Raw genomic sequence first — 576,716 nt, forward strand, 5'->3', positions numbered from 1 at the left:
ATAGTGGATTATAATACTACTAAATTAACTGGGCCAAAGGAGCAAGCCCACAACAGAGGAGATGGTTTCTTTTTATAAACAATTATCCTAATGCTCATTACATGCAGAAGGGCCATGACAACTCTGAGGTTTTTACTATTAAAAAGGAAAGTTTACAGGAGTGTAGCAGTGGTTCTTTAAAGCAGTGCTAAAGTCAGAACAAGTGCCTGTTGCTACAGAAAGAATCTGTTCATCCAGAAAAAAGAAATAACATCCATTAGTAGTTTTTAATCATGGTCACCTTGGGGATTTGAAGTTACTGTGCATTTAATTATTCTGCTTCTCAAACTGATACGACCTTCAACTGTTTAACATCCATTTCCAGTCAACCATATCTTAATACAGAAAATAGCTGGAGTTCCTGCACAGCTAACAAGTTGTACTTCAGGAAATTATATTGGTGATTCTGTAGGTGGCACTTTTCCCTCTGGGCTAGCAAAGAACATATTGTACTGTTAGATCTGCTTGTCTTTCTGGTGAGTTGTAAAACCAAATTCCTGACCTGAGAAACTTGCTGGAGAAGCTGTATAGTTAACATCGGCATACTGGGTGAATTTTGTTTGGGAAATTATATTCTGTCTATATGGCATCTTCCTGCAGTGTCAATTGGATATAGTTGTCTTCATTTCCTGTTCTAAATAGTTGGGTGTAGTGTTTTATGCTATTGCTAAAAGAGTTGCTGCAATTAAGAGGTGAATTCTTGAATATAAATTGAAATCTGATGGGATATTTCAGGATGGAACAGACTATATCAGCAATAGACTAAATGATGAGTACTGATAAATCCCATTATGTGCTATAGAATAATGGGGGTGGGAGACAAGTAACAAGCTAAATTAGAATATGACTGGGCATTGGTGCGTACCCAAGAACATTGAGAGAGAAAAATAAAGCTGACTCAGAAGTGTTTCTACTTTTATAAAGGTAGCTCTGTATCTTAAGGACATCTTAAGTATTCTAATACAATGATACAACATACTGTTTATGGATGTGTTCGGCTTGTGATGCCTCCGTTACCTATAATACTGCCATATAACTTATAACTGCACCCAATATATCCTTATTAAATGTCTCCAGTAGTTTGCTTTGAGATTAGAAATAGTTTTCTTATATTCCTCTAGCAGTCAAATTGTATTTCACAGTACTGCATACCATGTGGTTTGATAAATGGTCTCCTAAACCCCCCTTTTAACTTCAAAATAACCTTTTTAGATAAACAGGAGAGATTTAAAGTAAACAGTGCATTTCATTCAGTAACTCAGTTGAGAACTGGAGGTACATCTATTTTAATAAAGGATTCTGCTCTATTACCATAAAACTTTAAATGTAAACATTTCTTTTCAGCAAATTTCCATTTGGTTAAATCTTACTGTATACAACAACAAGAAAAACAGTCTAGCAAAAAAAGTTTTGGTATAATTGTCTCAAATTACTCAATCTTGTTAGTACTATCCAGTCACCTCTCTCCTTTTCAACACAGGCTACTCACTCTTAGGCCCAAAGAGATGCATATGCAAAGTGAGAAAACTGTATGGAACTTTCAAAAGCTGATTGGAGGGCAGGGAAAGAAGACCCTCATTACTTTGACTTGTGTTGTGGGTTGACACTCCTCCCCCTATCATTTAGAAATAATATTCTTGGCATTGGAAGACACACACAGTAAATGGGCTTTTGGGGAAATCCAATGTTTCAGCTTATTTATTCAGTTTATTATGGTTTTGTGTACTTTCACCATGAGCATAGTACTTTTTTTATTGGTTTTTAGTGGTCTCATCTGCATTATGTCATATAGGATACCCTTTTGGAATAAATTAGCCTAAACATTGATTCTACAATGCAGCATGCATATGCATTTCCAAAATCCTTTAATCATTCTGAATGGCTTTTTGCTGAACCCTCTCCATTTTTCCAGTAGTGGTTTCATCAATGCCATATGCACAGGTAATTAACTTTCCTATTGCTACTTGCTATTCCCATTTATACATCCAAGGATTATATTAGACCTTTTGGCTATAGCATCACATTACAAATAATAAAGCCTGGTCTATAAAAATATATATTTCTATAGGATGATGAGCCAAAGCACTAATCACCAACTTGCAGCTCTCATTAATGTTTGAATAGTTTAAATATTTTAAGTGGTTCTGCTATGTGCAGTAGCATTCTTTATATGATTTATGCAAATAATAATGAGACAGTCCTCAAACAAAACTATGTTAGAAACCCTGAATATTTTATTCCAATTATGGAAGGGATGTTATGGTAATAGAGAGGTATTACAGATACCTTTTTAAAAAATGTCCATTTTCTTCTGGTCAGATAATTCTACCGTCAATGCTCTTCTATCAAAATTCACCATCTAGAATTAAATACTCTTCTGTGTTTCATAGATTCATAGTGAGTTGTTTATCTAAATATAAGTCATGCCCTCTCAGATACATTTTTCAATTCACCATTCTCTTGTCACATAAAGCTCTGAAAAGTGATCACTCAGGCTTTTAAAATACATGTCACAAAAGTGCTTCAGTATTTTACAGAGCTACAGGTTACATACAACCTTAACTTGCATCAAATCTTCATGGCATTTTATATAAACAGGACACACTATTGTATTGTATCTTTAAAGGAAACACCTCTGTCACTTGCATACTACTTGTAAAAGACTACGATATTTATGTCTCTGGTAGTGCATCCTTAATTACGAGGACTTTTGATATAATTGGAGTTTGAAAATAAGGTATAAATAACATATTAGTACAAATGCAAGGCACATTAATTTTAATTGATTTATAATCTTTCTCCCACTATGTACATATTCTTCCACCTTGCTATGTGTGCGCATCTCTCGCTTCTGCCTCTTCTATGTATCACCTTGCTTCTGGGCTTGTCTACACTTGAAAGTCAATTAAGATTAAGGTACAGTGTGAATTTAAAGTACAGTAGCTATTCCAAAATAATTCCATGGGTAGACAAGGCCTCATCCAGCAGTAAGCATCAGGCAGGAAAACAGTTGTGAACTTCAATCAAATAAAATAGGGCATCCCCTTTTAAATTAAGGGGTGATGCTGAGTGTCTATAAAAAAGTGGTAGATTAGGTATAATTTGTTGGCAGTATGTTCTAAAGGACTCATATGAATATTGGAGCATTCTATACAGGACCTTTGTTTGAGAAAATGTATATATCTGAAATCTAAAGCATTGGAAACAGTAAAGGGGAGCACAGAAGTACCTGACCTCCCTGATAGATGTTAGCTGAAAACAACCCTATGATTTGTATCAAATGCAAGAATAGATCAAATACTAAAAAACAAAAACCACCCCATGCTTTGTTTCTGAAATAAGATAAGAGAGGTATCCAACACAAAATGGGATCATGGGAAGAACAGAACTAAATGTCAAGGAATGGATTGTCCTCTAAATCTCTTCTCTAACCCACATCTTCAGCTAATATTCCATAGCTAATACTTAGCTATGCTTGTATGCTCCCTCTGCTATTCTCATGATTACAACTGAAGAAAAAAGAAAATCCAAGACATTAACGTGACAGCAGAAATGGTTATATGCGTAAATATGTAAAAATAAAAAAGAACCTCTCCCAGGAGCTTTTAACTTCTTTCTTATTTTTGGCTGCTCCAGCCTTTTGATGTGTGTATATGTTGCATCATTGTAGATTACAGTGGAACAGAACTGGATTTTTTATGTATGTAAAAAGCCCGTACACCTGTATGATGGTATTTAATCTTTAGTACAAGGTGTCACTTCCATACCAAGCAGCTACTACATAAAAGAGCAATGTGACCATCAATCTAAGGATACTAGAGGACTGCATATGAGCAGATCCGGACTCAACCCAGCAGATTCTCTAATGCTTAAGTGCACAGTTGCAGCATCATGTGCATAGGATTAACCATACAACTGATGTTATTGTTAATAGAAATTGCATCTCTAATCCACTATACATTGAGCTGAAAATGTGACATGTCAGGCATTCAAAACTCTAGTAATTATGCAGTCATATTGTATACAAATCAGATGACTTCATTCCTGCTCTGTAACACTTCTTTTCAAAATTTAACATTAACGTTATACTGTGTACATTTTAGAATATCAGCCATTTGTTCCAGTAATATAAAGTAATGCACTAGTGCAGTACAGTGGTGAAGAAAGACTTTTCTCCTGTTCATGCATTGTAGATTGCATGCAGAATGAACAATTGAGTGTTCCCATTTTAGCATAATTTATGCTTTATCTCCATTTGAGATACTTTGCTGGTGATCCAAATACAAACTGTTTATGAATTTGAGCAGTTCAGCACACGACAATTGACCGATACATATTCAATTGACCAATACATATTCCATGTCATTTTTGCAGTCTCTGAAATTCATCTTGATTCTGTGTGAGATTGCAGGGATTATAAATACCCAAATTAAAACAAACCCTTTATTCTAAACATATACACTCGTGTGTGAAGTATTGTCTAAAATTATTTCAAAATTGTTGCTGTGCAACTTTCCTTGAGATTCATAGTCTTTTGTTGACATCATCTGTTACAGCACACTGTACTTACAACAGACTGCTTAACAAGGTTATTAGTACTTACATGTCTCTGTTTTAATTGCTTACCTACTCATGGCCAATTTTCACAGCATTACAATAAGTGAAAGAAATGTGATATTTTGAGAGGGGAGTTTTTCACATTAAGCCAGACATACACATGGTTCTTCAGAAGGGATTCACAAAAAACCTTTACACAATATAAAGGCTTACTTCAAATACATTTCAGACCCTCTTTTTGGGGAGTGTGGTCTGTTAATGTCTGAACTCTGAGAATGTTCCTCTCCTTGTGAGCAATCGCTGTTTAAAGGAATAGCAAGTAAGCAGAGATAAAATGGTAAATTACCAGGAAAAATAAACTCTCCATTTTCCTATGATATTTTCAAAACCAGCAGCCACATTTTAGGTCCCTTTTCATGCCAAATGAATTTTATAAACAGCTTGTTAATGACTGTGCCTGGTATAGTATATGGCATAATCTGGAAAAAAGTGTCCCCTTAAATTAATCTTTTAAAGCCATTTTACTCAATAATAAAGGGAAGAAATAGTAATGTCTATGCTAACAATACTAGCCAGCATCAGGCAGACAACTTTGAAACACTGATTCCCAGTTCTTTCATATCTAGTGAAAGTCTGTTATAATTTCAGATGTAAGAAAACCCTGCCTGCACCCCTATAAATAAATTGCAACTTATCAAAACAGCACTATACATACCACAAAAAATACCATTTGTGTAAGTATTGATTTTGTCTCGCTGAAGTTATAAATGTGTTCCTGCCAGCATCCAAAAGCCAGGCTTCCTTTAGTCACAGATCCGAGAAGCAAAAGAAAGGTGGTTTAGTCAGCAGAAGAAAACAAAAATCAGGCTTCTTGCAACTTAGTTGAAAGAGTCACCACTTCCAGTAGCTAACTTGGGCAAAATAGCAGGGTGGATAAAATTTATTTTTCCAAACAAATAAAATTAAAAGGTATTTTTAAATTAAATACATTTTTCTTTTAAAAAAGAAACCTGTTAAAATTAACTTTGAAATTATGATAACCTTATATTAAGGCCTAAATTTACTGTAATTCAAATAAAGAAAAATATAATATGCATCACTAATGAGCCCCCCTTAAAGTTTAATAAGTTAAAGGGTGTTGCTTTTTCATTATATAAATTCAAATCCCTGATCCAATGACTATTCAAGTATTTATAAACAGTGAAACAGCTTTAACAGAGGAGACTGAGGAAGTCCTGCATCAGAGTATCCTTTAACCCAGTGGGTAGGTCACTCTCTTGTAATATGGAAAAGCCATATTCAAATCCCTTCTCCACATCAGGTAGAAGGGGGAATTGAACCGTTCTTTCAGTTTAGCTAGCAGTGGCAGAAAATATTTTGTTCATTTGAACTAGTTGATTAAAAGTTGAGAAATCAATTGATTGGGAGTTGAAAAAGCAGGAAAGCTTGTTTTCCTCTTCCAATCTATGAATAAAAACCAGGTAGGAAAGGATATCTACTAATTCTAAAAACTTGAAGGAGATGGGGCCAGATTTTCTAAGATATTTGAAATCTATGGGAGTTAGATGCCAAGCCTGCTTAGGCGCTTTTGAAAATCTCACAAGGCTCCTAAGGACATCTTTAGGTGCCTAAATACCTTTGAAAATCTGGTCCATGGTGATCAGATACAACCCATTAATTCACTAACTACAGTCAATGTGTCCTTAGTTTTAAATGCAAAACATATTTTGATAAACTTACTTTTTCTCCTTCTATATCTGCACATTTAAGGTTATTTTATTTAACTAATAAAAATAAAATTTAAAATGCTGGTTTTTATGCATTTTTAATTTAATTCCAATTTCCATTCAAATGCAGTTTGACAAAAATTATGAGTGAATCATGTAGTAAATAAAAATATATATAATTCATCACTTTCTAACATAAACATGGAAAAATTAATAATCTGAAATATTGATACATAATTGCTTAAATAAGTGTGTGTGTGTGTGTGTGAAAAAAAAAAAAATTCTGATTAGCAAAAAAATACCAAATTGAGTTTTAAAGGCTATATTTAAAACATTTATTTGCAACTACTGGTTATACCAACTAATAAGAGCAAGCCTTTCTTTAGCAAAATAACTGAAAAGTATAATTACAAAACAAGACTAAAATTAATTATTTAAATCAATCAACACGGCAAATGTCTCAAACAAAAAGGTGTTGCCCAAGTTCCTTCTTTTCCTTTGGTTTATATCCTCCATCCACTGGAAAATAGAAGTTGTAGCCCCTGTATCAAGGAACTAAATTTTTATAATAAACAATATTATGCAGATATATAATTGGGTTTCTTAGAAAGTAATGGGAAAACAATGACCAAAAAACCCCAAACTCAACACCTACTTTTGTTAATGAGACAAAGTGGGCGAGGAAATATCTTTTACTGGACCAACTTCTGTTCATGAGAGAGACAAACTTTCAAACTTATGCAGAGCTCTTCTTCGGGTTGTTGAAATGGCTAAATGGCAGACTATTTTAGCGTTCTACTAAAATTAAATGGATTCTCAAAACTAACTGGAAAATGTCACAAGAAACAATGCAATCCAAATCACAGCAAACTTTAAACAGGAAAATGATAGCCACAGTACAAATCCTATTTAGAAGAGACATAAATTAAACCTGAAAAAGGTGTGATTTAGATTTCAGTGCATTTCTGTAGCTAGCAATAATTGTCTTTTCCAGCTATCAATTTAGTGTAAGTGTATCCGTCTGCTGAAATCTCATTTCAGCAGTTCTTCTAGGAAGTATACAATTTTTTTGCACTAAGAAAGAAAGAGGAACAGAACTTCTTTTAGCTGTGTAGCTAGATGTGAAAACAGAAGCCACAATCATACAAAATTAGACCACTTTTTAACATAACTACAGACCCGTCTAGCAATGCACCTGGAAACAAAGAGACTAGGATTCTGTATCTCTGCCCTCATTACCTCCTATGTCCCCTCCCATGCCCTACTCTCTACCCTAACTTTTCTCAAGACTCACTTTACTCACTCATGACTTTGTGACTTATTTTATACAATCCCACATACCCTAGGCAACCACACACAGAATGCAGTCAACCTATATATGTAAGCTCTAATTCACAAAGGAATTTAGGCATTGCAGTGCCTAACTTTTAGGCATTTAGAATAGGATCACACTGCTGAAAATCACAGCACCTAACTTTTAGGAGCTTAGAAACTCACAGGAACCACACTGTGACCAACAAAGCAGAGTAAGGCACCTAGGCTCCCTATACAATGAACGGGGAAAGAGAAGAGCCTAAGAATGTAATTCAGGAAAGCCAGTATGCTAGGCAGGGAGCTGCCTAAACTAGCCAATGGGAAATGCCAAGGACAGGGCTGTGTGCTAAGACGCAGAGTCCCTCTCTCAGAGACAGGCACCTATCTTTGTTAGTGATCCATGCACAGGAACCAGCCGCCTGGAGCCAGGGGGCTTAAATGCCTATGCCACTTGTGAAAATGAGTTTGGCACCTGTTTTGCTGCACCTAAAACAGCTGGAGGCGGTGGTGCCAATGCCCACCTTATAACTTTTAGCATAGTAGTTAGAGAACTCATGTGGAAACACCAGTTCAATTCCCCCTGTCAGAGGAAGAAAGAATTTGATACTTCTGCTGGAATTCTGCACCACTGCACAATGCAGAATTTGTGCAAAATTAATGTTCCCTGCAGAATTTTATTTTTCCCCCCCTAGAATTTGGGATTTCCCCACCAGCACTCCTGCCAGCACCTGCTTGGGTGGCTGGGGCTCCCACTGACAGCTGTCAGCAGGAGCCTTAGCCGTGCGGGATTGATGAGAACCCCAGCTGCTAGGGGTGACACTGAAAGCCTGATTATATTGTGTTATTTTGACAAAATATGCAGAATTTTGCAGAACTTTAAAATATTGTATGCAGAATTTTTAATTTTTTGACACAGAATTCCCCCAGGAGTAATTTGAACATGGTCTCCTCCCTCTCAGGAAAGTTCTCTAATCACTAAACTCTGGTATATTCTGATGTGGGGCTCACTCAATCTCTCCTGCTGAAGCTGTTCCACTGTGGCTAAATAATGAAAGAACGATTGGAGTACGGGGACTGGCTGCAGGATCTCTCAAGTTCCATGTAGAAGCCCCAACCACTGGACTTCAGAGTAATTCTTGCACTTGCTCTCTCTCTGGCCTGATGACTATATAAGTATTTATCCACAGTGAAATAGCTTTAACAGGAGAGAATGAGAGAGTCCTCTAACTGTCCATAGCTCAGTGATAAGAGCACTCTTTTGATAGGTGTGGGAGACTCCTATTCAAACCCTTCTTCCTCCTTTAACAGCCATTGGCTATTATCTTTGAAAGCTCGTGGCAATTGGGGGAGGTCCCTGATGACTGGAAAAAAGCAAATCTAGTGCCCATCTTCAAGAAAGGAAGGAAAGAGGATTCAGGGAACTACAGACAGGTCAGCCTCACCTCAATCCCTGGAAAAATCATGGAGCACGTCCTCAAGGAATCCATTTTAAGGCACTTGGAAGAGAGGAAGGTGATCAGGAACAGTCAACATGGATTCACCAAGGGAAAGTCATGCCTGACCAACCTGATTGCTTTCTATGAAGAGGTGACTGGCTCTGTGGATGTGGGGAAAGTGGTGGACATGATATACCTTGACTTTAGCAAAGCTTTTGATACAGTCTCTCACAGTATTTTTATCAGCAAGTTAAAGAAGTATGGGCTGGATGAATGGACTATAAAATGGATAGAGAATTGGCTAGAGCATAGGGCTCAACGAGTAGTGATCAATGGCTTCATGTCTAGCTGGTCACAAGCGGAGTGCCCCAGGGGTCGGTCCTGGGGCCGGTTTTGTTCAACATCTTCATTAATGATCTGGAGGATGGGGTAGATTGCACCCTCAGCAAGTTTGCAGATGACACTAAACAATGGGGAGTGGTAGATACCCTGGAAGGTAGGGATAGGATACAGAAGGACCTAAACAAACTGGAGAATTAGGCCAAAAGAAATCTGATGAGGTTCAACAAGGACAAAGTGCAGAGTCCTGCACTTAGGACGGAAGAATCCCATGCACAGTTACAGACTGGGGACCGGACGAGCTAGGCAGCAGTTCTGCAGAAAAGGACCAGGGGGGTACAGTGGATAAGAAGCTGGATATGAGTCAGCAGTGTGCCCTGGTTGCCAAGAAGGCTAACAACATATTGGGCTGCATAAATAGGAGCATTGCCAGCAGATCGTGGGAAGTGATTATTCCCCTCTATTCAACATTAGTGAGGCCGCATTTGGAGTATTGTGTCCAGTTTTGGGCCCCCCCACTACAAAAAGAATGTAGACAAGTTGGAGAGAGTCCAGCGGAGGGCAACAAAAATGATGAGGGGGCTGGAGCACAGGACGTATGAGGAGAGGCTAAGGAAACTGGGCTTGTTTAGTCTGCAAAAGAGAAGAATGAGGGGGGATTTGATAGCAGCCTTTAACTACCTGAAAGGGGGTTCCAGGGAGGATGGAGCTAGACTGTTCTCAATGGTGGCAGATGACAGAACAAGGAGCAATGGTCTCAAGTTGCAGTGAGGGAGGTCTAGGTTGGACATTAGGAAAAAGCTTTTCACTGGGAGGGTGGTGAAGCACTGGAATGGGTTACCTAGGGAGGTGGTGGAATCTCCATCTTTAGAGGTTTTTTGTTGCGGCTTGACAAAACCCTCCCTGGGACTATTTAGCTGAGGTTAGTCCTGCTTTGAGAAGGGGGTTGGACTAGATGACCTCCTGAGGTCCCTTCCAACTCTTTGATTCTTTAATAGAGAGTTGGGAATTGAACCCACATCCCCGGTAAGTGCTCTAACCTGTGGGACAGAAGTTATAAGACCACCACCTCCTCCAGACAGCTTTTGAATGAGACCTGACCCGATAGGTACGCTCCGAGGCCACCTACTAGACTGGGCCCCACATGTGACTTAGGGGGACAAATGCCTACCTTCCCCTGTTTTGTGACTAGTTCTGGGGTTTAGGCAGCGGATAGGCACCCAGGTGCCTAGAGAGAGACAGCAGTCTGAAATGCCCCAGGGTGTAAAACTTAAGCACCTCAGGAACTGTTCCTGAGGAAAGTTAGGCTACAAGTGAGTTTAAGCACGTTGAAGGGTAAACAGCAGCCAGGTGGGAGTTTTGTGGATGACCGTGGTGCTGCATACAGGGTGTTAAACACCTAACTCTGAAGTTAAGTCATCTAAGTTGCTCCATGGATCACACCCAGAGGAATTCACAAAACCTAGGGTAGGTGCCTAGGCTCTACATACAATACATGGGGAGATGCAAGTGCTTGAAAATGGGATCCACAAAAGCCTAAGCTGACTAAGTTAGCTAACTGCAGATGTGATGGAGAGGGGTGTGTCCTAAATCCTATCCCTCTGGGAGGTTAAGACACCTAAGGACATGTCTACACTACAATCTTAAATTGACCTAGGTTAGATCGACTTACAGCTACCATAGTAATTACTTTAATTTGTAATTACTGCGGTGGCTGAGGTCCACACTATCCTCCTTCTATTGGTGATGCATGGGGAGCGAGGGGGAGGGCAGCCGCCCGGGATTTCTCTTCCTCCCGCTCCCAGATGGGAGCCAAGGGAAGTCGTTTGGGGCTTCTCGCCTCCAACAGGGAGATTTGTACCCAGAGTCTGGCCGGCTGCCATGCTACCAGTGGGGAGCCAAGAGCCGAGGGGCACAGCCACGAGTGGGGACCCCAAAGGGCATAAGGCCCCCAGTGGGAGCAGGAAGCCCAAGTGGCAGCCCAAGCCAGGAGCCTGGGTGGCAACCCGACTTGGAGCTGAGACAGGAGCCGGGCTTTCTTGCCAATTTCATGGTTCCAGGGGAGCTGTGGAGTTATTATGTCAATGTAGTAGGGCACTTACATCGACTGGAGCATAAGTTGCCTTATGTTGACCTAACTGTATAGTGCAGACCAGGCCTTAGTCTGAGCTGGAGGGAGGCATCTATCTCTGGTTGGGAGTCACAGCTGGGAACCTCTCCCGAGTCAAGCACCTAATTCTTTTCTTGAAAGAAGAGCAGCAGTGCATGCCTAACTCCACACAAAAGGGCCCCAGTGGAAGGAGGGAGGGGAAAGAAGACAATGGCAGCAGAAGCCTATTTATAATTTTTAGCCCTGTGGTTAGGTCACTCATAAGGGGCATGGGAGACCCCAGTTCAATTCCCCCTCTGTCTGATAGGAAAACAGACATGAACATGGATTTCCTACTTGAGAGGAGTATCCTAACCACTGAACCATCTCCTCTCTTATTACCACTCATGTAGCATTTCTGCAGCAGCACATACAGCAATTGTTTACATGGAAAAGTAATATTTTTAAAATATACATTGTATTTTTAACTTATTTTAATTTTATTATTGAAAACAAGGAGGAGGAATCACCACCGGTCAGCTATCTGCAGACCATAGTTTGAGAAGCACTGATCAAACTGCACCCTGAATAATGAGGCATATATTTGGAAAAACAAAGATGGGCAAAGAGTTTCAATAATGGTCCTTTTGCCACAATTAGACTAAGGATTTTGCAATATAAACACTGGGAGAGGTAGGGGAACTCTCTTTGCTGCTATTGTTCATGTTTTTTACCTCTTTGTTAAAAAGATTTAGAATATATTTGAGGAAGAATCTAGTTAAATCACTGTTTATTGCTTTAAGATATATCAATAATTATGGTAATTTATAGACTATTTTATTCCAGTTCTGCTTACCTGCAGGTTAATAAAGCAATTCTTAGTGAATATGAACTTGTCTCTTTGTTATGTCCCAGTCTTTCCTATTCCTAAACCTGTGTGGGTGGTGAAATTAGTTTACAAGAATGCCATTATCCCACATCTTACCACCTGCTAGTAGCACTTGGCATAGTACTTGCAAAATAATTTAGGTTGATAAAACATTGTGTTATGATGCTAACAGGGTTTGTTCTGCAGGACAATTTTATTCAAAAGATGGCAACTCTGTTTACAACACTCAAAACAGAGCAGAGAACAGGTGCACTGAGACACATGGATACACAATGCAATTTTTCATATTTATGAACTGACTTTTTAAGGCTATGCGCACTGCTAAAAGGGCAAAGTAATTTACAAATTATTAAATAAGCAGCTGAAGTTACCACATGACCATCAGTCTAGGATTTGCAGCCCATTCTCTTCTACCTGCAGAAACAAAACAAAATATTATAGGGTTGGACTGTGGGCTATAAGAGTTCATAAGAGTCATCAAATCTCCAGCTGGCTCTCAGCTAAAAATCTTTAACTTACTTTTTAACAGCCTACTCTTTTTGATGATAAAAATTACCTTCCATTATATTTAACTATAACGTAAAAGAGGATATTTTATCCATACAGTAGATACAACAGTATGACTAATTAATCTTTTTCTAGACTAAGAGAAATATTGATAAGACTTGCGTAACAACATTTATATATATATTTTATGAAATAGACTTATTTTACTGCTCTGATTCATAATAGATGTCTTCCAAACTGTGTTATATTAACCTCATTTGTATAATTCTGCAAAACAAAATTTTAAAAAGCGACATGAAGTCAAGTCAGTTAAAAAGAAGCTTTAAAAATTAAGGTGTTTGTGAACAGTAAGCACCATAGAATCATTACACCGGTGTCCTTGGCCAAATTTCTCTTCGCTTATTGTTATGCAGCGTTGCATGGCAGAAAGCAGCTAGCTATGGTTCAATGGCAGTATAGTTTGTAGGATCCTTTTGGGATCCCAAGGTGCTAGAAATGATGCTATATTATTCTATTTCTTTATCTGGTCTTTTTCCTGTAGCAATTAAACATCCTCTATGTTATTATATACTTCAGAGGCATTGTTTTAGGTTGCTTTTGTCCTTCAGGTTTCACGCTGCATGCCGCATTCCTCCACCTCCGGAGAGCGCCGAGCGGAAGGGTGGCACTAGAGCGGCTCCTTCCTGCGGATGTCGCTGCAGCCTGTGCTTAGAGCCGGGCAAGGCAGGGCAAAAGGAAGAAGGGAGGGGGACGCCGCTGAGGATTTACCTCTTGCAAATCGGCATTCCCCACATTCCAGCGGCGGGTGACGTCTGCGGGAAGGCTGTCAGCTCTGCTGCGGCAAATGGCCCTTTCTGTCCTACAGCCCTCCTGGGGCAAGAGCCTGGTCCCCAGAGCGCCTGTTAGCGCGCCAGTTCAGTGACGGGCGGCAGCAGTAACACAGACAGAGCGTGGCTAGCAGCGGGGGCAGACTACGTTTGCCCGGGAGATGGAAGTGGCAGGCCAGGCCACGCGCGCTGCTGTGGGAGCGGAGCAGAGCGGCCCCAGTTCGCCTCTGCAGGCGATGAGCCGCAGGCGGGGGGGGGGCGCGACACCAGCAGCTGATGAGGGGGAGGGTGATAGGGCAGAGCAGGCGGCGCTGCACGGAAGCGTGAGGAAAGGTGGTGGCGGCGGGCCTGGCCCTGGCCCTGGCCCTGGTTCTCTCGGGCTGGGGATGAGAAATCAGGACAGGTCCGGGGCGGGGCGGACCTAAGCCGGCAGCGGCAGAGGGGTTGGGACTCGTCTCTGGCAGCACCAGGCGGACGGGAGAGGTGCACAGAGGCAGGGCCCTGCTGAGGGGAGGATAACACCGCTGGCAGAGCCGCGCGCGCGCGCTGCGGGTGTCACGTGGGGTAACCGAGCCCACCAACGCGCGCGCGCCCGCCCCCCCCCTCGGGCTCAGTCGTCCCGTCCTGCTCCCGCCCCCGTCTCTCGGCCAATGGGGAGGCGCTATCGTTAACCCCTGGCCGGGCGGAGCGGAGGGCGAGCGGAGCAGGAAGCGCTGAGCTGAGGGGCCGGGAAGCCCGGCCACCGTCGTCTTCGTGGGCAGCAGCCACCGGGAGCGAGGGCAGCGGGGCAAGCGAGAGGCGTGTGTCGTCGCTGCCGCTAGGCTGTCTGCTTTCTCCGGCCGGTGGGGACAACGGCCCGCGCAGCAGCTGAGGAGGCCGGGAGCGGCGGCGGCGGCGGCTTAGGAACCGCTCCGGAGATGATGCCGGTAAGTGCGAGACCCGCGTCGTCGGGGGCGCCCGGATCCTCGCTGAGGGTGGCGGAGGGGCTGCGCTCCCACCGTGTAGGCGGGTCCGTGCTGCTTCCCCGGCCAGGCATGGCCAGCGAGGTGGTGGTGGTGGTGGTGGGGCGGGTCAGGGGCTGGGAAGAGCGCTCGGCCCCACAGCCCGCCCTCCCCAGTGGTCTCTATTGTAAGCCACTTCGCGGTGGGGGAGGGAGACCCGGGGCTGAAATGTCCCGTGCCCCAGGCGGGCCTGGCGCCGCAGGTCACCCCCGATCGCTGCTTGGCTGGGGAGATTTCTCTCGGAGAGAGGCGGCAGCACCGGTTACCTCCATCCGTTCGACCCCGCGCACAAGGGGGGCCGCCCAGCCCCTTCGAGGTCGTGCGTCTGACAGCCAGGCACGGGAGAGAGGAGCTGAGGAGCCTGTGGGCTGCGCGCTCCGCACTGCCGCTGATCCACTGGGAGCAGGTTCAAGCCCTGTGGCTCCTCAGCGGTTACAGCGTGGGCTGGGTTTTTCTTCGTGAAGCCTTGTTTTTGTTTTGTTTTTCCTTTTAAACACATTTTCAGCAGCCATGTGTGAAGAAAGGTTAATAAGAGACCTCTCGGGTAGGATGTACAGCTCTGGTCCTTTCTCAAGCGTCTTAATGCGCCTTTCTGGTAGAAAGAATGCGTGGAGCAGCGATATCTCCAGCTATATTTCCATTTCAGGACGGCAGGGTATCTCTCCTGGGCCCCTTTTCTCCGCTTATTGCGGCTTTAGTGTGGAGATGTATTGTTTTATTTTTTAAAAATAAATAAACAAAAACTAATTTGCTTCTCTGACAACATAATCTCCATTCTCTTGCATGTGGGTTTGATGCAGTGGCCAAGAGAGAGTTGTGCATGATGCTAGCTTTAAATATTACAGTTGCTTGTGGTTATCTGAAACCGCTGTTAAAGCATTGGATTCAAATGCTTTATTAAGTTTCCAAAACTTACTTCAAAATCTGTTTTAATACAACAAATTACCTTGCAATAGCTATATCCGTTTTGAAAACTAGAACTTGCTAAATCCAAATTCTGAAGTATTAGATTTGTTTTCTTTTTTGAAGAAGTGAGTGAATCTTGTGGTAACTAAATGAATAAATTCATAACACTGACTTGAATATGTCAAATGTAGGCATGGATGTATGTGTACTTGGATACTTTTGACAGTGCACCTCAATCCTGATCTATCTTGTCCTGGATATTCTACTTCTGGGTATCTTGAAAAATGTCACAAATACCAAATTCTGTCTGTGTAGTGATCTAGTTGTGTGAGCAGATGATTATGGGGGACTGAAATTGGACCAAACTTACTTTTATTTGTGACCCAAAATAAGTTTTGATCCCAGATTTCCAGGAGTGAAAGGTTGGTGCCCTAATTTATTGTATTAGGTAGCTATTAGACATCAAATTAATGGCAGCTTTCTCCTTCATGAAATAGCTTTTGATAATTAGCTACCTAAAACATGTTTGCAGGAAGTGACATTTTACATATTACCAGAACTACATTGTGTGGTTAGCAGCTGTTTATCCTGAATTTGTTTTAACAAGCTATATTGAGAAATTTAGAAAGAAACAATTTAAATTAGACTGTTCTATTTAAATTCACAATGATCAAAGGAATCAATGACTTGAATGGCAGACTTGACAGCTAATGGGCTGAAACTGAATTTCATCCTTAATTCCTGAATGTCATGACTTGACTATAGAAAGGAATCACGCTCTTCCCCCCCTCCCCGCGCTTCCTTTTTTCCCCACAAAGAAAAGAGAAAGATGATATAGCTCTAAAGAGAGGCTTTACCAAAGGATCTTGCCATTTGCACAGCTTTCTCTCCCCTCCTTCTAAACTCTTCTTCCTTACTCTGCCACATCTTTGTGGAATAAAGAATAACTATTCAGTTGGTCCTGCAATGGTTGAATTTCCCTGTGATAATGGTGCAGGGTGGATTGATTTAAATCACCAACTGGAAAGTTTTCATTTTAAATCTATTTTAATCAACTTTTCCATGTATACTTCAGTTATTTTCTAAAGAAAGGTGCATTCTCATTGTATGATGTAACCATTACAACAGATTGATTTACAACTAAATAGAGCCTTTACACTAGATGTGATACATCTTTTTGCGGCCTAGGAGGGTATGCTATAACTGTATACATTTACTTAAGCAATTATATAGCTTAATATTTTCAGATTCTTATTAATTAATTGTACATTTTTAGTATGTTAGAAAATGGTGAATGATATATTGCTTATTTACTAGATAATATTTTTGCTCATGATTTGTGTCAAGCTGCATTATGATCGTAACTGGAATTTCAGCACAAAACAGCATATAAAATTTTATTAAACAAAACAAGCCCTTAATACAGTACATGGCCTATTGCGCCATATTTATAAAGCTTGACTGCACATAAGATATTTTCCCCCTGGTTGTTTGTTTATATAGGAAAGCAGCCTTTAACTCAAAGTTTTTTAAAAGCTTGTTGATTCAACATATTTATTTTTCATTTGAATGTTTTTAGAAATTATAATAAGGTTAGGCCTTGAAATAATTTGTATTAAATTCAGATTTAATTTTAAATAGTTTTTCTTTTTAAAAGTAAACCTTACTACAATTCAAATAAAATAAAAAGGATTTTTTTTTTCAATAAAGTCTCCCATATTAATCCACCCTGGTAATGGGAAATTGTCAGAGCACCATGCAATTTGTCAGTTTTGCTTTGCTGGGAAATATTGTGCAAGGGCACAAATGGTAAACTTTTGTATCTCCGACTAGAATGGGTGATAAATATAAAAATTTGGCGAGTCTGCACTGATTGTAGTCCCAAAGTACTTTGTAAAAAAAAGGCATCTATATGTCTTAATTAAACACTTGCTGTCACTGACCTCTTTTCACCAAAAAAGCAAAAACATCTTTGATTATTTGTCTCATTTGATAGTTCCTACAGGTAAGGCAAAATGTACAAAACCAGTAACTGTCTGATACCTTTTCATCATCTAAGTTCATGTGGCTCTTTACAGGTTAAAGCAGTCACCATGATTGCTGGCTTCCAGAAGTGCTATGGGTACTCTTGTCTATACAACTGCATAGACAATAACTGGTTTTGAGGTGTCTATCTTTCTTTTCCATCACCCCTTCTGCTCCAACAGCAACTGTATAATTCTTAGTCTAGCATTATTACACAGTAACTCAAGTTGTCCACTTTTTGGGGTGTTTTATGAGCTATTGGAGTCATAGAACTGAAAGTTTGTGGAGTTGTGCGAGGCTGTTGTTCTCCGGCTAGCATATAGTTAACTGGGGAAGACATCTTAAAGGGGATATGCAATTAAAGTACTACTTCTTGGATAGTAGCTCCAAAATGGCATGACCCAGCAGATTACTACCAGCCCTTCACCTTGTAGTAGACACTTGTGAGTGAAGAAGGAGGAAGAGCACTTTCTTTGCTACACAAGAGCAGATGCAGTTGGGGAGAGGAGCTGCTACAGTAGAGCTCTGGTACGGACATAAAATATTCCTTAAATTTCCCATTTGATTTCTAGGTAGTTGGTCAGTTCTCCCCTCCACAGCCTATGCAGGGATGTTATTTCAATCCCAGGGTTTGGGAATTTTTGTGCGCTGCACACATTCAATAGAGTGATGGAGAAGAAAGAGATATTGAATAAAAAGTTGCGATGAATGGGGTTCATTGAGATGAATATTTTCCCTCATCTTCTCCATGCAACTCTGACTTCGTACTGTGGAACTTTTCTTTTTGGCCTAGGTGTTGACTTTTATCTTGGATAGGTTGGCCTGCTGACAGCCAGTATCTGTATTTTTGTGGGGCATGTGGTTTGGAAGGCTTCAGATACCTTCATCTGGATAGAATCCTATGGTGTTTAGGATGAAACTTTAACTTTGGGTCTAAAGTTAAGGTGCCTTTTTAATTGTTTTTAATTTATTTTTTTTGTTTGTGAGCGGGCTTATCAGCTATTTAGTGTTTGGGTGTTATTTTGTTCCCTTGTGTTTTGCTAACTTTGTATGGTAGTCTTTAAATTATATCGCTTTTGAAAAATGCATGATAGCTAAATATATATAATCTGTTAATAATATGGAGTTTGAATCAATCGCAATCTGGAGCTCTAATTTTAAAATAAATAAAAATCGTAACTACTGCATATGCAACTGAACTATTTAAACAGTATTTCCAAAAAGAGCTTCCTTTTGTATAACTAACTACAAGTTTATATATTGTTTAAATTAAGCTGGTTTTCAGATGAATGCTGAGCCTTTACAGTACAGTCTATACATTTATAACATAAATTTTAAAAAAAAGTATATTTCCCAAGAAGTCTGTTGTGGGCATGGCTTTACCCTAATTTAAATCAGAATAAGTATATACTTATATGATTTTCTTTTACTCAGAAAGGTCAACTCTACTGTATTCTAATAAGTCTAGAGGTAAGCATGTCAACTTGACGTTCTTAAATCCAGTTTCAGTTTGAATGCTTGGGGTTGGCAGTACTGCATTCATCCTGACGTCTGCCTACTATGTTGCTGTTCCCCATCCCCTGGGTTCCATTATGGGTATGTCTACGCTGCACAAAAAGACCTGCAGTCTAAGGACCTGGGTTAGCTGACTCAGGCTTTCAGCTATGGGGCTAAAAATAGCAGTGTGGATGTTAAGGTACAGGCTGGAGCATAGGATTTGAAAGCCAGCAATGAAGGTACGTTTCAGAGCCAATGCTCCAGCCTGAGCCCCTACATCATTTTAAGCTCTATTTTTAACATCGTGACCCCAGGCCAGTTGACCCCGACTGTGAGACTTGCTGCTGCAGGTCTCTCTCTTTTTTTTTGGCGGTGTAGACATACTTTCATTTCTGCATTTTAAGAACTAGTCTAATCTAAACAACACAGTAAGAGCTTACTACTTTCACTTTGTTGTGCCATTCTGTTGGGCTACAGACTGATGTATGTATGAGGGGGCGTGGTAACTTTGAACTAGGAGAGATGTGTGTGTATATACGTCAGATTGGCCTACTCTGATTCCTGTCCCTAGTGCTGTCTACCTTAAAACAACATAATTTGCATTTTTAAGATTATATTTACAAACAAAATCTTAATTTTTTAATGCAATCATTTTGTAGAAAACTGTATGTAAAATATGTATGTGGAGACCTTTTAATTCTTTAAACATCACATTTACCGTATCTCTTTACTCTCCCATAAACAGACCTCAGTATAATCCTGTCCAGCCAAACCTGGGGTTCTGAAATGATTTACTTCAGGATCATTATGTTAGGAAACACGTTATAGAAAATATTAAAATTAATTTATTATTAATGGCTCAATAACTTTCTTTTTGAGTTGGGTAAAGAAAGCGATGGTGTTAATACATAAAGACTAGTTTTGCAGATTTCAGTCACATCCTGGGATGTTGCCAGAATTTTTTAGGGGTAGAGTGAGCATACATGTGAATTTTAATTTGTGTTTTAATGAAAATTAAATAAGGAAGAGAAGTGTTTTTTTTGTTTCTTATTGAATACAATATTTTGATAAATTTCTTTTATAACACATGAAGCACCTTGTTTAGTTATTACTAAGTTATTACTGTTTTATTTGAGAAGTTGAAGACAGGTATATAAAGGCTCATCCTTGTATCTTTGAACACATGACTATTTCAGTTGCCAGCAGCTAAATTTTCATTGTTCAAAAATAAGGAGACGTAACCAAAATCTTTAAGGTGTTGACTGGAAAAAAACACTGTTTTGATAGCCTGGGACTGTGCTTGGAAGTCTTTGGAAGAAAGACAGTGATGATGGGTTGACTCAGGATCTGGCAAAGAAGTGCAGTGTGGTTGGTAGCATGGAAAATTGGTATATCTGTTTAAAAAAAAATTTATAATAATACGAATTTAACCAGTAATGCTGTGCTTCAATATGTGTATTGACCACTTGCATCTTAGGTGGTTCGTGATCTGTTTATAAAATAGAACAACACTAGGATCCACTTGTTGGCAACGATCATTCACATAACCAAGAGAATAACTGTTGGTGTTTCAAATCTTTAGTTTTACTGAAAGTAGTAAAACATAAAAGCATAATGTTTCTAAATCCTTCAGGTATCGATTAATATTCAGATAGGTAGATGAACTTTTTCAGTCAGCTAGGATGAACACTGAGAGAAGTAATTAATTTTTATATTTTGTATTTAAAAATGACAAGCCACTGGAACTAACAACAGGCAAATAAGTGAAGCTTGATCTTTATTTTGCCTTATGAAGGCATTTAAAACCTCCTTCTCTGTGGTTACCAGTGCTTGCTTTTTTTATTTCACAGGCTGTTTTGTATGTTATTTTACAGACTAACTAGTGTGTTAGCTAGTATGGGGGCTCAAAACCAACTGGTTTGTTTATTTTTGAACATTAGATAAGATACAGTGAACTGTAATAAAAATGTATTGTAATATTGTCTAAAGAAAGCATCTCTGCATGCAGCTCTGAATATTTCAGCATGTCTACAACTTTACTGCTTCTTTCACGTTACTTTTTTACCCTCAATTATTTAAGTTTTGGAGGAGATGTTGGTTGTATGTTTGAATCATGTATTGCTTGGAGTGTGAAAGATCTGTAGTGGGTGACCTATTCAATGCTTTTCAATTATGTCAGAAACAATTTAATTATTTTAAAGCCACACCCATAGATTGGTGTCTCTTTTAAACACTATCTCACTTGACATGACAGAATGTTCTATTGTTTGTGTTAGTTGTCATCTAACTTTTTTCTTTATGCTGCAACTTATCTTACCTTACAACCTTTATTCTGTAATTAAACACCTTTCTTTTTCCTGTCTTGAAAGAAGGGAAAATTTTGGGGCCAGACCCATGGCCCCTCCTTGGACAAAAAGGGACTAAAAAGCCTCCCTATGAGGACAGGTACAGATTCCAGCTGCACTGGGGAATTCCTGATTGGCATAGAGCCAGCCAAACTAGCTGTATGTCAGCCTTTTATAGCATAGGCCAAAGGATACTTATGGTTTGATGTTTCCCAGCCAATGATACAACTTTTACACTGTCTACAGCAGCACTTTAAGCTATAGCAGCCCTAAAACGATCTAATCTATCAAACTGGCCACTAGTTGTCGTGATGTTCTTAAATAAATAAAATAAAATAAATGGATATATAAACCCTTTTTAAAATTCCTTCTGTCTATGAAAAAGGCCTAAAAGCAGAGCTTGACAAATTTGCTTTGTATCTAGGAGCCAGCCCAAAAATTAAGGAGCCAGATGAATTTTTCAGCTTTCAGGGTTTTATGTTTTAATGACTACCAAAAAAAGTCACATTCTACCAATGAATGGTAAACAAGTTATGGGCGAGACACATGTGTATACACCTGTACACACCACGAGACTACAAAGCGTCATTCGTCTTGCGTCTATTATATGTTTAACGCGGATGAGCACACAAGCTGATCACTCTGCTCCTTGCGTTGCGCCATGTGCCAACAAAATGTCCACTAGCCATACACTGCGATACACATGATCTCAAATGATCGCTAAACAAAGAATTTGGCACTCGGATGCGCTGCCTGAGATGAGCAGTAATTGGAATGCATTATTGCTAACTTATTGCTTGATAACTTCTACCTGAAACTCTCAATTCATATTCGTATTGCTTTGTGTCAGGGAGGAGAAAGCGTGGGTGAACTTGGCCTTCAGGCAGTTTATTATCCTATCTCTAATTTCATCTTCCATTTCCCCATTTTCCTGGATTCTGAAACTCAGATACTTGAAACTTTGCATTTTCATAATCGTCTGCCCATCTAGATTCAAGGATAATTCTCCAGTGTTCATTCAAGGGCTGGTGGGTTGCTGTGGCAGCCCCTTCCCTTCCCTCCCCCCCCACCCTCTCCCACCATGTGGGCCCAGTGGGGTGCCCTGGCCAGAGCACAACAGCTGATCTCTCCCGTCCCAACCCCACCCCTTCCCCCTGCTCCTCTCCCACAATGTGGGCCCAGCGGCGGGGCACTCTGGCTGGAGCGCGGTAGCCACAGTGCTCCCCTCTCCCGGTCCCACCACATAGATGCAGTGGTGCCCTGGCTGGAACGGGGTGGCGGCTCCCCCTCCGCCCCCTCCCAGGACCTAGTCCTTCACTGTGAGAAATACTAGGCGCCAGAATTAAATTCCTAGGTGCCATGGTGTCCTGTTGCCCGGGGTTTGTCGAGCCCTGCCTAAAAGGCAGTTGTTTCTTAATTTTCTTTTTCACTCTTTTTTTCCCTTAAAAATACTAAGAATGTAAAATCTGGTCCTCTGTGGTTTGTTGGAGAACCATTGAAATGTAAGGGAGCTTATTCTGAACATTTAATGCCTTAGGACTTGTCTACACTTAACATTTAGGTTGAAATAGCTATGATGCTCAGGGGTGTGAAAAATCCACACCCCCTCAGCACTGTAGTTATACCAACCTTACCCCTGATGTAGATGCAGCTAGATCGATGGATGAATGTTACAGATCATGCAGGAAGATAGTGTTCTGACAGTGACAGGAAAAACACCTTCCATTACTGTAGGCTGCATCTACAATTCAGGATTATTCTGGCATTACTACAGAGCTGTAGCTATCCTGCTATAGTCCCCATAGTGAAGATGTGGCCTTAAATGAATGAGCAATGGTGTTGAATCTTTAGCAACTGCATCCTCTTTTCAAAATGGTAATTAGTTATTAAAGTTAAAGAGGTCCTACCAAAAAACAAAATTAATTTTAAATTGTTTGATAATTTCTTTCCCTCTCATCAACTAAATTTTCATTTATGTAGATCTTGTGATGTGACCGTTTCACTAATTCTCCGATCATCATGGGTCATATTTACACTGGAAAAAAAGCATATTATTATAAAGCTTTCTAATAGCCTGTTGGCTAATCATGACGTAGTATCTAATATAGACAGAGACAAGTTTTTAAACATAACTACACTTTTAGATATTATTTGTCACTATATATATATTAGGTGTTAAATAAATTGTGTCTAACAGGTGCAGACAAGGCTTTTAAGACTTCTAGCCTAAATAGGACATGAATCTCTAATGTAAAAATAACTCCAAATAGAATAAAATTCAGGTCCGAATACAACAACTGTCAAGTCTTTTAATGCATCATAAAGAAGCATTTAAAAGACATAAATCCAATTTCTCTCTTTCTTTGGAAGTTACCTTTAAGTACAAGCATGATGAGTGACTGCTTAGAGACCTTGTGAAAGCTTCTGCCACTTACCTATTTTTATTTTGTAGCCGAACTTCTTTCTTTTCTAACCCCGAAATCTAGTGTATGCTGCAGTTCATCAGTAGCATAATTTGCTTCAGAAGTGTGCTCAAGAATCCATGCTTTCATTTTAAAACAAGCAAGTTTCTAGCCCATTTCCAAACAATTTATATCTTGTTGTTTTATATTGTTGATCAGTAGAACCTGAGTGCTTTGTATGTAAATATGATAATACTAATGTCACGTGAATTAAATTTAAGCCAGTGCAGACCCTGAAGTGTTAACTGCCCTATTCATCCCAGTGTGGAGGGGGTTCTAACTTTGAAATATAGTGATTCCAGTTTTGGTGTCAACACCAACTAAACTTAGCTAACGAGTCAATACTAAAACTACCTTCCCAGGTGCCTGCCAGAAGCCTCAACTGTCTCCTTTCCAACTGCCAAAACTTCCAGCTTCCCCTGACATCTTACACAAAACTGACTATAGTATTACAATATAAATTTCTGTAGCATGTCAAAAATGAATGCAATGGGGCAATGTAAGTTAAATTCAAATTAAATAAGGGGGCAGTGTGGTGATTGTATTATTCAGTTTTTCTGTGTTTGCGGTTGTGGACATGATTGGGGCTCCTTTCTAGGCATTACCAAAATTTTAAATAATAATTAAATCCTAATTAATTCAGTAAAAACTTCTTACCTGAAGCTACCAAAGAAGCTTCTGGAGTGCTGAAGGATGTAGGGCATCTTGCCACAAAATCTAGATGAAGTTTGCTATGGGGTGTGCAAGTATTTACCTTTGCTTTTTCAGAAGTAAGAATGGGGGGGAGGGCTTTTTGAAAGCTTTTTCTTAGTGCCTCAAAAAGATAGGCATCTCTTCATGTGGCAGGGCTTCAGAAGCCCCCTCTTGTCTTTGCCCAAGTTCAGGGTTGTAGGTAGAGTATGGCTGAACTGTTGCAGTGGGCTGGCTGGACTTTGGGGTGAGAGGAGGGTGTGGATGACAAACAGCATCTTCTCTTATTCTCTCTGCTGCACTTGGAAAGGTCTTTAGTACATTCATACCAAGTCACTATGTCCTTTCATGTATTTGTAGGTGTATGTGGGTACTAGTATTACAACATTGCCCTTGAATTGTTTTAGACCCTAGCAACTCAAACAGTCTTTGTCTTTCTATAATCATTGGAGGGATTTTAATACAAAAAACAACATAAACAAACAAACCCACCTTAAAGTGTGCGGGGTAGAATTTCTCTACCTTTAAAAAGTAAACTTTTTTTTGTCTGAATGTAATTAACAGACTCTTAAGGTCATTCAAATTATTTTTTCCCATTAAGTTCATTAACATTTTGTTTTTGCACTCAGAGTAATCAGCAGAGACCATATCCTATTTGGAATATTGGGTTTGCAACTGTTATAGCATAATAGGACATGACATTTTTCATCACAGCAGAATATATTTTAAAAAATGTGTTAAATGGACTTGTCAGTTTACCCAAGTGAAGGTGATATTTGAATCTTACTTGTCACTTTAAATGTTATACCTGTACAATAAACTAAATGAGGATAGGTAGCAACTCTACTTCACTTATTTATTTTGTTTTTAGGAATGAACTTTTTTATTCACAGTTCTTGATTAACTCTTCAGGGGGAACAGTGAGTCAAAAAGTCCATCCCTTTTTAAAAAAACAAGTGAACTACAGTTGCCACCCATCCTCACTTAGTTTATTACAGTAGTTCTCAAACTTCATTGCACTGTGACCCTCTTGTGACAATAAAAATTACTACATAACCCCAGTGCCCTGTCATGGCTGGCGTTAGGGGATGTCAAGCAGAGCAATTTTCAGCACAGGGAGTCACGCGAAGCTAAGTTGCTCAGGATTTGGCCCTGGGCGGCAGGGCTCAGGCTTCAGCTTTCGGCTGCAGGCCCCAGCATGTCTAACGCTGCCCCTGGTGACCCCATTAAAACCCAAAGTGGGTCACGACCCACAATTTTAGGGTCTGTGATAGAGACTGCTCCTGGGGCCCCAGGGCGATTTGAACTGGCAACCCCTGGCTTGCTAAAGGAGTAGCATTTAAAGTGCCAGGTAACTTATTTAAATTTCATTTTTATTTCTCTCTGTTATTTTCCTTCAGTTGTAGTAATCTTAGATGTTACTTGTAATAATGGCTGGTAACAATTTTTGAGCTGGAAGTGGCTTTAATGGCATCCCTTTATAGTGAAATTCTTGCAATTGTGAAAGATTTAACTCAGTTTTGTATAGCTGTCTGAGTGTGGCAACAGTGAGAGTGGTGAGAGTCAATGCCCATGTCGCCCAGTGGCGAGAGTCAACAGCTGGGGGGTAGGGAAATCTGGGCCCTCCCTGTCTATTGGGTCCTGACCCCGAGCCTTGTGACTGATAGTTCAGCGGTGTGCTCAGGGAGTGGACACTACTGTGCCTGCTTCCTGGGCCACTTCCTACTCCTGCTTCAGTTCCTCCATTGGCACCACTGATCTATGTCTGGATTCCCCTGGAGTCCTCTCTGATCACGCTCTGAAGGATTTTCCTCTCAGTCATGGTCTGTCATTCCCAGACAGCACTGGTGAAGGGCCTGCAGTGGCTTGGTGGTTGGGCCTTATCCTGGCTGTGTAGAGCGCCAGAGGCTTCTCTGCAGGAGGTTGCAGCACACAACTGCTTCCCTCCTCTGTCCACCTAGACTGAACTGAGCTGCTCCCTTTTGAGTTCAGCCTTCACTGTGAGCATACCCCTCAGGTGCGGGTGGGTGGGGCCTTCTGGGCCTTACTTCACCAGTGTGGGGCTCGTGCAAGCCATTGCGATAACTTTATGTATATATTTTTTCATTTTTGCCCATTTGTCTTGCATCTTTTATGAAGTTAGGTATAATAGCTGGGGTATTGTCAATGGTGTTCAGTTCTGAAATATTCCTTGTCTTGAAGTACTAGTTGTTTTCTCATGTCTTTGGCATATTGGAAATCCCTGAATTGTTTCCTGTGAATCTCTTCTGGTTTGGATGACCAATGAATGATAATTCCTCTACACTCTGATCCTGAAGTTGGATCTTTAAGTCAAAGTTATGGAAACTGTCTGAAGCCTGCATCCCCAGCAAGGTGGTAACACTTGTAGGGAAGGGTTGTAGACCAAAGTGGATGAACATGCATTTCAAACGTGTCATTAACAGAAAGCAGAAAGCCTAGAAGGGATGGATCGGAAAGGAAAGTTACCTCTTGGAAGTCAGAAAGTGTAGGAATAAAGTGAGAATTGCCAAAAGCCAAATACAGCTGGACCTTGCAATGGAAATTTAAAATCAATAGTAAAAAAGAAATTAAGGAAAGAAGTGGAACTGCTAAGCACTGAAAATGGGGTGGAGATTAGGTGTTGGGCCATACCTAGATTATCAAACAAATACATTACCCTTATTAACAACTGAGGCAAGGAGGAGCTTCGGGGAAGTGGCAACATGGGTTATGAGACAAGGATATGGAATTAGAAAAGACCATATCTGAGGTGGAAGCCAAACTCAAACAGCTTAATAGGACCAAATTTGGGGGGGTGGGGAAGGGGCTGGATGTAGCCATCCAAGAATATTAATGGAACTTGTACATGAAATTGTAAGCCCAGTAGCAAGGCTTTTTAGTGAGTCCATAAACTTGGGGGTCATACCCTATGACTGGAGAATTGCAAATATAGTACCTATTTTAAGTATGGGCGGGGGAATGATCTGGGAAACTGCAGGCCTGTTAATTTGACCCCAATTGTATGCAAGGTCATAGAATAAATTTTGAAACAGAGCAATTAAAGATATTAGAGATAAACAGTAATTGGGATAAAATATAACATCGTTTCACAGATTGAGTTACAATACACCCTCACTGTAACACCCTTCATAATAACAAATCTTTGGCTATAAAGAACCCATTCCTTGGATTCCAACTACAGTACTGTATGGGAGGGAGGAAGCATATTGCATATGCATGAACACTTTTTATCCAGAATCATACAATACATTGAGCATGACACAAGTTGCATTGTGCCTTCTAAACAAAAGTGTCACAAAAGTACCTGTATGAGCTATGCCTCTGAAGCGAAAATCAATTTCTGTTGTAACAAAGCTAGAAATTGATTGTTTTTGGGGGGGAGGAGCAACGCAGCCAGATCTGTCGAGAACATGGGCTGTGAAAAAGCATGATTGGAACATTAAAAAAAAAAAAAAGAAAAATCTCCGAACATTTGTCCATAAAGTTGACAATGATGAAGGACAGTCACTAAAGAAATCAAGAAAATCTTATGACGATGTACTAGATAAAGAAATCTTCTTGTGGTTCCAGCCGTGCAGAAGCAATTGTAGTCCTGTACCTGGACCAATCATTTGCAGAAAAGCAAACATCCTGGATGAAAGCAAGTTAATCCTGAAACAATACTCAAAGCATTTGATGGATGGCTGTGGCGATTTCAAAAAAGGTGCGGCATTCAGGAATTGAAAATTGTTGGAGAATCCCACTCATGCGTTGACAAGGCTGTAGAAAGCTTTCTCCTAAAGCTAAAGCAACTTTTGGCAGAAGGATGTTCTACATTGGAGCAAGTATACAATGCTGATGAAACAGGTTTGTTTTGGAAATGTGTGCCTGACAGGACGTTGTCCCAGGGGGCACATACAGTGAAGATATAAAGTGCCAAAGGAAAGGGTGGTGTTTCTGTTCTGTAGAAATGCAAGTGGAAGTCACAAAATTACTCTGCTTTGCTTTGGAAAGATGCTTTTATCACATTAATGGGAAGTCACAGAACTCCAGAAAAGCCAGGTGATGGGGGAAATTTTTAAACAATGTCCCTAGTATTAAGAGACATCATCGAGCCCATCAAGAGGGAAAAGCCTTATTGCTCCCAGACAACTCCCCGTTGGACCCCCCTGCAGACCAGTCAGTGACATCTGACAGAAAAATTAAAAATACAATGTGAAAAATCAAGCCAATAGATGGTGGGATAATTGCAGCATTCAAGAAGCAGTACAGAAAAAGACTACTGAGGGAAATCCTAGTCACAGGGAATACAGGCTATGTGTTTTTTAACATCCTTCACCCTAAAAGATGTGATATCTTGCAGCTGATGCATGGTCTGGTATTCATTCAGGAAATGTCAGAAAGATTTGGAACAAGACGTTAGGACCCTCCCTGCCAACTGTCAATCAAGACACAGAAGTGCTCCAACTGGAAAATGACAAAAATGAGCAAACTTCTGCTGAATGTCTGAATGATTCATTTGCTGCATGGCATAGAGGATCCTGAAGCTGTAGTGAATCACTGGCTTCACGTGGATGATGGCTGTGCACTGACCACCATGCTGACAGATGAAGACATCATTGATAAAAGTGTTTAGGAGGTCAGATGCTCAGGACAATGAAATTGATGAGGCAGACAAATTACTGTCTCCTGCCCCACTTGCATCTGAGAAAGTAAAGGGGTTAGAGACTAGTATTGCATGTATGGAAACACAGGGTGTTGACACAATAAAAATCCTGCAACTCCCTCAAATCTGTTGTTGGCTTGTACAGCTGTCATGCAGCTGGCATATCAAAGCAAAATTGATGATTTTTTTTACAACTGAGACCTAAATCAACGTTTGGAATATTAACTGAAACAGCTGAAAATTTGCGCTTTTAATTTTTCATGTTCAACTGGTTTTGAATGTTCCATTTCAATGTGGGATTTTTTTTTTGATACTGTACTGTGGTCTTCAATAAGTTCATGCAGAATACAGGATGCATTTTGCAAATTGTTGTTGTTTGTTATAGCAAGGGTGTATTGTGTTTCTTGAAATGAGATAAAGATTTCTAACCATCCAAGAACTAAAGTTCTGGAACAGCCCTCCGCATAGTAGTAGGGGGTCAAAAAACCTAACTTGGTTCAAGACTGAGCTTGATAAGTTATGGAGGGGATGATGTTGCCTTCAAGGGTATATGGCCCATCTGTGATAGCTATTAGTAAATATTTCCAATGGCCAAAGATGGGACACTAGATGGGGAGGGCTCTAATTTACTATAGAGAATTCTTTTCCAGGTGTCTGGCTGGTGCATCTCGCTCACATGCTTATGGTCTAACTGATCACCGTATTTGGGGTTGGGAAGCAATTTTCCCCCAGGTTAGATTGACAGAGACCCTGTTTTATTTTGTTTTTCACCTTCCTCTGTAATGTGGGGCACGGAGCATTTGCTGGTTTGATCTAGAGTAAGTGGTGAATTCTCTGTAACTTGAAGTGTTTAAACCAAGATTTGAAGACTTCAGTAACACAGCCAGAGGTAATGGGCCTATTGCAAGAGTGGGTAGGTGATGTGCAGGACATTAGACTAGATTATTATTATGAAGGCTTCTGGCCTTAAATCTGAATTGATCTTTACATCTAGACCCTTGGTCTCATGTGGAGCCCCATTCACCTCAGAGGGACTCTACATAGGCATAAGGGCCTAACTTCATGGATCTGATTACAGGAGCAGGAGCCTTTAAGTGACAATTCTGTAGGGGGCTCAGGGGACTTACCCCCAGGGTTCTCAGTTATATTAATTGTGTGTCATCTTTTTACATAGTTAAACATTTTTATTTCATAGATTGAGATCTAGGTTTTATTCCCAGCTCTGCCATTTGCCTGCTGTGTGACCCAAGGTAAAACTGAGGTACAGAGAGATGAAGTGACTTGCCTATCTGTAGAATGGGGGTAACCATAGCCCTTGCAGTAAAGCACTTTGAGATCTTTTGATGAAAAGCACTATATAGCTGCGAATTTAATCAAAGATGCATTGTAATTATGTTGCAGAATAGTATAGCCATAAATTTAGTAAGATTAGTTCTCCCATTTTAAATCGAGCTGTAATTTGTTTGATGCTTGATTTACTCCTGTTATATATGAATTTTGAGAAGTGTCTCAATTCTCTCCATTTATTGCTGGTTGGTTTGTTGCAGTTTGGTACTGGTACAAAAATAGTTTTCTTAGAAAAACATTTATTTTTAATTACTTCTATTTTTTGTTTTTTTTGTTTTCTGTAGGACAGTAATGATTGTGGGGAGCTAGATTGGGAAGAAGAAATGAATCAGCAAATCTCTCCAGAAGTTGGGAAGGATATTGTAGCCAGTCTGAGCAGTCCATTTTCCCTAATGTAGAGAATACCAGAAGAGAGTTATAAGTAGATATTTTTACAAACTAGTCTTGCAAAACAAAATAGACACACAATGTTGGACTAATGCCTGTCAGGAATGATCTAGGTATGCATGGTCCTGCTTCAGCAGGCTTAGATGACCTCTTGAGGTCCCTTCCAATCCAACATATTTATGATTCTATAGTCATAGAGTTTAAGGCCTGAAAGGACCGCTACATCTAGTCTGACCTGTATGTCACCAGTCACCACCACCACCACCACCAGGCACTCTCACTAAACCCAACAATGGAAAAGAGACCAAAGTAAATGATACCCATAGGAGACTAGACTACTATGTGCCATAGGCAGAAAATAGGAGGGAGCAAGATGCGCCGGTGCTTGACATCCCTGCAGGGTCAGGGAAATGATTAAATTAGATATCCAGATAATCCTGGCAAGTGACCTGAACCCACATGCTGCAAAGGAAGATGGAAAAATCCCCAAGTCCCTGCCAATCTGATCTGAGGGGAGATTTTTTCTTGATGCCACATGTGGTGATCAGTTTTACCCTGAGCATGTGAGCAAGAGAGACAGAATGTTTAGTGCTACCTCAGAGCTCTGGTCCACCCTGCTCAGTGTCCCATCTCCATTTGTGACCATCCCTGATGCTTCAGAGGAAAGTGATGAAAAACCTACTTGAATAGATTGGGGATGAGAGGGTGGGCAGACAATACTTTTCTGACTCTGACAGTGGCCAGCTGAAGAAACATGGCCTTTAGGAACCTAAAATGTAAACTGGAAGTGACCCCCAGGGCTATTGAGCCCTGCTGCTCACCATCACAAGCAACCCTGTCATACAATTGAACGCATACATTTGTCTAGCACACTTTCAAAACTAAGTTGTTTGCCCCCACAACTCCTAATGGGAGGCTGTTCCAGATCCTCACCCTTCCCATAGTTAGAAACCTCCTTCTAATGTCCAGCCTGAATGTATTCTTGTCCAGTTTCTATCCCTTTGTTCTTGTGCAGAGATTGTACTTTAGCTTAAATAGCTCTTTATTCACCCTGGTATTTACCCCCCTAATGTATTTATAGAGCGCAATCATATCCCTTCTTAGCTTTCTTTAGCCCGTCGTTAGCCAAGCTCTTCCAGTTTCCTCTCATAGGATACGCTTGCCATTCCCTGATCATCCTAGTAGCTCATCTCTGCACCTGTTCCAGTTTAAATGAATCTTTCTTGAACATGAGTGACCAGAATTATGCACAGTATTCCAAATGAGGGTCTTACACATTGCCTTGTACGGTGGCATTAATACTTCTCTCTCCTGGAAATGCCTCACTTTATACACGATTGCATTTGCCTTCACAGCTGCCTCACATTGGTGGCTTGTAGTCATCCTGTGATTGACCCACACACATACCCAGGTCTCTCTCCTCCTTTGTCGCTTACAAACTGGGGGGCTCATCAGTTGGAACAGAAAATCTTATTAGACATTAAGTGCATGACCTTGCACTTTGTAGTATTGAATTTCATCTCATTTCTGTCATTCCGCTATTCAAGGTTCTCCAGGTCATCTTCTTTAATATTCTGATCCTCCTCTGTACTGACGATGCCTCCCAACTTTGTATTGTCATCAAATGCTCCTACTTTTTGTGCCAAGGTCAATAACAAAAATTGAATAATGTTGGCTCCAAGACTGATCCTTGTAACCTCTCTCCAGTCAGATAATTCACCTTGCAGTACAACCTCTTGCCTTCTTCCCTTACTATGCTTGTACTGAACCTTATCTTCCCTAATTTAGCTAATAATTTCCCATGTGGTACTGTGTCAAATGCTTTACTGAAGTCCAAATAGATTAGAGCTACTGTATTTCCCTTACCTAAAACTCTATTGTTTTCTCAAAGAAGGAAATCAGGTTAGTCTGGCATGATCTACCTTTGGTGAACTCATGTTGCATTTACATCCCTTTTACCATTTACATCTATGAATTTAATTGTTCTTTCCTTCACAATTTGTTCTAAAACTTTGCATACTATTGAGATCAGATTAACAGGTCTATAATTGTCCAGATCCCTTTTTTTTGTCTGTCTTAAATATGAGTACTACGTTAGCTATTCTCCAGTCATGTGCTACTACCCCTGAATCGACAGACTTATTAAAAACCCTAGCTACTGGACTAGCAGTCTCATGTGCCAGTTCTTTCAGCATTCTGGGGTGGAAATTATCTGGTCCCCCTGATTTGAGTGCCGTAATCTCTTCAAGCTTTTCTTCCCCCTCAGATGTGGTAATTTCCATTTCTAGCTGTACTGCCTTCAGGGACAAGTTCCATATTATCATTGAATACTTTGCCTCATTTAGTTTTTGGGCCATACTTAGGTTATCTTTAGTATCCTTCCCACCTACACTGCATAGCAGCATAACTTTATCCTTCCTTATTCTCTTTTTATTTATAGATTTAAGAAACATCTTTTTATTTTAATTTCCTTGGTAAGAGCTAATTTGGCTTGACTTTTAGATTTCTCATTTTATTCCTACATTTTGTAACCTCCACAATGTAGCTTTCTTTGCTGATCAATCACTTTTTCCATTCCCTATAGGTTCTCTTACTCCTATTAGTCTTTTGAAGGTGATGATTCATTCAGCTGGGTCTGGAGCCTTTCTCTGCAAGTCCCTCTCCCCTGTTTCCTTGGGATGGAAATCTCAGATAGCTTTTTATATAGTTGATTTGAAGAAATTCCTAGCCTCCTCCTCATTTACGTCTTTTGAGCTCTTCAGATGACTTCTTTAACTAATTCCCTTAGCTTCCCAACATCTGCCCATTGGAAATAAAAAACAAACAAACAAACCATAGTTGATAACCTAGTTTTGATTAGCCCTTCCATTTAATTTAAACTGAATTAACTTGTGATCACTCAATCCAAGTTATTTCTTGACTAGCTCTTCTATGGTGACCTCACTACTTAGTTTTATTAAGTCTAAAATTGCATCATCTCTTGTTGGTCCAGTGACGATTTGATGAAGAAAACTGTAATTTAGTACATCGAAGAATAACTGGGCCCTACCAGTATTAGTAGAATTTATTCATCCTGATTCCTGCCTCCTGGTACTGCTTCAAATCTCTGGTGTCCAACTTCAGCCTGACTTTTGCATACAGGACCGGGCTCTTGCAATTCTGGCAATTACTGTCCCTAATAGGTAGACCTCAGCCCAACTGTGACTGCTAGGTCAGACTGCCTAGGGCTCTGATCCCTTACAGAGCTCTGTTCTTAACAGTTGAGCTTGACCTGACGGTTAGATATCCACAAAGAGATGGCAGAGATACAGGCTGAGTTTGGAAAAAATGACACTGATCTAGAATAGAGAGAGATGATAGTTGAATTTATGGATGAGATTAGGTGTAGAGGGAGAAGAGAGTAGGTCTTAGAATAAAGGCTTGTGGAAAACTCACAAAAAGCTGAAGAGAGGATGGGAAGGATTCTCTGAAGAACAAGCTGAAGGAGTAATTAGAAGAGTGGGAGGAGAAGCAGGAGAAGACAGAGTTGTGGAAGCCAAAGGAGGATGTGATTTCAAGAAGAGAAGCATGGTCAACTATGTGAAAGGTGGCTAACAGGTCAAGGAGGATGAGGATGGAGTACTGATTCTGAAATTTGGCTAAGAACTGGTAATTAGAGATGTGGCAAGAGCAGTTTCAGTTGAGTGCAGTGAGTGTAAGCCAGATTCAATAGGATCTAGGATGGAGTTGTAGGAGAGAAAGTCTAGACAGTAATTGTAATTAGCATATTCAATTAATTTAGAGGTGAAAGGAAGATGAGGTGCTAGTTGGTTAAGATGGGAGTTTAAGATGGGAGAGCTAAAATAGTTTAAGATGGGAGAGCTAAAGTATGTTTGTAAGATGATGTGAAAGAGCTGGGGGGCGGGAAGAGAAAGATTAAGGAGAACAATAAGGGTGCAGATGAGAGTGGGCATGAGGCAGATTAGGATATGATATGGAGTTACTGGGCAAGTGGAGGGGTTAGTGAAAGAGACCAGATGAGAAATTTTTGCATCTGTGACCAGGGTGAAAAAGGAGAGAATTTTAGGGGGGAGAAGGAAAGACAAGCTGAGTGGAGGAGGAGGGTCACTTATTTGTCAATTTTCTCTTAAAGTAAATCATCATGAGTCTATTCAGAGAGAGAAGTAGAGGCAGGAGGAAAGGAGGGTTTAAGGAGTGAGTCAAAGGTGGCTGAGATTGTGGGGCATGAGATTCAGTAACGTTGGAGAAGTAGACTTGTTTAGCTAGGAAAATGGCAGAACTAAAAGAGAAAAGTATTAATTTGTAAGGGAGAAACTTGGCCTGGTCACTGGATTTTCTATTAGATGTCCCACAGCAGGAGCAGAAGAAATGGATGTTGGCATGAGCCCGGGGGTGGGCAAGCCAGAGCTGAGGTTTGCAAAGCAGACCTCATGATGGGGGAGAGGGGCATAGGAGAATGAGGAATGGAGAGACTCAATAATCATCTTGGTGGAAGCAAGTTATTACAAAGCGCCCCCAACATATTCCAAGAGTGATGCAGGTAAATCAGACACAGTCTGCCATACAAAGAGCTGACAATCTGAAACCCTAATCCTGCAGATGCTTAAGTAAAGTTATGCATGTGCTCACGTGAGTAAATCTGCACAACATGCTTAAGAGTTCGCAGGATGAGATACAACAAGATGAGATGAAGGAAATGAAAACAGTAGGAGGAGTCAGGATGATGGGGGGGTGGGACAAAAGTTATAAAAACAAAAAGCATGAGTTAGCTTGGTGGTACTACACAGGTCTTATTGTTCTTTATCTTTTTTAATTACCACTGTTTTAGAAGATAATTTTTAATCCTTGCCTATTGTGTGTGTGTGTGTGTGTGTGTGTGTGTGTGTGTGTGTGTGTGTTAATAATTGCATACTTTAATTATTTTTAGCCCATGCCTATTTATAGCATTGCCTGTTGGTATTCATTTATCTTGATAATGCTTGACTCATTTTAACTAACGATTATTTAAAAATGTACTTTAATATTTTTACTTTTTCCTCTTTTCTCACCCATTCCTCTTGGTTTCATTGGAACTCTGAGGCAGTGGTTCTGAACCAGGGGTTCAGAGGTCTTTTGGGGATACATCAATTCATCTAGATATTTGTGTAATTTTACAACAGGTAACATAAAAAGCGCTAGTGAAGTCAGTACAAACTAAAATTTCATACAGACAGTGACTTGTTTACACTACTCTATATACTATTTGATTTATTTTATAATTATATGGTAAAATGAGAAAGTAAGCAATTTTTCAGTAATACTGTGCTGTGACTGTATTTTTATGTCTGATTTCATAAGCAAGTAGTTTTTAAATGAGGTGAAACTTGGGGTACACAAGACAGATCACACTCCTGAGAGGGGTACAGTAGTCATGAAATTTTGAGAACCACTGCTCTGAGGGGGTTGTAAGGTTCTGCCTGTTAAAATGCCTTTCCAGGATTAGGGCCCACATTTGTATTTCTCACCAATTGATTTACATAATTTGGATTATGGAACATGCAGAGAACATCCTGTCCTTGCAGATATCCATCCCACTAGTTTTGCTCAGTAAAGACATTATTTCACAAGACAGCTATCATAGAGACTCTCTTGTGAGCCTCTTGGACCTTACAGCTATATGGCTTGTATCTAATTTAGAGTTGAAATCCCAAAACCTATTGTTGTAAATTGCACATACCCCTTCCTCCTCCTTCAAACAAATTAAGAATCTGACCCGGGGGGGGGGAAGAACATTTGTGCAAAGGAATTTCTTGACCCACCCTGATACCTCTCTAAAATAGGATCTTATTGATGACTCTAGCATATTAGTCAGGGAGCTCTTTAACTATTCTCTTCATCTGCTGGCCAGTGTCTAATATTGTCCCAAGGTAGATATCAATCATTGATACTTTTAGACATTCCAGGCAAATGACTGGGCCAAGTACTCTGATTCAGAAGCCATGGAACTATGGGTCAGGGTTTGGGAAGGAAGAGAAATGACTACCCTCTGTGTGTATTGCTCTTGATTATTGATGTTGTTTAACCCAATAGATACAGGTGCTATTCATCCTCCTGATTGTTTTTAATGCAGCATAGGTTTATTTTAGCTCATGGCCTTGTTTAAAAGAACACTGAAGGGTGGCTGACAGATCTAGAATTAGACCTACCAGTATAGTTTTGGTCTGGATGTGTGTAGGTCTCCAGCCAGGTCTACATAACAAATTTTTATGAGCATAACTATGTTGGTCAGGGGTGTGAAAAAGCCAAATGCTGCCTAGCCAACATAATTATACCGGCAAAACTCCCAGTGTAGATGCAGCTGTGCAAACAAAGTACCTCTCTTGTTATAACTAATGTAATTCAGGGATATGGTGTTACTTGTGCTGTCAGAAAAAACCCTTCTGTAGGGATATGCTGCATCTATGCAAGTGGACTCTGCTGGTATAGCTGTATCGGCAAAGCATTTGTAATGTAGACAAGGCCTCCATCTGCAATGCCTTTAGAGAAGGTTTCTTAATTTCAGTATGCTTCCTGTTTCCAGGAATGGAGCAAATAGGGCTAGCACAGTGTGTCACCTGTTTAACATAATCTCAGTTTCTCCTCTTCAACTTTATTTTGAGTTTTTCAAATAATTCAATTTTCTTTACTGGCAACTAAATTTGCTATCTCTGACAGTCCTGGGTTTTGAGAATGATTAGATTTCCAACTCCTTCAAATAAATAAAATCAAAAGATAACTTTTTAGTTCTATAAAATGTTCCCATTTTCTAACAAGTTAGATTGTTCTGTTGTCTCTCAAAGGAGGTCTGTGGTGATCCTACCAATTTCCTTTTTGATAGACCTGTCTCATCCATGAAAGCCTTCTGAGGAGGGAGGGAGATTGTTGAGATAGCTAACCCTAACCCTATCCTTAGCCCCCACAAAAACACTTCAGAAGCTACTGGTGATATGTAGCTCAGTCTGTCAGAGGTCTGTGATATGTAAGATCCACTGGTGGCTTCTGTCTTTGCTTGTGGGGATAGCTTTTTCTCTTCCACCTTTAATAGGGTTCTCTGAGTGTGGGAACAAAGGGAATGGAGGAGTTGGAAAATGTGCGGTAGCTCTCTTGATGCCCTTAGGGAGCCAGAGCTAGGTTCACAGGGGGAGTCTGCTGCAGCTGTGGATCCTGTGTGTGATGGAGTAGAAGGTTATTGAGGAGCGGGATGGTGGTGATCACGCTCTGGCCTCTGAGGTGCAGAAGCAGCAATAAACACAGCTTACCAGTCATTGTGCTGTTTGTCCACATCCAACAAGAGGCAGATTTCTGCCAAGAAATGGGTAGAGCTTGTGTGACATTCCCTTATGCAGTCTAGACTGGTATATCACTGTGACCCCAACCCCTCCACTCCTGGGGCCCCTCTTGCACTTGCCATGCTGTGTGAACCCCCACACTCCTGGGGCAGCCCACGCACAGCCACCTGCAAGTAAGCAGTCCCTGACTTAGTGATTGAGTGCTTCTAGCCAGCCACTCATGGGATTTATGCAATGGTGTGACCCTCCCAGCTATATCCTCAGTCCCAGATGCAACCGTAGGAACTGCCTTCTTAGAGTTCAGTGCTGCCCACTGGACTCTGCAAGCTCATTGGTTAGTCAATTTATCAAAGAAATTGACATATATTAGCTCTGTCACTCTAAATGAAGTCTCTACACAAACCCAAACCACATGCACTGCTTTAGATAAAACAAACAAATGAGTTTATTAAGTACAGAAAGATTTTAAGTGATTATAAGCCAGAGGAATATAAATCAGATTTGATTAAAAGTAAATAAAAGCATATCACATCCTAAACTAAACTTAACACTTCAGTAGCCTTACAGTCTTTAGATGGTTCTCACCACAGGCTGGTTGGACAGCCTCCATCCAGGCTCCCCTACTGTGGACAATCTGTCTTGATGTTGTCTTGTAGATGGTTTGCAAGAGAGAGCTCAAGAGACCAAAATGTCTCCCCTTTTAACATGTTCCTGTGCCCATCTCTAGAGCCTCACCTCCCCCCTTCAGAGTCCGATAACAAAAGTATCCCTGCATGGGATTGTTCCTGTATGCCTGCCTCAGTGAGGTGTGAACTCTCACTTTGCTTTGTGTTTGCCTGGGATCTATTCAAGCCATGTGAGAGACACATTTGGGAATTTACATAGCAGAGCTTCATAACCATGCATGTGACATTGCAAGAAGCATACTACCATAACAATAATGTTCAACGTGTCATGAGCATTCCAAAAACACCTTCCATGACATACTTTGCATTAAACAATACACAGTTGCACTCTAAGGGTGAACATAAATGATACATAATCACACCATCAGGGTGTACATGGGGTACAGTGTGTCACAGCTTGAAATAATATTTTTTTTTAGAGGTGAGTATATGTGGGTTTTTGTTTTAAGCAAACACACCGGTGTTTCATTCTGAACTGCTTTGTTAGTATATTTAAAGATTTACATTAGAGTCATCTTTAACGTTACTTAAGATAACTAAGCCACCTTTTAACAAAAAACATTAGTGTTTCTAATAAGACTGGAAGGAGCCTTGTGTGTAAATGACTTAATGTAAATATTCTTTTGCTATCATTTGTTATAATCTCAAGAAAAGAGGAGTATTGCACAATAGTAAGACAGTAGAATGCTTCTAGTACAAGTTTGCCTAATTAGGTGAAACTTGATCCTCCATATCTTGTTCCTGTCACAGCCCTGGCCTGTCTTGTTTCATTAGAACATCTTATCACTGCTCATCATTACTAATTGTATTCATGTGCCAGTAGACGAAAGGGACATCCATGTAAGTAGATTCTCAGCGTAGCTGCTGTTGCATAGACACTCTTTTAGACTTTAGCTATATTCCACCTATTGCATATTTTTTTTATTTTATGTTTACTATTGTTTACTGCTCTCTACATGAAGAATATTTTAAGAATGGTTCTTCAAAGTATTATAAACAAGTCAAAAGAAAAATCTTGGCTACCAGAAAAGATTGGACTGAAGCCTAAAAGTAAGAAAATGGACAAAGTAATTCAAAAAAAGGTGGGATTGTATTGTTATAGTATTATTTGTTTTAAAATTAAACTTTAATTTGTAACCACATTTAAGAAAGACTAACAATGACATTTTATGATAGTTTGAAGCTTATAAGTGTTTGGGATTTTTCCCTTGATGTTTAGGAGCTTAAGTTTAGTGCCTGATTGCACCTCTCTCATATGTGAATTGTCTAAAAATAGCAGTTCTACCAATTTACTTTGAATTAAAAAAATACAGAAAGTCAGTTAAATTGAAGTGCTTAGAACAAAACAGAATGTTTTATTTTTATTCTGCTTTCAATTAGAAGTTAGCTATAGAGTTGTTTTTGTAATGCTGTAGCAGAGTTATTATCCAGTGGTTTGCAACTCTTACCCCAGGAGCATGAGAATTAGGGGTCTCTCCTCAGACAGTTTCTTGACACCTAAGGGATCTTTTTGTTTTCACTTTTTAAGTACTTCTCAAGTACTTAAACAAGACATCCAAACAAGTAAACAAGACATCCAAAATCAAGGTAATCTCAAGGGCTTGCTTCAGCCTGAAAACAGCCCACCAAACAAACCGCTTATTAATTAAGAAAAAAGTTACTAAGCTGTCTGCTGTCTTTCATAAAGAAAGTGGTCAGTTACTCCTTATGTCAGTGTTTGAAAATAAAGGAAAAGGATCTAGAATGCCTACATGCAGCAGGGTCTGTGGTTATACATTGTATAGAAGTTGCTCCTTGCTTGGAGCATGGAATAATAAGTAAGTGTTCAAATACCTTCAGGACTTCCTTGTTGTATGGTGCCTTTAATAAAAATAAATATTTTGTATTTAACAACTTTCTGTGGGTCTCATATTACCTTATAAATAAGGAGAGAGACATGAAACGCATGTAGTAGTCTTGTTCCAGAGGGGTAGCCATGTTAATCTGTATACAGCGGGGTAGCCGTGTTAGTTACCTATTTTCTGTATTACTGCATCTGAAGAAGAGAGCTGAAGTCTCTCGAAAGCTTATGCCTGCAAATATTAAATTTGTTAGTCTTTAAAGTGCCACAGAACTCTTGTTGTTTTTGATGTAGTAGTCTTGCATATCTTGTCAGACAGCTATAGATCACAAAGTCTATACAATTTAATTTCCTGAGTCATAGTACATGGTCAATCATTTCTGGAAATTAGTGAGTATTGTGTGAACTTGCAGTGATCATTCACAAGATCAGACACAGGATTCTAGCAAACAGCACTTCCTTCACTCTCCCAAACCTTGGCTAAAATACCTCAAATTACAGAGGAAGGGTAAGAAGTCTGTTAAATGATGCTATTCATGCAAACTTTTGAAGGCTGAGCCTCTTTTCAGAAAAACGAAACCAGTCGCCTCTTTTCTTCCTCTAAGCCCTGCCATGTGTTGTTCAAATCCTACCCAAAATGAGTGATCATTCAAAGTTGACTGCAGTACTGAAGATTCCAAACATTCAAACATCATGAGTTAGACCTTAAAAAAACATAAGATTAGCTTAAAATAATGAGACTTTAAAAATAATACATTTTGGGTTTCTTATGTGTCGTCTGGGTTCTTGAATCTTTAGTGTTCATGTTTCCCAGCTCTTTGTAAGCATGATAACTAGAAACTTGCTTTAGCTAAAATGAAAGCTGAGATTCTCATGCAGTTAAGTTATTCTTGAAGTTGGGGCATTAAATAAATTAACAAATACTGTGTAACTCATGAACCAGTTATCTATCCTTATCGTACTTGACCTGTCTGCTGCCTTCAACAGTGTCAACCATGCCCTTCTTGAAATCTTGTTCTCCACTGCCTTTTGTGACTCTGTCCTATCCTGGTTCTCCTCCTGCCTCTCTAAACACTTCTTAACCATGTCTCTCATCCTCCCCTACCCCTCCCAGCCACCTGTGGACATTTCACAAAGCTCTATCTTTGGTCCCCTTTTCCCTCTAAACCATATCTTTGGGTAATCTCATCCATAAGCACAAATTCAACTACCACCTCTATGTGGATGACACACTGATTTATCACCCTGCTCAAGACTAGTCTCCTTCTGTCCAAATTAAAACCTTAGCCTGTCTCTCTGACACATCCTTGTGGATGGCTAGCTATTAGCTCAAACTCAATATGGTTAAAAAAGAGCTCCTAATTTTCCCTTTTCCACTCCTCCTTTCTCAATCACTGGCCTGTTCTGCACTATAAAGTTAGGTCAACATAAGCTGCCTTGCATTGACTTGGTTGTGCCTGTTTCTACACTTAAATCTGTCTTCCACCAGTTGTCCCTCAATTCCTGAAACTGACTGCTCTGGTCACAGTTGTGAACTCCACTGCAAGGGGTCATGCAAATCATAAGGAGCCGCCCCCCACATCTTCTTCAAACCCCTGTGAATTTTTTAAGTGCCTTATTCTGATTGTCCAGATTGACAAGCGCATCTAGCAGCTCTCCATTGTTGTGCATAACTGCCCCACTGACCATTCTGACTACGTGCTTCAGACATGCTCTGGCTTGGAGTAGATGAGATATTAGATCTTCTGGGCCTGTGGGGAGAAAAGACTGTGCAAGGACCGCTGTGGACCTGCTGTAGAAATGTGGTCATCTGTGAGCAGATTCCATGAAGGATTTGGGAGAAGGGCTATGAGAGGGACACAGTACTGTGTGAAAGTGAAGGAACTGCATTATGCATATCAGACTAGGGAGGGCAACAATTCATCCGGTGCTGAGCCACAGATGTGCTACTTTTACAAATAACTGCATGCCATACTTGGTAGAGCGCTCACTACCACCCCACAGTCCACCATGGATACCTCCAAGGAGCTGGAGTCACAGGCCCATGGCATGAACGGTGAGGAGGAGGATGGGAGACATGAGCGAGTATGCTGTGAGCACACTGTGAGCCAGATAACACTCAGTCCAGTCAGCCCTGGCAGTCAAGCCTGAGTGAGTCCAATGCAGGGTAAGTGTATAATTTTATTTCTCATTACAGTAATGGCACCCCTAATTTAACAGGACACAGTTATTGACTTTTCATTAATTTGCTTTTACTAGAAGAGGTAGGTTGTTGTCTGCTTTTCATTCCTCTGTAGAGATAATGAAGGGGAGGGGGGGCCTCACGAAGCAGTTTATGTGCACAGTGTGACGGGCTACTGGAGGGTAGTAGAAGGATGCTACCTTAGCCCAAGAATGACCAAAGCCCTGTTCCCCTAGCAGCTGCCCAAGGTTTCCTTCAGGCTGATTAGGGCCAGCTGAGGCCAAGATCAGCTGAAACCAATTAGGGTCTGCAGAGGTCAGGATCAGCTGAGACCAATTAAGGGCTGCCTGGGAGCAGATAAAATCTCCCTGCCAGCCAGGCAGGGGTCTGTTGGAGCTTTGGGAGAGTTTGGAGGTTTGGAGTTTTGGGAGAGTTTGGAGAGTGTGGAGAACGGGGGAAGGAGAACTGCGAGCAGCAGGAGCCAGAGAAACGCAGGGGGTTTGGCCGTTGGAGTGGCCACTTAGCCCCGACGGAAACCAGGGTAGGGAAGCAGCCCAGAGGAAAGATTTACACAGTGCCTTATAGCAGCAGCAGCGAGCCACTGCTGTCAGCCAGGGTCTCTGGGCTGGTGTCCGAAGAAGAGGGCAGGCTCGGACACCGCCTACCCCACTGTAGGATCTAAGGTCCTGAGGGCACTGCTCGGCCGGCAAAGGCCCAGAGGGAGACGGGGCAGAAGCGAGGCAGCCGCCATCTTAAAACTGGTAGGAGCCCTGGGTGGCCATTTTGTGCCCCACTGCACCAAAAGAAGCGCTCGGCCCACGGGAGCACAAAGGCCACCCTACCACAACAGGAATGTCCCTTCAGTCCTGCTGAGAGGTCTTATTGAAAATTTTATGGAGGTACTCTGCAATCCTCTCCTGAAAGTTTCTAGGAATGGCAACCTTATTTCTTCCTCCATCATAGGACACTTACCCATGTCAGCCAACGATAACTTCAGCAGGCACTTTTGCAGTACACAAGTTAATAGCATTCAGGCCTGGGTGGCTTTGGGATGCCCGCAGCAACTGCGCTTTCTCTACCTTTGTTACCCTCAGGAGTGAGATACCAACTAAAATCACTGCCACCTGTGAAAAATGGTGCCAGTATTCAGTGCCATTGCCCTATTCCTAATTTCATGCAATTGAGAAATTCCCTCCTCATTTCCCTCACCCGTGGCAGGCAATACTCACCAGGGCAGGTGTTGTGAACAGTGCCATGCGTAAGCATTCTGAAGCAGAAATGTTGATAAGCATATCTTGTTTAAAACTTGGGGGATCAAAGGAAGGGAGTTCTGAATCTTAACTTTTACTTTCCATTGTGACTATACTGACACAGGTACTTCTGTGTTTCATGTGCGATTGTTGTGGCCTCGAGGGGTTCTCCCTCCACGGCCATGGAATGACTGAGCCAGATGAGAAGAAAGAAGAGGACTTGGAATGACATGTTCAATGAGATCCTGCAAGCCAGTGCTGCATCAGACGGTGAGCAAGGGGCCTGGAGGTGAACATTGCAGACTGCCTGGAGAAGGAAAGAGTGGATAGGAGAAAGTCCCAGCAGGAAAAGGAAGGGGAGATGCACCAGGACGTAATAGGGCTTCTCTAGTAGCAAAAATAGATGCTGAAGATTCCTGTGGACTTACAGCTTTAGCAATCGCCTCCCATTGCACTCCATGGAGAACTCCATTACAGCACCTCCATAAACTGCCTTTCAACAGTCCATGTGGCATATGGGGGCCTCATCCCTACTACTACCACTCCACCCTGGGGGACATTAAGGACAACCGTAGGTTCACGTACACTGACTTGTGAAAGCCACAGTTGCTATATGTGTAGGTAAAATGGACATGAATGTTTTTTCCCCTTGTTAACATATGAATGGAACAGAACTTAAGTTATTAATGTATTTGCTTTTAAATTGCACTGATTTTTTTAACTGGTTTTATTATTGAATAAAATTCTGTTATTTGGAAAATAACCTTTATTAGTTCACAACATATGCTTCAGAGTGCCAACCTGTTCAGAAAGCATCCACTTGTTACTGTACAGTGACCCAGTTTAATAATCACGACTGTACAGTAAACACCCCAAAATGAATAGGTGCATTGAAAGTTTTATATTCATAGATGTACACCAAGCACGACACAATTCCTGACAGGCCCCAAAAGAGCAGGGTGGGTAGAGCACAATACACGATGTGATTCACTGTTAGAGTGATTTTTCAAAGCCTCCTGAGCTGTATAGCTCCACATTGAGCTCTTCTAAATAACCCTCATGTCTGGCTGTTCAAACTCAGCAGACACCACTCCACCTCTGCCTTGCACCCCAGAAGCAGCTTTCTCCCTTTGCTTCACAGATACTACACAGGACACAGCATACAGCTATAACCATTGTGATTTTTTTCCCCCATTGATATCCAATCTTGTAAGTAAGCAACATCAGCATCCCTTCAGACGACCAGAAGTGCATTCAATTGCCATTCTGCACTTTCTGAGCCAATAGTTAAACCTTTCCTTGGTTCTGTTGAGGAGGCTGCTGTATGGCTCTCACTATGTCTCACAGCAGTGTGTTTTCCAAGAAATTGTCATGTTCCACTTTGATTCAGTTCTTCTTATGGCTCTGCAAATACCAGAGGATCATGCATCCTGTGCTTGCAACGCTTTTGATAATAGGGCAGAGCTGTGCAGGGTTCGTGCTTCTGTTAGAGATGGCAGACAGTGAGGAGGATTGCAGATTTGTGGGATTTTTAAAAAATGCACAAAAATTATGGAATGTAGATGACATTATGGGATGGAGACAGTTCCATGCTGGGAATTTGACCTCTTGCTCCCAGTAATCCCTGCAAGACTTGTTTCTGTCTCGAGATGCTTTGCCAAAAATTCCCAAAAGACAGTGTGGTGGACAGTGGTGGTTGGCACAGTGGTCTACCTATCCATGGTGCACTACACTGAGCATCAACACATTCACTTCTGGTGAATTTACGCAGTGCTGATTCAAGGAGCCAACGTAACTTGTGTTGACCAAAGTTTGTAGTGTAGACTACTGTGAACAACATCGCATCCTGCCTGCCACTTATGCCCATAACCTTGGTGTCATCTTTGACTCATACCCTGGATGTGGGAGACCAAGAGAGAGGTCTGTTTTAATCTTGCCAATACTTTCTGCATAACATCTCTAAGATGTGGCCACTCTCATCTGTCAATATGGCTAAAATTCTTCTCTTCTCCAGGCTCTCATCTCATGTCTCAAACACTGCAGCATTCTTTTCTCCAGCCTTGACAAATCCAGACTTACCTTTGTTATATCCATTCAGAATGCTGCTGCAAAGATCATTTTCTTAGCCTGTTGCTCTGTCCATGTCACTACTCTCTTTGCATCTCTTCATTAGCCCCTTTCTCTTTTTTCTTGCATCAAACATAAACTACTTGTCTTCACTTTCCATGTCCTTTACGGTGTATCTCCATCTTAGCTATCCTTTGTCATTCACTGTAGAAATGTCAACTCCCTCCACTAATTGGCCAATGATGCCAGCCTCTATTGCCCACTAATTAAATTTTCACACAAACATATTCATGCTTTCTCCCATGCTGTCCCTCAGACTTGAGAGAAGCTTCCCATAAACATCTGTATAGCTACCTCATTATCGTCCTTGAAATCCTTCCTTAAAAATTATTTGCTGTGATGCCCCTAAAAAGCTCAACAATGGCTGCAGGTGTACTGAGACCATTGACTATTGTGTTGACCCATTATTGTCTCATTTGTTTTCTTGATTTCCTCTTAAGTCTGTCTGTCTATCCATTGGGGTGTCTCATTTTATACTTAGATTGTATGCACTTTGTGGCAAGTAACATCTTTTTGTTTTATGCTAGTGTATTCCTGTAATGCCTAGCGCAATGGGATCCTGGTACATGACTAGGGCTTCTAGGAACCGGAGTAATACAATTAATAGAATCCAGAGAGTTGATAACACTGAGATTTCATGAGTAGTAAAATACCCAACATTGACATTTTGAAGTGTTGTCATTGGTTCCTGAGTTAGCATCCAGTGAAATAAATTGGTCAGTTACACTATAGAACAAGAGTTTTTGGATTTTCTGCTCAATCAGTCACCCCCTGCACCCGATTCAAATTGCATCCGCATAAACCTGCCACATTTAGTGTGCCACTTGTGCACATGCATACTTGGCTCCTTGCGGCAGTACTGTGTGTACTCAAATAAGTTTGAGTGGCTAATATACCTTGACTTTAGCAAAGCTTTTGATACAGTCTCCCACAGTATTCTTATCAGCAAGTTAAAGAAGTATAGGTTGGAAGAATGGACTATAAAATGGATAGAGAGCTGGCTAGATCATTGGGTTCGAGGGGTAGCGATAAATGGCTCGATGTCTAGCAGGCAGCCGGTAACAAGTGGAGTGCACCAAGGGTCGGTCCTGGGGCCGGTTTTGTTTAACATCTTCATTAATGATATGGAGGATGGAGTAGATTGCACGCTCAGCAAGTTTGCAGATGACACTAAGCTAGAGGGAGTGGTAGATACGCTGGATAGGGCTAGGATACAGAGTGACCTAGACAAATTGGAGGATTGGGTCAAAAGAAATCTGATGAGGTTCAACAAGGACAAGTGCATAGTCCTGCACTTACAATGGAAGAATCCCATGCACAGCTACAGACTGGGGACTGATGGACTAGGCAGCAGTTCTTCAGAAAAGGACCAGGGGGTTACAGTGGATAAGAAGCTGGATATGAGTCAGCAGTGTGCCCTGGTTGCCAAGAAGGCTAATAGCATATTGGGCTGCATTAGTAGGAACATTGCCAGCAGATTGAGGGAAGTGATTATTCCCCTCTATTCGGCATTGGTGAGGCCACATTTGGAGTATTGTGTCCAGTTTTGGGCCCCTCCACTACAAAAAGGATGTGGACAAGTTGGAGAGAGTCCAGTGGAGGGCAACAAAAATGATTAGGGGGCTGGAGCACAAGACTTATGAAGAGAAGCTGAGGGAACTAGGCTTGTTTAGTCTGCAAAAGAGAAGAATGAGGGGGATTTGATAGCAGCCTTTAACTACCTGAAAGGGGGTTCCAGGGATGATGGAGCTAGGCTGTTCTCAATGGTAGTAGATGACAGAACAAGGAGTGACGGTCTCAAGTTGCAGTGGTGGAGGTCTAGGTTGGATATTAAGAAAATGTTTTTCAATAGGAGGGTGGTGAAGCACTGGAATGGGTTAGCTAGAGAGGTGGTGGAATCTCCATCTTTAGAGGTTTTTAAGCTCTGGCTTGACAAAGTTCCGGCTGGGATGATTTAGCTGAGGTTAATCCTGGTTTGAGCAGGGTGTTGGACTAGATGACCTCCTGAGATCCCTTCCAACTCTAATATTTTATGATTCTATGATAACAATGTAGTTTGTAGTGGTATTGTAGTCATTGTTCTATTGTTACACAGAAGTTGGTTTAATAAAAGATATTAGCTCACCCATCTTGTCTGTCTAATAACAATGTAATTTAATTCAGTGTTAGTGACTTTTAAACTGATACCACAGTGTACTCATACAGGAGTTGAACTGAATCAATTTAGAATTTGCTGAAGAATTCACTCATATATCACAGAATTGTGAGACATAATCTGACCTTTCATTCACAAAATAATTCCTACCCCTTATGGTTTTGAAGATAACTTAAAAATGTGAAACACTGCACTGGTTTACAGTTATCTGCTACCCTTTACAACCAGCCTGAAATAACTGGCCCTGAGAGGTATGAGCTGCCCCATTTGTGTCAGTCAGGGCCCCATGGATTTCAGTATTTCACAACTGTGATTTGGCATTTTCCCAAGATGCCGTGGAATTCAGCATTTCTGTCACTGAATGCACTGTTTTGCTGCAGCTAAGCACCTGATACTTTGTTTTTCTATCTTACTTCCCTCCTGGAACCTGCCCAAAGTTGTCTTGTACTCTGCAGCTTTTCCAAAGTGGGGCATTACTTGTATTATAGTGCATACTTCATGTAATGTGGAAGTGCAGTTTGTAGCCAGGAAGCAGAGGGGATAAACTACACAGTCTGGAGAACAGACAGCATCTGCGGCCTGGGTAGCAAGATAAGCTGTTGAAGCCAGCAATAAGCCAATCCCTTCCCTCATACATATGGGGTGGGGGAAAAGAGGTGTTCTGAGCTCGGTTATCTTAGCAGATTCAGGGGACTATTGGTTGTAGCCAACTGCCACCCAGTACCAAACCTCCTGTTTCTGAGCAAGCTCATAGAGAAGCTAGTCAAAGGCTGTCTACAATCTCATCTAACTGAATCTAATATTCTAGATGTAGCAGTGTCTGGATTTAGGACATGGAACTGAATCTGTTTTGGTGGCACTCATGCATGATCTTCTCCTGCCAATGAATAGAGGACAGACATTCATTCTCATCCTCCTGAACCTCCCTGCGGCGTTCAGCGCTGTCTATTATGAGATACTGCTGTCTCACCTGAGAGAGGTGGCAAGAGTCCAGGATAATGCACTGAAATGGTTTGAGCCCTTCCTGAAGGGATGCACACAACAAGCAGTAATGGAGAAAACTGTGCCTCCCCTTACTTCTGGAGGCACATAAGGATCAGTTCTCTCTGGTCATTTTCAGCATGTCCATGCAGGCACTAGGAGAACTTGTCAGACACCCTGGATTCAAATGCCCTCAATATGCAAATGACACACAGTTCTACCTCCTTCACCACATATGACCACACCACAACCACCATCAAGGTGGACCAGTGTTTTAATTAGATCAGCACAAGGCTGAAGAACAGTTGGATGAAGCTAAGTAAGATGGAGATGATGGTGGTGGGCAGAAGAGAGCACTTTGAAGAGTTCTCTGCCACAGCCTTTGGTTCAAGATACACACCCACAATTGGTCAATTCAGTGTGTAATTTAGGAGTACTCTTGAATTCCTCGCTGATGCTACGCTCTCATAGAAATGCTGTTGTCATATCTGGTTGGTTAGGAACTCTGTCCTCTCCTGGTGGATGATGATCTAGCCTTGATTATTCGCACCTTTGTCACCTCTTGGTGGGACTACAGCAATGAGATATATCTGGGTTTGAAGCCTTCAGTACTTAGGAAACTCTAACTAGCACAGAACTCTGCTGCGTGTCTCTTCAGTAGAATAAGCTACCATGAACACATCAAATTCTGCTCTGACTTTTTAGACTTTCAGATCAAGTTCAAGGTCTCAGTTCTTATTTTCAAGATGCTTAATTGCTTGGGTTCTGTATATCTAAAGGATCATCTAAAGCTGTAGGGTGAAGACCATGCTCAACAACTCCTTTTTTGGTACAATGGAACTTTCTATAATAAGGTTGAAGCTGTCTGTACAGGAGACAAAACTTGCTTGGAGGCTACTCCAGGACTGTGGAATGAACTCCCCCCAAGAATTGGTGTCCCTTTTCCCAGCTCAGCAAACTTTCATCTTCAAAAAATACAACTGTAGCCCACAGGAATGTTTGTGTATGTTTGTTTCTCTCTCTTTCTCCCAGAACTAAATGTGTTTATGCAGAGATAGATTTGTCATCAAATTTAAAATTTTGTGGAGTTGTTTTGGGACACAATTTTTCCATTATGACTAAGGAACTATAAAATGCATGGGAGTTGCACACTAGTAATGTATAACTGATATTCTAGGAATCAGCATGAGGAGCAACAGTGTGGCTAAAGGATGCATCCCAGAGCGTTAGTTTTCTTGCAAGAGGGTAAGAAAAAAAGTCAGACAGTGGGGGAAAAAATTACCAAAGGGATGACTTTTGAATTCTTGCTATTCTTCCTGTATTGTACACCTACATCTAATTTATTTTTCATCAGATGACAATAAAAATTAATAGAAGTGTAGGGCTGGAAGGGACTATGAGGGGTCACCTCATCCAGCCTCAGTTTTTGTCTGGCCTTTTCTTAAAAGACTTCCAATGATTGGGATTCTACAGCCTCCCTTAGAAACCTATACCAGCGCTAACTACTCTTATAGTTAGAAAGCTTTTCTTAATATCTAATCTAAATCTTGCTGCAGGTTAAGTCAATTGCTTCTTGTTCTACTTCAGTGGGCATGGAAAACAATTAATCCCTATCCTCTTTATAACAGCCCTTAACATAAGTGAAGACTGTTATCTGATATGCCTTGAGTAGTCTTTTCTCAAGACTAAACATGCCAGATTTTTTAACCTTTCTTCATAGGTTAGGTTTTTCTAAACCTTTTATCACATTTGTTGTTGTCCTCTGGACCTCTTCAATTTGTCCACATTTTTCTTAAAGGGTAACGCTCAAAATTGGACACAGTATGCCAGCTAAGGCTACACAAGTGTTGAGTAGAGTGGTGCAGTTATCTCCTGTGTCTTACTTACAACACTCCTGTTAATGCACCCCAGAATATTAGCCATTTTCTCAACTGCATCACATTGTTGACTCGTATTTAATTTGTGATCCTCTGTAACTTCAAGAACTTTATCAACGGAATCTGGCCAATTATTTCCCATTTTGTAGTTGTGCACTAGATTTTTCTTTCCTAAATAAATAGTAAATAGAATGCAGTGTTTATATTCTGTGTTTTGGTTTATGCCCCGTCACTTTGTTTTTTACAAAATAAATGTTTAAAGCTCTTGGTAAAACCAAACTGGGTAATGCAACCTCAAGCAGCAGTGTTGTAATTATCAAAGGCAAGGTTGAAGAGTGCCTTGCACATGAAATGGAATGTGGTGAGGTTTTTATGATGATTCTGGGAGTGCATGGAAATTTGTTTTACAGTATTGGACTGAGTCTCAAGAAAGCTCTATCTCATGCTCAAATTATCCTTACTTTGTAAAGGACAACTCAGTTTTGTCACAGATAGATGTTGATAAAAGTCCTCATCCTGAAGCTTTAGGTAGTATTTTAAATACCTTGAAGATGAGGACCACGATTTTGAATGGGGTTGTGATCTGTGTAGGGCCAGCGCCCAGATAAGAAGACAATTTCCATTTTTCCCCCAGTGGCACATACAAGAGGAAAGTGGGATTGCTATCTGGGAGATATCCTTGAATTCTGCTTAGATATTGTCTCTATCAGCCTCTGGCTAACATGCCTGATTAATTTGAAAACAAATTAACCTCACCCTCAGTCTCTTCTAACTTCTGGAAAAGGAGGAGCATTATCTCTGTTTGCCCTTTCCACATGAGATCCTCCAGGCTGCAGTGACACAGTGTGGAAGCAATTTGATAACCGTTGTAATGCGTATGTGCAAGAGTTTAGCCACATATACAGAATACTTGGGATCATGCTTCCTAAATTAATGACTTCTACCAAATTATCGGTACAACTTAGACATCATTTTGAGTATCCTTGTATCTAAAAATGGGAAAGACAAATGGGACAGCATAATATGGGAAAAATAATCTTGTTACTGTTCAATGTTTTGAATATGTTTTGTTTTTTTTAAATTTATTCTACCCACTGTTTCAATAGTTTGGGGTTTTTTTTTGTAATCCTTAACAGAGCTGACCATTCCAAATTAGACAAATATATTGTGGACATAGAATAGATTATTATATGCAGAAAATTTAATGATTATATAGTTCAGTTTGTCAGGCACTTCAGATTTGAATTAAATGAAGTTTTAGGTGAAAGGCCAGTTACTTGTAAGACAATAAAGCCGTGTAGTAGGTTTAATTTTTTAAAAAGATTGAGTCATTTCCCCTTCATCCCCATGCCCTCACCAACTTTTTCCAGTTCTAGGTTAAAAGTAGCAACCCTGTTAAAAAAAAAATCATATGTGATTTATTTAAAAATCATAGCATTAAAACATATCCTAAAATTGCCTAGCACTGTTTTGCATTCTGACATCTTGTTCATAATGTATTCCAGTTTCAGAAAGTAGGACATCAGAAAGCATGTGTTTGTGTTGAAATGCACTGAAGCCTGAAAACCTTACTTGTTAATTGATTAAATTGGTAAAAATCACTGAAGAGTAAGGCAACAAAAGGATTTTATGTAGTGTTTTTAAACTTGCAGTTAAAGATATTAGTTGGCAAATCTAATGCTTCAGATCTTGAAGAAATACAACACATAGTATTTGTAATATAAAATATTTAGTTCAAATATTTTTCAACTCAATGAGAAGTGCTGTATAAAGGAGAAGAGGTATTTATCTCTATCTGCTGTGTTTTTTAAATACTGAGTGCATGATCCAGTGAGAAGTTCAAACAATACTATATGTTCGTTCTTTTCTCTCCTCCTCATTAATAATAAATATTAATTATTATCATATTATTGTGGGAAAAGATGGTGCAGAGGCATTTCCTTTGGTGCAGAGGTTTTCTGAAGTTAAAGGTTGTGGTTTTTCTTATCTCTCCTAGAAAGGTTTTTCCCAGTCATAGGCCAGGTTCCACATGACTGTGTTTCCTGCTGTCAGTTTTCCTCTTTTCTTTTCTTGATCATTGGTTCCCAATATTTTTGGCTTGAGGGTCACAGGTACCATTTTTACAACCCTGAAGGGCCACCAGTCTCTGCCAGCAGCCCCTCCCCCCACAGCCAGACGGAAGGAGTTCAGCGAGGAGGCTGCCTTCTCGCTGATCTCCCGTATCCCTGGCTGCAGCAGGGAATCCGCACGTATCCTGTAGCCCTGTGCGCACCACCTGGATCCCTAGGCAGTGGCTCCCTTTGGCAGCCAGGGTGATGGAGGATCAGTGCTCCCCTCCCTCTGGCTCCAGCAGGGATCCCAGTACCTATGGACCTAGGTGGAGCACTTTGCCATGCTCCCTGCTACAGACGGGGAGGCAAGTGCTGATCTCCCATCTCCTTGGCTGCAGCAAGGAGCCTGCACCGGTCTTTTAGCCCTGCGGAAACACACTCCACCTAGGTCCTTAGGCAGGGGCTCCCTTTTGCAGCCAGCAGAGTCTAGCCCCCATCACTGTAGTATCTGAGCTAATGTTAACACCCCTGTGAGGTAGGGAAGTACAGTTATCCCCATTTTACACATGGTAAACTGAAGTATAGTGACTGAGGCTAGATTCACAAAAGGAATTGGATGCCTAACTGCTAGTTTATGTGCCTAAATCCCAGAATCATGCCCTACTGGGATTCACAAAACCCATGCTCAGCTGCTGCCAAACCCGGAAGACACTTAAAGTCGGTGCCTAAATTTTTGTAGTAAAATTCTGTAGGTGCCTAAGTTTCTGCTTCTGGGCATGTACGCGACAGTCTCACTCTAGGCATCTGGAGGTCTAAGCCCCAGAGTGATGCACGAACAAGGGGAAGATAGGTGTTCCTTTGTCAGACTCTCCTATGGGGACTGATTGGGTAGGTATATTCAGAACTGAGCATGCATTCTCTGTGTCTCTGGCCTAATGATTCTTTCATTATTTGTCTACAGTGGAACAGCTTCAACAAGAGAGATGAAGTGAGCCCCACATCAGAATATCCTATAGCCCAGTGGGTAGCACATTCACCTGAGAGATGGTAGACCCTTATTCCCCTTCATGGGAACTAGGGTTCTGCCATTTCCCAGGTGAGTACCTAATCACTGGGCTAAAAGTTATGAGGGAGCTTCTTCTCCCTCTTCCTGACTTCTTGCAAAAGTAATAGGTGCCTAATGCCAAGAGAGAGTTTGTAGCTTAGAATTTCAAGCAGAGGGAAGCGCTTACCTTTAGCCTGGCCTTAGGTGTCAAACTCCCTGAGAGGGGTGGGACTTAGGATACACCCTTCGCTTCGTCATCTTCTTGTTTAGCTTAAATGGGGAGCCGCCTAGTGTGCTCATATTTGTAAATACCATTCTGAGGTTCCTATACATCCATTCATTGTGTAGGAGGCCTGTGCACCGAACTCAGACTTTGTGAATCCTAGTGATTTTCTAGGTACTTAAAAAGATATGGTAACACTCAGCGTCACCATCCCTAATTACTTGTGTGAATCTAGCCCTGAGTCACTTGCCCAAGATCACACAGGAAGTCTTTGGTGGAACAGGAGGTTGAACCTAGATCTCCCAAGTTCTAGGCTAGCACTGGCTCATTCTTCTAACCCTAACCCTTTTTGTCTCCTGCTCCCAATCTCCTTGCCTGGCCAGTTCCAGATGTCCCTGTGTATCCCAGCTCCTTTTCCAATCTCAGTGTCCTCCTCCTTTCCGTCCTCTCCCCACAAAACCAAGTCTTCTAGTTACAATCTCAGCTTCCCCTACCTCTTTCATCTTACAGCTCTGTCTCTTGCACAGACAGTCCGTTTCCCCCCTCCAAACTCCTAGTTAGTTTCTCTGTCTGTGTCAGCAGAGTGGGTCGTAGGTGGTCGGGCCTAGTGGTGGCAGCCAAGGGTCGGGACTGAAGTCGGAGGCTGAATGCAAGAGCCAAGGGTTGAGGCAGAGGTGGAGTCCGGAGTCAGAGCTGAGGGTCGGAACCGGTTGACGGGAGTCAGGGTAGGCAGGAGCAGCGAGCAGGGCTGGCTCTGAGGGAGCAGCGAAGCTGTAACAGGATGGGAACAAGGCCGGGTGAAGGACAGGACCTGGGCTGGACTGGTGGAGGAGCAAAGCAGGAGCAAGACTTAGAGAGATGAACATATGGAGGCAGAGAGTCTGTGGGGTGTGTGTTTTGAGCAGCCAGTGAGCTACTCTTGCTGCTAGATTTAAGAACTGGCTTGCTGGTTTCCCGCAGCCAGTCAGGCAGAGCAGTCCATCAGGGAGCCTAGCTGGCTCGTTAGGACATAAGAAATACTGAGCAGGTGCACCTGAATGCTTTGCTCCTGACAGTATTTTTCCCCACCCCTAACTTCTTGTTTCACTTTTTCTTCTATTCCTTTCTCTTCCCCCTGGTATAGCTATTGTCCCCTCTGCCTTTGAATCAGATAGCCGCCTCCTCCATCCTGGCACCTGCGGAAGGGGGGAGTGGCAGTGTGTCACTGCAAGCAAGAGACAGGCTGTCAGGTCTGGGGTCTGGAGGCAGCAGCCATTGCAAGGAAAGAAGTCCAGTATTTTCTGGTTGGTGGGAGCATGCTCTATGGGGATGGCTCACATGTAGGATCTGCGAGGGGATGGATGGAACATTTTCAGTCTCTGTGGGAATGGCATGTGCACAGTCTGGTTAGCTTTAGGAGCTGTGAGAGGCTTGAGTAGCTTGTAAGGTGGGAATCTTAGGAGAGGCTAGTTTTTAGATGCTAAGTAGTCTGCTGAACATGTGAAAACTCGGTATTATTTTTCCCGTTTTATGGGGTGGCCAAATTTGTGTGGATTTCCACAGGGATAGCAAAAGCAAATACCTGACACAAAGGCACCCTCTGTCAAATTTCAAGTTCTTGCTCCAAAATTGGGGGTGCTAGAATATTTCAAAGGAAAGGTCTTAAGAATTTTTTAACATGGGGAAAAAATGTTGTTTTGCCTAGCTTCATTTTCAGAAACAGCTGAACCATTTTGGCTGAAACTTCAACTTGAGACAGACAACCAGCATAGAGAATTTCAGCCCAGTTAAAGCAACTGAAAATGGGGTCTTAAAATAGGACATGTCAGGCAGCCTTGATAACAGAAAGCAATTCAAAGGAAGACTGTATAAAACTGAGCTCTATTCCTGTTTGGAATTGTTTTTAATTACTGTATTGTTCTTCTCTTACAGATGATATTAACTGTGTTTTTGAGCAACAATGAACAGATTTTGACAGAAGTTCCAATTACACCAGAAACAACCTGTCGAGATGTTGTAGAGTTCTGCAAAGAACCCGGTGAAGGAAATTGCCATCTTGCTGAAGTGTGGCGTGGAAATGGTAAGCAAAGTGTTCCTTGGTAGATGAGGTATAAATTTCATCATATTTATTAAGATACCTATATTTGTATGTTACTGATTTTTTTTAGTTATACTTTGCTTTTGCTAGAGAATTTGTGCAGAATATTAAGATTTCAAATTGTTACAGCTGTAAAGATAAATACAACCCTTGCTGATTTTTCCCTTGTCCCTTTCCAGCTTAAATGTCTCTATCGTTATGTGAGTTTTAATTTTAAATAAACTAGTAAAATAAAATGTTTAGTATAACTATCTTAAGCAGAAATTTGGTTTTGTAAGTCATGCATTTTGTGCTCAGTTTACAAGCTAGAAGGTTCCCCCTCTCCTTGCCCTGCCCGGGCCCCTCCCCTCCCCCCAATTATCAGACCTGCAAACCCAACTTGGAATCTCAGACTACAGCTGCACTATGAGCTACTCTGCTTATGTACACATACTCATGCTAGCTCTCATTGAGCTAGCCCATCTATAAATACGCAGTGTAGCCACGGTAGCATGGGTGGAGACATGGCTGAGACCTGCAAAGTACAAATTAGTCTGAGACCAGTGGATATATATTTGGCATGGCTCAGCTGTGCCTCTCCTGCTGCTACCCCTGCATTCTATCTTCCTCTTTTCATGGAAGCTTCATTTCTGGTGATAGCCATTGCTTCTGGCTCTGGGTTGTGATATCTTGTATCTAATCTTTCATAAAGAAGTGGCTTTCCATGTGTGTCCCGGTTTCCTTGTTTGACCTGAACCATGAAATTTCACTTCCTAACTTTTCTAGCCTTGCTTTAGGATTGGGGAAGATTAGGTGACATTCTTCAGACATCTGTAGAGCCTTTCAGTATTAGATGAACAGCTTACTTCTGGAAGACTTGTTCTCTTTTCATTAATTTCAAGATCCTATAAAGATGAGAGGTATCTCAATGTGTCCTCTCCTTCTAGATCAGAACTTACATCTAACATTTTTATCTTAGTGGGGCATTTATGTGTGCCCCTTACTTTCACATACACAGCTCCTGTGTTGAGTTAAATTCACAGGTTGGGTGTGCACAATACTGTGTTTTAGAAATCTAGTTCCAAGTTTAAGTATAAATGTACATGTGATGGATCCCCCCGGAGTACAATTTGGGACTGGGGTACCGTTGTGCCCCCTTAACTTTGCAGCCTGGGCTTTCTCTGACAATGCTTTGCAAGTGACAAGCAACAAACAACCTCCAAGCATTGGTACCACTCAGCAGGACAGCAGGTGGAGCAGGCCTACACCCAGCTAGATTGCCACTTACGAATTTTACAGAGAAGGGCATCAGCCAGTCCACGCAAGTTCCCTGCCTTACACCCTGAAGTTGCCCTGTCCTGGTCAGAAGTCTGACCAGTAAGTTATCATCCAGTTCTCCCCTCCCTCAGCATGGAGAAGACATACACCAACTTTTGTTAATTGAGCTGGGATTTTTCCAAACACTTCATTGAAACACATTGTTTTAGTTGAAAATATAGAACAGGAGCCACAGGGTTGCTCAATCCCCTTCTGTGCGAGTGAGTCATGGAGTTGAGCAATCTCTATTGTATAGTCTTGTGCAACTGTCATTGTATTGTAAATCCTTTGTTGTTTACAACTCCTTTGCTAATTGATGTCTGCTGAGCCCCTCCTGGGTGTGGATGCCTCTTCTGCTCTTACTAGCAAGTCTATAACATTTTCCAATAACAACAAAATCTCATAACTTGTTATATACTAGCGATATATGTTTCGAGAGAACAATGGGATTTAGTAGTTTGTGACCTGTCATTAGGTATCTTATTATCTTAGGCATGCTTATTATGAACTATTACAACCATACAGAAATGATGAATATGGGGTTTACAGTGTGCTGCTTTGGGGTACAGTATGTCACAGTGCAGTATTTCTGCTGTGAGGGGAACAAAAATGCAAAACTAAAGTATCTGTATAGTTATATAGAAACTCCTGTGAATGGCACTGTGGGATCTAATATGTCCCTCCCCACACTTCCGTCCAATCTCACAACACTGTATCGTATGATTGTCTTAATTACCTCACAATTCTGTGGAGAGGTTGCATTCCATTCTGAATTGTGTCCAAGGGCTGCAGTGTAAATTAGTTCTTTGAGTGCTTGCTCGTATCAATTCTAAGTAGGTGTGTGCACACTGTATGCACAGTCGCTGTCAGATTTTTTTCCCTAGTGGTATCTTTAGGGATGGCTCTGGTGCTCCCCTGGAGTTGCACCCTCGTGCCATATATAGGGCTCTGCTGATCCTCTACCTCTTCAGTTCCTTCTTACCACCCGTGATGGTTGCTGGAACATCGCTCTTCTCTTGCTCAGCAAGCTCTTCCCTAGTGGACTTTTCAGACGTTGCCTATAAATAGTTAAGATTTTAGTGTTAGTGGTGATAGTTCATAGATTAGTATTGTGAGAGTAATTGAGATCCCGCCTATCGGGGTCTTCTCTCCTCTTCTACCTGGTCCCCGAGGTCCGGTCATGCCTTGATCCCCTGGGTATAAGCCATGTGGTGCCTGCAAGAAACTTTATGTACAGAAGCGATCTGCATGCAGCCTGTCTGAAGTGTCTGGGAGAGACCAATCAGGGGGTCACAGCAAGATCTGCAGGGGATTCCACCCCAGAATTGAAAAGGACAGAAGCCAGAGGCTAAATTTCATCCTAATGGAGGCAGCTCTCCACCCCGTGGAGCAAAGCCCAGCTGAACCAAGACGAAGCATTTCGGCTTTGGTGTGGAGTCCACTGGCGTCAGTAACGGGCACAGTGCTGAGGAAGGACTTTATGCCTAGAGATGCTAAGCACCAACATAGAATCATACACTATTAGGTTTGGAAGGGACCTCAGGAGATCTAGCCCAACCCCCTGCTCAAAGTAGGACCACCCCAACTAAATCATCCCATCCAGGGCTTTGTCAAGCCGGGCCTTAAAAACCTCTAAGGATGGAGATTCCACCACCTCCCTAGGTAACCCATTCCAGTGCTTCACCACCCTCCTAGTGAAAAACTTTTTCCTAATATCCAACCTAGATCTCCCCCACTGCAACTTGAGACCATTGCTCCTTGTTCTGTCATCTGCCACCACTGAGAACTGCCTAGCTCCGTCATCCTTGGAACCCCCTTCAGGTAGTTGAAGGCTGCTATGAAATCCCTCCTTACTCCTCTCTTTTGCTGACTACACAAGCCTAGTTCCATCAGCCTCTCCTCATAAGTCATGTGCCCCAGCCCCCTTATCATTTTTGTTACCCTCCGCTGGATTCTCTCCAGTTTGTCCACATCCTTCCTGTAGTGGGGGGCCCCAAAACTGGACACAATACTCCAAATGCAGCTCACCAATGCCAAATAGAGGGGAATAATCACTTCCCTCAATCTGCTGGTAATACTTCTACTAATATAGCCCAATATGCTGCTAGCCTTCTTGGCAATAAGGGCACACTGTTGACTCATATCCAGCTTCTTGTCCGCTATAACCCCCTGGTCCTTTTCTGCAAAACTGCTGCCTAGCCAGTCAGTCCCCAGTCTGTAGTGCATGGGATTCTTCCATCCTAAGTGTGGGACTATACAATTGTCCTTGTTCAACCTCATCAGATTTCTTTTAACCCAATCCTCCAATATGTCCAGGTCACTCTGTATTCTAGCCCTATCCTCCAACGTATCTACTACTCCCCCCAGCTTTCATCTGCAAACTTGCTGAGTGTACAATCCACCCCATCCTCCAGATCATTAATGAAGATGTTGAACAAAATGGGCCCCAGGACTGACCCCTGGGGCACTCCGCTTGTTACTGGCTGCCAACTAGACATCAAGCTGTTGATCACTACTTGTTGAGCCCGATGATCTAGCCACTTTTCTATCCTCCTTATAGTCCATTCATCCAATCTGTACTACTTTAACTTGCTGGCAAGAATGCTGTGGGAGACCATATCAAAAGCTTTGCTAAAGTCACGATATATCACAACCACCGCTTTCCTCACATCCACAGAGCCAGTCATCTCAGCATAGAAGGCAATCAGGTTGGTGAGGCATGACTTACCCTTGGTGAATCCATGCTGACTGTTCCTGATCAGCTTCCTCTCTTCCAGATGCCTCAAAATGGATTCCTTGAGGACCTGGTTATTGATTTTTCCAGGGATTGAGGTGAGGCTGACCTGTCTGTAGTTCCCTGGATCCTCCTCCTTCCTTTTTTGAAGGTGGACACTATATTTTCCTTTTTCCAATCGGCACCTCCGCCAATTGTCACGAGTTTTCAAAGATAATGGCCAATGGCTCTGCAATCACATCAGCCAAATCCCCTCAGCTCCTTCCTCGGATGCATTGCATCCAGCCCCATGAACTTCTGCATGTCCAGTCTTTCTAAATAGTCCTGAACCTGTACTTTCAACACTGAGGGCTGCTTACTGCCTCCCCATTCTGTGCTGCCCAGTGCAGTAATATGGGAGCTGACCTTGTCTGTGAAGATAGAGGCAAAAAAAGCATGGAGTATTTCAGCTTTTTCTACATCATCTGTCACTAGGTTGCCTCCCCCATTCATTAAGGGGCCCATACTTTCCTTGACCACCACCTTGTTGCTAACATACCTGTAGAAACCCTTCTTGTTACCGTTCATGTCATTTGCTAGCTGCAACTCCAGTTGTGCTCTGGCCTTCCTGATTTCACTCCTGCATGCTCGACCAGTATCTTTATACTCTTCCCTAGTCATCTGACCAAGTTTCCACTTCTTGTAAGCTTCCTTTTTGTTTAAGCTCACCAAAGGTTTCTTTAAGCCAAGCTGGTCGCCTGCCATATTTACTATTCTTTCTGCACATCAGGATGGTTTTTGTTCCTGCGCCCTCAATAAGGTATCTTTAAAATACAGCCAGCTCTCTTGGACTCATTTCCCCCTCATTTCCATGCCTTGGCTTCCCCAATGGCAAATGCTGGCTCAGTGGCCATTCTGGACCCTTCGGGCATTCCACTGGACGCAGGATCATACTCCAGATGGTTGCTCTCACTCATTTCCAAGAGTAGAACTTATCCCACTTATGCAGTCAGGGAAATACTACGTGGCACCGGAGTTGGCACCGAACCCAGCACCAAGCAGGGCTTCGATCCCAGCACTGAATGTGAAGAATCAGTACTGTGGGATGCCTTGGGTGTCCTAGGGCAGGAACAGGACATGGTGCCAACCAAAGCCTCTTTGTTGTTGCCGGATGAAGCAGTGGCAGGTGCAATGGCTGTGCCTACTGTGAACAACAGCAGGGCTCACAGAAGCTGTTGCAATGGGTGGCACAAAATATGGGGCTCCAAATAGAGGAGATTTCTGAGTGCAGTCCCAATGCAGACATCTTAGCCCTGGCGGCTCCTTCCAGAGTTACTTTGCCATTAATAAAGACCATCTATGATACTTCGAGGTCACTATGGCAAATTCCAGCCTCCCACGGCAAAGAGGGTGGAGAGAAAGTACTTCATGCTCTCCAAGGACTATGAGTACCTTTACACTCATCCTCCACCGGGATCGCTTGTGGTGGTGGCGGCTAATAAGTGTGAGAGGCAGGGGGTCAGCAGGGCCCTGTGCCAAAGCCCAAAGAGGCAAAGAAATTGGACCTTTTTGGTAGAAAGGTGTGCTCTACTGGGAGGCTCCACATCGCGATCCAGCAAACGATCTTAAGTAGATATGCTTTCAACTCTTTGGGGTCCATGTCCAAGTTTGCGGAGTCAATACCACCGGACTCCAAGCTGGAATTCACAGCCCTAATAGACGAGGGTAAGGCTGTGGCAAAGGCTTCACTCCAGGCAGCACTCGACGTGGCAGATACAGCAGCCCATAACATGTCATTTGACATAGCCATGTGAAGGAGTTCCTGGCTACATGCCTCAGGCCTCCCTTATCACGTTCAGCAAACTATTCAGGACCTCCCTTTTGAGGGACCAGCGCTTTTCTCTGAACAGACCGATTCTAAACTTCACAGCCTCAAGGACTCTCGGGCTACCTTGAAGACCCTGGGCCTTCACACTCTGACTCCACAAAGGAGGCACTTCAAACTTCACCCTCTGTCTCGGTTTTACCATTCCCATCTGAGGCAGGACTATAACTGGAAGAATGTCAGGAATTTTAGAGAAGGTCTTCTCAGCCTTCCTCCAGCCAGCAGCCCAGATCTGTGAGACAATCCTCCGGCCCCCAGCAAAACTTTTGAGGGTGCACCAATTCGAGACTCGGATCCACCACCCCTTTTATTTTCGGACTGCCTATCTCATTTCTACCATGTGTGGACCCAGATCATGTCAGACCACTGGGTACCTCACACAGTGGAACTGGGATACTTGCTCCAATTTTCTTCCCTCCCTCCTACCCAATTCCCTCTCTCTTCAGGGACCCCTCTCATGAGCAATTTCTACTACAACAGGTGCAAGCTCTCATAAGAATAGGAGTGGTGGAGGAAGTTCCTCTGGAGCTAAGAGCAAGAGGTTGTATTCCTGATATTTCCTAATCCTGAAAGTTTAAGGCGGGCTCAGGCCCATCCTCGACCTGCGAAACCTCAACAAATTCATGAAGAAGCTGAGATTCCACATGGTTTCTTTGGCCTCCATTTTTCCCTCTCTGGATAAGGAGGATTGGTATGCTGCCCTTGACTTGAAGGACATGTGCTTTCACATAGCCATCTTCTCAGGTCACAGGAGGTTCCTCTACTTCATAGTTAATCGGACCCCTTGCGTATTCACCAAGTGTATGACAGTAGTCACTGTGTTCCTAAGGAAGTGGAAGGTACAAATCTATCCTTCCCTCAATGACTAGCTAGTCAAGGGACGCATCAGGGCACAGGTGGAGGCAAATGTAAACATGATAAGGTCAACCTTCAACAAATTGGGGCTGTTGGTTAACGAACAGAAGTGACTCTGACGCCTACTCAGAGGATAGAATTAATTGGGGCAGTGCTAGACTTGAGTCAGGCCAGGGCATTACTCCCGGAATCTTGTTTCCTGTCCCTATGCGGCATCATAGAGGGCTTAAAAGGTTTCCCCGCCACCATGGCTCGAAATTGCCTGAAGCTGTTGGGGCACATGGCAGCATGCACATACATAGTTCAACGTGTGAGATTATGCCCCAGGTGACTTCAGGCATGGCTAGCCTTGATGTTCCCTCTGGCTTGGGACCACGTAGACAGGTTAATCTCACTTCCCCCCTCAGTGATTGAAACCCTAGATTGATGTCTTACCCCACTCACGGTCTGCACAGGAATGCCATTCTCCGCACCTCACCCCTCACTGTGCCTAGTTACGGACACCTTGGTGATAGGCTAGGAAACTCATCTAGGGTAACTGAGGACCTAAGGTCTTTGGTCTTACTCAGAACTTTTACTCCATATCAAATAAGAGAACTGAGAGCAGTACACCTGGCCTGTCAGGACTTCCAAGCCCATCTGGAAGGCAAGTATGTATTGATCATGAGAGACAACACAACAGTGATATTTTATATAAACAGATGGGGGTGGAACACGCTCCTCTCCCCCTGTGCCAGGAAGCCCTCAGACTATGGGACTTTTGCAATGCTTGATTGATACACCTGGAGGCAACCTACCTTCCTGGAGCTCAGAATGTATTGGAGGACACCTCAGGAGACCCTTTTTCAGCCATGAGTAATCTTTTCGTCTGGATTTGGTGAGCAGCATCATCCAGGGGTGTGGAGTTCCCCACATAGACTTGTGACAAGGCTCAACAGGAAGTGCATGCAGTTCTGCTCCTTCCAGAATCACAGTCTGGGTTCAGTTGTGGATACGTTTCTCATCCATGGGCATGTCCTCTGTTCTACACATTTCCACCTACCCTGCTCGTTCACAAGGTTCTGCTGAAGATCAGGAAGGAAGGATCCTCCGTGATTCTAATAGCTCCGGCTTGGCCGTGTTGACGCTGGTGCACCACGCTCCTCAACCTTTCAGTGGAAGCCCTAGTTATTCTGCTTCTAGTTACAGACCCAATCACCCAGGACCATGGCAGCCTTCAGCACCCCAACCTTGAGTCTCCTCACCTCATGACGTGGAAGCTCCATGGCTGAACCCTCTGGAACTAGCATGCTCGGAACCAATTGAGAGGTCATCCTTGGTAGCAGGAAACTTTCAACGAGGGCCACTTGCCTACCTAAGTGGAAGAGATTTTTGATTTGGCAGCTCAGAAGGGCATCCCACCTATGTTGTCATCAATTCCCGCTATCTTGGACTATTTGTTATATCTAAAGCAACAGGGTCTGTCAGTGTCATCAATTAAAGTCTACCTGACTGCCATCTCAGCATTTCATTCAGGGGTTGCAGGCCTTTCGATCTTTGCTAACCCCATAGTCAGGCGTTTCCTTAAGTGCGTAGACAGGCTATACCCTCAAACACGTCAGCCAGTTCCCCAATGGGACCTTAACCTTGTGCTGTCAAGACTGATAGTACCACCATTTGAGCCACTAGTAACATGCTCGCTCCTCTATCTTGAAAGGTAGTTTTTCTGATGTCCATAACTTCGGCCAGGAGAGTGTCTGAGCTCAGAGCTCTCACGTTGGAACCTCCTTACACAATTCTTTTCAAGGAAAAGTTTCAACTTCCCATCCAGCCATCCTTCCAAAGGTGGCTTCCCAATTTCACACAAACCAGGACATATTCCTTCTGGTCTTCTACCCAAAACCACATGCCAGCAATTGGGAGCGCAAGCTACATTCTCTGGATGTCAGGCGAGCCTCGGCACTAAACCATTCAGAAAGACGACAGTTTGTAGTAGTAGTAGTATGTAGAATGAAAGGCTTCCTTGTTCTTCTCAAAGGATTTCTTCATAGATCACATCTTATATCTGGACTTATTACGACTTGGCGAGGGTGCCTGCCCCAATATTGATGGCTTATTCCACAAGGGCCCAGGTGTCTTTGGCAGCATTCCTGGCCCAAATCCCAATTCAGGACATTTATAGAACAGCAATGTGGTCAGCTGTTCACACCTTCACTGCACATCATGCTATTACATCATGCCAGAGATGATGCTTCTTTTGGCAGAGCAGTGCTACAATCTATGGGACTTTGAACTCCAACCCCTCCTCCTATGGTTCAGCTTGGGAATCACCTACTTGCAAGCAACATGAGAAAGCACTTGAAGAAAAAAGGTTACTAACCTTCTGTAACTATTCTTTGAGATGTGTTGCTCGTGTCTATTCTACAACCCACCCATGTAACCCTGTGTTGGAGTCAGTTGGCAGGAAGGAACTGAAGAGATGGGAGGTTGGCAGGGCCCTATATGCCGCACTATGAAGCAAGAGCTATGCTATGAGGGCGCGGCTTCAAGGGGTACCAGAGCTGACCCTACAGATACCAGTAGGGGAAAAAATACTTCTGGCGACTGTGCATGCAGTGTGTACAAACCTACTTGGAACGGATATGAGCTACACATGTCGAAGAACAACAGTGACAGAAGGTTATTAATCATTTTTACAACTAGTTTCAATCATACTAATCTCAAACCTCAGCAGGACTCCTAAGGATGTCAGTGGAAGCTTTGCAAAGGACTGGGGCTAGAATGTGGCCTTTATGTAGTAACTTTACTTACTATTTGCTAAGTGCATTGTTGTCAAATTATTCAACACTCAGTGGGTAAGAGGTGCATCCCTCCTTTTGTTTTCTTTCTTTGTGTGTCTTAAATAACTATTTTATTAGTTTTATTTATTTAACATTGACATTTTAAGTGTCATTTAACCTTTCAATGAGATTAATGAAAGATGGGGGAGTTTACACCCGAGTCATTGTTTCAGGCTGTCTGCAGCTTTAAGAATGTACACTTTCATTGTTAAGAAGTAAACTTCTAGCCCTCATGGATGCACAGAAAACTTTCTAAATGTGAACCGAGCGTAATTGACGATATTGTCTTTCTAAGAATCTGAATGGCATGTAAAGTGGGCCTGCAAGTAAGGAGTTTGATACCATTGGAGGAGGCCTAATATCTTGAACAGTTTCCAGCTAAAGTAGAATATAGAATGTTCTTTGCACTCAACTCTGTTTTCATCTATAAGTATTTCCAAAGTATCGGTCTTGAGGATGAATTTCCTGGAGAGTTCAGAGAATGTAGTATCAGCTAGCTACAAAAGATTGTCAGGCAATTGCTTTATTCGGACACCCACTGGATCTTTAGTTTCTGATGTTTTGGTGAGAATGGCAGGTTGCAGCCTGTGTGACAGATATAGGCACAAACTTTCTGTAATAACTAACCAGATCTAGAAAAGATTATAGCTTCATGGTTGTAATTAATGACTTTTACAATATGCTGGACACTTGAGGCAAGAATCTGAAGCTGAGAGCTTATCGACAATCTGATGATCCTACAAAGCAGGATGAATAAAAATCAATGATTTTTTTTTTTTTAAATAAAAAAAAATCGGATTTTTTTATTTAAATTGAATTTTTTTATTTTTAAAAAAAATCATCAATAAAATACTAAATTTCTCTTTTGTTTAAAAAATAAGTTACAATTAAATCTCATCACAAACATATTAAACCTACACTTAGTCTCATAAAAATGAATTAATGGCTCTAGTCTGTCCAGCCTAACTACCAGCTCTTGCTTCTTGAAAGTTCTGGGCTTTCAGTTTCTGTTTCTCAGCAGATTAAAGTCACATGTGCAAAGAAAGACATAGGCTGGATAGGATTGTTGTTATTCTGTGCTTATGTGGTGATGGAGCTGGGCCAAGCAAGGCAGAGGAGCTAGTTAAGGTACTGTCCTAAAGACAGAGAGACAAAGGACGGAGGCAGAGTAGAATGGAACAGTGGAGTGTACTGGAAAGAAAAAGGGAAGACATTATTCAGTACACACACAGCTTCCTACATTCCCCTACACTTTTGTCACAGAAAAATTGTCATAGCTTCCAGGCATAAGAGAGACCGTATCTGGGAATATTTTGAAGAAATTCCTTCCCTGGGTAAAAAAGGAAAACGTGTCAAGTGTAAGCAGTGCAAGAAGGAGAAGCAGGGCCTAGTTGCAAGAATGAAACTGCTTATTGGGAGAAAATGATGTGGATGAAGATGTGGATATGTCTGAAGAACAGTGTGGATCAACTGGTTAGTAACTTAAATAATTCACTTTTCAATGCATCATTCTTCAAGACCCTCTCTATGCCTTTTAGTATAAGTGTGATTTAACAAGTAAATTCCCAAGCTGTTTGTATGTTGGATGTTGCTAGAAAAAGAAGTTTAGCTTAGCTAATCCTTATGGCTTGTTTAATTAGTTAACTAGGTTTAGAATCTATCACGCAAGTATATGGTACAGAAAACTGCAGTAAGAGAAATTTAGAGCTGCTAGTTGCCACTGGGTGTCATTTTCTTATTTTATATTACATAATACATGTCCCTTGTTTTGGAACATCATGGCCACAGACCATAATGGTGATGCCATATTCCCTATTTTAGTTCAGCATAACTCTGTTTTCCCTAGGGAACCCCATCCTGTATTTGTTTTCTCAAAAAAACAGAAGTGACAGTGAGTTCTATGGGGCTTACTCCAAAATTAAGTGCACTCTAAGTGCAGTCAGTCTTAGCTTTTTTGGTAATTCGGAATCGGATCTGCATCCTTGCTGAAAAAAATGTAAATGATTAACTGAATAATAGAGTGAAAAGAATTGAGAAGAACGACTATTCAAAATCGTTCTGGAATTTTGTTTCAGGATTCCATTTAAGCATAAGAGACTGACTGTGACTGTTTATCTGCAACAACTTCAGAGTTATCCGTTGGTACTTTTAGCAACAGTGCTGCAACTAAACATATTTCAGACAAAAAAGTATCAGTAGCAAGGAAAAGATTTCAATCATCCAGTAAAACCACAACCATGGATGGGTTTGTAGTAAGGACCAGCAAAAACCAACAAGACACCATAGATGAAAAGATTGCTCAGCTCATTTATACCACAAATTCTTCTTTTTACATGGTTAACAATAAACACTTCATTGACATGGTTGAGTCCTTATGACCAGGCTACACTCCACCTGTTAGAACAGACATTGATGGAAGGTTGCTAGATACAGTGTCTGAGAAGGAACTTGAACAGTTTGCAAGAAATACCAAGGAGAATTTTGCCAGTTTAAACCTTGATGGGTGGAGCAATGTACACAATGATCCAGTAATATGTTCCTGTGTGACAGTGGAAGATGGGGTTGCATATCTTTCAGAAACAATAGATACATCAGGAAATGCCCACACAACAGAATATTTAAAAGAAGTGACATTGAAAGCTGTAATAAACTGTGAACAAAAATTCAACTGTCACATGCGCAGTTTTGTCACAGACAATGCTGCAAACATTGCATAGATGAGAAGATACTTAGAAGAAGAAACGGAAGGATGCTCCTTAATAACATGACTGAAATGCCCATTTAATACATCTTTTAGCCAAAGACTTAAGTGCGTCTTTTCCAGGAATAGAAGAAAATGTTGTTGAAGTCGCAAAATACTTCCGTAACAACCATTTTGCTTCAGCTTCACTGAAGAGAGCAGGAGGATCCAAACTAATTCTCTGTCAAGCTGTTTGATGGAATTCTGTGGTTGATGGTTTTGAATAATGTATTAAGAACTGGCCTATTCTCATAAAACTTTGAAGAAAACCGTGATGAAATAGTTGGAAGTATCTCATCCAAAGTATCTAACACTGGATTAAGGAGGAATGTTGAGGATATGCTCAGTATACTGAAGCCTATATCCATAGTCTTAAACAAACTTTAGAGAAATTGTTGCTGCATTGCTGATGCTGTCGAAATTTGGAAGGCACTTCAAGAGACATTGAAGAAAGAAATACCTCACCAGAAAGTTAAACTGAAGGCAATAAAGAAGCGAATGGATCAAGCACTAATTCCAGCACATTTTCTTGCGAACGTTCTCGACCCCAGATGTAAAGGTAGATGCCTAACTTCTGAAGATGTTGATGCTGCCATGGCATGGGCATCTCAAAATTACTCTTCAGTTATGCCAGCCATAATAAATTTCAGGGCTGGAGCGGAACCATTTAAAGAGTTCATGTTTACTGATGATGTTTTGAACAAAGTCACTCCCCTGAATTGGTGGAAATCATTAGCCAGGCACCTTGAAACAGAGTTCCTTCAGTTGCTAAGCTTTTCACAGCAATAGCTTCCTCTGCAGGCAGAGAGAGAATATTTTCATCATTTGGTATTATTCACTCAAAGCTAAGAAATTGACTGGGAGTTGAAAAAGCAGGAAAACTCGTATTTCTGTTTCAGCCTATGAATAAAAATGACAGTGGGAGTGGGGAAGATGAGAGCTAGTTGTAGAAGTTTTAAGGACAGCGTATGTTTAGTGTTGTGATGACTTGTTTGTTAGAGTTAACAAAATTTGACATCTCCCTCCCCCCCCCCCAAAAAAAAAAAAAAAAAAAAAAAGTTTAAGGACAGCCATCAGGCAGCAACTCAGGAGACTGCTGCAATTGCAAATGTGAAACATTTATGTAACATTTAAGATTTAGTTCAATAAAATATAAGTGCCATTGTGTTTGTATGTGTGATTTAGTTCTTACCATTCCTAATGTACTGCTGCTGCATCTGCATCTTGACATAGGTAATGTGTATTATGTACTATTTCCTAAATGAATAAAAATCAGATTATCTAAAGAATTACACAAAATATACCCTCCTAGACGTTGTAAAATGCTGTATTGAATTGTAAATTAACATATTTTAATTATCAGATTTGCACCATTGTTTAAGAAATATATGAAGTATCATGAGTGAGAAACTTGATTTAAATCAATGATTTTCTCTTGGTGATTTAAATCAATCATTTAAATCCCCTTGATTTAAATCAATCCACCCTGCTACAAAGACATTAGTAAAAACTTGACTGATCTCTCAAAGCAGGCACGTAGCTTCTGCTGTATGGGCTGTCAAAGTGTTTGATGTGCTCGTTGTGATGCTGGCAGACCAGGCACCAGCTCATTTCAAGGTCTCCATGTCTCAACTTGATCCTAACAGATACATAGCTGGAATCTGATTCACTTGTGGATTAATATTTATAAAAAAGATATTAGAATTAAAAGAAAGTGTTCATGGTTTGGATTCTGTTGAATGCTTGTGAGTTGCTGCATGTGTTAATCTTATAAGTAAAATATGTGTTCTATATTGTAATGTACTATTTGTGAGGTGATACTGTGTGCATCTGTGATTGTGATTGTATGAATCGCCTTATGGGAGAGGGACTTCAATTAGCATGAAGAGCTGCTCTTTTACAGAAATTGTTATGCTGTTCTCGAAAGAGGAGACAGATAGATTGATTGATTCCAGAGGGCTATGGTTGGCTCTTATAACTGAGAGCTCCCTACAACTGGACTGAGAAACCATGAACAACAGGACTAAGGGCTCATGTTGTTGTTCTGCTCTCCTTCCTCTGAAGATTAGTCATGCAAGTAGACCCCTCCCATCAGCTGAGTTTGCAGTACTCAGGAGGGGGATAAAAACCTCAAACCAAAGGAACCAAGGATCTCTTGTTACTTGGACTTGGTGGGGGTGGGAGGAGGGAGAGGTGGTTCTAGGCATAAGGAAGAGCTCATCAGCTGCTGAGCCTGGGTTATCCCTAAAGGACAAATTAGAGCTTGTTGATTATAGAAGCCTATATTACTTAATGAAATCTAAGATTGTAACTCATTTGTGTGTCTATTTGTTTGCTCTAAACTTGTAAATATTTCTTTAACTATCTTTTCCTGTTTAATAAATCTTCATATAGTTTACTATAGATTGGCTACAAGAATTGCCAAGTGCATTTGATCTGGAGTAAGTGATTGGTCCTTTGGGATCAGAAGTAACCTGAATGTTGCTGTGATTCTTAGTGTAAGGGGCCATCTGTCACAGAAAGACACTCACCTGGGGGGCAAGACAGACCAAAGTACTCAAGGGGACTGTCTGACTCTTTGTTAAAACTGTTAAAGTGTCTGAGGAGTTTGTACTTGATGTGGTTGTTTGGTAAAATCTAAGTTTAGAACTCAGAACCAATTCAGGATTTGTGCCTTGAGGTTAGTACGTACACTCTTGCTTCACTATTGTGAGGATCATGGGTGTGATGCTCACAGCTTAGCTATTGCTTGTATTAAATCACCTGGAATGAAAGCACTTTCATAAGCAGTACTTTACTTATTAGAGATCCTAGATTACAACTCTGTGTATTTTTCTCCATCATTCTGTTTTTCAATAAAATGGAACATAAGAATAAGAGATGTTGATGTGACACTCGGCATCCCCATGTTCACCCTTATAGCATAATTATATATTATCTAATGCAAAGTATGTCTTTGAGGGATTCTTTGAGAATTCTTTGGTGGGGCTCAACAAATATGTGAACAAGGGTGATCCAGTGGACAGTATTTGGACTTTCAGAAAGCCTTTGACACGGTCCCTCACCAAACCCTCTTAAGCAAAGTGGTCATGAGATAAGAGGGGAAGTCCCCCCCATGGATAAGTAACTGGCTAAAAGACAGTAAACGAAGGGTAGCAATAAATAAATGTCAGTTTTCAGAATGGAGAGAGGTAAATAGTGGTGTCCTCCCTATAGAGGTCTGTACCGGCACAAGTGCCGATCAACATATTCATAAATATCTGGAAAAAGGGGTAAACAGTGAGGTGTCAAAATTTGTAGATGATACAAAATTCTTCTTTGAGTGATATCCCTGTGCTCTACTTTAGGTGTCATCACGTCCTCTGTCCTTGATCAAAGATCTTTACAGCAGCACTTGTCTGGCCTGCACGTGCTCAGCTCCCGTCTCAGGGCACTATTGGCATCTTTTGTAGCGACCCCCTCAGTTCCTTCTCAACCATCCACAGTCCGAGACAGAGCCCTCAGCAGCTACAGATTTAACTCGTGCTACTATGAATGTTAGAAATAGTTTAGTTTAGTTAATAATTACCTTAGTTTAGTCAGTAGTTTACCTTATGTATCTTCCTATTAAAAAATCCCAAAAATCCCCCCAAACCACATTTGGTTTTCATCCGTTCTCTGTCCCTCTTCCTGATGACCCCACATAGATAGAGTAGAATAATTCCAAAACATAGGAGATTACACCTTGCCTAGTTCACCAAGATTTAAAAGGTGTACCTCATGTACATCCCAGTGTCTGATGGCCATCCCAGCATCTGATGGCCATTCTCAATGTGTCCGCTGTCTGGAGGAAACACGTGCCACAAAAGTGTATGCACTGTAAATCTTAAGGCCAGAGCCAGGAGGGATGGGGATCTGATGTTGAACCTTATCTTGATGGAGAAGTTTCTCAGACCCTCCTCTGACCTGGGACCAGAGAACATCTCTTCAGAGAAAACTGAAAGAACTCCCAGGAAAAGAGCCTCAACGTCTCCAAGCAGGAGCACATCAAAGAAAAGGAATTTGCCCAAATGGCTAATAGCCCCAATACCTACTACTAATGGGGTGACAGGTTCCTCGGGTCTGACTTGGGTCGTGGCACCCAAAGATTCTAAAGGTCCTGGTGTAGAGTTGAGAGACAAAGACAAACCATCCTCCTCCTGCACAACACCGATGAAAGGGACGGAGCAGAGACCGATGGCCCAACGGTCAATCGTCCTGGCCATGGTACCATCAGATGCCTTGACACCAGTTACAATCCAATCACTCAGTATGGTACCAAGAATGATCACGGCGCCGACAAATGTACCGGCACCGACTTCGACACTGGAAATAACACTGGCACCAAAAACGAGCAAGGTGCTGATGACGGAACCTAGCACGACCATGGCACCAACATGAGACGCAGAACTGTCTCGAAAGAAAAAGTACAAACAACACCACCGGCAGCAAATGGAGACTGTAGTAACATCGTCTCCACGGTCACCAGCGTCAGGGACGATCAATTCCCCTTTGCATTTTGCATGTGACTAAGTCTTCTTCCCAGTACCCTTTTCAAGTGAAGAGGACAATGAGGCAGAGGAGGTGGAATTTTCATCAGAGCATTCCTCTCCTACCAAACTGCTTTCAGAGGCACTCAGGTATACATCCTGCAAGGGGCCAGTGCATATCCCTGGCGTGGGCCACTGTGGTTTGGACCACCCATGCCATATCCCATTCAATTGCAGAACTGGGATGCATGGTCGAACTATTCCAGACCTTATAGCAGATCACCCAGCTCACATAAAAGCAGAACGAGATTTTCTACATGCTCAGCTCCATCTGCATCTGAACCCGCTTCAGAAAACACACAGGTGATGGAGGCAAGCGTTGTTCAAGAAACGTCTTCCCCTAGGCATGACTCTTCATCCTCGCCATATGAAGTGGTGATGTGTGTCCTTATGGTGTTCCACTACCCACTCTCCTCGCCTCTATTTTAGAGTTCAGGCATGGGACTCTACAGTAGAGAAGGAACAGAGGGGATTGGGTCATGCTGTGCAGTGCATGCAGTACAAAAGGCGTCAATGGCATTGTGAGACAGCAGCAGCGCATACATGGCCTGGACAAGTACTGCTGTAAAAATCTCCAAACAAGGACGCAGAATGTGACGACACCGGAAGTGGAGCACCCCCAGGGACACACATCTTGATGAACCTCAGTTACTGCACAAGGGTGAGTAACCCTTACTCAAGATAGTTACAGTCCAAAGCAGACTGTGAAGAGTTACAAAGAGATCTCACAAAACTGGGTGACTGGGCAATAAAATGTCAGATGAAATTCAGTGTTGATAAATGCAAATTAATACTGATTGGAAAACATCATCCCAACTATGTATACAAAATGATGGGGTCTAAATTAGCTGTTACCTCTCAAGAAAGAGATCTTGGAGTGATTGTAGATAGTTGTCTAAAAACATCTGCTCAATATGAGCAGCAATCAAAAAAGCTAACATGATGTTAGGAACCATTAGGAAAGGGATAGGTAATAAGACAAAAAATATTATAATGCCTCTTTATAGATCCATGGTATGTTCACATCATGAATACTGTGTGTAATTCTGGTCGCCTCATCACGAAAAAGATATATTGGAATTGGAAAAGTACAGAAGAAGAGCAACAAAAATAATTAGATGTATGGAACAGCTTCCATTTGTGGAGAGATTTTTAAAAAAATTTGGACTTTTCAGCTTGGAAAAGAGATGAGTAAGGGGAGACAGTCTATTGGAGGTCGCCCATGAAATTAATAGGCAGCAGGTTTAAAACAAACAAAAGGAAGTACTTCTTCATGCAATGCACAATCAACTTGTGGAACTCTTTGGTAGGGCATGTTGTGAAGGCCAGAACTATAACAGGGTTCAAAAAAGAACTAGATAAGTTCATGAAGGATAGGTCCATCAATGGCTATTAGCCAGGATAGGCAGATATGCTGCAGAATGCTCTGAGTGTCCCCAGCCTCTGTTTGCCAGAAGTTTGGAGTGGATGATGGGGGATGGATCACTCGATGATTGCCTGTTCCGTTGGTTCCCTCAGAAGCACCTGACATTGGCCACTGTCAATACAGGGTCCTGGGTTAGATGGACCATTGATGTAATGCAATATGGTTGTTCTCATGACTTAATTATTGATACTAGCTGTTTATGACACTGTCTCAGGGGATATGACTCCTACCATTTGAGTCACAGGGGTTCTTTTCCATACCTTAAGGGCCACTATGATTTAAAAACATGCAAAATAATCACTATTATTTACCATGGCTCTTTTAGTATTAAAGCGGAGAAAACATTAAACAAAACACAAATGATAGGACACAACTGATAAACTGGTTACTTCCATTACAGTCTCTTCTGTCTACCTCTATGTTGACAGCCTTTAGCAAAGATTACACCTTTGAGAGCGGACTACATGTGAGTATGGTCTTGGTTTGGTAAATTAAGTCCAAAATACATTGTTTCCCAAAATATTCTAAATTCAGTCTTTGTATCTTATTAGACACTTAAAACCTTTATGTATGGGCAGAATAATTTGCTTAAAGGCAGGTGAAACCTGTCTAACTATTAATAATCAGCCAGTTTGCAATTAGGCAAAATAGGTAATTGTAATTAAATCCTATGAAATCGAAGAAAGTATTTAAATCTGTTACTTAGGGTATGTCTACACTGACGCTGCTGTCAGTAAAATACAAGTTAAAAAAACCAAAAATTAACTAAAAAATATTACGGCCTGTCTACACAGGAAAGTTTATCAGCTTAAATTTATACCATTATTCTGGTATAAGTTCATACCAGTAAGCTTCCCACTGTTAGACACACCTTATTTTGATTTACCTATTTTTTTTATTTGTTTTATCTTAAAATTGGGTTTTAAAATCCAGTGCCTTTTCTGATGAATGGAGTATGAGATACTTATTTCCTAATTTATCTTACATTCCTGTCTATTAGTAGGAAAGGGGCACCCTTCGCAGGTTTTCTAACTTGTGCAGCACTATTTAAACACTGATATAAGTATAATTTTGAAAAATCTAGATAAAAAAAAAAATAGATTCTTGGAGATTTGGAAATTAGAATTAAATATTTTGCAAGATTAATCATATGTTGCTTAGTCTTCTGCTAGCTAGTTTGATATTTCTGAAATAAAAACCTTGCTCAAAATTTTGAGGGGTGTGTGTGTGTGTGTGTGTGTGTGTCTGTGTGTGTCTGTGAGAGAGAGAGAGAGAGAGAAATTGTAGTACTGCAGAAAATGTCATCTTGATTTTACTCTTGCATATGCTGATTACTGCAATCCTGTATCAGTTTCTACTGTTTTAGTGGCTATTGTATAATCTACTCTAAAAGAGTGGTAGCACATAACTGAATTCTTAGGCATGAATTATCATTATACATCTGTATTATACATGACTTTAGTCTAGTGGCTTCATTGGCGGTATCATGGTTCAGACTGAGTGTGATGCTTTCATGACAGGACCAGAAAATCCAATTGGTAAAGGAAGCAGAGTTTAAAGGTTTAACTATCTGAAAGGGTGTAGGTGATGGAAAATTCCTGGCAAGATTTAAATGAATGTATAGTAGGATTATAAACTTTGAAATTATGTAGGTAGTTGTACTATCTAAAGTTACATCACTATTATTACGTACTTAACTATGTTCTATTAATAGTGTATTAATATACTGTTGAAGTTATTTTCTTCCTATTTCTGCTTTTATTTTGAATTAGTTTTCTAGATGTTAAGTCATCATATGGCTGCTTGAAATACCAAAAATACACCCACTTGTTTAAGCAATTTTTTAAATGTTACTTTGTAAGAAGTTACTGGACTCAGAAATACTTTATTTTATACTTTTCAGAACGCCCTATACCCTTTGATCACATGATGTATGACCATTTGCAGAAGTGGGGATCTCGCAGGGAAGAGGTGAAGTTTTTTCTTCGACATGAGGAATCTCCAGCTGAAAGCAATGAACAGAGTAAGTACCCTTACCTTACACTACTTGCTGCAGATAACTAAATCTAACTAATCAAATTGCTTCACAGAATTATTTATAGGAAAGGATTAAAATTGTTGGCACTCGTCACAGTTCAAGGCAACTGTACCTCTGTTCCCCCTTATTGTCCAGCAGGAGCACTCACTCTTAGCCTTCCAGCTCCCCAGTTGTCTCTTCTCTTGGACAGACACACATCTCTGTTCCTCCTAACCAGTGTATCTTCAGGCTGCACAGTTCCATGCCTACACTGTGAATTCCTCAGCAAACCAAACTGCCTCTGCATGCCTGGTTTGCCTTCTCCTTAGAGACTATAAACAGTGTAATTGCCCACAGTTAAGTTACAACACAGCTCTTTCTAAGCAAGCACATTTATTCTTAAGGTAAAAGCATTACAGAGAAAACATTAAAAACAATAAAAGAATCCACATGCATGCTGATAAGGATACCAGAGATCACCCCAAGTCCAACAAGGGCACTGGCAGGTGAACAATCCTTCAGACCTCACCAAGGAGGTTTTCTGTGGTCACAAGTTCATTACAGCTCTTAGCTCACAACAAGTATACTCCTGAAAAAGTTAGTCCCTTCTTTATACAGCCTGAGTCTTTGATCTGGGAATAGGTAATTCATAAACAATGAGTTTCTCCTCAGGGTGCAGCTTCAAAAGGCAGTTTGGGGGGGGGGTTGTGCATAACTTGAGGTGTTACATGTGCATACCTCTTCCCTTAGTGATTTCTTGGGAAATCCACTTAATTTTAAAAGTTCACATTATTTCAAATAGTCCTTTTGAAGTTCATAACACTTACTAGGGTTTACATTTGTCAGGTCTCCTCCTGAGAGACGTTACGTACAATCCCATAATAATATATAAACATTTACATTTTTAATACAATGAACTCCTAAAATACTTAATTCAGTAAGGTTTAACTTAATGTAGTAAGGTGTGTTCAGGATATTGCAGGTAATTGCCATATCTGCCTCAATGCTGCATTAGCCTAATATAATACATAATTACTTTAATATTGTTCACTCATACAGTTTATTGATGTACATTGTATAATTTTATAAAATGTGTTACCAAAAGGCATATTTTGTCATGGCTTTGAAAGTGTTCACAAGGAAATATTAACTTCCCCTCTCTTATGTGCTGTTTGAATATAGGGTAGTATATGTGTGTATGGAATGACTTTTTACATGCCTCTAATGGTAAATGTAAGAAATCCAAAAAAAAATATATGTCTTCTTTTATCCTTAGGATAAAATGGTTGTTACATTACAGACTTCCTCTCCCGCAGTATATAAGAATAGCTTTAGTATAGGAATTATTGCATGTCCATTTATTTGTTTTTCTTCTGTGATATATTTATTCTGTTAATGTGTTAAGTGTTATATTTGGCACTCCTGACTAATTTTTAAAAAAAACAAAAAACTCATGGTCTCAGGACTTTGAACCCTTCCATCTAGTGTAGGACTTTTAGTCACAGATTAGAATTTGTTTACTTTTTTAAATCTCTTCTTCTTAAATTTTTAGTGACTGTGTGATAACTTTTTACAACACTTTTCATTACATTGGAAATGTCTTGTAAAATTAATTTTCATTTCCTAAATGTATTATTTCAGTTTGTCACAAATTCAGAAATTGTTCATTTTATTCACAAATATTTCCTGGGAATTCTTTTTTGTATTATGCCATCTATTAACAGTGGTAATTTAAAGCTCAAGAGAGAAATCATTTGGAGATGGGGGCAGTAAAGAGGAGAACTAGAAAAACAAAAATCAGAATTTCACTGGGAAGTGACATTATTTTATTAAAATTCTCAAAAACAATGAAGCCAGAAAACTGCCTACATTCAGTTATTCAAGCATGCATTAAACATGGCTTTAAAAACAATATTATTAAAAGCATCAATGTGCTTAAAATAGACTCTGTATATAAATTCAGCATCCTTTTGCTGCTAAATCACATTAAAAGACTCCTAAAAATACATTGTTTACATGGAGAAATATTAGGAAAGTAATTATTCTAGTTCCCGTAAGGATATTATGCAATTCTGGTGGGAGGTGAGGTGTGTCCCCAAGACACTCTGTAAGAAGTGATTCACATGATCAAAAAGTTTGAGAATCCCTGCCTTAAATATCTATCCGCAGTCATGAATGTCCCTCTCTGAACAATTCCCTCAGGTGTTTCCTGGTAAGACCCAGACACCCCATAGCTACTGAAGCTTCTAAGACTGGACCAGGAGTCTCTTAGTGGCAACAGGCAGCACTGCAACTTGCAGTATCAGCTACACACTATAGTACTTAGTGTGGCTGATAGCTGTAAAATTATTGATCAGGCTCAGGTGCACCAGTTCCTAGTAACCAGCTGCCTCTGCTTAGAACTCTTTGCTTTGCTTCACTTCTCTATTCACACTTCTACAGTAGCAGCCTAACTGGAGAAGTACATGTCTTTCAATAACCCTTGAGACAATTAACTCCTGTTTTCCTGCCTTTTCTACATAGCTGTATGTTGCACAAATTTACCACTTTCTTGTTCTCTTTTTTACTATTCAGTGACAGGTTAGCTGCTGAGATTGCATTGGTCTCCATTAAAACTGATAAAGAGGATTCCTAGGCATTTCACTTTTGGTTGTTACTTCTAGCTTGTTTTGCTAATACAAATTGCTTGTTACTTTTAGCTTGTTTTCCTAATACAAAATACAATCATTGTTATTATTATAAATATATTTACCTTAATTTTTTTTACTCTTTTGGCAGAAAATCTGATCAGAATAGTTATGGACACTTAATTTACCTCCCTGTTACTTGTATGCTTTGGTGCCAGGGATGACATAAACAAGTTTCAAATGTTTCACTCCAGAACTAGTTAGAATGCTGAATGCTTTTTCTGTCATTGCAACAGAGCACAAGTGCCACATACCAAAAGACAGGAGAAGTGGGAAACAACTAGACTTGTCTCTTACAAGGACAGCTTAATAGAAAAATATATTTTGCTTTATTTCATAAAACAGTTTTCTGTTCCTTTTGATACTGATCCAGAAATGCTGATAGGGATGCAAGGCTTAAAGCAGCTTTTATATTAAAGGCAAGATCCCTTGTTTTATTTTCCTGAAAAGAGCATTACGCATCTCCAAGCAAACAATTTTGATCCGAGAAAGAGATATTAAAATTTATTTTGCAAAACATCCCTGATAGACTCCTCTGCTATTTCATATACCAATATTTTAAAACAAAAATGGAGTAGCAATTTCAATCATGAAAACCCTATAGTCTACTTGACTTTTAGAAAGAAGCTTTCTATCAAGAAGCGTAATATTAAATCAGAACATCCTTAAGGGTCTGGTGTTTGGTAATTGAATCTATTTTCTCTGATCAAACAGGGATAGATCATAATTAATTTACAAGAAAACTTTGAGATTGTAATTTGTATATGTACCCACTTTGTCATGGTCAACTAAACAGTGAAGGGATATGAAGGAGTCACCAACTGAGATGCCTACTGGTATGCTCAGGCAGTTTTGACTCAATTAAATTAATTTGACCCTCTCTGACAAGTATTTTTTTCTTAAATCTCAGTTTACTCTTGATTGCTCAATCCTCACTTTGAGCCTTTTTTGGTTGTTCCATATGTAAACTTTTCTAAAACTAGTATTTTTTTTGCTTATCAGTTTTACAACAGTGAGGAGGGACCTGAAGCCTTAGATGATGGTTTAGATTACTAAAAGTGGCCCAGTTTTAGGTCCTACATTAACTTTTATCTTATGTTTTAAGGGATTATTGCTCTACATATATTTGAGGCATGATCACACTTAAAATTGAGGTCCTGATTATTTGTGGTCAGAGAAATTCCTTGTTTCTATTCACAAGAGAAAGATGTTGGCTTTGATGCTGTAGCCAAGTTCCAACAGACATAGTTACCTTGTCCACCAAAATTATTTCAGTATTTCAGTGGAATAAGGGAATCCCCACTACCTCTCTTGAAAGTAGACTATCATAGTACAGAATGGCTACTTGTTTTTAACAGTAGGTGAAATCCAGTAATACATGAAGGGATGACTGTACATACTGATTTCTATACACTGTAAAGTACTTAACTATCCTCTGTGATTTGCAGTGCAATATAAATGTATATGTATTAAATATGTTTTAAACGTAGTATAGAGTTTCACGTACATGAAAAACATGCTTGCCCTTTCAAAATCAGACATACAAGGCGTTTAAATTAACCACTGTAACATGAATCAAGTTTATAAGGAAGTTTACAAGGCATATGGGAAATGGCTTCTAATTGTGACAGGGTCAGGCCAGAGGACTACAGAAGAGTGGTCCTATTTGGGTTCTGAGACATGGCCTGAAGGAAAGGGCCCTGCCAGAGGGGCTACGAGAGACTGAGAGACTACCCAGGCACGGAGGCCAGGAGAGGCCTGGCTTGAACAGGGTGTGGAAAATTGAGTCAAGAGGCCGTGGGGAAGGAACCCTGGGGAACTAGCAGCATTCTGGAAACCAGCAGCACGAGGCTGCTACTTCTAAGGCCCCTGGGTTGGGGTCCAGAGTAGAGGGAGGGACCGCCCTCTCCCCCAGATATTTGGCCATAGCCCCAATGAGAAGGTGAGGGCCTACCAGGCCCAGAGACTGTACTAGAAACCGGAAGGGAGCAGCCATTTTGAAAAAGTGTTACCCTCATCCAACTCTAGAAGGGGAAAACGCTGAGGGACAAAGTTATACCCCATCCTGCCATGAGAGAAAAGCACTAGACCCACTAAAGGGAAAAGGTGCCATGCCACATAATATATACATTTGCAATATACTCAGCCAGAGCTATTGCTTATGTGGACACAGAAATATGAGGCTATATCAACGAAATTGTGGCAACATGATGCTCAATTCATTGGTTTAAATGACACTATTTCCTGGATGTTTGTGACAACAAAAGTTGTTTGAGGCAGAAAATTACAGAGGCACATGTTACAGATCTTAATAGAGGAGGGCCGTAAAGTCAACATTCTCTACTTTTGCTGACTTTGCCACCTAGAAAGAGTAACCTAATACCAAAGGTTTGGATTGATATAGTAGAAATTGGCAGAAATGACATTACATGTAAAAGGAAACTTTGTGCCCACAGCCAAGAGGAATAGTTCAGTGTTAAAATGAATATTGGCAACAACTAAAGCAACCAGTCTATCTATTCTTTTGACAAATATGTCTTGTCAAATACTTCCTAAACTGCTAAACTTCTGTTAAGAAATTTGTAGCCTCTTTTTTAAGGCATTGGACCCTTACTGCAAAAAAAAAAAAAAAAAAAAATCTTGATACTGTAATAAATATTGATACATATGGGATGGTTTCTAGAGGATTAGAAAGAATATTTTAAGTAACTCTTAATATTTACAAATCACTTCAGTATCAGTGTGAAAAAAACTCAGTGCTGTTTGGCTGAGCTTCAAATAAACTTGATTAGCTACCCATTGCATTAAAAACAAAAACACCTGCTACCTCTCCTTTTCTCCCAAAAGAAGAAAAACCCTCAGAGTCTATCAAATTTTTAATTGCTTTTGAACTTTTTTTTACCAAATGACAAATATAATGTAGTAGTGTAATTGGTAAGGATGGAAATTAAACTGACAAAAAATCTGATTTGTTAAAGACTGATTGTAATTTTTAGACACGGTTGTAGTTTTACAGGGAAAACCACCTGAATTCAAACATACAAACAAAACCCCCTTGCTAATAAGATTGATACTTTATTTCTAGGTGGACGTCAGACCCAAAATCAAAGAAATGGAATAAATATACCTGTGGAGAAACGTACAGATAATGGGGTATGTAACAAATAATAAATACAGTGTGTTTATACGCAGATAACATTTAAAATAGTGGCTAACACCATCTGTTAAATGTATCTGTTATAGCTGGGAACTGAAAGAAAGATATTAAAGCTTAAGATTCAGTGGTGTATTTTTGAAAGAGAATGCAAGAGTACAGTTTAACTCTTAGAACATAGATAATAGCTTGTCCTCCAGAAAATTTAATCTTCTCCCCAACCCCACAAAAGCAGCCTAATGTCCTGCCAACTGCTGATTGTGTCCTTTTACTTTCCTGCCTCCCCCAACCTGTTTGAGGAAGGAACATTCAGATTACTCTGAGACAGTAGTGTCCCTCAGCACTACCTATCCAAACATCTGTTCTTACATGAGCTGCTGCTCTGCAGCTGCTTCCTGATTTAGCAGTCATGTATAGGCCTATCAAAATTGAAGCACATATCTATGGATTAGGAGGCTTTTTAGACAGTGGTGAAGTAGGTTGAGTTTCTCTCCCAGCTGAGAGTCTTGAATGCCATATTTCACAGCCACTTCTATTTATAGTTTATGCCTTGTTGTAACAGCTGATTGTTTTTTTGTTTTGTTTTATGTCTGTCTTTAACTCTGTAAAACTTCAAAGTGTGTTTCTAATTTGAAAGATCTCACACACATAAATAGCATTGTGGAGATTCCCTGTTTGTTGTGATTCAATTATTTCCAGACTTAAACTTCCTCTTTACAAGTAAAAATAAGGCTTTCCTAACTGCCAGACCTAAAAAACTCAAACCTGGGACCTGAAAATCACTGGGACATAGGACTACCTTCTGGATCATCAAGTCCAGTCCTATATTGTCACAGGCAACCCATGTCACATAATCCCATTAATAAATTTATCAAGCACCATCAAAATTAATTGTTTGCTTTACTGCAATAGGAAGGTTGGTCCAGAATCTCGCTCCTCTGATGTTTAGAAACATTCTTCTAATTTCCAGCCTAAATTTATTCATAGCTAGTTTATACCCATATGTTTTTGTGCCAGCATTGTCCTTAAGCTTAAATGGCTCTTTTCTCTCCCTGATGTTTACCTCCTGATGTATTTATATAGAGCAATCAGGTACCCTCTTAGCCTTTGTTTTGCTAGACTAAACAAGCCAAGCTCTTTTAGTCTCTTCTCATAAGACAGGTACTCTATTCCCCTGATCCTTCTTCTAGCCCACCTCTGACATATTCCAGTTTAAATTAATCTTTCTTGAACATGAGTGACCATAATTATACACAGTATAACAAATCTTAACAATGCCTTGTATGATGGCATTAATACTTCCATATCTTTACTGGAAATACCTCACCTGATATGTCCTAGGATTATATTTGCATTTTTTACAGCCTCATTACATTGATTCCTCACTGTCATACTGGAATTGACTAATAGACTTGAGATCTTTCTCTTCTGATCAGCCCCCATTTTATAGTAGAAATTCTTACTATTAGTCCTATGAGGGTGTGGCCTTGCTAGCTTCTTGCCTTCTAATGCATCTTCTATAACAATGAAGAATCTGCAGGGCATGTTCTGCATTCATATACACCTATGTCATCCCATTGCCTTCAATGGGATACTATAGTTATAACTGTTCCTGCAATTGTATCTTCAACATTGTACTGAAGACACAAAAATGTATGGAATCCAGTTATAGGCACCTAAGATGCATGTGCACTTTTAAATAGATGGTCACAAAGCCTCCATTTTTTTTTTGTTATTATTCAGGCACACAGTAGGTCTTACAGTCTTAGCAGCTGTTTTGAGCATTGATGTTCTCCACAGGAACAAGGTGGAAGGAAATTTTCCTCCAGCCACCAAACAGCTATTGATCAAATGCTACAAGTTTTTATTTCCTGTGCCCTTTGGGGGGCACTGGCTGATAGATACTCTACTGTGCCACTCTATTTGCCTTGCTTCATCCTCGTTGGTGACAGTGTACAGATGATACAGTGCCGTGGTGTACAAGAGGCGCATAACTGCTATATAGTTCCCCAAATCCTACCCTTCGTATGCAGGAGCACTTCATTAGTTTCACTTCATCTGGGACCTCCTATGAAATCTGGAAGCAGAGAGTTGCAAATGTAATTTTCCCTTTAATCACCATCTGTTGACAGTGCCAAAGTTGATGAAAGTATGGCTTTCTGTCCAGTTTACCATGCAGTTGTTAATTTTACATTTATGTCTCAGATTTGTAACATCATGAATGCCATTCTCAGCTTGACACTCAGCATCTATTATCATGGTTGATTTAATTTTTTTTAAAAAGATTTTCAGGTCACCCTTTAAATAATAATAATTAATAATCAAACTCCTGCTTTTAACAACAAGGGGAGATTTTATAATGAGCTATTATAAATGCATCTGAAACGTGTCAATTTGTGTTTGAATTCAAGATTTCACATCCATAAGCACTAAACCTATTGACATTAAGGGATTAAATTGATTTAAGTTATTGTGGTATATATAAAAATACATATGTTAATTATATGAATAATGCAGGTTCTGAGAAGCATAGAAAACTAAGATTCTGTTTGTGACAAATTTCAAAGTAGAGAGGGAGGAAGGAAAGACATGGTTTCAGGCTCAAGGATTTAATCGGCTTACTCTTATGTAATGCATTAGGTTTATTCATTGTTATTAGAATGCTGAATATTGTACTGCTCTAGAATAAATGCAATACAATGGAACACTGAAGAAGCTTACAAAACGTAGTTAGCAAATATTCTATAATCAGGTACATTTTTACTGTATTCTTATTGTGTTAATTGTATTTGGCAAAATCAATATTTCAATAACATTAACTGGATAAAGCTGAAAGTATGACTGATGCATAGAAAGTTGTGTAGTAGTATAAAAATGTTTGTCTTGGTGTTTAAATCAATACCGTTGGATGAAATGACAATAAATCTGTTTTATTAGAACTCGGCTTGAATAATTTTATGGTATTAATCATGTGTGCAATTGATTTTCTGTTCTTTGAAGCTCTCTCTGTTTGCATGATCACCACTTTTGATCAGTAGTGGTGATTTTAAAGTCAGAAGGAAAAATACTGTTTGATTTTATAAGATTATTTTCAAAAGAGAGACTTTAATATTAATAATTGAGCAAGGCTCCTCAAAAGGTCAAACACATATTGCAATAAAAGCAATATTTATCATCCATAAGAATGAAACAAGGTCTATGTGAGGTAGCATTTGTTGCCAGGTTCTTCTTAGGCACCAGAGAGTGAGTGCAGTTTATCATGGCCTGACTTTTATTTCCAACCTTACCAACTTTTCCACCTGGGAGGAAATTGCACTGTGCTCATACCCTGACTTCTCGTCACCCCTATGGAGAAGAGATTGATACAATTAGATTTTTTCCCCTTGACTGGAACCACAATGAAGAGGGTAGCTTCTCAAGATCAATTCTTCTTTTCTCTGTAAAATACAAAGTTTCCAATTTCTTCAGTGGAAAATTGTATTCCCGAATTGAACTGAAGATTCCTATTTTTGAAATTATATAATGAGTCTTTTTGCTTTATTGCCAACATTATGAATAACATTGGAAAATACTGCTGTTTCTGTTATCTTAGTTTATTGATGTGGCCTTTGTAATGAAAAGATGGAACAAATCAAGATTGTCCTTCAAAAGGCTAAATGGTACAAAACAGCTGTTTTGACAAAAGCAAAGCAGAGCCAAGAAGTCCTAATTAGTGTAATGATGAGTTTATTTTAAAATTTGCAGTTTGAGAAGCTGTATGGCTGTCATAGGACTTAAATCATGTTATAAATGGAATGTTACTTTATAGCTGGCTTGGCTGATAGATAATTTTGCCTTTCAAAATCTCACTTTCTAAATTTTTGAGAGGGGCCACTCTCATGACGGATCCAGCTTCTGGAACAGGGATGACTGTTGGATGTGGTATCAGGACAGGCTTGATCTTATGATGAGGCTTGAGATTTTTCTTGACTCAAGTAGCAAAGTTGAAAACTTATGTTTTAGAGCAGAGGAGAGTAATCCTGCTGCTGCTGAATAATAGTCACATTAATGTGTAGTTGCTTCTCTTTTCCTCTTACTCATATACCTGAGCCAGTTTTATCAAGATTTTGATATCCCAGCAGTCCACTTGCCGCAAGAACCACTGTTGATTTATATTAGTGGTTTCAAAACTATGGTCTGTGGAGAGCTGATTGGTCATATGTTGCCAGCTGCTTCTACAGGTATCTAAGCTCTTCATTGCAAATTGTATGGAAACAGGGAGGAAGAGCAATCATAGCTGATTCCACAAGGGGCCACTGGTACACAGGAAAGGAAATGAGCCATCAGTGGGACTGGAGTTGCTGTCTGCAGGAGGAAAGGTGGCTGGGGGTTATTTGAGGGAAACAGAAAGAAGAGGTGGGCCAGGTATGTCAAAGTGAGAAGAGAGCCAAATGCATGTTGGAGGTATAGGGTGAGAGAAGAAAGGGGTCAAGCACAGAAGAGCATGATGGAGGGAAGCAAGGGAGAAAAGAGTAGATCAAATGAAGAATAAAAATAGATTAGTGTGATTAATGTTATCAGCATTTTGTCCTTTTTTATATGTTAAATACAGATTAAAATACTTTTTTCATGTAGGCAATTACTGCAGTTGCACAGGGAAGCTGTGAGAACACAAGTGAGACTGGAGGTGGAACCTGAGATGGTCTTTTTGTTAAGTAGTGGCACCAACTCCAAAAAAAAAAAAAATCAGTTTGAGATGGGAATCATCACTCTACATCCTAACTCAGGATTTTTTGACATGGCAGCTTTCTTTAAGAAGAGGAAAGGAAGGTAGTGTATAGGCAGGAAGGTAGTGCAGGTCTCTCCGCAGTTTATTTTGCTTTTCATAATGCCAGAACTCTACCCTCATTCCTCAGTTCTCGCGGTTTAGGTTATGGGCAGCTTGTCATAAGCCTATGTCCATTAGTGACCCCCATTCTTCCTGCCTTAAGTGCTTGGGGGAGCTCCACCTGTGGGAGCACTGCTGGATTTATAACGGTACCAAAAAGGACCAGAGACTCAAATTCCTCCTTATGGAGGCAGCTCTCCATCCCCCCTCGGAGCCAACTCATTCTGACTTGGCACTGAGTACCTCTACCTTGGTGAGAAACGCACCGACATCTCTGAGAGACAGACAGTGCAGCTCAGCCTCTTCAGCACCGAGGAAGGATTCCTCGTCTGCGTCCTAGGACTCTCGGCACTGTCAGGGCTTTCTGGTGCAGAGGAGGTCTGTGCCTCAATGAGACACTCGGCATTGCTCCCAGTCACCAGTGGCAAGCAAGAAACAAAAAATAATGGACACATGGCGCTCCCCAACTCCAAGGCCTGCTGGTCACAGGAAAACAACAGAGTAAGACCCGTGCCATGCCACTCGGATTCCACGGCTGCCAACTTAGTACTGTTAACTCCGGTTCAGAGAAGGGGCCTGTTGAGTCTGGTACCATTTGTCTTTCAACCGAGGGAGAGCCCTGGCATTCCCATCCACACCAGAGTCGTTTGAGGCAGCCCCGGAGCTACTATCTCTCGTGGTACTGCCATCCCCACCAGGTGTGAATGGGCACCAGAGGCAAGAGCTGCCATGGCATTGAGGCCCCAGGTTCTGTCAAAGGGAAAACCGGTGATGATTACAAAGTACCGGTCGCCTCCCTCCCAGCACCGCTCTCTGGCACCAACTGGTACTGCTCCATTGTGGTCGCCGAGAAGCTACTGCTCTGAGGCAGAAACTTATATCTTCTGCAGGAGCTGACACAGGTCTGACTGACATTACCTGATGGCTGACATGAGCCAAGGATTCCTCCCAATGGCCTGACCAGCACTGTGGCAGATGCCTGTGCAATGGCCTTTCTGGAATCCTTTGGTGTTCCAACTGGTCCAGGGGTTACAGCTGAGGAGATCTTACTCCATTGTGTCCAAGTGTAGAGTTCCCCCATCACCTCCCTCTGTACAGGAACCGCAATCTGGTACTGATCCCGGCACTGAACTTCAGGACCTGGTATTGCAGGATCCTTCAGGTGCTGAAGGACAGGAACAGGGAGGGACCTGTACCTGTCCAAACATCTTTCTCTTCCCCTGATGAAGCGGTCGTGGGTACACTGATTGTGCCCTCTCAGGGTGACTACAGGGCACACCAGGAGCTCCTCAGCAGAATAGCCCAAAACCTGGGGATCCAGGTGGAGGAAATTTTGGAATCCTCCCAGACCTCGGGGGACATCTTGGCCTCTTTGGGGCCATTGAGAGTGATTTTGTCCCTGAACTGTGCCATTCTGGAACCCATTAAGGCAGTGTGGCAGACTCCAGCCTCCTTGCAACCCACTGCAAAAAGGATGGAGAAAAATATTTTGTCTCTCCAAAAGGGCTTGAATACTTACACACCCATCCTTCTCTAGGGTCATTAGTGGTGGCAGCGATCAACAAATGGCAGAGACAGGGACAGTAAGAAGTTACCCCCAAGAACAAGGATGCCAAAAAGCTAGATCTCTTTGGCAGAAAGATCTACTCCATAGGGGGACTCCAACTTCGGCTCTCCAATCAGTAGGTGCTCCTGAGCCGCTGTGACTTTAATTCCTGGGACTCAATGTCCAAGTTCAAGGAAGGCTGCTACCGGAGTCTAGGGCCGAGTTCTCGGCTATAGACGAGGAAGGCAGAGTGATGGCGAAAGTGTCCCTGAAAGCTTCTTGGACATGGCAGATTCTGTGGCATGAACCATGGCTTTGGCTGTGGTCATGAGGAGAAGGTCATGGCTGCAGGCCTTGGGCCTCCCTTAGTAAGAGCAGCAGACTGTCCAGGACCTTCCTTTCGAGGGCATGTCTCTCTTCTTGGAACAGACTAACTCTAAGCTCCACAACTTAAAGGATTTGAAAGTCCCTAGGGTTAAACATCCCCACTCTGTCAAGGAAGCACTTTAAGCCCTATCCATGGCCCCATTTCTACCAGCCTCAGTCGAGGCAGAATTATAATAGGAGGCAGGGTCGATGCTGTAAGAGGACTCCTCCCCAGACCTCATCGACCCATGAGCCTGCCAGGCAATTGTCGGGGTCAAAACAAATCTTTTGAGGGTACGCCTGAGGACAGCATACAAGAACAGTGTCTGGATCCACTATCGCCGATTTTTGTGGACCAATTATCCCACTTCTGTTGGGCATGGGACCATGTCACCTCAGACCAGGTACTACGCACAAATAGGACTGGGATACACTCTGCAATTCAATTCTTCTCCTCCTTCCCACCCTCCCTTCCTGTCCCTCTTCAGGACCACAAGCAACTTCTAATCCAGGAGGTGCGAACTCTCCTGCATGGGGGAGCAGTAGAGGAGGTTCCTCTGGAGTTAAGGGACAGGGGGCTTTACTCCAGTTATTTCCTAATCCTGAAGGCCAACAGTGGTCTCAAACGCATCCTGGACCTGCAAAACCTGAATAGATTCATGAAGATGCTGAAGTTCCACATGGTCTTTTGGCTTGCATTATCCCTTCTCTGGATCCAGGGGACTACTATGCTGTCCTCAACTTGAAGGATGCTTACTTTCATATTTCAATCTTCCAAGGCCACAGAAGATTTCTCTGATTTATTGTGAACCAGGTAGTTTTCCATAGTCCTTTTTGGTCTGTCAGCAGCTCCTCAGGTTTTTACAAAGTGCATGGCAGCTGTCACAGCTTTCCTAAGGAAACAGGGGGTTCAGGGTATATCCTTAGCTCAATGACTAGCTGATTAGAGACCGGACCAGGGCTCAGGTGGCGGCAGATGTACGGCTGATACTGGCAACCTTCCTGGAGTTAGGCCTGTTGATAAACATAAAAAATCAATGTTCTCCCCTGTCCAAAGGATAGAATTCATAGGGGCGGTCCTCGACTCAGCCCAGGCAAGAGCCTTCTTTCTGAAAGCCTGGTTCTGGGCACTGAGCTCGATCATAAAAAGCCTCATAAGCCAACCCCTCACCACAGCAAGAAACTGCCTGAAACTTTTCGGGCATATGGCATCTTGCACTTATGTGGTGAAATAGGCAAGGTTGTAACTCAGACCTCGTCAAGCCTAGCTAGAGTCAGTATTCTGACTAGACTGGGATCGCTTGGACATGGTAGTTATGCTTCACCCTTCGGTGATCACTACCCTCCTTTGTCAGTTGGATCCAGAGACAGTATGTGCTGGTGTCCCATTCTCAAAACCTCAGCCGTCAATGTCTCTAGTCACCGACACATCCGCGGTGGTTTGGGGGGTGCTCATCTGCACATCCTCAGAACCCAGGGCCTCTGGTCCCAGTCCGAACTCTAGCTGCCCATGAACATGAGGGAACTTAGAGCAGTGTGCCTTGCCTGCCAAATGTTCCAATCTCACATGGAAGACAGATGCGTATCAGAGCTTGCAGACAACACGGCAGCGATGTTATCTATAAACAGACAGGATGGAGTGTGTTTCTGTCCAGGAAGCTCTCTGCCTGTGGGAATTCTGCATATCCCACTCAATCCACTTTGAAGCCTCCTGTCTCCTGGGGGCACAGAACAAGCTAACAGATCGCCTCAGCAGATCCTTCTCCAATCACGAGTGGTCCATCTACCCAGACAGCGTGAAGAACATTTTCCAGAGATGGGGAACTCCCTGGATAGACCTTTTCGCAGCCAGACACAACAGATAGTGTCTATAGTTCTGTTTCTGAATCACAGCCTGGGCTCACTCATGGATGAATTTCTCCTCTTTTTGAGAGACTATGTCTACTATGCATGCCCCCCCATCCCTCTCATACACAAGTGTCCTGCTGAAGGTTAGAGGAAGGAACTAACCTGACTCTGATAGCCCTGGCCTGGCTCCACCAGCACTGGATCTTTTGGTGGAAACACCAATCAGCCTACCTCTGTTTCAGATCTCATCTCCCAGGATCATGGATGCTTACATCACCTGAACCTTGAGTCCCTTCATCCCACGGCTTGGAAGCTCCATAGCTGAACCTCTTGTAGCTAGCATGCTCCGGTCCGGTTCAAGAAGTTCTTCTAGGGAGCAGAAAACTGTCCACTAGGCATCTGGCAAAGTGGAAACAGTTCTTGATCTGCTCAGCACAGAAAGTGGTCTTGCCCATGTGATCATCATTCTGTACTATTTGCTGCACTGGAAGCAGCCAGGGCTATTGGTGTCTTTGATTAGAGTCCACCTAGTGGCAGTTTCAGCTTTTCGCCCGTGGATGAACAGCAAGTCCATCTTTGCAAACTCGATCTGTTACCCACACACATTAGAGCACCCACCTTTAGCCAGTCCATAGGGCTCAAGGTGTAACCTGGTTAATTTAGGCACCCCACCCTTTCCCAATCCATAGGGTTTTGGGGAAACCCCACCTTTACCTAATCCATAGGGCTCACGGCATAACTGGTTAATTTAGGCACTCCCACCCTTTGCCAATTCGTAGGGCTCTGGCTGTATGCCTCTGTGGGCTGCAGGGTCTTTTATCAGTGAAAGAGCCTTACATAGTAACATCCTGATCTCTATTTATTAACAATTACCAAGCAAAATACACAAGCTGAGCATACATTGCTATGTTCACCAATCCTAATCATGTAGGCGGACTTTCTCTGTTGGCCAGGCAACGTCGGTCTCTTCTGGGTTCAGGTTGCTGCACGTCAGTCATGCAGAGGATTCTAGCAGCTCTGAACTTTGACTGTGTCTTGGAGATGTATTCTTCTTTCAGGTCTTTCCTTCTTCTTCTTTTCCCCTTTTTTCCAGCTGGTCTTTCTCTTAGACCGTAGCCTATATAAAGAAATTTGAGTCCTGTTTAGGTGTACCTTAACCAGTCATTATGCTAAAATATTAAAAATAATTCTTTGACCAGTCCTGACATTGCAAAATAATTCTCTAACCAATCACACTCAATCACGTTAGTTGATTTAAATATTGCACAATTTGTTATGCAACAGACAGAAACAATCAAAAAACCAGACAGAAATCATTCATTTAAATAATAGAGAAGTGGATACTATAAAAACCAAACAATAAAGAAGTGTAGATTTTACAACCACAACTGTTAAGTGATTCCTTGCCAGACAGAATGCTATCAAACAAAGTTTTCTTTAAACATCTTAAGATCTGTTTTTTTATCTAGTGGTGGTAGGTACTATTCAGGACAGGAATGCCTTCTTAACAGCCTGATATTACATTGTTTGATGTAATTTATTTAGAATGTGAGGCTGTGACCACATGCTTCTTAGCTTATGGCTGCTGCTGTAATATGGCTGCTGCTACTTAGCCAAAGAAACAAGGCCTCAGACTGTACAGATCTGTAGTTGCTTTCTCAAGGGGCTGGACAGACTGAACCCACAGGCGAGACAGCCTGTCTCACCCTAGGATATCAAACTGGTTTTGTGAAGGCTCACAGGTCCCCCATTTGAGCCCTTGTCAACGTGTTCTCTACTCTACTTGTCCTGGAAGGTGGCCTTCCTGTTGGCTATCACCTTGGCCAGAAAGATCTTACCTCAGAACCTCCATACATGATCTTCTTCAAGGACAAGGTCCAACTGCGCCCTCACCCAGCTTTCCTCCCAAAGGTAGTATCACAATTCCACGATAACCAGGACATATTTCTCCTGGTCTTATACCCGAAGCTGCACGTCACCAGGCAGGAACAGAGGTTTCATTCATTAGATGTAAGGCAAACGCTTGCCTTCTACATAGAAAGGATGACACCAAGCTGGAGGGAGGGATAGATACACTGGAGGGCAGGGTTAGGATAAAGAATCTTAGACAAATTAGAGGATTGGGCAAAAAGAAATCTGATGAGGTTCAACAAGGACAAGTGCAAAGTCCTGCACTTAGGATGAAAGAATTCCATGCACTGCTACAGACTGTGGACCAACTGGCTAGGCAGCAGTTTGGCAGAAAAGGACCTGAGGGTTACAGTGGACAAGAAGCTGGATATGAGTCAACAGTGTGCCCTTATTGCCAAGAAGGCTAGCAACATATTGGGCTGCATTAGTAGGAGCATTGCCAGCAGATTGAGGGAAGTGATTATTCTCCTCCATTCGTCACTGATGAAGCCGCATTTGGAATACTGTGTCCAGTTTTGGGCCCCCCACTACAGAAAGGATGTAGACAAATTGGAAAGAGGTCAGTGGAGGGCAACAAAAATGATAAGGGGGCTGGAGCACAGGACTTATGAGGAAAGGCTTAGGGAACTAGGCTTGTTTATTCTGCAGAAGAGAAGAATGAAAGGGGGATGTGATAGCAGCCTTCAACTACCTGAAAGAGGGCTCCAGGGAGAATGGAACTATGCTGTTCTCAGTGGTAACAGATGACAGAACTAAGAGCAATGGTCTCAAGTTGCAGTGGTGGAGGTCTAGGTTGGATATTAGAAAAAATCTTTTTCACTAGGAGGGTGGTGAAGCCCTGGAAAGCGTTACTTAGGGAGGTGGTAGAATCTCCATCCTTAGAGGTTTTTAAGGTGTGGCTTGACAAAGCTCTGGCTGGGATAGTTTAGTTGGGATTGGTCCTACTTTGAGCAGGGGGTTGGACTAGATGACCTCCTGAGGTGCCTTCCAACCCTAATCTTCTGTGATTCTAAATCGCTTTGGAAAACTACTCAGCTTTTCCTGGCAGTGGCAGACAGGATGAAAGATCTCCCAGTTTCAGCCCAGAACATTTCTTCATGGATCACTTCTTGTGCTACGACCTGGCGAGAGTCCCTGCTCTAGCCCTGACGGGACATTCCACAAGCATCTTCAACTGCATTCGTATCACAGGTTCCCATCCAAGACATCTATAGAGTGGTAACGTGGTCCTCAGTCTGCACTTTTGCAGCTCACTATGCCATCACTCAGCAGGCCAGAGACAATGCTGGACTCGGCAGAGTGGTGCTACAGTCTGCTTGTCAGTGAACTCCGAACCTCCCCTTACATCTGCTTGGGAGTATGGGAATGAACACGAGCAAGCACCTGAAGAAGAAAAAACATTTACTAACCTTCCATAACTATTATTCTTTGCTCACGTCTATTCCAAACCGTGCCCCACGCTTCTGCCTACTTTTCTCTCAGAGTTAATTTGTAAGAACAGAGATTCTCAAACTGAGGGTCGGGACCTCTCAAGGGATTGCAAGGTGGGAGGTCGCTAGCTGTCAGCCCCTGCACATGCCGTGGCCCTTCAGAGATGGGTGGCCAGAGAGCAACGGCTGCTGGACAGGTGCTTTGAAGGCAGTGCCACCCCCAGCAGCAGTGCAGAAGCAAGGGTGGCATAGCATGGGGGGCATCACTTTATTTGTGGGGGGTTGTCACAGCCTGAAATATTTTCAAAGGGGGTCCCAGCAAAAAAGTTTGAGAATCCATGAGCAATAAAGAATTGAGGGGCAGTGGGTTGGCATGGCCCTATATACCAGCACTATGAGGGCGTGATTCCAGGAGGCACCAGAGCTGACCTGATGGATACCACTGAGGGGAAAACTTTATGGTGGTGGTGCTCTGGGTGAGCACACCCCTACATTGGAATGGACATGTGCAACACAACCTGAAAAACAACAGTTACGGAAGGTTAGTAACTGCTTTTTCCTTCTAGGTTTATGTAGGCACAGAAGCACTAATCCTAGTATTTGATTTGACAGAAGGGAACATTAGTACTAAATCTAGATCTTCTAGATCATCTCTCCTTCTGGAATTTCCAACTCATCCTTCTGTTGCTAGTGGGGGGAGGGAAAGGGTCGCCTTTCTGGAGAAGCAGCATCAGTAAGATTAGTCCTCAAATCTGTAGGTCCTCTAATACACCAGAGACCAGGGCCTTATGTGAATGCTGAAACTGCAAACTGAGAGAACTTACGGACAGAAAGTGAGGCAATGATTTAGAATTCTAGTCATTTTGCTTTATCAGGGTGCTTTTTTGCTGCTGTAATGGCCAATATTTTATCTTTTTAAAAAAAAAAAAAAAGTGGTTTGCCAAGTTACTTTAACTTATTGTAAGAGAGATGCTCTCTTGTGGTTTCTTAAATGACAATGCGATTCAGGTTGATTTAACATAATAGTATATAAATCTTAAATATATATAAAGTTATATAGCTTTATATTAATGCATGTAAATATGTTAAGTGATTAAACTTAAGGATAGGACTTCATATGCACTAGGATTTTAAAAAAATGCTAGAAGAATTATGGTAACATAATCCTGAAAACAATCTATTTGTAACCTATAATTTTGTAGAAATGTTGTTGTTTAAAATGATAGCATAAACAAGTGAAATTACAGTCTGAAAAAATATGTAGTCTTTCCAGACTGATTCTAAAAACAGTGTAGGTGTGGGAAGAGGGGAAATAGATACATTCGTTATTTCTTTACACTAGAAATAGTATTTCCTTTAGCTACAGCTTTCCAGAATATAGCTTAGATTTTAAATAGGAATTAAGTCTAAATACAGATCGTAGTAATCCAAATAATAGTTCACTATATGTGCTACTTCCCATCCCGACCTCACCCACACATACTTTTTTCTCCTTATTTATAAGGATTTTTTGTAAATCTAATTTGGGAAATTTAAAAATGTGTGTAATATGTGTTTATTGAGCATAGGTTAGAGGTAATCTATCTGGATGATTGTCTATATATAAATATTCCATTCCAAATGTAGTAGAAATGAGCTGCTGTAAGTGCCCATTATGAGACTTGTGAAATTTTAGATCTTCAAGTATATGTCCTTATGGGTGCTCCTTGTTTGATATGCCTGCATCCATGTGCCTTTGATTAGAGATTTTTGCCAGCAGTGTCCAGGGGTCCCTGCTTGCTTCTTACACATCCTATAGTGTGTATGTAGGGAAGGGCATACCCACTGCAGCTCCAGTTCCTTTTCAGTCTCCTGCAGCTACTATGCACTGAGCACAGTGATGTCCACTAGCTTAACTTTGCTTTGTGCATTTATTTTGCCTTTTACTTATTTATTTTATTTCCTTTTTTATTTCTTCCTTTTGGCACAAGTTTTGTGCCCTTTATGCTCCTCTCTCCTCCTCACCCACCTTTACTGGCCACAAGTAGGGCTGCTGCTCTCAGCCTTCCCTCACTTGTGTCTTTTCTTCCTGTGTGTGATGCCCAAAACTGCACGTTTTGCCTGAAACCCCAGTCTTCAAACCCCGCCAGACCTGCCACAGGTCTTTCCTCCTGCCAGTCTCGCTGGGCAGGAGCAGATGCAGGGCCTGACTAGCATGGAAACAGGCACGGGGTAGAGCTGGAATCAGGAACAAGCTAGAGCAGGAGGACAGGCAGTGTATTAGAACTATTAGGCAATGGGAATCTTCCTGGCCAGGTACCGACATTGAGCAAACTAGAGAGACTGATGCTTTTAGGAGCCTATATATCTGCCTTGAAATCATCTTGCTGGGTCCTTGCCTGTGAATTGACTGAATCCTTGTAGAATGGCCAGGGGCCTTTCACAAGACTTTCAGGTAATTCCTTTTGATGACTCATCTCACACTTTGGCTCAGGGATGACGCATCAGGCTTTGGCAGGCTCAGGTTCAGAAGTACCTCAGGGATGAATCATTATACCTCCTTAATGACAGCATTCCAGCTGCCTTGGAGAGTTCGAAGTCCTGTCAAACTGCAAGTTGTGCATAGGCTTCAAAAGCAGATTGAGGAAGCTGAGGGAGGACAGACTCCAGCTATTCGTAATGGAATGCTCATTGAGATCTGTGGGATCTGACCCCTTCTCCTCTGTCATTCCCTTCCCCCTCACCCCTGGTACATTGGCCTTAGCCTCTCACAGTACTCTGGCTGCCTTCTCATCCTCGTCTCCAGCTCTGGGGAGCAAAGACCAAGATACATCTTCTGAGGCTCCCAAACTCTCCAATAAGAAGAGACCACTGTCTACTGATAGGGACTTGAAGTGCCAGGAGAAATCCCCACCCCCAGTGATCTGTGTCTGAAGAGATCTTGTGTCCTGCTCCATACATCACAGAAGTTCCTGCTTCTTCTGGCAACAAGAGTCCAGTACAGCTGAAAAGATTGTCTAGTGTAAAGTCCCTCAGCAAACAACTATACTCAACACCATCCTTGGTACTATCGGAGCCCTGTGGATGCAGGGACTCCTCAAAGAAAACACAGACACTCGCTTTGGCATCCTTGGAGGGCCGTGGGCATAAGGAGCATGTGGACAGTCTTCTGTACCATCCCTGGTACAACTAGGCTCACATCAGATTGAAGAATACTGCCTGGATTCCTTGGTACTGACATCATTCCTCTCCCTCAAGTATCTCTGCGTAACAGAGGAACCCTATTACTCTCTCCTGAGAGTTACAGAAAGGATGTCCTTCCTGGTACAACATATCTACCAACCTTGATATACCGGTTGGTACTGCTGAACTCCCTCATGAAAACTTGGCCGCCAGTACCTACCTGACCACCAGTACCAACTTGGCCACCAGTACTGACAACCTCTAGATTCTTCATTGGACACGGGATAACATGTCTTCTGAATTGGACATCGTCATCCAGAATTCAACTACATTTCCCTTCCTCTGTCCCTACAACATACCCTGAAGAGAAGACTCCAGAAGCCAGTCATCACCTTGGCAGGAGCACTCCTGGAGTCGTGCTCCTTTTCCTTATTCCCCACCACACTGGGCATTTTAGAACCTGTTTCACCTACCTCGGGGTGAGCTGGATCACTTGGTAAACTGGGTGCAAGTAAACAATATGCATTTTGATACAGCTAAATGTAGCTACATACATCTAGGAAGAAAGAATGTAGGCCATACTTCCAGGATGGGGCATTCTATCCTGGGAAGCAGTGACAGGAAATGATTTTGGGATGGGGGTGGGTAATCAGTTTGAAAATCAGATTAATCAGCTCCCAGTGCAACACTGTGGCAAAAAGGGCGAATGAAATCCTTGGATACAAAGAGAGAAGAATCTCAAATGGTAGTAGAGAGATTCTTCTTTGAGTGCTTGCACATGTCCATTCCAAAATAGGTGTATGCATGCCTCAAGCACAGTTGCCTAAATTTTTTCCCTCAGTGGTATCCATTGGGTTGGGTCAAATGCCCTCTGGGGGTGTGCATTCATAGCAGCGGCATAAGGGATCCCACCAACCTTTGTCCTTTCAGTTCCTTCTTACTACCCGGAATGGTTGCTCAGGAAATTCTCCCAGCAGTTTTCTTTTCCTTTCTTATGTATATAGTTATTGTAGTTTGCTCAGTTTGTTATTTAGTAGTTAGTAGTTAGTGAATTTTTGGATGCCTCCATACTTAGTTGGAGAGGCTAGTCCACTTCCCGGTGCTGGGATATGCGTTGGACACTGGGATATAAGCCCTGCACTTCCTGCAGCAAGACAGTGCCCTTGAGTGACCTGCACTCGAGTTGTCTCACATGCTCAGGGGAATCTCATAGGAAGGACTATTGCCAAATCTTCAGGGACTTTAAACTCCGCACCAAAAAAGATCAAGCAGTGAGATTGAAGATCTTCCTCACGAAGGCAGCCCTAACACCAGCGTTGGAACCATGCTTGGACCTGGGCCCCAAATACCTTAGCTTTGGTACAGAACACTCCTCCAGCCAGTTGAGACTCCAGCACTGATTCTCCTCCCCAGTGCCTAAGAAGAAGCACCATAAGTGCAAGAGAAGAGTTGTTTTCCCGGTGCCAGAAGGAAATAGGCAAGGGGATCAGGATAGAACGAGACTTGCATTGAGCCGCTTTCCCTCCCCATCACTGCAGCAGCAACCTCCATCAGCCTTAGTACCCCTGCAAGCTCCACTAATGCCAGCATAGAATGTACCATCCTCCAGCAGACAAAGTACCAGTCAGTTCATGGTGCTGTCAACCCAGATGCATTTGCAGCTGCTAGAGACCTCCTCACCATGTCACTCCTAGGTCCTCGGAGATTCAGGACTCTGCACCATCGATACCGATGAGCAGCAGAGCCACACCCCAGCTTTCGTGCAACACTGAGACCTCCCTCTAGGGGAAAACCTCCTATGACACCCCTGGAATTCTCCCCGACGCTGTTCACTGCACCCAGAGGGTCAGCACTGCCATGGTCTCCCCACTGTAGCTCATTTTCCTCAGCAGAGTCCAAAGTGGGGTCCTATTCTTCCCACCATCTGGACCGCCTGTACTAGTCCCCATGCCATTCCTACCCTGTAGTGGCCTTAGGCACTATGGTGTCCCTGAATGCTTCGCCTACAAGTTCATGGGGATCAGCACTCATGCAATGGACCTTTTGAAACCTGTGGGGGGTTTCCCCCAGGCCAGGGCACCATTTAAAGCCATTCATGTACTGTGGCTTCAGAAAGTAGGGTACTTCTGGCACCACACCGTGAGATTCCCAACCCGGACTCCGGTGCCAAGCCTGGTACTAGACCTCAAGAGGTGGTCACCAAAGGTCTCAGTTGAGACAGAGGAAGGGCGAAGGCCCCTCAACCAGCCTTAGCCTCCTCCTCTTCCCCAGATGAGGCAGTGGTGGCTACTGGTGTGTCCCCATCTCAAGATGACCATAAGGCTGAGCGGGACTTATTAAAGCGAGTGGCCTCAAACTTGGGTATCAAAGCCAAAGTTGTTAGAGAGATGATACACAGTTTGCTGAAAATTTTGTCAGCAGTGGGTCCTTCAAGAGTAGCTCTATCCTTTAACAAAGCAATTGCAGATCCGGTTAGGTTGCTCTGGAACCCCTCTCCCCTCCCCCACTCCTACAGCCAAACAAATGTAACGCAAATACTATGTATCAGCCAAGGGGTACAAATTTCTGTTTTGTAACCCTTCCTCAGGGTTCCTAGTGGTGGTGGCTGCCAATGAGAAGGACCGTCAAGAACATGCAGGCCCCATGCCCAAGGCAATGGACCCAAAAAGCTGGACTTTTCTGGCCAAAAAGCCTAGTCAACAGGCAGGTTACAGCTCCAAATAGCAAACCAACAAGCTTTGCTAGGTTGCCATGATTTTAATATGTGGGAGGCAATGCAAAAATTTAAGGACATGCTCTCCCAGAGGGCCAGGCAGGAGTTCTCTTCACTAGTTGAAGAAGGGATAACAGTAGCCTGAGCCTCCCTGCAGGCAGCCTTAGATGCAGCCAATTCTGCGGTCAGATCAATGGCCCACATCTGTTACGATGCGCAGGAGTTCATGGTTACAGTCCTCAGGATTTCCTCAGGAGGTGCAACAAACCCTTCAGGATCTCCCATTTGAAGGGTCCTCACTCTTTTCAGAGCAAACAGATGCGAAACTCAATGGGCTCCAAGGCAACCCTAAAATCTCTGGGCCTGTACACACCAGCAGAGTGGATGATATCTCAGTCCCCTCAATTCTGGATCCAGTTATCTTCTTGTTTACCAACAAACTTTCCCCCTTCCTCAATGCCTGGACCCATGTTACCTTGGACTGCTCGGTTTTAAGCACAATAGAATTCGGTTATACCCTCCAGTTTTTATCCACCCCGCCTCCCCATTCCTCTTCAGGGATCCTTCTCACAAACAACTACTGGAACAAGAAGTCCAACCCCTTTTTTGGGTAGGAGCTGTGGAAGACAATTCCACACCATGAAAGAGGAAAGGGGTTTTATTCCCATTACTTCCTAATTCTGAAAGCCAAGGGGGGTCTCAGACTGATCCTAGACCTGCGTCATCTCAACCGCTATCTCAACAGCTTGAAATTCTGCATGGTCTCCTTGGCTTTCATCATTCCTTCACTGGATCCAGGGGATTGGTATGCTGCCTTCAATCTAAAGAACACATACTTCCACATATCGATTTTTTTTTTAAGGCCACAGAAGGTTCCTAGGATTTGTCATGAACCACACTCATCAGTTCGTGGTTCTCCTATTTGGGCTGTTGGACACCCCATGGATCTTCACCAAATATATGGCAGTAGTAGCAGCTTTCCTCACTATCCTGACTGCTCACTCCACAAGGTTCCAGTCCTCTTCAGCCGCTTTCCTAGTGCAAGTTCCTATTCAAGATAGTTGCAGGTAGCAATCTAATCCTCGGTATACACATTCTCCGCACACTATGCCATTAGCCAACAAGCCAGAGATAATGCCAACTTTGGCCTCACAGTCTTGCAGACAGCTTGTCCTTGACATTCCAAGTTCACCATCTGTGCAACTGCTTGTGAGTCACCTACATGTGAATGGACATGTGCATGCACTCAAAGAAGAAAAACGGTTACTAACCTTTCAGTAACTTGTTCTTTGAGATGTGAAGAACCGCCCTCTGTCCCCTCTTTTCAGTCAGTTGGTAAGAAGAAACTGAAGAGGTGCAGGTCAGCGGGGCTCCATATACGAGTGCTGTGAGGATGCGGAACCAAAGAGTGCTGGAGCCAACCCGACGGATACCACTAAGGGAAAAAATTCTGGCAACTCTGCTCAGGACATGCACATATCTACATTGGAATGGACATGTGCAACCTCTCTCAAAGAACAACATTTACAGAAAGGTTAGTAATCGTTTTTTATTTTACTTCTGTATTTAGCACTGATGTGATCACTGCTGGAATATTGTGTCCAGTTCTGGTGTCCACAGTTCAAGAAAGATATTGATAAATTGGAGAGGGTTCAGAAAAGAGCCACAAGAATGATTAAAGAATTAGAGCACATGCCTCATAGTGATAAACTCCAGGAGCTCAATCTATTTAGTTTAACAAAGAGAAGGTTAAGGAGAACTTGATTACAATCTATAAGTATCTGCATGGGGAGCAAATATTTAATAATGGGCTCTTCAGTCTAGAAAGGTATAACACAATCCAATGGCTGGAAGTTGAAACTAGACAGATTCAGACTGGAAATAAGGCATACTGTTTTAACGGTGACAGTAATTAATCATTTCAACAGCTTACCAAGGGTCCTGGTGAATTCTCTATCACTGACCATTTTAAAATCAAGATTGGCTGTCTTTTTTCTAAAAGATAAGCTCTAGGAATTATTTTGGGATAATATATTTTGGGAATTATTTTGGCTTATTATTCAGGAAGTCAGACTAGATGATCATATTGGTCCCATCTGGCCTTAGAAGCTACCACTGCAAGATTTTTTTAAATGTTTGACCAGTCCTTTTCCCCATGTGTGGCAACCCATTCCACCTTGGAATCCTAATTTAGTTTTCAGTACTTTGAGGAACTCCCCTTTTGAGCATTTGGGAAGCTGCTCTCTTCTGCACTTATCCCTTAAAATAGCATTCCTGGTAGCTATTACGTCAGCCAAATGGATAAGCAAACTGAGAGATCTTATGGATCACCCACCTTATACAGTGTTCTGTTGAGACTAGGTTGCTCTCCATCCTCATCCTCATTTCTTACTTGAAGTATCTTCAGACTTCCACATCAAACAGGACCTCCAACTATCAATCTTCTATCCCAAACCTAACTTTTCAAGGAAAGAGAGGCCAATTTGCATACTCTAGATGTGAGAAGACCCCTCACTTTTGTATTTTGACAGGACTAAATCTTTCAGAGCCTCACCTAGACTTTGTCTCCATTGCATAGAGTATGAAAGGAACCCCTCTGTCCTGACAAAGACTATCTAAGTGGGTCTCTGGTTGTATGCTAGCATGCTATGAAGTCTCTGGAGTGCACTTTCCGCTTAGGGTGATGGCCCATTCCATTAGAGCTCAGTTCACCTCAGTAGCTTTGCTCAAGAACATACTCATTGCCGATATTTGCAAAGCTACCACCTGGTTGTCAGTTTACACGTTCTCTCAGCACTGTGCTATTGTTCATGCATCTAGATCTGATGCAGCTTTTGGTGAGGCTGTTCTCCAAACTGTTATGGACTCATCTCCTCAGTACCTTCTTCTGTATTGAGGTACCACTTGGGAGTCACCGAATGTGGAGCACACCTAGGGATGCATGCTTGAAGGAGAGAGTACTTACCGTACAGTAACTAGAGTTCTTTGAGACTTTGTTTCCCTCTCGGTGCTATATTACCTGTACTTTTTTTCCCACTGCTTCGGAGTTCTTGCCTTTGGACTTTCCAATTGAGAAGGAACTGGACCAGTGCAGGGGGGAGTCCACTTCTCCCTACATACCTTTTGGTCTGAAGCACAAGGATGTGTAGGGTGAAGGCACGGACCTGAGGGCACTGCTGAAGAAAATCTCCGATTGAAGGTGCACAGGTGCATTCACAAATAATGTGGAGTACCCATAGGGACAAATCTCGAAGAACTCCAGTTACTATACAAGTAAGTAAGCTCTCCTTTTAGCTTGTGCAACAGAACAGTCACTTGGTTAGTTCTATGGTATATGCAAATTTATGAGAATTTGAGTTTTGTCCTACTGCAGCTGTCATGTGGTTAAAGGTTTACAGTGTAAAGATGGCTTTCCTTTTGTGACTTGTCACCAGAACCTTTCTGTAGAATTACAGTTTATTAATTCATTTACAGGTTTATGCCATATAAATATAAACATGGAAGAAAAGGTAATTTTAAAAAGGGTTAAACATATTTGAACATTGCTGTATACAATATCATACTTAAGCAATTCTCCATAACCTAATTTTTGTCTGAATATATTGGACATACACAATTTGGCATAGAATAAAACTTACAATTTTAAAAGAGTCTGATACAAACAAGCTTCTAAAAAACAGGCTTAAGTGGTCATTTGATCACAGTCTGGAAGTAGTTTTTTTCCTACCAGGAAAAAGATATGTGGTACTACAGAGCTCTTTAATCTAGCAGAGAATGACATACCACGATCCAATGGCTAAAAGCTAAAGCTAGAAAAACTCAAACGGGAAATAAGATACATTTTTAAGAGTAACTAACCATTGGAACAGCTTACCAAGGGATGTAGTGGCTTCTGTATCCCTTGAAGTCTTTAAATTAAGAATGGATGTCTTTCTAAAAATATGCAGTTATGTTATGTTGCTGGACTCAGTACAGGAATTAAGGGGTGAAGTTCTATGGCCTGTGTTACGCAGGAGGTCAGAGTAGATCATCTGTGGTCCCTCTTGGCCGTAAAACCTAAGTAAGTGAATTCACAATAGTCTGACAGTGACATTACATGTAATAATCATGTACATAACATGTACAACCATTACATGTAACAAAGGGTTGTGTCTCAGTGTTTTAGACTATTTAGATATTTTTATTGTCCATCCCCCTTTTCCCATCATGTGGAAGATTCCAAATAAACTGCAAAATGGTACTAGCTACTAAGACTGGTGGAAAAGAATAGTGAGAAGTAAAGGATATATAAGGGGAGACTTCATCCCTCATCCCTTTGATATTCTTTGTTTTCCAGCTGGAAATATTGGGGCCTAGCTCTCATATCTTTGAATCCAGTTCTTTCTTTCCATCTCGAATCTCCCTGACAGCTTTCTATCTGGGTACTTATACTGGTGTCCATCATCATAGAGTCAGAATACCAAGAGTGAATATGACAACAATATTCTCCTAGCTCTTTGCTTACAAAAGGCTTACTTATTTGTTTTTTGTTTTGTTCTTTAATTTTTTATGGAATATATGAGAGTAGAAATGTTGGTGTGAATAAGAGTACTATTGTGGAGAAGAGGTGGGATTTGAAGAAAGAAAGAAGGATGACCTTGAGAGAGAGTCACAGAGAAAGACAAGAACAAGAAGGCTTCAGCTAAGAAAAATCCAAGACTGTGTGCCAGTGTGATTAATCATAACTAAGGATACAATTTGGTCAAGGATTCTGTGACTTCAACAGACCTCTGTGACTTCTTCGGCTTCAGTTGTCAGCCTCAGGCCCAGGGTGAACTCCACCGCCCTGTCAGCTGCAGCCTCCCACCATATACCGATTTTTATACATTTTTACCAGGACCATTTGTCCCATGAATTTTGCTTAATTTTACTGTGACAAAATCTTACCATAATCATAATGCCAACTGTGAAGACTTCTCTTTCAAAAGAAGATGCTGTCCAAGACTTTGCAGGAAAATCTAACACTATTGTTCAGGTTTCCACTCTCCAGAGAGATAATGGCTCTGCCTCTTTTAAGGAACTGTCCACTTTAGGGATAGTGAAACATTGCTTTATTGCAATGGGAATGTCTAGTGTGACTTTGCCTCCACAAGGAGTAGGATCACTGCCTTCCAGATCTATTTGGCGAAAAGCCTTTTTATTTTGCCTGTACCACAGAGCTGCTTGAAAAGAGTACAGAAAGGATGGGCAGATGTTTTAGTACAGCTAAAATTAAATCATCGTACTTCCATTTAAAAAAAAAAAAAGCCTCTTGTGCTGAAACATGTATAGAAGTCAATGCAAAGTATTTGTCAGTAACTATTAATAACTTGTGGCACTATCTTCTGCTGTCTGTTTGTAGAACTGTTGTAAAAAGCATTCTGTCTTTCCCATAAAGTATCCAGTTTTTGGGTTCTTCTATCTGATTAATAAACTGACTGGGGTTAGTAATGTATTAGAACTGGTAAGATATGACATCATGTTTTGGTTTTTATAAGGCTAGGAGTTCAAAGCTTAAGCAGTCTATATTTCAGAAACTATTACAACAGTCCTTTTCTCTCTAAAAAGCCTGGGCCTTTGTGGCTGTGGTAACTGGTATGGACAATATGTAAAGTACTTTCTGTATGCAGGAAAACAATTTAGGAGAGAGGGGAAAAAGTAGAAGGGCAAAGAGCTTGGTGTAGAAAGAGACCCTGTTCTTCAAGTCTGAACTATGTTAAACATGAATTAATGTAAACATGCAACATTAAATATTTCTAATGTTAACTCTTATTCCCACATGCAGTGTTGAAGGTGGTACCTGTTATAACAGGCTTGTCTTCTAAGGAGGTCACACTTGTGGAGTTCTTTTTAAAAACAAACAATAGCTGTCCTTGGGTTTCTTATTCTGCCACTAGACTTATAGGGAGAGTCTAGAATATCCAAAATCCAAACAGACAAGCACATATACAAATTTCATATAAGGAAATTAAAACTTTTAAAATACTGTGGGATTTCCAGACTCTCTGCACAAATCTGGCAGTCAAGTCAAAATGGAGTTCTTCCTCTTTTCTGGTGGAGACTGACAGCACTTCATTTTAGTGTCTCTTTTCTAAGGTAAAGAGGTTGTTTTTTTTATCCTGCCTCCTTTCCCAGAATGCCTCCTGTATGGCCCACAGAGCTGAGCAGCTAAGACAACTTCCCAGGATTCCTTTCTACTGGCTAAGAGATCAAGGAGCCTTGTCTCTCCTATACTTCAAGGCTCTCATTCTGGGCTCTGGACCGAGTTAGCAGCCTGAGTTCCCCTCAGATCACAAACTGCCACCTCAGGACCACTTCCTCTCTCTTAGTGGCTGCTTCCTATGTTTCCTAGGTTTGAATATAGAAAACTGCCTGAAATGCAGTAGCATAGCTCAAGGCTTTCATTCTTAGTCTTAAAGAGCCAGTATACCCTGTTATACATGGATAAGCATTTCCCAGAGAGTCTGCAACGTCCTATATGTCACAAAACATAAAAACTAATCAAACTATTAGAACTTGAGCCAAAAAAAAAAAAAAGAATTAGGAGGCTACAAGCTTACAATGTGAAAAATAACTCTAGAGCATGCCTAGAAACAAATCTAGTGCATCCAAAATGGTTTTTGAATTCTTGCTTGACTAGAACTCCCAGAGCTCTTCAAGATTTTCATGAAGGATAATTTCTTTATTCAGGGTAACAAACCTGGAAGACTTTTCTTGCTATGTGATGTTTCACTGAATATAATATTGACTGCTTGAAATGATTCAAGAAGCCTGTTAGGCTCAGGCCTTGGAGAAGAAAGAAATTGGTCATGGTTCTTTACAAGTCCACAAGAGGTTCTCTTCAGCTACAAAACCCTCATGTCTGAGAAAGGGAAATCTGCTAGCGCTTTTTGTGGTACAGGTCACGGCACTAACGCTTGGAACTACTTTGATTTCCAGCTCTTCAAAGCAGCATGAGTCAATTGCTCATGGTACAGTGCAGTTAGCAGTCCTCTCCAAAGTGCCGAGGAAATCATAGTACCAGTTAGGTCTTTAAATGTGGAGACCATAGTAAAGTTAACTGTCTTGATGCCGGACTCCAAGAGCTCAATTGTAATTGGGATCCTGAAGTGGTTCCTTCTTTCAGTCACAGCTGAAAAACTTCTCCATGCCATTTCCAAAATTCCAGCCTTTCTTCTGATAAGGTTAATGGTGAGTGCTGATGACCAGCTGACATCTAGTTCTAGGGTCCTATTTGTAACTGCTCCATTGATGTCCAGTCTGGGTAATATGTTGAGGCTCCAGATTGACTCTGTGCCCTGAAACAGAAAGGGGAAATAAAAGCATTCATATCAGCAGGACCATTCCTCAGGTCTAGACCCCAAGAAGAGGAAGATAAAGAACATCATTGCCACCAGAGTAGGAATCTGGTCAGAACCAAGAATATCCGCTTTTACAGCCCTTTCATCTTTCTCTTGGCCTACAACTTATATACAGTGGCCTCATCAGCTCCTTTTGCTGACATGCCCATTACACACTCACTATCTCATATTAATTTTATTTCCCTGTCTTCCCCCCACCAAAGCTCTAAGAGATACCTTATCCCAACCTACAGAACCTCCCTGCCTTCATTTTGCTGTCTCTATAGCCTCCTTCTGCTCCAACTGTTGCCATCTCTATTCCATCAGTCATCTTAATATCAAGTAGCAGAAAGATGGATCCTATTTTGGCTAATTTAGATGTTTGGGAGTTAAGCCAATTTTTTTTATCCATCTTCACATGGTATTTCTGGTGATCTTGCTGTAGCTCCCAGTTGGTCTCTCTTGCCTAAAAATAGGTCTGTCTCTCTATGCAGCCAGAAAATATATTTTATTGTGCTTGCATACATGATATTTCTATGCCCTTATGGAGATCCATTTTGTTGGACCTCTTGTGTAAACCTGAATAAGTTCATGCTTGAATTCGCTTCCTGAAAGAATGAAAGGTGGGGGAAGTGTGTGCGTGTGTGTGTTATAAAACATTATGTTCTTCTTTGAGTGATTGCTCATGTCCGCCTGAAAGCCCAGCTCACGGAGTCCTGAGCTGGCTCCGAGCCAACCGCTTCGCTGCGGTATCCAGCATGCCACTGGTGCAGAGCACCATCGGCACCAACCCGACCTGGCACTGCGGAGATGGAAGCACTCAGACTCTCCCACACCATCGGAGCAGGCGGGGTGGAGCACCGATCCGCACCAAGGTCAGATCATGGAGACCCGCTGCCAGAGCCAGCGTCTCCAGCCAGGGAGCCTCCCCTGACTCGAGAAGTGGGAAGCCCCTCGGCACCTACTGGCACCGTCAATTTTGGTGGCCAAAGGGCGGCAAGAGCCTTGTTGGCCTTGTATACGCCGTCGCCGCCCATACCTCTATGAGAGAGAAGGGGCTGGCATTAAGGGGAAGCCTGCGTTGGGACCCCCTGAATGACTCAGGAGATCCCCGGTACGGGGAGGAAGATCTCCTGCAGACCGGTTTCCTAGGGCAGAGCAGGAATGCTCCCCTAGAAGTCATCCCAGGTTGCGGTCACTGGACTGACCTGCATCGAGGCAGAGAGCGAAGTCGCCCGCCCGACACCGGTCTCGACCCCCGGCACCAGGTGAGGTCCATCCCACCACTCTGGCACTGAAGAGTTTGCCAGCAAGTACGCGGCGCTGATCCCAGTCACTGGAGACAGTCTCGGTACTGAGGAGCCGGGTGGTGCAGAACCCGGATGCCGGAGACGGACTCGGCACCGAAGAGTTCGCCCCCTGCCTAAGGCAATGATGAACCCCAGATACCGGAGACGGACTCGGCACCGAGGAGTTCGTCCTGCACCAAGGCAAGCCTGGATGCCAGAGACAGCCTTGGCACCGAGGTTTAGTCCCGTACCAAGGCTGCGCCAAACTCGGTGGCTGGAGACAGACTCAGCACCGAGGAGTTCGCCCTGCACCGAGGCCAGGCAGAGCTGGTCGCTGGAGCTTGACTCAGTGCCGAGACGCATGCAGAGTGCAAAAAGTCCTCAGTGCAGGGATGATGCTCGGGTCACCCCGGCTCACCGGAGCATTGTCCGTATGCCTGCTCCAGCCGTGGCACCCATGACGAACCTCGTAGTCGGCATGGTAGTCGCCAAGGGGTCATTCTCTGGAGCGACGGTACTGCACAGTAGAGGCTTTGGGCAGCCCCAGCAGTGGTCTGTCAATGGTGCTTCAGTGTCCCTTTGGGGATGCAGTACCTGGGGGAGCAACCATCAACGAAGGTGCCAGAACCCCAGACAGATGTCCTCAAAGGCAGTGGTCACCCCAATGGTTGTATGGGGGCCTAAGGGGTTTCCCGAGGAGGGATGGGACCACGGTCTGTCAACCCTCCAGGGATGCAGTCAATGCCTCAAGTCAAGGAAAAGGCTACCATGCGCCCTCAAACGACAACTCGTTCCCATGAGCAGTGACTTCTGTGGGGACCACCTGTCGGCAGGAAGAGGGGCTGCGGCCTGCAGGCCCCCTTCTACCTCTCCCCGCAAGATGAAGCATGCTCCCGAGCCTTGGTTGTTTCTAAGGCACACTGGGAACTGCTCAGGAGGCGAAGGAGCAAAAGGGGCATCAGGCAACCTTTAATATACTACCAAAGGGCTCCACAGAGTGGTAGCCACCCTGGCCTACAGAAGGGCACCCAACATAGTGAGGGTCTTGTGGCAAAACCCCCTCCTCCGTATCCCTATGCCTAAATGAGCCAAGAAAAGAATTACACCCAGCCAAGGGGTTTGAATACTGTTCATCACCCTGCCCCGGTCCCTGGTGGTGGTTGCCAAAAAAAAAAAAAAAAGGCCAGACACAGGGATTGGCTCTACTCCAGACAACAAGGGCGACTGCAAGCCAGACTTGTTTGGGAAAATTTTATTCAATAGCACTACCAGCAAGTGGAAGGTGAGCCCCTCGGAGGACTCAGTGAGCAGCTTTGCTGAGGCTCTGCCTGGCAGCAGACGCTGAGCCTGTAGGCCATTGCAGAGCAGGGTACCACGGGAGCTAGAGCAGCGCTCTATTTGGTAGGCAGAGCCATTCCCTCTGCCATCGGCATGCCCGGAGGTTAGTGGCTGTAATTCCAGGCTATCCCAAAAAGGTCTAGGAGCCCATCAGGGGCTCTTCTGTGGATGGGTCAGCCTTCTCTTTGTTTGCATAGAGGCAGAGCTGCATGGTCTCAGGGACTCCTAGACCATGCTCCGTTCCCTGGGCTGCTATGCGCCACAGACCTTCAGGTGTTGGGCAGGTCCCCAGGGACAGCAGCAGCGGAGGGCCAGCCATGGCTGTCTCATGACCTACAGGCAAGGGGACAGAGTCAAGAGGTCTACGAGGCACCATTGACCTTGACTGGCTCCTTAGGCCCTCAGTAAAGGTCCTCTCGGCTATGGGGCAATCGGAAAGGCCCTTCTGCTGGTGCGTAAGGGCAGTGCCATAGCCTATACTCTCCTTTAGGCTTGGGTGAGCCAGAAGGCCTTTGGCCCACTGGGCCCCTGAGATAGCTCAGCGAGCTTGGGCCTCCGGTCGTCTCTCGACGCATCCCCCTTCCTCCCTCTCAGTGGCAATTCCACATCCAAGAGGTCGAGGCTGTCTCAGCCAGGAGCAGTGGGAGAGGTCCCGCAGGTGATGGCGGAAGAGCTCCTACTCGAGGTACTTCCTCGTTACCTCCCTCCCTCCCCCCCCAAAAAAGGGAGGGATTTGAGGATGGTGACAGACCTATGTCATTGCGGAAGTACCAAACAATGTGCTCGAGTCTCGCATGGTCCCCCCAGCTCCAGTAGTGGGAACAGGAGCCCCGTATGCCGTCCTGGATGTAAGGGGCACACATCTTCAAGGTTCCTCCACTTCATAAGGGTGACCCCCTCTAACGTTTTACGGCATACCCTGTGGTCTGTTACTTGGCTGACAGTGTTTACTGAAGGCCTGGCAGGGGTAGCTGCACGCTTGACGGTGCTTGGTCTGCCCAGACAGGCCCAGGTCCCAAGCCCAGAGTAGGGTGCGCCAGTCAAGCATCTCTCGCGACAGGCAGAGTCCTGCTGGTAAACGCACAAAGCTCACATTAACTCAGGTGCAGACTACGGAATGCATCGGCGTGACCGGTTGCTTCCCGGACCAGACCTTCTTCCCCAGCCCTGCTGTGGGACAGACTTCCTCAGGATGGGCCACATGCACAAACGCCCTATCACAACAGCCAAAAGTTGTGGATAGGGCACAGGTTGGCCTACACCTATGAGGTGAGGAGAGCTAGTCCAACACTTAGGCCGCTTCAGTCATGGCCCCGGGATACAGTCTGAGCAGACAGCTCATACACCGAGGGGCTACGATCCTCTCTCCTCCCTCCCCTGCAATAAATAAATAAATAACCTGACAGCAGCAAGCCCTGGTCTCCCGAGTCTGGTGAACGACTCCTCGGGATGTGTGAAGGGGCGTTCCGTTCAAGGAACAGGATCCTTCAGTTACCCTGATAGCGGCCACCTCAAGCAAAGGGTACAGTGCCGTATCCGCATTCACCTCGGTGTACAAGGCGCCTGGCCACGGAAGGACAAGCGTCGGCACACTGATGAGAAGACCCGCGAAATGCTCGCAGAGCTTGCGGAAAGTCCCTCCGCTTTATCGAAAGCAGGGAGGTACAGGTGTTGTCAGTCAGTGTAGCAACCAGGTACTACACCGACAGGCGGTGGAAGCCCATTCATCAGCCTTATGAAGGGAACCTATCGGTCCTTGGGACCTGGTGGTGATCACTTCCCAGGAGTGAGGAACAGCGAAGCGGGCTGCGTCAAGGGGTCACTTTTCCTCTCCACAAGGGGTCGCTGCACCTATTAAGGGCATCTACGACCGTCTGGAGGGGGGTTCCCCAAAGGGAATCAGTCTGTATCGGTCTGCAGCACAAGGTGTCTGCAGTGCTGCTCCTTCCATGGTCAAGGGGCAGGGGCGTTCGCCAACACCATTCGTCCGTAGCGATCAGAGACCTTTATATTCGCTCTCCCCTCCTGCATACAGTCCTGCTCAACTAGAAGGGGCTAATCAGATGCTATCCCGATTGTTCCGGCTGGCCATGCCAGCATGGGTTCAGCATGCTGCTGGATTTCTTGATCACCCGCCTTGGGAGCCTCCAAGCCAGTGCAACTCCAGCTCCCAGGATCATGGTCATCTGTGGTGCGTAGACCTGGATCCCCGAACCTCGGAGGGTGATAGATCGGTGGCCGAGAGGCGAAGAGCGAGCTGCTCAGAACAAGCCCAGGGCATACCGATAGGTAGCAGGAAACCCTCCACGCAGGCCATGTACCGGGTTAAGTGGAAGTGGCTGTTGCCTGCTGGGAGCAGTTCCAAGATATTTTGCCCGGCCTCTCACCAGTAGAGACGATCCAGGAAGTACTTGTTGCAGCTAAAGCTCCAGGAACCGACTGTGGCCTCCCTGAAAGGCCTTTTTGGGGGTATTTAGCTCGGCAAGGAAGGTCTCCAGGATCAAAGCTCTGACCCCAGAGCTCCTCCCTCATACTGTAGTCAATAAGATAAGGTTTAGTTGAGACTGCATCAGGCCTTCCAGCCCAAGGTGGTTGCCCAGTCTCATTGGACCAATCATATATTCTCCCCAGGTTTCCCCGAACCACACGGTTTGGAGGAGAGGAGAAGGCAGCACTCACTAAAATGCGAGTGGGGCCCTGGCTTCTACATTAGATGTACGAGGCCATTCCGGAGAGCAACACAGCTCTTCCTCTCAGCTTCCGACCAGATGAAAGCTTCACCGGTCTCCAGCCGCTGCAAATTCCTTGTGAATAATTCGGCCACGAGCAGGTGAAGGTGCCGCTTCCGGATGCCACAGCTCACCCAACAGAGCTCAAGCTCCATCCACAGCCTTCTTAGCGAAAATGCTAGGGTGGGGCATCTGCAAAACAGCAGCCAGGTTGGCGGTACATACCTTCATGTCCCACCACGCCTCTGTCCAAGGCGCGGGAAGTAATGGGCTTCAGCAGAGCTGGGCTGCAGGCAGCTCACCGCTAACTCCGGCCCACCTCCAAAATACTGCTTGTTAGTCACCTATAGTGGAATAGACATGAGCAATCCAGTCATAGAAGAAAAAAACAAGGTTACTTACCAGTAACTAGTGTTCTTCGAGATGTGTTGCTCACGTTCATTCCACAACCCACCCCCCGTCCCCGCCGCCGGAGTTGGCGGAAAGAAGGGACTGTGAGGGGGTGTAGGGCCAGCAGTGCCTCCCATACCGCAGCATGTGCACAGAACTCCAGGGGGCACCAGAGCCAGCCCTACGGGATCTGCTGAGGGGAAAAAAGTTCCAGTAGCCATGCACGGAGGCGTGCACACATCTGTGGTGGAATGGAAATGAGCAATACATCTCGAAGAACACCAGTTACTGGTAAGAAAAGACTGTAACAAGGTTAATGTTTTCATCTTCTCTATTGTTAGAAGTGTGCTATGCTAGAGGACATAACTGCAGAATGAGCAATGAGTAAATGAGATTCGGTATTTTGTTTGAGGTTTAAGTAGGGATTGGAAGTAATTGAGTTGATTTAAACTGAAATAATTTGGGTCTAGGTTTGGCTTGATACAGTCTTCTTTATGATTCAACTTCTTGGCTTGTATTATTGCCTGAATGCTGTGTTGCTGGCTGTTTCATTCATTTATCTTGTGCATGTTTTTAAAACAAACAAAAGTTTGGAGGAGAAAATCCCTAAATGTAGAATTTACAACTTCAACAAAATTGTACCATGTTCATTTTGCATGTGATGTTTACTTTGTGCCTTGTACAGTAAGCTTCTCTCAATAAAGTACAGATTTCAGTACTCCTCAGTCAGGATGATCCTTTGTTACTCTAAACAGTAAATACTGCAGAGGTGCAGAAGTGGCAGAGAATAATGATCTTAAACATCCTGTGATACCTAGACTTTTGCATTGATTTGTAAATATTACAAAACTAAAAAAGAAATAAACCTTTCATTGTCTCTTAAAATTGAAATTGTCTGCATTTCAGTTTTTGCAGTTTAACCCTGTAGCTGTGAAAGAAAAGGTTGCTCAACACTTTCCATTGGATATGAAGAGTGCAATACATCAAGCTGATTACAGTTGACAGCTGGCTTGATCTTGCCATGATTAGGTCTTTCACTGCTGGCAAAATCCACTAGCCTTTTCCGTTCACTGATTGCTGATGAATGCAGAGAGACAGCTTTCCATATTGATAAAGGATTGGGGGGAAAAATCCCTGTATTTAGTGTAGAAAACGATACAAAACCTTACTTGTCATTGATTATACCTAGCCACAAAGGCATGAGACAGAGCTCATCTTTTAGGATTTCTGTGGTCATTTGCTAATTTGGTTTAGCAACAATAAACAATTAACATGGTTGCTGTAGTTAAAGAATAACAGAAAAATGGAGTTGAAGCATGTTGAAGGAATGGAAGAGTTTACAGCTGATGGGCAGTGCAGCAAAATAAAGATATGCTCTTTTACAATTACATGGGAAAGTGTCCAGCAGGTAATTACTTTACAAAAGTTGTTAGTTTTACACGTAAATAATATTTTGTTTTGCAGGCAGTTCATTAAAGTACTATATTATTTTTTAACTTGAATTCAAGTTATTGTGGTTTTGGTTTCACATGACCAGAATGCAAACTAATTTGTTTTAATAACTATATTTTTAGCACTGAAAATGCAATTTTGAAAAACAGGTTATTGTTTGGCATACAGATCACACAAGCTGCTAATTGTAAGTTATAAAACTGTAGTCATTTAAAAATCTGACAAGTAAATTATTTAAAAGGAAACATTAGGAGCTATCTGAGAAGTACAAGTCATACACTAAGTCATAAAATTGCTTTCAAACACAGGCTACTTATTTTTCAGTGCATTTGTATTTGGTTTGGAAATGTTTTGTTGTATCATTATCATGTAAACTGTATGACATCACCACTGTAAAACATATCATTGAAACAATTACATAAGGAAAAAATAATCACATTTGATACTAACTATATTAAGAGACCTGTAATGAAATGCTTTTTAAACCATAATGGACTGGCATATCAAAATAAGATGTTTTCTTCTTTAATACCCAGAAAATATAGTTCCAAAAGCTTACTTTTAAAGAAACTTAGGATGTTTGTTTCGAAAGCTTAATGAGACATGGCTATTTCTCATAATTACTCTGAGTAAAAGATTGGTACCATAAACAAGTTTAAAGTTTTATACATAACTGATCTTCTGCAAGATATTTCTACACTTATGCACGAAAAGCTTTTTTAAAGAATAAATGGATAATTGGTTCTAGTCAGGCAGATGAGAAGAGTGTGTGTGTGTGTATGCATGTGTGTGTGTGTATATATATATATGCACTATTGCAAGTAAAAGCAGTAGTATCTTCAACTTACATTGTACTTGAATAAAAAAAGTTTGTTTTTTGTGAAAAGTTCCACCTGCAGAAATTTGTTAGTCTTTAAAGTGCTACAGGACTCTCGTTTTGTTTTTTGTGTTTTTTGTATAAGTTTCTTTGGAGCTCTTTTACTTTTTTCCTAATACTGTAGAAACTCTTTACATGCAGTCCTGTTTTATCCAATACTTATTAATATGTGTTCACTATATACTTGTAAAACAGGTAAATACATCCATTTGCAGCTTTTGAAATTGTTAAAGAATCATAGAAATGTAGGGCAGGTAGGGTCCTCAATAAGTCAAGCTGAAGCAGGACCAAGTTGTGGAGTCGGTTTCCTGTTTTTGTTTTTGTTTAATTAGTTTGTTTTCTGAAACTAATAACAGGATAGCTCTTGGTTTGCCTTGCCAGAGAAAAATAAGGGGTTGTTATACTTGAAAGTTCTAGGAGAACATTGGAGAAAACAGTAATAAATTATAGGGCTCTGGAGTCGGGAACTTAAAATAGCGAAAAGCCTTTATTACGTAGACTGATCCAATTGTTTCAGCATGAGGTAGGGAATGCTAACAAAATACTCCTTTTTAGGGAGAGCTATTGACAAATGTAGGGAAATGTGTCTGCAAATTCTGATGTAGTACAGCTGGTATAATATTTTTCTTTTCAAAATGGTTGTGTATTAATGCACAAAAATAAAATAACTGAATGCTCTTCCATTGTAAGTGTCAAAATGACCAGATTAAATCTAAGTGTTAGTTTGAAGGATGCACTTACACAATCGTATTTAACGATTGTCTGCAGATAGCTTATGTTAATTGTGTTATTCTTTATTTTTTAATTTTTGAAATTGTGTTTGCTTTATCCGTGTTTGATTAGCTTGTTCATATCCATGAGCCTAAAAAAGGCACATGGTATTATCATTGGATTTTTAAATGGATTTTTGCTGCTGGCATTTTCTGACCTAATTAAAAAAAAACACAAGGCAGAATTGTGGATAAAATCATTAAACTGGAAATAATGTCATCTGTACAGAGATCAGCAAACATTCTATTTTAATTAGAATAGAACCAGATACTTGTTTTGTAATGTTAAATATGGGTCTACTCACAACACTTTCAAAATGTACCATGCGATAGCAAGGTTAACTTCCTATATGAAATACAGGCAAGGGAAATCACAAAAGGTTAAACTGTCTAAATTAGAATTTGGGTGTGGGGATTATCAAGTCTTTCACACAGTGGTGTCCAGGCTTTTCAGGCAGAGGGCCGAATGTTATCTCAAAAGGCAACTGGCTCTCGTCCGTACTTTGGAGCAGATTCTCTGGCCTGTGGTGATCCCTTTGTGCTATTCAGCTGGTAAAAAGACAGTAGAAGCCACTTGGAAGTTCTAGTGGATCTAATAGCCAGTATAATCAACTCTTATGTCACCCTGACTGCTGCTGCTGGCATTAAGGAAGGGGTGTATTGAGGATGGAGAGGAAGGATGGCTGGAGTTTGCTCACTCTGGCTATTCCCAACTGTGCTGTGGTCTCTTGGGCACCAAAGCCTGCTAAGTTAAGTTCATAGCAGCCTCCAGGTTACCTTAGCTTGCAGTAAGTTGAAGGCTTAGAATTGGGAAGCTATATTTGGTTGGTGGGTCTCAGTTTCTTCTTTTCCCTATCCTTGGCTGTCCTGGGTGTCTGTTTGGGGGAATATAGCCATCCTTTGTGAGATGCAGCAGACAGACGCTCAAGCGCCTGTACTGTTCTCTGTGGGTTTCTGCAGTCTGGCAAGGAAACAGGCAGTGGTGCAGACAGAACTGCTCTCTCTTCCCTCCCCTGCAAATGCAGCACAAGGGGGAAGAGGCACATGAGTTATGGGGAGAGGGGGCTGGACAGCAGCCACCTATTTGGGGGTGGTGTTTGAGGATTTGGGGAGCCTCACCTCCAACCTGAAGTCATGCATTCTGCACGCCCATTTCCACACTCCAAATCTGCCAATTCCATAAGCACCTTCACTCACTCTGCCAACTCTGTGAAGTCTCCCTGTAGATTATGGGTTTTCAGACCCTTCTACAGGCCTCTGAGGGAAAACTAGCTTAGAGAAACTTTCACCTGATTGGCTGCTTTTCACCACTGCCCCACTTGTTAGAAAAGTGCAGCCAGTCATATAACTGCTACAGGTACTGATGGAAAACTTCCACTTTTCAGCTGTGAGCAGCTGTTCCAAACCTAAGAAACAACTTGCTGCCACCTTCTAGCTCTTTGTATTCCCTCCTTGTATGCTGATTAGATGGTGGTGTTGCTTCTTTTCTCACTGGAGAGTTGTGTGCCTGGCCAGTGAGGCCCAGGATAGGGATGTGGTTCCTGGAATCCCAAACTCCTTTATGGTAGGTGGCTGCTGCTGCATTCCCCATTTTGTGCTGCTGCTTCTGCATGTTTCCCTGCTGCCAGTACTACTCCCACCCCCTTATACAGCTGTGACCCCAGCCTATGCTACTTCCAAACCTTGATGTGCTGCTGCCCCTTGCCTTACCTCAAAATAAGCAACTCTTTCCTCTCCCACTTCATCACACATCCGGCCTTATCACTAATTACAGTTTTTTCTGGGGAGCATTGATGCCTCTACCTCACCCCTTGATCTGTCTTCAATTGTGGCCAGATATCCCCTCACGTCTTTGGAGGAGGATGACAAGGAAGAGGTTGCTGTGTTACCTTAATCAAACTAAGCAAGGAATTTGGTGAGCAGGGAGAAGAAAGAGGGCCATATTACCATGTGACATGGCCCAGCTCAGCCCTGTAGCCAGACTGAACTTTGCTGGCCATGGGGAAGTGCTACCTCTTTGGGAGGGGTTTTCCTATGCATGTGATTAAATTGTATAGCAGTTTTTGGGATTGTTTCGTAATAAAATAGTCCAGAAACTGGTTTATCATCTGACATTCAGTTCTCATTGCCAGTGCCACAAATATTAATTACTGGTCAGCAAAATGGTAGCTACCCACAGGAGAGTCATGCATCAGAAACTAAAACTTCAAGCCCCATTGTCTGTGTATGTCCCATGACCAGCTCATAGGGGTGTCACTGTTGCATGATATTTCAACGGGCAGTTTTTATCCCAGTGATGCCTATCTCCTCTTTAGGACCCCCATTTTACAGATGCGCAAGTGAGGTATAGAAAGGCTAAGTGATTTGCCCAAGGTCACAGAGGAAGTCCCTGGCAAAACAGGAAATTGGACCTGGGTCTTCCATATTCCAAGCCAGTGCCCCAACCACGGGGCTATCATTCCTCCCCTCAAACCTTGTTGTATGTTGCAAATTGTCTCTTGCTATATGAGCTTCCAGGATTATATGATGAGCAAAATGGGTGCAACATGTTTTGAAAATGTTTACTACCTGTAAGCAATTAATGAGCATAGACGTGAAGTACTTTGTGAATGCTTTTGTTTATGGGAGGTAATTTTTCCATATCTGTAATGTTTGATAACTGAACCAACAACATTTATTTAGGAGTTCAGTTTAGGGTGTAAAACTCCAAGTGACGAACGTAAAGAAAGTTACAATTCAGCAGATCTGTCTTCTGGAATTTATCACTATATAGCAAGTTAATTTGTGGAATCTGGAGGAGTAAATATTTGCAGTGCTCTTTTTTGTTGTTGTAAAAAGTGCAGTCCCAGGGGAGGTAGGTTTCTCTTGCTGCAGAAACAGGGAGGATATTTTATGGCTAAATATGATAGGTTCAGGTTTGTTGTGAAAGGTGAGTGACATCATGTATGGAACTGTTAATAGCTAGTATGAATAGAAGAAATTTAGTTAGAAGGATTCTGAGAAACTGATGATCTCATTAAAGGAGACATACTGAGTTCTTTTGCATTATACTATAACACAGTAGTACTTCTGAACAAGGACTTGGACTGACTAAAAACTGTTCCAAAATTTCCCTTGTTTTCTCAGTAGTTTTTCTTGAATGGATACAAATTATTATAAATTACATCCGTGAAGACTAAATGGTTTAAACTGATTTATTCAAAGATGTATACAAAAGAAAATATGTTGGAATTTTTGCCTGTTTGCTAAATTTCCTGATGTTTCAAAGACAATGCTACTGTACTTGGGACATCTAACTTATATTGGTTGTTATGATCTTTCTGAAAATAATTGACTTGAAGCTGAAGAGGAATCCTGCTTGGTTTCTGTAGTTCATTTGCCATGTGGATGAAAAGGAAGCAGCAGCAGCGAGTGAAGTTGCAGGTTTAAATTTTTTTTTCCCCTTTCTCTTTCCCCCCTCAACGCTGTGTAGTTATTTTAATAGTGAAAGACACTTAGCCATAATGGTTTTCAGTAAAATAAATATTTAAAAGTTTTAGAGAAGGTTTGTATCTACATGGCAAGCTGTCAGTGTTTTCTTTGGGATCTTTTGCAGATTATATGAATAGGGTGTTTTTTTTTTTTTAACCTTTATGTATGTCAATTAAATATTTTTTGCACTGTAAAATTAGTTTATATACAAATATTCTCAAGTTTCTAGAGAGAGAGGCTAATGTAAGAATTTATCATGCTCTCTTGCAAAATGTACTATGGCATCTGTTAAGCATAGTAACAGGTTTTATAAGCTATGCCTCAAACATGCTGATCTGGAGCAATGTTGACTTCTTAGTTATCAGGGGTCAAATTGGGATGGCTTGTGGTGTATCTGAAAATCAATTATTTTCTTAAAGATTGTCATTTTGTACTCCAAGATCTGAACTTTCATTTTTTTAAAAAAAGTGTTTAGCCTTCTGGTTGGGAAGATGAACTTGAAAACATGAACAGAGCATAACCTGACGCAGTGGTGATTTCCTGAGTCTGCAGACATTCTGAAACAATAGCTCTGAGAGCTCCCATCTTGAGTGGGAAGAGGGGGCAGTCTGAAGCTTAAGGATGATAATTTTAAATGTCAACATTGCCAACTTTCATGGCTGATCAAAGCATATGAGAAGGAAGGGCTTTGAAAATCTGCACTATTTAGTGCAACTGGTATCTCATTTTGGTATGAAGTTTGTGGTACATGGGAGAATACCACCTATTTTTCCCATTTTGACTCTTGGAGCCATTGAGCAGGGAGAACCCAGGAGGCATCTGTGGCCTACCAGACAGGAGCCAAGCCTGAAATCCACCAAACACAATAAAGCTCTGGGATATCCCAAGCCCAGCTGAGGGATCCAAGCCTAAGAAAATCAGCTGAGCCCAGGGGTGATATGAACCCTATTGATAGGGAGTCATGTCCAACGAATGTAACATTGCGTGTGCGATCATATTTTCAACATGTGCACAATGTACTAGGAGCAGCATTTCATTTTGGTATGTTATCTTCATGTCTTTAGTGAACATATGTTGATTTGTGGATGGCTCTGCTTTAATATATAGCTCATTGTAAAATGTCTTTGCCATTTAATGGTAATAGTTAGCAGCAAGCTTAGAGAAGGTATGAGACCTATAAAGGAGAATACTATGGAAAAGGTGTCTATGTTACAGTCATGCTACTTAAAAAATTAGTACTAGTAATATCTGAAATTTTTCCTCTTGGTAAATCAAATTAATAACAAAATATTTTATATCTGGTCTAGACAGTATGTCAGTGTTTTTATACCTTTGGTTTTAGGGCCTCTATTCCATACCCTACCTGTTTCATTACCTATTCATATGTTATAAACAGCTTCCATTGATGCTGTCCATTTACTAGGAGTAGGGTTACTTGGGTTACTATTTCCAGTATGGACTCTAATTCTGCTCCATAATACAACCAGCAGGAGGTGTTCACAGAGTGGATGGGGAGTTTCTTCTCTGGAATTTAAGTGAGTCATGCCTGTATCATACTGATGCTTCAGCAGCTTGAAAAGGGAGTGTTCCAAATTTGGATCTCCCTAGTGACTGAACTGCTGTCATGCATCTGAGCTGATTTTTTGTGTGCATATAATAATAGAAGAAGTAGTAGTAGTAGTAGGGGAGAGATAGAGAGAGAGTGTGTGTGAATGTATATATTCAGTCTGTAGTTAAACTCAAACTTGCACATTTGTTGCTTTATTGTAGAGTAAGTGATGACAAACAAACAACTTGTATTCTAAATTAAAACATGTCTATAAAAATTATTTCCAATCTGAATTTCAGGATGGATATAAAATAAAAACCTGAATGGAAATAATTTGGTTTTCCTTTATATAAAAATAAAATGTAATTCAGTCAGAAACCAAAGTTTGAAATTATTAGCAGACATTGAGGCAGAATAGTCTACCAGAATGAGTTTGGTTATGAGAATCTAAAACCTCCTGAGTTCTTAATAGTTGCTTTGCTATTGATGTAGCATTGGGCAAGTAACTTAACTTCTGTGTTTGTTCCTCATGTGTCAGATGGAAAGGATACTTAACTCACAGGAACGTTTTGAAGGATTAGCTAAGTGTTTGTGCAGTGCTTTGACAATAGGAAATGACTATATGCATATTGCTTTTTATTATGCTATTACGGGGTGCTATTGGATGAAAAGGACATTCACCTGAGGTTTAAATATTCTGTGTTGTAAAGTATAGCATCTCAGGAGACTGTGAAGTTAAAGGGATATTGTTAAGATATATATAATAAAATATAAAAATTTAAAGGGCATTATTTGCCATTTCTCCCTCCACCTCCCATGTAGCAATCACTGTTGTAATATGAATATACAATAGTTTTATATGAGTCTGTTCTTGTGACTATGGAACCTTTGCTTGTTTTCATTCTGTACTGTTACGGGCAACAAAGAAGCAGAGAGCGCACCTTAGTGGGAGTTAGAGCTTGTCAGAATCGTTGCTTTCCATTCCCCACTACATGAACATCAAAGAAGCCACTCTTCAGGGACACAAAGACAGGAGATCTGTAGCTTTCAGAGCAGTGTGTAGCAGAGCTGGAGGTCAGTTATTCTAAGTCTCCTGTTTCTCTGTTACGGCAGATTTCAGAGCAGGAGTTTTCCCCTGTTGGGATTGGGGATAAGACACTGGTATGGCAAAGACCATTGGCAGCGCAGATCATTACAGAACTATATTGAAAGACAACTTGGGAGGCCAAGGAGCTGAGATGCTGAACGAGATCTCCTCTCACATGCTAGGATCTGTGGGGTTTGGCTTCAAATTCCCTGTGATTATTCCTTTGCCCTATCCACGAATCTTAAAATCCATCTTCCCTCATGTAATCACTGTTTTGAAACAATACTTCCATAGCACTTTTTAACTTCCTTTGATTTTTCTGTAGGAATGATTGTAATGGGGATAAGAAATGGTGTACATTTAACTTTGTTGTTAATAATGTAACCTTGTATGCTGGCTCAAAGGCTGCACTGAATGTAGAATGATTACAGTGCCAGCACAATAGCCTGCCTGTTTAATGACTAAACTTTGCTGATTGCATTACATTTCAAAGCAGTTGTAATAGAAGTTGCACTATTTTCACCTACCAACTCCTCTTACTATTCAGGTGTTGGTATACTGCGTTCTGTTTGACAAGAATGTAGTGCAGTTATGGTATTGCAACATTCATTATTGAGTGTAGCAGAGCAGATGTTTGGCGAGAGAGATGTAAAGCAGTGTTAACTTTTGGAATTTACTTTCGCTTTGTTTTCTTAGTCCCACTTTTTAAACAAATTATTTTTATGAACATTTTTCACAAAGTAGAAGACGTGTGTAAGTACAAATGAATTTTTTTTTATAAATGGCTATGGGTTTTTTTTTAAATAATTTGACTAGTGTATTGGATTTGTGTTAAAACCATATAATACTTAGTATTTCATATCTTCAAAGTGCCTTTCTAATTGTACTAATATTCAGCAATTGCTCCTCTTTAAGAAAGTGATAAAATTGTCCAAATATTAGATGATTTGACTTCAGTTTTGTGAAGATTTTTTGTTACCTTTCACATGGAAAATTTGTTGCAACACTGTGCACAGTAATTTGTTGGTCTCAATTTAATTTCTATGAAATGTGCCAAAAATGGATCTCATTAAAAAAAGGTAGCCTTTGTATATTTTGTTTGGGTTTTTTTTTGTTTCTATTAATATTTATTGTCACTACAGAAAAACTGCTTTCATGTACTGTAGTAGGGTGAAAAAAAAGATTTTTAAATCTATAAAGATTGTGACGGCCATCTTGTTTGTAATCCTTATAAGGAATTTTCATGACTGAAGCTTGAAAATCTTTACTTTCACTGGGATGTTAAAACCAAAAATTCCCCTGTGTGCATTCTTTCTTATATGTATTGGCAAAAGTCAGAACTGTCTTTAGGTTTTCTTTGAGAGGACAACTGAGGTGATATATGAGAGCTCCACATGTAATTAGCTCAGTTTAAATAAGGGTGGAGAGACATCCTTTAGGCCTGAAACTGGATATCCACCATAAAAGTTCAATGAAAATAAAGGAATTTAAAATAAATAAATAAATATCAAACCTAAAAAATGTATCTATTCCAGCTTTTCCTTTCCTCTGCATCTTTTTTCCCTCTTTTGTTTCTTTCTATCTTACTCATTCTTTATCATTGTACCATTTTCATTTTTGTTTACTGTTTTCCTTTGTTCTCTTTTCTCTCATCTTTTGGTCTGCTTCTCTCTTTTTGAGTAGCAGCATTTGTTTTCTCCTCATTCTTTATTTTCCTTATTTGCTTCTCTTCTTCATCCTCTTCCTTGCTTTTTCATATTAACTTTCTCTTCCACCTTGTATTCTGTCATCTCTCCATGGTGCAGGCATTATCTTCTGCCTACCACTGAGGTTCCTTCCTCCTTATAGGGGTTCATCCTTCCTCTTCTCTTATGGGAGCTGTTATTATGGATGGGATGCTTCTCTTGCTGCCCCTATATGGGCATGTCTGCACTGTATCTGGGAGCGAGCCTCCCAGCCTGGGTCTGCAGATTTAATACTCTAAAAATAGCTGCATAGGACTGTGCTTTCATGTTGTGGGCTTGGGCTGGAGTTTGGGCTCTCAAGCCCATCCCCTCCACCGGGCTAAAATGCCTGAAAGACTCCTAGATTTTTAGAGAGACTACACTTTGAATAATAATTGTTAGAAACTAGTTTCTGAATGTGCCTTTGCTCACGAAATACATAGTTCACCATAATTAAGGAACAGGTCTCATATTAAAACCAGGAACATCAAATATTTGTTAAATTTTGTACATTTCAAAGAGATTAAAAATAGAACAATACCCTCTGCGGCTCCTCCAATCCCCCACCTCCATAGAACCCAGGTGTTTAGAAAGCTAGAAACAGAAAACAAACAAGTAAATTACATATTATAAAATTCTAATCTTGTGTTTCTGGAAAATCTGATTTGTGGCATTGGTAATCCCTTTGCTGGTTGCTTTTTAACTGCAGACAAAATGCATAAAACTCTGGCAAAGCTCAGAGGAAGAAAAGAAAACTTTATTCTAGATTCTAATTGGTACTTAGAAACATTCTTAGACTACTGATGTCTGGTTTCTAATGTTACAAAATTCAATGTGTGTAAACAAATCTTTTTAATGTAGTGCTTTGTGCTTTCTGCAGGTTGGGAATCCACGTGTTGAACTCACACTTTCAGAACTTCAAGATATGGCTGCCAGACAACAGCAGCAGATTGAAAACCAACAGCAAATGTTGGTTGCTAAGGTAAAAATACAAAGGAGTGGAAAAGAGACAACTGCAACAATTTAAAGGCTTAGATAAGCTATTAAAATAAAATAATATATAGATTTCCTTCAACATATGCATATATAACTTTCATGAACTTAGAAAAATACATTACAATTCTCTGAATAGAAGAGAGCCTGAGAAATCTGCTGCATTAACAAATACATCTAAATTCAGGCTATATAGAATGCTTCAGTTTAATAAACAGTAGACATGGAATATTAGTATGACTCTCTAGTTATATGCATCTTAAAAAAGATTGATATGTTATCTCTGTGCTAGAGATAATATATGAACATGAAAGTATGTTCAAAGTTTTATATTTCTGTGAAGCATTTTGTGATGCTATTACAGATGATATATGATATATATATAGTATGTATTGCATGCCTGGACTACAGGACTGAAATGCATTTAAAAGGATTCAAGCTAAAATGTTTGCTATATTTGCACTTCTCTGAAGGAAATTGAATTGGAATAAAAGAAACATTTCCCTTACTTGCTCAGTGCAAGGGTTGTCATTTAGAGAACTGGAACTTTATCTTACAACAGATCTCCTTATCTTTGCCTGTCTAAAATCCTCTACGGACCATTGTTTGCTTCCTTTGGGAAATTAAGTAATGGAGGGTTGGAAGACATTTTGCAACAGCAGGAAGCATGTTGCTAGCAGCAGGAAACAAATGCTTGAGGAAGTTTCACAGATGTGTTGGACTGAATGTTTAGCATGAAATTATTTAGTGTACGTTTGAGGTTTGATCTAGTAGCTTCAAAAGCAGCGTGCTCGCTTTCTATTTTTTTAAGACAAATTTATGTACGAACAAATCATAAGAGGTTTTTCTTAGGCGTATTAGTATATATTTTAATTACATTCTAAAAAATTCATATCTGATAGCAAAAAGATGTCTAGGCAAGAAAACCAACCAAAGTTGATAGTGAAGTTTCAGTTTCTTTAAAGTCAAGTTTTGTTTTTGTTTTAATGTTATCCACCTATTAAAAAATTCCTCTAAAATTAGACTACATGTTCTCCTGGTTTTGACAGGAACAACGTTTACGTTATCTGAAGCAGCAAGAACGCCGTCAGCAGCAGTCTATTTCTGAGAGTGAAAAGCTTCAAAAACTTAAAGAACGGGTGGAGACCCAGGAGTCAAAGCTGAAAAAAATCCGTGCCATGAGAGGACAAGTGGACTACAGCAAGATCATGAATGGCAATCTGTGTATGTGGATTTTTCAAATCTATTTCCATAATTAATTTCACTGATGATATTTTGTACTGTAACTTGCAAATACTAGTATAGAAGCAGTATATTAAATTGAATATTAGTTCTGTTTCTAGAACTGGTCTTTTTACAAGTGAATTAAATAAAGAAATGAAATAGTAGATTTTAGTAAATATGTTCATCTTTTTACAGATTATGTTAGCATGTTATAAGCATAAATTTGTATGCTATGTTGTAGAGTTAAATTGATGGAGAAGTTTCTGAATGTAGGACTCATTTACTACAGTTTCCACTAGCTGTATATTTAGAACCATGAAAATACACAAGACAGTTGTACTGGTATTTCATTTGGTTATTGTGGTGTGTGTTTTTTGTTAATTATAGCTACTGAAATTGAGCATATCAGTGCCATGTTCCAGGAAAAGCAGCAGGAGTTACAAGCTGCAGTGTTGAAAGTGGATCAGCTAACTCAGCAATTGGAGGACTTAAGGAAAGGGAAATTGAATGGATTCCAATCTTATAATGGACAGATGACAGGACCTGCAGCTGTAGAATTAAAAAAGTTGTACCAAGAACTACAGGTAAACCATTAACTGAGTCATTTTACATAATGTCAATAGATTAACAAAAGTAATACTTACCTCCCTCCATCTAGTGCAAATGTACTTGGTTTTGGGAAACCCCATTAACCAGTATGATGGAATGTGTGTGAATTTGTAAGAGTGTATTAAGTGTATTAATTTCAGGTAAATGCAACTTCATTAGTTTTCAAAACCACTTTGTAATCACATGTAAATAATATAATAATCTGTATAAATGTTTTGAAAAGGATTACTCATCAGTGAAGAGAATGTGTATGTAAAAATTGAACTCTGCATGTAAACTAGTGCTTTTTTCTATTTTCCTTTTTTCTAAAATTTATCATCTCAGACTAATTTTTCAGATCTTAATCTTTTCTCTTTTGTGACATAGTAGTCAGAGCAAACGTGTAAGCTGCTTTTGTAGATAGAAAGTATGATCAAGCATTGAAAATATCAGTTGTAAAATGTAGTATGTGCAACATCGTAGTGAATATATGGTATAATTAAATTGTGTAAGGGTTAAATAACAAGCCTGTCCTGATTATACTTTAACGGAATCACCAGAAGTAAAATATAAACTGCAAATACAAGAACAATTTGCAGTTACCCTATACCTTATTTCTCTAAGTAGACCTTTATATGTATAGTGTAGATCTTATTAATTCAGAAGGTAAAGTATTTTGTTTACATTGATATGGTTTCTGGTTTATATGTATGACATTACAAATATTTAACTACATGCCATTTTTGCCAGGATTTCATGGGTTTTATAATTTGCTAGTGTTCTGTGGTTGAAGTGAGAACTCTAACAGGTATTAGTTTAAAAATGTGAAATACAAGTAATGCTTTTTGATAATTCTTACTGTCTTGTAATTTCTTCTATCCTTAGCTTCTGAACCTTGAACATACATTGATGTAATTTTTTTTAAATGGGGACACTATTGTATGATGATCTCCTGTAATTGGGATGTGCTCATTAAAAATCACTAAAATGCAATACAAAATTTTTTTCTGAAGTGGAGGGAAACCTAATTTAAAGTGTTATATCAGGTTGCAAAATATGAAACTTAATCTAATCTTACATACATTTTTATTTAATTGATAAATATTGGCCTTTTTTTCTTGTTACTTACACTAGGTACACCTCCATTTATGGAGCTATTCTAAGTGCAAAGGTGCTTAACAGATTGCTGAGATGTCTCTATTGTTGCTTGTTGTCACATTGACCTCCTACATATTTATCAAGATTTAAATTTGCCTCAGTTTTTTTGCATGTAATATCAACAAAGGAAGTGGAGAACTGGGACAAACTATCATAATTATTGAAGGCACCAAAGAGAGCCAATGGGGAGACAAGAAAAATAATTATGAAGGATGCCATGATTGGTTTTAAACTGTAGAGGTAACCCACCCCCTTAACCATTAGAAGCCTTCAAATGAAGGTTTCAACTTAATTCCCATGTAGAAAGGAAAACCAGTGTCTAGCTTATGTATCAGCAGTTCAGTTAACATCCCATTCATGCATCAAGAGGTTTCATTTGGAACTGGAAGCAGAATCAATAGCATAACTTCTGTGGTTGAAACTGACATATACTTTTAATATTTTTTACTATCCATGTTGTAAAAATTGACTTAAAAAAGGTTTAAAAACATGAACTTACTATCAAATTTTTTATGCTTAGATGCTTGGAATGGCCATAAATAGGATGTATTCAACATATATTCAAGAGTGTACAATTGCTGTCTAGGATATATTTTTCGGTTGCTTCTTTTTCTAAAGAATTGTATTTCACTGCAAATGTTTACTTAATAGGCTATGTAGAAGTGTGGACTTAGAACCAAGAACTTAGTTGATCTACATTACTTCATATATTTGGATCTCTTATAAAAAATTGACAGCAGGTGAAATAAAGTATCTACTGTAATTATAACAACTTCATTTTTAAAGATTCGTAACAGGCTTAACCAGGAGCAGAACTCCAAGCTTCAGCAGCAGAAAGATCTTTTAAACAAACGTAACATGGAAGTGGCTATGATGGACAAGCGAATCAATGAGCTGCGTGAACGACTATATAAGAAAAAAGTTGAGGCACGTCAAAAAGAAAACATTCCTGTAAGATAAACTATTAAAAGGGCCACATTTTAGTGGTTTCAACAAACTAAAAAAGTCATAAAATGTAACTTTTTTTCTCCACCTGAAAAAACACAATTACAAAAACACTTCTTTTGAAAATAGTAACCTTTAGAAATCCGGAATTTTATCAGTCTTTCCATTAACAATGACAGTGTGTTTCATTTTATTTTTATGTTAGGAACTAGAATATTGTTTAAAATTTGCAACAGTTACAATGTTTCAGAAATGAGGGTTTAATTTAGGGCTTTCCACCAGGGCATTTGTTAGGTTTGGATAATTAGTAAAATATTAATTCCCAAACATGAAAATTACCACTTCCAAAGCCTAGGCCAGAAAGGTGACTTTTATTTAAGTGGTTTGATAATCTTGCCATAGTTGAATATCCTGGTCAGTGGGTGCTTAATTTGTGCCAGAGCTTGCCAAGGCTGAGCCCCAGTACCTGTAGGTTTGGCAATTCATAGCCCCGGCACTTCTGGGCTTGCTGTATCGGTTATGAATGTAAATAAATTACTTGAGCCCCAGCACCTAATTGCTGGAGTCCTGGCACCTCTTTCATTTTAAATTAAGCACTGTGGTCAACTGCATGCTGGATATTGTATGTAGGGTGACCAGATGTCCCAATACTAGGGGCTTTGTCTTATACAGGCAACTATTACAAACCGCCCTCCCTCCCTTCCCCCCCGAGCATCCCAATTTTTCACACTTGCTATCTGGTCACCCTAACTTACATGTGTCTTCTGATGGTAGGTATGCACCTCTGGATGACCAGGTAAAGGCCCAGATGGAGGGGCCACTCACCGTTAGTTTCACTTTTATATTTCAATGTCCCATTAGAGTCCCAGCCTACAATGTCTGGAGGGTAAGAGAGCCCTTGAACAGAAGTAAAATGTTTTCCTTGTGAAAATATAGCCATGGTTGAAAACTGTGTAGTTTCAGGTGAGCCAAGTCTGTTTTGTAGAGTAGAAATGTGCTTTTCTGGTTCAAACACAAAGTGCTCTGGTTTTTAGGAAAAGGTCAGTTAACAAATTTGAGGTGACTTGACTACAATACATAACTCTAAATTATTCAATCATACTTTTTCTAACATGCTAGAAATGCCTAGATAAATAGACATTCACATAATTTTTTTATTTGTCTATATTTAGTTAAATCGTATTAATGGAACATCATCGCCCCAATCATCTTTAAGTTCTTCAGGAAGAGTAGCAGCAGTGGGGCCTTACATCCAAGTTCCTAGTGCTGGCGGTTATGCTGTACCAGTAGACCCAGTGAAACCACAGTCTCTCACCATTGGTTCCACTGCGACTCATGGGAGATCAAAATCTGGTAAATACTTAAGTGTAGCCATTATTAAAATATTTGGGGTAGGAGGAGGTAAAGGAATGGTCTTGGGAAATCCCATGTCTTGACGATCTTCTCTGGTCAAAGTGAGTTAGGTTTCTCAGTGCTATTCTGTGAATTGGGCATATTAGTCATTCAAGATAGATACAGGTGTTTTTGTCTCCTTTCACTCATTCTTCCCAGGAGGCTGAGCATATGCTGTCTCCATAGCTTTGCCAGATGTGGCTAATAAACTGAATATGGCACCTACAAAAGAACATGTGCGATTGTCAGAAATGAACAATTCTGCTCTTGAAATTTTTGCTTATTTAAATCAGTTTGTATTTTAAAATCCAGTATTCCATCTGTAAACATAATATAACCGATTTTTGCAGCATTTTGTTTTCATATGTTTAAAGTATTCTGCTTTGTCCTTATTTTTTGGTATTTAAGTAGTAATGAACTATGCAAAATACATTGCTTCGCAAAAAATGAAGTGTATAGGTTTCCATTCTCAAGTCAGTTTCCCCAGCAAGAGGACACTTGCCAAAATAAGTTTGAAAATGGTTGGTTCTGGAACATGGGGTTCTTCTGCAGTGGAATGTCCTTTAGTGTTCCAACTGCCAGCTCCTTTCTGACTGTGCTTAATGAAGGAGCTTCTTTGTAGTCATATCCATAACATGTTCTTCAACACTATGGCCTCTATGTCTCCCATAATTAACAATTCTGTCTATTGTAATACTCCTTCTAATATGGGGTCTGGTATAGGACACCACCTATATCATGTGTGTCTTGGGTGCTTGAATGTGTTGGCTCACATTCTCCCAGAGCTCTCTGCACTGGGCAATTTGTCTGTAAATGTCTTAGTAAAGTCAAAACTCTGAAGAAAGGGTTGGTAACAAAGAATCTCCTTAAGACTGAGAAATGCACAGTCCTAAGCCTCTGACCACAGGATATGGATTTGGGTTATCTTTTAAGTGAGATCCAAAAGTGGGAGGGAGGAGCCACCAGAGCCAATCATCTGTAATATCTAGGCAATACCATACTTGTATTCTGGTGGTTGGAATTGAACACCTTAAGGCTTGTATCTTGCTCCCTGGATGGGGAGCAGAACCATTCCATAGGGCATACCCTAAGTACTTAGTTTGCATTCATCCAAGGGCATGTTTAAATGGATTGGCCGTAACCTTGTTCTCCACGAAGTAGGGTCTGTTGCTAAGACGGAAGTGCTTAATTCCCAGTCAGAACTAAAGACCACTTCCTTATACCGCTGTATATTTTGTGTGCAGCTGTAGGACATGGTCTGCGAATCTCTGGAACATAAGAGGGCAACAGGGAGGCCAAAAGATAGAGCCAGGAGGTGAAATGACCCAATGGGAGTTAAAAAGGCAGTTTTATCTCAACTGTAGTATGAGTGATCTGTCAATATCCTTTTGTCAAAACAAGGGAGTTAAGATATTTTGCTTTTCCTACCATACCTAGTTGCTTATTCCAACCTAGGAATAGGATGGACATCAAATATGGACACCTTGTTCACTTTGTGGAATGTGGTACAAAATCTTCTAGCTTCTTCCTCATTTATTCAATGATAGGATTGTGCATACCCTGTCACAATACTTCTTGAGGAAAATCAAATCGGAACTGTATGGTGACTTAAATGTGGGATGAAGTGAAAGATTAGCAACTCCATTTTTTGGTTATGTTTTGTTGCATTTCAATCTCTTGTCACATGGAAAGGGACAGTTCATAAATTGCAATTTATATGCAAACAACATTTTGCTATTTGTAAATATTAATATTTTTTGGGATAATTGCATATGCACTTCTAGAACTTCACAAAGGGTTACTCTACTTTAGACCTTCTGGAAAAGAAAGATTGTTCTCTCTCTAAGGTTTTGTAATGTAGACTAGTCCTTACTTTACATGCATATAACATTGTCTTTAAAGCAGATTTTTCAAAAGAGCTATATGTGAAAATATTGTCTACCCACTGCTAGAAAAACATCAAATTTGAGATTTTTTTATTTTGTGTCATGTTTTTATTTCTGCATTTGAGTTTTCCTGTTCTAACTTCTTCATTGTCATTATGTTGTAATTTTTCCACCACTTTTTTTTTTCCTTCTTTCTTTTTCTGTGTGACTGAATCTGCCTGTGTCCTGTAGAGACAGACTTTGGGTGTGTGAAAAAATCTCCAGGAACCTGGAAGATTTCTGATTTAGACATAATAGTGGATCCTATTCTGTCACCTCCCACTTCCTCTCTTCAGTCTGCTGTTCAAAGTGTCATCTGCCTGGCACCTACTCTCTCTGACACCTTGCACTGAGAGTCTATAGATGATTGCTGGCTAGCTAAGAATGCCAGTTTTTAATATGGTCATCTGAGCTCTTGCATACAGATGCATATTAAACAGCAGTTTTGGAAATTGTGCTGTGTCCTGGTATGCAGTAGATACACTGTCACAACGTAAACTTGCTAGGAGGCTAATTTGGGGATTAAAAGGAAGTAAATGGATTTGGGGCAAATTCATCCCTTTAGTATTGCCAGTTGAGTTACACCAGGGATGAGTTTGCCTCATTGAGTATTTAGGTCTAAAAAGATGCTGAAAGAATAGTTACAAAAACTTACTAACAACTTTTGTATTGGTCATTCAACCTATAAATTAGAGTAAATTCACAATGTTGGAGAGACATGTCGTGTAGATTTTCTTTGGAGATACTATTCTGTTTCAGGTGATGAGGGTTTACATGGTCTGCTGGCCTGGGTATTGGGATATCTGATAATCCTGGGGTAAAATCTCAGCCCAATTATAGTCAATGCCAAAACTCCTATTGACATCAGTAGGACCAGGATTTCACCCTTGGTTTTGCAGTTCAATTGCTACATGGCTGAGGGTAAGTAAAATGGGATAAGCATTAACTCTTGTTTATCAAGTGCTCTGAAGTCTATGAATACAAAGTGCTATAAGAGGCCTAAACATCATCATCATCATCAATAATAATAATAGTGAAACAAATTATCTTCAGATTATTGGTTTATAGCAAATGGTTCCTATTAGAATATACTAGTAAAATGACCAAATAATTAGATGAATATGTGGGAGTGCTGGAGGAGGGACTAACTAATGGAAGCTGGGTGGTGGGAGTGGCTGGGGTACAGAAAGATGGGGGGAAGCTCAGTAGCTGAAGGAAGATGATGGTCTCGGTGGAGGGGAAGGATTTGAATATGGCTGGGGTTTGTAAAGGATATGGGGGGCAGCTGGTGATAATTAGGCTTTTGGGAGTATCCAAGGGAATAACTTGATTGTTTGGGAGTGAAGCAGGGGACAGCTAGGTTGGTGGAGGTGTCTTGGGGGAAGATGGAGTTATCTGGAAGTTGCTTTGTGATACTGAGGGAGTTATGGGCAACTGCATGGGGTGTCTGAGGACTGGGTAGAAGCAGGGGGCAGCTGGGACCTGTCTGGGGAGAAGGTCAGCTTGGTGAACCGGACTGTCTTGAGTTAGGGGACTGGCTGGGTAGAGGAGCCTAGAATAAGTACTGCATCTCTCTCACCTTCTGTCCTTGCCTTTGCCTCCTCTTGCTGCTGCTGCCGCCACAGTCAGGGCTTGCTTGTTTCTAACAGCAGTTTCCTCTCTGTTCTGATCCAGGAGGGGGACCAGCAGACAGCAGCTGCTTGGCTACTTGCTCAGCATCTCTCCCTTGCAGCTTCTAGCCGCCAGAGCTGTAATTAATTGCAGGCTGTTACTGCAGTTTAGCTGAATGTTTGACATTCAGTTTAGGCAATGGTAATGTGAGAGGCAGTCTGCAATGCATGTATGCCATGCAAGGTGCATGACACTTGGCAGGTGTGTTTGACTGAGATTTGGGGGGCAGAAAGATGAGATCAGGTGTATTCTGAAGCTGAAGGAAACCAAGAGCTTGTCTACACAGTGCAGGCCACAATAGAGGGGTGTAAATTTTAATCCTCAGTAGTATGTCTTGTACTAACTGGCCCACGTGGACTCTAACAGTCTCACTAAAAGTTCCCTAATGCATGTTAACATAGTGCTGTGGGACTACATAGTGCTGTGGGACTACATTAGTGTGGACTAGGGAACTTTTAGTGCACACCAGCAGCATCCACATGGGCCAGTTAGTGTGTGACACACTAATGCAGACTAAAACGTACACCGTTCTGGTGCGAATTAAAGAACCCTATAGATCAGTGCTAAAAGAGACACCAGAGAGATTAGAGGGCAAGAAGGAGGGACATAGGTTGAATGTATTTGGTTCCCATTCCTCACCTTAGAATTCTAAGGATAAATGCATTTGTCCTTAGAGTTCTAAAGATTTAAATTTTATACTCAGTGCATGTTTTTGTGCAACTGTCTAGCTCCTTGAGCATTCTTTTTAAACCAGTATTTATATGAGTGAAATATATTTAGGATATCTTGCTGTTTCTTACCTCTTAAATAAATTTAGTGCTTCCCTCTTTTCATTCCTAACCACTAAATGTATGACTCAATCTTCATTCTTTTGTTTAGTATAGATAGGATATAGGAACTGCTGGAATTCATCTATGACCTGGAACCATAACAAACATACTAGAATTAAAGAACATCTTGGGTATATCATGTAGTAAATATTAATCCAATGCATTGTTCACGTTTAGAAAATTTGCCCTTATTTAGAGGGGTGTATTTTTGACTTTTGTCTCTTTTGGTCTTATTCTTGTTAACTAGATGATGGTAATAAAAACAAGGTGCACAGTACATGGACAGTGTCAGATCTTGATGTCGGTCCTGACTACAGCACTTCCTGGCATTCTGCAAACTATGAAAAGCAGTTTCTGGACTGTATGTTATACAAAGTGCTTTGGGCAAAAAATCCAGATTATTTTAACTGTATTAAATTAACAATCAGAAAAACATTCTTATCCCAGAGTAATTATATCAAGAATTCAACCTAGATTGACTTGAAATTAAAAGATGATTGTAACTTTTTTGTGTGGAACATTTAGGAAAGGTAATTTAAAAGATAATTCAAAGATAATTATTAGGCCAGTTCATGTGCCGGGGGTGTAACTTTCAAATGAGGAAAGGATAGAAAATAGATCACATAATCATATGGGCTAGGGTTAAGACAGATTCCTGAACTAATAGACTCTGAATGTGGGTGGACTGGCATGGTGGAAATGTATGTGGCTGAACAGTCTTCAGATTCTTAACTTCTTTAGAAATTGCATGTTAAATAAAAGCGGCTCAGGTTCAGAGGCCCTAAGATGAATGACGTTAACTGCACTGCATTTAACACACCGTTCGTTATGTGGCTTATTTGCGGGGTAGCAGTCAAATTGTCTTTGAAAAAAACTGTACTAGATAGAGTATGGTGACAAATCTGAAAATGGGAAAAAGGACCAGTGAGAAGCCAAGTTAGATAGAATTTTTCTGTGAAGTTGAAATGAAGTGGAAGGCTTTATCAGTTAGTATCGCTGACCTTCATTTGGTCTCCTCACAGTGGGGTTCCAGGAATCTCAATAAATCCTGCTTTCTCCACGTAAGACTTGGCATTTCAGTAACCATCCTCTGGTAAAGTAAGGCTTTATTTGCCTCTTTCATGGGCCATCAGTACTACTATTCAATTGTTTTGCTGTGGTCACTACAGAGCAGTGGGGGAACGGAAACAACCACATCCACCTCGTAGAACAAAAGTGAGTCTAGGAATGGAAATAATGGGAGAACAAAGCACTAATTAAAAATTGTCTTATAGTATAGATCCTAGTTGGGAATATAAAAAGTGAAAATTGTCTCCTCCATTTACTAAAATTCTACACTAAAGCGTTAAGGACTCAGTCAAGCGTTGGCTGCTTCAATTTACATGCAATTGTGCATAATATTTTTGCATACAATGAATAAATATGCTTGTGACTTGAAATTTTCGACTGATTTAAAACTAATTTCTGAAAAATTAAATCTTTAATGGAGAAACACTATTATAATCACTGAGGGTCGTGGAAAGAAAAGAAAGGCATTAATGTCTACTTCGGAAGGTTTTTGTTTACTGGAATTAATGCGTTGTACCACATAGCTACAACAGGTGTTTACTTATAACTTACTACATATCAATGACTCGGGGCCAAATTCTGTTCAGTTATACAGGTGCAAATTTGGAAAAACTTCACTGAAGTTAATGCAGTTATAAATGATATACATTGGTATAATCGATACATTGCAGAATTTAGCTTTGTATCTTGGTAGTTCATCAAAATGTATCAAATATTGAATGTAGTGGCATATTTCTACGTATAGATGAACTTTTTTAAAAAAAAGTTTAATTTTGGAATCTGATAGCAGAAATTGCAGTTAGTTCCAAAATGTTCACCATCTGTATCATTAGAGCTGATTTTAATATAATTAATTTAAATGTCAAAGGGTAATGAATAGCCTGTTGTTCCTGATGGTTGAGCTTTTATTCTGTTCTTCTGAATCAGACATTGACATTAATGAGAGTTTATCTGATTTTTGGTATCTCATTTAATCCCATTGTAATTAAACTAATCTGAATAATTGATTCCACTTCAAATGCTTTGCTTGTTTACAGTGATGGGCATGGGTAATCTTAAATATCACATTTTTCTCTGTTTCAAGCTAATGATGGAAACTGGCCAACACTTAAACAGAGTTCAACCCCTGTGGTAAAACCCCCTCTAATCTCCAATGCAGACTGGAAGGAATCAAGCATGGATACTGCTTTAAAACAAGGAACTATATCCAGTCAGCCGTTGCCATCTTCGGGATTAGGAAGTACTGATAAACTGGTGGGTTTTGTATGTGGTGCTCTTTTGTTTTGCTGCATTAAAAACCAGGAACCTCCTAATGTCTATCAAATTTGTGTAGTGTTTTTATAAAACTTGTTTGCTAAAACTTTTTACTCTATCTTTGGTCTCGCTGGCAGGGTTCACCTCAGGTCTCTGCTCATCTCACTTCTTCCCTTCTATTTATCAAAAATGTCACTAATAAAATCTTCTTCATCTCCTTTCTTCAAATTCCTTCACTGTCTTCATGTATCTTATCACATCAAATTTCAACTCCTCTCCCTCACGTTTGGGGTCCTGTGTATTGCCACTCATGTACATCTCTGCTCTAACTTTCTCCTACTCACCTCCTAAATTTCTTTGCTGCTCCTAATCCTCTCCCTTTAAACGTTTTGTCTCCTCCTCCCTTCTCAGTTTCACTCCTTTCGTGTTGCCACTTGCTGCTACTTAACATAGCTTCCCAGTTTTCCACCAATCACCACCCCTCGTCTTGTCCTTCAAAATCCTTTTTGAAAAACACTTGAAAATCCATCCCACAGTGAGCTTGACAGTGTTGTCTTTTTGCATCCTCCTGTGTTTGCACCATTGTCCAGTGGTTTGTATTTGTCTTAGACTGTAAACTCCAAGGAATGCAAAACTTTGTCTTAATTTATTTTGTTCAAGTGGAATGTAGTTCTACTGTACTATATTACCAAATGGATTTTGGGGTCAAAGTTGCAAAATTGGGTGCCTAAAGCAAGGCACATAAGTTTGAAAATTGGACCCTTGATGACACAAATACTGTTTTGATTCATATTGACATATTACAATTGGAGACATCTTACACACTGGGTTTATAAGGCGTGTTCATGCTCCTTCTCTCTCTGATATATGGTCATTCTCTTGAACTTTGAGTCTTCTGTGGAAAATTCTCCTAGAAGCATAATGTCTAAATTTAAAAGTAAATTTAAAAACATACTTCATAATTGTGTGTGTATGTAAATATACATAATTTATTCTTTGTTCTTCAAGGAATATGAATCTAACTAGTTAGGTTGTGGATGTTTTTGCTCATGATTATTTTATTTGTGAGATGGTGCAGTCTGCCCAGTTTTTCATACACTGCTTTTATTGTTTTTATTTAGAGCCTTGATATGGGGAAAGTGCCACCGACCATCCCTGGTGTAAGTAAGCAGCTGCCTCAAAACTATGGAACCTATCCAAGCCCTGTTCCTTTAGGAACAGGTTCTACAAATTCACTGGAAAGGCGGAAGGATGGCAGCCTACCAAGACCTGGTTCCAGTATAACAAATCGGCAAAGACCTGTTCCATTACCACCATCGAGCAATATACATCAGCCTAGTTCCTCACAACAGATACAACAGAGAATTTCTGTACCTCCTAGCCCTACGTATCAACCTTCCGGTCCCTCCCTATTTCCTGGCGGAGATGGGAGGCCTGAGCTCCCTTTAACCGTGGCTATCAGGCCTTTTCTAGCTGACAAAGGATCAAGGCCTCAGTCCCCCAGAAAAGGACCGCAAACAGTGAACTCCAGTTCCATCTACTCAATGTATCTTCAGCAAGCAACACCACCAAAGAACTATCAACAGGCTGTATACAGTACCCTAAATAAATCAGTAAAAGCAGGTAGAATATATATTTATTGCCTTTCCCTTTGAAATAGGCTGTTAAGAAACTACTCAGTGGACTTTCTTTTTCATCTGTCTGTACAGAATAAATAATAATTTAATTGAGATTAATGTAAATACAGTTACCCTAAAAGCATTGTTTTTGTTGCTTGAATAACTTGTCTACATTTTGGGGAAAGGAGGAGATTTTTGCTTTTTCTTATTCAAACAGTATGGCATCACAAAATTAATTTAACCTCACTTGTAGTTTTTAAGTTGGCAAAAAGGCATGTGCTGAGTGATGTCTTTATTTTAAAAAATACAAACTATTGGAACAATATGGATATTAGATGTAATGTATTCCACATTTTTTTAAAGAGATTGATTAAAGTAATATAGTGTCTGATGGACTTTTTTCGTAAACAACCCTCCTATTACCATTTGTCCATGAGTAGTTTATACCTCTATCAGAAGTATCTCCATCACTAGCAGATGAGTATTGGTTTCCTAGTTTGATCAGCCAACTGGGTGATAAGTTATGACATAAGCTAGCTATTGACTTCTTTTTCTTCTGTATTGATTTATGAACAAACAGCAGCACTGGCATCCCGTATCTTATTGCATAACCTTTTTGATATAATTTCAGAACAATCCTTCACTGTTTTATTTTCTTCTCTTCAGTTTATGGAAAACCTGTTCTACAGTCTGGTTCAACCTCTCCATCACCTTTACCATTCCTTCATGGATCTTTGCCCACTCACACATCACAGCCCCAGTCTCAGCTTCAGACTGAGTTCACTGAAAAAGATCAAGAGCTGGAAAACATTCCACCATCTGGTGAAAATAGCAATGTGGAAAACATTCCTCGCCCTCTCAGTCCTACTAAGCTTACACCTATTGTGCATTCACCCCTACGATATCAAAGTGATGCTGACCTTGAAGCTCTTAGAAGAAAATTGGCCAATGCTCCTAGGCCATTAAAGAAGCGTAGTTCTATCACTGAACCTGAAGGTCCCAGTGGACCAAATATACAGAAGTTATTGTATCAGCGCTTTAATACACTTGCTGGAGGAATAGAAAGTGCTCCTTTTTATCAACCAAGCAACCCACCGGACTTTATAGGCACCTTAGCAGATGTTGATAATGGAAACACTAGCACCAATGGCAATATTGAAGAACCTGTTTCTGTGCAACCCACGGATGTTCTTCCTGATGATCCTCCTTCATCAGATGCCAATGATAATGAATTACCTTCCCCTGCCACTGAGGAACTGATTAGCACTGAAACCACTAACCAAACATCTGAGACAACTGAAGACAATAATAATAATCCAGCTATAGTCCCTTCCACTGAGCAGTCACCCAGTCCCATACCTGAGGTCACATCTCCAGTAGAAGATGATGTTCCTGTGCCAATAGCTATTCCTCCTCCACTTCCTCCAGTAAGTAATGACAGAAATACATTTTCATTACATCAATACAGAAATTATATTATTTATTACTCTGGGCCTTTAGAAGTAGCTATACAGTAAATTACCCCTACAGTGACTGGAAGACAATGGGATTATGCTAAATGATATACAATAGTGTAAGGTTTATGGTATCAAAGGAATAAAGGGAAAATGAGTACAGCACCATGGAAGATTCCTATGGATAAGTTGACAGAAATGCTGTTTCTGTACTAATTTTGGTTGATATGTAATTCTGGCTAGATTGTTAAGAAATAATGCACGTATTTTGTAAATGATCTTGCATGTTCAGGGCTGTGTGTATCATCTAGCTGCAGAACTTTGTGTGAAATTGCTCCTTGCCAAGAATTGAATGCCAGAGTCAGACTTCACTTTAAAAATTGTTTTCAGACTTCAGGGTTGCAAACATAAACTGAGTGGAAGCTGCTAGAGTGATGCTTTCCTAATTCTGCAGACAATCTGAAAAAACAGCTCTGAGAGGTGTGAATTACCCATATTCCCCTCAATGGGGAATTAACAGTATACCCTAAAAATGACAACATAAATGTCAACATTTCTAATTTATTTTAGCAGAAATATCCATCTAATGTGCTTATCCCACAATCCAAATTACCCTCTGTGCTTCATCGGGTGCCAAAACCCCCAACTACCTCCTTCCAGCTGCCAAAACCTCCAGCTTCAACCTGATACTATCTACAACACTATTTGGCTTTGTCATTACCAAAATCTGCACAATGTTGAGAATTGAAAATGTGGGGACAGCATTAGACTACGTTGAATTTAGTATAAAACAATTATTCGCTAGCTGCTATGATTGTATTATTCACTTTCACATTAAATACTGTGGGCACATCTACTTTTTCATTTATCTAAAGCTGTCACAGAATCCAAGGACCTTGCTGAAGAATTTAGATCCAGCTTGGCTACAGAGTACACCAGGCCTTACATGTATTCCCTATGGGAACAGATGCAGGGTATTTTGGGGAGAAGGAGCGATAATTCTGAATAGTATCTACTGCCAGTAGGCTTTTTATTTTCCAAACTTAAATATAACAGTAATTTAAAACACACATTTCAAAACCTTACAGCCTGTAGTCCACATAAAGCACAAATTGCTAAAACATTTTGCTGGAGCCTGGGAAAAATGCAGCTGAGTGATGTAAAATATTGTCTAACAAAACAAATTTTAAAATGGTTCAGATCTTGTGACCATGTTTCTCCTGAAACCGTTAGCTAGAACAACACATATAATAGTCTAGTGCTGTGCAAGCTTTCCTTCCCCACTACAAACAGCTTAGCAAATTAATGTACCTCAGTCCTAACCTGTAATGAACACTACTCCTGATAGTTCAAACATGAGATTCTCCTGAACAGAGACTGCCAATCATGCTGAATTGTTTAATTTGCAATGAGAGCAAAGTCTTGCTAGAGACTTGGATGAGCCCACCAGATTCACTTTCACTTGTAATGTCAGATGAGATTTAAAACTATGATATTTGGAGATGAGGGATGAGCTAAATATTAACCTATTGTACCTTCTAACCATTTTCTTTTAAACAGTAATCTCTTGGTTGTGTTGGAATTACTTTCATATTTCCACTGAATAAAATTAATATTTTCAGGGCTTGATATCTGCCACTGTGGTTTTATAATGGAAATGGTGATAGAGCTTAATCAGCACTTTGGGAGCACAGTAATGCTTGTTTGGTTAAAATGAAATTGAATGTTTTTTATATTTATGCAACTTGGAATGACATCTGCTTTTTCCTCTACCCAGACCAAACGTACCAACCTAAAGAAACCTAACTCTGAACGAACTGGTCATGGTTTGAGGGTAAAGTTCAACCCTTTAGCCCTCCTGCTTGATGCTTCTTTGGAGGGAGAATTTGATCTGGTACAAAGGATCATTTATGAGGTAACTTTTCTAAATGCAGTCAGTCTCTTCCACTTTTTTTCAGTGAAGGAAATGGTTTTGGCTTAAGCATTGTAATTTTTTCCCATAGGTTGATGATCCCAGCAAACCCAATGATGAAGGAATTACCCCTTTGCATAATGCAGTGTGTGCTGGCCATCACCACATTGTAAAGTTTCTGCTTGATTTTGGTGTAAATGTGAATGCAGCAGACAGTGATGGATGGTAAGAGTGCTGGTACTTTTAACTTCAGATTCCCAATTCACTCAGTTTTGATGTGTTTTGAAAATGAAATTTAGTGGAGAGCTGTCTAAGGATCAGATCTTTATACATTTACCAAATTACCTTTTTGTAAACTCTTAATGATTGAGGCATTGAAATGCATGACTTTACTAAACGTTCACCTAAATGTAATGTACAAACTTTGTTAAATAATAAGTAAATGCTACTGTATTTTGTTTATATTTAACTGTATAGTTCTAATTTGTCTCCCATATATTTAATAATTTTGGCTTGAAATATATAGCCTTCCCCGTTTTTATCCAAAAAAGTGGTTTTACCTTTCTGGATCCTTTTGTCCATGGATTGTTACAATTTTGCAGTATTAGTAATGAATTACTTTATTAAAAATACTTCAATATATATTCTTTTTTATAATGTCCTTTTTGTGTCATCAATTTTTTAAAACTTTCCACTGATTTTAAAAAGGGAAATTTTTAAAAAATTTGATCCTAATATGTAGTTAGAGTGCTTGTCCTTATGTGTAATGCATTTCAAGTTTGTCCATGTGCCCAGGACTGGAGTTATTTTTCCCAGTATCTGTTTGATTCTCACATGTGCCCCCATTCTTGTCATGCTCCACACTGGGGGTTGCCAGACCACCACATTAATGTGTTCCTTCTTACTGCTCGTTGTTTGGGATGAAGTTTCAGTGTTCGTGCTGACTACTTCAGCTTTTCCTGTAGATAGTTTTTTAAAAGTTAGTCTTAGTTGTTGTTTTAGTCTTGTTAGGATAGATTTTTGGAGTTTGATTTATTAAACTTTGGGATTCCCACTTCTGGGGTGTGGAGCAATGTGATTTCTCTTTTAACCCTCCCACATCCCACTCCCACCCTCCAGTTCTTCCAACAGCAGCGTGGAGAAGTATGCCAAGGATCCCCGGCTTCAAAAACTATGTACACTGCCAAAAGCCATAATCTGGTTACAGATTATCACAACACTTGCTTGGACTGCTTGGAGGAAACTCTTGTTCCTTCCAGGTGTAGTATCTGCAGATTGTTCCTAAGGAGGACAAAGCAGTCAAGGGAGTTCTAACCTAGAAGATTCCTCATGGAGAGATCCACGAGAATGGTGACAGGCACTGACTGGGGAGACCTCCCCTCCTCCCAAATGTCTGAAGAAGGTAGGAACATTCCTTCCAGCAGCTCTGGCTGCTTCCAAGTTGCCCCCCACCAGCTCCAAAAGACTTGAGTGAGGAGAGCCAAGGCAAACAGGGAAGAGAGACAAAAGGGCTCCCATAACCTTCCCTCTTGTCCTTCCTCTCCAAGTCCTCTAAGAGGAGGCAAAAGTCCCCATCTTGTACTAAGTCAGGAAGACTCATGCTCCAGTACGGGAACGACCAATCTCGGACTTCATCAGAAGGTAAGGCCACATCACATTCCAGTACCAAGAGTGGTATTTCGGCATCATCAAGAGCTGCTGCGTTGGCATTGCCAGATCTGGCTCTCTCTGCACCAACAGCCTGAGTTACAGAAACTACTCCATCCTCTCCGGCTCGTTTCTCACCACTGGGTGACTTAATTATATTTCTGGAATCAGAGTCACTGTGATACTATCTGGAATCCCATGTCCAGTACCAGGACATCAGTCAGTATAGCTATCTCTGCAATACCCCTCACTGTCCATATCTTTGAGATGGGGTTAAACTAGACTGTTGCCAGTACCGTCAGTAAATAGAAGCAGGTCATCACTGCCTCCTCCTGGACTAAGTTCTCCTGTTGAATTTGGGATTGGCATCAGAAGAAGAACATGGGAGACACCCATCCCGGACTATTCCCCAGAGAGTGCCTCACAGCGGTTGAGCTGAGACAGGGTATCAGGATTGTCCAGCATGTCTCAGGATTGTCCAACATGTCTCAGTACTCCTGTGCCATGAAGAACTCTCCATGTACATATTGGTATCCATCATCCTGGGGCCTTGCACCATGGGGGTATGAGGTCCCACAATAGCAGTACTGGGGCCTGGAAGACCCAAGACACTATCATCTGATGTACCCATGTTATGGAACAGAGGATCCTTGGTGGTGTAAGGCAGAGTAGAGGAAGAGCACCCTCAGCCTCAGGAGTCACAACAACAATTTGGAGGAGAGGACCAACAGGAACCAAGATTCCTGTTTCACTGCCATACCCTGCTGATTCCAAGGCCTTCCAGGACCTTGCAAGGTAATACATATTTTCCTGGAAGAAGTCTGGGAAGCCCTATATGCACTGCAAGACATTCTGCACAGCTCAGGACCAAATGGAATGGCACGCAACAAAGCCATCATAAAACCTATGAAGACACTTTTTGGCAAACACCTGCCACAGTTCCACCTCCCCACATGTGGGAGGGTTAGCCAAGCAGGCTGAAAAGAGGTATTTTGTACCTGTAAAAGGATTGGAATACCTATTCTCTCATCAGCCTCCCAACTCTTTGGTAGTGTCAGGAGCCACCAGATGTAGTAGGCAGAGACAGGCAAGGTCTATGCCTCATGAAAAGGAAGCAAAGAGGTTGGACTTCTTTCCTATTTGCGAACTAGGAACTGCTCAAGGCCCCTCCCCCAGCCTAAGGGGAGGAGCCACTAGACCTAGAAAGCAACTGATTCCGTGGGACAACAAATGTAAAAACAGGAAGGGGCTTGAGGGTCAGAGGTATAAACGAAGGGAACTGGAAGGGGACACCGAGCAGAGAGCCTCGGACAGCGCCCACCGCTCCCAGAAGGTGTTGACGGAGCAGGTGGACGCCGCCCAGAAGAACTCTGCCCGGAGATGTGAACGGAGAAGGGAACGGAAATAGGCCCCACAGTCTCAGGGCGCCTCCCCAGCCAACCTCCCCTCCCTGGTATTGTAGATGGTGACTTTGGCCAGGGCCAAGAGGAGGTTGACGAGGAGGTCCCGTGACTTCGTGGGGCCACGGACGGGGTTTGCATAAATAAACAAGTGCGGGGAAAAGTGCAGCCAGAACCTCAGCAGGAGGTTCTGGAGGAGCCGGAAGAGGGGCTGCAGCCTGGCGCACTCCAGATATGTGTGCGCCAGGGTCTCCCTCGTGCCGCAGAAGGGGCAGGTGTCGGGGCGGGGAGTGAACCGCGCCAAGTACATGCCCGTGCTCACGGCTCCATGAAGGAGCCACCAACTGATGTCCCCGGCGGGCCGTGGGGTCAAGGTGGCATACAGGCTGGCCCACCGGGGGTCCCCGCCCTCCAGAGGTGGCAACAGGTCCCGCCATTTGGTGTCGGGGTGGGACGCGAGGGCAGGGAAGTGAAGGGTATGGAGCACGAGCGTGTAAAGGTGGTCTCTCGGCGCGGTTCGGAAAAGGACCGGCTGCATATCATGCAGCCGGCTCGGGGCATAGGGAGGGGGGGCCGAGCGGGCTCGCGGGGCCAGGGCCCTATGGAGAGTGCCGGAGGGCCGGGGCTGAGGGGCGGGCAGGGAGCACCCTCTCCCAGGACCCGCTCGAGGTAGGCGTGAGCAGCGGGGGGCAAGGCTGCCCTCACCTCCTGGAGTACGCGCCGGGGGGTCTGAAGGGTGGAGAGCCCCATGCGCTGATCCAGCGCATGGGGGTCCACCCAGTCCCCCTGGTCGTAGTCCAGGAGGTCTCCGATCTTGGTGACTCCCGCCAGGACCAGCGTCCGTCGCACCGAGGGGGTCTCCGCCACCTGCATACCGAGTTGTGGGTTGTGTAGCAGGGGCTCCGCAAGGAGATCCTCCCCCTCGGGGACCAAAGGGGGCCTGGAGGCAGAGACCATCCTCCAGGTCCGGAGGAGGTCCTGGTAGAAGACCGGCAGCTCGGAGAGGTCTCGCGGAAGACCCCTCGGGTGGAGAAAAAAAAAAAAAGGTTGGACTTCTTTGGGAGGAAGGCATATTGATCGGCCTCCCTCCAGTTTTGGGTTTCAAACGGCCAAACATTTATGGCTAAATATGGCTTTACCATCTATAACAAGCTGACAGACTTCATCAAGAAGGTGCCTCAGGATACTAGGGAGAAGATTCAGGCCCTGATTGACAAGGGAAACCTGGTGGCTAGCTCTGATTCCAGACAGTCTTAGATGCAGTGGACAAGATGACTAAGTCCATGGCGACGGCAGCGAAAATGAGGTGCTTGTTGTGGCTCTTCTTCAGGGATCCCAAAGGAGGTGCAAACAATGGTGGAGGAGGACCTTCTGTTCAAGTAGGACACACTGGTTTAACTCAGAGATGGATGAGTCCCTCTACTTGTAGAAAGACTGTCAAGCTATGCTCCACTTGCTCAGTGTTTAGACGGCTGCGATGAAGCAAAAGTCAAGCAAGCCGCAGATCAGATAAAGACCAACCCCACTGGTGTTTTGCCATCAGTAGCAGTATGAGCTGTCCCGCAAGCTTCAGAGGATGCATAGGAAGGGTGCTTGGGGTAATTGTCCTTTGCCTCACAACCAATGCAGCTCTGAAATCAGTGTTTTGATGGGACTTTTGAGAACCTTGCTCTAACAACTGCCTTAGTTCTCTCCCTCACTGCCCCCCACAGAAATCTTTTGGAGGGCCACTGTCTTGATACCTCTCAGCCTGGATAGAGATCATGATGGACAGATGAGTACTAGAGGTTGTCTCTTTGGGATATGCCATATAATTTTCTTCCCTCATTCATGGACCTCTCTCACAAGAGAGTTCTTCTACAGGAGGTAGAGTCACTCTGTCAATTAGGGGCGATAGAATTAGTGCCTCCAGCAGCAAGGGGGAAGGAATTCTACTTGAAGTTCTTCCTCACTTCCAAGAAGATGGGGGCAATGAAGTCTCATCTTGGACTCAGAACTGAAAAAGTTTGTCTCTTGCCTGAAGTTCAGAATGGTGACACTGTCTTCAATTATCCTTTCACTATATCCAAGAAATTGGTTCATGGCCTCCAATCCCAGACACCTGTTTTCTCCTGGACATCTACCCCGTTCACAGATTCCTGAGGTTTGTGGTCAAAATTACCATTACTGGGTCTTCCCCTTCAGACTTTCAATAGCACTGAGAGTTTGCACCATGATACTATCAGTGGTGATGTTCCGGGAGGATTTTAGAGTATGGAGTTACCCTACTACTGCCAGTCAGGTGTGGTGGAATTTCCAGGAAGACAACCTGCCTTCCCTTGAAAGGACACATATACAGCCCTCTGATCAAGGTAGAATACACAAGCTGTGATACTTCAAAAACAGATATAATGTTTATTTAGAAGTGAATGGTTACATTAAAAGAGAAATAGAGATAGAAGTAAATACTATAACAATAATACATCTATATTCTTAACACTATATAACATAACACTATAATATTTGACACTATTAATCTAAAAATAATATACTTAACACTCTATATAAACCATAAACATCTATACTTAAACATATATCATCCAGCAAGCATGGATCAGGTGCTTGCTGGATGGGTAGAGAGGGAGAATCTCACTCAGACCACAGGCATCCAACTTTATTGACATGCAGACTCAGGTGACCTTTACTTACACAACCTTTAAAACATCCCTCTATTCATCTGGAAAGGTCCTTCTGCTCTGTCCAGAAACTGACACAAGGATTACCTTAGGCTCAGACACAAAGGGGGGACTCAGTTAGCCCATTTGCCTGTAGTCCAGAGGCACCTGTACAGCTCTTCGATACAAGGATTACCTTAGGCTCAGACACAGAGCGGGGACTCAGTTAGCCCGTTTGTCTGTAACCCAGAGGCATCTGTGCGGCTCTTCCAACACAAGGATCACCTTAGGCTCAGACACAAAGCAGGGATTCAGTTAGCCTGTTTGTCTGTAACCCAAGAGGTGCCTGTGCAGCTTCCTGATGCAAGGATTACCTTGGCTTAGACACAGAGTGGGGACTCAGTTAGCCTGTTTGTCTAAAGCCTCAGGCGCACCTTTTCTTCAGTGATGCTTACCGCTGCTGAGATGTTCTCCTGCAAGCTGCCACAGAGATGTTACTTCTTGTTTGTGGTCTGCCACAGAGCCTCTTCTTTGCCACAAGTTATCTCTGGTCCTGCCAGTTCAGCTCTCAGCCTGAGAGGTCAGCTCTTTACAAAGCTTTACTCTGCTAGCTGTGGGCTTTATATACAGTTTGGTCACCCAAACTCAGCCAATCAGTTTATAGGTCACCCAGAAGGGAGGGGTTACATATGGAGAAAAAGGGAGGGGTTACATATGGAGAAAAAGGGAGGGGGGCAGGGGCTTATGTAAAGTGCCCCTCCCAATATGCTAATTAAGCTGCACCTGCTATGTTAATTAGATTCTGATGTAAGAACACTGTAAACCAATCCATTACTTAGCCTCGCCTTCTATGTTAATAAGAAGTGGGGGGGAGGGAGTTTTGCTTCAAGGAAGGGAGGGGTCACATAAAGAGGAGGGAATCCCCCTTCCAACTGTCATTCTCAACTGTCACTTGCTGGATCCTATCATTACTAATCCCTACATAAATAAAACCTTTATTCAAAAACTTATCACTATTTTAAATATTACAAAATGTTTTGATACTGACACCACTCTTCAATTACCCAAACAACCAAACCATTGAATTTCAGAATTTTAAACCCCTTCTGAGGCTTTTCTGCAAGCCTGTACCGCAACATTCTTTTTGGTAGTTTAGACAATTGAGACAAAATCTTTGGCTAAGGTGGCAGCTCACTTTCGTCATCAGGGTGTGGTTGTTTATCTCTTCCTGGATGATTGGCTCTTAAAGGGACATTTTTATCAAGAAATGTAGGACGCAACCAGCACGCTTCTAGATCTGTTCAAAAGACTGGGTCTCAGAATGAAATTGGAGAAGTCCATCCTGGAATCAACACAAATAATTGAATTAATTGGAGCAAGGCTGGACACAGTGTTGGCCAGGGCATACTTACGAGAAAACGTCTTCCTTACCATTGGTGGACTCGTACAGCAAATCTGGATGAGTCCCAGAATATCCAGGTCCTGCCTGGCCCTGATGAGTTACATGGTCACAAGCTTCTATGTGATCCCATTTTGGAAGCTTCACCTCAGATACATCCAAACATGGCTATGGACTGTATATAGCTACGCAGATGGTTTTGACTTGCTATTCATGGTTCCCCAAAGACTCTTAGCCTACATTGCCTGGTGGGAAGACAGACTGGAAAGATATGTTTAGGGGTCCTGTTCAATTGTTTTTCTAGTGACAGTCCCTATTGTATTCCACTAAGGGTTATGTGCATGTGCCAGGAGCTGAAGCTTTTCAAAGTAGTAGTGTCCGTTGGTCCACGCATGCACCCTTGCATTGCCTCGCCTCGCCTCATGGTTTTACCCAAGGTGATAAATGGCAGGATAGATTGACCTCATCTTCAGTTCCTTTTCACCACTGCATGGTCTGAGTCAGAGCTTCTGCTTGTTCTCTTGTCCTTAATGACTCTTCCAAACTTACCAGAAAAAGTTTTTATTTTTGTATATAGTTCAGATTTTACAGATTTTTTTAGTAGTTTTAGTGTTTGTAATAATTTTTGCATGATTAAGGACTTTAATTAAGATGCCGCTTCGACGGTTTCCTGCCAGATTTCTTCCCCTTCTCCCCCACGTCTGGGTACTGGATTATGCCAAAGACACTGGGATTCAAGGTCTACATTTCATGCCCTAGCTCGTTCTTGCTCAGCAACAAGCACCAACGCTGACTGTACTCCTTGGGGGAAGTCCATATCACGTCCAGGTGCAATATTTGGCTCTCCTTCCCTGTCAGTATCTATGAAGACCAGGCCCTATGTCTTAAGAAGCACCTCATGGAGGTCGCAATGGAGCTGCAGTTAGATCCTGGCCAGGGAACCCCCCTATACATCAGCCTGAGCAATCCAGGAAAGCACCTCCTACCATGGAGTCCCATGCCTATAAGAGCGAGAAGAAGTCACCATTCACCAGATCCACTCGTCCCGGTTCCCAAACCACACACCCCTCCTGTATCGGCTCCACCAGCAGTGTGTGATGTGCTCCTGGACCTCATGAACTGTTTTGCCCAGGATCGGATGAGGTCTCCACATATTCTGGTCCATTTGCCCCCCTCCCTTCTGTTGGATCTGTCACCCTCTGGTCGTGTTCCTACAACACACTTCGTTCGGTCGGTCCCATTTGCATCCCTGTTTGTACAAGACTACGGTTCCTCTGAGTCTGAGGATTGGACGCTACACATAGTCCGCCGCTTCCGTTCTTAATACCTGGCTCCCTGGGTACTGTGACAGCAACAGCAGGATCGACCAGGTTGGCCATATTGGAGCTTGTGGCCCCAATATTTGCCTTAAGAACTATCTCAATCAACCCAGAGGAATTCCCTGTCTCACCATCCCGTCCTTTGTTGAGTAGATGTTTTGAATCTGGGGCTGGACAATACACAAGTCAGCACGGCTCTGATGGTACTGATGGATCCAGAGAGGTTTCCCTCGTCATCCTCGGACACGACTGTGTTGTTGATGCCCTCCTCTCTCCCGGATGACTACCATCAATTTCAGGAGCTGCTCAGGAGAATAGCTAATGCCCTTCAGATCCTGCTGGAGGAGGTGCAGGACAGGCAGCACCAACTACTAGACATCTTGCATGCATTGGTACTAGCCAGAGTAGCCCTACTTATCAACGATGCCATTCTCTAACTGGCACACTCTGTGTGGCATACCCTGGCCACGTGCACTTCCCGAAGGGGGAAGAAAAGAGGTAGTGTTCCCCCCTCAAGCGGTCTGAGTTTCTGTTCTCCCATCCTCCTCCTAATTTCCTGGTGATCCAGGCTGCTATGGTCAACGGGAACTCAGATAAGGGGCCTCTTTGCATCTCAGGCCAACACCAAGTGTGTTCAGTACTTCTCAAGGGGAGTGCTGCCCATTCACAGGGCAACGCCCTGGTCGTCAACTGGTGAGACCAGCTCAACTATGTTTTCCCTCCCCTAAAATTCTTGCCATGTGTCCTTCACAATTTTGACGGGAGTGGGTGATGGTCATCTTGATTGCTTCATTCTGGCCTCACCACTTCTGGTTTCCTTTGCTTCTCCATATGTTGAAATATCCTCCACTCCCCCTCCTGACATTCCCGGAACTGCTCACACAACACAATGGCAGAGTTGTGCACCCCGATCCACAGATGCTTCATGTGACAGCCTGACTTTTGGATGGATTCCTGTACTGCTGATGAACATTCTCATGCTAGCACGAGATGTCCTCTTCGATAGCAGGAAGGACTCCGCGAGATGATCCTACCGACCTAATTCAGTCCAGGTGCTATTGGACAATATGACATTGGTCTGCTATGTCAGCAAGAAGGGAGGAGTGGACTCCATAGCTGTGTGTGGAGGCCATCACCCTCTGGAACTGTTGCATAACTCTGCAGATTATCCTTGCTATGGTCCATTTGCCAGGAGTCCAAAACACCTTGGTGGACTCCCTGAGCAGATATTTTCTCTGAAGAGCATGAGTGGAAGCTGCACAACCCAGCTCTGTGGGAGGTGATTTGGATGTGGGCTTTACAAAACTATTTGTGTCAAGTATGAACAAAAGGTACAAAGTTCTGCTCCAGAGGGAGTTGAAACCTAAGTTCTCTGAGCAATGCTTTCCTCATATGATGGGTGTGGACCCTGAGGTACACATTTCCCCAATTCCCGTTATTGAAGGTATTAAGAACAATCAGACAAGACAAGGCTTATGTCATTCTCATAGTGCCGGGTTGGACCCATAAGTTTAGGTACCCTCTGTTATTGCAGTTATCTGCTCAGTCTTTTATCTACTCCCCCCATGACACTGCTTGTCTCAGGATGAGGGGAGGATTTCCCACCCCAACTAAACCATACTACCTGGGGGCATGGCATCTGAATTGACATCAGAACTAGAAAGGGCCTGCTTGGCAGATCCCAGGCCCTACTCAGCAGCTGTGGAAAGGATTCTACCAGGAAATGCCTCTTGGTGAACTGGAAATGGTTTAGGAATTTCCCCTTTACGATCAAGTTTTTGGTGCATGCTAGACTACCTATTATCTTTAAAATCCACAGGACACAGTCTCACTTCCCTCAGGATATACCTGCCAGTGGATACTTTGTCACATCTAGATTCCTGAAAGATTTGGTTATAATTTTCCCTCCCGTGGCAAAACCCATAGCAGCCTTGGACCTGAACCTGATTTTATCTACTCTGACAAAAGCGCTGTTTGAGCTGCTGGCATCCTGCTCGCTACTGCATTTATAAATTAAAGGTAGCATTTTTAGGCACAATCACATTGGCCAAAAGAGTAGGGAAGTTAGGAGTGCTTATTGCAGACCTCCTCTGCCTTCCCAATACAGTTTTCCACAAGAATAAGGTATTCACGAGACTGCATCTGAAGTGTCAGAGTCAAAGCATCCACTTCCTGTGTTCTATTCTAAACTACACACCAGTAGGGAAAAGGTGATGTTGCACTTCTTGGATGTGTGTAGGGTCTTGCCTTTTTTACCTACAGAAGATGAAGTCATTTAGGAAATCTCCTAGACTCTTTGTATTATATGTGAAAAGGATGAAAGAAGAGGCCATTTCCACTCAGAGGCTGTCAAAATGGATCTCAGGATGCGTCATTCTTTGCTATGAGCTGAATAATATCCCTCTTGAGAGCAGTGTGAGAGCACATTTGACAAGAGTCCAGTCAACCTTGGTATTCTCCCTCAAGGATGTATCTATTATTGATACCTGCAGAGCAGCAACATGGGTCTCTCTGCATACCTTCGCAAGACATTATGCACTGGTGCAAACAGCTGTCTCACATGCCTTCCTGGGTAGAACAGTTCTGTATTCTATTGTGACATAGAACTCTGTGTACCCCCCTTCTAGAGATAGACACTGCTTGTGAATCACCTGAAGTGCATGATACATAGGGATAGGCACTCAAAGGATGGGTTACTCACTTTTGTAGTCACTGGAGTTCTTCAAGATGTGTTATCCCTATATCCACTACTCACCTCCTTCGCTACTGCCTCAGTTCCCCTAACGGAGGCCTAGTGGTGGTGAAGGAACTAAAATGGTAGCAACCTGGCAGCCCCTTTTATAGCTTCAGAGCAGAGCATGGGCACATGCATGGGGCAAATGGACAGTGAGGGAAAAATCTTTGGTCCTGGGCCCATGGCGTGCATGTGCAAACCTGAAGTGCATGATACATTGGGAGAACCCACCTCAGAGAACTCCAGTTACAAGATGAGTAACGTTTCCTTGTCCTGCAGCACTTCTGTAGTGTATGTGAGTACTTTGAGAGTTTGCCTTGCTCTCTACTCTCTCATCAGCACAAGCCTCTCTGCCCTTTAAAGCTAACAAAGAGCTTATCATTCTCACTAAAATTGGTTTGCCCCATTTCGTTTTAATGGGATCAGAATTTCACCCTAAGTTATTTATTTAATTGTTATGTGTAGAATGTATGTAGCATAAGTAAAAACATAATTTTGTTTCAAAATTAACTTCTAAAGGATGTCTGAACCCTATGTTGCAGTTGGATTTGTAGGGTTCCTGGCCCATTTTGATGTCTAAATATTGGCTTTATTTCAGGACGCCTTTGCATTGTGCAGCTTCTTGCAATAGTGTTCATCTTTGTAAACTACTTGTAGAATCTGGGGCAGCAATTTTTGCTTCAACTATTAGTGATATAGAAACTGCTGCGGACAAGTGTGAGGAGATGGAGGAGGGTTATATTCAGTGTTCCCAGTTCTTGTATGGTAAGTTGCCAAATGTGTATGCTTAATAATTCCCCTTACAAACCTTTATAACTTCTCTGAAATTCAGTCTTTCCTCTCTATCTCAACTACCAAGTTGTTAGTCTAAGTTCTAGTCCTATCCCCACACTGACTACTACAATATCCTCCTGTTTATGCCTTTGACATTATCATTGCCCTTCTCCCCTGACCCCCTCCCCCCCCAAGTCCATTGAAAAAATGCTGGTGCCAAAATATTTTCTTGGCTGTTTCTTTGGCTGTGACACCTCCCACTGCAAGTCAGCTCACTGGCTTCCTGTGGCATTGTGCATGATTTTTAAACTTCTCTTCATTTCTAAGGAAAGTTCTAATGATTACAGGCTTTGGGAGTTAGAGGGGTGTTGTCATGTAAATTTGACATGGAATTTTGTCAGGGTCTCTCAAACTTATAGCAGACCACACCAGGAGGCTGAAGATCTAAACTTATTTGAGTTCCTTATTATCATCATAAGGAACTCAAATAAGTTTTTAGGGTTTTAACACACCCTTTTCAGCAGATTTGCAAAGTGTGATAGATGCACCAAAACAGTGTGATGATGTATGCAAAAGCTTGCAATAACTAGGTTGAGAAGGAAAACAAAAGAACTCTAAACCTGCTGTGCTAGAGAATGTGTATGAGACTAGTATGAATGATTTTCACCCTTATTTCAACTAGAATAAGGCCAATTAATTTTTACACACGTGCAATTAAAAGAAAAACCATGTTCCCAACCTTCTGTGCAAAGTTCCATGCCATATCAGGTTTTATGCCCAAGTTAAATTCCTGGAAAAAAAATTAATTTTATAATGGAAACAATGACAAGCTTAAATTGCAGCAGGACTATTCAGTTAACTGTTCGAGAGATTTTCATTCTGGTCACGTGTCCCATTGGAAAGGAGGACCCAAAATCCCAAATGAATAAAGTCAAGGTACTTTACCATCTGTAATGTTCTTGTTTACCGTTTATTTCTTGGTAACAGGAGTACAGGAGAAGTTGGGAGTTATGAACAAAGGAGTAGTGTATGGTCTGTGGGATTATGAAGCCCAGAATAATGATGAGTTGTCATTCCATGAAGGAGATGCCATTACTATCCTGAGACGCAAGGATGATAATGAGACAGAATGGTGGTGGGCTCGCCTCAATGATAAAGAAGGCTATGTGCCTAAAAATCTTTTGGGGGTAAGTTACTTTAACCTTCTTCTTTCCTTCTCCCTTGAATTGAACCTACTGATACACTTTTCCTTACGTTAATCATTGCAGCAGAGTGACACAAAGAAGGCAATCCCTCTTTCCCAGGGCTTGAGTGCACCTTCTCTAAGCATTAATGCTGTAGAAAAAGACAGACTGTAGTTAGGAATCTAACCCAGTACAGTAAACAGAACAGTAATCATTAAGCTGCCTGAAAATTTTTAGGTTATAACTTTAATTGATTTGTAACATAATACTAAAAAGTGAGATTTTTCTCTCTCAGAGGAAAAACTGGCTCCTGAAATACAGTGTGGTGGCTGTTGTGAGCAACCTTGATATTTGGCACATGAAGACATTTAAATACTTGGGGTGTATCAAGTTTGTGGCAGGGATCAGTCCTTATGGGAGTTTCAAAATGTGTTGCATTCACCTGCCCAGAAGCTAGATATGGCCAAAACGCAGGTCAGAATTGTGCAACAGGTAGACTTCCACTTTCTGACCGCATAAAATGATGGGAAGTTACTTATATCCATTTACTGCCACTTGCTGAAGAATGGAACTAAAAATAGTTAATAGAGTTAGTTATTTAGGTAAGGAACCTGATTCAAAACAACAAATGACCGAGGATGATAACAGTGTGCTTATCATACATATCACATACTATTTTACCCTCCCATCCCTTTGTTTACTTACAGTGCTTGAATTGTGCTCTCGGGAGGATACATTGTTCCCCTTCTCAATGTTTGGAAAGCATTTAGCACATCATGGGTTATACCATACAAGTAATAAAAATACTTCTGTAATGGACAGGGGACTGACTGTGTGTATGCAGTGGTGGTGTAGCTGTGTAGGTCCCAGGCTATAGGAGAGTTGAGGTAGGTGTGGTAATATCTTTTATTGGTCCAACTCCTGTTGGTGAGAGAGTCAAGCTTACACAGAACTTTTCTTCAAATCTGGCAAACATACTCAGTGTCAGAGCTAAATAGGAGATGGAACACATTGTTTAGCATAAGTAGCTAACCCATATTTCAAGGGACCATTCAAGGTAAAATGGCCTGTTAACCTTCTCCAGTCATAAGGGAGAAAGGAGGGGAAAAAATAAAAGCTGAGGTGTGGGTTTTAGTGGGGTGTAGATTGTTGTAATAAGCCAGTGCAATAAATCCAGTGTCTCCATTCACTCCATGATTTTTAGTGTCTAACAAAAGTTTTGACAGTCTCTCAGGCTCATTGTTTGAAGGTGTTGTGCAGGTTTCCATTGAGGATGAGGACTGGGAGGTCAGACACAGAGAGTGATCACTTCGTGAAAAGTGTTAGGTGATATGGTGGTTTTTGTCTGATCATTTTTCTGTGCAAGTTTAAGAGCACAGTGTGTGTCTCATTTCACCCAAATAGTTGCCATTGGGGCATTTTGTGCACTGGATGAGGTACAGCAGATATTGTGATAGGCATATGTAGGACCCATGGATCTTGAAAGCTGTGTTGTGCGGTGTGTTGATCATCACAGTAGTGGAGATATGTCTTCAGGTTTTGCATCTGTTCTAGCAGGGTCTGGTGCCACTTTGAGTTGGTGTCCTGTGAGTCTCACGGTTGGAGACAGGATTCTGAGCTAGATCGAACACTAGTCTGATTTAGAATGGCAATTCCTCTGTTGTCAGAAGGGTGGTAAATATAACAGCAGTTAGCAATTTGAGTTTACCATTGCTAAGTCTCCTCTTGAATCGTTCACACTGCTTAGTTTTGCCTGTCACTTTGTAATCCAGAGAAATGTATTAAAAATACTTCCAGTGGACAATGTCACTGAAACATCTTACCCTTTGCTGTAATCCATTCATGTAATCAAAAGTAGCCTTTGGCTGTAATTGGGTTATATGTTAATTATAGTTTTAATTTTCTAGTGATTGTATCTAAAGCTTGGGTATTTAGTCTTACTTTTGATTTTGTTTTGCAGCTATATCCAAGAATAAAGCCTAGGCAGCGAACCCTTGCTTGAATTCAGTTGTTTGGCAGTGCTGGTAACTGGAAGCTTAAACTCACACTGGAGTCATCCTTTTCAATCACACTTCAACTGGAGAAATAAAATTATAATCTTTGTTTTTAATGGTGCTTTCTCTTGTTAATTGACACTACTCAAGGCTTTAAAAATCTGTAGTTTGTAAATGAAGACTATTCCATATAACCCATCACTGACTGGGAGAGGTACTTAGTCTCTATAGTATTTTGTCAACTCTATTCTCAATACCAAAAAATACAGATCTCCTAGAGAAGAGTCCAAGGCTGGACGCTTCTTGTATTAAATGTTCACAAATGTCATTTGCAAATTGCAGATGTGCTGTCCAGTCTGTTCTAGTCTCACAATAACTGTCCATTGTGTCAAGATTTTGGATATTGTTTTGGCACCATTGAATGTTGAGTTTACTCATTACTGACTTAACATGTGAAAGTCTTCTCTAGTACACATGGAGTTAAGTGCTTAAGCAGAGAACCAGGGCTTTATGTACACATGATTTAGAAGTATTAGCTAATGATCTAATATATTTAAGTCCTTGTCGAGGGCCTAGTCTACACATATGACTTAAGTCAGCCTAGCTACATTGCTCAGGTTATGAACAATTTTGCATCCTCTGACAGGTCAACCTAACCCCTACTGTATATGTAATTACTGCCTCAAAGGTAGTTTACCTACAGCAATGGAAAAACCCCCTTCCCTTGCTGTAGGAAGCATCATGTTACAGCTGTATAGCTCAGCTGTGCCACTGTTGTGTAAAGATATCCTTTACAAAGCCCAAATAGAAGCTTCAGATATCCTAGGATCTAGATTTTGTTTGCATTTAATGGTAAGCTAAAGAATCAAAGCAACAGTATTTGCACACTTCTGGAAGCCCTTACATCAATTAACTTGTTCATTTTCTTGGTATTCATCTTATTACATGAGTTTTACCTCTACTAATTTGTTACAGGTCCCCCTCCTACTAATCTCTGAACTTGTCTTTTTAGGACAAGAGAACATTTAACAGTGGAGTTACAGTCAGACTAAAGGATTTGTATGTCTGCATGGATGAAAGTGCAATAGTTGAGAATGGTCAGAGTCTGATAAGTTAAGAGGTACATTTTAAGTAACTTGAAGTCTACCTGAGTAATTGAAGTTGAAGGACTAAAAAATGGAGAGCTAGTTGTGCTTAATATAGATAGAGAAGGAGAGGAAGAGAAACAAACAGTCTTGAGAAGGATTGGAGAATGGCAATAGTTTACTATTTTGGTGAGGACGGTTTCTGTGGTTCTTGGCAGCCCTACACGTGGTTGCTAAGGTGAGTTATGCAATAACCTATTCCACTACATTGTAGTTTCAAGCAAAAAAAGTATTTCACTGGAGTTAATTGTACATGATTTTATATACTAGAAATATATTTTCACTTTCTCATAAATTGTAACCGTGTTTTACATTTTTGTTCATTAAAGTGTAGGCCAGTTGGCTTTAATTCTTCATGTACAAGTCTTGTGTATAATTTATATATCCATTTATGCAGTGCTGTAACTTGCTTTTACCACCATTTAACATTAATTGTACATATTGTGGTGATAAGTGAAAGGGTATTGTTAAAGAACATTTGCTACATGAATGTGACAATTTTAAGAGCCTATGATACACTAATCCAGAGAACATGTAAATGTGCAAAATAAAATACTGCTAAGGCATGGCTGCATTTTGAAGTGTTTATTTTAAAGTGTTAGGCAATGGGAACATACTATAGGCTTTGTCCAACTAACCTGCAAAACTAATCCATTCTGATTAGGCCTTGTCTACACTAGAAAGCTTACAGCTGGCCTGCTGTAAAATCTGGAATGTAGCTGCCAACAGGAGAGAGCTCTCCCATCAACATAATTAATCCACCTCCACTGAGCAGCAGTACCTATGTCAACAAGAGAAGCTCTCCTGCTGACACAGCACTGTCCACACCAGCACTTACATCAGTATAACTTAGGTTAATCAGGGGTGTGAACATTCCACCTCTGATTAACCTAAGTTTCACTGACAAGTGGTAGTGTAGGCATAGTCTTAGCAGTCACAACTGGGTGTGCTATACCAACAGAAAAGACAAGGTGCTGCTCTGTGACTAGGCAGACCATGTCACTTTAAAAAAAAAAAAATCACCTTAAACTACTGGCCTCTGTTCCTCAAGGCCAGTCTGAGGTGATAAACTTGTGGCAATGTGAATATTTGAACCTCATTCACTACCACATGCATCCAGCAAACTCCTAGCTGTTTTCTTAGAACATGAGATTTTCTACTTCATTCTATGGTGCAGGCAGGGGTGGCCAAACTTACTGACCCCGAGACCTCCATAGCTCCAGGGCAAAATCCTCTAGCCCCACCACCCTGCTATAGGGCAGAAACTCCAAGCTTTCCACCCCAGTCTGGTGGGCAGAGAATAGGGGGTTCTGCGAGCTGCACTTTAAACTGTGAAAAAGCCACATGCTGCTCACAAGCCACAGTTTGGCCACCCCTGGCTATAGTGCTTCAGTAAAGTGTACAATTTAGACACGAGGCACAGCACACTTCTGGGCATTGTAAATAACCTTATTCTCTCCTATTCAAACCCACTAATATTGAAGTATTTATGGTTGAAAGTTGGCTTAAATTGTTTAGTAAATTAAAGTGAATGCTATCAAGTGTTTTGCTTATTTTGAATAAGTAGGAATTCAGTTGCTCAATAAGATTTATATATTTAAAATACTGTATACAATATGTCCAAACATTAGTTACAATAATCAATTAGCAAAAGGTCATTACCACAAGTAAAATGAATATAAAACTTCAAAATAATTTGCTGGAAGCTTATTTTTCTACATAAGGGTGGTTCCGAGAAGTTCAAACTACTCGGTATTTGGTGAAACTTACCTTTAAGTGTTTGATAACATGTTGAGAACCCAAAAAAGATTACTTCTATAAAAGGGTATCTAAGGCAGATTTCATTGTACATTGATCTTCAACATTTGGATAAGGAAAAAAACCTGAGATCTATACCAAAAAGCTATTCTCTGTAGAAGAGACTTACAAATACATTTGTTTGCTGTTTGTAGCAAACTAAATACATACAGTATACATAATTGGTACTACAAAAATTGTGCTATACATTTTAGCTGTAGTGCAGATCATACTTTCATTTTCCATATTAAGTGCCAATAAGAAGACTTAACAAAATAATATACAAAGTCAAATGTGAGGCTATGTTTAAAGCATTAATTGTATACATATTGCACACTAGATAAGTGAATACTCATGGTTCAAAAATACTCACATTGCATTTGCCAGTGCTTACATAATGAACCACATTTGGGGTAGAGAGGAGTTCATGATACTGATTACCATGGGTCAAAGTAACTAGCAAAAAGTGAGAAGCAGGTTTTTCTTAGAGCTGGTCTCTTCCCTCAAATCAGACAACTTGCTGCTGTTATTGGTCCCGGGATTCATAAAGGAGTTTTGCTGCCTACGATTACAAAAGCAAGATACATCATTGCAACGTGCTATATAGGCACCTCAGTGGTAAATAACTGAAGCTTAACGTTTCTAAATCTTCCCCAAGAAGCTACTGAAAAACCGAAAGCTGTAACTTGTTTTCAAATCTTGGCCCTCCTATTTATGTATAGTTTTCCTAAATGGGAGACACACTAAATCATATTCTGGCTTACTGTCTTGGCACAACATCGATCAGAATTTTAATCTCAGATTCTCAAAGAGTAAAACTTCAGAATTTCATAGCGATATCTTGCAATCTTTAGAACAGTTTGCCATGACAGAACTGCCACATGACTGATATAGTTTCCATTTGAGAAGTAATGTTGGCTAGGTAACAGCTTTCTAACCCAAGTTGCTTATCTTCTCTGGACGTGCACCTAGTCACTTGTATTGCTAGAATTATTGAGGAATAATACATCAACATTGACACTGAAAAATGTGTTTTCTGTTGGAGTGGGAGGGGGTGTTCTGTTAAACAATGAGTACAGCATTTTAAATGGTCTTTCTACAACATGAGTGATCTGTCTGGCCTGTTTCCATATGAAATAATGTATTCTCATTTTAAACACAAGTCATCTTCCAGAAGGCTGGTGTTCACTGCCATCAGAAATATTTATTTAAGTGATTACATAAAGCTTCTTACATATTAAATTAATGCTACATGATTTCAAGGTTTTATTTACGAAGTCTGGGAGAATTGTGAGATTCTCACCTCACTGATTTCTTGATCAAGTTTGAGGTACTATACACCCTCTCTTTCTTGTACCCCTACCTAAACCAGGATTAATAAAGGCCTAGCCCAGAGAGACTGCGTGAGGTCAGGCCTGGAAAAAGTTGCTCACAGCCTTGCTCTTTCAGGGTAGTAGAAAGTGGAGTAAACAGCACCACCTTGCAGAAGTCAGTACAACGTGGGCCTTCTGGGAGAGATGTTAAAGGAAGAAAAACTCTCCTCCTTTTTTAGCAGAGGACAAGATTAGAAATTTCATGGAATAAAACCACCTCTCAGGACACATGAAGCAACATGGACATTAATTGCACAGTAAAAAGTACCGGTAGCTAGAGGCTTTTTGTGAAACAGGCAGAAGACGTTAATATTTTTCAATTGTATAAAATTCAAGTATTTAAAGACTAAGGCCAGAACAGACTATTCTGATATGTCTAATCTGCATAATCTAGGTCAGGTTCCAGCAACAAATCCATAATTTCTATTTGACCAAGAAAATCTCTTTAAAAAAAGCCATCCGATCTTGTTTAAGTGATGGACAATCCACCACATTCTTAGGTCTTGTACACACTACCACTTCTGTGAATAAGCCACTCCCCTGAGCGACATAAATTATAACAAATTAACTGCCAGTGTGGACAGTGCTATGTGGGCAGGAGAAGCCCTCATGGAGGTGGTTTTATTATGCTGACAGGAGAACTTTTCCCTGTCAGCATACAGTGTCTTCACTAAATGTGCTACAGTGGTGCAGCTAGTGTAGACTAGTCATTAGATAAATTATTTTCATGAGGGTAAACTGGAAAATGTGCACTTTTTTTACTGTAATCTAGCTTCAATTTCCAGCTATTACATCCTGGTATGCCTTTCTGTACTAAACTAAAGAGTCCTCACATCAAATCTTCAGCTCATGTTAATATTCTGATCAAGTCACCTTTGAAAATGGAAGGTTAAGCTAAACAGATTGAGTTTCTTTAGTTTCAATGTATGTGAAGTAGATTAGGTTTTCCATACCTTAAATCATTCTTCTAAACTCTTTCTTAAATCCTTTTCAAAGTTGGGATACTAACTGAACATTGTTCCATTAATGGTCTCACTAATGCCATAGAGGGCTAATCCCACCTCCTTAGTTCTACTAGAATATCCTGAGAAAGGGGGTCAATTTATGAATGTGCCAGGGGACTAGTTAAATTTTAAAACTGAAATCTAAATCTAGGTTGCCAATATATAAACAGAACGTCATAGGATAACCTCTGAGTACAGGGAGTGTTAGCTTACTAGTTTAACACTGGGTTCTTTTTCAGGTCAACTTTTAACTTGAACGGTATCTCTCACATCAGGACACTTGCTTATTCTTAACCAACAAACAATTTATTAATTCATCCAGAACCACATTAGTATACAATCAACAGTTCACTACTCAAATGTGGACACAACCAATTGTATATATCTCAGTTTTATACACCCTAGTTTCAGAGCTCAGTGGAGGGGGCCACCCTCTGATTCCTATAGGACACATGCCATGTAGGTGCTCAAATTTGAGTTCTCAGTTTCACTGCTGCACCCATTGGTATCTGGCATTAGTGGAACACATTTCCTTAAAGCCTCTGCTAAAAAAAAGGATTACATTTGATTGATCTCAAAGATTGTATTTCATTATTTGCCTCACTTTGCAAAGGAAAGCAGGGTATGACTCTTGTTTGGTAACTCAGAGTTCTAGGTGATTAACAATACCCAGCTATTTTAGTTTCTGTAGTTGAGGAGGGGAACACCCAACCTTGGCTGACCTATGGGTCCTTATTGTCACATGATGTGATCTATTTTCTTATTAGGTGGATCCTCTTTCGGGATAAACAGAGATAGCTTTTCCCAGAAGGAACCATGAGTTATTAATCATTCAAGGCATATCTGTTCCATATCTCCCACCACCTATTCATCAAATGATTGCATTTGCTCCTACCCCCACATCATACTGTGAACTAGTGTTCAGTTGGTTACCTCCCCTGACCCCCAAGTCCTTTTCCAAGTCACTGCTTTCTAAAATACTATTTCCCCCATCCTACATTCTTGGTTCCGAGATGTACAACTTTGTCTTTAGCAGTATTAAAACACATTAGTCAAGTGAGCCCAGCTTAGTACAGTTCAGCTCACTCTGTAGAACTGACTAGTTATTTACCATTCCAATTTTTCATCATCTGCAAGCTTTGCCAAGAATGACTGTTCACTTCCAGATCACTGATAAGATATTGAATAGCAGTAAGAACAGATTGCACTGGAAACCCTACCAATGGACTGATTCCCCACTTCCTTACTGAGCTAGCCAGTTTGTAAACTATTTTATGTGCTGCAAATTCTGTATAGTACTAAAGTATTAAATCAAATGCCTTACTGAAGTACGCCAGTTACCTTTGACAACCAAACCTATAATCTCAAAAAAAGTGTTTGACAAGACCTATTCCATAAAACCATGGGGATCAGTATTATGCTACTGTGCTTTAATTTTTTACTGATTGCATCCCACATCAGCTGCCAGCTGTGGGAACTATGCACATCTATATCAAATAGAGCAACAGATGAAGATTAGATTGATGTCTGCTGCCTTGTAAATAGATGATAAGCGCTGAGCTGAACATTCACTACCAGTATCCCAGCATGCAGACTCATCGGGCTGACTTTGGATATGGCAATTTTGACACTCTAAGCAATGATACTCAGACCTCAGTGGTTCAGTAGCCAAATCAGCGATCAACATTACCCAAAAGAGCTCCAGTAGTGTGAATCATTCTTTAATTTACTATTTTATTTACTCACACACACACTGAAATAAAATAACAGCAAAATGTCTGACTAAGTATTTTATCAACTACAATTGGTTAGCAGTAAAAGCATCCTGATAAATTTAATTATTAACCAAAGTTAACTACAAAGCATTTTAATATGTGCTGCAAAGAGCTGCACGAGACACATTAAAGAGCCACTTAGACTGAGGCTTGTGAGCCATGAGTATCACTGCTCCAGCCCCTCATTCTGTTAAGATTTAAGATGAGGCTCCCTACAGGGATTTTGTTACTGTTCTGTTTAGGAACACTCTCAAGCTGATCTTTAAAACATTTTACAGATCAGTGAGGTCTTATATTTTTTACCAACTGTTTTAGAGTTCCGGAAAAGGGAAGCAGAGGATGAACAGTGCCTCCTCAACGCCCCCTACCCCCACCCCCACCCCACACACAGCTTTAATAATGGCACAGAAGTGTAAGTTTTCATAGTAGCAGCTGACTGACTTTGTAGAAGAGAATTTCTTAGAAGAAAATGTGGAAGTTTTCAATATGATTCAGGTTCACTGAGGCAGTCATGCAAGGTTTAAACTGAAAGTGTGAATTGAAATCTGAGATGGGAATTTGCATTCTGATTTTCTTGAAATACTCTTCAGGAAGGTGGTTTGGGAATATTAAAGTTGAATATTTCAGACTGTGCAGCTTAAAATAAATTTAATACACCCACCTAATCATTTAGATAATGCCAACTCTCTATGTTGCTTTCTTCTTTCTTTTGGAGGAACCACACTGCCACTTGACAGAAACTTCATTTATTACAACAGTATGCTTTTGCGATTGGCATATTAAACAGACACAATTAAAGCATCTAAGAACCTGTCTTATCTATATCAGATGCAGAGGCAGTCTCAAGCTCATCTTATACCTAGGATACAGACAGTTACATGGCTAAACAGGACAGATGTGGAAAAGTTGCTCTGACCCTTTACTGGAGTGTGGATGAGATTAAATACACATGGGTGGCGTTCACTGACCCATACTTAGAAAACAGGAAGATCTAATATTTAATTAGTAGAGCAGATTGTTGTTTAAAAACAAAAAACATGCCAGTATATTCTTCTCTGTGATAGAGTACATCTTTGCTGCCAAAGTATAAAGGAGAGGGGGGTGAGGTGGGGAGGGGAAGCTACTGAATTGGTTGGTGAAGTCACTGGCTAAGCACTTGGAACTGGGTTGATGAAGTGCTAAATAGCTTTTGACAGCAGTAGCCTCTTCTACAACTGCAAAGGGAATATTTTCTTCTTTTCAGTCTATTCTAGTATTTCAGTTCAATAACGAATTCAAAATTAAGAAACTGACCAGGATTTCAAAGCTGGAAAGCTTGTTTTCCCTCTTACAATCCATGAATAAAAGTGAAGTGTGAGACGATTTGGTCTACTAGTTCTAAGATCTTGAAGGACATGGTGACCAGAAACAGTCAGTTCAATTCACTGACTATCGATAATACTTGTGCTAAAATAAGTCTCTTAGTTTTGTATATCAACACCATATTGAAAATCCTTTTTCTTATGTATCCATTTAAGGTAGTTTTATTTAATGTAAAAGTTAAAGTGCTGTTTGTGCATTTTTAATTTAATTCCAATTTCCATTCAAATGGCACTTTACACAAAAGTCTAGTAAATGTATCACTCACCATTTTAACAAATGTAAAAATTAATCTGAATAATTGCAATTATGCATCTTAATGTGTACAAATAATGTGTCCTCAGCAAAAAGTAGTACCATATTTAGTGTAAAGGCTGAAGTTACTTGCAAATCAACATTTTAATGGTTATCAACCAATAAAAATCAAACTGTTTATTAGGAAAACAACTACAAATGCAAAATAAGATTAAAATATAGATTTAAATCCATCCATTTTGCTTTCCAACATTAATCTAACCTTTAATTCAAAATCCTTTCAGAATGTGTTATGGCTGTTTTAAATATCTATATGCAAAATTAAACATTTGGGATCAACCTTAACTCTAAGGTAGATCTGTGAAATGAGTTTAACAATTTGGAGCAGCACATATATCATGGTAGCATCCAGCAGCCCTAATCAGGATTAGGGTCCCATTGTGAAAGATGCTATACAAACACAAAAGTAGTCTTAGCTGGTAATCAAAGAAGTTCTAAAAGCCCAGGAATCAGGATACAGATTTTGTAGAAGATGCAGTGTTTCAGAGAGATTATAAACTATACGGATTTTTGCAAGTCAGGGCAGAAATTTATTCTCCTTAGTTAACAACGTATCAAATCACCCTGTATAGTTCATTGTATCCCAGTACTAACTGTACCCAACTACTAACAATCTAGTTAATGCAAGAGTCAAAGCCATTCAGGAAGTGAAAAAAATATTAGTAATTTTCTGATCTAATTTATCTTAAACTTTGCAAAACTCTCTGGCAGGGCCCTATAAATATATAAAATGTCAAGAGGTAAAAAGACTTAGTTGGGGGTAAAAAAAAAGTCACCAACTATGAAGTTGCTGTCGCAGCTCCATAATACTTCAGTGTAGAGAGCTTTAAAAGATCAATTATTCAGTTTACTATATTTATAGTAAAGCTACAAGCTACAGAAGAGGGCCCCTCTCATCATGTGCATCAGAAATAGGGTACAGCACAAAAGCTAGAAAAAAAAAGATTTCTTTCCCTAGGTGGTCTTAGACCTTGTCTACACTACAAAGATAAGTCGACTTATGTTAGGTCGACTTACAGCCACCGCATTAATTACTACGGTGGCCGATGTCCACACTATCGTCCTTGGGTCGGTTGTGCGCATCCTCACCAGCAGCACTTCCACCGACCTAAGAGGGGCAGTGTGGGGAGCCCAGAGCCCTGCTGGGAGACTGGCTTCCTCACAGGCTTCTGGTGGGCTTCTCCCTGGCCCATCCAGTGCCTGGGGGAAGCCGCCCGGGACTTCTCCCCGCCCTGCCCCCCGCCAGGAGCCGGGGGAAGCCACTCAGCTACCCAGGGGAGCAGGAGAGCAGCTGGGTTCTAGCTGCCCAGCTATTTTGTCAATTGACAAGAATGACAGCCAACAGCCCGCAGTGTCTACACTGACACGCATTGTCCTAACTACATCAACATAATAAGACCACTTCAATGAGAGGTGTAGGGTTTATGTCAGCATAGCAGAGGAGTTACATTGGTGGGAGGAGCATTTCAGTGTATTTTTTTGACAAAAGCTGACTTTTGTTGACAAATCTGTGTAGTATAGACCAGCCCATAGATGTGCTGGGGGGAGATGGATTATTCTAATCTATTTTAGGAGCGCGTGCACACCAAGCCCTCAGTCATGCCTTATTTGTAAGCTGACTTCACTTGCATCCACAGAGCTATTGACCAGGCACCATCCAGGAGCACAACTGTTTCTCTAACAGGAGCTTTAGCCTAGCTAAATCACATGCAGTGGGTAAATTTCACAAGTTGACAAAATGAAGTGGAGGAGGTCCAGTGCAGAGGTTACGTTTTAATAGGGAAGAAGCTAGTTCTAGATCTCTTAATGGCTCTTTGCTTATGGTATCCATTACTCAGTTTTAAACTGCTTCTACATTATTTAAGACAAACACTATAATTCAGGCTGATATGGGACTCAGTTAATAAAGAATTAAAAGAAGGTTATATAATTAAATGCCAATCAACATGGTTTATGGGAAACAGATCCTCAAACTAATAATGATTTTTTTTAAATGAGATTACAAGTTTGGTTGATTAAGTATATTGCATCAACACTATTACCACAGACTTCTGTAAGTCATTTAACTTGGTACCTCATAACATTTTTCAATCAAAATTAGAATGATATAAAATTAACAGCCAGCTTTTAATCCATTTAATGTTTGCCAACTAATAGGTTTCAAAATGTAACTGTAAGTGGAGAATTATCATCAAGTGGATGTGTTTCTAATGAGGTCCCACAGTTCTTGGCCATATGCTATTTAACATTTTTATTGGTGATCTGGAAGAAAACAAAATTACTGATAAAGTTTGCAAGTGACACAAAAATTGGGGGAGTGGTAAATAATGAAGAGGACAGGTCACTGATACAGACCAATCTGGATCACTTGCTAATACAACTGTAAATGTAGATATCTAAGAACAAAGAATGTAGGCCATGCTTACATATATGAAGCAGTGACTCTGAACGATTTAGGCGTCATGGTGGAGAATCAGCTGAACATGAGCTCCCAGTGCAATGCTGTGGCCAAAAGGGATACTGAGATCCTCAGATGCATAAACAGAGAAATCTCAACTAGAAGTAATAGGTTATTTGACCTCTGTATTTGGCACTGGTGCAACTGCTGCTGGATGACTGTGTCCAGTTCTAGTGCCCACAATTTAAGTAGTATGTTGATAAATTAGAGAGGGTTGAGAAAAGAGCCAAAAGAATGATCAAAGGATTAGAAAATGTGCCTTTTAGCAATAGATCACAGAGCTCAATTTTTTAGTTTAACAAAAAGGTTAAGGGGTGACTTGATTACAGTCTATAGATACCTATGTGGGGAACAAATAGTTGATAATGGGCTCTTCAATCTAGCAGAGAAAGGAATACTATGACCGAAGTTAAAGCTAGACAAATTCAGACTGGAAATAAAGTGTACATTTTTAACAGTGGATCAATTTACCCAGGGTCATGATGGATTTTCCATCACTAGCAATTTTTAAATCAAGATTGGATGTTTTTCTAAAAGGATCTGCTCTAGCAATTATTTTGGGACAGTTTATTAACCTGTATTATGCAGGAGGTCAGACGAGATGATCACAATGGTCCCTTCTGTCCTTAGAATCTATGAATCTCTCTTTATCAATTTAGCATTAAGCATAAAGATAACTTCGGAACTTAGAGCAACTGAATTCTTAATTTATAAGAAAATGGTACAGTATGAAAGATATGGCCATTTGGGCTAGTTTCACTGATTTATAACTATTTCATAATGCACAAGTTAAGGTTTAGCAAGATTATGTCCTTCCCCTGCATCTGGTGTTTTGTTGCTGTAGTAACAACATGCCATGTCTGCTGCTATTTGATATATTTTTTGTATTATCTCTCTCCCTCCAGTGTACTGTTCTTACCCATAAATATTACAGCTTTTCTTGTTATGAAAGGGAACTACAGTGGACTCCAGGATTATTACATAAGCACTAAGGGAAACCTAATTCTGGTTTTGGTATTTTTTCTAAAGCAACAATATGAAACCCTTGGAAGTGAAGGCTCTAGTTTGCAATTGTGCAAATACTGAGCATCCATGACATCTGGAAATCCATCTACCAACAAATATTCAAGACCCAGAATAAAAATAGTTTCCCTTGCTTACTGTAATTACCCAGTTTCCTCCATCCACCCCACCAAACGAGCACGCTTTCTAGACTACAACAAAAGCCAGTGCTGCGGGCTTACATGGAAGGCAGGTATTGGCCAGAGAATGGCCTATCTAGTATAGTTCGTTATGATCCTATTATATTTATAGTACAGAACAACTAGTTGTACTAGGTTATCTGATCTGTTTTGCATACAAATGGTGACCAAACTTAAGGTGATCAATTTTAAACATTAAATGTTATTTACACATTACCTTATGCATAGCTGCTAGCCAGGCTGCTGACAGTTTCTTGTTAGAACTGAAATCTTCACTGGCAGTAAATTTCATCTGCATGAGCTCCTCTGACCCTGGTACCTTATACTGCAGGAGCATACCTGTGGCACGAGTATTGCCTCCTGGAAAAGAAAAATTAAAGTAGAGTCCTGAACAAGCAGCAGGAGAATCAGGTAGTTAATAACTAAGTAAAAGAGGAGGCTTCTCTGTCCATAATAACTAACATAACTCATTCTCAACACCACTTTGGCTATGGCTACCTGATGGCGGCAAAGTCGCCGCTGTCAGATCTATTTCTCTGGATCGACTGAGCGGTCAGTGAAGACCCGCTCAGTCGATCCAGAAATCAATGTACTAAGACCACCTTCACAAGTGGCATAGTGCTGCGTTGACGGGAACATGGTTCCCGTCAGCGCAGTGCAGTGAAAACGGTGCGCAGAAGAGAATCAGTGACGTCAGAGGGAGTTACGCAAGTTTTTTTGAGTAGCTTGCGTAACTCCCGTTGACTGCCACCGAATCTCAGAGGTAAGTGTAGACAGGGTCTTTAATACTTTAAATGTCTTGAATTAACAGCTGCTGCCATTGTATGCTACTGTGTGAGCATGAACTGCAGTGTGTTACTATAACCCAAAACCAACAATGCACTATCAGAATATCATTCAGGGAAGCTAGCAGCAAAGGGATTTATTGTTGAACACAAAGAGATTTATACACTGACACTGCAAGAACACCTTTCAAGTTTGATATTTGTCTAAGCATTTAAAAATCTTAAAAAGTAAATTCATGGTAATTCACCACACAAGTATCTTTTAGTGTGCAAACAATGGAAGTTGTTATTCTTGTCAGATTTAACCATTTTTATTTTATTTTTTTTAATTAAAATATAAACAAAGAGGGGTCCTTGTTTGATAGGAAGTCAAACTCTCAGCCATGAAAGCTTTCTGATCTCTATCAGATATGTGTGAGGGCAGGTGCCTCATGATGCAAGCCTACTATGAGACCAAGTAACTCCTGAAAGCATCAGCATATGGGGTGGGTCTGCCACAGAGGATGGCTTCATTCCAGGAACTGCGTGAGAGAGCACACCAAGCTATAGAATATATTCTGGATGTTATTTCAAGATGTATTATTATTAATAGGCCATCCAGTGAAGACCAGAAGGGAAGTGAGGAGTGAGCACAGAAATTAGGGTTAGCTTAGAAGTCAAGACAGACTAGTATGTAATAACATGTACTGAAGCCCTTTTGCACCTTACTGTTCAGGGCATTTAACACACTATTATAGGGTTAACTCAGGCCTGGTCTACACTGCCAGCGTTACACAAGCTATGTACTGAAACTTGCATATCTCCTGTCAACTTACTAACTTTCACTTACCATGGTGTCTTCACTGCGCTGCGTTGACAGAAGACACCCTCCAGTTGATGCAGTGTTTTTGGGGGGTGGGGGGTGTGTTGTGTTAATTTACTGCATTGGCCGGAAAGCACTTCCAGGATTGATTGTGCGGATCTCCATTGCCCACTCAATCAATCCTGCTGCATTGATTTGTGGAGCCTGATGCAGCAGAATCAGTGCAGGCACATCCTAGGTCACCAGAACCTTCAGAACCACCAGAATCCTCTTGCAAGTCACCTCACTTGCCTGATCCAATGCTCCTTATGCATATAAAGACCTCATTTATTTCAATGAAAAGATTGTCTGCATATGGGATAGGGCCCTAAGTTGTCAGTGTCCTTATGGCACTATCCAAAAGAAATCCAAGCACAAAGAATCTTGCACTAAGTTTTGATCACAAGCCCCACATTTACATTCATGAATTAATATTTTTAAATATCTTTGCAAAAGGAGCAATTAGATTCCTCTGCTCTCCCCAGTTCACTGAGTTGGATTATAAAATTGCGGGCCTAATTTTCACTGTCCTGGGACCTTGACCAATTTCAGATTCTTGCAAATGTGATCCTGTGACATTGATTTGACCTACCAGTAAGCAGAAGTCAGTAGTGGGTTATGTAAGCAATACAGCACACAGCAGGTCAGGAGAAAAACAAATATAGTGACTAGTATTTTCTCTTCATGATTTGCTTAGGTCACAAACCCTTCCTCCCATTCCAAAACAAAGCAAAAAAAAAGAACCCCTACACACCTCTCAGGCATAAAATATATAGCTTCTTCCCTTCTTCACAAGGGCAGACAATCCTTAATTCAAGAATCAGACGGCAGGCCTAATTAATTGACTGTCCAAAGTTAATGTGTTTACCAATATCCACTTTATAATCTCATGACATGCCAATGTACATATGCAATATATTTCATGTACATACATTCTACATACCCAGCTACACAAGACAATTAAGATCATATATTGATGTAGGATAGCAAGATAACTCAAACCATTTTGAATATGCAAACTTGCACCTGTATGTGTTAACCACGGCAAAGAAAAATCAATTCATTTACAGTATTTCATTATGAGGACTAGACTAAAACTTCCAACTGCACTCATCAATAATTTTTACCATGATTTCACTACTAGTTTGATCTAGAAATGGGCCCAATAGTACACTGTTTGAAGCACCCGTATTTTCTCTTCATGAGACATGAGCGGAAGAAATAAAAACTGTATTAATGATTGAACTCCAACTCCAAATTTTTGCATGAAATGTAAATTCCCATTTCACTGATTCACCATGTTAATTATGGGTAGATTTTGCTGAAATTGTAATGATTAGTGCCGAAGATATTCTAAAATAGTTTCCAATGTCAATGCTAGTGATCCCTATAATTGCCTTTCCATGAGGAATGAGTGACTGCTAGATATCAAGTTTAAGACTTATGAGGATTGTCTCCTGCTTCCATTTCCACCGCTTCTTATTCTATTCCTTCCATCTACCCTTTCATTGACTCCCTCTGCTTCCTCATTTATTCCATAACCAACATTCATCACATCCATGCCTTTCCTCCTCTACCAATCCTCCCATCTTGAGCAGCAGCACCTGAAGTGACCAAAGGAGTGGACACTCTAGTGCCAACCCATATGTATAGCAAGAACTGAGCTATGCATGGTGCCTGTCAGCAAAGGGACTAGCTACACATATATAGTTTATGGGGCCCTTGATCAAAGCAGAAGTATTTTAAGTGTTCCTCCAATAGTCAAATTTCTGGGTGTTTCTCTCCTTTCCAAGGACATCACACAAAATACATGTTTAAATCTAAAATGTTTTAACATAGGTTGCCCAAAATTAATTTTAGTAAGATCTATGGACAGCAAGGAGGAGAGGAAGAAAGCAGCAACTGAAAAGGGCAACATAACAGCATGCTCTGGTGAATCAAGTTCACAACAACATTGCTGACCTTCAGTAATGTGTTGGCTCTCCAGAAGGCTGGTATAAGTGTGAATATCTTTTTCTACATCCAGAAGGCAGACAAGCGTGAGAAGAAAAATTAGTCAGAAGAGCAATGAATAAAGAAATTAAAGGAGCATTAAATTACACTCAAATAGCCACCCATTTGGTTGATTTGAATATAGGAGGTAGTTCATTAGACAGAAGTTACACAGTGATCACACTGTCCCACATTCCACAGATGTGAGATTTACAATGAAAGTCCAGTGGTACTTGAAACAATTATTGATGGTAGAGAATCACTTCCGAAATTCTTATTCCCATTTTTCATTTAGCATATTCTAATCCCGGGCCTGCTCCTAATGAGGGCATTTTGTAGGACTTGGGTAAAAGTCAGTTACCCTCACTCAGATATCAGTTGGCCACAAACAGTGTTCAGCTGAAAAGTAAAACTCTGAATGAGTGTCTAGTTAAGCACATACCAATTAGATGTAGTTAAAAGTTTGTTAATTTGGTAATATTAGTTGGTTCCAATCTGTGGTTAGATTCTCACTTATTAACATTATAAATAACATCCTCTCTGACTTTGCACTCCCATCAACTCCAAAGAGTCTGTGCCTCGCACCGTTGGCTCCAAGCAAATGCAGGTCACAGCTGGGTCTTGATACTCTCTATTCTGACGACCATCAAAGTTCTTTCCCACCACTACACCCACTCAGTCAAGAATACATTTCTGTTATTCAGGCAGGGGGAAGAAGCAGCAGGGCATATGCCCACAGTGACTTGATTCAAGATACAAAGTTCCACTGGGATGAGGATCAGAAGGTCAGAAACCACTTCTAAATTCTTGGGTTTTCTGTAAAATGCTAGTGCCAGTAGCCACAAGAATAGGCTTCCAAATGCTGCTGCTGTACTCAGGATAAAACAAAACACCATATTTGAGTTGTCAGTACAAAAGAAGCTGTATTGTTTTATTAGGTTAAGGAAAAGCGTTGCAAATTCTTAATTTATGACAATTAGTTTAGATTCATTGCAAGATTTACCTCCAGGAGTAAATCCCTCTGTAAGTATTTGGACAGTCGAAATCTGTGCAATTTCAATTTCATAATGGCTGTCTCCATCCAGAAACAGATACCTACACAACAGAAGAAATCATTGCTTCTTTCAAGCCTGTCAATTTTCAACTTTACAAAACAGATCTGATTCAAGAGAAACCAGTTTTACCAACAGTATCCTGACAGTTTATGTACTTTAACACACACCTCGCAGGAATTAATTACTACACAGTCTTAATCATAAACAGGAAAGATAGGAAGAAAACAAGGTTACTTACCAGTAACTGATGTTCTTCAAGATGTGTTGCTCATGTCCATTCCACTATGTGTGTATGCACGCCCCCGTGCACAGCTACCAGAACTTTTTCTCCCTTAGCAGATCCCATAGGGCCAGCTGTGGCGCCCCCTGGAGTCCCGCGCACATGCTGCGGTATATGAGGCGCTGTCGGCCCTACACCCCCTCAGTCCCTTCTTTCCGCCAACTCTGGTGGCGGGGACGGGGGGTGGATTGTGGAATGGACATGAGCAACACATCTCGAAGAACAGCAGTTACTGGTAAGTAACCTTGTTTTCTTCTTCGACTGATTGCTCATGTCCATTCCACTACATGTGACTAACAAGCAGTACCTTGGAGGTGGGCTGAAGTTAGCGGTGAGCTGCCTGCAGTCCAGCCCTGCTGAAGCCCACTCCTTCCCGCGCCTTAGACAGGGCTGTGGTGGGACGTGAAGGTATGCCCTGCCCTAGCACTTCTTCTAGGGAGGCTGTAGATGGAGCTTGAGCTCTGTTGGGTGAGCTGTGGCATCTGGAAGCGGCACCTTCACTTGCTCGTAGCCAAATGCGATGCAGGAAATTATTCCCAAGGAAACTGCACAGGGCGGAGACCAGTGAACCTTTCATCCGGCCAGATGCTGTGAGGAAAAGCTGTGTCGCTCTCTGGAACGGCCTCATACATCTGATGTAGAAGCCAGGGCCCCATTCGCGTTTTAGCAAATGCTGCCTTCTCCTCCCCTACGATCCCTGTGGTTCGTGGAAACCTGGGGAGAATATATGATTGGTCCAATGAGACTGGGCAACCACCTTGGGCTGGAAGGCCCGGTGCAGTCTCAACTGAACCTTATCTTATCAACTACAGTATGGGGAAGGAGCTCTGAGGTCAGAGCTCTGATCCTGGAGACCTTCCCTGCCGAGGTAAATATGCCCAGGAAGGCCGCCTTCCCGGAAGGCCAGAGTAGAGGGCATGATGCTGTGGGTTCTGGGGGGCGTGGACCAGGAAGGACCAGGTCGAGATCCCAGGGAGGCACTGGGTTGCAGGCCTATGGATAGAGCCTCCCACCCCCTTCCGGGACCGAACCGCCACCTGATGGGAGGACTGCAATCCCCCTTCAGCGGCTGATGGAAGGCTGATATGGCTGCTAGGTGGGCCTTGAGGGAGGCCACAGTCAGTCGCTGGAGCTTTAGCTGCAATAAGTATTTCCTGGATCGCTTATACTGGCAAGAGGCCGGGCACAGTATCTCGGGATTGCTCCCGGCAGGCAACAGCCACTTCCACTTAACCTGGTACACGACCTGCGTGGAGGGCTTCCTGCTACCCATTGGTACTCACTGGGCTTGTTCTGAGCGGCTCGCTCATCGCCTCTCGACCACCAACCTATCACTCCCTGAGTTGTCGAGGGTCCAGGTCTGGGCACCGCAGGTGACCGTGATCCTTGGAGCTGGGATCACGCTGGCTCAGAGGCTCCTGAGGCGGGCGATCGAGAAATTCAGCAGAATGCTGAACCTGTGCTGGCATGGGCAAGCTGGAATAATCAAGATGGCATCTGTTTAGCCCCTCCTTGTTTTGAGCAGGACAGTATGCAGGAGGGGAAGGGCGGGAAAGTGAATATGAGGGTCTCTGATCGCAACAGATGGATGGTGTTGGCGAGCATCCCCGCCCCTTGACCATGTAGAGAGCAGCACTGCGGACACCTTGTGCTGCAGTCCAATACAGACGGATTTCCTTTGGGGAAAATCCCCCTCCAGAGAGTCGTAGATGCCCTTAGTGGGTGCAGCGACCCCTCGTGGTGAGGAAGAGCGACCCTTTGACGCGGTCCACCTCACCATTTCTCACCCCTGGGAGGTGATCACTGCCAGGTCCCAAGGACCGATAGGTTCCCTTCATAAGGCTGACGAATGGGCCCCCACTGCCTGTTGATGTAGTACATGGACGCTATACTGTCTGTAAGCACCTGTACCCTTGATAAAGCAGAGGGACCTTCCGCAAGCCCCGTGAGCGTTTCACAGGTCTTCACATCGGTGTGCCGACGCTTGTCCTTCCTTGGCCAGATGCCTTGTAAGCTGAGGTGAGCGTTGATACAGCACTTTACCCTCTGCTCGAGGCGGCCACTTTAAGGATAACTGAAACAGGCTGTTCCATGAACAGAACACCCCGTCACATGTCCCGAGGAGTCGTTCACTCATCTTGGGAGGCTAGGGCTTGCTGCTGTTGGGTGGTTTTTTTTTTTTTTTTGTTGTTTTTTTTTTTTTTTTGGGGGGGGGGGGGGGGTGTGTGTGTGGATCGTAGCCTCCCGGTGCAGGAGCTGCCTGCTTGAACTGTATCCCAGGGCTATGACTGAAGCGGCCTAAGCATCAGGCTAGCTATCTTCACCACACAGGTCACAGGGTAGCCTGCACCTATCACTGTTGGCAACATTTGGCTGTTGTGGTAGGGCATTTGTGCATGTGGCCCATCCTGAGGCACTCTGTCCCACAGCACAGCTGTTTACAGTTTAAAACATGGGGAATTAAACGCTTGCAATGCAAGCGCAGGCAGTTCCAGTAACCGTCACGGGTGGAAAGAAGGAACTGAGGGGGCGTAGCGCCGGCAGCGCCTCATATACCACAGCATGTGCGCAGGACTCCAGGGGGCACCGGAGCAGGCCCTACGGGATCTGCTAAGGGGAAAAAAGTTCCGGTAGCTGTGCACAGAGGTGCGCACACACCTATAGTGGAATGGACATGAGCAAGCCTTGAAAAAGAAAAGCTGCTTTAAAAAAAACCCCACCAAAAACTTCTGATCATCAGTTAAAGCCAAATGAAAGCTATGGGCCAGACTGCCAGGTGCCTCTTGCAAAACTTCTCACAGAACATCCTCAAGAGGGAAAGTGACTGGGTAAAGAGACTGTTTAACCATCTTGAGCCTCGGGATCACACTCAGCTCTGTGGAGGCTGGAACCTTATTCATGAATTCAGTTTTTAAAACAAAAACATTTGAAACATTTTTTTCAATGGTTAAATTTTTTCTCTCAGGCCCTCTCAGCCAATACCCTCCCTTCCCATTACTGTTGGCAACACATTAATTATATCGCAATAGCCCCTACAGGCCAACTAGAGTTGAGATCCCACCATGCTAAACACTATATAAACATACAACAGAAGACAGTACCTATCCCAAAGTGCTTATAATATAAAAAAAGATGGACAGACAGTTTGTTTCAAGTTACAGTATAATTTCTTTCCACTTTTATTAACATAACCAACTCCACTCTGTCTTGCTGCCAATCAACCCTCTATCCTACCCACCTCCAACAGGAGAATACTCTGCCTAACTCTGGTAGTAGGACTGTAAATTAAGAAAGTATCTGATGGTATGCTCCTGACTGCTTCATTTCCCACAAAGGATCTTCCTTTTTCTCCCAGAGAAAGGGACAGAACACTCTCCTAGTCTTTTGCATGCCACATGTCCACCAGCAACCAATCACTTCCATCACCCACAGAGGGAAGGGGCCCAACACACTGCACCTACATTCTTCCTGCCATCTAACCAACCCCACAATTTTGGAATAAGCAGATTAGCCTGGTTCTGGAGGGGGAGAGGATTTCTTCTTTCACAACATCTCTAAAATTCACCCTAACTCCTAGAACATATGCTGGTCCTCTCCCACCTTAACTCTGCAAGACACATGCCTGTTGTCACCCTGAGGAGTCTCCTTGTATGTTGTACTTCTTTATTCCCCGCATTCATCTGATGCAAGTCTTTGCAGATTAAAAAGCTTTAAGGAGGTCAAGGACAATCTTCCTTTGTGTTTACCTCATCTAATAGGCTTTGGAAATTACCAATATACAACTAAAAGTGAGACTAGTCATGTTGACTATACAGTAGGCACTATATATAGAACACCTTATTTCTTATAGACAACCAGTTGGCAGACAGCAACAATCCGTCACTACCTGCCTAGCCAGATTCAAACTAACAGCTTACATGCAAAGTGCTTCATAATATTCCATCACCAATGTTTGAATCCATCCAAACTTCTAAGGGTATGTCTACACAGCAAAAAAAAAAAAAAAAAAAAAAAAAAAAAAAAAAAAAAAAAACCACACCCCATCCCACCCCTACAACTGCAGCACCGAGTCTCAGTGCCTAGGTCAATGGAGTCAGGCTTGCGCTACTAGCTGAAACATGGCAAGGGTGGTTCATCTCAGAATCCAGGCTCCAACTCAAGCATGAATATCTACACTGCTTTTTTTAGCCCTGTAGGTGAGCCCAAGTTAGCTGACTCAAGCTCAGACTCGCTGCAGTGGGTCTTGTTTTGCAATGTAGACATACTTTTTTGCTGTGATCAGCAGTGCTCCATTAGCAAAAAAACCACTAAATCTGATGATATATAACGATAAGCCCAAAAGGCTTACCCTTTGCTCATACCACTTGCTGATTCTGGAAACATTTTAGAGCACATAAACCAGAGGAAGTGAAACCCCTCATGAAGGAATGAGTGGTAGGAGGCTTAAATAAAACATTAAGTACTAGTCAGTTTTAACAACTGTAGTTTCCATCCACATTTCTCACCTCTGGTTGTTGGAAAGTCGACAAACCATCATCTCAGATTTTTCTGATGTTCCCAGAGCAACAGAGAATGTAGCACCTTAGTACAAAAAAAAAAAAAATCCCTAAGTATTTATTCAGTTATTCCAATGCTAAATTTATAAATTTAAGAAAGAAACAGAGATAGTGTACCAAAAAACTTTTTATAAAACTTCTGCACTTAATGCACCTATCCTAATGGCTTGAACACTAAGCTATGTCATGTTCTCCATATTACCCTATCAATTTTAAAAATATGATCCTGAAAGGCACAACATAAGAGTCCACTTTCACCATCAGTAGCAAAATGGTGCAGTTGTAAATAAACACCCTGTGATCAGTTAATATTTCTTCTCCAATATGTGCAGACTGGTGTGTTTACCTGACTTAAGGCACACCCTCAACCTCAAAGCAAGAGGCAAAGAACAGTATCAAATGATTGTGGGACAGTTTTGGTTGAGTCTTTCACAAACCAGAGACCTAGCTAAGTGCTAAAATTCACATGTAAGTGTTCTAGAGAAATTGTTACGCTCCTTCTTATGCTTATGGAACCTTAGGACATATCATCAGGAATGTGCATTCTAATTAGAGGTGTGCTCTTGCTTATCTACTGAAAATATCGAGTAAAGTCAAATTCAGCATCCCTTGAGAGACACGTTCCCAATTATAAATAGTCACAGGGTATTTTAAAAAATTAACAAAGATATCAGATTCTTCACTTTTAAAAACAGTGCCATCAGAGCTTCAGTTATATTTCATACAGCTCATTAAGTCTATTCACAATTGACAATTCAGTGACAACCACAGCCACCTACACAGCCTAGGGCAGAGGAAGAGATCAGAGGCTCAAATGAAACTTGAAGCATGTACTCTATTATAAGACTTCAAAATTGTTCTCTTTACAGCTAAGAGTCTATTTGATCCATATTTTGTATACAGGAATGTAATTTTTAAAAGTGCAATATTACAAGAGAGCTATTACCATGCCCTCAAACATTCATCAGCTAGTAGAGGCATTACAGTTCTTTTTACTGTATAAGCAAACCTTTTTAAATATATAAAAATAAAAATCTCATCTCTGAAGAAGAGATTTGGCTGGAGAACAAAATAAATGGGCAAACAAAAATGACAATGGAAAAATACTTCAAAGAGATTTCTAGAGACTGAAACATAGCACCTTATTTGACAACACAAGGGAATTAGTTCTGCTGTTTACATTCATTATTTGTTTGACACTTGAATAACCATGTACAAGATCAAAACAACAGTTGTGCATATAGTACTTACCATTCATAAGCACTTTAAGCTGCTTGTCATAAAACTCTGTTTCTTTCTGAGATATGAGAGCACATTCTGCACACTGGCGCACAGGATCTACAAAGTACATACGAGGCAGAGGCACTTTTTTACTGCAGCATTTGTCACAAAAGCACTTCCCACATCTCCGGCAGTGGTGCTAAGCAAAAAAAATACCATTATTACAAAAGATGCAATTTATAAGAGAGCTGATAAAATTACCATATCAAGAACACTACTAGTCCTGAAGCACTGGAATGCACAAGAAAAAGTAGGTGAGCAAAAATACCAAGATACAGAGGAAAAAAAAATACTAGATATGGCTAATTAAGTGTCATATGGTTTTTGAAATGGTGAGAAGTGCTAAAATGATATCTCTGGAGACTGGAACCTTAATGATGGTTTAGCATGAGCAACAACAGTACAAGCTTCTCCAGGTATCCCAGCATTGTTCTTCAGGTCTGATCAGAGTAAACACCAAGGGTGAAAAGGAGCCTCCATGGCCCATTAAATCCTTGGCCTCGCTGTCAAGACTGCAACATACAGTGGTGGTTAGCATAGCCTCTTCACTTTCCACTGAGATTCCACTGGACTCTATTCTCCAAATATTTTATTCCATGTCTAACAGTGATAGAAGCAATTGCAAATTTTATAGATAGGGTCAAAAAATGATTCAATCAGAAATATCAGCTAACAGAACAAGAAAAATTCTATAGCAAGTGTCTAGTGAAGTTGGGATAATGGTAAATCATTTGCCAGTATGACATGGTCTATTTCACAGCTATTATAAGTTCTCAGCAAGTAATGGACCCCAAATCATTATTTCTACCGTAAGCCTATTGAGATCACAGAGGAAAATAAAGTAATTCATTCTACATAGTAAAACTCTACATGGGAGATGGAATATGTCAGGTAACCAACTTATGGATCAAAGTAAGTTTCAATCACTGATGTGAACAAATGTGAGTTTCTGAATTTTTATTTTATTTTATTTTTTTAATTAGGGCACAACCTATTCCCAATCGCCATCTCCAACATGTCTATTCTCCTCATTGACCAGCCACATTTACTTACCATAGGTACAGCCTAATACTTTTAGGACTTCTGAAAATTCCCAGCACCTCATATTTAATAAGATTTATTTTCCACTACATTACACCATATCTGCTGGATTTTACATTCCAAATAATGAATTGCAAACAACTGTTTCAACTCATGATGGGTCTTACGCTGATGGAAAGGAGGAAAGATGGATGTATGCTAGCAAAATATCTGTATAATTATGTAGTTATGCAAGGAATGTTATTCAGAGCTCGAATGATTACTAGTTTGTGAAAAAAATCACAAAGACACTCTAAAATGCTTCAGCTTCACCTCCTTAAAGGAAAAAAAATCCAGATTCTCAGCAATATGCTATGTCTCCTCTGACAGTAGTTCCCAGTAAGACAGTGCCTTGTCTAGGCTGCTTGCTAGTAAAAGTTCATGCAATGGAAGACAACATAAAAGTTAATTAAAATTCTTCTGTATGGAGGAACTGAATTACATGCCAAGTGCAGCCCACCTCATCTATTCCAATGAATTACTGTTCATAATTCAACAATAAGATACTATTATCAATCCTAGGAAAGAACTAATTCCTTATAGGAAATTAGTTCTTTCCTAGGACTGGTAATAGTATTTTGTAGAAAATGCATTTTTTGCCAACATCTTCACCCATTGTTTCTTTGCACATTTTATGCAAGTACTTTATGATTTTCAGGCTCTCCGTAGAAAATTAGCCTTGAAAATAAGTTTTCCTAATACTAGACTCTTTCACTCATGTAACCAATTTTTAATCAGTTTTGAGTGTACTGAAATGAATGTAATTTTTATTTACTTGCCAGCATCACTGATAACAGCATATTTTGGGAAGTGTTATTTACATGTTGCCTCAAAAACAGCAAAAAATAATACAAAGTATCTTAGTCCTAAAAGATAATAATTTATTTTAAATTTCACAAAAGAGTAATGGATTAAAAAGGATGAAGACCTATTCCAGGGGCAGGTGGAAGGGGAAGCCACCTTTTAAGGCATGTCAAATTTTGGGGATAAAGTACTTGACAGTATCCTTTTCAAAGAGAGGCGTCAACAAATTTCAAAACAAGAGCTTACAAAAAAAAGTTCCACAATGTAATGTATTTAGGCTTTTATGTTTTATTGCTCTTTCTTACCTTTCTGGTTATGAAATCAAATTTTGTTTCACACTGCATACATCTTGGACACTAGAAGACAGTAAATAGTATGAGATTTGTGTACATCTTTATCCAGATATAATGCACAAGATAAATAGCTCTAATGAATTCCCATGCAGTGTCTAAGTAATGCTTGTTTCTTGCTTATCTTAATCTTCTGAACATTTGTGTGGTATGCAAGTACTAGCCATATCTTATAGAGAAGGAAGGGCAAAAAAAAAAAAATGTATTTTCTCCAGACACACAGTAAATCAGTGACAATCAGGATTACAATGTAGGAGTTCCAATCTCATGCTTAACCCATTAGGCTATGTGGCCACTCCTGTGTTATCTTCTATGTATACTATACGAGTTAACTATCCATTTTATTATACTTTGTTATACATTAACAACTCACTAAATGTGGTTAATTTATGTACTTTAACATTATCACTGTTGATATTCCTCAAAATAACATATTTATCTTGGAAGTTCTGTTCCCCCCCCACCCAAACCATGAAAGCAAAATCTATATCTACAAAATTTCACTTGCTAGATTAGAGCATTTTCCTAGAAAGAGCTTGGTGAAAGAAAAAAAAAATTGAAGTCACTTTAAATTTCTCTTTCCATCTCATTAAACATTTGATAAGAGCCATCTGTTCTGGGTTTTGTCATCTGATGCGAGTGCTTGAGAGACTACCTAACTTATTCAATAAGTGTTAGTTGTGGTGATTATCATGGCATTTTTTTTTTTTTTTTTTTAAACAGATTGTAGACCATGAAATTTCAGCTAAGATGGACCTACTTATAAAATTAAACTACCAAATGAATAAGTGCACATTGCAGAATATGTGAAATGGTGGCTGGAGTCCCTTTTGAAAAGAGGTGGTTGTTTCTCATTTCAACACACCCATGCTGTCTTTCTATTCTAAAAGTATGTCTGTTATTTCATTAAGGTAACTGTTTATTAATTGCCTCTCTGTCTGGACCATTTTCCCTAATGAACTTATCCTCTGGGAGTAACTCATCTATGCAGTAAACAGAAATGTGTTAAATGCAGGGCGTGCTAGACCTCCATGGCTCCAGACCTCTCAAAATACCTTGTGATCAAAGCTAATGGCGGATACCATCCCAGGTGTTGCTCAATTTAATCACAACCCCAATACCCCTTTGTTTGAAGGGTGGAACACTGAAGCTAAAGAACAAATCTAGGTGGCTAGCACCTTTTCACTAATTAAAGCACATGGGTCTCTCCCTCTTGTATTGTTTTCTGGAATTCCTGTGTTTACTCATGTAAATTAGCAAAATGCTTTGAAAAACATTGGATTGAAGAATATAAAAGAGAAGCAATGGAAATAAGCAAGCAGGCAAGCTTCAAGAGAAGAAGAATCACTCTTGACAAGAAACTGAGAAGAACTACCATCTTGCCCAGCTGCCTTCTGAGACCACGGATCCAAGCTCTCGGGGGAAGCTGCTAAGAAACCATCACCGCCTTTTGCCTGCATTGGTGAGGATAATTGCTTTTGCAGCTAAAATATACTGGACTTTTGGTTTGGGGGCTCATTTTATATGTTTATAAGTATAGTAATTAAAGCCTTTCTGTCATTATCGAACGAGAGTCGTGTCAATTCCTGAGCACACTAATAGCAGATCCCAGTCTGTGAGGTAACAAGATACTAACAAAAGCCACCCACTGATGTGCTGAACTAGAGCATTGTTTTACATCACTGGCATCTTTTGCCGAGACCCTCATATTTCTACATTCAGTTTCAACTCAACACCAGATACTATCCAAGGCTTTGTACTTGAAATATTACTAGGTTCATTTGCTAAGTGAGTGGCTCTTAACCTTTTCATACTACTGTTCTCCTTCCAGCAGTCTGATTTGTCTCATGTACCCCAAGTTTCACCTCATTTAAAAACGACTTGCTTGCAAAAGCCAGCAAAAAATACAACAGTCTCAACACACGCTTACTGAAAAATTACTTACTTTCTCATTTTTACTATACAATTATAAAATAAATTGACTGTAATATAAATATTGTACTTACATTTCAGTGTATAGTATATAAAGCAGTATAAACAAGTCATTGTCTGTATAATATTTTAGTTTGTACTGATTTCGCTAGTGCTTTTTCCACAGCCCGCTGTAAAATTAGGCAAATATTCAGATGAGTTGATATACTCCCTGGAAGACCTCTATGTATCCCTGGTTGAGAACCACTGTGCTAGGCTATTAATGCAATGTTGTGTTTGACATCTGGGACAGATGGTAATATGTTCAGATTCTGCAACAGGTTTTGGAATTTTAAGCACGTTAGGCCAAACTACATTCTTATGTTTGTACCACGCCTAGCACAACGGGGCCTTAATCCCTGACTGAGGCCCCTAGATGCCAGCGAAATACAAATACATCTATCTAAAACAGAGCAGAATGCAATGGGTTGGGAGGTGAAGGGGCAAATAGGGGAGAGTGGCAACACAATACTTCATAGTTAGGTGTGCTGTCCTTCTGATGATATGTAAGTGGAGGCCTTTCATGCCTTCAGTGACCATTCAGGTGAACGAGCTCATGGTACATTTTGAAAATTGTGGAATGTACACTGTGCCTTGGTTAATATCTCCTCGCAACAGACTACAAAACAGAATGTCATGTCTTAAAATAAAGTAGGTTGTAATGTTCAAGGCTGAGTGTGAGCTAACTGCTGAGCATACAGAAGTCCATGTTTGCCTATTGTTACCATGCTCCCAGAATTTATTTCCTTACTATGTAAAGTTCTTTAACATAAGTTGAATTTTCATGGTCTATTTCAGAAAGTTCTAATTATTTCAGCAGGTTCCAGATCACTATCAAACTTCAATAGCAAACACTACCCAAGAAATTCCACATCAGCTAAATTAAAAACTTCAAATTCCTAAGCCACTTATTTTTTAACTACAGCTTGATGCATTAAGTCACTTCATATGAAAATTTACCAAATTCAAGTAACTGCACTCAATCTGCAACTAGTCCATTCCAATTAAAGAGGTTGCTCAACTGTTCAAATTAAAAAATTAATATAAGAACCAATAAGTTTCTAAAAGCATCCTTAAAATCAGAATGATCAGAGCTGTTCCCTGATGGCTTTCAAAAGATGTACTAAACAACAATCCCCTGTCATAATGGCTATAGAAATGCACATTTACTTTCACTGAATTATTAGTTCAATGCACTAAGCCCTTAGTACAAACTGATCACACACTTTAATTAGCAATTTCAGGTACAAATTATAGCTACTTCCCTGTTATTTTCCCTCAGTACAAACCTTTTAAAAGCAGAAAGTGGAAACAATGGAGTATAAAGCAATGGAAAATGCCACAAAAGAGGGAGTTTATTTCAGAAATCACTTTTAGCAAGGATGGCAGTATGGCTTAGTGAATAGGGTAACGGAGTGGGACTCAGGAGACCTGGCTTCAATTCTCAGCTCTTAAACTGGCTTGCTGGGTGAAAATGGGCAAGTCACTTCTCTTCCCCCATGCCTCAGTTTCCTTATCTGTAAAATGGGGATAATGATACTGACCTTCTTTAAACCACTTTGAGGTCTATGGATGAAAAATGTTATGCGAGGTATAATTATATTATGCTAAATATACATCTTGGATGAAAACTGCACCTTATTCTCCAATAAGGCATAATTGCATTACAGTCATGACCTTTTTTTTTTTTTTTTTTTTTTTAAAAAACCCTTTGCCATCATAATACCACCTGATATTAGAGAACAGCCCTTGATGGTAACCATCACAGAATGATGTTTCCCTAACTGAATATTTCACTTTCACATTAAGTATCACAGACATGTATCAACATACAGTTCTTCTGAGACTTCTTTTGACTAGAAGTGACCAAAGCCAGGATGACCCATTTACATGTCAGGTAACTAAAAACAGGAATTTCTGTTTCAGTTCAAACCAATATATACTTATTAAAAAGCAGTCTGAATGCTGTTCATACAATTGATAGCCATCTCTGTTATCCTCAGATGTCCCTGCATATGGAAATACATTAAAAATTCACCTAAATGAACCCTATTGCTTCCATCTCTATATTCTGCTGACAGAGGGGAAAGAATGAGGCTTGAGCTAGTTTTGGAGAAAATCTTATAGGAAAACAGATTTTTTTTTAAATTGTATGTCTGAAACTGTCCTTGAATAGCTGAAAAAAGAGCAAATATACCATCACAAATAAGACAAAGGAGGTTTCTAATTAACAAAACCTATTTTCTTGTGTTAACAGTTGCATCATTCACAAACATACATATGCAGCAACTGTCTAAATGTTGTGCATGAAGCATAGTTATCTCTGCACAAAAGGAAAAAGAGGAATGATCTACTATTTACTTAAGAGTATAGTGAGAAACCTTATTTCCATGAAATGGCAATGTTATGTCCAATATTAATAGAATGAAACTGCTTTCATTAACTTGGTTGAATGTTGCAACGTTATAAACAAATTCAACATTTTCATCTTCACAATAGTAACACCCACAGTATATTAATACAGAAGAATTATGTTCAACTAATGCTTTGGTCATGGCTCAAACAAAATTCAGGACAGTCAATTTACAGATAGAATGTGTCATGCCATGTCTACACTAGCAACACTGTACTGATGTAGGTATGCAATACCTGCTCTTTTACTGGTATAGTTTGTATCAGTTCCTCATACAAAGCAAGATATTCCAGCAAAATTACTTGTTTGCTGGTATAATGGCATCCACGTTGCTTTTGCTGGCACAACTATGTAGGTTAAGGGGTCCGATTTTTTCAGACTCCTAATCGACATCACTATGTAAGCAAAACTTAAGCATAGATGCTGCATTCAAGAACAAGAATTTTCATACAAAATATACCAGCCACATCAACATCTGGTGTTGGAAGTGAAACTATTAGTTTAGTAGGCATATCTAAAGGAGTCATTCTTTTAACGCTGATATTAGCATGCATGCAAACCATAGAACAATGATAACAAAGGCCACTATACAATACTGATTACACTTATCTATTGTTACAGGCTACTATTATATGTTATCTTTGCCAACATCTACATGCAAGATGTGTCAAGCTACTAAGTAACATTTATCACCATGAAAAGAAAAAGAAGTGGATGCATTTTTCTGGCAGTATCTGACCCCATCTTGACATCCTATCATGATTGGGTATTTTACTAAACCAGAGAGTTGCACACTGACTACTTATTCTAGAAAGATATTTGTATCATCTGTGTTAAAGAACTACATCCATATCATTTTCTTTTTCAATCTTAGTGAGCAACAGCTTATTTCAAGCACAAGAGGCCACTAGAAATTAGTTTTTAAGAACGTAAGCATTTAAGAATAAAACGTATTTCCATTAAGATTTTAGGGCTGCTTAGTTCACAGCATTTTAATCTCATCAGGAATCTCCAGTTACTTTTGTGGTGGATTCTCTAGAATAAAATGACCCTGGAAAATAACTCCCTCTATCCTTTTTATAGTCAGTGTTTAAAGCAAGAAGGGACCTCCACCAAATCATTTGGTCTGATCTCCTGCATATCACAGGCCACCAACTCCACCCACACACTAAATTCAACAATCAAAATGAGATCTAAGTACAACAGCTCACAGGAGACTGAACTATTATGTGCTTCTGGAAGAAAATAGGAGGGTCTGAGGTACACTAATGCTTGAGGCCTCAGCAATAGCAGGGAACTAATTAAGTGAGATACAGTCAGATAATCCTGACAAGTGACCCACAACCCATGCTATGGCAGAACACAAAAAAACCCCAAGGTCACTGCCAATCCATGATCCTAAGTGAAATATAGTGCATTATTTATAACAGAAAGAAAATACACATTACGTACAACCAGACAAATGAAATACAACTGCTGGCTTGTCAGTTTTTAAAAATGGGCTAAGCCAAGTTTCCAGCACATTACTCTGGAGATAAACACACCAGAAAGTGCAGTGAACTGTACAAAAATCAAACAGCAGCAAAAAGTGACTTCCCCTAACTTCCCTTCCCCCATTCTGCAACTGTTTAGGAAGCAGATGTGCTCACATTTTTTAAGGCTATGTTTACACTACAGTTTATATAGGCATAATTTAAGTTGCTCAGGGGTGTGAATAAACCATCCTTGAGCGACACAAGTTACACAGACATAAGCATTCAAGTGCACAGCGCTATGCTAGCAGAACTTCTCCTGCTGACATAAAATCATCTCTGCGAATGGCAGATGCTATTAGGCTGATGGGAGAACTCTCTTCTGTCGGCATAGAGCGGCTTGTCTTCACCAGACACACTATATGTGTACACACATGCCCTAAGTCAGTGGTTCCCAATCTGTGGCTCACAGGCCAAAAGTGGCCCACGGGGTCTTTCAAAGTGGCCCGCCCGCTTCCCTCTCATTGGCTGCAGAAGGGCACCGCTGCCTAAGGACCCAGGCCGAGTGCGTTGCTGTGGCTGCAGGGCCATCCCTAAGGGGGATGCGTGGCCCAGGGCAAAGCAGACTGCGTGGGCCCCCCGCCCGCCTCCCGGTAGGAAGCCAGGACCCTGGTGGCAGCCGCCCACCTCCCACCCGTCCCGGCAGAAAACCGGAAACCTGGTGGCAGCCACCTGCCTCCCGCCTGGTCCAGCATGGACCCACCCAAAACAAAGAGCCCAGGGGGGTCACCCCGATTCACCCTATCCTAGGGACAGCTCTGGCTGCAGGCTACAAGACCGGTGCAGGCTTCTTGCTGCAGTCAAGGGGATGGGAGATCAGCACTTCCCTCCCCCTGGCTGCAGAAGGGAGCCACTACCTAGGGACCCAAACGAAGCCCATGAGGCTACAAGATGCCTGCAGTTTCCCTGCTGCAGCCAGGGGACAGGAGATCAGCAAGGAGAAGAACTCCTTCCCTCTGGCTGCAATGGTGGGTGGGCTGCTAGCAGAGACTGGTGGCCCTTCAGGGTTATAAAAATGGTATCTGTGGCCCTCAAGCCAAAAAGATTGGGAACCACTGCTTTAAGTGAACCCAACAGAACCCTTTCCTTAGCCACACTCCAGCAAGATAGCTGGAGTGAACTGAAGGGGTGAGAGGGCTTTCTGCACTTACATGAGGTTTTGCCTATAAATTACTTTGCCTCTGCTGCAGAAAGGGCATTTACTGCAGTGAAATATGGGCACTGTGTATTGACTGGGGGGGACGACAAGAGACAGAGACATCCTCAAGAGAGGAAAAGTGATAAGATAAGATAAGATAAAATAAAGAGGGGAGAAAAAGCACCTAATACCCAAGTATCCTTCTATCCCAGATACTGAACCTGGTTTGCTGAGCCCTATGTAACAGGGAGGCAGAAGCCAGGGTGCAGGCACATAACTGAAGTGGGTTTTGTAGGGGCGGGCTCCTTTGCACAGGGGACCGTAAGCACTTCAGGGAAACTTCAGGGCACTACAGAGCCAAGCACGAGGGGAAACACTGAGCCACTGTAATGAGTGGAGTGGCCCAAACGCCCCAGGGGTGAGTCAGGGCCTTGAGAACCCGACAGGTACCTTAGGGAGCATCTCCCCCAAGTGCACCTGGATAACAGAAGCCAGTGTCGAGGCAGCTCAGTGCAAGGGGGGAGGGAGGTCGTGGCTCACCCAGGCGGGTCGGGGCTGTTGGAGCCGGGAGTGAAAGGGAAGCGAGTCCAAGGGGCGTCGAGCGGGGGGGAAATGGGTCAGGACCGTGAGGATTTCTCAAGCGGGGCCGTAGGGACTCGAGAGAAGGCTCAAGGCGGGGGGGGGGGGTTCCCACAGGCCGAGGAGGAGCCTCCCTCCCACAGTTACCTCTTTATCAGGCACCCAGGGCGGTTCGTCCAGCCCGAAAGGGCTGCGGGCGGCGCGGTGCTCGGGCACCATACGGAGCCCGCTAGGCGAGCGAACCAGCTTCTTGCCATCGCGGGCCTCCCCGCCCGACATCTTCCCCCACAGCGCCGCCGCTACTAGCCCGAGAGCGATAAACAGCGCCGCGCTGCCCAATCTCCCGTTACTTTCCCTACGACTGACACCTCTCTCCTCCAATGAACCCCTCCGAGCAGCGACCCGCCGCCTACTACGTACACCCAATGGGGTGTGGCCTCCGCTTTCTCTCTACTAACCCCCATCGCACTGCCGTGTCGCACAGATGAGGCGCATGCGCAGCTCGAAAAATCAGACAGCGAGCCGGAAGGAGGAGAGCCCGCCTCGCTCGCGCTCACGTAAATCGTGTAACCAATGAGCGAATCCGAATATGCGGAGGGCGGAACCTTAGGAAGGTCCCGACTCCGATCACTCCTGTGATTGGCTTGACCCCAACCCCATCTGATTGGATGATGCCCATAAGGGCTTTTCTGAGTGCTTCTCAGATTGGTTTGCGCCTTGCGCGGGCTCCGACGAACCGTCCTCGGGTTAGCGGACGTCTAGAACTGCGATAGGGCTAATACCTTTTACCGTCTTGGGCATGGTGTCCTCTGATTGGTTGCCAAGCTGCGAGGGATCAGGTGAGGCACTCTAGTTGGCCGTGCGGAGACTCAGCAAGTCACGCTCCGGGATTGGCTAGCGCCCTTGTTGGCGATTGGGCTTTAGTTTGTAGTAATGTATGGGCGCGCGCCGCTCAAGCTTTCCCTGGGAGAGAGAGAGACGGCGAGGTCTGCCCGCGCCACCAGGCTCGCTGACGTTTCTGGAAAATAGTGGGTGGAGCTTAACTTTGGGGTCGCGGGTCGCCCCCTGGGAGGGGGGGAAATGGCCGTTACCTGTCCTACCTACGCTTCGGCTTTGCCGTTATTTATCTCCGCTCCACGCTCCCACCACGGGCTTTGCCCAGCCTGTCCCCTCAGCTCGGCGGGGCTCCGGGACGGCAGTTGGAAGTGGCGGGCCTTGGCAGCCGTCTACCAGGCGCCGCCGGCCGTGCCGCAACGAGGGTTAAGAGATGAGTCTCGAGGACGTTGGCGGAGCAGGTAGTGCCGCTCTCCTGCCTGCGCGGTGGGGCGAGCCGGACCGTTCTCAGGGCGGCGGGCCTGGGCCTTCGCCCAGGGCTTTAGTTTGTACTTCCCCGGCAACGCGTGTGAGCCCTGCTGGGAGGCAACTCTCCCACCACCCCTCCCCAGCTGAGGTGTCAGTGCGTGGCCCAGGCTGCTCTGGTCTGCGGTGCAGCGCCATGGTGGCTGAACGGGGGCTAAGCCCATGTGTAGACCACGCTCAACAGTGTCATCAGGACTGCCCCAGAGATGACAGCTGCATTGCTGTGTCCTGTGCGGCACTGTCACCCATAAAGTGGGCGTTCCTCAGAGGAGTGTAATTGGTGGAGACCGCCCCGCCCCACCCCGGAGTGCCAGGGAAAGGTGTGGGTCTGTTTGGTGTAGGACAGGGTTTCTTAATCTTTTCCAGCTTGGCGACCCCTCATTTGAAATCTAAGATGTTTGCACACCCCTCGCTTACCACAAGACAGTAGTGCCGCCAACAGTTACTCAGTCTGTGCCAGTTACAGTAGAACCTTAGAGCTGCAAACTCCTTGGGCGCGGAGGTTGTTCGTAACTCTGAAATGTTCCTAACTGAACAAAACATTATGGTTGTTCTTTCAAAAGTTCCCAAGTCAATATTGACTTACTATAGCTTTGAAACTTTGCTAAGAAATGTTGCTTTCCCTTTATTTTTAGTAGTTTACATTTAACACAATACTGTACTGTACTTGCTGGGGGGTTTTTTTGTTTTTGTTTTGTTTTTGTCTCTGCTGCTGCCTGATTGCATGTTTCTGGCTCAAAATGAGGTGTGTGGTTGACCAGTCAGTTCCTAACTCTGGTGTTGTAACTCTGAGATTCTACTATATTTGTGTGGATGTTTTGAGGTTGACCGAGGATACTTGACCTTGAAGGGTAAGGATGGGCACCGAATGGGGAGAGAGGTGGTGTGTTTTCTTTTTTTTTTTTTGCTTTGTATTGCTATAATATTTTCAATACCTTACACTTCCCCCTCCTCCCAATTGTCTTTTGTGACAGCCTCTCCAAGCAGGATCATGACTAAGGATAAGATTTTGTCCCGGAAGTCACAGATTCTGTGATTTTTCAGAGATCTCCATGACCTTTTCCCTTCAGCTTCAGCCTCGCGCCTGGGGTGGCGGGACTGGAGTTGTCAGCTATTGGGGGCACCAGAGTGCCGAATTGCCAGTGCTGTCAGCTGCCATCTTGGCAGTTGCTGGATCCCCCCTTCTCCCACAGTGGGGCTTGGGGTCTCATTCCCTTCTGTCCCCGAGGGTCTCAGGCTTCAATTGTCCCCCTATCAAGCACCCTCCACCCCCCATTATTTTTAGTAAATATCACAGACAGGTTGTGGGCTTCTGTGAAATTTTGGTTTTTTTGTCTGACTTTTACTAAAAATAATCGTGACAAAATCTTAACCTTCGTTATGACCCCACCAATTGTGAAACACTGGTTTAGAAGATTAGTCAAAGTTCCAAGGGAGGAGAAGAAAGAATGTCCACCCATTTATTTCTTTTACTTCCACCCACAGTTCTCTGATGCTGACCAAAACCACCACCTGTGTGCCCACATCTTTCCTTGGCAAGAATTCAGGTTTTTCATTTTGAAGACCTGGTCACTTTTGTTTAGGGGTTTGTTTCTAGTTTAATATCTGAACTCCTCAGGACCATAAATTCAAATACTTTGAGCTGGTTTTCCTCTTCATCCTTCCCTAATTGATGCACTGCAAACTGTGTAGTTTAGTGCATGTGAATTAGATCTTAAAAGCCAAGGTCGTTTCTACTCCATGTGAATATTAAAGATCCTAAAGCACTTTTTATAAGTAGAGGTGTTTTGTCCTCATGCCTTGCTCAAAATTTCCCTTCCCTTCACAATGTTACATGATGCAGTGGCTGCATTTCAATGGTGCTGTATGGATAAGGTTTGTAAAGTGCTTTGGGATCTTTTTGGTCAAAGGGCACTGTGCCCATCCTTAATTATATTAATCTTAGCCCTTGAGACAGATATTTGTCATAGTTTGTTTTAAATAGATCTTAATCTGTAATGAAGTTGTTTAAATCATTGAATTTTTAATATATTAATCCTGCTCTTAGGACCCATTCCCCTATATTACGTATATGTACCCAAATAATTGGGCCCCTAATTTTAAAAAGCAGATTGGGGAACTAAGTCTTGTAAATATGTTTTTATACATGTCTATCATTACACTGAATATGGATAATCTACGTAAATAGTAACAAGCCTTAGAACACTATTTTGTTATATAGGTATAGCACATGACTTGGGTTTTTTAAATGAAAGTTTCAAAAACAGTAGGATTGCATTATGCTATAGGTTATTAGTCACCACATGTTTTAGTAAAACAAGCAGTTCTGAGTGACAGAAATAGTAATAGTCATAGATTATTTTATATTACATTTGTCTTCCCCCCCCACCCCCTTTGCAAATGTAAAGCCAGGGAGGTGAGTGGCAGGGTGCAAGTGATCTCATTCCAGATACACAATTCTGTGTGCCAAGTCTCAGTCCAGAGCAAATGTTCTGTAGTTTAGCTACAGGCAATTGAAAATTGAAATAATTACCAACCCTTCTCTTCATCAGTGTTACTGTAATCCATCTCCAGTAGGTGCAGCCAGAGAGCCATCTGAGGAGAATTACCATCATGTGTATGGCTAATTATATTCTGAACTGTTGTTACTTTTCTAAAATTATAGACAAATACATTGTTAGGGATTAATAATGGTATTTGAATGTCCATTTTTCCACAAAGTTGGTCAAATGAAATAAATTATACTTACGTTTTGTATTTCGTGTCTGTTTGATAAGACTTCAGCTGACAGGAAATCACATGGTTCTGTACTCACTACAGTACTGTATCAAGAAATGGATTGGGACCAGTTTGACATGAACCCCAAAGTGATAGCTGCTGTTAAGAAAGGTAATTTAATCCACTTGTATATACATTCCTGATGTGCTGTTTATAGCATCTATCTGTACATAATCTTACCCATACTGGAAATGTAATTTAAATACCTAGTTAATTGGTGGGGTAGTGTGTATTTGCAAGTGAAACCCTCGTCTCACAATGATTAAATGGTGATCTTTCCAAACAGTTCTATAATCTGCTTTTGATAACCCCCCAAATGCATGCTGCCTACCATGTCAAAAGCTTGTCAAAAGTAGTGTCCTGGCTTCCAAACAGTCAAGAAAAGGTTGGAATACTGGAGTTTGTTCTATTACGAAAAAAATGAATTGACATACTCAGGATATTCTTTTCTAGTCTAGTCAATTTTATTTGCAATATGCATGTAGTTCCTGTTCTTGCCTTGATCAAGAAGAAGTTAAAAATCAAAAGCAGCCACAGAGTTTACATGCAAGTAATTTCACTTCAGTGCACCAGAAGAACATTATAGTGAAATTGCTTCTCTGTCAGGGTCTTCTCTCAGGCACCACTTCCATGTGATGTTAAAGATATGTTTTAAAGCCTTCTCAGAAACATTAAAATCTCTTTCCACTCAAAATCACTGATAGTAAAATAAAAGTTATAATTTTGTTTATATAATCATGACTAATACTCTTAAATTAACAATGTAAGTAGAAGTCCTTCTCTTTTATGTAAGGTTATATTCAATTCAAAAGCATTGATGACAGTTCCTCTAATTTCAGCTAATATAAAATCAATAAGAGAGATTTTGAATCTTTCTGGAGCAGACTTGCAAAGACTGACAAAACTATCCAGTACGGATGTACAGTGCTTACTGAAAACAGTTTCTGGTTCACTGAGGAAAAGCTGTGTGCTTACAGGTAATACTATCAATAGAAATAAAGTGTTCTTTTAAAATAATTATAGCTCAAAATTCTAGCATTACTTTTAATGAAAGATTTAAATTGCTCAAAGATCTGTTGTTAAAGTAAAGCATAAACCATTTTTTATATAGCAGGTAGTAGTATATTGGTAAATTATTTCTCAAAGTCAAGTCAATTTTTCAGAAAATAAAAAACTGTAAGTTCCTGTTACTCTTTACTAGGTGCTTTTGTGTTCCTAAAGGGCCTGATCCTGTGAAGTGCTAGATGTGAATGGTACTGAGTCTCATAGGGTCAAATAATTGCCCTACATTGAAAATCTTGTCTGGGGGACAGGACACTGCAAGATTCCCCTCTTAACATTTTCCACCAGAATATTTCATAGGGTAGGGATTTCCCCCCTCTAACGGAATGGGCTAGGTGTTGAGTAATCTGTGTGGCTTTTTAAGGCTCAGCCAGAAGCACAGACCCTTCTATGTTTTCCTACTGTTCCTGACCCTTAGCAGCTCTCCTCCACTTCCTGGTCATATCTACTCCACTGAAGTCATGCAGACAAGATTTACCTTGCTGCAGCTGGCTGCCAAAAATCTCCTTAAAGGAGAGGAAGAGGGGACAGTTCTAGAGCATGGAGGGGTTCAGCATAAATGCAAGCTGTATCAATTTACAAGCAGATTCCTCAGTGCATAGATTGTTTGTTGGGGGAAAAACAGGCTGAATCATACTTACATCCTGAAAAAAAGTCAATCAGAATGCTACCTAGAATATGGCAGCCCTTATTAAAAAAATGCTAAATGGAATGCCTTTCTTTTTAAAAATATCCTTCAGCACTTCAGCTATACCAAGACAAAGATCACTGCACATCCCAACACCAGAAACTAAGCCTGGGTTGCTCAGTACTGGATAGCTTGTTAAGAGGTGGCATTCCTGTGGTGGGGATTACAGAACTTGCTGGTGAGAGCTCTGCTGGAAAGACCCAGATTGGTTTACAGCTGTGCCTTTCTGTGCAGTATCCTTATGAATATGGAGGATTAGAATCTGGTAAGTACAATACACTTACTTTTTTTTTTAAGGGAGTATGCTAGATTTAAGATGTGTAATTTTGTGTATCAGTGAATTTCTGATCACTTGCAGCATTATTAGCAGTAAGATGAGAAATTGGGCATCTGGAAAAGAAAAGCATTCTGTGTACAACTGCTACATCCCAACATAATACTTTCCAAGCTTACTATTGGCTGCTGACAGCACACAAATTGGGGCACCTGTGTGGATAGAATCAGATGCAACTTTCCACTGAGTTATGATTGACTTTTTTTCTCAACAATCAAGAATAGTGGGAAGTTTGTTAATCAAAAGATATAAGGCATAGAAAGATGCAGTGTGCTAGGCTTCAGCATCATGACCACCCCTTGAGTCTTTATGAAAACTGACATGACAAAACAGTCCACATGACAGATATTGTTACAGTAATCTCTTAGGCATGTATTAACTATCCTTTATGTAAAATAGGGGTTACAGGATCTAGTCATGATGTACAGGGCAAAACTGATGAAAATATAGTAAAAAAAGTCATGGATATTGTGTTGTACTCTAAATTTTCCCACTTCTGTGCAAGTAAGTAGATTAGAAGGCAAATTTGAACATAACCATTATTATTGCAGAGCCAAAGATCTTTGTAACCTCACCCTAACTTTTTTGTTTGTGTTTTTGTACTTTGTTGGGGGATGAAGAAACCTATGTCAATTCTGAGAGCTCAAAATTTTGAGAGATTTGGTCCTCTATGACTGACTAATGTTTTGGCTAAACTCTTATTCTGCCTCCCATGCAGCACGGGGTTTAACTTTGAAGCTCTCAGTGTTTTCATTGCAAACTTACTCAACTGTTTCTTACTATGTCCAACCACATGGAAAAGTCTTAAATGTCAAAAGGCAGGGATGGCTTTTATGGCAGAAATTAGTCTTTGGCTTACCTTTCTTTGCTCTAGGTTATATCATTAATCAGAGCAGAAGTAGATATGTTGTTAGCATTCCTTCCCTTCAGTTCCTTCCTTTGTTGCTGCTAAATGCTACGTCACAAGTTCGGATGTATACTACTTACGAGATCAGATGTATCCTTATTCATGCCCTAGTGCTCTCCTCCATTTATGCTGGGAGAAATGAACTAAACGGGACCAGATATTGGTGTTGGGGGCAGAAGGGAAGTCACCTCATCCAAGTAGCATTTTTGCCAGTAGAATCCTCCATGCACAGACACTGTTGTGTGAGAGGGTAATGGCAGTAACCCCCACCTCCCTATTAGTGCTTGGAGCTGTTACATTGTTTCATTCTGGGCATACTGATTTCCTCCCCTCTCCCTTGCCAAGTGGGGTTTGTGACACATTAGAGGGCAGGGAGCCCATGGTAATAAATATAGCTTCTACAGGAGGGAAAGAAAAACAATGTCTGAGTGGTGGGGGAGGAGAAAATGCTTCTGAGGCCCCTAGTTAGATCTGAGTGCATGTAAATGACTAAAGCTTTGCTTTTGAACCTGAGCAACAGAATCCAACTTTCCTGACATGACAGTTGATGGGCACTGCAGTCTGGCAGAGAGGTGACTGGCAGTTGTTTGGAACTCAGTCAGTAGGAGTAGCACATTGCAAGTGTTGCCCCTTTTTGACCTAAGTAGCTAGTAAGTTTGTTGCCCTGGACATATTCCAGTTGGGAGTAAAAACTGATGATGGAGATTGTACATTTCTTATAAACAAACAAGACTGCATCAAAGAAAATATCAAAGTCCTGCTTCTTCGAAGATAGGTGGAACCAAAAACCAGGAAGAGCTTCTTTGCTTACAGTCCCAAGCTTCTTTAGCCAGCTCAGACTCAAAAAGCTCTCTCTAGTTTCTTCCAGCGTTATATAGTACTTACAGGCTTCTGTTTAGATGTCTTTTCACGCTCTCTCTCTCTCTAACACTCTCCCTCACCCACTCACTTACTTTCTGGTTCTGTGTTCTCCACACAATCCTCCCTACAAAAAACTCAACAAAATCCCTTCTGCCCACACAGTCCAAAACTACTGGACTGTTTCACCCAACCCTTTTATCTTAGGTGGGGGTTTGTGAAGGGTGCTTTCAGTCTCATCAATCTTAATGAGGTTTTAATTTAACTGATAACAGGGTTTCACCCAGTTAGTAACACAAGGTTCTGTTTAAAATTCTCGACCCAAACAAAAATGTAGTTGAAATGTTGGGTCTGTTGAACTAATTCATGCAATTAGAAGATTCTGTTGAAAAATAAACAAGACACGAAGTTGGAGGACATTGTGCTGCACAAAATGTTATTGCTATGTTCAAACTTCTGCTGACTCAAAGAGAATAGCTCTGAAATATTGGTTCTTCGGAATAAAGTTTCATTCCTTTTTGCTTGTCTTTTTAGACCCAGAGCTACAAAGGTACTTAAGTGCTTAAACTCCAGATTTAGGAGTCTAAATGCCAGCTTTAGGCACCTCTGTAATCCAGGAAACCCCCTCTTGTCTGCCACCTAACCCTGTAAGCACCTAAACTTACTAAGCACCTAAGTTTTCAGGGTAAAATTTCCCTAGGAGCCTACGTTTCTGTCTGTGGTCATGCACGCTGCTGCCTCATTCTAGGCCAGGCATGGCCGAACTGCTGGTCTTTTACAGTTATAGTGCAGCTTGTGGAGTCCTGCATATCCCCTCCCTCCCCCCCCCCCCATTTTCTACCTGCCAGACTGGGGGTGGAGGGGAAGCTTGGGGCTTCTGCCCTGTGGTGGGGGGATGGGGCTAAAGGCTTCTGCCCTGTGGGGGAAGAGGGGGTCTCAGGACTTTAGCCTTGTGGAGTGGGGGTTGCTGGGGAAGAACCCCATGTGCTCCACCAGGGTAGAAGCCCCACGCCCCGGCCAGCATGCTCCACTGGGGCAGGTTGTGATTGTCTTGCAGCTCTCGAAGATTCTGAAGATTATTGTATGTGGCTCAGAGGGTCAATATGTTTGGCCACCCCTGCTCTAGGCATTTGGACACCTATCTCCTGCCTAAGCCCCAGTGCAATTCATGAACTGAGGGAAGATAGGCCTTCCTCTGCCTATCTCATCTGTGGGGCCCAATCCCTTGCTGGGAGGAAGGGGAAACGGAGGTGGTGGTACTGCTGCTACCACCCACCTTATAACTTTTAGCCTAGTGGGTAAAGCACTTACTGAGGATGTGGGAAACCCATTTTCAGTTCCCTTCTCTGCTTAACTGGGAGAAAGGATTTGAATAGGTGTCTCCCACACTTCTTAGGAGAGTGCTCTAACCATGGAGCTATGAGATATTTTGAGTGGGCCTCCCTCAATCTCTTTTGTTGAAGCTATTTCACTTTGTATTTATAAAGGGTCATTGAAGCAGGGGCCCTGGCACTGGGTCTCCCAATTGCATGCCTCAACCAGAGTTGTTCTCACTGCCTGCTTCACTGATTCAATGACTATTTAAGTATTTATCCAAAGTAGAACACCTTCAACACAAGAGACCGAGTAGGTGTCACATCAGAATATCCCATAACTCAGCCCAGACTTAAGTGCCTATTTCTGTGAGAGGACAGGGCTTAGGACACACCTCTTTCATAGGCTTCTTCCATTGGCTGGTTTAGGCCAGTGGCTCTCAACCTTTCCAGGCTACTGTACCCCTTTCAGGAAGTCTGACTTGTCTTGCAGATCCCCAAGTTTCACCTCACTTACTTGCTTACAAAATCAGACCTAAAAATACGGTATCACATCACATTATTACTGAAAAATTGCTTAGTTTCTCATTTTTACCAAATAATTATTAAAATTAATTGGAATATAAATACTGTACTTTGATTTCAGTGTATAGTATATAGAACAGTATAAACCAGTCTTTTTCTGTATGGAATTTTAGTTTGTACTGACTTTACTAACACTTTTTATGTAGTCAGTTGTAAAACTAAACAAATATTTAGATGAGTTGATATACCCCCTGCAAGACCTCTGCTTGCTCCTTGGTATATGTGTGTACCCATGGTTGAGAACCACTGGTTTAGGCCATTTGCTGCCTAGTGAGCGATCTTTTGTGGCTCCCATTCTTAGGTGCCTATCTCTCTCTATTCATTCTATAAGGAGTCTAGCCCCTATTGTTGTTTCTGTGACTTTTTAGGTGACTAAGTCCCTTGGTGGATCTGGACCTTAATTACTTATTTCAGTGCTCTGATTACAGGGCTCGAAAAATCCTCCTATCTGTGGCATGTAGGCATCTTTCTCAGATAAGGACCATTAACTTACCATGAATCCAAGCTTTCATTAAAATAATTGTTTATTCCCTTAAGGTTGTGAAGAAAACTTTACAAATGTGAATGAAATATAACCAGTGCAGTGTTGTCTTCCTGAGTTTGCAGACAGACTGTTCTAATGCTGCTCGTAGTTCCTCCAAGTTGCAATATAGTGAAAACTAACTAGTCCTGTCAGTCATTTTTGCTGTAAGTTAGTACCCTATGGGCACAAGTGAAAGCATCACGTCAGGTAAATTTCACTTGGATGCTTGGGAAAGCTATGAGCAGCCTCAAAGGAGACCTGGTTGGAGCTATTCATCCATCAGGAGGACACACTAATAATATGGATGCTGAAAAAGTATATGATAGCAGAGATCTCTTACCCCCTGTCCTCTAGCAGCCAGAAAGCTGGAAACCATCTCCCTCGCAGCAACCAGTGTTCCTGGCATTTACTGTTGTGTGTTGTCTGACATTTCTTCCTGTGTATTTCTACAGCATCCGGAAAAATGCGACCATGATCCTGATTGAGTCCTATGGGCACTATCACAATATTAATAATAAATGCAGTAAGCTTTGTTTTAAAAGAAATACATGAAATTCAAAGTTGACAATATTACAATCACAGCATGAACTGTTTTTTATTTCTTTCAATTGCCAGGGATGTGGACTTGGGAGAAGTAATGGTGGTGCAGGCTCATGTTTGCCCTAGTCAGTAGACCTGTAAGTCAAACTGTGCTAATGGAATAAGGGGATGCACATTAATAGAAGTCTGGTGAGCACTCAGATTGTGTTGCCATGCTAAGAATTCCGGTGCCCTTTTGTTTTGGATTTTTTTGGTTGGGGATACTGGAATGCAGACTATTATTATTTGTAATATCATTGCACCTAGGAGTCCTGGCAATGAACTAGTACCCCATTGTTCTAGGCATTGTACAAACAGAAGAAAAAGACAGCCCTTGTCCTCAAGCTTACAGTCTGACAAGAGACAACAGATGGATACAGGCAGACAGGGGAGTACAAGGAAACAGAGGCAATATGATAGACCGTGGTCTCAGCACACCAGCAATGTAACTGTTGGCAAGTTTTTTGCACGCCTTGCTGCAAAGGAAGTATTGAAAGAGGATAATAAGTTAGTTTTTCAGGTATTTATGGGGAGCTTCTCCCAAGCAAGGGGGGGCAGCATGAGAGACAGCGTGAAGATGCATGTTTGCAAATTTAATAAGTAGACAGTGAAGACTGACATCACAGATTAATTTTTAAGGTGAAAGTTGACTTTTCAATAATGAATGAGAGATGATAGATAGTGTGGGGATAGGTCAAGAAGGACCTGAAAAGTGAAGACAAGTAGCTTATATTTATTACAATAGAAAAGACAGAGCCAGTGGAGGGATACAAAGATAGAGATGACATGGTCAAAGTGACAGACTAGGAAAATGATCTTCACAGCAGCATTCTGAATGGATATCAGTGGGGCAAAATTGCATATGTCAAAGCTAGAGAAAAGGATAGTGCAGTAATAGAGATGCAAGATGACGAAGGCCTGAAAAAGAGCGGTAGATGGATAGGAAAGGCCCCATTTTAGAGATGTTATGCAGAAATAATCTGTTATATCTTAAGGAACATATCTATTTAATTTCATTTATTGCTAATCTTGTTTGCTGTTCTTTTCAGTGCTTGCAAATTGGCAGCACATCTGGGAATTAGGACACCCTTTGCCTGAAGGTTAACTCTGTGCCAATCTAAGAATAGCTGTGCTTTGTTGCTTATTTGGCTGAATTTGCTTTATATGCACATATTTATAGAACAACTATTAGAACATAATTTGGCAAATATATAAGAATTCTGAGTTAAGGATCTGCAACAAATCTTGTTTTCCATGTGTTTTGTAAGTTTATTTTAAACAAAATAGGTATGGTACATGGCAGATTCTACTATAATATGGAAAAGCCGTGCATGCCAGTAACTATATAAATACTATTTAAGTTTTTGATATAGCCTTTAGAATTTTGTGAACACTGGAGCAACAAAGATAGCACTTTCATCCACCTAAATCAAGACAAACCATTGGGGTTTGATGAAACATTTTGCTTCTACATGCTCATATTGTTGTGGAATTATGAGGTCACTCAGGTGATCAGTGAAAAATGTGTTCATACAATCAATTGCATGTTTTAAAATGCTTCTATCTGAACCAAGTTTATTCAGGGCCACAGAGTGGAACAAAATGCTGGTGGTGTGCCCCACAGCTTATCTCACAAAGGCTATGAATATGTTGGCTCTCAGGACTCTGTCAGTGGGGGTTTGGTGCTTTTTAATACATTGTAATCAATGTCGTGGAGCAGGGTTTTTTTGCGCAGTAATTAAATCGCTTTTGCATGTCCACACTATTTCGCTTGTGTCAGCGGTGCATGTCCTCACTACCAACGCTTGCATTGACGCAGAGAGCAGTGCACTGTAGGTAGCTATCACAACTCACCACAATCCAGAGTGGATTGATTTAAATCAAGATCCTTGTTCTATCATCTACTGCCATTGAGAACAGTCTAGCTCCATCCTCCCTGGAACCCCCTTTCAGGTAGTTAAAGGCTGCTATCAAATCCCCCCTCATTCTTCTCTTTTGCAGACTCCTGTATGCGTCCAGCTGCAGACTATGCTGCTAGCTTGTGTGCTGCAATGGTTACTCCTGGGGAATTCTGTGCCAAAAAATTAGAAATTCTACGCACACTATTTTTAAATTCTGCATATTTTAGTTGTCAAAATAACACAATATAATCACACCAGTTTCAATTATTTCAGTAATCTATTTCAAAATACCTGTCGGTAAGTATGTCAACAATAGACAACAAAAATGATTTCGCCCAGGAGGAAAGAGTTGTTGAAACCCCTGCGACAACCCAGTTACAGTTAGGGAGTTCTGGAGAGGGATGTATGGCCCCCCCTCCCAGAGCCCAGCCGCATGCCCCCCTCCCAGAGCCCAGCTGCAGGCTCTGCTCAGCTTTGTCCCACTGAGGGACACAGTGCAGCCCTTCCCTTCCTCACCCTTTGCTAGAGATGGGTCTCCAGGGCCCACGCCCGTCCCCATGCGAATAAGGATCAAGTCCTGCAGCCAAAGCATGCAGAGCCTCTACTCCAGCTAGGCTGGGTGCTCGGGGAGCTGGAGACCCAATCTCTGCAGAGTACAGTGGCCCCTAGTGGCACCCAGTAGCTCTGCAGCCTCAATTCTGCTGGGAAAGCATGAAATTCTATGCAGAACATTAATTCAGTGCAAATTCTGCATTGCGCAGTGGCACAGAATTCCCCCAGGAGTAAAGGGTGCCTGCTGAAATAATTGCTGAGTGGCATAGGATAGTGTCCTACCACAGCAAAAGAAGTAAGACAGCCCTCCCTAGAAACAGTCTGCAATCTGCTGCTGAAGATCTTCCTCAAGGTATCTATAGAAACTTTTCTCAAGATATCTAAGAAGGATTCAAAAGATATCATGGTTTTTATAAACAAAATGTTCTGCAGGGCCCCCTCTGCCTAACAGTACAGAGGAATGAGAATCCGATAGAGACTCTACCTGTCTTGGCTATTTCACTACCTCTTCCTTATTAAAAAGATTAAATAGTTAAAAAAGAGTAAATGAGTAGATGTGTCCCTGCAATATCAAAGCCAACTGAATACTTATCAGAGGTTCCTTCCTCTGCTTCAGGCTTGCCTGTGCTGGACTGCAGGGACTGACTTGACTGCTTTTGAATCCAGAACAGGTCCTGGCTCGCTGTGCCCCTGGATTCCCTGGTCGCCTTTTCCCCCATACTGCTCCTCCTCTTCTTTGTCCAACACTTTCTCCTCGCTGTTCACTTCAGGAGGCCTGTGACTGCAGCTCCCCAAAGTATCCACAGGATTCTTAGTGGTGATGGTGGTGGGAGGGGATTGGGGGTCTCTACCAAGGATAGCATGCAGCTCTTTATAAAAGCAGCAAATCTATGGATCCATTCCAGAGTGACTGTTAGCCTCCCTTGCCTTGTGGTGCACCTGCTGCAGCTCCTTGACTGTCACACAGGACTGCTGCATGTCCCTCTTGTAGCCCTTCTCCCCCATGCCACAAGTGATCTGCTCGTAGATAGCTATGTTTTTATCAGATTGGAGCTGTTCCTGCACAGCCTCTTCTCCCCACAGACCCAGGAGATCCACCACCTCCTGTGTATTCCAGACAGCAGCATGTCTGCAATGTGGAAGTCAGCATGGTCAGCTGGACTGTTTGGCGAGCTCTACACTGAGCAAACAAGAAATGGAATTTTAAAAATTCACAGGGCTTTAAAAGGAGAGGAGTGTGTATCTGGCCACCAGGTAGCAGAGGTCAAAACAGTGACCAGAGTGGTCATGGTGGGGCATTGTGGGACACCTCCTGGAGGTCGCTAAAGTCGACATAAGTAACGTCGTGTCTACACTGACACTGTCACCCTAACCACATCAAGCTAAGCACTATGCTTCTTACAAAATTGGAGTTAAGTCGACGTAGTGGGCTAGTTACATCGGTGGGAGCAACATTTTGGTGTAGACACTTATGGAGTTAGGTTGATATAAGCTGCGTTGCATCAACCTAACTCTAGTGTAGACTAGGCTTCTCTCTCACCAACAGGATTTGGTGCAATAAAAGCTACTACCTCCTCAACCTTGGCTCTCTAATATATAGAGGCTACCACAACAACAACATTGCATATCAATACAGTTATCAACTGTAATCTATTGGTACTAAATCTTAACAGGAGAGTTCTGGTTTTACAAAAGGGGTGGAGTATATAGAATCACATAGAAGTTGGCAGTAAGTTGTTGCATTTCACTTATTGGAACCAATTTTTTGGTTGCTGCAGGCTGCTGGACAATAAGACTTTTTCCTAACTTGCCTATATGTTTCCTCACTTAAAAGTACAATAAACCTCAGACAAATTAAATAGAAGCTTGTACTATGCTCGGATTATTGGTTTGTGGTGTTCACCAGCAGTGCTATTTGGTTTCAGAACTCTGGTTGCATATGTCCATGCTCGTACATCTTCTGAGTGTTTTATTACTGTTGAGTAACTTCCATGAGGAGCAATGTGAGGAAGGTTTTTCATTAACCTAGCAAAGGTGTTCTTAGATACTCCTCCCTGCAGAGTAACATTTCTTATTTCATTTTTCCAGAGCAAATTAATCCACCATGATGAATTGATGATATAGTCCACCGCTACTTAAATTAATGGGAGTTTTGTTGCTTTCAGTGAGAATCCTATCCCCTTTCCTTTGGCACATTGCTGAAAAGTGTACTAGCTCTGGATTGATATAAAGATGGTTTATTAAGGTGGTATGATGTGAAATTAGAAATTTGAGTCTTTTATTTTTGAGACAATAATTATTTGTATCCTCAAATGCAAATACCTCACTCTTTGTGAGCAAACTAGAGAGCACAAAGGACATGCTGTTTAAAATAGGTCTAACTTAAAAAGCAGATGTTCTCTATGTATGTTACACTTATTAAATAAACAGCAGGATCTTATTCAGGGGACAAGGCATTATGCCGTGTTTAATATGAATACAGAAAATATTTGAAAAAGCAGTTGCCTAAAACACACTTCCACACACACACATGCACACAGTTCTGCAGGAGGAATATAATTACTAGCCTCTGTTGCTCAAGCTGAATCACTGGCCAGGTGACTCAAACATGAGGATGAAGCCAGGCTCTGTCGGTCACGACACTGGGCTCGTTCTGCAAATCCCAAGGAGCATGAAGTCCAAGTTTCTTCACTCCATTTTTATACTTATCCATCCCCATTCGGGTCTATGGATTTTTGTCATGTCAGATAGTCTCTTTTTTTGATATAATTGTCAATTACATTTGATACTGCAAGTGTGACAGCTTTCCATTCTTCTTTCATTCCTGTCTCACACTTTGTCTTGTTCCTGTCCTTGGGTGTTAACTCCCCTGTTTCCCAGGGTTATCTTGATCTTTGTCCATGTGGGCTGTAAAAGTTCTTTAAACAAAAGTATCTTCTCTCCCTCCTGCCCTTGAATGCTGAGAACCATTACCTCAGCAATTGCTTCCTCGCTGTCTTAGCTTTTAACACACAGACTGCATTCACTCCTCATTCATACTCACTAAAAATCATTACATTCTTATCCCATTACGTTAGTACATTATCTTATACTCACTCACATAATAAAATCCTTATACCTACACCAATTCTATTAATACCAATTTTAACTTTACTAAAAGGAAATAAAAGAAATCTTATTTTCCCTCTCACTGCCCTGTTATTTACACATCAACCACATTCCTGATACGCACTGGGCACTTCACTTCACATGTAAATTATCACAATCAGGTTTCAGGATGTTCCCAAACATTTATACATAGATCTTAGCAAACAGGGCCCCAATGTGTCATAAATGTTAAATCACAAAATGTTTAGGCAGGATGTTCCCACTCATATGCTTAAGCAGTCAATTATCATAGTGGAGCCTGGGGTGGCAGGAACAAAAAAATCAATGTGTCCAGAACACCCTTATCTATAATGTCTACTTTTCTTCTTTCTCAGTGTGAGGATTAACCCTTGAGTTTCAAATACATGTACATGGTCCAGGCCTGCTCTGATTTAGGCCTATACCACAGTGCTGGGGCCTACATGTAAGCCAGTATTTATAGTGAAGCAAATCTTAGTCTCATAGGATTAGGCAATACTGTGCTAAAGCCAAATAAGAATGGTAGCCAAAGCCTCCAGAATGCTGCACTTCTTGAACCGTTCTAGCCCTAAGACACTTCAGTGCAAGTTAACATAGCTTTCATCAGTGTGAGATACAGTAACTACATTGGCCTAAGGAGGCTGCATTTCAGAATGGTTTAAAAACAAGATTATACAGTACCAAACAGATTCAAAGCTATGGGTTTGCGCCATAATTATTTAGGTTTTCTGCACGGACTCCTGTCCCTGAGCTTGTCTCTAAAGCCACTATCTTATCCTATGTCATATCCATCATCAAAACCCGTTTTGACCATGCTGACTATAAGAAATTAGCCAACTAGCAAAGAGAGGCAGTCAGGAAATTTGATATTCATTTAAAAATAGGTTTTAATTATTGAATATTTTACTCCATGCCTACCCTTGCGTGTTTTCTTAGAATGTAATTTCTTTAGGGTGTAAACTTCCTACATGTTTGGACAGTGCCTTGTATGTTGTAGGTATCAGCATAAAAGATGAAGAAAAGTTGTTCTCTCTTGCTACAGAGGTCAGGACAAGAGGCAAAGGGTTCAGACTATAGCATAGCAGATTTAGATTACATTTCAGGAAAAACTTCCTAACTGTAAGAACAGACTGCCTACGGAGGTTGTGGGAGCTCCTTCACTGGAGGTTTTCAAAAAGACGATGGTTAGGCATTAGTCTTGGATGGTTTAGATATAACAAATACTGCATCTTGACAACGAGTTAGACTTGATGACCCTCACGGTCCCTTCTAACCCTATGATTCTATGATTTATTAATGAATTAATTACTTTCAATGGGGGTCAAGCATGTAGTCTGTTTATTTACTTTTGTAAATTCCATAAGGTGCCTAGCTGCATCTTTAGGTGCCTAAATACATTTGAAAATCAGGTCCTACATTTATATCTGAATCCTCTGCTATAAAATAGAGCACCCCCTCTAGACAATGATTAAATTACTGGCTTGGAATTTAATGCCAGATTGTGACAGTTGGTGAGCACCCTTTGCTCGTATTGATGTCACAATGAGACCTTGCAAAGTGTAGAAAATTGAAAAGGGAAGCTAAAGAATCAGGGAAACTCCATGGCTGGCAGGACTAAGACAATAAGAAGGAGTTTAAGTATATTGGGTAGGAACAAAAGAAATCCTTGTAATAGTATAGGATGGATTAGTGAATGGAGATGGTAAAGTTGTTGATGAGGCAGAAGAGGCAGAAGTGTTCAATAATATTTCTGTTTTCTTTTTGGAAAGAAGCAGGATGATCTACTTGTATCACAGGAGCATGAAGAAGTACTTTCCAGTTCTTTAGTAACAAAGGAAGACACTAAGAAACACCTATAAAGGATAAACATTTTTCAATCAGCAGACTCGGTTAACTTGAACCCAAAAGTCTTAAAGGAGCTGGTTGAGGAGATCTGTGTCCCACCAATGTTCATTTTTATTAAATCTTGAAATACTGGGGAAATTCCAGAAGACTGGTGATATTGTGCTAATATTCTAAAATAGTAAATGGAATGACTAGAGTTGTTATAGGCTGGCTAGCCTGGCAACAATCCCAGGCAAACAATAGAAAAGTTAATATGGAATTCTGTTAATGAAGGATTGAAATATACTTAATACCAGTCAATAGGGCTTTATGGAAAAGTAGGTCTTGTCAAACCAAGCTGATTTCATTTTTAGAGATTACAGATTTGGTTGATAAAAGTAACTGTGTAGATGTAATATATATATTTAGGCTTGGTCTACACTTACCTTGGCGATTCGGCAGCAGTTGACGGGAGTTACACAAAGTACACAAAGAACTTGCGTAACTCCTGTCGACTTCTGTGCTTCTCTTCTGCGTGCTATCTTCACTGCACTGGGCCGACGGGAACCACATTCCCATTGATGCAGCGCTATGCCACTTGCGGGGGTGGTTTAACAACATCTGCTTCCTGATCAACTGAGCAGGACTTCACTGACTGCTCAGTCAATCCAGAAAAGTCGATCTGACGGCAGTGACTTTGCTGCCGTCAGTGTAGACATAGCCTTAGACTTTTGTAAGCCACTTGATTTAATGCTGTGTGATATTATGGTAAGAAAATTACACTATGCAATATTAATAAAGTACATGGTTAAATGGGTTCAGAACTAGTTCACTGACAGATCTCAAAGTAGTTACCAGTTGGGGAATCATCATCAAATGGGAGTGTTTCTGGTGACTTCCACAGGGATAGGTATTAGGTCTGATGCTAATCAATATTTTCATCAATGATCTGGAAGAAAATATAAAATCATTCCTGATAAAAATTTGTGGATGATGAAAATTGGCAGAGTGGTAAATAATAAAGACTGGGCAGTCATACAGAGCTATCTGGATTGATGGGTAGCTTGGGCCCACTCAAAAATGTATTTTAATACAGCCACATGCAAAGTTATATATCTAGGAAGAAGAAATGCAAGCCATATCTACATAATATTTCCTGGAAAGCTGTGACTCTGAAAAGGACTTGGGGTCACAGTGGACAAGCAACTGAACATGATCTCCCAGTGCAGTGCTGTGGCAAAAAGGGCTAATGAGATCCTTGCATGTATAAACAAGGGTGTAGTGAGGTGATTTTACCTGTGTACAGAGCATAATGAGACTGATACTGGAATATGGCACACTCTCTCTCCTGCTGAAGTTGTTCTGCTTTTCATGAAATACTTATAGTCAGTGGAGGAGGGACTGGAACCTGGGTTTCCCAGGAGAGTGCCTGAACAACTTGGCTCATTGGATCATTCTGTCTCTGAGTCAATGAATATTTAAGTAATTCATATAAAGTGGAACAACTCCAACAGGAGAAACTGAGAGAGACCCACCCCAGAATACCCCATAGCCCACTGACAGAACAACAGCTCTCAAACTTCCCAGACTACTCTACCCCTTTTAGGAGTCTGATTTGTCTTGCATAGCCCATGTTTCACCTCACTTAATTACTACTTGCTTACAAAATCTGACATAAAAATACAAAAGTGTCACAGCACACTATTACTGAAAAATTGCTTATTCTAATTTTTACCATATAATTATAAAAAATAAATCAATTGGAATAGAAATATTATATTTACATTTCAGTATGTAGTGTATATACAGCACTGTAAACAAATCTTTATATAAAATTTTAGTTTGTACTGATCGTGCTAGTGCTTTTTATGTAGCCTGTTGTAACAGTAGGCAAATACCTAGCTGTACCCCCTAGAAGACCTCTGCATACCGCTAGGGGTACAGGGATCCCTGGGTTAGAGCATTCACCTAGGAGAGAGGATTCCTGGGGTCAGGTTGCTGCTTCACATCAGGCAGAGTAGAGATTTGAAACCTGGTCACCTATATCATGGGTGAGTGCGCACACCATTGCATTATTGAGTGTCCCTTTTAAGTTTTGTGCGAAAGGACTAGCCTGGGTTTAGATGCCTGACTCCAGGAAAGGGTTCATGGCTGTGAATTCCAAGGGGAAGGAAGTGTCTGCCACTGGGCATCTAACTCCCTTTGAACAGTAGGGCTCAGACTCCACTCCCTCTCATCAGGATTTCCTATTGGCTAGCTTAGACAGCTCCCCACTTAAATTGCTGGCTTTTGTGAATCCCAGTCTAAGTGCCTAATTCTTCCCGTGCCTTGCAGATAGAGTCTGGGCACCTTATTTAGGGCTGTGGATTCCATTAGCTGGCAGGACAGCTAATAGTTAGGTATTGAAACACTAAGATCCCCATTGTGGATTGAGCCCAGGGACTTTTAATGTCTTCCAAACCAGTTCCAGTCCTGGCAAGAGATGGAGACTGCATTAGTATGTGTGATGGATTCATACCAGTGAGACTTTTATTAGGTGCCTCCTGCCAAAATGCTAAGAGTGCCATATGGCAATTTACAACACATAGAGTAAAATTAAACACCCACAAATATTAAATAAATTTAAAATAAGTAATAAACATTAAATCCAGCTGCAGATAACTATAACTTAAACAATTCTGGTCATTAAAGAGAAATAGAGACAGACGGAGGACCTTGTCTCACTAGAGAGTGTTGTCGACGCAAGTTGCAATGATGATCAAAAAGTGCTATAATTACGACGTTTGTGCTTGTTCTTGTTCACACAGCACTCGTGTCACTGAAACACATCCACAGTTGGAGCTGTAACACAGACTGTGAGAGCAGTACACTATGGGCAGCTATTCCAATGTGCAACTTGCCACTTTGTGCAACTAGGAGTTGTGGGAAGATGGAGAGGGTGTGGGCTCAATGTCCTAGGATGCAGTTGTGACCCGTCTGTGCCTAGGGTAGCCACCTGAAAATGCCAAGGTCAGGGCAGGCTGTGAAAGGAGAGGAGATTCTCCCAGCACTGGTCGGTGACACTGAAGTCAGGCTTCCCAACCAGCCACAAACAGTGCTTCTGATTCCCCACATGGGTTATCAAGAAGCCAAAATAAAAATATACACAGCCCCCTTTACTGCATTTCAGTCTCTGGCTCCCAATCGGCCACTAGGTCCAGTAAAGAGATCAGTTATTTAAAACTCTTATGCTCTTTACCAAAAAGATTTCTCCTGACCCCAAAGGGTCAGCCACAGTACCAGATCAATATAAGTTTGGATCTTATCCAAAATAGCACGCTGCCAGCCAATCCTTTAGTAATTAAAACTAAAATTATTATAAAAAGAAAGAAACAAACTATAAGAGAAATGTTAAAGAATTAAATCAATCAGATACATACAAATGATTTGAAAGTCCCTATATATCAGGTTTCTAGAAGAGTTGTGGAGTTTGCAGGCTTGTATAGTCCCTCTGGTGTACATCCAGTACCTGGATGGGTCTCAGTCCTTTGTTTCACAGCTTCAGTTCAGTTCAGTTGTAGATGAGTTGATCCAGAGGTAGCCAGTAGACTAAAGACAGAGACTGAAAGACAAAATGGATGTTGTGCAGCTGCCTTTTATGTCCTTTGGTCTTTGCCATGCTGCTTGTGGAATTTTACAGGAACAAGATGGAATCCAGAGTCACATGAGCAAGTCCTGGTGACTCATCAGGTATATCCCTGGCTTCTCCCACTGGGTCCCCTGTACCTGTGAATTTCTTAATGGGCCATTAAGCAGGCTAGTGCTGCAGCCATCCTGTCTGGGGTGTGGCTCAGACACAGCGCAATTCAAAATACAGACATATCAACCATATCCATAACTTCCATTACACATATAACACATGAATGTAAACATTATCATCTTACTTGGCACAATATAGCCTTTCTAACAGTACCTGACATGGCATATCTCTTATGAATTATTATGATTTTGACACACTGATGTTAAATAATATAATAAATGCCTCTCCCCCACCTCCCACCCCCATCCGGCCAGTGTGACAGCAGTGATTTCTGTCCTGTCATTCCATGGGTTTCCAACTGCATTTAACAGCATTTTTCAACGGCCCCAGTTTCCTGTGCGCCCGCCATCTCTATCTGAAAGGATAGATCCTGCACTGCTCTCCACTGTTGTCAATGTTCTGAACACATTATGGCTGTTCATGCATTATATCGAACTCCCAATACGAACAGAAATCCGAGGCATCTGATCTGCTGCGTGCCATGCAAACAAACAACACTGGATTACTGTTTGCATTCACAAAGCCTCTGCACATGGTGCATAGCTGCTTTTGGGTGTGTGAAACAAACACCAAGTGGTGGGATCACATCATTACAAAGGTCTGGGATGATGAGTAGTACCTGCAGAACTTTCCAATGTGCAAAGCCACCTTCATGCCCTTTCAGGGAGAAGTGTGTGGCGATTGCTGTCTGGGAGCTGGCAACTCCAGACTGCTACCGGTCAGTTGCTAATCAGTTTGGAGTCAGGAAGTCCACCATTAGCGCTGTGTCATTGTAAATGTGCAGGGCCATTAATTGCATTCTTCAATGAATGACTGAGAGTCTTGGAAATGTGCATGAAATAATGGATGGTTTCACAGCAATGGAATTCTGTAACTGGCGGGGCGATAGATTGCACGCATACCCTAATTTTGGCCCCAGACTATCTTGCGAAGGACTACATCAGTAGAAAAGAGTACTTCTCTGTGGTACTGGAGGTGCTTGTGGATCACCGTGGCTGTTTCGCTGACATCAACACAGGTTGGTCAGGGAAGGTGCATGACACATACCTCTTCAGGAACACCAGCCTTTACAGAAAGCTGTAATCATGGACTTTCTATCCAGACCAAAAGATTCCAATGGGGGATGTTGAAATGCCCATAGTGATCCTGAGAGACCCAGCCTACCCCTTACAGCCATGGCACATGCAGCCTTATACGGGCAACCTGGACAGCAGCAAAGAGTACTTCAATAACAGGTTGTGCAGGTGCCGAATGACCATTGAATATGCATTTGGCAGATTAAAAGCTCACTGACAATACATTCATGGTAGGTTAGATATAAATGAGGAAAATATTCCTATGGTTATAGTGGCTTACTGTATGCTCCATAATATTTTTGAAGCTAAGGGTGAAAAGTTTCCCCAGGGTGGACTGCAAAGGTGGATCACCTTGTGGCTGACTATGAACAACCAGATGTCGGAGCTATTAGAATCAGGGAGGCCTTGAGGAACCATTTTGGCAATGTGCACCAAAAAGGTGTCTTTGTAACAGCACTGTGCCAATGCTCTGACTGCTAGCCAGTTTGCACTGTGTATCAGTGTAAGTTGCAGTCACGGTGTGCAAGAAACAAATAAAGACTGCTTATCGCTCACAGAGTTTATCTTTATTTAATAACCATTATTCACCACACACACCAAAAGCTGGGTGGGAGGGGAGAAAACATTGAGGGGCAGTGTGGGCTATGGCAGCTGGGTGTAAGTCCAGCTATCATTCTGGAAGCTGTTTGAAGCGGTGGAGTGAATGGGATATTGAGACTGACCAGGAATGTGTGAATAGGTTTTGGGGAGGGCATGGAAAGCAATTCTGTATTGGCTGCAAGGGAGAGTTGAGCATGCATGAATTCAGTCTGCAGAATTATGAGTGACTTTAGCAGCTCCATTTGCTCTTCCATAGCTTTTATCATGCATTCGTGACCTGCTATCACTCGTTCCTGGTTTTTCCTCCTCTCCTGCCTATCAATTTTTTTATTTTTGGTCACAGTGTATCTCCATGCCCTTTTTTCTTTTATTTTTTTCCCGCCTCAGAGGACTGGAAGAATTCTTGGAACATCTCCTCTTTGCTTCTCCAAGGTTGTTTTCTTACCAGGCGCCGGGCAGGTGTGTAGGGGTTTTTCCTCAAGGGCACATCTGTAGAAGTACAATAAACCGTGAACAGAAGCATGATTGTCAGTGCACTAACAGCATTGATTCATTACTGTGAAATACACCTCTTTCTCACTGGCCCCTGGCAAGCAGACAGCTCTGCAGTCGCCCAGAGCATGGTGAATTGTGCCCAGGCAAAGGGTCACTCAAGCTGGGGAAAAGGTTCTCGGTGGCTGTTTGGGATACTGATGCAGGTAGATAGGGACAAAATTTCAAATTGTGCCACAATTTTCCACAGGCAGGGGCCATAGAAGCTGATATTTCACTCCTGAGAGTAAGCAGGGATGCTTGGGTGCATCTCCTCCATGAGAGCAGCTTCAAAGCAGGTCCCTATGTGTCGCTTCCCTTCTTGTACAAGTGATTGCCAGTTGGTGCAAAAAAGTTTCCTACAATGGGGGGAAGAAACGAAGCACCTCTGCTGAGGAATCTCTAGCAGAGGATTGGCGAGTGTCCCCAGGAAAGTTTTCTAGAGATTTCTGTGGAGGATTCCAGCGAAATCTCGGTGTGTATTTACACACTTTTCTGCCATGCTGCCTAGCTGCACAGGGGAATGGGAAGCATACGCAAACACAGCTACTCTTGTGCATTTCTATCCCTTCAATCAGCTGTATAATGCAACAAGCAAAAGACAGCTGTACCTCATGTAACCGAGCAGGATCAGCTCAAAAAAATCACTTACCAGAGCTCCCCTCTCTTGCATCCTGCATGTCAGAACTGGAGGGCTAGCACTGGCTCGAACCCTCCAGAGTCAAGAAGAGGTCCTGGCTACCAACATCACCAAACAACCCGGTCCCCTGCTTTGCATTGTCCTCCAACTCAACCTTCTCATCCATGACTTCTTCATTGGGGTTGAGTCCGGTGTTCACTGTCTCTGGGCCCACGGAGGTATTCATGGGTCTCTTGGCGATGGAGGTGGGGATGCCACCGAGGATGGCTTCCAGCTCCTTATAGAAGTGGCAGGTCTTTGACTCTGCACTAGAGTGACAGTTTAACTCCCTAGCCTTTTGGTACTCCTGCTGTAGCTTCTTGATCTTCGCATGGCACTGCAGCGTGTCCCATTCGTAGCCTTTCTCCGCTGTGCCATGAGAAATCTAAGTAGGTATCAAAGTTCATTTGGCTGGGTGGAACAGGGACTGCACAGCTTCCTCTCCCCAAATGCTGATCAGATCCAGAAGCTCCAGTGTGCTCCAAGTAGGAGAGCATTTCGTGCATGGAGCCACCATGGTCAGATTGGAAGATGTGATGTGAGCTTGCCATGCCAACCAAACAGGAAGTGGAATTTCAAAAATTCCCAGGACTTTAAAGGGGGAAAGGTGGGTGGCTGCAAGGCAGTGGAGTTCAAACTGAGGGCCAGAGCAGTCTGGATGGGCATTGTGTGACATTTCCTGGGGGCCATTTACCATGACATAACCAAGTGCAATGTCTACACTGACACTTTGTCACTAAAAGTTTGGTGGAAAAAGCTCAATGCTCTTGTCGAGGTGGTTTTTTGTTGCACAATTAGGTTGGCCCGGGGGGAGGGAAGGGGGGTCGGAAGGAAGGGTTGTAGTGTGTACACCACCACTATTTTGGCTCAAAAAGTTGACTTTGGTTGACAAAAGTATGTAGTGTAGACCAGCCCTTAGAGTGGTACATAGACAAAACCATGGTGAAGGCATTATTCTGTAATTACCTTATTTGGAAATCATGTCTGCTGTTATTTAAGTGATTGTGAATCTTTATTTGCAGTATAATATAGACTAACTTTGTAATAGGGAGAAGGGGAGTTGTTTGCTGCTAAATAAAATGATTTTAAAATCTTACTTAGTAGACTACCAGAAAAAAATAGTACTGTTTGTGGCAAATGATGACTTGAAATTCTGCCATATGGAGAACTAAAACCACCTGTTATCCAACAGTAAAATAATCTCTTCATAAGTCTCTAACTGTGAACTTTTAGAACATGCAGTACAAATATTACAGCAATTGTGTCATATCAGTACAGTGCAATGAAATTTCTCTTGTTGGGAAACTTTATATAGTCTTATCACCGTTGTATCTGATTGTCTCTTGAATATTTAAAAATAATGATAATCTTCTTCCTTTCCATCCTGTAGGAGAAATAACTGGATTTGTCTTAGTTGTTTTATGTGAAGGAGTGGGTGTGGTGTGTAGCTATGCATGAGAACTTATTGAGGGAAAGCTAAGTTGAAGAAGTAATTCTAGTTCTGAAAGGGATGAGGTTTTTGGCCATTCTTATCTATTATGGAAAAAAGTTCCTGAAATTCTGCACCCTGTGTTATGCAGAAGGACATGATCATATCTGTTTCATCTGGTCTTAAAATCTATGAATCCATCACACTTGAGAGCCTTCTGTTATTGGGTGATTGTCTCATTGATCTTGCGGAACATAGTTGTTGTGGGAAGTCATGGTTGCAGAGGGACATCTGGACTATATATTCACTGAGGAGCCAGTGTCGAGAGTGGAACAGTGGGGTGAAATGTTTAGAGTGGCCTTTGTTGCTGAGCACACACAGTAGTGTGCTTTGTATCAGATGAAGCTGTTTCAGTGAATATGGCTTAATTCTTAGATGTAATGAATTGCAGTAATCAAGTCTTTATTAGTATTGCCAGGCAAGTGATCAGCCATCGGAATGATACTCTCCTTGATGCAGCACTGCCACAACCTGATTGCCTCTTGGCAGAGCGCACTGGAGTGTGCTCCCCCTTGCCTGTTCATGTAATACATTGCAGTGGTATGGTTGGTAAATATGTGAACCACTAAGCCCCTGCTTTGGTCTAGAAAATGTGACTAGCACTGTACGTGGTCCAAAGCTCCAGCACATTGATATGCAGTGAAGCTTCCTGCTCCGACCATAGATCCTGAACTTCAGTGAGCCCAGATGTGCTCCCCAACCTATCAGGGAGATGTCAGTGACAACAGTTTTGGTTGGTATGGGCCAGACGAAGGGAAAGCCCTGACATACATTCTCCTGAATCATCCACAATCCTGCAAGGAGTCCAGGATCAGCGGAGGGAGGCAGACCAACATGTCCAACAATGAATGGTTGGACGGTAAACTGCCTGGAGCCACATTTGAAGAGGGTGGAGACGCAACCTGGCAAATTGAACCACCTGCATCCTTGAGGACATGTGGCCCAAAAGCCTCAGGCGTATCTGAACTGTTGTGGAAGGTTGACACTGCTGACTAAGACAAAGGTGATAAATCATCTGCAAATGGTCAGTTGGCAAAAACATACTCAAACTCGTAGAGTCTAGTATGGCTCCAATGAACTCAATTTTCAGAGTAGGAACCACCATTGACTTCCTGGTGTTTAGAATGAGATCCAGATGATTGAGTGCTGTGTAATGTGTACGTGGGAAAGAACTTCCCCTCTGGACCTGTCTCTTAGAAACCAGCCATCCAGGTACGGGAAGACATGGATTCCCTTCTACCTCAGGTATGCCATCACCACGACCATACATTTGGTAAAAACCCAGGGGTCCGAGGACAGACCAAAAGGAAGGGCAGTGTACTGAAAATAGGGTTCACCACAGTGAACAGAGAAATCTGTGATTCAGGAGAATCGCCACATGAAAATAAGCATCCTGAAGATCCAAAACGGTAAACCATTAGTTCTGAGTCAACATGGGGAGGATAGTTGATAGAGTGACCAGGCAGAAACTCTTGTATCTGATATATTTGTTGAGGCCGCATAGGTTGAGAATAGGTTTCATCCCTCCTTTGGATTTGGGAACCAGAAAATACCGGCAATAAAAGCCTTGACCCTGGTGCTCAGACTTCCTCCCACCACTCCCAGAACCAGTAGAGATTGGACCTGCTCAAAGAGCAGTATCTCATGAGAGGAGTCCCTGAAGAGGAATGGGGAGGGAAGGTGAGTATGAGGAATGTGAAGAAACTGGATAGCATAGTCTGATCTGATAGTTCTTAGGACCCAGCTGTCAGTTGTCAGCCTCTGGGACCTATGCCCCTTTCTGATGTAGTGCTGCTGTCTCGGGAAGGAAAGGGGGCATTCCAGGCAGTACTGTTGCCATTGCTGACCACCACAACAGCGTCTTTGCATTGCCAGTATATACACACCCAAGGGATGTGGTGTATCCCTAGAATCCTTGAAGGAGTACAAAGTTTTGTCCATTTTGTTGGAAAAGAGCACCCAACCATCGAAAGGCAAGTTCTTTATAGCCTGCTGCACATCAGGAGCTAGGATGCCTTTTTCATGGTCACTGCTGAGATCATCACTCTCGCAGAAGTGTCTGTAATGTTTATTGCAGACTGCAGTGACATCTTGGCCACCAAGCAGCCTTCAGTGATGAATGCCAGAAATTCCTCCCTGGAGGTTTCAGGCAGTTGGTTTGTAAATTTAGGCATAGATATCCAATTCTCAAAGTCATAATTGGACAACAATGCCTGCTGGTTCACAATCCACATTTGCAGGGACAAGGCGCTATAGATTTTTCTATCCATTAAGTCCATCTTAGATTCCTTGTCCCTAGGAGTGGACTTGTATCTGCCCTGCTGAGCCCTGTTGTTCACTGCAGTTACAACCAGGGAATTAAGGGCCTGGTGGGAGTAAAAGCCCTCAGATCCCTGCAGCGATACAAAGTAGTGTTTCTCTAAACACTTTGCAATAGATGACGCTGAAGCCGGTGTGCTCCAAAGAACATTTGCAGGCTGCAAGAGCACATTGTTAATAGGGAGACCCATTCTTCATGGGGCAAACAGGTGCAGGATGTCCAACAATTTATGGGTATTCTCCTGCAGGAACTCTGCCTGCATGCCCAGCGAAGCAATCATGTGCTGTAAAAGGACTTGGTTGGCCTGGAAATCCTCAGGCACTGAAAGAGAGGAAGAGCTGGGTACCGCTGTATTGTCTGGGGACAATGAAGAGGCAGTTAACTATGCCAGTGACTGGTCCTGCTCCTGAACTGGTGGGACCTGGATGGGACAATTCCAGAGGCCCCACAAAGGGGAGGACTACTGGTGCCTGAACTTGTGATGGGTTGACAGCCCCAGCCACTGACATGCCCAGTGATCTTGCCTTGGGGCAAGATGAACCGTGTGACCTCCACGACCGAGGAGTGACCCACAGATTCCATGAAAGCCACTGGGCATAAGGGTAGGGCATTGGTAGCCAGTAGGTGCCAGGCCAAGGGCCCCTTCCCAACTGCAACACACATGCTAATTTTGATACCCAGGTGCTTCATGAACAGCCTCCAGTGTGGGCCAGGTAATGGAGAGCGGGAGGAGGATACCAATCTGGATGCGAAGAGTTTTGGGTTTCCGAGGATAAGGGTGGAGCCAGCACTGAGGGTGTAAACAAGCAATCCAACTCATCTGTCATCCAAAACGAAGGAGAGATTGGTGCCAATGGTGGAAACGATACCATTGGTACTGAGTCCGCCTCTGTTGTCCTTGGTGCTGGGATTGGTGTCAATACCAAAGTCAGTGGTGGTGCTGACACAGCTGACAGTGCCAAGGTAGATGGCGAGGAGAGTTGCCACAGTTACACCAGTTGCACAAAGTGCAGTGGTGCCGAGGAGGTCCCTTTTGCTGAGCCCGGCAGTAGCCTGACTTTTACAGCCTACTGTAAAATCTGTACATGGTGCTGATGGACACAAAGATTCAGCAGCCTGTCCTATAAATGTCTTAGCCCTGGCGAAGTCCTGGACTAAGACAGTGGAGGTCTGCTACCTCCTGATACACTGCCTGTGTGGAAACAGCCAGTGGTGACATCATTCTCTTCGGTACCAGGCTCAATGGACACCCCGGGGTCGTAACTGGAATCAACGGTATGGGATCTCTCACCTCCCTATGCAGCACTGGGGAGCAGTTGGAAGACCTGTTCCATCCCACGTGCTGGTAATGATGCTGTGCTGCTATATATTCTTCCTGGAGGAGGAAAAAGAGTTTCTACAAGACCTGGAGTGGTCTCGATTGGTCTTATGAGATCTTTTCCACTCAATGGAGAGTGGCTTCTCCACCTCTTTGGAGAGATGCTAGCTCCAGAGAATGAAACGGTAGTACATACTGAACCCAAGTGCAGCCTCCAGTCCAGTGCAGGCCTCAGTGCTGAAGGAGGCCTATTCGAGAAGGTGCTATTGTAGGCAAAGGTTACCTAGCCCCCTCAGTCTGTTTTGTGAATGATTTACAAATTGAACACTGCTCTTTGACATGGGCTTCGCCCAAGCAAAGCAGGCACCTCATGTGGGGATCATTGGTGGGGATTGCTCTCCCACATGACAGACAATATTTGAACCCTGGTGAAGGCATCACCAGGGAAAACTTAACTAAATCTAATTAACACTAATACTAAAGGTACCAACTAACTATATTCTGTTAGAGCAAGTCCCTAAAAGCATAGAGGAATTGTGAGGTTAAAAAACACACAGAGCTCTGACTCCAGCCACTGGAGGTAAGAAGGAACTGAGCAGGGATCATCAGGGCAGCACCGCTTCATATAGCCAGGGGAGGGGCTATAGCCATAAGGCGCAAGCGCTGTCCCTATGGGTATTGCTAGGCAATATTCTTTGGCTCCGGTGCACTGGGCAGGCACACACCTAAGTGGAATACATGGCTGCTGTGATTCTGTCTAGATTAGAGGGACCATTTATGATATTATTAATATTATGATATTATAACATCAATATGTCAAAATTACAATAATTCATACGAGATATGCCATGTCAGCTACCGTTAAAAAGGTTATAATTTGCTAAGTATGATTATATTGTTTATGTGTATGTGTCATATTTGTAATGTAGGTTATAAATATGTAAGGCATATCTGTGTATCAATTTCTGCTGTGTTTCTCGGTGACATCCCAGACAGGATGGCTGCAGCACTAGCCTGCTTAATTATCCATTAGGGAAACTCCCAGGTACAGTGGGCCCAGGCAGAGAAGCCAGGGCTACACCTGATGAGTCACCAGGGCATGTAAGAACATGCCCTATGGGTAGGGGACTTTCTCTGAACCTGATGCTTTCCCACGCCATGTGCTGAGGGGCGGTCTTGTGTTTGAAACAAGCCACCTGGTAATCCACTACAAAAGGTAGCTGTACCACATCCATATTGTCTTCAGTCCTCATTCCTTCTTCCATCTGTATCTGAAGCTGTGAAACAAAGGACTGAGACCCATGCAGATGCTGGATGTACACCAGAGGGACTACACAAGCCTGCAGATTCCACGATTTTACTGAAAACCTTATATACATGGACTTTCAAATAATTTGTATGTAACTTATTGCTTTAAGCATATAACAGCTCTCATCTTGTTTGTTTCTTTCCTTTTATAATAAACCTTCAGTTTTAGTTACTAAAGGATTGCCTGGCAGCGTGGTAATTTTGGGTAAGATCCAAACTCATATTGGTTTGGTAATGTGGCTGACCCTTTGGAGTCAGGAGAACTTTTTGGTAAAGGGAATAGAGTTTTAAATAACTTATCTCTTTATTGGACCTAGTGGCTAATTGGGAGCCAGAGACTGAAAGGCTGATTACTGGGGTGTAAAGTATGGTAAAAGTGAAACTCCATGTGTAAATTTGAAACCCACAGAGGTGCAAAGGGTGAGTTATATTCATCCGTGTTGCTGGTATATAAAGTAAACTAGATGCAGTATTGGTGTGTTTGTCATTGAGACATGATCTTCATAATGTGTCCACACAACAAAGGCATAAACCAGGAACCATTCCTCAGTGTGTGGCAATCATCATGCAGCTATGCAATAAAAGTGTCATCTGATGCAGTGTTTCTCAACCTTTTAAGTAGCAAGTACCCCCTAACTTCTGAAAATTTTAATAAGTACCCCAACACTCAATTTTCCACTGGATTTTACATTTACAGACTAATGGGAGCCATATGTTGGAAGAAGGGCTGAGTATATACGGCCATGATATGACAGATGTCAGATCTAGTGTGGGTAGGAGTACCAGGGGTGCACAACTCAAGTATGTATCTGGGCTAGAAGTGATGTTGGCCAAAAGTAGAAGGCTTTGAGTGGCATGCCAGTGCTGCAGGATATAAAGCGCTGCGCATAACTTTTTGCCTCCTCCAGAAGCTGGGGGCTGCCACCCACCTCCCACCTGGGAGCTGTGACCTGGCCCGGGCAGGAAGTGGGGGGCTGCTGCCCACCTCCCCCAGAAGCTGGGAGCTGTGACAGGGCGGGAAGCGCCCGCCTTTCCCAGAAGCTGGGGGCTGCCACATGCCTCCCAGCTAGGACTGGGTGGGAAGTGGGCTGCTGCTGCCAGGCTTCCCCAGAAGTCGGCAGCTGCTGCCCACGTCCCCTTCACTCTGTTTTTCCTGGGTACCGCCTACCTGTGTCTCACGTACGCCCTGAGGTACATGTACTACAGGTTGAGAAACTATGATCTGATGGGTCAATGAAGAGTGCAAAGAGGAGTCTGTGAAACCGAAGGATGTGATCATGTCACTGGGCACCAAAAAACCAGCTGGTAGGCCCACTCTGATCATAGCTGTATCTTTTGTTGGGTCATCAAGTTTGGGCTAAAAAACATAAAAATCATCCTTTTAACACTGCCAGGATTTTGAGATTAATTCTAAGAGAAAATACTCCCTAATTTTTGTGTTTGTTGCTAAGCAGAAAAAGGAATGAATTTTTAAAATATATTTGTATGTGAGCCATTGTGTAAATTGGAGGTTGTTTTCTTGATTGCAGGAGCTGTCTACATTTGTACAGAAGATGTTTTCCCAAATAAACGCTTGCAGCAACTGATTGATCAACAACATAAATTTAGGGCAGATGTTCCACTTGATGTCCTACAGAAAATAACATTTGGAAACAATATTTTCATTGAGCATGCAGCGGACCTAGTAAGTAGCAGTGCAATTTACAAATAAATTACTTGTGCAGATGCAAACAAATAATATAGGGGCTTAACTGAGGCAGGAGAGCTCACAAAGACAACACATAAATTAAGGTGATTTTACTATGTGTATCAGCTTCCTAATCTCTTCAAATTGTGTTTAGGTGACTGATCCAAATTTTCAGAGATTTATTGTCTCATACAAAGTTTCATTTTGAAAAGGACAAGAGATCTTTACAGACTAACATTCAACTTCTTCCAAAATCCATTATGCTTGTTCTAGTATAGAAGAGCCATTACTATTATTTATTTGTATTGCAGTAGTGTCTGGAAATCCCCCACTCATTATACTAAGCACTGTACTAACACACATAATAAAAAGATGGTCCCTGCCCCCAAAAGATTTACAATGCAAGTTTAAGACAGGAAATAACAGGTTAATAAAACAAAGAGGGTGTGGGCAGGACAGGACAAAAGGTAACAAGGATATGGCCATGATAAGCAGTTGCCATGGTATATCAGCTGTCTAGTCATTGCCAATGTTTTTGTAGGTGTTACAGTAGAGATTAGTTTTAAGGAGGGATTTGGAGTGAACCCTGCATAATTTAGAACTGAACTATCAATTTAGTTTAATAGTTGATGGCCTGATGGATTTAAAGTTGGGATAGTAAAACTATTTTTGTTAATGCTTTTTGTTTTTCAAGTTGGTCTTGACAAACACAAAAAGAATTACTGTGCAGGCTGTGTTTGTTTTTCCATTATGTGTTTAGGAACTGTTCAATAATAATCAAAATTAGCTTCACGACAGTCTTGGTAGCTTATGCCCCATATGTTTCCTTTTTTATTCTTTTAAAAAAGCACAGTTGTAAAATGAGAGATTAAAACCATCAGAGGTGAGAAAAGGCTTTAGACAGTAACCCTGCAAACAGCAGCTAGTGCCTGCAGAAAAAATGTAAAACAACAAATTACAGTGGTTGTACATATATTTGAGATTTGACAAATTTAATGAGATTTTTACTCCCTTCTTTCTTCTGCAACACTACAGAATTTATTTAAAAAAAAAAACAAAAAAAACTCCTTGAAGTGTGATGGTAGCTCAAGTGGCTTTTAAACCTCAGGTTAACTGGAAATAGTTCTCCAGGATCTAATTCTGTATTGGGATATGCTAGCATATATCCCTGTGGCCAGGGGGAGTCTGATTGACCTCACTGGAGGTCTGCACTTGCTGATTCTAATGAAGGATTGAGTCATTCGTGTTTAGAGAACTTGTTGGTGCTTACTGAGCTACAGCCGGGGCCAGCTCTAGGTGTTTTGTTGCCCAGAGTGGAAAATGTTTTCAGCGCTCCACCCTCCTCGAAGGCACAAGCGAAAACAAAAAATACCCCTAGTATTTGGGGCATTCCTGAATGGGATGATTTCGCTCCCTGAATGTTGGCACTCATCGCCCTGATCATCCCCTCTCCCCTACAGTCAGCCCTGACTACAAGTAACATACTTTTTTTAATTAATCTCGTTCAATCAATGGTATTTCAAAAGCTCTCAGTTACCGTTTGTCACATCATCAGTCTTTTATATAAGCGTGGATGAGTGATCAGTCTAATTTTCTTCATGCACTGTAGCCTCCCTCGTGTATGAATTTTAGTTAGGCTTTTGTAATTATATTTAATGCTATGTAGGATTTAAAGTTTTAAAAATAACAAATAATTCCCTTAAAAATTTAAGATAGTTTTTCCATATTCAAAATGTCTGAGAAGCATTCCGGTCCATCAATATTTTAGTGAACTGCTTATAAATATTATGCTTCAGATTATAAATAAAATATCCATCTAAGATGCTAAGTAGACCCTTAGGTTCTCTATGCTTGCCCAGCTGAAGCCACTTTCAAGTCCCTCCCATTTTCATGAGTAGCAAATGAGGCCATAAAGAATATATGTTTTCAAGACTATGAGTGGCCCTTTATTTGATGTAAATTGTACTTCTTCAAGTGGCCTGTATTCACACTTGTGGGATCAAGGCGCCTGTGCTGCAAGCATCTGGAACTTTCTGGAGCAGTGTCCTTTGGAGCCACCCACCCCTCCTTCTCTCTCCCATCCTGGAGGGCTCTGAGGGTATAAAAGGGGGAGTGGCCCCAGCTACCTCTCAGTTCCTTTCTAATTGTGTAAGATGCAGCAAGCTCAGATCACACAGTGTCCTCTATACTTTCTCTCATTTTTTATTTTTTCTCTTTGCCCTTTTTTGGAAAACTTTATTTTATAGTTAGATTGTCTGAGTCAGATTTTTCTTTTAAAAGACATGAGGAGATGTCTGTTTAGCATGGGCTTTGTGTAGATCTACAGGAGCATAAGAGCTGTCTCACACAACCCCTGCTCACATATGAAGCTCATCTGGCCCAGTCAGATAGCTGGTACTGAATAAGATCAGCGTTGACTTTGAGGAGTGCCCCATAGGAGTGTCTTTGGCTGCATCTCACACCTCTGCACTCGGCAGGCTTCTCAGGCTGGTTCCTGGGTCTGTCCAGGTTGTCATAGGAGATGTAGCTGTGTGCCTACAGTGGCTCTCTAGTTGTTGGATCCAATTTCCAAAGGATCTGTATTCACAGAGCTTGGATCCAGCAGCCTACTGTGGATCTGGAGCTGCAAAACCCAGATCACAGCTACTAAAAACAGAAATACTGAGTATAGATGACTGATAAGTGTGGCTTTGGATACAAATGGATCTAGGGTCAGAGCCTGAATCCAGATTCAATAGTCAAACATGAAGGACTGCCAAGCACAATTGCCAAGACATGATCTGGTTACCTGGGATTCAGCCAGCATGAGGATCTGATATCTTTGACTATTGAGTCACTTGTTTAGTGCAGGGGTTTTCAACCTTTTTTAGAAACTGTATCCCTTCAGTCTCAAGGTTTCACCTGAAGTACCCCTTCATGGTTTTCATTCTACCTGATGTTACCACAGTTGCAATAAAAGGCATAATGGCCTAAAAATAACACATTTTCTTCGTGTATGTAAAATACATACTTTACATCACAAAAGAACTGACACTATTACATTAGGACAGAATTCCAAACAGTAGTTCTTAAAGCTCTTAATTACAACTTTGGATGCACATATATTCTGCACTGTATTGGCTGGTTTCTCAGTCCCTGATTATTACTAATCTTGGACTACTCAATCTTACTTTAGGTAAGGAAGTCCAAGAGTAGAGCTAATCAGAGTCTGTGAAACCAGCTGTAAATGTTTATGACGTTACATGCCCATCTAAATTAGGAGTGCTCTTTAACAACATCAAAAATATTAACCATAAAATAATCACAGAATGCTTACATCTGGAATAATTTTGATATATTTAGTTAAAACTTGCCATTTCAATGGGACACCTGAGCCAGGTGGATCTTGCATAACTCATCAATCCTTGGTACGATGTCAGAAAGACAAACTCTCATCTCATTGTTTACGTCCAGTTTTGCTTTATGCTTTGTTTTAATTGCAGCCAAGGCAAAAAATCCAGACTCGCATAGATATGTGGTTGCAAACAGTAGCAGAACTTTCATTGCTTTCCAAGTAAGCTCTGAGTATTCAGTTGAAATATCCAACAAAAACTTTGAAATGTTTCATCCACAACTCTGATGCTTCTGATGCAAAAAATGGTCATTGCTAAGTTCAGTCAGTTTGTCCTGTTCCTTAACATTTAGACTGTGCAACATTTACTTCTTGGCAGCATTTGAAAATGGATCTCTGATCCAATCCCTGTCGGTTTTTAGAGTCTTCCATTTCACTGAAGTACAAATTGAACCAAGCAACAAGCCCTGTTAGATGGCTGCAGATTCTCAGAAATATTCACTGCTTCAGATTCTCCATCATTGAAGTCAGTTAGGCAGGTGAACATCTTTGCTATTACCATTCTCACTCGTTCATTCCAGCGTTCTGCTTTTGCTGTAAATCCTTTTGATTTTATCACAGAGATCTAGTATGTTTGTCTCAGGTCCCTGCATACTTGTGTTAAGCCTGGTCAGTTCATCAAATACATCCGCCAGGAACGCAAGTTTTACATTCCATTTGGGATCCTTGAAATAATCAACCAAATAAGAATTCTGGTCCAACAAAAACTGTTATCTCAGCGCATAAGTCAAACACTCTTCACAACACAGATCCACAGAAAAGCCAGTGAACTTCAGAATGAAGAAGCAGCCCTCAATAGTCTGCACCCATTTCATCGCACAGAGCAGTAAAAATGCGTGAGTTCAGAGGTCTGGCCTTGATGAAATTCACAATTTTTACAACAGAAAGTAAAATGTCATTTCAAGTCTGGGCTCAATTCTTTCAATGCCAATGCTTTTCTGTGTAAAATATAATGAGTTGAAACAACGTTCGGTGCTACCTGCTTTATTCTCGCTATCAAACCACTCTTATTGCCAGTCATAGTCCTTGCCCCATCTGTGCAAATACCGCTACAGCTGTCCCACGAAAGGTTTTTCGTGGTTATATATTTCAAAAATATCTGCTCCTGTTATTCGTTTTGGCAGTGTAAGACCACAACAAAAATCTTCAACTAACTTCTTTTCCCAAACATAGCGAATAAATACTAACAACTGAGCTTGATTTCCCACATCTGTGGATTCATCAACTTGGAGTGCATATGCAGAAACTGTTTTCAATCTTTCTATTACCTGTGTCTCTATGTGAAGTGCCATTTCAGAAATTCATCTACAAACAGTGTTATCCGAAAGCGGTATCTTTTGGATTTGACTTACTTGCTCGCTGCCAAATATTACTTTACAGATGTCCACTGCAGTAGTGATAATCAAAGATTCACCAGTCATATGGGCTTTCTTGCATTTGGCAATCCAGTGCGATATCAGATATGAGGCCTTCAGAGCACTCTCACTAACTGTTAAGGTACAAGTGAATACTTCCTTTTGTCGTGTGAAATTTGCAAGCCTTTTTTCGAAGTATTCAGTCGGTTTTCCAACTAAGCTGGAATGTTTTGTTTCCAAGTGCCTTTTTAATAAAGACAGTTTAATACAGTCATTGGAGAGCTCCACACTCACCCACTGCCGCCCCTCCCCCTGCACTTACCCGCCGCGAGGCACCTGACTTTTACCAGGTTTCGTTGCTCCTGCCCCCGTACTTACCTGTCAACCCCCTTGAACTTACCCACCCACCCCCTCGCATTTACCTGCCACGCAGCGCCCAGCTCTCCTGCTCCAGCCTCACAGCCCAGCGCTGGCTCAGACAGGACGGCCTCACCCCCTGGCCTGGAAGGGGGCATCCAGTTGGGAACCTCCTGCGCCTCCCGCTGCGTGTTGTGACCCGATGCCATCCCACAGGCCGGTGCCTGGAGGCCCCCTGAGTAGGCGACTGCCTGACTCCTGGCCAGTCCGGTGCGCAGCTGGGAGGCAGGCTGCAGCTCCTCCCACCTAGTCCCTGCTTCCAGCTGGGAGACAGGCTGCAGTTGCCCAAGTACCCCCAGGAGTACGCGTACCTCCGATTGAAAACCTCTGGTCGAGTGTACTCTGTACTACTGAGGCCCCAGATCTGCACAGGTCAGTGGAGTCCAGTACTATATTTCCAACATCAGGATCTTTGCAAAATTGTTTGCCTTACTAATTCTGTGTCCAACATAGTGGTGTAAGCAAACAGATCAGTGAAGAGATCCTTGCAACACTGGAAAGGGGAAATGCATTACAAGTTTCTGAAAAGATCAGAAATAGTGGATCTCTCAGTTACGGAATATTGTGCTTCCTGTTTGGCCTTTTTCTTCTTCTGGGACTGAAACAATGCATGGCCAAGGTTCTCCAGAGAAGATACAGAGTAATGTTGGTCCTATTTTAGATGTAGAGCTTTATATAAGGGGCTGTGACAACCTGTCTGATATTCCTTTAATCTAACATTGTAAATATGCTGATAGATCTGAGTGTCTGATCTCTCATAGGAGGAAACTTTATTAGGGCATTATTGAGCTCCCAGCTACCTACCTTCAGTTATAACTAGTTCCTGATTCTAAGCCAGAAAAGAGACCCTTTAGGCCAGTGTTTCTCAACCTGGGGGTTGTGACAGTTTTAGAGGGGTCGCAAGTGCAGAACTGGTATTGGGGGTGGCAAGAAAGGCAATTGCCTGGTGCCACAGGGGCGCCATGAAACTAAGTTACATGCCTCAGCCCCATGGGGGTGGGACTCAGGCTTCAGGGGTACAGTAGTTTGGAAAGGTTAAGAACCACTGCTTTAGGCCTACTTCTGGTTTCAGCATGAAGTACACAAGTGTCTCTGGGTTGGGGAGTGTCTTTGGTAGGCCCCTGTATGCATGCATGCATAGTAGAAACACATAGAGGCACCGATCCTTAGCTTTACCAAGCCTTCCTTGGGACCAAAAGAGCACTTGGATCCAATGGAGCAATAGGCACAGCATTTCAGAAGGTCTCAGTAAACATAGCTTTGAGTCTTCCCATCTTGGAATGAACAGTTGTACTTAAAGGTTGAGACATTCATCACTTGCATGTCGTTTGTTTCCTGGCCATAATGTGAATCGCAGCCTTCTATCATATAATATGGACAATAGGATTAGGTCAGAATGCTGTCTGGCTGTACTAACACCCTACAGTTCATCATATTCTTCTCTGGGTTCCTGTGAAGGGGAACACTCACCAGCAGTGCTGCCTAGTGGGCAGGCTGGGGTATGGCAGGTTGTCTTCCTTCTGGGTGTTCCCCTTTCTCTCTGCTGTGTGATGGTCTGTCCTTTTAGCAACCCATCCCTCCAGTCAGGTCACACATTCAAGTCCACCCCTTTTGAGGTACACAAAGAGTCCAATAATGTGGAAGTCTTCAGAGGTCAGCAAGAGCTTCATGGCTTCATCCTTGAGTCAGGGTCCTGAGGTCTGGACCCTCACACCTTCAGGATCTTCCCCCAACTTGGCTTCCTGCTGAGAGATAGTCTTCTTTCGTTGTCCCCTCTTTAGAGGTTGGTAGTGGAGCCCAGGCCCACCCGCTCCACCACGTTCCAATCCAGGGCCCAGGGGTGGGCTGCTAAGACTTGCACCTTGGAGTGCTGTGCAGCTGCCTCACTGGATCACTCGCTACCAGTTCTTCCTCTTCCCAAGGGTAAAGTAAAGAACTGAACACAAAATTAAAGTTTCTGACCTTCAAAAGTCAAGGTTTGCAGGCTTGGTCAAGTCTCAGGCAGCAAGAACTCCTGTGTTGCTCCTTCCGCGGAGTTGCGCACACAGTTCACCTTCCCCATCTGCCTTCCACTGAGCTACTCTGCTTCCCTTTTTAAACTCTTCTTCCACCATGTGCAGGTTTTACATGTGTAGGAGGGTGGGGCTGCCTGGGCCAAGAGGATCTCCATAGCCCCTTCTCCAGTGTTGTGTTTCTACATCCCATCACAATTCCAGAGACAGAACTCTGTTTTCTGGATGTATTTCAGGGATACTCCCCATTCTTTGCCATGATAACATATGTCTCTTTACACATACCTCTGACTGGAGTCAAAGACAACTTTATCAATACTCCTGGGCCTCTCTGTGGCAGCAAGTGTTTCATTAAATGCCTGGATATCATGACTATTCTCACTGAATGGTTGGGTATCTGTTTGGGAATAGACTTTACCCTCAGGAGGAGGTCCGAGTGCTTCTTTTCTAGTAGTTTGCACAAAAAAGGGTACTTTCATACCCATTTAGAAGATGTATGTTCAGTGAAGCCTTGATATATTTCGGACCTACAAACTTTCCTGCAATGGACAGATTCTTTACTAGCACAGTTAAGTGATACCTTTTTAATACCAGGCTATATCTGAGGCCTCAGCAGGGCACTTCATGACTCTGCCATCTTTTCTTGACATTGAGGCTCAGTTGTTCTTAATGGCTCAGTACTTTCTAGATGCCTTATTTCATAAGACAGAGTAATAACATGTTCTCCAGGGAGGTTTTTTATCGTCTTTCTGCCATCTGCAATAGTAGTCCTAGAGGGTGTAATAGATTCTTCATCTTGATTTCCATCCACTTCAAGGTTTGTGATTTCAGTGAAAAATGAGTTTCCATAGAAAGATACGGGATCTGAGAGCTATTTCTCTGACTTGCAAAGCTTTTCTTCCCTTCATAAAATCCAAAACTGTCTAAATTTCTGATGGGGACAGCATTATGTGAGTGTTATACAGACCACTAAAGAGGGGTTTGCTCAAGCCAGTTGTCAGGGAAATTTCCTCTTAAAAAATTCACTGTCCTCATTGGATGGGTCCAATATCTCATGAACCAGTGAAAGATGATGTACTGATTGATTTTTTGAGAAGAATTTTTCATTCAGCAGTATGAGTGCATTAGCCAGGGCTCCATTTTATATTCTTTTGTTCTACAGATGGGGTAAATACCAGTTAATTCCCAACAGGGATACCATGCTTGTATATAGCTGTGATCCAAAGACAAACACATCGTAACATCAATAATGTACTCTTTTCCTGCATTAAGAGCAGGAACTTAACTATATGTTGGCCCTGATTCTGTTAAATTAAGAGTTGTTTGTTTTTTTAAAAATCTTGCTCCCGTTGGTACCAAATTGCTGTCATTAGCCATGGCTAAAGATTGGCAACTATAGAAGTCATCAATATCATGAAGATGTGTCATAGGGGTGGCCTATAGGAGCCTGCCTCCCAAGCTCCTGCTCATGACCACAGTGCCTTGCCACTGTTTTCCCTTCTTCAGGCCCCTTTAAGAACTCACCCAGTTTAAGAAGAAATTTAAAATAATTCCCACAGGGTATTCTGTTTGTTTAGTCTTCTGGGCATACTCATCCCTCAGCTTCTGTTCAATCTCTCACCTAGTAGTCCAAAATAACAAAGTCTTTGAAGAACAGAATATAAACTGATGAGATCTTTGTCCCAGTTTCAGCTTAACACAGCCCACTCATCCTTGAAGGGTCTGTCTCTCGGTCTCTGCCCTGATTCTCGAGCAGGGTGTCACCCAGGCCTCCCTGCTTGGAAACCTTTCTCATGCTTAGTAGCCAGGTTTCCTGCCTCTGGCAGTCTCAGTTGCTCTCTCAACTTGCCCCACACCTGCAGCTTCCTGCCACCTTTTATATTAGACTAGCTGATTCAACCCAGGTGTGGCTTGTCCTGTAATCAGGGCTGGTTTAGCCCCAGGCTCTCCAGACCCTGGAGCATGTCACCCTGTTATGCTATGATATTAATGTCTATAAAGTCCTGCTTTCCAAATTAATGGGTTTCCTACCTGTGAGATGAGGTGGAGTCTCCACCCAGGTTGGAAGTTTCTCTGGTTGACATCTTGACTCCGGATTACTTGGTCTCTTGATCCATGAGTGTTATGCAGTGGTTTAAAAGACTGTAGTGAAAAACATGAGTTTTTGATCAGTCAAATCTTCTATATGGCTTGAAAGAGATCTCGCATCAGGGCAGTTTCTAAGTGGGTGGATCTGATAGGTCCTTCTCAACCGTTATTTTACATTGTTTATGTGAAGATGCCATTCTTGATACTCAGTCATTAGGCTTGTATTTCAGTAACTATCTCCTTTAAATTGCATTCTGACAGAACAAATGGCCTTGTCCACATCTCCATCTCAACAGTCTAAGATATCTGTGATTTCCATCTCTTGCAGACCACTAGACTGTCTCTGTGCCTGATCCTCTCTTATATTCAGGGAAGCCGGTATCATATTGCATATTCACAGAACAACATTATTTATATCAGGTCAAAGCTTATCTACAAGTTCTTCTTTGAGTGCTTGTTCATGTCAGTTTCGTTTCAGGGGTGTGCACGCCTCCATGCACGGTTATCGGAACTTTTTTTCCTTCAGCAGTACCCAAAGGGCTAGCTTCAGCACTCCCTGGAGCCCCACACACATGCCACGTTATATGAGGCGCTGCCAGCCCTATGCCCCCTCAGTTCCTTCTTTCCGCCTTTGATGGTTGCTGGAACTGCTCTGCTTGCATCGCAAGTGCTTTACAAACCCTTCAGTAATCTTTTAATGTTCATTGTTTTGATTCTTAGTATAGTAGTTAGTAGGAAGTAGTTGTTAATTGTTGTAGTTAGTGTAGGGATAATCCCGGCTGGGGCTTTTGCCCAGGAGCGGGGCATGCCTCAGTCGCCGGGCTTCAAGCCCTATGTCTCCTGTGGGAAACCATTCCCTCTTAGCAACCTCCACAACAGTTGTCTAAAGTGCACAAGGACAAGTGTAAGATATGTAAGGATTTCAAGCCGTGGCCTAAGATGGAGAGGGAAATCCTCCTGAAGGCCTTACTGATGGGGGCAGCATTCAGACCAGCCGCTGAACCGGCATGTTCCACCTCGGTGCCAAGTATGGCATCGGTGCAAAGCGCCCAGTCAGCACCGGCTCCGCTGCAGCACTGGGCTTCTTCCTTACCCTCGAGGAGTGCCAAAGAGTGTGATCCTGTGAAGAGAGCCATCCCCAAATCCAGGGAGAGGGAGGCGACCTCTCCAGCTACCAGCACTGGCTCCATCGAAAGAGAGGATGCTGGTCTCCAGGGGGAAGCCCGCGATAGGGCCCCCACAGAGGCTTTGATGATCCCCTGAGCAGAGACGGTTGTCTCCGAGAGCTTGGTCGCTGCGTGTGGAGGCATCGTCGTGGCGCTGGTCTCCAAGGGATGCTCCCAGTCTCAGTCACCAGAGTACTCCTCAGTGGTAGAACGCCTTCACTATAGACGTCGCAGCACCGTTCCCAATTCCTGGCACCGAGACGTGTGCTCAGGAAGGCGGTGCCGATCCAGGTCGTCCTCATGTGGGCCCTCCCAGGGAAAGGAGCCAGCACCGATCTCACTCCCTGGCACCAAGGAATTCGCCTGCACTAACGTGGGACAGAACCCAGTCACCGAAAAAGGAGCTGTCACCGCAGGGGAAGTGGCACCACTGTTATATTAATAAATGAAATAAACAGCAGGCTCTTATTCAGGGGGACAAGGCAATATGCTGCGTTTATTGTGAATACAGAGATTTCAAAAAGCAATTGCCTACACACACACACACACCAGTTCTGCAGGCGGAATATATTTACAAGCCTCTGAGTTACTCTAGCCAATCCACTGGCCAGATGGACTGAACATGAGAATGGAGCTTGGCTCTGTTGGTCGAAAATCCGATGCTCCTGAATGTTTGCAGAACAAACCCACATTTTCCATTTTTTTGTTTCATTTTTTATAGGAGCCAGTCCTCATGTAAGTCTATGGATTTTGCCATGTCATGCTGCCTCTGTGTTTGATGTGATTATTAATAACTTTTGATGTTGCAGACACGACAGCTTTTTGTTAACTTTTCATTCCTGTTTTACACTTTGTCTTGTTCCTGTCCTTGTGTGTTAACTTCTCTGTGTTCTAGGGTTATCTTGGTCCGAGTTCTTCGGCCATCTGGGTTGTAAAAAGTACTTAAACAAAGCATCTTCCCTCCCTCCTGCCCCCGTGGAGATTTAGGGCTGCTGCCTCTTCATCTCCTTATCTTTTACAAACTCAAACTGCATTCACTCCTCAATTACACAAACTAACTTTTTATTTTTAACAAACATTTTTAAATTCACTAATTGGGATTACATACTTACTAAATACTACATTCTAGTAATCAAAAGAACCTGCAGTCTTAGAAAGAAAACAGATGCCAGGGTAGAATTAATCATCATTATGGATTCCACTAACATTCATTAACAGAGGTTTATTTACAACGGATGTTCCTTGATTTACACAACAAATGCATTCTTGATAGGCATCAGACACTTACATGTTATAGCAAAAGGGTCTCAGGATGTTCCCAAACATACATACATAAGTTCCAAAGAACAACACTCCAAGGTGTTACAGAATGTTAAAGCAGGATGTTTCCATGCATTTATAAACACAGTTACAGCCCTAGAATCCCAGGACATTTAAGATGTTTAGGTGACAGTAATAGAGTCCCAGGATGTTACACTATCACTGTTTCTCTCATTTGTTATATCTCAGTGTCTTAGGCCTCCAATAACTGTTGCTCTCAGACATCAAACTACTGCTTTCGGCCTACACCACAAGTCATTTGTCTGTAGACGCCGCTCTCATCGATCCCGCTCTTCAACAGAGCACGATTCACCAGCTCCCCGGCATCAGTCACAGGAACAGCACCGTCATCCATCATCCTTGTGTTTGGCGACGCAGAGAGAGCAATCTTTGGAGCACCGGAGTACCTGGTTATTGGGTCATCACTCCCCCACCCCACGGCACCGCACTACGGGAGACTCGATAGCTGCCCCACCATGGTTGTCTGGCAGCGAGTCTGCTTCCTCACCGTTCGGGGCATTGCCGCCTGGCAAGGGTACACAAGCAACTCCCTTGTCCGACATCTCCTGGTTGGCCCCAAGGACAGTAGCCAGTGCTGTGGCCATATTGGACCTGTTTGGGAGAAAAATGTATTCAACGGCAAGCTTGCAATTTCGCATTGCCAATCAGGAGGCTCTCCTAGGTAGGTACAGTTTCAACCTCTGGGACTCCCTCAAGCGCTTTGGAGAGGGCTTGCCCCAGGAGCAGGCATTGGACTTTAGCACCATCTTGGAGGAGGTCAGCATGGTGGCTAGAGCAGCGCTGCAGGCAGCCTTGGATGCAGCAGATTCAGTGGGGAGAGCCATGGCCTCAGCGATCTGCATGCGTCGATGCTTGTGGCTGCAGTCCTCTGGGCTGTCGCAGGAGGTCCAACAGTTTATTTAGGACTTCCCCTTCAACAGGTCGGCCTTCTTTTCAGACCAGACTGATGTCAAGTTGCATGGTCTGAAAAATTCGAGGGCCACGCTCCGCTCTTTGGGCCTTTATACACCCCAGGCCTCGAGGCACCAGTTCCACCTGCAGCACCAGCAGCAATGGGGGCCATTGAGGAAGTTCCACCAGACATGAGGGGTAAAGGGTTTTACTCACGGTACTTCCTTATCCCCAACGCGAAAGGGGTCCTCAGACCCATACTAGACCTGTGTTGTCTCAACAAATATCTCAAGAGACTGATTTCGCATGGTCTCCCTAGCCTCCATCATTCCCTTCCTGGATCCAGGAGACTGGTGTGCCACCCTCGACCTAAAGGACGCATACTTCCATATTTCAATTTTCCCCACCCACAGGCATTTCCTCTGCTTCGTGGTGGCCTACTCCCACTACCAGTTTGCGGTGTTGTCCTTTGGCTTTTCCTTGGCCGCAAGGGTGTTTATGAAATGTATGGCGGTGGTGGCTGCGTACCTAAGACGCTGGGTGGTCCAGATTTACCCATATCTGGACGACTGGTTGCTCAAAGGCAGGTCTCTGAGCAGGTCCAGAGCAGTCTAGATCTCGTATGTGCCACCTGCCGCTGCCTGGGCCTGTTAATAAGTGAGCAGAAATCCACATTAACGCCGGTACAGCAGATAGAGTTCATCGGAGTGGTCCTGGACTCTACACAGGCCAAAGTTTTTCTTCCCCAGCCATTCTTCGAGGTCAAGTCAAGCATGATTGCTCGCCTGCACCTCTGCCCGACCACAACAGCCAGGTACTGTCTGCAGCTTCTAGGCCACATGGCAGCATGCACATATGTTGTTAGGCTTGCATGCCTAGGACACAGACCATTTCAGTTGTGGCTGGTCTCTGTCTGTGCTTCGAGCAGGCAGTCCCTGGACCAAGTAGTCACAATCTCCCCCTCCCCCCAACATGTTCTGTCTGCACTGGACTGGTGGTGGAACCCTTGGTCGGTGTTACGGGGGGGTGCCGTTCACAGAACTAGTCCCCTCGGTCACTTTGGTATCGGATGCCTTGGACTTGGGATGGGGGCCCATATCAGCACAGACCTCAGCACACAAGGGGTTTGGTCGCGAGAGGAGAGGGGCATGCACATCAATGGGAGGGAGTTATGGGAGATATGCCTAGCTTGTAGGGTGTTCCTTCACTTCATTGCAGGCAAGAAAATGCCATGGCCATGTGTTACATCAACAGGCAAGGGGGAGCCCACTCCTCGGCTCTCTGCAAGAAAGCGGTTTGCCTATGGGACATGGTGGTGAGCCACGATTTTCACCTAATAGCCTCTCACTTGCAGCAGTGGACTGCTTCAGCAGGTCATTTTTACCCCGCCACAACTGGTCGCTCCACCTGAAGGTGGCTGCTATGATCTTCCAGAGGTGGGGCTCTCCCCAGGTGGACTTGTTTGCATCCGGATGGAACAAGAAGTGCCCGCAGTTCTGCTCCTTCGTGGTCTCGAGGTTGGGTTGATATCCAATGCTTTTCTCCTGCAATGGAAAGGGGGGGCCTGATGTACATGTTTCTGCCCATCCTGCTACTTCACAGGGTCCTGCTGAAAATCAAGAGGGACAGGGCCGACGTTTTCTTCTACAATCTCCACTCTTCCTTCTCAAAACCTTTGACAGCTTGCAGTCTGAAAAATCCAATTGTTCATATGTCCTAGACGAGAGTAAGTTTTGGATATTAACAAAAATACTAAAATACATTATGACTACCAGAAATAGTTAGAACCTGATAGATGTTCCACTAAAAGTGTGTCTACATTGCAATCAGAGCTGTGATTGCAGCTCAGGTAGGCATACCCATGTTAGTTTAAATCTAGATAATGCAGCTAAAAATAGCAGTGGAGGTATGGAGACATAGGCTACAGCACAGGTTACACAAGCCAGCGTGGAACTCTGGATACATACTCACGTTGCTAGCCTGTGCTGGGGTCTGTGTCGCTAAATCTTCACTGCTATTGTTAGCTACACTGGCTAAATTAAAACTCATGTGGGTATGCCTTCCTAAACTGCGGTCACCCCTCCAACTGCAGTGTAGACCACTCTTAGTGTACAGTGAACACAGTAAGAAATTTGTTCCAGAATCTCAAAAGGTCATCTATTCTTCTGAATGCATCTTTTTCAACAGTTAGAAACACATATTTATGATAATGTTTCTTTGTGTGAAGAGCAAATCAGTTTAGTAAAGTGAATCCTATTATAGTCCAGATCCAAGAATTCATTCTAGTTTTGACAGATGTGGAATGTAGAAAGACGTCATTATATCAGATATCTAATCCTGGCAGAATGTTTATAAACCTTTTAACTATGTATTCGTATTTCTGTGGAGAATGGTGTCTTCCACAAGAACAGTGCAAGTGTATCACAAGATTTCCCTCTTTGCTAAGATGTACAACTGTTACATATGGTAGAAGAAAATTACACTCCACTGGATGCTTAGTAGTTTAACTTCTATCTAAAATATTTTGGGAACTTCAGAAACATTCAGATGATGGAATTTTGCACAACTGGGGAGGAAATAGGAGTCTCAGGTGTTACTAATTTTTACCAGGAGTTTTGGTTAATAGAGGATCTGATATATTAGCTGTGTATAGTACTGTCTCAATTCCTTTGATGAAGGAACACAGTCTTTTCATTTATCAATACCCTGAGGACTTATGCTAGCCTTGACTTAACTCCTAACATTCAAGTGAGAACTTGAATGCAGAATAGCTGTGAAATAGGACTGTACTATCATGTTGCTAGGTAACACTGGAATTTTGTTCATGACTCAAAAATCTAAGACAAACTTTTCCTAGACTTATTACGTACGCCTTGTGCATCCCCATTGACTTGACTTTGCTAGGCTGCACATGACGTTACCTAGGGAGGTGGTGGAATCTCTATCCTTAGAGGTTTTTAAAGTACAGCTTGACAAAGCTCTGGCTGGGATGGTTTAGTTGGGCTTGGTTCTGCTTGAGCAGGGGATTGGACTAGATGACCTTTTGAGGTCCCTTCTAACTCTATGATTCTATGAGTCTATGATTCTATGATGTAAACTAGAGCTGCACTTGATCTTCTTTTTTAAATTGGAGGGTAGGTTGTTTGTTAAAAGTGGTCACAAGCAAGACAGCTAGACATACACAGAAGAATAAAATTGTGTCGTAAAGATCAACAATCTTGGCTTATGAATATAACCTCCCATAAATAACCACAAAGCCAAGCAGTGAAATGATAGGTATCTGTCTTGGAATTTAATAGGTAACTTGTTCTAATGTTGAATGTTTTTATTTTGTGGTAGGACACCTTCTACAACTGCATTGCTAAAAGGATTACCTTATTGCTCTCAAGAGGCATGGTGCGTTTGGTGGTCATTGATTCTATGGCTGCTTTGTTTCGATGTGAATTTGGAGCAAAAGATTCTGTTATGAAAGCCAGATATCTGCAGACATTTGGAGCAAAACTTCACAGTTTAAGCAGTAGTTTCAGAACTCCAGTACTGTGCATTAATCAGGTATGAAACCAGAAATTATTTCCTACTCTACAGAACCATTGAATATACAGAATAAGAGCCTTCTTGAAAAGAACCACAAACAGAAATGAAGCTGACAGTATTCTTTTTGAATTTATTTATTCTATGATCATTAAAGGATTAATGGAGAAGTCTTACCATAAAGAAAAGAATTCACTAGGATTGAGACATTTGTTGGCCTGAAAATATTTGTAGGAACGTTGTATAACAAGCTAGTTGATACATTTTGAAAGTGAAAAGATGTTTGTATTGCTACAGAAATTGCTTTCTCCCATGAAACAGCAAAACCTAAATAAGAACTAGGAAAGTCAATATGTCCCCATATTTCTCTCTCCAATATTTTAGGGTTTTTTTTAACATCTAGTCAATTTATGACAGGTTTGGAGGCCTCTATCAATTTAACATGTACAGCCCAGGCAATACTGGTGCCCATTGTGGTGATTTTGTGATGCGGAACTTAGTCCACTGAAAGCTGGCCCAAGAAAATCCTAGGCTTAATTTTTTGAGTAATGTTTGTGGGGAAATAATCTTACATTTTAAAAATAATATTTGAGGTACTAAAAGAAACTAGAATGAGCCAAAAGGGAACAGTCAGTACAGAGAACTAATGGAAATCTTTTCTTTAAAATTGGGACGAAGCATCAGATCTTAGACTTGCTTATGCAGCTTTATCTGTTTTTAGTTTTGTTTTTTCCTACTGATGTATTTAGAACACTTTTTTGGAGACAATTTTTTTTGAGTTATTTGTATTGTGGTAGTGCCTAAAGGGCCCAGTGGATACTGTAAATCTGCTGATTTTGCAAACTCACTACATTTAAAAAAAAAAAAGGATTGCTTGAGTGAGAAAATTGTCTTGTTTTAAAGGGCTACTATTAATTTAATTGTAATGACTAACTGAAATTTTCCAGTTGCTAAAGGCAGGCTTTAAATAATATGTCCTTACATTTTAAAAAAAATTCTTTCTGTAGATGGTTTTTCTCCTCTCCATTTATGTTTTCAAGGGTCTCTTTTTTGCTAAGGTAGAAACTCTATATAGAGGAGAAACTGAAAATGACCATATGTGAAGCATTATCAACTACACAAAGTAATCAGACCAAAAAAAAGAGAATTTCTCTCACTCACTCACATGCACATTAACTTTGAAGGGGTCCCACAGAGATCTGTATTATCCAATCTTCTCTTTAATATCTAATGAAATAAGAGATGTTATCAGCCCAGCTGCAACAGTATGCTAATAACACTCAACTATATATCTCATTCTCAATTTATGTAACTACTCCCACTACTAAAATATCAGAATTCCTACAAGACATCAGTTCTTGGATAAAGGTCAGCTGTCTCAAGCTGAATCCAGCAAGACCAAAGTGATGCTGGTCAGAGAGGGGAAATGTTTTGAAGAATTAGAAGAGACATTATTTCTACTTTCCATGGAAGACCTACAGCCTCCATCATCAAACGGTGTAAAGTCTTGGGGTCTAGTTTGACTCATTAAACTTGGATGACCAGGTAGAATCAATATCTAAAAACCATTAGTTTCATCTCCAATTCGTAAGGTAATTTTGTCCTTTCCTTCTGGACAAGGATTTAGACAGTGGCTGCATTTGTCACCTCTAGGCTGGATTACTGTAATTCACAGTATTTGCAGCTGAGTATGAAGACAGTGCATCAGCTCTAGTTGTTACAAAATGTGACTGTCTGCCTTGTCTATGGTTAAGGCTGCCATGAGCACAAGAGGCTTGTGCTGAAGTCCCTCTATAGGCTTCCAGTCAGTTTATTATGCCAGTTTAAAGCTTTGACTTTGAACTCAATCAACAAAGTAAATAGTGGATTAAACCCCAACTCCATTAAAGACAAAAATTCTATCTGTGTACCATTGTGACAGCTGCACTCCTCTGGGACAAAGCAGAAAATGAGGCCCAGGATGATATTTGTGAGAACTTGGGATAAAACATTCTCAGTCAATGGGACCTGCTATGAAACAAACTTCCAGAGGAGATTTGGCAAATCCAGAGCCGGACCACCTTTAGGAAACACTGCAAAACCTTCCTCTTCAAAAATTATTTCCTCCATAATAATGAGACAATGGTGACACCCTCTTATGCCCCCAAACTCCTGCCAACTAAAAATAAAATCTATGTAGCCCATAGAACTAGCCTGCTTGCTTGCATTACATAGATATGTATCTTTTCTTATAGATTTAAGTATGATTGTGTGATTATAATAGAATTATAAATTTATATGTATTTTGCTGTAATGCAAGATAACTTACAGGACATCCTGGATGACAGCTACGTTATTATTATTATACACATATTCGGGAACTAGTGTTCAAAGTGTTGATGGTATAACAAAAACAAGACATATATGGTCATGTTTGTCCTAAATGAGTTAGCAGACATACTCGGGACCTTTGGCCTAGATAAGTGTTGAAAGTAATGATGTCAGGCATAAAAGGTGAGGTAATGGAATCTTTGAAATGGGAAGTAAAATGTCATGGATATCCTTAATATTCATGAACCTACCAGGCTATAGAGTATGCATACCCCAATAATTTGGGGGTGGACAATCCAAATATGGACTTAGAAGGAGGACCCATATTCTTGGGGTATAAGAAGGGGAAGATCGTGCTATTTGGTGCGATCGTCATCTACTCTTGCTTGAAGCTTCTTTTACTTAGTGTTAAGATTTCTTCTTTATTCTATACTTAGTCTTATTTGTAGTCTTAATTTATAGCTCTTAGCTCTCTAGCAGTGCTTATTCCACCCCTGTACTCAAGAGTTGAGGAATCAAACATCTCTCTCAACCAGGGAAGGGCGTGAGTATATTAATTCAAAGCATATCATAGAACTATATATATCATATGAGTCTCTAAATTTAAGATTGTATTATCCATTATCCATTTGATTGTTTATTTCCTATATCAGTTATTTGTCTATCATTTTATGTTATCTTAATAAAACTTATAAAATTATACAAATTTGGTTATCACTAAGAAACTTCCTGTTGTACACCCGGGGGTCCTTATAAAATTCTTCTGGAGCCTGATTTAGGACAAGAACCTTCTAATCCAAGCAACTGACAAATGTATAACCCTATGAAATAACTAATACACTTAAAATCAGGCTACATCTAAAAGATCATAAAACTAAAAAAGCATATTTTTACCCTGAAAAAAGAGAAGTGCTAGACTCCATGAAGTCAAGTAGTGGCTTTGCTATTGCCATTGATTTTACATGAAAGGCACTTGAAATAATACAGTGATGGGCAACAGGAAAAAAACCTTAAATAGGCAATGTCTTTCAGTTATAATAATTTTAGGAATCACTTGTAACAATACTACAAGCACCGTTTTCAGACAGAAATAATTCAGCAAATCAATGGTGGCATCCCTTTAACTTTAGTCCAAGATAAGGTTGATAAACCTAAACCTAGAGAGCTCTGCTTTACTATTTCTAATTTTAAATAGCTAGTTGTTTTCTAATACAACCATTTCTATAAGATGAGATCTTCCTCCCACTAGAAGAACCTATGGAGAGGAGGGTTTCCTTTGAATTCTTTTATTGGGACATAAAATCTGTACTCAGAAGCATGATTCAGGCCCTAAACATAGTAGATTTCTGGGGATGTGAAGCCCTCTCAAGCTTCAGCCCTTACTTTAGTACCCTCTGCCCCTGTCTCCTCAACAGCACAGTTCCTGCAGAGCCTTTTTTGTCATGGATTCTGCCACCGATCCCTTAGATATCCTTTAGAGTGGAACTCTGAATTGTGGAGTGGACTCTTTCTGGATATTTTCCCAGGGTTTTCTGGTACAGCTATGCTGCAAATAAGGTGTCTGACAAGGATGCAAGGGCAGGGCAAGTATGTATCTTTTCAAAACTCAGTTGAGAAGATTCTCTGCTCTGCATGGGAGGTGGCAGAGGTCAAGAATTGGACCCCTGAGCATTACAAAGAACTCTATTCAAAGGATGCCATTATCTGTGATACTGCCTTAGCTGCCATTCCCCAGCTTCCAGTGATGCAGGAGCTGGACCAAACATCAACTCTTGAAGCCGTAGAGAAAGCTATCAAAGAGATTGTGCCTGGGAAAGCAGCAAGCAACTTTCAGATACCTCCAGAGCTCCTAAAGGCAGTGGGGAGGAGGCTTGCAAGGGACACCTATGTACTTCTCTGCACCAATTGGGAAGAAAGCCACATACCCCAGGATCTGAAAGATGCAAAGATAATTACTCTATATAAAAATAAAGGGGACAGAGCAAACTGCAACTATCGAGGGATATCTTTGCTCAGTGTGGTCAGCAAGGTGCTTGCAAGGATCCTGCTGAAAAGATTTAAGTTCTTGCTGAGAGAGTCTACTCTGAGAACCAGTGTGGGTTCAGAGTTGGATGCTCAATGGCTGATAGGTCCTTCACATTGCACTTGTTGCAAGAAAAAAGCTTTGAACAATAGGCACCTCTCCATGTAGCATTCACTGACCTACAAAAGGCCTTTGACACGGTTAGCAGGAATGGCATCTATAAAATTGTGTTGAAAATTGGCTCTCCACAAAAGATGCTCTCCCTATTCAAGGAGTTCTGAGGGAATGAAGGCAACCGTCCAGTATGAAAATGAAACAACATCCGAGTTTAGTATTGATACTGGTATGAAGAAAGGCTGCATTTTAATGCCCATCTGTTTTGTCATCTTCTCTGTTAAGTACACCTTTGGAAATGATCAATCTGGTGTACTAATTGAATCAAGGATGGACAGCAGCTTGTTTAACATCAGACAATTCCAGAGCAGAAGGCATGTCACCCAGCTTACTGTTTGGGATCTGCTTTTTGCAGATGACATTGCATTCGTCTCTAATTAATTCACCTAATGAATTGCAGGTCGTGATGAACAAGTTCTCTGATACATGCACTAAGTTTGGCTTGGTAATCAGTCTCAAGAAAACTATTGTCATGTCACAAGGTACCAACATTCCACCTAAAATCTATGTCAGTAATGAATCTCTGAATAATGTGGATCACTTTTGCTATCTTGGCTCAATTCTTATCAGCTCACTTAACCTTGACAGGGAACTCGATGCTAGAATCAGCAAAGCTTCTGTCACTTTTGGCAAACTTATCTCATGTGTTTGGAACAACAATTTGCTAACTTTGAACTCAAAGGCGTCTATCTATCAGGCTTCTGTCCTTAGTACCCTCCTTTACGGTTGTGAAAGCTGGATTATGTACTCCAAGCAGCGGCGGAGATTGAATAGTTTCCACCTCTGCTGTTTTAGAAAAATCCTTGGAGTTACATGGGACCAATACATCACCTGGAGAGAACTGGCCTATAATTTATACAGGCTATGCTAGACATTCACAGGCTTCGCTGGTTGGAACACATGGAGTGCGTGCCTCAAAACTGTCTGCCAAAGGCCGACTTGAGAACTGCCTGCAACGCAGAGGAAGGCCAAAGCTCCAATACAATGACAAGGGCAAGCAAGATCTCAGGAAATTCAGAATTCCCACTGACAACTGGGAAAATCCTGTCCACAATTGCTCAGTTTAGAAAAGCTGGATTAAGGCTGGTGCAATCACTGCAGAGAGCCCAGGCTGAGGCGCGCAGGTGAGCCAGGATGCAAAGTATGCTTCAACCTCCATCTGGCAAGCGGACCCATAACCAGTCAGGGAAGGTTTGCCGTTCGTGCATTAGGCTCTTTTCCCATACCATTGCTGATTGTCTGACTTTGTCATGCCTCCTTTCATCTGTCAAGATATTGGATGGCCAGTGTCTGAGTTGAGAAGATTCTTTGCTCTCCATGAGAGGTAGCGAAGGTAGTTTGAGAGTGTTGATTAGTTCTGTCTTGAGAATCAGAGAGCAGTACAGCATTGGTTAGAGCACCCTCAGCGTTGCACTGACATATCCCAAATGGACTGATTCCCATATGGCTATATGCTACCTCAAGTGGGACATCCTTCGGGTGAATGAGTAGTCTAAATATGAATATAGAGTAGTCTGTAGGCTCCTTGGCCAGGTGCTTATCACTGAACTTCCTGGAAGGAGAGGACAGACTGAATGGGCAATATTTTCTACTGATTTTGGCAATTCTTCTTTGAGTGCTTGCTCATGTCCATACCTGTGTAGGTGTACGCGCATCATGTGCACTGTCACTGGAAGCTTTTTCCTAGTGGTACATGCCGGGTCGGCTCTGGTGCCCCCTGGAGTGGTGCCCTCATGGCACAGTATATAGGCAGCTGCCACCCCCTCAGTTCCTTTCTATAGGTGATGGTCACTGGAACGCTGTTCTCCTCTTGCTCTACAAGTATTATTCTCAGTGGTTGTGTCTATAATTAAGTGTAAATAGTTAGCATTCAAGTGTGATTAGTTAGGTACTTTGGTGCTTGAGTTCCCCACCCTGCCTGGGGCATCAGGGTATGCCGTGTTCCCAGGGCTTCAAACATTGTGTGATCTACCCAAGGAAAATATCAGTGAACAACCCCATGATAGCTATCTGACCTGCCTGGGAGAGGGGCACATGCCAGAAAAGTGCTGTATCTGCAAAAACTTCAGGCCTAGGACTAAAAAAGATAGGGACAGCAGGCTGAAGTTCCTTTTGATGGAGGCCACACTCTGCCAAGCATTGGAGTGCAAACTGGACCAGGTGTTGAGCTCCTCCTCAGTCAGGAGTGCACCAGTCTCGATGAGGGAACCACAGAGAGACAGAGTGTCCCTGGCATCGAGACCCCCTTGACACTGTGATTCTTCCCCGATGCCCAGATCATCAGCACTGTCGAGCGGCACCATTCTTCATCTCCAGTGTCAAGGAAGAGATAAAAAAAGTCGGACTGGGGAAGATCTCCAACTAAGAAGTGCATGGAGAAGGCGAGGCTGTTAACAGCCCCCTCTCAGACAGTAAGTGGCCAGCTGGTGCCGTTGACTCCAGCCTGGCAAGGGGTCCTGTTGAGTCTGGCACACATGGACTCCCATTCAAGGGTGAGTCAGGAAGACGATATGACTCTGGCAGAGCCATCCACTCCAAAGGCATTTGAGGCAGCAAGGAGTCTCTTGATCCTCCTGACACCTCTGCCTTTTCCAGCTTGGGGCCTGCTAGGTGCAGTCCAACCTGAGGTCGCCAGGCGGAGAATGACTCCCGCCCCAGGCAAGCCAACAATGATGGCTAGGGACCTAGCCTTATCCCGACTGGGCTTGTGAGCCTTGACACCTCGGCAGTCTCCGGAATGGCATGGGTCATGGTCCCGCCACCGACCTGAACCACGGCACCGTTTGCGATCACCATGATGCGAGTCTCAGTGCCGCTCGAGATCTTGACGCCTTTTGGGGTCAAGACACCACTCATCATCTTGGCATTGCTCTCCACGCAGGCACTACTCACCACCACGGCACCACTCATCACCAAGGCACTGCACACCATCGCAGCACCGATCCCCATCACAGCACTGCTCGTCCCCTCGGCACCATTAGACCACTTGACACCAGCATACAGCACCAAGGGGCAAGTCTCAGGGATAGGTATGGAGCAAATACTGCTTGGACCAGAGGCACGAGGCAATGACCCAGGGATCATCTATCCCAGCATGGACCCCGGAACAGTGGCCAATATGGACACCATGGATGTCCCAGGCCTTCCAGAGCTCCCATGTGCCTCAGTCACATTTGGCTCCCTCGTTGACAATAATGCACCCTCGGGTCCCCACTTGCATCTGAGAGGGGTTCGATGCTGGGAGTGGAAGCAACTGGGGTCCAGGGCATCCTGTATTGATCCTACGAGCACCAGAGGAGCCACAGGGCCTTGACACAATCTTGACCACCTCATCTTCCTCCCTAGATGAGGCTAGGGCAGGGACAGTCTTAGCCACCACACAGGATGATTTCAAGGCTCAGCAGGAGCTCTTGAAGAGGATGGCTCAGAACCTCAGCCTCAAGGTGGAGGAGATCAAGGACTCTGCCCCGGCATTGGTGGACATTTTATCAGCTCCAGGCTCATCCAGGCTGGCATTATTCTTAAATGAGGCCATCTCAAAACCTATAAAAACATTATGGCAGACTCCAGCATCTCTCCAACCAACAGCAAAGCAAGCGGAGAGAAAGTATTTCGTGCTGCCTAAACGGTATGAGTATCTGTACACTCACCCACCCCCAGGCTCATTGGTGGTAGCCGCAGCTAATGAGCGAGAGAGAGAGGGACAATAAGTGCCCTCCCCCAAGGTTAGAGAGGCCAAGAAATTGGACCAGTTGGGGAGAAAGGTCTGTTCCACGGTGGGCCTACTGTTGAGAGTGGCCAATCACCAGGCTTTGCTCAGCCGCTACGATTTCAACTCTTAGACAGCTCTGTCTAAGTTCATGGGCTCCTCCCGGTAGAGTCTAGGGTGGAGTTTGTGGCCTTGGTAGAGGAAGGGGTGAGCTATAACCAAATCATCCCTCCAGGCCTTCTTAGACGCAGCGAATGCGGCAGTATGCACTATTGCTACAGCAATGCTTATGCAACGCAGCTCCTGGCTTCAGTCATCTGGCTTGCCTTACGAGGTGCAGATGACAATACAGGACCTGCCATTTGAGGGAACTTCTTTATTCTCTGAACAAACGGATGCACAGCTGCACAGCCTAAAAGGCTTTCAGGCTACCTTAAAGTCTCTGGGCCTACACACACTGGCCCAAGCCCAAAAGCACTTTAAACCCCAGCCTCATGGCAGCTCGTGAACCGCCTGTTCAGGGAGGCTAGCCCCCGTCCCTTCTGCCAGAAACCCCGCCCCTTCCACCCCCTCTCCCGTCATAGCTCTGCCCTGGGCCAGGCAGCCAGACTAGCCAGGTGGCTGTCCCAGCACCAGAGGTGGGTGGCCTGAGTGCCCCTGGAGCCCAGGCCCCAGCGCTGCCCCACCCCAGCCACAGACTGGCTGGTCCACCCCAGCACTCAGAACGCTGCCAGCCTGCCCCCGAAGCGCTGCCAGCCTGTCCCCGAAGCGCTGCCAGCCAGGCCCGTGCTGTGTTGGCCTGCTCGAGCACCACTCCCAGGCTGGCTTGTGGCCAGCTAGCCTGCCAACCCACCCCGGGCTGGCCAGTCTGCCCCCGGAGTGCCGCCCCAAGCGCCTCCAGCTCCCAGAGTGCCGCCGGCCGTGCCACACCACACCACGGGGCTGGCCCTGGCCGGTCCGCCCCCGCTGCCGGAGTGCCACTGGCTCCCCCACCCTCAGGCTGGCCTGTGGCCAGCTGGCCCACTGACCCATCCCGATCCCAGGCTGGCCAGTCTGCCCCTAGCCCCCAGAGCGCCGCAGGCCCACACTGCGCCACAGTGCTGGCCCACCCCAAAGCCAGCCCAAGCGCCTCTAGCCCCCAGAGCGCCACAGGCCCATGCCGCGCCACATCGGCCCAACCCACCCCGAGGCTGGCCAGTGGGTGACCCAGCCCCACTGCTGGAGTGGCTTCTGGCCTGAGCTGCTTCAGCGGAGAGGCCAGGGCCAGGCCAGCTAAGACTGCCTGCCGCCACCGCCACCAAGCCCATGCGACACGGCAGGAGGGAGTGGAGTGGGGGGTGGGGCCAGCTTGGCAGTCAGGGAAGGCTTAGCATTACGTATCAGGCGCCCATGCCCCAACCCCTGGGCCGTTTCTACCATTCTCAGCAGAGGCATGACCTGGGAGACAGGGTAATAAGGGCTTCAGGAGAAGGCAGCCACACAACTCTTCATTGGGCCCCGTGTCTACATCCTCTAGACAGATGTCAGGACCTAGACAGAACTTTTGAAGGTGCAGTCGGGGACGACGCACCAGCCCGGACCTCGGATCTTTCCCGATGCTTTGGGGATCATTTATCCCATTTTTACTGTGCAGGGGCCAACATCACATCAGACTGTTGGGTACTCCACACAGTTAAAGTGGGATATACCCTCCAATTTACCTCTCTCCCTCCTTCCTGCCCTCCCTCCCTCCCTCTTCAGGAGCCCTTCTCATGAGAGACTTCTACTCAGGAGTTAGAGTCCCTTTTACAAGTAGGAGCAGTGGAGGCTATTGCAGTAGAGCAAAGAAGCATGAAGTTTTATTCCCATTGCTTTCTGATCCCGAAATTCAACAGGGATCTCAGACCCATATTGGACCTGCGAAACCTCAGTAAGTTCATGAAAAAGCTGAAGTTTCGCATGATCTCCCTATCCTCTATCATCCTTTCTCTGGATCCAGGGGACTGGTACATCACTCTTGATTTAAATGATGCGTACTTCCACATAGTGGTTCTCCAGAGCCACAGGAAGTACCTCCGATTCACAGTAAGTCACGGACACTATCAATTCACGGTGCTACTCTTCGGCCTTTCGGCAGCACCAAAGGTATTTAAAAATTGCATGACAGTGGTGATGGCTTTCCTAAGGAAGGGAGGAATCCAAGTCTACCCAGACCTGGACGATTGGCTAATCAAGGGCCATTCCAGAGAAATGGTGGAATGGCATCTAAGGCTGACTTAGTCCACTTTCTCAAGCCTGCAGCTTCTCATAAATCATCGGACGGCAACTCTCTTGCCAGTGCAGAAAACACGGTTTACAGAGGCTGTCCTTGACTCAACCTGCGCAAGGGCCTGTCTTCCGGAGAGTTGTTTCAGAGCCATTGAAGCCCTTATAAACAGGTCTAAGAGCCTTTCCGGTCACCACAGCACGGAATTGCTTAAAGTTGTTGGGTCACATGCCATCCTGTACATATGTGGTGCAGCATGCCTGTCTCAAACTCAGATCCCTTCAGACTTGGCTGGCATCAATATATATTCTAAGTTACCATCCCTTGGACAAGGTGATCACAGTCCCACCAGCAGTGACCCACGCCCTATAGTGGTGGCTTGACCAAGACACAGTGCACGAGGGTGTCCTGTTCTCGAAGCCTGTCCCATTGATGTCGCTAGTCACCGATGCCTCAGATATGGGGTGGGGAGCACATCTGGGTACTATCAATACCCAAGGGCTGTGGGCGCCAGACAAGTTGAATCTCCATATCAATGTCAGAGAACTAAGAGCAGTCCATATAGCGTACCAGGCCTTTCAACCCCACTTACGGGGCAAATGCATATCGGTACTCAGAGATGACATTACGGCTATGTTTTACATAAACAGGCAAGGGGGAGTTTGTGCCTCCTCCCTCTGTCAGCAGGCAGTGCACCTGTGGGACTACTGTGTAGCCCAGTCCATTAACCTGGAAGTCTTTTACCTACTGGGTTCTCAGAACAAGCTGGCGGACCACTTGAGCAGATCATTCATCAACTATTATGAATGGTTCATCCACCTGGACATTCTGAGTACTATTTTCCAGAAGTGGGGGTTTCCCCAAGTAGATTTATTTGCCACCAGGTACAACAGGAAGTGCACAGCCCGGGATCCTTCACAGACACTTTTCTCCTCCTGTGGGGAAGACTGGTGTATGCTTTTCCTCCCATGTCTCTAATCCACAGGGTGCTACTCAAAATCAGAAGGGATAAAGCAAGGATGATCCTTATAGCCCCAGTGTAGCCATGGCAGCATTGGTTCTCGATCCTGCTGCATCTGTCAGAAGACACGCCCATCAGCCTACCGTCACTCCCAAACATAATTTCCTAGGAACATGGCCACCTCCTTTACCTGCATCTCAGGTCCCTCCACGTGATGGCTTGGAAACTCCATAGCTGAGCGATATGGAACAGTGCCGCTCAGCCCTGGTTCACAAGGTTCTCATGAATAGCAGAAAACCATCAACCAGATCAGCTACCTGGCTAAGTGGAAACGATTTTCACTGTGGGCATCACAGAAAGGGGCATGACCAAATGAGGCACCACTTCCTCTTTTTCTGGACTATCTGCTCTCTCTAAAGGATGAAGGTCTGGTGGTGGTGTCCATCTGAATTCACCTAGCAGCAATTTTTGGCTTTCCATCCACCATTCTCTGGCCGCTGAGTCTTTGCAAATCCAGTTTGTTCTCAGTTTTTTGAAAGGTCTGGAGCAATTGTACCCCCAGGTGCTCTAGCCTCTGCCACTTAGGACCTCAACCTGGTCCTGTCAAGACTTATGGGTCTATGGAAACATGCTCCCTGCTTCACCTTTCGTGGAATGTGGTCTTCTTGGTCACCATCACCTCAGCAAGAAGAGTCTCTTCCTGCCAAAGGTGGTTACGCATTTTCACAGCAACCAGGATATCTTTCTCCCAGTCTTCTATCCCAAGCTGCGTGCTAACAGGGAGGAACAGAGGCTTCATTCTTTGGATGTTAGATGGGCCTTAGCATTCTATTTAGAGGACCAGATCGTTTTGTAAGACCACCCAACTCTTCATGGCATTTACAGAAAGGATGAAGGGGAGTCCAGTCTCAACCCAGAGGATCTCCATTTGGATCACATCATGCATCCGCATGTGCTACGGCATAGCAAAAGGCCCACCTCCTCGCCTGACAGCATACTCCAGAAGGGCTCAGGCCTCATCATCAGCATTTGTGGCACAGGTTCCAATCTTAGACATTTGCAAGGTGGCAATGTGGTCATCTATACATACATTTACTACTCACTATGCCATCACCCAACTGTTGAGAGGTGACACTGCCCTAGGTCAAGCAGTCCATACCAGCACAGAGCTCAGACCCCACCACCTAGATTCCCTGGAATACGGCTTAATAATCACCTACATAGGAATGGACACGAGCAAGCACTCAAAGAAGAAAAAAATGGTTACTAACCTTTCTGTAACTGTTGTTCTTCAAGATACGTTGCTTATGTCCATTGCAAACTCACCCACCTACCCCTCTGTCAGAGTAGCTGGCAAGAAGAAACTGAGGGGGCGGTGGGGCGGCAGCTGCCTATATACTGCGCCATGAGGGTGCCACTCCAGAGGGCACCAGAGCCGACCCAGCATGTACCACTAGGAAAAAGCTTCCAGCAACAGTGCATGCAATGCATGTACACCTACTTAGGAATGGACATGAGCAACACATCTTGAAGAACAACTGTTACAGAAAGGTTAGTAACCATTTTTTTCTGTAGGTGAGCTGAAGAAAGGAGATTTTCTAGAAGAATCTAGATATTGCAGCAATAGTCTGGGAGAGGAATTTCTCTTGTGTTTCAGTTATTTAGGTTCAAAGTCACCCATCTTTGGGGAGCAGCTTTGGATCTGGAATGCTTATTAGGTTATTTTCCTAAGCTTCTGGCTGTTTAGAAATCTTTTACCTTTTCAGGAAAGGATAGCGATCCTTATTTGAGGAGCATTTTTTCTTCTAGTGAAGGGTTCTGGTTTGAGCCTTAGCCTAGACCTTCCTTTTGCAAAGGAATCAGATAGTACGCCAGATTTCTTCCCAAGTGACTCAATCACTTAAGAACTTGAGATTGAACTCTAGTTCTTTATCTGTTTAGAGGTGGATTTGACCTGTCTGGTCCAAGTAGTGTTTTGACTGAAGAAATTGGTGAGGAAGTTCTGGATTGACTCCCAAAAGCTGAAAAGCACTGATATGACCTTGAGAAAGTGTCTTTAGAGGAGTCTTTGCTGATGTGGGGGGGGGGATGCACAAGTCCCAGAGCTATATTGACCAAGTCCCGTTCCCTGACAAAGCAAGGTTCTGCAGATAGGGAACAGCTGTGGAAGAACTATCCTCATGAGTGTCCAGAAATGGTCTTCTAGCAGCTGGAACATCTCTTAGCCTTTGACTTACTCCATTTGGACTGCTTTGCTGTAATGAGGAGCAAGTGAAGGGAAGAAGTCCAGTGGATGGTCTCATTTGGAGAATAAAGCTCCTGAAATTTCAGACTCCAAAGACAGAGAAGAATTGGAAGATTGGTACTGTTTTGCTTGCTTCAGTCTTAAATTCAGCTTTAAAAGCTGGGAATCCTGGATTGCTGTTCTGCATAAAAAACTGGAGATAGACTCTGACACAAGGGTAGAAGGGCAGTGATCAAGCCTCATGGATAGTCTGAACTGTCTCTGGTATTTGTTGAAAGAGAAATGTAGTCCAATCTTCTGACTGCGGAGAAGATTAGGATCCAGAAAACAAATGCATTTTTAATTTTAAATTTTAAAAATAACTAACTGCACTCCTTTTTAAATAAGGCATACAGCATATCCAGTAGGCTACAAAGATTGTAGTTACAGGAGGGAGACATGAATATAATTCTATATTTCTCATTTGTATCTTCAAGCTGTGCCTCTAAGAAAAAAAAATCATAGTGTACACTAAGAGCTACATTCAAACACAGCTACTCTTATCCTCTAACTTACTGTGCTTTAGTCATCAGAATGGTATTAAAAACAAAGATTTTCTATGTTTCACCTTGGAAGATAATCCATGTGGTTGAGACACATCCCTGGGAGGCAGGACACTTGAGTTCTATTCCAGGCTGTACCAACAACCTTAATTTGTGATCTTAGCAAGTCACTTAATCACTCAGTGTCTCCACTAACACACATGTAAAATTATTCTTTTATAGTTCTTCAGATGATGGTACCATCTGAGTGAAACTGTTCTAGGGCCCTTTTTAATTGATAGTTACAACTTGTACCAAAGTGAATAGTTACAGTGTTTAGGACTAAGTTTATACCTCTCAATACCTCCTCAATTTGAGCCTGGATAAATAAGGGTTTTTTTAAAATCAGTTTAAGTAATTTGTGATTCAGTATAAGGTCTTTTTTTGTGTGTCACCCCTCTCCCCACCTTCCCTTGGGTAAATACAGATATGTATTTTCAGAGCAACTTCATTCAAACTCTGTTTTTTTATGATTTAGGTAACTGATGCCATGGATGAGAGAGATGTTGCTCAGAGCAATTTTGGGTAAGTGGTTCTCCACAAACTGAAATGTAATAATAGTACACACACACACAAGGAAGATGATTTAGCCCTACACTCTTTTTCTTTCATGAGTTTATCCTCAGTATAATATATAGAAACATAGGAATTGCCTTGCCACATCAGACCAATGGTCCATCTTGTCTAGCATTCTGTTTCTGATAGTGACCAGCTGTGGTGGAAAATGGAAGAAATCTTCTGGGGTACAATTATGGAATAACCTGCTCATAGGGAATGTTATTTTTTTTATTAATCCCCAGTCATTCATGATTGGTTTACACGCTAGTACATATGGGATTATATCTTTTCCTGTCTGTCTAATGTAACTGTGGATGTTGTCATTTCCCATATAAATTTAAATCTTTATTCAAATCCTGTTTTTTAAAAAAACTGTAAAGACATAATTAACCAGCAGAACTTAATTACCACAAGATATCTTTGAGGCCAAAAGATTAGTAGGGTTTAAATAAAGCCTTAATATTTATATGAATGAGAATGTTCCCAATGATATAAGGAAATTATATTTTTAGATGAGGAGATATAAATTTTCATATTTCAGGGCATGAGATAGTTGACAGAAGTTAGGGAGAAATTTCTCCTTTGGGCAAGTTATTCCCTGTCTACTGGAAGGCTATTTCCACTTTCCTTTAAAATGAATTTTATAAATGACAAATAAAAGAAAATAAAATTGATGATGTTAAATCTACTCCACCATCTTTAATGTTGTCTCTGAGGGAGCCCAGGATGGATGGCCCTGCAATTTATATTTTAATTGGTTGATAATTCTTTGAAGTTGACTTATTGTATTTTTTCTGGCAAAAGAGAGGATTTGTCAAGACAAAAGCTGTATCTATGGAGCATTCCAACATTAATGTAGCAAAATACTGAAAGTCTACTTATAGCTGAAGTGTAATTTCTAATGTAAGTCTACTTAGAATGAATTAACAATTTAGTGTGAAACATCTTATATTTCATGCATGCAAAAACTTACAAAGCACTGTTTTTTTCCAGCTTATTGGATAAGAACGTTTTTCCAGCACTTGGGCTAACCTGGTCCAATCAACTTTTGATGAGATTGATGGCCAGTCGAATAACACAATCAGAACAGTCATCTGAAGGTGTGTTACAGCATATGGGAAGTGTTTTGAGGACTTTAAGAGTAGTTTTTGCTCCTCATCTCCCTCAGTCCTTTTGCTGCTATATTATAAATTTGGAAGGTGTGAAAGGAGTAAAAGTGAAAACCCCACTGTGAAAATGTTACATATTTATCTATTCCAAAGATAGATATAAATGATTGTGAATCAAGAAGCCATTTGCCTAATATTTTTTTTTCATCTGTAGAAAAAAGATGCCTAACCTGTATATGAAAAATGTTGCTTGGACAATACATTTTTATAACCATATTCTGAGAAAATACAGAAGCAGTGATAGAGAATAGAGAATAGATTTATGTTCAGTTGGGTTTGCACTTTGACACATCTATCTTGGAAAAGAAGGGTTCTTAATAAAATATTGCTTGCATCTTTGGGATGCAGACTATATTAGATACTGGCCTGCTTTAAACACTTACTGAAGTGAGTCAGCCAAATGCCAACTCTAGCGGGCAAATAGCATGTTTATAAAACTGATTTAAGTAGCTGAAATTGTGTTGCACTGAGGAAGGGACAATTCATGAATATAGTACCAAAGCAGTAGTTAGTTGTTACCTGCACTAACCCCTCCCCCCCAGCCTCCCTTTACCACAACCAACAAAAACCCCTTGTGCTGTTATTTCTAGCTAAACCACAACTGACTTCACTATTTGTAGCAGTGGGAATATTTGCAGAAAAGAGGACACAGCTACTCTCCTAGCTCCTATATCATGGCTATCAATTCTATGTAGGTCTTTATACTGCCCTTAATTACCATAATATCTCAGCAACTTCAAGTAATTCATGAAGCAAACATTAATATCTGTTATATGTGATTCATTCCCATCCTCTTTGCAGGGGGAAATTTGTGTATGGAGTGTAGCATTTGGTAACATTTTAGATATACATACTGCTATGTATTTATATTAGATATTTTCATTACAGGCAGCATTAGTAGGGACAGCATTTCACTTCTTATTTATGTTCCATACCTCCCTATTGTAAATGGGATTAAATCTGAGGTTTATGTTTACACAGTTATTGGCTGCAGATGGGAACATAAATATAAATTTATGCATTTTTACTGTAACATAAATTGGCTGCAAAGTGTATAGGCCGATGCTAGCTAAGATTTTTAAAAGCTCATTTATCATCAAACAATGCCAAATGTAAATTGAACTGCATGGGATAAATTAGTTTGCCTAAGGCAAAGGCAAACTGGAAATAATTCATTGTAGGGTCTACTCCTGCCTTGTTCCTTTCAGCAAATCTGGCCTGCAGTACTAGCATCATTTTTAACCAAGAAGTATTTTACAGTATCTAAAGCTGCCATAGCTGGCACACAATAACATCCACTGTAACTGCCTTTGAGGTGGTGTACAGGAATGTTTGATTTAACCATTTACTGAACATCACATGCGTGAAGTTGAAGCTGGAAAATGCAGACAAAATATAGGTGTTGCATGCTACTGTTTGCTAGAAGAGTGGTAGGTATTGCATAGAGAATAAGGATACATTTGTTATTTACATTTCCACAAAAAGAAAGGTTATATTTAGTTAGCAAGTAAGACGGCTCTTCTGGTTCTCATTACAATACTTCTACCTCCCTGACTAGTGAGTCCAAAGGGAGCTGCTGCTATGCAGAGCTTAATAGCAACACTGTCAATTTGATCATCTTTTAAATCAAATCCTCTGTTAGAACACTCTAAATGGCATGTCCTGATGCTTCTAATTCAATTTTTTTTAAAAAAAGGTTTTCCCATTCCTGTTGAGGTTTAGTAGGGTCTTCTGGACAGCTGCTGAAAGCAGTGCCAAAACACACTTAGGCTTCCTATTCTGTGCAGACCCCTCCCTTTTTCACTTTCAGCTCTTCTTGTAAAACACATGCAACATTAATAAAACAGTGAAATGACAATAGCAATGTTGCCTAATTTTTAGGCATAATACAGCCCCTTCATGCTGCTCCACTGGCTCAAAGGGACCATAAAATCATCAGTACTGGTCACCTGGGAATTCCCCCATTATTCCAGATTCATAGATTCCAAAGCCAGAAGAGGCCATTGTCATCACCTAGTCTGACCTCCTATATAACATAGGCCAGAGAACTTCCCCAAAATAATTCCTAGAGCATATCTTTTAGAAAAACATCCAATCTTGATTTAAAAATTGGCAATGATGGAGAATCTACCATTACCCTTGGTAAATTGTTCCAATGATTAATTACTCTCATCACTAAAAATTTACAACTTCTTTCCAGTCTGAATTTCTCTAGCTTCAACAACCAGCCATTAGAGCATGTTATAACTTTCTCTGCTACACTGAGCAGTCCATTCTTCGAGTGCTTGCTCTTGTCCATTCCGCTATAGGTGTGCGCACGCCTCTGTGCATGGTTACCCGGACCTTTTTTCCCCTTAGCAGATCCCATAGGGCTGGCTCCGGTGCCCCCTGGAGCCACACGCACATGCCAAGGTATGTGAGGTGCTATTGGCCCTACGCCCCATTAGTTCCTTCTTTCCACCTGTGACGGTTGCTGGAACTAGCCTTGCTCTCTCAGCAAGTACTATTCCTCTTGTTTGGACTTATTTTATATTCTAAGTTAGTTTTAGTTAGTTAAATAGTTGTTAAGTGTTGTTAAGAGTAGTTAGAAATAAGGTAAGTCCCTGCGGGGACTTCGAGTGGCCGGGCTGTGCCCCAGTCGCCAGGATTCAAGCCATGTGCTTCCTGCGGGAAGGTCTTCCTGCTCAGCAACCCCCACGACCGCTGCCTTAAGTGCTTGGGGGAAGCCCACAGAAAAGAGAAGTGTAAGATCTGCAGGGCTTTTAAACTGAGGACTCAAAAGGACCGAGAGATCCAGTTGAAAGCCCTGTTGATGGAGGCAGCGCTCCGCCTGGCATCCAAGCTGGCCCGCTCCACCGAGCGTGACCTCGGTACAGAGCGCACTGCTGGCACCGCCCTCAACTCGGCACCGGCAAACATCTTCGGCACCAAAGAGGAAGAAGCAGCATGTGGAGCGTGGACACTCCCCTACGCTGTTGGTATGGGCAGGGTCAAGTACGGAGATGCACCAGACCCGGCCCGTCGAGTCTTCTCTGGTGCCTGCATCTCTGGCCAGGGAGCCTCCCCCGACTCCTGGGAGTGGGAGAGTGCCCCTGCCAACGCCATCGACACCAGAGGCTTTTCAGGCGGCAGAAGCCTTCTTGGCCTTGCCTACGCCACCTCCGCCGAGGGAGAAGGGGCCAGTGTCACGGGAGAAACCCGCGGTGGAGATCCCTGGTATTGGGAAGAAGATCTCCTGCCGGACGGTCTCTGAGGGTAGAGCAGAGCCGCTCCCCCAGTAGTCACTCCAGGTCACCGTCATCGAGCTGACCTGCTCTGACACAGGACGTGGAGTCCCCCTCTCGGCGCCGACGTCGATCCCCAGTACCGGAGGCAGCACATGCCAAGAGGCGGCACCGGTCAAGGTTTGCCAGGCGGTGCTCCGACAGCTCCTGTTCCAGACCCCTGGCACCGAGGAGTTCGCCCGCACTGAGATGGCGCAGAACCCGGTCGCTGTCGAAGGACCCGGCACTGCACAGTCCACAACGCGGAACCAGGTCACCAGAGTCTGGCTCGGCACCGAGGAGTTCGGATCTGGCCTCCTTACACCTGATGGCGTGGATGCTCCATGGTTGAGTCAGGAGGAGCAAGCCTGCACTTCCCAAAGTTCAACGCATGCTCTTGGAAAGCAGGAAGCCGTCTACCAGATCAGCCTGTAGAGCTAAGTGGAAGCGCTTCACCTGCTGGGCGACTGCACATGGCGTTTCCCTGATGGAAGTATGATTCCAATAATTTTGGAGTATCTGCTCCATTTGAAACATGGGGGGTTGGCCTTCTCATCCATCAAGCTCCATGTGACAGCCATATCTGCTTTTCACCCCTTGGTGGAAGGTAGAACAGTTTTTTTGCACAAAATGACAGCCAGGTTCCTTAAGGGATTAGAAAGGCTCTTCCTGCCAATAAGGGAGCCTTCTCCTCAGTGGGATTTGAACTTGATCCTCTCCAGACACGCTGGGTCCCCCTTTGAGCCCATGGCTTTATGCTCCCTTACATACCTGTCCTGGAAGTTTGCCTTCTTGGTGGCTATTACATCTGCCATCGGAGATGAGGGCGTTAACATCAGAATCACCCTACATGGTGTTTTATAAAGTGAATGAGGGAGGCAACCTAGTGACAGAGGATGTGGAGAAAGCTGAGGTACTCAATGCCTTTTTTGCCTCTGTCTTCACAGACAAGATCAGCTCCCAGACTGCTTCACTGGGTGGCACAGAATGGGAAGGAGGCGAACATCTCGCAGTGCTGAAGGAACAGGTCCAAGATTATTTAGAAGGATTGGACATACACAAGTCCATGGGGCCGGATGCAATGCACCCGAGGGTGCTGAGGGAGTTGGCTGAGGTGATTTCAGAGCCATTGGCTGTTATCTTTGAAAGCTCGTGGCAACAGGGGGAGTCCCTGAGGACTAGAAAAAAGCAAATATAGTGCCCATCTTCAAAAAAGGGAGGAAAGAGGATCCAGGGAACTACAGACCGGTCAGCCTTACCTCAATCCCTGGAAAAATCATGGAGTAGGTCCTTAAGGAATCCATTTTAAGGCACTTGGAAGACAGGAAGGTGATCAGGAACAGTCAACACGGATTCACCAAGGGAAAGTCATGCCTGACCAACCTGATTGCTTTCTGTGATGAGGTGACTGGCTCTGTGGATGTAGGGAAGGCGGTAGATGTGATATACCTTGACTTTAGCAAAGCTTTTGATACTGTCTCTCACAGTATTCTTATCAGCAAGTTAAAGAAGTATGGGTTGGATGAATGGACTATAAAATGGATAGAGAACTGGCTAGAGCATAGGGCTCAATGAGTAGTGATCAATGGCTCCATGTCTAGCTGGCAACCGGTCACAAGCGGAGTGCCCCAGGGGTCGGTCCTGGGGCCGGTTTTGTTCAACATCTTCATTAATGATCTGGAGGATGGGGTAGATTGCACCCTCAGCAAGTTTGCGGATGACACTAAGCTGGGTGGAGTGGTAGATACCTTGGAAGGTAGGGATAGGCTACAGAAGGACCTAAACAAACTGGAGGATTGGGCCAAAAGAAATCTAATGAGGTTCAACAAAGAAAAGTGCAGAGTCCTCCACTTAGGAAGGAAGAATCCCATGCACAGCTATAGACTGGGGACTGACGATCTAGGTAGCAGTTCTGCAGAAAAGGACCTGGGGGTAACAGTGGATAAAAAGCTGGATATGAGTCAGCAGTGTGCCCTGGTTGTCAAGAAGGCTAATGGCATATTGGGCTGCATTAGGAGGGGCATTGCCAGCAGGTCACGGGAAGTGATTATTCCCCTCTATTCGGCATTGGTAAGGCCACATTTAGAGTATTGTGTCCAGTTTTGGGCCCTCCACTACAAAAAGGATGTAGACAAGTTGGAGAGAGTCCAGCGGAGGGCAACAAAAATGATGAGGGGGCTGGAGCACAGGACTTATGAGGAGAGGCTAAGGAAACTGGGCTTGTTTAGTCTGCAAAAGAGAAGAATGAGGGGGGATTTGATAGCAGCCTTAACTACCTGAAAGGGGGTTCCAGGGAGGATGGGGCTAGGCTGTTCTCGGTGGTGGCAGATGACAGAACAAGGAGCAATGGTCTCAAGTTGCAGTTGGGGAGGTCTAGGTTGGACATTAGGAAAAAGTTTTTCACTAGGAGGGTGGTGAAGCACTGGAATGGGTTACCTAGGGAGGTGGTGGAATCTCCATCTTTAGAGGTTTTTAAGCTGAGGCTTGACAAAGCCCTGACTGGGATGATATAGCTGAGGTTAGTCCTGCTATGAGCAGGGGGTTGGACTAGATGACCTCCTGAGGTCCCTTCCAACTCTAATATTCTAAGACAAAGTCCAACTACGCCTGCACCGGGCCTTTTTGCCTACGGGAGTCTCTCATTTTCACCTTAACCAGGATATTTTCTTACCTGTCTTTTGACCCAAACCTCATAGCTCCAGTGAAGAGTCATCTACACTCTCTCGATGTGAGACAGGCCCTGGCATTTTACATCAACAGAACTAAATCTTTTCGCCGCTTAACGCAACTCTTTATGGCGGTTGCAGACCGGATGAGAGGGCTGCTGGTTTCTTCACAGCAGATCTCAATCTCTGTGATCAGGCTGGAATTGCATCTCCAGTGTCCTTGACAGCCCACTCAACAAGAGCGCAGGCATCATCTGCGGCCTTCCAAGCACGTCCCCATACTGGACATCTGCAGGGCAGCTACCTGGTCATTGGTACATACCTTTGCATCCCACTATGCCTTGATGCAACAAGCCTGGGACAGTGCTTGCTTCGGTAGAGTAGTGCTTCAAGGGTCACGTCCATGCACTCCTGCCCACTTCCAGAGACACTGCTGGTGAGTCACCTAAATTGGTAATGGTCATGAGCAAGCATTCGAAGAAAGAACGGTTACTTGCCTTGTAAGTGTTGTTCTTTGAGATGTGTTGCTCATGTCCATTCCACACCCTCCCTCCTTCCCCTCAGTCAGAGTTCCAGCTAGAAGGAACTGAGAGAGGGGGAGAGCTGGTAGCGCCTATGTGTGGGCGCATATGCATGCTGCTGGAGGGGGTGCTAGAGCTGACTTGTATGGGTACCATTAGGGGAAAAAAGTTTTACCGATGCATGTGGCGTGCGCACACACCTAAATTGGGAATGGACATGAGTAACACATCTTGAAGAACAAGTTACAAGGTAAGCAACTGTTCTTTCTATACCCCTTATTTTTGTTGCCCTTTTCTGTATTTTTTCCAATTCTGATAGCTCTCTTTTGAGATGGAGTGACCAGAACTGCATGCAGAATACAAGGTGTGAATGTACCATGTATAAGGATGTGATTCTGTAAAGGGTGACATGGATTCTGTGACCTCCATGACTTCTTTGGGGGCAGGGCTGAAGCAGCTGTTAGCCCAGGGACTGCCAGAGCAGCGGTCCCAGGGCTGAAGCAGTGGCTGGGGTTGAGTCAGCCCCCCTGGGGCTGAAGTAGTGGTGGGGCAACAAAAAAAAATTAATGGAAACCCAAGACCTGTCCTTGACTTTTACTGAAAGTAGCCTGAGGTGGAAGGGGGGGACTATTTTTAGTAAGTCAGGGACAGGTCACGGGCTTCGTGAATTTTTGTTTATTGCCCACGACCTATCCCTGACTTTTACTAAAAATACCTGTGACAGGATCTTAACCGTAACCATATATTTATATAGTGGCATTAGGATATTTTCTGTCTTAATATCTATCCCTTCCCTAATGGTTCCTAACATTCTGTTAGCTCTTTTGAGAGCTGCTGCATGATGAGCAAATGTTTTCAAAGAACTATCCACAAAGAGTCTAAGATCTCTTTCTTGAGGGGTAACAGCCGATTTAGAGCCCATCATTTTGTATGTATAGTTGGGATGTTTTCCAGTTTGTATTACTTTGCATTTATCAACGTTGTATTTCATCTAGCTTTTTCTTAATTGTTTTGTGAGATCCCTTTGTAACTCTTCGCAGTCTGCTTTGGACTTAACTATTTAGAGTAATTTTGTAGCATCTGTAAACTCTGCCACCTCATTATTTACCCCTTTTTCCGTATCATTTATGAATATGTTGAACAGCACTGACGTCATTATCAATCCTTGGGACACCCCACTATTTACATCGCTCCACTGTGAAAACTGACCATTTATTCCTACCCTTTGTTTCCTGTCTTTTAACTTTTTAACCAGATCCACAAGAGGACCTTCCCTTTTATCCCAAGACTAACTACTTTGCTTCAGAGCCTTTGGTGAGGTACCTTGTTAAAGGCTTTCTGAAAGTATATGATATCCAGTGGATCTCCTTTTGCCCCCCTCAAATAATTCTTATAGATTGGTGAGGCATGCTTTCCCTTTACAAAAGCCAGGTTGACTCTTCCCCAACCTATCTTGTTCATCTCTGTGTTTGGTAGTTCTGTTCTTTATTATAGTTTCAGCCAATTTTCTTGGTACTGAAGTTACAATTACTGGCCTGTAATTGCCAGGATCGCTTCTGGAGCCATTTTTTAAAAATTGGCATCACATTAGCTGTCCTACAGTCATCTGGTACAGAGGCTGATTTAAGTGATAGGTTGCATACCATAGTTAATAGTTCTGCAATTTCATATTTGAGTTTTTTCAGAACTCTTGGATGCATACTGTCTGGTCCTGGTGACTTATTACTGTGTAATTTATCAATTTGTTCTAAAACCACCTCTATTGACACCTCAATCTGAGAGAGTTCCTCAGATTTGTCACCTAAAAAGAATAGCTCAGGTGTGAATCTCCCTCCCATCCTCTACAGTGAAGACTGATGCAAATAATTCATTTTGCTTCTCCACTACACCCTTGTCTTCCTCGAGTGCTCCTTTATCACCTCAATTGTTCAGTGGCCCCACTGATTGGCAGGATTCCTGCTTTACTTTAAAAAAAATTGCTTTCGTGTCTTTTGCTTACTGATCTTCATTTGGACTGTCTAATTATGCTTTTATACTTGACTTGCAAGAGTACATGTTCCTGTTTTCCTCAGTAGGATTTGACATTCAATTTTTAAAAGATAGCTTCTTGTGTGTAGCCACCTCTTAACTCTGTTGTTTAGCCATGATGGCACTTTTTAGTCCTCTTATTGGTCTGTGTGGGTTTTTTTATTTTGGGTATGCATTGAGTTTGAGCTTCTGTTTTGGTGTTTTGAAAAGTTTCCGTGCAGCTGCAGGCATTTCACTTTTGTTGTCTGTTCCTCACAATTTCTATTTAACAAGCCTCCCCGTTTTGTGTAGTTTCTCTTTTTGACAGTTAAATGCTTCTCTGGTGGATTTCCTTGGTACTTCCCCCTACAACAATGTTAGATTTAATTACAATATGATTGCTATTGCTGAGTGGTTCAGGTATTGTCACCTCTTGTACCAAATCCTGTCTGCCACTTAGAACTAAATCAAGAATTTCCTCTCCCCCTGTGGGTTCCAGGACTAGCTGCTCCAAAAGCAGTCATTAATGGTATCTAGAAATGTTGTGTCTGCTTCCTGTCCTGAGGTGACATGTTCCCAATCAGTATAGGGATGGTTGAAATCCCCTAATACTACTGGGTTCTACTTCGAGTGATTGCTCATATCCATTCCAATATAGGTGAGAGCGCGCCCCCTGCACTGGTTCCTGGAACTTTTTTCGCCTTGGCAAGCCCTGTAGGGCCGGCTCAGGCGCCCCCTGGAGCGCCACGCTCATGCCGCAGTATATGAGGCGCTGCGGGCCCTCATTTCCTTCTTTCTGCCTGTGACGGTTGCTGGAACGTCTGCCTCTTGCTTTAGCAAGTAGCTTTCCCTGTTGTTATAACCATCGTTTGTTGGACTTAACTACTATATTTAACAGATACTTAAGTTTGCATAGTTGTAGTGTTAGTGTTAGTTAGATTAGATAAACAGCCCTCAGGGGCTTAAGGTTGGGCCATACCTAGCTCAACTGGCTTCAAATCCTGCGCTGCTTGCGGCAAAGCATTCCCCGTGAGTGACCCTCACGACCACTGCCTCAGAGAGCAGCAGAGAAAGGACAGATGTAAAATCTGCAAGGCCTTCAAGCCGCGTACGCAGAAGAAGAGAGACGCGCACTTGAAGGCCATCCTGATGGAGTCCGCCTGGACTCTGAACCTGCGCGTTCCTCAGCGGCACCGAGCGTCTCCTCGGTGCGGAGTGCTCCACCAGCACCGGAGTCAACCCATCACCAGGCTCCAGTGCTGAAAAGGAAGAAGCGTCAGGACACCGCGCACCAGCAGCTCGGGATCCCGTGCCCATCGCCAAGAGGCATCACAGTCGGCATCACTGCCGGCATTGGCGTGGCCGTACTGGAGGCCATGGGGGGCACAAATGGGACAGGGAACAGTCTCGGTGCACTCTTCAGTGGCCCAACCAGCACCCCCTCCCCCCCCGAGCCAGCCAGACAAAGGCCATTCCTCGGAGGAGGAATCGAATCTACGGGGCCTCTCCCGCAATCCTCCTCCTCTTCCCCTGACGATGCGGCCACCAGGGACCGTAGGGCACCCCTACCAGACTTTAAGGCCCACCAGGAGCTCCTCAAGAGGGTGGCCAGTAATCTTAATTTAGAGTTTAAAGAACTCTGAGGAGGAGGACCCCCTTTTTGGGGTGGCTGGGTAAGCAGGGCCATCCAGGGTCGCCCTGCCAGTCCATGAGAGAGTCTTGAAGCTGGCCAAGGCTATGTGGCAAACCCCTTTCTCGGTTGCCCCAACATCTAAGGGTGCTGAGAGAAAATACTATGTGCCCTTGGAGGGGTTTGATTTTCTTTCTTTCACCCTGCTCCTGGGACCCTAGTGATTGATGCAGCCAACCAGCGGGACAGGCAGGGCGCACAGGGCAATACCTCCAAAAATAAAGACAATAAAAAGCTGGACCTCTTCGGAGGAAAAGTCTATTCCACTGGGGCTCTTCAGCTGAGTGTCGCCAACCACCAGGTGCTCCTCGGCTGGTGCAATTTAAACCTCTGGACCTCCAGGCGGAGGCTCGCAGAAAGGCTGCCGCAGGACAAAGCGGTGGACTTCGCGACGGTCCTAAATGAAGGCGCAGCTGTTGGCAGATTGTAGGGCAGCTCCTGCAGTGACGCAACGGACACCGCTAGCAGACCCATGGCTTCAGCTATTGCTATGGGGCTGTGTTCATGGCTGCAGTCCTCAGGGTTGACACAAGAAATCCAGCAGTCGATCCAAGACCTGCCCTTTCATGGGACAGGTTTATTTTCGGACAAGACCGATGAAAAATTGCACGCCCTGAAGGACTCGAGGGCCACCCTCAAATCCCTGAGGCTATACACCCCACAGGCCTTGAGACGGCAATCTCGGCTGCAAGCCCAACGCCAGCCTCAGCCAGCCCCTAGACCACCACCCAGGCCTGCTCAACCCAGGAGGGGCCGGGATAGGTATAGGGGACTTAACCAACGTGACCAATCGGGGTCATTGGCGGGCCCCCAACAAGGCCCAGCCAAAGGGCAGAACAATAAAAGACAGTTTTGATGGTGCACCTGAGGGTGGTACCTTTACCGGTCCCCTGGATCTGGCCCTACCATTTTTCCACAGACTCAGGCCTTACTACACCGAGTGGCGAAAGATCACTTTCAGACCGTTGGGTCCTCGCTGTAGTCCTCAAGGGCTATGCCCATCAGCTCAAGGCCTTCCCCCCCGGACTGTCCCCTTACCTCATCCCTCTTCAGGGACCCTTTTCACGAGCAACTCCTGCTGCAGGAGGTGAACTCTCCTCCTCCTCCTCGGGGCTGTGGAAGCGGTTCCTCCATGAGAAAGGGGGAAGGGTTTCTACTCAAGGTATTTCCTTATTCCCAAGGCAAAGGGAGGCCCGAGGCCCATATTAGACCTCCGCCATCTGAACAAATTCATCAGACGCCTCAGGTTCCGTATGGTTTCTCTAGCCTCCATCATTCCCGCTCTGGATCCAGGGGACTGGTACGCTGCCCTCGACCTAAAGGATGCATATTTCCACAATTCCATCCTTCCCGGCCACAGATGTTTCCTCTGGTTCGTGGTAGCTGGCTGCCACTAGCAGTTCTCAGCCCTACCCTTTGGCCTTTAATATGCCCCCAGGATTTTCATGAAGTGTATGGCAGTGGTGGCGGCCCACCTGCGCTGCAGAGGGGTTCAGATCTTTCCTTACCTGGATGACTGGCGGATCCGGGGCAGGTCCAGGGCCCATGTGAGGAACAGCCTGGAACTCACCTGCACGACATGCACCAGACTGGGGCTGCTCATCAACGAGCAGAAGTCCACGCTCACCCCAGTGCAGCGCATAGATTTTATCGGGGCCACCCTGGATGCCACTCAGGCCAGAGCCTTCCTCCCACAACCTTGCTTCGAGGCAATGGCCGCCATAATCGACAATCTCCAGAGGTCCTCCACGACGACAGCTAGGCACGTCCTGCAGCTGTTGGGACACATGGCGGCCTGTACTTATGTGGTAAGGCTGGCTTGCCTCAAGCTCAGGCCTCTCCATGCGTGGTTAGCCTCGGTGTACGCACCGGCCAGACACACCTTGAACAGGGTGGTCACGATTCCCACACAGGCCCTGACCTCCCTGAACTGGTGGAGGACTCCCGGGGAAGTATTGAGGGGAGTCCCTTTCCGAGACTTGGCCCCATCGGTCACCCTTATCACAGACGCCTCGGATGTGGGATGGGGGGCCCACATCAGCAGCGACCGGAGCACCCAGGGGCTCTGGTCAGCAGACAAGTGGGGTCTTCACATCAACGTCCGGGAGCTCAAGGCAGTCCGCCTGGTCTGCAAGGTGTTCCTCAGATTTCTGAGGGGCAGGATGGTGCAGATCCTCATGGACAACACGGCGGCCATGTTTTATATGAACAGACGGGGAGCACACTCCTCGGCCCTTTGCCAGGAGGCCATTTGACTTTGGGACTTTGCGGTGAGGCACGGCTTCCACATATCTGCCTCTCACCTCCCGGGGGTCAGGAATGACGAGGCGGACCACCTCAGCAGGTTGTTTCTACCCCGACACGACTGGTCACTGCACCCGGAGGTTGTGACTTTTATTTTCCACAAGTGGGGTGTTCCCCAACTGGACCTGTTCGCGTCATCCTGGAACAAGAAGTGCCCGAGGTTCAGGACTCCCTCCACCTGACAGCATGGAAACTCTGTGGCTGACGGAGTGAGAGAGAGACTGCTTGGCACCGGTCCAACAGATTCTGCTAGGCAGCAGAAAACCTTCCACTGAGGTTGTGTACCAGGCAAAGTGGAAGCAGGTTACCTATTGGGCAGAGTTCCAGGGTATCCCACCGAGCTGCTCGCCCATACAGGCGATTTTGGAGTACCTGCTCCATCTGAAGCTCTGGGGTCTAGCACTGGCCTCCCTGAAGGTGCACCTGGCAGCCATCTCGGTCTTCCACCAGCCAATGGAAAGGAGGTCATTATTCTCACACCCCATGTCAGTCAGGTTCCTTAAACAGGGGGAGAGGCTATACCCGCAGGTCCGTGACCTGGTGCCTCCCTGGGACTTGAACCTGGTCCTCGCCACTCTGATGGGATCTCCCTGTGAGCCCATGGCTACATGCCCGCTGCTCGTCCTATCGTGGAAGGTAGCCTTCCTGGTGGCTATTACATCGACTAGGAGGGTCTCCGAGAGAAGAGCTTTAACCTTGGAGCCCCTCTACCCCATCTTTTATAAGGACAGGGTGCGGCTGAGACCCCACCCGGCCTTCCTGCCTAAGGTGGTGTCCCAGTTTCATTATAACCAGGATATCTTCCTCCCCGTGTTCTTTCCTAAACCGCACGGTTTGGAGGAGGAGCAGAGATGGCACTCGCTGGACGTGAGACTAGCCCTGGCCTACTACATCGAGCAGACACGGCTGTTCCAGAGGTCGATGCCGCTGTTCGTGGCCGTGGCAGACTGGATGAAGGGCTCACCTGTCTCCACCCAACGCATCTCCGCCTGGATTACTGCCTGCATCAGGACCTGCTACGAGCAGGTGAAGGTGCCGCTTCCAGGAGCTTTCAGCGCACTCAACCGGAGCCCAGGCCTCGTCGGCGGCCTTCCTGGAAAGGGTGCCCCTGCAGGACATCTGCAGGGCAGCAACCTGGTCGTCGGTCCACACCTTCACATCCCACTACGCTATCATGCAGCAGGCGAAAAGATGCGGGCTTCGGCAGGGCCCTACTGATGAGAGCAGCTCGACACTGACTCCTATCCACCTCCAAGGTATGGCTGTTTAATCACCTATATTGGAATGGATATGAGCAATCACTCGAAGTAGAAAACAGGATTACTTACCAGTAACTTGTTCTTCGAGATGTTGCTCATATCTATTCCACACCCACCCTCTGTCCCCACTGTCGGAGTCAGCAGAAAGAAGGGACTGAGGGCTCGCAGGGCTGGCGGCGCATCATATACCTCAGCATGAGCGCAGCACTCCAGGGGGCACCTGAGCTGGCCCTACGGGACTTGCTAAGGGGAAAAAAGTTCCGGGAACCAGTGCACGGGGCACGCATTCACCTATATTGGACTGGATATGAGCAACACATCTCGAAGAACAAGAGTTACTGGTAAGTAACCGTTTTTTCTGTTTTGTGGCCTTTAATCTCCCTGAGCATTTCACTATCACTATCTCCATCTTGGACAGTATTACTATAGTCTTATTATTCAAGCATGGAATTTCTCTCGATAGAGATTCTAGGGTACTCATTGATTCATATAAAATTTTTAATATACTTGACTTCATGTGAGAGAAAATATATAGTGCCATTCCTCCATCAGCACAATCTATTTTGTCATTCCTGTGTACTTTGTACCCTGGTATTATGTCCCCTGGATTATCATTCTACCAAGTTTCTGTGATGCCTATTATATCAATATCCTCATGTTATACCAAGCACTCATGTTCACCCATCTTAGTATTTAGACTTCTAGCATTTGTATACAAGCATTTATAAAATGTATCAATATTTAGTTGTCTGTTTTCATGTGAATTGAATGGGGCTCTTATTTGACTGTTTTTCTTCAGTTCTTCCCTGTATTTTGTTAACTTCTATCCTCTCCTCTCCACTAGGCTAGTCAGTATCCCCTTTAATAAATTCCCCCCTCCTCCAATAGATCTGTCTGAACTGTGATTGTTTTGGTTCAGGTGGAATCTGTTGTTCCTGTATAGACTCCTTTCCCAGTTCCTAATAAACCTAAATCCCTCCTCCGAACACTATTGTCTTATCCATGCAGTGACACCCTGCACATTTGCCTATCTAACTGGCCCTGGCTGTGGAAGTGGAAGCATTTCAGAGAATGTGAACATGAAAATCCAGGTCTTTAATCCCTTATGTAGCAGCCTAATTTTGACATCCAGAACCTCTTTGCTACCTTTTCCTATGTCATCGGTTACTACATATACCATGACCACTGGCTTCTCTCCAGCACTACATGCAGCAAGTAATTCACCATGCTGTTCTCCTGACCATCAGTGGTTCCTTTAAAACTAAAGGAAGGAAGTGATTTATTGTCACTAAGAAACTACCCCACACCACAGTCAATTAGCAGTCTGAATCTGAACATCCAGATGTAGTTCTGAGTCTTGCAGGTTACAACAGTTTATAAGTTTCTAGTGCTTTCTGCACACATGCAAAGAAAAACTGGCTCTAGAGAGTTTTAAAAAATCCCTTCAATGTTCACAGTAAAGGACTCATCATGCAGTCAAGTGAAATTGAACCTCTACATTTACAGAAAGTGGTGTTAGAAAATTTCATATTATTTCATCAGTTATAGCTGTACATAGGGTTCATGTAATTTAAACTGCATTTATATCATGTAATGAAATACACTTTAATTCAGTGGTGGGCAATAATTTTTGCAGAGGGGCTATTCCACGTATTTTGGTAAGTCGCCACAGGCTGAACTTCCTGCTTCTGGTCACGTAACTTGGCTCCAGTTGCCAAGGGCAATTTAGCGACTCTCAGCCGGTTGCTTCCTGAACTTCCTGCTTCGAAATTCGGAAAGTCACCCGCCAAGAGCAGAGCTTTGGGGGGCCAGCATGGAGGGAGATTAGTTTCCACAATTGCCAGGAGTCATTGCAAGCTGGACAGAAATGTTATATGGAGCGGATCTGGCCTGCAGGCTGTGTTTTGCCCACCCCTGCTCTTAATTCAATACAACTTAGGTTGTAAAAAAAAGCATGAAAAGATCTGTGTACAGCACTAAGTTATTTCATGCGGGTTCCTTGCTTTTCAGCAGAATCTCATATCAGCAATACAGGAAAAGACTGTAACTCCCCATTGTAAATCATGGCTTTTGCAGTAGTGTTTTCTTTTACATAATACATGAACTTTATTTAGGAACTGTCCCTTCATATACCTTTATTAATCTTTGGGCTTCATAACTGAGGTTTGCTTCTGTACAGGAAAAAAAGACAGTGCTTTTTACATGAAAAGTTTACATTCTAAAATGCTTAAATACACCCAACTTTATTTAACATAAAACTATTGTAAGACTACATTTAAATATTTTATTTTTGCACTTTGAAAATAAATGCCAAAAGACTTTCAACATGTTTTGTTAACAGCTTCAAATCAAACCACAGCTCTGTAACAGATATCAAGTAAAGAGGCATTTCAGTGGTAACATGATATGCACTTCTGGAAGCAGACTATTGTTGAAAAGTAGAATGGTAACCGTTATTCTGTGCACTGTAAAGTCACTGGTGTATATAAGGAAAAGTGCATTTACAGAACTAAAGTGTTAAGCCAACACAATAGATCTAATTAAAAAGCTTTAACTTCATGACAAGTTCTGCATTTAAATCAGAGTGAATTAGTGCTATATTTGTTACAATTAAAGTTTTGTTTTATTCTGAAACTTTTCAGTTCTTGTTCTTCAAGAAAGGAATTTAGGGTTCTGTTTCACCTTCAACAGTTGGAAAGATAATGTACAGTATTTAAGGGCTAAGATCAACACACAGAGTCCTAAAAATCAGTCTTTGAAGGTTTTAAAGTTAACTTTCATAATCTAAATCCACAGATTTTGTTTTCAGTTAGATTTAAAGGAAAGGTGACATGATTATCCTTAAAGATGCTACTGACCTCCATGTTCCTCCCCATCCCAATAAACGGTAATACCTTTAGTGATTTCATGGAACCTGAGCTGTGCATTCTTTTTGTTTTTAAATTTTGTTACACCAGCCTCCAAGTTACATAGGAATATACGTTTCATAATTTCAAATTATAAAAAACTTTGAGCTTTGAGATTTAGTATCTGTTGAATACACAGGGCTGCTGAAGATTCCTCATTATTTTACTGATTTTTACTATACTGGTTACATCAAACTGTATGTAATCCTTAGTCTACTTAAATTGTCAATGTATAACTAGTCTGCCCTACTTTTACAATCCTAGGTATCTTCAGTGCTTTAAAATGCAGGTGGAGTGTTAACCACTTAATTTTAGCTATAATTGTTTAAATGACTCATTTCAAAGCAGCCTAACAATTGAATTACAGGGATATAAACAATTTTGCCGCTTCCATATCAACATAACCCTTCACTTTCTCACCAAGAATGTGGATTTTAGGGCTATTGAACTCAGTGTGATGAACATGTGGCTAACTTTTCATTTAGCCCTACAGGTTTTTGGTTTGTTTTTTTTTAAAACACCACTGACCTCTTCCGCTCAAAATACTGAGACTACAAATCATTTGAAATAAGTGTAAACTTTCACAACTTCCTCTTGCAAATTAACCATTTACATTTTAAAAAGGGAGTATTTATACCAATGCATTTACAAAATACGTTTTTATGATAATGCAAAGTTTGTATTAAACTTTACATCATCATGCTTTCCTTGCAATATTTTTTAATATAGGCAAACATTTTGATTACTAAAATGAAACACAAACACACTTAGCAGCTTTCAGACAAAATAAGTGACCTAGCTGACAAAAGCTAAATTGTACACTTGAACCTATCAAATAATGTAAACATACTTTAGATGGAGCACTGCACACCCCATTTTAACAGTACATATACAACACAACCATACTTGGTTTTCTGTTTTGTTTGCTAAGTCACTGGAATCCTTTCACTGTACAGTTTAATCATGGATACCATAATATTTAATTAGATCTTCAATCAAGAACAAATAGTGACAGTACTGTCAGCAACTGGTGCACAACATGTCAGAGTCTAACAAAAAATTAAAATGAAAGTGTCAATTATTAATTAAAAGGAAACTCAGAAGTCCACTTAAAAACAAATTATGCATACAGTGGCAAAGGAATTTTTGGATCATTTAAACCAAAGGAAAAATATTAAAAATCCACACACACAAATTATACAGATTTTACAACTAAATAAAGGAGTGGTTTTGTTTGGGGAGGTGGTGTGGGAAAGAACGTCAACATTTTAAGTTTATCATCCTTTGACAGAATTCCTTTAAATACTATATAAAGCACTTGTCACATATGTAAGCAGAGTACTAATAGTAGAGTACCTACAATATTTCATTAAGCTAGTTAAAAGCCTAAAATAATGAGATTCCACCACTACCGGAGTCTGACATACTCTAGTCTTGAATTTTAAAGACCAATTAATAAAATTTATAGTTAAACTGCCCTGGATTATGCTTAAATATTTAAACAGATTTCTATTTACACATTAAGTTCCAGTTCTTTGAGAGGCTGCAAATATTGAAAGATAAAGGCTTGGAAACAAATTCTTAGATTGCACTGAATATCTAATCTCAAAGTCAACTTTGGGTCAGAATAGCTACCTTTCTAAAAAGTCAGACTTTTCTAGATGGTTCTTCACATGGGTGGAAGTCAGCTTGGATGTAAAGGATTTGTACAAAGCCCTTTGGGGGCCACTATTACTCTGATAGCTCCTCCAAAACTGGCAAAGGTTGACTTGCTGCACCAGAAATCCATCATAGTTATTGCAAAAAGGACAGCTGGCAAACAGCAGCTGTTGTACCTCTGTGGCATGCCCATCTGGTAGTGATGAATACCATCTTCTCACCCACCCAGAAACTGCTGCTTAGTTCAATGCACAAAGCTAGTTTGATTCAAGCTTTGTGCAGAGAACTGAATTCATCAACAAATTATATATAATATAAAAGCTCTCAAAAAATTAAAACTCTAGTCCACATTATGAGTATATCTATAAAATAGCAACAATTTGTTCCTCTCTCAAATTCATTAATTAATTGCACTAGTCTGCACTAAAACCACTACACATTAGCAACATCGTGTCTCAATTTCTGTTTTTATAGCAAGTATACAATATCTACAACTATTTCTTCTTTATAGAGATGCTAATGAAGTACATCATAGTAAACACATGTGTATTACACTTTAACTTGTCGCATCAGTCATTATGATAAGCTTTAAAACCAGATGCAAGTTGGTCAAGCAGTTTTAAAATAAGAAAGTATCGAGTCTAGTGAGTTCTCTTCACAGCATGATCAAATACCAAATATTATTGTTTACCTTCCTCTATCCTACCTCAATTTGTGCTAGTCTAATGTTGGATTAGTATTCCATCTTGTCCCAAAGTTATTTTTGTTCTATATTTTTCAATTAATTAACTATATTCACAAACATGCACATTTTTACTTTCTCCTTCAACTTGCATGTAAATAACAGAATTTTTCAGACAGGTGAAAACTAAGGCCTGGTCTATACTTACCTTAAAATTCAGCAGCAGTCGACGGGAGTTACGCAGAGTAGCTTGAGTAACTCCCATCAACTTCTTAACTTCCATTGTGCGCAGCGTCTTCACTGCGCTGCGCCACTTGACGGGGTGGTTTTAACAAGTCGACTTTCGGATCAATTGAGCAGGTCCTTCACTGACCGCTCAATCAATCCAGATAGTGTACGTCTTCACTATGTTAGATCAATCTAAGTGTGGTGTTTTAAAAATCACATATTTTACAGAAAAAACAAACTGAAAGAACTGGTGTTCATAAGATAATTAAACATCATGTACTTAGTCCATGCAGCAGGCCTGAATATATTATATCTATTAATTATAGATGGATGGCTGATTAAAAATGTGACCTGTCTGCCAAATAAGGGCATCTAGTGATTCTAATGGGGCCCTAAACATATTTAACTTCAGCATAGAGTTTCACAAGTGGTCCTCTGCACAGCAGCTATTCCCCAGTATAACACCCTACTATGCTTCATTTGCTCCACTTACCATCAACTAATATGGAGAGAGGCAAGAGTTAGAACACGCACAAAGAAACAACATCATTTTTAGCCTAAAGAGAACTAAAGGATAAGAACTCCAGTGGACAGGCAGGAAAAGTGTCAACAACTTGAGGCACGATGTATTGCACTAAAGCAACAGCTGCTGCTCTGGGACAGTTGCACCCCAAAGCTTCAATATGCATCTATTGTACAAAAAACAGGCCAAAATGTTTGCCATTTTCCCTGATCAAAATGAACTGTATATCACCAATGTTTACTGGGCCTTATGATCTGGGCCTTAAGATCTACATCAATAAATAAGACACAAAATTTCATATTTTAGGTATTGCTATGCATGCCACCTATATAGATAGTTAAGATAGTCTAAGTGTTTCCATTAAAAAATTTAATATCTAGTTCTACTGGTTAAGGAATCCAATTTTTAATCTCTACTTTTCAGGCAAGATATCTGAAGTTGTGACACTCAGTGATGCAAGGTAAAGTCACACTAGTACAGTATACCCTCTGAATTTATACAGTAATGCACATAACTGATCCTTGTCTTATTCCAACACTGCATATATTTTCTGCTACACATTTCATGCAACCTGTTTTCAAATATCAATATAGAGAACCTTTTATAGCCCTTTGCATTTTGGTATGTTTTATATGCATTTCTATTTTTTCTGTTTTCAGCTGCTCTGATATTCAGATCTGTTAACAGAAATCAATTTAAGTAGCATAAATGACAGCAGTGCCATGAGCAATATATATCTATACATTTTCTCTTCAGAAGAAAATATCCACTATGTTTTAAAATGTCATTACTATTTTAGAAAAGTAAAAACAGCAGTCCATTGCAAAAGGAAGTCTACACATTTGATGTTCCTATAGAGAGTGATAAGGAACCAAAGCTTTGAGATTCTCAGTGCTTCTTTATTCACAAAGGAATTTTAACTAGCTTCTGTCCAAGAACTTCAATGTGCCAAATCAGTGTGACTGGCACTCAGAGCTCTTGAGTCTGTCAGATAATTATTTCGTTCCTGTATGAAAAAATGAAAAAAAATTATTAAAATGCTTGAGCTACCTGGATGTCTGCATAAAAAGAATAACTTTAAAAAAATAAAAACTAATGCAAATAACTTAAATAATTAGTGTACTTTAGGAAACTAGTATTGCTTACCTACTTTAGTTTGAGAGATGTAAGATTTCTTTTCACATCCTGATAACTATCTTTGCTCTATTTCAATTAGCTATGCTGAACAGATGTAGTAATATCTCAACACTCCCCTTGCATTCCTAACACAGAGATAATTATTACAGAATGGACTGACTGCCTAGGGATATTGGCAAGTCTCTCTCTACTTGGCAAACCCAGGGAAAATATTTGTAAAATTTGTAAACTATACACATTTCACATGTGGTTAAGTACAGCTCATTGAGAAAGCACTGATTATAGAATGTACAGAAAACCAGTTATAAAGTTCAATGCTCCTAGGCCAAGACAATCAGATTTTGGAAGCCCTGGGCATTTTTTGTATTACTGTTGCAAAATGTTATGGTTTACCTTGGTGGATTTTTTTGGCCAAAGTTCACATAAATTAATGAGGAAGGAACGTCTCTGTATAAATTTCAGAAAACTAAAAATCTGCAGTAAACTCTTTAGGGATAATACTGAGGAAATATACACTTATGCCACTCAACAGTGAAACAGATCCATGCAGCATGAGCTTTGTTATAAACCTTAGGGCAAATAAAGATGAAGATTCTACACAGTACAATATGCTGGCATTGACGCAATTAATATTCCCACAAAGGTTAGTCACAGCTACTGTTAGTAAAATGTAATATGTTGTTTAGAACACAGAACATTACTAGCTTTCCTTGACAATATAGCAAGGGTGACTTATTAGGTACAAACAGTTATGCATAGCAGTGATCAGGCACACTGAATATAGTAAGGCAAAATATTTATGGTTTAGATTTTGGTAGACGCAATACTTGACAACAAATCAAATAAATTTAGGGCCTGCTCCTGTGCACCCTCAGCTCCCACTGAAGTCATTGGGATTTGAAAGTGCACAATACTTAGTATGATTGGACTTTTTGAGAGAGGCTTCTTTCATCAAAAATACAGAATATCTGAGCTTTACAAGAATTCCTTTCTAAATTATATTACAAGAATGAGACTCCAAAAAACTTACTAGCCATTCCAATATTCTAATTCAGGCCCCAGTTCAGCATAACAATTAAGCACCTGCTTAAATAACTGATATCAGTGGGACCCGAGCAGGTGCTTAAAGTTAAGTATCTGTTTAAGTGCTTTACTGAATGACAATGAACTTAAGCACACATTTAAAGCACTTTGCTATACTGAGGGTCTTACTGAGTACCAAAAGGTTTATCATTTTACTGTTTCTCAAGCCCTTCAGCCCAAACCCTGCTAGTAGTATCTACTTGTGTAAGAATATTATATGGCTTCTTACTTGAAAGTGATCTTCAGTAGCCTTGCCACCCATGTTAAGAACATTCAGAGAACTGGCACGCTTCATGCTGCAACCAGGACAGTGAACATGCAAGGATAAACCAATCAGAATAATTGAAAACTAAGCTCTAAACACACAAGTATAATACTGATGCAAACTTAAGGGAGCTTTTGCACATTTTCCTTCTCTCTTCTAATTCTAAGGTATGTATCAAAATAATTGCCAGCCCCATACTGCTTAAGCACATTATGTGTTTAACGTTGGTTTGAACCATTAAAGGTATCATTTCAGTTTCCAAAACGTTTCATCTTTCTGAATCAATGTGTTGATTTAACATATGTTCCAATTTAATGCTCATTTTAAAGTTATTTAGTGGATTTAAAAAACAAACTATTCAGATGTAGTTGTTTAGGATATGTTTGTGAAAAACATTAATACATATCAATAAATTTATCAAGTAAGTAGCCCTTAGCTAGTAATAACTGTCGAAAGACTTCTGTTTACTTGTTTACATAAATAAAGCAAAAAATTAACAGGTTACCACAGACAATGCTTTTATAGTGGATTTAAAAGCTTACTATGTCTATGATTTCAATAATTTTGAAGTGAAGGACAATATCAGATTGTTGCTACTATTAACTTTTGTTATCCTTATGGCCATAATGTGCTTCAGGCAATGGTAGTCCTAAAATGGTCTTCTGAAAGAAATAGACCACACAGATAATGCAATCAATTTAAGCCCTTGTTATTTTAGAAGGGTTATTGATAATCAAGATAATACTCTATTAACCATTTTATATTATAATCAACTTCCATATTCTTGAGGATAAGGATTAATAATTGCTTTCAGATTGATCTTTATGAAAGATTATTCAAACATCTACAACATTTAAGACTAAAATATTTAAATGTGAGGCTATATAAATTTTAAGTTACTTTTAAATAGTCATGAATGTCAGAAGATTTTTGCTGAAAAGGTACGATATGGATGTTTGCTATTTCCCACCCCAAATACCTGAATATTACCTAGAACATAGTACTCTGTTGGTAGGGGATCACTGGATCTTTAATGGTTTTTCTGCTTCTAACGGAGCACTTTAAATAAAATTATTTTATTTGTCACACTAACACCAAAGTTAGACCCCAATCCTGCGATGTGATCTGCACAGGTGGCTCCCTGCACCCATGTATAAGGCCTTCCTGCACAGCTCACATTGAACATCAGCAGGTCATTAGTCCTATTGACATCAAGAGGACTACTTACACACAAAGGTAAGCATGTGCTTAAGTGCTCTGATGGATCTGAGCCCAAGTAATATGTATGACTGGAACACAAACTAAACTACAAAGAACCTATACAAATGAATGCAGGCAGCAGCTACACGATGTAAGTACACCACATTTTTAAAGCAATTAATTTTGAATGTTTCAGAGACCAGAATGCACATAATTTAAAATATGACAAGTGTTAACAACAAAAAAGAAGCAATGAATCATGCGTGGTTTACACGTCTGTTATTTATTTACATAAAATATACACCTAAGGTTACACACGAAAGTCAAAGTATGTTAATCTGTAAAAACACAAACACACACATATAAAACATCCCAAATGAAAATCTCTTTTCAAAAAGTAAGAGTATAAAGGTTTATTAAAAACAAAATTCAAACTTCAGGAAAACAAAAAATCCAGATAGAGATCTACATAAATGCCTAGTATACTTTTGCTCAAGTGCTAATAATGAATCTAAACAAACAAATATCATAACTAAGTCTCAACTTTTTAGCAGCCAGTTTACTTTAGAAGTAAAATTAGTTTTTCATCTACAAACGTACAAAAATTAGTTTGGCAAATGCACCTGTTACTTTAAGTCAGAAACAGGATTGTAAAAATACTGAGAATACATGCCTCATTTTTTCTGTGTGTTATAACAAACAGCTATTTAAAAAAGCTTTGCTTTTATTTTTGCTGTCGCAACTTAATTATCTCTTTTTTATGGTCAAATTTTAAGCACTGACCATCAAAATCAGCAACCTATTAGCAAAGCAAAATAAATGTAAAATTAAAAATCTGAAATCAAATAAAAAAAAGGAAATGTCCATGGAAAGTAGTTCACAGCAAGTTTCAAGTACTGTATGTTTATAACACCCAACTCATACACACCTCTTACCAACTTGGGGAAAACTTTTTATAAAGAAACAATTTGCTGACAAGTGTTTTTTCCCTCCCTCAATTTTCTGTGAATAGATGGCTTGAAGGCTGAGTTTTTGGTGCTTTGGAGTTCATTTACTCCTGTTGCTTATTCCTCACTTGAAATCATAATCCTCTTTTGACAACATGATCAATGGCTATGACTATACGTGAGGACAAAGTAGCAGGAACAAGTGAACAGCAAAGCAAAAACATACGCCTTCACAGAAAATAGAGATGAAGCAATGAAGGGAAGAGGTAGAGGTCATGGTAAGAAGAAAAACATATGGTTTCTCATGGAAAATCTTGAAAAAATATTCATTTTAGAAACAATTTTCCTGTTAAGTCAGTAGTTCTTTATATACACTCGCAATTCTGTATTCAGGTATTTGTAACATCTTAAACACAAATGTGTGTTTATATAAAAATATATAAATCCAACTGTCACTTTTTAAAATCAAATGGTAGTAAAAGAAAACAGAGCAGTTTTAACTAAATGTAGCAAATGATTATGGAAAGCAATGTTACTACCGGAAACAAAGTTGAAATAACCTATTAATAATAAAGAAGTTATTGGAAAGTATTCTTGTGTACAATATGTAACATTTTACTAAATCCTATCCTCTAAATTGTGCTTTCATGATCTAGAAAGCCATGAAAAGGTTAAAGATTTTAATTTTACAAGTCAGATGTTCAACTTCTTTCTAAAACAGCTAAGGAAACGAAAATTAAGATTTTTTAAAAGCTGTTATAATATACAAAAACAAAAGTTGTGTATGTATTCTCAACAAGTTCCACATACAATTTGCACGTTTACTAGTCAAAAAATTAATTAAAAAACAAAACTTGCCCATACTGCAAACTCATTTTAGGGCCTGAAAATGTAACTTTTTTTCTGGCACTACATCATCACCAGCAATGAAAGATTTTGAAATCAGAAATACTTGTGGAAGACGTGTATAAAAGATAAGCTAATGAAGAATTTTACCTTCAATTATCAGACAGTCCTTCAAAGAACACAGGACACTTTATGAACACTGGAAACCAAGAATGATGCATCTGTTTCTACACTAACTTGATCATTAGTATGAATACCACACACATATTTAGGTGGTATAGGGTCAAAAAATAGGGGGTTCATATTGATGTGGGTAGATTACTTTTACTTATATACAGCAAACATTCAGAGGATTATTACAGCAGATTGTAATGCCAAACACATTAAACTTAAATATTCAAAACATTGTAGAAACACCCTTTAGCTGTTATTTACAGTGAAGAAAACAAGTTGGCCATATATTTCACTATTATTAACTGCAGCAGACCAGGCGTAGAGCACCCTGGTCCCATAGCATTTTGAAAAACATTTTAAACCTCAAAAAAATTGGGGGGGTGATGAAATAGTTATTAGGTATAAATTATAGTGTATAAAAACCAATGGTAAACCTGAGCAATATAGGGAGTTTATAAAGAGTTGTAAATATAAATGATAGAAATATTTATAAATTTGCTAACTATGGATGTTGGAAGAATGAGACTCATTTCACTCCTGGACTTGTATTTGCACTATTTTGCTAAACTGTCTTGCAGTTTTGTATTTCTTACACTATAGTGCTGTGTGTGGGTCTGGTTTTTTTTTTTTCACTCTCCCACTCTACCTTCACTGAAAAAAAACAGCCTTTCATTTACATCTTGCTTGGGCACCTATGAATTCAGTGGGAGTTTTTCCACTGACTTCACTTCACTGGGCACAGAATCACATCTTTACCAGCTCAGAAATGAATTTTTACTAACATTTGGTACAATCTGGTCAGATGTAAGGTTGAAAACACTTCAAAGCAAATATCAGTAAGGTAAGTAATAAAAAAAAGGCTGACAATTAAATAGCAACAGAAATTATATAGTATCATGGGTGTGCATGATGCTTTACAAGCAAATAAAAAGAGTGAGGCAGATTCTCAATGGAGCTACGACAATTTACAATTGATGAGCTGTCCTACCCCAGACATCACACAGAAATTTTAATTACTACATAAATATTTCTAAATGTATTAATCTAAATGAGTGAGTTCATATGATAGTTATCCCAATGGATGAAGACAACCGAAGTTCTCCTATTTAGGATTCTTAAACAGAAGCTCAATAAAGCAATGCTGTTCAAACAGTTGTAGCTGGTAACCAAGTTAGTTTCAGTTTTCCAAAGTGAAAAAAGTAATCATGGCTAAACCTGATAGCAACTATACTGCTAAAACTTGAGTGCTATTATGGAAAAAGGTAATGCTCATGCTCAATTCTGCAATTAATATTTCAGTGTACATAGAGCAACAGGTAAACGGATTAACATATCTTTTTGTGCATCAGCAGGAATTATAAATATATTTAAAGCCATGAAAACACAGAATGCCCTCATTAAATTCAATGGAAGTTTTACCACTGACTTCACTTGTGTGAAAATTTCACCCATAACATGTAGCTAATAGCATGTGGTAAAATTCTTGATTCACTGAATGTAACATACATATAAATGTAACAGTTGAGTTTTTTCGACAACATTTTCTTCCCTTTGAAATTTGGATGTTTCAGTAGTTAACCCTTCTTAGGGCTTGTCTACACTTGAAATTCTGCAGCTGCACCACTGTAGCACTTCAGTGTAGACACTGCCTAAGCTGATAGGAGAGGTTCTCCCACAGCATAGCATTCTTCCATCGACCTAGTGCTGTTTACACTGGGATTTAGGTCAACAAAACTATGTTGTTCAAAGGTGTGGATTTTTCACATCCCTGAGCAATGTAGCTGGGTCGACCTAACTTTTTAGCGTACACAAGGCCTTAGTTTCTAAGTGAAGCATGACTAAAAATTACTGTTTATGCCCTGACTTCCAGCAAACCTTTTCCCTCAACACTAAGGACTGAGAGGTAATATTTTGCTCCCTTTCCTTGACAGTAGCTTTCCATTTCTATATTCTTGATAAAGAGGAAGTTTAAATGTTAATAGAAAGGCAATATGTACAATATATGAAACACATTCTGTTTATATAGAACCAGATTTTTAGATCTAAAACATTTGATGCCATACTGTGTTAACACTGATGTTTATTTTTAATACATTAAATATTCACAGTCGAGAGTTCTACTGAAACAAAAAACAATCCCCACCCCACATACACACACCACTTCCAAATACTTAAGGATAAAGTACAGGCAACTTAATTTATTCTCTGGGAAAAGAGAAATTTGGCAATTTAATAAAGTGCACCAGTAATACTCAAACTATATAATCATGTTTTAAATAAATCTTTTTCTTAGTGCTGCCATCATGCTAAGCCATCTCCCTTTCAGAAGATGCAAATTATGTTACAAAAACCCTGAGCAATAAAATACTAAAAACAAATTATATTTCTCCCACTGTTAACGTTAAGGAATGGTGAGCATAGATTTAAATTATTCCCTATATCACTTTTCAGTAAGGAATGCAATAAGTTAAAGGTATGTACTATAATTCTACATGCAGTAAGGGTAGATAATAGCCACAAGAGAAAAGGCTACCTTGGTCACAGTGCTAGACTATAAAATAGGCACAAAACTGGGAGCACACCAGCACATCTAACAGCAGATAATTACCCAGGATTCTTTGGATCACTGTCTCGTGAACTTCCTCCCTTCAGCTTTCTAACCAGCTTCTCACTGCTGCGTCTAATCGAAGCTCGGAGCTTGCTAAAGGAACCACTGCGTTTTAAAGATCCAGTGCCATCCTGAAAAAAATTTTAACAACTGTGAAACTGCAACAGTTTTTGCCCCTCCCCCACAGCTGAATGAACAACATGTATAGTCAAAATACTTGTGTTCTGCTATCATTAGGTAATCCTGCCAAATTATATAAATATTTTAAAATGCCATATAAATATAAATTGTACTTTACCAAGATTACTGTCAGCATTCAGACTTAACAGTGCCCAATTATCACAAGGATTTCAGAAATATGAAAAATCTGTTAATTTATGGTTAACTATGATTCATAACAGTTAAAAAAATCTTAGTGTATACACAATTCACAAATGCATACCAACATTTTAACCAGTACCATAAAATTCCATGTTTACTATGATGCAGTACCAAGCAAAAGCATTCTATCAAGATCTGAATGAACAAACTATTTTATTATTTTTGTTCAAATATCTAGGCCATACACACTAAACATATTTAGTGAATTCTGTAGGTTAAGTTTATTAAAAACATAGGAACCATTTATGATCAGAAAATTATATACATTTCAATTGTATTTCAGTTTAACTTTCACCATGTTTCAGAAAAATATAAAACAAGATGAAATGACAGCTTTCTGCACATTTTTTGCCACAGAAGTTTCTAACTCTTAAGTCAGATATCAAATCTGTATGTCAAAGAATTATTGTTTACTCTTAAAAATCAACCGTTTAGTAAGATACAAAGTAACCACTTGCTACTTCTAGAAATCCTACATGGCTACCGTTCGAAAGGAAGGACTGTAAAAGGAGAAAATACTACTAAGCAGACAGAGACAGACATCAGTTGGAGTGAGTTTATTAGAAGTTAGAAAGACAAATACACAAATCACTGAACACCAAGATTAGTAGAGAAAAGCATAATTGCCAAAATTGCACACAAAGACTAAACAGCAATGCTACTTAGAATAATCATAAGTGAAGACATCCAGAGTTCCATATTGATGTTACCACATTATAGGTCTCTAAATACATTTTAAAGCACTTGGAGTACATGCCTTACTTTTACGTTTTATTCTGTAAAGGTCACCATCATGCTTTTTTAATAATACCTTGTGTGATACTTTTAACTACCTTTTTTCATAGTGAACAGCTACTTATAAAGTTCATTCTTACTTTTTACTCAAGTATTACACAGCAAATGGTTGTAATAACACATTTTGTATTACTAGATAAATATCTGGCAAAGCTACACATGTACAGAATAGGAAACCGAAAAAAAGACACCAGCACTGAAGGAATGGCCTGTTTACAAGGAAGTGTAGCTCTGACAAAAATCGTTAGATATTTGCTAAAATACAGCAGTCAATACTGAAGAAAGAAGTTAAAGCTTGAAGATGGTGCACGCCCGTCATGCAGGAGACAGTATAAGAATCACAAAAGGCATCTAGGCCTGTCAGACAGAAATGGAGAGAGAAAAACTGAATGAAACTGTTGGGGAAAGTTCAACAGTTTTCAATTTTGAACAGTTAGGTTTACAGTATTTCTAGGTCATATGTGAGAGCTTTTTTTAAATGAAAGATTTGGGATTGCACATGTAATGCTGCCATTCACAGATCCTTGGAATTACCAAAAAGATAGTTGTTTATATATTTTAATCTATTTCACTAACATGTACTATACAAAAATTACTAAAAGAAATATTTATTAATATCTGTAAGTAATAAAGAAAAGCAGATTTTTTAACAACCAGAATTTGCTTTTATATTATAAACATGTCACATGTGCAGTATATGCAGAGAAAAGAGTGACTTTTTCCAATTGAAAATAATACAAAAGCCAAAAAAAAGAGGAAAAAAATTAATAAAAGATTTAAAAGAAATGAACAGAACAAGGTGCATTCATTTAAGCTTTAACTTCTGTCACGATTTTTCCCCCCCACAACGCTAAAAAGAAAAAGGATTTCCCTTTCCCCTCCAAACAAAATTCTGTCTACTGCTTTGAAGTAATAAGAATCCATCAAACTTGTTTAATTCTCATGTATGTATTTTTTAAAATTAAAATTTATAAGGAAAATATTATACTGCAAGTTTCCACACACTGCCCCGCCCAACACTCAAAACTGAACTGAAAGGACAACCTATAAAAGTGAATGGGTAGTTGAATTCTTAGGCTTTCCATTCTCAACTCTGGATAAGGATATCAATTAAGATTTTTGTTTAGTGATAATGGCACCTGTCTCTAGGAAATGGAGTGAATGCCGATAGAAGATACTTTACAACAAGATGCCCTGCTATCAGTGATGAAAACTAATTGGGCGTTGCAATCAAATTTTCACCTGATGACAGAGGTCTGTTATCAAATTAGGTTTATATTTTGTTTAGAATTACATAAAGACATTTCAAATAGGACAGTTCAAGAAGCGTTTGTGGAAATACAGCAGCTTTGACTCTGAAAGTCTATATATTAGACTGTCTACACTTGCCGCCAAATTCGGCGACAGTCGACAGGAGATACACAAGCTACACAGAGTAGCTTATGTATCTCCTGTCGACTTCCTAACTCCTTACCACGGTGTCTTCAATTTGCTATGCCAACGGGAAATGCACTCCCGTTGACACAGCATTACTCCACCTGGCGGAGGTGGATTAATAGCGTCGATTTCCGGGTCGACTGAGCAGGTCTCCAATTCCAGTCAATCGATCCAGATAAATCGATCTGACGGCAGCAAATTTGCCACCGTCAGTCTAGACATAGCCTCAGTTACATGTATTCCATGAATAAAAAGGCAAATTATTCTTTGTTTTTTAAAATAGGAAAGTTCACATCAACAGTTCTCAAGGTAGCTTTATAGCCATTGTGTAAACAGTCTCCTTCAGTTTTTGAGACAGACATGAACTGGGGCAAGAGCTTAGGCTTGTCTGGAAAAGTTAGTATAAGAAAACAGTTTTTTTAAATGTTTATGAAAGCAATTCTCTACACTTCCAAATTGTTAATTTTTTAAACTGATAAATATTTGCAATATGCTGTTCTAATAACTTTACAGAACAAGCTTTTAAAATTACAATATACATAACTTATCAATTTTACTAACCAAAGTCTGTCTTAGTATTTAGCTATAGATTTTTATGTTAAAAACAGACTTTAATTCCTCTAGGTAGGACACTAAACCTAAGCATAAAGTTTTTGTCTAAGCTATACTACATGTGAAAAGTTACTTTAATTAATCTTTTATTGTGTATACGCTCACAAAATTACTACTCCTGTGCATTACTGGTCAAAAACTGCCAAAAATTTCCCATTGAAACTTGAAATTAAAAAAAAAAAAAAAATTCAACTATTCTCTAAATTGCGCTATCCCTAAGCTATTTTATCTGACAACCAAGTTCTTGAGCCAACTCAAGAATACAGAAGCACATCAGAAGATAGTAGACAAAGTAAATTGCCTACTGACAGAAATTCATCAGTACTTCCTGTATGAGAAGCAGAATATCTGTGGAGAGAAGAGATGAGGGAAAGGTACCACCTCACCCTCCAGCTACAAGAAAAAACAGCATTAAAGTAAGGTAGAAAACGATGGGGGGAAGTTTACTGGTTCATTTGTGTATGAACAAACTCTCTCAAATGAGGGTGGAAAATGTGGACTGTGAATAGTCCCATGTATATCAGAAAAAGTGATGCTACATTTTAAATGAATGTTGATGTTGCAATTCCCTGACTTCATAAAAATCAAGGCTTCCTTAATTCTGGTCCCTACAGGCAAAATTAACCTTTTAGGTCAACAGATTTTTATCAGTTTAGGTTTTGTTCAAATATTGACCTAGAAATACCATCTTATTTTTTTTTACAGAAGGTTCTTTATCATTCCAAAACATGCATGCTTGTTTTAATTAAAAGCAAACAGCAGAAAAAAGTTTAATTCACTTAGAACATACAAAGGCATGCAAAGTACGGCAGAAATTAAGGGAGGAGTACAGTACACAGTTCTAATGCTGAGTGGGCAAAACTAAGATAAAAGAAGCTACCAAACTTATTTTGAGGACACCAGTGATGCAACATTAATTATTCACAACAAATGCTGATTGACTGTCTTGGCATGGAGAATACCAATACCAAGGAAATGTCATTTGATAAATGACAAAAGCAACCAACAATGGAGAGAACATTCTCCGTGAAAATTCATTAAGTGTAAGTTTTTATGAAGGTGGCTTTAGAATTCTAAAACTTCTCACAAGTGACTGGAAAGCTGTTGTAACAGAAATGAACTTTAGAAGCATTCTAGTTTGCAAAGTAGGATAAACAATCTAAAGCAAAAGTAGTCAGACAAAGCTATCACTAGAGCAATTTGGCAAAATGTATGAGTGCTTTTAGCAGAACTATAGCTTATAGTGAATTAATAGTTTGACTGCCTGCACTAAGTACATCCCCTAGGCAGCAACAGGATACACAATGGGAAAGCCAGTGATCGAAGCAAACAAAATTAAGTAAACTTGCTCAGTATACCTAAAAGCGTGAAAGACATAATAAAGGGTAGAAAATGCATAGATAATCACACGTTACAAACATATCTATTTTAAAAAGGTTCTGTTTTACCTTGTGATAAGTATTATGTTAGGTAGTGGAATAAGATATCACAAGATAGAATAAGGCGTCACTTTAAACATAAATTCTAACAGAGTGCGTAGGAAGTGAAGATACACATTTCATTTTAAAAATGTATCTTTGCTGTCAAATTACCATGAATCAGCAATGACAACACATACAAAAGCAGATTATGGATCACCCTTCCTCCATGACTGGAAACAAAATTACAGATAGTTTCCTCTGACAATGTTGGGAGAGGGGTGACTGGAGCTGCTTTTAAATCTTAAACTGATCATTTTTATTTACTTTAAAAACAATTGGTGTTTTAATATTCTTAATTCCATAGTGGCACCTGCTGGACACATTTAAACTAGAGGCAAGGATGACATAAATAGGGTAAATAAGCAGAAGTAAATTAATTGCCAATCTATTGTGGAAACCACAGACTAGGGATTATGTACCCAATAAAAACCAGGACACTCAATCAGCATTCAAATGCTCACAATTACCCAGACTGCTTGAAATTCCTGAAGAAATTTTACTTTTCAGGACAAAAAAACCTTATGGACAATTTAAAAGGGTAACAAAATATAAAGAATTTACGAAATGCAGGATCTTATTCTTTAATTCTGCAGAATTACAAAGTGTAAACTATGAAAACTATTGAAAACACAATGGAATGACGACTGGACAAAGAAGTTTCTGTTATGGTGGTAAATTTTCTAAGCTATTTTCTTCAACTGTGTACTGTACTTACCCCATTCCATTCTACGCTCATACTCACTTCCTCGCCTCCATCAGGACCACTTTCGTACTTTACCACATCGACATTGAGGCTTTCTCGGCTTTGCCTTTTTTCTATGCTCTCGGGGTCATTTAGCACTTCAGCAACTCTCTGTTTGTGAACATTGTCAAGACCCTGTGAGGCAGGCAAAAGGGAAAAAGTGTTTTACTTACTTAAGATGGGTTTTATTAACGTACAGTATCATGAATATGTATGGTAACAAGATTAATGAAAAAAATCAAACATTTAATTCACTCTGAACCTAATACAATTTTCAATATTTCATGACTGATCTATTGCAAATATCAATGCAACATAAAGCAGAGCAACTGGACTAAACACAGGCCTGGGAGTTAGCAGACTTGGGGTTCTTCTGCAGACTGTCAGTGATGCAGTGACAAGTCACTTACTTCAAGCATTTCACATATCTGCTTGATATTAAGCAACACATGATCTCTGTGGCTCTGTTTTCCCATATGTTAAATGGGGTTAGTAATGTTTATCTATGTTTTTAAAGAACATTGAGTTCATGTTTAAAAAGCATTACACAAAGTATTGTTTTAAAAAAACCAACCAGCTATGGTAAAAAGTGTTCTCGTGCCCACATTTTAACTGTAATGAATTTTATTATGAAAATTAAATTATAGCCATAAGATAGGATCAAAGCAGATATGGAAGAGAGAGACTTTATTGATTCCACTTTTCAGCCAGTGCAAAGAATGGTTACTTACCTCGTAACTGTTGTTCTTCAAGATGTGTTGCTCATGTCCATTCTGATTTAGGTATGTGTGTGTGCGCACCACATGCACAGTGCCCAAAGTTTTTCCCCTAGTGGTACCCATAGGGACAGCTCTAGCGCCATCTGCAGCGGCACACGTATGTGCTCACATATAAGGCGCTGCCAGTCCCCCTTCCTTCCGGTTCCTTCTTGCTGGAACTCCGACAAAGGGAATGGAGGGTGGGTTGTGGAATGGACATGAGCAACACATCTTGAAGAAAAACAGTTACGAGGTAAGTAACCATTCTTTCTTCAAGTGCCTGCTCATGTCCATTCTGATTTAGGTGACTCACCAGCTGTCTCTCTGGAGGTGGGCAGGAGTCCATGGCCATGAAGATTGCAGTACCACTCTGCCAAATCCTGCATCATCCCAAGCTTGCTGCGTGATGGCATAGTGGGATGTGAAGGTATGTATGGATGACCACATAGCGGCCCAACAAATATTCTGAATAGGCAAATGCACCAGGAAAGCCACTGAAGATGCCTGGGAAGTGGTGTCCGGAGCCAGAGCGTTGGCCACATCTCGAATACAATTTGTCCTTCGGCTTCCTGTAAGGACTTGAGCAATGCCAGGTTTCTGTTGACTTGCTGCTTGCTGGCAATTTGCAACACCGCAGGCTCAGCGAACTTCGGGGCTCCAAAGATTGATGCTGATGCTCGGCGGATCGGTGCTGATGCTCCAGGGATTGGTGCCTAGCACCTGGTGACCATCGGCCCGAACCCAATCTGTCCCGGTGCGGGTCTGGCGACTGGTGCTGAGAACCCAAAGAGCACCTCAAGGTCAGTGAACGGTGACCAGTTGATATGGGACGAGGCTGTTGCGCCAACTTTGGCATCCCTTTCAGTGAACCCCCAGCTAGGGCGTCTACTCCTCGGTGCATAGGCCTACCCTCTCAAGGTGTAGGTGGCACTGGCATGGCCAACAGGTCCTTCATCACCTGGAACACCTTAGACGTGGAAGGGACCAATAGGTGGCGCAGACCTCTGCCGCTCCCTGGAGTCAGCATCGGCACAGTTTCCGGGCTCGATCCCTTTGGAGCCAGCGAGCGCTCCCTCTCTGGGTGTGCCTTCTTTTGGCGCTTTGGCACCAGCGATGTTGAGCGGTGCCAGGCCGACTCCGATGCCGGAAGAGCGCTTTTTAACAATGCTGCAGTACTCGGTCCCAAGTCTGATCTCAGCTCCGACACCAGTCTGAGCACCGCCTCCATCAGAATGGCCTTAAGTCTTAGGTCCTTGTCCTTCTTGGGCAAAATCTCCTGCATATCTTATACTTCACGGAGAGGTGCACTTCTCCCAAGCACCTTAAACAGCTCTGATACAGGTCGCTCAGTGGCATAGGCTTATTGTAAGAAGCGCACGGCTTAACCCCAGGGAATGGGGAACGCCCTGACCCTAGGAATTTACTAACTAACGGAGTAACTGCTAAACAACCAACTTACAACTACATACACTAGGAAAGCTAGAAACCACTAGGAAAACGGAGACTTGCGAGAGCAAGAAAGTTCTTCCAGCACCATCGCGGGTGGTAAGAAGGAACTGGAAGGGAAGGGAGCCAACAGCACCCTATATACAAGTGCATATGTGTGCCACTGCAGAGGGCGCTAGAGCTTTCCCTACAGGTACCACTAGGGGAAAAACATCCGGCACCTGTGCATGTGGAGCGCACACACACACCTAAATCATAATGGACATGAGCAAGCACTCAAAGAAGAATACATAGTTTACTGATAAAGGATGCATCAGGTACACTTTCTGAATTTCTAAAAGGATTATTCAAAGAAATATAAAGAAAGAAATATATACAAAAAACTACACTAAAATATTGAAGTTGCTAAGACAAAAAATCATGTCAGGAAATGCCAAAATTAAGTCTGCAAGTTTAATTCGGGCTATTGTACATATGCATTACGATAATCTTTCCCAGCATCAAAGTGATGTCTGTTGCTCAGCCAGGAACCAAACCCAGCTCAGTACCGTTGTCACAAGAGAACATCCTTTCTCTCCTTGCAGCTTTCTGCCTCATTCACTGTCCACTTTGTGCAGTGAATGAAGCAGGGGTCCAATAGTATATGATCATGTAAAGACTATCATAATATATAGACACAAGGAGGCTAAGTCACATAGAAAACATTAAATTGGACCTTTCTTAATTCTGAATACTTCAACTTTGTAACTAACATTTTAAAAGTAGCTTTTTGTTTGCAAATACCTAGGTTTTTAGAAAAGTAAACAGAGAAACAGAAATTCCATCAAGTGGAACCATAATGATGCCCTGTACGGGTCTTTAATGGGAATGAAACCCAAGACCTTTGAATCAGGTACACAGATCTCTAGTGCTTGTGCTAAAGGTGTAAATAACTGATTGCATTAGCAGGCTCTAATCCTCTATATCCATCAGTCATTAGAGGGGAACATGACACTTTGCCAGTGGCTTACCCAACTCTTTCAGATAGCCCAGAGATGTCTGGAATCAAAAGCCTGGGTACTATTGCTGGCTCTGGAGGGGAGGGGGATTCTAGTGGTTACAAAGAGCACAGAAAAACGTATATATTTGGCACATCCATTCTAAAAAAGCAGTCTGAATTCCCCCAGCACAGGCGAAGCACAAGACCATGAAATATGGTCATATGCTGCCACACCTTGCAGACCCCTGTGTAGGAGTGTGCTGGGACAGGAAGTGAAATGTTAGGGGAAGCAGGAGAAAGTGGTTGCAGCAATCTCAGCTCTATTAATTCTGGACTATGAGCCTATAAATTAGAGCTGTAAATTAGAGCAGCCCACAAAGCTGCTTCAACTTATTCCAGGGGCTGCACCAGCCGCCAGTGCAGCCCACAACTCAGAAGGCATAAATGTGGCTTAAAGAGCCACATGATTGATGCAATACCAGGTTCTATTCAAAGTTCTTCCAGAATGGACCATGTGCAACCTCGTATATCCTCATATATCAAACATGGAGAATTATACTTTACTGCTTGACTTGCTCAATAAGAGACTAAAATTGCACAAGACTTCATTAGTCCATGAAATCTCATCCTGGAGTCCAGTACATCTTCTCAGTAGTGAAAGGAGACTGAAACAGGAAGGGGCACCCTCAGCACACCAGCCAAGGAGAAGTGGTGAACTCTCTCTACTTTTAGCATAAGAGGATGGTTGCACCAAACCTGTTTTCCCTTTACTTTAACACCTGCCTTCATCTAGACCAACAAGGCAGTGGCAGCTGCTGTTACTTAATGCAGCATTATCTCCCCCCCCCCCCCATCTGAAACTAGCTTTGTGAATGCAGTTGACATGTTCAGTAGCTCTGTGGGGCTAAAGCATGCTCCATACAAATGGAATACTTAGGGATTCTAGCAGCAAACCTTTAATAAGTTCTATTGAGCATGTGCAAAGAGTGATTTTCAGAGGCTTATTACTACACCAAATCTGGGTTGGTATTTCTGGGACATCGCATTTCTTTGATCTCAGAAGCAGCTCCCTACCAAATTTCAAGTTATGGTCTGAAATCTGAAGGGCACTAGAGCTCTTCAAATAAATGGTTGGAAATTTGTTTTGTCAATATTTAACAATATATATATTTTTTCCCTAACTCCATTCTCAGAAACAGCTGAACCCTTTGTGCTGAAACATTTTTTAAAAATCCAGTCTGATGCAGGGAGAAAGCATAGAAAAAATTCAGCCTGAATGGTTAAAGTCTGGCAAAGTTATAAGCCACTGAAAACGGTAGCTTATAATGCAAAGTCTTAGGCAAACAATTATAGATCTACCTATCAACTATGCCTATAATTCTTTACACTCACTGCCATTTATCCTGCCTATCCTTTTTAATATGCATGTAATAGGCATGTAATCACATGAAGTGATATTAACCAAATCAGAACTCAGCACCAAGTGAAAGTTTTGTTGCTCAAAAGATAATTATGCATATGTCGAGGTTATTCACCTTGTGCAGTAAATGGATTTCTTCAAGATGAGTGTCCCTGTGGGTGCTCCACTTCAGGTTTACTTGTGCCCTGCACCTGTGATCACAGATTTTTGGTAGCCATGCCCATTCGGCCCATCCATATGCCCCACAGAGCCTTATGCCCTGCGAAAAGGCTATATGGGGCTGAGCGGACAAACCTGCCCTCAACTCCTTCTCCACTACAAAGTCCCATAATGGCAACTCTGAAGCAGAGGGGAAGAAGGCAGGTAATGGAGCACCCACCAGAGGACGCACCTCGAAGAACTCCAATTACTGAACAAGGTGAATAACCTCTCCTTCTCTGAGTAATGTCCCCCTGGGTGCTCCACTTCTTTAGGGGATACTGAGTTGGGAATTATCTGGAGGCAGGAGGTTCAGAGCAGAGTCCAATACAGAAGAGAGAACTAACTTGCACACCTGATCTCGCCACAGGCACCAGGACATAATTAGAAAAGGGTATGAAACAGAGGACCAAGTTGCCAGTCCACATATGTCTACAATTGGTACATCCTTAAGTAAGGCGATCAATGTAAACAGTGCTCTTATAGAATGTGCTTAAACTCTCAAAAGGGGTTGGACATGAGTTCTGTCATACCAAGTCTTAATAGAACCAGATATCCACTTTGATAACCTCTGTTTTGAAATTACCAAGCCCTTGTTTCTGTCTGCAAAGGATACAAATAGGAGATTTTCTAAATGTCCTGTCTTGGCAGAAGGTTAATATTCTCCTTACATACAGAGTATGGAATATGGTTTCTTTACTAGTCTGGTGATGTTTTGGGAAGAAAACCGGGAGACAACTGGTTTGATTAATGTGGAATTCTAAGGACACCTTAAGGAGGAAGAGTGACACTTCTCTTTGGAGAACACTGTAAATGGGGGGCTCACCATTAAAGCCCCTAATTCCTCTACTCTTTGGGCAGAAGACATTACTACCAGACAGTCTGTCTTCAGAGATAAATCCAATAACAAACATGTAATTCAAATGTATACTTCATAAGGTCATTAAGGACTAAGTTCAGGTCTCAACTAGGAGCAAGGGTTCTGATTTGTGAGGAGATATTTGACAGACCTTACAGGAATCTTGCTATAGTTGGATGAGTAAAGAGAGGAAAAACCACTATGGGTGTGAAAGACTGTTACTGGTTTTAAGTGAACCCTAACACAATTCACAAAAATGTCTTTAATTCCAACATGTAATCCAGTACCCTAGGAAGAGGAGAGTTAATTGATGAAATCTGATGACTGTTACACCAAAGATAGTATTGTTTCCAAGGTACTCCTTGTAGATGGTTTTCTATTATTTAATAACATTTGTGCATTTGAGGAACAAGATCCCTCTATCCCCAAGAGTCATCAAATCGTAGAAGTGTAGGACTGGATGGGACCTCAATAGTTCATCTACTCCCGTCCCCTGCACTCAAGGCAAGACTACATAATAACTAGACCATGGGTTCTCAAACTGAGCAGTCGCAACGTAGTTCTGTGGGTGTTGTGAGCTGTGAACCCCGACCCCGGCCAGGCGCGGGGCTGTGAGCCTCCCTGCGTCCTTCTGGCAGAGGAACATAGGGGGAGGAAGCAAGCAGTGATACTGCTCACCCTCCATTATGTTCCTCCAAACTACCCCTAGTGGGCTGTGAGAGGGGAGCGAAGAGTAACACCAGGGCTCCCTGCATCCAGGTCACTTTCCTAACCGGGGCAATGCTTTGAGGCAAGCATTAGCAGCTGCTGCTCTCTGTTTACGCAGCCCAAGTGGGGAAAGTGACCTGGATGCAGGGAGCCCTGACGGGGATCCTCACTCCTCACCTCAAACCCTGTAGGGGGTGTGAAGGAGCAGCTTTCCAGGTGGGAGCAAGGAGCAATATCAGCCGCTCGGTGCATGCAGGTCTGTTTCCCCTGGGTGCAGGAGCGGGTTGCATGGGTTAGGGGCAAAGTGGGAGTGGGGAGCCTGCAGGGATTAGAGGGGATTGGGGAGCACAAAGAGGCTGGGACAGGCGCCCCCGGGAGTGAGGGTTCACACTCAGAGGCTTGCTGTATGAAAGGGGTCACCAGTACAAAAAGTTGAGACTCACTGAACTAGACCATTCCTGACAGGTGTTTGTCTAACCTGTTATTAACAACCTTCAATGATGGGAGGTTCCACAACCTCCCCAGGTAACTTGTGCCAGTACTTAACCATCCTGATAGTTAGGAAGCTTTTCCTAATGTCCAACCTAAACCTCCCTTGCTGCAATTTAAGCTCACTGTTTCTTGTCCTATCCTCAGAGGTCTACAAGACCAATTTTTCACCCTTCTACTCATAATAACCTTGTATATACTTGAAAACCGTTATGTCCCCCCATCACCTTCTCTTCTCCAGACTAAACAAGCCCAATTTTTTCAATCTTTCCTCATAGGTCATGTTTTCTACACCTTTTATCATTTTTGTTGTTCTCCTCTGTACTGTCTCCAATTTGTCCACATCTTTCCTGAAATGTGATGCCCAGAACTGGACACAATACTCCAGCTGAGGCCTTATCAGCATGGAGTGGAGTAGAAGAATTACTCCACGTGTCTTGCTTACAACACTCCTGCTAGTGCATCCCAGAATGACATTACTTTTTTTTGCAAGTGCTATTCTGTTAACTCATATTTAGTTTGTGATCCATTATAACCCCCATCCTAAGCAGAGTACTTTGCATTAGTCCTCATTGAATTTCATCCTATTTACTTCAGACTATTTCTCCAGTTTGTCCACATCATTTTGAATTTTAATCCTATCCTCCAAAACACTTGCAATCCCACCCAGCTTGGTATCGTCTGCAAACTTTGTAAGTGTACTTACTCTCTATGTCATTATCTAAATGACTGATGAAGATATTGAACAGAACCAGACCCATCCCTGTGGGATCCCAGCATGCCCTTCCAGCATGACGGTGAATCACGGATGATTACTCTCTGGGAATAGTTTTCCAGCCAGGTACGCACCCACCTTTCAATAGCTCCATCTAGGTGTATTTCCCTAGTTTGTTTACGAGAAAGTAATACGAGACAGTATCAAAAGGCTTACTAAAGTCAAGATATATCACATCTACTCCTCCCCCCCAGCCATAAGGCTGGTTAGCTTTCTTTGACAGGGTATCAGGTTGGTTTGACATGATTTGTTCTTGATGCTTAATGCTGACTTATTTATCACCTTCTTTATTATCTGCTAGGTATTTGCAAATTGATTGTTTGATTATTTGCTCCATTATCTTTCTGGGTACTGAAGTTAAGATGACTGGTCCATAATTCCCCTGGTTGTCCTTATTTCCCATTTTTATAAATTGGCACTGTATTTACCCTCTCTCAGTCCTCTGGAATCTCTCCCGTCTTCCATGAGTTTTCAAAGATATCTCATCTGTCAACTCCTTGAATATTCTAGGTTGTCTTTCATCAGGCCTTGCCGAGTTGAAGACATCTAACAGTTGTCTAAGTAATTTTTAACCTGTTCTTTCCCTATTTTACCTCAGATCCTACCTCATTTTCACTGGCATTCACTATTTTAGACATCCAATCCCTACTAACCTCTTTGCTGAAAACTGAAACAAAAAAGTCATTTAGCACTTTTGACATTTCCACATTTTCTGTTATTGTCTTTCCCTCATTGAGTAACGGGTCTACTCTGTCTTTAGTCTTCCTCTCATTTCTAATATATTTGTAGAATGTTTTCTTATTAATCTTTATGTCTCTGGCTACTTTAATCTCGTTTTGTGCCTGGGCCTTTCTAATTTTGTCCCTACATGTTGTGTTGTTTGTTTATATTCATCCTTCATAATCTGACCTAGTTTCCACTTTTTGTAGAACTCTTAAGTTTCAGATAATTGATGATCCGCTGGTTAAGCCAGGATGGTATCTTGCCCATCTTTCCTAGTGGGATAGTTTGCTCTTGTGCCCTTAATATTATCTCTGAAAAACTACCAACTCTCATGAATTGTTTTTCCCCTGAGACTTACTTTCCATGGGATCTTACCTACCAATTCCCTCTCTGTTGGAGCCTCAGAATCCGTAAATTGGGGTGAAGTGTTTGACCTGCATCTTGAGTCAGTAGGTAAGGACTGATTGGAAGCTTCCAAGAAGGACAAGAGGCAAGTCTGTTGAGATAGGAATACCAGACTTGTCTTGCCCACGTTGATGCAATCACTATAACCCTGACCTAATCTTCTTTGATCTTGTTAAGAACCTTCAAAAGTAACAGCATTGGTGGAGATGCACAGAAAAGTCCTTTCATCTACAAGATGAAAAATGCATCTCCTCACAATACAAAATCAAGACCCCCTCCTGGACCATACATGATGCATTTTGAGTTGGCTGCTGTGACAAACAAGTTGACTTCTGGAAATCCCTAACTGAGAATATCATATGGAGGGACTCTGGAGTTTAGTTCCCATTTGTAATTAAGAAACAGACATCTGCTGAGATCATCTGCCATGGTTTTTTGAACACCTGGGAAGTAAGAAGCCGAGATGACTACGTGATTTGTTATGCAACAATTCCAGAGTTTTATTGCTTCGGCACAAAGAGATGGGGAATGGTGCTCCTCCCTTACAGTTGATATAATACACACATGCCATGTTGTCTGTCATTATCGTCACTGATTTCAGTCTGATTCGAGTGGAAAGTCTATACAAGCATTCCAAAAGGTTTATGTAGCGAAGCAGCTGTTGTGGTAACCATTTGTCCCAGATGTGGCCCTAATCCAAAAGGGAAACGTCTGATGTTATCGCCACAGTAGGGGGAATCTGTATGAATGGAACACCTGTGCAATGTTGGTTAGGTCCTTCCAACAACTGAGTGAGTGTGGAATCCATCAGGGAACAGACAGTAACCTATCTATATTGTGTTTGCTAGGTTTGTAAACTGTTTGACGCCATCCCTGTAGACGTCGGAGATGTAACTTGGCATGTTGCACTACAAAGACACTTGTGGGCATGTGTCCCAGCAGTTGAAGGCAGTCACTTACTGCAACTTGAGGACTACCCTGAATCCCTGAGATGAGGTTTGTTAGTGTGAGAAATCTGCTGGAGGATAGGTATGCTCTGTCTGTCAATACATCCAGAGATGCCCCTATGAAATCTACACATTATAGTGGAGTCAAAATGGACTTTCAAGATTGATTTGAAGGCCCATACTGAAATAGAGAACATGTGATCTTTACTGACTCCAACAGCTCTCCTAGGATCTGCCCTTTAATCAGCTAGTCATCTAGGTACAGGAAAACAATTATACTCGAACGACATAGGAGGGTGGCAACTATCACCAGAATCTTTAAGAACACCATTGGTTCCAAAGATAGTCCAAAAGGAAGCACCCTGTATTGGTAGGATGTTGCAGCTATATAGTCCCATCAACTGGATAAGTGAGACTCTCTATCAAGCCATCAAAACTGTCACTTGGAGGACACAGATGGCTGGGAGAACATTGCTGATATGGATTTCTTTTTTGAGCACCTAGGTCTCTTGACCGGGTGTTCAGAAGTTCTACGGTAGATTACAGGGCTGGGTGTGCCCTTTGTGCCATCTGAGATCTACTATATCTCCTCTTATTTAGATGAGATTCCAAGGTAACTCGCGCGTGGCTCTTGAGTAAAAAGGTGTGTAAGGACACATCCATTGAGCCTGCAAAGGACCTGAGATCTCCATAGCCCTCTTATGTGTCAGTGACAGAGACCCTCTTGCAGATTTACTCACTACCTCCTTCTGTTTAGGGGAAGATACAGATGAGGACTTCAGTACCATAGAAGGACTCAGTGCCATGATATTGCTTACCTTTCTCACGGTTTCCAGTGACCGAGATCTTGACGTCGACAGAGCATTAGTGATACTGGGAGGTCTATGTACAGAGGGATCCTCTGCCCCTGGATCTGAAGCTGGATGTAAGCCTTGCTCCATCATTAGACGTTTAAACTTGATCTCCCTATTTTTTCCAGGATTTACCCTTCAAGGATATGCAGATTTTGCACTTATTAGGAATATAGGTATCACCCAAACAGTGGAGGCATTGGGAAAACCTATCACTGATTGGAATAGCCTAGCAGCAGAAGAGAGATCTTTTGAATCCTAAAGAACCCACCATTCCCAAGAAAAAATAACAAGACAACCCGAAGAAGGGGAAATACTAAAACTACTATCTAACTATATCTAAGAATAAAAGGATTTTTTTAAATTAATTTTAATTTTTTTAACGGCAAAAGGGAAAGAAAAGACAAAGGAAACACTAAAATGTAAGCAACTATAAAACTACCTATATAAAATGCTAAACAGAGAACAGGAACTCATTGCAGACTCTGTCTCAGGCCAAAGGTAGTTGAGAAGACAGCACCATATAATCTCAGTGTGGGGCATGAGGATGAGTGGGTTGCACATGAGAGTTGAACGGGCATTGCTACCAAAATTCTCCAAATCAAAGCAGCAAGGCACAAGTGCACCTTAAGTGGAGCACCGACAGGGACGCTACTTGAAGAACTGCTATTTTACTTTAAAATTTCATTTAAATTCAAGGTATATCAAAAACCTTACACAGGAGCATTTTCACACATTTATATTAAAAGAGGATGTATCAAGATTTTTTTCCTCAATATCTTCCTTCAAGCTTACTGGTTTTGTCCTTTTCTACTTGGCAAACATTCAGTTTTCTTTCTGTTTCTCATGGAGGAATGGATTGGATAATTCCTTGCGTGTCAAATCCATCATTGTTGATGTCATCAGCACATTTTGGGGTATAAAGTTCATCAGTAACTCCTTTGCCTCTCCTTTTCCTGGCAGTCTGCTTCTACAGCAGCAAAAAATATTTATTCCTGGGGAAATTCTGTGTCACTGCACAATGCAGAATTTACACAGGATTAATATTCTCTGGTAATATTGATGATACTGATGGTATCTCTATTTTTTAATTTTCAAAGCAACAGAGCCCAGCTCCACAGCTAGCAAACAGAAGACAATGCCAGGGGAGGGGGATGGAGCTGGAGAGTTCCTGGCAGCTACAGTTCCCGACATGCCCTGAAGGAAGGAGGAGGCATGCAGGAAACTGCATACAAGCCCGAGACCCAGCATCAGGCTGTTTCTGCCTTTGGATCCCTGAGCTCTGGGAGGGGAGGGGTGCGAGTGTCTGGGCTGGGGAGGCACACCACGACTGGGCTCTGGGGAGAAGGGAGTGTGGGTGTCTGGACTCAGCTGGGCTCAGGGGGGAAGGGGAGGCATTGGTGAGGCCGCATTTAGAATATTGTGTCCAGTTTTGGGCCCCCCCACTACAAAAAGGATGTGGACAAGTTGGAGAGAGTCCAGCGGAGGGCAACAAAAATGATTAGGGGGCTGGAGCACAGGACTTATAAGGAGAGGCTGAGGGAACTGGGCTTGTTTAGTCTGCAAAAGAGAAGAATGAGGGGGGATTTGATAGCAGCCTTTAACTACCTGAAAGGGGGTTCCAGGGAGGATGGGGCTAGGCTGTTCTCGGTGGTGGCAGATGACAGAACAAGGTGCAACGGTCTCAAGTTGCAGGTGGGGAGGTCTAGGTTGGACATTAGGGAAAAGTTTTTCACTAGGAGGGTGGTGAAGCACTGGAATGGGTTACCTAGGGAGGTGGTGGAATCTCCATCCTTGGAGGTTTTTAAGCTGAGGCTTGACAAAGCCCTGACTGGGATGATATAGCTGAGGTTAACCTGCTTTGAGCAGGGGGTTGGACTAGATGACTTCCTGAGGTCCCTTCCAACTCTAATATTCTATGATTCTATGAGAGGTCAGAGAAAAAGGAACTGGGTTGTCATAGAGGTTTCTTTAACACTCTATTCCTGCGGGAAAATTGTGTGTGTCTGTATTGCTACAGACACAAATTTATTTCAAAGTACTGGTCAGAAACTACTGAAATAATTGAAACTGGCATGATTATATAGTATTATTTTGATAAATAAAATATGAAGAATTTTGCAGAATTTTAAAATATTGTGAGCATAATTTTTAAATTTTTGGTGCAGAATTCCCTCAGGAGTAAATATTGCATGATCATGCACTAATAGGTTTTAAAACATCTGAGCTACAAATTGGTGGATTTAAAACAGAAAGAGGTACTTTATCTGTAAGATATGGCCTGCCATATTTTGACTAACAGTTTTGTTCTGAACTAGCTTACTTGTAGTTTGAATTGCAAAGTGTCCACACAAAAACATTTTACAAGAAGAAAATTCCTTAGTTTTCTATTGCCACCAAAATTACTAAATTATTAAAAAGTTAATTTTAAGAGCTCATGTTTAGCTGATTATCCACTACGAACCACAAATCTTTTGCAGAATCCCCTGTCCTGTAAGTATGGCCTACTTTCTTTGTTCATAGATGTATACATTTACATTTAGCTATATTAAAACACAAACACACAGTTTTCCTTCTATCTCAAGAAAAAAAATTCTTTCCTTTTCCCATGTGAAAAGGTGAGGAAGTCAAATCCTAAAACCTGTCAAATGAGAATTTCTGAAAATATTCAGTGTAAACACTGACCCTGGGCCTTGTCTACATTAGCAGAGTTACAACAGTTCCTCATCAGATTGAAAAGTACCTCATATCAACACACAAAAGAGTTGGAGAGGTAGTTCATGAACCAAGGTTCCTCTCTTGGCCCCCTCCCTAACCGTCTCCCTCCCCAGAAATGCTTCCCTAGCCATGGTCCCCCATGGTCCAGGACTTCCAATGTTACCTCCTAAGATTCAACTCCCCAGCTCCTATTGTGCAACTCCATACACTGGTTTTAGAGCACGGTTTTGCATCCTTGCCCATCCTGGCTAATAGCCATTGATGGACCTAGCTTCCATGAATGTATCTAGTTTTTTTTTTTTTAAACACTGTTCCTGCTGAGAACTGCTGGCTAAACCTGCTGCATCTGTCCTCCATCATGCCCCCCACAGGATTCACCTTCAATTATGCCTTTCACATTCCTGCTGCCATCCCAGGCCAGGAAGTGCCCCCACTCTGCTGTGCCATTCCTGAAGTGCACACTTACCAGCTGCCATTCTCCTGCACCCACAGTGGCACCTCAGAACCCTTAGTAATCAGCCAGCTCCTAGTATCAACCATCTAACAATTAGCCAGTTTACTAAGGATTTAATATGACACCAATATATTTTTAGTTCAAACTAAAATTTAAGGTTGTTTTTTGTTTACGTAATAAACAGTAAATTGGCAAATATATACAGCAATACATCTCTAAAAAACCGTCAGCTACCAAACAGCTAAAACATCATACGTGCACAATATACATCGAGTGGAAGTCAAAATTTTGATGAGCACAAACTACAAATAAGATTACCAAGAACAAAGGGGAATTTTCATACTTGCCTGCTTACGAGACCTCATTGCTGCCTCTTCTAATGTTTCAGCAGCTTCAAACTTGCCTTGACGTTTGTAAAGTGCTCCAAGGTTCTTTAAGGTAGTTGTTACTGTTGGACTATTAAAAAAAATAAACATTGTAAATTAAGAATAATTTCAAACACATGAAAATTCAAAATTCAAAATAGCATTAGTATCATCAATATCATAAAATCATCTTTTAAAGTATGCTATACTACCATTACATATATGAAAGCCCCATTAAAAGTATCTTTCAAATACTCAAAAAGTGATTGCTTAAAAGCCCTGAAAATTAATACACCAACTATCCTGTGGAGCCATGCAACATGAACAGCAGCAGTGTTAGCTTCCTGGGTGCCTCAGACCAGACCGCTAGGAGTGAGAGGATAGTTCAGTCTCCAAATACAGTCAAACTTTGGCCACCAATGAAATTGCCAGAAAACATGTCAATGGTGGGTGTTGTAATGTGGATTAGGCACTTGACTGAGATAAAAAAAAAATCCTCTCTCAGCCTCTAACTGGAAGCTACTTTCAATTGGTACATACCTGGTCCAGATTTGAACCAATGATGTTGAGGGGCAAGATTTCAAATTCCATTATGAATTTCTTTGAGAATTGTGTCTCCCATCCCAACGAGGAAAAAACAATAAAACTGATGCAACAATATATCACACTTGTTAATTATAAGTCTTAAACCAGTCAAAATCCTTGCTGAGGGTTTGTTCCAGCAGCATTCAAGTAATGATTCTGAAGCAATAAGATAGCCTGCTATTTAAATAGCAGGCTAAGACTAATTCTGTGGCACACAAAGTTTAGAACAAAAGACAGAGGTAGGAGCAAGGAAACATTTATGTCGACACTACAAAATTCCTGATGCATGTTACCCAATAATTCGGTTACCCATTCTCCTCCATATTTATAGAATATTTGACCAAATAGAGAAGTCTACTAAATACAGCAATAGTTTTACTAAGTTGTAAAAGTCTCATTTGTATTACTGCATCTCCCCAACTAAATGCTAAGATAAACAGAGAAATAATCCTCACTATTAACACAGTGTCAACTATTTTGTGCAGAAGATTTTGATATTAAATAATACACACAGAAGAACAGTTTAGGCTCGAAATTTAAGTTTGATAAAGAAAAAGTTTTACAAAACATAATACAAAGAGAAAAGTGTATTTGTTTTTTTTAAATGTCAATGAAAATGTTTAAATTCAAACAAAGCCATTTCTCACAAGATTTTGCAATTCAAACATTGCAGTATTATGCTAAAGCATGAGTCAAAAAGTAAAACTAACTAGAAACGGAACTAAGTCTACTTGAACAGTCCACAATAATGAAATGCAAAACACAGAACAGAATAAGGAATTAAAGAAAGTAGGAGGCCAGATTATGTGGCCTGCTCTATTCCCCTTTGTGCCACTCCATATCAATAGCACAGACAGAGCAGAGACTAATCATATGCACATAGTTCCCCCAGCATGTGAGAGTTCCCAGCAGGCATACAGCTGGTATAGTAAGCACCTATATCACCACTTCTCTGTAGCTCCTGGAATAAGGGGTATGTTGAAACTGGGGAAAAAAGGCATGTCCAGAATTTACTGCATTCTACTTATCTCCAACAGCTAAATGATCTTTTTGGTGCTATTACTAGCCATTGGAATTTAGTGGTTTGCCTCAGTTGGGATAAAACAGGCCTCAGAACCAAGTCACAATCAGATCCCTGAAGCCACCTTCTCTGCTGTGGCCAGCAAACATGGCCCTGGATTTCATAAGTATCAGTTTTAATATTAGTAACAGATAACGATTTTATTTTTAAATGAGATTTTCAACTTGACATTTCTGGATATTATGTTCTGTAGTTAAAATAGTTAAATAATATACCTACCTATCAACTTTGCAAGCTTTGTACCAACCACCATACTCTCCAAAAGATGAGCCATCTTTTTGCTTTCCCTAAATTGAAAACAGCATGTTAAAAATATATCTGTAACTAACAAAAGTTCTGAAAACAATTATTCAAATATGTCCTTACTTTGCATTCTTCTCTCTCCTCAGCATGCATCCAGATGGGTTTATTTTCATCTGGTGACAATATAAAATAAATATTTTATAATAGCAGTGAAAGAAGTAGATATTAATATTCAGGTTGATTTTCACCTTTCTGAAGAAAGCTGAAAAGACCAACAAATGATTGGTTCTGGCAGCACAATTAGCATTCTTGACACACAACAGAAAGACTAAAGAGATTAACAAAACACGCTTGTCTGTTTTTAACTGGCTTCAGAAGAGAAAAGGTATCTAGAAGTTAGTATTACAAAATTGCTGACAAGAGTGCTACTCCCAAGACACTTTGATGCAGCCAAGTTGATGGCATTACATACTTACAAGAGCTTAATCATTTGCTAGAATTCACACATTTATTTCTTTGATCATGATTGTTTTGACAGCTACTGAATGCTGCATAGTTAACCATCTTAACGAAATGAAAATACTACATTACAATTAGTAGTTTATGAAATGTGTTCTACTGGAACAACGTACAAATAAACTGCTGACTTCTCGCTGTTAAATTTACAGTCTGCCCAATTTAGGAAGAGGACAAGTTTTTCTGCATTCTTTAACTGATCTGATAGATGAGCTCAAACATTTGACCATTATTTTTCCCAAGACATCTAAAATACTATACTGAACTATTAGAGTCACTAGAACAAAAAAACAAACATACTCCTCTGTGTATACTAACCCTTAGACACTAGAGTTTGGGGTGCTACAAAACATCCTAAAACAGGTAAGATAGAAAAGTATTGTTACATAGACTTGCTAAGTCTCACTCACTTGGAAAAATTCCTTGTTTTAGATTAATTTTAATGCAGTAATTAAAGTCTTTCCTCCTTATGATGGATTTTGCTGTATGTTTCAATGAAGTCTAAAATTTCACTCCTTTTAATCCCCCTCAATACTCACAACTTTAAGTATAATATCAATTAGTCTTAAACAGATGTATTTTATTTGAGAAGTATAAAAGAGAGAAATCCTACTTTTCAGTTGTATGCCAAGTTTCTTACCATCTACAGAGCCAAATTCCCTTTCATGCGCACGAGTAAGAATCTCTTTGTATAAAGTTTCTGCTTGCTTAAATTTTCCCTGTTTCAAATAGCAGGATGCCTAAAAAATAATATAAAGCTATCAGCATAGGAAAAATTTTGATTACAGAACATATCTGTAATTATATGCTTGTTGAACAAAGCAGCATTATTTTAGCACATCAGAAAAAATGAATCTTATGTTTTCCTATGTTTATTTCATTTTACAAACTTACCAGATTATTCTTTGTTTTTGCTACATTTGGGTCATCTGGTCCTAGTTTAGTTTGATAGATCTCAAGTGCCCTTTGATAGTAGTACTCCACCTCTTCATATTTACCCTGGTTCTGACACAGTAAGGCCAAGTTATTCAACTGTTTGGCAACATCGGGATGATCCTTCCCCAGGACCTGGAAATAAAGGTACCATACATTATAAAACATACCCCATTTATTGTATTAGGTTTTAAAGAAGAACAATCTTAAAATGATCTTTCACAACTATTTTCTTTTTATTATTTCAATATCAGTCTGGCCAAATTCAGACCACACTCTTTTTACTTTAGCAGTCTACACTGCTCATGCTTTTCTATAATTAAGATTCAGTTGCTATTTCCATTATAAATCCCATATTTTTGGTTGAGAGTGGAGAGGGACCCCTTTTATGTTAGGTAAGCATTAGGTCTGTTCTTGGTTGACATGGCAAGTAAGTTCTCAATTGGGTGTCTTATTTTCAACCATTTTCACAAAAATCAAGTAGTTTATAATGCATTAGGGAGACTGATATTTGTTAAGTACACTTTTCAGTACTGCTTCCAAAAAGTCCTTTGCATGAATATATTCCAGTAAATTTTGAAATATCTTTCAGTCTCTAAAAGATTTTTCTAGTTTGCATTGTGTTATGCACAATCATTGGGTCAGTAATTATGTTGTTTTGCTGATGATCATTCAACTTGGAAGTGAGGGAGGCACAATAGATTTTTTCTCTAACTATGTTCAATTCTTATACTACTGCATATAACCAGGGCCTTGTATTTTCTGTAATTCCATGGCTGTGGAATTTGCTCTAGAATCCAAATTTCTGTTTGAAAGCAACGTTTCTAGCCTTTATGGTTATGAAGAAACACTCAGTTCAAGTCTGTAAGTTTAAGTGCAATGATGTCTTGCTGATGTTCTCTACGCTGCATTTTTTCTGAAGTAAGATCCACCCACAACTTCTCTACCTTCAGCGAAGTGCCATCAATGTCACCAATAGCTGGAGTGCTAGTGAACAGAATTAAAAAACCTGGTTGTAAGAACTCCAGCAGGCAGTTTACAATTGCATTCCCACCATTGCTATCATCACTTGGAAACTAACACAAGAACTTCAGCATAGAAACCTGCATGAAGCCTGGAACAATGGCCCTCACAAATGAGAACTATGCCATTCATTTTAAGAGTATGAACATTGACATCCTGATATGACAATTTAAATCTTAACTTTGTAACTATATCACTGTTGATCATTTTAATATCAAACTGACATGCTTACTTGACAAATGAAAATTGCCTCTCAACTTTTGCAGGTGACCAAAGCCCAAGTTGTTTCTTGCCCAAATAATAACCCTTTATCTCCCTTGACAACTTTTATAATAGTTATGTATTTGCAATACAATATCTCGCACCACATTAATATTTACAGGCAGCATGAAACAAATTGATTTTCATAGCAGATTAAAATACATGATTACTTTAGCAATTGTATTATTCATTTTCATATTTAATTCAGTAAAAAAACAAAACAAAAAAAACCAGTTACTTATATCGTAACTGTTGTTCTCTGAGATGTGTTGCTCATGTCCATTCTGATTTAAGTGTGTGTGCGCGCCACATGCACCAGTGCCGGAAATATTTCCCCTAGTAGTACCATAGGGCTAGCTCTAGCGTCCTCGGCAGTGGCGCGCATATGTGCTCACATATATGGTGCTGCCGGCGCCCTCCCTCTCAGTTCCTTCTTGCTGGACCTCCGACAGAGGGGACGGAAGGTGGCTGTGGAAGGGACATAAGCAACACATCTTGAACAACAGTTACGAGGTAAGTAACCTTTCTTCTTCGAGTGCTTGCTCATGTTCATTCTAATTTAGGTGAAGATTGTAAGACCGCTCTGCCGAATCCTGCATCATCCCTAGCTTGCTGCGTGATGGCATAGAGGGATGTGAAGGTATATGTGGACAACCAAGTGGCGGCCTGGAAAATATCCTGAATGGATACATGCGCCAGGAAAGCTGCTGAAGATGCCTGAGCCCTCGTGGAATGAGTCGACAAGGATGCTGGAGGCACGACTCCTGCTTGTTCATAATAGGCATGGATGCAGGCTGTAATTCAGGGTGAAATACGCTGCAAGGAGACCAGTTTGCCCTTCATCCTGTCCACAATCGCCATGAAGAGTTGCGTGAAGCAGCGGAATGGTCTGGTCCTATCGATGTAGAAGGCTAGGGCCCTCCTTAATCGAGTGAATGTAGGTGCCTCTCCTTGTTAGAGCTGTGAGGTTTAGGACAGAATACCGGCAGGAAAATGTCCTGATTAACGTGAAAGTGGAAAACGACCTTTGGGAGGAATGCAGGATGAGGGCGGAGCTGGACCTTGTCTGAAAAGAACACCGTATAAGGTGGCTCCAAGGTCAGGGCCTTAATCTCCAACACCCTGCATGCAGAAGTGATTGCTACTAGGAAAACCATCTTCCAGGACAAGTGTGTGAGCGAGCAGGAGGCCAAAGGTTCAAACGGTGGAGCAGTGAGCCATGATAGAACAAGGTTCGGGTCCCACTGAGGAACCGGCTCTCTAATTTGAGGGAAGAGCCTTTCAAGCCCTTTAAGGAATCTAGTTGTCATGTCGTGGGAGAAAACTGACCTGCCCTGTATTAGTGGGTGGAATGCAGATATTGCTGCCAAGTGAACTTTCATCAACGAATGGGCTAGGCCTTCCTGTTTCAAATGAAGCAAGTAGTTTAACATCACTTGTACAGGAGACTTTGACGGCGATACAGTCTGCCTGGCCACCCAGCAGATGAAGCGCTTCCACTTCGCTAGGTACGACGCTTTGGTGGAAGGCTTCCTACCGTCTAACAGCACTCTCTGGACCTGGGATGAACAGTGGCACTCCTTCCTGTTCAACCATGCAGCAGCCAGGCCATCAGATGCAGGGAAGCGAGGTCCGGGTGAAGCAACCAGCCCTGTCTTGGGAGATGAGGTCTGGGCGCAGTGGCAGAGACCAAGGACGAGCCACCAAGAGATCCAGAAGCATCCCAAGCCAGTGCTGGTGAGGCCACTCTGGGGTTATTAGAATGACTTGCGCTTTGTCTCTCTTGATTTTTACCAGGACTCTGTGCATAAGAGGTATTTGGTGGGGGGATGGAGGGCAATGCATACAGGAGACCCCTCGATCACAAGAGGAGGAACGTATCAATCAGGGAGCCGTCTTCCGACCCCGGAGAGAACAGAAGTGGATGCATTTCCTGTTTTCCCTTGTGGCAAACAGATCCACTCGGGGAGCTCCCCAGCTTTGGAGGATGCGGTTGGCCACCTCCTGGTGGAGCGACTACTCATGGTGAGATCAAAAGGACCTGCTCAAACGATCTGCTACGGTGTTTTTCAGCCCCGGCAGATGGATCACTTCGAGGAGGATGCTGTGCTCCACACAGAAGGCCCAGAGACGAACGGCCTCTTGACACAGGGCTGGAGACCCGGCTCCCCCTTGCTTGTTGATATAGTACATTGCTGCTGTGTTGTCCATGAGGACCCTCACCACCTTGTTGGACAGATGCGGCAGTAACACCTCGCAGGCTAATCGGATGACTCTGAGCTCTTTGACATTTACGTGAGCATTTAACTCCTCCCCAGCCCAGCGACCTTGAGTCCTAAGGGCACCTCGGTGGTCTCCCTATCCCACAACTGAGGTGTCCGAAACCAGAGACAGCATCGGTCTCGGTGCCACAAAAGGAATTCCTGCTAGCACCTGACGGGGGCTCGTCCACCATGACGGAGGCATGTATGTGGGAGGGAATTGTGAGAACCCTCTCCAGGGAGTGTGTCGATGGGGAATATGCCATGGCCAACCACATTTGGAGCGGTCGTAGATGCAGCCTTGCATGATGGACCACGTACATACACGCTGCTATATGCCCCAGGAGCTGAGGCATACCTTTGCCATGGTAATCGGGTAGCCCCATAAACTGGCTATAAGCTCCGTCATGCCCCAGAATCTGGTATCGGGCAGCAGTGCTTTGGCCTGTATAGAGGCCAGGACTGCCCCCACAAACTCTATCTGAACAGGCGTGACTAATGACTTCTGCTCGTTTATTAACAGGCCTAGCGACTGACACGTCTCTCTCACTATTTGCATGTCACGACGGACCTGTTCCCTTGAGCGGTCCAAGGTAAGGAAACACCTGAATCCCCCCTGTGCCTGAGATGGGCCGCTACTACCACCATACACTTGGTAAAAGTGCGGGGGACCGTAGAAAGGCCAAATGGCAGGACCGCAAAATGGTAATGCCGCATGCCCACAGCAAACAGCAGAAATCTCCCGTGGCCCAGGAAGACAGCGATGTGAAAATAAGTGTCCTGTAAATCAAGGGCGGCGAACCAGTCACCAGGATCCAGAGAAGGAATGATGGCCACTAGGGAGACCATGCAAAACTTAAGCTTTTTGAGGAACCTGTTTAGTGCTCTCAAGTCTAATATGGGTCTCAGGCCTGCCTTCGCCTTTGGGATCAGGAAATACCTTGAGTAGAAAACTTTTCCCCTCATATTGTCAGGAACCTCCTCTGCCGCTCCCAACTGTACAAGAATTTGCACCTCCTGAACGAGGAGTTGCTCATGAGAGGGGTCCCTGAAGAGGGACGGGGAAGGAGGGTGGGATGCAGGGATCAAGGAGAACTGGAGAGTGTATCCAGTAGCCACCACATTCAACACCCAATGGTCCGATGTAATGTCCCTCCAGACAGGGAGAAAAGGGGTAAGGCAGGAGGCAAACGGACGGGAGGTTGAATCTCAGGCACGAACTGGCTGGTCATCCTTAAGTGCACCTTCAAAACCTTTCTTCCTGCCCAAGTAATGACGGCTTGGGCCTTTCAAGCAGATGCCGATGAATTGCCACGGCAGCGTTTATATCCTCTGTTTCTCCTTCTGTAGGGCTCTCCTCTGTACTGGCCCCCGAAACGCTGCTGATGCGATGGTCTGAAGTGCCTCCTTGATAATGACAGGGTGTGAAGGCTCAACGAGCGCAGCATGGCCCTGGAGTCTGTCTGTACTGCGAACAGAGCAGTGCCATCGAATGGAAAGTCCTGGTTGGACTGCTAGACTTCCATCGAGAGGCCAGAAGACTGGAGCCACGAGGCCCTTCTCATCGACACTGCCGAAGCCATCGCCCGCGCTGCCAAGTCCACTGCATCAGAGGCCGCCTGCAGGGAGGCTCTGGCCAGAGTTTTACCCTCCTCCAGGCTGGCCTCAAACTCTTGCTTGGAGGACTGGGGGAGGGAGTCAGTAAACTTTTCAAGCAATTGCCATATGTTAAAATGGTACCACCCTAGCAACGCCTGCTGTTGAATACATTTTGGCCGAATGAGTCCATTTTCTTTGCCTCCTTATTCTTTGGCATCGAGCCCATTTGACCCTGCCTGTCGCACTCACTCGCCACCACTACCACTAGTGAGTCCAGAGCCAGAGTGTATAGAGATATTTCAACCCTTTAGAGGGCATACAGTACTTTTTCTCTGCCCAGTTGGATGTGGGGGGGCAGAGATACCAGGGTTTGCCACAAGGCCCTAGCCAATTTTACTTCCCACTCGTGCACCGGAAGGGCCACCCTGGATGGGGCTGTGGACACCAAGACGCCGAAGAGCTCATCCACAGGTTCCTTAAGCTCCTCTATCATGAGGCCCAGGTTGGCTGCTACCTTTTTCAGTAAGTCTTGATGGGACCTATAATCGTCCAGAGGGACAGCGTGCAAGGGGCCTGGTAGGACGAGGAGGAGGCTGGCAGCAGAGGGGCTGTGGGCGCCTCTTCCCAAGTCGGGGTGGTCACCAACAGACTACCTGACAGCGATTCCTCACGCTCCAAGTCAACATCCAAGGCCGGTGCTGTAGGGTGGTCTTTCAAAGACTGTGGCACCAATGCTCCCGCAGAGGACAGTGGGTAAGGCACCATGGAATGGGGGATCCCCCAAGGGTTCCAATGCTGCCATGGTCTGGCCCAATGTCCTTGCAGCCATCCTCCCATCTGAGGCGGCATAGGGAAACCAGCAGTCGGCTTCATAGCCTGCACCTTAGAGGGGGCTATAACCTCCTCCCCCGAGTCCGAGGAAGAGTACCCCGGTGACCATGGGGGTGCCAGCCTCACCTCTGTGTCCCTGCTTCGGAGGTCTAGCGCTGGGGAGCAGTGTGCGGAGCCGAAGCATTGGTCATGTCTTGACCGCATCTTGTCCTTTGGTTTCCTATATGGACTTTTGTGGTGCCGGGGCTCCAGTGCCCTGCTGTGCGGTGGTGAATCGCGATGCCGCGGGCTCAGTGAACTTTGGGACTCCGAAGAACAACGTCCACGCTCTGCAGATTGGTGCCGACGCCCTGGGGACCGGTGCCTCGCACTCAACGACTGTCAGTCTGAATCAGTTCTGTCTGGATATGGTTCCAGTGACCAGTACCAAGAACCTGAACAGCGCCTTGAGACTGGCGTGAGGACGAGGCTGTTGCGCCGGTGTCGGCATCCCCTTCAATGAACCCCCAGCCAGGGCATCCACTCCTCGGTGCGCAGGCCTATCCTCCCAAGGCGTAGGCAGCACCAGCATGGTCAACAGGTCCTTTACTGCCTGGAAGGCTTCAGGCATGAACAGGACCAATAGGTGGCGTGGGCCCCTGCCACTTCCTGGAGCTGGCGGTGGTGCTGGTACCAGACTTGACACCCGTGCAGGCAGAGACCCCTTCCGAGTTGACTCTGGCTTCCCTGGAGTTTTCTTGGCCAGCTTCAGTGCCAGTGAGCACTCCCTCTCTAAGTGTGCCTTCTGGGTGCTTCCTCAGAACTGGGGATGTGGAACAGTGCCAGGTCGACTCCGACACCAGAGGGGTGCTTTTTAACGAAGCCGCAGTACTCAGTCCCAAGTCCTACCTTAGCTCCGATGCCAGTCTAAGCACCACCTCCATCAGAAAGGCCTTAAATCTTATGTCCCGATCCTTCTTAGTTCTCGGGCTAAAACTCTTGCAGATCTTACACTTTGCAGAGAGGTGTGCTTCCCCTAAGCACTTCAAACAGCTCTGATTTGGGTTGCTCAGTGGCAAGGGCTTCTTGCAAGAAGCGCAGGGCTTAAACTCCGCGGACCAGGGCATGCCCCAACCCTGGGAACTTACTAACTACGAACTTAGGTAACTACTAACTAACTAACTTTTTAAAACTATATACACTAGCAAGAGCTAGAAAAACAGTGAAAGAACCACTAGGAACACAAAGGCTCGCAAGAGCGTTGTACCAGAACCATCACAGGCGGTAAGAAGGAACTGAGAGGGAGGGGGCTGGCAGCACCATATATGTGAGTGCATATGTGCGCCGCTGCAGAGGGCACTAGAACTGGCTCTATGGGTACAGCTAGGGGGAAAATTTCCAGCACCGCTGCATATGGCGCACACACACACCTAAATCAGAATGGACATGAGCAAGCACTCAAAGAACCACCTGATTTCCAATGTATTTGAAGCTAATGAAGACTTCTCTATACTTTCTTAATAATCAATTTGAAATAGAGTAACTGGAAAAAAAAGAGTCCTATCAGATAGAAATTTGTACTTGTTTTAGAATCCATGAAACTGTAAGAATTAGACAATTGTTTGAGTTACTCCATTTATATTAATCCCAGGTCAACAATTATCTTTATCGAAATTAAAAAATTTTAAACAGAATTCAAGTAAACTAATGAGCACATCCATGGCTTTGCACTTAGCAGAGTTTAAGGAGTTCCCTATAACAACTATGAAAAGTCTAAAAATTATATATATATTTATATATTATATATAATGGATTATTCAATTAGATCCTAATTGAAGGAGCAACAAAATAATTCATAACAGGAGGTAATAGAATAACTTAAACATACAGCATACTAAAGCATTTTTAATATACTGCAGTGCAAATAGTCAGACAAATGCACTGGAATAAGCATTTTAACTCTCTGCTGCGGCACAAAACAACTAATTTGAGATATTTAAATGGTATACGTTTTTTTTTTGTAGTCAAATACTATAGTCAACCCAATAGGAATATATCTAAATGTCCTTTTCCTGCAGCGTTCCTCTTACTTTACAGTTATTGCACAACTTTAGAATACACCCAAAGCCTCTTTTTAGATTTTGAAGTTAATTTTCTTAAAATAATTTTGTATTTTCATTTAATAAGTTTTATAACTCTTCCCAAGGTATTTAATATTGATTGGTAGGTCTAACCAACCAAAACACGAGACACTGAGTTTGTCTAAAAAGCAGAGTTGAAGTTCACACAAAATAAAAATGCATTCTAAGGCATCTAATTTTTTACTCTGTACCTTTTCTCTGATCTCCAAAGCTCTCTTACACAAAGGTTCTGCCTCCTTGTACTTTCCTCGTTTACCATAAAGCACTGCAAGATTATTTAGAGTAGCTGCCACCTGTCATCAACAGCAGAGAAACATTAAATATATTGGAACCTGCTAAAGTGAATACCTGGTGAAAAAATGAACTAGTTCAAATGTATTTACAGTGTACTGATGTATTCATATCCTCTATGTACAGTGAAGACCTCTTGCAAAATTACTGAATGAATAAAAACTCTTAAATGAGAACACATAGCAAACTGTGAAATGTATTTAGTTAGCTTGCATAAATTTGCTCTAGCTATGACAACCCAGAATAATGCTATTTTACATAAATCCAGATTCACAGAGTTGCCCACTGTTACATAGGCTATATGAAGCAATACATCACCAAATTGAATTTTAAAAGGACTTGAGCATGAACAGCTTGATTGGAATTATCTGTTTTATTTTAAACAGAGGCAGTAAAACAAATCAGAAGTACAATTTCTCTATGAATTCAGCAACTTAATTGTTTAAAATAAGCAAATTAAAATATTCTTACAGAAGATAATTTTTTCCACATACAGACCATGCAATTCGATTCATAATCAAATAAATGTGACAGCAGAGTAATTTTTGGGTGAAATAGTTTTAAATGGGTAAAATGCTCAAAGACATACATTAAATATTAAAAGAACGCAGAATATTATATTGTGGCCTCCTACCTGTCTTGTTTAGTGACAAGCCAGATCTTAAACGTTCCTGTTGAGTTTAATATTAGAATAAGTTGGGCAGGGGAAGAAAAAAGGTGGCAGTGAAAAACACAACTAAATATATGACTGCCAGATATACAAACCGCTGGATGATCTTTGCCCAAAGTCTTTTCACGAATAGCCAAGGCATCATTCAGGAGGTTTGCTGCATCTTTATATTTGTTCTGGTCCCTAAATTTTAGAAAACCATAATTAACAGTTTACCTTGTTTCACAAAAAAAGGATGTAGCATTCCAATAAATCTTGTAAGTTAATGAACTGCAAAAGGAAGAGCTGGCTTCACTGTCATGGCAGGAATGCTACAGCACAGAAAAGAAGTGTTCAAATTAGAACTATCAAACAATTCAAAAAATTAATCGCAATTAATCACAGGTTTAATCACTCTGTTAAACAATAACAGAATACCATTTATTTAAATATTTTTGGTGTTGGTAGGGAGAGACAGTATGTGTGTGTTGGGGGAAAATGGAGAAGGGGAACACTATCTCTTTAAGCAGAGCACTCAGGAGCCTGAACACTTTTTCAGCCAGTAGCAGCTACTATGGGCAGCATTCACTCCTGAGTCGGCAGCAGCAGCAGACAGGCTTCCCCTGTTCCCCAACCCCAGCTCAGTGGCAACCAGGAATTGGGAGGCGGGGACGACGGACCAGACACCCTGACATCAGACCCACCATCTCCTCCTCCTGCCCCCACAACAGACAGGAGACAGACTCCAATCTGGTGCAGCTTGGCCAGGGGTGGCTAAATGGGAGGGGGGGAGATGAGGAGGGAGAGGCAGCAGGGTGACAGGAGGAGGGGCATCCCAGCCATGGAGGCACACAGTAGCGCCCCCTTTAATACTCATTTAAAAAAATGTGTTAATTTGATCTGAGTTAATCACATGCATTAACTGCAATTGACAGCCCTAATTATTTTTTTTATTACAAATGTTTGCACCATAAAAAGATCATACTTTGCCTTATAGATTGCACTAAGGGGCATATAAATGTTTAGTATATCTGGCAGGTAAATACCTTGCAACACCAACTACAACAGTGCCAGGCAAACACCTGTTTTCATTCAGGTGATATTGTAAATGTGGGCAGCATTATCTCCTGTAAATGAACATGTTGGCTGAGAAAGAAGTAGGACTGAGTGGACTTGTAGGCTCTAAAGTTTTATATTGTTTTGTTTTCGAGTGCAGTTATGTGTGTAAAAAAAAAAATCTACATTTGTAAGTAGCACTTTCACAATAAAGGGGTTGCAGCACTACAGTACTTGTATGAGGTAAACTGAAAAATACTATTTCTTTTATCTTTTTACAGTGCAAATATTTGTAATAAAATAATATAAAGTGAGCACTGTACACTTTATATTCTGCGTTGTAATTGAAATAAATATATTTGAAAATGTAGAAAAACATCCAAAAATGTGTACAATATATTTAAATTGGTATTGTTATTGTTTAATGGTGAGATTAAAACTGCGATTAATCGCGACTAATTTTTTTTAATCTAGTAAATTTGTTTTGCATTAATCACTTGAGTTAACTGCGATTAATTGACAGCCCTATGTATGTCAAACGTGGACTCAGTCTTTCCATAAACTGCAACTAATTAAAGTAGTTTCTTGGGGGACTGGAAATGAACTATCTGCACAAATACATCTTGCCACCCAGTTTACAACAGCTCTAGCATTATCCAAGATATGGTTGTCTGGCTGTCTTCTCATTGCATTAGGATGGAGGGATAGTTAAGTTTCAAAATGAATAATAGAATTCCAAAAACTGAGGTATGGAAGGATATTCACGAACCCATCTAGACCCTGGTATACCCTGGCATGACAGAGCACCCAAAGTCAAGTCCCCATGTGATATCACCACAAATACAAAATTTAAAACCTATACAATTGTCAAAAACAGTTTTTATGGCAGTCCCAGCATTAAGACCTTTAGCCAACTTTATAGAAACATAAAAGTGTACTTAATGGGGAATTTAAACGTATATCAGAATACCAACCTGTACACCAAAGCAAGTATGTTCAGCATAGTGGCAACATCAGGATGATCATGACCTGAAGTCTTCTCCAGATCTTCAAGTGCTTGTTTACAGAGGGGCACAGCAACCTCATATCTACCTTGGGAAGCATACTGGATAACCAGATTATGAAGGGTTCTTAATCTTGCTGGAATTTCATAGCCACCTTGTTGAGCAGCCGCTGCTGCACTGCTATGCTGCTGCTGGACTGCAAAAAGGAGGCAACCTATTTGAAACCATTTTGAAAGAAAAATCCTTGCTCCCAAAGTACAATACATGAAAATTAATCTAACTGCTTTAAAGTGTGGCTCTATTCTGAAAAATGATGGTAAAAAATGGCACTGCTGTACTAAACAGATTCTCTCTCTCTCAGTATTCAGACTGACATACAGTTCATTCCCATTTATCCAAATGGCCTGAGGGAAAGTTTCTAATAACTGGGCGTTCGGGTGAACAGAAGTGCTATTTTGAGATCTTCTTTCAGTGATCTAGAAACACGGGAAACGAAGGGAGTAATGCTGATGTTTGCTTAATACTTTGTATTTTAATAAAGAGTAAAAAACCATGTTAACGTGACTGAGTTAATTAAAGACACCAAAATTGTATTAAAACCACTATGGACGTAATTTAATTCTGATTTTAAACAGTTTAATTTGCCCTGCCACGGTGTTGCTGATGAAATGGGATTAGGTCTCAGTAACCATAGGTAACCACTCAAAACCACTACGCAAATACAAAACCGTTGGATTAGCACTAACAGGCGCTGTGGATTAGGATAATTGGATTTTTAAATAAAGAGAATTCAGATAAAGTAATACAAGTAATACAAATTATTAACAAGTATATATTTTTACTACTTTTTACTCCTATTAACCCTGTGAGCCAATAAAGCTACAGGGAGAGAGAGGTAGGATTCTGATTCACACAGCAACTGAATTATTAACAAAGCTCCAATTTCAAGACCATATTCTGCCCTCTGTTACACCTACAAAAGGTCCAAGTTCTCTTGCTGGGAGGGGAGGGGAAGACAAGTAACATCAGCCAGTCACAGGAAGGTGACTACACTACAGTTAGGTCTAAGGCAGCTTACATTGACCTAATTATGTCAGTTTCTACACCACAGCCTTGCTCCCACAGATGTAAGTGCCCTACTACACCATCAAAATTCCACGTTCACAAGAAGCACAGGGTTTATGTTGGTGTAGTTAGGGCAATGCAGTGTCCTCGTAGCCACTACAGGTTATGTACATGGGCTGTTGGCTGTCATTCTTGTCAATTTCATGGCTCCACAGCTGAGAGGCCAGAGGGTGGGGGGGATGGGACCATGCACCCAGGGTCGCGGGGGGTAGGGGGTGCATCCATGCACCAAGAGCCAGAGGATGGGTCCAGCCACGCCCCGTGACAGGGAGACAAGAGCCCACTGGGAGGGGGATGCAGCTGCAATCCTGGCAGGGAGCCAAGAACCCTGGGGGGAGGGAGAGAGGAGAGGGCAGCTGTACTACCAGCTGCCTCTTCATTTTGTTTGCTACCCTTCTGAAATCTGCTCACCTGGTTCCCTGTCCCCCACTCAGGACAGCTGACTCTCCATACCAGAACCAGGAGGAAATAGCCTGTGCCTCCTCCTCTCTACACAAATTTCTGTGAGGGCTATGTAGGGCTCCAGTGCAGAACCACACTGATTCCAGAAACTGAATGCAAAGGACCCATAGCTCCAGCAGTAACAGCCTGGCTTTCTGCACTCCTCTTAAACCAGGGACACTTTCATAGCCCTGAGTAACTCTGTCACTGGAATCATTCAATTCAAAAACTGCAGCTGTTACATTTACAAATTGCTGCCCAACTCCTCCCTCCATGCCCATTATACTTCACACTCTGATCCCCTTCCGCTTTCTGCCCACTGCCTTCCCTTCCACCCTTTAGCTACTAGTATTTTCCCTTCTCCATTTCTAAGATAATCCAAACAAGCAAGAAATGTTTAATTATGATGTTTTTATCTTTCAAAGAAGTGATAAACAAGATGCATACTATAAACCTGCTATATGTTCTTGTAATTATAACCTTTGTCTTCTAGCTCCACTCCAACCATCCCCTTTGGTTTTATATTCATCAAATTACGTCTTGATAACCAAGAGGACTATGGGCTTATCTTCAGGTTCAGTGCTACAGCTGCACTGCTGTAGTGCTTTAAAGAAGATGCTCCTACACCAACAGGAGAGCTTTTCCCATCAGCATAGTTAACTCACCTCTCCAAGAGGCAGTAGCTATGTCAATGGGAGAGGCTCTCCCATTGACATACTGCTGTTTACATGGGGCATTAGGTCAGTATAACTATGTCGCTCAACGGTGTGGATTTTTCACACCCCTGAGCGACACAGTTATACCGATATAGGTCTGTAAGGTAAACCTGGCCTCTCTCTTTGCCAAGTTCAACACCCTGCCTAACATAAAAAGAAAATATAGGCTTAGTTGATGAAATCAGGCATCTACCACCAGAGACAGAAGAGAACAAGCACCTTTTGACAGGTGGTCATAAGAGCCACCTAGAGACTACCCTGCTTTCTAGCTGACCAAATAAATGGTGGATGGACTGGACAGCTGTAGGTATGGCTCTGCAATTCAGCGTTCATGTTACCAGTATGTTGACTTCAAAGAAGCCTGGAGGGTAATCCTCAGCCAAACATAGAATCTTGATGAGTTTCTCTACTATTCCTTCCAAGTCCCCGACAATACACATATCGTAATGGCTGGATCTGAAGAGAAACTTGATTTGGATGACTCACCAAGGGGTCTCCATAGAAATTCTATTTTAGATTTTATAGAATCAATTTCACACTGTTAGGATTTGTTTACTGAAATACTGAAGCTTTACAAAATGTAAACTAACCATCAACAATTTAACTGAACTACCATATTAGAACTACAAGCACAAAGGAAATGCCCTGATCATCCCAGCACTGGACCCTGAACAGCTACTCCCCCCTCGTTCGCAAGGTGGGAGGGAGAGAGCACTGCAGCCACTTAACAGGGACATGCCAGTGTACCTTCAAAATATTTTTTTGAACTCAGTTGGGGCTTGGGTTTTTTTGTGGTTGTAACCTTGTCCCCCTGTCATTCTTCTATGGTTCTCAACACATCCCTCTTCTCTTTTGCATCTCTTCCTTCCTCCTCCACTCCTCACACTAGCTCCATTTACCCTCCCTTACTACCCTGTACAATTCCCACTAACTCCTCTTCCTATTCCAATCTCCACACTTCTCCCATCATCACAAATCCAAATCACACATCCACACCTCCTCTGCCTCCTCCTTTGTTCCAACCACAGCCTTCCCTCCCTCACCAATCTCTTCACCTACCACACCTGTTCTTTCTACTCTTCATCAGGGCCACCACATGGGGGGGAAAAGAGTACACTTTACCGGGGCCCTGAGGTCCGGCCCAGGCTGCAACCCCCATGGGTATGTGTATGGGAGGAGGCCCGTGTTACAGGTTTGTACTGGGCCCGAAAAAATGATGCTTGGGCCCTGCCCCTCATATCACCATTCCTAACCTCACATCTCTTCTGCTCCATTCCCCCCACCTCCTCTTCTCTTGATATTTCTGGAACATCTATTCCATCTCTAAAAAGATCTAAGTCATCCACAACCTCTTCATATCTTGCTCCCTCTAGCTCCTGGTTCTCACAGAGACCTGGATCCCTTTGTCCGATACTGCCTCTGCAGCTGCCCTCAGAGGCTTCTCCTTCTCCCACACTCCCTGCCTTGGATCCAATCCTGGTGTGGGTGTTGGACTTCTGGTTCTGCCACTTCCAATACTTCCCCTTCCTCTGGCCCCTTCTACTCTGTTGAACACCACAGCATCCTAATCTTTTCTCCTCTCATCCACCTAACTCCTACACATCGGACTTCCTCTCCAATTTCGAGTACTGGCTCTTTCCTTACAATCTCACTCATCCAAGGTGACTTCATCTTCCATGTTAATGACTCATCTGACCCTTTTAACTACGGATTTCCTCACTCTCACCTCTTCATGTGACCTGCAGCCCTGGTTCAACTTTCCCACTCACCAAAAGGGCCATTCACTTGACTTGGTCTTCACCAAGCACTCTGCTCTCTCTGATTCTATGTTGCTGACTTCTCTCCTGCAACCATCACCTCGTCTTTTTATGCATCACCCATCAGCCCCTTCCTCATATTCTGTCACTTGACTTTTTTGTGCCTTCCAGTCCATAAGCACTGATGAACTGTCATCTACGCTCAGCCTCTTCTTCCCTGCCTCATGTCCCCTTTCTTCCATTTATATGGTTGTTGATTATCTTCACGCTTCACTCTCCTCCACCCTTGCTTCTTTTGCCCCTCTCTTCCATCACAAGGTTCCCCCTCGCTAATCCCTATCCCTGACTCACTCCCAACACCCACTTCCTCTGCTCCTGCTCTCACACTGCAGAGCTTCTCTGGCAGAAACTCCATGACCAGGCTGACTTCCTCCACTACAAATTTGTTCTCTCCTCCTTCAGTTCTGACATCATCCTAATTAAACAACTACTTCTACAACTTAATTGAATGCCCACAATTCTAGCCAACATTTTGCCTTCTTTGACTCACTCAACTCCTCCTACCTACACTTCTCTCTGAGCACAGACCTTGCCAATTTCTTCCACAGGAAGAATAACCTACAACTCTTACCTTCTTCTCCCCTGTCACAAATGCAGAAGTTTCTCATCTGCTGTCCCCCAAACTCCTCCGCTTGCTTCAGCATCCCATCTCCTGATTTCCTTTGCATCCACTCATGCCTTCCCTTACTCTTTATTTAACCTCTTGATCTTTCCCCGCACAACGCAAACATATGTTAGTCTCTCCCATCTTTAAAAAACCCAACCTTCACCAAAACTTGCCTCTCCAACTACCACCCCCATCTCCCTTTCCTCTCTAATCTCATTGAACTTGCTGTTTACATTTGCTGCCTGGAGTTCCACTCCTTCAATTCCATACTGGAGCTCTCCAATTAAGCTTCCACTGCTTACACTCCACTGAAACTGCTCTTGCCAAAGTCTCTTATGACTTCTTCCTAGCCAAAACTCTGAACCAGTATACCATCCTCATACTCCTTGATGTGTCAGTTGCCTTTTACACTGTTGACCGTGCTTCTCCTCTGCTTCTGTAACTCTAGCCTCTCCTGGTTCTTTTCCTACCTCTTACTACTCCTTCAGAGGATCCTCCACTTCCCCAGCCTCCAACTTTCTGTGGGGATTCTACATTGTTTTGTCCTGGTCCCTCTTTTCTTCTTCCTTTCACTTTATATCTCAGCAATGTCATCTACAAATAAATTCAACTACATCTCTATGCTTACGACTCAAAGAGCTACTTCTCTACTACAGACCTGCTTTTTTTTGTCCAAACTCAAATCTCAGCCTCTCCCTCTAATATCACCTCATGGACATCTACCCATCATCTCAAACTAGCTATGGCTAAAAGAGAGCTCAAATCTTCCCCACACTGTATACACCATCAACATCCTGCCTGTCACTCAAGCCTGTAACACAAACATTATCTTTAACTCAGATCTTTCTAGGTCCTCAAATCCAGGTTATGTCTAAGACCTGGTCAACACTAGAGAGATCTGTTGACAGAAATCAGCTTCTGTGGACAGAACAGTGCTGGTGTACACAGACATGCCGCCCCTTGCCGACAAAACTGCCACTTTTTTGGCAAAATAAAACCATCTCAATGAGGCTTCTGTTGGCTTAGTTAGGGCGACACAGTGTCAATGTAGACACTGTGTCCCCTTACATTGGTGGTGGGGCTGTCATTCTTGTAAATTTCATCCCTCCCCTGTAGCGGTGAAATTGACAAGAAAGCCCAAGCCCCAGACCTGAGACCGCTGGACCCTAGCTCCAGGCTGTGAGCAGGGACCAGAGAAGCCACAGGCAGCTGGATCCGGCTCTTGGCTCCCAGCTGCGAGGGGAGAAGCTCTGGGCAGCTCCCCACTGGGAGCCGGCAGCTTTTGTCAATTTGACAGATCAGCCGTGAAATTGACATGGCTATTGGCTCTAGTGGGGAGCAGGCAGCTGGACCCCAGCTCCCAGCCAGGAGGAGAGAAGCTCTGGGCAGCTTCTCAGCCTGCTCCCACTGGGAGCCAGGCAGCCATGTCAATTTCATAACTGAACCATGAAATTGACAAGGCTGCTGGACTCTGAGCATGTGGGGGTGGAGGGTGAGAAGCTGGGGCAACAGGACACCACTCCCCAGTAGCAAGAAGCCCCTGGAGGCTTCCCCCAGCTCCTGGTGGGAACTGGGGATGGAAGAAGTCCAGGCCTGACTCCTGGCAGGGAATGGAGGGGTGGCAGGGGAAGCCTGCCGGGAGCCAGCCCATGGGTGTCCCAGCAGCGAGCTGAGAGACCAGGTTCTCAGATCCCCACACTGCCTCAATTAGATCAGTGGAAGTGCTCCTGGTGATGACACACTCCACTGACCCAAGGAGGGTAGTGTCGACATCAGCCACTGCAGAAGTTATGTTACGTCGACTTATTTTTTTTAGTCAAGACAAAGCTTAAATCTCACTTTCTTTCTGCATAAGATCTCAGCCTTTCTGTGCATCCAAACAGCTAAAACCCTTGTCCTGGCTCTCATCATCTCACACCTCTTACCACCACACATCCTTTTCTTTGGCTTTGACAAATGCAATCTTGCCCTATTCATATCCACTCAGAATGCTGCTGCAAAGACAGAACAGTACATCAGAGAAATATTTTTATCTTCATTAGATCATAATTTATTACATATGATAAATCCTAAAAGCTGTAATTGCCTTTTTGTTGTCTATGTTTTCCTAAACTCTCGCTTTAACTATGTTACCCCTTTCTTTGCATCTCTCCACTGGCTTCCCCTTCTCTTTTGCATCAAACTACTTGTATTCACTTTCAGGGCCCTTTATGACCCACCATTTCTCATTCACTATCTAGAGGTCAACCCCATACGCCTATCAGCATTATGACGACAGCTTCCGTTGCCCACTTCTGAATTTTCCAGCAAGCACCATCATGCTTTCTCTTATGCTGCCTTGCACATTTAGGAGGAGCACCTTGTAAGTATCTGCAAAGCTACCTCATTAACCTCCTTAAAACTCTCCTTTCCGGTGATGCCTACAAAAAAATTGTCAATGGTTAGGCCACTGCTTTGCTGACACCACAGGTTGTCCAAAATTGTCATTTCCTTATCCTACCCAAATGGTCTGTCTGTATTCACCTGTTGGTTCCTGTCTTATACTTAAGATTTAAATCTGTTTGTGGCAGGGACCATTTTTTTGTTTTGTGTTTGTACAGCACATAGCAAAATGGAGTCCCGGTCCATGACTGGGGCTCCTAGGTGTTAGGGTAATAGAAGTAATAATAAAGGCCCCAACTCAAGCCTATCTCATCCAACTCATCAACCCATCAGGTTTGAGATAACACCACCTCTGGAGGGAGTATTAACTGCAAAAAAAATCTTGTTCCTTGTGAGTGACAAAAAAATAGTTTCTGAAATGACCTCATATGGAAAAAGCGTGCCCAGGGAAGTTAACCAGACAGGTCACCAATAGAACCCACTACCTGGGCAGGCTACCAAGAAGTCTCAAGGTTGACTGAAACAGGTCCTGACACACAGGTCCAAAGCTTCTCTGCTCGGAGGTCTAAAAGAAAGACTGCCCAATTTTGTATTGAAATGAGCTCCTACTGAGGTCTGGAGTAGTTAGCAAGCTTTTAAAAAAAAAAAAAAAAAAAAAAACAGCTTAGCCTAGCCTAACTTAGCCGTTTTATGTAGTGGGAATAACATCCTCATAAATCAGTTTCCCTTTTTCCCCCCCTTTTGGAAGGGATGAACATACCCAGTCTGTACTGGCATAAGAAATTACAAAAAGTGCATCAGGGAAACATTTTTATCTTCATGAGATCATAATTTACTGCATACGATAAATCCTAAAAGCTGCCATTGCCCTTTTGTTGTCTATGTTGCACAGTGTCTGGCCCAGAGCACTCTAGGAATTAATGATTGGTTATTTCCATGAAGATAAAACCAAACTTCTGTTCTGCAGAAACATATTGTAATTATATAATTTGAAGTTCGCTTACTTCCTTGCCCTTGGTCATCTTCATCGTTGGGGAAAAGGTCATCCAGAGGTTCTTTGGTAGAATCTGTGTCTTTGTCTTCCTATGCAAACCCCAGCCCCAAACAAAATGTTACATTATTAAATCGAAGACACTGAAGACATTTATTACATATTATTATATATAAAAATCTATTTTTAAAGAACGTTACAGGTATGCATAGAGGATGTGCTCTGTGATGCTGGCAAGACTATCTCAATGCATATGCACAAGACAGCTGAATTAAACTTGCACAGGCAACATTACTTGTGGCATTTCCTAACTTCTGAGTACTTGACTTTGCAATCTTAACATTCTTTTAATATTTTTAAATATGATTTCTAAGATTATTTATAAAGAAAAGTGAATACACAAATTCCATCCCTGGGAATCATATTGATTTCTGCAAGATTTATCAGCAGAGTTTGAACACAGGATTTTTAAAATTCACAGCATATACACTTACCACATGAGCTAAAAGAGTAACTGATTTCTCAGCTACATGACCTATAAAATGGGGGGTAAGGAATATAGATATTTGGCTGCATCCTAAGTTAGGAGTATGAGGCCTTGCTCAATAATAACTGTAAAATGCACAGAATTAATACTAGTAATGAAGAAGACCTGAGACTAGAACTTAGTGTCTTCTCCTTGCTCCCAGCCCAGCATAGGCCCAAGGGGTGATGGCTGCTGCTGAGGTATCCCATCTGGAGCTCAAGCTCTGTAGTGCCAGCGAGCAGACTTTGTGCAGATGGCAGTTCAGTGGAGGTGGAGCACACTAAGCTCAGATGGATGGTCCACAGATTTTAGCAACAAGACACTTACAAGATCTACAATTTTCAGAGGCTTATAAATCAGCCTGATCTATGTGGATTTTTATGACAGCAAGAAAAGGAGCACTTCTGGCCTCACGTTATGTGCCTGCCAAACTCCAAGGGTTTTTTTTGTTTTGTTTTTTTCACTCCAAAACATGGAAGTAGTAGGGTATTTTATCCTGTCTAACAGATAAAATATCCTAAAGTTCCTTGTTTAGCATGTTAAATTATTTAGGTTTTATCCCATATTCTTAAGAAAAGAATTCTGTATCAAGACCCAAAAAAACTAGCCTCCACTGGCTATTTTTAAAAGTTTTAACTTTTTAAATTTCCCTGAATTGCATGCAGCTGATTACCTGACTAAAACAATTCACTGTATTCACATTGTGCTAGAAAGCAGTTGGTTAGCATATCTAAAGGCATGCATTTTCAAACACCTACATTGCTGCAATAATAAGTTGGGAGAAAATAAAACAATTAATTGAAATAGACAAGAAACCATCTAAAATGTAACAACTTACAAGATGAGATCTATTTCTGTGATAATGCCTGTAAATCAACGCATGATGGCTAGAGGGGTAGACAGGTTACCAAGCACTTACTTTATTTAAAATGACAAAAAAACACCATTCCAAGGGTATACATATGTATATTAAAACTGTACATATTTACTTGCACTCCTATCTTCCCCACCCTTCATATGTCACTTGCCTTCTTAAACTGTAAAAAACAGGGATCGTGTCTGTGTTTTCACAATGTCTTACACAATGGGGTCCCTTTCCCGACTATAGCCTCTGGTCCTAATATAAATATCAAACAACAAAAAATAGCGATACTACTGTCTAAGTCAAAATTATCTTCTAGACTGCTCCAAATAATGTAGTCTCCTTTTATACCAACAACAATTTACACAGCTTATCCTCAATTTTCCTTTTATTATGCAGTTTAAACAGACATTTTATGGCTTTCTGAAGATAATTTCACAAAGCAGATTTTTAATCTAGTGTGTTGCTAGGTATAAGTCTTCTACTATACACTGGACATTTCCCACCTCAAGTCTACAGTGTAGTTACTCTACCACCTGTAAAATGTATGTCTTTCTGAAATAAAGAAGATTCTGGAAAGCAGTTCTCTACTGTGTGAATGTATAAACTATGTAAGATTAGGACAATATATGAAGAAACCAATCTATAAACAAATTAAAGCCTATACATAAAATGCCTGTTTCAACGGCTATAAATTCATATCCGGGATAAAAAGCTCCTTGGCAGCTTAGAAGAAACTAACAAGAGGAAACATGCAGAGTAATGTACAATGCTTTTTAATGTACATCTACTTACTGAGGGAGAAATATCATCATCATATTTTTTTAACTGATTCATGAATTCCAGGTGTTTTTTTTCTTCCTCCAGCTGAGCCACAGACTGCTCACTCTTCTGTAATTTTTGTTGGGTACTGGCTAGTTCATCTCGCAGCCACTGATTTTCCTGACATAGCCGGCGAACCTGAGCACGCAATTTCTGCTTCTCTGACTCCACTGCATTTAAGTGATTTGACAAGGCCATCATTACCTAAAAAGCACAAGAAATTACAAGACATTCTTCCTGTACAGTGCATTCTGTTAGTGTTAACATATAAGGCTTTTCATGCCTAGCACCCACTGTAGTTGTGAAATCTGTTAATGTCTATATCTGGCAGGGTGGCTAAAAATCAGATTTTCTTTTTTTTTTTTTTTTTAATTTTAGAAATCGGATTTTTTAATTTTTTTTTAAAATCATCAATAAATTACTAAATTTCTCTCTCGTTTAAAAAATAAGTTACAATTAAATCTCAATACAAACATGCTAAACCTACACTTACAGTCTCATAAAAATAAATTAATGGTTCTAGTCTGTCCTGCCTAACTACCAGCTCTCGTTTCTTGAAAGTTCTGGGCTTTCAGTTTCTGTTTCAGTTTCTGTTTCTCAGCAGACTAAAGTCATATGTGCAAAGAAAGACATAGGCTGAACAGGATTGTTGTTGTTCTGTGTTTATGTGGTGGTGGAGCTGGGCCAAGCAAGGCAGAGGAGTTAGTTAAGACGCTGTCTTAAAGGCACAGAGAATATTTTCATCCTTTGGTATTATTCACTTTGCTGCATGGCAAAGATGAGAAGATACTTAGAAGAAGAAATGAAAGGATGCTCCTTAATAACATATGGCTGCAGTGCCCATTTAATGCCTCTTTTAGCGAAAGACTTAAGTATGTCTGCTCCAGGAATAAAAGAAAACGTTGCTGAAGCTGCAAAATACTTCTGTAACAACCATTTTGCTTCAGCTTCGCTGAAGAGAGCAGGATGATCCAAACTAATTCTCCCTCAAGATGTTCGATGGAATTCTGTGGTTGATTGTTCAAAACAATTTATTAACAACTGGCCTATTCGCATAAAACTTTGTGAAGAAAACTGTGATCAAATAGATGGAAGTATCTCATCCAAAGTATCTTAATATTGGATTAAAGAGGAATGTAGAGGATATGCTCAGTATACTGAAGCCTATATCCATAGCCTTAAACAAACTTCAGAGAAATTGTTGCTGCATTGCTGATGCTGTCAAAATTTGGAAGACACTTTGAGACATTGAAGAAAGAAATACCTCACCAGAAAGTTAAACAGCAGGCAATAAAGAAGCGAATGGATCAAGCATAAACTCCACCTCATTTTCTTGCGAACATTCTCGACCCCAGATATAAAGATAGACACCTAACTTCTGAAGAAGATGCTGCTGCCATGGTATGGGCATCTCAAAATCACTCCTCAATTATGCCAGTCATAATAAATTTGAGGGCTGGAGCGGAACCATTTAAACAGTACATGTTTATTGATGATGTTTTGAACAAAGTCACTCCCCTGAATTGGTGGAAATCATCAGTCAGGCACCTTGAAACAGAGTTCCTTCAATTGCTAAGCCAACTTTTTACAGCAGTAGCTTCCTCTGCAGGCACAGAGAGAATATTTTCATCGTTTGGTATTATTCACTCAAAGCTAAGAAATCAACTGGGAGCTGAAAAAGCAGGAAAACTCGTATTTCTGTTTCAGTCTATGAATAAAAATGACAGTTGGAGTGGGGAAGATGAGAGCTAGTTGTAGAAGTTTTAAGGACATCATGCGTTTAGTGTTGTGATGACTTGGTCTGTTGGAGTTAATAAAATTTTAAAAATTAAAAAAATAAAGAGTCTAAGGACAGCCATCAGCCAGCAACTCAGAAGACTGCTGCAACTCAAATGTGAAACATTTATGTAACATTTAAGATTTAGTTTAATAAAATATAAGTGCTATTGTGTTTGTGTGTGTGATTTAGTTCTTACCATTCCTAATATACTGCTGCTGCAACTGCAGCTTGACACAGAATGAGTATTATGTACTATTTCCTAAATTAATAAAAATTAAATTATCTAAAAAATTACACGAAGTATACCCTCCTAGATGTTGTAAAATGCTGTACTGAGTTGTAAATTAACATGTTCTAGTGATCAGATTCGCACCATTGTTTAAGAAATATGTGAAGTATCACTGGGAAACTTGATTTAAATCAATGATTTTCTTGGTGATTTAAATTGCCTTGATTTAAATCAATCCACCCTGATATCTGGCCACTTTCATAACTTCAATTTGGTACTTGATTTTTCTCTACTTCTGCCATCTTTGCTATCTGCTCACCTAGACTAATCTGAAGAAATTCTTACCCCTATTCTGTGACTGCTTTTATTGATGTAACATACAATATCTTATAGAGGTTCGCAACCTTGACTGCTGTTTACAGTAATGTACTTTGATAACTCACCGCACTTTAAGTGGTGTAGGCTGTTTTCTGTCTTGTCAGAAAAGGTGTGTGGCCCCTTTAAGGGCTACACAGCCACAGAATTACTTGTTATGGCAGCTTCATACCAGGTCAGCATGGGAACGCTGAATCATCCCCACCAGCTGACCAGAAAAGAAAGGGGACAATTTATGTCCACGCGATGCAAAACCCTCTTTTACCTGAACTAGGTGGAGCAGCACCCACCCTGCCACCCTTGGAAGTAGTTAAAATACCATGTTTCGTCATGATCCACTGTGGGCATTATGCTAGTCGCTCCTTTCTTGGGAGGCTGGGAAGGAATTTTTCCCTCTCACTGCCAGATTGGCCAACGTGAGGTGGGTTTCTTTTAAGTCTTCCCCACAGTGAATCTGGGGCTTAGTTGGAACAAAAAAAGTGAAACTCAGATTGGGCTATGATGTCGCAACTCATTATAAGTAAGCTTGGGGTGGATGTCCAGTGCAGGTACTCCATAAGGCGGGGATAAGGTGATCAGATAAAATGGATTGATTAAGGATTTAAAAGAGGTATTATTTAAAGAAGCAGAAATGGGAGAATGGGGGATAGAGGTTTCATAACTCCCATGACAGGAATGGCAGGGAATCAATCCCTCCCCTCCTTTATAGCCCCCTTAACTCTCATTCAAAGTGGGTGATGGTGAGGTCCCAGGAGTAGGTTCACTGGGAACCAGGATGTGTGAAGAGGGAATGCTGACAGCAGCCCCCACATATATGTAAATGATTAGGGAATTCTGCAATGCAGTTTTTTCAGCCAGATATTCCCAGACATTTAGGAATAAAGTTGCAGCCTAATTAAATCACATCCAGTATCCTGTTTCGTGTGACTTTTGTCCAGCTATATCGGAAGAACTTAACACACATGCAAAAACCTATGTAAATGCAACAGTAAGATTGCAAACCAGAATGTGAAATGCAAATGTTAAATCCTAATTGATGATGTTATCCAGCCTCCATGAAAAATTCATTCTGCAAAATGCAAGCTTCCATTTTAATATACATGTTAAGTTTCTAGCCCTTATGGATCCAAAAATATCTTCCAAATGGGACCCTAAACAGAGCTGTAGTTGAGTAACTATTTCAAACTGTCAGAGGGTAGATTTATGAACTGCCCCATTCATCTCAATAAGGTATTAATTCTCCCAGCCTAATAATGCTTCAAGGGGAAATAATTATAGTACTCGAATAATCTAGGTGTGCAATTGCACATCTAATTTGCACATTCAATTATGTACAACTGTTCACACAAAACAAGTCAATGAGCATACACACACCCAACACAAAGGAAAAAGAGCAGTAACTCTAGAAGCCTCCTGCACTGGTTTTTCATCATTAATGCCGCTAAATGCAAAAGTAACTTTACTAACTACTATGTATGGACCATATTTCACCCTCATTGTTTGTGCAAATATCCCACTGATAGCAGTGTGAAACCTGCTATGGGTCAAGGGCAGTTTATGGCATTCAATTTGTAAACCTGGCTCACATATAATTAAAGATGTCAACTGGCTATACACAGAAAAGGAGTTTGCCACCCTGATTTATGTTCTCACTTTCCTTGATTTCATAAAAGGTTTCTCTTAAAGTTCTCTCGAAGTTAGCTTTCAGCATCTCAGAACCTGAATAGATTCATGTTAACTAAAATTTCAGTTTTTCCAGAAGATAGTATCGTTCTTTAAAGAGTATCTTTAGGGTAAAGGTATTCATATATTGAATGCATTTTCAGAAAAAAAAACTATCAATTTTAGGCTCATATTTAGTATTTACACATACCAGTCCATCTACATACAAGATCAAATTTTTAGCAGGCCTTTCCGAACTTATTTGTATTTTACGTGTGCAAAAATTGCTAAGTAATTAGCTCATCTGCACATGCAAAATTCCAATTATAGTTGAGAAAGGTAGGCAGAAATGTTGCCCAGTGCATTTCACAATGCCTATAGGTATCAGTTTTATAACATACTACAATGAATTGAGAAAGTTTACAAAAGACATCAATTCATTGTAGCATGTTATAACTCTCTAGAGAAAGTTTGGTGGAGGTGGAACAGTGAAAGAAGAATTAGATTACTTCTTTAGCAAAATGAGTATTATCTTCAGAGAAAAAATGTCTATGTCACATAAATATAAATGAATTTACTTATACACATACAAACACAAAACACTTCCCTATCTCACAGGGGTGTACTGTTATCCTCATTTTACATATTGCGAATTGAAGCAGAGGGGCATTTTGAAAAGAAACATTTTGAAAAGAGTTTGAAGCCACACACACACAAATCAGTTTTATAGCTTCAGCCTACCTTCACCAAAATAACATTTTCTGCAACCAAGCCACTTCGCAGGAGTCAGTAGAGGAATTCTCTCTTTTAAACAAGGAATATTCTTCGAATTCAGTACTCAATTCTTAGCCATCCCTCAAAACTATATTTTTAAATTTTACTAAAACATTGGGTGAACATTAGAGACCCTTATGCCCTAGTACCAAGTACAGAAAAAGATAATCCTAGGTTCAAGGGACAGAAAGGATGGTTTTACAATTGCAGCCCTGGATTGGGACTAAGAAATTCTATTCCCAGTTCTGTATGACTTTAGGCAAGTTTGTTAATTTCTCTGTGCCTCTGTTTCCCATATGTAAAGTGAGGATAACATTTTCCTAACTCTCCAGAGCTGTTATGAGGATCATTAACATCTGTGGGGTGCTCAGATGCTACATGAAAAGTGCCGCAAAAGCCCATATATATACAAAATAAAAATTCTTGTTTCACTGAGGTCAATCAAAGAACAACATCTTTGTGTTTACTTCAATGGGATCAGGATTTAAGGCTCAATGCATAATTAGCTGCATAATGCACTAAAACCACCACTGTCAGTCACTCTATAAAATTATATAAACCTCTTTCCCTATAAGATATAATCAGGTTTAAAAACAACTTATGAACACAAACTGACACTGCTAATTTTTAGTAAGTTCTGCGTAAGTCAAAGAATTGATCTCCAAGTGTTCAGTTCTACACCTCTAACTAAAAGCACAGTCCCAAAAGATACATTTGCTTTTATATCCTAACTGCAGTCACAGCTTGAAATCGTTTTTCCCGCTCCAATTTTACCTGTGCTTCACTAAGTCCAAGTTCCAACATTTCCAGTGACTTTCGAATCATGTTTGATTTTTCTTCCACCAGATTAGTTTCATCATCTTTCTTCAAACATTTCAGTGTCTCAAGTAAGCTCTGTAAAATGGAATTGTGTTCATTCTTCAGTGCCTCTAGTCCCTGAATCACTTGCTTAGTCTTAGAAATTATTTCATCTTGGGTAAGCTTCTCCAACCTCTCTTCCTTTAGATATACCATTGTGGACATGTTGTCATACATTCTGTAATGAAAAAGTACAACAGTGAACACAAAAATAAAATAATCAACAAAGTCAATCAACTGAATATTAATGTTTTAATTTTAATAATGCCCACATACATGTGCATTTTTAAATTTAAGTGAGGCATGAATTGATGTTTATTCAGAATACATCTGTGTGTCTGTGTACTGTATATAGCACACTGCACACACTATTTCTAAATGTTGTCACTGAATATCAAAAGTTCAACGTTTTATCTCTGTGCCAAGTTTACATTAAGATACTTTTGTAAGCAAAAGAACAGAAAATCAAAATTATATCAAAACACGGTAGAAGATTTCCAGCTAGTGCCCAACAACAGGGCAGATTCTGTGCTCACTCTTTTAAATCACCTTTGTCTCTCATATGGGTTCTGGGTTGCTGCAGAGACCAGAAGTGGTCCCTGGCATCAGTTAGAGCAGCTACAGGGGCTGCTCTATTTTACAACCACCTCTTCATTCACAGTTGTCCATGTACTGGAGTCCATAATCCCTGTGGTGTTAAACACAACTCCTCCCACCCCCACTGTTTCCTCTATGCTGGGGCTAATAAAGAGAGGCAGTATGGGGCCACATCTGTCAGCTCTACGTTGGAAGATTCTCCCTGGCCCACTGTGGCTCCTTTTCAATGGCATATAGAAGCTGGGATGGGGGGGCCAGAAACAGCCACAACATATTTCCACATACATACAATCATTGAAACACAGGAAATTGCATTTGTCCATGGAGGTGACTGACCGACCACTAGAATTTTTTCTTGTTACTAAGAGAGGAGAGGAAAGGAGGAAGAACACCTTGCCTCCCAGCAGCCAGAACAGTACACTGCCTTTACATCATAAAACAAAAGCAGGACTCTAAGATTAGCCTAATTTTATTATTCTAGTTTTAGTCAAAGCAATATTAATTTCAAGCTACATATGGATTTGAAACTGTTGGCACATCTAATTGTTAAATGTAATTGTTTTTAAATGTCCTATTTAAAAAAGACCTAACAGTTTCTGTACTATGTAAGAAAGGGCTTAAATATTACAATGCTTGAAGATGACTATAATCACCTCTTCATTTTGTTATGTTACTGGCTCATGAAACACAATTATTTGAGGGAATTCAGGAGTTCACTGTTTAAAGGAATTAAGAGGAACAATTACAAGCAATATTTTACACTACATGAGGATAAGAAAGATGAAAATTAAAAAGCAAAAGGGATTCATATGTCAAATCTTCAGTTAATAAAATGAGAAGCAAAAGCATGATGTGGAATTAGAAACAGAAGACATAGAATATCCTTTCACTTTTAAGGGTCAGATCCTCAGCAAAATGTCCCGTATATCAATTCACTCTAAATTAATGTAACTGTAGAACAGACAAATTGTTCCTCTGCAGCTAGCAAGGTGACATTTGTATGTTTAGTACACCCTGCTACACTGACATAGTAGAAGCTAGGAGGGGAAGAATACCAAGCAATATCATCATTCCACTTCAGCAAACCCCCACTAATAGTTAAGAAATCCTCAAGATGACAGCTTAAATCAAACAACCATACTCCACTACAGCAAAGGATTTTACACAAGTTACACATACTGCTCAAAACTAAAATTCTCAAAATATACTGAACAAGACTTTCAAAACTGAATGACTTTGGATACCTAACTTGAGGTATTTTAAGAGGGGCCTATAATTCCAGAATGCTGAGCACATGCCTTCTGAACATTAGGCAAGTTTAAGATGTCTCAAGTTGAGCACTCAAAGCCATCAGTCACTTTTGAAAATCTTGACCATTATGTTTCAATAACTGTATTTTATACTAAAATTCATATATTTGGCAGTGTAGCAAATAAGCTTATCAATCACTGATTAACCAAATATTGTAATAAGATGTGTTATTTTGTGAAACAAGTGAACTTTCTTTTGTTGTCTGAGAAACCTTAGCTAACAGCCTCATAATATCATGTTTTTTAAAACCCAACACATTCAGATATTTCATATACATGTCAAAATTATGTTAAACTCTTAAATCTTGTTTGGCTTTTTAAAAATAAAGTGAATACTAATTTAACATAAGCAAGACTTGTAAAGAGATGCATCAGAAAGAAAAGACAGGAAAAAGTATATGGGATGTTTCGATTTAGCTAAATTTTCAAACAATGAAAGCCCCTCAAAGCTGCAAGGAGCAAATACTGTACTGTAACCTCATATGAGTTGTGTTTTTAGCATCAACGGTTACAATAAAACGAGTACCTGATTTTTCTTTTTGCCCACTCCCATAGTTTGACATGCTCCCTTTCTCCCTAAAATTATTTCCCTACTGAATGCAAAAACCTTTAACCCTTCTTGCAATAAGGAAATGAAGGTAAGTAGCAGAAGATATCTGGCCATTATAGATTTTCATTTCACATTAGAGAAGCCTTGAAATGCCTGATTTTAAAGATTGTGTTTTTCAGATATTTGGGATATTGCTGAAATTTTCAAAAGCAAACTGCATGCAAAAGTGTCCCCATATTCTGCAGAAAAAGGGTGGCAAGTCTGGTGTGCCATAACAGAAACAGACAGTGACAGGCAACTGACAGAATAGAATGTTTTTGCTGATCTGTACATTTTAACCACTGAAGCAAAAGTTAATTGGATTCCAGATAATAAAGAGAGACAGCTGAACAGTCATTTGTTGGTACAAAATGGTACCACATAATATGAAAATATAACAAATTTGTTATAAAGTGAGTGACACTGCAAATGGTCCATCTCCTGGAGTGGAAAAAATAAATGAACTATTTTGTATAGAGTATGTCATTTAACTGGGGTTTCTCCTATGGGGGACAATTTGTATGCTCAATTAAATAGCAAAATGCAAAATGGATGTTATGACTTGTTACTATGGGGAACAGGGTTGTCAGAGAATGAAGAAACTGGCACACATTTCTGAGAGAATACATTAAAGTTGTAATTAGGAGAGGTGAATCCAGCAGCAGCTGCATCTGGTCCAACAGAGCAGCTTGTAAGTTGACCTACACAAAACAGGAATCCTCAAGAGACCAGGAATGGATGTTTAGAATTAAGTTTTAAATTCAGTGCAGACAGAAACATATTTAAAGCAGCAGTCACGACTTACAGACCAGACTCTGATTATCCTAAAAACATATTCTTAACTATGTATTTACTTCAATCCTGGGTGTTTAAAAGGGAGGCAATCAGATTTTAAAACCGAACACTAACAGATGTAATCCAGATTCTTAGATCAATGGTCTGTGTGAATTACCAACCCAAGGAGCTGAAATGAGGAATTTTTGAAGGCAACACGACAAATCCACAATCTGGAGACACAAAGCAGCAGGGTGGAGGCATTCAGAATCTCCTAAATTGGGAATGCAAACATTCAGAATTCTAATGTCTCTCTATCACCTGAAAAAGAACAGAACCAGTCTTTATGGATCTGTATAAGAGAATGGCTGCTTAAATAATATTTGAGTAAAATATTTGGGTGTATAATAACCTTGAAACTACAGTGAAGACAGACAAGTCCTGTCAAAATTAGCCAAGACAATTCAACTTGAAAAACAAGTGCTTGAGAAAATGATTTAGAAAACAAAGGACAAGGGAGATATATTTGATAACATATGGAATTATGGATTATACCGATGAGACCCAGAATTAATTAATATTACTATATTTTCTGGAAGGTTCTGCTATAAAATTAAGGTTTCATCTTTAAATATGCATATTATCTGTCTCTCTGTGTGCGAGACAGAGAGAAAGAGAGAGAGAGTGTTATGGTCGTTCTGTTCTTTGGGTGTGTTTGAGGTTTAGTTGGTAAATGGGCTGTGACGATTGTGTAGGAAAGGCAAGTATTATATGCAATGCTATTCCCCCCAGAAAAGAAGTGCCATTTTCATGGAGCAATATGGCAAATTTCACTGGGTAATATTATATCTGAAGCACATTTTAGTCACCAGTTTCAATGCTTTATAAATAGGTGCTAGAAAAGTCAAACTGCTGTTTTTCCAGTGTGAAGTTTTCTTACACAGAGAAGAGAAAACAACATTTGAAGGCAACCTGCTTCTACAATCTTATGTGGTCATTTTTTTGTGCATGAAGAGGTAAATAAACTGGGAAGTTATTGTACATACAATCTGCATTGTTTGAGCTATCAAATAATTACTGTATTAGACTCTGGATAATTATAACACTTTAATTTTGAACAGCTAAGCTTGACAATATATTTATGCAGATTTGGGGCTATCCTAATTCACCATTGAGGAGGTAGCAAGTTAATTTTGGTCTGAATATTTTCTCTCTCACTAGTTAAAAAGATTATGTTTAAAAGTTAATAAGGGGGAGGGGGAAACACAACTATGAAGTTAAATATGAAATTTCCCTACATCATAGACAAACATACTGACAATAAATAATGTGTCCATATCACAAAACAGGTAAAAGAAATGAGATTGTGAAGTTTCTACTGATAATTCTATGTCTATAATACAATCATCCAAAAATATACTAATTAAATATTTGCTTGACCTTCAGATTAACTGAATTAGTCTGCTACTGCTATGGTAGCCCTGGTTTGTTGTATTTTTGTTCTCAGAAGCGCAGTAGCTGGATCTAATGAAACAGCTGCCTAACACTGCAGTTTGGGAAGGCTTCAACCCTACAATGGTGAAAAAGAATGATTCCCCCCCACCCTCCCAATCAGCAAGTGAAACTGCTACTCACAAGTGCAATTAAGAGATTTAGGAATTGAGGTGGGGTAGTCTACTGTACTTGTAGAAGTGTGCCGATATTTGAAATACAGTCTAGTGAACAAAACTAAGTCCAGTCTACGTTGTGCTAGAAGACTGCAAAAACTATTGATTATTCATAATGCAAAACTTCTGAATGCCATTCTACAGTAATTGTATAGCCCCACATCAGACCCTTACAGAAAGTGCCAAATGACCTTGATACATTGGCTATAAATAAATTAGAGTAATAGGCAGTGATTTGAACAAGGGTAGTGCAATGTCTGCACAAGACATAAAAGATACTGAATCTTTTATGAGGTACATAAATATTTACTAACATTCTAAACAGCTGTCTCGAAGAATAACTCCTCTGGATGCTGAGACAAGAAGTATTATCATCTATTAGCTCAAACACTAGGTTTCAGAGATATTACAGTGCACAATTAATCACATCACAATGTAATTTTGATTGCCTGCATTTAAGGGGGAAAAACATGCATTCTGAACTGCATTAATCTTTGTCCAAGATTCCAATTTGTGCTTTAAATCTGAAACGTACATATATTAAACAGACTGAAATAACAAATGTTAGTTTAGCCCCTAAACATGAAAACTACTATTTTAAGGTGACTTGCAAAGCGCACACACAAAAAATGTTTTTATCCTGTTTTTTTAAAAACTACATAAAAAGTTACCCTCATTAGACCATCTTTAAGAAAAAGACAGTTCATGTATAATTTCACACACTACCCCCCACAAATTGTAATATACTTCACAGATTCTCAGTAAAAGAACTTTTTCCTTAAGACTGAAATGCAGCTATCAAAATGAATCTTTGCCTTGTACAGCAACTACCATTCATTAAGCAACAAATTCTGTTTTGTTCACTAAGAAAACTTCCATGGCAGTTTTGTAGGATTTGGTACATGGGCCCTACTTGCAGAAGAGACAAACCATTTTAAAAAGTTCTAGATTTTGAAAGTCAAAACGTTGGGCACCTCACCTCCACTTTAGGCATTTAACAAAACCCCATGCTTTATGTTTATAACTCTGAAAAGACTTTGTAAAATTAGAGATTTAAATTAATTTAAACTGGATAATTTTTCATATATTTAATGCTTTGGAATTTCTCACATTCTAGTATATTCTGAAAAAATATCCCAAGTGTTTTGTCAAGTCAGATCATCAGTGAACCTTTTTCTGAATAGTTTATCTACTGCATGTATATTTGATCATTAGAAAATAAGGCCTGACAGAATTAACACTGAAATCATGATGGTTGTAAGGTTTAGTCAAGTTGTATGTTTTGAGGTAACCACCTACAAGCACTGTGGGCAATATACTTTAACTAACTAACACACACACACACACACACACACACACAGATTTTTGCATGTTCAAGAATCTAAAACTTATCAGTGCATAAGTTCAAATTTTGTAAAAATGATTTGTCAAACAACAGCAGTTACATACAAGCTGGTTTCTTTCAATTTTTCCTTAGTTTGTTACAAATAAATAGTGTCCTAGATCTCACCTGCACTTGTTTTATTTTGTATCCACTATGACAGTAATTACAGTGTCACTAATTCTCACCAGTGGAAGTACTTAGTCTCATACTTAAGTTCAAAAACACTGTTCATTAAGTTGTGGAATTTTCTTCTATACAGGTTTTAATACTGTGCTCATGACCATGGTATCCAAGTGCTTAATCAATATCACATTCCAATAAACCTTCAAATGTTTAAGTGCATTGACTGGTATGCTTTAAAACATATCTAGTATAAAGCAGTTTTACCAGGATAGCTTTGTAGAGATCATGGGCTTCCTAAGACTTGAAACACAAAAACACTATCAAAAGAGACAAGAGGTAAGGTAATTAAAGGTAAGTTTTCTTAGGAAACTAATAGACAAAGCACCACTTTAATGAATTGCTCTGCAAATACACAAGCTTACAGTGAAGGTGTTAAGTCAGAAATGGCTAGATTTCCTAAAACTAATTGAAAAGGTATGATGAAAATTTTCTATGCAAGGATCAGCAATTTAAAAAAAAGTTTTGAGGTCTCAAATACAAGACAGATATTCTGGTTTGGATACCGTGTCATATCGGTTAGTCAGAAGCGACTCTCGCTCTTATAGGATAATGTCTAATTAGGAATTTTTGTCTAGCATCTTAATTAATACTTCTCTTTTCTCTAACAGGCAATTTCTAGTAGCATACATACTGTTTTTATACATTGCATCATGTGGGTGTCATTTTAAAATCTTATCTCTTCGTCTCTAATGTAACCTTCCTTTAAAATTAAAATGTAATTTCATATCATGATGATTTTTGTATGCAGGCTTATACTCCATATGCCCTTCCATTTTAGAGGAAAGTCTTCAGCAGCCATTCGTGACCACACCTATTACACACATATTCAACTACCCATTTTCTAGCCTCCCTTCATATATTAATATCCCTTCAAAAGCATTTTAGCTGAACTGTTATTTTAGAGGTCCCAATTTATACAAGATAAAGGGTCCATGTCCATATAAAGCTAACCACATACATGTCAGAACATCCTGAATTGCACTAGAAACAGATGGAAAGCCAGTGTAATTAATGGAGGAGAGGTGTAAGATGCTCTCAATGACCCACTCCTGTAAATGGATGAGTTACTGCATTCTGCACTACCTGAGGTTTCCAAGTAGGATCAATCATTTGATCTCCTTCTGAGTTAACATGTGAAGCGTGCTTTGGTGCAGTACTGGTAATATCAAACTAGATCTTGCAGCACATTCATAAACTGTGATGAGCTGGCTAATGAAAGGATTGAAACATTTACCAGACACCTACTCACCTGAGGACTTAAACTACTAGCCAGACGCTGATACAAAAGATGAGGGTGTACCAAGTGGATTGCCAGCAAAGTTTAAGGCAAGAGGTGAAAAGCCCATTTACCTCTCCCTAAAACACAACCAGCTGCTTGAAAAGGAGAGGGTATTTCCCCATCCCCCAGCTTTGGACTCATCTCTTTTTTATCAGCCTCTTGATTGTAAGTGTCTGAATTAGAAACCCTAACTGTCCCCCTGTGGCTTCTGGAATGGATCTCATCCTTTAAGTTCTGCCTCTTTATACTATCAGAAATACAGAACGACAAGGAAGGAAAAGAACAGTTCCTAACCCTACATAACTGTGGTTCTTCAAGATGTTGAGACACATGTAGATAGTAGAATTCATGTTTACATGTATGCAAAATTGGAGTTTTGTGTCTAGCAGTCTCCATCGGGCTGCACATGCGCTCTGTGCCTCCTCATGATCCTGTGTGAGGTCCTAAAGCATGGAGCAGCTGCAACCCTCCATCAATTCAAAGCCTGTGTTAGCTGAGGACTCCAAAAGCAGGGATGGAGAGTGGGTTGTGTGATTCAAGCTGACAACATCTTGAAGAAACAGAGTTACTACAGAGTAAATACTCTGCAAGTACGCATCAGTAATGATAGCACTCTAAGTGACTAGCAAGTAATATCTCCTCAGGATGACGGGAATGAGGAGTCTCAGCTGCATTAAGTCAAATGATGACTGAAGAACTGCTCTTGCAAACTTGTTATTGGACCTTGTAGCTTTCTAAAGCATAATGCTTGACAGAGATCAAGTGGGTTACTTCAGGTCACTGATTTGCAGTTTACTGATATTGGCACACTCCTGAAGCTGGTGGAAGATGTCACTTGAGCTCTGGTGGAGAGAGCCTTAAAGTTTGGTGGGAGGGTTACACAAGCTAACTGGGAACAGTGAGATACACTGCATCATCCATTTGGATATTCTCTGCGAGGAAATGGCCTGATTTTCAGAATACCCAGCTATAGCCACAAAAATAAATGGGGAGACAGTCTGAACGGTTTGTAAGGTAATACAGTAAAGTCCTGGACATATCTCATGTGTGCAACTTTTTTCCTCCCCCAGTGCAGAGTGTGGTTTCAGAAAGATAGGTAGATCAAATTATGAGACCACACTGGGGATGAATTTTGGGTGAGGTATGATCACCAACTTATCCCTATAAAATGCTGTATAGGGAGGTTCAGTCATAACCATCTGAAGTCCACTCACTCTTCTGGCTGAAGTGACAGCCACTAGGAATATCATTTTCAGAATGAGTAGTGTAAGGCACATTCCAAAGAGGTTCAAAAGGAAGGCTCTAGGAGCCTTAGGGAGGGCTATATTGAGGTCCTGTACAAAAGCAGGTTCTCTGACTGTTGGGTAAGTATGTCAGAATTCTTTGAGGAACTTCAATAATATTGAGCAAGAAAAGGAAGAGCATGATTGTTCAGGTGGCTGACAAACTGAAATTGCTGAGAGGTAGACCTTAACAGAACTGAATGAAAGGCCAGATAGTTTGAAGTGCAACAAATAACTGAGGATCTTCGGTGTTGAAGCCTGAATCAGGTCCAGACCATGTTGGGCTACCCATATAAAAAACCATTTCCATTTAGATGAAAAAGTCAATGTTTTCCTGTGCTGTATCAGGATTTTCTTGACCTGTATGGAGCAGTCTCTCTCTGTGATATGCAATCAGTCAACAGACACGCAGCACAGTGACTTGAGTTCTGGATGGGGTTTCTGGCAATGGTGTATTCAAAGCATGTTGAGCAATCCAAGAGCCAGATCAGCAGCTGATTGGTCAATTGTGGCAGGCCTATTAGCAAAAACTGCCTCGGCTAGCACAGAGCTATGAGAATGGTTGTGGCTTTGTTTCTTCTGAGTTTGGAAATCAGCCTGGAGACCAGGGTGAAAAGGTATACAGAAGGCTTCAGAACCACTTCAGAAAGAAGGCATCCAGTAATGACTCTGGGTTTATATGCCCTCTGGAACAAGAGTTCTGGTACTTAGTGTTGATGGTGGTGAACAAGTCTATAACAGGGGTTCCTCAACAGTGGTTTATGAGCTCTATAATGGACCTCCGCAGTGCCTACTCAGTAACAGACTGTCTGCTCAGGAAGTCCACTAGGTTGCAGCTGACTCCCAGGAGGGAAGAGTCACTGGGGGAATCCCATGCTATGATAGTTCTTAGGGTGCCCAGGACTGAAAGTCATCTTATTACCTCCTGCCTCCAGTGAGAGGTAGACTTGCTTGTGCTTAACTGGGTGTTAGGTCCCTGACACATCCAGTTGATTAGCCACCCTAACAATCTCCTCTAGACTATGCCAGCCCATATTTTGTCTTGTAGGTTAACAATAGGTGCACCCCAGTGCCAGGGCCCCTTTGAAGCATTCCACTGAAGTGTTCAGCCCTTTATCTGAACACTCACAGGTATGCTGTCCCCAAGAAAATAGCATATACAGCAGTTTGAATGATTAAACTCAGGATCAGCCCTCATTATGTAATACCACAGCACTGAGATATATTTACAATCATTAGTTTATCATTAAAGATCAAGATTTAAGAGACAGTAAGGATAACAGAGAGGGTTACACACAAAACAAAATCAATACACACTTTCTAGAGACTACACTTAAAATTTCTGTCCAGAGCAGTCTTCTCTCATCCAAAAGCCTTTTTAAAGTGTTTCTAACTAAGGCTGGTTGTGAACCACTTTTCATTAATGTAAACATGCTGTCCATTTACTCCCTAGGTACAGGATAACAAAGTGCTTTCCCTGTCCCCCAATTATAGTCCATTAAATCTTTGAAATGTATCTCCTGGATAAGGCTGTTCTTCTCTTCCTGTTAAATCTCACAATCCTTCATCTGCATTTAGCTCAGACTGGTGATTGTGATTGGGACCATATTCAATTTACATTTCAACAGATAGATGGATAAACATCTCTGGTCTGACAAGAAACCAGTTTTTCACCTCTGCTGGGAATCAACACCTTGATACAAAACTATAAGAACATATTTCAGTATATACACACACAAAACTCCTTACATAGTAGCAGTACATACATTAGACAATGATATTAATGACCAGCATGACCCTGACTTTCATTTAAGATCTCACATGATATTCTTTGGTGAACCAAAATGTACACACCAGGATAAAGATATTCTTTTAACACCCCTGCCAGTTGGCATTGAAGGATTTATGGGTCACAGTAGCATCATGTACAGAACTTGAGAGCTTCCAGATAGAGGGGAGATGAGCATGCTCCTCCTTGTCTGTCTATACAGTGAATCACAGACATGTTGTCTTTCAGGAGCTACACTGTGGAGTTTTGAAGACTAGATAGAAAGGCCTTACAGGCTGGCCTAATGACTTTGAGCTCTGGGAGACTGATGGGGTCACACCATGTCTTCTAAGGAAGAGGTCTCTTGCATTTGTAAATGGACCAGGAATAATCTCCAAACTGTCCTTAATGCATCTGTGATTAAAGTCCTGGTCAGGGAGGAAGCAGACTACAGTACTCCACTGCACACATTTGTGGATTCCTTTCACCATCTCAGTTTTGCAAGGACATGGGGTAGAACCATAACCTTGTTTGGTTGGTTTTCACTGGGGAAATAGACCAAGCTGAGACAGAGTTGGAGCAGTTGTAGTTCAAGTCTGGCAAGCGACATCACACCGGGGCACACTAACATGGCCTACTAAATAAACTCAGACATACTGTACTGTCTTAGCTGGGTTTGATAATATCCTGAAAAACAGCAATTGCATTGGTAGGAACCTGTCTTCAGGAAGGTACATTCTTGCCAACCTGGTGTCAAACCAGGCTCCTATGAACTTATTTGTCTGTCATGGGATAAAAGAGGCAAGTGTTACCAACCTGCATGTGAAGCAGTGTATCTATTGTTCAGTCTCCTCAGTTCTAGCATACAACAAAGACCCCTTTCTTCTTTCGGATAAGGAAATATTAGAAGTAGAAGCCTCCTCCCCTATATTCCTGTGGTACCTCTTCTATGGCTCCTAGACAAAGCAGTGAGGCCACTTCCATTTCTCTCATGAGAAGGGTCCCTTGAAGAGGGACAGAGATGAGGGGTGAGTAGGAACAGGGTATGGAGTGGAAATGTGTAAGATAGTCTTGGACAATGATGTTTAATGCCCATTTGTCAGCTGTGATGGCTGCCCAGTCCCAGTAAAATGTGGAAAGGCAGTTTCTGAAGGTGGGGGCAGGCTCCGGATTGGCTGCAGCGTAACTCTTGATACTCCTGTCAAATCTGATGCCGAGTTGACCAAGGAGACAGAAGACAGGCATCACCGGGAATATCTAAGCCTCTCTGTTGGTACTCTGGCTGTTGAACCCGGGAGTAGGATGGGGTCCTCTTCTAGGGCTGGTACTTGTAAGGTTTCCTATAAGGAGATGATGTGTAGATTCCCACAGACTACAGTATGGTCTTTGAGTCCTGGAGGGAATGAAGCACTTCATGTGTTTTCTAGCTGAACAGCTCCATTCCTTCAAAGTGCAGGTCCTCTATAGAGGCCTGTACCTCCTGCAGTGTGCTCAATGCCTGGAGCCATCAGGACCACCTCATTGTGATGGCCACAGCCACTGACTTTGAATCTGCATCAGATGCATCCATGGACATCTGTACTGATGCTGTGACAACAATCTGGTCCTCCATAATGATTTCCTTCAATTCACCCTCCCTCCCCCTTCTCCTGCAGATTCTAGATACGGAAGAGTCACGCCCCTCCTAAGTGAGGAAATTGTATTTTGTAAACAGGACCTGGCAGTTTGCCAGAGTTGCACTGTGTCTGATGAATATGCCTTGCATCCAAAAAAATTCAAGTTTCTTTGGATATTTGTTCTTAGAAGTGCCTTTAGTGGACTTAAATTTTTCTTGCACTGCTGAAACAATCAGGGGTCCCTGGATATGGATGGGCACTTATCTCTCTTCTCTACTCCTTTAGAAATTGCACTGGTGGGAACCTGTCTTCAGGAAGGTACACACTTGCTAACCTGGAGTCAATCCAGTCTCCTATGAATTCTATCATTTGTGATAGGATAAAAGAGGTAAGTGTTACCATCCTAAAACGTGAGGTGGTATATGTATTGTCCAGTCTCTTCAATTCTACCATAAGACAAGACCCCTTTTTTCTTTGAGATAAGGAAATACTGGGAGTAGAAGTGTCTGAGATTTGTCGCAGTCCTTTGGCTCATTCTAGGATCCCCTTGTTATCAAGGAGGGCAACTCTGGCAAGCACACTAATGCTCAGAATATTAAAAAATTGATATTTTTCTTGTAGAAATAAAATCTCAACATCCAAGGTCTCCACAATATGGGACAGGAGGTCCTACAAAACTTTCAAGTCATCAATCACCAATGTGGGGGCTGGTATCACTGCCTCATCTGGCAATAAGGACAACTCCTTTGGTGGAGGTAGAGGTTAATGTAATCCCTCTATTTTCCCTGCTCGTGGGAACCCATGTCTGCTTCTGGTGAGGGCTGCCTGGCTAGCAATGCTACTGGAGAATAGGATCTCCTCCTCTTTCTTGAAGCACAGGAGGGTGATTCGCTCTTGGACACATGGGATGTCAGTTCCCAATAGGGCCATTATGGCCAAGGTTGCATGCCACATTGGTATTGGCTTGGTTGGGACTGGCCAGCCCAGTGCCAAACTCTAAATGACAGCTTTCTGGTACTCTCCTTATGGTCACTCTCTAAAGGCAGAAGAGGGATCCTTGCTTGACACCCGTAAGGAGCCATTTCAATGATGGTAAGGACTATAACTCCATGGGTACTGGTTACCTCTTTGGCACGATGAATGCTTCAAAAGGTGATATAGATTCCTCCTTGTATCTTGGACTCTTGCTGGGTTCCTTTATAAACATGGGGGTTGGCACCTGGTCCCCCATTACCTGTGCCGCTCCAGTTCTGACTGAGGACTTACAGACTCTGTCCTGGAGAAATGATGTTTCACATCCTCCTTTTGGAACTTTCTTTCAAGTTCCATGATTTAATGTCGCCTTTCTGTGGGTACAGATACTCTTTTACTCATTGGAGAGCCAGCACTGAGGTGGCCGGTGTAGCCTTTGGGGCCACTGATGCCAAAGTTTCAGTGCATAAGTTTCTGGTGCTGAGGATTTCACCAACATTGAGGTGATCAACATCAGTCGCTGGTGCCAGCTCTGCCTTTTTTCCACTACTCAAACCCAGGGTGTGATGTGTGCTCAACAGAGTGCTTGCCTGGTTTTCCAGACTTGCTCTGGAAATTACCATATTTGGGTTCAAAGAGACCCACACAGACTGCTCTAACAGATGCAGTTTGAGCTTTGATTTTGCAGGTCCGGGAGGAAGAGGACCTATCTGGGATGTAGCTCTTCCCTAGGCAGAAGAGGCATTGGCTATATTCATCCTTGACAGGAATCAGACAGTCACAGTAGGGGCAGAGTTTAATCGCTGCAGATTTGGAGTCTGCCTTGAGAGGTGGTTGCTGGAATGAATTTCCTCACCCTGCTGTACAGGGAAGTGTATGGGAGGAGGGGGTCACAAATCTTTTTTTTTCTTATTTTTGTTTTTTTGTTTAAACATTCAATAAAAGTGTGAAGATTTGTTCCACAAAGTTGAAAAATACAGTTTTACTCTAAAGAGAATAGTGGCTTGGACATTCACTGAGTTCTATCTCACTGTCACAAAGAGTCAGAGAAAACTGTGGGAGGGTCATTGCCCCTCAGACCTTTATGCCCTCACACAGAAACATATGGAGGCACAGGGCACATGCACAGCCCTGATGGGCACTACCATTCAAAAGACTCTGATCTCGCATGCATGCAACTCTACAGTGGAATCCACACATGCATACTTGGGGAAAAAAGCATGGCTGTCCTTCAATTGTTTAACAGAGAATAAAATTAATTTAAAAAAATATGACCACTGTATTGGACAGCTTAATGCTTCATACAGTGTGTGTATTAATGAACCAATGATGACAGTTTTAAAAGTCCTAAAAACAGTTCTAAGCAGAATAAGTTAAATGTTCTCATATATGTAGGAAACCAACAATTAAGTGATTTCATAGCAGTAAGCTGTATTTACATTTGCTCTGTTGTATTACACTATTTAAATAAAACAGCTTGTCACAAGAATTAATAAAGACAAGTTGGGATATTTTATTGCACTCCATCTTATATCTTGGTCTCAGCTTAACATTTTATAACCATAGAGCTACACACCTCATACGTAATATAGAACTATTAGTTATAAACTAGGTTAGAAGGAAAGTTCTTTTGATCAAAAGTTTTAAGACAATCACAGCTGTTCTGCTCACAACTGATCTTCAGTGGCAGATCTAATAGAATCTTTAAGATTAAAAACTACAAGCATCTTGCACTTCTTGCCAATATTGAAATGTCACCTGATATCTTGAGTCTCACAGTAAACTGGTACATTCATGTTCTCTGTGTGGTGGACAGTAAACTGAGTGAGTATATCATAAGATGTAATTACAGTTGATAAGAACAACAAAACCCACCAACCAGAATCAATTTACAACAGAGGTCCTTTTTTAAACAGATTTTTTTAATCTTGTGAGTTTCATAACCTTATGTTTTGAGGTATGGATAGGGTTTTGGTAGAAATACATTTGGCAGAGAATAGTGCAGGCAATCTTTATATAATTTTGTAATATATCCATGTGTTTTTTCAGCTTTATTTCCTCTTTTTCATGAATGTGTACTGGTATCCTGAGGTCTGATTAACTGACATTCAAATTAAACATCCTTTCTTGTCATGTTTGAGGGTTGCAATGCTAACCTTTTCAAGCAGTTTTGTGGGATGCATGTTATAAGGTTGTATGTACGCTTAGATATGATCTGGCTCACTGCTAGCATATAATCCCTCCATTTGTGTAGCATGGCAGTTATAACCAACCTGCCCAGTTAAATTCTTTGCTACTGGTACTTAGAAATGAGGTATTATCTTTTATGGACTAACTTCTGTTAGTGAGAGAGACAAGCTTTTGAGTTTACACAGAGCTATTTAGTTTAATCTAATGTGAATGCACCCAGACCTGAAAAAGAGCTGTTTAAGCTCAAAAGCTTGTCTGTCTCGTCAACAGAAGCTGGTCCAATAAAAGAGTATTGGAGTTGCATCTTTTCTGTAGAGGTTTGCCTGTCCTCAGAACTGCACATCTAAGGAATGTCAACAGAGGCACGTCAGCTGATTTAAGCCAACACAGAAATACAAAAGTTCATCCACATCTTTCTAGTCAATCACATACTATTTGTGGACCACTGTTGAGTTACTTATTATGAATGGAGAAGTAGTCAACTGTACAACCCTAACAACTGCTTAAGAAAGATTAATATGTCACCAATATACTTTTACTTGAAAAGTCTGGTAGTACCTTAAATAAATCACCTGAATTTGAGTTTGACTTTGAGGAATTGATTTATATCTTGTGGGAGGCTTTACGCTGCAAGAGGAAGACTGTTGTAAAGGTGAAGAATCTGTGTTTGTGTGTGGTTTGTGTAATAAGGCTTGTGATGAGAGATTGGTGTGCATATTAATTATCTCTTAAGTCTTGGTTTTACTAAAAAAAATTTAATTTATGTTGAAAGGAAATACTTGTGTGACCTTTACTTTTTTGTGAGAATTTCCCAAAATGCAGGAAATAATAATGTTATTTATCTTGACCAATAAAAGAAAAGGGGCTCTCTAAGTGCAAGAGTATCACTTTAGCTTGGATCAAGAGTCTAGCGTACAACTAGGTACTGTCACTACAATAAAAAAGGAGGCTCTTATTTCCACTTGATCTACAAAAGATGTCATACCCAAGATTACCTTGACAGAGAGAGAGATTACGAAGGTAAAACTGTTTAAATAGCTTTGACTTATTTTTTCCCCTGTCATCTGCTACCATATTCAGTTTAACATAAAAGCTAGAAATAGACTATGCCTAGTTATGCATTTGCATGACATTGTTTCCATTTTTCTCTTTTAACGTTGTTCTTGTAGATACCTGTAAACCAAATGCAATTTTTAGAGAGATACGGGAGCTATGTACTCTGAAGATTGGGTTTATCTGTAAACTTAAACAGCAAAAACATTTTCTAATCTGAACTGTATTTTTCTGCCTTGGAAGCTGAGCAGAGAGACAAAGATGAAAGAGTAGCTGCACAAATCCATATGTCTCAAGGGAACCACAGCCTGCAAAGAAAAAAGCTCGAGACTAAATTTGAAGATACAATGAAATCTTCCAGAGGCACCCAGGCAAACAAGAGACCCCAAAACACATGGAAACATAGAAGGGATATACATGCAGATTTTGTGACAGCCTCACGGAAAACTCCTCATGAGCACAGCACATATCAATTGCTCCTGTATTTTAAAAGTGCCTGTATAGTGTTATTAAAGAAGTTTATCAGATCCTGTCCTGGGTTCTTCCTCTTAAATATTCAGATGCTTCATTTGAAGTTGCAAACAATTATTCTTATGCCAATAACCTAGATTTATTTTTCTTCATTTGTCTATACTACCAAGCCATTTAACCTCTCATTGTGCCTTGATAAATGGCAAATGTGGATATTTAAGCATTATAGTGCTAACAAGACAATTTTAAATATACAATTAACATTCTTTTTTTTCTTGATTTTAAATGTTCCTTTTATTAAAAGGAACAGGAGATAATTAACAAAACAGTGTTGTTAGAGTTCCATATTAATGGGATTGTCCATTCCCATTATCATCTTCTCAGAAATAGAAAGGGTGCCAAACTTTTTAACTGCAACGTGATGCAGAAATGATACTGCATTCTTGTGTGACTTTGAGGAATTGACTATTGTAATTCTCTGCTCCTCCCCATATAGGTCTGCAGTATCTGCAGAATTCTGACTATTATGGTCAGAGTACTTAGTCTAATACTTCTCCAAATTTGCAATCGTTTTACAGCAATTTCCTGTTAAGCAATGCGTTGACTATAAAATTGTTCTGATGACTAAAAAAACATTAAGGCCTTGTGCTCAGTTTCAACTAATGGATCTGCTTGCTCTCTATTGTCTTTGAATGCTGAACTTGTTACTCAATGCTATCATTAGTCCTATGGCTATGTTATCTTCAGTCACGTTGTATACAGCTATGGAATTCATAATCAATTAAAATTATTTGCCAAATAAGATTTTCAAACCAAAGCTAAACTCAAAATTTTAGCCAACTTTTTAAAATCGTTTGTATCTTGAAAGATTTTTAAAACATGCCCTTTTGTGCTAATTTGGATGCATGTTTCCTATGCAAGCTGTGTCCACGAACAAAAATAAATGAGACATTCTCCAAACTAAATGCCATCCCATGCCTGGTCCTACTGTCATTGCAAGTACAGGTTAAAATAATATTTTAAGTATCTTTGCTTTCTAGTAATATCTTCCATATTTAAAAATGAAAGTGTAAATTATACTATCTAGGACGTTTACTTACTTTTTTATTTCTCCCTTTCGATAATAAAAAAACAAATTTCACATTTGTTTCTAGTCAGTTTTGCTTTCTAGTTCTCCTATACTAGCACATTGCTGTTATGTTCAGTTTTCAAACATTTACAGGGAAAAGTTTAAAATCAAAAGAAAAAACTGAAATAGAAATATCTTATGTGCTTTTATAATATTTTTTTAAAATTCACTGTGGACTTTATCTATATGGCACAATCCTTTAAATCATCAAGAGATAATCCAAGATACCTAGAACAAAGGATACTACAGAAATGCAAGGCACTTTTACATTTATGTTTTGAGAATTTATTAAATTGAATATGCAGATTCACATATTAGACACCTAATATGTTATCTGGGGGGAAAAAGTCACAAATCCATAAATAGACAATTACTTTTGGGGGAGAAGTTTTGAACCAGAAAAATAACTTGAGTTATGAAACTACAAAACCTGGTATGTGTTATTGTTATTTTGCTCATATTGAGTATAGTTTATTGAATAGTTGTTTTATGGGTTTGTTTTTAAATCTGGTAACTATGCTTAGCTGCTGGGGCCAAGACCTCATACACAGAGTTCTTTCTAAAGCTTGAAAATACATATGTTTATAATGGTGACACAACCTATACCATGGCTGGTAGCCCTGTAATTTATAAAGCCAGCCACCATACACGAAAACGACATGAGGGCTGTCTCAGCTCTTCTTTCACTATTTCAGAACTAGCAACCAACCAACGATCTATCCACCCTGCAAATAAAGACATTACAAGAAAGAGGTGGGGAAGGGAATAGCTCCTCTTTGTCCCACAACTCTGTCCAGGGTTTCCTCCATGGGCATAGTCAGGCCCAAACTGCAGCACTAGGGGAAGACAGGAAAGAGCAAGAAATGAAGAGGAACAAAGCAAAGCTGATCGCAATCCTAGCAAACAGTATCCTTCCCTCTCAGCATCTCCTCAGCAGAGTCACCAGTACAGTCACTGCCAGAGCATGTTACGATTAACTGGGAATTGGATTGACAGACACACACTGAAGAGGCTAGCGGTCATCATGAGCTGCAAAGGGACCAGAAGGCCAACAGGACCTGCCCAGCCTTTTGTTCCGTTTGTGTCATTGGGAGAAGTGAAGGGAGGTGAGATTAAATGCTCATAGAAAATAGCAAAACACAAGCTAACCCCGCCTCCTGTCAACCGCCTCTTGCTCCCTCCCTGCGCACCCCACCCACTCCAGCCGCTACCCCACCCAATACCCCACAGCCCTCCCATACCCCAGCCTATACTCTATCACCCTCCCGAGCCGCCCGAGCCCCACAGCCTCAGGGCTCAGCCCCAGACGCCCATAGGGCTCAGCCGCAGACGCCCATAGGGCTCAGCCGCAGACGCCTCCCCTACCCCTCTCCAACAACCCCCGCCCCCATTCTATACACCATCCCTGCCCCATCATTCTCCCGAGCCACCCCAGCCCGACAGGCACAGGGCTCGGTCCCCGACAGGCACAGGGCTCGGCCCTCCCACATACACGACCCGCGCTCCATACCCCTTCCCCATACACCACCCCGTACCCCATCACCCTCCCGAGCCTCCCCAGCCCCCGACAGGCTCAGGACTCGGTCACAGCCGGCCTCCCCTCCTCGTTCACTCACCGCTCGGGTGCTGCAGGCGGGGGCGATGTGCGCAGGGCTTGGCGAGGCGGCCGAGGCCGCTCACCCCAGGGAAGGGACCGGAGGGGATGTCAGAAGGGGGCGGGCCGGTACCACCAACCCCTGCGGCCTCCCCGTCCGCCGGCCCGGCCGGCTGCCCTGGGCGCTGCTGTAACTGCCGGCACAGAGCCGCCGCCCCCCCCTTCTCCCGGGAGCGGCACTGACAGTTGCCGGTGATAAGAACCGCCACCGCCTCGCGCCCCCTTCCCGGCTCGCACAGGGCAGGGCAGGGCAGCCCAGCCAGACAGCCTGTGCGGCTCGCTCCGCCCCCAACGAAAATGGCGGCCCCTCACATCCCACAATGCTTCGCGACCAAACCCCTTACGTCACCCCTGTGGTGGCCGGGGGCGGGGGGAAGAACAGGACTAGGGCCTGCGCGGGGCGCGTGGGTACCGCCCGACACGGCCGAGCGCGAGCCCCGAGGGGGGTAGGCAATCGGCTCCGCCCACGGCCGCAGGGCCCTTCATCCCTCCCATTGCAGTGTGGGGTAGCAACAGGACGGGCAGTCGCTGCAGGGCGCCCGCCCGACTAGTAGCGCTGTCCAGGACCTAGCACGGACCCCTCTGCTGGGCATACGGGGGAAAGATTCCCCCAAGGGCAGAACCCCTAGTCCCCCAGTTTGCAGGGGAAAACCTCTCCGGGAGGGGCAGCATCAGGCAGACCCAGACCCATGCTGGGGTGGAAGGGGAGATAACTACATATATGCTTTACTTGCTACATTTCTCTAAGTGTAGACAATGAAAAAAAATCAGTTCTACTACTTTTAATTCATTTCACTTTCACTGTCCTAGTAAGTGCTCCAGTGTTGGAGGATTGGGCCAAAAATATGATGAGGTTCAACAAGGGTAAGTGCAGAGTCCTGCACTTAAGACAGAAGAGTCCCATGCACTGCTACAGGTTGGGGACTCTGCAGAAAAGTGGATAAGAAGCTGGATATGAGTCAACAGTGTGCCCTTATTACCAAGAAAGCTAATGGCATATTGGGCTGCATTAGGAGCATTGCCAGCAGATCGAGGAAAGTGATTATCCCCTCTATTTGGCACTGTTGAGTCCACAATTGGAGTATTGTGTCCAGTTTGGGGGCCCCCCCACACACACACTACAGAAAGGATGTAGACAAATTGGAGAGAGTCCAGAGGAGGGCAATAAAATAATTAGGGGATTGGAGGACATGAATTATGAAGAGAGGCTGAAGGAACTAGGCTTGTTTAGTCTGCAGAAGAGAAGAATGAGGGGGTTCCAGGGTGAATGGAACAAGGCTGTTCTCAGTGGTGGTAGATGACAGAACTAGGAGCAATGGTCTCAAATTGCAGTAGGGGAAGTCTAGGTTGGTTATTAGAAAAATGTTTTTCACTAGGAAGATGGTGAAGCACTGGAATGGGTTAACCAGGGAGGTGGTGGAATCTCCATCCTTAAAGGTTTTGAAGGTGCAGCTTGATGAAGCCCTGGCTGGGATGATTTAGTTGGGGTTGGTCCTACTTTGAGCAGGGAGTTGGATTAAATGACCTCCTGAGGTCCCTTCCAACCCTAATCTTTTATGATTCTATGATTGGATTTCAAACACTGCACAGGAATCTTGGTCTAAGAACTATTTTCAATCAGATACATAATCTTTTAAAAAGAGTTTTGGAATCTTTTTTCTGTTCTATGGTTTTATAACTTGTTTTTAAAAAAAAAGTCATAGATGCTGAAACTAAGGGTGCTGGGGATGTAGCCCCCATTCCCCCCCCGGCTTGAAGTGGTTTCCATTATATACAGGGCCATCATAGTGGCTGCATGATCTCTAGATTATTCTTGAGCATGGTATTTTTGGAGATTTTTCTAATCCATCATGAAAGAAATGTTCATATTATGTGTTGTAACTTGATCTTTCACCACTAACACAAATGAGCTGATGCTAAACTACAGGGGTTAAGATGAATATTTAAAATTTTATCAAGGGGGAAAGTAGTATTTGAGAGAAAGTATGTGCATTAATTAACAAATGAAGGAGGGGATGAAATAAATGATGGCTCAAAAGTAGTCAAGATACCAAACTTTTAAAAGAAGTACTTTTAAAAAAAATCACTATCTAAAGTGTAATTAAATGATGGATGTTAGCAGATGGATCTCTAATGAATAAATTTTGGCAGCCAAATCTTACAGATTGTTCAGATTGGCTTGGGTTTATGTGTACTGAAGGTTTTATACAAATAGTTATGATAAATACAAAGAATTAAATTGTAAGGAGATTTCAAGTGTGTTGCTGTAAGGATTTGAGGGAGTAAACTTCAATGAAATTCACTCAGAAACTAAAGTTTGTGAGACTCGCCCCCCCCCCTCAGAAAATATTAAAGATTAAGTACAAGAGGAGCTAAGATTATTTACTAGTTGGAAGAAAAGGACATACAGCACAACAGCCGCATAGCTACAAAATGGCTGCTAGAGGGAAACAGTTGCTAGTATCTACACATATAAAGGACCAGCAGCTCCTCAAAAGGTCTTCTGGGAAAAAGGTCCTAGAAAAGTGCAACCTTAGGGAGATTTGGTAAGATCAAGGCATTCACAGCACTTGTGTGTAACAGCCTATATAAACCTACCTGGTCACCTCAACCAAAGCCCATTGTAGGCAAAGGAAAGATTCTCACAGACAAGTGGGATTAAATGGCAGAATAAATGGCCACACTGGGGTATATACATATGTACACACTGGGTATATACATATGATGATCCTATGATTCTCATTTCTACCTCTGCATCTGACAAAGTGAGCTGAGCCTCACGAAAGCTTATGCCTGCTAAAATTAAATTTGTTAGTCTGTAAAGTGCCACAGAACGCTTGTTGTTTTTATGGGGTACTACCATTCACTAAAAATGCGAGTTGGAAAAAATGGGAACATTTTAAGTGTAATTTAAACCATATTTGTGGTGTGACAGCACATGCTTATTTCGTCACAGCAGGGAAAGATTGTAGAGGTGGTCATTCTTCAGTGTTGTTCTTGTAGCATGAAACTTCCAAAGCTAGGCTGTCTGTGAGGATAATTATCCCCTAAATGTCCCTGGGGCAGCAGCCTCCTCCCCTACCTGAGCAGCCCTGTGTCTACTGGTGACACAAGGAGATTGCTCTTGTATTTTTAACATGTTGACATGTGAAGGTGAGAGGCAAATCATGATGAAATCTGCAGCAAGCATATTCAGACCTAAGCAGGGAGTTTGAGAGCTTCCTTCCTCCCATCAGCTGACTGAGTGTGTTTGTTTCAGGAATGAAAAAGTGCTGCAGAGGCTCCCAGCCCTGCTATTGGCTCTGCCAGCTACGCCTCTGCATTCTTATTTGCTGAATAAAGAATAGGCCAATGAGGAGGAGGAGGGGGGCAGAGGAGCAAACAGTGTGGCTCCCAGCTATTGTTATGAAAATTGGTGGGGGAGGGGCTGGTGTCTCCCTGCCCTACCGAAATGGCACCCCTGGTTCTTCATCCCATCCTTCCAGGCTGGGGGAGGACTGCAGCAGGGTCCCCTCTCCCCCTTCCAGGGTAGGGTATGCTGCTCAAGGGGTTCTTTACTCCTCTCTGCACCTTCCAAGACCAAGTGTTTCAGGGAGAAAGATAGGTGGAGTGGATGAGCCATCCCTATTTCTCATAATATGGAAGTAGCAAAAAGAGCCAGTGGCCTCTATTCCCCCATTCCCTCCTGTAAGAAATAGCTTCAGACTGTTTCAAGGAGAGGGAGAGAGTGCTCTTCCTGTAGCAGCTGTGATTGGTTGTTTTGCTCCAGGAGGCAGAGAAGTGAGGAAAGCTGCTAATCAGAGGGGGTTTTCATGCAGGCAGGGCTCAAAGTTGCTAGAGGGGAGGAGCGTCTTGCCTCATTGGGGTACTCGCTCCAGCTATCACTGCTTCATTCATGGGAAAATGGCAATAGTTGACTTGGCAATACCACATAAAGTAAAAAATGACTCATGGGCACATGCTATCATCCCTGCTCCCCTGCCCTCCAGAAGTGCAAGGTTCATCTATTCCAGTCAAGGCATGCAAAAGAGAGAGTATTGGCGTGTATGTCTGAGAAGTGTAGTGTAGACACGGCATGTTGCTTTTGGCATGTGCTAAATTAGTTGAGTTAAAGTTTTAAACCTAGTCTAGGCAAGGCCATAATTCATGTGCAATGAAGGGCACTGTTCAATTAGCATTTCCTGAACGCCTATCCATGCAATCTTCAAGTTCTCTTATCTGTTTTTTGTATGAAAGTTGCTAGATTATTAATTTGTTTTAAAAAGAACAATCTGGAAAAGGAGATGTTTCCAAGCTCCGCTACCTTGCAAAAAAGACTGACAGTAGCACATGTAAATCCCATAATCATACTGTTTGGCTAAGGGCAGGACTGGAATATGTACACCTAGAAAGTCTGAAGAACAGAGCCTGTCTCCTGTTAACCATGCACCCTACAAGATGCACAGGTGACAAGCAAAGCTTCCTGTGCAGGTTCTGCTTTAGGCCATATATATCATTGATATTCTTTTGCTATGTAGCTAAATTATCTACACACAATGGAACCTGGCACACTTTGAGCTTAATGAAAGACCCTATGTAAAATGTTCTGTATATATACAGTTTTAGATGGCCATAAGTCAGACCAAAAACAAATTTCACCAGAACACTTTATGACACTTATCAATGAGAACTACTTTCTGTTCCATCTTTCAACTTTTCACTCCACCTGTTTTGGCTCTTGAAAGAAAGGAGTCTCATTCTATTTACCCAACTCTTCTACTTAAAACTGTCTGAACCATTTTAGCTCAAAATTAAAAATAATTACCTTTGGACACAGACCAATCTTCATGATGAAGAAAGATGGCAGGAGAGGTGATTTAAGAGGAAGATGAGAAGTTTATTTTTGACGTGTTTAATATGAGGAAGCAGTAAGACTTCCATAACGAGGTATCAGAGGGACATGAACAATCTGTATGTAAGCCTGGGCAGGCACTCAGATGCTATGATGCATTACTATATAAGTACCTAACTAGATATGAATCATCAGTATAAAGGTGATAAGACCACAGGAATGGATGAGATCAGTCAGGTGGCAAGTGTAAAAGGGAGGCACCAAGGACAGAATCAGTAACATCAACAGAGGGGGGGAGAAAGAGGATCCAAAGGCAATACTATAATGATCAGACAGGTAGGAGAACCAGGCAAGGGGAGAGTCACAGAAGCCCAAGAAAAAAAAACTTTGGGAAAAGTGGATGGTTGGTGCTGCCAATGGCAATTGTGAGAGATTATGGAAAAGTCCTAAGACTTCAAAAGGATGGTGGCATTAAATATATCCTAGAGGTGCTTCAGATTTTCATGTTGTGGAGGGCATGATTGCTTTTTGATGGGAAGTTAGATATCAGTTCTGTAGAGCAGCAATTTTTGTGCTCTTTGTCTCAATTAAACACACACAGACACACATTTGGCAATTTCACATTGAAATTTGTAGCTAGGAAGTACCGAGCAGGACTCTAGCATTAGTAAGGCAATATATAGGAAGCTATCAAAGGTTGAAACACTTCACATTATGGGAGCTAGCTGTCTGGTTCTACAGAAATTTGAAAGTAAAAGAAGGGAGTAGAGGATAACCCTGTATCCAAGCTAAACTTTAAAAGAGGTTGGGGGATTAGATCTACTGGATCTAGAAGTTCAATGAGTTTTCATGAATATGCATGAGATTTAATTAAAATTGGAACGCATCCTCATTATGCAAGAGAGCTGATTCAAAGAAGCTGCTTCTGTCTTTTGGCTAAACAATATTCACTGTCTCCTCCCCATCACCCATTTATTTTTAAAAAAAATTCTGCAGTTACTAATTTACTCCAGAGATTTGAATGGCTCTCAGGAAAGCAACTACTCTTGCATGCCCAGATACATAATGCACTTTGTCTAATGAAGCATATATATATGGTCTCTTGCTAAGTAGTACATATTTCATAAGCTTCCAGACAGAGAGGTTTCTAGTTTGCTAGAACTAAGAGACCACACACATTTCCCCCTCTGCTTATCACGTGTATCAGAAAAAGACACTGTGTGCCTCTGCAGCAAGCTTCCACCTGATCTCACACCCAATAGAAGACCCTCTCATGCAAGTCTGCTGCTTAACCCTCCAAGAGTATGTCTGCACTGCAATAAAACACCTGCGACTGGCCCGTATCAGCTGGCTCTGGCCTGCTGGGCTCAGGCTGCGGGGCTATAAAATTGCAGTGTAGATATTCAGGCTTGGTCTGGAGCCTGGGCTCCTTCCCCCTTGCAGGGTATCAGAGCCCAGGCTCCAGCCCAAGCCCAAACATCTAAGCCAATTTAATAGTTCTGCAGCCTATGCCCAAGTCAGCTGACGTAGGTGTTTTACTGCAGTGTAGACATATCCCAAGAGCCTAGTGGGGATTGGAAGTGGAATGGCCATCTACATAGGAATTAATCCTGGTTTCACCAGCAGTAAACCCTTTCCTTGCCTGCTCTCCCAAGCCCTCTTAAAGAGCAACATGAAGCACAGAACAGTGCTTTTAGGATGAAGTAGCCTAGAGACCCTTATGGAGGTGATGGCCATTACAGTGATAGGCCAGGTCCTTATGGTTCTGTGCAGACTTCCCAGTGGATGTGGTAGTATGATGTATGGAAGAGGGGTTGTGGTGTGTAAAACTCCCTCCCTTCCCAGAAAGAAAACTGTGCCTTTAACTCACAATCTGAGGTGCATGTTTTACACGAGTTATTTGTTGAAAGCAATGCAATATAAAAATGTGTTTAAATGTGACAAAACCAACTAATCTAAGAAATTCAGAGTTCAGCCTGACTGACACTCTGGGATATATAATCTTTGATCCATAGAGAAATTCATATTCATGTCAATGGGAATCACATACAGAGGGAAATATAGCCCATTCTGTTAAAAATTTACACCATTTTGACTTTCAGAAATAATCTTCCATTTTGTATATCATCTTTTCTCACAAAGGTGACAACATGTTTTACAAACATAGCCTGATCCTGCAGTCTGTGCTCAGAAAAGATTCCAACTGACTTCAATATATTAATATGGGTTACAATATGGAGCTATATTCAAATAACTTCACCCATCACTGAAATGCAGCAGCTATTTAAAAGTGTCCCGGCAAAACTTGTTCTTTAAAAGCCAGATTCAGCAGCTTGTCTGATATTTTTTGCTTTATCAAGCACTAAGTTGGCATTGTTTAATGCTGCTGTCAACCTTATTGATCACAATTTCTTGCCAATTTCACAGAGCTTTAATAAATATTCCATATAACAAGGTCTCTGCTAGGAGAACAGTAAACATGCACAGATAAGCACTCAAGAATCTGAAAATGCAAAGTTCACAGTTCCATGTAAACAATCTTAACTCTATCCCTTTGCATATATTACAATATAGTCTTCTATAACTACACTGGTGTCACTGGGGGCTCTGGAGTAAAAAAAACTATTTAGACTAGCAGGAAACTCCTCTCTGATTCATTGCAATAACATGTAAACATATCATAGGAAACCCATTAATGGAGGTTTCATTAAAGATAAAAACATAGGGCCTGATGCTGCTCCACTTAAAGTTAATATAGCTATCTTCTATGTAAGTTAATTCTCCCCCACCCTTTTTTCTTTTTTTCAGTATTACAAGTAGCAGTAAAAAGCCTTTGCTAATAAAAGCTAATGTGTTTTTTCCCTAATCTTTACTATGCATATGGTAATTGACAAGAACAAAAATCATGCAGTGTGTTAGAATATATGCAGAGTGTTTCAGTAGTTTGTTACTTTCTTAAGCAGAGCAGGATGCTTGATGTGGATATTTGCATTTCATTACCCAGAATTCTCTTCCAGCTCACAGCTATCACATACATAACATTGCTATTGTGTGAGCAGAGGGAACACATTGAAAAGTTTAAGAAGGCTATTGAATGGAATGAGCTCTTTTAAAGATGCTCTGCTTTCTTTAAAACCATCAGTTTCTATACTTTGATAATGGAAATATTTTAAAGCTATTTAAGAAGTTAAAATGATTGTTTCCAGCATTCATGCAATTAAGACAAATTGCATCTACCTATTAATATGTGAACATAAGGGAAATATTGAGTCATTTCAGCAACATTGCCACCCCTCTATACATCCCTGCTTCCATCATCATCTTTAAAGGGATACATGAGTAAGGATCTAGAGAATGAGACCCCTATTCCCTACTATGGATAGAGTGTGATAGCACATGTTATTTGAATTACGCCCATTGTCAGTATTTCCTTTCTAACTTTCCACTTTTAACTTTCTCACCCATCAGGATTTTGCAAGTTTCTTTGGAAGCAAAATTGACAGCATCATCAGAAGCTCTGCATCCCTGTCCCCAAACTAAAGTCCTTCCTCCTCTGTGTCCATTGCCAATGTTTCCCACCTATTTGCCAAACCACTAAAGCCCATTCCCTGGTCTGCTCACCTCACTAGCACCTTTTCCCCTGGTCTCATTTCATCAGCAGCCACTCTCTCTTCTCTGGCTCCTTTGCTTCTACCAGTCTTGTTTTCCTTGTCCTTAAGGAACTTTCTATGCATACCACCTGTCTCACTATTTATTGCTCCTTTTGCGTATTGTCTGTTTCCAGGCTTCTTTTCTTCCATCTCCTTCCTTGCCACTTCCCATCTGCTCCAAAACTCATCTAAAACTGCTCTTACCAGAGCAATTACTAGAACCTTCCTGGCCACATTTAAGGGTCTCTTCTTCATAATAATTTTCCTTGATTTTTGTAGACTGACAAGCTAAGGACCATACCATTCTGATCAATCCTCTCTCCTTTTCTCCCACTACATCCACCCTCCTTTATTCACTTACAGTTGCTACCTTTCTCCTGACTCAGATCTACATCTAGGATCACTTCCTAACCAATGTATATGAACTGCAAGAAATTATATTTCTCTGTTCACCTACCTTAGTCACACAGAGCTATTACTGAAGTCATGTAACCATCAGAACTTTAAAAAGAATAAGAAAGCAAAGTTTGTTAGTGGAATATCCTATTAATCTTGGCCAGTGCTGGATTAAAATTATCCAGTGCATAGGCACACCATGACAAGGGAGGCCCCCATGTCTTCAACCCTATGCCATGGCCATGCTACCACTTGAAGTGCCAGAGGACCCTCTCTCCTTCCTGAGGGGCTTGGAATCAGCAGGGGTGGCAATAGGAGCTTTTCCCACCACTTACCCCACCCCACACCCAAGAAACAGGGATAGCAGCAGAGGGACCCTCAGTACTTGCTTCAACAGCAGAGGTGTATCCGTTTGGGTGGATGATGCAAAGTTGTCTGCTGAGGTGATCAGAGGCCTTAAGAGTAGTGAGTCTAGGAGTTAATACCTCAATGAGATAATAGAGCAGCTCACACCTCTATGAGCTTTTGTTTCAGGATATTTGCAAACTCTGGTAGATATTTTTGCAGTAGTTAAGCTTGGGACATATTTTCAAGTTTTTTTCTGCCTAACCACGGGGGCTAGACATTTACGTTTTAAAAAAAATTAGAATCGGTTATAGTTACTATGATTTCAGGAGCCAGGGCCCTAGCAGGCCATTGGCTTATAGTGCTTATACCATGATCTTGACAAAAAGCACTTGGAATCTCTCAGGGAAATCTTGTTTGTCTAGACCCATGAGGTACAGATTTCCTACAGAACCTACATTTTCTGTGACAGAGAAAACAGATTTTTTTTTCTCATCTTTTTTATTGTCTGGGGTCTTTTAGTCACACATCCACCTTCCCAGCATAACATTACACTGTGCCCCTTCACTCCAACACCGAAGACTCAAATAGGTTCAAATCCTGTAAACTGATCTGTATGGATGGATGGACCTTTGTGTCCACCCAGAACCCCAATGACTTCCATGAAGGTCTGCCTGAATAGATCAACTTGCAGAACAGGGGCCTTAGGTGCCATTAAGTATCTTTCCTTCAGCCTGACCTTGGATCCTGGCTAGTGTCAGCCTTGGTTACTAGTGTGATACTGGCAGGCCAGGTACCAGCTCATGCCAAGATCCCCATACCTCATCAACTGGACAGTGACAGATACACAGCTAGAATCTGTCTGGCTTACTTGAGGGTTAGTATTGATAAAATAGGTTTTAGAATTATAAGAAAATGTTTAGTATTTAGACTCTGTTGAATGCTTTTGAGTTGCTGCATGCATTAATTGTACTGGTACTATGTGTTCCATATTGTAATATAATATTTGAGTGGTTATATCGTGAGCCTCTAAGACTGCATGTATTGTCATACAGTAGAAAGACGTTAATTAGTGCAAAGAGCTGCTCTTCTACAAAAATTGTTATGCCTTCCCGAAAAAGGAAACCCCACAATACCAGATGGTGTAGGGTTGGATCTTGCAATGGGAACTATTTACATCTGGATTGAGAAACCATCAGTAAAAGGACTAAAGACTCTTAATGTTGTTCTGCTCTCCTCCCTGTAAAGATGAGTCATGCAAGTAGACTCCTCTCGTCAGCTGAGTTCACAGTTCAGAGCACATGGCAGGAGGGAGATAAAAACATCAAATCAAAGGAACCAAGGATCTCTCTGCTGCTTGGACTTGGGGGAAAGGGGCAAGGTGTTTCTAGGTATAAGCAAGAGATTCCCAGCTGCTGAGCCTGGGCTTGCCCTAAAGGACAAATAGAACTTGCTGATTATAGAAACCTATATTACCTTTTGAAATCTAAGACCTGTAATTCATTCATGTGTCTATGGCCTTTTCTATACTACAGAGTTTTGTCAACACAAGTTATGCCAGCATACAGCCACTGCTGTTCCATGTCTTCACTGTGCTCCTTGTGTCAGTGGAGTGCTTTCACACTACCAGCTCTTGCATCGACACAAGGAGTAGTGCACTGTGGGTAGCCATCCCACTGTGCAGTGCAGCTGCACACAGGGTGCTTTGGGAAGGGTTTGCAGTGCCTCATGGGGCAGACACAGCATCATATGATGGTTTCTGAATCCCATTGTTCCATGGGCATCCTGCTAGATTGACAGCCGCTTTTCAACTGCTCTACCAGCAAAACTGACATTGTTGAACACAAACACAAGAAGCCCAAAGAAGTGTGTGTGAGTGAGGCAAGGGGAGAGTGTGTGTTGTCGGACAGTGTGCCCGCATGCTGTTTGTTTAAGTTCAGACAACAGCCCGAAGCAACAAATCCCAAGTCAGAAGCTGGTGCACAGGCAGCTGGTGTTCCTCTGTCTCCTCTACCCCAGCTCAGTGGAGACCTACCTGTACATTGGCAGTGGGAGGGGGACGCCCAAGATCCATCCCCGCCTCCCTCCCTGGCTCTGCACAGCACATCAGGAGTCTCTCCCCCAGCAGCAGCCCGCGCTGCCTGTATTAAGAGAGCAGGACTGATTCCCTCGCAGTTCTCCCATAGCCTCATCTCCCCACAGACCCAGGAGAATGAACTAACCCCTCCCCTGTAGTCCAGGCAGTGCTGCCGGCAACCAGCATGCTTAGCTGGCAGTAGCTGTGTGAGCTCTCCACTCCGAGCAATTTTAAAACTTTCTGGGACTTTGAAAGGGGAGGGGCACATGCCTGTGTAGCTGGAATAGAGGGTAGTGCAGCAGAGTTCAAAACAGTGAGCAGAGCGCTCAGGGTGGGCATTGAGGAATAGCTCCTGGAGCCAGTTACAGCACACAGTGTCTACACTGATGCTTTGTCACTGTAACTTTGCTGCAAAAGCTCTACGCCTCTTGTCAAGGTAATTTTATTTTGTCGCCAGAGCAGGGGAGCTTTGTCGATGGGATGAATGTGGGAGCATTGTGTGTACACCACCATTATTTAGTCAACAAAAGCTGACTTTTGTCAACAAAACTCTAGTGTAGACCAGCCCTGAGTTTGCTTCCTTTAATCTTTTAAATAACTTTCTAATTTCCTTTTCCTAGTTAATAAATCTTCATATAGTTTACTATAGGATGGGCTACAAGCGTTGTCTTTGGTGGTGTAAGACGTAAAGTGCAATTGACATGGAGTGACTAGTCCTTTGGGATCAGGAATAACCTGAATATTGCTGTGATTCTTGGTATAAGGGGCCATCTGTCACAGAGATATGCTCACCTGGGTGACAAGACAGACCGGAGTACCTAAGGGGACTGACTGTGAGTCCATGTTAAGGCTGTGAAAGTGTCTGAAGACAAGAGTTTGCAGTTGGTGAAATCTAAGTTTAGAACTCACAACCAATTAGGGGTTCATGCCATGGTTTTTATCAATCTGCCCTGAGGTTGGTACTCATGGCTCTTGCATAGGCACTGGGAGTATTACACTGGGTCCTGTAATTCTCAGAGCCTTATGCTGGGGTCATGTCCATCCATTCTTGAACCAAGAGCCTAGAATACTGCTAATACTCTCAGCTCAAAACTCATTAGCCACCATCCCCCGCCCTGAAAAAATCACAGAATTGGCCAAAAAAATAAGGTTTAAAAATAATAAATGGCTTTTTAAAAACAACCACATTTGTAAAGGAAGCCAACCCCACATGGAGTGGGACTCCACTCCTTAGCACTGGGAGACAGGGTCATTCTTTCCTTCTCCATTCCCCTTGATTTTCACTTTCCTGTGTCTCTCCCCATTCATCCCAAGGGTACAGAATGTGGCACCTATCATCCCCCATCCATGCCAAAAAAAGGGATATCTTTTGATTTAAAAAAAACCTAGTCCCCATCCTACTCCTATAAGTCACCTCTTCCCTGCACCTTGATAGATTTCTAACTCAGAGCACAGAAGGATGCCATCTTCAGTGATGACAGACTTACTTCCATTCCACTGAGAACAATGGCATACGGTAGCCTTTTTAATAAGAGCAAACAAACAAAACCTACAAGTTAAGCATAGCTGCTCATGAAACCACGAACAGCTTTAGGAAAAAGAAAAAGACACGCACCCCGCACGTACCCAAACACAGAATAAATAATACTAGCTCTTATAAACTCATGAGAATTGCAGGTTTTCCTTGTGAACTTCTTTCTTACAACACCATCCTTTTTGTTCTTGGCAAGTATCCAGATTCTTCACGTCTGTTCTCCCTTTCTCAAATCTACTTGTGCAGCATAACTTTCTGCCTTCTGGAAATCAATGGTATAAACCACCTGAGAGCCCCAGGGGAGCTATTTACCAATGCCTTGGTGAGGGAAAGGAGCTCTGTGGGATATTACACAGTGGGAGGGGATAGAAAAGGAGATCAGAGAAACAACCGTTTCTCTCTGTCACAGAAAGTGGTAGCCTCCAAAAGAAAATATGGCTTACATATTGATGTAAAAACGTAAATTTTATTGTTTCTAAAGTAAAAGCTAAGCAAAATCTGATTTATTTTTTTTTTAAAAAGAAAAGAGTTTTCCTTTAAAAGAATGAGAGCAATAACAGCTAGAAGACAAGAAGTATGTGCAAATGGATTCCATTTCATTCTAGTACTGGTAAGGCATAGTTTAAATTATCACCAAAGGGAAATATCCCTGAAGCCAAAGTTTCTAGCAAAAAGGGAAAAAGCTGACAGGCTATTTTCAAATATAAAGAGACACACTTCCTCCATTGAAAGATGGGAACAAGTTAGAGAACGTTCACATCTATTCACCTTCACACTCTCTGAAGTGCCTTCCTTGCTACAATATATGTTATTTGCCCCTTACAGAACAGGTGCTTGTTACTTCTAAGCTCATCAGCATTCCTCCATGGAAGTCTAAGTCTTGCTGACTCATTAGACCTAGCTGTAGGTGACTTGCAATCAGCTCAGGTGAAACTGCTTACCTCTGTAATACTGGTAGAAATTGCAGGCATGTAGGAGGACTGAGATCTTACTTTAACCCAGCTCCCTTTTCTGGGGTATTTCCCCAGAGTTGGATCTACTATGGTATGTAAATGTGAGTCTTATTTTTAGGTGCTAATGTGATCCCCAAAATTTCCACTTCATGTAAGTATCTATATGTGCTTGATGCCTAAGTTTTTGCAGTAAAACTCCCCATGATGCCTAACTTCCTGCCTCCTTCTAGGCACCCAGACATCTATTTCCCACCTAAGCTGAGAGCAACTCATGAGCCAAGGGAAGATAGGTGCTCCTCCACCTAACTTGTGTGTGAGGCCTGATTTGGTCAGTGTGCTCAGAGGCTGTCTAGATCTACTCATAATAGCTAGGGGGAGAGGAGGAGGACCTCCCCCATTACCTTTAGCCCAGTGGTTAGAGCATTCACCCAGTGCCACTACTTCAGGTCCCCCTCTGCCTGAGGAGACACAGCAATCTGCCATCTCCCAGGTGAGTGTCCTAGCCATTGGACTACAGAATCATTTTTGGGTCCAATTAATATTTAATTATTCAGTTAAAGTGGAACAACTTCCATAGGAGAGATTGAGGGAGACCCATACCAGAATAGCCCAGTGGTTAAAGCATTCTAGGAAGGGAGCTACCTAAAATAGCCAATGGGAGACACTGACCACAGGGGCGTGTGTACTAAGCCCCACTCTTCTCTCAGGGACAGACACCTAAATTCAGAGCTGGATGTAGGGGTAGGTGACTCAGACAACAGCGTGGGGTGCTTCTGGGTGTTTCTGTTGTTAGCAACAAAAGAGAAAATAGAATGTTTGAATTAAATGTTTTACAGCTCCCAGTGTGCAAATGTATTTGTCTTATATGACCGGGATAAATCAGGCATGCAAATCGTGCATCAAAGTTGTGAAATGGGCTACAAATGCAACAAAAAATAAGATTTAAAAAGTTTAACAAATGGAGGGGGGAGGCGTTGAAGGTGCTCCCTGCCTGGGGTACCATTGGGTCTAGAGCCACCCCTGCCTAAGTTTGGGCTGGAGGGAGGTGCCTAGCCCTGCTTAGCCATTCATAAGGGGGCAACTTCCAACTAGAGTCAGGCAGTTTAGGAGCCTAAGATATTTCTTGCAGGAATGAGTTAGGCACCTGCCCTGCTCCACATAACACAGCTGGAGGAGGTGGTGCCCACTTTATAACTGTTAGCCCAATGGTTACAGCATTGAGTTGGGATGTAGGATACCCAGGAGCAATTCTGCCCTCTTTGCTAGAGGAGAAAGGATTTGAAGCTGGATATCCCACCTTTCAGGAGAGCTCTCTAATCACTGAGCTATGGAATGTTTTCATGTGAGGCTTCACTCTCTCCTGTTAAAGCTATTCTGCTGTGCTTAAATAATGAGTGCCCAGAATCACTGCAGTGCTACCCCCACTCTTTGTATGCCTCCTATGGCAGGGCTTGTGAGATTGTTTTCAGAGGACAGCCTGTCCACCTCAATTTCTGCACCAGGGGAATCCTCTCCCACCCAGATATGGGGCTTTAGGGGTCACTTTATGGTACTCCTGCCCCATTACCCAACATAAAAGGGCTGGAGCTGGGGGAAGGATCTCACCCTTAATTTGTTTGCAGACTCAGGCATGCAGGATTGTGTCAGGTCACATTCTGAAAGTTTTCCTCATACCATAAAGGCTAGACTTAATTAACATAATAAAGGTTTAAATGATGCAGAAACTGACTAGGGAGGAGGCGGTTACATCACCAACATGTGGGTCACTGCATCATGATGCAACATCACTGACATTCTGAGGCTAAGATTTTGTTCCATAGGACAAATAATTAAAGGTAGCAACCTTAGCTTGGTTTTGTTAAATTATCTTCTAAAGCATCTAGATAGTCATCAGTATTGAAATAATATTGTAACTACAAACTACATTTTAGAAAACCAAAACATATATCAGTGTGCTCTAGGTGGATACTGGGAACAAAAGCAAGAAATACATATTAGTAATGAAAGTGAAATGTGCTGCATACATCATGTGACAGCTATTAATACATGCTGCAGGGCCACAAAAAGTACACCAGGACCATATGTTTGAAAATCCTCATGATTCAAAAACCAGGCTGAAGAATAATGGTTTCTCACCATCATCGACCATAAATTTACCCAACAAAGGACCCCTTTGCAGCAATTTAACATTTCCCTCCAATCATATTTTACCATGTAGTTGTGACTGCAAGGTTTGTAATTCATCACTGATGGAGGAACATATGCATTTATATCTATAAAAGAAGGACCACACATTTCTCTCTCTCTCTTTTCTTCTCTAAATTGGGACTATGAGTTAATCCGGTATCAGAATTCAGAGTTCTGGCGCTACTATTTAATTTGATTTATCTTTTTGTGTTTTTGGTTGTGAAATGTAATATGTGGGGCTTTATGAATAAGTTCATGCTGTAAATAAGTGCAATTGCTGTTCTAATTTCCATAGAAGTGTATAATGGAACTAAAGGTTGCAATGTAATTGTTATTTATGTTAAATGAAGTGCAGGATGCTGACTAGTTGTTGGGTAATGACTGTGATCATTATGGGCTCAAGCGGGCAAACGACATTTCTCTGTGACGTCTATTTAACAAAAACAATGAAAACCCCCTGGGCTTCAAGAGAAAACTTCCTGTGCTAAGAAGGCTAATATCCTTTTTCTGGTGCCTATTCTATAGCCACCCTCTCCTGGGGCAGAGTCTTTGATTCCTCTCTGCTCAATTGCCATATAATACATCAACCAAATTTATAGCAATAATCTTTGGGTAATTACTGAGCATGTTCAGTGAGTCTCTTGAGATCTGATTGATGCTCCCCACCCTTCCCGTAGCAGAAAAATCATTGGGGAAAGAGAAAAGCTCTCTCACTTTCTGGAAAGATAATTAAAACATACAAACAACTCAGCTGGCTAGTGTAGTGCATGTTCTCCACCCCTAGAAGAGTTACTCCATGTTGGGGTAATCCACACAAGCTACAAAACCCTAAAATGAGGGAAATAGATGAACTAAGTATAGGGGAGTATTGGAGCATGGCAGGTGAAGAATTAATTTGTAAGAGCTTTCCTCAATTTAGGCTGCTCTCATCCAACTTCCAGCTCTGTCATGGGATGTTTTAGGTGTTTTCTTTTGAAGTAGATTGACTTCTCCCCTGGCATGGAACCCACGCTTGTGCCTACCTACAGCTAGGTCATCCAAGCCCCTCATAGTCAATTTGGCATTTTGTTCTGCTTTCCTTCTGTTAAACTTTTATGTCTTAGGACATTGGAAGCTTTCCAAGGGCTGGTGTTGAGAGTGGAGATGATTTTGCTTAATATGGGGAGAGATGCATGCCTCGTTCCTTAAATATCCTAGATAGCTTTGTTCCCCTTTCATCCTTTCTTCACTCCCACAGGTTTGGACATGTTTCTTACATAAATTTTTGGACAAGTTTCTTACATAAATATAAGTAGCATCAAAAGTTAATGGGATGGACGATAGACAGGATGGTTTTTCCTTTACATCTCCAGAAGAAATTTTACTCTGTATCATGCCATCCATCTTGTATATAGTGCTCCTAAACTTGTGATCCTTAATTGTATTAAAATTAATCTATTTTGAAGTTTAGAATACATTTCATGGACTTTGCCTTCTAAGATGGTGTTAGCCCGAGCTTGTGCTTTTTTTATGTATATGCACACACACACACAAATCAGACAATTATTCAAATCATTCTAGAACTGTAACTAAGAATCTTTTAAAAATGTTCTAAAATGGACAGTGTGCATTACACAATGATCTTCATGTGAAATTTTTCAGGGAGACCTGAAATTTCTTCCCTGAATTTTTCAGGGAGACCTTTTTCAACAGCCAACCTCACTTTTCAACCAAATGCTTTAACAATGAGATGCAATTAATAATCCTAACTTCTTAGACAGTATACTTCTGAGACTTGTATCTTTCTTGTTAAAGTCTCTGGGGAAATCCTCAGATGGTGTAAATCCTCATTGTTCCACAATGGAGGATTTGCCCCTCAATCTGGAAGACAGTTTAAATAAATGGCATTTTTGTTATTGCTTAGTCAATAAACATCTTTTCTTATGACATAAGATGTATGATCCATTTATTGGGTTTGAAATTAATTGTTCTTTAATCCTTTCATAAATATTAGACTATTATATGTTATAGGGAGACTTTTTTGTGTTAAATACCTTTGTGCTGTGGTGTGTGGGATAGCCGAGACTCTTTTCCCACTCAGTTCCCCAAAACTTTTTAATTCCGGAATTCATCACTCAGGTACCTTTATTGGGCATACAGCACCACTATGCGCAGGCAGGCCAGGCTCAAATGCAGAGGATGGATGCAGAGTACATTGCAAATCCAAAGTTACGCAGCAGAATTTTTCCTTATATACATCTTTAATAACATCTGCATTCCTGGCTATACAGTGCATCATGTGATTCATGATTCTAATCAGGCCTGCTGGTGCACAGAAAATATAAAATCGCTAATAATCAGATTTAGAGATTATACTTTGCATATTTATCTTCACTATTTCTAGCTAGTAGTACTGTTTACACTTGTACAGCATCTCCCCTTTGAGAATGTCCATCAGTTAAGCCACACAACACCTGTGAAATATTATAACCCTTTTAAAATATGTAAAACTGAAGCACAAAGAGGTAATTAAACTTGCATACATAACGAATTCCAACTGTTATGAGTTGCTGTGTTAACATTGCATTTTAAATTGACCGTATAAGAAAATAATTTTAAAACAATTATGTAAAACTACGATGTATTTGTTCTGAAAACTCAATGGGTGATTTTGGATTCCAAGGGCTCAGGGCAGAACAGAACTATCTGACTACAGCAGCCCACAGGTATTGGTACAGCTACTGCTTCCAGTATATAATAGTCCATCTTGCAGTTAAGTTTGAGTACCTGGTTTTATGCAAAAATGTGGCTCCTGCCAAATTGCAAATGAAATCCTCATTTAGGCCAAGTCTGGTTCTCCTAGCGGACCCTCTTCGTTGTATAGCAGTGGACCTGTGAAACTGAAAACTGGCTGAACTACAGTCCCTCCTAAAATGATGAGTTTATGAAACGTATGAGCTAAAAGTGCTAGTTTACCGATGACAACTCTGACTTTTGAACTAGGGATTTTTTTGGTAGGGCACTTAAAGTTTTCAGTGAAACATGGAAAATATCATAATAGGAACTCACATTACTCTGCCTAGATTTCTGGAGAGTTTTATTTCATGCTTTCCTTGGATAAAATTATTTTGAGATTTATTAATCTTCTCTATTAGTCACAAGGGAGTTGCAATCATAGCAAGCCATTCAAAGGAGCCTTTAATCTCCTCTTCTATTCTACTGAAATATATGCCTCACTAGAAAGGTTTAGCAAATAGCAGGAAATACAAAGATTGTTGGAACATAATAGTTTTCAAATACAGTATAAATCACCTAAATTATTAACCATTTGAATATTACCAAAATAAATGTTTTTGTATTAGATCCTCACAGAGGAGACATGTATTACATCAGCATGCACTGTTTATGTGAAATATGAAAACTATATTCTTTTTGATAGAATTAGTTTAATACTTAGCTAGTAAAATAGCTCCTGCATTTCCCCCTGTATATTGAGAGCTGATTCACAGAGAAATTATTCTTTGCTCTCTTTCACCAGCTTCTGTTGCTATAATCATCCTTTATAGACAAGAATTGGATTTCACAATGGAAGCTCCATATTCTTTTTGATTTGATGCACAGATGTATCAGTAATATATGAACACAGTAGGCAACATAACTGTTCCTTACCTGTACAAAAAAATCAAAATGAATGTAATGCTGGCAAAGTGAGATGGCCTCTGGCTGCTCACAAAACGTTACCTCTGTAAATTAATGTGGTTTTGGTAATAAAGTTTACAAGGATTATTTTTAACATCTTTTCATGGTAGCTTTTTTGGATGTTCTGAATTAATATCTTGCATTTAGCAAACAAACTAAGGCCTCAATCCTGCAATGAGTTCTGTACAAACAGGTCCCTCCACCCAGACAGAACCTTACTGAAAAAGTGAAGCTACATGCTTGTGTAGGCATCTGCCTGTGTGGAGCCCATTGCAGGAATGGGGCTTTTGCATCCCATCACCTACTTCCTAATTGTCAATCATCCAAAGAAAAAAGTGCTTAGCTCTAATGAGCAAGAGAGGGAGTTCTAAAAATGACTTAGTCACTGAATGTGTGACTGGAAGCATTTTCAAAGTGGGCACTGATTTTAGGTGCCTCATTTGAGACAGGTGTGGCCTAATTTTCAGAAGTGCTGCACAGCTGGCAGCTCCACTTCAGTCACAGAGAGCTGCAGATACTCTCTACCTTTGAAAAACAGAACCAAGGTGTTTCAGGTTGAGAGCCCAAAAAACTGAGGCACTCAATCAGCAGCCACTTTTGCATATACTGAGCTTTGTTTTCCATCCAGACTATAAGCAAAAACATCTCAGTTGATCAAACCTATGACAGTGGTGAATAGAGAGAGGTGAAATGTCTAAAGCACCACTCTTGCAACCACTTGCACTCTTAAGCATGTGTATAAAAATAGTCCTGCTGAAGTCACCATGAAATCCCACAAGTGGTATCTCTCTCCCCCCATACATCTAACATACCAACTATTGCTGTGGGAGATCTATGGAAAAGCTGAAGTACAGCTAGATAACTTTGCCTTGTAAGCATCTTGGACTCAATCCTAATCCCTCTATATGGATGCATTAGGGACCAATGCAGTAGCAGTGCTGGACACCAAAACTATAGATATCCCATATAGTCGCTTATGCAGTTGCCAGATGAGACTTTGACATTTCTCCATAAAGCAAGACAGAGAGAGATGGATAGATCAGCTAAGAGGCCAACAGATTCACGCACAGTCCAAATCTGTCCCGATATAGGAGAAGGGATGGGCTGTGTTGTCTACTTTAAAATACTCTTCTATTAGCAGTGGCCAGGCATTGCCTGGCTATCCAGGCTTGTACTTTGATGTTGATTCCCCAGCACTGCTAAATATGAACAAACTCCTTTTATTGGGGATGTGCTTGTTTTTTCAGGACTGGGTTCTTTGAAATTCCACAAAACATAAAGGCCACCCAAACTTGGATTGTAGTAAAATATACTGCAACTATGTGTTCATGAAAAGACTGAGTAATACACATACCATATCTAATGCTTTATTTCAAGATAAAAAAATATTCTGAAACGGATAAAATATTTCAAACAAAATATTTTAATAAATATACAGCAGTGCCAGTTCTAACCTTAAACTACAATGTAACAGGTAACTTTCATACATAATATGTCCAAGGAAAGATAAGAACAGTATTACACTGGCAAGTAGGGTAACAAATAAAAACACATGGTAATTTTAAGCCCATTAGTGTCAAATCATCATTTTATGAGATGGTATGATCTATTATTGATTACATTTTATCTCACTTTGCAACATAGTCAGGAAAATTGACTCACCCAGGCATAAAATCTGCTTGCCTCACCTCAACAGGTCTGTAAACCTGATTTTACAATTACATTTGCCCATGCACATCTTATTCAGCAGATTCCCCTTAACAGGCACCAAAGCAAATGACATCTGTTCAACTTCATTAGTGAGCAGGGAACACTTTCAGTGCAAGGTCATTTCTTTTAAACAACAGATAAATGGTACAATTCAATTATAAGAATTAGTTTAAATAGCACCTGACCAATGAGGGTGTATTCCTTGAGCACCCAATTACCTCTGAAACTAGCAGGACTTTTGGGTACTCAAGGAACCTGGTGAGAGCAGCAAGTGTTTTTCAGGTTAATTAACAGATAGGAATTGGAGTTTACTAGCACTTTTCACCCCCGTATGCATCTCCCTTTTTATCATACCTGCTAAATGACTCACAATGTTTCCATTTTATTTGCTTTAAAACTAAAATATCTTTAGCAGCACAATTTATCAATCTGAGCTCTGACAACTGGAACAAATCACTTAGTTGACATGTTTCTGTTTTCACTAGAATAGATGAATTAAGATGATTCAGTTGTTTTGGTCATTTATAAGGGCATTAAACCTATATCATATTTTAAATGTTACTTTATAAAAGGGATTCCAATCACTCTAAATAAGAATGTGTTTAAAAATCGGAGTTAAACTTAATATATAATCACAAACTGCACTTACCTCTTTTTATCAATAACATACCTCTAGGGTTGTTACACCAGAGTGGAAAAATTGTAGCCCATGCAGCCAAAGCAGACCATGGCCACTTTCATCTTTCATACACTGATATGGCCCATGGAGACTACAGGATGTGGAACTAGACGAAGCATGGCACGTTGGATCATGTAGTCTCTAGGGGCTACATTTCCACATTAAAGATGAGTGTGGCTCCAATTTTATATAAATTATATGCAGGCCTTAGGCTGTTGGTAAATTGCCAATACAGCTTTTGGCTGGGCAGACTTTTGTATGTTCTGGTGTTACTCTAATGCAATGTCAAGATCAGCAGCTACTTTCATTCATGTGGCCCAATATACAAAGTAAACAGAGATCAAAGTAGTTGCTGCAGCAGTAATTCAGAGTCTAAATATGACCACAGACAGTGTGTCAGTCCAACAGGCTTTACGGTGCTGCTGTATTCTATACGATGTGGCGAACGTTAATTTTCAACTTTCGTCTTTTTCCAGCCAAGCTTCCTCCAAGCCCTCTCAAAGGCCACTTGTCCCATGAGGAACGTGATAGTAAAATTACGTTTATACCACTCTCTAGATTCCAGCACCAGAAAAACAACAGCACAAAAAGAAAACAGAAGGGGGAGAGAGAGGTAAATAATTATATTAAATATCCGACCTAGAGGCATTGATACCTGACAATTCAATTATGAATTACCTTTTCTTTCCTGGCAGCATTGCTTTCCCTGCCTAATTAGAGCTAATTTGCTTATGAAAATTTGTAACTACCACTACTAAGTACATGGCCAGAAAGAAGATGCACATTGTGTAATCAGTCTGTGGAATGCATGGCTGCAGGCACTCAATTTACTACTCTATCAGAGTTAAAGTGAGGTTGAATAGTTTTATGGCCAATAATACCAATTATATCTGAAGTTATGCAAGCTAAGATAAAGGTAATCAAGTCTCATGTTTCAAAAGGAAAGCTGATCATCAAGCAGTCAGGGAGAAATTTTCCTCTTGTACTGCACTGTACTATTGGTCAGGTGTCTGTGTATATGCATGCATTGGGATGGGATGGGTTGACCACTGTCAAAGGCAGAAAAAAATCAACCTTGAAAGATCAAATTATCTGATCCATTATGGTAAATACTAGGTTCATAAGTCTGTCTGTCTATCTATCTATATTCAGTCAGTATTATGCCTTGCAAAGTTAATGTTTTTTAAAATAATATATAATTCCTTTAACTTTTTTGAAGCATGGCTTTAAGAAGTAATTCAGGGTATAGGTAAAACAGTCTTCACTAGTCTTTCACCTCCTGATAGCTGATTTTAAATCCTTACCCTTCTGACAAATGAAAGTATGTTTTGTTGTCTCTTTCTAATTTCCAGTGGACATCTGTCCATTTCACAAAACACTGCACAATTAGCAGGAGCTGGTCAAAATAGGCTTAACTCTGGAATAACTTTATTAGTCATGGGCAACTGGCAGAGCTCTATGGGAAAGCTTTTATGTACATGCCTGGCACAAGCTACTGCTATTACCCCCTCAATAAGGGCCTGATCCAGGATCAGACCCTTAATTAGTAGTAAATTACACACAAAAATGTAACAAAGAAAATCCAACGTTTCTTAAAATGCAGGTTAATCAACAGGTCAAACTAATATTGTAATTGTGTCTCTCTTTTACTTCCACAATGAGAATTATGTATATATGCTTCAATCTCATTTCCTGTTTATTTCCTTTCCTTACACTTTTATTCCAGTTTTCAAAACTAGATAGCATTTTCAGTGCAAATATTACTAAATCCATATTCATGGAACAAATGTAATCACAGTATCAGTTAATTTTTAAATGACACTAACAAGCATGATCAATTTCCAAATCTCAACACTACTGCAGCCACAACTCGAGTCCAATTGGCAATGCTCAGAGAGTGTACAGTTGAATGCATGAGCAACAGACTCGGCAAGCTAGGCCCTCAGAAATCAGACTGCCTATATGCACTGCTATTTTCAGGGCTTTACAATTGCATTTTGTAATTAAAATGATGTAATTATACCCAGCTGAGCTGACCGCAGCATAGCAACAAGCAGGACTGTATTTGGAAACAGACTCTGCACTCTCTAACCTGATGGATGGAATATTAGCCAGTTTACTACAGTGAGCCTTCTGATGGCCAATTCAGGTAGTAGCACTGTCTGCTTTCCCAAGCAACATGTTTGCTACATCTGCTGCAATCTTATTTTAAATAAATAACCACAGCATTTTTGAATGTCTCTGTTTTAATACCATTGCATTGTTTTGTGTTTTTCTGGGGTTAATAAACATTGAGTTTTATAAAAATGTGGTAAGGTAAAAGTACAAAGTTATTGTGCTTAACTCCAAACCACAATTCACAGTAAATATGTAATATTAAAGATTAGAATGTTGTAGCAATAAAGCACTAGTTCTAATAGCATCTTAACACTTTTGAGCCCAATACCATTCAACACAACAGAGGAGAAAGAGACTCTACAGCATGCTGAAGTAAAAATGCTAAGGCTCTCTCTCAGGAATAATCTTGGATTGAGTTCACATATAGGAAAGGAAAACCCATACGACTTCAAGTACCTCCCACTACAAAACAAAGCTAATCAATTTCACTTTAGTAAGCTTATAAGTAAAAGTGGGCAAAAATAAAAAAGAAAAGAAAGTGCAAATGTTAAATACTATTTAGTTTACATGACAAAGTTTTCTATTGAGAGCAAAAACATTCACACATTGTCACTGCCTAATTCAATGTTTAAAAGGGACACAGTCAATTAGAAGTCTACCTAAATTTTCAAAAGTTAAGTGGTTTTACAATCACATTTCCCTATTGTAATTTTTTTCTCCCATTGCTGTGTGAAAGACCCCGCACAATAAATGGGGACACTGACAGACTGAGGGCTGATACAGCTCCCATGTAAATCCATGGAGAGAGACTGATTAATTTCCATGGGAGCTGGATCTAACCATAAATAGTAGAAAATACTCAAAGTGACTATACATAAAGTGCTGTGTCATGCAAAGTAAACAAATTGAAGGGAAAAAATGTATTTTTTCTGATCTTTCAGCAATAATCACCTTAGGTGCTACTTGTAACACCAATAGGCAAAAATGTTTCAGACAGAAGCCATCTAAGTTGATAGTGTCCCTTTAACTTATATGAATTACATGTATTACTCAACATGAAGAGCACACACCTACCTGTTATAACACATGTGCTTTTTAAAATTTTTACTTAAAAAGTCCTTGTAAAAATCTGCCATTTCTTCTGCATTCAATGTTGCTTTCTGACCTGAAAATAAATTTAAACATAAATACATCAAGGTTGTTCTTGTGATTAATACACTGGACTGGGGACTCAGGAAATCTGGGTTCAACTTCTTGCTCTGCTACAGAATTCCTGTTACATTGGGCAACTCACTTAGTTTTGCTGTGTCTCAATTTCATATAATACTCCCTTTCTCCTACCCTTTGTTTTGCCTATTTAGATTATAAACTCTTTGGGGGAGGGACTGTCTGTCACTGTGTCTGTATAGCACGGTGGGGCTCCGATTTCATTTGTGGCCTCTAGGCATTACTGTAATAAGTTAGAAACATAAGGCTGCTATTACTAGACTGTATTTCACTTTCTATTCAAGGTTTTGTTTTTAAGTTCCAATAAAACTTTGATTTACTTGTTTTTACTCCTTTTCCATTTAGTCATTATGATGTGATACATCCTGTACCAAGTGTAGTTACATAAACGGAAAGCAAAGAATAATATATAGGCCTCAAAAGGCATATTGAACATGTCCATACCAGACCGTAATTATAATAGTAAGGTAAACGTAATATATCAATAACATACAGTACTGTATTTATATCTCATTTTTAAAAGTTGAAAATGAGTAGTTCAAACCATTTTTTATTATTGACAAGAAATTCATCAGTATGAAGGCACATTTGTCTTTTAAAATCTTAAGCATTTAGATTTTTGGAGGTAGGCAAGTGAATTATGCAGTACCTATACAACTTTTTATGGGCATAATTTTTTTTATATTTTAAGTCACCCATGACTCTGCAGCCTCTAAGTCTGAAACAGCTTTTTTTTTTTTTTTTTTTTTTTTTTTTAAAAGCAGGAATGTTAGAGTACAGGGGAAAAGGGAGGGGGGAGCTGTTTCAGAGGATACAAACATGGCTGATCTTGAAATTTCTAAGAATCTATTGAACCCCTTTGCACTTTCTGGTTCTAAACTTGATAAAAAATAAATAAATATAAGGATCTAATGGATCCCCATTAAAAGAAAGAGAAATGGTAAAGTAGTAATTAAATTCTTAGGATTTTAAAGGCTAACCAGAACAAAGAAACCATCTAAAGCAATTCAAAAATCCTCTTCTTCCTAGTCTGAAGCCCTGCCAATACAAAGAAAAACTTGGCAATAGCTAAGTAGGCATTTCAAGTGCTGAGACTTAATACTGCAATTCTGTTTCCTCTAAGTAACCTACACCAATATTTACATGTTGTGAGATGCCAAATTTACTAACGATCTAGTAGATAAACTGGGTGCAGAAGACAACTGGTGGAAGCAACAAAAGCAAAGAAACATTACTCTGAGCAAGCCTGGTCGGGTCACAAGTAGCAGAACATGTAAGGAAAAGGATTCTTTTTACAGACGAGTGGAGAAAAAAAATGGTCCTGTGGCTACAGCACAGGATTGTGAGTTCAGAGATTTGGATGCTATTCATAGCTGTGCCACAGACTTCCTATGTGACGATGGTTAGTCACAACCTCTTTGCACCTTAGTTTCACTGTCTATAAAAAGACTGTACTTATCTCCCTGGCACAGGTGTTAGATTAAATTTGTTAATGTCTATAAACTATTTTAAGTTCTCCACACAAGCTACACTATAGAAATGCAAAGTATTATTCACCATTATTACTGTAGTATTCACAGTAGTGACAAGAGATGAATACAATGTAAGACAATGTAAAGATTGCCCACTTAACTGCAATAGTTTGTGGGGGGGTTTAATTCATGTTGTAGCCCTCACAAATATGTGATTTGCCATTCTTATAATGTTTATTATTGATAATTAATCTAAGGTTCTTTCCCATGGCAGACAACACACAAGATTCCCTCAGAAACTCTTCTTCTCCTTTCTGGGATCGAAGTAATGAGTGAAAGAATAGTACAAACTCAGTTATAACCTTAAAAAGAAATCAAATAACTGTATTGCATATAATTATTAAACAGCATAAACCTATCCAAATAAGCAATCTATACTCCCAAGATGGCCTGGTTAATAAATGCATTTCATACTTACAGTCTCAAAGACAAGAAGAAGAATACAGGGATGAAGAATCAGTGAGTGGAGCACCTCAGAAGGCCACAGATCCAGTTAATACTAGTCCAGAGACCAAGATAACTCAGGAAAAGCAAACTAGATGTACTGTCTTATACCCCACATTATGTAAATGTCACAGATTAACATCCATATTTGTTCTGGTACCCCAGTTGTTATAAGGTAATTTCCTGCCCCCATTCTATCTGTGACTTTCTAGGTGTCCATAATTAACCTTAATCATTAATATTAACAATTTGCATAAATCCTTTCTCAATTATTTCTAAATAATTCCTATGAATCAGTACTGTCTACTTACCTATCTATTGCCTAGCAACCTAACTGCAACACGCTCCCCACCCACCCCGCCAAACTCACTTCTTACAGAATCTTGCTGTGTTCTGCCACCTTTGTGGTCACTCACTTACTCTCTCCAAATGAGGATGCAAAATTATGACCTATGGTTATTGTTATCCTTTTGGGAGTGCATTACTTTAACGAAGACCCCACCTTTCATGTAACTAATTTCAAGAGGCCTCATATTAATGTTCATGCATCCAACGAAGTGGGTTTCTGCCCACAAAAGCTTATGCCCAAATAAATGTGTTAGTCTTTAAGGCATCACTGAACTCTCACTGTCATATTAATACAACAAATCTTTAATATTGCAAGCACAATAACACAATTACTTTAGTTCACCTACTTGCCCCCCATGCATGTTTCAGTCTAATAAGAAAAACAATGTCACATGCTCCTTGTAGTGTTATTGCACTTATAGCAAACAGCAACTGCAGGGGAAGTAGGGGAAAGGTAATGATATCAGAACAAGAAAGTTGTTGACTGAATAGGGCAGACTCTCTCTTTACTTTGATAAAATGAACTACTAAAACAAAACGTACAAATTCTACTGCCCTCAGCAGCCTAAGACTTTAACAGCAACTGCCGAACAAACTGTGGACAGACTTAAATCTTATTTTTCATCTGCAGTATCCTTCACTGTGACTGAATTATGGTGTAGGGAAATGTTTGCTCCAACACTTGTACCCAAGTGGAGGAATTCCAAGGAATGCACAAATTTAGTATTTTCCCTGTTATTTCTATATTCTGAATAAACCAATAAAAACAAAGTGAAAAATAATATGGCAATACAAGATTACCCTCGTTTATTGTAACAACAGAATTTAATTAGATGATGTATTAAACACAAGTTATTGGGCTCAATACGGGGTAACTGGTTGAAATAGGTGGTATATAGGAGGTCATTCTAATGGTCCTTTCTGTCCTTAAACTATGAATTTATCCTTTTCAGACATGAACAACATACTTAGTGTCATACTGTAAAGATCCACTGCATTATCAATGTCTTATTTTTAGTTACAACATACAAGTTCGAGAGTCAGTCTCTCTGTGACAACTGTATTCAGGCCAGGAAGCTTGGTAAGCAGTTGCTCTTTCCTCAGAAGTTGGCTTCTGCTTCTTCTTCTTCTTCTTTAAGGAAATACACTATATGAACTGTATAAGCCTTGGGGTTTAAAGCCAGAGCTTGAGAAGCTGTTGCCATGCTAACAGAGAGACATCAACCCAAGCATAACATGCACTTAGGGACAAACTCGACAACACTCAGCTCAATTAGCTCTCTGGTTGATGATGTGTGAGAGGGAAGAAATTTTCCCCATAGGCACAGAATAGTTATGGAGTCACTGCACTGGAGCTAATGCAGCCCCTCTAGCCTCACAGCATACCCTTTCCCCTGGGAGTGGAGGACAACAATGCACGGAGCTATGCAACAGCAGATCCTCTGACCCCACACTACTCACTATGCAAAGAGCTACCGTAGAGATGAACCATCTACCATACCCCTGCACAGCTTTTCAAACCCTGACCAACCCTGCCTCGTGCCACATAACTGCACTACCATTACTGCCAAGTGATCCTTTGCAGTCATGGAGGCAGTGGCAGGATTTGCTCTTAAATTTTTTGAAGAGAGTTTAAACTATCTGGCGAAAACTTAGTTAACGAGAACCCTCCCTTTCAAAAAGCATTTTGAATTGTATAAACAATGATTTCACTAACCTGTTTCATCTTTCATTTCCAGACCTTTAGTTTTCAGTCTTGAGTGAATGAATTCTTCTTTTCCCTAAAACACACGTTTTTCACATTATAATTTAATGTATTTCATTCTTGAAGTCAGCCATCTTTTTACCAACTACTAGCTTATTGATCAAGTTTCAAGAACCTGAGCAATATTTATAAACCAGGCACTGACAACAGCGTTTTCTGCTTAAACCAATAACAAGTTAACTGGATCCTCTTAGGAAACAATGATTTAGACTCGATCCTGCAAACCTTTAAGCATATGCATGACTTTATTCATGCAAACAGTCCCACTGAAGTAAATGGTATTAGTTATGTGAGTAAAGGTATGCAGAAGCTTAAGTGTTTGGAGAATCAGGACCTTACATTATAAGTTATAAATAAGGCAACTTATCAACTTTTGAGGTCGTGCTGCCTTTTGCACATTATGTCTGAGTTCACAGAAAGATCTTAAGCCTTTTCAAATAAATTCATAGTTATTTAACAATACAATGTTTTTTAAAAATTGTTTGCTACTTCAATTTCTTTTAAAATAAAAAAGTATTTTCTTCTACCTTTTAAAAAACAGAAATAATTTTCATCACAACTGGAGGTAGATAGCTGAACTGGTCCTCTCCCAACCTAGAATTCAACATCTTCTACCCAGTGGTGCAACCACATAAAAAAAAATTGAGAAGTACCAGGAGTGAAATGCACTGCTTGCAGAAATCATTAGACACACATTAACAGGACAGTAAAGTTGGGGAGGGAAGATATGTCCCTCCTTTTCCCTCAGTGATTGCATCTATGCCTCTCCCACTCATCCTGGAGTTAGGAGAGCAGTAGCTCAGTTTTCAGCAACCAGTTCTAATCTCACATTTCACATCCTCCAGAAAAGAGAACAGTCACAACCATGCATTTCTAATGTAAAAAACAAGCAGAAAAAAGTTTGGAGAATCCTCAAACAACAGTAAGTATACACACTTTTTAGGTTTGCAGCTCATCTTTAAATACATTCCTCAATATTTATAAGCCAATTCAATGGCAAAAAGGAAACTCCATTATTATATTGTTCATATTAAAGTCAACAATAAAATCAGTTTAAAGCAAAACCACACAATGTAATACTATTTTATAAAAGTAAAATAATTAGTTGTCGTGATCTCAACTATTCCGAACAGTTATATAATACAAAATGATCACAGTTCAAGGTCACTTATACAATACAATTGTGAAAAATCTTTCATGTAGTCATCATGTTTTCTATCAGGTACTAACACTGCAAATTCTTAGATTCTGTAGATACTGAAGGAAGATTGGTGGAGCCCTCCACCAAGTGGCTTAGTACCTCATCTACATGCTCACCTTTCTGAATGACACATTCTGGCTTGCCCAGAATTGTTGGTTCCAAACTTGAGTTTCCTGTCTAAATTCCCTAAGTCTTCGTTCCAGTGGCGATTCATTTTTAGGAATATGAAATACTATTGGTCGGAGGTTTGAGTATCTGTCAGGAGGACCAATCCAATCATTGCAAGAATGTGCTGGAGGGCAGAAACTTGAAACCTTAAATAAATACATTTAATTTTTTTTTAAAGTTTTGCATAGTCTTTCATAGAAAAGTACAATAAAATGTTTCACTCAGCTGAATCTAACCTTAAAACACAATCATGAAAACTTAAAAGTTGTGAGAGTTCAGTTTAGCTTGGTTTAAGTTTACATCAGTAAATTCACTTTTACTATATGTTTAGCAATCAGTCAGAGAGGTAAAAGTGACCTCTGGGACACAGTCATGGACGCAGAACAAAAACACCCTTATATCATACTTTCACTTGTGTCATGGACATTCTGGTTTGTTAATGTGTTTGATGGTAACATAGGAGACTACTGGGTACAGGATGAGCCTCGTATATATATCTTCATTTGCAGTTTTACTTGCAGTTTATTCTTTGCTTGTGTATGCTTGTAAGAGTGCACAAAGGAGGTACTAATCAGTGGTTTATTGAAGGTTGATCAGGTAGAACTCCTGGCTGCTAACATATTCTGTTGATGACTCACTTCTTGATTTTGGACAAGTAACCTACCTTCTCTGTACCTGTTTCCCAATCTACAAATAGGGATATTTATTTATGTCAGAGAAACATTCTGACATATATAAAGCAAGCTCAGATGGAAGACAATACAGAAATATAAATTATTATTGTATACTACCAGTAAAGTTATTTGTCCCTTTTAAAGCTTGTTAAACAATAATTTATATTCTTATTTCTGCATTTATAATTAATCTTGGTTGTATCTCGTAGGCAGGTAAACTAGTGCCCATATGTGGTTCACACTGCATGAGTAGTCTCATTGATTGCAATGGGACTACAAATAGAGCATAAAGGTAAGCATATATATACAAATATTTACAAGACTGGGGACCTAAGATGGTGTTCTTTATTTAGAGATCTGAATGAACAGGTAATCCCTGTATTGTGCTTAGAAAAAAAATGCTAAACTCAGGATCCTATGGAATCAACATTTAGCACTTTGTTTCTCTAATTTTGCTATATTGAGGAAATTCAGATTGTTTAAAGATTCTCAAACTCTTGCCTCTACTCATGTGACAATGCAGTAATTAATAATCTAGAGTTGGATTCCAATATAAATAGACTTGAAAGGATTATATTTTTAGTGGTAAATGTCAGTAAGCATCACTTTCACCATACACACACAAACTGACAAAAAATATTTCCACAATAGCCCAAGAGGCAGGTAGATACTCTCTGTGGAGAAAACAAAGCACAGAAGAGCAACATGATTTGCCAAAGCCACACAGGAAGTCAAATCAGTAGCAGAATCAAAACTCAGAAGGGTCTGATTCCAAATCACTTGCTGGTTCCTCCAGACTTTACTGTTTCCCAAGCAACACATTCATTTGTTTACTTATCAAGAAACACATACAATTAAAAAGTGGCAAATGGGATTTTATGAGACTTGCTGAGACCTTAGGATAATGTTTCATTTCTTGAAAAGTGCTGTCCAACTATAACCCACTGTTTTATTCACATTTTCGACAAACTCTCTGGAAACAATTGAACAGGAAATACAAGTAAAATCCTGTCACGAAGCAACTAGATGCTGACAGAGAGAACCCCTGGGAATACTGGGAGGCATGATAACTCAGGGAAAATAGAACCCAGGCTTCTCCCCGCACCCCACCGTCTTCTCCTCCTCAGAAGCCAGAAGAGGAGAGGATCCAAAGTCTTCCTGGCTCCCAGCCTCTAGCAGCTTCCCTAATCCCTGCCCCACAACCAGAACTGGGAATAAAGCACACCAGTCCGGACAGCCAGTCAGACCCCAGCTGCCCCCAGAAGGGCCCCAAACCCGTGACGAATACCATGGGGCAATGGGACTCCATGCGAAGATCCACCTGCGTGAAACCAGGGGCGGGGGTGGAGTCCACCCTCCGGAAGAGAATTCGAGAATAATTTCTGGCCTCCCGTCCCACTCTGCCCACTAGACCCCCAAGCCCTATTCAGCAACAGAATCCGGCCCGGCCCCGCCCCATCCCCAAACCCTGGAGCTGTGACCCAGCAAAGACCCTCCCCGTCACCCTCTCTGCCTGTGTACCCGGGTCTCCTCAGCGCCCGGCAGCACCGCGCCGCCGCCGGCTCGGGAGAAATGACGGCACGGGCTGGTGCCCAGCCGGCGCCCCGCGCGCAAGGCGGTTCTGAATCCGGGCGCCGCCGCCATCCGGGCCTGGCTCGCGCTCGCTCACGTGCCGCCCTAGCCCCAGGCCGGCGGCCGTGACTTTACGGCCACGTCGCAAGGCGAGGGCCGCCCAGCACTTCTCCCTGCGGTGCGGCAGGCGGCGCAGCTGCGGGATCTAGGCCCAGCAGCCGGCAATTGGGGGGGGCCGCGTCTCTCAGCTCAGGCCACCCTACGCTGTGGCCCCCGCCGGGTGAGGGCGGGGGTCCTCGGGTTGGCCGCTGTTTGGCCCGCGACCCGGGGGCGGCCCACAGGTGAGAGGCCCGCCGTGGGGGGCTCGGGAGAGGGACAGAGGGGCCTGCCCGGGGGACTCTGCAGCCGGCTCAGGTCCTTTGTGAGTCTGCTGAGCCCGGTGAGGGGGCGGACGCGGCGGGTAAGAGCGGGACTGCCTGGGGGTGAGAGGGGGCGGATGGAGAGCGAGGGGGGCCGGGCTGGCGGGGGTCAGGCCGCGGTGGGAGTTGAGAAGAGGAGGGCGGGGGGGTTGGGGGCGAGCCGAGGGGAAGCGGTTCCGGGCTGCTGGAGGTCGGGGACAGTGGAGGAGGGGGTGGGAGGAGCGGGAGGTGGGGTCTCCATGGAGGGGGGTCTCTCTGGGGGGGGCTGGGGGAGGGACTCTTCTCAGCCTCCTGTGATCTCGGGGCCTCGCTCGCACTCCCCCGCTAAGGGGAAGCCGGCTCTGGGCCCCGGCACTCGCTCTCTGTTCCCCCGGGGGCCCCCCATTGTGAAGTCATCTCCTGCCGGCGGCGAGGTGGCGCGGCCTGGAGGATCCCGGCTCCCCTTGCAGGGATGTAGCGACTCCGGGCTCCGGGGGGATCGGGGCCTGTCTTCCCCCAAGGCCTGGCTGGGGTAGGCGCCGTGCGGTCATCCCTATCTGTGCGGCTCCGGTGGGGCTACGTCCCGTGGCCTAGGGGCTATCTCAGCACCCCCACCTTATGCAGGGGCTGCCGTGCTGGGAGTACCATGGGGGAATGTTGTGGGTGCTGCTTGAGAACAGGTGGTGCTTGTGGGAAAGGGAAGGAGAAGATTAAGTGAACTGGAAATAGCCAGGAAAGGTGCCTCCTTGGAGGCAGGGGAGGAGAATAAAAAGTGACTAGTGAATGGCTGCCAGAAGTGGATGGTTGGGAGGGGTGTGTGGTTTAGAAGGGTACTGGGTGGGGAAGGGGTCCCTGGGAAGATGGGTGTGGATGAATGGTAATTGGATGAGGTGGAGGTGGGGAAGAAATGCCGGAGGCAGGTGGATGAAGGGTGCTGGATGTGGCAGAAGCAGGTGAGGGTTGTCAGGGGTAGATGGGTGCAAGTTAAGGGCACCGGAGGGGAAAGAGGCCAGTGACCAGTTGCTGGAGTTAGTTGCTGTTCACCTGCACCCAAAGGGGGGAAGGAGGCGAAGGGTTACTGGAAGTAGATAAATGTGGGTAAAAGATTGACAGTCTTGGTTGTCTCAGCAGTTTATTATCTCTATTCTGAATAAGGCAAGAGAATGGGAAGGAAGGGTGTGTTTACCATGTAGGGATGTGTGCATGTATGTGTGTTTCACTAAAAGATTCAGGATTGAAAATTGTCTCTTTAATTTTCTTCATCACTGAAGTAAGCAATTTGTTCTCCATTGCTTGTAATTGTTACAACTGACAGAGTGAACAAAGACTTCTAGCTGTGTAAATTAATAAGTGCATATCATTTAGTAGGAAGGAGCTTGCAGATAGCATTAGAAATATATGCACAAAATAATAGGGAAATACTATATGTTTTGAAATTAAGCGGTTCACTCTTTCTTTTTTTTTTAATTTACACCAGTAAATAAAGTCTCTTTAGCTTTTTTAGTTCAAATTAGTTTGTTAAATATTTTAAAGTGTCTTGAAGCTTTATAAAAGTTGTTAAAGGTAGCATTATGAAATATTTGTTCAAAATTTTGTCAGTCATAGTTCTTATTCTTGCCTTACTTGTAGCTCAGTTGGAACTGGAGGAAATAAGATAATGGATATGGGTAACCAACACCCTTCCATCAAAAGGCTGCAAGAAATACAGAAAGAAGTCAAAGATATTGAACAGCAGGTGGTGATCTTCAGTGGTCTATCTACTGACCGGGATTACAAGAAACTGGAGAGGACTCTGACTAAACAGCTATTTGAAATAGATTCTGTAGATACTGAAGGAAAAGGGGACATTCAGCAAGCCAGGAAACGAGCAGCCCAGGAAACAGAGAGATTACTCAAGGAGTTGGAGCAGAATGCAAACCATCCACACAGACTGGAAATAGAGGCCATATATAAGGAAGCTCAGTCATTGGTGGAACGTGAGATCACACCTTTTTATAAAGGTGGCAATTGTATAACTGATGAATTTGAAGAGGGTATTCAGGACATTGTATTGAGACTCACTCAAGTGAAAACTGGTGGAAAAATCTCATTACGGAAAGCAAGATATCGCACTTTGACCAAAGTATGTGCAGTTCAAGAGATTATAGAAAGCTGTATAAAGCAGCAACCTTCTCTGCCACTTTCCAGTGATGCACATCCTTCGGTATCAAAAATTAACTCTGTTCTGTGTGATGTGAACAAGGCTAGAGGGACTCTTATTGCAGTCTTAATGGGAGTAAATAATAATGAGACATGCAGGCATTTATCCTGTGTGCTTACAGGTCTGATTGCTGATTTGGATGCTTTGGATGTTTGTGGTCATACAGAAATAAGAAATTACAGAAAGGAAGTGGTGGAAGAGATCAATAAATTACAGAAGTATCTGGATTTGGAAGAAGAAGCAGACTCTGCTCATGCTTATGACTTGGCACAAAATCAATCCATTCTAAAAATAGAAGAGATCCGCAAAAAAAAGAACGAAGTTCATTCTTTACTTTTCAGAGCAGAAAATGCTTCTGATTTGTACTTGGGATCCAAGGCAGAACTGCAAGGTTTAATTGCCCTCTTGGATGAAGTGAGTCCAGGAAAGAACCCATGTATCAGAGAAGCCAGGAGAAGAGCAGTGATAGAAGTGCAAACTCTTATAACATATGTTGATTTAAAGGAAGCACTTGAAAAAAGGCAAATGTGTGGTGAACAAACTGTTTTGGAACACCAATCCCATAAGGCAGTCTGGAATGTTCTTGGAAACTTGTGTCAGATTCAGGGGGAAGTACTCTCATTTGATGGAAACAGAAGTGATAAGAATTACATGAGACTGGAAGAGCTCCTCACTAAGCAACTTCTGGCACTTGATGCTGTTGATCCACAAGGAGATGAGCGGTCTAAAGCTGCCAGAAAGCAGGCAGTAAAGCTTGCACAGAATATTCTTTACTATCTAGACATGAAAACAGATGAGTGGGAGTACTAGAACAGCAGTTGTATCATGTTAGATATTGCTTTCCTTTTTTTGCACTTTATGTAGACTGATAGCTCACATGAGCAGCACATGATTATAAGTTGTGTTTTTATATTTGCTCGAGTTGTGGAGATTGTGTAAATAGTTGGCTTAACTATATGGCAGCTATCCCACACTTTCACCCACTTTCCATGGCAATTGTCAGTACACAATTTTTTCAGTTTAGGGCACCATGATATGTGGGAGATATGGCTCTCTTATGGAATTCCGGAAGTATCAGAGTTTCTAATATTTGGTCAAACTGTTTTTTAAAGAACCTAATGCAAAAGTCAGAGAATGCAGATTTCTCAAAGGTGCAGGAATTTCCTTAAGATACAGTACTTGAAAAACTATGAAAAGAAGACTGGGAATTTAAGATTACTGGCCAAATGCAAGGTTAAATCCATCAACTACAGCAGCATGGACATACTTCTAATGCGCTATTCTAATCAAAAGGATTAAATACAAAAAACTGTTGGCTTTTTATTTGTGTATTTGATTTGGTTCCATCCATTTCACCTTACTGTGTTTTTGGTTTTACTATGTAGCAATATTATAATACATGTTGGAAATTAACATTTATGTACATAATGATTGGTTGTGTCCATTTTCTTGTGGTACTGGACATCTAGGAAAGAGTCCTTCAAATTCTGGCTGTGTCATCTTAGAAGGTAGCTATGAGACTTAAAAGGCAGGAAAACTATAGCATACATTGATTAGATAAATGAGAGATTTTGAGCATCTTTATACGGCCATCCATAAATCCCCGAAAAATGCACTGGATTCTCATTATTTGCCATTTAGATGTATTTTAACCCAGGCTCTGTACACACTGACGGCGGCAAATTCACTGCCGTCAGATCGATTTTTCCGGATTGATTGGGTGGCAGTGAAGACACACTCAATTGATCTGGAAATCGATCTACTAAAACCATCTCCAAAAAAAGCGTAGTGCTGCGTTGACAGGAACACATTTCCCATCGGTGCAGGGCAGAGGAGACAGCGCGCTAAAGGAAAATAACAAAATTGACGGGAGTTACGCAACTCCTATTGACTGCTGCTGAATTTTGCCAGTAGTGTAGACTTGCCCCAATCATTGCATCTGGATTTCATGAATCTTCTCCGCAACCTGTGAAAATTGAAATCACTTTAAAATGACTTGTCAGTGGGTACTTTTGATTTAACTTTGTAAATATAGGTAGTCACAAAATTATCCATAATTTGTCACGTTTCATACTGGTCATGTGATATAGACATAAGACTCAAAAAAGGCTTGATTATGGTGTGAGGTCTTTTTCTTCAGCTCAGCAGCATGAGGTTAGTCCTGCAGCTTGTTAAATAAACCTGATCATATTTCTGCAGGCACTTCCCTCTTCACTTGAGGATATAGGAATTTAGTAGCCAATACAAATCATACTTGTATAGTAGCACATTTTTGATATCCTACAGAATGCTGCACTAAATGGAAATAATGGGTCAAAATGTGTTTAAATATAGCTGTTTCCCACCTACCTCCTTTCATGTTGGATTTATAAATTACTACTTTCTAGAGGATTATTTATGTGCAACATTTTAAAAAGTATAAACCATTTCAGATACTACACTGACTAAAGTAAATATTTTAGATACATGTTTTAAATACACATTAGGGAAAACAAGATATTTTTTGAGACACAAGTGCCTTTTAATGACACCTTAAAGTTATACTATCTTAGATACAGGAACTGTTTGTCTAATGGTGGCATGATGCATTTGTAGTCATCTCTACCAACTGGATTTTTCTATTTACAATTCAGCTGTAGCTGTGACTAGAAGTTTGAGGGTGGGACTTGGGCTTAGGAAATTTGGATTCTTTTCCCAACTGCCCCCACAATGACTTGCTTAGTGACTTTGGGCAAAACTTCCAGTGCCTCAGATTGTAAGAAGGGGATAATAATGTTTATTCACCTTTTATAAAGTGCTTTGAAATCTCTGGATGAAAAGAATTGTGTAACTTCAAAGTATGATTATTTTGATTAACTGAATTTTTGTTGTTCTACTTGTGACTTCTTCACAACTCATTTGTCAAAGAAATTTAAAAAAAAATAACTATAGTAGATAAGGCATGGCTCAACACTGAGGATGCATTCTTCAGATGTTTCTCCCTATTTTTTTCAATTTATAAAGGGCCTTACCTGTACCCATCCCTTCCCTTATTTTTAAAAAAAATCACATGTGCTAGGTTAAATTGTAATTCCAATCCACTTTTGCATATTCTATTGGCTAAAACAAATTAATGGTGTTACACATCTAAATTATTTTGCTCATTTTTATAAAGGTAATTTCAAACTTTGCTAAGTACTTAAGTTGTAGCCATAACTTTTAATATACGTTTGCAACTTTCATGACAAACAGTTGGATAGTGCTTATTATATTTGTTTCTTTAATATGATATTGTTACTGTCTGGTCTCTTCAATGGTTAGATGTACAGCCATTGTTTAAAAAAATCAAAGCGTTCATATTCCTCTATAGGTCATGTGAAGCTTTCAGCATTTGATTTTTTTCCTGTAAAGGTGAATAAGAAAGTTTATATTTGTTTTTCTATTTAAGATTTGCTTATCTCAGGTTTTGTGAAAGGTTGAATCTTTAAAAAGGCGAAAGCATCAGATGGATTGAATAATGATTAACTGAGTAGATTCCAGTACCAACATATTGTGTGAACTAAGTTTATTTGCATTTTTCAACAGTATTCTACTCATGAGTTAAATGTGCAGCCTTTAAGATTTGTGGAGATCCTTATCTGGTGCAGTATTTGTAAGCAGTTTCTGCATGAATAGTAAACTAAATAAGCTAAACCAAAAAAGTATGGTGCATGGATTTTACAGAATCCTGTTTCTGTGCTGAAGAATGTAATTTGTTTGTTTTTGTATACAGGATGTCTGGGGAACACACTTGCTTTCTGATAATTAATTATCCGGCAAGTTGTAAAAGGACCAACTCACAAAAAGCCTACATTTTAGTAGTAAGTGGAATGTAAAGGCTTGTGTGTGTGCTGTACTGTTGCATCTTAGCAAAATAAATAAATGTATTTTTGGTTGTTTTGAGAAAGTTGTAAATCATGATATTTTTTCCTGATTATATTGATTTATGAGCAAGTTTGATTTGAAGTATCCCAGTCTTGATTTTATGATAACCACAACCATTTTCCCCCTCCTTCTTTCCAATTTAGTGGAGTTAACGTTTAAAAAAAAAAAAAAAGTATGCTTCATGCAAAAGTTTGTAACTAATGATTGTACGTGAATCTTCTTTAAAATGTGGATATCCAAATTTATATGTATTATACTGCGTTCGTATGTACAAATTCAAGGTTAAATATTGTTTTATTATCCTTTATTATTAATAAAATATTTTGCTGCCTTATACTCACTGTTGACTTTAATGTTGTAGCCCATGGCCTTTCCTTAAATTTTTGAATGTTAATTATCAGAGTGTAACTGATTTCCCTGACAGGAAACTCAGTTTTTATTAAAGATGTACAGGCAAATTTGTGTTTTCTCATCTTTATTTTCCTGAAAAACAGCAGTAAAGAAACTAAATTTTAAAGTTCAAGTTGTGGGAATCATTCATCACCCTGTTAAATCATGCTTCTTCAGTTTGCTGTATACCCAAACTTTGCACCAAAATAATTAAATCAATTTTAATTTGTGCTTTTTCAATGCAGACCTGTCCATCGATTCTCTTCTTTTTGGTTCTGTTTTGATTGTATAGTCTGTTACTGCCTTGTAAAAGACTGTAGCTCCGTCGGTGTAGGTATCACTGTGAACAACTCAATAAAAACCACAGTTAAGCATAAAATGGTGGTTTTACAAATAGTATGATGTATTTAAATAAATTATACTGACTCATTGTATAACTTAATGGTATACTTCCACCCACAATACTATGTTCAATTTTAATTGTCCTCAAAAAACAAAACCAAAAACAAAACCCACCAATAGAAATAAGGAGGCCCACAGATGGATGGTGAAAATTTCTTACAGCATAGAAAGACCTCTATAGGAAGAGAAACTGGGTAGATACGAATGATAGTTTAGTGAATGGGATATAGAGGAATACAAATTGCATAGTATAAGAAAGGAAAATCTACCACTACTTACCTTTTTTTAAGTAATACAAAGGCAATGGATCGTCCAATGAAGTTGAAAGGCAACAAAAATTGTGTGAAACTCAGTGCTATAAGCCATCATAACTAACAGTTTAGCAGAATTTTAAGATGGTATATTAATTAATTCACTAACCACTAACTGATGGTTAGAAAGAAATATTCCCTGTGAGAAGGTTATTTCACAATATCCATTATCTAGTGCTGAAGCATCTGGTAATAGACACAGGATAATGGTCTAGATGGACCACTGGCTAGACTCAATAATTCCTATCTCCCCATCTTTGTCTATAAGGTCTTCCTATAGGAAACAGGTTTTAGGAATATCCATCTCACTAATGGAAATGTATGGTGCCCTTCTTAACTGGGCTGTTTCTCCTCATGCAGTCTTGACAGGCAAACTTCTGTCTTAGAGAAGCTCCTTGTGAATGAAACCTGTATTTCCAGATGCTAATTGGAAAACATCTCTTGGGGGGGGGGAGAGAATAACTCCGCACTATGCCCTTAATGAAGTTCTGTCTACTAAAAATGTCCTATTTAGCTCTCAAACTTTGTCAGGTACACTTTGAATGCATGGTCTCTGAACAGCTTACAAGCCAAATAGAGAGAGAGGACAGGGACAGTGAAGCAACATTTAAGCAAAGTGACCAGGCTGCTGTTTGCCAAACATCTTGCTAGTTCCTTGATTTAAAAAAAACACAAACAGAACTCCATCTTATTCCCCTTGCCTTGCCAGTTGTTCCTAAGCTACCTAGTCCCAATGTGTGTGTTAACAGTTCTCTTCTCCACTTCCCTTTCCACACTACTTTCAGGGCACAAAGCAACTTCTAACTAATGGGCATTAGGACTAAATTTTCCCATGGGGGCAGATTATTCCATAACTTCCTATGGCATAGATACTGCACCTATTCCTGATGCATCTTGTAATGGTGGTTCGAGATAAGATTGTGAACTGGATGAGCCACTAGTCTGATCCAGGATGGCCGTTCCTAAGTTCCTACCATTACCAATGTGGTTGACGTACAATACACAAAAATGCAGTCCCTGCCTTAAACTTAAAATCTAAAGGGATAGAGTACAGTAACTGATAGCAGGTAAGAGTACAATATTACAAGTATAGCCACTTTCTTAGACTTTTTAGGAAATGAAATTCATAAAATTAATTTCCTTCTTCCCTTATTGACTTTCTGGCTATAGCCTATTACTAGGCAAACACATACTTATGTTTACCTGAAGGGTTCTGTGATGTTTTTTGGGGCACCTAGAGTCCAGGGGTACTCGGCACTGAGAGTCACGGTGTTAACTACTGCCTTTTAACGCAAGGGAGACTCTGGTAGCTGGGTATCTGTTCACTGACAGCACCAGCTTTTCTGGCACTCACGCACTCTCTTCTGGGCTATGCCAACTCTAGCTTCACCTTGCAGGTTAACAACAGGTGTACCCTAAATCCCTTTGAATCATTCCTCTTTGATACCCAGCCCCTGGCATTCATTACTCACAGAAATACCAAAATGATCTATGCCCAAAGGTGCAGTGTACCCCAGTTTTAGCGTGAATAAGAGCGCACTTTTGAGTACTTATAATAAAACAAAAATTTTAAGAAAGAATAAAGATTTAACTAGAAGTGAGAGAAAATGAAGGAAACAACTGGTTACAACACAGAAGAAAATAATAAAACACAAACCTGGGTCTGTGCTTATCAATAGTTTCCTTTCCGATATAATAAACTAGTTTGTCCCCCTAAAGTTCAAACTGCTGCAGAGCTGGCTGGTTAAATGAGAATCAGGAGCCAAATATTTGGATACAGAATGCTTTTCCCTATACTTTGTTACACCGAAAACAGGTTTTTTTAAATTTTCCTATTCAGACAGGGTGAACCCTCGTCTTGTAAAGTTTCCTGCGAGCGTCTTCACCAGAAGCTCTACAGCAGTGCAGCTGCATCAGTGCAGCTGCGCCACTGTAAATTACGTAGTGTAGACACAGCCTTAGTGTTTTGCAAGGCTGAACAATTGAGCCTTGCACTGCATCACCGGCCAAACAGGGTGAGGTGACAAGTCCCCCTTGCCTAAATGAGCCATCACTGAGACATTATCTCCTGGTGACTAATTTCAATTCCAATGCCATAAAGCATACTTTCAATATAAAAACATTATTCCTTAAATATTGTCCATACATACACCTCACAATGATTATTAATCTTGACAAGTTATGAGCTTTCTGTAGACACCTTACATGTTGCTCTTTATGGATAAATATTCTGTAAGACATGTTTGGTGTAGTAAGTTTATCAGGCCTGAGGTGAGAATTGTTTGCAAAGAACAGGGACCCTTTGCCAACGGGCCTCTGTGTCATGGGTTTCTTCAAGTAACACCAATAAGGGGCCAGATTTTAAAGTTCTCTGCATCCACAATTGACAGCAGATTTTTGAAAGAGCTCAGCTCCCACTTAGGCATCTAATAAGAGCCAGATTTTCAGAACTGCTCAGCACCCAGCATCTCCCAGGACCCACCATGCATCCAGCACACTAAGTTCTTTTGAAAACCTGGCTCATAGTTTGATGGCTAAATGGAGTGCTGAGCATTTTTGAAAATCTGGCCTGTGAAATAGGTGAACTCTTTTCTGCTACTTCTGATTTTCAAGACCTTTAAAGGTTCGAAAAGTGTTTTGTTCAATGCATACATGCAGAGAAATTAGATAAAAATATAAAATATTCTTGCTGGAAGGTTGCAACATAACACCACCTTATTTGTTGGAATTCAGAACAATAACACACAAGAACCCCAAAAAGATGCTCTCTAAGACACAAAGGCCTACCTCAGCATACCTTACTCTAGGATGGCTCTTTGCAGACTGATTCTGATTGCACGCTTCCCTACACAGCACTCTAGCCTGCAAGCAGGATTAGGAAACCTTTACATTACAGTGATATCTTGTAATTTTAACACAGTTTCCAAAACACTACAAAAAGGTGTCTAAGAATAATGCTTTTAAGAATGTGAGCTCTTAATATCTTTCTGCAAGTGATTGTTTAAGGCCTTATTTCAAAGAAAATAAAATGCATTTCACATTTGTGACTGTGTTGTTAATATCTGGACTGGATTGTTTTCATGTTGTGTTTAGCTTTACAATGAAAAATCTAGCCTGCAGAGCGTTTTGTCTTAAGAAACGTATTTTTGGTAAGAAAAATTACATGACTGGGTTTATATGAAAAGTAGCACACAGTGTGCCAAAGATATACAATGAAGCATCTCTTATGCATCCACAGACGGGACCCCCAAAAAATAGTTGCCTCATTGGTATTTAACAGTCCAGGCCTGTGAAGCACTGTGTCCCCTCAACTCCAATAGGAATCGAGAGCATTCAGCACTTTGCAAAAGATCTCAGTACCTTGAAGGTTTGGCCCTTAACTGAGTGCCTGATCCGAGCCACATGGAAGTCAATTGAAGAGCTCCCATTGACTTCAATGGGTTTTAGATCAGGCCCTGACTGTCAAACAACATTGTACTGGAAAACACATGGAACCACTGGAAACATGCTCCATCTGGAACAAGGAGCAGCTTAGAACAGCGGGTTGATCATTGGAGGTGATCCTTAGTGTAGGTTTTACTGTATTGCAGAAGGTTGTTTATACTGAGGCGATGATTCCCAACCAAGCTATACACTAATTCTTTAAAATTCTATGTATTGAGTCACTGATTCTTAATAAAAACAAAACAAATATCTGATATTAAATCTTTTAAAATATAACTCATTAACGTATATATACACATTGTACAGACTCATCTGTATGAACTAAAAACTCTAGAAGCTGTGAATAAAAAGTCAGCAATGTGGATAAACTATTTTTTAAAAAATTACATAAAAACGCTGTCAGATATGCTGGTTGTTTTGGCATGACACATTCTCTGAAATCTCCCAACCTCCCTGCTCAAACTCAGCACTTTGGAACGCTCCAAGTATGCTTGTTGTCAAAGTGGGGGACAGTTTATTGCCTCGTATTGGCTACTGAATCTATTAAGTTCCTGACATATTTTGTCTAATTATCTCTGTTTTGATACATCCTGTTTATTACGTTCTGTTGCAAGCCACCTAATTTTGTCTTCTGGTTCATCTTGTTCTTCTGAAGCATGAACTCTGGTCATCTCTGTTGTAGATACTCTTTTCCTTGCCTCCCAAGTGTCTCAGCTCTGTCTTTGGAATAGTGGGTATATAGGTGAGGGTTGCATGTCACATTTTTCTATGTGTTTTGGTTTCACTTTAGAAATCAACCACCATCTGTGTTGTAGTATAGGCATAAGTATTACAGCCAAAAAACTATGTAAAAAAATGTTAAAGGTGCAAAGTCAAGCATTCAGAAGTTAAGAAATGCCAGAATTAAGGTTGCCTGTGCAATTTTGTTTCAGCCCTGTTTTGCGTATGCATTATGATACGATTTTTAATTACATGATCACATGCTATTTTTACAGAGAGAATGAACAGTTATTCAATATTACTTTTTCCTCTTTCTCATTTGCTGTGTGCCCTGAAGGCTTATTTAATGCACAGCATCAAAACCATGCACTGAATATAAAATTTCAGTGATAGATACTCACCCCAGATACTTCACCTATATTAATGATTTTATCTTTATAGCACCTTTTGAGTTTTGATGATATTATTATCCCTATTTTACAGCTGGGTAACTATGAGGAGTTGAAGTATGCAGACAGAACATTCAGAGGATTTAGCTGCCAAACTATCAAGTCTCTCTAATAAGCATGTGTGAACTGAGACATTTTAGAGGCTTATAACTTGGCCAAATTTGGGTGTTTTTTTGATGGGAACAGCAAAAGGCACATCACCCGTGTGATGGCAACCTCTTTGCCAAGTTTCTGTTTCAAAGCATGTATGTGCTAGAGCGTCTCACTCAAAGAATACAAGATTTTTGATAGTTTTCCTTAACTTTGTTCCAAGAAATGGCTGAATTGTTTTACCTGAATCTTCCCCAAAATATTCATTTTGAGACAGACATCCAGAATGGAAAGTTTCAGCTCAAATGGTTAAAGGAGTCTTACAAGAGAAAGTGTCAGGCAGCCTTACCTGTAGGCAATGCTACCAGCTCTGCCTCTCAGTGATATTAGAGACTTTGATATTATAAGTGTTCTTGATATATGCCTTCCTTTTCAAACTGGATTTAACTATTGATGTCTTTAATGTGCACTTACACGTATTTGCCCTTACTATGTTTCCCTGACAAATGGCTGGTAAACTGATCTATTAAATAATAATATGCATGCAATCTGTTGCCTTTATGCTTGCTATGGCAATCTTTTTAGACTATCCATAACCCATGGCCTCTGTCACAATTGGTCCCCTTCATCTACTTTTTTCCTGCCCTATTGTATCTGTGCTAATGCTATCCCATTATATATTTATATGATTATACGCACTCATCTTCCAGGGGATTGGCTCGTACTTTGTTATTTGTTGTAAAAAGGAATGGAATAACGCATGGAATAAGTGTCTAAATAGATAAAATAATAGAAGTAAAACAATATATTCATTCTGGCCAAGATTTTCTAAAGTGACTAGTGAGAGAGAGAGAGAGAGAGAAAGACAGTATAAGGAAACACACACACAGATACAGATAAACCCAAGAAGCAGAAAATGAGACAGCCTGGACAAGCAGCTAGTAGTACAACCCTGAGAAAAGCCTAGAAAAAGCTTTTGGGAGGTGTTGGCTGAAACATGTTTGATCCAGAGAGTCAGGAAGCTGCCTCCTGTTGCTCCTGTTTGGTTCCTCCTGTGTTCTGAGAATCAGGAATTTGTCCATTCATTGTAAACACACACAACTGGATCAAAGGTATCCGACTCAGTAATCAATTTATTTTCCCACCTGGAACAGCCTACAAGACCTGGAATTTTTGGCTATTGGCTTAGGTCAAAATGGGCAACATATATAAATATAGACCATCCTCACACCTACTCCCCTATGTTAACTAACCACGGCCTAACCTCAGTCGTTTTTCCTAATCTAGATCAACTCGAAGAGGATAAATCCCTTCCTCCATGGGTGCCTTCCCTGCTGGGGATGTGAGGCCACAGGACCCTCGAGGGAACCAGTGTGACTCACTCTGCACTCAAGTACTTTCTTTGCAACCTATACAGAAGAAAGTGATCTCTTTTTCTCAATACAAAGGGAGAATGACTCAGCTTCTTTTCACAGAGGATACAATAATACTCAGGCACTTCTAGTACAGTGTGATTCATCATTTTGTCTGCTGCAGGCAGTCTTTTGTTTCCCTTAGGAATTGTCCTCTTTTTGGGCAAGGACAGTTCACTTTCTGCTGCAGGCTCTCTCTCCTCTTTTGTGTTTGGCACAGGTGGGCAGCCCTTTTTTGGCAAGAGTGCCCCATGTAGCTAACAGATTCTGTTTCCAGATTGGTATCTGTTGTGTCTTTTTTCATATCAGAAGGACATTTCTGCTTTGAAGTAATAATCCATGTGCTATGTCTGCTGTGTTTTCCAGTTTGATGGAATTGGGTTTCATGGTGGGTGGGAAACTGTAAGGGGAGGGGAATGATTCTGTTTTAGTTTTGCCATCCCTCAGTACGACAGATCTTAAATAATTTAATTCATCATGTATAGGCCAGTGGCACGGTCCAGTCAGGGCGTCACAACCCTTCCTCGGGCCCAGGCTCCGAGGAAGGCCACAGCACCTTCGTTTAGGGGAATAAACAGTGCCCGTTTACAGGTCTTTAGCCCTGGCCCCCACCAGGGCAGGCTAGCAAACAGTCCGGTGCCCCCGGCCCTCAGGCAGGGCAAGGCAGGGACACAGTCTATAGCCCCCAGCCTTCCCACAGGTGGGGCTAGTAAAATAGTCTGGGGCACCCTGCCTTGCAGGCAGGCGGGGCCAGTAGAGTTCAGGATCCTCTTGTGACCTGTCTGTGCCCAGGGTAGCCACCTGAGAATGCCAAGATCAGGGCAGGCTGCAGAAGGAGAGCACATTCTCCCAGCGCTGGTGGGTGACACTGAAGCCCGGCTTCCCAACGAGCCACAAACTGCTTCTGATTTCCCCACACTGGTTATCAAGAAGCCAGTCCACAAAAGCCCACAGCCCCCTTTACTGCATTCCAGTTCCTGGCTCCCAAATCAGCACTAGGTCCAGTAAAGAGGCCAGTTACTTAAACTCTATACTCTTTACTAAAAAGGTTCCTTTTGACCCCAAGGGGTCAGCCACAGTACCAGTTCAATATAAGTTTGGATCTTACCTAAAATACCACGCTGCCAGCCAATCCTTTAGTAACTAAAACTAAAGGTTTACTGTAAAAAGAAAGAAATAAACCATAAGAGAAATGTTAAAGGGTCAAAGGAAATCAGATACATACAAATGATTGAAAGTCCAAATACATCAGGTTTCTGGAAGAAATGTGGAGTTGCAAGCTTGTATAGTTCCCTCTGGTACACATCCAGTGCCTGGATGGGTCTAAGTCCTTTGGTTCAGTTGCAAAATGAATTGATCCAGAGGTAGGTGTGTGTCTGCAGCTGGACAGGAACATAGACACAATGGATTCTGTGGTTTGATCTTATATACCCTCTGTCCCTGGCCATGTGGCCTGTGGAAAGTCACAAGAACTAAAATGGAGTCCAGAGTCACATGGACCAATCCTGGTGACTATTCGGGTTTGCCTTTAGTTTCTTCCTGGACCCCTTGCCTCTGTGAGTGTCTTAGTGGACCATTAAGCTGGCTATTGTCCTGCCGCCTCTCTGTCTGGGGTGTCCCCCAGCCAGCCCAAATTGACATACAGAAATATCAAATACATCCATAACTTTCATTTCACATATAATACATGAACATAAGTATTCTTACTCAGCACAATACATCCTTTATAACAGTACCTGACATATCACACAAATTATCATGATTCTGACATACTGATATCACACAATATACTAAATGCCCCCCCATCAAGCCAGCCCACGTGACACCTCTGTCTCTCAACACAGAGAGTAGCACTCCCTCCCCAGGGTGGGTAGGGCAGGGGGACACAGGCCCACCTGACTCCACTGCATCCCAGCCCAAGGCCCTATCAGTGGCAAAGCCATTTGCCACTGAGTCAGCGGGGCTCCAGCCACAACATGTTTTAGCCCGACTCAGCCACTTTCTAATTGGCTGTGCCTGGGCCACTTCCTCCCACCCTGTCCCTGCAGGAAGCAGTATCCTTCTGGGTCACAAGGCAAGCGGCAGCCCCACAAGTCACTCCCCATCAACAGGTCCAGGAACTCCCTGCGTCTTCAGTGGAGGGCAGCTCCTCCGGATCACAGGGGTTCCTCCAGTCCAGAGGGTTCCATCAGCTCGCGGGGGTTCCCAGCATCAGGCAGCTCCTCCAGGTCAGGGCTGGCCTCAGGGGGTATTTCCCACCCAGGAGTCTCGGGTGGGCTCGTTCCAGCTACTAGGGCCTGGTGGCCCCATCGAATCACTAGGGCCCAGCAATCCAGGCAGGTTTTGGATGCTCGGTGGGGTGATTGCTCCCAACAACCACTGGGACAGGGTGCAACCTCCTGAAAGCCATGTCTGCCTCCAGTAGCAGCTTCCTTCCCACTGAGCTGCTAGACCAGCCTTTTATAGTTCCCCTTCCTGCCTTGGCTCCTCCCCTCTGTTGCCGGGCAGTTTGGCCGTAAGGTTTTGGTCTGCCCAGCAGGGATGTTGTGACCCTTCCTCGGGCCCAGACTGTGAGGATAGACCCAGCACCTTGCTACAGGGAACTGCAGAGCTCCACTCTCCCGCAGGGCCCAAACCCCCCTGCACACACCCCCAACAACCCTTGCTGCTGCTACTGCTACTGCTGTGTGGGAGCCCCACTGGCCTGGGGCCCCTCCCCCCCCCAGTTGAACCGGGAGGCAGGGGATGAGTGGCCCCCCCACCACCTCAGCTGCAACCACCACCACCTGTGGCGGGGCCTTTCTGGCTTGCTCCTTGACCCCACTGCTGCGACTGCTGTGAGTGCTCATCTCTGCTGCTGCTGCCTCTCCCCTTCACCCTAACTGCCTGCGGGCACCCCTGACCTTCCCCTTCTCTGTCTCCCCTTCCCTTTGCTACCCCCTCCCGGGGTTTGTTTGTTGGTAGGTTTTTTTGTTGGTGTGTTGGTTTGTTTGCCCTGCCCTCCTTGATTTGGCTTTCAGGTCAGTTTGTTTGCCCCACTCCAGCTCCTGTGTTAGTTTGTTCCTTGCCCCACCCGGCCCTGGAAGCTTGCCGCTTCCCTGCTGCCCTGCCTTCCCCCCCCGGACCCTGTGCTACTGCCCCCCCCGGCACTCATGGCCCCCTTTTAGGTGTCCCCCTTCTTTTAGTTGGCCCCCCACACACCACACCCCCCTACATTGGTTTAGCCCCTGCTCCCACCCCTGTGTAGCCAGAGGAGCCAGTGTCCCATCTAGGGCCGGTGAATGCATCACCTCTGTCTCCCTGCCTGGTTTGGCCTCCCCGTATTCCCTTGTGTTGGTGCCCTCCTCCCCTGTTTTCAGCCTAGCAGGGAGGAGCGGGTTGCCCCCTCCAGCCCTTCCCCCCTTCCCTCTTCTCTCCCCCCCCCTTTGTCCTCCATCCCCTACCTCCCACCACCAAACCTGTTCCTACCCGCTCCCAGGATGGTGGGTGTGCCTGGGGCTGGGATTCCCTCCCTGGATGCTCCCGCCACTCCCTCTTGCCTGGACAATCCACCCCCGCCCGTGGTGCCTGACCTTGCTGCCGCTGCTGGGTCACTGGGCGCTGGTCCCGGGGCACCGGCGGAGACTAACTCAAGTAGGGACTCCGGGGACTCTGCTGCTGCTACCACGGCTTCCACCTCATCCTGCCCCGCTTCGGGGGGTGCGCCCTTGGCCGACAAGAAGGGCCGGGGGGGAAGAAGAAGAGCAAGAGCTCCGTCCAGAAGGTGACACCTCCCCTTCCTCCTCTCCCCTCCCCCACTGTCTCCTCCACCAGCCCTGGGGGCGGCGCCGCTCCCAGGGCGTATGCCCAGGTGGCTGCAGGGCCCCCACTCACTGCCTCATCAGCAGCCCCGACCGCCACCTTCGGTACCATCCCTGGGGGCAGGAGCCCTTTTCCCACCCTCACTGGGAAGCACGGGGTCCGTCGCCTCCTGGTGCCTGTCTCGCCCCATGTGGAAACCTATATGCGGGCGATGGCATGGGTGATGGGGCCCACGGCTGTGGTGGCAGCCTCGAAGATGTGCGGGAAGGTGGTCTTCTTCCTGGCGTCTGAGGCCACCGCCCAGGAGACGGTGGAGAAGGGCCTGGCGGTGGGGGCGTCCATGTCCTTGTGGAGCCTTTGGAGGACCTGGGCGTACAGGTGGTCCTCACCTCTGTCCCACCCTTCCTCCCCAATGCCTCCCTTCTGCCTCTTCTCTCCATCCTGGGGAAGCCCTTCTCCACCATCAGCCCACTTCCCCTCAGCTGCAAGGATCGCGCCCTCCGCCACGTCCTCTCGTTCCGCTTTCAGGTGCAGCTTCAGCTGCCGCCGGTGGCGTGTGGTGGGGAGGCGCTCGAGGGGTCATTCCTGGTGCCCCATCAAGGGGCCTGGTACTGGGTCCATTACTACGTGGGGGAGGCCCGGTGCTACCTCTGCCGGGCGATGGGGCACGTCCAGAGGGACTGCTCCCTGGCCCAGTGAGGAGGGAGGCCCAGGACCCCTGAGACCCAGGAGGGCGCTAGCCAGGCCAGTGGCAGCGACCTGAGCTGTCCGGTCCCTGTGACCACCCCTCCTCCTCTGTCGTGGGACATCATCTCCACTCGGACCCTAGGGGTGACCCCCTCAGGATGCCTGGGCGAGTGAGCAGGCCCTGGTGACGCCCGGCGCAGTCTGGTGAGGCCTGCAGAGGAGAGGGAGCCAGGGCCGCCACTGTCAGGCACCGGAGGGGCTTGCCCCGGGAGGAGGCCTCCCCCCGCTGCCCTGCCTCCACTTTCCCCAGCCCCCATCTCTGTGCTCTTTTCCCCCGGCCCTGCCCCCGCTGACTGGCCCTCCACCTTGGAGGGCTGGGTGCTCATGCAGGGCAAGCGCGGCAAGCGCAAGGCCGAAGACCAGCATTCCCTCCTCCTCATTCCCTAGGCAGGAGAGAGCCCCTGCAAGACCACGAAGGGGGCTGCTGGATCTGGCTTCTGCCGCACCCCCTGCTAGAGCCCAGTGGGTGGCACTGGCCGAGGAAGCCGTGGTGGCAGATGTGGGCCGCACCATCTCCCTCCTGGAGTCCCTTCTTGAGGGAGCCCCAGTGGGAAGCCCTCCAGCCCCCTTGTCCTCTGAGCCCCCTGCTGGTGCCGAAGCGACCACTGCCTCAGCCGCCACTGCAGAGGATCTCATGTTGGTGGTGGGGGACCTCTCGTCCATTTTTTATGAGCTTGATGCCCTGGGTCTGACCCCGGCTTGCCAGGGGGAAGACGACCATCCCCATGGAAGGCCTTAAGCGGAGCAGCGCCCAGCCGCCCCTTTCTCTCCTCTCCTGCCCTTCTCAGGCTTTTGCCCCGCCTCCCATCTCCAGGGTACCCCTAGACCCCGCCGCCTGCCTGGCCAGCAGCGTTGAGGCCGCCACGAACAAATCCCCGGGCATGGACGGGTTGACCGTGGCGTTCTACTGAGCATTCTGGAACGTCCTCGGCCTGGACCTTGCCATCATCTGTGCTGAGTCTGAGGCCAGCAGAGAGCTCCCCCTCTCGTGCAGGCGGACCATGCTCACCCTGCTGCCCAAGAAGGGGGACCTCCACGACCTTCGGAACTGGCGTCCCGTCTCGCTCCTCGGCACAGACTATAAAATTGTGGCCAAGGCCATCTTGCTGCGGCTGGGGTCCATGCTGCAGGACATGATCCATCCCGACCAGACCTACGCTGTCCCGGACCGTACCATCTTCGATAATCTCTACCTGTCCCGGGACCTCTTGGAGCTTGGGTGTAGGGGTGGTCTGTCGTTCGCCCTCCTGTCCCTGGACCAGGAGAAGACGTTCGACAGGATGGACTACGGGTATCTCCTAGGCACCCCGCGGGCGTTCAGCTTTGGGCCCCGTTTCGTGGGTTTTCTCCGGATGCTGTATGCCTCCGCAGAGTGCCTGGTCAAGCTCAACTGGACCCTGACTGCACCGGTCAACTTTGGGCAAGGAGTGAGTCAAGGCTGTCCGCTGTCGGGCCAGCTGTACATTCTGGCCATCGAGCCCTTCCTCTGTCTCCTCCTCCGGAGGCTGATAGGGTTGGTGCTCCATGAGCCAGAGCTGAGGCTGGTCCTGTCAGCGTACGCCGATGACGTACTCATGGTCCAGGACCCGGACGACCTGGTGCAGTTGGAAGTCTGCCTGGCCATCTACTCAGCAGCCTCCTCCGCCTGGGTCAACTGGGTCAAGAGCTCTGGCCTGATGGTAGGGGCCGCATGGTGGGTGAGCTCCCTCCCACCAGCGCTTCAAGCCATCCGGTGGAGCACGAGTCTGCTGCTCTATCTCGGCGTTTACCTCTCCGCCACCCATCCCTCTCCACCAGAGAACTGGCAAGATTTGGTGGGCAGGGTGTCTGAGCGGCTGCAGAGATGGACGGGACTGCTCTGGTGCCTCTCCATTCTGGGGAGGGCACTGGTGCTCAACCAGCTATTCCTGTCCATGCTCTGGCACCGACTCAACACCCTGGTCCCACCCCTGAGAATCCTGGCCCACCTCCAGTGGTCAATACTGGAGTTCTTTTGGCCGGGACTGCTCTGGGTCTCTGCAGGGATCCTGAGTCTCCCCCTGGAGGAAGGAGGGCAGGGCCTGTGCTGCCTCTGCAGCCAGGTCCACACCTTCCACCTCCAGGCCCTGCAGAGACTCCTTTATGGTGCAGGTAGTCCGGCGTGGAGCCACTTGGCGCACACCTTCCTCCGCGGCCTCTAAGGGCTCCGATATGACCAGCAGCTCCTTTATCTCCATCCGAGAGGTCTTCCACGAGACCTCTCCGAGCTGCCAGTCTTCTACCAGGTCCTCCTCTGGGCCTGGAGGCTGATCTGTACACACTTGTGCTCCACACCCTCCATTTCCTCACCCTTGTGTCCCACCCTGACACCAAATGGCAGGACCTCCTACCACCTGTGGAGGACGAGGAACCCTGGTGGGCCAGTCTCTACTCTACCTTGACCCCATGGCCCACCAGGGACATCACTTGGCGGCTTCTTCACCGAGTCATGAGCACAGACTTGTACTTGGCACGGTTCACCCCTCTCCCCAACACCTGCCCCTTCTGTGGTGTGAGGGAGACGCTGGCGCACGTGTACCTGGAGTGCGCCAGGATGCAGCCCCTGTTCCGGCTCCTCCAGAACCTCCTGCTGAGGTTCTGGCTGCACTTCTCCCTGCACCTGTTCATCTACGCACACCCTATCCGTGGGCCCACAAAGTCGCGGGACCTCCTCGTCAACCTCCTCCTAGCTCTGGCCAAAGTGGCCATCTACAAGACCAGGTAGAGGAGGTTGGCTGGGGGGGATGCTCTGCGACTGTGGGGCCTGCTTCCGTTCCTCTGTCCATTCACGCGTCCGGGCAGAATTCTTCTGGATAGTGTCTGCTGGCTCTCTTGACGCCTTCCGAAAGCAGTGGGCACTGTCCGAGGTTCTCTGCTCGGTGCCTGCTTCTGGTTCCCTTCGTTTAAACCTGTGACCCCACGCCCGCTCCTTTTTTCTTTAGTTGTCCCACGCACCTAGTTGTGTCCTGAGTCCAGTGACTCCTCCCCTTCAGGGGGAGGGGCCTTTAGCACTTCCCGGGTTACAAATAGTACAACATGCAATTACAACCTCACTACTGTGGGAACTTCCATTTCAGCTGTTTCCTTTTGTATTTTCCAATTCTGCCTGACATTCTCCTTCTCCTTAAGCTTCTCCTTAAGCTGCAGACACATCTCATCCCCTAAATCCAAAAAGCATCATGAAGAAAACTGGGAACCGCCTAATATGACGTTTTCTATACACAAATGGAATGCATGACACACTTCCCAAAATAAACTGTAGTACCTAGCAATTGCTGCATAGGCTTGGATAAAGAGACCAGACTCCTAGTGTTTCAGCTTCCATGAATGCTTTGCCAGCTAATCAGACTTGCAAGTCTGCTTACTGAAAGCAGCAAGGATTCTATTCCTTTAATTCCCTCACCCCCTCACAAAACAAAAATAGTAAATCTAATAAAACAGATGGAGCTTAATGGCATGTTGGCAACTGCTGCTCTTAGACAGTGGGTCTAGTTCTGCTCTCATCAAAGTCAAGGGAAATTCTGTCACTGACTTTGTTGGAAGCAGGATTGGAACCAACAATTTATTTAGATGGTGAATTCAGCTCTAAGTTTCCTTTCTTCTCACTTCACTTCTGTTAAATCTGCATACCTACCAGGGGCTCAGTACTGTAAAACTTTCAGCTCCAACTGATTCATGTCGGAATGCCATGCATGGGAGGAGAGCTTGCTGATCAGACCACAAAGGAACAACTGACGCTTACTAGGATGACGAATGTGTCCTTGCCCTGGGTGTTGGCCTATAATTGTTAAATTCTTGTGCCTATGAGGTATCTGATAAAGAGTTAGGGCTTGTCTACACTTAAACTGCTGCAGCGGTGCCACTGTAGCACTTCAGTGAAGATGCTACCTATGGCAATGGAAGGGATGGCTTCTCATTGGCCTAGGTAATCCACCTCCCTGGGTATGTCTACACTGCAGAGTGAAGTCAATTTACTTTAAATTGACTTTCACCCACCAAATTGTAGAAGTCACAGGAGCGTGATCACACCACACTCCTTGCATTGGGCTCTTGTGTCCTCACTTGCCACGCTTGGGTCGATGTTCAAAGCAGTGCACCATGGGTAGCTAGTGCAACTAGCTGCCAAGGCTTTTTTGCTCTGCACTATCGGTGTGAGCATCACAAATACCTCATGGCTTATCCTGCAGTATTTTCAAAGACAAGACAGGAGCCAAAGCACAGAAAATAGCAATGTTATGGAGGCCGCCCTGCTACAAGCCATAGAGCTAAACAATTCCTGCTTGCTGCAGGCTGTCATGCATCATCTTCAGTCAGTGGAGCACCGGTTCTGGTCCCAGGAAACAAGCACAGACTGGTGGGATCGCATCGTTATGAAGGTGTGGAATGATGAGCAGTGGCTGCAGAACTTTTGTATGCGAAAGGCCACTTTCTTTGAACTTTGTGCGGAGCTGTCCCCAGCCCTGAAGCATGTGAATACTTGATTGAGACCAGCTCTGACAGTGGAGAAGTGAGTGGCCATTGCTCTGTGGAAGCTGGCAACCCCAGACTGCTACCGGTTAGGTGGGAATCAATTCGGAGTCGGTAAATCCATTGTTGGAGCTGCTGTGATGCAAGTGTGCAGGGCCATTAATACCCTTCTGCTATGAAGGGTAGTGACTTTGGGAAACATGCAGGACATAGTGGATGGGTTTGCCTCAATGGGGTTCCCAAACTGTGGGGGGATTATAGATGGCACGCATATCCCTATCATAGCACCTGACCACCTTGCCACAGAGTACATAAACCAGAAGGGATACTTCTCAATGATATTGCAGGCCCTCATGGATCACAAGAGAATTTCACCGACATCAAAGTGGGGTAGTCAGGAAAGGTGCATGACGCACACATCTTTAGGAACTCTGGTCTATTCAATAAGACGCAGACAGGCACTTTCTTCCCTGACCAAAAAATAAATATTGGGGATGTTGAAATGCCAATAGTGATCCTGGGGGATCCTGCCTAGCCCTTGCTCCCTTGGCTAATGAAGCCCTACACTGGGCACCTGGACAGCGAGAAGGAGCATTTCAATAACAGGCTCAGCAAGTGCAGAATGGTGGTGGAATGTGCATTTGGGAGTTTAAAGGCCAGATGGAGATGTCTACTCACTAGGCTTGACATCAGTGAAAAGAACATCCCATCAGTTATATCTGCATGCTGTGTGCTCCATAATTTTTGTGAAACAAAGGGTGAAAAATTCCTCCACGGTTAGGGTGTGGAGGCTGATAGGCTGGCCGCAAATTTTGAGCAGCCAGATTCCAGCACTACACTCAGAGCCAACCGTGGAGCGCTTCACCTACTGGAAGCATTGAAAAACTGGTTCTTCTTTGAGTGCTTGCTCATGTCCATTCCACTATAGGTGTGTGCATGCCTCTGTGTACGGTTACCCGAAACTTTTTTCCCCTTAGCAGATCTCGTAGGGTCAGCTCTGGTGCCCCCTGGAACCCAGTGAACATGCCGCAGTACATGAGGCGCTGCTGGCCCTACGCCCCCTCAGTCCCTTCTTTCCGCCTGTGACAGTTGCTCGAACTAGCCTTGTTCTCAGCAAGTACCTTCCCCTTGTTTGGACTTGTTTTGTACTCTGTGTTTAGTTTTAATTAGTTAAGTAGTCGTTAAGTGTTGTTAAGCGTAGTCAGAGATAAGGCAGTCCTTGCTGGGACTTTGCATGGCCAGGCCATGGCCCAGTTGCCGGGCTTCAAACCGTGTGCCTTCTGCAGGAAGGCCTTCCCGCTCAATGACCCCCCACGACTGCTGCCTTAAGTGCCTGGGGAAAGCCCACAGAAAGGACAAGTGCAAAATCTGAAGGGCTTTCAAACTGAGGACTCAAAAGGACCAAGAAATCCAGTTGAAAGCCTTGTTGATGGAGGCAGCACTCCACCCAGCGTCCGAGCTGGTCCGCTCCGCCTCAGTACCAAGTGTGGTTTTGGTATAGAGTGCACCGTCGGCACCGCCCTCGACTTGGCACCATGCCACATCACCGGTACCGAAGAAGAAGAAGCAGCGCGTGGAGTGCAGACACTCCCTTGCACCGTCGGTACGTGCAGGGTTGAGTACAGAGATGCACCGAACTCGGCCCGTCAAGACTTTTTCTCCAGTGCCTGCATCTCTGGTCAGGGGCTTCCCCCGACTCCTGGGAGTGGGAGAGTGCCACCGTTGATGCCAGAGACTTTTCAGGCAGCAAGAGCCTTGCTGGCCTTGCCTACGCCACCTCCATCTGCCCCCCTCCCACCCGGCCATGGGAGAAGGGGCCAGTGTCACGGGGGAAACCTGCGTTGGGTCCCCCTGAACGACGGAGGAGATCCCCGGTACGGGGAGGAAGATCTCCCGCTGGATGGTCTCCTAGAGTAGACCAGAGTCGCTCCCCTAGTAGTTGCTCCAGGTCGGTGTCCTCAAGATGACCTGCACTGACACGGGATGTAGAGTCTCCCTCTCGGCGCCAACGTCGATCCCTGGCACCGGAGGCAGTGCAAGTCAGGAGGCAGCACTGGTCGAGGTCTTCCAGGCAGCGCTTGGACAGCTCCCATTTCCACTCCCCAGCACTGAGGAGTTCGCCCGCATCCAGGTGGCACGGAACCCGGTCATCGGAGGAAGACCCGGCACTGCAGAGTTTGCGGCGCAGAGCCTGGTCACCAGACTCTGGTTCGGTACCGAGGAGTTCGGCATGGCACCGACCTCGGTCACCGAAGGCTTACGCAGAACCGCAAGGCAAGCGTCATCGGAAATCATTGGTACCGAGATGATGCTCCGGTACCTCTAGCTCTTTGGAGCGCGACCCTGCTCGTCGGCACTTGGTATGTGTTCCGAGCAGACACCCACAGGACCGGGTGGTCACAGTTCCCCCACTTGTCCTAGTCTCCCTAGACCAGTGGTGGACTCCCTAGGCAGTGTTGAAGGGTGTTCCATTCGAGGAACTGGTCCCGTCGGTCACCCTAATTTCAGACACTTTGGATGTAGGTTGGAGAGCCCACATTTGTGCCAACCTAGGCATTCAGGTGCTCTGGTCGAGGAAGGAGAGGCGCCTGCACATCAATGTGTAGGAGCTGAGGGCCATTCGCCTAGCGTGCAGAGTGTTCCTCTGATTCCTGACAGGCAGAGTGGTGCAGGTGCTAACAAACAACACCGCAGCCATGTTTTACATAAACAGGCAGGGAGGAGCATGCTCCTCAGCCCTCTGCGAGGAAGCTAGCCGTCTTTGGGATCCTGCTGTGAGGCACAATTTCCACCTAACAGCCTCTCACCTTCCGGGAGTGAGGAACGACGAGTCGGATCGCCTCAGCAGGTTGTTTCTACCCTGCCACAACTGGTTGCTACACCGAGAGGGGGCAGCTATGATCGTCTGGAAGTGGGGCGTTCCTCAAGTGGACCTATTCGCATTGGCCTGGAACATGAAGTGTCCGAGGTTCTGCTCACTCCAGGATCACAAGACCGGGTCAATTTCCAACGCGTTCCTCATGGACTGGATGGGGCACCTCATGTACGCGTTTCCGCCCATTCTGCTACTGCTCAAGGTCCTGCTGAAAATAAAGAGGGACAGAGCAGATGTTATACTCATTGCTCCAGCCTGACTAAGGCAGCACTGGTTCAGCATGCTGCTGGACCTTTCGATCGCCCCACCCCTGGATCTTCCAAGGCAGCACTACCTTCTATCCCAGGACCATTGTCGCCTGTTGCACCCAGACCTGGACTCCCTGCACCTCATGGCCTGGAGGCTCTGTGGCTGATGGAAGGAGAAAAAGCCTGCTTGGTGCAGGTCCAGCAAATCCTGGTTGGCAGCAGGAAGCCTTCTACACAGGTCGTGTATTGGGCTAAGTGGAGGCGGATTACCTGTTGGGCAGAGTCCCGAGGTATCCCGCCCAGCCTCTCACCTATGCAGGATGTACTTGCGTACTTGCTTCAGCTAAAGCTCCAGGGTCTGGCGCTGGCCTCATTGAAGGTTCATCTGGCGGCCATTTCGGCCTTCCATCAGCTGCTGGAGGGGAGATTGCTGTTCTCCCATCCCATATCGATCAGGTTCCTCAAGGGGGTGGAGAGGCTTTATCTGCAGGTCGTGACCCGGTGCCTCCCTGGGATCTCAACCTGGTCCTCTTGAGACTTATGGGGCCCCCCTTTGAACCCATGGCTTCATGCTCTCTGCTCCTGCTTTCATGGAAGGTAGCCTTCCTGGTGGCCATTACCTCAGCTAGGAGGGTCTCTGAGATTAGGGCTTAACCTCGGAGCCCCCTTATACAGTATTCTATAAGTACAAGGTTCAGTTGAGGCCGCATCCAGTCTTCCTGCCTAAGGTGGTTGCCCAATTTCATTGTATTCAGGATATTTTTCTCCCTGTGTTTTTTCCCAAACTGCACGGTTCAGAGGAGGAGAGGAGATGGCATTCGCTGGACGTAAGACGAGTCCTGGCCGTCTACATCGAGTGTATAAAGCTGTTCCAGAAATCGACGCAGCTCTTCGTCGCAGTGGCTGACCGGATGAAAACCTCACCTGTCTCCACCCAGCGCATCTCCTCGTGGATTACATCATGCATCAAGTTCTGCTACGAGCAGGCGAGGGTGACGCTTCTGGGAAACATCACAGCGCACTCAACCAGAGCTCAAGCCTCGTCTACACCCTTCCTGAAGAGAGTTCCCCTGCAGGACATCTGCAAAGCTGCCATCTGGTCGCCGGTGCATACCTTCACATCCCACTACGCCATCATCCAGCAGGCGAGAGAGGATGCGGGATTTGGCAGAGCAGTACTGAGGGCAGGTCACTGGTAACTCTGACCCACTTCCAAAGATATTGCTTGTTAGTCACCTATAGTGGAATGGACATGAACAAGCACTCCAAAGAAGAAAACAAGGTTACTTACCAGTAACTGGTGTTCTTTGAGATGTGTTGCTCATGTCCATTCCACCACCCACCCCCTGTCCCTGCTGCCGGAGTTGGCAGAAAGATGGGACTGACGGGGCGTAGGACCGGCAGTGCCTCATATACCGCAGCATGTGCGTGAGGCTCCAGGGGGTGCCAGAGCTGGCCCTATGGGTTCTGCTGAGGGGAAAAAAATTCCGGGAACTGTGCACGGAGGCGTGCATACACCTATAGTGGAATGGACATGAGCAACACATCTCGAAGAACATCAGTTACTGGTAAGTAACCTTGTTCTTTGCAATGAACTGCAGTAATGTATGTATGTATGCATATGCAAAACGGGGCATACAGACTGGGAAGCTTAGGCTGAAAATTTGGTCTGAACTATCTGCATAATCTGCACTGGCAAAGCCAAGCACAGAAATGGAGATTTCATTCTGCTGTGGCAGCTGAAACTGTTTTAGCCTATGGGGAAGTGATGCAAATTCCAGGACACTTTCTTATATATTGTTTTTATAGTAGTTCAAATATATCAAGATAATCTTTCATCTTGTATTGAGTATAACATGCCATAGGCCATACCCACTGCCCTACTCCAGCTGCTTAGTGGAGCTCTCATCACGCAAAACAGCCTAAAGCTGGCAAATCTGGCTCCTTGGGGATTCCCCTTTGTAGTAGCTCCTGTGTCAGCCCCTCCTGGCCCCAGCACAGGGACATTTCCAGGGGAAAGTGGGTGTATCCTGGTATCTCTACATGATCACAGCAATAACAGCCTCTGCTGGCATGCCTCTCTAGGAAGCTGTGAGGGGTAGCACTGGCTGTGTACCCTGTGCTGTGTTGCCTGATTTTAGGAGAGAAACATTATTGTTTATATAATAAGGGAGGGGCTTGTCAACTGACCTGATCATAAGATAATATGGTTCTTGCTACACAGAGTTTTGCAAGGACCCTCAGGATGTATGGCAAGGACATACACACACTGAGGACAAAATATAGCCTTAAAGACTTTTATTGAGATAAAATGGAATCATAATAATTAAGTGGGTAAAAATCAATCAAAATTACAAAGGCAATAATATTGTTCTAGAGATACATGTAGTATTGTGTACTATAAAGCTTTTAGATTAATATACTCACGAGTCACACCCTTCCTTGATAACCTGGTGGTAAGAGACAAAGGACCAACCTTGTCCCTGGCAGGCCAGAAGAATCAGATGATTCAGGTTCAATTCTCAAGTGGGAGGTGCAGAGCTTAGGAAATGCTAGAGAGCTAAGAGCTATAGAAAGACTATAAAATCTAACTTAAAGTTTGATTTAACTAACCAATTTAAGAACGAAGAACTATAAGACTAAGACTGAGACTAAGACTATAAAAGACTATAGAGAGAACTGTAGCTAGAACTATCGAGAGCTGTAGAGAACTCTAAAACTAAGAATTAAGAACTATAGTTAGATCTAAGAAGAACTAACTTAACATGGTGGTTTGCCTCTCTTGTAGCGTGAGCACTATGTGCCCTCCTTCCATTTCCAAACTTTAACATCTTCACCCACAAACTATCAGGGCACGCTTACTCTATAAGCTGGCATGTTCGTGCATATTAATGACATAGCCATACCTTTTACAGACAGTTAGCTCATTCTCACCTCTGTTATTTCTGGCCTAACCAGTTAGTTCCATGTTCTTTGTGGTGCATCTGTTAGGTTCATGCATTCTATAAACCTAAGTAGTCCCCTACCTTACTGGATCTTCGCTTATCTAGGATAAAGGTCACAAGCAGATATATACTTCATGCTTTAGCTCATCATCATTTATCTAGGTTAAAAGTCCTGAATATATGGCGAAGATGACATTCTGCAACGTTGCTGTAAACCTGTGACCAGAAAGAGGCAGCTAAAAAGCAATGCCCTGAACAGCCCGATGCTCGTATGAGTTTGCCAGATCTTGGAGTAGCTGATCAGATGGGGAGCCATGCCTGAGTTTCTCCAGCAGCGAGGTTGCTAGTAAATGTCAACACCAGAGACAGAAGCTGCGTATTCTGCCTTCGCTGTTCTTTTCTCTGCCCTTTTGTGTGTGTCAGTGGCATACTGAAGGAGGGGAGGGCCCAGGGCCCCGGGCACCAGCCTGCAGGAGGGCACTGCAGTGTTGTCAACCTTGCATTTCAGTTTTTACTGACATGAAGATCTGAAGTTGATTTTTTTTACTGACACAGTAAACTTTGTACTGATATCACTAAAAATACCACAAACAATACAATAATGTCACAAAAGTATGTATTCGTTCACTATATTCTATACACAGGAATTTGGAATTACGCAATTGTTTTAGCTGCAGTTAATTGATCAATCGAGTTCTTTGGGCGTGTGCAATAATAGAAAAGAGGAAATTGATAAAGTCATGGTCAGTGTAGTTTTATGATACAAGAAGTGATTCTGAACAACAATCAATGTCAAAGTACAATATGTTTTATTTCTACCCAATTTTACGGACATTTTCATTTATTTACGGATTTACTGACAGTGTTAAAATTGTACATTTTTTTTTACTGACTGTACTCCAGCACCCCCCGCCCTCTGCCCATCATGAAGGGCTTGCCTGGAGCGCACTTATCCACTGCTCCAGCCCCACAGCCTGGCGCTGGCTCAGATTGGGAGGCCTCACCCCCTAGCCTGAGGTGGGGGAGGGGTGGTGCAAGGATCCCTCCTGCCCTGCGCAGAGGGGGTATGAGACCTGGTGGGGAGCGCAAGTGTAGGCTTGACCCCCAGGCATCAGGGACCCTCTGTACACCACTGGTGTGTGCTTGTCTTGGTTGGTCTTCTAGGAATTAAATCAAACTTTAACAACAACAGGAATGACAGCTCCAGTCCATCTGTACTCACTGCTTCTCTTTTCCCCAAGAGGACAGTTATTACCTTCTTTAATATTATCTAAAAGACCGTCAGACAAAGGCTTTTTCCTGCTAAAAACGCTCTCCAGCTCTGGGGAAAGGGAACAAAGAATATGGTTAAAATAAAAGCCTGACTTAATATTTTACATTTCAAATGTTTTAACTATTTTCCCTCTTTTCTGTATCTTTAGAAAAGGTTAAAAATGTAATAGTGCATTTGCCATGGTTCTAAGCAGGCTAAAGTCTCCGAATACCAACCCCCAAACCGTGTTTAAAACTGTTTAATGCTGGACAGTAGCTAAGGGTACGTCTATGTTTCAATGAAAGACCCTCGGCATGGCCACAGTTGGCCTGGGTCAGTTGACTCAGGTTCTTGGGACTTGAACTGTGGGGCTAAAATTGCCATGTAGATGTTTGGACTCAGGCTGGAACCCAGGCTCTGAGACCCTCCTCACTCACAGGGTTTCAGAGTTCAGGCTCCAGTCCAAGCCCAAACATCTACACTGAAGTTTTTTAGCCCCACAAGCCTGAATCAATTGTCTTGTGCTCTGAGACTCAGTGCCTTGGGCTTTTTATTGCAGTATAGCCGTAACCAGAGTTATATTAACGCCGGTAGCTCATATAGGTCCATCTAGCTTAATACAACAACTCTTGCCAGTGATTGAAGCTCATATGTGGTTTTGTTCCTGTACCTGGTTTGGTGCATTGTCTTTGTTTGTTTGTTGTTTGCAGTGTTGACAGAATCCCTTAACTGTGCCTGTGAAACCAGTTTGGTTGGCCCTTCCTCCTCACAACCATCTGTGCGGTAGGAGAGGCCAAGGAGCACTGTCTCATGCACTGCTGTTGCCATTGTCTATGCCTGTCCCCTAGGCACTCTAGGCTTGATTCTCCATTGCCTTGCACTTTGTGTAGTCATCTACATCTGTGCAAAGTTGATGTAATAGGCTATTATTCTGAACTGGTAGCCTTTGACTTACTTTGCACAGATGTAAATGATTACACAAGGTGCAGGGGGCTGGAGAATCAGGCCTTCCCTCTCATGCTGAGGCAGAGTGGGACAGCTGCCCCCATCTTCCGGGAAAAGCTGATACAAACACAATTAGGCAAATGTGATAGGTGCGGACAGGGCTATGTTGTGGAAAAAAGCTGCCATGTGGATGCAGCTCCAGGGTGTTTGTTGCAAATAGGTCAGACGAGAGTGTCATAAAAATAGGATTGTACTTGTAGCAGAGAATGATCCTAGACATGCCATGTTCAAACACACTCAAGCACAAAGAGTTGTGAAAAAAGCATTCTCATCCTGCCTATTTAGAATTGCATTAATTCTCATGTTTAACCTCACTTCATCTTTGTGACACTATTTTAGAGCTACACATAAGGAACCAAGATTGGAGTTTTCTTATGATGACAGCTAGCTGGAAATTTCCCAACTGAATAGTTTTCTGTTGGAAAATGCTGAATAGCTGCAACTTAAATGTTTTGTGGAAGCATGTCAATTTTGATGAGATTTCATTTAGAAAGAAAAATTGAAAAAAAAAGCATTTCAGTAAGGTTAAAATTGAACTTGTTGACCTTTTGGAACAGAACATTTTGATTTTCTATTTAGAAATGACTTCATTTCAATTTTTAAATATAAAATAATATAAGTCAAAATCAGAATGAAATGTTTTGCTTCAATTTTATTGAAACAAAACATTTTGATTGATCCAAAATAATTGGCTTTTCTTTTGGAATTTGGTTTCACATGAAATTTTTTTTTCTTTTCATTCCATTTTGCAATTGTAAAAATTTCAAAATCTCAAATTTCCCCATTAAACTAAAAAAATCCACTTCCCATTGCACTCCAGTTAGATCCTTATTCTCAGCACCTGGTGTCTCTGGATGAAGTGAGTCCAAATCCAAGTTGATCCTCCTTGAACAGCAAGTTCCTTTTCATGTGAGGAGAAAGAATTTGTTTGACCAATATTACCACTGGTATTTCCTCCTGATCATAAATATGGAGCACAGAACAGATGTTATAATTGTGCTGACTTGGCTCAGATAAAATCAAACTGCTAGCGGCTATTGATCTCCTGAACTCTCTGCCCAGATTTTACCACTCTTAGATTTTCTTCTTGACTTCTAAAAAATAAAAATACTATGTTACATAATTGTGGTACAAATGATTTACAAGCTTTGCAAAAGTAGATCTGCCTTTAGGCTGCTCACCCAGTTCTAGGAGGAATGAATGTCAAGTATATCTGACAGACCTGTAACTGCTGATTCTGTGTGTAAACAACCTTTGACAAGAATTGGTCATTCAGCAATCTGTGGGACTGTTGGCTCTGCTCTAATGGGAAATGAGAGACAGAAGAATCGGTGTTAGTGGTTTGAGGTCACAAAGTGTGGTGTATGGCAACTGTGTTGGAATTGCACAATGTGATGGGGTGTGTACCCCACACAGGTCCTGAAGGGGCTAACAAGGGCCTAAGAGGCTAATTATATTACTTGTCGGCATCTGGCAGGGGCAGAAAGATAGGGACCCAGGCTTAGAGATGAAACCTAGCTGGGGAAGTAATTATAAAGGAGCAGAAAAGGGGGGTGCAGGGAGAGTAAGGAGAATGGATGGAGAGACCGAGATAAGACCTGGGATCCTCATCTCATCTGAGTAGAGGAGACTGACAAGTGTCCAGCAGTGGCTCAGAACAGCCAGTGGAGTGGAGCAGGCTCTGGTGGGAAGCCCTGGCAAAAGTTCAGGAGCTGGAGTTCCAGGAAGAGAGTCCTGAGACATTCCAGGGAGAGAGTCCTGGCATTTAATTGAGAGAGATATACAGTCACGTCCAAGGAGGATGCAAGTAGGTTTTTGTGTATACTTTATGGCTTGATACTTTGTTGGGGAATTGCAGGGGAGGGTCATAGAATCATAGAATATTAGAGTTGGAAGGGCCCTCAGGAGGTCATCTAGTCCAACCCCCTGCTCAAAGCAGGACTAACTTCAGCTATATCATCCCAGCCAGTGCTTTGTCAAGCCTCAGCTTAAAAACCTCTAAAGATGGAGATTCCACCACCTCCCTAGGTAACCCATTCCAGTGCTTCACCACCCTCCTAGTGAAAAACTTTTTCCTAATATCCAACCCAGACCTCCCCAACTGCAACTTGAGACCATTGCTCCTTGTTCTGTCATCTACTACCACCACCGAGAACAGCCTAGCCCCATCCTCCCTGGAACCCCCTTTCAGGTAGTTAAAGGCTGCTATCAAATCCCCCCTCCTGAGAGTCTTGGCCCTGAAACGAAGGTGAACCTAAAGAGGTTGTAGGGGAGAAGGCCTGAGAGAGGCTGGGTGCAAAAAAGCCCAGGGAAGCAGCAGCAAAGAGTTGTGTGGAGCAAACCTTGGCTGCTGGTTATAGGGTCCCTGTGTTGGAATCTGGTGTGATGATAGATCCCCTACCAGTGAGTGGAGAAGCCCACCCAAATGTAAGGAGATAAGGACATTAGAAAACCCTCAGAGAAGCATGTGGGGTGGTGCAGAAGACCTTGTGTGAGGACGTTTGGACTGTCTTTGGCTGGACTTCCTGTTACTTCAAAAGGGGTGGTCTAAACTGTGACTTGGCTGGAAGGCTGAGTCACTGAAGAGGTGGCCCACTGGAGGACCAGAATGGCTATCAACGGGGGGCACCATCTGGGGAGAGACCTGCGTTTTAAGAGTGTGTGGTTTCCTTGTCCTGTTTACAGGGTAGGGGGCTCTGTAGGAAGCCTGTGACCTATAAGCAGCAGTCTGTTGCAGCTAGCCAGCCTGCAGTAAGGCTGGAGTGAGTTGTGCCATGCTGCCCTTAAGAAGCAGCTGGCTTTCTCTCTCTCTCTCTCTCTCTCTTTTTTTGGGTTCTGACTCTGAATTTAAAAAAATAAAGTGGTGGTGTGTTGCAGCCTTCTAGCAAGAGTATTATGTTTTTATCTAGCCTCTCCGTGTGCGTGCCATGAACAAAACACTAGGCACACCTGAGCTGTAGTTCCATCTCTAGTGATGGCTTCATCTGTGGCCTTGGGCAAGTCATAGTCTCTCTGCTGTGGTTTTCCCAGCTGTGAAATGGGACTAATAAAGTTGGAAGCATAAGGAAGGTGTCTAAGGGGTCCTGCTGTAAACTAGCCATGTAAAAAAAATCTTGTACTCCTGCGTCCCCACACAGGGGAAGAGACAGGCTGGATTGATGGAGCACTGTCCGTAAGGAGCAGACAGCAGAGCATCACTTATTTGGTGGAGGACAGAGCAAGGTAGACAAAGGGGATATGGAGAACAGCAGGGAAGAAGACAGAGAGAAGAAGGTCTCACTTTGCCTTCGCTCTTTCACATTCTCTTGTTACTCGTTGTGAAGACCCTGTCCTGCATTTCAGACACCTCAGTTGTGATGAGCGTGGAAGGGAGAGATGAATCCTTCCTGGATTATTATTTTTTAATTGCTAAAATCTGGCAGTATTTTAATGTTGTTAAATTATTTATTTTGCTGAACAAGAAAATATTTTTAAAAGTTCCTGACTCCTGCTTTGCACAAATTTGATGCTTTTTTAGAAACACATAATACAATAAAACAAACCCAGCAGCTATTATTCTCCCTCATAATTATATCTAGCTCTTTGCATCAGTAAAAATCAAAACGCTTTACAAAGGAGGCTAGTATCATGATCCCCATTTTACAGAGGGGGAAACCCGACCGCACCACAGGGAGAGGAACTGACTTGCTCAATGTCACGCTGTAGGCCAGTCGCAAACCTATGAATAGAATCCAGATCTCCTGGGGCCTGGTTCAGTGCACTATCCACTAGGCCACATGCCTCCCATAATCAGCCCCTCCCACCCCCCAAACAAAGAAAATTCCCTTCCCTTCTCCTAATATCAGCCCTCAAGAGAACCCCTGGGAAGAGATGAGCTCAGCAACATGCCCCAAAAGTCAAGTTTGGGCAGTTTCAGATCAAGGGATGTGGGAGGATGAGAGTTTCTGAACAAAGAGAACCTCTGCTGATCTCGTTTGCAGCAGTATCATGTGGGGAGAGGCCAACCCTCAAGTCTCATGTCATTTAGGGCTTTCTAGGTCAAACCCAAATACAGCTGGAAACCAACAGACAGACAATGCAAATCCTTGAGTATCAGCATAATGTGTATACAGTGAGATGCACCAATTAGCAAGCAGCTTCAGTTTCTAGGGAGAATTGAAGTGCATACCAAATAGGGTACAATGCAGTAGTCTAATAATAAGGCAACAGAGGCATGGAACAAGGTTGTGATATGCACAGGCAAAAGAAATGGTTCATATAACCTCTTGTCCAGATGTTGATAAACAAGACCACCCTAGCCACTGTAGTACATGACCACGAAACAGCAACTGGGAATTTAACCAGATTGTGAACTTCAATATAACAAATGACATATGGACACTCTTAGGAATAATCTTTCCCAGTTCATCCATTTATTCTTTCCAAGCAATCACCACCACCTCTGTTTTATTTAGGCTGAACACAGCATAGAGTCATTGCAGCTGGAGGGGTTGGCTCAGTGATCTAAGCATTGCTTTCAAACACCCAGACTGGCTGGCACCACACCTTCAAATTCAGACAAGTTGAACTCAGCTCTTCATCCTTCTGATGCAGATAAACTGAGCTGTAGTAATTTGAACATGTCTGGGGCTTTGAGGTGAGATCTTATGTACTGTTGCCCCTTTGTCACAAGAAGCAACTGTCCTTGGGCCTCTTTCTCTCTCTCAGAAAGATCCACCTGCTTAAACACACTCAGTGCCTGTTTTCCTCCCTCAGCTGTGGTACGTTACACCTGGGAAACCACTAATGCAAGGCTCTCATTGGGCTACATCATTTGGAAAGGTGGCCTGGTATCCCTTTTTTTGTGCAACACACAGGAAACTCAGAAAAGTGTAAGAGGAAGAAAGGTTAACCCATGCAATACCTTTCATGACTTTCTGAAGACAGTTACTGCATAGCATCTTCAACTCTTTCTATTGAGAATTTAATCATGGATGCTTATACATCAAAGACCCCTAGCATCAAACCTTTTTGCTGTGCAATATTGAGGTACTGCGCTGTGTGGAAATTAAAATCCAGTCATTCCCCTGTGACATGTACAGATATGTTGGTGTTACCCAGAATACAGCATCTTCAAAACCAGTCACTATGAAAAGCCATCAGGCATTTTCTTCACTGTGTTCCACAGGAGGGGATCCAGCTCCTACTCTAGGAGGCCTGCTCCTCTTTTCATCTGATACTTTGTTTACCCAAATGTTTTGGATATCCCTTGAGACCTTTGGATAACTGAGGTTGTACTGCAGCACTATAGCAATTATTTGGTATTGTTACTCTATAAGATAGCTCTTTCTTCAGTCGCATGCACTTACAAATGACCACGAGAAATGTTCTGGTTTTGAGAAGGTGTGCTTCAAAGATCAGAAAATGCACAGGACTCACCGACCAGACACAAAAGCTCTATAGAAGTTGTGACGTCAGTCAGTATCTAATCAAACTATTCAGTCCTACCAGTTTTGATGAAAATCCAGCAACCATAGGTTCCTATTCATAAGTCTAGATATAAGCACAGCAAGTAAACCTTGTATTACGGTAGCACGCAAAGACCCCAGTTAGGAATAGGGCTGTTCTAGTTGCTGTACAAACACACTTAAAAGCACAAGGTGAAATCCAGACCCTAGTGAAGTCAATGGCAAAACTCCCATTGACTTCTATAGGGCCAGGATTCCCTCCACAGTCGGTACACTAGAGAGTTTACAATCCAGGAAATAAGGAAACTCACATCATACATCATTGCAATGAACTAACTTTATAGCATGTTGAACATCTGCAAAATAAAACTACTCTGATTCTTAAGAATAATCTAAACTGCTATTCACTTTATCTCCCATAGAAGGAAGAAGGGCTGAGTTTACCTCACCAAGATGTAAATCTGTGGATCCAGGGAATGCAGTTATGCCATACCTGATGCTTAGACTTCTGAGCCATCCCTTCCATTTTATAGAAGCCATTAGACTATTAATATATGCTCTTCAGAATTTAAGACTAATTGAATGCCAAAAAACTCCGATGTAGATATAGACTCTATATACTAGCTACTTAAGAGCTATTCATTGTCACCATAAATAATTCCAGAGCAGATCAGTTTCTATTTCAATTCTGCTGAAGTGACTGTTGTGATTGCCAAGGATGACTTACAGCCATTTGCCTGTGCTAATGGAAAGAAGAGATTTCAGCTATAAATTCAGTCCTTACATCACTGTTACTTGCGCTGGCTTGCATAACTGCTATCTGTCTCAGCTGGAATTGTTGGTCCAAAGCTGACTTGAAAAGCAAGGATAACAGGAAATAGAAAGCCTCAGTCAATCTGCATCAAAATAAATGCTGCCTCCAGCATTGCTATGGAAATTTGTGCTGTGCGACCTCCTCTTTCCCTCAGCATATGGCTACATGTCTCCTGTTAAGCCACAGGCATTTTTGCTGAAGAACAAGGTATCAATGCAAAAAGTATAACTGGTTACAGTGCTCCCAGAGTATGTATGCGCCTACGTGTGTAATTAGGTATTTCTGAGGTTTGTGCTGAGATAGGATAATGATCAATCATAATCTACATGTATGTAGTACTGTTCTTTCCCGTGTATTCTAAAGCTCTTTGTAAACTAAAAAAGCTGAGACTATACAGGGGTCACTTAATTCACCACTGAATTGCAGCCACTTGTAGTGTGAAATGCAGTATATTTTTAACAGTGCCCCGTACTCTACACAAAGCAGGAGGTCTTGAGTTTGAATCACAGCACACATACCTTTATGTAGCAGGGGGAAATAATTCCCTTCACAGAGTGGCCCCGTCTGTTTAAATCTCTGTGAATAATGTATACAATTGAAAATGCAAAGGGAATTCCCAGTGTCAGGCTGGTTCTATTCTCAGGGGCTGTGAGGTGGAATGGAGCTCTACCAGTTCAGTACTACTTCAGAAGGTGAAGTAGTATTAGAGTGCCAATCTAGCCTACTTTGTCCTCTCTGCTCCTCTGCCTATGTGTTCACATATGCTACATTTTGTGCTACATAGTTTTTGCTTTTGTCCCCTCCCCCCCCGACCATCATGTTGCATCCTATATTCTCAACCAGCTGAGCAACATTTTAAATAAAGGGAATGCTTATGTCTTATTAGACATTAATGAATACTTACCACTTACAGCACAATGCTGTTGCAGATCCTTTTAATTATGGATAAAGACCATAAAAGACTCTACAATTTGTGTCAATTTATTATGACTAACTATAATGGTAGGCAAGTTGAAAGCTAAAATCAAGCAGGAAAGGGATCTCGGTCACGAATTCTCTGATAAACAATGGATTAAAATATGTAACAAAACAGATAACATCCTTCATTAAAGGAAGACACCCAGTGCACGTATGTAATTGTAGTCAAAGAACTCATGTCTCCAAAATCTATATACAAAATTATAGTAATTATGATGATAAATATAATATTGAACCAGGGAATCTCAGGGTCTATCTCAATTCTAGGACAAAGTTTCTCAAAGTTTTATTGGGAACTCATCATTTATGCCAACCTCATATTTGCTTTCTGACCCAACACACCATTCAGGCAGAGAAGGCCTTAATACAGACCCAACAAGAGGCAAGGTTAGGACTCATCTGCAGCTTCTGTTATAAAAAGGCTTTGTGGTCAGGGAATGAAAAGAGGTGCAGGTCTAAGGGGCAGGTAGTGAGGAGAAGGACTTAGATTTTAGTGAGCTGAAGGTACCTGAGAAGAACGGTAATATGTTCAGCGAGCAAAAGTCACCACCAGTCAGTGGGGATTTTCAGTGGGATTGACTGAACATACTATCCCCTAAACTTTGTTTTGGGCAGAGCTGCATTAAGAGGCAAATTATATCTGTATTTGGGGGCTTTTGAGGACAGAGGGAAATGGTCTCTGGGTGAAGTTTACAGGGGATAAATAATCTAGGATGATCTACTGTTATACACCTCTCCCCCTTTAACCTCAGCCAAAGCATCCTGTGTCATGACTGCTGGTGAAACATCCACACACTTGCTTCATTATCTGTCTGACCTTTCTGTAGAGAGATGCAAAATTAAATTCACTGTCTGCTGTTATGAGTTGAAACGTTGGTGGAAAGGCACTGTCCCACCTGTGAAAGGATAGATGAAGTTCTGTAGATACTTGTTTTCCTCTGAGGAAAGTTACCTGTGTAACCCTTATGCCAGGTGTTGCTGGAAGCAACAAGGATTGGGTTTGGTATCTTGGGGGGCCTCTTAAAATTACAAAATAAAACCAGTTTGAACCCCCATTAAATACTGAAAAGTAAATACTTCCCTTGGGCACCCTTAATAGGTAATACATATATACTGGTAAGCACAGAGTCTATGTATAATACACACAAAAAAACCCTTTTATTAATGGGAGAGGGATCTCAGCATTAATTTGGGAAAACAAAGTAACAGTGAATCAACAATATAGAAATAATAAGTAAAACACCCACCCTGCAGAGTATTTTTGGCAGCAGTCCTTCACCTGTTTCCCCACCTGCTGGTGTGAATGTCCAATGAACAAATGTCCCTTTAACACACCCTTTCCCCCTTCCTTCTTCTACATCCCACTCTCCATTTGTTGTCAGAGGTTAGCGGAGTCCAAGAGTACATGATGGTGGGCTCACCTGCAGCCTCTGGTGGAGAGATGACTGCTGCCTGAATTCCATGAAGAAATGCCTTGCTGCTCATCTTTCTGCTTTGCTGCCTCTTGCTGAGGCTGTGCTGCTTTATCTGACCAGTCATTTAGTATCACCACCGCTTAGCCCAGCTATTAGTAACTAAAGCGCTAGGGTTGGTGGATGGGGGCACGCTGCTGCTGTGTCATCTCTCAGCACTATGCTGTCTGCAGCTACCATACCAAGTCCGGGTTCTGAAGCTCCCCTGCCTAGCTTGACTACTACTGATTTCAGCTATCACTGACTTAATGGGGTGGGGAGAACCTCACTGCTGCATCTCTCACTGCAATGCCATTTCCACAGCTCTACTACCTACCTCCAGCCAAAAGCTACATAGAGAAGAGTTTACATAGCACATTAGATGAATAAGCAGCAGCTATACACCAGGAAAAAACATCTGTCTCCTCTCTCAGTTGAGTTTCAGCTCACTACTCAGCCCGTGTCCTGCTAAGCTAGTGGTTAGGCTGCTTGCTAGGATACAGGAGACCCTGGTTTGAACCCCCACTCTTGAGCAAGCAGTTGAACTCAGCTCTACTACTTCTATGGTGGGCAGCATAATCACTACATTATTCTGGGATGGGATGCTCTCAGACTCTCCTGTTGAAGCTGTCCCACTTTGCATAGCTACTTATTAGAGCATCAACTTGAACGTGATTCTCCCTCTGCCAGGTGAGTGCCGTTACCACCATGCTCTAAGCTATGCTGCTCTCAGTCTCTCCTGTTCATGTTGTTGTACTTTATACAAGTACATAATTATTCACTGGGCCAATGAGAGAGAGAGAACAACTCTATAGCCTGGTGATTAAGGTATTGGGGAAGGAGAACTAATAATGATTGACTTCAGGAAGGGTGAGCTGTTTGATGCCCATTTTGCTTCAGTCTTCACTAAAAGGTTAATGGTGACCAGATACTGAATAGTAGTAGGCATCCTTCGGTCTCAAGAGACCATGGGTAAGTGCCCTGGAGAAATGTGCTCAGTTGGTTTTATGGCAGCAGCGACTGTGGCTGAAGAGACCCATCCAAGAGAGACAATTTCTGCTGTATTTGTCACATTTAAAGGTGCTGTTTTGATCCTTTGAGGTCTGCCTTCTCCAAGCTCTTTTCTCCTCTTCTAAGCTAGACTGCTTCCTCTCATAGCTTTGGAGGCCTTTATTGAGCTCTTGTTTCCAAGGCTGCGGCCTTGAGTGTGATCTTCTCAGTTATCCGTATCCAGGTCCATTTCTTTGAGGTCTTGCTTGCACACATTCTTTGTGTTATATCAGCCAACCAACAGCTGTGGTTATCAATTGGAGGTGACCAAGCCACTCATGCAGGAAGGCAGGAGCAGAGCAACATTGTTCCTATCTTTAAAAAGGAGAACAAAGAGGACCAGGGAACTATAAACTAGTCAGCCTAACTTCAATAACTGGAAAGATACTGGGACAAATTATTAAACAATCAATTTATAAATGCCTAAAGAATAATAGGGTTATAAGTCAAAACCAACACGGAGTTGTCAACAATAACTTATGCCAGACCAATCTAATTTCCTTCTTTGGCAGGGTTACTAGTCTAGTAGATGGGGGAAATTGTAAACATCATATATCTTGATTTTAGTAATGCTTTTGATACAGTCCCACATTTTCTCATAAGCAAGCTATGGAAATGTGGTCTAGATGAAGTTACTATAAAGTGGATGCAGAACTCATTGAAAGACTGGACTCAAAGAATAGTTATGAATGGTTTGCTGTCAAACCAGTGGGACGTATCTAGTGGGATCGCTCAGGGAACTGCTCTGGGTCCAGTGCTATTCTATATTTTCATTAATGACTTGGATTATGGAATGGAGAGTATGCTTATAAAACTGTGGATGACACAAAATTGGGAGGGATTGCTAGCGCTTTGGAGGACGGGACTAGAATTCAAAATGACCTTGACAAATTGAATAATTTGTCTGAAATCAATAAGAAGAAATTCAATAAAGACAAATACAAAGTACTATGCTTAGTAAAGAAAAATCAAATGCACAATAACAAAATGGGGAATAATTGCCTAGTAGTGCTGCAGAAGAGGACCTGGGACAGTGTTTAGTTTGAAAAAGGTGCCGGAGCTCAAGCAATATTTTTACATTTATAATTGATGCAGCAATCTCAGAGGTGCCAGTGCTATGAACTGCCAAGTCCAGAGGTGCTGGGGATTAGCCCTGGCAAGCCCTGTCACAAATTAATCACTGATCTGGAATTTATAATGGATCATAAATTGAATATGAGCCCACAATGTGATGCTGTTGCAACAACAACAACAATAACAACAAAACCCCACAAAAAACAAAACAAAACAAAAAAAACCCCACACCAGAATGTTAGCTTTAACAAGAACTTTGTATGTAAAACACTGGAGGTAACTGTCCTGCTCTACTCAGCACTTGTGAAGCCTCAGCAGAATTACTATGTCTAGTTCTGTGTGCCACACTTTAAGAAAGATGTAGACAAATTGAGAAAGTCCAGCGGAGTGCAACAAAAATGATAGAAAGTTCGGAAAAACTGACCTATGAAGAAAAGTAAAAAAATCTGGGCATGTTTAGTCTTGAGAAAAGAAGACTGAGGGAGGATTGATGATAGTCTTCAAATATGTTAAGGGCTGTTACAAAGAGGATAGTAATCAATGGTTCTTCATGTCCACTGAAGGTAGAACAAGAAGTAATCGGTTGAATTTGCAGCAAGGCAGATTTAAGTTTGATATTAGGAAAAATTTTCTAACTATAAGGATAGTTAAGCTCTGGAAAGGGCTTCCAAGGGAGGTTGTGGAATTCCCAACTTTGGAGATTTTTAAGACCAGGTTGGACAAACACCTATCAGAGATGGTCTAGGTTCACTTGGTCCTGCCTCAGCGCAGGGGGGTGGAATTGATGAACTCTCAAGGTACCTTCCAGCTCTACTTTTCTATGATTCTATCTAGTCACTTTGGAGGTAGGAGATGTGGATTAAAATCTCCATTCTGTTTGATTTAGAGGAGGGATTTGAATCCACATATTCTAGCTCCCAGGTGTTTGCCTTAGGCCTGATCTACACTACAGAGAATTAGGTTGATGCAAAGCAGCTTACGTCGACCTAACTATGTAAGTGTGTACACTAAAATTTCGCTCCTGCTAACATAATTCGCCTGCTACACTGACTTAATAACTCCACCTCCACAAGAGTCAATGTATGCCCCACTCTGACAGTACTATCTGTGCAAGTGCTCCTGGTGAGGACGTGCACTGCTGCCACAAGGAGCAAAGTGATGCACAAACAATGTAATTACTGCAGCAAGTATATGCTGACATAAATTAGGTCAACTTATTTTGGAGTAGAGGCATAGTCTTAGCCACCACACTAAAGAGTCATTCTCTTTCTTTGGTCCAATGAATATTTACATAGTTCTACAAAGGGGAACAGTGTCAACAGGAGAAAATGAGAGCCCCTCCACCCCAGAATAGCCTGTAGGTAGGATACCCAGCTTATAAGGTGGACATCTTAGTTCAAGCCCCTGTTTTGGAGTGGATATTCAAACCTGGGTCTTCCACATTCCAGATAAGTGTCCTAACCCCTGTGATGAACATACTGACCAGGTCTCCTGGTATATCAGGGAGACTCCTTTTTACAACAAAAAAACACCTGATTTTATAGTGTTATCTCCCACACAGAATAACAAAAGGCAGCAATTTATGCCAAATTCAAAAATTTAACATTACCCAGAATCATATGTATCAGCCATGCTGCACATCAGCATAGGCTGTGAAGTAGGGAGTAGGGGGGACCGGGGCCCATGATATGGTTGCTTTTTGGCTGGGCCAAACCTGTATGACAGGGCACGGTGCTACTCACTCAGGTTTGGTTCAACCACCACCACAAATCTCCCTAAAATTAATTTGAAAATGATGGTCCGTAATGTGCTAAATGTTATAAGGAACAGAGTCCCCCCCACTTTGCTGACCTGGAAAACATTTTCCCAGTTGAAACTAATCAGATTAAATTCACAATTAGTTTCAGTTGACCAAAGCTGCATTTTCTGGCATATAAACTATTTGGCAGGAAAATTTTGCCCAGTGCTACACTTGAGAGCCCTAGCCACTTGATTACATCTGAAAGAAAATTGGCTGTCCTAATTCTTTTTATAGATATGGAACTCTGAAATGAGAGCTCTGTAATGATGATCTGCATAATGAGATCCTAGAGAGAGGCACATTTTGCCAGTAAAAATCCTTACGTAAGTGGTCTGTTTCCATTTACTGTATTTGACTTTGGTTCCCTACTTAATGAATGTTTACTCCAGTCTTCTACTTCCTTTCAGCTTCCTCTTTGAAAGTGAAAGAGGTAAGGAAGAGGGGTTCACTTTTGCTCACCTGCTTTCCTGTTACTGTATGTTCTAAAAACTAACTAAATAAAATGGTTCAACTTTTAAGATCAGCAAATCAGCCAGGTTCATCCCCATTCCCTTTGGGAAGGATAAAATGATAACTTTCTGTGCTTCACCATTGCCTTTGCCCTTACAACTATCAACTTACAACTTAAATCATCAAAGGAATATTCCACAACTACCTTCACTGAATACACTAGCTGGTTCAACAGTCTGTCTGGAACAAACAATGACTGACATTGCTATTGCTTCTTTCATCTAAAGAACCAAACCATAGGCTAAACTGTGTTAATTAGGCACTGGCCCATGAGCGGGGTGAAGTAGAGCCATGATCTTGAGGAGACCTGGGAGGTAAATAGGGTAAAGTCCTGTCCCCATTAAACTTAGTAGGAATGTTGCCATTGACTACAAGGGGGCCAGGATCTTGCCCTCTGCATTTTGCCTCCCAGAGCTCCCATAGGAGTGTACATTCTCCTTTGTGGCCAGCAAGCTCTGCTGATTGGTGCAGAGGAAGATGGGCCCATGGGCCCATAACTGCTCCTTTATGCTGGGTAGAGCATGCAATGATGTTGAGGGGGAGTGACCTGCTCTCAGGACTACCATCATGCCTGATTCCTACATGGGGGAAGTAAGGGGCTCCGTATGCCCTCTCTGCAGAAGCCAAACACAGTCTCATGTATTCTATATAATGTCAACAAAATGCCAGATCTGGGGAGTAGCATGGTGGATTTTAAATAGCTCAGACAGCAACACTGCGCCAAGAACAAGTCCTTCTCCATTTGAAACTCTAGGGAAATATTAGGTAGACTGGAACATTATCCGAATTGTAAGGTATTCGAGGCACCAGGATTACCTCTTACTCTTGTGAAAATGATGTGGGATTCTGAATGACCACACGGCGTCAGGGCCTCACTTTTCCATTTCATCCAATCAGCAATAAGCATTTCAAAGCTTCTGCCACCTGACTGACTACTGAATCACTACTGAAGCATATTTGACCCTGGAAGTTTCCCATTAAAGTACTGACCCAGACCAATCCGCTTAATTTATTAAGTCCGACAATATCACAGCTCCTGGTAGTAGGACAGCAGAGATATTCCTGTCTAGGCAGATACATTTTCATTATTGAAATAATTTTTTTCTTAGTTCAAAGAAAACAGTGAACATGTGAGGATGGAGGATCATGGACATTTTTAAGAAAGGAAGAAAAAAGTCAGAATTATGCCACAAGGTGGCAGTCTGAGCATATAGTTCAGCTGAGGTTTTAACCAAAATGTTCTAGGTGCTTGAGCAAACTCCTTCCATCCAATAAAGCAACATAAACCAGATGAGTAATTTAATGTTAACACTCCTTCATCTACATTTCCATGACACTATAATTACTAAGACAGTTTTTACATTTATTTCAGTGTTTCAAAACACTAGAGTCCTAGGGAGAAAAGAAGGAGATAAATTAACTCACTGATTTCTTGATGTGCCCTTGCCTAATTGTTTAGTATGTAGTCTTATAGTTTTGCCTTAGCAGCCTCATTCTACTCTGCATTCTCTGTAGTTAAACTAGCATTTTTTGGCATCTTTTCTGAATTTATTTCTCTTTTTTTAATGTAATATTCTTCAGTCAACTAATTGATCTCAAAATAGCAACTTTAATTCATAATTTTCAGGTTTTTCACACAAATCCCTTCTTAACCGTCTTGGCTGTCTAACTTATTTTTTGCAGCCTTCTTCCTCTCTTGTATGAGCTTTCGCCTTTGGAAAAATTTCATTCTCTTGCTTTATTTTGTTTTTTGTTGACATAACATCACAATGTGCTCCAGCACTTTTCTAGGATGAAATATATAGACCCAAACACAGTATTTGAAGTGCCTTTCCACTGAATTCCTTTGATTTAGCAGTGGAGATTCTACTACTTGTATATAAAAGTATTTGTTAGTTACTATCCTACATGACAGTTATTGCAACCAAGGGCAAAGTTGAAGGGATGGTAGTGGATAAGTGGAATGACACATTAAAGAACTGTTAATCAGCACCACAGAATAGTACTGTAAAATAGCAAGAAATCCCAGAACTTGATGTATGGTAGTAAAACAAAGGCCATTTAGTCCTCCTTGAGGACAACACAAGATAATGATTACAAACTAACACTATGACAAGGTACCATTTACACAGCAATGTACAAATTCTAATGCAGCCATTATGATTGTTCTTCCTGATAATCTTTATGTAATCATCACTTTCAATAAAGGCCATCTAACAAATATGCCAGTCCTGCTCCTATTGAATGACTTAATGGGAGCAAGATCAGGCCCAAAGGATGTGTATTTAGTATATGTAGTATTTTGTATATATGCAAATATAACTCATTGCACGAAGAAAAAGGGGCTGCAACAAAATGTAATACAGGAGGCTTCAGTCATTTTCCCCCCTGTGTTTGTAAAAACCTACTTGTTAACTTCCCCTTCTGATCATTGAAAAGGATTTAAACATTCTAAATCTCAATTCTTACTCCTACATCGTCTGACCCCCAAAACCTCAATATATTCCCAGCCATTCACAAGACTCCCATCTCCAAAGGATTAACAATGCAGTGCTTGTTACAAGCAAGGCATGAGCTCATCCATTGTAATCGTTCTACTGCTTTGGCTGCTCTTCCAAAGTGAAGTTTTGTGGCAATTTATGAATGTGTACAGGGGAACTAGTGCTACACAAACTTGGGTTTAATCTTCAGAGGGTAAAACTGAGTGGATTACAGCCTTATAGCTGATGTAAGAATAGGATTTCTGAATGCAGAAAAACACTGGCTGTTAATGTAAAACAGTCAAGTTTCAATTCAAAATGCAAAGTTTCTCAAAGGATTAGAGAAGCAGTATCTGAGTATAGTTTGCGAGCATCTATACAATCTGATATTCAAGTAATCCTTTCATCATTTGACATTCAGAACCGAAGTGAAACAAAGAAGAAATGCAAATTAGCAAGTTTTGAATTTTATGTATTTATTGATTTTTAAATTTATTGTTGTTTAAACTCTCAGGGAATTTCTGTAATAGCTGCATTTCATGCAGATGAGTTATAATTGTATGGGAATGGCACATTTTAATTGGATTAGCTGCTGCTTTCAGAGCAGACAGCATCTCAGCAAGGCAAGTTGCTAGTCCAGTTGCTCAAGCTGTGAAGTAGAAAACTTGGATAAAATGGTGCCTTGCTTCGTGCCTCCCTGCAATCCAGAGCTCGGTGATTGCTATGCACTGATCAGCTGGGAGACCCTGAAAAGACAAGAAGAGCAGCATGAATTGTCCCATAGACACAACTGGATATTCTTTGCCAAATGGGGCTCTAACTCCACCATATATTTTCATGTGTGTGAAAGCACAAAATAATGTGAAATTGTTTTTATCCTTATATCATCTAGATAAGAAATTAGTGTAGTGGATGCTAGGGAGAGAGTGAGAAGATCTCTGTTCTGTTCTGAGATCTGCTCCCTACTTGCTGTGTGACCTTAGGGAAGTCACTTCACTTCTCTGTATCTCCAATTTCCCAATCTGTAAAATCAGGATATTGATACTTTCTTTTCTAACAGCTTGATCCAAAGTCTTCTGAAGTCAGTCGAAAGACTTCCATAGACTTCAGAGGGCTTAGGACCAACCCTTCATTATACATTGTAAATAAGTTTGGAAGGATTAGATTTTTATTGGTAAATGTCAGTAAACATCAATTTCACCACACACAGATGAAAAGACAAAATAAATTTCCATCAATAATAATAAAAATATACAGAAAGGCAAAGTAAGAAAAATTCTGCTTGAGAACTACTTATTTGTTTGATTTAAGGATATTTATTTTGACATGTGATGTTGACAATTGGTGTTTTAAACGTTATAAAGCTTTAAACATTATAAAGTTTTAACTTTTTGAATCTTAACTTTTACTGTCATTAAATAATTGTCTGACCTTCCCCCAAGACTTTTTTTAAAAAAAATTGAATTCTGCCAAACCTAATTGTAGAAAAACAAAAGGGCCCAAACCATTTTTTCCTTTTGTATTTCCCCTTTAAAACTCCACCATAATTGAGATGAGCCTACAAACAAAGTCCCAGATGCAAATGCATTTACACTTTGCTGGATGAGGTTTTGGAATCTGAACCTGGATCCCAATCCAAATTTTTTTACCTCAGGTCTTTTGGGGGTAAAAGTTGGGGTAAAAGTCGGAAAAGTTGGGGAGGGGAGGGTGGAGAGCATGCTATGATTCTTTACTGTCAACATTTCTTATCTTCTTTAAACATGGGTTTTTCATTCAAAGTCCAGTTTTGTTTGTGCGTCATTATAAAGGAACTTCATTAGAAGTTCTCCTGTGAACACATTTTGAAGAGTGTCTCAGTTTTAGGACCTTGATATTTAATTGCTTTTAATGGTTCCTCACAGAACAATCATCAAAATATTCTATTAATAAAGACAATAATTTGTTTACGTAACACACTAAAATGGTATAACTCTTACAGGTGGCAGTGAACTGAACAGGGAATGGAGAGTGCTCACATTTTTATTTATTATTTGTCTACTGAGATGAGCCCCTTTGAGGCCATTTTCTTATGGTTTCACATTGAAAAAATAAACATCTCATATTTCTCCCATCCACAAAATAGCTACCCTCTCTAATAATTCTCAGTGTTATTGGGACATTTTAAAAGCTAAGCCCTCTGTCTATTCAATTAATGAACTAATTAATCTAGAATTGGTGTAAATTCAGCAAATAATAGAGCTATTGCAGTATTTATAATTACTGTTGCCAATCTGTGACTATCTAAGACTTCAAGGTTGCGCTATATTGCAGATGATGATTGTTTGGAAATTCCTGGCTTATGCAGTGTTGCAACTCAGACCATCCAAAAGCAAAGGGCACCTACCACTTTAGATAAAGGAGAATCTCTTTTGGCATTACAGGGCCTATGAAATACAACTGAGCAGTTCTTGTTCTAAGCAGTAGGATGCAGTGATGCACATGCACTAACCAGTTCATTCTAGTAAGTTGCATTTTTAATACAACTTTTTTATTCAAGGAACTCAAACTACTTTTGATAATTAAGCATTGGAACACCCAAGTGAGGCAGGTAAATACTGTCATATCAGCAATTTACACATGGGTGAGGGTAGGAAATTGAACAACAGAGGGACTAAGAGACTTGCCAAACATTACAAAGTGAGGCTCTCTCACAGCAAAGAATAAGAACTTAGAACTCCTATCCTTGTGTTCTAACCATTAGCCCTGCTGTCTCCCGCTATGAAGATAAAATGTTTCCATATTTAAGCTGCTTTGCAGATAAGCTCTGAGCTGGAGATACTCAAATGCATCATAATTTACTTTAAAAGTAAGCATGATCAGCCAAGATTTGAGAATATTTTAGTTATTGTCTTGCTTGTGAGTGGGAAATATATGAAAAAGCCAGCAAAGTGGATTTAATGTTTTGTTACTTTCAGGAATAAGGCTATGGAAAGTCATGGAATTCAGGAAACGCTGCTGGTATATATTGTCTGTTTAATAACACATTTATCAGCACATAAAGACAGAGTGTCACGAGTAAATGTCCTTAAGTACATTACAATGCCAGTCTTGTGCAGAGAAATTTAGCATTCCGCTTGCATTGCTGCATCTGAATGTGGCGTGTTATGCAAAGGTTGCCTATATTTTGTTTATATCATTAATAACCACTAGATGATTCTTCAAACACCTTATTTGCTGCTCCTTTTTGAAAGAAAGATGTAAACAGCCAGCAAAATTTTCCACAGAGATGCTATTCATGAAAATAGTTTGCGATGCTTTGCAGCGTGCTAGCTGCAGTTTTTAGTTTCCTGGGAATAAAGCCTATTAAGCAACCCTTCTGTTGGAATTGCCATAGCAACCCTCACACAATGCCAATGTCCTAGATTTTCCCCAGCCTCTTGTTTCTGAACTGACAACAGTGATTTTAATGCTCCTTGAACCAAATGTTTGCATGTGGAGACTGCTTTAGAAAAATGCTTTTAATCAGGGCGGGTTGTTCTCTTTTCTTTACGCTTGAGAAGAGAGTAGGGAAAACTTTTAGCACAGCATCCCTTTCTGCCTCCTGTAAGGCAAAGTTGCATAATGACCTTACAAACAATGCCAGGTTCTCCAATTTCAAAATCATTCAATGTTATGAGACACTGTGCAAATGATCTTTTATGTCTGCATGTGGATGAATTTTCATAGCTATTTTACATCTCTGGGTTGGGAGTTTTGGAAGGGATGGCACAAAAATAGAAAACAAAGCTACAGACTAATTGCTGTTGCAGAGTCAGAGCATCTCTCAGATCTGACTGTAGAATAGTACAAATTAGGGACCCAATGTAAATCAATGGGAGTGTTTCCATTGATTTAATGGCAGGTTGATGTGGACCCAGTCTGGTGATGATACTCCATAAAAAAGGGTGGGTTTCTCTGTTGATTTTAAGCATTTGCTGGGCCCCAAATCTGAATGTTATCATGTAGGTTCTGTAGCTGTAGACTGTGGTGGGAAAGCCTCCATAGACATTCATGGGCACAATTCAATGGCCAGTAGTCTAACACATGGTTAAAGCTGGTGACATGTGAGAGTGGGTAAGCAGAAAGAACACCTAAGGATGCTATTAAGAGCCTATTCCCAGCAGCAGTTAGAGATCACGCTGTATCTGACTCAAAACAAGCAAGGAACAGCTTCTTCTGCACCCTTAGAAATCACCCCAATTGACAGTTAATAAACATATGGATAGATATTTACATTATAAATACATTCCCTTGTTTAAAAGAAAAATCAATGGTACCTTATAAAAATGGTCAAACTCGTATGGTGAAAATGGTAAATAATGGATGTATAGAGTACTGTAGGGGCTCCAGCTATGTGATATATAGTGATATATATAGTCTATATACATAGACACCATAGACTCCATCCCCAAATAAAATATCCCTTGGGGCAGATTGTTAACCTCTTAATCACAGTGCTAGGAGTCAATAAGATTACTCAAGTGAGTAACTGCTCATTATAAAAAGGGGTTCACCATCTGATAGTAGATTAATAACCATGACCGTTTAATAACAATGCTTAGCACTTCCATATTCAAAGTGCTATACAAACATAATTAATTCTCACAATACACCCCTGAGGTTGGGACATGTTATTCTAATACAACCCAGGCAGTTGTGGCACAGAGAGGTAACTGACTTGCCCAAACCAGACCAGTAGAAGGAAATTAGCATTAGAGCTGGGATTATTAGCCCGCACAGCTCCTAGCTCCCACTCCTATGCTGAACCCATGTTGTTTAGTCTGTCTGTTTTACAGGAAGTTACACTAGAGTCTTAGGTGAGACCCATCTTCCAAAATGGAGGGTGACCTTTGGTCCCTGCTGCCACATTAATGACAGCTGTTCTACACTGGAGATAGGGGAAAAATGCTTTCCCCAGTACAGTGACACACAATGAGGCTTTTAAAAGAGGGGATGGTGCATCCGATTCCCCTGATCTATAAATATATAACACAAAGAATCTAAAATCGGTGGAAAACATTTAATAACAAACAAATCTGAAGATCAGAAATTTTATACCTGGCTGAACTTTATTTAACTAGAGGTGTAATGGTTTGTGCGACTCATTTTCTCTCACATTCCTGTAGAAGGTTGGGAAATCAAATTCAATGATCTTTTGTTTGACTGAGGTTATTGTCCGAGACACTGGAAAGCCCAGGGCATTGATTTCATTTCCACGGTGGCTGCAGAAACTCTTTCTGATCATCTCTTTCAACCACACAAGGCAGTCTCACGTTCTTAAACCAAACACTGTTAAGATGTTCCATAGATATCCCACCCCTACAAAATATTTGCTGCCAGTTATTAAAATCAAGTTAAGGGGTTGATCTATCAGTTCTATTTTAACTTCCCAGCATCATTTTTCTGTATTGTTGCTAAAATGATCCAAATTCTGGTGCAACTTCACTGCTGAGTTTGACCTAGTGTATAATATAGCATCTCTCTTCCAGTCAGGAATATAATGGAGTCTTCTATAAGGTAAACTTGAATATAATACATTTTTTTCCTCTCTGAGTATGTCTCATTTCTAACTTGAGTGCTCGTACTACTGCTGTCCTAGCTGAGGTGATGTAATTCTATGTACTTCCCATGGTTAAAAGCCTAAGAAATAAGCCACAAGGGATGAAGGAACAGCTAGTTAGAGGGGGGGTTACAGCTTTAAGCCAGCAATATCCAAAGACAAGAGGTTTGTGGTTTTTTAAAAAGAAAATCATGCATTATGCCCCAATATTGACATATTTGCTCCCTGTTTTGTCAAGCGGTGCCTTAGGATGTTTGTAAAGCACTGTGTGAACTTACCGTGCTACATCAGTGATGTATATGTGTGTGTGTATATATTTTTCTGGTGCACATGTTTGGGAAATTTTCCCCTCTAAAAGGGTTTAATGTCCTTTAAAGGACAAGGTTTCTTTTTCCCCCTAGATCTCTATGGAGGCTGTAACTGCAGGTTCCTCTCCCATCCCCAACCTGGTCAGTCCCCTCAGTGGAACTTATAACTATAGAGCTTTCCTCCCCCCGGCATCATTCCCCACAGTGGAAGCAAAGATGATGCGTCAGGCTTGCAATCTTGTACAAGGTTGAATAAAAGCTGTAGTAAGACTTGTTGGGAGCCCCTCTGCAATCTTGAACCAGCCCTGGCTTTTGTAGAGCTGATACCTCTCACCCTTAGGAGAGTCCTGCCAGATATACTCCCCCAAAAGGAACCCTAAATATGAATCTGTTCCTATCCTCCAGACTAGACATGTCGCTGTGGTGGCCAATGCAAAGAGCAGAGAGGTTCTGGGAGATATTCTTTCCAGACAGTGATATGCAAAGACCTGCTCATTAGAAAGTGTGAGCTGCTACTATAATTATGCACCTAATACGTACAGCAAACTAAACTGAGTTCATAGCTCAAAACAAGGCTTTTAAGTAAGAAGCAGGATTATTTAAAAAGACTAAAATATCTGAAGAGGCTTCACACTAACCCAGCAGAAGGTAGGCAAAAGGCAGGGGGGGTTCCTGCTGTGACAATGGCATAGCTGGATGAAGCACTGAAATCTATGCTCCAGAGGATGCATATTAAGTCCTGCGCTATAATGGCACACATTTTGCTAATGCTGCTATAGTTCAAGGTCTCAGGATTCTTCAAAACCCTCTCAGAGCCCATTATGGATCTCCTCCGTCTCCAGCAGATGGGCCACATCACAATGCCTTCTCCTTTGGTGGAGGGAGGGTGGAACTTAGCTCATCAGTGCCACCAGAGAGTGTTGGTGAAGATAGCCACACGACCACAGGGGCAGCTCCACAAACACTGGCATGCAGCACTTTCTATCTCTGAAAAACCCCTGAGGTCAGAGTGACTGGAGAAAGAAAGCGGAGGGCCCTATACATTATTACACATTTTAAAATGCTGTCAGTTGTTTTGACAAACGTTAGGGGAGAGAAGTGTGAAGCAGAATAGTAATGGACCAGATTCGGATTCTTAGGATGCTTCTGTAACTTACCATGTTTCCTTTCCTAAAGGGAATGAATGAAGTTGGATGATGATGAGTTTACAGCCTGGCCTAAACATAAGAATGACCATACTGAGTCCATCTAGCCTAATATTATGTCTTCTGACAGTGGCCAATGCCATGTGCTTCACAGTGAATGAACAGGCAATAATCGAGTGATCCATCCCCTGTCATCCACTCCCAGTTTCTGTCAATCAGAGGCTAGGGACACCCAGAGCATGGGGTTGCATCCCTGACCATCATGGCTAATAAACATTGATGGATCTATTCTCCATGAATTTAGGTAGTTCTTTTCTGAACCCCATTATAATTTTGGACTTCACAACATCCCCTGGCAGCCTGTTCCACAGCTTGACTGTGTATTGTATAAAGAAATACTTCCTTTTATTTGTTTAAAACCTGCTGCCTATTAATTTCATTGGGCGACCCCTTGTTCTTGTGTTATGTGAAGAAGTAAGTAACACTTCGTTAGTCACTTTCTCCACACCAGTCACAATTTTGTAATCTCTATTATATCCCCTCTTAGTTGTCTCTTTTCCAAGCTGAAAAGTCTCAGTCTTTTTAATCTCTCCTCATGTAGAAACTTTTCCATATCCTTAATAATTTTTGTTGCCCTTCTCTGTACCTTTTCCAATTCTAATATATCTTTTCTAAAATGGAGTGACTAGAACTGCATGCAGTATTCAAGGTGTGGGTGTATCATGGATTTATATAGTGGCATAATCATATTTTCTGTCTTATTATCTATTCCTTTCCTAGTAGTTCCTAGCATTCTGTTAGCTTTTTTGATTGCCGCTGCACATTGAGCAGATGTTTTCAGAGATTTATCCACATGACTCCAAAATCTGTTTCTTGAGCAGTAACAGCTAATTTAGATCCCCATCATTTTGTATGTATAGTTGGGATTCTGTTTTCCAATGTGCATTACTTTACTTTATCAACATAATAATGTAGCCTTTGCTATATTTCTATGGTATCAACTAGAGTCAGGGGAGAAAGGGACCAGGAGTTCTTCTAAATCCTTGAGGAAATCTTGAGCACCATACCCACTCCCCCAGTTAAGAGTCCACAGGCAAAGTGCAAAGACAACACATGGTTTTATTAAGGCAGATTAATTCAGCTATCTGTTCAAGATGGTGAAGGAACATTCTGTCTTATTTCAAAACTCCACCCTCCCACCCTAGAGCCACTCAGCCAGTGAAATACAATAGAAGGAGCATTACATCTTCAGCATAAACTCTCATTGGCTGATCATATGCTGAGGGCAAGAGACGGTACCTAACAGCTTTTGGAAGATGTTGGCTGTAAAAACTAATCCATCCCTGGATGTCACACTCCACCACCCATTTTTTAATTTTTTTTGGGGGTGGTGGTAAACACAGCTGGTCCAACTTTGGAATCTATCTTACCCAGCCATTGGCAACCTTTCCTGTGGATACGCCCTTCCACAACTAGGAGAGGATATAAATCTTGTCATTGGAGCAGAGGGGGAAATTAGATTTCCCAAGCCTTTCCCCTCTAAATACATCTTCCTTCCATCCTAGTAAAAAGCCCATCTACCTAACAAGGCACTGACACTGTCCTCCATCAGGAGTGTTCCTGGACACCTTGAAAGCACTTGCTGCATCTCATGCCCTGTTGCTTCATATGCTCTGAAGTTAGAAGCAGAGCTCAGTGAAGAAATGTGATATGTTCCACAGCCTCTGGAACTCTGATCCTCCATACAATCTTCCAAATTCATATCATCTATATAAGGTACTTGTATCTAACTATCTCCAGTATTTATAAGATTCCTTTCACCTTGATATCTAAGGGTTTGATGGGCACTTACATTACTTACAGGGCTATATTCTCACCGCTTGGGCTCACCTGGTGACCTTCTCCTTTTTGCTTCTTAAGGCACAGTCTTTCACCACCTATTTTGCCTTCCTCTCTCTTTTTCTCATCAAGCTGGCAACATCTCTGCATTTTCTTTTCTGTTTAATGTTAATATTGGAGGATGGATACAATGGTTCCTAAAGCACAGAAGATCTGGATTCTCTCTCTGACTTCCTGTGTGGCCTTGGATAAGTCATTTAAACTCCATTGCTCAGTCTCCTCTTCACTGAAACAGGGATAGCAATGCTACCTACCTCCCTCCTTCCAGACTTGTGTGTGTGAAGTCATTAAAATGTGTAAAGAGGCAGCTGGACTGTACCAGATAAAGAAGCTCTACAGTAAAATAGCGAGGCAGATTAGCCATAAGGATAATAATGGTTCCTTTATACAAATAAAGTTCCCTGTCCTGTGTAAGAAAAGAGCAAATTTCTGAGATTCTTTCTCATTGTCATTGCTATACTGCTCAGGAGCCCCCAGGTTCAGTTTTGCCTCTTCTCCTTCTAAGCACTCTAGTTTTTGTATTTTTTTAAATACACAACCACAATCACAGATTTGCATTAAGGTTCAGCCCTTTTAAAACTTTAGGAACATCTTTATTGATTTGTCATGATTCAACAGGACTGTTAATTGGTCAAAGCTGATTTCCCATTTGCTGGCACAGTACACGCAGTTCCCCTATCACATACAGCTGTTGTAAATACAGCTATAGGCTTAGTAAACAAATCAATGGACACAGTGGGTTTTATAGTTTTTACATGACAAGAAATATACAGAACAAACCTGGTAAGCAAGTGTGGGGGAGCAACCAAACGATTATATTTCATGGGAGATATTTTTAAATGGCCTATTGGCTGTCAATCTAAGTCCACAGGGTAACTTTACAAAAGAAAATGTCTTAGTTCAAACAATATATCCCAGAATTTAAAATGACAGCCATTGTCAGAGTTCTTAAGTCAAATATGTTATGTCCTTGTGTGATGTTCCCCCTCCCCTGCAATCTGGACTGGTGTATAGCTATGTCACCCTAATTCCTCACTCCTGGTCCCTGACTTACTCTGCTTTGCTGTGTGATCCACCTACTCCTGGGCCAGCCGATGCCCAGCCTCCTGAGAGTAGTCAGTCCCTGAACTAGTGAAGGAGCGCTTCTGGTCAGCCACTCATGGGATAGACCCCTAGCAAACACCCCCATTCTCAGATGCAACTCCAGGAACTGCTGTCTTGCAGGGTTCAGTGCATTACACTGCACCCTGTAAGCTCATTTAAATTTGCCCATCAATTTATCAAAGAAATTGATATGCACCAACTCTGTCACTCCAAGTGAATCTCTGCACACACTCAATCTGCATGCACTGTTTTAGATAAAACAAACACATAAATTTATTGACTGCAGCAAGATTTTACGTGATTCTAAATCAGATTAATATAAATCAAGAGATTAATAATAAGTCAAGGAGTTGGTCACAATTAACTGAAAGATAACTCGCATCCTAAACTAAAATTAATATTTCAGTAGCTTCTGTGATGTCAGTTTACCCACAGCTGGCTGCGATGCATCTTGCAGCCAGCCCCCCCTCTCACCCCGCTACTGAGGTAGATTCTCAGTCCTTGGTGTTGCTTAGAAGATGGATTTCAAAGAAGAGCCAAGAGACAAAGATGCCTCTTTCTTTTAACAAGTGTCCTTGACCCTCCCTGGGGTCAGGTGATCATCCATGTCTGGCAATGGACATGATTTTTCCCTCTATAGCCAAAGTGCTCAAAGGCGCTTAGGCCAGTCCATTGTTCTTGTATGCAGGCCTCTGCTGGGTGTGGAACCACAGCTTTGTGTTTGTCTGCATCTAGTCAAGCCATGTGAAACACACGTATGGGGATATGACATAGGAGAGTTTCATATCTGCACATATATATGACCTTGCAGGAAACATGCTACCATAACAATAATGTTCAGTATGTCATGAGCATTCCAAAAACACCTTACATGACATACTTTGCATTAGACAATACACAGTTACATTATAAGGGTGAACACGAATGACACATGAATCACACTATAAAGGTGTACATGGGCTACAGCATGTCACACCTTGTCATAAGTATTTTTTATGAATAAAAGGAAAAAAAGGCAAATATTTGTTCTATGGAGGCCTACCCTACCACAAGGTCCTGTTGGTTTATTGGTTTACAGCTATCTATTGGTTGTCCTGTTGACTCATAACAAGGTTAATTTTTCAATAACCAGAATGAGCCAGAGTCTTGTGACTTGGCAGGAAATATGTTGGTTGTGCTGGTTTGTCTTTTGTATTTGTACCTATTTTGCTGTTACTGAGAAATCAGCCAGCATAGAGAGCTTGCTCGTCAAGAACCATTGGTGTGGGAGTTCTGGAGCAGGGGCATTCCACAGATGGGGCCAAAGTGGTCCTGTGCTCCAACTAGCCTGCAACTGGGAGCAAATTAATGCAGTCCTCAGGCATAGCCTAACCAGTGCCAAAAGCTGAACTGGTCCCTAACTGCCTCAGGATCAGGAAGGCACAAATCTCTTTCCACCAACCCCTCAATTCATGTGATGGGCTCTGCACTAGTGCAGAAATGTATTTAACCCTCCATTGGTCTAGAAGAAGAGGAATTACCAAAAGGGCACTGCTAAGTGTTGGAAAATTCTTTTCTTTCCCCCTTCTTGGGCCCTGTGCTCTGTTCCCATCAGTCACTACGAACCTAGGGAGTTAGAGAACAGGACAGAATTTGAGCTCAGCTTTCCCATATGGCAGAGATAAGCGTGAACAAAAACCCTAGATCAGAACATCCCTCAGTTGGGAGTAATTTTAATCTTAGATCCAGATATACAGATGTTGGTGTTGGGTCTTATGGACCAGTGGAGGGGGCATTGGACTGGGAGTCCCAGCTCTTTCACCGACTAGGTGCATAGCCATGTGCCTGTCACTTAATCTCTGTTTATGTGTGTGTAAGAATGGGAGAAATGATAATCACCTTGGTAAATTGCTTTGAAACATATGGTTAAAAATTGCTAGTGTTATAATCTCTGCCACAAAGTACTACATAGCATTGGAATAACAGTTCAGCAAATAGCCTTGTTTAGTGTTTTTTAAATAAATATTTCTCTGCAGCAGTTTCCTTTGGGTTTCATGAAACTTTTAAAGGAAAAAAGAAAACTAAGGTTACATGTAAAGATTTATTTAAGAGTTTTTCCACCTGCAAAGGTTTAAAAATCATGAGCTTATTTTAAAATAATCAGATCTATAAAATTGTATATAAATGTTTGGTTATTTTTATTTGCCTTCTGAGTTTGAAGGCTTTATATTATACTGGGTCACATATATATTCAGGCTTCTGCAACCATGAAGGGTAGAAAAAATATTATTTTTTATACAAATACTGAGAGTCTCACAAATCACTTGACTCCAGGAGCTGAAGATTAACAAAAACACCAAATACTGTAATAGTCACAAGAAGTGGTGATTTCAGTAGTGGTTACAATCAGAGAAACCTGCATAATGTCACGTCTGCTGTTGTCTATGGCTAATTCCAAGATGCTTGACTGTTGCTAAGGCCTGGTCTACACTGCTGGCAAAATTCGGCAGCAGTCGACAGGAGTTTGTGTAACTCCCGTCGACTTCGTAACTTCTGTTTAGTGAGCCCTCTTGACTGTGCTGTGCCAACGGGAAATGCGAACCCATCGACACAGTGCTACACTTTTTGGGGAGGTGGTTTTATTAGATCGACTTTCAGATCGATCGAGTGTGTCTTCACTGCCGCTCAAATTGAACTGGAAAAATCGATCTGCAAATTCACTGCCATCAATGTAGACATAGCCTAAGTCTGCTAGGACAGACACACAAGTTGACAAGGACTATTGCTGCAGACACAGTCGATCGTCAGATGAAAAATAAATCTGATGTGACTTTTGGGGCGGACGGATACTCTGCTTTATACAGTCCATGTCACTGGCTGCTGGGCCAGACTGCCATCCATGCAGTTCAACACCAAGGCTATGCCTAGCCTGATGGCGGCAAATAGCTTAACTACCTTGGAAATCGATGCTATTAATCCACGTCTGCCAGGCGCAGTAATGCTGCATCAACAGGAGGGCATTTCCCATCAGTGCAGCGAACTGAAGACACTGCGGTAAGCAGAACTTAAGAAGTCCACATAGCTTGCGTATTGCCTGTCAACTGGCGCCAAATTTGGCGGCCAGTGTAGACATAGTCTCAGAGTAAGGCTTTTGATTGTGTTAGGTTGAGGGCTCCAAGGGGAGAGATTCTTTTTCTGTGAGGAGAGAAGGGACGGGAGATAAACAGCAGGAGAATTGGATTTGCGGCAGCCCTCCTGGCAGTTAATTGCAGAAGATAATGCAAAGAACTACACTGGATCAGCAAGGAAACAATGTGAAAAAATTGTCTGTAGCGGCCTGTTTGCATGTAGACATAGATGCCCAACTTGATTGAACCAAGAATGTATACATGGCTAATTTAACAAGACAAAATACAGACAAATTAAAAGCACATTATATAATTCTAATCTAAAATCCAAGAAGCCACTACGTGATGCCTCTGGGGAACTAAAATGCTTCAGTGCTGCCTGGACTGACACTAGGGTGGTCTCTAGATCAGGTGGTGGGACTTAGTTCGCTTTCAAAAGAAAGAATTCTTCAGTTCTGCTTCCTTCTGTGCCATAACTTCCTATGACAAGGCAGTCTTCTAGCAATATGCATAAAGCCTGGCAAACAGGAGCTCAGTGTGAGTAAGTGAGGTACTGCGCATGCTTGAGTGTGTGTGTGTGTGTGTGTGTGTGTATAACTTGTTAGCTTTCCTGCTAAACTGTGTGGGCTTTTTAGAGTTTCCAGTTTCCAGATCTTGAAGGCTGTTTATTTGTAGAAAACCTGTAGTTTGTTTGTTTGTTTCTACAGTACTATCTCTGACTTCTATGAAATGGTTTCATTGTCAGTGTGCTAATTCACGTCACACTGAATAAAGAGACTTCCCCCCCCTTTTGCCCTGTGAGAGGTCGTCTTTATTCAAGGGCTATGAATGATGTGAGCTGGGTACTAAGAGCCTCACACAAAGAGCCGCATCCTGAGCCAGCCAAGCGTATAGCTGTCTTTTTGTTTGCAAAGATGGAGATGGAACCTAAAAAGTGTTCCTGACTGCATAACAAAGGGAGAGGCTTGCAAGAGGCCTGTGACTTGGCAGGGCCCCACTTTCCTGGAGCTGAAGAGCCTTTATTAAACATAAATCATGTCAGCTCTGACCAAGAGCCTGTCTAAGCTTATAAAAGATTCCCCTTTGCTTCTCAAGTGACATAATGTAAGGGAATCAGTCTTAAGTATCCAAAAGACTGGAGCCCAGGGCCAGTCTGGGGACAAATGACACTTCTGGCTATTTAAATACAAACATTATTTTTTGTTATGAAGGTGTTTGCAGCTTGGTTCATATTTATTTAAGCAGGAAGGTTGTTCAGTATGCTTTATTGATTCCATGTTGGCTTGGAAAGTCAGGAGGTAATGAGTGATACTGTGCCAGTGGGCTGTGAAGAGCAATATAGAATCCTCTTAGCCTCCAGGAAAAGTACCACGCTAGTGTTGATACTGTCAAGAAACAGTAATATTGCCTTGGGAATTGAGAAAGGAAAAGACTGCAGATTTCAGCTCCACAAAGTGCAGAGTGCTTCCAGTAGGGAAATAATTACTAGAATGTATTGGTCAGTGACTCAGGGCATGCCTGCAATATTTTCTTGTGCTGGGCAATTGACACTCATTCTTTTGGTGACAGAAAGGGCACTTAAGGTATAAAGAGTGAAATTAACCAGAGGAAATATTTCCCTATGACTGTTGTTATTTGCAAATACTGTAGGTAGCTATTCAGCTGACATTTCTGTGCAGGGATAACGACTTTGCTGTGTGACAGAGCGGGAGGTTATAGTGTCCACATGCCTCTGTTAAAATGTATTGCATGCTGTGAAAAACTTGAAACCCAGTCTCATAATCCAACACTCCATTCAGGAAGTGTCACCATAACTGCAGTACGGCTATTCTCAGGTCTCCTATAACTCAATATCTAGCTGCAAACAGCTGTTTGGGAAAGACTGAAATTCCCTGGCATGTTCTTCATTTTGCCATGCAAACACCCAGATAAACAGGTCCAGAGAACAGTATTTCCATCAAAATAAACTCCTCTTCAATAAATGGCATTGCTCTCAATCCTTTGGTTGGACTTGGGAGAGAGGCATCTGCTCCTTTGGGCTACTAAAGATTACCCTCTAGTCAGGAAATGTTCAACCTTCCATTTGGGTCTCCCCTCAGGTGATAATTACATGGTATTCATTCTTTGCTACTTGTATGGAAAGGTGCTAGTTCAAACCTGGCAGAGATCAACTATTCACTGTACTTATTAGCACTTGTGCACACTTGATCACTAACATTCCACAGCAATAGTAATGAACTTGATTTCCAACATGCCCTGTTCCCTCTTCCCTCCCACGTTTGTGTTAAATTCAGATCCATTTTTCCTGATGGGGATCTGATTTTTCTGCTCTTCCTTTGGTTGCTAGAAGACATAGCTGACAGTCATACAAACAGAGCATGGGTCTCGCTCTTAAAATCTTCTCTTCCGTCTTCAAATTTAGTAGTCTGAACAATCCTGAAGAAACCCACCCTAAATGCATTAATTCTAGTCATTTACCACCCAATGTCAACTCTTCCTCTCCTGAGCAAGCTCAGACAGAAGCTAGCCAAAGATCAACTACAAACTCATCTAAGAGAAACTAATCTCCTAGAACTGGCACACTCTGGATTCAGGTCAGTAGATGGAATTGAAACTGCTTTAATGGCACTGATGGATGATCTCCTTCTGTCAAAGAATGGAAGACAGACATCCATTCTCAGCCTCCTGGACCTCTTAACAGCATTCAACACTGTCCACCATAAGATGCTTGCTTGCATGAGTCAGCTCTTGAGCTAAGAGCAGCTGATTAATGTGGAACCGGATTAAGACTGAGGTGATGCTGGTGGGCAGAGGAAAGCATTTGGAAGAGTTCACAGATGCGATGCTGTCTCCTTTGATTGAAGGTACAACCCCACTACTGGTCCATTTGGTCTGTAGTTTAGGAGTACTCTTTGATCCTTGCTGAGTTCTCACTTAGCAGTATCCATGATTAACACTTTATACCATCTCCCCTTGGCTAGGAGATGCTGTTCCATCTTGGTGGAGCATGAGCAGACCTCAGTTATATATGCCTTTGTCACGATTTGCTTGGATTACAGCTGTGCAATATATCTGGTTATGAAACCTTCAGCCCTTAGGAAACTCCAACTAGTACAGAATGCTGCAGCATGTTTCTTCAGCAGCATAGGCTACCATGAACACATCAGACCTGTACTCTGTTCCCTACATTGGCTTCCCATAGAATATCAAATCAATTTCAAGGTCTCAGTCCTTATCTTCAAGGCACTCCATAGCCTGGGCCCAGAGTATCTAAAAGACTGCTGTGACCCAGCCATGCCGAGGGTGGCCCACATGAAAATGCCACGGTCAGGGCAGGGTGCAAAAGGAAAGCAGATTCCCCCAGAACTGGTGGATAACACTAAAGTTAGATTCCCCAACCAGAGACAAACAGTGCTCCTGATTTCCCACACTGGTTATCAAGATGCTACAACAAGAAATACACAGCCCTCTTTATTGCATTTCAGTCTCTGCCTACCAATCAGCAACTAGGTCTAGTAAAGAGATATGTTATATAAAACTCTCTTCCCTTTACCAAAATGTTCTCCTGATCCCCGAAGGGTCAGCCACGTTACTAGATCAATATAGGTTTGGTTCTTACCCCAAATACCACACTGCCAGCCAATCTTTTAGTAACTAAAACTAAAGGTTTATTATAAAAGGAAACAAACAAACAAGAATAGAGATGTTAAATGGTCAAAGCAATCAGATACATACAAATGATTTCAGAGTCCATATATATCAGATTCTCAGCTGAATTGTGGAGTTTGCAGGCTTGTACAATTCCTCTAGTGTACATCCAGTCTCGGTCCTTTGTTTCACAGACTCAGTTGTAGATGAGTTGATCCAGAGGTAGGAAGCAGGAATGAAGACAAGATGGAGATAGTACAGCTGCATTTTATAGTTTCTGCCACGAGACTTGTACTTCCTTTGTCCCAAAAACAGCCATACAGCACATGGCATGGAAAAGCCTCAGAGTCCCCCGTCCATAGGCATATTTTTACATGTCCTGGTGACTTATAAGGTTTAGCCCCTGGATTCTTTCACTGGATCCATTGTACATTTGAGTTCCCTTGATGGGTCATTAAGCGGGCTTAATGCTGTTGCCATTCTATCTGGGGGTGTCATCCAGAAACACAGCACAAGTTTGAAATACAAATACACCATACATATTTAGAACTCATATACAAAACTGACACATACATATAAATGTGCTTATCAATCTTAGCAAATTATAACCTTGCCAATGGTACCTGACATAGCATATCTTGTAAGATTCATTGTAATTTTGCTATATTGATATCAATAATATTATAAATGATCACTTTATATTCCAGACAGTGTCACAACTGCCTACAGCTCTAGGATGAGGATCATGGTTGACAGCTCGGCTCCTCCGGTACAATGGAACTTTCTACCACAAAGGTAAAGCTTGTCAGTCCCACAGGAAGTCCCCACAGGACCATCACAAATCTCACCACCTTCCACTCCAAGCACAAATCATATTTCTGTGACCTGCTTTCGCTATCATAAACGTATTGCAACATGTACAACAAACTTTCCAAAAGAAAACACTCCACTGCACACACTTCTCTCCTTGGGGGGAGGATAAGAAAACAAACATCACATGACAGATGCTGGTCATCATTTAATGCACTAGTGGAAGGTGCTCAGATACTATGATGATGAGCACAGTGTTAGAACCTATAGACCATTGAAAGACACAGTGTGACTGGAGACATCATCTTTCAGGGGAAGGCCATGATTTTCAGTGGAACCTAAGTGGGAGTTAGGCGTTCAGCTCCCATTTAATGTCAATGGGAGTTAGGCACTTAACTCCTTTGGGGTCTTTTGAAACTCCCTGCCAAAATGTTTAAAATTAGATCCTGTTCACTTTTTCTAATTAAAGTTCCAGCAGTACTTTTCAAAAGAGCCCTAGCATCTGGGCCCAATTCCAACATGGGTAAATATATTGTGGCCTTCTCCAATTTCTTTAGGGTGGTTTGAGCTCCTGGGAGATGGCAAGCACACCTATCAGCTGCATGAGGGGATCCTCCTTCGTCTCCCAGCTTACATATGCTGTGACCAGGCACAGTCTGGCTATTACTATTACTTGTAAGTTGTAAGGAAGACCCCGTAAGGAAATTGCAGCAGTTACAGGAAGCTGCATCTCACTTTTCATTACTGAGTCACTGCCTCAGCATTGCATAACTTGGACGTGCCATGTTTAAAGTAATACATCACACTGAGTTCCACACCACATGATCACTGAACCTAAATTCCCTCTGTAGTTTCAGTTACTTGCTATCTGCTTTTCTTCTCTTTCTATGCAAAGCTCCTGGGTAGGGCCACTGGAGCTAGTAAACGTGCATATTTCACTCCTCTTTTCCCCTATGCCATTAGTTTTATTCTATATCTGTACTTTCCTGGCAATTTGGAACAAATGCCGTACCATGCTCTATTGTACTTTGTTACTTTATTTCATTAAATATATTTTAAAATCCAGTATGAGTTTGTGTTTTACTCACGAGACATTTATAAATTTACCCGTATACCAACTTTTGTGGCCCAAATTCAGCATTGCTGTAAGAATTCCCTGGTTTATACCAGCAGTAAATTTGGCCTTGACTCTGCAACAACTAGTACTCTACTAGAAAAAGCTGTATCTGTTCACTACACCATTAATACCTTCACGGAAAGGAGACAAAGTTAACTGCGGATGGTGGGCTGCTTTAACTTACAATATTCTTTGAGGATCTCTCTTTTCTGTGTTCAAAGTCCATCTCGTGAGAAGTTTGGCAGCAGTACAGCCAAGCAAAACTTTTTTGGAAAGATAAATTTCCTGATGTAAGTAATGAGCTGGGTCAAGGGTCAAGGGACTGTGAGAAAGAAAGAGATGTGTTTATGCCACAGAGGTCAGTCATCATGCTTCCCTTGTGGGATTAATTTGGATGAAATTTGTACCTGTTTCCTTTCTTTCCCTGATCTACCAGTCACATTAAAAACCTGATGCCTTCTCCTAAATAAAATGCCCCAGAATCTTTTAAAACTTGTAAAGCCAAAGGGTCAGATTCATTTTTAATGTAATTCAATTGATGCCAGTGAAGTTACACTAGGGATGAAATTGTCCCTTAGTGTTTTTGGTCTCCAAACCTCTTCTTTTTTTAAATAATAAAGTTAAATTCTTTTGACTTGATGTAAACTGCAATAGAATAAATATAGGCATTTAAGCAAAACAAGCATTGCCTTAGCTCCTACACTAAAGCTGCTGGAAGTTTTATTTTAACTGTATTTCATCTCCATAATCATTCATTTTTTCCCAGATGTTATTGCTAAAAACAACAGACACAAGTTCCAAAAATATTTCACTCACCCATTATGAGAAAGCAAACAATAACAACTGTCAGTGTGAAAATTCACAGAGGATGGGGAAGGAATTCAGTTATTACTAATGTCTATTGAGTGTGTCAACTTGGCTTAAAAATTCCAGATGTAACCAGTAGCAAACCAGAATAATTATACAGTATTTGTATTTCTTTTTCTGTGTCTTATTGTCCCCACTTGTAACATCATAATAAAAAATCTTTCCGACAATTGAGCACATCATTTAATTAATAATGCATCATTTGAACAATGAAGCAGATTCTCAGCTAGTCTAAGTTGTTATAGCCTCTTTTTGAGCTTGGCATATCTAGCTGTGAGCAAAGTGGGATTCCCTAGAATTTTATTTCCTTGAAATGACTTGCTTTTTTTCTTTTCTTAGTTCTATGGATTGATCATATATGGCTATCTTCATGGATTCACACTTTGAGCTGTGTAGTTAGTGGTGATTGGTCAGATAAGTCACATGAGCCAATTCCTGAGGTCCTTGTTCAGGATTTTTTACACAGTTAAATTCCTATAGAGTTCAATGGGAGTTTGCTTGAGTGAGTCACTCAGAAGTTGGCCCATGGTATTGATTCTTTTCTTATCAACCAAGTACTTACACATGCAAATTTAAAATTAGTTTTCTACAAATATATGCACATGAAACTTTGAAATACACTTTTTGAAAAACAGTCACATCAGAATGTTAAACAGAAATGTCCATAGAAAGAAAATATCCAGGTCTGAGGAGCCTGGATGACCCAATTTCATTATTCGCTCTTTATGGCAGGGATTGTCATTTACTGTATATGTGCAGCACTTAGCAAAATGGAGCCCTAAGCTTGTTGACTATTAGGTGCTACCACACTATACATTATTTAATAATCATTTAAAAATTCAAGTAAATAATCACAAAAAGTGTTTTAAAATATCTGCCCAGCATTAATACTTCCCTATCTACCAGGTATGATATGAGGCCTCCCTTTATTAAAGTGTTTTGAGATAATATTGAAGGATAAAGGATTTATTATCCATATTGTAAGGTCCTATTGCACCACAGGATATGTTGGGCTGATTCACCATTGCCCTGCACCTTGTTTCATTGATCAGTCATACCACCTTGAGGAAATGCATTGATCAGTCACACACCAGTGTAATATGGTGCTGTTCTAGGTTGGCAGCCTTTAAATACACTTGGCACTGGTGTAAATGACTACACTAGGTGCAAGACAATGCAGAATCAGGTCTGCTGGCCTTGCTTAGGCAAAACTCCAACACTAAATTCTGTCCCAATCAACTGAATAAACTGTTCCCACTCACCAGCACTACCTATTGCCTAGACTTTTAACACAGACAGAGTTTTGACCTGCAGTTACTTAGGTTTGCACACCTAGAATGAGAATAACTTCTCTACTGACCAATACACTGAAGAAAAGACATGTTTCTATTGACATTTTTCCACTGAGCTGATCACAAATGACTATGCTTTTTTATTATTAATGTGTTTCCCTACAAACAATTTTCCCATCTCATGTGGGGCACCAGAACCTGTTAGTACTATAGCTTTCTCACCCCTGAAGAGATTGCATCAAAGCAATTAGTGTATCAAAGCCTAGGGACATTACAGACTGTATCTCCATCCATGGGTCACCAAGACAGTTTGTGCTCCTCTGGAACAATGCATTTCACAAAGCCCAGAAAGAAACAGACAAGAGCCAGGGACAAAACATTCTCAGTTGAGGGGATCTAGTGTAGAATGAACTACAAGAGGAAATTATACAAATCCAGAGTCTCACTGCTTTGAGGAAATGCTGCAAAACCTTCCTATTTGATAAAGTTTGCTATCTTTTTAGGACACAGGCAAAAATAAATTTGATGGTTCTCAGCCTAGTCCATAGGGAAGATTTTCCATCTCACGGGTCTACTGTATAGTTTGACTTAGTCTGCTGATTGAAGCCCTGGATAAAGATTGGAACAGCTGTAAAGATATTGCAAGTCAGGACTGAGGTGCATTGACAATGCTATGAAGAAGGGCTTCCCACTTCTACAGCTGCTGCAAAAATCGCAAGGAGCTTGTTTCACTGCTGTTGGAGTGCAGAATGATGTTATATTTGGTTAATCATCAGGTTGTGCCAGCTCATATAAGGTACTGGATTTTAAAAGAATAATGAATTTTTGTTTGCCTGAGCCAGTTAAAGAGACAGTATCTAGGGCTTTAGGCTAGTGGTTGAAGGTTTTAGGCTGGTGTGGAGAATTTGCCAGTGTTCTTTAAACCAATGTCATTGTCCCTGCCTAACAGATGAAGGCCACAGGCATAAATCCAGGCAATATAGTTTAAATTCTGGTACCTCTGAAGAATTAGGTCCTTCTTTACTAATTCCTCGTGTCTGTAAGTGGAGAAACCAATCTCAATCAAAGTCAACTTTTTGCTCCACTATGTTATCCTTGCCTTGGTCTTCTCTATTTTTTTGGGTCTATTTTTATCCTCCCATAAAAATTGTACAGTCCGTTCCCTCAATACAAAAGAGGCTATGATGAATAATTTAGTACCAAACACTTTGCTGGTTAGTGATGCAGGCAGAGTTTCTAGCTGCAGAGAGAACCTGAACAGGCAGATTTCTTTTGCAGTTATTAAATCTTTCAAAAATAGGCAGCATTCGTATCAAAAGTGTAAAATGCTGAGAAAAATTCTTGGCCCAAAAAGGAATGACAGGATCAGACAGGTGTCAGTCCTAGGGCGCAAGCAGAGACAAGGCATCTTACTGCTTAAAGCAACCCCCAGCTGCTTGCAAACCTCTAGAAGAATGTTTCATGAGCAGCAATCTCCTAGACTGCTCCGAGGTATCCTTAGTAACGGGATTATTCACTCATTATACTCTGGCCTGTGTGTCACCCAGCAGAATGAGCTGGATTCTGCTACAGCAGAACAACGTGAGAGAGCTATTCAGGCTGTAACTGACTCAATCAAATGGGGCCGTACTTTTGGCTGTCTTAATTATACCCGCTGTTTGAACAAAAAAAGGAAACAATCCCACCATCTCCACTGGAGAAAAGAACTACCACTTGCTTTGAAGGATATCTCTAGATATTAGCTGGCAAAACCCTCCCTGTTTCCCAGCTCGCTTTATCTCTTGGTCACCCTCCCCTGAATTTACTCTCAGCAGAGAGAGTATTTATCACTGGCAACAAGACACAAGCCCACGAAATCTTATGCCTGCTGAAATTAAATTTGTTAGTCTTTAAAGTGTACAGAACTCCCGTTGTTTTTGCTGTATACAGACTAACACGGCTACCCCTCTGGAACATATCACTACCAAGCTCTGCTAAAACAGCTCTTCATTTCCTTTCCCCAAGTTTGGTTGAATGGAAAAAAAACATTTAAGGGCTAGATTCAGCCAATTTTGCCCATGTTCAGAGGCATCCAAGGTCTTGTACACACAGATACACACAACTAATGTGGTGTAGTTAAAGCAATACAACCCTCTCTTGTGTGGAAGCAGTCATATTGGTATAAAGATGCTTTATACTGGAATAGCTATTCCCACATGGAAAAGGGAATGAGCTATACCAGTAAAAGGCACATTTATTCCAGTATAACTGCATCCACATTGGAGGCTTTACTGGTATAACTATATTGGAAAAAATTCAGACCCCTAACTGACATAATTAAACTGGTACAAAAACCTGTGTGTAAACCAGACCACATTAAAATGTCTGGGGCTCATGGCAAAGTAAGGTACTACTCACTGTGAGGAAAGGTGGCAGAATCCAACCCAATGACTTTGCTGTCTTCAAGTTTTTAATACTAACTATTTGAACAAGAAGATCTTTCGCATTTTTGGACATCATACTTAAAAGTCAGTTTTCAACCAGCTCCTCAGCGTGTGTAAAATCCACAAACACCAGCTGAAGATCTGGCTTCTGGGAAGCATCTTCTGTAAATCTCAGCCATAGAATCCTAGACATTAGAGGGGAACACACTTGTTAGCTCATTCAGGCCATTTCGCTGACAATTTGGGGTGGTTCTTTATTGTTCATTGAGACTTGATGCTGTTGGTTCTTTCATGGTGCTGTCTAGCATGCGTGAAGGTGAATGGTACATGGGGGCACAGGAGAAGCTCTGGGGTAGTTCTCTGCACCGAGGGTAACAAGTCTTAGTTCCCCTGTATATTTATCCCCCTACTCACAAATAGGCAGCGTAAAAAAAAGCAGTGAGACATTGGCAGGGGATGAACTCAAGTGCTTGGCTTTGCATTCCCCTATCAAGCCTCACTCCTGACTAGTAGCAGTAGTAATTTATAAGCCATGCTCTCATTAATGCACAGTCAGATTTCCTACCCTGCTTATCACTTTTACCACGAATTTATGCACTCCATATCTGCTGTGTGCAGGATCAGGTCTTTACTAGTGTTGGATCTAGTCTAGCTTTAAATTTGCCATGCAATGGGGCTTCCATCACATCTCTTAGAGGGTTATTTCACAGGCTATTAGATCTCCTGACAATTTCCCTCTCCTAATTTCATCCCAGTACTCCTCCAGGTCAGCTATCTTCTCAGTTGTGACTTAGTCCCATGGACACAAATACTTGTGCAGTTCAGTAAAATGCATTGTTCCACTACTTCTTGTAGAATGCAAAATAAGTTTTCAATTGCATAACATGTATATATGTTAATCCCTGAATAAATATAGCATCAAAGGACCCATTTGCTCTCCTCTGAACTGGGATACATTTAATTTAATGTCAACAATGAATCACGTCAACAAAATAAGCAGGAGGAAAAAGAACCTTTTCTGCTCTACTCTCACAGAAAGGAAGGTTTTGCAAAAATCACTGCAGAAATGGTGGGGGTTTTCTATATTCCCTTCCCCATCACTTCAGTGACCTTCCTTGATTCAGAGAGACTTTCTTCAGAGCCTCTTGTCACCGCTAAGTAGCTCAGCCACATGAGTCACTAGTGACACAGGGCACTCGCCCCTGCCCGGTGTGCTATTGCCAGCCTGCAGAATAAGATACCACGTTCAGGAATCACAGCTAAATTTCTCAGATGGCAGCATGCAGCACTGACTATAGAGCCCCTGGCTTGAAAGGAGCTCTTGGTTCACCAGTCTATCAGTTTTCTCCCAGCAGGGCTAACCTACTTCTCCTCAGCTATCACAAGAAATATGAAGCTTCCTGTTGTAAAGACAGCCTATCTAGAAACTCTTTGATACTGGGATTCCCATTATTTTTCGTGGTGTTCTCTTCCACACATCACTGAGCCTCCTGGGAGAAAGCCCTTTCTAAATCCAGACTAACTATCTGCGTTTCCAAAGTGTTTGTCACTGCAGCATAGGGATCCCTTATCCATCTTTCCTTCGGCAAGCAGGGGAGGTCTGAATGGACGCTCCCCTGCTGAGCTGGTGTTTGCATGAGCACACCAGCCCTGCTTAGCTGCTCAGCATGATGGCCTGCTTTGCCCAAATGCTCCCGTTGGCTGGTGTTGGGTTACAAATCACATTAGCGTTAAATGCAGGGGTAACTAAATGTCGTTCCCCTTATTGTAGGAGCAAAGGGCAGCAGAGCAGTGCTTAGCCTGTTCTGATTGAAGGGTCTCTGTCATCTGAACTGAAATGGCTAAGCCAGGGGCTCGGATGCCAGAGCCCGATGAAGGTTGATAGGGGGTGGGGACAGGTATTCCTGCCTGGAAGTGTGGGACCTGCCTAAGAGCCCCAGGCATGGTTGAATCTGCCCCTCCTACTGTTCAAAGACAGAGCTAATTAAGATTCCGTTAGGAGTCTTTTGTTTTGTGACGTGCTCACTAGAGTTGAACTCATCTACCCTGCGGTTCAACCACTAAGAGAGCTGAAATCACCAAGAGCTGGGAATCAGAGTTGGGCGGAATCTCCAGAGACCATCCCGCAGAGGTCGTCGTGGAGAAGCAGGTGGTAGCAGAAGGTGATGGTGTGCAGCACAGTGGCTGGCAGGGGAACTGGCAGAGCGGAGCAACGAGTGGCCAGCAGCGTGGTTGGCAAGGCAGCTGGACAGCAGAGCAAACAAAATGCCTTCTTTCCCACTCCCCCACCAACCAGGATGAGAGGTGAACTCTGCAGCTGCACCTCTTAGACTCTGGGTTGGCCCTGACTAAGCACAACACCTATGACTGGGGTGCTGTGAAGGGAGGGACACATTAAAGGAACGTCTTATTGCTGGACTTAAGAACCTGAAACAAAAGGAAACTGCTCCACATATCCTGGGGTGGGTGTTTTGTTCATGGTTTTATGCCAGGTTTCCCCTTTTTATTAAAAATCTCTTTTCTACACTCAGTTTCTGTGCTTGCAGGAGAAGTATTGCCTCTAGAGGCACCCAAGGGGTGGTGTGTAATTGTCCCAGATTAGTGGGTGGGGGTGCAGGCCAGTTTTGTGTTTTATTGTTGAAAGGAACCCCTAGATATTGAACCCGGCCCTTGTTGCTGCCGACTTCGACTGGCAGAAGGGTTACACTTCACTTCCAACTATTGCGTTAAATGGTACTTTTGTGGTGTGGAATGGATGTTTTCTAGGTAATAGTGTACTGGGATTTAATGGTGTGAATAACAGCCACAGATTCTCATGAGGGACCAATTTTGTTCAACATCTTCATTAACGATCTGGAGGATGGAGTGGATTGCACCCTCAGCAAGTTTGCAGATGACACTATGCTGGGGGGAGTGGTAGATATGCTGAAGGGGAGGATTGGGCCAAAAGAAATCTGATGAGGTTCAACAAGGACAAGTGCAGAGTTCTGCATTTAGGACAGAAGAATCCCATGCACAGCTACAGACTGGGACTGACTGGCTAGGCAGCAGTTCTGCAGAAAAGGACCTGAGGGTAACAGTGGACAAGAAGCTGGATATGAGTCAACAATGCGCCCTTATTGCCAAGAAGACTAATGGCATATTGGGCTGCATTAGTAGGAGCATTGCCAGCAGATTGAGGGAAGTGATTATTCCCCTCTATTAGGCATTGGTGAGGCCACATTTGGAGTATTGTGTTCAGTCTGGGCCTCCCACTACCAGAAGGATGTGGACAAATTGGAGAGAATCCAGCAAGGGCAACGAAAATGATTAGGGGGCTGAAGCACATGACTTATGAGGAGAGATTGTGGGAACTGGGTTTGTTTAGTCTGCAGAAGAGAAGAGTGAGGGGGGATTTGATAGCGGCCTTCATCTATCTGAAGGGGGGTTCCAGGGAAGATGGAACCAGGCTGTTCTTAGTGGTGGCAGATGACAGAACAAGGAGCAATGGTGTCAAGTTGCAGTGGGGGAGGTCTAGGTTGGATATTAGGAAAAACTTTTTACGAGGTGGGTGGCGAAGTACTGGAAAGGGAGGTGGTGGAATCTCCATCCTTATTGGTTTTTAAGGCCCAGTTTGACAAAGCCCTGGCTTGGATGATTTAGTTGGGGTTGGACTTGCTTTGAGCAGGGGGTTGGGCTAGATGACCTCCTAACCCTAATCTTCTATGATTCTATGATCAGCCAATCAATGGTGAATTTATCCAGATTGTCATTTTGTTATTTATATTTGAAAAACTAGCAGGACAGGTTTTTGCCAAGACGTTTCAATTGTTTACTCAGGGTAAATAAATGTTAATCTTCTTTTAATCTATAATGTACACTGTCTTGTAAACTTCCTGTCCTCTCTGTGACCTTTATTCAGAATTGTAACTCCCTTAGCTGCAATATGCTCAGACACATGACTAATGTGTCCACGTTAACTTAGACACGTAATTCTGTTATGTGTGTTTCTTTCATTATTACAACCAGCCCATCCCTTAAAAAATAAAATGAAATAAAAAGGTTCAAACCAGTTCCCACTGAAGTCAAGGGCAGAACTATTTTCTTGCATCAGAAATGAGAAAAAAACAATCACTTCTTTTTTTCTTTATGAAAATTACCCAACCTATTAGGAACAGCATAACTATAGATTGATCTGTCACACAGAGCTACTCAGCAAGATCTCGTTCCCAGAAATTAGAATTAAACTTAGCTTTGTTTGCTAAATTATAGGTAAGGTCCTATAAATTAGCCTTGTCAACGCTGAGAGCAGAACAATGTTAAAAGAACGACAGCCATTTTTAAACATGGTTGGTTCTAATACAGTTTCCCAGGTCTGGGTGGACAGAAATGTTTCATCTGGGACTGGGCAGCTACCTATAGGATATTATAGTATTTATAATATAATTGTAATTCTAATACCGTTCTTAGACAAACTAATTCCTACCTGCACTGATTGGGAAAACTTTACTAGAACCCTGATAGCAACAACTATCATTAAAGTTGGTTGCAACTAGTAGTGCTCTGCTCCCGGTGAGGACAGGGTCATTGACTTCTAGGCACTGCTGTCCAGGAAAAATACAACTTGCTTAGCAATGGATGTGAAGTCTGGCCAAATACCGGCCATGGTAGCACATTATTAGCATGCAGAAGTGTGATGCCTGTTGGCATCTCTCTAGCTGCTGTATATCCGGCATCACCACAGAGAAACAAAATTACTAGCCTGCTTCATCTGGGTATCAGATTCCACAACTACGACAGAAATCTTTTGCCCCTGCTATAAATTTGTCCTGCACACTCCTGCCCGTCACATTAGTCATGCAACATACTTTTAGAGTTTGTTTAAGCCATGGAGTCAAAGGCTGGTTTGCAGCTGCTCCTATGAGTGCCTGCAGCTCTCAGTTATCTGTCAGGGATTTCGTACAGCAAGACATATGTTTATTTAATTCCTTGTCCTATATTTCTCTCCCTTGTAGTGTTGTGGGCTACATTTTATTTATTCTTATTAATATCTAGAGAATCCTCCATGTATGTTAGAATCCCAGGGCTGCATTCAGCATTTAAAGACACAGTTAGTATTGTGGTGTTTCATGATGTCACAAACTCCCTTGCAGAGCTTACTGAGAATAAAGAATGTGGGCATCCTGACTCCACAGCAGGGGGCAGTGCTATATGATAAATACATTTACAGTATTTCAGACATTTTGATCACACAGAGTTTTGAAATTACAGAACCAGACATAGCAGCCTAGGGTTCATTTAATATTCCCTTTTTTCACTAGCCGAGAAGCAGCACTCAGGATGCCGGCTTGTTTAAAATTGACACCGCAAAACACAGTATTGCTCCCAGATAAAATAAATGCTCCATTTTTAGGTCAAAGAAGAAATCAAGATCCAAAAGGGATATTTTAATGCTTAAATGAACTCTGATATTTTGCCAAACGTATTCTTGCTCGCATCAAAATATACCAGTGCGCTTTGGAAAGAGAGACCAAGACCAACAAGGATATTCATGTGATAGATTAGATACTGTAGATAGAGCTAAGTGACCTGTATACTTCTGTTATTAATATGTAGATTTGCAGTCCATCCTAAACAGGAGTATTTATTTAAAAAAAACAAAAAACCTACCACAAAATTATTGACAAATAGGCTTCTACCAAGTTTAAGTTTCAGCTTTGTCTTCTCTGTTTACCAGAGAAGCTCTAGGTATACAGAACAGTATTGTGCAAATAAAATATCATTACATAGGCCATTGCTGCCACAATCTTTAATAGAGAATTGTGGCCTGCACAGACTATGGATCCTAGAACTCAATGCTCCATTTTGAGCTGACTGGTAGGCCACCAAGCCCAAGATGGAGCATTGCTGAAATGTTTGTGGGCTGCTTCTCAGTAGTCCACTTCATGTTATGCAAAATATGTGCAGCCCATAGTTGGGCAAAGTGTGGGTGTTCTTGCTGCAGGTCCCTTGTTACTTTTTAGGATATAAAAAGTCAACAAATCCCTCTAGTGTTTATAATTATAATTAATTGGTCCAGGAAAACTCAGCTAACATGCAGTATCTCACTTTCAGCAAGGTCCTGGGATTTTTACCCAGACTTCTGAGTTTTTCCTGAGGTCCAAATAGCTTGCCCCAGATAGTGAAGTGAGTCTATGGCCAAGAATCCTACTTGCTGCCAGCGCTATGCTTCAAGCCTTAGGTCAGGCGTGCATAAAGGTTTTCATAGCAGGGACCACATTTTGATAGTCATTTATTTATTTTGGTTTATACTATATAAAACCAGAGCGTGATTGGCTAACAGGTTACCTCCCTTCCCAGTCAAGATCACATGGACCACCTCCTCCCTCTCCCACTCACGACTGCATAACATGGCTGTGGCAACTACAACAGTTGCATATCTGGGAGAGTATCTTCCAGACAGCCACAAGTATATCAGATACTTTGCTAAACACAACAGGGATGTTGTGCTTTTAAAAAAAAATGTTATTACTTTTCTTCTTCGTTTATGCCTCTTCTGATCCTTTCTCTCCTGACCATGTTCCTCTGCTGCCTGGTCCCCTCTCCACTACACGTGATTTGTTGGCTCCCCTGGATATGCTCCCTAGTCATCCATTACTCTTATCCCACTACTACATTACCATTGGTCTCTGAGGTCAGCACCAGTTTCCTCCTCCCCTGCCCCCAGAGGCAGGAAGGCTGGCTCCTATCTCCTTGTTGCCAGCTGCTTTTATAGATCTCCAGTTTCTTCTTTGCAATGAAAAGTCTTAACATCTGTAGAGACATCTGGAAACAAGCAGGAGAGCTAGCACCACATAACCAATCACTTCTCTGTGAAACACCAGCAAGCACCCTGCAGAATCTGAGAACTACTGCACTAGACCATATAGTCTCCTCCTACAGAATCTTCCATGCTAGGGTTTGAGCAATCTCTGCCCTGGAGCCCATAACTCCACTTGCTTGATTCTAGGTATTGAAAATCATGGTGCTCATCCTCCATCCCAGAGAGCAGGTGATCAGTATTCTCTTACGCGTCTGATGCCAATGTAACTGTAAATCAGGTAGCCAGAGGCCTCAGGCAACAAGCAGCCTGAACCTCCAGCCTAGAGATATGCAGTGAATCACCTTGGCTTGCCAGTAGTATATGTAAGGACTCTGTTGTGCCTGAGGTATAGCCCTGTGTTGGGGTGGGGCATAGGCTCACTGATCTAAAGGTAGCTTCATGAAGCAAATTCATCTATCTGCATTTCCAAACAGTCCATCACTGTAGTACCCAGGCCCGGGGTCCCCTGGTGTATTATGGGAGTGCCCTTGCTACTTATACCTCTTCATAGGGTGCAGACTGGGTGCTGTGGCCCTGCCCCTTGCCCACACTCCCTACCTCCTTTGACCAATGTGTACCCGCAAGGGCTGCACAAAGTGAGTAGCCCTGTGCTTCCTGGATTGTTGGGTCTATAGTATTGACACGTCTTTGCACAGGGTATGTGGGTGGGAGGACAATGCTTGTGTGGCTCTCCCTCCCCCTGCCATGACTATGCAACCATGTAAGAGCCTATCAGAATGGGGCCCCAAATAATCTCTCTATATTTAAAGTGATAGATGCAAAAAGCTTGTGTAGACCAAGTTTTATTAGGTTTGTTAAAAATGGGGCTTTTGCTGCTGAGTTAAAGTGCAAGGATGACCTATTTCACTGCTTTTGGTGCTATTCTAGTAGCCATTATGTATGAAGCAGAAAAGGAGCCTGGCATCTATTCTCATTTAATACTGTTCTCAGTCCTGACTTTGAAATGTCCTAGTCCTAGTACAATTGAATGAAACATTCTTTCAGCAACTCTGGATTTCAGTGCTCCTAAAAGTCAAGGAGAGGCAAAAAGGCAGCAAAGGAAAAGGCACACTTCTATTGAAGTAATTTGGGGATTTGATCCCAAATAATAATATTGCGGCGAGCTGCCTGTAGACAGAGCTGCTGGAAATGCTTGCATGACCCAATATTCAAATCAGCATGAGGAAGGAACAGAGCTTCTGGGATTTCATGTACATAGTTACTGAGCTATCATTAAAGGGGAGGTGAGACTTCTTTATTAAACATTATCAGGGTCTGTTTGTCACCGTTCAGGAGAATCTAGAGGGTTGTGGGTCACCTTTGGGGAAACTGCTAAAAATTAGGTCAGTCAGTATCAGCAAAATCACACAGGGCACTCAGGGAGGGGACGGGGACAGCCATTACATTTAAAGAGGGACAGGTTTAAGCATTGGTACCATGTGTGCTCAGGAGTCAAAGGCCTTGGCAGCTGTTGGGGCTATAGCAGTGGTTCTCAACCTGTTTCCCATTGTAGGCTGTATCCAATACTATGTGTGTGTCCCTGAGGCTGACACATGGGCTGTAGCTGTGTGTTGATTGGGCTGCAAGCGGCCCATGGGCCGCAGGTTGAGAACCGCTGGGCTATAACAATATAAAGTCTTCTGCTGTGTCTGAGTCATTGTCTTTTGATTGATACAATATTAACACAGAAAAACAGTAAGAGGCCAATGGGAATGATTGTGCTATGAGGGTTTGAATGTGAACATAAAGGGCCATAGTTTTGCCTGTACAGCACAGGCCTGTATTTGAGTCAGGACAGAGCTCTTGGAAGCACCTCTGCTCCCCACGCCTTTTCGGGTAGCTCTTACCCCCAGGTTAGTTAGTGTGGGGCACTCAGTAGAAGGTAGAGCAGAGGGACAACAAATGTGAACAGCCTCCATGTACAAGGGGGTGCGGCAGCAGGGAAACCAAGAGGAAGACCCCTTGAATTCTCCCTCCCTTGCTCTCCCATGCAATGGCCAGCTATAATCTGGCCTTTAGTGTGGTTACAAGTATAGGGCCTACCCCTATTCTATGCTGCATGGGTGTATTAACTGGAAAAGAGTATTGGAGGGAGCCACTCCTCTCTGCAGCAGCAAGCCAAGCGTCACACCCAGAGCTCAAGAGAGCACTGGGGAGGGGAACTGGCTACCGTGCTGACTGGTAACCCAGTGCCTCCAAGAGGGGTGCTCTGCTGGCTGGAGGATGTGCCCTCCCTCAGCTGGTTGGCATGCAGGTTGCCATCTTCAGCACATGTGGTGAGTGTGGCGTGTGGGGGAGGTGGGGCATGCTGCATCTTTTCAAAGGAACAGCAGAGTCCAGGTGATCATCTGGTGCAGCTGCTTCTTGCGCCGTGCTGGCAGCAGAGCGTCTTCTAACCAAGGGGAGACCTGTGCTCTAGTTGCTTTCCCTCCCACCCCCAGAGCAGCTCTAAATAGGAAAGTCAGGCTTTAAACACACACCCACCTTTGTTTACCAAAAAATAAAGAATAATGGTCAGTCATTTGACATTGCACTAACGTAGATAACAAGCAACAACAAATACAAAAGGCGCTCACTCACCGATACCTGCTCCTGCTCGCATTGAAGTCAGTGGGACTTTTGCCAGTGAGTTCCATATGAGCAGGGGTAGGTTGTTGGGTGAGTACAAATGATGCCAATGCCTAATGTCGAAAGTCTGTGGCATAAATTTTCAAAAGTGACTAGTGATTTTGGGAGCCCAACTTGAAACACCTTAAAGGGACTTGATTTTTCAGATCGCTGGTGCTCAGCACTTTCTGTCAACTAGGTACGTTTTAGGTGTCTCAAGCTGGACACCCAAAAAACAGAGACAACCCCACATCACTAGTTACTTTTGTAAATTAGGCTTTTAGGTTCTAATAATAAATAAAATAATAATTCACACACACTAATTGTACATATATATATATAAATATAAATCATTTTTAATTCAGGGATCTCAAAGTGCTTTATGAACATTAGCTAACTGGTATAATTCTGACTGCATGTGGATTGGCAAGCTGGTTTGGCACTGTAGCCGTAACAAAGTATGATAAGCATTTCCCTTCCAGGGGTATTTTCAGAGCACTGACATTGTTCATACAGTTTGAGAGTCTCTTATGTACAAGGTTACTCAATTGTCTGTCAAATATATCAAGCAGTGTTGTTTCATCTTCCCTCTGGAGATTATTCCATTGCCCATGTGAGGAATTTTTTCCTAATATTGTGTATGAACAATCTTCCATTTTCCAGCTTCTAACTTTTGTATCTTGACTTACTCTCATTTGTCTGCCCTGAATAATTCCTTATTTTTGTTAATATTTTTGCATATACATACAAAGTAAAGTATATATATGTATATATTGTCCCTTCTTTACAGTCTGTTCTCTAAGAGGAACACATGAAATCCATTCAAGTTGTCCTTGCAGGACATGTCCTCAACACCTTACTCTTTTTTTTCTTCCTTTCTGAGGCTCCCTTCAGGTTGTCAGTGTGTCCCTACTGGAGTAGGTCCAGGGTCCCCTAAAAGCTGCAGCATACACAGACAACTCAAAGCAATGTTTTGCATCAGCATCCCTTTAAAATATTTGGAAGGAAGTGTCAATCAGCTAGCTCCCAGAGCTCTGAAATATCTTGTCAGTTTCACATGAGATGCCAGCCCACTGTACTTGAACTGAACAGGAGGTGCTGGCACTTGAACTGAAACTAATTGCTGCAGCACATTGGTGCCCGGAATGAAAATGATAAGGCTGAGGTCAGCACAGAAAGTAATCAGATCGGCAAATTTGCTTGGGTGTAATTTAGTGACCTTTCTTCAGCCAGGATTTCAGCTTGTTCATTTTCTTCTTAGCCAGGCAACCCCAACATTTTTAAGACATTAAAATTAATAACTGCACATAGTATTAATATATATATTTAAAGGCTGAATTCTGGAATGGCTCTGTGTATGACCTCCATGGAAATCCTCTATAGGGGTGGGTTTGCCGGACTGTGCCCACAGTGGATTATATTGCATTGATAATTTCTGGAGTGGAAGAGCTGCAGTTGGCTATAATAGTTTTTCATCAATGTTCTTATCGGGCCCCACTGGTCTCATGATTCAGCCTCAAGATCCCACATTGCAGCTACCATCCTTCTAGTCAAGGAGATCTGGGATTCCTTTCGGGGCCTATTAACTAACACTGCTCCTTAATTGTCTGGAATGGTCTTTTTTTTATGTTACTCATGTTTAACACGGTAGCGTCTAGGGGCCTAATGCGAATGGGATTCTAGTGTTCTAGGCACCATACAAACATAGGATAAGAAACACTACCTGCCCCAAAGAGCTTTCAATTTAAATAGACACAACAGACAATGGGTAAGGGGTAAAACATGGAAGAAGCCTGAACACCAGGATGGCAGCAAACACCGTTAGTTCCCCAATGTTTTGTTTTTGTTTTTGTTTTATTAAAAAGAAAACAAAAGAAAAATAAAATAAATAAAAGTTTCCTTTCCACACCCTAATCAGCCAAAAATGAGTAAAGTACTTTTACTTCCGTGGTGTTCAAAATTAAGCAAAAAGCAACAATATAAAGGCTAACAAAAGGATTGATTTTAACCATATTTACTTTGAATATTGGCATGAACCAAAAAAGGAGCTGAACATTTGCAATCCAAACCCAGATCTGAATTTCAGTTTTATAAGGGGTCAAACCAGAACCCCAGATCTTGAAATCACTGAACTTTAGGGAGGATTGTTTCTGTAGTTGCTGGTGGCAGCTGGATATCTGAATTGTACTACTATTGGGGATGTTTGTACGGAGGTAGATATACTTGTGTAAACCTCCAGTATGGATACACTGCAATAATGTAGAATGAGACTTACTCCAGTTTGAAACAGTTTTACACTGGTGGAATGCATTTACACTGGGTGTGTGCTCAGGTGCAGCTACGTTGGGTTATCTACACCAGAACAAAGATCTAATTTAGTGTTTTCCCTTAGTTTATGCTACGCCTTCTCTAAAAAAGTACACATTGTTTCCTGCATGCCCATGAAATACCCTCTTCTATGATGCAGAGAGGCATTTCCTGCAAGACAAAATGCAGGTAGCACTGGATGGCTTTTGAAAAGATATTGTTCCCTGGAATTTTCATGGAATGTGGCGTGATAGGAATCTGCTCCACCTGCCATTGGGAAGAAGATACTTTAACAGCTGTGGACATAAATAGCATTTATCAGACAGAGGAGAGGAAACAAAGATTTTGGTAATTAGAGGAAGACATCCACAGAAGGTTTTCTTAAAGGGCAAATAAATCAACCATGTGCAGCTGGTAATGAAGGAGAGAACTGATGGAATGTTACAGAACAGACAGGTCTAAGAACTGTCTTTCAGCAAAGGTTAATAAAAAGTAGAGACAGGAAAACTGTGCTGATTGTACCAGAAATTGGACAACAGACTTGTCCAGAGGAGGATGATACTGACCTAGAACAATAAACTGAATTTGACTCTTCTAATTCAAGATTAGGGTCTAGTACTTCTCCCGTTGTTGTTGAAACTGACGTTTATTTCCATAGTCTCAGGACTTTTCCTGCATGATCATGTTCTGAGGGAAGGGGATGTCGGAAGATATATTATGTTTATCTCCCTGATCAACATCTTTTCTCTCATTGTTTTGTTAAATAAATAAGGCCCCTTCAATGAACTCCAGGCTGATGGACCCTTGCACCCACTCACGGGGACATTGGTTTCAGTGGAGTCAAGTGCCAGATCAAGATGTAAATTAATGAAAAAGGGCTTGAAGCCATGGGGCCAAATTCACTGCAGGTGTAAATGGTCAAAGCCCCAGTGAAGTCAGTGAAGCTTTGCCCATTATAATCAGCTGAGGATGTGGCTTCTAATTCATAGTAATTAAACCCATGGCTAGTCCTTTGTTTGACTTTGTTCAGGCTGACTGTGCATATCTTGGTTCTACCTGATCAGACAGGTTTGAAGCCACCTAAAAAGATCAGAAAACATTTTAATACAAAAATGTAAAACATAGAACTATGTTGCTCTCATGAAAGGCTGTCCAGACACGGCTTACAGTACACAGACTTACCTCTGGTTTGCATGCTGCTCAGATAAACTAAGTACATTGCTTAAAATGTTAACAAGGTCACCCAAGGTTACTGGCTGTAATAGGAAGTATTGCAAATGGTACAACAGCCCTGCTTTTACGTCTGCTATCAATACAACCCATTTGTGTGAATTTCTGTACGCTAGCTGTTATTGATTTGCTGCAGTGACTGAATCAATGAAAAAGTGATAGTATAATTGATACATATTACTTGTCTGGTAACCTATCTCCAAGGAGGAAAATCAGGGAAGTGAAACACCATTGATCATGTTGCCATCTGAGAGACGGGTACTTTGAAGACAAACAACTAACCCTGATTCAGCTTCTGGAAAAAAATAAGTTCCGGGCAGCAGCAGTAGTGGGGTCAACAATCACTTAGTTCCATCCTGAGCTGATTAAAACCATTTTAATTCCAAGATGCTTGGTCATAATGAAATCAGAGGACAATATGCAGCTGCCTCTTTTAGAAAAGGAGTTAAGTGAGGATGTGAAAATTTGTTTTGCATTAAACGCTTGGAAACTGTGACTATACAAATATTACCAGATAAAGTCAAAGGTCCTGCTGCATTTTAAACTACCATGAGCTATGTAACTGCATATTTAACACAGGGGGAAATGGAGAACTCTCTTCATGTGTGGAGTATATATTTTCAGTCTCCTTAATACACACATTTCCCTAGGAGACTTTCAATGATAATCGCTTCACCTCTGCCTCACTCCACACCTGCCTCTCATACCTTCCTTCCCTCCCTTCTCTGATCAGTCTCCCTTACCTTTCTCTTTTCCCTTGTTTTTCGGTTTAGCTAATCCCCTTCTAACTAGCTTCACCTCAGAAATATTCAGGGCACTAACATGCCATTTGCCACCACTACATTCATTGCTCAGCTTGTATTTTCTTTCCCCTATCCTTGGTCTGTCTTTGTAAGCTCTTCAGGACAGGGGACTGTCTACTACTCTGTGTTTGTACAGTGGCTAGCACAATGAGGCCCCAATCTTGGTTGGTCCCTAGGCACTACAGTAATAAACAGGATGAATAATCTGCCAGAGAAATAAATCTTAGTAAGGGTGGAATTTTCTGTAATGCCTCAGTGATTTAGGAGCTTAGCCTTTCAATGGAACTCATGCTCCTAGTCACTTGAGTGCTGTTGAAAATTCTACCCTATATAAATAAATCACACCAGTTTGGATCCTCCTTTGGCAGACTGTTGTCTTATGTGCCTGTTCTGACCTGGGAAAGACAGGTATTGTACAGTGCCAAGCTCACTGTCAGTGCTCACTTATAATAAATAATATGTATGGAATATTCACACTCCTAAGCATTCCTTTGGCTTGCAGTATGGAAAATGCAGTGTTTATAAAATTAAGAGAAGCCACCAGCACTTTTTAAGTGAGGTAAACAATGGCAGGGCTACAGCACCCAGGGAAAGCACTGCCTCTTTCCATGATGATTGTACTTTCTACTCAGAACAGTGCGTTCATGCGTGCCAGCCATTTTATCCCCTTTCTGAAATAGAACCTACGGTACATAAGCAACCATCAAAGAGCAGAAGTGAGCTGTGTAATTCTTGATATAAAATCCTCATGACTGCAGATTTGCCATGGTAATAGCCCCACACATGGTAGTCAAGGCCCTCAGACTCTGCAATTTGTGGGAAACCTACCCCTTGATGCAGAATTGTGCTTCAGAATCCAAGCTTTCATTTGCATAAAACTGTCTTTAGTCCTCATGGTTGCAAAGTCTTCAAAAACGTGAACTGAATGTAAGCAAATTCAATCGTGTCTTCTTGAGTCTGGAAAGAGTCTAAGACAATAGCTTTTAAAGCTGTGAATTGTCCCACTCATTTCAGTTTGTTGCCTCTAAAACTTCTTGGTGACAGTTTAAACATCCGTGTTGTCATCTTTTTCCACTGGTGATCCTTTTAGCAGAACTATCCAGCTAATTTGCTTATCTCACATTTCTAGGGGTTACATGTCCCAGCTGTCCCATACTCAGCTGCCAAAGATTCCAGGCTCCACTGATAATTTCTGAAGCACAATTATGTGTTGTCCAGACACAAACCTTTGGCACTGAAAACACGTGGACAGAAAAACAAATCCAACAGAACTAAAACAGGGGCGACTGCTGCACTGACTTTATTACCCATTTTCATAGTAAATTCAATACACACCAGGAAGGATTTTCAGTTCTTCAACACTAGTTGCCCAAGAATCCAAGGAGTTTTGCCACCAAATTTAAGTCCAGCATGTTGCAAAATACAGGGGGCCCTGCAGTAGTAACACTGTTGCAAGGGGCTGCAACTGGACCTGGCTCTTTGAGGTCTTTCATAGCCCCATGACACATACACTAATGGGCCTGAAACATTCTAGCCCAGAATTCTTTGCGTTGGAAGGAAACTCCAGCATGCTCCTCATAGGGATTAATAGTTAAAGGGCTACTGTCAGGTCCTGTAAGTGGAAGCACAAGGTACAACACCCCTCCTCCTGAATTGGTGATAGACTTCAAGCCAGAGGGAACCATCAGGATCATCTCATCTGACTGTCTGCACATTGCAGGCCACAGAATCTCACCCACCCATGCCTGTAATAGGCCCATAACCTTGCTGAAAACGATCACAGGACTCCCTAAAAAAGAGCTGCTTGAGTAGAGAGGAAATCCTGTCATGCAGAGCCTGCATACTAGGCCCTGGCACTGCATCAGTACAAGGGGCTCTGCTAGGCAGGGCCCTTCATTTGGTTTTAAGTGCCACGAGGATCGGAGCCTGCTGGCTAGAGAACTGCGACGCCTGGTTTTTCAGTCTGAACGGTCTCATGCCTTTAGGGAACACTATTGTGTATCTTCTCTGGAAGGAATTGGGGGGCCTCAGTCTAGTTCTTAATGGACAGATGTCCACATCATGTAACAAAACACATCACTGCAAATGCCACTAAGGGCACCCTGGTGGGCAGCCTTAGCAGAGATGTTGAAGACTGAATGGGCATGAGACTTTAAAATCTTCTCAGCCATAGAGGTGACAAGTCCACGCGGAGGTGGAGGGAGGGCTTATTGCTAGGGCAGCATAAGGAACTTTGCATTGGTGGTACCTATTCTGCAGCCCTTCTGTCAATGCAGGAATTCAGGGGCTAGGGCTGTCAGCCCTTTTCAACAGCAGAACACTTACTTGTCAAAAGAACAAAAGGGTTTTCTAGCAGGAGCCAGCAGGTCCAGGCTTCCAGCTATAGCACCATCTGCTACTGAATCAGTCCATCCAGGGTCAGGAGCATCTGAATCATAAGTAAAATTAGTCCTTCTCTCCCTGATGAAGACAGTGTGAATCAGGACCAGAGCCAGCCCTTCACCCTCACAAGAGGAGGGTCTGAATCAGACTCCGAAATAGTCCTTCCCCCTCAGATCAGGAGGGTTTGAGTCAGGGGCTGAATCAGTCCTTCAGTTCCAGATCAGACGGAACTAACAGAATATGATGGCAACACATTCAGAATCCAGGTGGGGGAAATGAGAAGAGGGAGAGCCTCACATTGCTCAACAGTGATCCTCCCACATGGCTAAAAAACAGTGCTGCCAGACTCCAGAGGGAGCCAGGTCCACACCGCAGCTAGGACAGTTACCGTGACATGGACATTTAGTGCGGAGAGAGTGGTGAGAAAGAAGGGGATGGAGGGCAAATCCTTGGTGCTCCAAGGAGACTCCTTGGAAGAGGGAATCACATTTATTTATTTAAAAGGAAGAGTCTCCTTGGCTTTCTGATGGTATCTTCCAGTTCCAGCTAGAATAACCAGTGCTTTTCTAACCTCAGGTTCTCTGCAAAGTTTTGCACATCACTGCTCAGACACCTGATCCAGAGAGACGTGGTTACTTTCTGCTGTTATTGTTTGTATTATGGTAGTTTCTCCAGGCTCCAGTGGGGATCAGAGCTCCATTGTGCCAGAGGTGGTACATACAGGCAGTAAGAGAGGCCCTGCCCCCAAAGAGCTTAAAATCCAAGCAGGCAATGGATTGGAGAAAAGGAATATTATCATCCCCATTTTACAGATGGGGAACTGAGGCACAGAGAGATTACGCGATGGGTCTCAGGTCACCCACGGAGTCTGTGGCAGAGCTCAGAACTGAACCCGAGTGTCCCTAGTGCCTTGTTCATCCCTTCTCACTATATATTTATAGCCCTGTTTACCCTGCAAATACACCTCCAATAGCATAATGATCATGGGCTCTCTCCTTCTCGAGATTCACCCTTTGGGGGTCGGGAGGGGCACTTTTCAGTCTCCCAGTCTTTTTGCGCTCACGCCTCTGTTTTTCTTAAATCCATCAGCATGCTAGTCACTGGAATAATTGCAGGGTGACTGCATTCCTATATGCACGCTTCTAAGCTCCTTACCTTATTTATTGTTCTCTCTGACATTAATGGCGTTCTCCAGTCGACATCTTTAAGATTCATGCGACTCTTATTGTCATCTGAGAACTTAGTTGACAAGACATATTTTCTTCCCACGAGCGAGGGTGCAATCAACCGCTCCATCTCCTTTATGTCTCTGAGAATTGCCACAGTGCAATATTACTATTGCTAGAACCAGCCAGGAATATGGAAGTGTCTGGAACTTTTTGAATTGTATTATAAGGATTTTAACTGATTTTATAAATTGTGGGGTAGGGGGAATGGAGAAAGGAAAACAATAATTAGTTAAAAAATATGAGCCATACTCTGCCCTCAGCTACCTGTGCATAGCTCTCAGTGGTTTCAATGCATGAGAATGAGAGCAGAAGGTAGCCACATTTGAGTTCCAATTCTGATGCTGTGGCCAAAAGGGCTAGTGCGATCCTGGGATGCATAAACAAAGGAATCTCAGGTAGGTGTAGAGAGGTTATTTGTTTCACTGCCAAAGGCTGAAGTTTGTTAGGTATAAGCACATCAGCCAGTTTTGCCTGACATTTTTTTTAACCTTGACATGTTTCTGTGTACCTGCAAATACAACAATGGTGAACAATACTCCTAATCTTCCTGTGTCTGACTCAGTCATGAGAAAGGCAGAAGACCTTGGAGGGGAAAGGAGGAAGAAAAGGATCTCTGAAGATTCCTTGAATAGAAGATGTATTATGGTTTGAGACAGGGTTGACTGGAACCTACGCTGTTTAACATTTTTATCAAGGGCCTGGGAGAAAACATAAAATCATCACTAAAAAGGTTTGCAGATGACACAAAAATTGGGGGGAGTGAGTGGTAAATAACAAAGAGGGCAGGTCACTGATAGAGAGAGAGCTGAATAAACTGGTAAGTTGGTTGCAAGCAAACATTATGTGTTTTAATACAGCTAAACTTAAATGTATGCATCTAGGAACAAATAACTTAGGCCATACTTACAGGATGGGGGACTGTATACTGGGAAGCAGTGGCTTTGAACTGGGGGCTATGGTGGATAATTAGCTGAACCTGAGTTCCAGTTCTGATGCTGTGGCCAAAAGGGCTAATGCAACCCTGGGATGCATAAACAAAGGAATCTTAAGTAGGTGTAGATGTAGGTGTAAATACAGGGTTTACCCCTGTATTTGGCACTGCTACAACCACTGCGGGAATGCTGAGTCCAAGTCTGATGTCCACAATTCAAGAAGGATGTTGATAAATAGGAGAGGGTTCAGAGAAGAGCCATGAGAATGATTAAAGGATTAGAAAACCTGCCTTATGATGAAAGACTACAGGAGCTCAATCTATTTAGTGTAACAAAGAGAAGATTAAGGGGTGACTTTATTACAGACGAAATATCTACATGGGGAACAAATGTTTGATAATAGGCTTTTCAGTCTAGCAGAGAAAGGTATAACATGTTCCAATTGCTGGAAATTGAAGTTAGGCAAATTCAGATGGGAAATAAAGGTTAAATTTTTAACAGTGAGGGTAATTAACCATTGGAACAATTTACCAAAGGCTGTGGTAGATTCTTCTTCCTTGGCAATTTTTAAATCTAGATTGGACTTTTTTCTTAAAGATCTGCTCTATGCATTATTTTGGGGAAGTTCTATGGTCTGGGTGATACAGATCAGGCTAACTGAGCACACTGGTCCCTTCTGGCCTTGGAATCTATGAAGCTTGACAGCAATCATTTGCACAAGGCTGATCTACGTAAGCTTGTTTTTTCCTTTACTCCTTCCCTTGTTTCCCCTCCCACACTGCTCAGCTGCCTATTACATCCAACTAGTGCGTCTTGTTTTAATGTAGGATCTGATGCAAGGCCTACTGAAGTTAATGGGAATTCTTCAATTGATTTCAGTGGGCTTTGGGTCAGTCTCCATCTATAAATTATCTGGGCAGGTACTTTTCCCTCTGTTTATGTTTGTACAGCACCCATAATAATGGGGCCCTGATCCTGAATAGGGCTGTTGGGAGCTACCATAACAGCAGTAATGAACAAATAAATAACTGAATGCAGCTTCTGAACAGCACACAGTGAAATGTAAGTTAGAGTTTCAATTATAGATTTGTTTCAGTTTATAATCTAAAGTGCTATGAGTAACACAGGAAAGAATATTTGTTGTTTAAAAATACATGTAAGATTTATAATGAGTGTTCTATTAAAAGGAACATTAATGAGAGAAGCATGTTTTTCCACAAGTAATACAATGAAACAACCCTAATTTGCCTAGCTTTGTGTAGTAAGTCAACTGTGAAGTCAGCTTTTGAATAATGCATGCTAGGGCTTGCAGAAAAAGGGTAAAGCTTAATATACAAGATAATATGCCACCTGCATGCAGAGCAATAGAACAAGCCATATTTCTGCATCCACTTGAGCCTATAGAATTTTACAGCATCAAAAACAGTTAGAGCCAAGAATACAAGTGCATAATCCAGAAAGCAAGGAGATGAAACCACCTTTCTGTCGTCTGTCCTAAAATGACATGAATGTACGTGTGTGTATGTGTAAAAAGAGACACAGCTAGTTTTCACTGTGTTGAAACGTATAAACTAGGATGCAATTCATATAGTGATTATCAAAATGCATCTTGGGTAAAACAGCTGGCACACACTCCCATTCCACATGGTTGATGCATTTTTGTGCCTAATCAGGTATCAACAGTGGACATTTGTGCCCACTTAAGTACAGAGCCCAATCCTACAAACATTTGGTACTGGTATAGGACCAGATTTTGATTCCTTGGGTCATAGCGTATAGTACTTACTCCATGAGTGGTCCATCAACATCAATGGGTCGACTTGTGGAATAAAGTGCTACTCAGCATGAAAAATGATATCTGCATCTGGCCCTAGATCTTACTATTGTGAACAGTCCTGCTGAGTACAACGGGCCTATTCAGCACAGCAAGCAGTATCCCAGCTGGTTGGGAGTCAGGCCCTTAGTCATTTCAATCTGAGATTAATTTTTTCCAATGAATTACTTGTTGGAAATTCCATTTCTCTGGCTGAATTAAAATGGAGCTTGCTCTCTCTGTACTCATGTCCCCCAGCTGGACAAGACTGCAGTTTTAGCAAAACATATGGAGATGAACTGCTTTTCCTAAATAATAAACCTGGAGCCATGCACTGAACATAGTACAAGACTTATTCTCTAGAGGCCCAGAATAGGGAAAGAAGACTGGCTTTGTGGTTCAAGCAGCCCACTGGGCATCAAGAGATCTGGGTTCTAGCTCTGACTCTGCAACAGCCTTGTTGTGTGATCTTGGGTGAGTGACTGAACCTCAGTTTTCCTATGTGTAAAATGGAGATAATACTTTCCTACCTCATGGGGGTCTTGTGAACAAAGTTCTACAAGTCTATATCAAACCTGGTCAGCCTAAGGCAGGCCAGAAATGCTTGTAGAGTTTCTAGATTAGTATTTACACAAATTACAACAGGAGCAAAAACTCTAGTCTAGAGCTATGGATTTAACTGCTGGCGGGGATAATCTGGACAAATTTTTGTTTTATTATTGGCACTTATCATTGTTCAAGTGTTAAGTGTTAGTAGGAAGAATATTCTTAAAAAGCTTCCAGGATGACAGCTTTCAAAGAATGCCAGCCAACACAAACGAAGAGAGGATTAGGAGGATTAGCTATTTATGAGACAACAAATAGCATTTGTAGTTACATCAGCCAGGGTAAGAGCGACAGTGCTTATTGAGCCTCATGCTTCAGGGCATAAGCTTCTCACCAGCTGGAGTTAGGAAGAAATTCCCAGCTCCCAGTGATGTGATACAGCATAATTACGTGCCCATGGGTGTTTTAAGTTTCCTCTCAAGCATCTGGCATTAGCAGCTGCTGGAGAGTGGAAATTCAGCTACATGCATCTAACAGGGCAGTGACTATGTTCTGGTCTACACTGGCAAAGGAGATCGACGTAACGTCACTTACATCGATCTCTGAAAGCCTGTGTCTACACTGGCACGGCAGTCCCATCGACTTAACATGCGGCAAAAGTCGACATAATAAAACCACCTCTGCAAGTGGTGTAGCGCCTAATTCAATTTTATTGGTTCGATTTTGCGTCAGTGTAGACAGAGCGTAACTGAATTCGATGTTCATGGCCTCTGGGAGGTATCCCACAATGCCGTTGTGACCGCTCTGGACATTCGCGCTCTGCTGTTACGTGGTCATGCTCACCGGAAATGACCCCTCCCCTCATGCCCTGGGAAAATTTCAATCTTCATTTCCTATCCGGCCAGCATGGAGGGAGCTTGTAGCTGAACTCCTCATGGCTACTGCAAGGCCGAAACACACTCCAGCATGGAGTCGGCCAGAGGTCTTAGATCTCATCGGTCTTTGGGGCGAGGAGTCCGTTATGGCTCAGCTCAGAGCCAGCAAAAAAAATTTGGACATTTATGGGAAGATATCCCAGGGCATGTTGGAGAAAGGGCACAACAGGGACGCGCAACAAGGAGCTACGGCAGGCATATCAAACAGCCAGCGAAGCTAAAAGCCATTATGGCTCCTTGTCCCAAAAATGCCACTTCTACGAGGAGCTGCATGCAATTCTCGGCAGGGAACCCACCATGGTGCTGCCCCGCAGCATCGATACCTCTGCTCCATCCCACTCCAGGGACAATGATGAGGACTCTGTGGACAAGAAGGATGAGGAGAGTAGGGTGCAAGAGAGAGGGGTGTCTTCTTCCAGACAGTCAGGACCTATTCCTGACCCCAGAGCAGTCCAGCAGCACACAGGACAGCACTAATGATCCCGGGGAAGGCACGTCTGGTGAGTTTTTTTTCTTCTTAGCAGTTAAGTTCTTTAAGGGTGGGTGGGGGAAGGAAAGGGGATTTCAGGGGTTTAGCGTACTGTCTTAGGCAGCTACTCCCGAAACAGATTATTTACGTGCAGACATATGCTCCGAGAATCCTCAGTTGATATCTCAAGGAAACTTTCATGTAGGTAATCTGTTATCCTTTGCAAAAGATTTCGGGGCAGGGCAGCCTTGTTCCTTCCTCCGCGGTAGGATACTTTGCCGTGCCATGCTGCAATGAAGGGAGCCGGAATCATGGCAGAACACAGCATAGCGGCCTAAGGACCAAGCCGGCACCCCGCTGCGTGCAGCAAATCTTCCCTTTCCTCGTGTATTACGCTCAGGAGACTGATATTGCTCATGGTCACCTAGAGAAGACGGCGCATGTTTATTCCCCATTGTATTGCCCCAGTAAAGTCACTTTAATTATTTGGCTATGGTTTCAGACAACACTATTAACACCCCCTCTTCCCCCAATGCTGTCCCCAGATCCCCTGTGGCCACCTCGTGACGAAATGGTCATCTTAATTAAACCGTGGCACCCAGGCACCCCTCTCATACAGGGCATTTGAAATGAGCTTTTTTAATCCTCTCTAAAGCAGAGTGAAGTGCCCCTAGCTTACCGTCTCTGCAACGGCACAGCAAGCTGACCCTTCTGGGATGTGCGGAATGGAATGAGGGTCTGTCTTACCCTTGTGCACAGCAAGGTTTTTATACATTGTTGCATTTCTTTCATTTCCCTGGGTATCTTAACAATGGCACCGTTGTGCATTTCTTTTCATTCTGTAGACACCTCGCCCTTGGCCCAACCCACTTGAACTGCTGCGGAAAGACTATCGCAGATTAGGAAGAGAGAAATAAGAAAACAAAAGACGACACGTTTGGCGAGCTCATGAACACCTCCGCGGCCGCAGAGACAGAGCTCCGAGTGTGGTGGATGACCTTGTCCCAGAACATGGACATAGACAGGGAGAGTCGAAGAGCGATGCAGGAGCATGACCGCAGTACCACACAGGAGATGCTGTGAATCATGTGTGACCAAGCAGACATGCTCCAGCAGCTTGTGGAACTTCAGGGGGAGCGGCGACTGGGCAGAGTCCCGCTGCAGCCCCTCCATAATTCTCCTCAGCCTATGGCTTTGCTGCCCTCCCCCTCCTGCACCCCCAAGTGGTCTCGGAGGAGAATGGCCAGGCCACAGTATGTGGTGCACTCCACCCCGGTGGAGGCGAGCAGAAAGCAGTGGCAGCCCTGCTAACAGCTGGCCTGCAAGCAACCACACTACCATTTGAGACTGTGAATGAACACTAGCCCCCAGCCCCCACCGACTTGAATGTTCATAAATAAAAGTTTGCATCGTTTCAACACGTTTCTTTATTAAATCATAGCTTGCTTGGGAGGGATTTGGAGGGTACTGACGTGCATGGTAGCGGGGATTTAAAGCAAAGGCACATAACATACAGGAACAGAAATCATTACTGCATCTCATTGCAGAACCTGGTTTTCAATGCCTCCCTAGTGCAAAGCTCTATGCGGTTAGCTCTCAGCATATTGCTGGCATCTGGCTGCTCATAATTGGTGGCCAGTCTTTCTGCCTCCACAGTCCAACCCTGGGGGAACCTTTCCCCTTTCGCTTCACACACATTATGAAGAACACAGCACGCAGATATCACTGCGGGGAATGTTCTTTTCACTCGTGTCCAGCCTAGTGAGGAGAATTCTCCATCTGACCTTTAAACGCCCAAACGCACATCCAAAAACCATTCTGCAACTGCTTAGCCCATTATTAAAATGCTCCTTGTCACTGTCAAGGTGCCCAGTGTACGGCTTCATTATCCAAGGGAGCAAGGGGTAAGCAGGATCCCCCAGGATCACTATTGGCATTTCAACACCCCCGATGTTAATATTTTGGTCTGGGAAGAAAGTGCCCGCCTGCATGTTAGAGAACAGCTTTGAGTTCCAAAATACACGCGCATCATGTACCTTTCCAGACCACCCCACATAGGTATCTGTAAAATGATCCCTGTGATCTACAAGGGCCTTCAGGACCATTGAAAAGTACCCCTTGCGGTTTATGTACTCGGTAGAGAAGTGGGCAGGAGCTAAGATAGGGATGTGCATGCCATCGATGGCCCCCCTTGCATTTTGGGAATCCCATCACGGAAAACCCATCCACTATGTCCTGCACGTTTCCCAAAGTCACTAGCCTTCATAGCAGAAGTCTATTAATGGCTTTGCACCACTTGAATCACGGCAGCTCCAACTGTAGATTTACTGACTCTAAAGTGATTCCCAACCGAGTGGTAACAGTCGGGGATTGCCAGCTTCCACAGAGCTATGGCCTCTCGCTTCTGTCAGAGCTTGTCTCAAGCGAGTATTCATGTGCTTCAGGGACGGGGCCAGCTCTGAGAAAAGTTCAAGGAAAGTGGCCTTTCACATACGAAAGTTTTGCAGCCACTGGTCATCATTCCACAGCTGCATAATGATGCAGTCCCACCAGTCTGTGCTTGTTTCCTGGGACCAGAACCGGCACTCCACTGACTGCAGATGATGTGTTACGGCCTGCAGCAATCGGGAATTGTTCTGCTTGATGGCTTGTAGCAGGGCAGCCTCGGTGGCATGGGGTTGCCCGTGCCTCAGGTTCTCGGTCTTCTTTATAAATACTCCATGATAAGCTGAGATGTATTTGTGATGCTCACAATAACAGTGCAGAGTTGAGCTGGCTCCACGTCTCCACAGCAACGTTGAGCACACGGCATAAACAAACGGCGCGAAAATCGGTTTCCTGTTTGTTTGGGGGAAGAAGGGAGAGGGAAGGAGCGTTGCATCATGGAATGATGCATCTCATCCCAATGGCCACCGCGGCTAGTTGCACTGTGGGATAGCTACCCACAGTGCACTGCTTTGACTGTCAACACAGTCGTGGTGAATGTGGATGCACGAGCCTGGCACAAGGAGCGTGGTGTGGACAGGATCCAGCGAGTTCTAAAAATCGGCGGGTGAAAGTCGAAAGTCGACTTCACTCTGCAGTGTAGACATACCCTATGATTGTAACCTGTAGAGCAGGGTGTCACTGGTAGCAGTTACTCCACCAGATTTGGGTCTCTCCAAGTGCCTTACTACCCCTCCCACCTCAATGCAAAAGTTCAAGAAACAAAAGTAAATGCTTTTGTCCCTGCTTTGAAGACATTTCCTTTCCTTGCCTGCAGCATCACTAAAGGCTCTATATTGCATGAGCCTGCCTATTTTTCTCTTCTCTGGCACTGACAGCTGGAGGGGCAATGTGCCCCAGAAGACTTTGCTTCTCAGTTACAGTGGGGTAAGCACTTCTGGGGTTGTCAGGGCTGGTTCCTAGAGGCAGGTTCAGGTGATGTAAGGAGGAGAACAGGAAGAAACTGAAGATAGGATGGAGGCAGGCCAGGGGAAGTGGTTTTGAGGAAGAGTGATGGCTAATCAATTTGGGACCAGTTTTTCCTCTCACACTTGCCTCAGTGTAACTCCACTGACTAAAATAACTAATCCCAGAAGGCACAGGTGTTAGTGAGAGCAGAATCAGGACCTTCAGATCCATACTGGCCCTCATGGGGGCAACTGTTTTGTATTTAATGCTGTTACTGAAAGAGTGTTTGGGAAATTGAGTGGAGGGGGAAGGGCCTAAATGCTGTGGCTCACCCATATAAGATGAGATCATCTTGCTGACATTTTCCTTCTGATACCTAGAACCTACTCCCCAGATGCACTATTCCTCCTGTCCCCTGCAATCTGTTTACTTTGGGAGGGGGACATTCTAATAAGTAAGTGACAAGGAGACCATCTGAATCAGTTTAAAAAGGCTAACAATGGCCCAGGGATAAGAAAAAGGACATTCTCCCAACCCCACATTTTTTAAAATAATACTTCTGCTTGTAGACCCAGTTCTGTATAAGAATATTTACTGATTGGTTCTTTGGCCTCTGTGACATGCTGTACCCTGAGTCCACCCTTATAGTGTGACTTGTGTATCACTCATGTTCACCCTTATAGTGTAACTGTGTATTGTCTAATGCAAAGTATGTCATGTAAGGTGTTTTTGGAATGCTCATGACATACTGAACATTATTGTTATGGTAGCATGTTTCCTGCTATGTCATACATATGTGCAGATATGAAACTCTGCTATGTCATATCCCCAAATGCGTCTCTCACTTGGCTTGAATAGATGCAGACAAACACAAGGCTGAAGGTCCATGCCTCGCAGAGGCACGCATACAAGAACAATAGACTTGCCTAAGCACCTTTGAGCACTTTGGCTCAAGTGGAAGAAATCATGCCCATTGCCGGACATGGCTGATCATGTGACCCCAGGGGGTGTCGAGGAAATTTGTTAAAAGAAAGAGGCATCTTTGTCTCAGGGCTCTCCCCTGGAATCTATCTTCTAAGCAACATCAAGGACTGGCAGCTACCATGGCGGTGGAGGGCGCCTGGTTGCTAGAGGCATCGCAGCCAGCTGTGGATAAGATAACATCACAGACCGAAAAGCTACTGAAATATTAATTTTAGTTGAGGATGCGAGATACCTTTTAGTTGATTGTGACCAACTCATTGACACATTATTAATCTCTTGATTTATATTAATCTGATTTATGCTCATTTAGAATCTTGCTGTAGTCAATAAACTTATTTGTTTGTTTTATCTAAAATAGTGCATGTGGATTGAGTGTGTGTAAAGGCTTCGCGTGGAGTGACAGAGCTGGTGCATATCAATTTCTTTGATGAATTGACGGACAGATGAAATGAGCTTGCAGGGTGCAGTGTAACGCACTGAACCCTGCAGGACAGCAGTTCCTGGGGTTGCATCTGGGACTGGTGTTGTTTGCTGGGAGTCTATCCTATGAGCGGCTGGCCAGAAGCACTCCCTCACTGGGCCAGGGACTGATTACTCACAGGAGGCTGGACGTGAGCTGACCAGAGAGTGGGTGGTTCACATAGCAAAGCGGAGTGAGTCAGGGCCCAAGAGTGAGGAATTGGGGTGACACAGCTACACACGAGTTCAGATTGCAGGGAGGAACATCACAACCTGTCATTGGCTGCCTGGTGAGCAAATATTAATGTTTTAATTTAGCAAACTGATATGTTGATAGGCAGGATATGACAAGCAGTGCTTAAAAAGCTCTAGGACTTGGACAATTAAAAGCAATTAACTGTAATATGTAAATGTTCTAACAGTAGAGGAGAAAGTTAACTCATTACAGGGGGATGAAGGATCTTCCAACTGCTCCAAATCCCATCTCACTAATAAACCGAGAAAGTTTTCTCTAGGAGGGTAAACTCTCTACACACATTTTCAATAGATAGCTGGAAAGCAATATAAAGTTCCTCTCCATCTGGAAATCCAGCATGACCCACAGAAATTAGGGTCTGATCCAAAGGCCATTGAAGTCAATGGAAAGACGTTGGATCAGGCACAAAGCCTGACTATTACAACTAGATCCTTTCAATTTAGTTAGTTAAAAATACACACATCATATATGGCAGCCTTTGAAACTACTCTGCAGGCTACTATATTACCCCTTCCCAGCCCCTGGTGCAAGGAGCCTGTCTGCAAGAAAGGAAGCATAGCTAGGATGTCCCAGCCCCTCAGCCATTTGGGGTTGTGGGAAGCTGATGGCAAATTACCTCAGCCCTGTAACTGATCTAATTTACTCTTGACACTCCCAAGGATTAATGGCTTAAAGCTATCTTTCCTCCCCTTGCTGTTGTTCTGTGCTGAGCACATCTTGGCTAGACTGGGGAGACCAGGGTTCTTTATGAAGAACAGAATGTTGCACTAAACAGTTCCGAAGCCTGTATGACAAGGTGATCTTGAGGTTAACACATGACTTTCCAGTCAAAGAAGAATTCATATATCATTTAGTGACGCTTATATAGTTCACCACTCAGCACGGTACCATGCATTACCATTGCATAACCCTGGATCATGATACCCTAATCTAATATGCCTGGGAGCACATGAAGATTTAGCTGTTGATACGAGCTATATGCACAAAGAGGATGGATTTTTACACTATTTATGGTGAAATATGCTCCAATAAAATATTGACAGAACTGGAGAGATCCCATGACACTTTTGACATCCTAGCAGCTCAGTCACTGGTACCATTATTTTCAATGTGGCTGAAAGGCATTTCAAAGAGCTAGACAGCAAGTGGTGAAAATATCAGCAGTGAGATAGGAGTAAACAAATGAAGGTTATAAATTCAAGGGTGGAGGAGACCCAGGAGGTTCTAAAGATTGAATTTATAGGCAGGCACTCACCTTGCAATTTCTTGGCAACACATGAATTAAAAGGAGTTTGAAGGTCAAGGATTACGTTTTCTATCCAGCTAAAGCAAGAGAACTGTATGCAAATAAAGTTTTCTTCATCTGGAATACGTTACCATAGAAGCAAAGTTTACTTTGCTTAACAAGGGCAATAGCTCTGTAAAGATCTTTATCCCTGCTGCTGTTAAGCCATTGAGCACCCATCCCCCCAACTAAATCCACTCCAAGGGGGAAATAGCTAGTACCTTAGTGATAAGAGTGCTGGGTCAGCTCCAGGCTCCTAGCGCTCTGTCACATGTATAATTCTCAGAGTCTGACCTTATTTCCATGGACGCAAATGGCAAAACACCCACTGATTTCAGTGGGAGGAGGATCAGGACCTTTGTCTTTGGGTGTCTTCTAGTTAAAATGGATGCTCCCTGGTGCTATTTCCTAATTGAATCCACTCAGCATTTTGACAGTCCTGCTGAGCTGCCATGGGAGAGTGAGATGCAGTGCTATATAACTGATGCTTTTTTCCAGACATAGCATGATTTGGAGGTGGGGTGAAAAAAGAAGCTCTCGCTTTGGAAATATGCCAACAAACATAAAAGCTTTATTTCAATCTTAAATGATATACTATTAAAAAAATAAAAGGTTCTTCTGACTAAGTGATGTTCATTAAAACCTCCTAGAACATCCCTGTTACAAAGGCGTGGCCTTTTTATCCAATTCTGCTGCTGTAATGGAGTTTTTGAGAATCTTGACATTTATATTGAGAACAGGCTGTATTGGGAGAACATTTTCAGGCTGTTTTTTAAAAATTAAAGTGAATTAACATCTTGTCCACTGACATCCTGTATTAGATAACATATTGCTTAGGAGAATCACCAGCAGTGTGACATGACAAGCATCTTAGAACATTTTGGGCAATAACCTGGCTTCACTGGCTGAATATTCTAACCCCTCTTTTGGGATGCTGAGATGCCAGCTTGAGCCGCAACAGTGCTTGATGGATTTTTTCCATCCTGTGTCTGATCCTGAGCCTATTGAAGACAGTGGCAAAGCTTCCAGGGCCTGATCCAAATCTCATGGAGGTCAATGGGACTCAATAGGCTTTGGATAAGGCCCATACTGACTGCAGTGGTGCACAATCAGGTGTTATCTGTGGAAAGATTTAAGATATATATTTATGCAAATAAAAAAATAATTAAAATACATGGAAGGTTATTTACATTATTCTAAGAACTGATCCAGCTGGTGAGAGCTCTTCATAGCAGATCATCATCACATCCTCATTTTGGATAATAGCACCGATGTTATAAAGGTAGTTGGGAGCAATTCACATGAGACAAAGCAGCTGATAGAATGATTCAGGACGACTGTAGGAGTGAGACAAGGATGAACATTATCACCAGATTTGTTCAACTCGATACTGGATTCAGTAATGTCTGGTAGCACTGAGAGATGAAACAGGAGGTATCATGTTATGTGATAGGACAGGGCAGAACCTTAGATTCACAGATGATATTGACCTCACAGCATTAACCAAGGAAGATTTACAGAAAATAACTGACAAGGTAGACCAGGAAAACATAAGATTCGGATTCAAGATCAGCAAGGGGAAGACAAAAATTATGGCAATTGAAAGACAAAAGAAAAAAGTACAGATCAAACTCGTTGACAAAGAAGTAGAACAAGTGGAAAAAAGTATGTACCTTGGAAGACTAGTATCAAGGAATGGGAATAGTGAAGATGACAAAAAGAAGAATTGGACAAGCTGCTACTGCATGAGAAAACTGCAAGATCTGGAAGGATAAAGACATTTCAATAAAAATAAAAATCAGACTATATGAGACAACTGCTATGTCGATACTGCTGCCTGGGTTGGAATGCTGGAGTTTGAAGAAAGCTGGTGAATGAATTTGACTGCAGAAATGGATTGGCTGAGGGGAATAGTGAGTTTAGTGACTGCAGAAAATAAAAAAGGAAGAGATAAGACAATAGGTAGGGCAAGAAATTAATCTGTTACAGAAGATTCAAGAAAGACGACTGATTGTTTGAATGCAGGTCAAGAAAGGATACCATGCGTGGTGATACATATCAGTGTGCAAGGAACTAGAAACAGAGGGAAACTGAGGATGCACTGGATAGAAATAGCGAAGATGAACAAAGTTGTGAAGCTGATACAAGCTAGAAAGTGGTGGAAAGACTTCATTTGGCCTCACTGTCCCTGTTGAGCTGACAGATGGAAATCAAAGAAACAAAGCAGATGTGCGCGCGCACGCGCGCACGCACACACACCTCTTCTTTAATCCTTTCTGATGCTAGTTTAGTTCTTACCTAGCCACATTTATAAGTGATCCTGGCTGTAGCAACGATGCTTTAGGGACCTCTAAATGGTTTGCTTTCAAATTGCTAAGATGACAAAGAGTATCGATTGCCTGTTACATGTAGAGGGGAGACTGAATTATCACCTGTATTTGATCACTTCTGGATTTTGGGAAAATTTGAACCTAAAGCCCAGGTCTGAAATATGTGACTCATGCCTGCTGCTAATTTCATTGTATATAATAAATGAATAATACAATAAATACTTTGCACTTATCTTTCTCATCTTGATTTTTTATATATATTATTTATCATCATGCATTAATTGAGCAACCCTCAGAAGACTTGTGCAAGTTGGCAAGTATTATAATAAACAAAACACTTTAAAGGTTTAGTGTGAACAGTTAACTGAAGCAAAAAGCTGGCTAGACTCTGATCCTGCAGGAAAATCCGCTAGTGCAGATGCCTGGTACAGGACTGGGTCCTAAGTGACCAGTCCAATGTCACAGAATTAATCTGTGGGCAGAGCCAACAAATGGCACCTGGGTCCTGGTCTAGCTACCAGTCTCATGTATGTGTATTAACATTTTTCTGCATTTCTTTTCTTTGAATTACTCAAGAAACTGAGCACATAGGGCCAGAATCATATGAAAAATGCATACACAGGGTCAGTGCTTCCCAAACCCAGATGGATTCATTGTTTAAACCAGACACACACAAAAAGGAATCAATCAGTTTGGCTCAGACCTATATACCACTAGGGCTTCTGGTTTTCTATTTTTTTAAATACATTTTTGTTGGAAGGAGGAGGGGCGAGCAGCGAGGCACTAGGACTAATTTCAGCCAGGAAAAGAAAAGCCAAACCTCTCAATTTCAGGCTCTGAAATTTGCAGTTTTTCCAAGATGTCCCAGATACTCGTGGTCCCTGGCTTACTGCCAGTGCCACACACAGCTCCTTTGGTGTGGCAGAGGAGGAGTGATGTTATTCCAACAGCTGTGAAAATTCATAAAACATAACCTCATAGTTTAAGGTGAAAGCATGGAATCTACTCATTGCCACATAGAACTCTCTCTCAGTGCCACAGATTTCAATCTCCAGTGATAATTCTGGGCTATTGGACATCATTTTCTTTATTTGATTAGTAGTTCATATTCATTAAGGAGTATATTTTTATCTGTTTGAGATCTAATACTGGTTTCCCAAAACTAAATCTTTAAAGCCGAAAACATCAGCAAACTGGTTTCTGAGTTTTCTGTACACAGTAAAGCAATAAAAGTGATCAATGAGATAAAGCAAAGACTGACTGTGTTTCATACACATATGCTAAAGTGCCAGCCTGCTTTCAGGACTTAGCACTGACCTACTCTATACTTATGGAGGCGTGCAAAGCCATGAGATCACTGAACGCCAATGAGAAGGGGCTCTTCTTGACACTCAGCAAACAGAATACCTTGAACTGCTGCTTTCAAGAAAGACCCTTAAAGTCAACATGCAGCCTTAAAACTGCCCAGGAGAGGTTTTTAAATGGCATATTAAAACTTACAGACCAAACCTAAAAGTTATAGATCGGATTTTCAAGTGTGCTTAAAAGTCCATTGAACTTGTGTGTTGAAATCTTGTGAGTACTTGTTTATACCCCACCCTATATTTCCTCATAATTCTCTGGAAAAGTGAATTCCTGCTGGAGTTTAAAAAGTAACAGAGGCTTAAGGTCACTGAATATATATTTGTTCTGTCACTGAAAAAAGCCTTATTTCATTTAATGTCTTTACATATAGCAATCATCAGAATTTGGAAAAGGAGCATGTCTGTAATGTACATTTGCACAGGATTTATTACGATTATTGAATTGCTATGCAACAAAAATGTATTATAAAGCCCAAGACAAAATGAGACTTTCCCTGTTTCTGAAAACTTACAAAACAGAGCAGTCAGGACAGGACACACTGAAAAGCCCAGTGGGTAGATTAATTTTGAATCCTAACTTCATATTGATTTTCCTGTTTATCTGAGAGGTCTCTGTATTGATTTTTAAGATATTTCATTGTAGGAAGGCTCTCCAAGACAGGGTGGCATTTAACTTGTTAGTTTTCTTTTCAAAACCCTTTTATTAGCAGGAGTAGGAAACCAGGTATTCAAATACAGCAGATTTTATGTTAGGTCATGCCAACTCCCCCAAGCTACTAAATCCCAATGAAAAATATAGCGGGTAGATATGTTAACTGTTGGGATGGCACTGGAGTCCACTGTATTGGTTACCACTCATTCAGGTTCAGAAATGAACTGCCACATGACCCTGATCTTGAAAAGGTGAGTAATATATTTGTTCTTATATTTAACTCATTGCATGATCAACTGGATACTCTCTTGTTCACATCACAGTCACTGAGAAGCTGTGATTAACTGAACTGAAGTTCATTGCAGTGCTGTTCTGGCACCTGCTATTTGTTCGCCTGCAAGTCTACTCGAGTCAGAGCATTGAAGACTCTGAGTGTCAGATTCTGATCTCATTTACGCTGGTGTAAATCCAGAGTAGTCCCAGGGAGTTGCACAAGATTTCATCCAGTACAACAGACATCAGAATATGGCCCCTAGACTCTCTTTAGACATTTTTTTTTTTTTTTCCACTCTCCATTTTATTTTTATTTCAAAGATCATGGGCCAACTTTAGGGATGAAGTTTGCTTGATAACTCTTAACCATCATTAAGAACAGAAAAGTCCTTATGTAAACATGAAGGAAAAAATCCAAACTAATGCAGAAATATAACTATACAATATAATACATGTATATCTACCAGAGTAAGTCATCAAGGTGAAATGGTCAGAGATTAATCAAATCAGATAAACAGACTCTCACAGGCATAGTAGGAACCTGATTCAGATTTCACTGACACCAGTGTAAAACAGGAGTGACTCCAATTATGTCACTAGAGTAAAAACCAGTGTAAATGGGATCAGAATCAGGAACCTATAGCTTCTAGTGAATGGTTTCTATTATGGGTCTCCATCATCTAGTGTAACATCTGTGATAACACTATCTTTATTATGTTGGTGATCCACTCAGCTGCCTCTGCTAGGACTACAGGGATGCGTTTGGATGAAGGAATCTTCTCTCATAGCTCTGCAAAATTACCTTGGCTTCATTCCCAGTTTTGTCCAAGACTGTAGTCATTTTCCCTTTTTCTTACTGATTTACAACCTTCTGTTTTCTCTGAATCGGTTTCTTGGTAAATTCAGTATGGCATTACTGGCCTCTTCTTTGTCCTTATTGGGCCTGGTTCTGATCTCACATTGGTATTACCCCATTCACTCCAACAGAGTAACTCTTGAATTGCACAGGTGTAAGTGCAAATCAGAATAAAGTCCTTAGTTTTACAGGATTTTTAAAAAAAATTGTGGTTGCTATCATACAGATTCTTAATTGCTCTGCTTTCTCTTAGCAGAAACTTGCCAGATAGCTAAATTCCCAGCTACTTTTCCAGATTTATCTACATTGCAGAAGGGTTCTCTGTTTTTGACAGGATTTCTTAATGTGGCAACAATGATTCCCCCCTTCAAAGCTCTGAGTTAGCAATCCAAAACTCTTTTAGTGTTCTTATTTATTCTGCATGATCTGCAGGGCAGATATGGAAGTCTTCTAGAACTGCTACAGCACAAACTGAAATACCACAAATGGTTACATTAGTAAAGGCCCCAAAAAAGTGCATAAGTAGTAATGTCATAGGGCAATCTACTCACTGCTAGAGGCTCTAGGGATTAGCTCCTCCCAGGTATTATGTCCTCCTCTGGCAGTCTCTCCACACATCTCTCTCTCATTCCCTGCAACTCAGGGTACTCTGTCTTTGTGGTTTGGTCCTCTAGCCAGGTCACTATAGTTTTCCCCTTCCAGGATATCAAAGTCCTGCCACACCCATGGTCTCAGGCAATCTTCTCTTGCACTGCCCTGATGGTGCCACTTCCCAGTGGCTGGTGGGGGAACCCAGAACCACCATTAGTTCCAGTCCCATACCTGGCAACTTTAATCTGCTTTCCCACAGACCCTGTTAGTACTTCCTGGACTCCTTCCTACAGTTTATGACACCCCAAGTGTTTCAATTCCCTCCCTTCAGGGAGTAACTGCAGACTACTAAACCCTGGGCCCTCAGACACACCTCCCTACTCCCAGAGAGTGACTACACACTACTTCCTTACAGCTACTTTCAACTTCCTGTCTTTATAAATCCAGCTCACCTCCTCCCTCCCACTGGACTTCATTAACAATGTAGGCCTTAGCACGCCCTGGCTTTCCCCCAGGTGCGGCCAATAGGTTAATTGGCCTAATTTACCCCTTCAGGCCTTGTGGGGGGCACACACCCCATCACCAACGATTGTCAATAAATCATGAGAATGTAAATATTTATTTTAGCTTTTCATTGCTAAAATTCTCAGACAAGGTGCAGTGCAGGTTCCTTGTCATGATTTTTTTCTAATCTGAAGAGGGTGACCATATGTCCCAAAGGGAAAATGGGACATCACATAGGGCTAGCCTGAGTTTTCCGCCCCATCACAGATGGGGCTGATCTGAGCCACTTGCCTGAGCCCTGCCCCTTCCTCCCCCTGAGGGGCTGGCATCTTTACTCACTTGAGCCTAGCCTGCCCCCGCCTGAGCCCTGCTTCCCCCTTGTGCGGAGCTTCCATCGCTGCTTCTCCCCCTCCCCCGCATGTTCCTCTTCATCCCACTTTTTTGACAAAAGTGGGCATTTGTCCCATTTGCAAGAATAAACGGGACAAATGGCCACTTTTGCCAGAAAAAAAAAAAAAAAAATCAGGATGAGGCTTAAAAAAGGGACTGTCCCGGCCAAAATGGGATGTATGGTCATCCTAAATCTGAATGAAAGATCAGGAAGTAGTAGTAATCAGCAACTGCTGACCTGCCATAGGCAACACTAATCATGAATGATAAGAATAGGAATATTTCACCATTCTGTACCTTTCAGCTGAGAATTTCAAAGCACTTTACAAACATGAAGACCCACATCCCCTTTTCTATGGGAAAACTCACAGGAGGGAATTGGGGGGAGGAAAAAAGTGTGAGGTTCCCCTTGCGGAATTTCCTCCAAATTCTTCCATCCAAGATGAAGTTGCTCCTCCCCATGGGAGAAGTAGGGGCAATTAGCCACAAACCCTATATGTGTCCCAGGATGCAGACAGATCTAAGGGATTTGCTGGAGGCTGGGACCCCTTACCCTGTCCAGCTCTTTGGCAGTGTAGCTCCATTGGAAGATCCATAATGGGGTGTTCCACAGCACGGAGCATGATTATCAGCCACTGCAGTGTTGCTTGCTCCATAGGCAGAGAAATGTTTAAGAAACCCAGAGCTGTTAAGTATTCTAGAGGGTGTGAATAAAAATGCATCTTTTGCTCTATGCCATTTTACAAGGTCACTCCAGCTGCCTGAGTATGAGAAGGTGAACAAACATGGTAGTTCCCTGATGCTGTAAACAGCTGGTTGCCGTAGTAACCCTGGCATTCTGTAGTTCAGCTGAAAGGTGCATTCACAAGACAACCAATCTCTTCAGGGCATCCTACAGGGAGCTTCTTTGCCTCTTGATGTTCACAGAAAAATCGCAGGAGACAGAAATCTCCGTGAACAGGACTCCTGCAGGAACTGGCTTGTGTAGAGATGAACATAACATTTTAATATTCATATACTGTATTTTCCCTAGGGTTCCCTGAAGGTGTGGGGAGGTTGATAAATGTCTTTTCATCCCACTGCCCACCCCCTCCTCCACACAAGTCCTGCCCCACCTTCCCAAATTGAGTGTCTCTGTAAGGTCCTACAAAAGATGATGCTGATAAAAAGACAGACAAGAGTCTCTCCCTTCTGTGCCAGCTAGAGAAGATCCACACATAGCAGGGAATCCTCTATGTTTGAATATGTGGGAGGGTACTAATCAGTCCTAATACATTAAGCCTCACATGATCTGATTTTCTAAATGGGGAAACTGAGGCACCTAGTGGTTATGTGACTTGCCCATGGTGTCAGTGGCAGAGTCAGGAACAGAACCCAGGTGAGTAACCACCTGGACTGTGCTATAGCCACTACTCAAGCTTCCTCCCTAACACCAGTCATCTCACAGGGCTGTTTCCTTTTCTAAGAGCACAAACTCATTTACAAGGTAAATACAGGATAGAAAATAAGCCAAGCATAATTTGAATGTTTATGGATACAAGTGAGTGAGTCCAGTGCTTTTCAAAGGGTTTTTTTTAATGCTCAGGAAATAAAATAATAATGAAAAACCTCCCATTGTACCAGTGGGTGAACATGTTACAACTTTGGTTCGCAAGACCATATACGCTATTAGAACAGCACTGGGACTTGAGTCTCAGGGACACCAGAAGTCCATTACCCCATTCTGGCAGCATCGAGGGGCTTTAAAATGCCACTACCAGAGCCTTAGTGTAAATGGGAGCTGGCCCCACAGACTAGTTATGTTTATTCATCTTAGGAAGTTTAAAATGGCAAGCAGGAGGGGAGCTGAGAAGTTCTGTCTTGGTACTAAAAGCCAGAATGTGTTCCTTCACTCATGCTGAGTAGTATCTTGATCAGTCCCATTGATTATGTCTACCCAGGGAATAAGGGTCTACAGAATACACATCAGGGTATTGTAATCTGGCTTTGGAGGTACGTCTACATTGCCTGCTTCTTTTGGCGGCATGGAGAGTATCTATGCGCATAGCCTGCCCAGCATGGATATAAATAGCAGTGCAGACAGTAACGTGAGTAAAGACATGCTTGAAGGATATGGGCGAGCACAGAACTTACTAGCCCATGCTGTGTGTCCTCATCTGCAGTGTAGCGTCCCGCTGCCTCGCTGCTGCCAGAGCCTTCCGCTAGCACAGGGAAAGACGCTGGCACTAGGGAAAGGCTCTGACATGGGGAAGCAGCTGGGAAAGACACAGCAATGGGGAGCTGCTGAAACCTTTCCCCGCTGCCTTCCACCTGCCAGAGCCTTGCACTGACACATGTAGCTACACACCGCAGTGTGGACACAGCCTGTTTTCTTTGCGCTGTGTGGTTACACGTACACTACACGCCACCGACACTGGATGTAGACTCAAGCCTGGTCTAGACTCGTGGCGAAATTCGGTGGCAGTCAGTGGGAAATACGCAAACTACGTGGAGTAACTTGCATATCTCCCATCAACTTCCTACCTTCTAATTAGCGCAGCATCCCCACTGCACTGCGCTGATGGGAAATGCCCTCCCGTAGATGCAGTGTTACTCTTTTTGCGGGGGTGGATTTATTGAGTCGACTTCCGGATCGATTGAGCGGGTTTCCACTGCCGCTTAATCGATCCCGCAAAATCGATCCTGCACTGTTGACAATGACATTGCAGTGACATGCAGTGTAGAGATACCCTAAGAGCGCAGCCTAATCAAAAGTAAGAGGCAGCTGGACAGGCTATTAATTAGAGCACCTGAAATTCTCTCTTCTCAGAATATCATCCTGTGTTAGAGGTCGAGCTGGTAGCGTCTCCTAATATGAAGGTTGCGGGGCAATTGCAGCTCTGGCCTGTGCTGGATCTGGGCACCTAAACTGAAAGCAGGGAGCCTGCTGGGCCCAGGCAGTGTGGAGAAGGAAGATGCCTGTTTTGAATGCAGAAGGGACCAGGAGCCTGTGGGATGGAGCGGGGAGGACGACGACGACGCACCAGGACTTGCCAGGCGAGGAGAGTGGGAAGAGAAGCCTGAGGAGCGGAGACTGGAACTGGGTAGGCAAAGATATTGGGACTGGGACAAGGAGATGGGATGGGGGAAGAGATGGGACAGGGACAGCTTGGAGGCAGAAGGAGTCATGTTCACCCTGGGTAACAAAAGAATCTGTTCCCTTGAGAGCACACTCCATTCTGGAGCCTGGAATAGAACCCAAGATTCCTGAGACTCACCATTCTTCTGCTGACAGCAAATACCTGTAAAACCCACTGGCAAAGTATTCCCCGCTCAGTGCTGGTCCACACAGAGGAGGACAATTTACTGCTGCCATCAGTCCTCCATTAGCCCACATGGATGTCAATATGGTGCCACATGATGGATTTTCTGTTTTTATAGTTTGCTTTTGAGTTTGAATAGTGTCCAAGGCATGGAGGTCACACACTGAACAAAGAGGAGCAAGCAAAATATTGAATGGCCGCTTATTAAATGAGCGCCATCCAATCTGTGTATTGAACGTGGCAGGGGTCCAATGGAAATAATAATATGTGATCATATAATTAAAGCCTGTCTCATAATACATCTACGCAAAGGGACTGAATTAAGATTGCCCAGGCAACCTTAATTTTGGAATTTACTAATTTTTGAATGCTTGATTTTGTGATCTTAATAATGTTCTTTTAACATAATTTTTAGTGTATCATTTAGTATAGCTTTTATTATGTGCCATAAAATAAATGGTGGGGGTGGTGGAATGGGAGTGAGAGAAGCTGCTGACTGAATGAGGTTTCAAATTATTAAAAGTTTATTTGATATTCTGCCTCATGAATTTTACTTGATGAAATTAAGTGCTGTCTTGCAGTCTATAAAAGTAAAACAAAATATGACCATCCGCTGTTGGCTTTATTATATTGGTCACAGAGTGTATCTGAAACCAGGCCCATGCCTCATCTGGCAGCGGCTCTGAATTTATCTTTACATGGAAAAAGAGTAGGATCTATATATAGTTCCTGATCCTTCTAATTCCTGGGGAATACTATTTTTGCAGCTCCAGTAAAACACCACCTCACATCAGCCTCTTTAACTCATCTCTTCTGCTACAAGACCAGCCGTGAACAGCTGATTTTTTGGGGGCATATGTATTTATGGACTTAGGAAAGACCATAAAATAAAAGTTTTTCTGCTTCAAAGAAGAGATTGCCATAAATATTTTAATCCTGTGTTGAATTAATTCAGCTAATTAATGAAAGTGACTATTTAGTAAAATGAATTAGAGTTTTAGAAAATCATTAAGCATTGATACGGTTGCGTGCTCTGCTTTGGTAATGAGTCATGACAAGGTGAATATTCTCTAATTACATAGTTATAATTCAGGTACTATAGGAGCTTGTGGGCAAAGCCATCCCTATCATGGGAGAGTGGGAATAATTTTGCTTTAGAAGATGAGAATACTTGATGGATATTAGAAAACTAATTATTTAGGAAGGCGTGTAATTGTTAGCGCACAGCACTGGGACCCAGGAATGCTGGGTTCTGTTTCTGACCTTGCAAGTGACTCGTGGTTTTGCACAACTAGCGCTCCTGTTTTCAGTTTTTCCTACCCTTAAAATGAGTATGCCAACATTGTAAGTGTCTGCTGCACAGGGTTGCTGTGAGACTGAGGCCATGGCTTCCACAAGAGCCTATGAGAAGGAGTTGCCCAACTGCCAGTGAAAGTCAATAGGAGTTGCGCTCCTGACTTTGTTTGGTGCCTTTGAAAATCTCCACCTCAATTCATATTTGTGAAATGCTTTGAGATCCTTCAGTAAAAGCATGATATGAAGGACACAATATTATCTATCTGTTTTAGGATTTTATGTAGCATCATTCTTGTACCTGAACAGCACACAAAATATCAATGTCTCAAGACAACTGCAAACATTTTTATCTAAGACCCTGATCAGGCAAACCCTTATCTAGAGGATTAAATATTTGCAGGATCAAGCTCAACCTGTACGAGAAATTACAGTAAGTATTTCATGATGGATCAGAAATAACCTGTGTGACAGAGAGATCTTTATCTTATTGAAATCTCACATTTGGTTCCATTCAGGAGAAATGTTACATTCACATTGACTTTTATACAGCCTACTCCCCCATTTCCATAACCAGAAGTGACATAAAGCAAGGAGTAGGCAGATGTAAAGGAGTCTATTAGATTTGAAGACGATGCAGAATCCTTCATATTTTTTCAGAGGTAGCATGCTCTACCTGGTGGATAAAGCAGAGCTGGGAATAGGAGAATTGGGTCCTATTCATGGCTTTCTCACTGACTTGCTGTGTGACCGTGGGCAACTCACATCACTTCTCCATGCCTCAGTTTCCCCTATAGTTCTTGTTTGTTGGTCTGTTTAGATAGTAGGCTTTTTGGGGTAGGGACTCTCTCTCACTAGGGGTACATCATCATTGTAACTGGGAGAAGTATTTCCCACAGGGGTGGCGCCAACCTCTTCCTGGTGGGGGGGCTGAGGTGGGCTAGACAGAAAATCCGGGGAGGCTGTGCTTCCCCTTGCCACAAGTCCCCATCCCTCTCTGTGGCCCCATCCCCTGCTCCTCCTAATTTCCAACCCCGTCTCCTCCTCCTCCTCCCCCCCTCCCAGAGACCCTGCCCCCTGGCCAGGAATGCAGCTGCTCCTCAGCTCCCTCACACCCGTTGACTGCTTACAGCTGGCAACATCCGTCAGGGCGGGAGAACCTGGCTCCAAGGCTGGCAGAGCCCCTGGGGAGCAGTGACTGTGGGGGGCATGGCCCAAGAACCCAGGCCAGAGCGGGTCAGTCGGAGCAGCTGTGGGGAGCCCTGGCCCCTCCTCCTGTCCTGGGCAGCCTTCCCCAGTGGGTGGGGACATGGGCTGGGGGCTGCCCTCAGGCCCCCCTGCCCAGGCTTACTCCTATGCTGCTGTGGCTGGTGGTGTTGCCACCTTCAAAGCTGGGCATCCAGTCAGCGTCTAACTCTCCCTGTGCTTTGCCTTCAGAGCTGAGTGGCTGGAGAACGGTGGCTGCTACAGGATAGCTATGGGGAGTCTAAGGTAAAATTTGGGGGGGGAGGGCTAAAGCCCCACAGCCCCCCGCCCCAGCACCACCGCTAATTTCCCAGCTTGGGCAGATGTACATATGCCAGTTTTGACAGACCTAGCACGCTAAAAATAGCAGTGTGGCTGCAGTTGCATGAGCAGTGTCTTGGGCTAGCTGTCTGAGCACAGTCCTGTCCAAGGTCCTAGGTGCATACTTGGGTGCCTAGTGCAACCCCGCCCATGCTGCTGTGGCCATACTGCTATTTTTACCGTGCTCCTTCCCTCAGAGCTACCGTGACTGTGTCTACCCAAGCTGAGAATTACACCTCCCAGCTGCAATGGCGACATACCCTATGTGTATGTGCAGCGCCTAGCACAATAGGGCCTCGATTTTACTTGGGGCTTCTAGGGGCTACCATAATACAAATATTTTATTTCACAGGGATTTTCTTGTCTATATTCTAAATAAGAATGTCTAATTGGGCTGCTCCTGTGGACCTTACTCCACAGATTTGTGAACACTTGATGATGTTCAATTTGTCACCATACAAAAGCCTGGTTTGTACATTAGTTATATATAGGCAGATACTGAGTAGCTTTGCATTCTTTTTATTGGTGCTGGATGAAGATTAACAATATATTTGGAAGTGCTGGACCATTTTCTAAATGCATCCGTCACCTTTGTTTCTGGGTACAAGTAGAAAACAATTAAAACCCACCCACCAGAAAGGAGCTGGTTAGAGTTAGCTAAGCAGGAATAAACCAATCAAGGTAGATAACCAGAACTTACCTCTTGTCCAATGATCTCACCCAATGCCCATGCTTGAGTCTAGGTAGTCCTCTTGCTGATCATGCACATCAAAGAAGCCTGAAATCCTTCTAGGGCATGTAGTCCAAGGCTTATTGAGGCCACTTTGTAACTGAGTCTCATAATGGCATTGTGGCAGTGCCACAGATTCATGGCCTATATATTATTGAACATGTGTGACTTGAATGGAGTCACTAAGGAGCTTTGTTTTTCTACCCATCAGTTGTAGATCACAGCAGTGTCACTGCTTACACAGAAAGTTAAAACACTTGTTTAGTGGCTTAAATAAACTGAACCATGGAAATGCAAGATTTAGATTTCCTGGCTCATCACCCAGGTTTCTGATCTATGATACTCAGACAAGGGGATAAATAGGTTTATCTGGAGGACCTGCCCTTCATTGAAAAACCCTATGGGAAGCACCAGGGAGGAAGGAGCTTCCTCCAAGTACCTGTGTGGAGTTGCTCTTTTCACAACAACCCTTGCCCCTCTTCCTCCTCCCATGCAGATCTGGGTGTTTAACTCTGCTCATTTCCCTTAATGAGTGGAACTTTGGGGCATCACTTTAAGGGTTGGAGGAGGGCTGGGGCGTTTCCAGTGCAGAGGTGTGTGTGCATCATGTGTGTGTGGTGTGTGCACTGAAGACCATCTCCATGTATGGATAGAGTCAGGGGTTGATGCAAGCAGAGGGAAGCAGTGAGAGCCCTTCACATAGCCCTCCTCTCATTCACTTCTCTTTGTGTCCTGCCCCCCTTCCCCACATTCTCATTCTCTGTCAGTCCCATTCCTGCTGCTCTGCTTCTTTGCAGATTCACCTGCTTTCACTGATTCATAGACTTCAAGGCCCTGGGGCCACTGTGATCATCTAGTCTGACCTCCTGTATAACACAGGCCAGAACACGTCCCCAAAAACATTCCTAGAGCGTATCTTTGAGAAAAACCAGCCAATCTTGATTTTAAAATCGTCAGTAACCTGTCCTCTTCATTATTTACCACTGCCCCAATTTGTCTCATCTGCAAACTTTGACAGTAATGATTTTATGTTTTTTTACAGTCCTTGATAAAAATATAACTAGCATGGGACCAAAAACCAATCAGTGTAGGACACCCCTGGAAACACCTGCTTGATGATTCCCCATTTACAGTTACATTGAGACCTATCGGTTGGCCAGTTTTTAATCCATTTAATGTGTGCCATGTTAATTTTATATCTTTCTAGTTTTTTTTTTAAATCATGAAAATGTTGTGTGGTACTAAGTAAAATGCCCTACAGAAGTCTAAGTAGAAATCAACCAAACTTGCAATCTCATTTAAAAAATAGTTAGTTTGACAGAATCTATTTTCCACAAATGTATGTTTATTTGCATTAATTACATTACCCTACTTTAATTCTCATCTCAACTAGTCCATTATCTTGACAGACTGACAGGCCTATAATTGCCCAGATCATCCCATTTACCCTTTTAAAAATTGTACAACATTAGCTGTCTTCCAGTCTTCTGCAACTTCCCCAGTGCTCCAAGACTGGTTGAAAAAATCAACATCAGTCCAGCAAGCTTCTTAGCTAGCTTTTTAAATATTCTTGGATGCTAGCTATCTGGACCCACTGATTTTAAAAATGTCTAACTTTAGTACTTGCTGTTTAACATCCTCCAGTAGAATGAAAAGAGTGTTATCACTCTACGATGAGATTATGTCATGTTTTCCCCCCAAAATACATAACAGAAGTATTTGGTGAATACTTGTGCTTTTTCTGCATTATTATTGACAATTTTACCATTTCTATCTAGTAATGGACCAATAACATTGTCAGGATACTTTTTTTCCTAATATAGTTAAAAATGATCTTATTGTCCATAACTCAGTGGTCATAAATTTCTCCTTGTGTGGCTTTGCATCCCTTATCAATTTTCTACAGTTCCTAACTTCTGGTTTATATTAACTATATTATATTTACATTCAATCATTTCCCCTTTCTTCTATTTGTTACATATTATTTTTACAGCTCCCTTCATTTCCTCTCTAAACTATGTCTGTCTTTTTAACCTGTACAGCCTTCCTCCTCAATTGTGCCTTTTTGAGCATCTAGTAAAGTAGTTCTTATATGATTCCCAATTATCATTCACATTTTTCTGATTAAAACCTTCCTCCCAGCTTATCTGGGTAATTTTTCATCCTTCTCATCCTCCAACCCCAGACATTTCTCAGCTCCTGTCTCCACAGTTGATGTACTCTGATGCACTCTGCTCTTCATGCATTCTTCAAAGTAAAACTCTCAAGGTCCCCCAGCTCTAAAACAGCAGCAGTCAGTGCTTCAGGGATCTAGACTTGCTTTCACTGTGCTGCCTACTCACAGAATGGAGCATCTGGGGGAAAAGCTAATGGGGGGGGGGGAGCAGGGAATGCAGCATAGCAGCCAACTTTGAGTTCTGAGTACAGAGAAAAAGAAAAGAGCCAACAAGTGGGATGGATACGAATATTTATTTTTGCTGAGGAGTTACAGGAAGGAGACAGTGGAAGACACAGTGTGCCTTACTCATTCCTGAAAGGAGATATCTGAAACACAGTGCAATAAGTCTTAAGCAACCTTACAAATAGCTTCATTCATCACAGTAAATGTGGATACACCCAGAAACACTGAGGGAACAAACACCATCATTGTCAACGAGTCCTTCTCTACCCCTTCTCGAAAAAGTCTAGACTCTGAACATCCTGGCGTCTTATACTTTGCTCAGCCACCCTTTGTACCAGTTCAGGAACCTGCCATGAAAATCCACTATGCCCTGAATCACCAGCAAGTACGATTTAATATAGTCCTGGACTTTTGGGGGGAGCACATAACAGGCACATAGGTTCCATCAGCAGCTCCTGCACGGATCAAGAATATAAACGCTCACTGTTCTCAAAGGTTTGCCCCTTTGATAATGCATCTCAGTGCAGGACACTAGGTATGTCCATGCACACCTCCATGGCAACAGCTCCCACTGTGGCTTTCCCTACCGTAAACTGATGCCTAACTCACCAGCAGATATCGAGGGCAGGCAGTTTCCACAGGGCAATCACCACTATTTTCCATGGCGAGGGGAACGTTCATCCTTGTAAGCCTGATGCTACAATGACAGGGCTCATTCACTAGAGAAGGGCAGAAAAAAAAGTCTCCTGTTGCTCAACTGACACCTCCAGGACAACTCAGGCCCATCAGCCTATGCTTGTGGTTTAGACCCAGAGGCAGTGCTCCATCCAGTGAATATAACCTTGATCAACACAGCTTGTTTGATAGTGAGAGAGGGGAAGAAGGTATCTGATCATTGCAGCAATAGCTAGGATCTGCTCGTACTGATCGCTGCCAGAATATCCTCCATCACATTGCTGCAGCCACCTAGAAGGCTCACAATGTCTCAAAATCTCCAACACAAACTTTTCTTGCTGAACATGAACATCCATCCTGGTCTCTCTTCTGAGCAAAGGAGTAGGAAATAGCATTACCACCCAGGTGCTCGTTCAAATGTCCTAGGTTATATGGAGCTTTTTAAAGCTCCCGTTAAGTCACTGTGTCAGGAAGTTGTAACGAGAACACGGGATAGGTAGCACAGGGCAGCGCAACTGCTATTATATAGCACAGATGGCTGCTGGCACTTAAAGCTGAAACCAAAAGGACATAGCAAGGATAGACAATGCACCAGCAGTGCTCTCCCATTGGTTCAACCCTAGCGCAAACACAGCTTAAAAGTCAAATTTGCGGTGGAAATCTTGGGGACAATTTACAGTAGTAATTTGAGACAGTCTTGCCTATTGCAGGTGGTTCTTGATGCACATTTCACTGTAACCATAACCCACCATCAGTGCAGCGGAGGTTAGACAACATGATGGCATAAACACTTACCACCCAATACATTATGTCATAACTGGGTCACAGGCAGTCCGACTTAGTAGTATGAGCCAGAATCCAGCCACAAGACGGGAGTCAGCTGAGTCAGGATACCAGGAGGTCAGAAGCAGGAGACAAACTGGAGGTCAGAACCAAGAATCAGATGCCAGGAGTCATGCTGGGTCAGGAAATCAAGTCAGGGAAGCACAAAATCCAGAACAGGGTGGAGCCCAGCTGTTCAGACATCTTCCTATTCCTGCTGCTGGCTTAAGTAAGGCCAGCAGGCCAATCGGCTGCTCTGGGATTCTGCCAATAGGACTGCAGGGATGGAGCATCCAACTGTGGCTGGGCTTCATGGGTCCCAGGTAAGCAAGCATCAGCAGACTGCCAGATGGAGGGCTGGAGCGTGGCTGCTCCTACAGACTCAGGTTTGAGACCCATGGGTCATGCCACACTATATATTTCCAGCATTTCTATCACTGGTAGAGAGAATCATAGGTATGAAGTTTGCTAAGTAGACAAGGCCAAGCCTAGAGTTCAAAGGTATGTTGATCAGAGAAATGGAGGACTAGAATGGACCTTAATAGGTCACCTAGTCCAGTCTCCAGCACTGAGGCAGGCCTAAAGTATTATTTAGACCATCCCTAATAGGTCTTTGACTAACCTGTTCTTAAAAACCTCCAGTGACGGAGATTCCACAACCTCTCTAGGTAATTTGTTCCAGTGTTTAACCATCCTTACAGTTAAGAAGTTTTTCCCAACATCTAACTGAAATCTCCCTTCCTGCAATTTAAGCCCATTGCTTCTTGTCTTGTCCTCAGCGGTTAAGGAGAATAATTTATCATCCTTCTCTTTATAACAACCTTTTACTTACTTGAAGTCTGTTATCCTGTCCCCCCTCAGTCTTCTCTTCTCAAGACTAAACAAACCCAATTTTTTCAATCTTTCCTTGTAGAAAAGGTTCTTTTCTAGACCTTTAATAATTTTTATTGTTCTCCTCTGGACTTTCTCCAATTTGTCCACATCTTTCCCAAAGTGTGGAACCTAGAACTGGACACAATGCTCCAGTTGAGGCCTTATCACTGCTGAGTAGAGTGGAATAATTACTTCTCGTGTCTTGTTCACAACACTCCTGCTAATACATCCCACAATGATGTTCCCTTTTGTGGTGACAGTATTATATTGTTGGCTCATATTTACATTGTGATCCACTCTAACCCCCAGATCCTTTTCTGCAGTACTCCTTCCTAAGCAGTCATTTCTCATTTTGTATTTGTGGAATTGATTAGTCCTTTCTACGTGTACTACTTTGCATTTGTCTTTACTGATTTTCATCCTATTTCAGACCATTTAGCCAGTGTGTCAAGATCATTTTGAATTCTAATCCTGTCCTCCAAAACACGTGCAACTCCTCCTAACCTGGTATCATCCACAGACTTTATAAGTGTTTTCCCTATGCCATTATCCAAATAATTTATGAAGATATTGAATAGTACCAGACCCAGGACAGATCCCTGTGGGACCGCACTCAATGTGCCCTTCCAGCTCGATTGTGAACCACTGATAACTACTCTAGGAGTACAGTTTTCCAGCCAGTTGTGCACCCACCTTATGGTAGGTTTGTCTAGGCTACATTTCTCTAGCTTGCTAGCTTGATCTAACACCATCTAAACGCTAATCAAGACAGAGCCCATTTGCCCTTTAGTACATAGGCTTCCCTTTGGTTTTAAGTAGCCTACTAAGTCAGAACTTGATCAGTTTAATATGCATTAAAATCAACACTGCCATGGCTAACCTAGGCTTTTAAAATGTGTTTGATTCACATGATCCAGCAACGTACCTTTAAATCCTGGTCAAGCCAAGACCAAATGTGTTTGAGGTCTTTTGGGATGTGCATAGATGACTATCCGTCTGGATAGCACCATGCCTGTTGCCAAGGCAGCATACCATTTTCACTAGGGCATAGAAAAGCCAGCCAAATGCAGATGGATTCAGAGGCAACCTTGCTAACACTGCAAGTGCCATCTTCTCCGCAGTTGCTCTACTCTCCAATAGCAATGCCATCTGAGCCTTTACAATTAGACACACTTGACACTTGCATGTCAAACAACAGCCCTCTCACTCCCTGCCGGGATAGCAGATGAAAGGAAGAGGAGAGCTCTTGTGGCTGCCAAAGAAACAGGTGGCACTTCATCAGTCACCTGTGAATCCTAGGAGCAGCACCTTAGACCTTACATGCGTTGGGAGTGCATTCCTGCCAGCCCTCTGCTTGAAGGCAAGCTCATGGCAGGCGACGTTGGGAAGGGAGAGCTCAGTTGTAAAGGAGGTGCAATTATGATGTCCACAGTGGGCATTCCATGCAAGCAACCAGCCAGCATGTCTTCATTCTGCATATGAAGCTACTTAACTATCTGCAGAATCACCACATTTCAGTGTTTCCAGCTTGTTCCTGTAATTATCTTTACAGCTTTCTCATAGAGTTAATCTAAAAATTCAAAACCATTTTCCAATGAAATCAGGAAACCAGTGTTACACACTGATATTTTCAACAAAAGGACACTGAGTCACAGGTGAAGGTAAGGGCTGGGTATGACACCCACTGGGTATTCAGCAGTTAGAGTTATTTTTAAACCAGTTTCATGGAAGATTCATTTGTTCCCTACGTTTATACTAATGCAGACTAATTCCAATCAGAAGCCATCATGTACAGAGAAAGGAAATAACACAATCTGGCTCCTTTTTGTTCAAACAAAACAATTCTTTAAATGCAAACAAGAGACCTGATCCATTTAAATGCTCTCCGTTGTTGAGACGTAAGTACCATTTTCCCCTGACGCAAACATAGACCTTTCTGTTGTGGTGTCCCTCCTACCCCCCTTATTTGGCTTGCCACATTTGTGTGTACATTTGTTGCAGTCTTATAGTTATATTGCAATGTCTTTCCCTTTTTCTTTTCTCTTTATCTAACTCCTGAAAAGTAGATACATTTTTTTAAATGCCCCCTGCACCTAACACCACTATTGACTTCAATGGCAGCAGAGTTAGGCCATGGCTGAATGCTTTTGAAAATCCTACCCTTTATCTATCTGCCTTTTATACTCTGCCCCTTATTAATGAAGAAGGAAGCCTAACGTGAACTTATGTTACCACAGCAAGTGGTCAGGAGCAGCTGCTATACAATACAGTGGCTGCAGGAGACACAGGCGGTACAGTAGGACTGGATTGTCAGCACTTTGATATAATCAAAAATGCAATACAGTGGATTTGTGAAATATCCAAAGGTTCTACTCAGAACTTGCTATTTCCATCCCTGGACTACAGTCTGTTCAGATGGTGCTTCCAGTGCAGCAACAGCAGAATCGGTTGTGTGGGGTTATTTTTGTTTTTAAAAACAAATGAACACATGGCCTGATTTTTCAGAGTCCCTGCAGCTCCTGATGTCAAAGAGGAGCCTTGCACGCACAGTCCCTCTGTAAACCAGCCCAGTGGTTCCATCTCCTCCCACAAGGGACCTTGCACAACCCTAAGGAGAAAAATGCTCCCTGAAGATGGCAGACGTACTTTACTTGCATGTGATTCTCTAACTTTGTGCTGCCCTGTCCCTTCAAGGCAGTTAAACTACTTTTATGGTCAGAGAGGAGAAATTAAATTTGCACTTATGTGATAACAGCTAGGCAGGTGATGAGCTGTGATTGCTGTGCCTGACTGGCTAAGAATTGCACAGCGGGGTCATGCTCCAGGACTGGTGTTACCCTTATTATACAAAAATAATAGTTATAGCAGCACCCATACTATTATATTTGTTATCCCAGCTGCCGCAAGCCACCCCATCCCACTCGTTCATCTCATCGACTCGATACTTCCTGTCTCCTAGACTGTGAGCTTTTTGGGACAGGACTGTTATTTGTAATGTATTTGCACAGCACCCAGCACAATGGAGACCAAGAGGGTCGTGACTGTTCGGTGCTACTGCAATATAAAAGTTCAGTATCAATAACCAAAGTATCCAATCTGACAATCAGCGCACAAAGCACTGCTCGTGCCACCTGAACCGGTCAGAATGGTGGGGAGGGAGACAAGGAACGAACAGACATTTCAGTTTAGACAAAAGGCTAAATATTGATTTAAAATGGACATCAGAGCCTCAACATGTGGGACATAAACAAGTGACACCAGTCAGACTTACCCAGAATGTGAGGCTGGACACAGGTTTGTGATTCACTAATAGCTTTGGCAGCATGCCTTGTTAAAAGAAGTTTATAATACAGGAGACCATAAGGGTGTTTAAATTAGGGACAGATGGTGGATATCCAGTTACACAGCCCCTTGTCAGTGGAAGGTATGCTGAATTCTCTCTACTTCCTTCAGCATAAAGCACAACGGGAAGTGATGTGGGGCTGGGCTCGGCTTTCCAAGAGTTAGCGTGGTTGGTTTCTAAAACATAGAAGCCTTTTACCATTTCAGCACCTTAAAGGTAAAGAAGATCATTCTCCTCCATGGGAATATTTGCTGTTCTTCAATATGGGACCAAATCAATGTTCTGAGAAGTCTATGTAAAGACTATGGTTGACTTGAAGGGGCTTTGGATCAGTAGATAACAGTCAGGCTTGGCTGTCATTCTGTAAGGGCCTTCAGTATGTCCATTTCAAGTCTGCTTGTGGGGCTGAAACTTTATATTGTCCTTTTCCATTCTAACAAACATTAAGTTACTAACAATGTCTGTATCAAAGAAATATTGTGGCTCTTAGGCTGAATTCCATCCTTAACTCACCCTGTTGGCACCAGGTATTTCAGCACACGTGAAACGTAAGCCGTGTCAACGTCCAGAGATCCAGCACTACCTATGCACAGCAAGGCGGGGTAAGGACATACAGGCAGTATTAACTTGGCATTTCCCTGCACTTTTCTGGTTTAAGTCAGGCCTTGAGCATTACTTCAATAGCTCTGAGTTTAAAAACACACATTCACTTACTCAATCTATAATTACACATCTAAATGAATGGGATAGCAGCACACCTACTGCTTCCCTTAGGGCCATTAACATCCATAGGGAATAAAACTTTCATATCATTTCAGGAGGAAAGCTACATCTGTAGAACTTCTTATATAACAGATTGAATTCAACAGAATTGCTTTCTGCCTTTAATCTGCTCAACAGTTTATCTGTGCTGTCGTGGTTGGTTGAGCTCTCTTTAAACCACTACAGATTAGTATTCTGCTGTAACATGTTAAAAGCTTAGCTTTGTTTAATTTTGTCAAGAAGAGAGAGAAATCGGGTTCAAATTTTCATGCAGCAGTTTGCAATATAAAAAGAAAGTACCCAGCATGGATCAATATATTTGGTTTTGCACAAAATACTACACACAGGGAAGCAATGAACAAAGAGATACCAGTGGCTGGAAAGAACATTGTAGAGAATTTATTAAAAAAAGGAAAAAGAGGTATGTAGAACCTCAGAAATAAGTACACTACTTTCAATCTGTAAATACAAAATTTAATCTGATGTTCAAATAGATCAAACACACCAACTAGCTTTATATATGAGACCCAATAATAAGCGGTCTAGTAAATTACTATTAAAGTAGATGTATGATTTTACTAAGTTTACATCACTGTTGCAGTTTATTAAGAGAGAAATCCTGCCAATAGTGATTTTTCCATCATTCTATTATTGCAGCACTGTCAAGTAACACAACACTTATTTAAAAAAACTAACTCAGGTACATTGCTTACAAAGTGTTAAAGTAACATAAAAATACTTTGCGGTGAATTCTCACAACTGACTTACAAAAAGTGAAAGCAGCTGCTCTATCATAAGATTATGGTATGATTGAGCCATCGTGGCTGAAGCCTTTATAATGATGTTCCTACTATATTCTTATAAACCAGATCCAACAGCTAGTATGCTTGTGGGATTTCAGTGTAATGTAACTGACTACTAGATGCCAGTCTGGGATGGGGTAAAGAGACCGTGTTCTTGAACACACTGAAAATAATCCTCTATACAGCCAAAGGAAACACTTGTTCTGTGACCGCTCATCGTGACTGCTTTATGAGCTCACAACTTCAGCATCTAAAAAGAGTCAATTAGGATCTTTCATATCCCAAAGAGCAACACCAATCCAAAATAACTTAAGCAAAATCAAACCAACCAACCAAACAAACGAAAAACCAAACACAGCAACTGATGGGAGTGGGGAGATCAAAAAAAGATTCCAGAAAGTAAAAAGAAAACAGCTGATTGTAAACAAGACTTATCAGCAAGTGACTTTAATTTTGCAAATTCCAGTGAATTGCCATTAGCTATTAATTTATCATTGCTCGCTGACAGAACAGAGCACTGTTCCAGACCTTCAACTTTCTGTCTATGCTGATCTGGTTACTGCTCACATGTTATTTAAACAAAGCATATTCCAAAAGAATCTGACTATATATGGAATTCCCTGACGAGTAAAAGTTTGGATGACCTTAAAAAAAAAAAAAAAAAAACCCAAGCAGACCAAAGTATACTAAAATAAACTTTTGGTAGCAAAGGTCAGATATCCAGTATGACCTACCATTTCTCTGAGTGGCACACCACTTTTAAACTGGGCAGTTCCCTGCTGCAGATTACCTTGATTTGATTGGTTGCTGCTGTCAAACCCAGTGCTAGAATTATCCTCGGCTGCTTTTCCAAGGTCAGGGATTTGCAAGCTAATTGTCCTAACATTGTATACTCGAAGCAGAATTTCCAAAGTGTTAATCTCAGTAAAACCATGTTCTTCCATAACCAGGCAGGTTCTTTGAACTTGCTCAATGCAAGGGGAGAAGGAGCAGATGCGTCCACCTACAAAATAAGACGGGCAGTGGGGGAGAAAGGAAAAGAACAACTTTAATTAATCTTAGCCAAATTCTCTCAGTTACACAAAGCATAACTCTTAGTACAGTGCACATACATAATTAAAATACCTAATATGCCTAAGAGATAAAGATCTCCAAGGCAATAACTAAGCAGTTTACAATGTCAACATAAAAACGGTGATGACTTTACAAGATGCTTCAGCCCACTTTCTAAGTACAAATATGACGACGGATTAATCCATTTTTGGAATACCCACTTGTCCAGGTTCATGGTGCGACTGTAGAGTTTATCACGTTAGACTGCTGAATTTTCTTGGAATCAGCATATACTACACCTGGACTGAGACACTAAACTGAAGTTGACTCATGCACAAAGATGAAAGTTGGTTTCTAACTGCTCCCTATTACAGCATTGCCTTTATAATAAAAGCACACGCGCGCACACACACATGCGCGCGCACACACACAGTGGACAGAACTGGCTGTGTTTATTTGAGACAGAGATAGTATGTGTAGACAGAATTAAGCTCTAGTCTATAGCTGGAGTGTTATTAAAGCTTTACCCTTCCAGTCAAGCAGACTCTTCTCATGCCTCCTCGGTATTAAATTCAAAGTACATTTTAAAAGGCAAACCTCTGAAGGTTTACTGATTGTAGATTAGGCACCTTCGTGGATATGATCAAAACCTTTACACCACAAGAGAAGACTTTAAATTATACACGGTTACTTTTCTTCCCATTGAAGCACTCCAGCCTTTTGCTTTCAAATACTGAGTATCTTTAGCCCTTCCCTCCAATGTCACCTTTAGAGCTGGGAATAGAACAACTCAGATTTACTCTAAAAAGCCACCGCCAAATCAGATCAAGGAATTATATGGAAACTGTCTACTATAAATCCAGGTCATGTGGTCTCACTCATGATATAATGTTCCACAATACAACTTACCTTTCTGAAAACTTTTATATTGCAGGAGGGTAGTAATGGGAGAACACAAAAGCAAAAGGTATATTAATTATTATTTTCAGATGAAAATGTATGTTGCTCTGCTTTGCATTCCTTCCCATCTCTCTCTCATGCTCCAGGTCTACTAATCCAGGCAAACCTCCTAAAGTCAGTTATGTAAGCAGTTAAAGAACCCATGTATCTGACAGCAAAGCATCCTGCTAAAAATAGAGGCTAAACTGTCCTACAGGAGGACTGGTTTATGTTAATTTTTTTTTTTTTTTTTTTAAAGCTACAGATCTTTAAAAAAAAAAAAAAAAAAACGGGTCAGGTTTGAATGAAAGTGATGCTGTAATCCAGTTACTGTGCAGCAATGATGTGCTCGGTGGTGATTGGGGAAGAATTCTTTCCGTGACCATTAATCCATTCTGCAGTAATTGGCTTTTGGATTGGATTTTATTTTAGTCTTTGAATACAGTCTTCGTTTTCAATGGTTCTTATCACACATCTTCGAAACAAAGCAGCCTTTTGACAAACAATTCCTCGAAGTCACAATTAAACAACAAATCAAGCAATCACCTGCAAAAGTGACTTTGGGATGCTGTGAAATCCACCAAGCCTGATGATTGCTGTTTAGTTGCACATCCATACAGCTAGTACAGTAAAAAAAGATGTTATATGTATTAACTTGCATGGTTACCAAAATTACTCTGAAGCTGACAGACAATTTTTTTTTTTTTTTTTTTTTTTTTGGGCCAACCAGTACATATGTCTACAGTCTTTGTAGATATTACTGCACAGAGGAAAAGTTGGGAGGAGAATTTCTGTTGTATAATTAGGACGCTAGTATGATATATGCATGTTATAAAGAAATATTCTTATATTCTCATTGTGTAGGAAACCAAACAAGTGTCTAACTTAGTTAAATGTCATTTCACAATAAACTCTTTGTCTTCAGAGTAAGACGTTGCAGAGATCAGTGTTCTACTATTGCTTCATTCAGTCTTTTCTTTTTTGGTGGTTTATACTGAAATATTAGCAACAAAGCAATAGTGCTTTACATTTACAGTAAGTAGATTCTGCTGATTTATTTGGACTCTGAAGATTTCAAGATGGCTTTAGAGATACAAAGCCGCATGCTTGTCAAAAGTATGAAGACTGCACACAGCTGTTGTGATACGGCTGTTGGCAGTTCTTGTCGAGCCTTAAAACCACAACAGCATGCATTTTTGTTTCATGGGGTGGTCAGTTGACTCCAGAATGTCAATACCAAATTTGGTGATGATTACCAAAACAAATACTGACCGCCCACACACTAGACTGTTCAGAGAGTACTGGGATTATACAAATCGGGAATTCAAAGCTCCTGGTGATAAAAGAAGAACTTGTTTGAAATAACTAAGATAACATGCAGAGGGGAAGAGCAGAGCGAGGGTCACATTGCTTAATGCATTATGGGAGGGCACTCAGATATTACAGTCATGAGGACAGTATAAGAACCTGTATAGTACAGAGAGCAGTCTTGGGTTTTAGTAGTTCAGTTTTCAGTTTTCCTACTTATTTTGGATTACCTGTTTCCTCCTGTTATTAAATAGAAGGTGTGCCTGACAACACACCTAAAAATAAGCCTACGTGAAGTAAAAACCCAGCATCTTGCTTTAAGGCTTCCACCAGTTGGGAGAGGGGTCCCACTACTTTTTCATGTACATACGGCAGGACAGTTTTGACTTGTATGATGTTGGACTTGCTCAGGGGGGAATTCAACAGATCTTAGTGAAAGACTGGAAGGGATTCAGGCTACTATTCCACAAGCAAATAAGAGGTTTGAGGGGGGAGGAACAAAACGAAAGATGGAGAAACTCTGATTGACATGATATTTCTGGAGTAGGGAAAACACTGGAGCTTGAGACATACAACTGCTCATCTGAAAACTGGCTCAGGCTAAGAAAGGCTGTGAGGATTTCTGATAAGACAGAGGTTGAAAGGCTTCCCCCGTTACATCAAGTAATGGAAGTGCTGAGGATAGATAGTTTTGAACTGCATCTACAGTTGGTTGCATGGTGCGACATGCCCTTTGGATTACCAGTTATGCCACATCGGATACATTACAGTCATCACACAGATGTAAATCTAGTTTCCAGCATTCACAGTTCTTATGAGCCCTGTTGTCCTTTAGACATCAACAGGCATTTAGGATTTAAGAGACTGGAATTTGCATTGCTTTGTCTTGCCATGTTGAGGATTCCTTCATGAATAGAGTAAAGACAGATGCTCCCCATTCACTTGCATGCACACGACGCTGTTTCTGGACAATCAAGGGGTGGACTGGATCAAATAGTAGTAAAAAAAAAAAAAGCTACAAAACTGAAACTTCCTAACTGAGTTTGGCTCCTTTGAATGCTTTCCTTTTAGAAAATCTACTGCTACTAAATTTGTTTAATGAGATCTATGTGTCATCATAAATTGATAGAGTAATTATCTGAGATTAATCCTGCTCACATTGGGAAGCTGTGTGAGCTTTTTGATCTGAGGAGCTGTCTAAAAATGTATGTTTATTCATCTATAATGCATCTGACAAGCACTACAGCTGAGGGGAAGAGAATGAGTCTGTATGAAATCTTTCCCCTCCCCCTTCATGTTACAGGCAGTGAATTTGTTGGAAATGTTTAACGCAGAGGTTAAATCTCACCAAGCTGTAGGCTGGGGATGAGCCCATGGTGTGCCGGCAGCCACTATAATAAGTAGGGGATCGAGAGGTTACAGAAGTCAAAGAACAGCTCAGGTTGGAAAGATTAGTGAGAGATACAAAAAGGGGAGAGGGTAGGAGCTAATACTTGGCACCTGTATAGTGCTTTGTATTTTCAAAGCACTGGACAGACATCTAATTAATAATGAAGGGATACATCCTGACATCCTCAGTAAGGGCCAATGTCTGTTCCTGGTCACTTAAGTGAAAACTGAGAGTAACTCTGCTGTCTTAAAGAGTAATTCCAGATGTACACCTGTGTAGATCAGAGCAGACTTTGGCTTTTGGTTGTTTGCTTGAACAATGACAAACACCTCCTTGCACACAAGAGGAGTTTTGCTTAGCTAAAAACTGAGCTGGAACTTCTAGACATGGCCTCAGTTGAAAAAGAAAAACTGGCAATGCTCTACCTTTAACAGGAATTTTACTGCACACTTAGGATTCAAAATGATATACAATATTAACACGAATTATGCACTCTGTCTTTTGCAGGTTATATATTATAAGTCATAGGTGCTCTGCTCAGTTATTTTGCCACTGTGTCCTGAAGACGATGTGCAAAGAATCTGGAGTTAGCAAAGCACCATTAAGTTCCATGTGAAGGGGCCAAATATTCTGAACTTTGAAAGCAATTTTGTGATGCAGGAGATGCAATACATAATTTTATTTTTCTTAGAGAGAAAGAACATAATTCACAGTGTTTTGGGATTTCAGTGCAGTGTCACAAGAAGAGCGTTAAATTAAGGATCCCAGAAAAAATAGGAACTAATAATTTGTGGGGGCAAGGCAGCAGTGTCACAGAAAAGCATCACAATGGCATTTACTCTGTGCTAGTAGGACACTAAAAATACTGCATCTCCAATGGGGGGAACAGGATGTCCTTTAAGCAGGCGCACATGTGGGTGATTTGATTAAATCAGAGGATACGATTGTCAAGAGAAAATTAAAGGAGATCTCTTGATTCAGAAAATATTCACTGAATCACTTGCAGGACTGTTAACAAGAGTTTTGTGTGCAATTTTCAGCAGACCTGGCTTTAATTTTTTTGGGTGACTGCATCCCCAAAAAGTATTGGACAAGAGCCAGCTCTTATTGCACCACTGTGTGCAAGGGCTGGCCTGAGGGGTTGGGTGGCATGGGAAAGGGTTAACAAGGTGATTTTTAAAATTAAAAAAATGTTGGGGTTTTTTTCAGGTTTGTTCCATCCCTCTTTCCTGTGATAGGAACAGCATAGCCCAACCGCTTGGGCCTGTGGTTCATAGATAGCTACTGATGTTTTAAGCAATGTCCACAGGGGCTAATTGTCCCCATAAGCTGCATGGCTGAGGCTGGGAGGCTCCCACCTACTGGTGGCCTGTATGTGGAGTCTGCTGGATTTTAGTACTTACATCGGGCCTTACAACCACTAAGGGTCACAATGTCCCTGTGAAGTGTGTATAATGCCTGTTTTACAAATGGGACAACTAAGGCAGGAAGGCTATAAGACTTGACCAAGGCCAGAGAGGGAGTCTGTATCACAGCCAGTAGAATGCAGGAGATCCTTGTTCTCCATTCTGTGCTTGGCCCACTAGACCACACTGCCTCTCGCATGACAGCCTCTCCTCTGTGGCTTTGTTTATACCAAATTTTGTAATCTCAGGTTAATTGACTGCTATTTAACTCAAGCCACGAAACACATTTACAATGGCTAGCTCTGACATGCTACAAAAGTTTATTCCAGGGTACAAATGTTTGCAGTTGATTCTGGAACAAATATGAGGAGACAAGAGCATCTCCAACATTTGAGTAGTGTGCACACTGGAGAAGGATGGTCTTCCAGTTAAGGTGCTTGTCTGCTAGATTTAATTCCCTGCCCTGCCACAGACTCCCTGTGTGACCCTGGTCAAGTCATTTATTTTTTCTATACCTCAGTTCCCCATCTGTAGAATGGGGATAATAGTACTCCTGTGAAGTAGGGAAATGCTATGATTATAAACCCATTCAAGACTGTGAGGTGCTCAGATACCACAGTGACAAGGGCCATTATAAACACAGAAGACAAGAAAAATGTCTGTACTAGCTGCTATCTCTTATGTAAAAATGTGTTAGCGACCTCTGGTTAATTGGCAAGTGATTAACTTGAGGTAAAATACTCCAGTGTAGACAAGTCTTCTGTGGCCCAAGTTCTCAATGGCTGCTCAGTAGAGGAATCGGCTCAATTGCAGGTGACCAACCGGGAGGGAGCTTGCAGCAAACCCTTGTATCGTTAGCATCAGCCTTGATGTCACTGACTTCTTTTCCCCACCCACTCCCAAATTAGCAAAAACCTGTGGCATGGTAAATCCTTGCTCTCCTCACAGGGCTGTTGTGCGGATTATGGATTATTTATTATAGACACTGTCTGAGAGAGTAACTGGGCCTAGCATATAATGATTACACAACACAACGTTCTATATTGTTGTACTGGGGGAAAATGGGAGCTAAAGCCGTTTAACACCCATTTTGAATAAAGAAAACAAACAAAGGCCTTGGGAAGAAAAAGAGAATACTCTGATGAAGTGCGGAGTATCGGAGCTGTACTGTGCTATAATGGAGGAACAGACACAAGACCCCACAGGAAGACTTTTAGAGGAACCTTTCACTGACGAGGCATAACTTCAGTGGACCAATTATCTGCACTGGTCAAGTATCACACTAGGCTAACCTGCCAATACTGTGTCATCCACCTCAGTTGATCTCTTAAGAGTAACTGTGCAAGTTTCTCTCTTTTAATTAGTGAGTGTACAAACACTTAAATTGAAGTGGAAAGTCTGGCTAAAAAGATTAAAACTGCAAGAAAAAAGAGAGGGATTGTTGTTATAAGTTAGGTACTCAGGCTGTTGATCTAAGCAGCACCGATCACTGATTTGTAAGGCAAGACTCTTGAGTAAAACCCACTCTAACATACAGCTGTATTTTGCCCATATCGTTACAAGAAAATTCAAAAGCCTGAACGAACACAGTTATAGAAACATACTTCAGCCTAGTCTTCTGCAGCCTTGAAAGCACTGGATAGTATTTACGATGGAGGGAAGGAAGGATGGGGAATTAACATTAGAAAGCTTTGGCTCAGTACTATTCAGCTGTGAGTCTTCTGTAAGTCAAGAGTTCTGGACTATCTAGGAAATATACACAATCAGGTTATTTCTGTTAACTTAGGGAGCTGTTGTGACAGATTTCTAGCTTTGTTTATTTATTTATTTTTATCAGCCTGAAGGTGTTAATAACATCTTTGCCAAAAACCAAGGTCAGACATTGTGAACAGCAGCCATTGCTGTGAAAAAACATTAATCAGCAGATGCTGCCAAGGGAAAGAGCATAGGTCTGGAAATGGAAGCAAGATCGGCAGTGGAACACTGCCAAGTCATTGAGATATTAGAAGGCAATGTTTTTTTTACTGGAAGTATGAACAGTGAAATCAGCAGAGAAGGATGCAGCTAAGGTGCAGAGGAGCCTGACTGTGCACAGAGCACACCATTAACAACAAATAAGGGCCTTCGAGCCACAAACTCTTTGTGCCATTTTATTCTCTTAGCTCTCCACAATACAGCAGTGCTACAAATGGGAGGCCAGGACAATCTGAGGCAGGAACATGAGTGATAAACGTATCCTTTTAACAAGACCATTAACCTTCAGCCTATTAAAATAACGTAGGAGAGTGGTTCTGAGCCCAAGTTCTGCTGTGCCTCGAGTCCATTTGCAGTGTGGATGCAACTCAAGCCACAGACTAGAATCAGATGGCCTGTGTTGTGCAGTATGGACATATTAGCACGGCTGAGACACCCAGGTCCAACAACTGTGAACTCAGATTTACAATGAAGTATGGGGACTCAAGTGCGTGCTCAAAAATACCGAGTCCACAAGCCCAGATGCCACTGATCCAGGCTTAGTGTGCAGCATAGACATGCCTTTTAGAGCACTATCAATTCTTAGGCACTGTGGTTTGTTTACAACTACAAAAAGGGATTTAAAATTTTGCCTTTCTACTGGTATGTAATACAGGGAAACCTATAAGTGACCACATGTGACATTTTTCTACTTTACACTGGGTGAGTAGATGTTACATTACAGCACACAATAAGATATAGCTCCAGATTTGCATAAATAAATCAGTTTTTCCAGGATCTCAAACACTGGAATGTTTCACAGATTCAAAGCCCGGAAAGGCTTAACCACGTCTACTTAGCAGTCTCAACACATACTGGCTAAATAATTCAAGTTGTTCTGCGCAATGCAGCTCCTTCATTTGAACTGAGTCAGCTGAGCGTTACGCTCACTGGATTAGATAATTTGAGCATGGGAAGGGCATTACACAGGGCAGTGTGAATTAATTTCCCTCTCAGGGGACACTGGAAGCAGCTATGAATGCAGCTGTAACTCTTGCAAGCACAGAACATTCATTATGGGATTTGGTTTGTCATTCTAAAGTATATGTCTTGTTCACGAGTGATGGCAAGCGGGAGAGGGAGATTGACGGGCGGATTAGTGCAGAGGTGGCAGTGATGCGGGCACTGTACCGCTCGGTGGTGGTGAAGCAGGAGCTAAGTTTTCAGACAAAGCTCTCTGTTTGCAGGTCAGTCTACCTCCCCATCCTCACCTATGGTCGTGTACTTTGGGTAATGACTGAAAGGACAAAATCACGAGTACAAGCGGTGGAAATGAGGTTTCTCCTCAGGATGGCTGGGCTGACTCTCCGAGACAGGATGAGGGGTTCAGTTATTCAGGAGAGCCTCGGAGTACAGCCACTACTCCTCCAGATCGAGAGGAGTCAGCTGAGGTGGTTTGGGCGCCTGATAAGGATGCCCGTGGTAGGCTTCCTTTGTAACTATATCAGGCATATCCCACTGGGAGGAGGTCCTGAGGCTGACCTAGGACATGCTGGAGGGATTATATCTCCTGGCTGGCCTGGAGAATCTCCCAGGCGGAGCCTGAACCTGTTGTGGAGGAAAGCGAGGTCTGGTCCTCCCTACTTGCCATGCTGCTGCCTCAACCCTCACTAGGAAAAGCGGCATAAAGGAAAAGAAGACGTATATGCCGCTTCTGGCAAACTTAGAAGCTTTTCAATGGCAGCTGACGGAGCTCCACACATAGGCCCTGATTCAGCCAGGTACAGAACATGTGCTGAACGTTAAGTACACACTGAAGTCCCCTTGTCTTCAATGTGTCCTAAGAATGTACTTAAAGTTAGGCCCACTCTTACGTGCTTTAATGAACGGAAACCTGCTTCCACACTTGCTTAACTGAGTGTCTGACTGAATCCGGGCCTCAGCAAGGGGTGCTCCGCATTGTGCAAAACAGACTCTTACTTAGGAGGACCTTCCTCGTGGCTAACCTAAAGCATTTGGTAGTGGACATCACAACACGTCCAAGGCCTTGTTTGCACAGGAACTTTTTTTTGGTGTAAGCTAACATGTGACTGTAAACCAATAAAGTTATACTGGTATAACACGCTTATTCCAGTATAACAGTGGCTTTATCCAGTTTAACTTATTTTGCTTATACCAGAATGAGAATATTCATGCAGGGGCTTATTTTGGTATAACTGTGTCAGTGTAACGAGTAAAACTCTCCCATGAAGAAAAGCCCTAGGGGCTCACTCTCATTGAATCAATGACAAAATTCTTACCAACTCACCAAAGGGGTAGGACAGAGAGAGAAAGTGAGCATGTTTAAGTAAAACCACTTCTCTCCAGAAATAACATACACGGTGTTTACCAAATCTCTCCTACCCAAAACCTGCAGTGATTAACAGGAAGTGTTTTTTTAAGATCTATTACAGACACACCTTTCCAGTGAAATGTCAGAGATTTGCTTTCGTCAGTTATGTTACTAGTTCTTCCCACACACTCTTGGATCTGTTAGAATATGCTTGACAGAGGTTCAAAAGCTTTTTATATGCTGCACATGACAACTGCAGCAGCTATCACAGAAACCTGTGGGAGAAGGTTGTTTTTCTTTTTCTACATTTTTTTTCTGTATATGTGCAGACTTTTTTGAAGTCTGCGAAAAGACACCAGATTTGACACCAGAATGGAGCTCACATAACAGAATGGGGATACCTTAGCATATAGGCTCAAAGGCAGAAGCCACATACCCCACACCCACACAAACAGAGATCCATGTACAGAAGGGAAGATACCTTCGATTTTTAATGCTGACTTTGCATGCGCTATAGCTTCCCACGGTGACGGAATGTCTAGGAACACTGCATCTGCAACATTCGAGACCCCAAATCCGTTTTTACAGACATCTTGGTTCTTCACTGTAACCAGGTGTTCTACTTTATGCTCTTGGAACTCCTCCCTTGCTTTCTCTGCCCTCTGTTGGTGGAACTCCACTGTATACAGATGCCCTGTTGGAGCCACTGTCCTGATGATCGCATGAGAAAGGGAACCACTTCCAGTACCTAAAGGAAAACAAACAAACAAACAAACCAGCCGTTGAAACACTTTTTGACAGAAAGCTCTAAGTGACTATGGAATAGTCTTCCTAGGGAATCAGCATAAGCCTAATTCCTTGGAATATTTTTAAGATAGAATGAATAAAACCATTAGTGAAATTTATAACAGCAAACGGCCCCGTATTAGCAGGGAGATGGACTAGATGACCCAACAGGTTTTTCCCATGTCTAGATTCTATGAACACTAATCAAAACTCATGTGGGGCTTCAATATTTCCCTTTAGAGTAACCTTTTCTTTATGAATTTCTACCCTTTTCTTTCTGGTTCAGTGTTTACAGAAGGCAATTTCCCCAAGGGATACCAATCACCTATTGAACCAACAACTGAGTTGACAAAGAAAACTGCAGATTTGAAAAGCACCAACTATAACTGTGATTGGCGCTACAGGAGTAAATGGATAAATAAAACAAACATTACAGGACTGTTAATCACAGGTTCTCCAAACATAATCCCAGACTTTTTTCTCACTCCCTGGTCAGAGAGGGATGGGAATATTGTGGCAGTATTGCACTCTCTTGACTGGTCCAGAAAGTGAGACATTTGGACTGCAAATACAGAGCCCAGGGACCAAATTCATCACTGGAGGAAGCAACTCCATTGCAGACTCAGAGCTGCATTCCTGTTTACACCAGTGATGAATCTAGCCCCAGGTTTCTGCACTCTGACGTAGAGCTCTACTAACAGGCTTAACCAGTAGCATTGCACAACCCACCACCCAATCTTGGTGGTTGTGATAAGGAGGTGAGGCAGGGAGAGAGAAGGAATGGGTGATCCCTAGGATTCTGACAAAGACCCAGGCCACTGCAAAGGGAATAAAAATACCTAACTCTTATATAGCGCTTTTCGTCAGGAGATCCCAAAGCACTTTACAAAAGGGGGGGGGGTATTAAGTATCATTATACTCATTTTACAGATGGCGAAACAGAGGCAAAGAAAGAGGAAGTGATTTGACCAAGATCACCCTGAAGCCAGGAGTAGAACCCAGGTCTCCTGAGTCCCAATCCAGTGCTTTATCTGTTAGATCACACTGCACCCCAGGGAAAGTGGTGCCTAAAAGTTCCCTCCGGCAGACATTTATTTAAAGGAAAAATTAGCACATCCATGTCAACATTAAAAGCACACCAGGCAACAGGCAATTATGTGTACACAAGAAATAATACACAGATATTCCATCTAGGAGGGAGTTGTAGGTACACACACCAGCATTCCCACCTCTTAAAATGGATTCTCGTATCATGGTAAGCAGGATGCTATTAGAACTCACTAACATATGTGCACAGCAGTGTAACACTATCTTCTGATTGATTTTTAGGACAATAGCAGTGAGCTATTGCCCATGAGATGCTCAAGTGACCGAAATCCTGGCCTAATGTCTCATGCCAGAAGGCATGATTGTGTAACAGAACTTTTGCAGCCCCAGGGAATTTAATTATTTTATCTTCCAACCGGTTAATGTTGCACCCTCTCTGGATCTATCCCCATTTATCTGAAGAAGCAAACAGAAGGACTGTCAGCACAGCTGTGACATAAGTAGAAAGGGAGGCAGCTTGTGTGTATCTAATTTCCTTCTTCATATTCTTTTACATTTTTAATCATCTTTCATTTAAATCTGCTCTTAAAACACCACAGATGATGTTGTTTTTCTCCTTTCTAGGATCCCCCAGAAATGCTCCAAGCCAAATCCAGGACAAAAACAGGATGTTGGATTTAAAGGGAGGCATCTGTAGGTGCATAGTCCTTAAGAGAAGTTACCAGGAATCACTTTGTCATCACCTGAGTACCATGAACGTAAGAAGAATACATGTAACCGTATCAAATTCTATTATACTAATGTCATCCATGCTCTCATTTCTAAAGATGCTCTCAGACAGCCCTTCCCGTGAACACTCTCAGCTTCCCGTTGCTATGACAACAAAGCGTTTATGAGTAACACAACCTTGCACAAATTAGGTTTCCTGAAGGGATTAAACATTATGCACCCAATCCTGTGAAGTGCCCACCACTCTTTGACTTCAGTCAGAGTTGAGGGCATTCAACACCAGGGGTGCTGGAACAATTTGTATAGTGAGGCTGCTGACAGCCATTGAACCAAACTGTAAACCTTGTATATGTTTGTATACCACTTCAAGCCAGGGGGTGCAGCAGCACCCCTCAGTTCCATCACCTATGCTCAACCCCACACAGAATAGAGCCCCTCGCAGATAAGTATTTCCCCCCTGCATTCACACCAGCTCATTCAGCATCTGTCCACAGGTTGATCAAACACAGCCACTGCTACCCAATCTGCCATACCTAGAGAATGCAGGGCTTTTATTGTATGTTTCTCTGGTGTAGTGCAAGAGAAAGAAGAGGTTTTACTTCAGAGGGTTATTTCCTCTTCAGGTACTGATCTATAACAGTAACATTCCTTGATATTTTCCTCCCCTCTCATCTCTTTCTCCATTTATTCTTCTATTTCTTCCTGAGCTCTTCCAATCAGCAACAGAAGAGTATAACTCAGCAAAATGCTGCCTACAATGGTTTCAAACAGCAGTACTCCAAGGAGGACTTCCACTAGGAGAAGGAAACAGGATCCAATCAGGTTCAGGCTGCTGTCCCTGGGAAAGCACAGGTGTCCTGGGCACAATACAGGATTATTTAAGCAAGCAGCAAAACGCAGGGGGCAATGGATTTCTTCAATCCATTTCACAAATTGTGCTATGCTACTATCATATTGCAATAATGTCTCCAAAATAATATTTCCACACACACAAAAATCTTCTCTCCCACCACCAAGAATATTTAAAATCAGAAGAGCTAACTTCAGCACTGAACTGACTTCAGTAGGATTACATTCCCAAACAGTAGCAGTCAGTTTGTCCCAGAAGTGCTGAAAGCAGGACAACTTCTGGGACAAACACCGTTTGTAAGTTTTACATCAAGATGTTTGACTTTCTGACCAGTTGTATTATAAATGGTCTGAAAAATTAAGTTTGCTCTCTAGCAGAGAACAATGTCCTTTTAACTAGAGCACATTACCATGAATGTATCAGGTGTACAAAGACAGCAAAGTCTAGGTTACTTTATACTGCATTAAAAAGCCGTATGCATACAAATACCATCTGTGAATTGCACTCAAACTGCTGTAGGTCCAAGCTAAGCCTCTGGTCATCATTAATGAGTTTTGCAAACCTGATGTTTCTCTCCACTGACTAAATATTTTATGATTTAAAAGTTCAGCCACGGAGTTGCATTACTGCACAGTGCACACATAATGGCAGCAGGCAGATTCCTGTTACAGATCTCGCTCACTGTGGGCAAAATTCATAACACCAGCTATAGGCATTGTATGGGAGAACCAACCTAAGGACCAAAGAGCTTGAGGCAGGGATTAAGCTCCTGTACCCAAATCACATGGGCTTTGTTGCTACTGGATCTGCAGACCAATGGGCCATGCTCCACCGACTCACTCACAACCCGTTCTTCTCCCCTGATGTGCCTTAAGCTCTAGGGACCATTGACCTCTGTGGTTCAGCCTTCCAGGCTAGAAGGATTTCTGCCAAAATGACATTAGACATCTAGATAGCATATAATATTTCTGCATCTTTGAACTGTGTAAGAAACACGGCAAATTGGTGATTAAACAACCACACAGACCTTATTTGCTGCTCAGGCACAGCTGTTCTTTTCACTCTCTCCTTGTTGTAATAGGATTTTCAGAGCAAAACCTCTGCATGGACCCCAGCCCTCTTGGACTGCATATTTATTTTGTTCCCCACCTGTGACAGACAGGCATATTTGATCCCTTTAAAAAATAGTTTATGCTATTTCAAAACTATGTTGACACAGCACACCACTGCTCACATGACTGCACCATCACCAAACTCCCCCAACATTATGTTACCTGACAACTGACCACAAACAGGTGATTGCTAACCATCACATTAGCTTGGTTTTCACCTTGCAAGGGATATTTAAATGTAACCTCCTGGAAACTCATCAACTCTTGCATGTAGGAAGCCAGATTTTGAGTTGCATTACCTTTTGTTGCCACAGACTATGTGTATAGGATCTTCCCCAGAGTCTTTAAACATAGGATTCTGCTTTTTAATTTTAAAAAAAACCATTTTTAAAAATACAGATGTGTATGGCTATTTAGATGTGAGTGTATCTGACTGATAGTCTACACTACCATCTCAGTAATTCAGGGGTAAGGTGAGAGAAGCTCACAAACCCACAAGCAGTCTCAAATTGCTACAAGGTAAAAAAAGTTAAAATATAAAGAGCATTATCAAATATCATGTCAGTATAATATCACATACCATATATCAGTAGAATTGTGGTGTTGACCGCAAAATTTGGTCACATGCAACATATTTTCGGGTGCAGTAAAATACAATAAAACAACAATAGGGTGCAGCCACACCTGAGCTACAACTCTCAAAGCTAGATAATAATAGCAAAGTTGTGGCAGGCCATCCATCAGCATTGGGAACTGATGGTGCCTCACAGAACAGGAAAGAAATAGTCTCTAGGCAGTACTAATGCCTCTACAGATTAATGTTTCCCAAGAGGCAGGCCAACAAGAATACGCACAATAAATGCAGGCAACAGAATTATTATTCATTATTTTGAGCACCCAAAGGCATACTATGGACTTCACAGAAATAATTCAAGACACAGTTCCTATCCTAAAAAGCTTACTTTCCAAATTCAGGCACAACACATGCAGTGGAGGTAATATGAAACAAAAAGGGAAGGAAGGAGAGAGAGGTTACAATAATACAATCTCAGGGTTACTTCTGTAAGGTAAACACATCTGAGAGGGTTCCTTTAGAGCAGTGGTTCTCAACTAGGGGTACGTAGAGGTCTTCAAGCACCAACGAAGTCAGTACAAACTAAAATTTTATACAGACAATAACTTGTTTATAACGTTCTATATACTATACACTGAAATGCAATATTTATATTCCAATTGATTTATTTTATAATTATATGATAAAAATGAGAAAGTAAGCAATTTTTCATAATAGTGCGCTGTGACACTTTCATATTTTTATGTCTGAATTTTGTAAGCAAGTAGTTTTTAAGTGAGGTGAAACTTGGGGGTACACAAGACAAATCAGACCCCTGAAAGGGTTACAGTAGTCTGGAAAGGCTGAGAGCCATTGCCTTAGAGAAGAATAGTTCTCTCTCCCCCTCTCTCTTTTCCCATGGAGGACACAACTGATGTGGGTTTTTAGGAAGGGAGATGACGGTCATTGCTTGGTGAACAGGTTTAGAAAGTGCAATCCCATGCACAGGGTCATAATGGAAGGAAGTGGGAGAAAGAAGTGAAGAAGGTATCAAGGCTGACATTACCAGCAGAAGGGACGGGGAGTGTGAAGACTGATGCTTCCTTTTTAGAGAAGAGAAAAATGAGATTCCTACAGGAAGGCACCTTCTTCTAAAATGCAGATGTTTGGACAGTTCTTTAAGCTATCCAGTAATATCCCTCCTGGGCTATAGCACTGTCAGCAGAGGTAGTTTCATTATTGTCAAACGCCCTGGAGATCAAGGGCCTTTCCTGAAGCCCACTACTGTCAATGAAAGACTCCCTTGACTTCAATAGGCTTTGGATGAAGTTTTGGTTAGATTTACTTGTACATTAGGAGAATGCCACATTCTCTCATGTGTTAATAGATGAGGCTAGGCTTACACTGCAGGTGTTTTTAAACGCAGATCAACTTCTTTTCAGATCTCTTTTGCTCATGCAGCCGCCAAAGGGTAGATATGGCAGAAGTTGAACGAATCATTACAGGGCTTTGGACCTTGCTTTATATTAGGACTGCATTTACAAAGAGTTTATATATGATTAACTGATGTTATAAACATGTTATAGACACGATATAACACTTACTAAGTGTTTATGAGCACATTAGCAGAGGGTGTTATTGAAAGTTTTAAGCAGCCAATTGACCTGCTGGACTCTGAAACCACAGATTAATCTTATATTAATCTTTTATTAACTAGATATAAGTGTATCCTTAATATAAAGTGCAACCAGAATGAATTTAAACATTTCCATAATTGATTTAGAGCACCTCTAGAACAGGCTTGGGAATGGCTCGGCGTTATTCTTATGACCTTCACTGTTAGCCAGTCAGGAAGCTGTTCTACTCCCAATATTAAGAAATCCAGAATCTATTTTCATATGGCACTGAAGGAAGATTTAGCAATTTTGAATACAGGATGTAGCCAGAGAGAAACAAATATTCTAATAAGTGTTTGGCTCAAGTGGGTTTGAGTTTGTCCTATTGTTAAATTATCTTTGGTAGAGCTAGCTGGAACATTTTCAACTAAGTATCATTTCACTGAAGATAAAATGTTTCAGAGACGTATTCGTTTCAAGGGACTTTTCTGAGGTCTAAGACAGACTTCTGACCAGAGAGAGAGCCCTTTATTGAAAAGCTCCATTTTCCCACCAGAAAACAGCTGTTTTGACACAATTCCATTTTGCAAAAATGTTCAAAAGGTTTTGGTTTCATTCCAATGTGGAACAAAAATCAAAATGTTGAATCTTCAAAAACTGCTGCAAAAAGGAATTGTTGTCCATAGTGTAGCTCTGATCACTGAATAGAAAATGGCTTCATCCGGAATATTGATGTCAAGAGTAGTTTTGGAGACAGTAATGACATGAAGGAAGATTCAGTTCTATCCCTTAATCAAGACAGAGTGTGCAACGTGCACCTATTGTCAAGTGTAGAGATTGACTGAGATTAAAACTACTTGACAGAGATGGAAGTCTCAGAGCAACAGGCCATTTTCAATAGACAGGTATTTTAACCCTCTCAGGGCTATCTTGAGACTCTTTCTACTCCACAAAGATCAGGCTGTGTATCCTGTATCTGACTTTTTGTCATTCTCTCATTGTGAAGTTACTCAATGCTGGGAGCAATCCTCTCAAAAGTAATCTTAATTCTAAAAGATAGTGCTGGCAACAGTTAAAGCTCAACATAATTTTTTAATGTAGATAGCAGCAGGAGATGGGGGGGAGGAAAGATGCATTAAGTATCACAGATAAGACATTAGCCAGATTCCTAGATTCTTCAAAACACTTTCGAAACCTTGGAAGAGTGCACTTGTATCATTTTAATAGTTGGGCATGTATGTGGAGATACTGGCAACAAGCCAGTCTTTAAAAATAAAGTAGGAAGAAAAATAAGCTGTATTAATATTTTTATATTACATGACTATGTTTTTTTAAATCAAAACCCATTTCCAAAAAATCAATGGTACAAAATTAAAGATTCTAGTCATCTTATTTTTTTACTACAAGAAAAAAAAATCCTTTTTACTTAAAGTTCCTAGAGATGTAGTATTATGCAGAATTTACTTCATTTCAGACCAAAAGTATTTTATCTTTCCCTCTTTATTTCAGTCTTATGGGTATGACATGAGAAATAAAGAAATTAACACCAACTGTTTAAACATTGAGCTAAATTCTACTCCATTTCACTGGTGTAAATACAGAGTAATTTGCTGCAGTCTGTGAAGTTACACTGCTGCAAATCCAGAGTAACAGAGCAAAATTTCGCCCATTCATTGCTATTACGCCATCAGTTTGCACTGGAGTTATCCTAATCAAAACGCATTTTTAAATTTAAAAGTAAAATAAAAGCCTGATTCCAGTTAATGCTCTGGATGCATATAAAAACCAGTATCAGTGGGAAGCAGATAGAATGTCATTACTAGACTAGATGCATTTGACGAAGTGGGTTTCTGCCCACGACAGCTTATGCCCAAATAAATTTGTTAGTCTTTAAGGTGCCACAGAACTCTCGTTGTTCTGCTGAAAACAGACTAACACGGCTGCCCCTCTGGAACATTACTAGACTAGATTTCCAGACTTTTTTCTGTTAATCCCTGCAGGTTTGTTCCCTGTTAGGCCACACAAGGTTAATCTAGAACTAATTATTTAGGATGGCTGGAATATAGTCTGATTTAGGATTGCACCAAGGTATGTTACGTCATACCAGCCTGGGCCCTACTTGTCAACACTTGTAACATTTTTATTCAAACCACCATTTCTGGTCACTTCCATTGTGAGTCTAAATAAGTTCACTTATTTCAAAGAATAACTAGATTAATTCAGAGCTATGCTTTTTCTTTTATTAACAGTCAACCCTTCAAGCATTCCGGGACACAACTACAATAGTTAATTGTTACTGGAACGGTCAAAATGTAATACTTTGTCTACAATAACATAGCCACTAAAAGAGAGCAAGGGAGAGGTTTCCATTAACTAAAGCAAAGATTGTTTGTGGCGTGATCTTTGAGCGAAACATTTCTTGTATCCCAGATAGCTTACCGGAGCTAAGCGCATTCATTAGAAGTATAGAAATGCTTAAAATGCCTCTCTTTGACATTACTTAAAATTCTGAATGACAGGCATGTGCAGAATCCATGGATCTTGAGAGCTGGGTTGTGGGAGGTATTGATCATTGTAGTGGTCGAGAAATGCCTGCAGGTTTTGCCCCTGTTGTTATGGCAGGGTCTGGTGCTGCTTTGAGCCAGAGGTCCTGGTCTGTGAGGAGCTTACTTCTGATGATGAGCTTGGTGAGGTTATAGAAGCTATGGTGGAAATCTATGAGGAGTGTAGGTCATCTGTCCAGAGGATGAAAATATCATTAATGTACTTCAGGTATATAATTGTTTTGTAGTGCATTTGTCCAAAAATTCTCTCTCAAGGTGTCCCATGAAGAGGATGGCATATTGGGGAGCCATCTTAGTACTCATGGCTGTTCCCCTGGTTTCTACAAAGCGTTTGTTGTAGAATGTAAAATTGTTATGGGTGAGAATGAAACGGATGAGTTTGGTGATGTGTTTGGGTTGAATATCTGAGTCTTGTCCATTGTCTTATAGATATTTGAGGCAGGCAGTGATGCAGTCATTGTGAGGGATATACGTGTATAGGGAGATGATATCCATGGATATCCATGGCAAGGATGGTGTTCTGAGGAAGGCTGTTAATGTTGAGGAGTTTGTGGAGGCAATCAGTTGTGTCGTAGAGGAAGCTGGCCTCTTGTGTGATGAGTGGTATGAGTATGGTTTCTATGAGTCCTGTATTCATTCACTAAGAGCGGCATGGTCATACATGATGGGTTTGTCTGGGTTCCCTAATTTGTGTCTGGGGAAACATGTAGAAAGTCCTTGGGTTGGGATCATGGGTGATGAGGTTATAGAGTTGCTATGGGAGTTGTCTGGAGAAGGATTTGATGATATCCTTAAATTCCTGGGTGAACTGTGGTGTGGAATCTTTTTTGAGTTCTTCATTGTAGGAGGAGTCAGAGTCGATGGCTGGCCTTGTTGACATAGTCATCATGGCTGAGAACTACAATGGCACCTGCTCTGTCTGCTGGTTTGATCTGTGACCCACTAACCCCAGTTTTCTGTTAACAGCCCACATGATCTTCAATGATCTCTTAGAATGTGTGTTAACCACTTACACTAAACATTTTGTTCCACTTCGTATTTAACTGTGACATTATGAGTACCTTTCGCTGACCTTAGAAAGAGCTCTGTATATCTGGAAGGCCTGTCCCTTTCACCAAAAGAAGTTGGTCCAGTAAGAGATACTACCTCACCTACCTTGTCGCTCTAATATCCCGGGACCAACACAGCTACAACAACACTGAAATTCCAATCCTAAGACTCTCATTGTACAAACCAGAATCTGCACTCGTGGGATTCAGAGTTTTTGCAATAACAAGGGCTTGTGCAATAGTGCCTTATGAGTCTGGAAATGCAAGATTATCCAGGGGTTAAATATATACATCACATTTCCTGACCAGCAAACTGAAAACAGAATTGCAGATGAAATATTAGGTGCATGTGAAAGATGGCCGTGCCTAAAGCATAATACTTGGCAGCCAAGACTGAAAATGGGAAACCTTAACCAAAAATACAGCACAACAACATTGTGCACACCTTTTATGTGTCTGCTCTTGAGTCAAGGGACATACATGAAGCAGGTTTATAAAAGGATTCAATGGAGACAGACAGAATAAATGCCTCAAAAAAAGACAGCTTTATACATTAATAAAAATTTCCCCTACAATACAAGAGAATAATCAAATGGCGTGAAATTGTTATATAACCCTAATAATGCTGCCTGCAGTAATGAAAATATTAAAGCATCATCATAAAGTATATTTAACCGGTCTGATAATGAACATTCAGTATAAAATATGACAACTTCCCCTCTGCATAGCAAGCAACAGCATAACATTTATAACGGTTAAAGCACACTTTATAAACAAAACAAACCACACCACTAATCCATTTAGAGTGGGTTAAAATCATATGCATGAAAGACACTAGAACACAGGTCGGCAATCTGTGGCACACATGCCAAACGTGGCACGTGAGATGATTTTGAGCGGCACGCACCATGGTTGTATAATTTTGGTGGCGCTCAGTCCATGTCATGAGGCAGAGGGGCACGGGCAGGGCTGGGAGGGGGGAGCAGCCGCCACGCAGCGCTGCTTGGGGCCGGGAGCAGCTCCTGGCCAGCGCTGGGCCCACGTCATGTGGGAGAGAGGTGTGGGAGGGGGGAAAGGGGAGTGACTGCCGGGCAGTGCCATGGAAGCAGCTCCTGACCAGGGCGCTGGGCCCACAGCACATGGGGGGGAGGAGGGGAAGACTTGGCACACCGCTTCCCAAAGGTTGCCGACCCCTTCAGTAGAACATAGGGCACAGATCACCAAAAACCACCCATTGTACATTCCATTGCAGCTGACCTTCGTGTTCTGTTTCAGTACTGCATATCACTCACTGGGTAAGAAAGGCCAAATATGTGGATTATGTAGCCTCGTCTATGAATGCTCCTATTTTATCCCATATGTTACCAGTTTAACCCACACCTTTGAGTTTTCTTTTTCAATCTGTGTAAGTTCTACCAATGCTCAATGCTTTATAAGAATGGTGGTTTATATTTAAGGTTTGTCAGCCAAGCTGTTCTATAGATACCTTCCAAAAGAAGAAAAAAGTTTCAACTTCCCCCACGCCCAATACTAGTTCAGTTTGTTTAAATATTTCATCTGAAACTGGCACATTCCCAAAGACCAACCCATAGTTTTGAGAGAACCCTTCGCCCCAAAAAGCCACTAATTAAACCCTCCCCAGAAAAGGGAGGGGGGGTATAAAATAAGTTATTTTAACTCACTAAACTTGTTATACACATTTATGTACATGGTGCCCACCATACTAAGCCAATGTCATGTGTTAAGTCATTTCTGTACAGAAAAACAGAGCAGTTGCTAACATTTGTAAATAAAGAAGAATTATTCAAGCTGTCGGCCAAGAAGATTATAGCAGCAACAAAATAATATATATTTCTTTCAAAGCTGAAAGTTAAATATGTTGCTAGTTAAAATTTTAGTTAACATACTAAAATCCCTTATTAAAAACTATTACCTGATTCACACACTATAGATCCCGGCTTCAATTCCAACATCATGGTGATTAAAGAGATGTCAGTTGAATAAAGAATTTGTGTTCTGTGGGGAAGATTCATAGTCCACAACTCTGGGGTTGGATGAAGAATGAATACCCAGCCTCCTTTACTGCAGGTCACCTTTGAGCCATACTTTTTGCCTATGAGATCAGTGGAATGTCTAATCACCCCATACTTAGTCTGAGTTTTACTGCCATGTTGGACTTTCACAGGAAACATCGATTCGTGGCCCAAGAACACGATAGCTGTGTCTCCATCTTTTATTGTATCTTCATATTCAACAAAACTCATTGTGATAATCTAGTTGGCTGGTTATTTTCACCTAAAGGAGCAGAAACATACAAGAGAGTTTTATAATTTTAGACTATGATCATGTTTTATTTGGAACTATGAAAGATAAAAGCAATATTTCATGGTCTATATCTAAAGCATGAAGAAACTATAAACAAGACATCAGCTACTAAACTTAATGTAGTTCAGGAAACATTTAGAAATGTAACAGAAGACACTGGACCAAATCCTTGTCCCACTAAAATCAATGGAAAAACTCCATTGATTTCAATGTGACCAACATTTATCCCATTGTACATGGAGGTACGTTTATAGTTTAGATAAGTTTAGCAAACAAATTCTTTCTTCAGCTTGTTCCACATTGTTAGAGAGATAGCTACAAGGAGATATGAACTGTAGCTATCTATTAAACTCCACTGCACAAGTTCTCAGGCAATGCCTGTTACAGAGTGACTTTTGTTCTCTCCAGCCCCTTACTCTTTGGTGATTTATGACTTAAGACAACAAAAGTGTTTTCCAGAGCAAGAGCCAGCCTTAGAAGGGGTCAAGCTTACCTGCCATCAATGGTGTCAAAAGCTAACAGGAAAATTTTTATACTTCATTGGTTTCAAATTTTGGTTCACTAAGGACTCAACATATCCAAAGGTTGGCCCTTGTTCAAATTATATTACAAAAAGGAGGCTAAGTAGAGTGAGGGATTCTCCTGACATGAAGATTTTATGTCAGGTCATCCAAGAGCCTTAATGTGATACCTTTAAGCAATTAAACATTAACAAATATGTATATTTAAAAGTAGTCTTCCATGAATTTAAAAGCCAGGGCAGAAGATTAAAGCGTTGTGGGGACTGTTAACTTTCAGCTACAAAATATCAATTAAGCATGGATTTAAGCTGATGTGGTAATCTGGATATACTTTTTACCCAAGATATTGAGTTGTTTTCTGCTGGGTTTTGGCTGCTACCTGCAAGCACAGAATAGTTAATTCACAAGTTGCTGTGCACACGCCGTTTGCAATTTTTCTCCAGTTATGTTTATTAACTAACTAGCTATCAAACTTAAATTTGTAAAGCTAGAATAACTAGAGCTATGAAATGGAAAACAATATTTTATACTCCTGTAAATCAAAAACAGTTACAGCTGATTTTTCCAGCCTTTGAGAAGTTCTTACATTTCCAGCTGTAGACTGGACAGAAGCAGTTGTTTACACTGCTGAGCTAAACCGGGCAACACAAAATAGAGACTCTCCTTTATGAAGACAGAAATCTGATGCACTGATCAGGAGCACCAAAGAGGAGTAAGGCATAGCATTTATAGAGCCTTGCATAGTCATTCATCTGGGTTTGAAACACAGCATTCTTTTACAAACACTGCTATGAAATATACTGGCAACTGGCCCCAATATTTGGCTATGATTATGTTCATCCTTCTTGGCTCCTTTGCAAAGGAAATCTTTGACTCCTGAACAGAGCCCTAGAGGAAGAACTGCGCTATCTCCTTGCTCTTTATAAATAAAATAACTCAGCCAAGTGGAGCATGGCTGCTTGGAGGCCGCGTCCAGAGTTAACGAACTTGAGTCTCTATTTCCTAGGAATTAAAAGCACACACAGGGGAGGCGGGGAGGGAGTGGAGGCAGGCGTTTCAGGGAAGATGCTGAAGGGATTAGAAGGCGACAGCAGCATTAACCTGTGAAGGGTCCAGCTAGTTACATGCTGCTGGGTAACACTGGGCACTCGAGGCCGGGCCAGGGGCGGCGGGAAGACACGTGGGTACTGGGCAGGGTGAGCGGCGGGGATGGGTGGACTGATAGAGGCAGGCAGAGGTACCCAGAGCTGGGCGGGCTCCCGGCTCCTTCCTCCCCGCATCCCCCATGGCCCACGCCCCTCTCCTTTACCTGCTGGGGCTGCCCCTCCTCGGGGCCTGCGTACATGAAAGGAGGGAGCCAGCGGACCCGGCCCGGCTCACCCACGTGGTGCTTCACTTACACCAGCGGCGCTTCCTTCTTCCGCCCTAGTCGCGCGCCGCTGACGCTCCCTGCTTGTTCCCCCCCCCCCGCGGCCTGAACCCTCTGCGCAGCCGGGCTGGTTCCCCTCCCCCGCCCGCGCCGCCCGACACCTGCCAGCCCAGCTGAGACGCGGGGAGTGAGCGCCCGGCCCCCAGCTACCTCCAGTCCCCGCCCGGCAACGCTGCGCTTCCGCGCCCCATAGCCAGCCCGGTGGGGGGGCGGAGCTGGCCCGGGCGCCGGCTACCGGAGCTGGCCCAGCCAGGGGGAGCAGCCGGGGATGGGGACTGGGGGAGGTCAGACGCCCCCGTGCTGGACTGCCTGGAAGCAGATGTGTAACGCTCTTAGCCACAGGGCGGGCGGTTCCTGCTGAGGGCGTGCCGCGGCCCGCGCGGACGAGTGCTCCCGGGAGGCTCCCACGTTGTCAGAGCCGAGCCGAGCCTGCAGGGATGCACCCCGCCCGTCTCCCCCTTCTGCGCGCACACGCCCAAACCAAGAGCCCCAGGGGTGTTGCCCCAAAACGCCCCCCCCCCGCCCGTTGGCCGGGGGTTGGGTCCTAGCCCAGCCGCTCTCGCTCCGCTGGGGGAAGCGAGAACGGGCTGGTTCTGCGTTCACTGAAAGGCCGTGTTTAATAGCACCTCCCTCCTTGCAGTGTGTTTCAATGAGACTTTAGAGGACGTTGAATGTAAGGACACTGTGAAGTAGTCTGGGTCAAAACTGTCTGGTAAAGAGCAGGTTTTACAAAACGTATTCGTCCTGGGATATTTACATGAAATTAAAAAAATCGAACAGGTTTCCCCCCTCCCCCAGCCTTGTGCTAATGCATGAAAGTGAATCCTCCTAGTCTGCTTCCATTCTGGTTGGACCATGAAATGCCACAGGACCCCAGTCCTGAACTGAGCTCTGTGCAGGAGGATTTCTGCCCCCACAGGGAGCCCCAATGACTTATTCTTTCAATGTTAATAATTATACTTAACCTCCTTTGTAAAGTACTTTTCTGGGGCACCCATTATAAGAGCTAGGGATCATTATCATCTTTATTACCAATACTCTGAGCTGTTAATAACAAAGACATTTAAAAATATGTGATTTTTGTCTTGATGGTGTCCATTAAGAGTAAGGATGCACTTAGTACAGCACTAGCACAATCTTAAACTTTAAGGACAAAATTCTCACCCCATTGAAGTCATTGGAGTTTTGCTATTGACTTCAGTGGGGTCGAGATTTCACAGGAAAGTAGGCAGAATTCAGAAGTGAGTTCTCTGGCATACATTGCTACTATACAAAGGATCTAATTTTAGAAAAGGCAGCTGAAGACAACTAGCCATTACATACAGTTTTTGTAGGCTATAGGGGAAAAAGACATTAATTCAGGAGACATAGAGTCACTGTTCTAAAGACCAAGAGTGATTAAATCTAACCATCACCTAAGACCCATGTTAAAGGTTTAAGTAGTGTGCAGAGCTATACATGGGCCTGTGGCATTGGGGAATTTCTCTGTAGAGAGGAAGAAGTAGAAGAATACTTCATCTTCTGTTTGCGAAGGAGTCCCAGGGACCTTGAATAGGAAGGGCATAGACAAATAGAAAGCACTAGAACCATCTTGGATTCGTAGATATAATTCTTGTCTATGCCAACAAGGCAGACAACCCTATACATTTTTCTGCATTAACTAAATATTTATTGTACACAATATTTAAGGCAAAAAATCTTTTAGGTGTCTTTTCTGCAACAAAATTTTGAAACAAGGAGCAGAAAATTGGGCATTGTGTAAAAGCATCAAGGACTCGGGGTGGATCTGAAAACCAATGAAATCATGATCCCTGCAAACTTAGATGGAATCTCTGTCTATGGGAAAGATTTAATGAGCCTCCATGACTCCATCCTGCTCCTTTTTAAATCAATGGGAGCTTTACCATTGCATTCAGTAAGAGCAGGAGCAGTGTCTCTTGTTTACCTACTGAGCCAACTATACCCGTTCACCCTGTTTTTGTAATCAGTTTGTTACATCCTCCTCTGATGAGGACATAACAAATGCAGTTTCTTAGATTTCTTAGATTGTGTTACCACAGCTGTCCTGCAGCCTTTCTGCCTCCCAACCAGGTATCTCTGTTTCTGCACCAACCACATTGCCTAACCATGTTCGTGTCAGGGCATTATGGGAAAAGATGGTTTAAAGAATTGATCTGGCAAGAGAACTGACAGCCCTCCGCTACCTTTAACTTCAGTGGGAGCGGTGAGTGCTCTGCTTCTCACAGGAGCTGCTCAGCCTTTTGCAAGAATGGGCACAAGACAACCAAACATTGAAACAAATTGTCAATAAACATGCCAAATGTGCTATTCAGTCAGGTATATTTAAATGATTAAGATAAATTCATCCTCCATTTGTGTGGGAAGAGAAGTTAAGTTAAACAAATGCAACAACAGCCAAATCCTTCCAGTCTACTGAGCCATACGCATTCTGGCTTGTTTTCAAAGTACTGTTTTATGGCAATTTATAACCGAGGTTGCCAGCTCAGGAATTAGATGCAAAACTGTTGGTAGTGGTAGTTCACCATCTATTACTGTCTTCTCTGTTCTGGGCATTCTTCTGAATTCTCAAGGAGCTGTTTACCCTGTAATTTTCCAGGCTCATCTTAGGTTCACCAGGGTCTTTTCAGAAGATGCATTCTCTAAGTAACACACATCTCCTCTTGCACTCATATACAGCACAACATTTATAATTAAGCCACTTGGGAAGTTAACTGTGCAGCCCATGACTGTCTTCCCTTAAATTCTCCACCATCTAAAGTTCAGGATGGAAATCTCTGGGGTAATTACCCCACACTGCCATCTTGGGCTGCATCACTGCAACCTACTGTATAAGTCAGCAAGCATCAAGACATTAATTACTCCACGATATAAGGCAATATAATGCTGCCATTATCACAGCTGCAAAAGCAAATAACGGTTTACCTGCAGAAAATATTGTTTTTCAGCAGATGAATTAGTTGCTGTTTGTTGGCACATTGCACTTAGTCTCCTGCACAACACTTATAATTAAGCCATCTGGGAAATCTGGATGGGTTGATGTAACAGAAAGAGTAAGGGTCCAATTTAGGCAAAGTTCTCAGCAAATTTCAAAATTCTAGGTGAGCCAAAGTTAGCTAAGTCAGATGACCACTTCTGCCATATTGCCTATAAGAAATTTGCCAAATAATGATCGACAGAATGAGGGGCTCTTGGGTACAGTAGATATGTATTTAGTGTATATGTGAATTGTACATATTTTGTTTGAATCCTACTCCTCCACCCTTTGCATGTTGCTTGTCATCTTCAGAAGAAAGCTTGGTAGGGTAGGGATTGTCTCTCCCTGTGTGTATTAATGGTGCCTGGCAGATTGAGGGCTCTGATGGAATATGAAATAATAATAATAGTGATATTCCTGCTTCTGGAATATTGGAAGGGAAGAGTGTGCCTAGTGATTAGAGCAGGGGTCTTTGAATCAGGGTTTCTGGCTCTGCACTGACTAGCTGCATGACACAGGGCAAGTCAGTTAACCTCTCTATGCCCCAATGTACTTATCTAAAAATGGATATAATAAAAGATGGTTTCTTGCCTAAGTGTCCATTTGATAGAAAAACATCAACATATACAGATCCCATCATATATGTTGATATTTTTCCATTGTTGGAGTGGAAACAGAGAATTAAGCCAGGCTATAGAAGATTGAATGAAAAGATTATAAAATTCTTGCTGAAAATGAAAGCGTTAGCATTGATGTCATTAAGATCATGTGATCTTATCTGGGAATAACCTAAATGTGACCTTTGTAATATACTGGATGCTCAGTGGGAAGGCTGGAATTAAAGAGAATTATCTCAGCTGGAGCTGTTACCAGAGGAGGCCTGATGCATCTCCTTTGGTATGCCCCAATGCGTAACCCTTCTGGGAAGAAATTAGAGGCCACATAAATACACTATCAAATTACTGATATATTATCATTTATAGTTATAGTTATTAATATAGCACCAAACATGTTCTAGGCACTTTGCACCAAATGATCCAGAATCTGAATTGTACATGATATTGGGACAAAATAACTTTGATAAAATAACAGAAGTTATTGCTGAGAGCATCCATGATAGCCAAATGTATTATTTCAAGGACTATGGGTCTGATATTGCACCTACGTTCATTTTACAATAGTGTAACTTCCTGGCGTTACTCCTGATTTATACTAGTATCATTGAGATCAGAATTGTAAACTAGAAGTCTGCAAACTGAGTACATGTGATTGGTACATAAGGATGGGGGCTGGAGAAAGTTTGGAGATGATTTCATATGGTTTGAAAGATAGAAAGGATATTGAGGGGATTTGTTCTTTGTTTCTGGAGACAAGGGGCCTGCCTCATTTTCTGAGATGCTGAGGACTTGCAGCCCCCAATGACTTCAGCTGGACTTCTGTGTGCTCAGCACCTCTGAATATCAATAGGGACCTTGGTTAATTCAGATATTGTATGTGGCATAATGCATAATTATGCATAATAATGCAATTTTGTTTGTAGTGGTCTGAATTTTTATTTTTAGTCACTTTCCTTATCCCAAATACTTTTATTTGCAATACTTTGAATCTTCCTTCATCTGTACTTGGATAATGATGGTGGTGGTGGTGGGAGTTGGGAGAGAAACTTGGGTTTATATCCCCTGAAAATCGTAACTTATATTAAAATAATAACAGCCCTCTTATTTGAGCCTACATAAATGTATAGTCCTCTGTTGCATTCAGACAAATGTAAGGCCTGTAGTAATAACTACATTTCAGAGGGAAATATAAAGTGTAAGCTACAATATGAGGTTGAAAGTAAAGTCATTAATTTTACTTTTTCCTTTAGACAGCAAAGAAGCCTCAGTAGCATTTAACTTTGGGCCAAATCTTGCTTGTTGTACTCACCCAAGTAGTCCCATTAAAGTCAATAGCACTATTTTCATGAGTAAGGTGAACAAGATTTAGTCCTTTAATTTCTGTTTTCAACAGGAAACTAAGATCATGCCTTTGTACCATTTCAGCCACCTCCAGTGCAACTCCCCCTCCCTTTTTTGCAGACAATAAAGTAAGAGGCTTAGAGTACTTTTTTAATCAAGTGTGCTTTCCTTCCAATTAAATTGTAAGATTAATTCACTATTTTAGTATTTTAAGGAGGCAAAGAATAGCTGCTGGAGGTTGAACCTTGAGCTAAGCAGTAGATTTTCAGCCATTATTCTTATCAATAGATTCTAACCAGTGAACTCAGAGGCAATTAATCATTCACATGACTCTTAAGGTCTGTGTGGTGTTGGGAGCAGCCTGACCTATTTTTATTACATCAAATTATTATAGTGGTTGTTAAATATTTACTAAAGGCACCAAGTTTGAATGGCAAAAGCTGTGTGCGTGTGTATGTCTAGTGGTGCTGGAAAACACTGCAACAATTAATGGGAAGTGGTCATGCATTAATACTGTGTCTACATTTTACCAGAGCAAAATAGATCCCAGGGAGCAAAAAAACCCTCACATTTTTAGATAGCTTGGAAGGAAAGTTGAAGGCTCAAGCTAACACAGAGAACCGGGAGACATCCAGCATCTCCCTGCAATTAGGAGGCCTGGCAAAATGGAAGTAACAATGGGTTATAATAGACCTCGCCCCTCCCTTTTACAATCTTCCAGTGGAATGAATGGAATATAAATACCAGCCAATGGGAAGCCAGCTCCTGCTGTATATAAAACTGGTGAGGCTGTAGGAGTGAGACTCCACTTCATATAAGGTGTCTTTGCCACGGCTGACGGGTGTGTGAACAAGAACAAGGGCGGTTTCTGTCTCTGGTGCCTGGTAAGTGCTGGGGTAGCTGTCTGACAATACTTAAATGGGATGATAAGCTTCTTGGCCTGTTTTAGGCAGTTTGATCTAAAATAACTATTTGGAGGCAAAAAACCCGAAATCTGAATCCGCAGGGTCAATGCTGTATTGCAGCTAAATGTGTTGGGAGTGGGTGCTCGCTACCAAAGGGTATGAAATGTGTCTCCGGAGCCTTAGAAAAAGGAGGGGAGGAGTTGCGGGGGTTTCTAGATAAAGGGAGAGATGGAAACAGATTATAACATGGACGCCCAGAATGTAACCCAGGAAAAAAGCCTAAACCAATCCTAACTCGATGCAGGCACGAAGGGGTTTGTTAATAGTTGGCTCGGCTTCCAACTTCAAAGCCAGATTAAGCCGGTATTTAGCAGGGCATTTACATAGATTCTCCCCCCCGGATGACCTGAAGGGAGGCGTTTGTTATGTAATGACTCGATATCGGGGTTCTTATTCCCCTCCCCAAGTGGATAAGCGGTGCCATTGGGATGGGCGAGATCCCCCAGCCGGGGCTCCCGCAGGGCAGGGCAGGGCGAGGAGGGGGGGTCGGGCTCTCTACAGCCCGTGCTGGGGGTGTGGGTGATCTCTGCCTCCGGGCTGGGGGAAGCCGGAGGAATTTCTCTCCCGAGTCCTCTCCTTCTCCCCTCTGGCGCTGGACCAGGCAATTCGCTGCAGCAAGACGCTCTTTAAGGGATTTGATTGAGGCTGCAGCAGCTGGGTCCCGGCTCCTCGGGCTGGTTCCCAGCTGCGCACAGCGAGCTGGGGGGGGGCTCCCCACCCCCTCCAGGTTGCATTGTCCTTCTGTCCCCGGCTGCAGTGCCTTCCCTCCCCTGCCCGCGGGGGGCTCGCATTGCGCCCTCCCTGCAGGTGCTGGGTCCCGGGGGAAGGTGGCCGTGCTCTTCCCACGACCTCTGCCTCCCGGCCGCGGGCAGGTGGCAGGGCAGGTGCTACATCGCCCTCCCGAGCCCCCTTGGCGTGGGGCCGGAGGGAGAGAACCCGGCCGCGAGCGCCGCCGCTCCGCTGGCTGGCTCGGAAACCGGGCGCGCGAGCTGCAGCCCCGAGCTCCCTCCCGGCTGCGCCCTCTGCCCGCCGGGGATGCGGGTGGCTCGCTGCCTCGAGCTCGGAAAGCGGCTCCTCTCGCCGCGGACCGAACCCGCGGCAGCCTCCGCTGCTGGGGCCGGGTCTGGGAGCAGCGCGGCCACGCGGCTCTGCCCGGGCTCTGCAGCCAGCGCCGGCTCCCGCTCCGCTGAAGGTGACTCCCTGGGGCAGGGCCGGGAACGAGCTCTCTGCAGGGGGGCTGGCCGGTGCCTAACGCCTTGGGTGGGGGAGACCTGGCCTCGATTCCTGCCACCTCTTCCACAGACTTGCTGAGTGATCAGGGGCAGCCCCCTTCCCTGACTGGTCCCCCTGTGTCGAAGGGGACAGCCCTGCCTCGGGAGGCCTATGGAAGGTGCCCTAGAGACCAAGCAGTTAACTGGGCCGCAGGCAGGTGGAGTACATGCCAAGGTGACTTTGCTCCATGGCATGGCGTCCTTCCAGAGCCTGCTTGGGAGGGCGTGCCAAGCACTGAAGGTGAGAGAGGTTTCCTCTTTCTTCTCCCCTAGCACCTTGCAGTCAGGCGTAAGTCATGCCATTCGCAAACAGCCACAACCTCCTGAAGATGAAGTACTCTGCTGCAGAGGAGTTCCCAGACCTGTGTGTTCACAACAATCACATGGCCAAGGTGCTCACCCTGGACCTGTACAAGAAGTTAAGGGGCAAACAGACTCCTAGTGGATTTACCGTGGATGATGTCATCCAAACTGGGGTTGACAACCCAGGTAAAGGACAGAGCCTCTAGATCTGCAAACATCTGTTCTCCCTCATTACAGGAAGTGCTTCTTGACAACTGCATCAAAGGTTCCTTGAGCTGCCAAAAGCCAAATCTCTAAAGCAGTGAGTCCTGGCCCAAAAGCACTGCCCAGTAAGAGCGTTAAAGGTGGCCTTGTCCCATTGAGCAATGCAGCAAACACTATCAATGCATGCAGTGTTCTGACATGCCAAACTCAAATTATGTAACTGCTCTGCTAAATAGTTTGATCTGAAACAAAATATGACTAAAAATGTAACTATCTATAAACACCATGATTAAAAATTTGACATTCTGGGGGCTTACCTGGCTGCTTCGATCTCTTCCTAGTCCAAACTGGCAATGTGAAGTTCTGTGGCACTTCTTTGGAAAACAGGGGGAGCAGATTTATTACTGTGTTAACATTCCAGTATTTATTTTTACTCTAGCAATATCAAAATGGCCCAACTAAATAATCAGAGACTGCCTCCTGATGAGGAGTACCCGGACCTGAGCGCCCACAACAACCACATGGCCAAGGTGCTAACCCTGGACTTGTACAAGAAACTGAGAGACAGAGTTACACCCAGTGGCTTCACCCTGGATGATGTCATTCAGACTGGGGTTGATAATCCTGGTAAAATGCATTGAGACTATTCTATGTGAACCAGCTGAAATAAGTGATGTATATGATGACGGAAAGTTTGTGGAGGTGACTCTTATGAGCAAACTACAGCAATTCAATTCAATCTGTGGCAGTCTGAACCTAACATCGAGTTGTTTTTGAAGTCCAAGCACAACTTATTTCAATGACTGCAATATCTGAGCTGCATGAGCATAAAATACCTGATTAAACTATAGCTAGTAAAAATGACTTGGTGGACAAAAATCTGGCCCTAAATTAGATTTACTTGTCCAAACTTGGCTTATTGGCAACAATTATGGGCTTTCAGTAAGTTTACATTTCATTGAGCTAATGAAATGTGAAGCATCTTAGATTTGTCTTCAACTGGTTCTTGTTTTATGTGTATTCTGAAGTGATTAGACCTACCATATAAAGACAAACTTACCTGGTTAATACTGTTTTGGGATACAGTCAAAGGTCACCCAAATCTGGCTTTTACAATCTTATTACCACTCCAGGTCATCCCTTCATTATGACGGTAGGATGCGTAGCTGGTGATGAAGAATCCTATGAAGTGTTTAAGGAACTCTTTGACCCGATTATTGAGGACAGACATGGAGGCTACAAACCAAGTGATGAGCACAAGACTGACTTGAATGCTGATCACCTAAAGGTATAGGGTTTTTTATCAGCAGTATAGCAATGATAGGACATCTGACCAAAGTATAGAAAAGCCTGGGCAAAGCTAACTGCAGTCACTTTTCCCTGACAGTCATAATATGTTCCTGTGACTTGAGTGACCACCTGTTAGAATCTCTTATTCCTAGCTATTGCTCTCTGGAGTCTTTCCCTCCATTAAGGACTCTCCTGCGCAGGCTGGATATGACAGGAGGAGTCATATGAATGTGGTTATATCTTACCTGAGATGCTGTTGGGACTTAGCCTACTCTGCTCTAGTGGAACACTTACTCCTGTCACAGCTGTGTGGACCTCATCCTCCACATTTGTACTTGACTTCTGGGGCAGCCCTGTCACATTGGAGGATCCTTAAGGATGACTCTAGTCTGGGTGCCTAATACCTGGTGTTCTATATTCTATAGTAATTCATATGAATACTAATGACTCTAGTACCAAGCGGATCTTACAAACCACTTGAGCTGTTGAAGTCATTACTCTGTTGAGCCCATTCCATAGTTTGTGTCCAGGATCTCTCCCCGCCTTTCCGATTGTGTATTCTAGAAATAGTAAACTGTTGGAATCCCTAGCAGAACATAGGTGAACTACTTCATTTAGAAGTAGATTTTAAGAGGCATTGAAAGGCTCTTAACTCTAGCAACCTGAGTTCATAACTCTGTTTGTCCACCTATAAGAGTGGACAAGCATCTAAACACAACAGGGAGCTGCCTTATATACAGTATTTACTTCCAAAGCCCACTCCTGCAGGGGAAAACCTTAAACTTGGGCATAGGCAAATACAGAGCTAAACTTCTGTGACTGAGTTGATCTTTCCTCTCTTTTGGTAGAGGAAAGAAGCTCCCATGTACTGGGAGCACTGTCCAAGAAGTTGTACACCCTCAGTACCCTAAGCACTAGCTTACCCATTTAAAAATGAGCTAGTAAGGTGACTGCTTGTTTGCATTAATGCTATATCCTACTCAAATATTGAAGGCTTTGGGATCCAATCATGCACTGAAATTAATAGGGGCTATGCATAATTGAGGGCAGAACTTGGTGGTATGGTTGCACTTCTCAATCTCTCGTAGGGTGGTGATGATCTGGACCCCAACTATGTGCTAAGTTCCCGTGTCAGAACTGGTAGGAGCATCCGTGGATTCTGCCTTCCCCCTCATTGTAGCAGAGGAGAGAGACGGGCTATCGAGAAGCTTTCTATTGAAGGTAAAATGAAGATTCAGATGTTACGGACTGCCGTTCAATGTTAATCAAATGGAGACTGGCAATTGAGGAGGTAGAATATTTTTGCCTACTTCCAACTGCAAAAATCTCTCCAATATTAAGGCACCAAATGCAGAACTAAGAATCTGTCAAATTATCAAATGTGTAGCTGGATGGCTAACCTAATAATAACTAGAATTTATTTCTTAACGGGAAGTAAATTGGAAGCAAGCAGAGGGCAATTGGATTGTATTAAGTAATGATATTGTGACCTTGCAGGCCTTCCTGTCTGCATGTGGGATAGCAAATGAGCGCACACTCAACTAGAGCAGGCATTCGACTTTTCAAATCAGATGCATTGCAACACATGTTCTTAACTGCAGTTGTTTTTGCCACCTAGCTTTCCACTAGGGTAACACGGGGGGGGGGGGGGGCTGTATGTTTGAATGGGATGTACTCCCAACTGCCTGAGATGGAATGTATTTTCAGATACTGTCTTGTACAACAGCAATGTTGTCCTCAATACAGACACCACTCTGCTCAGAACTCCTCAATACAGAGAGTAATGTTACTCTTAACCTCTAAATGACTGGTGTGGCCTTGCTTATTCATATACTATTACAATAGTTTAGTCCACTTCTGGCTAGCAATAGAGGTCCTATTAAATAACCCCCGTTTCCTAGCTCATAAGAAAACAAATGCCCTTTAAAGAAATAGACTATAGTAACTCCCAACAAGGTACAGCAGCCTGATAGATCTTTCAGCTTTGAAGGATCTAACACTAAGGGACCATGGGCTAAGGGAGGGAGGAAACAAAACTGGTTGCATTTCTGAAACTGATCATACTTCCGTATCTCTAAGCTCTCAATAGCTTGAAAGGTATCAAAATATCACTCAACATCCTGTTTTTGTGCACTAAAAGTGAATCTTGCTTTCAGCCCTGGCTAGCCTGGAAGGTGACCTTAATGGGAAGTACTATGCTCTGAAAAACATGACTGATGCGGAGCAGCAGCAGCTGATCGATGATCACTTCCTATTTGACAAACCAGTTTCTCCTCTCTTGTTGGCTTCTGGAATGGCACGAGACTGGCCTGATGGCAGAGGAATTTGGTGAGTATATGCAATGGAAACAAGAATCCTTTAAAAGTGTCTGCAGTAGGCACCATGCAGAAATCTGTGCTCCTGGAAAAAAATCTAGCTGAACAAAAGATCAGTGTCTGTACGCTGGTGTTCATTTGGCAGCAACTTGTATACATCTTTGCTAGGAAAATATGGCAATTGCTCTAACCTTAAATGTGAGTTTAACATCTGTGTCAGTGGGTAACAAGATCAAGCCCATAAAGCTAAAATTTAAAAAACCTTGAACCTAAAGTTCACCCTGGTTGGCATTTCTTCAGCTGTCTCAGACTCTTTATTAGGGCTATAAGAATTGCACCACTGCATAAATAATACATTTTAAGGGAGCAGGGAGGTGGCTTAAAATCCATTAATGAACTAGTGGCTTAATCACTATGATTAACTCAATTTAGCCTTTTGGGATTAAAAAAATTACTGCAGTAAAAATGGCTTCACTGAAAACACATTACAGAAAAAGCAGTGCTTTTTTCAGAGGTATTAACAAAACCAACCTAAAAGGGGAATAGTGCCTGTACTCTTCTGCTTTTGGTGAAGAGAATATTTGACCCTCTGTGTGGCTTTTTGCACTAGAAACATGAGGCTTTCACTTTACTTGCTTCTGTGTCAAGACATAGGAAAGTGAAGGCATTAATTTTTCCAACCACTAACACCCAACAAACTAGTGGAAGAAACTTAGGCTTTCACAAAAACTATCTTGCTGTCCTCTGCATGGTTGAAGGTTGAACTCCCACTAATGTTCCCAAGTTGCTAAACACAGTAGAATCCCTCCAGTCTCTCCTACAACAGCGGGATCTTGAACATGTTTGGCTTTGTAGGTCACCTTTCCAAGATAACACTCATCACCTGCTGCAGAGATACAAACACTGGATAGCTTTGTCAACTGAACCATGACGCTCAAACCTTAGTCTCTGATTAAATGGAAGCATTTAACACTCTGTAACCTTCATCTTGGTTACTGAATTAGCTGTCAACTTGACAGCTGTCAAGGACTAACATCAGTTAGTGCACTATCAATTTGGTATCCGGCAGCAGCAACTAAATCCAAAGCCAAGGGCAGAGGGACCAAGGGGTGCAGTATTTTTCCTTCTAAACTGAAGCTTCAAACGAATATACAAAATTTTGTTTCTTGAATCCACTCTCATGCTGAGCCATTGCTGCATGCAAGATAACTTAACTGACCTTGATAAGACACAGGTTGCACCTCCATATTTCCTTGCAAACCTTAGTGGATATGAGATAATCAAGGTGCAGACTGCTGCCATCTCAGGAATAGTGGCAAATGTATTTCACCCCTTATACTGACTAAAAGTGACACGCTACTGAACAAAGGGACTGAATCTTTCTGACCCAGGGCACTTGCAAACTAAGACATGACAGTAAGGTTGAGCAGTAAGATCATAGAAAAGGGTGCACAGGATGTCTTCATTTTGAAGGCTATCATCTGAGTCATGTGATGTGTAAACAGGGTGGAGGAGGAGTAAAATAACCATTCTTCAGATTAAGGAAGGCAGAAAGAGCTCAATTGCATCTTCCTTCTGTATTCCAGGAAGGTCTCTCTCTGGAGTTGATTTGACCCTTTTAACCTGCAAGGGCAGATCCAGAATTAAAACTAAATCTAATGTAACGTCTCATGTAAGAGTAAATAACACTACAGTCAAAGCATAGCTTCAGTACAACATTAGCTGTTCAAATAGAGAGAGACTAATTTTAGATTTATTCACTTGGATTACTACCTGGAAAACTCCATTCCAAATGTAGAAATGAGTTATTTGGCTTCTGTCTTCTAGGCACAATGACAACAAGACCTTCCTTGTCTGGATCAATGAGGAAGATCACCTTAGAGTTATTTCCATGCAGAAAGGTGGCAACATGAAGGAAGTGTTCACCCGCTTCTGTACTGGACTAACACAGGTGACATTAATAGTGGTAACAGAAGTCTAAAGAGAATTGCTCTTGCCTTAAATGGTGCAGAACTTGATGCAGTACTCAGTGCTGACTTAAAACAGGCTCTAAAAATATGCCATTTACTGCTAGTGGGGCATGGAATCTCAAGGCAAGCCCAAGTCCTGTATTGTGCTTGTGTAAACATCTTCTGACAATGTAACTTAGGCCTCTGGTAGCATCTTAATATATCTTTCCACAAGTAAATTCCAGAGGCGTACAGGCTTAAATACTTATCCTGTCAAAATAGGTTCTTGCTATGAAGTCTAGCGGATGGTCTTCTAATATCCTGAGGGCTTTCAAGACTTTTTAGTTAGATTGGTTTCCCCCTCTTACTACATTTTAATTAATAAAACTACTTGAACTCCCAGTGCTTACAGACAGAAACCTCGGATGGTGTCTTGAGACTCTGTGAACATGTAGTGGAGCACCACTACATCAGGCACCTACTTTAACCCTAAGTACCCTTAACTAAAACGCTAGTCTGCTGGAAGTAAAACCAGCAGTTCTTTCTCTTCCCCTCTCACCCGTGCAAAGAGGAACAAACTCCACTAAATCAAGCCTGGCAACACATCACTAAATATCAGATCTTTCTTCCCACAAGCCTGTATCAGCAGATGGGCCCAGACACTGCCCTGAAAGTCACTAAATGTAGACTAGTTCAGACCCTAGGGAACAAAAGTTCTAAAGGTTTTTGTTTTGTTTTTTGTGGGGGGAGGATGACTATGCACCCTGAATGCCCTGCTGGCTGCTCCCATTTCTAAATCAAGGGGACTTTAGCTTTAGTGGCTCCACTGAAGTACTATGACCGGAGTTGAACAGCTGCTCTCTGAGGAGGAATGGAGCTATAAAAGTTCTCAGATTAGTGAGGCTGTAAATGAGATTATTTGAAGACAACACCTTGAGAAGAGGAACAGACCAGGCAGCCTCTCAAAGCCTTTCTCTTTCTCTCTAGATTGAAACTCTCTTTAAGACCAAAAACTATGAATTCATGTGGAATCCACACCTTGGCTATATCCTGACCTGCCCATCCAACCTTGGGACGGGTCTCCGTGGGGGTGTGCACATCAAACTACCTAACCTTGGCAAGCATGAGAAGTTTGGAGAAATCCTTAAGAGGCTGAGGCTTCAGAAGCGAGGCACAGGTGAGAAATGAAATGCAGCTCCGCATGCATCACCCCTTTCAAATACTCTGCTATTGGCAAGAGTAGGGTTCTGGGCCTGGATTACACAGCAGTAGTGTCTAGAAGACTAATTCTTAGGCATCAGCTTGTACAGTAGAGGAACATACTCCAGAATGACTTAAACAAAGTAGTATACAACGTGGAGGCAAATGGGGCTAGGGAAGTCACTAGAACTGCACTACAGCATTCTATTAGTTGGTGACTGTAAATGATGCATTTCCAGATCATCCTTTTGTTCATGGAATATATGGCTTACCCACTCTGAGTGCCCACAGCTACAGTCATGGTTAAGGAAAGTGCTTTGCCCACCAAGAACAGTTCATTGCGTCTATCAAAGCACTCTAAAAACATCAAGCTACATGACTTCTGTCTGGTAGAATGCTATAGCAATAATACAGAATTCAGGCACCAAGGCTATTTGAGTTACTTGCCAAGGGTCACTCATGCTGGGAATGCTAAACTTCTACTGTACCACTACCGCAGCAGCAAATGAACAGAGTGAGATACTGCCCAAGCTATGCCTTTCCATCCTGCACCCTTTGCCCATAACCAGATATGAATGCAGTAGTCCCAACTACCAGGCCAGCAATGGAAGCCATCTTGCTCCAAGTGGACTCTTGCTATGTTGACTATCTGTATTGCTGGAGAAGATATGAAGGACTTCACAACTCTAACCTGAATTACCTTTTTTTCTTCAGGGGGTGTGGATACTGCTGCTGTTGGAGGAGTGTTTGATGTCTCCAATGCTGACCGGCTTGGCTTCTCAGAGGTAGAGCTGGTGCAGACGGTAGTCGATGGTGTGAAGCTACTAATTGAAATGGAAAAACGCCTTGAAAAAGGCCAGTCCATTAATGACCTCATACCAGCTCAGAAATGAAAGCACTTTAATTCCATGCTTCCTAACTTATTGGATGAATAATAAACACCACTCCAATCAAAACCCTGGGGTAAAAAACCCACTAGTAACACTGTAGAGAAGTCTTCCATCCATCTGTGTTAGAGTTTATTTTTTGATGGCTGAGATGTTGCTGAAAAACGTGAATAAACTATTGTTTTGGCCTGACAAATGTGTCTTAATTAACAAATGTCTGAATATTAAATATCTAAAATGGCAGTCTAGGGCCAAGTGGCCATTTGGCAATTTCTTCCTGCCATGCCAAACTGCTGGACTTAAACAGGAAGATCCTGCAACAGTATGCTGCTTACCTCTAGAAGTGAATTCTGACATTGATACACCTAATTGCAATTCTAGGGGAACAGTATTGCCACCACCTCTGAACTTGATGTTAGTTGCTGCTGCTGTAACACTTTTGTTTATACTGCTAAGTGGCATAAAGAACAAATGTTCACACTTCAGTTAAAATACTCTCCTGTAAAACTGCACACACTCAGTCTTAGAGATGTGGCAATCAGCCCTTGAATTCATTTGCAGTATTCCTGTTGTCAGAATATTGAAAGATTCTCTCAAGGGTAAACTGGTTTTGTCTTCTCTTGCCAGGGGCACTTTAGTGTCAAATAAACATTGTTCCTCATGGCTTAAAGCTTGCTCTAATAGCCATGTTGATGTGTAGGTCAATAGGCATTGAAGCTAAGGAACTACCATTCTCTAAGAAAATAGACCATAGGAGAGCTGGCATAATAAATAAAAAAAAAAAATCAGTCAGCAGTGTTTAACCTTGCAAACCAAGAACTGTGGTAATCCTTCACATGTTGAAAGAATGTTAGAGGAGTGGTCAAAAATCTGCCTTCCTTATGTTACTTCAGTATTCCTGCTTCTGGAAAAGTACCTTCCACCTCATTTAAACAGGTCAGATTTCTCCCCCATAAACAGGGGGAGAAGCTGGGAAGTAGCAAACAGAAGAAACACTGACCCTGTTGGCTATGGTGTCTCTTTTGTGTCGCAAGAAAAAGGATCTTGGAGTTCAGTCTGCTTCCTAAGCCTGAAACAGATCAATACATCAGACTAAAACTAACCAGTTATTTGATCTAGAGCCTGATACAGCTTGTTGGTTCCACAGCCACTCTTAAGCAGGGGCTGACTACATACTGCACGTAGTAGCAATTGAGTCTCTCCTGCTACAGAATTACTATAATCAACCTCCGTTTATACTCCCTGCATAATCACTCATAAAGCAACTATCCTAGAAATGGAGATGGCAGGATGGGTACTGGCCCTGGAAGCAACTGCTTCCTAGAGGTCCAATACAACTACCAAAGCACTTAGCATAAACTCAGAGCTGTACTCCCTTCTAAGCCCTCAATTGTACAGAGAAGGCATGCAAAACTGCTTCATAAAGTGTGGGATGAGTGATTTCAGATTACTCATGGTGCTGATTTAATCCTCTTGTATCCTTTAATGTCACAAACCCTTCAATCCCCCACTGGAATAAACTGAAGCTAAGCCACTTATCAATGTAAACATAAATCTCAGTGAAGGAAGGCTGAGTGGATTTTTCATGAGGCCATGTCTACACTACAAAATTGCTAACATAGTTTAGGTCAGCATATAGCCATGCAGTTGTTAAATCATTTGTGTGTGTGCACACTTGGTGCCTTGTCAGCATATCCATCCTCCCCAGGAGCATTTGTATCAATTGTATTGTCATTGTGGGGTGTCTCCTGAAAGCCAGTAACAGTCAACATAAGCAACACAGTGTCTACATTGACACTGTGTCAGCCTAATTACATCACGTGTGACTCTAGGCTGCTCGGGGAGGTGGTGTTACTAAATTGGCATAGAGAGGCATTTATATCTGTAGGAGCCAAATTTAAAGGAAGACACTTCCACAGCTAGGTCAATGCAAGGCAGCTTACGTCAACCTAGCCCTGTAGTGTAGACCAGACTTTAGATGTGGTATTTCTTTATTCTGTCAGCATGGTTAAAATGTTATGCTGTAGATTGGGTGGCGAGGGGGGGACCTTCTTCACAAGAGTCTTGATGCTATGTACAAAGTGTGACATTTACATGCCTGAGCCATTCAGAAAAAATGTTTTCTTCATAAGGTTATAGAGGAGGAGGGGGAGACAGAGTAAAACCCACTTGCTATTTCTGTACATACTTGGGATTCTTCTGACTTCCGTCCACTTCATGATTCCACACATATTTGGTAGGTGACTGGAGTCTCATCTAACGGCATGGAGTTTTAATTTAACAGTGCCTGTCATCACCGTACATGACAGCATTGCTGCAAGCATTGCTAATGTAAAACTAGTTATAACACCTTCATTGTAGCAGCCAGGCTTTATTTTCTTCTGCTGTCGCCAAGAAGCCAGACAGAATCAGTAGGTGGAGCAAATAAAATTACAGTCAAAATGGCAGGACAGTCCTTATTTCTTATATCTAGTTAAGGAAAATCATTCTCTTTAGTCTGCTTTTCCCCACTTCTATACCATTAACTGAATTCGCCTCTGTCTGCTATGAGGCATAATAAGAGGCTGCTTTTTGTCTGAGCTTGTATAAAACAACTGAGAATATGCTAGAGTGTAATCCTGTTGTGGCAGAAAACTGGGCACGATAACCTAACAGAACTGGTTCATGATTAATACTTATGATTCAGGAAAGAAATAGTCTATCAAATTATCTTAAAAGATGTCATATGTAATTTTATTCTAAGCATTACTCTGAATAAGCACTGTTCTACTTGGTTTTATTTGTATGGATGAATTATAGGAGTACTAATAATTGGTTAGGCCTGCAAATATTTTAATCTTAGGACATGGGTCAGATAGTGAAGGTGACTGAATCATGAGTGTAAACACACTCTCCCTTCCATCCCTAAACAACAGTGGCTTCTCAGGTGAGTTGTCCTTGCACTATTCAAGGGGACGATTATAAACAACTAGAGGTTTTATACTGTAGGAATCCAAAAAGTGTGTCTAATGGCTTCATTAGTATCACTCAGTTTCCTAGTAATCACAGTGTCAGTATAGTTGGAGCTGACTGCCACTAGATTGCTTATTTAATTCCCTGCATCATGACCAAAGTGACAATTATTCTTAGAGACAAGGTGGGTAATATCTTTTATTGGACCAACATCTGTTGGTGAAAGTAACAAGCCTTTGAGCTACTTCTTCAGCTCTGTGGAGAAGTTGGTCCAATAAAAGATATTACCTCACCCAGCTTGTGTCTCTGATATCCTGGGACCAACACACTATAACAACACTTCAAACAATACTTATTCTTAGCTGTTCCTAATGGATAGGTGTCATTTCTAGCCACAAGTAGCGAGGCCACAATCTTCTGTGTTTGCTGGATGCATTGCCTGACCTTTCCCCTCATATTTAAATGAATTATTCTCTTCTACAGAGTAAAAGTGAAGCAGAGTGTTCTCGCTGCTAGGAAGACTAATGGATTCCCTGCTCTCTTTATAGCAGCCCCTTCTGTATCTATAGACCGTTATCATGTTGTCTCTCAGTATCTGGTCTCCAGACTGTAAAGTGGAACAAACACATTTCTGTTAACTACAACTTTGCCCTTTGTTCAAGTTGCGTTGTTGATTCATATTCAATGCAGTGTCCACTATAGCCCCAGGATCCTTATCTGACAAGGCAGTTAGACCTCGTTTTATATTTATTAGATTCAGAATGCACACTAAGTGCCCTCCCCCACGTAATTCATCTTCCTGCTATGTGACTAATGACTGCTCATGCTTTTTAACCAGTTGTGTATCCATTTTATAGCAGTACCATCTAATCCACATTTCTCTTGTATCCCGGATGAGCCTGTCATGAGGCAACATATATAAAATGACTTACTAAACTGAAGATACATGTTGTCGGCCTTTACATTATCCATGAAAATTAAACCTGGTCTAAGAAATAATTATATTAAACTGGGTTGCAATGATTTATGGCTTTATTAATTGTTCTAACCCTTTACTAGTTATCAAAGATAAATGCCCTGGTCTGTAATTCTCTGGATCCTTTTTCCAGTCATATGATTTTTGCTTGTTTGCCTTTTCTCTGGAATTTCATCTATCCTATCCCCTCAATCATCAAAAACAATTGCCAAATGTTCTGCTACTACTTTTTGTCCTATTACTACAGGGGTATAAATGGGCCACTTCACCTTGACTGGTCCCCTAAAATATGAGCTACCTACTTATACTAAACTATCTGTTCAACCTTTTTTAGCTGTGACATACTTAATACCTTTTCCAGACCCAAAGAAGAGTTCTTGTGTAGCTGGAAAGCTTGTCCTTCTCACCAACAAAAGTTGGTCCAATAAAAGATATTACTTCACCCACCTTGACTCACAGAAGTTTATTGGCATGGGCATGTCAGTATCTTGTTTCCCTGTTACATAGTAGGTCTGCAGTTTCCTGGAGCATGCTCTTGCTTCTTATGTATTACCTTTGTTTTATTGTCTTTCTTCTGCTCATCCCCTACATCTTGGAATCTGAACTATTAGAGATGGAAAAGATCCCTACAGTACATTTCCTAGTACTTTGTCCAGTCTAATTTTAAATGTTTCAAGGGATGGGGCTTCCACCATTTTCGTTTGGATTCCATTTCACTGCCACAATGATTTTTCTGATATTGTTATTCTTAGTTACTGTGTATCTATCTTTACCACCATCTCCCTCATCTTCAACTATTTAACAGAACGATCCTGTGGTCCAGGCAGAGCACTGCTTTGTGATTCAGGAGATGGAGGTATTTTTCTTTGCTCTGCCACTGACCTGTTTCATGAGCTTGGACAAGTCACTTCACCTTTGTTTCCCCCTCCCATTTGTTGTTAGTCTTGCCTATTTAGAACAGAAACTCTGTAAGCTAGAGACCGTCTCTTACTGTGTGTTTGTTCAGTGCTTAATGGTGCCTTGATTTTTGTTGGGGACTCCACTTACAGCTATAATGCAAACAAACAAACAAACAGGTATGTCTCTTACAGGGCCTTGCAGTGGGGCTGGTGCCTCTCAGTGCTACAACAAATTTACCAAGAAATATTTCTTCTCTCTTTTCTGCTTTCTTTTTCCCAGATCCCCATTACATTTTAAGTCTTCACTTTCAGACCTCCCACACAATTATTTGATTTCTACACTGATTGCTAATCTTTCATTTTTCAGCAAATGCAAGCCACTTAGATGCACAGCACACTGCTAGCCTAGTGTCTAACTAGCCTTGCTTCTTGGATGACACTAGCACGTACATAACTAAGGCTATGGCTACACTAGAGAATGTGCAGCTGTGCCGCTGTAAGCTCTCTAATGCAGCCATGCTAATGCCTGGTCTATATTATAGAGGTTTGTTGACAAAAGTCAGCTTTTGGCAACAACACAGAGGAGGTGTACACACTGCAATGCTCCCCGGCCGACAAAACTCCCTTGGTTTGGCAACAAAATAAAACCACCTCAGTGAGAGGCGTAGAGCCTTTTGTGGAAAAGTTAGAGCGACAAAGCGTCAGTGTAGATGCTGTGTGCTGTAACTGGCCTCCGGGAGCTATCCCGCAATGCCAACCCTGACTGCTCTGCTCACTGTTTTGAACTCCGCTGCACTGCCCTGCATTCCAGTTACCCAGGCAGGCGCCCCGCCCCTTTCAAAACCCCAGGGGCAGGACGTTTTGAAATTGCTCAGCATGGAGAGTGGACACAGCTAAGCATGCCAGCTCCAGGCAGCAAATGCACGCCTGCCTGGACTACAGGGGAGAAGGTGGATTTATTCTCCTGGGCCTGTGGGGCGAGGAGGCTGTGGGCAAACCAGTGGCATACTGGGGGGGAGGCCAGGAAGGGGCCATGCCCTTGGGCACCAGCCTGGAGGTGGGCACCAACCAGGCCCTCCTCCTCAGAGCCATCCCCCCATTGACATCTCTGGCCCAGCCGCTGACCCCAACTCAGGCCTGCCAGCGGCCGAGAGCTTCCACTGCAGGGGGAACAAGCATCCTCCCAGCCCCTAAGCCCCCGCGCTGGGCCCAATGAAGGAGCTGCGGAGACCCCCTTCCCCACCGCCGGGTGGCCCAGGGACATCTGCCCCATCACTCCCACTCCCCACCACCCCCAAAGCTGAGCTGGAGTAGCAGGATAGGGCGACCAACTGCCTGGGCACCAGCTTCGGCCTCGGGATTGGTTGCTTCCAGGAATGTTTTAAGACCTTCGTAGGCCCTAGGCACTGTGCCTATTGTGCCTAATGGATAATACTGCCCTGGTTGCTTCCAGTTGCTGTATGAACGTAAAGAGACAGCATGCGGACACACTCACCGCCCCCCACCACACACTGTCTGTTTCTCTCTCTCTCTCTCTCATGTACGCACACTCACTCCCTGGCCCACATTCACCCCCCGCCCACTCATACTTCTGTGGGCTTCTTGTGTTCGTGTTCAGCAATGTCAGTTTGGCTGACAGGGCAGTTAAAAAGCAGCTGTCAATCTAGTAGGATACCCCTGCAACGATGGGATTCAGAAAGCTTCATCATGGGATGCTGTGCCTGCCCCATGAGGCATTGCAAACCTTTCCCAAAGCACACTGCATGCAGCTGCACTGCACAGTGGGATGGCTACCCACAGTGCACTGCTCCCTCTGTCGATGCAAGAGCTGGTAGTGTGAAAGCACGCACTGACACAAGGAGCACAGTGAGGACATGGACCAGCGGCTTAATTACAGTGGTGGCTGTATGCTGGCATAACTTGTGTCGCCAAAACTCTGTAGTGTAGACAAGGCCTAAGCCAACAGACGAGAGTTCTCCCATTGGCTTAATTACTCCAGCCCTCACAAGTGGGGGTAGTTATGTTGGTGGGAGAAGCTCTCCCACTGCCATAGCGTTGGCCACACCAGCGCTTATATCGGTGTAACTTAGGTCACTCAGAGGGTGGCTTTATCACACCCTTGAGCAACATAAGTTATATTGACATACGTGGCAGTTTAGACCTAGACCTCATTCTGTTGGGTGTTTAATAATGGTATCTAAATAACATAAGAATGGCCTTATTAGATCAGCCCAATGGTCCATCTTAGCCCAGTATCCTGTCTTCCAACGTGGCCTGTGCCAGACGCTTCAAAGGGAATAAATAGAACAAGGCAATTATCAAGTGATCCATCCCCTGTCATCCAGTTCCAGGATCTGTCAGTTAGAGGCTTAGGGGCACCCAGAGCATGAGGTTGCATCCCTGACCATCTTGGCTAATAGCTATTTGGTGGATCTATCCTTCATGAACTTATCGCATTCTCTTTTGAATGCGGTTATACTTTTGACCTTCACATTAGCCCTTGGCAATGAGCTCCACAGGTTGACTGTGTGATGTGAGAAGTACTTTCTTTTGTTTGTTTTAAACTTGCTACCTATTAATTTCATTGGGTGACCCCTGGTTCTTGTGTTATAAGGGGTAGATAACAGACCCCTCTTCACTTTTGCCACACCATTCATGATTTTATAGACCTCTATCATATTTTCCCCCTTCCCCTTAGACATCTCTTTTCCAAGCTGACAAGTCCCAGTCTTTTAAATCTCACCTCATATGGAAGCTGTTCCATACCCCTAAGCATTTGTGCTGCTCTTCTCTGTACCTTTTCCATTTCTCTAATATCTCTTTTTTGAGGTGGGATGACCAGAACTGCCTGCAGAATTCAAGGTGTGGACGTATGATGGATTTATATAATGCCATTTTGATATTTACTGTTTTATTATCTATCCTTTTCCTACTGTTTCCTAACATTCTGTTAGCTTCTGTGACGGGCACTGCACTTTGAGCAGATGTTTTCAAAGAATGATCCACAGTGACTCCAACATCTGTTTCTTGAGTAGTAATAGCTCACTTAGACCCCATCATTTTGTATGTCTAGTTGGGATTATATTTTCCAATATGCATAATTTACATTTATCAACTCTGAATTTCAACTGCCATTTTGTTGCCTGGTCACCCATTTTTGTGAGATCCCTTTGTAACTCTTTGCAATTAGCTTTGGTCTTACAAAATTACTCAAGTTACTTATCTGCAAATTTTGCTACCTTGCTATTTACCCTTTTTACCAGATCACTTATGAGTTTGTTGAACAGCGCGGCTCCCACTATAGATCCCTGGGGAATACCACTATTTAACTCTCTCCATTGTGAAAACTGACTGTTTATTCCTGCCTTTCCTTTCCTGTCTTTTAATCAGTTACTGATCCAAGAGAGGACCTTCCCTCTTATCCCATGACTGCTCACTTAAAAGCCTTTGGTGAGAGACATTGTCAAAGTCCAAGTCCACTATATCCACTGGATCACCCTTGTCCACATGGCTGTTGACCTCCTCAGATAATTCTAATAGATTGATAAGGCATGATTTCCCTTTACAAAAGCCATATTGATTCTTCCCCAACAAATCATGTTAATCTATATGTCTGATAAATTCTGTTCTTTACTATAGTTTCAACCAATTTGCCTGGTACTGAAGTTACAATTACTGGCCTGTAATTGCTGGAATCATCCCTGAAGCCTTTTCAAAAATTGGTGTCACATTAGCTATTCTCCAGTCATCTGGTATGGAAGCTGATTTAAATGGTAGGTTACATACCACAGTCAGTAGGTCTGCAATTTCATATTTGAGTTCCTTCAGAACTCTTGGGTGAATGCCATCTGGTCCTTGTGACTTATTACTGTTTAATTTATCAATTTATTCCAAAACCTCCTCCATATATTGCAAGAGTTTCCTGCATTACTCAAGGAGTTAGACTTTCTATAGCAAGAGTGTCTCTCACTCACATAAGGCCGTTTTATACAAGGAATCTCATTTTTAATTCCTCACTATAATAATGCTTAGCATGTACACCGTGTTTTCCATAGTCTGCAAATATCATGTGATATTAAAAGGCCTATCCTCGCCCTCAAAAGCATTTGAGTCTACATGATGCTTCTTTGATGGAAGGGAACATCAGGCCTGAAATTTAAGATTTTGCAAGAGAGGAAAAAGCTTTTGAAAAAATCTAACACTACAAAAAATGTTCTCATGGAAAATAAAAGAAGAGGAAAGATGAAAGTTTTGTATAGCTTTAAGCAGACCCCTGTTTGCAATGCAAACATGCAGATGTGTGCAAAGTGCATGAGAACAGAAAGCAAAGATGAGTTGTGGATAAAATCATGACCCCTCTGAAGTCAAAGGGAGTTTTGCCATCAACTGAAGTAGGGTCATAATTTCACTATTTTCATTGTCCCAGCTGTGTGAAATGCAAAAGACAAGGCAGCATCCTTTACTGTGAAAAGTAAACTAGAGTGTTTCCCAAAGCTCTTTAAAATTTAATAATGTAGGGCAAGGAAAATTGGCTTTTCAGACAAATGGGCCAGACTGTGCCCTGGGGCTCCACCCACTGCAACAAGCATTATCAAGTCATGCTTAACAGCCATTATGAAGTCACACGAATCTCTAATAATCTCTGTCTGAGCTCACTGCATTTTTCAGTCTGTTTCCCAGCACTGTTTGGAGACTGAAAGACAATTTGCAGGAATTTTCTTGCATAGGAGATTGAAATCCAGAGCTACATTTTAAAAACAGGTAATCAAACATTTCCACAACACTCCAGTTCACATCTATAATGATGAGGCTAATACTGTGGCAAGGCTTTCCAGTATTTGCCAAAGAGCCCAGGATTCAATGTGTCTGTATTACTGCAGGGTCAGGATTTTTGGCAGAGGGTCAGAGCATCAGTACATGATAATATCAAGGTGCAGAAATGTAGCAATCTCTGGGTAAAATCCGTGCTTAGGCTTGTTCAGAGGTAGCTGGTTCCAAATGCACTAATTGGAATAAATGAAAAAAGAGATTCCAGATGACTCAAAGTCTCTTTGTTACATCTGGGCTTAGAACAGGCTTGCAATGGAAGAATTTTTTTTTCTGTGTTAGAAATCTCTCTACAGAGATTTTAAGAAGGGAAATCACCACTCCATGCCATGAGATGCTTTTCTGGTGGAGCTGCGAGGAGCGCGGTGTTTGCTGGTCTCCACTCTGCAGCCTGTCCCTGGGGACCAGCCTTCAGAGCTCAGTGGCACTGGATGGAGCTCCTCACAGCACCTGTCAATCCCACTTCCTAATTGGCTGAGGATGTTGCTGTAATGTGACAGGAGTGGCGGTGCCACTGCTGCATGGCTAGTCTTTTGCGGACTCAGGAAGTGAGGTACCTGAAATCACAAATCTGTAGCTTTGCAGTGATACTGTGACTGATCTGCGGAAAGCCAAAGCATCCTTCAGGGGAGACTTGAATGTTTCCTGCAGCTATTCTGAAGGTCAGGCATGAAGCAAGAGAGAAATGAAAGTCAGGCTTGCATGTAGATCAGTGGTGTGTGGAATGCTGCCTGAGAACTATCCACACACACTGGGCTAGGCTTCAGGGCCAACTGAATTCTCTGGGCAGGCCCTATTTTCTTTTGTGGCTCCCCGAGTTCTGCTCTTCTCCGAAAATTTCACCACTGTAGTAGTGATGGGGTCACTCCAAGATTTCATGGAGTTTCAGGCTGTGGACCCATTTTGTGCTAGGACACAGGGAATTCGTATAAAATGCTGAATGCTTCACACTGACTAGCCATGAAAAATTACATACGGCAGGGGAGAGAATCTCAGACATTTCCGTAGAATGGGTCATAGCTTAACAGAGGGATTGCCTCCTGGCCCATTTACAATTGTGCAGCCCATCTCTTATTGCGTTTGTGGTCACATAACGTCACCTTGGCAATTACAGCCTTAGCTTACATAGGAAAGTAATAGTAGGAAAGTGTTATATTTTCAGCTTCTTTTAATGTAATTTAGTATTTGGAAACAAGGAAGACTGCTAGCACCATGTGACAAGCCAGTTCCCTGCAGATCACCAGCGAGTGCTCCACGACCATATCATGAGAAACACATTTATAGTGCACTTGCTGTACACTGTGCCTTGCATCTGAGAATTTAAAATCCCTTTACAAACAGGGAAGCCAACCAGTTCTCACTTTACTAAAAGAAGATCTCCAAAAACCGATAGTAAGAATTAAAAGGCTGCTTATATGCATATGATTTTGGATAAGAGAAAGGGAATTTCTGTATACCGAGCCACTTAAACTGATAATATAGAATTTCAAAGTATCTTTGTAGAGTGATAGCAGCAGAACAAGAAGTCAAACCAGGGAAAGTGTTAAACCAAGTGACAAGAAACTCCAGGAAACTGTAGTTGATGGTTTAAAAAGTCCAGGCAGGTCAAGAAAAAATTACTGAGGACTGCTAAGAAGCTAAAGCAAAAATGATACCTAAAAAGGTGCCATGACAAGGAAAGAAACTCCTGATTTGTGTAGTTGGTCAGTCATGCAGAAACTATTTTATGGCATCACATGGAATAACATGGAAATCAGTCTGGCTAGTAATCTAACAGAAGACCCAGAACAGCCAGACCTTATGGACAAAAATGGAATATGCCAAAAATAATATATACTAGCAAATATATTGACCCAGAAGAATTATGAGCTAGTATATTGTAAGATCTTAAAATGCCCAGACTGACACATAATGAAAGAGTAGTACTAGGTGGCCCATTAACACAGGAAGAAAGAGAGATGCTAATCTCATTGCTAAATCAGGGAGAAGTCCTGGATCAGATGGAAGCACCTTTGAATTCTATCAAATGTTTATAACATGGGTTACTCCATTGTGAGCTAAGGTATTTCAGTCTTCTTTGGCAACAGAGTGCTTACCAAATGCCTTCTATCAGGCAGATGTAGTTTTTGATAACTAAACCAAATAAGAATTTATCAGATCCCCTGGTTTTCCAAATATAAATAGTAAGATTTTAACTAAAATACTAGAATGCCTAAATTAGTGCATCAAAACCAAACTGGTTTTATAAAAAGGAAGAAACCACTTAAATAATACATGAAAACTCCCGCCTGTGGTACAGCATTGCAAGAGCACTAATGAAGACATCTGCATTTCTAACTATGGATGCAGAAAAGGCGTGGTAGAATGGCCATTTTTATTTAGAAAGGTGGAGAAATAAAGTTTTTGGGAATACTTTCAGAAGCGGATTAAAAATCCTGTGGTGTCCAATTGTCTGGAGTGGTTCAGGAGCATGAGTACCAACCTCAGGGCAGACTGTTAAGAAGCAGGGCACACACCCCAAATTGGTTGTGAGTTCCATAGTTAGATTTCACCAACCAAGTATCAAGTGTGAACACTTCAAGCATTGTGATCATGGAGTCACAGACAGTCCCCCTTGGATACTCTAGTCTATTTTGCTACTTAGGCAAGCTTGTCTTTGTGATAGATAGTCCTTTACACCAAAAATCACAACAATATTCTAGGCCAATTGCACCTTAGATCCTACACCAAAGACAACGCTTAAAGCTAATCCTATAATAAATTAACTAAAGATTTATTAGCTAAGAAAAAGAAATGAGCATTATTTACAAGGTTAAAGCAGATAAACATACACACAAAGGCATTTCAGTTTTAGGTGTCTAAAGGTAATAGCAATTTCTATAATAAGCAAGCTCTATTTGTCCTTCAGGGATAACCCAGGCCAAGCACTCAGGAACAGAGTTCTTTGGCAATCTAGCTCCAATTGTGAGCCCCAAGATCTTTTGCTAATCTGACCTGAATATCCATCTCTATTTTTTTAATGTTGGCAGCTGCAAATGTCTTCTCATAAGTGACAACTGGTGGTTGCTTTTCCCAGCTTAGTGATACCAAGGGACTCCATGCACACAACATTCCGTAGAAGTCCTCTGCCCACAGCCAATGGCCAGATTTCGGAGGGGCGTTAAATAATTCTTCACATCCACTCAGATGTGGGGCAACGTGATGCATTAAATGACTCAATGAGCATTCATAGCCAAAAACCTGGAGCATAGTCACAAGTTTTGAGAAGAAGTAAGCTAAATGAAAAGAGAAGAAGAAAAGTAGTGAGGCCTTCAGATGCAACCCCCATAATTCGATGTTTCTGCATACCCTGCTTCTGTGTCAGGGAACAAGAAGAGGGATAAATCCAGTAGGGAATGGTTAAGTTGGGGGATTGTTTGCGTATCAATAAATAGCCTCGCTAAGTTATTCTGAATAACATAAGAGATAAATGGCTTCCGCTTGTGACCTTCTCTTTGCCTTTTTGGTCAAGTGCATTTCTCATTAACCACCCCCATAGCAACAAATCATAAACAAATACCATTCTTTCCTGTGTTGGAAATCTTCATTCTCTCATATGCCCTCAGAATGAGACATGGCCTTTTCAAAATGCTTCTGCTCCACAGAAGAGGATCATGCCACTGCTTTATGAAAAGAAAGAATAATCCCTATAGAAGGTTGCAAGAACCTCAAAGATCCAACCAGTCCAAATCTCTCTGTTTCATCCAGATGTTAAAAATTAGAGATGGAATCTCTGTGATGCCTCCTTAAAACATGCACTATTTAGTACATGCCAGTGGAACAGTGTGGTGGAGGATGGGACAGAAAGATACTTTTGTCTGGATATAATGGTTACTGGGAGAAAAGTTTACTCAACTAGAGCGCATGGAAGAAAGCTCGCTCAAATGGAGCAATCCTCTTAGAACATGTGCTGCTCGCTGCACCTTCTCTCACACAGCTCCCAACACATGGAATGGCCTCCTAATCCAAAGGAACCAGGCCATTCAAATCATGCTTAAAGACCCACTCCTTTAATGAGGCTCACAGATAGAAAGAACAAAAATGATCTGATGAAGAATATAAGAGTATGTCTATATTGACGGCGGCAACTAGATTGATCTTTCTGGATCGATTGAGCAGTCAGTGAAGACCCGCTCAGTGATCAGGAAGTTGACAGTAAATCCACCCCCTCAAGTGGCGTAGCGCTGCATCAATGGGAACGCGTTTCCTGTCGGTGCAGTGCAGTGAAGACGGTGCACAGAAGGGAAGCACAGCGGTTGATGGGAGTTACACAAGCTACTCTGCATAGCTTGCGTAACTCCCGTCGACTGCTGCCGAATTTCCAGGTAAGTGTAGACCAGAGCTAAGTAACCTAAAGTGATTCCTGTCTCTGGGACCTCGCCTCCACTGCGGATTCATCCTACTACCCCAGTGGAGTGCAGTGGTACAAATCCCTAGTATAGGCAGGCAAAACCACTACTTTCACATGTGGCATTTACCCCTGCTTAAAACTGGATCAGTGCAAATAATAAGTTCACAAGAGGTCATTTTATTCCTTCCAGGAAAAGTTTGAAAGTATTTTTAAAATGTATTTTAGATATAAAAAAATCTTTGGTAATTTCTAAGTCAACATTAAAAGAACAAACTTACTTTCACGTAAGCTATTGTTTCTCTATTTTTTTTCATTTCTTCTCAGTGCATACTTGTATGTGTATTCCTTCTGTACTGTGATCATTCAGTTTCACTTTTTTTTGTTGTGGTTGTGCTGAGATTACTAGACAACCTAGTACTAGAGTGTAACTTACATCAAGAACAATCACCAATATGGACCTACACTGTCTTATGTGACTTGTAATCTTTTCAGCACAATTTTATTCACTCTTTAGTTAAAAGCCAACCCTGATTAGGAAAATGATTTTTAAGTGGTTTTGTAAGACAGGTGTCAAGAAGATGCAAACATTGGAATTCAGTGGTAAAAGCCAGACATACTCAAGACTGAATTAGCCTGGAGACAATTATAGCTTAGTTTTTAGAAAGAAATGTAATTCTACTAGGCAAGATACAGCAGCTCATTCCCTGTGGTAAAAGATGTGCACACAAAATCTTCTAATGGTTAGCTGTGGGGGGAAGGGAGGGCTTTATTGTTTCCTAGCTGTGTTAGGGCCCTACACTTTCAAACACAAAACCTCCACTCTTAAACCTTTATTAATCCTTGCTTCTGGTTTCTATGTGCAGGTCATTTAGCATGAGTTAATGCTAAGCTTGTGGGAGGGGAGTAATAAGTAAACTACAAACCTTTCATCTTAACATATAATTCTCAGTTTGCTTATTCTCTACATGTTCTTTCTTGTCTCTCTACCCCGCTGAGGAAAGAAAGCCCTTTAGTTCCTACGCAGAGGTAATCATAGGTGGCAACAGCAAGCTTACCACAGAGCTTTGTAGTCAAGCAAGCACAGCACAAATGCTTGTGTAGCAAGGCATCTCCTTCACCTCACGAGGCTCAGCGTCCCCCCTGAGGCAGGGTGACAGGGTGGAATAAATCAGTCTCACTCCAGAGAGTTTTTATTCCTCACTCAGGTTTTATTTTTCAATATTTTCAAGGTGGGCTTCATCGTAGGCACTCTTCAGCCAAGCAGAAAGAACCAAGTTCCTAACACAAAAAGGGAATACCTTTCCCCGTTCCCTTGGTATGCTGGCCTCTGGGTGCCAGTCGTTCCCCAACACAGTCCATCCACCCAGGAACAGGCTTTTTGTCCTGCTGCCTCTAGTTCTGCTGCAGCTTGTCTCTCATCTCTCCTCCCTCTGGCTTTTAACTGTCACAGGCAGCCCTTAATTGGACTTAGGTGGCCCTAGCTGATGTTAGGTACGTCTTTTCAGCTCACGGGGAAAAGGGCCTTTACCCTTCTAGGGCTCATACCTGCCTTCCACCACGCTCTGGCATGTGACTGTGGGCCCTATTTCCGTTCCTCCGTCCGATCACGTAGCCAAGCAGAGCTACTCTGGGCCGCGTACACTGACTTCTTAGCTACTTTTGAGAAGCAGTGGGTGCTGTCTGGTGTCTCTGCTTGGTGTCCCCTTCAGGGTCCCTCTGGTTAGCCTTTGACCTTCTCGCCCGTTCCTGTTTTCTCATTCACTGTCCCTCATAACCAGTTGAGTCGTGGGCTCTGTAGCTCCTCCCCTTAGGCTGGGGGAGGGGCTTTTAGCCGTGGGCCAGCTTGTGCCTGCCCACATCCCGGAACCCGAATAGTCCCACTCTCTGGCAGCTCTCCAATCTGACTGTAGAAAGAAGGTGGGTGAGGCAATATCTTTTATTGGCCCAACTTCTGTTGGTGAGAGAGACAGGCTTTTGAGCTTACATAGAGCTCTTCTTCAGGTCTGGGAAACTAACTCAATGTGTCACTGCTAAATAAAAGGTTTGTGGAAGCTCAAAAGCTTGTCTCTCACCAACAGAAGTTGGGTCAATAAAAGGTATTACCTCATCCACCTTGTGTGTCTAATATCCTGGGACCAACACGCTACAACCACACTACATGCAGTCTGACTTTGTTCAAATTCTGACAAAGGAATAGGGGAAGTTATCTTAATTAGAGTCACTGCACTTTCAAAACAGCCTTTTAGTATATATTCAGAAATGGTTTGCTTTGATAGTGGTAATTAACCTCAGGTGAAATCGATGCTGTAATAAAGCCAGGCAGACACCACAGTACTTCAGTGAAATAAAAGACTGGAAGGAAAAGAAGTGTTTTCCACAAATTCCTTTTCTACTAGGGCTTTCTCACTTCAGGCAAAATATTTAATTAAAATGTATTTTAAACATGGCCCAAACTTGACTGAATTCTGATTCCCTGTTAAGGGAGAAAAAGGAGCCCTGGGTCAGTCTTCCAGATAGACTTAAATATATACAAAAATAAAGGGGTCTAAATTAGCTGTTAGCACTCAAGGAAGAGATCTTGGAGTCATTATGGATCGTTCTCTGAAAACATCTGCTTATTGTGCAGCTGCAGTCAAAAAAGCTACCAGAATGTTAGAAAGCATTAGGAAAGGGATAGATAATAAAACAGAAAATATCCTAATGCCACTTTATAAAGCCATGGTACACCCACACCTGGAATACTGTGTGCAATTTTCATGGCTCCAACTCAAAAGAAGATACATTATAACTGGAAAAAAAGTACAGAAAAGAGCAACAAAAATGCTTAGGGGTATAGAACAACTTCCATATGAGGAGAGATTAAAAAGACTGGGACAGTTCAGCTTGGAAAAGAGATGATTGGGGTGGGGGAGGATATGATAGAGGTCTATAAAATCATGACTGGTATGGAGAAAATGAATAATGAAATGTTACTTACCCCTTCACATAACACAACAACAAGGGGTCATCTTGAAAACTGGAGTAATAGAAATGGGATGAAATTTAATAGTGCAAAATCATGCACTTAGGGACTAATAACAAAAGCTATAAGCTATGGATGTGTCATTTGGAAGGAGGAGGAGGAGTTGACAGAGGAGAAGAAAGACCTGGAGGGATTGGTTGATCACAGGATGACTATGAGCCACCAATGTTATATGCAGCTGTGAAAAAGGCTCATGTGGTCCTAGGATGCATTAGGTGAGGTATTTCCAGTGGAGAGAGGGAAGTGCTAGTACCATTATACAAGGCACTGGTGGGACCTCAACTGGAATAATGTGTGCAATTCTGGTCTCTTATGTTTAAGAAAGATGAATTTAAACTGGAACAGGTGCAGAGAAGGGCTACATAATCTGAGGATAATTTGAGGAATGGAAAATGTACCTTATGAGAAGAGACTCAAAGAACTTGGCTTGTTTAGCCTAACCAAAAGAAGGCTGAGGGGAGATATGATTGGTTCTCTATAAATATATCAGCGGGATAAATACCAGCGAGGGACAGGAGTTATTTAAGTTAAGTGCCAATGTGGACACAAGAACAAATGGAAATAAACTGGCCATCAACAAATTTACGCTTGAAATTAAATGAAGATTTCTAACTATCAGAGGAGTGAAGTTCTGGAACAGCCTGCCAAGGGGAGCCGTGGGGGCAAAAAACGTAACTGGCTTCAAGGCTGAGCTCTGGAGGGAATGGTATGACCAGACTGCCTACAATGGCATGTAGCAATATCTCCAATGGCTGGTGATGGGACAAGAGATGGGGAGGGCTCTGAGTTACGACAGCAGGTATCTGGCTGGTGTGTCTTGCCCACATAGTCAGGGTCTAATTAATTGCTATATTTGCGGTTGGGAAGGAATTTCCCCCCAGTCAGATTGGCAGAGACCCTGGTGTTTTTCGCCTTCCTCTGCAGCATGGGGCACAAGTCACTTGCAGGTTTAAACTACTGTAAATGGTGGATTCTCTGTAACTTGAAGTCTTTAAATCATGATTTGAGAATTTCAGTAGCTCAGCCAGAGGTTATGGGTCTATTACAGGAGTGGGTGGGTGAGGTTCTGTGGCCTGCAATATCCAGGAGGTCAGACTAGATGATCATGATGGTCCCTTCTGGCCTTAAAGTCTATGAGTCTAAATAATAAGAAGCAGGTTTAAAAACATAAGGAAGTACTTCACACAACACATAGTCAATCTGTGGAATTTGTTGCCAGGGGATGTTGTGAAAGCCAAAAGTATAACTGGGTTCAAAAAAAGAATTAGATAAGCTCATGAAGCATAGGTCCATCAATTAACCAAGACGGACAGGGATGCAACCCCATGCTCTGGGTGTCCCTAAACCTCTGATTGACAGAAGCTGGAACTGGACTCCGGGATGGATCACTCGACAAGTGCCCTGGTCTGTTCATTCCTTCTGAAGCACTTGGCACTCCTCACTGTCAGAAGAAAGGATACTGTGTTAGATGGACTGTTGGGCTGATCCACAATGGCCAGTCTTATGTTCTTATGTACATTTGCAGAGCATGGACAAGACAGTCACTGCTAATCCTCCAGCAGAGTCTAGAAAGGATAGTCTTTCCTTAAACTCAGGCTGATCTTGGTAATAACAGCATTTAGCTGTGCTTTACGGATGCAAAGCGTCACACAGACATTAATTAATTAATCCTCACAAAGCAAGTATCACTACCCCTTTTTTACAGTTGTGGGAAGCAGAGATAAAAGACCAAGTGACTTGTCTGAGACCATATAATGAGTCTGGGCTGAGCCAGGATCAGAACTAAGTGCCTGCTGCGTTCTAAGCCTGCACTCATTCCTCCAGCTCCCTCTGGCTGGAAATGATACACCCCCCAGAACTTGGTGTGGAGTGATGGGGTCACATATCTTCCACTCTACAACCTCAGCACCAGAGAAACACTACATAACAAATTGCTGGGATGCACTAATATTCTAAGAGGAAAACAAAAATATTCTTGTCAGACAGGCAAAATCCTTCTCCCCAGCCTGTCTCACATACACCACCCTAGGCCAGCCTTTAAGTAAATATTTTTGTCCCAGATGATTAGGAATTCCCTCCCCCCACTTTACTCAGCTTCTTCTTTCTAGATTAAAATAAAATCCAAGCCTCGGGAGTTCCAGCTCCCTCCTTCCTTCTGGAAACAAAGTATTTCAGGAATCTCTCTCCAGGGACAAAAAGTACCTCAGGAGGCCTCTGATCAAGTAAGTGGAGAACGGCTCTGCATAGTGGGAAGTAACTTTCTCCCTAAGAACCAATCTCAGACTTGCCAATAATCGTAACATTCCGGGGACCTTTCCAGTTTCCATTTATCTGTGTGTCTGTCCTGTGACCAGGACATTTAAATACAGCTCTCCATAAATCTATTTCAGGTCTGATGCAGTGTTATCCCATCATCTTATTGTAGGAGTAGCACGTTGCAGCATCAAGGCAAAATAAAATAAAATAATTGTCCCACAGCACGAGGCGACAAATTGTCCTCCAGTCTGTGGAGGGAGTGGAGGGGGGAGGCAAATGGCATATTGTTTATAAGAGTGTTGCAGGCAAACTCAGTGCTGTGTTCTAGGAGAAATTCTGAACTTTCTGAAACCATCTGTAGGATATGGTGTAGAAAGGCAAGATGATTGTGAAAGGTGGCAATGTGGTCTAGGGGTTAGAACAAGGAGTCAGAACGACGAGGTTCTGTACTTTACTCAGCTATTTACTCATATGACTGGGTAAATCCCTTCACCTGTGTGCCTCAGTTTCCCCATCTGTAAAACAAGGTAACAAATGCCTATTTCTCTGAGTCTGAGGACACAGCTAAATGTTTGTGAAGAACTTCAAGATCTTAACCTACAAGGCCCTTCATGACTCTGCCTTGTTATCTATCATATTTATCTGGCTCCCATTATCTTAGTATCTGAGCACCTCTCTTTTGTCTTTAAACCATGCACCATTCAATACCTGTGCGATAGGTCTTATCCCTATTTTACAAATGGAAAACTGAGGCATGGAGCAATTAAATGACTTGTCCACGGTCATACAGGGAGTCTGTGGAAGAGGAGGGAATTGATCCCGGGTCTCCCAGATCCTAGGCCAAACACAGGACCATCCATTGTTGCAATATTCCCACATTTGTTTGTCTCCGTTCTCCTTTGGCCCCTCTGCTCTAGGAAGGCTGCCAGCCTCCATCACCTGCAGCTCTGTTCCTCTCAGATGGCTTTGTGCTTCCTCCCATGCTACTCCTTATAGACATAGCACCCACTCTGAATATCCAAAAGGCCATGACCCTGTCCTCCTCCAAATCCCTTCTCAAGACCCACTCCTGCTTTGACGCCTACAAGAAATGAGCCAACTTTTAGTGGCTGGGCTCAGGGGGCGTTGAGGAAAGCTGATATTTAAGTGATTATAAACTACAAAATCTTAAAATATATAGAAATTGTATTTAAGAACCGTACATACTTTATCATCCCACTTTCTCGCTACATGTAGATCTTAGATTGCAAAGGCAGGGCTTGTATCTGCTTCTCTGAGCCCAATCCTGCAAAAGGGAGGCTGATGGAACTTCTCGCAGTGCATAAAGTTAAATGTGTTTTAATCTTTGTAGGATCAAGGCCTTCTTTGTACAACATCCAGCACAATGGGGCACTGATGCTGACCAGGAGAGCTGGTTGCTAGTTTCGATATAACTTTTAGACAGGGATAATGCGTGATGAAGCAGCACTATATCACTGAAATTATTATTGATAGAAGGAACCACAATGTAAAATGAATTGCTGCCCTGCAGCTCCACCATATTAGTACGTGAGGAGCTACATAAAGGTGTACAGTGGTAGAGAATAGTCAGAGAGAAAGCTCAGCATAGGAAGAGGTTGCCATAGGAAATGTGCTGCACAGAATGGCACTCCTCCGCCAGGCTTATTTTCCTAGTTCCCATGGAAACAGAAGCAATGTCCTCTAGCTTTGCTGTTTTTGCAGCTGATTTTTAAATATAACTCATGTTTACATTCACCTACAAGCAATGAACCATCTCTGAAGTGTTTAATCAAGGCTCAGTCTGACGTTTCCCGTGTATCAATACTCTCTCTGCTTCGGGATCTGGGACTAGAGTTCAAGGCACAACATGATATTCAAAGCCACAAAATGGAGAACAGCATATGTAGATCTGCCAAAGTTATCTAACCGTGGAGCTAACTTGAGTTCCTTAAATGGAAGCAAAGTCAAGCCCTAGCCCGGCCTGTAAAAGAAGCTCTGACAAGTTGGTTGTAACTCCAGTCTCTGCTCTAGTTCAAAGTCATGTTTGCTGAAGCCAGAATAGTAAACCGCTGGCTTTCAACTTTCCATTCTATATTTAAAAATGTAATTACTCTCTTCTGCATGAAAACCATTTCTCAGCACAGCCATTCAGAAAATCTGCATTTCCACTAGCAGGTTCAAGAGGATGACTTTCAAATCAGGACTCTCGCTTCTACTATCCATTTGCTGAATATAGGCTTTGAGTGGGAAATGCCCTTTGCTCCCCCGACTGTACCTGTTTGCAGATTTGCGACTATTGTGTGATGTAGCTTAATCTCCCAGCTATGCTCTTATTCATACAAATGAAACAACTGATTTAGCACTTTCCTGTGACTTACTACCAGGCCCCCAGAGGTTTGGGGCAGGCCTACTGAGCTGGAGTCTGGTTTGGGAGGTTCACATGGAGCAGTACAGACACTTGCTATTATTGCCTTCTGCTATTTGTTCCCGTTGGGTGTCTCAGTTTCATTTTGTGCTGTGAACAGAGATGAGCTCGAGCCCAATTCTTAGCAACCCCCCCCGCTGTGGAATGTAAGGAGTTTGCAGCAGCGGGCACCTGCTCCAGACAGCTGTCCACGTTGTGCACCACCAGGGACAGACGCAGCAGTGGGGTGTTGATGCTTAGGCTAGGTTAAGACAGATTTTAAAGCTTGCCTGGGAGCAAGACTCCCACAATGCCTTGCAGTTAAAGTTAAGCTAACTTTAAGGAGTGGAAGTTTATTCAGCAGTTAACCTCTAGCATGTTGTGAAATTGCTGCAGCAGGTATTTTAGCAGCACTAATGGCAAAATAGCTCTAGAGATACAATGGACAACAGTACCCCCCAAAGAGGGAATAAACAATGACTAATTGTCACAGAGCCACAGGATCAGTGTTACACCGCCCGCTTTGGAACAGGCTCATGTTCGATATGGCAGACCCCCAAGGGGTCGGTCTCTTCCTTCAGGGCAGGCCACCCAGATTCCCCACCTCCTGCCACTGAGCCTCTGGGCCTTCTGCACTCTTCTTCACGCCATGGGCTCTGCTCAATGACTCCAACCAAAAGAGACTCCTGGTTAGAGCCTTGTACACTCTTCAGAAACTAATGCAACTCCTCCAGTATTTGCAGTGACACTCAAGCAGTGATTTGAAAACAGGTGGCTTTATTAGTCAACTGGAACATAGCCATTGGAAGTCCTTAGGTTAGCTTAGAGATAGGTTAAAGCATAGTCCATTCTGGTCAGCCCAGAGCAATTCACCAGCCAGGCAGTAGTGAACTCCATTTTCAGGCTCTCTCTGACTTCCTTCCTTAACTCAGTTCCTGGGTGAGAGCGCCCAGGCTCCTTGCAGAAGCCAACTCTTTATTCCTCCACCTCACAGTCCTTTGTTCTGAAGCTGGGGCCTCTGCTCAACTTCCCTGCTGGGAGGAAGGGAAATCTTCCTGCCACTGGATCTTTGGTTGCTAGATGTCAATGTTCTGGTGAGTGGGCTTTCCACTCGCTCCTCGGATTTTCCATTAACATGGGTGGGTCTCAGCCAGTCCTTTTAATGACCTATTCTGTCTGCTCAGACAGCTAGCCAACACATACACCTATTTCTCCTAGCCAGCCCTGATAGCAAACAGAATCCTTTCCCCCCACACCAGGTAGCCATGCAAAGTATAAGGGAAACTGAGGCACACATAAGAATAATAAAATGTTACAAAAAAATTCCCACTTTGTCACACTAACCATAAGGTGTTGAGGCAGCTGGAAAGCTATAAGGGAATGGGAACTTCAAAAACAACCTAAGATAAGAAGAAATATGTACCAAAAGAAGGAAATACACAAGGGTTGGAATGATAAACAGTAAATGACAGGAATATAATTGTCCCTATAATCTATCTATAATTTACAGACTGGACTCAGACTGTCAGCAGACTACAGGGAAAGATCTTCTGCAGCTGTTGTAACTATATTCCTCTCAGTGTATGCACCATCTTTACCAGCTATTAAATCAATAAATCTAATCAAAGCTCACTTATCTGGGGTCTTTTATTATTAAACTAATCCAAACTCAAGAAAACCCCTCACACTAAATATATATTCACAACCAATAATTGAGACAAGCTTTAACTATCAATTACTTGGTCACTGCTTATTGACAAATTATTGATTATTGAATATTAATTATCAATCAGGACCTGCCCCAAATCTGTTTCAGACTCACAGCTTCCTATGATAGAGTCTCCCAGCCTATAAGTATGGCCTACATTCTTTCTTCCTCAATGTAGACATTTGTATTTGGCCATAATAAAACACAACATTTGCTTGTGCCCAGTTTACCAAGAAATCCAGATTGCTCTGTATCAGTAACTTGTGCTCTTCGTTATTTGCCACCATCCCAATATTGGATAATTTTGTGTCATCTGCAAACTTCAGTGATAATTTTATGTTTTCTTCCAGTTCATCAGTTAAATCCACATTGATTGGCATTAATTATATTACCCTCCTGTAATTTTTTATTAATCGAGTCCTGTATCAGCCCCTCCATTATCTTGCTCGGGATTAATGTCAGATTGACAGATGTGTAATTATCCAGATCATCCCATTTACCCTTTTTTAGTATTCTCACATTAGCTTTCTTCCAGTTTTCTGGGACTGCCCCACTCTTCCAAGACTTATTGAAAATCAACATTAATGCTCCAGTGAGTTCCTCAGCCACCTCTTTTAAAATTCTTGAATGCAAGTTATATGTCTAACTTTAGTAGCTGCTGTTTAACACCCTCCTGAGAAGCTAGAGGAATGAAAAGAGAGTTATCATAGGACAGGACTACCTCTGTTTTTTCCCCAAACGCAGAACAGAAATATTTACTGAACCCTTCTGCCTTTTCTGCTTTATTATTGATAATTATTTCCAACAATGGACCAACACCATTATTAGAATTCTTTTTGTTTCTAATATAATTTAAAGAACTCCTTGTTGTTGTCCTTAACTCTGCTGTCCATAGATTTCTCCTTGTGTCCCTTTGCATCCCGTATCGATTTTCTACAATTCCTAACTTCTGATTTGTATCATTACTCTCTTTCCCTTTCTTCCATTTGTCATTCACATTTTTTCTGATTAAGTTCTTCTTTCCAGTTGATTTGGTTCATAATTGTTTTCAGCTTAAAGAAGTTCCAGCCCAGGGCTTGTGACTCTGAACCATGCTCTTTCTGTCTTGTGAAAGAGTGTCACAAGCAACTTCTGCTATTCCTGACTGAAATAGTCAATGCCTCTTTCAGAGAAGAAATCTTCTCTTCCTCATTCAAACACACACTAGTCTAACACTGAATAAACCCACCCTGGATATATTGGCTCTAGACAATGACCAGCCAGAGGTGACACATCGGAGGAGGGTGGGGTCACTTCCCCACCTCCTCGCCCCCCGCCCTCCCGAATTGCTGCTTGGCTTGTACTGAGCATACTCATGGACAGAGCATAATCAGTAACATCTGCTGAAGTGACTGCCTTCACTCCACCCCTCCACTATTGGCAGGTACAGGTTCTCTCTGTGACTAGCCACTCTCAAACAGCACTGTAAACTCAGAGAAGTTAGCCAAAGGCCACCTACCACCCAATTCAATTGAAACTAATAACCTAGACTCAGCACAAGTTAGATTCAGGCCCAGACATGGAAATGAAAAACCATTAGTGGTGCTGATAGACGACCTCTTGTCAATAGATAGAGGTCAGACATCCATTATCATCCTCCTGAACTTCGCAGTAGCATTCAACAGTGCTGACCATAAGATACTGCTGTCTCACCTGAGAGAGGAGGCAGAGATCAAGGGTAAAGCACTAAAATGGTTTGAGTCCTTCCTGGAGGGTTGCACCCAATGATCAGTGATGGGAAACTACACCTTCACCACTAGACCTCTCACTTGTGAAGTCCAACAAGGATCCATTCCCCTCTGGTGCTTTTCAACACCTAGATGAACTGATCAGACAACAGACTCAAATTACAGCAACATGTCGATGAGACACAGCTCTACCTATCCTTCGACACGTATGATCACACCACAACCATCAAGATGGCCCAGTGTTTACACAAGATCTGCACATGGCTGAAGAACAGCTGGCTGAAGCTGAACCTGAGCAAGACAGAGGTGATGTTGGTGGGTAGAGGACAGTATTTTGAAAAGCTGTCAGCCAGGATGCAGTCTTCGTTGGTTGAAGGTACATGCTCACAATTGGCCAAGTCAACCCATAGTTTAAGAGTACTCTTGGATTCCTTGCTGGTGCTAAGCTTGCACACAGAATTACTTATGGAGGCTGCGATCCTCTTCATTGATCTACAAGACTCTACCCATCCTTATGGCTGGTGACCTGGCCTTGGCTATTCACAACTCTGCCACCTCTTAGCTGGACTACAGCAATGCAATGTATTTGGGCTTGAAGCCTTCAGTACCTAGGAAAACTCCAACTACTACAGACCGCTGAAGCATCTCTCTTCAGCAACACAGGATACCACAAGCACATCAAACCTATCCTCCACTGTCTACATTGGCTTCCCATAGAATAGCAAATCAAGTTCGATATCTCAGTCCTTGTCTTCAACGTGCTTCATGATCTGGCCCCAGCATATTTAAGAGATTGTCTAAAGCTTGAGGTTGAAGACTATTGTTGACAACTTCACTCCTCTGACACAATGGAATTCCCTATAACAAGGTAAATCTTGTCTGTGTGGGAGACAAGTTTCTCAGGAGCTGGTCCAATGAACTCCCTCAGGAACTGACAACTTTCACAGACTTTCCATTCCAAGTGCAGGGCACATTTCTGACCTTCCCCCTAACAAAAATTATTGTATATACTGTATGTTATATATTACCCACCCCCCACACAAGGAAAGATGAGATTTATTTGCATTATGGTAGCACCTAGAGGCTCCTCCAGGGATTGGGAGACTAATGTGCTAGGCAATATGCAAATTCAGAGAGGCAGCTGCTGACCCAAAGAACTAAGTTGAAATAGAGAAGACAAAGATGTGTAGCGTGGGAAGGGCCATAACATACAAGCAGTGTGAACATGATGGTTTGCATGCAGTGACATTGAATGGAGGCTCTGGGGACACCACATGGGATCTTCTGGCTTGCACGTAGGAATGGCCATACTGGGTCAGACCAATGGTTCATCTAGTCCAGTATCCTGCCTTCCAACAGTGGCCAATGCCAGGTGCTTCAGAGGGCATGAACAGAACAGGCAATCATCAAGTGATCCCACAATTCATCACCCACAATCACAGGTCCAGGTCCAGCTCTCTTGTGCACCATAGTTGCTGCAGGGGAGGTATGGGCAGTGTTTGGAGGGGGTTGTCAGAGAGAGGCTTGGACTCAGAAAATGGTCCACAACATGAATGAGTTTGAGACCCATTGAAAGAATCCTTCCTGCTTTGTTTGCCCCACTCACAAAGGAGGCTGGAAGAGGAGAAACTCCATTGGTTGTATAAAGACGTAAAGTGGACGTGATGCAGGATGTCTGCACCGGCACTTGTGGCCTGAGCATTTCAGGTCAGGCAGAGATAAAATGGTTGTTTCTTCTGGTGCCAAGAAACCTCTGTAAAGGGCACATTTAAATAATTAGAATCAGACCTTTTGAAGCTCCCCTCAGTTACTGATAACAGGGTTTGGATTACTTTAGAGCGGAGACAATGCTCATTGTGGCT

At 42.2% G+C, this 576,716-nt stretch overlaps 8 protein-coding genes across 32 annotated transcripts; 4 read left to right on the forward strand and 4 right to left on the reverse strand.

Moving 5' to 3' along the window:
* The first annotated feature begins 14,419 nt into the window (after positions 1 to 14,419).
* Positions 14,420 to 159,737, forward strand: PPP1R13B (protein phosphatase 1 regulatory subunit 13B). 7 transcript variants are annotated; one of them, XM_067554984.1, is made up of 18 exons: positions 14,420 to 14,650; positions 56,686 to 56,833; positions 77,057 to 77,176; positions 82,943 to 83,010; positions 125,769 to 125,870; positions 126,931 to 127,105; positions 127,493 to 127,689; positions 129,638 to 129,802; positions 130,969 to 131,149; positions 135,862 to 135,975; positions 137,767 to 137,936; positions 139,058 to 139,559; positions 140,222 to 140,982; positions 142,787 to 142,924; positions 143,013 to 143,146; positions 154,673 to 154,839; positions 155,836 to 156,035; positions 157,993 to 159,737. In XM_067554984.1, the coding sequence occupies exons 1-18, from the start codon at positions 14,642 to 14,644 to the stop codon at positions 158,032 to 158,034; spliced, it is 3,393 nt and encodes a 1,130-aa protein (XP_067411085.1). In that variant the 5' UTR covers positions 14,420 to 14,641; the 3' UTR covers positions 158,035 to 159,737. The 7 variants fall into 7 exon arrangements, with proteins under 7 accessions (XP_067411085.1, XP_067411082.1, XP_067411084.1 ...); XM_067554981.1 differs by lacking the exon at positions 14,420 to 14,650 and adding an exon at positions 39,857 to 40,125; XM_067554982.1 differs by lacking the exon at positions 14,420 to 14,650 and adding an exon at positions 40,250 to 44,585.
* Positions 159,738 to 160,745: 1,008 nt separating this feature from the next.
* Positions 160,746 to 191,466, reverse strand: ZFYVE21 (zinc finger FYVE-type containing 21). 2 transcript variants are annotated; one of them, XM_067554988.1, is made up of 8 exons: positions 191,259 to 191,466; positions 183,434 to 183,484; positions 181,215 to 181,383; positions 179,913 to 179,988; positions 175,076 to 175,167; positions 174,043 to 174,096; positions 170,672 to 170,814; positions 160,746 to 161,530 (listed from the first exon to the last, which is right to left on the reverse strand). In XM_067554988.1, exons 1-8 carry the CDS (start codon positions 191,388 to 191,390, stop codon positions 161,495 to 161,497), a joined length of 753 nt encoding a protein of 250 aa, XP_067411089.1. In that variant the 5' UTR covers positions 191,391 to 191,466; the 3' UTR covers positions 160,746 to 161,494. The 2 variants fall into 2 exon arrangements, with proteins under 2 accessions (XP_067411089.1, XP_067411090.1); XM_067554989.1 differs by lacking the exon at positions 174,043 to 174,096 and having other exon boundaries at positions 191,259 to 191,461.
* A 362-nt stretch (positions 191,467 to 191,828) lies between these two features.
* On the forward strand, positions 191,829 to 256,779 carry XRCC3 (X-ray repair cross complementing 3). 5 transcript variants are annotated; one of them, XM_067555158.1, is made up of 8 exons: positions 191,829 to 191,950; positions 195,248 to 195,359; positions 196,088 to 196,225; positions 197,051 to 197,263; positions 224,150 to 224,304; positions 240,308 to 240,520; positions 255,226 to 255,272; positions 256,299 to 256,779. In XM_067555158.1, exons 2-8 carry the CDS (start codon positions 195,305 to 195,307, stop codon positions 256,537 to 256,539), a joined length of 1,062 nt encoding a protein of 353 aa, XP_067411259.1. In that variant the 5' UTR covers positions 191,829 to 191,950; positions 195,248 to 195,304; the 3' UTR covers positions 256,540 to 256,779. The 5 variants fall into 5 exon arrangements, with proteins under 5 accessions (XP_067411259.1, XP_067411258.1, XP_067411257.1 ...); XM_067555157.1 differs by having other exon boundaries at positions 191,890 to 191,950; positions 195,291 to 195,359; XM_067555156.1 differs by lacking the exon at positions 191,829 to 191,950 and adding an exon at positions 192,016 to 192,139 and having other exon boundaries at positions 195,291 to 195,359.
* Positions 256,780 to 276,562: 19,783 nt separating this feature from the next.
* On the reverse strand, positions 276,563 to 354,622 carry KLC1 (kinesin light chain 1). Of its 6 annotated transcripts, none has more exons than XM_067554991.1 (16): positions 354,287 to 354,622; positions 334,322 to 334,583; positions 328,701 to 328,931; positions 326,531 to 326,609; positions 318,409 to 318,634; positions 316,495 to 316,582; positions 315,630 to 315,731; positions 307,305 to 307,478; positions 307,051 to 307,150; positions 306,018 to 306,067; positions 305,871 to 305,938; positions 303,968 to 304,076; positions 289,891 to 290,025; positions 284,443 to 284,573; positions 278,632 to 278,698; positions 276,563 to 277,188 (listed from the first exon to the last, which is right to left on the reverse strand). In XM_067554991.1, the coding sequence occupies exons 2-16, from the start codon at positions 334,580 to 334,582 to the stop codon at positions 277,123 to 277,125; spliced, it is 1,887 nt and encodes a 628-aa protein (XP_067411092.1). In that variant the 5' UTR covers position 334,583; positions 354,287 to 354,622; the 3' UTR covers positions 276,563 to 277,122. The 6 variants fall into 6 exon arrangements, with proteins under 6 accessions (XP_067411092.1, XP_067411091.1, XP_067411094.1 ...); XM_067554990.1 differs by having other exon boundaries at positions 289,864 to 290,025; XM_067554993.1 differs by lacking the exon at positions 278,632 to 278,698.
* Positions 354,623 to 375,378: 20,756 nt separating this feature from the next.
* On the reverse strand, positions 375,379 to 387,549 carry COA8 (cytochrome c oxidase assembly factor 8). Its single transcript, XM_067555003.1, has 5 exons — positions 387,363 to 387,549; positions 385,116 to 385,313; positions 383,751 to 383,814; positions 379,557 to 379,647; positions 375,379 to 376,918 (listed from the first exon to the last, which is right to left on the reverse strand). Exons 1-5 carry the CDS (start codon positions 387,483 to 387,485, stop codon positions 376,813 to 376,815), a joined length of 582 nt encoding a protein of 193 aa, XP_067411104.1. The 5' UTR covers positions 387,486 to 387,549; the 3' UTR covers positions 375,379 to 376,812.
* Positions 387,447 to 394,683, forward strand: BAG5 (BAG cochaperone 5). 6 transcript variants are annotated; one of them, XM_067554997.1, is made up of 2 exons: positions 387,447 to 387,873; positions 389,441 to 394,683. In XM_067554997.1, the coding sequence occupies exon 2, from the start codon at positions 389,469 to 389,471 to the stop codon at positions 390,819 to 390,821; it is 1,353 nt and encodes a 450-aa protein (XP_067411098.1). In that variant the 5' UTR covers positions 387,447 to 387,873; positions 389,441 to 389,468; the 3' UTR covers positions 390,822 to 394,683. The 6 variants fall into 6 exon arrangements, with proteins under 6 accessions (XP_067411098.1, XP_067411103.1, XP_067411102.1 ...); XM_067555002.1 differs by having other exon boundaries at positions 387,621 to 387,754; XM_067555001.1 differs by having other exon boundaries at positions 387,737 to 387,754; positions 389,446 to 394,683.
* Positions 394,684 to 434,602: 39,919 nt separating this feature from the next.
* On the reverse strand, positions 434,603 to 535,212 carry TRMT61A (tRNA methyltransferase 61A). 3 transcript variants are annotated; one of them, XM_067555006.1, is made up of 5 exons: positions 534,237 to 535,212; positions 532,015 to 532,376; positions 520,257 to 520,523; positions 510,185 to 510,397; positions 434,603 to 434,841 (listed from the first exon to the last, which is right to left on the reverse strand). In XM_067555006.1, exons 2-5 carry the CDS (start codon positions 532,343 to 532,345, stop codon positions 434,828 to 434,830), a joined length of 825 nt encoding a protein of 274 aa, XP_067411107.1. In that variant the 5' UTR covers positions 532,346 to 532,376; positions 534,237 to 535,212; the 3' UTR covers positions 434,603 to 434,827. The 3 variants fall into 3 exon arrangements, with proteins under 3 accessions (XP_067411107.1, XP_067411105.1, XP_067411106.1); XM_067555004.1 differs by having other exon boundaries at positions 510,129 to 510,397; XM_067555005.1 differs by lacking the exon at positions 434,603 to 434,841 and having other exon boundaries at positions 508,976 to 510,397.
* Positions 535,213 to 540,072: 4,860 nt separating this feature from the next.
* Positions 540,073 to 549,889, forward strand: CKB (creatine kinase B). Of its 2 annotated transcripts, none has more exons than XM_067555007.1 (8): positions 540,073 to 540,193; positions 541,819 to 542,034; positions 543,186 to 543,340; positions 544,431 to 544,563; positions 545,499 to 545,670; positions 547,485 to 547,608; positions 548,594 to 548,783; positions 549,521 to 549,889. In XM_067555007.1, exons 2-8 carry the CDS (start codon positions 541,842 to 541,844, stop codon positions 549,697 to 549,699), a joined length of 1,146 nt encoding a protein of 381 aa, XP_067411108.1. In that variant the 5' UTR covers positions 540,073 to 540,193; positions 541,819 to 541,841; the 3' UTR covers positions 549,700 to 549,889. The 2 variants fall into 2 exon arrangements, with proteins under 2 accessions (XP_067411108.1, XP_067411109.1); XM_067555008.1 differs by lacking the exon at positions 541,819 to 542,034 and adding an exon at positions 542,492 to 542,679 and having other exon boundaries at positions 540,074 to 540,193.
* The last annotated feature ends 26,827 nt before the right edge of the window (positions 549,890 to 576,716 follow it).

This window comes from Emydura macquarii, unplaced genomic scaffold (genome assembly GCF_026122565.2).
Source record: "Emydura macquarii macquarii isolate MOO-44397 ecotype Brisbane River unplaced genomic scaffold, CSIRO-AGI_Emac_v2 contig_1551, whole genome shotgun sequence".
In the NCBI taxonomy this organism is placed as follows: domain Eukaryota; kingdom Metazoa; phylum Chordata; order Testudines; family Chelidae; genus Emydura; species Emydura macquarii.

Bases quoted from the DNA above. Each gene is read 5' to 3' on its own strand.
- TRMT61A (XM_067555004.1), bottom strand. From the start codon at position 532,345: ATGAGTTTTGTTGAATATGAAGATACAATAAAAGATGGAGACACAGCT. The intron at 520,524-532,014 runs GTAATAGTTTTT...GTTTTCCTTTAG, and splicing joins ATCTATAGTGTGTGAATCAG to GTACTGGAAGTGGTTCCCTT. The intron at 510,398-520,256 runs GTATCTTCCCTT...CTTATTTTGTAG, and splicing joins GTCAGCATTAAAAATCGAAG to GTGGACGCATCTGCTCCTTC.
- ZFYVE21 (XM_067554988.1), bottom strand. From the start codon at position 191,390: ATGTCGGGCGGGGAGGCCCGCGATGGCAAGAAGCTGGTTCGCTCGCCT. The intron at 183,485-191,258 runs GTAACTGTGGGA...ACTGTCTTCTAG, and splicing joins CCTGGGTGCCTGATAAAGAG to TGTCCAAGATGTATGCAGTG. The intron at 174,097-175,075 runs GTAAATCTTGCA...TTCTGGATGTAG, and splicing joins AGAGGGATTTACTCCTGGAG to AAAAAGATATTCACACTTAT.
- COA8 (XM_067555003.1), bottom strand. From the start codon at position 387,485: ATGGCGGCGGCGCCCGGATTCAGAACCGCCTTGCGCGCGGGGCGCCGG. The intron at 379,648-383,750 runs GTTAGTGAAATC...ATTTATTTTCAG, and splicing joins GGAAATGAAAGATGAAACAG to GTCAGAAAGCAACATTGAAT. The intron at 376,919-379,556 runs GTAGGTGTGTGC...GCTGGAATCTAG, and splicing joins AAGCACATGTGTTATAACAG to AGAGTGGTATAAACGTAATT.
- PPP1R13B (XM_067554981.1), top strand. From the start codon at position 40,000: ATGAAGAATATTTTAAGAATGGTTCTTCAAAGTATTATAAACAAGTCA. The intron at 56,834-77,056 runs GTAAGCAAAGTG...TATACTTTTCAG, and splicing joins TGAAGTGTGGCGTGGAAATG to AACGCCCTATACCCTTTGAT. The intron at 131,150-135,861 runs GTAAATACTTAA...CTTGTTAACTAG, and splicing joins TCATGGGAGATCAAAATCTG to ATGATGGTAATAAAAACAAG.
- KLC1 (XM_067554990.1), bottom strand. From the start codon at position 334,582: ATGTATGACAACATGTCCACAATGGTATATCTAAAGGAAGAGAGGTTG. The intron at 315,732-316,494 runs GTTTGTATATCT...TGTTGATGACAG, and splicing joins TGGGCAAAGATCATCCAGCG to GTGGCAGCTACTCTAAATAA. The intron at 305,939-306,017 runs GTAAGGACATAT...TTTTCAATTTAG, and splicing joins AGGAGAGAGAAGAATGCAAA to GGAAAGCAAAAAGATGGCTC.
- BAG5 (XM_067554997.1), top strand. From the start codon at position 389,469: ATGGATATGGGTAACCAACACCCTTCCATCAAAAGGCTGCAAGAAATA.
- XRCC3 (XM_067555156.1), top strand. From the start codon at position 192,049: ATGGGCGCGCGCCGCTCAAGCTTTCCCTGGGAGAGAGAGAGACGGCGA. The intron at 224,305-240,307 runs GTAAGTAGCAGT...ATTTTGTGGTAG, and splicing joins TTGAGCATGCAGCGGACCTA to GACACCTTCTACAACTGCAT. The intron at 255,273-256,298 runs GTAAGTGGTTCT...GTTTTTTTCCAG, and splicing joins GTTGCTCAGAGCAATTTTGG to CTTATTGGATAAGAACGTTT.
- CKB (XM_067555007.1), top strand. From the start codon at position 541,842: ATGCCATTCGCAAACAGCCACAACCTCCTGAAGATGAAGTACTCTGCT. The intron at 542,035-543,185 runs GTAAAGGACAGA...TTACCACTCCAG, and splicing joins AACTGGGGTTGACAACCCAG to GTCATCCCTTCATTATGACG. The intron at 543,341-544,430 runs GTATAGGGTTTT...AATCTCTCGTAG, and splicing joins TGAATGCTGATCACCTAAAG to GGTGGTGATGATCTGGACCC.